The sequence below is a fragment of the Arvicola amphibius genome, chromosome 7, assembly GCF_903992535.2.
Source record: "Arvicola amphibius chromosome 7, mArvAmp1.2, whole genome shotgun sequence".
Taxonomy (NCBI): Eukaryota; Metazoa; Chordata; class Mammalia; order Rodentia; family Cricetidae; genus Arvicola; species Arvicola amphibius.
In genome coordinates, this window is record NC_052053.1 from 31,919,335 (window position 1) to 32,496,050 (window position 576,716).

General features: G+C 37.8%; 4 protein-coding genes, 1 long non-coding RNA gene and 2 other non-coding genes across 21 annotated transcripts; 2 read left to right on the plus strand and 5 right to left on the minus strand.

Moving 5' to 3' along the window:
• Positions 1 to 200: 200 nt before the first annotated feature.
• LOC119820053 lies at positions 201 to 307 on the minus strand. The gene has a single exon (XR_005286333.1). It is a non-coding gene; the product is annotated as a U6 spliceosomal RNA (small nuclear RNA).
• A 24,442-nt stretch (positions 308 to 24,749) lies between these two features.
• On the minus strand, positions 24,750 to 187,085 carry Mbd5 (methyl-CpG binding domain protein 5). 5 transcript variants are annotated; one of them, XM_038335675.1, is made up of 14 exons: positions 186,959 to 187,085; positions 168,859 to 168,963; positions 101,020 to 101,196; positions 91,332 to 91,596; positions 90,924 to 91,200; positions 87,587 to 87,689; positions 86,244 to 86,424; positions 79,424 to 81,559; positions 66,558 to 67,550; positions 64,687 to 64,898; positions 59,722 to 60,930; positions 37,149 to 37,222; positions 28,331 to 28,406; positions 24,750 to 25,390 (listed from the first exon to the last, which is right to left on the minus strand). In XM_038335675.1, exons 5-14 carry the CDS (start codon positions 91,067 to 91,069, stop codon positions 25,319 to 25,321), a joined length of 5,202 nt encoding a protein of 1,733 aa, XP_038191603.1. In that variant the 5' UTR covers positions 91,070 to 91,200; positions 91,332 to 91,596; positions 101,020 to 101,196; positions 168,859 to 168,963; positions 186,959 to 187,085; the 3' UTR covers positions 24,750 to 25,318. The 5 variants fall into 5 exon arrangements, 4 of the variants coding, with proteins under 4 accessions (XP_038191603.1, XP_038191602.1, XP_041911350.1 ...); XM_038335674.1 differs by having other exon boundaries at positions 90,924 to 91,231; XM_042055416.1 differs by having other exon boundaries at positions 90,924 to 91,596.
• Positions 187,086 to 222,498: 35,413 nt separating this feature from the next.
• LOC119818384 lies at positions 222,499 to 358,568 on the minus strand. Of its 2 annotated transcripts, none has more exons than XR_005286102.1 (4): positions 357,881 to 358,568; positions 300,304 to 300,416; positions 232,587 to 232,675; positions 222,499 to 222,639 (listed from the first exon to the last, which is right to left on the minus strand). It is a non-coding gene; the product is annotated as an uncharacterized LOC119818384 (long non-coding RNA). The 2 variants fall into 2 exon arrangements; XR_005286103.1 differs by lacking the exon at positions 357,881 to 358,568 and adding an exon at positions 316,655 to 316,779.
• Orc4 (origin recognition complex subunit 4) lies at positions 357,815 to 402,448 on the plus strand. 9 transcript variants are annotated; one of them, XM_038335679.1, is made up of 15 exons: positions 357,815 to 357,938; positions 359,279 to 359,405; positions 369,892 to 369,965; positions 373,532 to 373,608; positions 374,168 to 374,258; positions 375,716 to 375,791; positions 376,386 to 376,471; positions 378,026 to 378,074; positions 380,121 to 380,272; positions 386,147 to 386,320; positions 392,973 to 393,059; positions 395,816 to 395,924; positions 396,673 to 396,768; positions 396,853 to 396,920; positions 400,124 to 402,448. In XM_038335679.1, exons 1-15 carry the CDS (start codon positions 357,927 to 357,929, stop codon positions 400,310 to 400,312), a joined length of 1,467 nt encoding a protein of 488 aa, XP_038191607.1. In that variant the 5' UTR covers positions 357,815 to 357,926; the 3' UTR covers positions 400,313 to 402,448. The 9 variants fall into 9 exon arrangements, with proteins under 9 accessions (XP_038191607.1, XP_038191611.1, XP_038191608.1 ...); XM_038335683.1 differs by lacking the exons at positions 357,815 to 357,938; positions 359,279 to 359,405 and adding an exon at positions 358,114 to 358,137; XM_038335680.1 differs by lacking the exons at positions 357,815 to 357,938; positions 359,279 to 359,405 and adding an exon at positions 358,767 to 358,970.
• LOC119820163 lies at positions 398,079 to 398,238 on the plus strand. The gene has a single exon (XR_005286425.1). It is a non-coding gene; the product is annotated as a U1 spliceosomal RNA (small nuclear RNA).
• Positions 402,449 to 402,904: 456 nt separating the features above from the next.
• On the minus strand, positions 402,905 to 482,705 carry Acvr2a (activin A receptor type 2A). 2 transcript variants are annotated; one of them, XM_038335686.2, is made up of 11 exons: positions 482,520 to 482,705; positions 436,766 to 436,973; positions 434,205 to 434,314; positions 433,918 to 434,072; positions 417,366 to 417,509; positions 415,545 to 415,688; positions 414,071 to 414,216; positions 412,653 to 412,767; positions 409,770 to 409,908; positions 407,493 to 407,623; positions 402,905 to 406,555 (listed from the first exon to the last, which is right to left on the minus strand). In XM_038335686.2, the coding sequence occupies exons 1-11, from the start codon at positions 482,572 to 482,574 to the stop codon at positions 406,361 to 406,363; spliced, it is 1,542 nt and encodes a 513-aa protein (XP_038191614.1). In that variant the 5' UTR covers positions 482,575 to 482,705; the 3' UTR covers positions 402,905 to 406,360. The 2 variants fall into 2 exon arrangements, with proteins under 2 accessions (XP_038191614.1, XP_038191615.1); XM_038335687.2 differs by lacking the exon at positions 482,520 to 482,705 and adding an exon at positions 469,720 to 469,746.
• Positions 482,706 to 570,856: 88,151 nt separating this feature from the next.
• On the minus strand, positions 570,857 to 571,574 carry LOC119819424 (activated RNA polymerase II transcriptional coactivator p15). The gene has a single exon (XM_038337633.1). The coding sequence runs from the start codon at positions 571,482 to 571,484 to the stop codon at positions 571,101 to 571,103; it is 384 nt and encodes a 127-aa protein (XP_038193561.1). The 5' UTR covers positions 571,485 to 571,574; the 3' UTR covers positions 570,857 to 571,100.
• Positions 571,575 to 576,716: the final 5,142 nt, after the last annotated feature.

Here is a 576,716-nt window from a genome sequence, read left to right on the forward strand (position 1 = left end):
TTAAGCAATTGGAAATTAAACACGCGGAATTTCAGCAGTCACTGAAACTCCCGGTACTCTCCTGTGTTTCTGTTTTATTGTTTTATTCATGTCCTTGTATTATTTACTTATTTTTCTGATCCCCAGCCCCCACCCTGGCAAAAGTTATGTTTGTCGAGGGTGATCCCTGACAGTTACCTCACTCAGGATGTTTTTTCTAGAAAAATATGTAGTGCTTCAGGAATTCCCATGTCACCCTTGCACAGAGGCCACGCTAATCTTCTCTGTGTCATTCCAGTTCTAGCGTGTGTGCTATGGAAGTGAGCACGTGGTGACTTATTATTACTTATGAATGCCTGGACTTGGCTTGGCTTGTTTCTAGCCAGCTTTTCTAACTTAAATTATCCTGTTTCTCTTTAACTATGTTTTGCCTCTAGGTTCTCCCTGCCTGGATTCTTTGTAGTTTTGGAGCCTGTCCTGAAACTCACATGGTAGACCAGGCTGCCTCTGCCCCCCCAAAGCTGGGATTAAAGGTGTGTGCCACCACTGTCTGGCACCTCTGGGCATTTTGCTTTTCTTTATTCTATTTATCTTTCTTTCTTACTCCATGGCTGACTGTGCAGCTGGGTGGCTGGCCTGTGTCATCCTCCTCTCCTTCCCCTTTTCTTGCTCCTTGCTCTTCTCTTGAGCCTAGATTTTTCTTCCTATTTATTCTCGCTGCCTTCGTAGCCCCACCTATCCCTCTCTCTTGCCTAGCTATTGGCTGTTCCGTTCTTTATTAGACCAGCCAGGTGTTCTAGGCAGGAAAAGTAGCAGCTTTACAGCTTTATGTAAATACAACATAAAAGAATGCAACATGTCTTTGCATCATGAAACAAATACTCCACAGCATAAGCGAATGTAACCAATCTTAAAACATTCGACAGCACAAATCCTGTTACTTTTGGGCTGGATCAGACTGGAAAATAAGCTTATTTTTTTGGAATAAAAGCACCAGGTCACCAGCTTGTCCTGGTGAAGGAATTTTCCTACTTCCTGGTTGCTAGAGCCAGATTCAAATAAGAGGGACCATGAGGACTCTCGCCAGAGTGGAGGCAAGAAGCACACAATCATTTTGTCTTTATCTGAATAATGGAACAGGGATTCCATGCTGGCTAGCTTGCCTGCTTAATGCTGAATGTTCTATGGTGCCACAATATTATCATAAATGTCTAAATTCTGGGCATCGTTGGGTCTGTGATTCTCCCACACAGCAGCATTCATAGCAAAGATCATTTCCATGAAAAAGCAAAATCTTCTTCAACACTTGACCACCCCTTGCCACCCTGGCGGTTGCAACATTCTGCACATCCAATTGCGTGCGTCTTTTCTCCTGTTGCTTCAGATGCCCCTCTAAAGACTTTCCGTTGGGCCGCAGAATGACTGGATTTGTATGACCCAGGTTTGAGCTTCATAGAGTTGGTAGCAACATCATGAATGCCTCTTGGGTTCAGCACCTGAGACGCAAGAGCCTCCTGCTCCTCTCCCCTCCCCTTCCCTTCCCTCCCCTTCCCTCCCCTCCCCTCTCCTCCACTCCCCTCTCTTCCCCTCCCCTCTCCTCTCACCTCCACTCCCCTCTCCTCTCCCTTCCACTCTCCTCTCCCCTCCTCTCCCCCCTCTTTTCCCCTTTCCTCCTCCCTTCCCCTCTTTTCCTCCCCTTTTCCCCCATCCTTTCCCCTTCCCTCCCCTTTTCCTTCCTCTACCCTCCCCTCCCCCTTTTTCCTCTCCTTCCCTCTCCTCTCCTCTCTTCTCTTTCCCTCCCTTCTCCTCTCCTCATCCCTTCTCACATCCTTTTGCCTTTTAGGAACTGCATACGTGAAGGTCAGGGTGGCTCAAGGCAGCTTGTTTGCTGATTTGCCCTACCTCTCTGATACTAAGAAAGGGCTCACTGCCTCAAGCCTTCAACACTGGGTTTTTCCAAACAGGACAAGCTTTATTGAAGGAAGGACAGCCAACACCACAGGCTGCTCAAATCTTTGTCCCTATTTGTCCAGGTACAAGAATTTGAGAGGCCCCTTTGATAGGGGCCTGGGAGAAGGATAGTGACTGGCTGTGTGTGGATGTCTTGGTGTTATAAGCTGGTCCAGATGAAACTCAGAACATTCTGATCTCTCCTGTAGCTGTGGCTGACTCCCTTGCTTCTGCTCAGCAGAGTTCTTATGCTTTCCTCTGTCTCAGTGCCATTTATTTGATTTAGTTTTGTATAGCTGAGGATAAAGCCTAGGTTCTTGTACACTCTGGGTGAGTGCTCTACCACTGAGCTACACCCGAGCCCTCAAGGCTGTTTTCAGTCAAGACCTAAGATTCTGTGCCTGTGTCAAAGACAAGAACATTTTATGATTGCAGACCGAGCTCTATCGTGGCTGGCTTTTCACACCCGGGGAGGGGTCGCTTCTTCACTGCCATAGAAACCCTTGGATTCGGGATTCCCCCCAAAGAAATCATTTCCAGCATGTGGAACAAGCCTGGCCCGAGGCTCCCTTATAGCCATTCCAGATGCCACGTCTGCAACTTGGGCCACCAGGAGTTTCCCTGAAGTCTCCTGCTGGCGGCAGAGTCGGATGTGATCATCCTACCCTCAGCAGCTGGATGAGCCAAGCTGGCAGGATGTTCAGGGGTTCGGGTCCGCCTCCTCCGCTAAGCCTGAGCTGAGTGCTAGGCCCTTGTCTTTTCACCTCCAGGTCCTGCCGCCACCCCTGCAGGAGATACCCAGCTCCCTGTGCGCCTCCCTGCCTCTCCTGAGGCCAGCAGGACCCACAGCTGCCTTTCCTCACCCCTCCTACACACAGCTCATCTCAGCAGCATGACAGAAACTGAGTGGGCCCTTGGCATTAGACAGTTGCAGGTTCAAATCCTGCCTCCCACACTTGGTTGCTCAGTTAATGTTTGGCAGGTTATTGGCAGTGACCCGCCACAAGCCTGTTCCTTCCTTTGGAGGTGTGAGGCTGGGGCCCTGGACTATGGGTCTGGGCTTCATGCCAGCCCTGCCACTCCCTCCCTCCTGCACTATGGGAAGTCACATAGGGTCCCCTCAGTGTAATAACAGTTTCTGCTGCCAGGATTGGTCATGGACTCAAATGAGTTGACACGTGCAAGCATTCAGCTCAGCTCCTGCTCTTTGCGACCCTGACATGAGCGTGTCATTACGACGCCGAGAGTGCCCACGGAGCCTGGCACGCAATCGGCACTAAACAAATATTGGTTTAGTGAACACAGGAGCTGGGCTGGAGGCGAAGCCCTTGCCTGGCTCTTCGGTGTCACTCTGTGTTTGCCAAGGGGACAGCCACAGTGAGACTGTAAAGTCCACACACCTGGCTTTTTAGAGTCCAGGAAGCCAATGGGAAGTGAGAGTCTGATCTTATGGGAGATAGGGTCTTCTTTACTTTGCTTCGGCTGTTTTCTGAGCAAGGGTATTGCCATCGGCACACTGCTGCCTGAGCCTGGGTGTTAGCAGGACATAGTCCCTGGGGAGAAGCCAGTGGACAGTGGGCTCTTGATCTCAGGCTAGGCCTATTGCCTAGTGCCCAGGAACCACCTCCCACTGATATTTGTCTCTGACATTCTCCCATCTCATTGCAACCTCCAAGCAGGGAGCAGCAGCTAGGAAATCTGCCTCAGGCAGGACTTCCAGAGGTCACCGAGGGAGAGGACGGAAGAGGGCTGACACCAAGAACACATGTAGATTGACAGTCCAGATGCACACAGACATCCATGTACCCATATGCACACAGACACATTAGAAACACATGGACACAGGTGTAGCACTCACCACAACCGGCTTCATTCTATGCACTACCACACAGTTCCCAAGCTTCGGGCAAGGGGCTGGAGGTTGAAACACACACAGACAGAGACACAGACCTCTAGTCACTGGTAAGAAGCCCCTTATTCAATAGCACCACGGAGGCTTATATACCCAACACAGTCAAGTGGGCCAACAGGTGAAAACCTCATCCTCTGATCCTCAAGGCCAAGGCAACACGTGCTCGTGAAGCAGAGCTGGTAAACAACTTTGACACAGCTTTCAGTAACTCAAATCAGTAGGAAAGTGAAGATCTCTAGCAGGGAAGAGCAGCTGAAGGCCAGAACTCCAAATGGTCCCAACACACAGGGATACATTCTTGCATACACACTGAGACACCTAGTAGCCGACATACAAAGGATACACCAGGGGTTCGAGCTTCCTGTAGTCCTTCAGGGGCAGTCAGTGCATGTCAGACTGCCTGGGATGGGCAGTTGGTGTCAGATACTGGGTTTTCAGCCTCACCCCAGGGATTCTGGGAAATCTGCACTTCCCATGAACTCCTTAGACAGCACTAAGGGATGATCCCTGAATCATAATTTGGGAGACATTTCTTTAATGTCCATTATTAAAATGATGACTTTGGATAGATGAACAGAGGAACTGAAGTGACAATTCTTGTCCCCCAAGGCCTGTCTCCACCCTTAGCTAGAACAACAGTGAGACGTGCCGGGAAGGATGAAGACGTGGGCCCGGTTTAGCAGGGATGGCTGTGGACATTAAGAACCGACCTTCCTCTCTCTCTAGCCCCTCCTCTTCCTCCTGAACCCCGTGGGCAGCAGTACACAGGTGACACCTTAGCCAGCAAACTTCCTTACAGTGTCCAGGCTAGGGCCACACCTACAGGCTTCTTCCCCCTCATTCGCCAGGCTCTGTAGCTCCCCACAGTCCCCAAATATTCTCTTCCTTTCTCACCCCACCCCTAGACCACCAAACCTGTCCCACACACCATCTTCTGCCCTAGGAGAGGAGGCTGTTAGCAGATACTCCCTGGCCTGACTGTCCTCCTGGGGACAAAGGCCAGTTAGGCAAAGCAGCAGGCTCACTACCTGGAGACCTTAGGCCTAACCCTGGGTGTCATTCTTAATACAATGCCCTAGGCAGTGCAGATGTAGGTGTCAGAGGGAAGAGGTCAGCAAAGGCAGTGACCGGATGTGTGTGTGTGTGTGTGTGTGTGTGTGCAGTTCCAACACCCACACTCAAGCTCACACCGTCTGCTGAGTGCAGGTATGTGTAACTTCGTGGTTTGAGTGTAAAATACTAGATTCCCTCCTACTCTGTGGAGTATTCCTCAGTCATTCCCTTCCTTTCTTCCTTCCTCCTTCTCTTTCAAACGAGTAGCCATACCTTTTGTTTGGTGGGGGAACAGAGAAGGAGACAGACAGGAGAAAGAAATGTCTCTAAGACAGAGGGGCCACATGACAAGCCAAGGGAGGTGTGAATCCCACGATTCACTGTCTCCCTCAGTGCCCCTGGGTGGGCAGAACCCCCACAGGCTGCCACACCCATGTAGGGCAAGTATGTTTTTGTGGGAAACCCTGAGGACAGGAACACAGGGAGCCTGGCAGTGCCCTGTGCCACACAAGGTGCTGGGACCATCAAGTCTGGACAAAGATGGGGTTGAACTTTCCACTAGTCAAGCAGGATTGGGGCCACAGGAAATCTTGAAGTTTGTGTTAAGAGAATAACAGAAGCCTGGCAGTGGTGGCTCAGATCTTTAATCCCAGTGCTCGGGAGGCAGAGGCAAGAGGATCTCTGTGAGTTCGAGGCCGGCCTGGTCTATAAGAGCTAGTTCCAGGACAGGCTCCAAAGCTACAGAGAGATCCTGTCTTGAAAAAAACAATAAATAAATAAATAAATAAAAATAAAAAGAGAATAACAGAATGTTGTTTCTACTACTCTGGGGTTTGTGGTCTGACGTTTTTTCTTCTGATTTTAGCAGTTTATGTCTTCAGATGTTTTTGTTTTGAAGTTGTGCAGTATTTGTGTGTGTTTGTGTATATGCACAGATACCTCTTTTAGGTAAACACATTTATTAGCAAATTGTGGAAAGGCAGACAAGGGTACCAGTGTGCATGTACATGTGTGGGCACATCCCTTCGGCTCAGTGCTCCCCACTCCTGCCCTCTCTCCCCTGCCTCTCAATTCAGTCTTGAAACAGTGGGTAGAATCAGGTCATGAATTGGCTAAGCTCGGCTGTCCACTTGACTGGGTCTGGAGTCAACTAAAATGTGAGCACCGGGTCCACCTGTGAGGGCAATTCTCGATTAGATGGTTTGAAGCAGGAAGACACACCTTAAATGTGGGTGGCACCTTCTGATGCAAATCCAAAGCAATGGACGTAGAAGAAAGAAACCTTCCCTTTTGACTGCTTACCCCCATGCTCGCTGGCAAGTTCATCCGCCCCGTTTCTGTGGTATTGCACAGCGGCTATTAGAAGAGTGTCTTTAGGCTTCCAACACAGACTGAAGACCAGAGCTCCCCAGGAATCCTCCAGGCATTTAGTGGGACTGTTGAGACAGCCAGACCCACGAACTGAGCAATCAAGTTTTTGTCCTCTCCAGTGTGAATAATCATTATTGGACTACCCAGACCCCACCTTGGAAGCCAGTTTAATAAATACCACATATATGTATATGTGTATGTGTGTGTGTGTGTGTGTGTGTGTGTGTGTGTGTGTGTGTGTAGTAGGGAGGGGGCTTCTTGTTTGTCCTGGTTGCCCAGAACTGTAATAATCACACAGAAACAATGTTAATTAAATCACTGCTTGGCCTATTAGCTCTAGCTTCTTATTGGCTAATTCTTACATCTTAATTTAACCCATCCCCATTAATCTGTGTATCGCCACATGGCTGTGGCTTACTGGGTAAAGTTCTGTCTAGCTCTAGCGGGGCTACACGGCTTCTTTCTGATTCTATCTCTTTCTTTCCAGCATTCAGTTTAGTTTTCCCTGCCTACCTAAGTTCTGTCCTATCAACAGGCCAAAGCAGTTTCTTTAGTCATTAACCAATAAAAGCAACACATAGACCTCCCACATCGTGTGTGTGTGTGTGTGTGTGTGTGTGTAGATATATTCATTCTATTCGTTCTGCTCCTCTAGAGAATACTGATATTAGTCTCCACTCTAGAAGAGTGGAAACTCTGCCCCCGCCTCTTCCCATCTTCCAGGTGTAGTTGCTCACCTCTGCCTCTGGGTGCTTTCTGCTGTGGTGTAGGTTGTGAGGTTGTATTCTCAACACCAGGTCTCAAGGCTGGTGTCCATGCTGCCTTTCCTCTTAGTGCCTGGGATTAAGCAGAGACTCAAGGCAGAGGTCCTTATGCTTCTTTAGAAACAGTTTAAGTAAGCAACAACAGAAAGAAAACAATCTGAAAAGCAGGGATTTTTATCTTCTCAAAATGAGCATATTTACAAGACTCCTGTAAATTATTGCTGTAATTCTTGATTTCATTCGTTTGATTAAAGTCTACATAAGAGTCAAAGTCAGGTCCAAAGGCAATTCCATTTCCCCCATTCTAGTGGTGAGACAAAAGCCAGCATTCCTAAGGAGCTTGTGAAGCCAGTTCCTTCTAAAAGGAGCCTTTACCTTTCTCACAGGCAAAAGGGACAAATGGTTCTCCTTGGTGCCTGTTAGTGTATCAGAGTGCAAATGTTATGCCCAGATCATGGAATCCCCCCCCCCCCCCAGAACCAACTAGGAGACTGAGTCCTGTATGTAAAAGCAAAGAGTCTTTATTCTTGCACAAATTTGCAAACTTGGTCTCTTCATGTGTCCAATGTATTGGAGCGATTGGAGAGCCCCAACTCAGTTAGGGTTGGGTTTTTATAGTAGCAAAGGTGGGGGGTGAGGGATTTAGGACCCCTAATAGCCTGACATTTGTCTAGGGGTGTCCTGATGAAAAGCCGTGGGTGTGTGCTGGCAGGTGATCCCGTCTACAAAGGTTGGAATGTTAGGTATTTCCTTTGGATGGTCTGTTCTTGGCTGGTGCCTGGGTAGCTTCAGTTTGTGGTCTTTATCCGGATCAGGTATTACCTCAGGGCGAACTCCTGAGACTCAGGCTTCTATTGAGCTTGTCCTGGCTGGGTCCTACAAGTGCTGGCCTCCAGGCTCCCTCAGTATCACAAGTGCCTAAATCTTCTCATCCATCTCCTCCCTTATCGTAAGCTCCTTCTAGTCCCAGGCCTTCCATTCCTCAGTTACTCTCTTTCCCTTTAACCCTGCTATTCCTGGTGTGTTTACTCTTGCTCTGTGTCTTCCTTTCTCTAGCTCCCTCCCCTCCCTCTGCTCTCCTGCACTCTCCCTCTTTCTATGTTCCCCCTCTCTTTTCCCCTCCCCCACTGCTCAGCTCTACTTCCTTAACATCCAGATCCAGTCTCCTGGCCTTGTTCAGTCCACTTTATCTCTCCCTGCATCTGGATTTACAGATGTTATGTAATGTAGTTATGGCTGTTCTCTCGCTCATAACTACAATAAAAACCTCCCCTTTAGACATGCCAAGGAGCTGACATGCTGTCAACTTATACATCTGGTCCTAAAACCCCAGGAAGGGCCATAAACGGACTCCTTTTTAAGGGACACAGACTCTCCTAATGGAACCAAGCTGCTGATTCAAGGCTCTCTTGAGATTCGGATTATTTGTTTCTGCTGGCTTCTGTTGCCCACCTTATTCAACCCCAAATTTTAGAGTCCACCTCTTTAGCCACTTTTCTTTTCATCTTCTCTCTCCTGGAACTCAAATGTCCCTTTGGGGCTACCTGCTCTGTCTCTCTCCACTCCCAGAGCTATTATTGCCGAAGTTGTCAGTCTTTGGCTATCACACAGGACAGCATTAAATCTTCAGGTGTTACACTGGGCAGCATAAACCTTTGGTCACCAGACCCATGATGTCTGAGAGGTTTTTCCAAAGAGGAGAAACTTGGGAAAACTGACCTGTTTTGGAGAAGCAGAGTAGGGAAGTCAACCTAACAGTATCCAAAGTTTTGGCAGTGCCCTGGCAGTGGCTGAGACATGGGGCAGTTTTTGTACAGTGGTCAGCATTTTCACAATCCAAGTGGAGTCTGTGGTTATCCATCTTTAGGTAGCCTCAGCTGCTGGTGACAGAAACTGGCATTTTTGTCTAACAGGGAAAGCCTTTTTCATTAAACACCTTAAACGCCATATTCAGCAGATCTCTGAGTAGTCGGATGGCCACCATCTCACCTTTATGTAAGTTCAGCAGTCATTTCTCTGTGAGTGCCATATGTCCAGTTCATACAGCATAACATCAAGCAGTCCAGACAAGAGCAGTTTCTGCCCAAATGGCTAGCAAACTCCATATAGAGCCTCTTCAGTGCCCATCGTCCTCTTGAAGTTATTGGTGCTGCCAGAAGTAGATGTGTCTCACATAAAAAGTCCTAACTTCTTTTTTTTTAAGATTTATTTATATATTTATTATGTATACAACATTCTGCCTCCATGTACGCCTGCACGCCAGAAGAGGGCACTAGATCTCATTACGGATGGTTGTGAGCCATCATGTGGTTGCTGGGAATTGAACTCAGGACCTCTGGAAGAACAGTCAGTGCTCTTAACCTCTGAGCCATCTCTCCAGCCCCAAGTCCTAACTTCTTAAAACACATTAAATACTATATTCTGAAGGTCTCTGAAAGATTTGAAGAATACCTCACTAACTAAAATGTATCTCTATATATCTAGAAAACTTAACTAATATGACTACAAGCTTGACTATTACAGATGATTATCTATTAACCTATATTTAATTGTACATTAATTTTTAAATGAAGTGCACAATCACAATACCTTAATCAAGAGCAGAAATATACATATACAAAATTGACCTTAAATTTGTATCAATAAACCAGGATCCATACCAATGCAAATCTCTATAGCCTATCCCTTTTTAAATGTAAACAAACATTTATAAACAATATTTGGGAATTTGGGCGTAGCTCTCTCCAAACTACTTCCTGCTGTTTATTGAGCAAATGAATTTTTGGGGTATTCACGGAAACCTTCTAGGTGATCTTGCTCCATCAAACCACATTAGTGTGGAATTAATTCACAGACTCTCATCTTCTTTGGAAACGAAAGAAGAACCTCTTGTCCAAAGCAACAAATCCTTAGACCCAAATTCGGAAGTCAAGATACCTTTAATGTTTAGCAGCCCATACAATGAAATGTCTCTTGGTACTTAGCTCATTCACGGTCAAAAAAATTCAAAGAAAATCAATAATATATATTATCCAGACTCTTTGTGTATTTTCCATCTTTATGTGGCTTATTTTTCTTTATTTCTTTAATCTTTGACTGTCTGTACCCTGTCTCTTTAAAGACTTTACCTTTACTTAAAACCATTTACTTCTTTTTATAACTGTCTATATTCTTTTTCTTTTCTCTCCCAAGCCTATGTACATTTATCCATCACTGTGACCCATTTAGACATCTTTCCCATTTGAATTTGTCTTTATTGTATATCTGTAATTCTTTTCTGACCAGGACTGCTTCTTGAAATGTTAATCAGCTAAGCCTCATTAGTAAGACTAAGGCTGCTTTGCCTTTTGGCTCTGCCCAGTCCAGCGTGGTGGGGTGGAGGTCTGTTTAGCGTGAGCCACAGTTATAGCCCCATTTTCAGGCACACAGTGGGTCTATGTTGCCCCATTCTCAGGCACACAGTGGGTCTATGTTGCCATTAAGCAGTCTGTTCACAAACCCGATTTAAATGCTCCATAGCCGGATTTCCCAAAAAGAGTTAGAGCTTGTGCCGGGATTAAAAAGTAAGCTTAAAATAGTAAATTCTTTTCTTTTTAATGAAAGAAGATTCAAATAACTATAAAGAAAATCTCAGAGGAATGCAAAGGAGTCATTTTAAAATATAGAAAGATACTGAGGACCACTGATACCTCCTGTTCATGGGTTCCGATTCTACCATCACATCTGTTTCTCTTCTGCAACAGGTTTCCCTATGCATCCCAGCCTTGTCTGGAACTTGCTATTCTCCTGTGTCAGCCTTTCTAATACAGATGTGTGTTGCCAGGATTGGCTTATAGAACGGTAACACAAGGAGACACACACAGCTCCTGCGCTTACACCATCAGTCTGTGCTACCACTTCTCATCTCTGCCTTTCCCAGGAGGAGCCTGCTCTCCCATATACCACATCAGAACAATCCTTCCAAATGGCTCTGCCTTCTCTCTACCTCTTAGCCCTCTGTGCTCGACTGTCCCCTCCAGCCACACATACACAAGTACTTCCGCGCATTTCTATTTATCTTCTGGAAATTCTTCACAGAAACCGCCCTCAGCCCTTTACCCACTTGAGCTCCTTGACCCAGCGAGGCACCCAGTGTACCAGTTCCGCCATTTCTGGTGCTGCCTGACAGCCAGCCTGAGGTTCCCTCACCAAACTCCTCAGATTTCCCACTTGGGAACTGCAGCTGACTGTGAGTGCCTACAAGACAAAGACAGCATCCTTCAAAGGGACCAGAAAGGGCTGTTCAAGTGTTATCGACAACAACTGAACCATGGGATGCATATTTCCACCCGGCGAAGGTCCCTTTGAGGTTATGACCATGTAACTAACTTTCAAAATAGGAGAAGGGGTCAGAAGTCTGTCCCCTCTGGCGCTGTGCATGTTCATTTCTGAAGGAGAAACACAGTCACTTTTAGAATACAACAATGGTAGACACAGGAAGCTACAAAACCACACGGTGAAGCCAGAACTTTCTGAGCTTGATAGAGGGAATCAGAGCATTTTATAGAAAACAATCAACACTTAGTGTTTCGAGGCTGTTGTTTCCCCTGAGAGCTGAGACCTCAGACCAGGAATCTGTAGTAAGTAGTGGCAGGTGCCAAGAGTCAATAACAGGAAGCCCAGAGGTGATTTAGAGTGGCCCAGAGCTATGCCTTCAATGAAACAGGTAAGGTTGCTGCCCCTGCCCGTGGGGGTGGAGCCGGAGATAATTCAGAAGGCTCCTTGTCAAACCCAGAGAATATCTTCGTGGTTCTCGCCACAGAGCTGGTTTAGTTTCAAGGACTTGGCCTTGATTTCATAGACTTAATTGAGGAGTTCTTTGTCTTTGTTATGTTTTTCACATAGGGTCTCTGTAGCCAAGACTGGTACTGAAATAACACACACCTGCCTTAGCTTTCCAAGTTCTCAGATTATAGTTGTGTGCCACCATGCCTGACTGAGGGATTTGACTGAGACTCACTTTCCTATTCCTGGTATCCAGAGTGGGCAAAAGAAGGTGAAGAAGCTCTTAAGATCAAATTTAGTTCTATTGAAGCTCACTTGTGTGTGTCTGTGGTACGAGGCACAGGCATTCAGGAACACATATTGGATGGAGGCTTGTTCTTCCTGGAGCAGAGCTGTCCTAATGCCAGTTGCTGAGAAGGATGAAGACGCTTTGGCTGGTATTGAAACGGTTAATGGATTTGCTCACTTTGTCCTGCCCGTGAACTGCTTGTTGGAGTGCGTGATTTAAGAACCCAGAAGTCAGGTCCATCTCTATCCTCATGAACTGAGCCTTGGTATAAAACATAGCCTCGAAACTAGCCATAACAAGAAATTCAATTACAGAAAATCCATGGTAATTCCCCCCGCCCCCCAATTTCACCTTCAGGGAAAGTTCATGCGGCTCACACAGCACAAGGGTATCTTGTAAATCTCTTGGCAGAAATCAACCTTTTAAAGGTCTGAAGTCTCTCTCCTCCTGATCCCTGATGGAGGTGTGTAGTGGGAGAGGGGGGTCTGTGAAGGGTTCTACCTCCTGCTTCCTCTTCCCTACACTCAATGAACCTTGTTCCAGGAAACTCCCTTCTCCCTGGCAAGCTGACTATGGTGGCCCTTTTTTACCCTGTGCGGAGGTCAGTTTTCTGTCACTGTAGCAGTGAAAAGAGTAGTTTTGGCTTATTGGAGGTTTCAGTTCACGGTCATTGGCCCTGCTGCTTGTGGCTCTGTGCTGAGACTGCACTTCTCAGGGGAGCAGGCAGTACAGGCACTCATTACACATTTAGGGAATGAGAGAGAAAAAGAGGGAGCCCCCAAAACCCCCTTGGGCGGCACACCTCCAGTGATCTAAGAACTTCGAACTAGGTCCGTCTCCAATTCCCGCTCACCTCCCAATAACATCATCCTGAACATCCATTTGCTAATGTATGGGTTGCTGGAATAGGGGCAAGGGTGGTCCTTCAAACCCAAGCTATAGTACCTCATAAAGTGGTCATCACGGAGGCTTTCCTTCAAAGACAATTCCTCCATCTAACTTAACAGCTACTGACAAAGATATTTTTCTATATTATGAGCTGTATAAACACTTTTGTGTGTGTGTGTGTATGTGAGGTTGTATATGTTATATACGTAAGCTATTAACTGTGAGAAATACATTTCAGATACCTTATAAATCTATAAAATAGGCTAATGAAATGTTATAGTTTGGGCTTTGTGGGTGGGTACCTGCACTCCAGTTTCTCCAGGCTCCCATCTACTACTTTCTACCGGGGTGACATGGGCTAATTGCCTAAAATATTTAGATTCCTGAAGTAAAAGAAACTAGTTGAGTTCCACCCACTGGAGAGAATGTTAAGAATTATTATTTTTTTTTAATCTCAGCAATACTTGTCAGCAAAAAGGATGTTTCATAGTGACTTACTTTGTGAAAAACTTCTGTGGAAGTAAGAAATGAGTCTCAAGGTTTTTGTGACTGTCACGAGATGGAATTACATTCTCTTCAAGCTTATGGGAGGGTTGTGGGACCTCGCTTCTCACCACAGGAATTTGGCAGAAACAGTGCCATGGCATCTGAGGCTAGGCCAGACTAACACTACCCTACACGACTTCTGTCTTCAGGGCACTTGTCCTTAGAACCCAGACACCTTGCTGAGAGGAAGTCGGTAGCACAGAGGCCATGTGAAAGCTGTATGGTTTTCCATCTTCCCTTTTTTTCCCTTCCTTCCTTCCTCCCATCCTTCCTCCCTGACTCCCCCCCCTTTCTCCCAAAAGAAGTCCCAGGCCTCTGGTAGCTCTCTGGTACACTGTGTGGGTGACTCTCCAGAGCAGGTGATGGCTTGGCAGTGACCTAAGATCCAGGGAGAGATATTTGGATAGATAGTTTGAGTTTATAGAAATATCTCAATGTTCTCAAACCAAACAGTCCATGCTGGTTATCAGATGTTGTTAGGAGTAGACCGCCAGTTCATTCCCAGCTGCTTTGACCAAAATAATCCCACAAAACTATATTATTTGCAATACTGTTTGACAGATAGCTTAAGCATATTTCTAGCTCACTCTTATATATGAAACTAGCCCATTTCTATTAATCTGTGTATCGTCATATGGCTGTGGTTTACCAGCTAGGTTTCAGATCATCTGTTCCAGGCAGTGGCTACATGGCGTCTCCTGACTGTCTTCTTTCTCCCAGCATTCAGTTTAGTTTTCCCTGCTTAGCTCTATTCTGCCCTGTGCAGGCCCGAAACAGCTTCTTTATTCATTAATCAATAAAAGCAGCACATATACAGAAGGGCCTCCCACACCAAGATGTTTCAGAAGTCTCTGCTTCCTTTTGCTAATCTATCACCATTTACTTAGGACGCCAATGAAGTGTAAGAAAAGCTGGGTCTCTCTTCCATGAGCTTTGATCATTAACATTCATTGCTGATAATACTCAGAGGAGTAACATGCTGTAACCTTGCTGCTTTGTAATCTTGGTGCTTTGACGAGGGCTCCTCAGAGTTGCATGCACACAGCCCCGGTACAATGAAGGAGGAGATGATGAGTCATTCTCAGCTTATCTCAGTGTTTCTTCATTTCTGAGTGCTCTTAAAATGGAACAGTAGGATATATAACACTATTTACACACACATAGTACACCTTTGATTTTATTTTTATTTTATTGACAGGAATTCCTGGTTTAAAAAAAAAAGGGTGGAAACCATTGCCTTAAGGAAAAGAAGGCTAGCCAGGCATGGTGACACACACCTGCTTTCCCGGCTGAATGAAGACAGGAAGATCTGGAATTCAGTCAGCCAGGGCTACATAGTAAGACAAAGAGGGGAAGAATAGCAGGGGAATTGTTTTACCCCGAGGCCCAAACCACACTTTCCATCTCTTTTTTTTCATAAAGAAGTCTGTGAGCTCCTGGTGGCAATATCTGGGCACGACCTTTGATTACACTCAAAGTGGCAATGCATGCTTCTGCCCCTTTCCCGGATGCCTCAGCTCCTTTGGGATCATGATCACTGGTCATCAGAAAGAGACAGAAAGCCAAGAGAAGGGAGGAGGGAGTTCCCAGCCTCCAGTGACTCCTGTCCAAAAGATGGCTCTCCCAGAGGGAGCCTATACATCCTTCTGTTCAGTCTCTGCGCGCTTGTTCCCCAGCTCCTGTGAAATGTTTTCTCTTCTTTGACAGATAAACCACAGCAGTAAGAATCAGCCTGCGATCACCAGCTCCTGTCTCCAAGTTAAGTTGAAATTTGAAGGAACTTACCTACTCAAAATAACCACTACGTGTTTGGAAGTGGGGGCAGAGCCTGAAAAGGGTCATGAGACATTTCTGCAGTCTCTCTTCATGGCAAGGAAAGCTACTGAAGATGAACTTGGAAAGGAAAACTGAGCCGAGAAGCCCTCCCAGCTGAGTTCCCCAGGAGCCTTCCCCATGCCCAGGCAGCTCCACTATCAGGAAACCTCACAGAGGCCTTGTCTAGGAGTCAATGTCCAATTCCACCTTTCCACCACTGGCGAGTATGTTTCTCCTTACAGCAAGGTGTGCCTACGACTTAACAGTGTGCAACAACCCGGGCATACTATTTAGATAGGTATTCCCAATTAAGAAATTATCTCTAAGAGCATTTACAGATGTGACCACTATACATGTCTTTTCTTCTCTTTTAAAAGCACTTCTCAGTCTATTATCTTTTTTCATTTTGTGCTAGTCTTTTGTGTACAGCTAATCCTAGGATAGTTATGAACCCACCCCAACCTATATCCTCCCAACTCTCATACTCAACCCTTCTAGAAACTTCTTAACCCTAGCTTGGTTATAATTCTGAGTATTCATGTTAAATAAGAGGATACATTTAACAACATGCAGTTAAAAGTGACCAGCAGGATCCATCAAAGTGGTCAACACCTGTATTTACGCTACTTACTTGAGCCTGTATCATTCCTGTCTGCTTGTGGAAGGACCAGGAGCTTAGCTTCTATAGTAAAGTGGATATAACTAAGTATTGCATATACAACTATCTTAAATAATAACTAAGCTTACATAGCGCTTGTATGGAGTTTTATCACTCCAACAGTTATGAGGTAGCTTTTCAGTTCATTTTCCAGATGCTAAGACTAGGGAATGGAGAGCTTATACCCTAGGATCTTCCTGGTGATGCATCTTCTAATACAGAACCATACAGTGTCAAGAACTGAGACCTCACATTTCAGTCTCTCGAGGCAAATATGTCCTCACCTGTCCTAAGTTCCGTACCGCTGGCTGTTTACATGTTTGCAGTCTGGCTACTTATCTGTAGAGCTGTCCTCAATTTTATTGTAAGGCAGAGGCTAAGAAATGCTCAAATTTTATCCAATTCTAATTCTATTCTGGTTACTATAGCCAATGTATGTAACTTCTTGAAGAAACTAACCTCTAGAGTACTTTGTTGGGAAATCGTTTTATTGGCCCATTTCTGCTGTGGCACCATGAGTAGCAGAATTCATCCAGGAAAACCCACAGCTAAGTCAGTCCAGACATGTGGGACTGCAAAGAGGAGCCACAAAGGGCATCTCTGAGGATTCATTTTTGGTAGCATGACCCTGGACAGCAGAGCTCGTCTTCTGTTCGAGGCTTCCCAGGTACCCACAGAGTCTAACAGTGCCAGGGCCTGACAGTTCCTTCTGACGGGTCCCTTTGCTCTTCTGTATTTTTACACTGCCGTTTATCAGTGCTTGGTATTAAGTGTTTAATCTGTGGTATGTCATCCAGTCTTTAACACAATAAGGCGAGTGCCATTGTTCTATTTTTTCAGATGAAGAACCTGCCCAAGTCAAATTACCAGTTAGTATCAGGAAGGACATTTTGAACGCACATCCATTAGGGCTCTCTAGGGCCCAGTTTGTAACCATTATAATGGACTGCTTTTGTAAGGGGGTGCACTTCTGTGTACATGGCCTCATGTTAGAGGGAAGGGATATCTGCTAGCCCAGAGGCCATCTGATTGAATATCTGTTAGTTTATTAGTGCTTGTCTATTTTTAAAAACCAGGATGAGCTTTGAAAAGCCCCCAGCTTCACTGTCCATTGAATATAGAAAGTGACTAATTGTGGTTGGGATGTTTGCAGAACACATACATCATCACGGGCTGGTTCGCATGACGAAAGGCTGTGTTCTCACCTGCTGTGGGGTGGAGGTCCAACAGTCAGTTGACCTGTTCTGGGCCCCGATCGCCTTTCATCTGCTTTGCTGTCCTTCCCGAATCTTCAGTGCTCACCTTGTTTTTCGAGGATCTTGCACCTTCCATCACAGCTTCTTATTCCCCAGGAGGACAGACAAGGTGTTCATCCCAAAAGTCCATACCCGACCTGTACTTACCTGGACATTCTGGTAGTGCCCTACCACTTTAGCAACAATGCTTGAGGGTTTAAACCTCCCAAGCTCTGATAACCAGGATAGAAATGCGTTTGCTTTCCTACCTGTGGAGGGAAAGAAAGGCGATGTAGGACACACAGAACGTGTCCCCGTGACTGCAGCTGGGATCCTGTTCCTAAAATGCTGGGGGGTCAGCTGTCTTTTAGGCTTTGGGTTGTTTGGGACTTTAGAATATTTGCATACATATAATGAGGCATCTTGTGTATTAGATCCAAAATTAAATTTTTTTTGTGTGTACTTTTCACATACATACACACTGAGGCAATTTAGTACAAGAATTTTATTGCGTCTGACTTCTGTGAGTCTTCACATGAAATTAGGTGTAGAACCTTACACTTAAGATAGGATATTTTCACTAAAAATGTTTGCACTTTGGAGGATTTTATATTTCAGATTAAGAATGTTCAACCTAAAAGACAAGATCTCCCGAGTAAATTGGGAGCATGGGAACCATAGGAGAGGGTAGGAGGGGAGGGGAGAGGAAGGAAGGGGAGCAGAGAAAAATATATAGCTCAATAAAAAAAGAAAGTTCAACCTATATTAGAAACACACACACACACACACACACACACACAGCTCTAGACTGGAATGGTATCTGATTGACAAATGTAATCTGAAAATTTATGGTAAGCTGGTATTTTCTAATAAAACAATCAGGAAGTTTATGAATTTGAAAATGTTATTCAGAAGAGATTTTCATGCTCTTTAGTTTAACCCCTTGTGTGTGTATGTGTGTATGTGTATGTGTGTGTTTGCATGTGCCTGTGTGTGTATATGCATATGTGCATGTGTATTACTGTTGTTTGAACCTAGAGCCTCAGACACGTTAGGTAAGAACTCTATCACTGACCGGTATTCTCAGGCCTTTCTTTCCACTTGTCATTTGAGACAGGGTCTCACTCAGTTGCCCAGGCTGTGAACTCCCTTTGCAGTCTTGAACCTGTGATCTTTCTGCCTCAGCTTTGGACTGGTTGTATACCAGGCCCAGACTATTGCTGGTTCTTAACACTGCAGTCAGAATAATTTTTCTAAAACACAAACCTAGACTTTAAAAAAGTCTATACAACAGTTCCTTATCAACACATGGTGAGAAATCGTGCCCTCAGCCAGGCTCTCGAGGCTCTTCCAGCATTTTCTTTCCTGCTTTCTTTACCCCCAAGCCTTACCATGCACTACTGTGATGTATCTAACACACCCACACACTCTCATGTATCACACTCTTTACTTTGCCTAGCTTCTATTCATTTCCCACTAATTGTGCTTTGAGCCTTCATCCCCGCAGAGAGCAGACATGTGATGCCCCCCATCATTTACAATTATCATACTTACGTCTGGCTTCCTCTCTATTGGTTTAGTGAGGGCAGAGAACGGGCCTGTTTTGCTTACCAGATCTCCATTGCTTCACACAGGGTGTCATACACAACGGCACATAGTCAAGATTTATTAAGAGAATGAATATTAGCAACGATACCTCTATGATCTTCTGATTTGCTTCGGTCAGAATTGTTGAGAGGATAGCCAAAAACTCCTGATACCTGAACAAGACAACTGTAGAGAACACGTATGTATCATAGTCCCCATAGGCAAACACCCCATCTATTCCAAGGAAAGTATCTACCCCCCACACCTTGAAGCCTTCCACTCCCCCAGAGATCCTAGTATTACTCTATGTGAGCTCTGGGTCTTCTTGGAGACTCCGAGTCACATGTACTTAGGTAACTCTTCTAAGCTGGCATCTCTGTCATGGTTATCTTGGATCTCACGATTGAGCAGATATGTCCAATTTGCAGCCCGGTGGCACTGTGTCCCAGGATGGCTATGACTGTAGCTCAATGCAATTTGTAGAGGGCATCATACTGCAGTGTCAAAAGATGCTGGACACCCCTGAAAAGTATCAAGTTCAAAGTGGGACCAATATTAATATATTCACTTCCTTAGCCACCACAGGTCAAGACACATTCAGTTGACACCAATTTTGGCAGCTTCTGGAATCAGTTTACCAGCTGTTACATAATGCAAGCCTGTTCGTAGTTTACACAGACGCATGGCCCCTGCACGGACACAGGGTCCCAAACGGGCTCAACTTAGGCAGTGTTTTGTTTTGCATTTTAATTCGAATCTCTACCCTCTTGTGCTCCTGCAGCTATCTGGTACTGTCTGGAGTCACTTTTGATTGTTACAACTTGGGATAGCTTGCTACTGTCACTGAGAAGGGCTGAGGGGAAGGGCTCTGTGAAACGTCTGAGAATGCGAAAGGCAGCTCCTCAATCAGAGACAACTCGGCCCCCAGTGTCACTAGTACCAGTGCTGAAAGCCCAGTGTTGAGGTAACTACCTGTGGGATTCTTGAGGAGCAAGAGTTAAGGTCTATTCATCGACATGGAACTTTCCCCTGGGAGCAAGGCAGAAAAGAGTAAGCTGCAAAGCAGTAGAAGGCTGGGGCTCTGCCCTTCTTCATGTTTCAAAGAAAGATTTGTGGGCTGTCTCTCAAGTAGAAGAGTTGCCTTTGGGAAGTTTTCCTACGTGGATCCCTGGCATAGACCATTAAATCTTGTATGAAAATCTCGCGATACAACGTGTTTAGCACAGTTCAACGGTTTTGCATGTAAAAGGGGTCTTGGGGAAACTGGAACCGTATTTGCTTTCCACATTGAAAAGTTTCAGGCCATTTTGTTTCTCTGATGGTATAATCATCTGGACAAAGATATTCATTTGAAAGGTGAGTGAGATGTAAACCACTACCCTCCTACACAGACAGTTCAAAGTATTTACACTTAACTCATGAAGGCATAATGTTACAAAACACATTTGTATATTATGAAGCCATATGGCATCAAATTTTCCAATTTATAGACAACTTTGTATTTACATAACAAATTATTAAATCAACCATTTTTCAGGTTTATAAAAGGTCATTGAGGTACACACACAGTGTGTATAAAAGCAGATAAGGCTTATCATACATATCTACAGTAGATACAAATTAACTTTCATATTTGAAGATAATACTTTCAACATTTTTTCTGTATCAGACTTCCCATTGTTAGCAGGATTTCCCAGGATTCCACTGTTTACTGCTTTCTGGCTTAATGATTTAATACTCACTTCTGGTTTCTTACACATATGAATTACTAATGTCCTTGTGTCTTTGGCTAATGCAAACATGACAGAGTGAAGCAAAGAAAAAGATACGCTAATTTGGGGTTACAGCTGTGACTGCTTGGATTCTTTTGTCCACATCTTTATGCAGGACTTTATGTTCTACACTGTGGAGCCTTGAGTCTTGTGTTAGGTCACTTGGGCATAAGCGGTCAAAGGAAACAGGTATTAGTCGGGACTTAGACTTCTAAGCTTTCTTTTCATACAGAATAGTGCTACCAACATCCTAAGCATCCTCCAGGTCTTAAATCCTAATGCAAAATTGTGTATGACTCGCAAAAGAAGGCTGAACCCTGCGTGGAAGGTCACCATGGTTCACAACAGTGTATTGCTATCACCCGAGAATCTTCAGAAAACTCACAGATGGTGAGCCACCAGCTTCAGCGCCTCCCGCATGGCTGCTACATTATAAAGTAAGGAGGCCATGTTTACTTTACAGACAGATAGCAAAACTCCACATCAGGTTTTTACAAAGGGTTGACCATAGCTCATGACATCATAGAGGATGGTGCTTGTCAAGCATTTTCATTCAAAGCGCAACTGATAAGTATGTTTCAAAAATCTTCCTTTAAGAAGATTTTAAAAACAAGTCCTGGACTGCTTGGAAAGGTGTAAGACAAATCACACAAGGCCTTCGTGTTAATTTTTACTCATTTGGAATGATGCGTTAAAACTACTTAGATGTGTAGTCTATTCTCTGTGTGCTTCTCAGAACTGTGAAGGGATGGATTAAATTTCCTTTGCTAGTTAGGACTATTATATTCTCTAAAGGAAAAAACCAAGACGAAGATTTCTTTTCTTTCTTTCCTAATGCTTGATTTTTCTCTTTAAAAAAGGTTATTTTAGGAAATAAAAATTTTGCTGACATAGAAGGACTAGTTTTTATTTTAAAATAAATTGGCTTCAGTAGAAAGAGAAGGAAATGGCTCTATGAGAAGAACTGAAGCATCAGTGAGCAGCTTTTCAGGTGTAAAGCAGGTGTAACATTTCAAAAAGTGTTACAGCATGGCATGACCTAAACTCCTGATAGCATGTACATTCCCTGCTTATATGAAACCATGAAACTGTAAGAGAAAAAGAGAAAGACCCACGTGGACAGAGGAAGTCGTATCTCGCACCCTCAGCAAAGCAACAGCGACTATGAGGCCACGGTAGAAACCAATTTTGCATGGTTCCCTGAAGCAAAGCATACCATGGTGCTAATGGAACTAACTCAGATTCCCCAAAGAAGGTGTGTTGGAGCCACACCTTCTAAAGATGGAAAGGCCAATGTCTTCTGTACAGCAACACATCACACATGTAGACACACGGAGTGCATGGACACGCCCACATTACACATCACACATCACACATGAAGACACACAGAACACACAGACATGCCCACAGCAATGCATCACACATGCAGAAACATGGAGTGCACAGCCACATAACACATCAGACATGGAGACACACAGAACATACAGACATGCCCAGTCTAAAGACGCAAAAGCCAAGGCTAAGTAAGAGAGTCTTCTGTACAGCAGCAACACATCACACATGTAGACACACGGAGTGCATGGACACGCCCACGTAACACATCACACATGCAGACACATGGAGTGCATGGACATGCCCATGTCTCTCTGAGAACAAACAACAATGGGCACAAACAGGAAGAAGCAGGTTGATGCCAAAGAAAAGCATCAGAGGTTTAGATAGACCACATACATCACCTTGTAACAAAACATGTCCACTATACGATATCAAAGGTTACTTCATGTGACTGAATGAAGGCTTGGGCAGCTGTGGGACCCTCCCTCTGGTACCCCCTCCCTCTGGTACCCCCTCCCTCCTTCCCCAAAGATAAAATGACCATACCCACTGCAGGAGGCACTTCCATTGCAGCCATGTGTATTCCATTAGGCTTGAGGATAAGAGGCAGGGTGGGGACAGGACAGACAGAAAGGTAAAAGATGTGAGGGAAAATCTCAGAACTCTGAAGTCAGAAGTGAATATGGTGGAGGATGGGTGTTGTGATGTATGCCTTCAGTCCCAGCACTTGGGAGGCAAAGGCAGCAGGATCTCTGTCTATTTGAGGTCACCCTGGTCTATGGAGCAAGTTCCAAGACAGTTAGAGCTCACAGAGAGACCCTGTCTTAAAAAAGAAAAGAAAAGAAAAAAGAAAAGAAAAGAAAGAGACTCTGGTGGTGTATGTGTGCTGTGTACTCTGAGTTTTGTCTCCTTTCTCCTGAGTTACTGGGACTCTGTTACATGATGGGACTGGGGAGTTTAAGAGGAGGGTTAGGAAGGTGAAAAGTAACACAAATACAGGAGGACTTCCTCCACCAGTAGTGTCCAGAGTCTGGTAGAGGACAATCTCCCAGCAGCCGAGTGCCAGGCTACAGAGTGACCATGGCAAGGGGACAGGCAGTGATCTCTGGGGGTCTTGGGTAGAGGCTGGTTCCAAAAAAGAGGGTATAACGTGTCCCTTCTTCTGACAGTCTCTAACAGGGTATAACGTACCCCTTCTTCTGACAGTCTCTAACAGGGTATAACGTACCCCTTCTTCTGACAGTCTCTAACAGGGTATAACGTACCCCTTCTTCTGACAGTCTCTAACAGGGTATAACGTACCCCTTCTTCTGACAGTCTCTAACAGGGTATAACGTACCCCTTCTTCTGACAGTCTCTAACAGGGTATAACGTACCCCTTCTTCTGACAGTCTCTAACAGGGTATAACGTACCCCTTCTTCTGACAGTCTCTAACAGGTGGTCTGCAGTTTTGTCTATGCCACAAAGAATTGTGCAGCAGACGGGAGATGCACTGCGCTCCGTTGTTGTTCATTATCTTGCACTTTTACGAAGACTCGCAGTTTTAGGTTCGTGTATTTGTAATGTAGCAATATTCTACCTTTATTTCACATTTTTTATTTAATATAACATAAATAATTTGGCTAATAAGACGTAACCAACATATTTCAGCCACATTTATATATATATATATATAAAATAATCTGTGAATGGTATAAATAATTCTTTAAATAAAATAAATCTGATATGTTACGTAATACTGATAAAATTACCACTGCTCATAATTTTGTAAGCTGCTCTCTCTTCCGTGTAAAGTGACACAAATGAATGGCATGAAATGCGGTTTGACTTATTTTTCCCATTACAAAAAATAAAAACTGAACTGTCTTCGCCCTTATGTCTGTTGAGGGCTGCAGTGTGTGGCCTTTGCCTCCATGTGTGGAAACGAGGCTTTACCTCATCAGACGTTATCTGCAGAAAAACTCTGAGCATCGTTGGTGGAAAGCTATCTAGTTCAACTGGTGGCTATCAAAGATTTACTAAATAAATGATGGAGTAAAATAGTTCGTCTAAGTGTTTTTTAAATTTTATAAAACCTACTCTATTTTAAAACTTAGTTTTTAAAAATGTCCTAAATGGAACAGCCATATCCCCTTTCCAAGATAGGGAAAGGGGTGGAAGGAACACTAGAGCCAGAGCACAGGGAGATACCTTCTCGGTATGCTATAGCCATCCCGCTCCAGCCCGCCCCTTTGGTTATCTGCACAAGACTTACACATGACTGAACACACCAGTATTTCACCATGGAGGGGCCCTGTGGTCCCACTCCACCATGAGGGACTATTAGTCAGTGGTTGCTGGGTGAGGGGATGTCATTTTCCTTCCTGGTGTAGCCACTGAGAAGTTGCCTTGCTCTAGTAAATAACCTCCCGCCCATGCTCAGGCAAGAAACTCTAATCACATTCAGTGGGTCACACACAGGAAGACATGAAAATAGCAGGGGACTCACTGTAAAGAGGGGTGGGTAAAAGAAGGGGATGGAGGCAGGGACAGTGACTCAAATTCATTATAGAAATGTCTGAAACTGTGAAACAGTGAAATTGTAACAAATGGTGGAGATTCTGAATTCTTGATGTAGGCCCGTGAACCGTCATCCGCTCAGAAATTTTTAGGCTTCTTAGACCCCCAAACCTGAGTCTAGTGCTTTTATATGAGGCTCCTGCTAAAAAGACATTGTAAGTGGACACGCAGTGGTGTGCAGCGTATGCCATGGTTTGTGTATTACATCATCGTGTCTTTGCTCTGCTGTTAAGTACAAAACCAGCATCTGTTATATTATCATAGAAAAGCATTTAGGTTGTATTTTTATTTATCACTTTACACTGGTAGTCTCTGGTAGGTGTACTCCATAGAAACCAAAGATTTTTTGTACACTATTTCTTTGTACAATAAAAGATAAAGTGTGCATTAAGTATGCTTGTACATGACAATATTGTACAATATTTACATTTCTAATATCGCCATGAAATTCTGTATTTTCTATATACAACACTGAAAATTCTTCAGAAACATTTGGACTATCTCTTATAATCACAATTTTAGTATAATAGAAAACGCTTCTCAGCAATCACTTGGCCACTTATCACTTTGTTCATACAGGGATTTTGATTGTTTCGTTTTGTTTTCAACATTCATTTTCCTTCCTGATCTCCACATCTCCATCACTGCTCCTTTGGGCGCCCTGTGGTGGTGGTAGCTATCTGTCATAGTTTACATTCTGACCTCACCATGGCCGCATCAACAGCTACACACAGATGATCTGTGCACGCTCCCTTGATAACGCTGTGCCACTGGAACACCTACACACAGATGATCTGTGCACGCTCCCTTGATAACGCTGTGCCAGTGGAACAGTCTCTGTTATCTGGAGATCTTCCTCCTCTTGGGCTTGGGGGGCCTCATTTGTCTGTCACCCTGTGGGATTTGGTGAACCTGGGAATAAGGTGGGAAAAAATAACGGGAAAATTGAAATCATAAACACCATATGACTTCTGACAAAGAAATAGGGCAGAAAACAGTCTGCTTTGTTTCCAACCACTGATATCCTAAGACTCTTTAAAAAAATTTACAAAGACCTAAGTCTGTGCACTGTCTCCACAAAGCCTGAGCAATAGTAGAAACTGATAATCTGAGTAGCAGAAGACACCACTGAATAGTGTGGAGCACAGTAAGAGTTGGAGAATCGCCAGCCAGAGATGCCTGGATCAACAATCTCACTATGGCCTGGAGACTCAGGTAAATGCATGCCAAATCTGCTTCTGTTCTCTTCATTACACTACTTATTGTATAACTTCTATAAAGTGTCAAAGATCAGAATATCTACCTACATGTAGTTCTGCCCGAGGATGTTTGTTTATGAGAAGAATCAGCATAGGCAACAGAACTCCCAGACCACTCATGGGCAGGCTTGAGTTTGTGTGAGTTGGGAAGAACAACTAATGCAACTCATTGTTATATATTAGTACAGGAACTAGAAACATTTAATTCTGTGCGTCACAGTGAAAAGGAGTTGAATGGTACAAGAGCATTAGATAGGAGATACATTCTGAGGGACAGGAGGTAAGATCTCCCAACCTGGTACATGGCTAGTGATGTCAAAGAATGAAGTAAGACACAGAAGACAGAATAGACCCAAAGCTGTGGCCAAAGTAAGTATTTTAAACTAGCATTTGGAAACAAAACTATTGTAGTATTTGCTAATTCCCATGGTGTAAATGCTTCTACCATAGCCAATTTTAACCTACCAACATGATGTCATAGGACTCAGAGTTAGGAAAATCCACTTGTTAATTGTGTGCTTTAAATGTAATGTTTAAGGGCTGGGAACTAACTCAGTTTTAAGTGCTTGCCAAGCATGCATGAAGTCCTAGATTCAATTCCCAACACTGAGCCAATTACAAAAAGAAAGGTTAGACAACAGCAAAGGCTAATTGTCTTTAGTCAAAGGTAAGATTCATTTATAAAAATGGTATTTAAAGCTTTAAGATAATGCTCATGAACTTCCAGGACTACTTCTTTCTCCAGACCCTTTTTGTGCATGTCTTTAAAACAAACACAACTCAAGTTCACTTGAGGTGAGGTGCTACGTTATCGAGGAAAGTCTTTACCCACAACAACGTGTTAGTAATCTGCAGGTCCAATGTAGCCTGAAAAGGTATTTTACTTAGATATGTAGTTTTTCAATGTTTTGTGTGTGTATAAGTGCTTTAATATCTTTCAAACAATTGTAAACATAAGGCATTTTATTTTTGGGTTCTTGAGAAAGTTGGGGACATGTTGCAATTCCATCGCAACTTCCCGCATGGTTCAGCTCTGCTGGAGTATGAAGGAGGAAGAACTTCTGAAGAACACATTCCAGGTTTGCCTCATTAGTTGCCAATGCCTGGTGGCCACAAAGGCCAAATGCCCCAAGACAGAGTAATGAGACAAAGACCAAACCATTTTTATCTTTTTCCTTGGAAGGCACATTGTATAATGTATTTCCTAACCCACTTGCGTCGAGGCGGTCTGGGCTGATAGGAGCTATGTTGACAATTCTGTGCCCTCTCTTTCTTCACTATCAAGCAGGATGCAATGGATATATGGGATACGGAATACGTTAAGGTCCTAAGGAGCAGTGGGTACTTTACAGAGAATCTAGGATGTGAGAGGCTGAGTGGAGCAGCACCTTCCTCAGAATGCCCCAGAATCAAGTGAGAGATGGCCGTTGGTGCTGAAATTCTAAGTCAGGGAGTGGTCAGCAGTGTAAGCAGTACATCTTAGTTGGTAATTCTCAGTTCTAGGATTGTGATTGCTTTCATACCTCTTTACTACAGACAGTATACACCCGGGTCCTAGAAGATGTTGAGTTGATGGCCACTTGGTCTAGGCCTACAAGTTTATCAGGAAACTCAGTGTCCTCCCACTGTAGGTTAGATTACCAATTTTTTTTTGTTTTGTTTTTCGAGACAGGGTTTCTCTGCAGCTTTAGAGCCTGTCCTGGAGCTAGCTCTTGTAGACCAGGCTGGTCTCGAACTCACAGAGATCCGCCTGCCTCTGCCTCCCGAGTGCTGGGATTAAAGGCGTGCGCCACCACCGCCCGGCTAGATTACCAAATTTTTATGACCTGCACCAACTGCAACGTTTTGCAAACCTCTACATGTTATCCATCATTGAGTAGCCATTGGATGGGTTGTTAGAATTTGGAAGACCTAAGTCAAAGTGTCAGTAAATTATTTTTCATTGTTACATAGCCTGAAATAATTTTTAGTTTAAGGGGATTACTAAAATTAGATTCATGTGTTTAAAGTCTACATGTGAAGGAGAGAAGGCTTTAGACTTCTCCCCTCAATGCATCCGATGCATCATGCAACAAAAATGTGAAGAGAAAGCACATTACTTCCTTAATCACAGGGTTTACAGTTTACACTAACAGAACTTTGCACAAAACATTCTAACTTTAAGATAGCAGAAGGAAAATGAGAAGTCAGTACACTCTTTGAAATTCACTTTTTTTTTTTTTTTTAAAAAAAAAACCTCACTTTCCCCCTTAAATGTGAAGTTTGTATTGCTGAATATTTGGTTACACTGACAGTCACTGCTACTCACAGTCAAATGCAGAAATCTGTGATTGGGACCTCACCATATTGTTGCTGACACTTAATGAACCTTTGTAAGAAAACAAAAGTTACTTATCTCAGAAAAAATAAAAAAGGCATAGCTAATACAGGCTCCTTTTTCTTAAATGCTTTTCTGGTATCAGTCTTTCCCTTGTGGAGCAGTTTAGTATGGCTATGAGTTGCTTCACAATGTTCAAGAGAGGTTACCAATAAAGTGTTAAAGCAATTTATTTTCAAAGAAACACAGTATAATGAGAAAAATAAATTGACTTACGGTCCCAGACATTTTGTCCAGTTCACTCATGGCCTCGTGAATAGCAGCTTCTAAATGGTTATTTAGTTTTCCACTTCTGGAATTAATGAAAATAACATGCCAGATTAACAAATTAAAGAAACAAAAGCCTTCATTTAATTCCCTCATCAGAAAACAAACATATCAATTCGACCAGAGAAAGTCAATCTAGATTCACGTTTAGAAAACCAGGCCATAACACATCACTTTGGAGTTCCCACCACTGAAACTAATGATTTAAATAACAGCGTCTTAAAAAGATGAGCTCAGGAAGCTCGCCCCATGATATGCTTCTTCTGTATTCCGAGACGAAGGTTGCATCAGGGGTTCTGTGGCCGCCAGTGCAGGGGCTTCTACCAGGATTCAGTCTGTCCCACAAGGTCTTTTGCCTGGCTGTTTCTCAGCAGGGAAACAGATTGTGGCTGGGACATGGGGACTGAACTGCAGGCTCTGGCCACTAGGGAGCTCCCTCCATCCTTTCTGGATCTCAGCTATGTCAAATGGAGCAAAAAGAAAGTTAAATTCTGATGCACTGTCCAGGTCAGAAACAGCTATTCCCTCGTCACGCCTGAGGCTCGGAGGCTGGTTTCACCCATATTCACTTAAACTGACGTGGCGTGATCCTCCCAACAGACACAGGATGATTGTCTCAGATGCCGATCACTCCTCTGACTTGCTTTCTCACTCAGCACCCCACTTCATGGTTTCCGTGAATAACACATGCCAATTTTGAAACTCATATGGATGAAACTGTTGTGCCCATTACTACAGTCAAGCAAACTGACCTTCTCTATGGCTACACATCCATTCACCTACCTTCCTTCCCCTCATCTATACATATAAACTTTATTCCCGAATCTTCTGAATATGCAGGCAATCTATTCTCATCAGGACATTTGACGGGAAAGTGGCTGAAGCAAACTCCTATAGCAGGCTATCATTGGCATGGCTTTGCAAGAGTTAATTCTTATCTCAGCATCTACACTGGAGATTGGAAATTTGTACTTGTGGGAGGGAACACCATAACTTCAGTGGAATGTCTTCGGATGAGGTCTTTCCGTTTACCAGAGAGCTCCCTAGGTTTCGTTCTCAATACACAATGACCTGACAATTCCTATATTTTGGTTTTCTCCCCCTGTGCCTTACAGATGCTCACTGATCCACCTTTGAGTATTATACTTCTAGGCACACCATGAATGCTGCATATATTTGCGGAGTGAATTTGTCCAAAGTGAACATAAATGGGTCCCGTATCTTGGTAAGTCAAGTGTACACATAAGTCAGTACAACTGAAAGGAAAGATTAGATTTCTACTTGGTGACTATTCTCAGTCACACTCTCTTTCATCTGCCTCCTCAGCTTATGTTTTACTTGATATACCCATGGACAGAATTTTTTTTTACACACAAAAAGCTGTCAGAATTCACAAATTCATCGTCACTACGATATCATCACCGCCACCACCACCACCACCACCACCATCATCATCATCATCATCATCATCATCATCATTACTATTATTTTGAGGCAGGGTCTTGCCAATGTAGATCAGGCTGGGCTGGAACTCTGAAGCCTCTCCCTCCATGCTGGGATAAAGACATGCCCCACCATGCCAGTATTCCTGTATCATTATTTTGGGGCACCATTCAAGCTGGCATACATGTTTCTTTCTTTTTACCAGTACACAGCATTTCCACATATATACTGCCTGCCATTCCATTTTTATGGACACCTGCATCTTCTAGAGTCACTCTGAGTTGTTGTTTTTCAGTGAGGAGTTTGTTAAGTGTGATCCTGGGTGGCTGAGAAGAAGCTCAAATTCAGGACTCTGGGGCCATCAGTGTTTGAATAAGGTTGGGCTAGGACCTCTTTTAAGGGCTATTTGGTGAGAATCATGATGATATTCTTCATGGGCAAATTGTCTAGCAATATCACACTTTCTGCAGTGCATTTAATAGGTTTATCTTTATTTTGTCTTTGGATTGAGAAACAGGCATTTATATTTTTTCAAAAATTGAAAAAAATTACTTATGTGTACAGGTGTTTTGCTTGCAAGTTTGCACGCCATGTACATGCTAGGTATCCACAGAGGCCAGAAGAAGGTATTGAATCCCATGGAACTAGATTTATAGATGGCTGTTAGATACTGTGTGGGTGCTGGGAATTGAACCCCAGTACTCTGAAGAGCAGCCAGTGTTCTTAACCACTGAACCATCTCTCCTGCCCCCATATGCATTTAAATTTCAAGGATATTTAGTTTTTATGTATTTTTATTATAACATATTATAGAATTAAAATGGACTATGCCAAAAAACTTCTAAATAACTAAAAATAAAAAATATTTCATTAAAAATCCACCAGTGAATTATGCTCTCTTTCCTTTAATCGCATTTCAGAAAATATTTATTTATTTAAGTCAGAAAGTGCACAAGCCATGGTATTGAGGTCAAAGGACAGGTTGTGGGAGCTGGTTCTCTCTGGCCACCTGGATCCTAGGGATGAACTCAGAGAGCACATTAGCCACCGAGCTGCTCTGTCATCCCTCTTAATAGCAAGTGTAGTTACTATTTATTGAAAGACTTGTATTTGCCAACAATAGTTAGATCTTTACGTATTATCTCATTTAAAATTTACAGCAATCTCATGAAGTAAGCATTGTGGTAACTGTGTGTATATAATACGTTGTGACTTTTTTAGATAAAAGGAGTGAAATCAATTATAATTATGTAATTAGGAAAGTGTGTATTTAACTATAAATATCTTTCCAAAGTAAGAGTCATGATTTTTTTCCAATGAAGAACACAGTAACATCACGATGAAAGTACAGAAATAATTTAACAACAGAACTTATTGAATACAAAGTTAGAACATTAGAAACTCATTGTTCACCCAAGTATTTAAAAAGATATTTGTAAAAAACCATGCAATATGGGCCAGTGCAGTGGTTCCGTGGGTGAAGGCACATGTTATCAAAGCCCGATGACCTGAGTTTGTCTCCAAAGACTAATGTGTGGAAGAAGAGAACCAACTCCTACAAGCTGTCTTCTGACCTCCACACATTTGCCATGGCTTATGCATATGTCCCTCTCCAATAAATAAAACAGAATATTAAATGTTAATTTAGACCAAATAGCACAATGTTTTGTTTATAAAAAACTTAAGCAGATACTAGATGGAGAAATGACTACTTTTGGAAAGAGAACACACACAGAGATGTAGAGCATGAAATGATTTGAAGGCATCGCAAAGGTCAAGAGGCAGACAGACTTTTCTAGGTATCGCATCTACAGACCGATTTCCACCGTATGTGTGCCAGGGACGAATGAGCTTAGAAGAGGAAGAGAAAGCTCTATGAGTTCTTAAAGAAACAATTAGTCAAAATTTGGTTTTCCAGTCCTGAGAGCCTTCTGTGGAGTCTCTGCTAATATTGACTATTTCCTGCTGACACTTAATAATAAACATTTTTACTAATGGACACTCTAAATCCTAATTGATTAAGCAACAGACATTCATGTAATCATATTTCTAGTCATTAATGGAGATAATTGCCACTCTTATCTCCTTTGATTATCACGTATTATCTTTATCTTTACTAATTAAAAAGAAAAAGAGGCCAGGTAACGTCTGTGAATGACATAAAATGTAAGTGTGAGCTGAGAAATTATGTATGACTTTTTTTTAAAAAATATTTATTTATTACATATACAATATTCTGTCTGTGTGTATGCCTGCAGGCCAGAAGAGGGCACCAGACCTCATTACAGATGGTTGTGAGCCACCATGTGGTTGCTGGGAATTGAACTCAGGACCTTTGGAAGAGCAGACAATGCTCTTAACCTCTGAGCCATCTCTCCAGCCCCTATGTATGACTTTTTAAGATTCACTTTAGAATGTCGGTGACTCATTTCAGGTAGAACACAACAAATTAAGCAAAAACAGAAAGCCAAGAACTCTGTACTCTGAAAATCTAATCCATAAAGCAGTATGAAAATTTAAGACAACTAAAAGCTAAATTGAAATTATTCTTTTTTATTGTTTGGGAGTTTCATATGTGCATGGTTCATTTTCATCAAATCTACAATCCCTGCTATTTCTCCTATTCCCCCTACCACTTCCCCTCCAAACTTCATATGCTGCTTTCTTGCCTCCTTCTCCTCCTCTTCCTCCTCCTCCTCCTTCCTCTTCCACTTCCGTCTCCTCCTCCTTTTAAACCCACCGAGTTAACTTAGGGCTATCGGCATGTGTGTGGTGTAAGATCATTGACTAAAGCATGGGTTGTCTCTCAGGGGCCACAACCCCGAAGAAAACTGACTCTACCTCCTCCACAGCCATCAGCTGTCAATAGCTCCTCAGTTAGGGGAAGAGTCCCTCCCTTGTCTGTGTTGGGATTTTGGCTAGCCTGCTTCTGCACATCAGTCCCAGCTGCTGTGTGTTTTGTGAGTAGTCGTGTCTGACAAATACCACTACTTTACTGTAGATGTTCACTACCTTTGGCTCTCACATCTTTCTGTTGCTCCCTCATCTGAGATGGGAGGAATGGTATGAGACAATTATCTTATTAGAACTGAACACTCCACAGTCTCTTTTTCTTTACATGTTGACCAGTTGTGGGTCTCTATACTAATCACCATCTATGAAAAAGAAGTTTCTTTGATGAGGGCTGAGAGATGTATTAATTAAGGGATATAAATATCTTAGAGACAGTTTATTACTATGTCTATTTAGTAGAATAATAGCCGTAGTTTCTCCCCTATGGACTGTGACCTAGCCAGTCATGAGTTTCTGGCCCAGTTAATGGTATCAGGAATGCATTATGTTTTGTGAATCAGGCCTTAAAAATCAATCTAGAAAAAGTGGTTGGTTACTCCCTAATATCCATGCCACTATTGTACTAGTGAGTTTGTATTGCTAGGATGTTTATTCTTGTAGTTTGCTGGGTTCACAGCTGGGTAAGAAAGTGGGCTATTTTTCTCCTAGTAGCCTACACAGCATCTTCTATCTAGCACTATGAAAGTTACCCAGTAGGAATGAAGCTTCCAAGTTGGTACGACCTTGATTTCAACATGTTCTATAACTCAAGTATGTGGTGACATTTCTCAGTTTTTTTTTTTTTTTTTTGGTTTTTCGAGACAGGGTTTCTCTGCAGCTTTTTTTTAGAGCCTGGCCTGGAACTAGCTCTTGTAGACCAGGCTGGCCTCGAACTCACAGAGATCCGCCTGCCTCTGCCTCCCGAGTGCTGGGATTAAAGGCGTGCGCCACCACCGCCCGGCGACATTTCTCAGTTTTAAAGTGAAAATATATTTGACCTATTTTTATCATTTACCAATTCCAATTTTATAAGATATCAGGTAAACCAAAAGAATTTATACACATAGAAGGCTGAGTCCCTTGTAACTGAAAAAAGTAACGTTTCTAAAAGCTTTGGAATTTTCCTTTTGTAGAGCCACTTCTTTAAGCATCAGATTAACCTAAATTAACTGTTAAAATATTACTACTTCTTATGGTTAGGATGTATCAATTCAAAGATATTCATTTTTGATATGGTAGCTTAAAATATTAACAATTAAAATGATTATATAACATCCTAAATATTTACGAAAACAACATGTTTCAACCAGCAAAAATACTGGATAATTCATTTCTTTTACTTTCAACTATATATGCCAAGTACTATATGTAAGGGTCTATATTATTTATAACAGTCCTAAAGTAGGAATATGTACATTTTAGAAATGTTGAATTTAGGCTCAGAGAGATTAAGCAACATACTCAGAGACATATAGCTATGAAACAGCAAAAAATATAATCTAGGTCAAGAATCAATCTCTCAACTTTCTAAACACTTTTCCTTTTCAGGCTTTTTCTCTTCTTAGTCTACAGCAATATCTAAACCTGTCATTGCTGTGGCTTGAATGTAACAGCTGCACATACAATAATACCTGGTCCCGAACTTGCTGCAGTCTAGGGAGGCTGTTTACTCTGGAGGGAGTGAGTGGGCTCCTGGGAGACCAGCCTGTTGATGCTCTGCTTCCCGAGTGATGATGCAATGTGACCAGTCAGTTTTCAGTTCTGCTATCAAGCCTTACCAGCCTGCGGTCAAGTGTTCCCTATGAGGATGGATTGTATCTCTCTGGAACTAACAGCCAAAATAAATCCTTTCTCCCGTGAGTTGCTTTTGCCAGGTATTTTTCTCACAAAAGTAACTCAAAAACTTTCTATTGAGCCCTGGTGAGATGGCTCAGCTGCTTTGAGTACTGTGTTCATTTTCCTGATGCTGGGAACCTGTGTAGCTTCAGTTCTATGGAATCTGGCACCCTCTTCTGACCTCCACAAGCACCAGGCATTAGGTACAGACATGGCCTACATACAGTGCAGGCAACACATACACACACTCACACACCAAACAACAATAACAACAACAAAACAAAAATAACAAACAAAAACCCTAAAAATAAAACACCCCACCTTTATTGTGGTTTTCCAGGAAAACATCACAGAAAAAGTAGAAAAGAGAAGAACATCTGTGATCTCCCCTCTCTACTTCCTTATTTTATCCATAACCCATGAGCTCTTCGTATATCACCAAAGGACTGGATGGCCTCCAAATTGCAAACGGCAATGGAGAAGTCTCACTTCTTGTCTTCCTGGATCTCTGTTTATGGTTTCCATCTTGGTTTTCTTTCTCTTTTTGAGACAGGTTCTTACTCGGTGGCCTGTGCTAGCCTTGAACTCATGGCGATGCTTCTGCCTGAACCTCCCAGAGTGCTGGGACTACATCCCGAAGCCACCATGCCCAGCTGCAGCCTTTGTCTTCTAAGGCCTTCCACTCCCCCTGGTCTCTCTCCTTTCCTAGCACTTCGTTCCACTTTCTTCGTTCTGTTACTGTCTAACTGTCTAGCTTTCAGTCCTCAGTGCACGACTCTGCAGTGGCTGGCAGGGTACCTCTGTATGAGTGTAACAGCTTTACATGCTGTATGAGTGTAACAGCTTTACACGCGTCTCACACTTGCCTGTCAGCCACCCTGCACATCCCAAGTGGTATCCAACAGTTCCCTCCATATTTCCGCTTCAGTCACTCCCTTCCTCATCACGCAAACCCAAGTCTTTGATTACTTTCCTTACTATTCTGATCAGCACCATGTTTTCTTAATTTTACCTCCTAAATATTTCCTGAGCATGTTTCTACTCTTCCATTTTCATTACTGCTTGGGTCCTTTCCTTTCCTCGCATACTGGCATGAGCTCTGAGACGATCTACCACTAACACTGTTTTCTTAAGAGTCCCCTCCCCCTCTTCTACCTTCACACGAAGGTAAAAAAATCTGACCATCTGCCCCTTTTGGATACTTCAAATAAAGCAAATAGCCAATATACTGGCTCCTGCTTATGTTTCTGGCCAAGCACGTAAAAATGTTCTAGCTGTTGCTTTCCCAGATTCAGTGCTAACATTATCTAAACACTGCTCTACCCGAGCTCATTTGGCTGTGTGGAAGCTTTGGTTTAGGAGTCTAGGAACCATTTTTTTGTTTCCCCTTCCCTTCCCACTCCTCCCTCCCCTCCCTCTCCCCACCTCTGTCTTTTGAGTCAGGGTCTCTTTACATGGCCCTGGCAGTCCTGAAATTTACCATGTAGACCAGGCTAGCCTTAAACCTGCTTCTGCCCCCGAATGCTGGGATAAAAGGTGTGTGCCAATATGCCCAGCTCTAGGAACCATTCTTTGCTGAGTTTACTGTTACCTCTCATATTTAATTTACATACAATGCTTTCCTTGCTATTTTCACATTTTAATTGTGTGTTTCTGAATCTGTCTCTAAGGACAGAAGACTAAACCCAGGTCTTAAAGGGGGTGTGTAAAGATCATTTACAAATGAATACATTTACAAATGATTAATTTGCAATTCTTCTTTTAGGAAAACATTTACTCAGTGCATGTACCCATGTGGGCGGTGCACCCACAAGATGGAGCACACGTGGAGATCAGAGCACAGCTTATAGGGCTGGTTTTTTTCCTCTACTATGTAGGTCCAGGGTTTCCAGCTCTGATCACCAGGCTCAGGGGCAAGTATCTTTACTGAGCCAGTGATCTTACCAGCCCCAGTATATAATACTTAGTTTTTGGAAAATACGGAACTGAACAGGAATGCCAATGACATGGTTTAAAATGATCCTCTGTCTACACATACAGAGCAACATTTGTTTCTCTACCTTAATATGAAACAAAGGTTACGATTCATCAACCACCTCATCATAAAAATGCTCTCTAATACTACCTGCTTATCTGTATGCTTTATTCATGAAACAACAATCCAGGAGAACTTGAATAATAACGGTTAAAAGTTCAATTTCATGTCAGAATTCTAAGAGAACTTATATTCAAGTCCATTACTCTGGCACAACAACAACATCCACTAGTACTGCTCTCACCAGTGGGGTAACCGGCCAAGGTTTTCACGTATGGGATACCAGGGTACTCCCCTCCCCAGTATTTGAATTGCAAATGACAGACTCACTAAACTTGTATAGCTTACTAAATTGCCATAAAAGAAGTATTAATCATGTTTTCTTTCCTTCTAAGTTAGGAGGTGGGGATGGAGGAAGGAAAATGAATGAAGAAGCAAATTCCATATGTGGTATGTACAAATCACACAGAAAATGTCTTTTGGTAATAGCTAGTTTGGGGTGTCCATTATGGTCCTCTGATTAGAAATATCAGAGAATAGTACCTGGATCACAACATGAAACAAATCAGTGAGACTTCACAGTCCCTGAGGGAAAGACAAAATGGAAAACCAAGTGCTTACTTTCTGTTCCTTTTCCGGACTCGGCTGTAGGCTTCTAAACCGTCTGTTAGGGTCTTCAACTTCTCGGGCTCCACCTGAGTGAGGGTATGAAGACCAAACCGCATTACCCAGACCTGTAATTGCTCAACATGCTCTTTATTCTACTTTCTTGCCAGATAGCAAGTGTGGCACTGGGGAAAAGACACCCCTCCCCAATCAAATGTACTGTCCTTGCTCAGTTACAGGCAGATTCTGGGACTCGTAAGTTGAAGCCTCAGTGGAAATGAAAGCCAGTTTGGTTTTGACATTGTCAGTGTTTTAGAAATAAGAAGCCTGTAATTTAAGTAACTTTCAATACACACAATCACACAGCTCACACATCCTGGCCCACTTTCTCCGCTGCCTTATGCGCTCAGCAGCGGCATCTTCACAACATGCAGGGGAGAGGTAAGAGTGCTGCTCAGGGAAGAGGAGCAGCTTTTAGGAACTGGAATGTTATCTCATGTTTTAATAGGAATTAAACAATTAGACTATTCTTCAAAAACTTTTAGACCTATTTATTTTAATTTGCCTGTATGTATGTATGTATGTGTATGTATGTATGTATGTATGTATGTATGTATGTGCATGGTGTGCATGCCTGGTGCTTGCAGATATCAGAAGTGGGCATAGGATCTTCTGGAGCTGGAGTTACAGATGATTTTGAGCCACCATATGGGTGCCAGGAACTGAGCTAGGGTCCTCTGCAAGAGCAAAAGCTCTTAGCTGTTAACTTCCCAGTCCCAGACAGCTTCCTAAGCCTTATTTCCCCTGTCGCTGAAGGCCAGTCACACCTATCTTGCAGCTATGCTTTCTGTGATCAGCAGAATGAAAGGCCACATTTTACACAGCCTACTGAAAAATAATTATTATGTAGAGTGTGCTAGGCACCCCAGAGGCCAGAAACTAAGAAGGGTAGAAGCCATGCATAGTCCTTGGTGCTGTAGAAAGGAGGGGCCGATACTCTGTGGGCTTGTCTCCTTTCCTGCCCTGCCATCACTGCAAACCTGTCAAGTTGGCTTACTCCACAGAACTTGGCCTCCCATGGGGCTGGGTATTTGCATGCATGGGCTGTGTGCATACATTTTGCCCCTCCCTCCCCCAAGAAAAACAAAACAGGAGGAATATGTGTATGTATCAAAATGCCTTTGGAAATATTTTGCTATTTTTATTGATCTTTAAAAAAAAGAAGTCAAGCTATGCCTTATCTGTATGCTTGTCACTAATAAGCCACTTTTATATAAAAATTCAGAGTTTGGGGAAAGCTTCACGGATAAGCAAATAAATACTCATAAGCAAAGAAATTAGCTTTTGTCTTTAAATTTTAATGACACGCATGAATGTCATTTATAAATAATTTCTCTGTGACCTCCTCCTCAGACGAGCACACACTAAGAATAACAAAGTGTTTCCACTTTCATTTCTATCTGTTCAGTCCAGTAACACAAAGGTATTTGTGTGTGTAGCTTTGTATTTTGTCTCAAAGGAACCAATTTTGTTAGGGATGTCTGATAGAGTATATGCCAGAACAAAAGACATCTTTGTTCCTGCCACACTTCATCAAGAGATGTACCCTACTGACCAGAAAAGGCCAAGGCCTCCAGATCTCTAAAATAAAGACGGCTTCTATGCATAGTATCACATTTCATGGTAAAGTTCTGTTTTGTGTTCACGTTCATGAAAGGAACACACAAGGTAACATACGTACTACGTTCACGGAATTATAATACAAAGTTACACCTTTCTTATTTTCTGAGGCCAGGTCTTACTATACAGTTGTCTCACTGTATAGCTCATGCTTGACTCCACTGATTTTTAAATGAACTTTCTGCCAGTAGAGGGAAGTCCTCCTGTACAGAAAGATCTGTCCAACCTAGGTCTCCTATGGCAAAGAGAGACTTCAGAATTGTGAAGAGGCACAGAATTCAGGTTCACACTGAAACAAAAGATGCAACAATTAGCCTGTTGGTCTTAATTTTAAAAAAATGTTAGGTTGCCTTTAATCCCAGAACACAGGAGATAGAGACAGGTGCACCTTTGAGTTCAAAGCCAGCCTGGTCTACATAGCGAGTTCCAGGACAGCCAGGGCTACACAGAGAAATGCTGTCTTGAAATATCCCTCCAAACAAAACAAAAACTTGATAGGTCAGAATATATTTAACTAATCAATTTATAATTTTAATTAAGTAAAGAATAAGGGCAGAAAAACATTTTGTGCTATTCTGTATAAAGGGAACTAATTTATCATTTAATATAATAATCTTACAAACTAATTTTCTTTTGTGTATGAGAGTAATGAGTTTAAGCAATATAGCCAGATTGAACAGTTCTGATTCCAGAATATTCAAACTATTTCCACCATATTAAGTTTAGCATGAATAAAATATAATTTTATAGGTACATTAAAAAATTAAAAATACACAGGTATGAATATATATATACACATGTAATATAACAGGTATCATAAAAAGCTAGGATACTGGCTAAATATTTAAAATAAAAATATTGTTTACTGACATTTAGTAATGTGTTCAAATTTATTTTCAATCAAACATTTTCTTTTATTTATTGGTTTATGTGTGTGCATGTGTGTTGGTGATACAGCCCATGTATGGAGGTCAGAGGACAGCCTGCAGAAGTCAGTTCTCTTCTTACACCTCGCGGTGCCAGGGATTGAACTCAGGGCCTAGGGCTTGGGAGCCAGCACCGTTATCCAACGTGGTATGTTCAATTTTTAAATGCCTGGATGATTTTCTGGCGGTCCTTATTATTTTGAGTTTATTACCTGCCACAGCCTCTTCATTTAAATCTGCTTCTGCAGCTCTAAGGCACAGTCACACTGAGCTACACTACTCATAGATGGTTCAGTGGCCTTGAGAGAAGAGCAATGGCAGTGGCTTCTGAAACTGAACAAAATCGAGGTACACACCACTGTGCATTTTTTGTGATGAAACCGTACAGATCACTAGGAAAATGTTGATTTAGTGTGTGTGTGTGTGTGTGTGTGTCTGTGTGTGTGTGTGCTAAACACACACACACACAGACACATACCCCGTATATTATTTCTGGGGAAAATACTGGTATAGTCACAAAATATTAAAAAAGTCTTTAAAAGTATACTCATAGCCGGGCGGTGGTGGCGCACGCCTTTAATCCCAGCACTTGGGAGGCAGAGGCAGGCGGATCTCTGAGTTCGAGGCCAGCCTGGTCTACAAGAGCTAGTTCCAGGACAGGCTCTAGAAACTACAGGGAAACCCTGTCTCGAAAAACCAAATATATATATATATATATATATATATATATACTCATAAAGATGGGATCAGAGAAATATATTCATATTCTCATCAAATGGAAATCATGCTTAATGATTTAATGAAGACTTCCTTATAAATTAGTTAACATATAAATAAAAAACAGGAAAACCGAGCATATAAATTTAACATTAAAATATTAAACACACAGAAATATTTTTATAAAATGTATACCGAAGGAGCAAGTTATTTGGGGACAATTAATACTTTATCTTGTTGGAGGAGGTGTGACCTTGTTGGAGAAGGTGTGACCTTGTTGGAGGAGGTGTGGCCTTGTTAGAGGAGGTGTGGCCTTGTTGGAGGAGGTGTGGCCTTGTTGGAGGAGGTGTGCCACTGCAGGGTTTGACTCCTCGTGCTCTTTCTGCCTTGTGGATGTGGACTGAGATGTGAGTTCTAAGCTGTTCTTTTGCTCTGCCATCATGGAATCTAGGCCCCCCCGCCGACCATAAGCCAAATCAAATGCTTTCTTTTACAAGTTGCCTTGGTCACAGTACTTTATTACAGAAATAGTAATTAATAATGATAGCGATAGAAACTAGATGAAGACCAACAAGTGCCACTCCAGGAAATTCTTCTGTCCTATGAAGAGGCATCCTACAGAATGGGAAAAATTATTTACTAGCTATATATCTGACCGAGGATTAGTGTCTAGAATGTGCAAAGCACTAAAAAAAAAAAAAAACCAAAATACCAGGAAAATAATCAATTCAATTAAAAGTGGGGAACGGAACTGAACAGAGTTCTTCTATGGAACAAAAATCATCAGAGAATTTTTAATTGTTCACGATCCTTAACTAACATGGAAATGGGAATTAAATCTACTTTGAGATCTCATCTTACCCCTAGTCAGAATGGCTGAATTTAAGAGAATAAAAGCAAAAAAATGTTCGCAAGAATGTGGAATGGGGAACCTTCATTCATTTTTGTTGATAGTACATGCTGGTGTAGCACTGCAGAAATCAGTGTACAGTTCTTCAAAACACTAGAGATAGACTCACTCTATGTTTCAACTATAACACTTGAACATAGTTCAAGAGAAGAATTCTAAGTAATTGTGAGAAAACTTCAAGAAACCAAGACAAGAGTGTTGTGACCTCGGTTTTTTACAAAAATCTGGAATTGTCCTTGGAATGTGTTTTTGTGCTCTTCCCAGTATAGCAGACAGGACCAAGCTTACTTCAGCTGCTGTATTCATACGCCTCTATGGAAAAACATGTTTTCATCACGTGCAGCTTGTCATCCTGTGTGACTTGGCCACCATGTGTGGCTTGCCTCTGATGGTACAAGTTACTCATGCGACTCCCCTTAAACCTTCAGAGTACAAACTGTATGGAGCTCTGAATAAAACTGACTAGAGCATGAGACTTTAGTCTCCCTCATTTATCAGCTCCATTCTCCCGGGTCCCGCCACCTCTAACATATCATGGCAAACATACCATGACAGGGCATGGAGCTTCAAGGGAATCTACAACTACAGAGACTCAAGTTCCTCCACTTTTATAGCTGCTCTGTTCACAACAGTTAGGACATGGAAGCAGTGTAGATGTCCATCATCTGATGAGTGGATAATAACAATGTGGTACCTGGACACAATGAAATTTTATTCAGTTGTAAAGAAGAAAGAAATCATGAGATATGCAGGTAAATGTAAGGAACCGGAAAACATTATACTGAGGAAGCCCAGACTCAGGAAGACAAATCTTGCATGTTTTCATACTTATGTGGATCTTAGCTTTGAATCTTTAGATTGGTGTGTTTAAATTGGAATATAATCTAGAAAACTAGAAAATCTAGGATGATTAGTGGCAAGAGGAAAAAAAATTTAAGGATGAGGGTGACATGAAGAATTAAAGGGGAAAATAGGGATGGAGGTTTAAATAGAGGAATGGGATAGTAAGACAAAGTATGGTGGGTAGGAGATTACCAACACTAAAGCTGTTTGAAAAAAGCATGAAAACCTAAAATTGCATAAGTTTTACTTTTCATATATTCATAGAAAACATTTTAATTGGGGTTACTCTACAAACAGGATAATGTTCCTCCCAGAAGCCACAGACGGCTAAACAAAAAGCCCTTTGCCAGGTGTTGTATTTTTCCAGTTGTTGGTCAGTGGTGTCCTGGAGATGCCAAAAACAATACAGGACATTGCATGGTGCTTGGTTGCCCATTAGAAGTTGATGGTAAAAAACCTTTTGCTGAAGATAATATACATTTTGGGCACTGGATATGGAGAAATCAAGTTGGTACTAAACAGGAAGCTTCCTTCCTTTACTAGTTTTTGTAGTGTCTGAGGGTGCTTGCTGTGTTGGCATTTTGGGGGACGTGGCGGGAGTCTTACCTAGCTATGAATCCTGTGAGATACAATGATGATCGGTGAGACAAGAATACCCATAACAAGAGTGGCATGAAAGCTATCAGGGTAACCACAACTTTCTGACAAGATTTAAGAACTGTTCCACAGAAGGAAACACATGCCTAGTACTGTATATCCGGTCAAGAACCCAGGCCCAAAGGTGAATTTACTATTACTTATTAAATGACCATGATATCAAACTACCCTCTAAATTGGTATGTCTCTCCCTATAGATTAGTCTAAGGACAAATGATGGAGTACCAATCATATCACAGATGCCATAACAGAAATGAGACATCTGTCTTCAAGTTTCCCATTCTATTTCTAGCATGTCTTGGGGGTCTGGGCTAATGAAGAATATTATGGGCAAAGTCAGAAGACAAGGTTGGGATCTGCCTGACCAGCCTGTGACTCATGCCCTTGGCAACGCCTCTTCTCGGAGCTCCAGTTGTCTTCTCTGTAAAGTGGGTAAAGATGTGTATCATGAGCAGTCACTGAGATCTAAATGAACATAAACACAAATCTGTTTTGCAAATATCAAACTAGCTTTTCCCCAAATGCTATTGATATATGTGATATGATTTTGAGTAGAACATTATAAAACCTTTCAATATTTTAATCATTATGTATTTGCATAAATTCATCTTTAAAATATTTACACAGCACTCGGGAGGCAGAGGCAGGCGGATCTCTGTGAGTTCGAGACCAGCCTGGTCTACAAGAGCTAGTTCCAGGACAGGCTCCAAAGCCACAGAGAAACCCTGTCTCGAAAAATCAAAAAAAAAAAAAAAAATAAAAAAAAAAAAAAAATATTTACATAGGGTACTTGAAGAAAGCAATTATTTAAATTTCGAAAGTGGCCTAAAGTTTAGTATATAAATACACAACTAGTATTCCTTGATGGAATAAAATAATAAATAAAGAAAGAAAAATATTAAATAAACAATAGTACAAGTGGTAGGAAGTGCTAGTTAAAGTCTGGGAAACACAGACTTGAAGGAATACATAAATACAAAGCATTTATTAGCTATTTTAAAATTATTGAATAGAAACATTGAAGATAACAGCAAATAACTTAAAATAACATTTTTAAAATGAAAAGACCTACTAACTTAAGAGTAATACTGTTTCAGCACTTTTGAGATAACTGAAAGGAGTGATAAATAATAACTTTGGTATAAAAGTTGATTTGTTTGTGATAAGAAAGATAATTTCCCAGCTGTAGAACTGGTAAGAGGCCTCTTCGTTAATGCTGGCATTTTCAGTGCGCCAACCAGCTCCCCCCTCATCACTATCTTGTCCAGTGTCAACTCTCATCAGCACTTTGGCAGCCGCCTTTGTTCTACTGGGACTGAAGTATTTTTAAGTATTACAGAATTACTAAGAGGAAGTAAATCTATTCCAATGTGATATCAAATGTCTTACCAAGCCATGATATGTAAACAGAATAAAAGTTTTGGGCAATCTTGGATTTCTTAGAATATGTGTTATGCGTCCCCTTAGATTTTAGATTCCATTTGCTGCTGCCTGGATGGGGGCTGCATTCAACCTCGGGAACTGGCACCTACATTGATCTTAGTTATCGGCCCGAGGAGGGATAAAAACTCTGCTTCAGTCTTACTTATGGGGAACAAAAGGTCACTACAATAAAGCTTACAATCTTACCTTTTCACTCAGTTTAGGATTTTTTTTTTGATAGTCATATCTTTGGGCCGATCTAGTTCTCCATTCTTGCTATCTTTCAAATTTGGATTAGAGACTGACTTTGTTGGTCTGGATTTTATCACTCTTATTACTTCCAAATATAATTCTGCTTCATTTCTAAGAAGATTCTGGTGCCAGTAGAGCATTGGTTGCCTTTGCCATAACACTAGCCAAAATGTAGCTCAAAGACTGTGGCTCTCTAGGGAAAGATTCATTTCCAACACTGGTTATGAAGACAGAGAAGGAAAAGTGAATGCACAAGGAACATTGTGGATACAGAATCACAGTACTACAGACTAAAAGTTAGCCATCGCCTGTAGCCAAGCACACAAAGAGCATTCTTTAAAATAAAGTGCTGAAACATTACAGGAAGGCACACCTCCCAAAGTGGGCTCCCTGCTTCAAGTTCTTAAGTTCATATCCCTGGAACATAAATATGGCCATTTTATGGTTATGCACCACACTCTCAAAAGCTTACACACATGACAATGCTGAGTTGGAAAACAGAAACCATGATGCCCCCAAATGAGTAAGTTTTAATAAGGATGACATTGACAGCTTTAATCAAAGAGTCAGAAAGCCATCTTTAGACTACCACTGCAAATGCAGCCATGGAGATAAAGTCAAAGAAACATTTCTGTGCCACTCTGGTGACAAGTCTTTAGAGTTCAGAATACACACACAAGTGCAATGTAATATGAAGAACAAAGGGACAGCACTGAAAACAGTGAAAAGATTTATTCACAAAAATAATATTTCTATGTTTTGATTATTATTAAGTATCAACCTTTTAAGACTAGTTCATACATGATTAAAAGTGGCAGATGGCACCTATTTATCCAAAAGAGAATTAACATATAGGCCAAACAAAGAACAAAAACAAAACCATGCAGAAAATAAATGACCAATCCAAAAAGGGACTAATATATCTGAACAGAAAGTTTTCAAAAGAAATATAGATGGCTGATATATAATTTAACAACTGTTCAACACAATTAGCAAAGGAAATGCAAATTACATCCACTATGGGTTTCTGTCTCACTCAAGAGAAAATGGCTATCATCAAGAAATGACAACAAATGTTCTCAAGGACGTAGGGAAAGAGGAAGCATTATTTGGAAAAAATGCAAACTGGTGCACCCACTATAGAAATCTGTATGGTGGTTCTTCAAACAGCTAGAAACAGATCACCTGCCCCAGTCGTTACACTTCTGGATGTACATTCAAAGGAATCTGTCCTGTTACAGAGACACTTGCTCATCTATGTTCATTGTTGTTCTATTCCCAAGATAACTAGAAAACTAGATCAGCCTAGATGTTTAGCAGCTGAAGAATGGATATTGAAAACATGGTACATATGCACAATGGAATTTTATTTAGCTATAAAGAAAAATACAAGTAAGAACTCTGCAGGCAAATGGATGGAGCTTGAAAATATGTTGAGTATAGCCTAGAAAAACAAATGTCACGTGTCCTTCATTTTGGGATCTTAGTTTTCTAATCTCCAAATTTACATGTTATACTTGGAGTTACTGTAGAAGCCAGGAAATTAGAAAGAAGTTTTTTGGAGTGGCATGCATATAGGAGGTGGGTAGTAGAACAAGAGAAATAGAGAAATAGAAGAGGGGCTACTGAGGGAGGAAAAGTTTAAGCAAGGAGGTGATAGGGGGTGGACAGAGGAGAGAATAGGGCAGAGGGAAAGGTCAACCAAAATTAAAGATGTTTGAAAAAGTCATATCCAAATGGACTAGTAACCAAACTAAAGAACATATACTTTATACATCAGAAGTTGGGACTGAGATGGCTCATGGTTAAGGGCATTTGCTGCACTTGTAGCCTACCTGGGTTCAATCCCCAACACTCAAAACCACCTATAACTCCTGATACCATGCCTTCTTTTGACCTAAATAGGTACCAGGCACTCAAGTGGTGCAGATACATGTATAAATATAAAATAAAATCTTTTAAAAAATGGGTCTTTTGCTCTTCCGGAGTCAATGTTCCAAGACAAATCCCCAGCTCTGTAGCAGCAAACCTGCTGTGAGACAGAACTTCCTTCCCCCAGCTCATCCCAGTTTTCCAACCTTCAACACTGACAGGCATTCCCTGGGAGCACACCTGTCTAGCAGGCCACGCAAATAGGTAAGCCACCTGAAGAACTTCTCCACTCCCTCCTCCCTTCCAAATCCAATCCCCTAGTCTCACCCCTAGATCTGCAAATAGAACACTAGCTGCAGCCTTCCTTCACCCCCTGCCCACATTCCCATGGACTCGGCAGATAGCCACTCCTCTCTCCACAGCTCTGCAGCAGAACACTGGCGGCAGCCTTTCCTACTCACTGTTTCCATCTCCTGAGCATCTCATAGATCTTCTCCTTTTAACCTTCTTCCCTGACTGTTTGCTTTGTCCCAGCCCACAACTGCAGCAGATACCCACTGCTAACCCAAGGGCTGCTCCTGTCTGGGCAGCAAGTAGGCTGCCAGGAGATCCACACTTTCCTTCTGCTCTCCCAGATCCAATCTCCCCAGTCTCATCCCCAGCTCTGGAGCTGGAAACCTGCTGTGGTCTCCCATTCCTCTCTACCCTCATTCCCAATGGACCACAAAGATCTCCAATTTCCCTTCTGCCAACTAATCCCAGTGTCCCAGCCTCAAACATCAGCATACATACACTGGGAACACACCAGCTGAAGTGGCCAGGGAAACAGGTCCACAGAAAATTTCCTACCAGGCAACAAATAGCTAGCACACTTTCCTAAACTCCAGTGAGGAAGAAGAAATGCAGGAACAATACACTCACCCAACAGAGACAAAACCAGATATCATCCCCCAAAACTATAATCATCCCAATCCAAGATGCCTAGATTAAAGCTGGATATCATCAACCACAAAAACAAACTCATGGAAACTGAACAAATCTCTACTGAATTAAAAACATGTCAAGACTCAATGTCCTTTATTTATGGCTAGAATCCACTAATGAGTGAGTACATACCTTATTCATCTTTTTAGGTCTGGGTTGCCTCACTCAGGATAGTGTTTTCTATTTCCATCCATTTGCATGCAAAATTCAAGATGTCATTGTTTTTTACGGCTGAGTAGTACTCTAATGCATATATATTCCACACTTTCTTTATCGATTCTTCCATTGAGGGGCATCTAGGTTGTTTTCAGGTTCTGGCTATTACAAATAATGCTGCTATGAACATAGTTGAACAAATGCTTTTGTAATATGATAGGGCATTTTCTTGGGTATATTCCCAAGAGTGGTATTGCTGGATCCTGGGATAGGTTGATCCCAAATTTCCTAAGAAATCGCCACACTGATTTCCAAAGTGGTTGCACAAGTTTGCATTCCCACCAGCAATGGATGAGTGTTCCCCTTACTCCACATCCTCTCCAGCAAAGGCTATCATTTGTGTTTTTTATTTTAGCCATTCTGACAGGTGTAAGATGGTATCTCAAAGTTGTTTTGATTTGCATTTCCCTGATCACGAAGGAGGTTGAGCATGACCTTAAGTGTCTTTTGGCCATTTGAACTTCTGTTGAGAATTCTCTGTTCAGTTCAGTGCCCCATTTTGTAATTGGGTTAATTAGCATTTTAAAGTCTAGTCTCTTGAGTTTTTTATATATATTTTGGAGATCAGACCTTTGTCTGATGCGGGGTTGGTGAAGTGAGCTCCCAAGGTCCGAATGAGGAGCAGAAGGAGGGAGAACATGAGCAAGGAAGTCAGGACCGCGAGGGGTGCGCCCACTCACTGAGACAGTGGGGCTGATCTAATGGGAGCTCACCAAGGCCAGCTGGACTGGGACTGATGGAGCATGTGATCAATCTGGACTCTCTCTGAATGTGGCTGACAATGAGGGCTGACTGAGAAGCCAAGGACAATGGCACTGGGTTTTGATTCTACTGCATGTACTGGCTTTGTGGGAGCCTAGTCTGTTTGGATGCACACCTTCCTAGACCCTGGATGGAGCAGGGAGGACCTTGGACTTCCCACAGGGCAGGGAACCCTGACTGCTGTTTGGACTGGAGAGGAAGGGGGAGGGGGTGGGGGAGAGGGAGGAAAATGGGAGGAGGGGAAAAGGTGGAAATTTTTAATAAAAAGAAAAAAAAACATGTCAAGAGAGAAATAAAATCAATGACTTTCTAGAATTCAATGAAAATGAATGCACACCACACCCAAACTTATGGGGCACAATGAAAGTGCTAAGAGGCAAATTCATAGGATTAAGTGCCTGAATAAAATAAAAACTGGATAGATCTCATACTAGCAACTTTAATATCACACCTGAAAGCTCTAGAACAAAGATGAAATCCAAAAGGAGTAGATGGCAAGAAATAATATAACATAGGGTTGAAATCAATAAAATAGAAACAAAGAGAACTATTCAAAGAATCAATGGTTCTTTGAGAAAATCGGTAAGATCAATAGTCTCTTATCAAAATTAACTAGAAGGAGAGAGAATATCCAAATTATCATAACCAGAAATGAAAATTAGGATATAACAACAGACACTGAGGAAATCCAGAGAATCATAAGGACACACTTTAAAAACCTGTTACTCTCCCTGCCCAATTGGAAAGACCAAAAGAAATGGATAATTTTCTCGATAGGTACCATTTAACCAAAGTTAAATCAAGATCACATAAACAATTTAAATAGATCTATAACTTCTAAGGAAATAGAAGCAATCATTGAAAGTCTCCCAACAAACAAAGCCTAGGGACAGGTGGTTTTAGCACAGAATTCCATCATACTTTTAAAGAAGAGTCAACACCAAAATTCCTAAAATTATTTCACAAAATAGAAACAGAATGAACACTGCCCAATTAATTTTATGTGTCCACAGTTACCCTGATACCCAAACAAAGACACAACAAAGAAAGAAAATTGCAGATGAATTTAACTTCTGAACATAGATGTAAAAATTCTCAATAAAATACATGCAAACTGAATCCAAGAACACAACAAAAAGATTATTCACCATGATCAAGTTGGCTTCATTCCAGAGATTCAGGGAAGGCTTACTATATGAAAAATCATAAATATAATCCACTTATATAAACAATCTGAAAGAAAAATAACATGATCATCTCATTACATGCAGAAAAGGCCTTTGACAAAATTTAATACTCTTTCATGATAAAAGTCCTGGAGAGATTAGGGAAACAACATAATAAAGGCAGTTTACAGTAAGTAAATAGCTAACATCGATTTAAACAGATAGAAACACAAAGCAGTTCCACTAAAATCAGGAACAGTACAAGGCTGTCCATTCTCTTCATACCCATTCAATTAAGTACTTGAAGTCTGAGCTAGAGAGATAAGACAACTGAAGGATATCGGGGGATACAAACTGGAAAGGAAGAAGTCAAAGTATCATTATTTGTAGATGATATGATAGTTTATGTAAGTATCCCTAAATATTCCACCAGGGAACATCTACAGCTGATAAATACTTTCAGAAAAGTAGCTGGATAAAAAATTAACTCACAAAAATCAGACCTATATACAAATAACAAATGGTCTAAGAAAGAAACCAGGAAGACAACACCCTTCACAATAGCCACAAATAATCTCAAATAATATCAAATATCTTGGAGTAACTCTAACCAAGCAAGTGAAAGACTTGTATGATAAAACTTTAAGGATCTGAAGAAAGAAACTGAAGAAGATATCAGAAGACAGAAAGATATCCCATGCTCATGGATTGGTATGATTAGTATAGTAAAAATGGCCATCCTACCAAAAGCAATATCCATCAAATCTGTAACACAATCTTTCACATATTTTGAAAGGAGAATTCTCAGATTGATATAGAAACAAAAACAAAAACCATCCCAGGATAGCTAAAATAATCTTGAACGGTAAAAGAACTGTGGGAGGTCTCACCATTCCTGATCTGAAGTTATATTACAAAGCTATAATGATTAAAAAAACAAGGTATTGGCATAGAAACAGACATATTGATCACTGGGATTGAAGACCCAGATATTAAACCCATACACCATGGACACCTGTTATTGATAAAGACGTCAGAAATACACACAGGGAAAAAGATAGTGTCTCCAACAAATGGTGCTGGCCAAACTGTATGGCTGCATATAGATAAATGCAAATAGATCCATACTTATTACCCTGCACAAAACTCAACTCCCAATGGATCAAAGACCTCAACATAAAATCTGATATACTGAACCTGATAGAAGAGAAAGTGTGGAATAGCCTTGAACTCACTGATATAGGAGAAGACTTTCTGAACAGAACACTGTTAATGAAGTCAACAATTAATTCATGGGACATCGTGAAACTAAAAGGCTTCTGCATGGCAAAGGACTCTGTTGTTTGGATAAAGTGGTACACTTTTACAGAATAGGAAAATATTTTTTTTACCAACTCCACATCTGATAAAGGGTGAATATCCAGAACATATAAAGAAGTAAAAAAAAAAAAACAACTTGGTATAAAAAACCCTCCAGAGAATTCTCAAGTAAATCAAATGGCTGAAAATAAAGAAATGTCCAACATCAAATTAAAACTAATTTGAGATTCTATCCTACACTTGTCAGAATGGCTTAGATCAAAAATACAAGTGACAACTCATGCTGGCAAGGATGTGGAGCAAGGGGAACACTATTCCATTCATGGTGAGGGGACAAAGTTATACAGCCACTATGGAAATCAGTATGGTAGTTCCTCGGAAAGATGGGAATCAATCTACCTCAAGATCTGGCATATTCCACTATTGGGCATATTCTCAAAGGACACTCATCCTACCAGAAGGACACTTGCTCAACTATGTTCATTGTTGATACATTCATAATAGTATGAAATTGGAAGCAACACAGATATCTCTTGACAGAAGAATGAATAAAGAAAATGTGGTACATTTATACAATGGAGTGTTACTCATCTCTTTAAAAAATGACATCATGAAATCTCTGAGCAAATAGATGTAACTAGAAAAAAATCATCCTGAGTGAAGTGACTCAGACCCAGAAATGTAAATATGATCATTGCTTTAGTCAGTAATCACCAGAGAGGCTTCCTCCTGAAGCAGATAGAAACAAATAAGAGAGACCCATAACCAGATATTACACACACACACACACACACACACACACACACACACACACCCACCAGGCATGTATGCATGCATGCACTCTCTCACACACACAAACACAGACCTTGGAATACACAGCTCTAAATGAGATGTCTCCATCAAATCCCTTCCCTCAGAGCTCAGAGAACCCCGTGGAAGGGAGGCGGAAGGAGTGGGGGAGACAGAAGGGAAGGAGGACTCCAGGAGAACAAGGGCCTTTAAAACAACTGAACATAGGTCATATGAACTCACAGAAACAGCAGGCACAGGGCCTACATGGCCTGTACTAGGTCCTCGGCATAGTTACTATAGCTTTCAGTGTAGTACTTTATGAGACTCCTGAGTGTGTGGACCAGTGGGTCTCTGATTCTTGTGCCTTCACTTGGGGCTCTTTTACTTTTCTGTTGGCTTGTCTTGTCTAACTGCCATACAATGGTTTTCTTTTTATCTTATTCTATTTTATTTTATGTTTTGTTGCTATTTTCTAGAAGCCTGTTCTTTTCTAATGAGAATCAGAAAGGGAGTAGATCCAGATGGCAGAAGAGGTGGGAAAGAACTTGGAGAAGTACAGTCAGGGGAAACTGTATTCAGATTATATTGTATGAGAAAATAAGAAAGAAAACCTCATAAGGAATACTACTATTACTATGTACCTAAAATAAATCCCTAACTCCCCACATTTATTCATGAAAGAATTGGGATGGAAAACATCTGGTATGGCTGGAGACAGATGTTCCTTTAAACCACAGACTATTAAATAACAGTGCTTTCAAGGTGTTGGAACGAGAATGGTCCCTATATATTTTCATATATTTGAATGCTTATTCCCAAGAGTAGAACTGTTTGGGCAATATTAGGATGTGTGGCCTTGTTGGAGAAGGTGTGTCATTGGGGATGGGCTTTGACATTTCAAGAGCCTGCACCATTTCCAGTTAGCTCTCTCTCTGCCTCATGCCTGTGGATCAGGATGTTAGCTCTTAGCTGCTGCTCCTGTGCCCTGCCTGCCTGCCTGTTGCCATGTCTTCCCCATGATGCTCACAGACTCACTCTCTGAACTGTAAGCAAGTCTCCAAATTAAATGCTTTCTTTTATAAATTGCTTTCGTTATGGTGTCTCTTCACAGCAATGAAAAAGTAACTAAGACACCTCCTTATGAGTTATTGGTCAGGAAGGAGTCAGACTCACCCGAAACAATGCAGGATATTGCCATTCCTTGTTTGCTCACCAGAACTAGATGATAAGGTCCTAGTGCTGAGTATGTTGGACACCTTAGTTATGTGAGAAATCTTGCTGTAATTGAACTGGAAGTTTCCTCATTTAAGGCTAACTTTCATATGTTGGAAGGTGCTATACACTTCTAGGGGAGAAAAGGGATCAACCATCTCACCTACCTGTGAACCTTATGAATTACAACATAAATCTCCCAGAGAAGATTTATTCACGTTTGAAATAGTAGCATAACAGTTATAGGGATAACAAACTACCATTCCCTAATTGGATTTGGGGCCCATTCCACAGGACTGAACTTGTTCCTGGCATAGTAAATCCAGCCCCCCACCCAAAAAAAATCATGGTGGGGTGAGTCAAAGGCCCCAGGGTGAACTCAATATTGCCGTTTGGCTAGATTGACATAGTGTTAAATCGCTTTCTAAATATTTATGTTTATATTTCTAGACAAATGCTACTTCATCAGATAATCCTCTTGTTTCAATGTAGTGACTCCTGAGTGTACAAGGTGCTGAGAATATGGGATAGCTTGGGTGTTCAGGTGTAAATAAGGCATCTATACGATCCCCTCTAAGGGCCAGAAAACACTGAGTAAGAGTGTAGAAAGAAGAACTGGAAGGTAAAGAGAGAGATGAGAAATGTCATCTGAGCAAGACAAAAGAATTCCCTCATAATAGTGAACTTACAGTCATTGTGAATGCCTGCCTTTTGTCTGCACAAGAACAGGCCCATCAAAGTGAGTTGGAGGAGGAGCTCTGGCGGCCCCACCCCTCACTGCTGAACTATTTGCTACTGAAAGATTCATCACCATGGAGACTCCTTGCCTTCAGTTGTGTGCCCACTGATGATCCCAACAGGCTCCAATAGATACTCTCGATACAATGCCCACATAGATGTTCCTGGTTAAACTAAATGGGTCCCAAAGCAAAACCACAAGTCATGGATGTAGGAAAGGTGCTGGTGGGGAGGGAGGAGCAAGAGTGATAAGAGAGGATGGGGGTAGAATAATTAAAATGCATTATACACATATGAACTTGTAAAATTGCTAATAATATTTTTTAAAGTGAAGTTATGAAATGCATTGAAAATGTGCACTTTACTTGAAAACTTAAAATTTAATCACATAAGTATAACCACTTCCCCTCATAGTTGCATAAGTTAAAAAAAAGCCTTAGCACATTGTGGAAGATCTGCATGATAACCAGAGTAGCTATTCATCTTTCCAAGAAGCCTCTGCTGCTATATGCAGATTCAAGGTACATCTGTGTGGCCATGGGCATGTGATGGAGCACAGCAACCTGAGGTCTCACCCCTGTCCGCCAAGACACGAAAGACAAAAGCCATGGTTTGGGAAGAATCTTGCCCGGGCATACTTATAGCAGTTCTCACTGTCTCTCACTGTCTCTCAGAGCATGCATCATTACAAACGAACCAAAGGGAAAGGGAGACAGGGCTCTTTGAATCATGTCTACAAGCAGAACACACCCTCCTGTGCAGCCACACACAGCTGAGGCATATTTGGTTTCTTTTACACATTATTAAAAATCTCCACCAGTTAATTGTCAGGGGCTGGGGACCAGGAGATAGACGATGATAACTTTTAGAAGTCTAAGTTGATAACTTTTAGAAATAATCGAGAGACTGTCAATTTCACTCAAAAATGTGTTCTAAAATGTTGCTGGTATAACCGTTCTTGAAATTAACAGCTAACACTGATTGACATACAAATATACAATTTGTATGCTATGTGATAACATTCATAAAACCATCGCAGACTATTTTACTTGTTGGGTATATTCTCTACAATCCTTTTATTCTCAATCTGGTGAGAAAATTTCTATGCACAGATAACAAGTCAACAATAACAAAGATCTACTACCTCAATTCAGTGGCAGTGGAGTCCAAATTAACATTTAAATTGTTTTTAAAGGGGAAATAGGCTAATCTTTCCTGTGTCTTCTTCGGTTTTGAGAACTTAAGGAAATCTCACTGAACACTTGAAACACCATTTTGGGTAGGAATTACTGTTCCTACTAGAGGAGATCACGTCCTTGGGGCCCATTGTATACATGCAGGGCCACTTAACTGTCGGGTAGTACTGGGATAGACTCCTGTCAGAGTGCCTGAAGCCCTTTCACGGGCTTTCAGGTTCTCCCTACTGTGCTGTAGCCTATCTTCTGCATTACCAGTCTTCTGCTACCTATTACACAACACCAAACTTTAAAAATGCCTTTCTAACAGGCTAAACTAAACATGCGTTATTTTCTAGAATGATTGCCATTCTACTAAAGTTAGCGATTAGCCAATACAAGTGCTCTAATCTGTACTGAAGTTTCTTCCACGTAACAGAAAGACAGGAGAGGTATTTTAAATACTTATCTGTGATCCTGTGATTATTTATTTTTCTAGCTTGCATTTGTCTAGAAAGAATTTTGAGTGGCTGCTGAGAACGAAGATTATAACGGGAAAAATAATTGTGGGATGGAGTTGGGAGAGTAACAAATCTATTTTAAAAACTTGAGTGAACAGAGCTTTATCTGGTAGGATCTGACAGGATCTTGGATTCATTTACTTTGTTGTATATACGAATAGTATCAAAGGCTAGGAAGGCTTAAAGTGACAATATGTAAGAGAGTTGCTTGGCTCACCCTAAAGGTAAACAGCAGGAAAGGTGGCCCTGCAGTCCACAGCAGCCTAGTGGAACTAATAAGATTCTGCTGTTACAGACCTAGACTTTAATAAGTGTTGAACACTCAGCACACAGAAGGAAACCTATGGTTTTTACTTTTTAAAAGCAGAGGCCTGTTTATTAGCATTTAAGGCTTTATTTATCCAATATTGCTGAAGGGTCCTATGTAAATAAACTCATTATCATAATTAGTTTACTTGGATAAAAGGACAAATCTAAAAATCGTCCTCCTAGAGATATTTCTCTTGGCTGTACTCAGGTACTGAATATATTTTAATCTTTCCTCGATAAATCAGGGTCATTAATACACCCACACGAAGGTGAAAGCCACTGGCTTGAATTCTGATAGTGCTGTTTGAGTCTTTTTGAATCTCAAGGAAATGAGTGATGTAGGTGTGTCTTCTATCTATCTGTTGATTTCATTTGTTAATAAAGAAACTGCCTTGGCCAGCCCTTAGGTGGGTGGAGTAGACAGAACAGGAAGAAGGAAGTGAGGTAGATGGCTCAGACAATTGCCCCGACTCTCCTAGGTGAGGCAGACCACCATGCCTCTCCTCAGTGAGATGCGATAGAGCCAGCTGCCAGGTCAGACATGCTGAATATTTCCCGGTAAGACACCACTTTGTGGTGTTACACAGATTATTAGATATGGGTTAAAGCAAGAGATGTGAGAATTAGACAATAAGAGGCTAGAAATAATGGGCCAGGCAATGTTTAAAAGAATATAATTTGTGTGTTGATATTTCGCATGTAAAGCTAGCCGTGTGGGAGCCAGGGCGGCAGGAACGCAGCCCGTCTGCTCCTCACTACAAATGAGAAAAGTGGGCATCATTAAATAAGGTGAGGAAGCCCTTTGTTTTTTGAAATACTCAAGAAAAATAAGTCTAGCAAAATAAGTTCTTTGCTTTTTATGTACAAAAGCGATATGGGTCTTGAAAAGACTGCATGTTTAAAAACATGCTAAGTAGCTTAGAGCTTTTATGGCTGTGTATTTTGCTTTAAAATTTAACATTACATGTATGTATGTATGTGTGTGTGTGCTCACACACAGATGTGAAGGTCCAAAGACACTTGGAGTATTCTGTTCTTGCCTCTCATGAGTCCTGGGGATCGAATTCAGGTGGTCAGGCTTGGCAGCAAATACCTTTCTCTGTTAAGCTACTTTGTTAGCCCTGTACCTTACTTTTTAATAATAGGTAAATATTTCATGTATTATCATTAATATTTCATTACATATATTTTGTTTTCTCACCATAATGTATGCTTTAAGTTATACATTTTGAATTATTAAAATTACTTTTCATGTATCTTGATATAAAAGCTTTTTTTGTTTTTCTTTGTGGGGGGGCAATTTTTGAGGCAGGGTTTCACTGTGTTGTGTAGCCTTGGGTGTCCTGAATCTCTGTAGATCAGGCTGACCTCGAACTCACACTGCCTGCCTCTGCCTCCTGAGTGCTAGGATTAAAGGTGTGCATCACCACTGCCCAACTGGTTTTAGAGAGACCCTGAACTGGCCATCTCCTGTAATCAGGCAAGATATCCAGCAGAGGAATTGGGATAGCAGCCCAGCTACCAACCTCCGACCTACAATTTGTCCTGCCCACAAGATGTGCTAGGATGAAGGTGGTGCAGAAATTGTGTGAGTGACCAATTAGTGACTAGTCCAGTTTGAGACCCATACCATGAGAGGGAGCTCAACCCTGATGACCAGGACCTAGAGGCAGGATAGACCAGAGACTTAAGATAGGATTTAGCACAACTGGGTGGTGAGGAAGCCAATGAAATGATTCCTAATGATATTCTGCCACACTCATAGATTGGTGCCTAGACTAATTGTCATCAGAGAGGCTTAACTCAGCAGCTGATGGAAACAGATGCAGAGACCCACAGCCAAGCATCAGGCAGATCTTGGGGGAATCCTGCAGAAGAGGAGAAAGGAGATGAAGGGGTCAAGGACACCACAAGAAAACCCACAGAATCAACTAACCTGGGCTCAGAGACTGAACCCACAACCAGAAAGCCTGCATGAGACTGACCTAAGTCCTCTGCATGTATATTACAGTTGTGTAGCTTGGTCTTCTTGTGGGAATTTTAACAGTGGGAGCAGGGGCTATCTCTGGATCTGTTGTCTGATTTTAGGACCCGTTCCTTCTGATAGATTGCCTTGTCCATCCTTTGTAGGAAAGAAGTGCCTAGTCTTACTGCAACTTGATATAGCACGCTGGTTGATATCTACGGAGGCTTGTCCTTTTCTATGGGGAAATGGAGGAGGAGTAGATTGGGGTATGAGGTTGGAGGGGAGGGGCTGGAAGGAGAGAAGGAAGGGAAAATGAAGTCTGAATGTAAAAGAGATTAAATAAATAAATAAAAATAGAAAAAAGTATTCAAGCACATATGAATCAGGAGATTCAGACTGGTATTTAATGCAAAATGTGTTGAAAGAATATGATTTGGGGGTTGAGGAGATGTCTTTGCAGGTAACTTGTTTGCTTCCCAAGTATGACAACCTGAGTTTGGATCTCAACATAAAAGCCAGCCAGGTGTGGTGGTCCACTTATAACCCACTTATAGCCTGACTGTGCCAGGCTAGTTGAATCAAAGGAGCCAGGTTCAGTGAGAGACCCTGCCTCAGTATGTACAGTAAGCAGAGATTGAGGAAGACACTTGACATCAACCTGGGACCTCCAGGATCTCCCCAGGCACACACACACATGTGCATATGCACCCATACATTGTGCCTACATGCATGCAAACTCACATGTACACCATACAGGCTTAGATACACAACAATGCATGCCTTTATCTTGTGAGAGCATACAATGGCATCTAGATGCAGACTTTGGCAAGAACAATGTTTGGGGAGAGTGGTAATCTTTCTTTAAGTATATATTTTTATAAAATGGCACCTGAACAGTCTTGGTTCATTCACACAGAAATTGTAAAGCAGTTTGGTGACTCTATTTTGTATTTGGAACAGTTCCATATATAAGAGCCCATTTTTGCTGTTTCTAATTATTTCTTGAACAAACTGTCAAAAATATTTAGGTTTATCAACCTAACAAATGCTTGGCTGGCAGGCCTAAGAGAATACCAAGAATAAAATGTTTTGTGAATAGCAGTATGGAATTCATTTTCTTATCAAAAGTAGAAACATCAGGCCCAAAGTGTATTGTGACAAGTATACATTAGGCATTATAGGCATGAGCTTGAGGAGCTCCTGGCCCCTTGACATAAGACAGTCCTTTTATTGTACAGGCAAAATGCTCTTGGTTTCCTGCCATTAAATCTAAGTGCCAGCTTAAGTCTGAGCAGAGTTGAAATTGCTTTGCACAATACCCTCTTTAAGAGAACAACATATGCCTGTAAGAGTGATTTTTATTAGCTAAGAAGATGAGAAATTCTGTTTCTTCATATGAGGGAATTGGGCATGATTTTCTCCTTCTGATCCAGTAAAAATGTTTCTATTTACGTTAAACATTTTACATGCTTCTTGCAGTCAATTTTAGCAACTGTAAGAGAGGGCAGACACTCCTACTGATTTCTTTTAAGTTAGAAGGTAGTTCATGGATACATTTCATTTAATTTATATGGTCAGGTTGTGTTAAGTAGACACAGTTTATTGATGTAAACATATCCACATGCTAGAAATACCCAGAACTTTCTCTGAAAAGAATTCAGATGTTACCAGCTGGTTTCTGTAATGGTTTCAGCTTTACCCAGATTTAGCAATGCCCCACCTCTGGATGTGACATGTAAGCACAGGGAGGGAAGCTGTCTGTTGGCATACCTTGCTACATGGGAGTATCCCTTCCTCTGCCATATTTTCCCCAGTCATTGCCACTTGCCTCCCTCTACTGAATAAAAACTACATAAACACAGAGAAGGAAGATGGAATTAACAGGACTGTATAAATCTGGTTGAGGGTTAGAGGCACCCTGAGCCTAGTGGGTCTGTAAGGTTTTCATGACTCACCCCTTGTCAACATGACACCTTGGTGACTATAACCATCCCCTCTTCATTTTATGCTCCAGAAGCTTGTGAGACCTCAATGAGTCATGAAGAATCTTAAAATCAAATCCAAAGAATCCAAAGTGATGATAACAAAACAGAATAATTGATATTTGAACAAAGGTTAGTATTTGACAATGGATAAAGATTGGTATACCTTCCCTTCCTCTGGGCTTTGTTGGCATGAGTTGTGAACGTCGTCTTCTCTTATGAATTTTCCAGGCCAGGAAGTCAGTCCTTTGATTTGGCCCCAGACCAAGTCACCAACGTTGAACGTCCTTGGTCTATAGTGTATCAATTCATGTGAAGAGGGGGAGTCTGGATTCCTTAGGTCATCTTCACTACTAATGCTTTTAGCATCTGAGGGACTAGGCACACACCCATTCATGCTTTTGGCATTAAAGTCTCCATTGTAATGGATGTAGTCTTTGACCAGAGAACTTTCCAAACTATTCGAAGAACCTGGAGACTGCCCCTCTAGGACTAGGTCTTGTTTAGCAGTGCCTAGCAGCTCTCCAAAGCCCCGACTCTGACGAGGTCTGTTTCCATTAATGTGCGTACATCTCTCCACAGTGTTCTCTAGTCTCTCCTTAAAGCCCATCATAGTTCTTTTGTAGTTGTTATACCTGAAATTTTCCTCCAGAATTTTATCCCCTTGACAGTTTCTTGGTGGTAACAGTATTGGGTGCTGTTCCCCAGCTAGAAATGGCAGTGTAGAGACATTGTTGGGCCTTTCATGACAAGGACTACTGTGGATATGGCCTGGATGATCTAAAAATTCCTCGTATTTCCACCTGTTACGCTCCCCTCTGGGACTTTGCTCCCCATCCCATTGTTTTCTGGATGTGTGGCAACTTGCTGACTTGAAATACTCAAACCCATCTCCTTCGCTGGAGTTTTTCCCGTGGTCTATACTCCTGGGTGGCCGTGCTGCTCTTGAACTCCTCAGCCTGCCATCGCGATCCACTCCGCCCATGCTCCGCCCGTGGATGACCGCACTTACAGCGCTGGACAGGTTTAGCGGATCCCCAATGGAGGCGGTGAAGGCACTCATGGCACTCAGAGCAGGAACAGGGCTGATCTGAGTTGTACTGTTGACAGCCGTGGTGATGACAACCTGCATCCCTTTGCTGGCCGCATCCACAACTGCTTTGTAAATGGCATCTACGGAGGCGTCACCTTGGCCACCCATGACGAGGCCATCCTTCACCGGCTGACCAAGAGATGGGTCAATCCTTGGCTGCAGTTCACAAGGTGCGTCTTGGAAATGTGGAAGTGCACTGTTTGGGTTCTCAGGAAGTGCTGTGAGTCCCGGCTGAGTGCTTATTCTTTTATTTAGAAGAGCTGCATCTCCTTGCATCCTCACCTTAAATAAGTAGGAGAGAGAGGAGAAAAATTTAAAGACCTTAAAGAAGAAGGTCATAATTCCAAGATTTACCAAAAGACAAACCAAGGAAGTACAAAGAGTAAGAATAAAAATGAATGTGAAAATCATCCTATATAAAAAACCTTACACATTGGTTATACATTTTTTATTTTTTTAATTTATTTTTATTTTTGTTTTTTATGAGACAGGGTTTCTCTCTAGCTTTGGAGCCTGTCCTGGAACTAGCTCTTGTAGACCAGGCTGGCTTCGAATTTACAGAGATCCTCCTGCCTCTGCCTCCCGAGTGCTGGGATTAAAGGCATGTGCCACTACCGCCGGCTGATTATATTTTTATATTGGGGTCATTTCTTTAGTTGAAATAATGCAACAGATCTCTTTTAAATGTCATTGCCAAACATTTTCTAGAAAACTGAAACTTGAGGTGGTGGACAAAGGTGTTCCCAGTGCTGACACTGCTTGTGGAATGGTCTTCAGGTGTTGGGAACTTGAGATCCAAGTTGCAGATGACCAAACAAGCCAGATTTTGAAAATGACTGATAACTAATGATTACCTTTAACTAAGTAAAATATAAGATAAAATAAAAATAAATTTCTTTTCTAAAAATGTATTACTTTGATGATATTACATATTAAACTTTATTTATTCATTCATTCATTATTTTGCACATGATGTATGTGGGCACACATGCCATGGCTCATGTGTAGAGGTCAGAGGACAGTTTTTATGGAGTGGTTTCTTTCCTCTTAGCTTTATTTGATTCTGGGGACTGAACTCGGGTAGCCAGGCACGTGAGACCGTCACCCTCTCTAAGACACCTCGCCAGCCACACATGGTATTTCCTCAAGTCTTCAGATGGTGTAGGAATTCCTGCTCCTCAGCCTTATGGGGTCACTGCCTGAGGTACACCCTCATGCTGCCAAAAAGGACACGGGCTGTCTATAGAGTGATTCTCAGATAGGAAGAGGCAAGGGGAGAGAATTTCTGTACAGGAAGCATTACTGCAGTTTGAAAAAAATTCCTGTGGTTTTTCTAATTTCACTGACACTATGTAAGAATTAGTGCTACAACCTTAGGTCCCTCTGACCCGCAATCATAATTTCTGCTCAGCCCAGGCCCAGTGACTGCTCCCTTCTGGCCTCTGCCTGCTTCCTTACTAAACTGGCAGCTACCACTCAACATCCCATATGCTACTCTTGTGCTACCATCCCCGTCTATAAAACCTTGCCAAGCGGGGCGGTGGTGGCGCACGCCTTTAATCCCAGCACTCAGGAGGCAGAGGCAGGCGGATCTCTGAGTTCGAGGCCAGCCTGGTCTACAAGAGCTAGTTCCAGGACAGGCTCTAGAAACTACAGGGAAACCCTGTCTCGAAAAACCAAAAAAAAAAAAAAAAACCTTGCCAAATAAAACCTAAATCTTAGATCATTTTAACTTAAGTTCTGTCTCTATACACAGGAAAGTATGAATAGAAATTTATGGTTTCCAGCCTGCACTATGGTCTGTTGGTGATCCTTCAATCTTATGATCTTCCAGTCAGATATCATTTTCTCCACAACTATTCAAATCTATATCTTCAAGTGGGTTGCCATAACATCTCGCAGCCTATTCTTGGTAGATGGCCCTACTTACCAGAGAAACGGAGTTCACGGTTAGATGTGCTACACTCCAGTATTTGTTGACCCCTAACAACACACATTTCCCAGAAGTTATGCCTTCCTCAGATCTTGTCCAGCTTCCCAGCTGCTCTATGGGGGAAGCTCTGGACGTCTCAGGGGTCTTGCCCTCTTCTCTCTGTGTTTACCCCCAAGCACTTTGCTTGGCTCTTCCTTTTAGCATATGATCATGCGCATGCCTCCCATTGAGAAGGTTAGCGCTCAGTCTGATGCTCCCCTTGGAGGAGTACCCCAGGTTTCTTGCTCTTTATAGTTTGGTTTTGAAGCAGTAACTCATTTTGTATTTCTCGACGCCCCATTCCTCACTCTGACCATCGCAATCTTCCACCACTCCCCTCAGCGGCGTTCTACGGAGTCACTCTCCTGTCCTGATGGCTAGTTCATGTCTAATGAGCTGGCTTCAGGTATTAGCTTGTTTCTTGGTGACATAGGTATGTACATATTCTACTATGTGTTAATTTATTACATGTATGTAAATATTTCATTATTAGTGAAAGATGAGTTCATCACCACTCTTTACCGAGATCAACACTTTTCTATCTAACTCCAACCTTAATTCCTTTCTCAGAGGAAAGCACTGTTGCAGTACAGCCTGGCTCACACTTAAGAATATTAAAGCATGTAGGTAAATACCTAATTTCTCCCCCTTCCTTTCTTCCCTACCCTCTCAATATATGTAGAAATGTACTGCACCATTCTTCTGCCAATACTACAGGGATAGAATTTTGTTGACTTGCAGGTCTCTGTATATTGGATAAGCCTGCCAAATCTTTTAATCTTTTATCAATGGCCATTATATAACATAATTATTTTTGATTGATAAATACCTAAGTGGTTTTAAATGTCAGACTCCATGTAGTAATGGACGTTTTGTTACGTGCTCCTCTGCTCAAATTTGAAAATTTTTCTTAAGTCAGTACATATTAATTGAACATCTGGGTTACTGGACATATGTGTGAATATACACATATATACATATATACAAATGTGCCTTAAAACTTGGTAAACTACCAAATTATCCTCCAAAAGAAATGAGCCAGGCTGAACATGCAGTTCAGGGGCAGAGCATTTCTCCAGCAGAGTTTGAACTCCATCACAAAAGAAAGAACAGACTAACAAAGCTTATCCAGCATTTGACGGATCAACAATGAAAGGGAGGATTTGTTTATACCTTTTACCAGAAGAGGATACCATCAATCTGACACACACTAATTGACTCAATTGGTTATTCTTTTCATATTTAATAATTCATATTTCATTTTATATGATTATCTATCTGTTCATATTTATTCCTTATATTTCTAGTCAGTTGTTCTTTTTTCTTCTTGGTTTATAGGAGGCGTTTTAATATGAAAGATGTCAATTATGTGGCAGTGCATTGTGTGTATATTTCCTGAAATTTGGTTCTACTCTAACTTTACAAGATCTTTGCTCATATGGAAATTAATTTTTTTGTATTGGTTACACATTTTTGTTTTGACCGTTTGGTTTTATGTCTTGATTCAAGAGCCTTTTCTGTTTTATTATTTATAGTCTGTGATGGTGGATGCCTGTAAGCCCAGCATGAGGGAGTCTGAGAAGGAGGGTGCAAGTTCAAGACAAGCCAGCTGCGCTGCATAGTGAGCCCTATCCTTGTTTTTGTAAATCGTGTATATTTTATGCTCACATTTATATAATATTACTTTTTCTATATAATCTTTAACATGTTTCGCATCTTGGTAGAAGCTGACCTCATGGCCTACCCCAGAAGGATGGAGTGTGCTGAGACTACACTAAAGTTGAAGGAAACGGGCACTAATCGTGACAGCAATGAGGGTACACGGCACAAAAGAGCACAGGAGGGCACAACTACCTGGTTTGACTCAAAATTCCAAAAACAGTACTGTTTTATACAAAATAAAATTATATTTACACAAAAGATTGGAAAGCTTAGCAATACTCCACATTACTACATAGCCACCAATAGACTCTGAGGGGCCTCTAACCCATTCTTTCACTCCTTCTAGTTACTTCAATAAAACCAGACATTGATTTCAGCTGAAGTCACACGTGGAAGGAAAGTACCTGGAAGTTCTGAAACAGACAAGCCATGGGATTACTGTTAGCTGGACACGGGACTGTGGGCTGTCCTTGGAAGGCCTGGAGGTTCTGGTGTCCCTGGAGAAGGTGCTGCTGCTGCGGCTGACTTGGAGGAAACATCTGGCTGCTGTTCAGCAGCGACTGCAGGTGACTCAGTTGATGGTTATTCAAAGAGCTGCTTATTGACGACAGGTCACCTACAGGTTCGGGAAACATGAGGTGTAAGTCAGCATGTCTCTCCAGAGATCTTGTGCTTATTTTTGCACCTGAGACCTCCTGAAACAAAAACTAAAAGCTGGGCTGTTTGAGAGTTTATTTCAGCCTCACTTAGCCATAAGAGTACCTTTAGCATTTAGTTTTATCTGCACAATTAGCTTTGTACTTCTTTGTACTTTATATCACATAAAGATTATTTAGTCCTTAATTGTTAAGCTTCGGAGTTAGTTGACTCCCTATATCTATTATTATTAGGACAACTACATTAAAGGTTGAAGATTTTCGTGAACAATCCTAAGTAGTTGACTAAATGGAGACAAAGAGTGGGTATGAGATAGTCTCATTTATAAAATTTCAGTCTTAAATCACCCTCATCAATAAATACCACCAAATAAAATTAGCTGCTTAGTTTAGAAATATGCATTTTGAGCCAGGTGATGGTGGCTCACAACTTTAATCCCAGCATGTGGGAGGCAGAGGCAGGTGGATCTCAGTGAGCTCAAGGCCAGCCTGGTCTACAAGAGCTAGTTCCAGGACAGGCTTCAAAACAACAGAGAGAAACCCTGTCCTGAAAAACAAAATAAAATACACATTTTGTTTTGCAGTAAAATGTTAGTCAGCTAAAATTAAAACTTTAAAGAAACCTAACAATCCAAAAGAATTCACTGCTGTAGTTATTCTAAAGATTTTAAAATCAATGTCATCAATGGATGGCATTAATAACTGGTTATATTTATATTTGAAATTCAGAACTTTTTAAAATTGTTGAAATTCTTTTGAGAACACTTTTGTAACTTGAGACAATATATGTCTATTACGTTTTTGAGTGGTTTAACTACAACTACTTTAAGTCTGTATGAAACTAACTGTGCCGTATTAGAAAAGTTTCCATGAGATATCGCAGTCTGAATGAGTTCCGTGGTGTGTCGAGATGCTCTCGGTGCAGTCATGGACACTTGCTTCTGTTTCTGGGCTTCATGGGCACTTCCTGCACTTCCCCCGATTGTTACCTGAACCCATCATTTAAATAGTTGACATTATTTTCAAGTTCTGTTTTTGAAAGGCTAATCTATGTGGATGACTTTTTTATGGCACAAATACATAATTATAAAGATAACAATCATGAAGAAATCTAGTATTATTTAGAGGGATGGTTTCCTTGATTTTGGGGAAACTTCAGCTTGGAGTATTTTGATGCCTCGCCTTTTTAGTTTGGCTTCTCAGGGTTCATCTGGAAGCTCTCCTCAAATGGTTCCCATTCTAGTGCAGCTGCTCATACCAACCCTGTGATGCCACACCAACTAAAACAGAAATAAAGGTTCTTTAGAAGAGGCGGACTGTTCTTGACTGAAGAGGATGATGGGTAAGGTTAGGGTTAGGCGGCATCAGAATCCGAAGATAAGAGAAAGCAGATTACAGTGGTATTTAGTAATGCTAGAATCGGAGAAAAGGAAAAAGCCATTTCATGTTTGTTTAGCTAGTTTTGTGTGGGCATTGTTATATTTAATTCCTTAAGTAAGCTGTGACATAATAAAAACATTTTTTTAAAAATAGTGTGACAAAATGGAATTTTAAAAAGGAGAAAAGAGAATTAGAAAAACGTTTCTTAAAAAAAAATTTGTGAAAAAATTTTAACTTACCAAGCAGACCTGTCCCCAGTAGAGGGTTAAGTAGCTGTGGCATCACAGAGTTACTGTTGAGTTTAGCTGGACCAGGTGGATTCCCAGCATTATTAGATATAGTCAGCAATGTTTCTGCCATTGACACCACTGCTGTCCCACCAAGTGTTGAGACAGTCAGTGCTGCCACTGCTGATGATGTAGTGGTTGTGGTAGTGGTTGCCTGGGAGGAGGTTGCTATGGAAACCTCTGGATGATTAGCGGTGTTGGCGGATGCTGAGTTCAGGACACCTCCCAACAGCTGGGGATTCAAGGCCATTAATCCCGAGGCCCCAGTGACAGCTGGGAGGAGCAGGGGGTTAAAAGTAGTGTCACTGCCTGTAAAGCTCGGTAAAGGGTTTCCCAGGGGGCTGGTTAAAAGGGTCTCAGCTCGGCTGTTGTCTGACTGATTGCTTGGCAAACGGTCTGTTGGGGCTGTCATCTGTGTTAATAAGGGTAAAGGGATATTTTGCTGTTGCAAAAGATCTGAGATGGTCAGATTGAGAGATGGCAGGGGGAGCATGGCAGCTGCTTGTGCTTGGTTCTGCAGCAGGGCTGCTAAAAGCTGAACATGAACAGGCTGCAATACCTGCCCATCCATGTCACCGGAGAGAAAAGCTAAAGGGTGGAGGTTGATCTCAGACTTGCCTTCTCCTGCTGAAGGCTGGAGGATATTTAATAGATTCTGGTTTAGGAGATGCTGTTGATTCACTGGCAAAGAGATAGGTAGAGAACTGAGGAGGCTGGGGTTCAAGGGGTGTGGAAGATGGTTGTTTGAAGTGCTGTTGGATGGAAAATGAAGGGCATGCTCCTGGCCAACAAAAGGAAAATCGCTCCCAATGGGCAGCTGACTCTGCAGTGGGTTTCCAGCTGCGGTGGTGACAATGACTCCATCTTGGAGAACAGATGTTGTCTTTGTGATGGCAGGGTGGTTGCTGCCAGCTATAGCTATGGAAGATGGTAGGCTTGGACCACCTAGAATGAGAAGAAGAAACACAGCTGTTAGTTATGGACAGTAGCACACTACCCATAAAGCTTCCTAAGGTGCATTTCAGTTGCTCTACTTATTTCATTGTAGTAGATTAATTGTATCATAGATGATCTGACATTTATTAATGGAATTTAACTGACTTTGAAAATAAGTATACCAAAAAGCAAATAGGTTTCAGTTCATTGCTCCACAAAGTGACACTGGGCAAGGATGCTACAGTTCATCCTTCGGTTTGGTACCAAAGCTTCCTTTTCCTTCAAAATCATACCTTTTCAATTAAAAAAAAAAAAAGGGTTTGGCCTTATTTCTAAGAGTAGTACTTTCCTTTAATGAACAACATAAAATCCTTTAAAACTAGGATGCACATGAAACAAAGTAGATAATAAAATAACCTATGGCAATACAAAATATCAACATCTTAGCGCATAGCTTTCTGATTTTCCATACCAGTATGTATGTATACATTCAAATACATGTACACACACACACACACACACACCATGTAACTTTACAACAAAACAACTGTGCTATAGTTTTTAACTTTTCATTTATCAATTTAGGGAATGCCTTTCTCTTGTTAGTTGATATACACTGAATCATTTACTAGTTTCATGCCTTAGTATATGATAATTTACTATCTATAATCATGAATATTTTTGCTTATTTTGTAGAACATTGAGAACAACTACTGGTGACACTTCAATAAATATTATCAATGTATCTTTTCAATTGTCTATTTTTTTTTAAAGACATGGCTTCACTGTGTAGCCCTGCCTGACCTGGAACTCTTTATGTAGATCAAGTTGGCCTCAAACTCACAGTGTCTGCCTCCCAAGTGCTGGGATTAAAGTTGTAAGTCACCGCACTGGGTTGCATAATTATTTTCTAAGGATACATTCTTGAACATGTAATTTTCAAAGTCTCAAAAGTTTATATATATATATATATATATATATATATATAGTCAAACTTCCCTCAGATATATATATATCAATATATATTCAATTTTATATTCCTTTAAATGATATATAATATTTCTCACCAACACACTCATTATTTTTAACAGCAAATGATTAATAATCTATTATTCTGAAAGTGTATATGAATGTTTACATAACTGTACAATAGTATAAATATAATATTTCTTGTTTTAATCAAATGGAATAACCTAATAATTTTTATATACTTTTAGTCATGTTTAAAAACTATGTAGTATATAAAATATCTACATTTATCAAGCCATGCTGATGAAATGTAGCATTTATATGCTGATCTCTATCATCACATATTAACACAGTGGTGAGCATTTTCTCATATACCTTGATTTGTGTGTGTGTGCCCACTTGTGTGTTTGTGTGTGTGATTAAACCTAAACCCTCAAATCCCAGAACTAAACCACTGAGTTTTCTTATTTTGAGATAGGGTGTTCTCAAGCTGCACAGATGGCCTCACAAATGTGGTCCTCCTGCCTCAGCTTGTGGATACTAGGATTCCGGGCACATACCACCACACCCAGCTACCACTGAATTTTTCCTGAGGAAGTTTATTTCAAAGTGTTCATAGAGAAATTTTTCATCATTGTTATGATTGCTATGAGAATCAAAAACAGGTAAAAAGAGCTGGTCAGGTGACAAGTCTACATGAATAAAAGGGGTTTTGTTGCCGTTATCCCTGACATCAGCAGGGTGGTGATAAGGTACTAACAGTGGAAACTCAAGCTACTACTACCAACACCACCTTGCTGTTGCAACAACGGCTTCTGCCTTCCCATCTGTCACAGTCTGATTTTTTTTTTTTCAAAAATTTCAGTGTTTTATTTAAAGGCTGAGATAAAAAACCTTCTTGAACATATATAAATATTTATGAAATATTATCATGAAATAACGACATGTTCACAAAGATTAGGGTAAGAAGACATACGGAATGCTGAAGTAGGCACATGGTATACAACTATTTAAATATTAATTCAGATTTTTTTCACAAAACAATCAACACCTTAAATATTTCATTGCTTCTTAAAATCGTCATTTCCATACATAGGATTCATCATTTGCATCTGGAAGGCATTTTAAATGAGCTGGGGAGTCTTATTTACTAGGAATCACTATCACTGTCAGTTTTTCTACCTGCTAACTAATAATGGCATACATAAACGTGGAACGTGCTGTTCTTCTGAGCACATGCAGATTGTATTTTCAAAATATTTAGCATATATGTAGCAAGGCTTTGGTAGATGATGGTTTTCCTTAGAGATTACTTTTTATTATTTTAATTTGCCACTGAGAAGCATCCATATTTATGATTCAAAGTAGTAGTCATTTGGGGATAACACTATTTTAAAAGCTCTCCATCTAAATATTCTTGAGAAATTATAATTAAAAGCACAGTCACTGTGTTTTTTTTTTTTAACCCCGTCAACAAGAAAGGATGAGTCGATAAGCTTTATAAAGGCAAGATGTGGACGGACACACACACACACACTTTAATTTTCTCCAATTTCTAACAAGTCAGTTCAACAAACAGATACATTCTGTTGGAGAATAGTATCGAAATAGTGACACAAGGTTAAGAATCTTGTCAGAGTTCAGGCAAAGTGGCAAATGCAGAAATTTCCTTATCTTCCTCCTCCTCAAATATATAATTACAAGGTAGGAATTTCTGAATGTAATAATATGTAATAATACATATTAGCTATGACGATGAGACTGCAGCATTAGGCCTGTAACAGCTATATAGACACATAAAACCAGGGGACAACGATAAAACTGATGGTGTCTGAGAAAATGGTCAAATGAGAAAGCTACATCTTTTATCATGCATTTGACAGATGAAAAGAGATAAAAAGTGCTTGTAAGTAGAAGCAAAATAATTTTTTAAAATACAGAAAGTAAGGCGGATGAAGGATAATGAGTCTTGTGTTTCACAAGCACAGAACTATCTGAAATGTGTCTGGCTTTTATATACTCTGACTCTCTCAGCCCATGGTTAAACCTGCCAGTTTACACAAGCAGTAAATATATTTGAATACATAGTTTTAAACCATTAAAGACAAGTATCATTTCTTATTTCTCTCCGTATTTCAAAGACATAATAGTCATGACACAGGGTCAGATTAAAAAAGTGTTTGTTGGCTGAGACCCTAATATTTGCACTCATGTCTATAAGGGAGCTAACAATGCAGACATGGGGGAGGTGAAGATTGACTTTCCAGTTTACTGGTCCAGAGCCAGGAGATAGGAGGTGGCCTGAAAATGACAAATGACGTTAGAAAGCTCCCAAGCAGCTCAAGAAGTTAAGCCACCTCACAGCAGGGGACATCCACCTCAAAGACAGTCCTTCAGTCATTCATTAATGCATAGAGTTGCTCAAGGAGAACCCTGAATTTGCATGGAGTTTTATATTAGAGGGCAGTTTGGAGAACACTTACTTCTGAATCACTAACTGTAATATTCTGTGAACGTATTTCAGACTTCTGCTGGAATAGGAAAAACCGTATATTCAGTTAAAGTATGTAAGGAAAGTGTCTGTTAAAGCAGGTTTTTGTTCTTAGTGGTGAAAATTTCATCAAACATTATCAATAATCAAAAGGCATGAGGGAATTTGGAAGAAGTTAGCAAATTCTAGTCATTTAATTAATAAGGAAAAATAAGATTACTTTGTGGCAGTTGCTATGAAGTGACAATTTCTTTTTGGTATTTTCAAAGTAAGAGGAAAGCACTCAGGAGTTGCCAGATGTCCAGCCTAGACCTGCAGTGGTGGGCAGTCCAGCGTGGTGAAGAAATGAGTGTGCGGCCTTGCGCAGTGAGCACTGCCCAGAAACCTTCTGCGCACACAACTCATGTGTGAGTACAGGGTGTGTAAATACAAATAGCATCAACAATTATTCATTACTACTTTGGTTCTTGAGATGCTATGTTTGCTTTAGTTTTAAAACTGCTTCTGGCTCCAGATTTATCTCACTGCTCAACAACATTCCTGGGCAGACGTTCACATTGCGATCAACTCTTGTATGACCTGATATTACTTCTACTATTACATATGTGTAAAAAAAGAGGCAGATCAATAAAGTGTTTAAAATATGTCAGTAACTTGGTTCATTTAACACCAATTTTGAATAAGTATTATTTTGTGCTAAGAACTTTCTAAACTGAAATGGCCAAATACTGACTTTTTATCCATGCAACTCAAGAGCTTAAGGAAAAATATTTTATGAAAAATATTCCTTCACTGTTTGACCTTTATCATTTACTTTGCTAACAGTACTTTCATTGCATAGAGTCAGAAGTAATCCTTAATAAAAATAAATCCTTCCAGAGATAAAATATCATGGCCTAGTGAGTTTAATAAATATAATTTACTTCTCAGTTCCATTGAAATATGAAAAAATATCTTTTAGATTTAAAGGACCGATTTTTAATGATAATAACATAATGAGTTGAAAGATAACTTTTATGAGAAGCATAGGTACTCCAGTAAAGCTTTATAAACATGTTCAAGTCTCAGCAACAGCCACAGTAATGTGCATTTCAGAAACACATCAACTTCACCTTTCTGCTTCGGGTTCTAGTACAGATTCTTGACATTCCTGTCTAAGGAATAGGAAGACAGAGGAAGGGACCTGGGGCTATGTGGTTTTTTTTAATTCTTTTTTCCTCAAGGGAGAAAAGGACCCCAAACAAAAGCACACTGAAGGTGGGGAAGGGGAAGACAGCAATTGCAGGATCCCAGGGAATGCTCTTGGCCTTGGGGGGGGGGGGGGGTCAAGCTGCTGGAGAAGGGAAAGAAGAGCAGAAAGAGACGTGACTTACATCTCAGGATGTAAAGATCAGTTTCTGGACAATGATGAAATGAGACAGCCAAAGAAAACAGACCGTGTGATTACATTATGTCTCGCCCTCCAGTCTTCCTCTGTGGTGCTGGGAACGGAGCCAGGGCCTCAAGCACTTCTACCCCTGAGCTATATACAGACCCAGCCTGTTTCCTTTAGTAACACCCAGAACCTATTGCAATTACTTTTAAAATGCTTGGAAAATGTCAGGCTACTCAAGTGGCAAAGCTCATCTGTTGTTAGGATTTAGGGTATTTGTGTGATAGCAAGACTTGAAAAAGGTGGTTAAGTCTCTGGTAGGATTTGTTTTCTGACCATACATGAGTGAGTTAAAATGCATCATTAATTACCAACTAGAAGTTTCATTTCAACAGACAATGCTGGATTTTTACTAGTCAACTTCCTATCCTATTATATCCTGTTTTATCTAAAGCTGTAAAACAGTGCCTAACTCAATAAACACTGAATTACATCACAAATGTTCTAAAACCGTTGTGACATGCCAATGAACTACAGAAATCAATTTATTATGCTCCACCTAGTAGTTTGACAAGTAAAATAGGAAATCTGGAGAACACTGTAGTGTTATTTTGAAAACTGTTTCTGATAGCTTATAGACATCAGTGTCAATGGGTGCTACAATCACCTCAGTGTGTCGCGACAGTGGCTAAATGTTTATGTGGAGGATGGAAGCAAGATGGAGTGAGGCTGAAAGCAAACCTCAGTGTTTTCATGAAGCTTTCACTGTTACAGTGACGTGGTTAGGGGGCTGTAATGCCAGTTGCCTGAAAACTGTAACTGTGAGTTTGTGTGTGAGTAGATGTCATGGTGGACACAAGATCAGAGGACACTGTGCAAGAGTGGGTTCTCTCCTTCTACTGTGTGGGTCCTGGGGATCCAACTAAGACGGCCAGGCTCGGCAGCGAGCACTTTGACCTGCTGAGTCATCTGGCAGGCTAGGGTGAGGCTTCTGAGGTGTGCTCTAGGGAGCAGACTATTTGTAGACTGAAGTGTGAAAGCGTTTCTGCAGAGTTGGGCTACCTACGAGCCCCACAGCAAGTTGCCTGATGGATGTGCATTCCTGTGCCCATGGGTGCGTCTCCGGGGAGCACTTCCAACCTCAGGAGTCTTTCCGCAGCTCTTTGGGATTTTTATTATTGGTTTCACTTCTAGTTTGTAACATGTGAGTTTTTACTTTAAATTTGTAAGAAGTCTAATAATAAGAAGTAACTTTTACCCTTTGCTTGGCTGGCACCGATAGTGCTAGATTCATAGAATGCAAGATCCTCACAATTTTGAATTATTTAGTACTACGTGAATGTAGAAATAAAATTTATTTTGATTGGAATGTGTTTTAGCATTACTTTTCATAGGTCAAGTTTTTGTAGGGTTGAAATTAGTTCCCACAATCTGAATTCTTTTTAGATGTTTTTGGAATAGTTTTTAGTAAAAAATAGCTTAGGTATCTCCTAAAGAATAGAAAGTTGACAGCTGTATAAGAGAGCTTAATATATTACAATGGAATAAATTTCTCCCAACTAGAACACTAGAACAATTTATTTCTTTAAAGGTACAAAATAGATAATTGAATCAGCAAACATCATATCACTCCGAGTTTCGTTATCACTCTTGATTACATAGACTTAATTAATGTTTTACGTAAAAACATATTTTAACTCCTTTTATATACAAGAAAACATTAAACCTAAAACATGTAAACAAAACAAGTGGTGTTGCCCTGGTATAAGGAGACCTTCTCAAGGACCGAGACAATGCCTATAATAAAAACATCTTTCAACAAAGAAGGGTTCATTCTGCAAAAATTTAACTAAGAATAGATTTTCAATGTTTGGTTGTCTGACTAAATAACAAGATCACAGAGCACTTTAAACTTGCAGATCACATGCATCATAAGGGGAAGAAAATATAGGCTTTAAAAAACTTAGTATGAAATGCATTCAACAGAAACAACAGTCACGGTGCCCCTGCCACCTTCTTCAGGCTAATGAACGTCCCATACCTGTCTCTTCCACATTGTCATCTCTACCTGTCTGCATTTGTTATTTCCTCTCGAAGTGCAGGGTGTAACTGTCCTTTGCTTTCTAGACTGGCATGTTATGAGAATAAATAAACACATAGAGCTAAAACTTAAATACATCATAGTCTTTTACACGAAGTAGCTTTTTTGTGGTCTCATCATTTCACTGCCTCATACCTACCATTCTGTTAGCTGTCCTGAGTTTCAAATGTATTTTGTGCTGAGTGAAAACATTTTCGTTTGCAGTAAAAATATACATACACACTTACATACGTAAATACTCATGAACATGTATTTATTCATAGGTTTATTTATATCCTGATGAGTTGATGCATAGAGTTAAGAGTTAAGGCAAATAAATGTGTTAGTTTCTCTTCTGATGCAAACGCAACACTCCTTTCCCTCAGAGCATTATAATTTCATGTAGCTGAGTTGATTGTTCCTTATTAGGAAAAAGAAGTACTTTATAGTTAGAAGAGTTTAATGGCATTACCATATGGGAAACAGGAAGGTTGTTATTAAGTATGTTCATACAATAATTTAAATCCTTCTGTTTGTACTCTGTGTACAGGACCAAGGGAGGGACTAGTTGTGTGGATGTAGGCAGGACCTGTGTTTTGGTACAGGTGTTTCTGTTATTTGGTAAGCGGATGTGGGCCCATTTAAAGTTTGCTGGTCAAGGACACTTGATTTTTGACCCCCTCTAAACCAGAACACCACACTTAGGTGGTAAATTTTCATTTTTAAAAAACTGAAAATTTTGTGTCCATGTGCTATGTGTGGTATGAGTTTGTGGGTGTGTGCAGGAGAGCACATGTGGAGGTGATGCCAGTGTGAGCTGCTTTCCTTTATTGTTCTTCACAGTGCTTTCTGAGATGGGGTCTACTATGAAACCTGAGGCTCGCCAATGTAAAAGGTTAGCTGGTCACAAGTCCCAGGTCCTTCTGTCTCTGTTTCCCACACTAGGATTATAGGGCTGTGCCACCATGTATGGCTCCTTACAAGGGTGCTGGGCTCCAAACTCAGGTCCCTTGCTTGCACAGCAAACATTTCACTGGCAAAGCCATCTCCCAGGCCCCTGGCATTTATTGTAAATGCCCACTGCTTATATATTTCTAGAACAGTGTGTTTGGCACCATGTGACTGGACTGGGGTCTAGAGATTTTGAGGTCTGGTTTCCAGATCCACCAGAACATTGTTTGACCATTTAAGTATATCACCAAGAATCTTACTGTTATGAACTAAAAATTCTTCAATGAAAATATTAGGCTTGCCCTGCAATTCAATATTCAAAAGAAACACTTGCACACATTTCAATATAGAATATTTAGAAGCATTCATGGAATAAAACTAAAACACTCAATAGAGTTAATAAAACACATAGCCTTAAGATTTTAGAATAAAGAAATTTAGTATTTTTTATATATTTGCCACACTCTTTGCATGGAATTCCTATAACTGAACGCTATACTTAAAAATGTGAATACAGAATTCACATATTGGCTTACAAACCAATATTATTAGTTTTTAAAGATAGAATGATCCTCCTTAAAGGAGGAGATTTTGAGGGGCTAGAGAGTTGGTCAGAGGGCAAAGGCAATTGCCATGCAGGCTTAGCCACATTCAATCCCGGGGGGCCCACACAAAGGTGGAAGTAGAGGGCAGACTTTGTCCGAGTTATCTTTGACTTTAACACGTGTGCTATGGCACATGCGTTCCTTCCCTACATCACAGACACACAATAATAATGAGATTTTGAAAATTAGTTACCTACTGAGTTAAACATGAGAACAAGTCATTTCTTAATGTCTTTATGTCACATTTCTGACCTGCTGTTTAAAGACTGGACAAGGCACTGGGGTGGGTAGGTCACCTGAGCTGTGCTTAGACTTTGTTGGGAGAGAAAAGCTGGACCATGCTTCCTAGCCATCTGCTCCTGCACCATGAAGCCATGCAAGAAGGTAAGAACTGGCACTGTACTGCTTCAGAGGTCCACAGAAACATCACCCACAGGGACCTGTTCCTTTGTCAGTCAGGAAGGTCACCAAATGTGGTTCATATATGTGGGGAATTCTCTTGATATTTTGAACAGCTCATCTGTACTGACAAAAACATTCTAATCCTGTGTTCTATGATATCAGACTCCAAAGATAGAAGGCAAAAAGAACTGGCTTTTATCTAAAAGAATATTAAAAATATACATATGTGGATTGTCATATGACTTAGTGTGCTATTTGAAAAGGAAAACAGTATTTCTGGAGACTAAACAATTCAGATGAACTTGTGTAGCTGGGAAGGTGGTATTTCAGGATCAGATAACCTGAGTTCTAATCCTGGCTTAGTCATAGGGTTTTGGATAGCGAGGTTCTCTGAGGTTCAAGTTTTCCACCTGTAAAATGAAGACAACACTTTATACTATGAACAACTATACAGATGATGAATGAGTGGACCACTTGGCACACAACAGGTTATCCATGATAGCTAATGCAGTATTTCACAAATAAAATATGCTAGCACATGCTTTCAATCCCTGAATTCAGGAGGCTGAGACAGGAAGATCATGAATTTGAGGTCAACATGAGCTATGTACCTTACCTCGAAACAACATCAAAAGACCAAAAGGTGTTTTTTCTTTACTCTTACAGAGAAAGCTGTACTATCTTCTGATGCCTCATTCTGAATGCCCAGCCTCACTGCTCAATGAGTATTAATGAAAGAACAAGTATCAGTTTAAACAGGTATTTATGCTAGGCAAGTATGACAGCACATTCAGTTGACATAATTTGCTTCATAACAAAAGAATTATGGGGGTAAAGTCCTTCTCAATATTATCTCTCTAAGGAAGTTCATCAGTAAATCAACTCACTTTCATAGCCAGCTGCAATAAGATCTATATAGTAATTATTATTTAATTTTATTAGGTCTAATGTTTTTGAATTCTTAACTGACCTAGATATTTACTGTGTATATGTCTTGTTAACCTACACATGCTCAGTCACATCTATCACATTGCCTGATATCTGTCATTAGTCTCTGAGTTACTCATATGCCTTTCTTACATTAATAAATTTGCAGTTTATGTGCCTTGATACCCCCAGTGATAGCAATCTAGGTTATACGGATAAATGTTTATACGGATAAATGGAACAAGAAAAATAAATGACTGAGGCTCTATAAAATAAATCTAAACTTGACAATCAGAAAAAACAAAAATATAAATAAATGTAGGTCTTTTCCATAATAAAAACACTGAAATACATCATTATTGAAACACATACATTTGCACATATGAACATAGACCTGACATGAAGCAAACTATGGTAAAGAATATCAAAACTAAATAATAAATGAGACTAACAAGGCTTCAGCAAAATGACTGAGGCATGCTCAATAAATATGGTACATCTTGAAACATGTATGAACTTGATGTTGTTTTAATTTCTAAGTGCATATATTAAACTTTTATTTGTACAATATTAGCTAAGACAGCATGAGTCAGTGAAAATTTGGAAGCCCCTTATGCACCCTTTAGTCATCCTGCTAAACACATAGTTTCACCAGAGTCCTTAAGTTAAGAATATCAGGAAGGCACTACTCACTTCAAATTATCTTTTAAGCCTGTTTTCTTTTTCAAACACAAAAAGATCATTGTACAATTCTTCATCAAATACTGACATCAAAACAACACAAAACACAAACTGTGAAGGATGGCAGTGTAAGGTGGCAACACCAGGAAAGCGCACACTTGACGTTACCTTCCCAGACACGTGGATGAGAGTGTTCTTCCAGCACAGGGGCATAATGAAGCCTGTCTACGTCTACATGGAGACATCAGCAAAGGTGTCAGCGGTTTCCCCACCAGTATCAGCAATCTGGAGTTTATTTATTCTATGGGGCTTGGAACTGAACTCAGGGTCTTGTGTATGTCGGACAAGGGGTTGACCACTGAGCTGTATTTCCAACCCCAAACAGTTTAGTTTTAATACGAATGCTAGTGTCCCTGCAATCACCTTTTATTTCCTCCTTTTTGCTTCCTACAAGTCTGGAATAGTCAGTGATGGACTTCAAGGGTTTTCTCTAATGTTTACAGACCAACTTTCTGCTGCTTGAGTTAGTCTACCTCTCTAGTGTTCTAGGATAGTTGTTTTTATAACAATTTCTAAGGATTTTATTGTGCAAAACATAGTTCTTTTCTTCTAATGTGTCTTTTTTTTTTTGGCTTAAATTTGCCTTAACTAATAGTGGATGAAGATTTATACTTAATTTGGGTTCAAAACCTTAATACTGATGCTAAAAACATAGTTTAGTTTGAGAAAATTTAAACCAATTCCATGATAAAAAATTCTGGAAATCAGGTTTTCAAGCCTTATTTTATTAGAAAATTTAAATTATTAATTTTTTGTTTTAAAAAGGAAGTAGCCATATTCATGCTTGAATTTTCTTGAACAAATAATAAAGGAAAGAAACACATTTGAAGAGAGCTTCCTACTTCACACACCCTCTAGTGATCCTTTCCTACCTATTTACCTATTTCTGTTGAGCAGCAATAATAAAAATAAAACCCTTCTTTTTGTGTTTTTGGATTTTCCAAGGCGAGCTTCATTTACCTGTATACAAATTAAAGCTGGGTAAACAACTTTTATATTGGTGAAGACCAAGGACACAACTCATGAAGCAGGAAACCTTGCCTTCTATGGCTTCTTTTGCAGTGTACAGTCCAATGGTTATGAAACCAATTGAAAGTCAAACAATATTCAAAATGACACAGATGGACAACAGATGACAAAACACATGGAATCCTCTTAGCTGGCATCCTCTCCAAAAGACAAGGCCCTACCATTCTGTAAATAGCATTATAAATACCAAAGAAGTGAGAATCTTCACAACGGGGAAAGGAACATTTCTTATCATAATAAATATTTTGGTACAAAAATTTAAAAACTGTAGAAAACTTTAGTACCTTTGGGTACTTTTTTCTAGTAAAATCATACCTGCTTCAGAACTTGTTTGATTATAGCTGCTAACAACGCTGTTTGGTATCACTGGAGTGGAGGACGCTGCAATTCTTGACTGTGGTGGATTGGGATGTAATGAGTTTCCTAAAGCCACGCCCGACTGACTGAGCATCCCACAGTTCCCGCTAGCCTGAATCTGATTTATTAAACCTGCAAGATGGTGGTTGGGGACTGGGCTGTTACTGTGAACAAAGTTAGTGTTTGCATTGTGGCAGTGCACGGCTTCCCCTCTTAAAGGTATGCTCTGTGTCAGTGAGTTCTGAAGAACACTGGAATTCATATTAGGATCTGGAAAATGCAGCTGGTTAGCAGAGCAAGGCAAAGCAGTATTCGATCCCCCACAACCCGGGGTACTATTGCTACTCAAGTGAGAGCTTTGACAACTCATAGACTGTAGTAACTGAGACATTGAACTTATGGGAAATGACCCCTGCCCCTGCTTCCTTAGCAAGTCGGGTCCAGGTTTAGGAACTGCAGAACTATCCATTTGAGACTGTCTGAGCAAACTCAACACTGTGGTAGGTGGCTGTTTTCTTTTCCGTAACGAGTCTTTTTGCTGAGACATCAACTTATCTCTTAGTGCTGCTCGACCACTTTGACCTTCACCTGTAGGGAGAAGCATGTTGGCAGTTGGAGGGAACATGGTGTTTAAAGTGCTATGTCCTTCAGTGTTGCCACTGCTGGCAACAGCTCCAGAGTTGTTACTGCTGCTACTGTTGTTACCAGCAAGTTTGTTTTGATTTGCTAGCTGTGCTTTGGCTGCTGCTGAGAGTAAACTACTTGCTGGAAAGGAGGCAGCATTGTGCTGGTTCAAGATCTGATTTAAAGGCATTCCCAGCAAACCAGGCTGACTCTTTACAGAACCATTTCCGGCAGATGCGGCAGGAAAAGCTGCACTGCTTGGGGTATTAAGTACATTACTCATTCCAGCAATTAATGGGTTAGGGATATCCTTGTACTGATGATGTCCATCAGACTTGGTAGAAGGGCTTGATGGCATTGATGGCCTTGGGGAACCTATTGTTGACCTTGGTGACCTAGGTGGAACCTTTATGCCACTACAAGTGGCCTGGGGTCCTACAGGTGGCATCATGAAATTTCCATGATCTGATGATGTGGAAGATGAGCGTGATCTTTGGGGCGATGCCTCAATCCTTCCAATTCCAGTCCCCATCATGTGCACTGGGGATGTCACTGGAGAAGGGGACAGGGAGGTTGAAGCTGAATGCTGAATTCTTTGTACATGACTCCCATGATTCATATGACCAGGTTTTACAGTTGGCAAAGGAAGATTACTTGGCAAAGGAACAACAGCAGGAGGCATGCTTACATTCATCACAGGTACCTGAGAGTGGACATTTGAATGGAAACTGGTTGAATTAATGATAATAGGGTTCTGATTCACTGGTTTACTAGGAATAGGGTCAAGAATGCCAAGTGGATCTTTCTCAGATGTTAATGGCTTTTTCTGAAGAGCACAAGAAGGTGGAGGAGGGGGAGGTGGGCCTTGGGGTGGTTTGTGGTGGAACATTGCTCGTGGTATTTCCATATTAGTTGAAAAATTACACATTGGTTTTTTCATTACTGGACTCTTTGTAGTCAAGGTTGGGGAAAGAGGTATATTAGTTCTTCCAGCCATTGCACAGGATGACTGCACGGGAGAACCATGTAGCATTACTGAAGGTGGAGAAAGAGGAGTCCTATTCAGGTGAATGGGACTGGAATTGGGAGCTCCATGAAAACCAGGGTTATTTCTTGTGAAGACATCAGGGCTTCCAAGTGGGTCAGTCCTTGGAGAGATTGAGCCATCTCCATAGATCTGGGAACCTGATGATGCTGGGCTGGGTAGGCCTCCATGGCTGCCACGAAAGGGAGATTTCTGTCCATGTTCACTGCTGCCCAATCTCTGTCGGGGGTAGACAGGGTGGAGTTCTTGCTGCTGGCTTCCAGGCAGGTCTTGCACATATAGTCTTCCCATGGCATTTGCTGATCCAGTCATTAACTTGAAAGGATTCTTACATTCAGGCATTGCAGAATTTGTAATTCCTTCGTGAGACTTGTTTCTTACTGATCTTGGAGCTGCCGCCCGTGAAGGTGCTACTGGAGATGCATCTGATGTGAAAGAGAAAAAACAATTCTGTTAATTGTCTCAATTATTTTGTGTTGGGAAAAAGGGAAGAAAAGAGGAAATTTAGGAGGGTGAGACAAGGACACCTGGGAATACAAATTTACGAACAAAAGCTGTGACACTATGCAACTAAAACACTTCTATAAGCTATATTAAACTTTAAACAAAGAACACGATTCACCACTAGTTCACAGAAGGTTCTTGATAACTGTTACACTTGTTTACTCCATGTTTCTTAAGAAAGCATGGACATAACAGTCAGCACAGACTCACATTAGCCATTTTAATATTTAGAATTAGCAAAATCAAAACTGACAGCCCAGATGGTGATGACGCTGTTACTGTTTTACTGAATTTGCAAATTTTAAGAACAGTCATAATGGAAAGTTGTAATCTCTGTGGCACTTTTTCTTATGTTACTTAAATAAATTGCTATTTCTACAAGACAATGCGTTACTCTGTTACTGTTTCAATTACTTGACTGAAACCTCCCCAGATGCTATGGTAATAGTTCCTTATCCCCAAATTGTGACTGTAAGAGTAAGCTCTTAATTTCTGTGATTTGAGTGAATGAAGTTCCAGTTCTCTCTAACGGCAAGATAGCAATAATATATGTAGTGATATAATCATACTTAGCTTCCTATCATCTCCAAAATACTGTATAACACAATTTCTTAATTGGTTCTTATTGTAAAGATAGTTTTAGTCTGCCAACTTAGGTAAAATCCTTTTATATAAGGACAGACTTCTCATCTAAAATTTAGTTGGGGTGTTAGACTCTTCAGCACTGGGCTGCAATTGAGTATTCCCTTTCTGCATCAGTTTACTTCTCCATCCTTCTGGAATCCCTTCAGTTCCTTTGGAGATCAGACAGAATATGGGCAACAAAAGGAAGCTGGTTTATCATACAGAATTTTTAGCCTATCATGTCAGAATTCTAGGTTTAATTTTTTTAAGGCCCAAAGGAGAGTTATGTATTATATAAAGTTGCACCTTCTAAAACAAAAATGCCTAATAATATTCTCCTGTGCTAATTCCCATTAATTTGTGCTGGCTGCTTAGAGAGCGGTGTTGCAAAGAATGCTGCTATAGCTGTACTCTATGAGAACATGCCAGAAAGTCTATTAAGGCAAAGGCGATGAAAGTGGCACCAATCATAGTACGTATTTGCCATATCTATTTTGAGACTTAAAAGCATATTAGCAATTATACTTTGATTCATTTGCAATCAGAGATATACTTAAAGGGATAATTACACACTTAAAATGAACCAACTTCTACTATGTGCAAGAGAGTATACAGGTCAAATCATATACTAACTTCTAAGACAGCATTTCTCAACTTGGGGTACACAGATGACAGGACAAAGAGAGAAGTGAACATGTGTCCCCTTCCCCCTTGGAATACGTAGACTTTCTGATTATAGCACGGTAGATGTTCTTTGAAAGAGTAATAATGTTTGGACTCAACAACTTGACAGAGGACAGAAGATATATGGAACTGAGGATAGTTTTCTTGTTAAAGAGGGAATTATTAAAGGTTTTTAATAAAAGAAATCACAAGTTAAGATATCAGAACATTGTACTTGGTATATAGTGAGAATAGGGTTAATGTGGTACCAAGATCATGGGCTATATTTTATATAGTAGTGAGTCACCCGTCTGCATATTTTCTAGTTACCAATATATTTATATAATTATCTATAGTTCCATGATTCAGATACGACAGTAGTGATATTTTAAAATATTCAGCTAACAGAATTTATACAAAAGCTATGATTTAGAAAGAATTTCTTCTATCCCTGAGGATAAATGTTACTATCTTTAAAACAGCAGGAATGTTAAGTAGACAACAAGAGCCAGGCTGACACTGAGTGACAGGGGCTAAGGGCAGTCAGCTAGGGTGAAAGCTTGGCAATGGTCAGGCACTGCCGAGTGTAGTCAAGTAGGACATTAGAAAGAGCATATGGGAAACTAAGCTGATATTTATGCTAGAGGGCGGTGAAAACTGCCTCACTAAGTCTGAGGTGTTTAATTACTTAAACCTCAGTTTATGATAACAGTCTGTAGCTGGTAAAGCAGTCCACTTAATTCAATAACACACACCATGCTAAAGGGAGATGGGGCATACTTCTCATTGTATCTTTAATCTCAAGAACTAAACTTGCATGGAGAGGTACAGCAAAAAAAAGACCTAGATCCAGACTCTGCTGGGCCTGTAGAGCAACAGTGCAGACTGTGGGGGAATGGAGTACACTGTGATATAAGGCATACAGGATCGGCACAGCTAAGCGCAGTGTGCGCTGGAGATGGCCCAGTGGTTAACAACACTTGCTATTCTTACAGAGGACTGGGTTGGCTTCCTAGCAACCACATAGCAACTCACAACCACCTGTAACTCCAGTTCCGGGAGATCAGACATCCTTATTTGAGCACATACGTACATGGAGGTAAACACATATGAACTAAATAAATCTTAAAAAATAGAACATATGCAACACATGTGCCATATACTTGCAAAGTGATAATAGCCACACTAAAGTGGGAGAGCAACGGTGAATTTTAAATAATTTGTTACTGTCAAATATACCTGTACAACGTTGAAGACAATTTGTATTTTAAAAACTAGCCTTGTTGAGAAATAAGTTCCCTGAAAGGTTTTTTTTTCCTCACCTACCCCAGTGGAGCAGCTCTTTTGATTACTCCTTGTTTAGAGTTAGTGACAGCAGCTCTGTGCCAACAACAACTACAGGCCAATTTCTCTTCCTCTGCACTCTTGCCCTCAGTCCTTTCAATTATGTGTATCATGGGCTTATGTTCTTGTATTCAGGGCTCTCAATGGTTTAGCCCCAGTTCATTTATTATTACTTAGTCACCTACTCAACTCAGGTTATTTTCTGCATCATCCAATAATTATGGTACACTTGTGCTGGGGAATAAAGTTTCAATTATTTTCACGTCTACATTATTTTTCAAAGCGGGTTCTGATTCTGAGTCCTAGTCTTTGAGTTCTGCCACTAAGTCTAGGACAATTATTATAGGTTACATACATTATGATGACATTTTTCAGAATTTTGTGAAACAGAATCAACTGTCCATTAAGCAAACACTTGGGAGCCCAGCTGCATCCATTTAGAGTTACTGTTTGAATGTTAGACAGGCTGCGCTGTTTTGAAGGGAGTTCACATCAGTGCTATGAGCAGAAGTTCCTCAGCTTCAAGTCATCCCATAGAGTACAAACTATCATTAAGGGAAAAATACCTTAACAGTGGAAAACTGGAATGGACCCAATCTTAAGCAAGTAATCGAATTTAATGTTATCAACACAGGATTAGCTGAGATGAAGATATAACATCATTCCTACCAAACTGAGCATAAATGAAACGCGAGGAAGCAATTAAGAAATCCAGATGGAGGAACACTCTGCGAAGCTAGCCTTTGTGCCTTAAGATGTCGTGTCATGAAAGATTGGCACACACTGGGGAACTGAAGATTAAAGATAAGTAAAAGCTTATTATAGTGTAGAATCACTGATTATATTTTAGATTCTAAAAAAGGAATGAACTTTTAAAGAAGCTAGAAGGGATATTAGTAGGAGAGTAAAAGGAACTTTAACACAGACTACATGATAGCTCATGGAATTTCACCAGTATCAGTGGATTGTGGTGGCATAGGGGAATGTCCTTTATTTCTAGATTCATTTGACATTATATCCTTCCTCATCAGGGAACATTTGATGTTAGGAAAAATATTTATGTCCAACGTGGGCAATCAAACTTAACAGCAGATGGGAATTCAACAAACTCCCTGGCACTTTCCTGTGACTTTGCAATTTGTCCCAGTGTCCGGGCTAGTGAGGCAGCTCAGTGGGTAAAGGCCCCTGCCACCAGGCCTGAAGACCTGGGTCTGACCCATGAGAGAGCCTGCTTCTGCATGTTGTCCTCTGATCTTCATGTCTACACTGTGACCATCTAGTCACATGCATACACGGACACACTTCAATAAGCAACTGAACTAAAATTTTTACTTAAAAAGGAATGTGTGCATGCATTTGTGTTAGGAGTATATCATAAAAATTTCTGGGCCAAGTGATTTGTACTTGGGTAGGTGCTTAATAAACAGATATTGTGACTAAGTAATTAACATGGCTAATTTCCTTTTATTTACTTGTGATTGAAAATGGACTTTCTCAAATGATATAACCTGACTACAGTTTCCCACAGCTCTGCTCCTCCTAGTTCCTCCCTTCCTTCTGGATCCACTTGCTTTCTGTCTTTCATTATAAAACAAACAAACTTCTAAGGGTTAATAATAAAGTAAAATATAGAAAGATAAAAAACTTCTAATAATATTGCTAAGCTATATTTGGGGCTTGATCTTATCCATTGATATCTAGTCCTATGTAAGTGGATGTTTTCTTATGAAACAATATAGCCTTTTTCCCTGTTAGCTTGTCTGTAGGCACTTAAATAGAATTTGAATTTGCTGATTAGAATTGATTTTGATTGTGTTACTGCATGCTATAAGAAAATTTGAGAAATAGATCTACAGTAATTTTTCAGATAAAATGACAGAACACACAAAGCTGTGGATGTTCAAACTATGGCCTGGGAAATCCCTGGCGAAGTGAGTCAGAGAGATCGTCTAACCCTACAGCCATGTGACATACTTGTTCCTCCTCCAGGGCTGGTGAGCACCAGAGAAGGGTGTGGGGCCTCCATGCTTTTATGGAGTGTGGCCACCGCGATGATCTTCCTCTTGTGGATGCAAAGCTTTGTGACATCTTCATCCGCTTTAACATCTTCTGCAGTTCTCTGCTTCACAGCAGCTCCAGGATCAAAATTAAACACCTGGAAAAAACCACAGCATCTGCTTATAGTAGGTCCACGAGAATATTTCATAAAAAAACTCCTTTTTTTTTATGAGAAAAATGCTGTACCTAGATTAAGCTATGAATAGGAATTAAACCTTTGAGGTTTGAAATGGAAGAAAAATAACTTTACATAATTCAAAGATATTTCTGACCAAATAATATTTTTGAGACAATGAAAATTATACACATTTTCTGACAGCTAAGCTAATTAAACACAGGGAAGGGTATAATATCTGATAACATCTCTGATTTTGACACGTCCTGATGGCATAACAGCACAGAAACAAATGGTGCACACAGTGAAAAACATGAAAAGCCACAGCATCCTATAGCCTGATTTTCACAACATCCCTACATGCTTACTTTCCCTGTTGCTTATTTTTATTGCTATATTAATATTTCTGCCTCAGTGATCTAAAAATATACCAAATGTCAAAAATTCTTATTTACCATATAAATCCCCCCAAATTTATTTATTTTAATTAATTAATTAATTTCCCCAGTCTGATCAAAGCTTGCCCTTCCCTAGCCCTCCCTCATCCACTCCTCCCCCTCCTATGTATACCGGTCAGCCCTGGCACATCAAACTGCAGCAAGACCAGACATCTCTTCTCCCACCAAGGCTGGATAAGGCCACCCAATAGTTAAAATATGGTAACATATAAAAAAGAAAAAGGTGTTTATTCGTTTTTAGTTTAAAAATTAGTATACATTTCAGAGAATAATTATCTATTTTCATATGAAATATTCACCCTTTTAAATAACTTTGTTTTTACTTTGTAAAGCAGTAAGGCGACTCCCTATTTTTCTACTAGAGATGAACTCTGTGATTTTAAGAGTATCTGTGGCAGACTTACGGATACCAGTGCTAAGAACAATGTCAGAGTTGAGCAGCCACAGCAGCGAATGAGTGTGCTACACTATAAACAAAGGCACGATGAAGCAGTCACTATGTCACCCTTGAAAATGAAAATCATTTCTTTAAATCTTTAAGCATTCCAATGTTCAATAAAATAATTACAATAAATTAAAGTAAGGCACCACATGAGAAAAGCAAAGATATAAAATATCTACAACCAAACAAAAGCCAAAACCACAACCCAACGCAAAACACTGCTACGCTCAACTGTGATGGTTACCTTGGGAAGGATAAGGGGACATTCCAAGCCACACTTGCATGTTCCGTCAGTAAGCAGGTATGCTTTAACCTGCTCCAAGCAAGACAACAAAGACCCACTGGGACTGTAAAAATAGTTTAAAAAAAGTCAGGAAATAATTTTGATGACACATACTATAAAAAGTACAGTTTATAAACTTATTGTCCCTTCACAAGATAATATTTTCCTTCTAAAGAAAAACATTTTCTTTGCCAATATTATGTTAGCTACTAAATTACAGACTTTAACACTATCGCTTTCTTTGGAACAGAAATATTTCTCAGAAAAATACATATATTCATAGAAGATGAAAGAAAGCATCTTGAAAACCAGGAATAGATCAAAGATGGGATTCTATTCTTAAGAAAGGACATAAACAGGTAAGAAAGAAAGAAGAAAATACATCAAGTATGCTGGGTAGTGGTGGTGCACGCCTTTAGTCCCAGCACCCGGGAGGCAGAGGCAGAGGCAGAGGCAGAGGCAGTCTATGAGTTTGAGGCCAGCCTGGTCTCCAGTGTGAATTCCAGGACAGCCAGGGCTACACAGAGAAAACCTGTCTTGAAAAAAAAAGAGAAAGAAACAACAAAAATTATGTGAAGCAATGCTATGTATTTGAACCCTCGGGTCTGCTTTCAGCTCCGTGGGGAGGAAGTGAAACTGCAACATGAGAGGTTCCAAGCAGAAAGTTATAAAGGACAGAAAACAAGGGGGCGCCACTTCCCCCAGGTCTACTGCTTGGTTCTGTGAGAAGGAAGAGCCTCCATGCCGGTGTCATCCCAGCCCCTCAGTGTGTGAAGAAGTGCAATCTACTTCAAATTCTACCCAACAGAAAGACTGCACAGAAACGGAGGGAGGTACTAGGCAGGCCTGACAGAAGAAGGTGAACTTTGGAAGAAATGGAGTATTAGATAGTCATAAATTTAGAGCTGTGTAGGTCATAGGCCCAGGCTCTGGAGTCACTCAAATAAGTAGGCATGGATCAGTTTCAGGTCTACATAGGAGATATTAAGTCAGACGAAAGGATAAGTCTGTACTGCTTACTTACATTAGGGAATTGATTAAAAACAGAATTTGCATCTTAGGACATTTTATTATTAATAGGTTGATTTTTACAACATAAATGCATACTCTGCTTTGAATTTTACATATGCTTTGAGATTAGTTTTATTTGCGACTATTTAGAAAAACCCTCCCTTAATCTTTCTGGTCAGATTCATCCAGAACAATATCCCGTTTCCTGTGCGAAGGATCACTCTTGGATGGAGTCTAGTCCGCCTCCACGGAAACACAGGAAGCACTTGAATCAGGCTAGGTTAACCTGCAGGTCAGTGTTCATGGGAAATGACACAAGTGACTTGGGCACAAAACGAAGCCTGCAAACATCCTCAACTTCGTCAGGTCTTTCAGATTATGTGAAAGAACAGTAATTTCCACATTATAGATTGGAGTTTCACCAGAGCACACAGGGGCAGTAATGGCTTTAAAGTTTTGATAAGTTTAGTGAAAGTGTCACTAAAATATATCATATTGATTTTTTTCCATGAAGGATTAGTAAATTTAGTAAAAAGAAACTGCTCAATATTTTACTTAAAAGAAAGTGTATGGATGGCAGTCTGGAGGGATATACTTGTAAATTTAGCCCAAAGTGAAGAATTCCGAAATTCTATTAAGAATGCTTCTGATATTTTAAAAATACTTCCTACCACCAGTTAGGGTATTCCCTTCAGTTACAGCTATTTAATTAACTTTTGGGAGTAATAATTATCATAAAAATAATTATGTCTTAAATCATAGATAGAGCTTAAAGGATTGGAAAAGGGTGGAAAACTTACTCTGTACCTCTGTGCCAGGGGGCAGGGACAGCTGGAGGCTAAACTAATCCCCAAGCTGCAGAGTGAAAGGGGCAGAGGAGAGCGGCATGACTTCCCACAGACGCTCCAGAGAGATTCAACTGGTCCTAGCCGGACAGGTCAGATCTATGCTGGCTTGACTGAATGGGAAAGCATTTTAATTTTACCTTATCTGGGAAGTTCCTCTAAGAATTCTTGATGTTCAGATTTAATTTGTTCAGATTTAATTATCAGACATTCATGACTAGGGAGACTTGGAAACTCATGAACAAGGTAACTGTGGTTTCTTAAACCTTAACCTCGTTTTTGACTCTTAGACTTGACCTGACTTTTGCTCACAGCAATGTGATTTCATAAGTAGTTATCAAGACTTTGGACTCACTTGGTCCAGGCTGAATATTCATTTTTTCTTTATAATCTTTAACAGCCATAAACAGAAACCTGTCACGGATAATGTGCAGTGTTGTATTAATGACAAAGTGTTTCTGACAATCTATGGACAACATTGGCAGCAGGAATACATTGAGAAGATTAGTTATGAGTACTTGTGTTTCTTATTTCCACATGCTGAACTTCACATTCTCTATTATTCCTTCACTACAATTAGCAAAGCAATCCTTTAAAATTTCAGAAAAAAGAGATATACATGACAATGTAATTTCAATTGGAATTAAAGTTAACTCAAAAACATCTTACCCAAACCAAACAAACCCAGCTGACTTCTTGAGTTCTGGCATCTAATTCTTTATGCTCACATAGCAAAGAATATCCCATTCATGTCTTTTTAGGCTTTTTCCCCTAAGGGCAGGGCTTCTTGAATCCCAGACTGGCTTGACTGACTATGTAGCTAAAGCCTGCTTTGAACCCTGGGTGTTCCTACCTCTAACTCCTAAATGCTGAGTTTACAGGTATGCACCACCAATTATGTATATTTTTGTAGAACTGAAGAATTCTGTTGAAGATAGGTTACAAAAGTCACACTGAAAGTAATACCATGAAAATAATGATGTGATGTGTCTTTGAAAAATTTCTGTTCTTAAATTGTATCTCAAAGGTTTATGTATCCAATCTTTCATTATTTATTAGAAACTACGAAGCAAAGAATGTGGGGGTCAATTATTTAATTTATTTACTATATGGAGAGATATTGGGCCTATTTCTAGTAGTTTACATTTCCTATGGTATTCTTGTTTCTATGTTTCTTTTAGAAAGCTTGGTATTTTCTTTATCCTTATGACAGAGAAGCAGAGAGACAACTTTACACAGACACACGTAATGCATAAAGATTCTCTTCAGTAATCTAAGGAATTTACATTGCTAAGCAGCACAGAATAAAAATACTTGTGCATTTCCAGCACAGAGGTCATTTATTCAAGCTTATGTTAGGTGCTGTCAGTCACAATATTTTGTTCCCTCAGAGATCAGTCTTTTACTGCACACGCGGAGGTGACAGAGATCGCGAGGCTCACCTGACGTAAAGCACGCCGCTGTGGTCTACGCGCCGCTGCCAACCCACAGGAACCTGGATAGCTGGAGGACCTCCTTCCTTGTCTCCTCCGGCACACTCTTTGCCTCCATTCATTTTCTGAGTCTGCTTGGGGCACTCCGAAGACATCAGCAATGCGACGATATCCTTCTAGTACAGAGCATGGTGGCCTTCAGAACTGGGCCAGCACAGCACAGTTTTCCTGGACTACAAAACACATCGGGAAGCTTCGGCTCAGTTTGGAACCAAGTCCTTGAAATCTGCCATCGTGAAAATGTTTCCCATTATAATCTACATTAAATAAAAAAATATTTCATTCCTAGGCATGATCTACATGGACAAAAACAAATACTCTCAACCAGGGAAAATCATAGTTTGCCTACGCTGGTACCTGTCTGAAGCAGAGGAGGAAGGGGCTAAAAGTTTTTAGTTGTACATTTTTTTTTTTTCTTGAACCTCGATACTGGACTAAAATGACTTCGACTGTCAAGAGATGGGTCTGCTCTGGCACTACCAGCCGGCTACTGTCTCCAGGTGTCTCCTGCCTTTATAGACCACATTCTTTAAGCTTTCTCTTTATTTTCCAATGTGAATCCAAGGTGTTGCAGGTTGGTTCCTCTGGCGTTTTCATGACTTCAGAATTCCAATAATGTAGCCTGAAATATAGGTAAATATGTAAACTGTAAATTTAATGTTGAAAGTTGAAAAGTCACGTAATTTAAAAATAAACTTTTAGATGTATCTGATTACTTTTTTGCTCTTTGCTGTCAAAATCATATGTAAAATTCGGTTTTGCTTTTTTGAAAAAAATTGTTTTTAGTCTTTTTTCTTTCTAAAGTTTTCAAAGATTTTTTTTAAGGAAACAGTAGAAGGAATAAAAATACATTTCCAAATATAAGGGAAATTTTCTTTGTATTATTGAAGGGATGAGAGCTGTTTTATAGACAAGATTTCATAAAACCTTATATTGTAATATACTCTCCTAATTCTTTTATTAAGTTACAAGGTGCTATTTGAAAAGAAACAACATAGTATAAATATAACTTGTTTTCTTTTTCTTGAAAACTTTATATGTATACATTTATGCTTATATATTTCAAATTTACTTCTTTGTTTATGTTTTTAAAATATTTTATTCTTTAAAAATTTATACATGTATATAATGTTTCTTTATCATATCTAATCCTCCCTCCCTGTTCCAATTTACTCCAGGATCCCAACTTCATGTCCTCTTATAAACTTTTATTATTATTTTGTTCGGATTTTTAAAAAAATATATTGTTACTTAAAACTATTTACATACCAGCCACAGTTTCCTCTTCCTCCTCTCCTCCCTCACCTTATTCCTACTTGTCTCCCCCACCCCCCATAGTCCTCCTCTATTTCCACTTAAAATGGGGTAAGGTCTCCCAAGGGAACCAATGGCACAACAAGTTGAGGCAGGACCAACCTCCTCCCCACTGCATCAAGGCTGAACACAGCATCCCGGCAAAGGGAATATGTTCCAAAGAGCCAGCTCATGCATCAGGAACAGGTCCTGGTCCCACTGCTAGGTGCCCCACTAAAGAGCAAGCAACACAACTGTCATCCCGATTCAGAGGGCTTAGGTGGGTTCAATGCAGGCTCTCTAGCTGTGAGTCCAGAGTCCCTGAGCTCCCACAAGCTCAGGTCAGGTCTCTATGGGTTTCCCCATCACGATGTTGTCTACCCCACCCCCCCCGCTCATACGATACCTCTCTGTGAAAGTGTTTTGCATGTATGTATGCCACATGTGTATAACGTCTGCAGAGGCAAAAGCGTATGCCTGAACTGGAGTTAGAGACAGCTGTTAGCCGCCATGTATGCGCTAGGAACCGTATCTGTGTTCTCCACAGGAGTCCTAAGTGAGCCGGGTGGTGGAGGCGCTCAGGAGGCAGAGGCAGGTGGATCTCTGTGAGTTTGAGGCCATCCTAGTCTACAGAGTGAGTTCTAGGACAGGCTCCACAGCTATACGAGAAACCCTGTCTCAAAAAACCAAAAGAAACAAAACCAAAAACAAAAAAGAAAAGAAACAAACAAAGAAAGAAACAAACAAAAAGTGCTCTGAAGAGATGAGCCACCTCCCCAGCGTCTCTACTTTTGAGTACTAAGTCATTACTAGTTTGTATTCCCCCCTCCACTTGGACACTTTTGTATGACATTAAATATTTTCCCAAAACATTACTTTTAATGATTGGGATGGATTTTTGGGGAATTGATGAGTTAATTTAATTACTTCCATTCCTCCAAAACTGTCATAACCATAAACAAATTCAAGAAATGTTCCTGCACATATAACTACATACATGTTAATAATTAACCTAGAATTATTTACTAAAATAGAAGTGTATAATTTGGGCTCTTCAGACATTCCTTAACTGCATGAAGCAATCCCAGGAAAGGACGTAAGGTCTTGTTTCTCAAACTACTGAAGCCTATACAACACTGCCTCCTCTCACAAATTACTCAATGTGCTCTCCTTGCTTCCAGGATTCTGGTAGTCTTATCTCTTAGAGACCCATCATCCGAGGTGCAGCCACACTTTCTTTTTTATAACCTGCAGTATAAAAACTGAACACTTTCTCCTGTTTCCCAAACTAGCATTTTAATATTACTATGCTTCAAAAAGCCAATATTCCACAATATCCTTTCCTCTTTTCCCTTGGAGACCCATCTTGTTTATGTGGCTTCATGACATTCTAGTAAAACATGCTAAAACAGAAATGACTATGATATTCAAGCTACCACCTTGCCCCTAGTGTTTGGGATCTAAGATTCATTTTTTTTAATGCTTCAGGTTAATCTGTATTTACTTCACAGAAAGTTCTGCAATGATGAAAATCAAATGTGTGAGTTTATGTACATGTGTGCTCTAAGGGAGAGAGCTATTACAACTCTGCCAATGTTTTCCATGTTTTCAGCCTCCTTTCAATAGTAAATCAGTTTCTGACAATTGGCTTTGAGAGAACTGAATTTCAGTGGCTTCATTTTCTTTGCTGCCCTGGTGTCTTCTAACATTCAGAATTTAAGATGTCACTTTTTGCCAAAACTACAATGTAAACCACAGGCACGCTTTAGTTTGCAATGAATTCACTGATTCCTCCTATCTGCAGACCAGCAGCGTCAATCTGCTCCCGACTCCCTTTTCACAGGGCTATCCTCACACTGAGCAGGGGCCTAGACTCACTCTGTCCTTCCTGATTCATGCTTCCCATATTAATTATTTCCTGATGATTGTATATATTCTAGTACACAATTTTATATTCTGTTTATTATTTAAGCTTATGATACATTTTAGCATCACAAGTCTAAAATGAGAGGTTTTAGAAAAGAAGCCAATGAATGTATGCATGTTGATAAAAGCTAAGAAGCATTCTTTCGTGGTCTAGATTTACCCTTAAGGATTTTACAACTCCCGAGTGATAACTTTTGTAGAGAATATAAGGCTTCTATGAAGACTATGAAGACTTTTTGGGAACTCTCACTTTTATTAAGTAACACATTAGTTGTATTAATAAGGGAACTAAAAACTGAATGAAACAATATAACAATTGAGCTTATATTTGAACAAGGTACTATTAATACAGTAGACTTCACTTTTCAATCTGTTTTTACTGATGTTCTTGTCAATATAAGAATAAAATTATTATACATTACTAAATGTATTAAAAAGTCAAAAGTCAAACTCAAAAGACTATGAAGATTAAAGATCAGATAATATGACATCATAAAAGTACTAAATAGACTCGATGTAGCCATAAATAAAGGACATCGAGCCTATAATTCGTAAAAAAAATCCTAGAGAAGATATATAAGAAGGTGAATCCAAAGAAAAACATATAGTTATCCTCCTGGATATCGGAAGTAGACAAGATTGCCGGACAAAAAATGGGAGCTTGGGGGTGGGGTGGGATGGGGGGATGGGGAATAAAAAAAACTAAAAAAAAAGTTGATGATGTAAAAAAAAAAGTACTAAATAGATATTCTTCCAAAATCTTTCTGAATGACCTCAAATGCCATAGGTCACTGGAATACTGTCACACAAACTTAACATTAAACATAATGAATTGGCTTTTGTGTGATGATATTCTTTATCGATGCATCTTTATCGATAACAAATTGATCTGTGCTCTGTGGATATACACAGTAGCACAGAATTAAAAGTCAATGATGCTTCAATTATCAGGAACAGACTGTATGTTAAGTAAAATATGGAAATTGTTTGATACATGATATAATTAAATCATCACTAAACTTTTTATAATATGATTTTAAAGTTAGTTCATAAAATATTTGTAAATAAGAAGTCTACTCCCATCCTTCATTGGCAAGACTGAATGCTTCAGTTATCAAACTGATAGTAGATTTCACTTAACAATCCTCTGTGCTTACATCTCAAACAGTATATGTACAACAACGGATTTTACTGGAATAAAACACAATATTAGCACCATAGAGAGCTGTATCTAAATGACTACAACATAATTATCATTTGATTGAATAATAAACAAAATAACCACAACCTTTATGCTCTTTGTTAAATTATGTTTGTTAGAGTAATCCTAGATAGCATTTTCTCTAATTATCTTTTCATAAAATATCAATTATATAAATGCACCCTTCATTGCACCTATCCAGCCCCAGTCAATGTTCACATATTTATTCAAGTCATGCATTTTTATTTATAAGCATCCCATTTTTCTCATTTTGAAAGGAAACTCTGAAGCATATTAACTCATTTTATACTAGTTATTATTTCCATTTGGTTCTTATTATGACTGGGTGATCACTTCTAAAACATCTTTTTGATACAACCTCTGTAAGAGACCCAAAATGCTCTGCTAGGCATGGCTTCCCCATACAACCATTATCATAACTATATTTTGTTAATCACTTGGACCAGAATATTCTCAATAATGCCTCTTTCCTTGTTTGATAATCAAAGTTCTCAAATTCTAGATGTTCTCCTTTTTCAGAGCAGAAAGTATAAAAGTCCACAACCTGTGTGGCTCAGCTGTTAACACTGGCTGCTCTTGCAGAGGAGCAGGGTCCAATTCCTAGCACCCTCATGGTGGTGATGGTCTGAGACTCTAGTTCTAGAGGGAATCCAATGCCCCCTTTTGGTTTCTTTGGGCACCAAGCATGCCAAGTTGTGTACAGACACATGTGTAGGCAAAATACCCATACAAACAAAATAAAAACATTATAAAATAACAGTTTATAACACAAGAATGATGTGATAGTCATATAGGAAGGTATCCATCACAAACCTGAAGGTCTTGGGATAGGCCCATAAAGTTTTGGCACTCTTCACAGCCAAGGCAACAAGTACCTTAGCCTGGGTCCCCTCTATGGCCAGAACAGTACTTACAGCCAGGCCAATTACTTTTGGCTATAAAATTTTAGCAACTTCCATGTTTGAGCCATATAGAAATCTTAAGCTATGGGTAGGAAGGATTGCAAGTGGCCCTGCATATTTTTTGCCATTTCCCCGGGCTTGGTGATCTGCAGAGAAGCATGACAGGTGTGACACTGCTCTCACTGTGTTTCTGAACCTCAAGAAGCTGATGCTTTCCACTCTGGGGCTTTAGAATGCCACTATGCTGTCAACAACCTCAACCAGCTCTCTTGCGGTTGAGAGGGGATCCGGATGGAGAGAAGCCCAGCTGTCTATCCAGCTCAGTTGAGGCCTGTCATGAAGATGAATGTAGAGATCACCAGTGGAACAGGGATGAGCTGGCTCAGCTGACTGTGCAGTAAATTGCAAACACACAGAACCATTAGTAGGGGAAGAAAAAAACTACTCACAACAATGAGGCTAAAGTCGAGTTGGCTTATAGTACTGAGAGGCTGGTTAGCACCACTTATTAACAGTGAAGCCTTAACTCTTATTTTCTGTAACAGAAATTTTAACAGTTTTTCGAAAAAAAAACCCTGCTCTCATAAATGCTTAGAACATTGTATACTCAAATTATTATTTATAGATAGCCATTCAAATCAAGTCAGTGTCTTGCTATGACACCACAACTGGTCTGGGACCCACTGTGTGGCTAGCTGTGAATTCACAGATGCCCTTCTGTTTCTGCTTCTCAAGTGCTGAGATTAAAGGAGTACACACCTAACTAGATAACCTTAATTTAAAAAGTGTGACCATATGTCAGTATAAAAACAGTACACCAGCAGCTGTGTAATTACTAATGTGTGTAAGTATAGGAACACGGTACCAAGTGTCCTCTCAATTCCATTGCATGGCAATAGGGACACATTTTATTTTTATTTTGTGTACAATAAGCAAATATTAGCTCTAATTGGGAAATATTTTTAAAAGCCTCAGTACAGTATCCTTAGACCAGGGAATTAATGGTTTCTACTCCTCAAAAGTATCAGGGAAACTCTCCATGGAAACATTCATAAACTTTGTGCTTAGGACGTTACAAATTATTTTTGTGTTTTTTTTTTTCAATAGAAGAATAGTATAAGGAGAATGAAAACCCCTCCCCTGAATGACTTGAATGGAAAGCCGAGGCTGTTTATTGTGTTCTAAATTCTTCTGGGGATCACTCCTACTTTTCTGCTTCCAATCCCATGTCTCATCCCAGCTTCTTACCCATCACTGAAGCAGTCTTATTTCTTTCATTTTTAAAAATGTCACCCCAAAAGACCCTTCCTTATTTCCCAGCTTTTGAATGACTTCACAAGTCTATATTAGTATCCTCATTTGGTTTCTATTGCTGGTAAGCACTATGACCACAACCACGTGGGGAGGAGAGGGTACACTTCAGACTACAATGCTGAATGACAGAAGTCAGGGCAGGCATGCACAGCAGGCACCTGGAGACAGGATGGAGGGGCGCTGCGTGCTGGTTTGTTTCTCATGCCCTGCCTAAGGGTGCCACTGCCCATAGTGGGCTGGGCCCTTCCACATCCATCGTTTATCAAGAAAACACCCTACAGACTTGCTTTCAGACAATCAGATGAAGGCGGGTTTTCATCTAAAGTTTCTCTTCCTGATGACCCTAGCTTGTGTCAAGATGGCAAAAAAAAAAAAAAAAAAAAAAAAACCCTAACTGAGATATTTAAGTTCCCCCTGTAATCTTTCTGGTAATATCCAGTACCTCTCTTTTATAAAAATTACAACATAACACTTGGCTATCCCTTTTCCCGTCTACTTTATTGCAAAGAGAAAGAAGATGAGAGCCAGGATTTCCTCTTAAAGCTTCTCTTTGTCACTTTACAAATATAGAAGGGTGTGGAAACAGAGTGTCTGCATGTACAGGTAAACAATGCCTTCCTTCTTAACGGAAACTGAGCAATAACTAGTCTCAACTACATAGCCTGAAGCCTTTTTTCAGTATTATTTTTAAAATAACAGGTTTTCATTGGACATCTATAAAATAATAAACTGACTATAATTCTGAAGTAAAATTATCTGTGATGTATTTTTACCTATTAGTACTATGATGTTACTTTTTTGCTTTTCTATATTTGAAGATTCTCATGAAGAATGGTGATAATGAATCCTTGGGTATATTTATATAACTATCTAAGAGTGACCATGTAAGTTAAAAATGGCAGATTTTGCACTTCAACCTTGTAAGAAGAATATTTTACTGCTTCAGATGCAGGCTATTTCATGCAGGTCAAATTATTACTGAAAATAATCATCTTGTTATCATCTAGTTACCCAATGGCTCTCTCAAATTTATCCCTCCAATCTAAATGTAACCATGTTCCGTTGAGCAATATCTTTCTTATTGCCTTTGTTCCACATGCAAACACTGCCATGGGCAACTACCATTATATTTTATCACTTCTGTAAGATTAATTGACATTTTCGAATCCACTAATGAGTGTGATCATGCAGTGTTTGTGTTTGTCTTGCTTTTTCAGTTCAGGTAATTTCTATTTGGTTGGTTATAGGACTTTGTTCTTTGTAATAGCTGCACTAAATTCTCCCCACCCCCGTGTGTATCACATTTTCTCTATATTCACTCATCTGCTTATACATCTGTATATCTATAATAAATATAAGTTAAAATTTCTCCTCCACAACCCGATTTACCCTTTGGATATATACCCAGTGATGAGATTGCTGGCCCGACAATCATTTTAGTCAAGTTTTGTTCTAGGACTCAACACTCTTCTCCCATAAGAGTTACATTATTCACTTTTCTGCCAACAATAGACAGGGTTTCCATCCTTCCATATCTACACCAGCACTTGTCATCTCTTGTCTTTTCAACAGCCATGCTTGTCGGAGGGAAGTGACATCTCACTGTGGGTTTAACTTAAATTTCTGTACGTCTTATTTTGAAAAGGGTATTTTTTTCTTTTTAAATTGGCTTATTTATTTTGCTATGAGTTTTAAAGACATAAGGGTTGAATATTAAGCTCTTTTCAGTTTGTAGAGTTGGCAAATATTTTTTTCCCATTCTGTAGATTATCTCTTCCTACTTTTTAAATTATTTCCTTTGTTGCACAAAAAATCTTCTAGTTTGGTACAATATCATTTGTCTATTTTTGCTTTTGTTTCAGTAAACATATATAATTGTGTGTATATATGTATATGCAATACACATACACACACACATCCTAGACCTGGTTAATGTCATTAAGTATTTCATTTATCTTTTCTTTTAGTATTATAAGTTCAGGTGTTAGGTTTAAGAATGAAACCAGAGGAGAGGGTGCCTGAACTGGCCTTGTCCCGTAGTCACACTGATGACTATCTTGAATATCACCATAGAACCTTGGTCCAGCGACAGATAGAGACAGAGTCCCACATCGGAGCACTGAACTGAGCTCCCAAGGTCCAGTTGAAGAGCAGAAGGAGGGAGAATACGACCAAGGAAGTCAGGATCTCGAGGGGATGATTCACCCACTGAAACAGTGTGCCTGAACTAATGGGAGCACACCAAAGCCAGCTGGAATGGGACTGAATGAGCATGGGATCAAACTGAACCCTCTGAATGTTGCTGACAATTGGGGCAGACTGAGAAGACAATGATAATGGCACTGGAACCTGTTTCTACTGGCTTTTTGGGATCCTAGTCTATTTGGATGCACACCTTCCTAAGCCTGGATGGAGAGGGGAGGGCCTTGAACTTCCCACAGGGCAGGGTATCCTGCCCTCTCTTAGGACTGGAGGGGGAAGGGAGGAGGGTGAGTGGGAGAGCGGGAGGGAAGCGGGTGGAGGGGAGGAAGTGGAAATTTTGATTCCTAGTATTAATCAAGTAATAAAAAAAGAATTGCTTCTAACTCACATAGAGTTGCATGCCTTAAGGGAAAATAATAAAGTACGTAATAAAAAAAAAAGGAAAAAAAAGAATGAAACCATTTTAAATGAAAACCAGATTACTCAAAGTAAAAACTCACAGCTCAGTCAATGAGACACTCATCAAAGACAGCATTTCAGCATATGAATAAATACCTAGGACCTCACAGTTCTAACAGATCTCCAGTCAATATGATTAAGTACTGCATAACTATGGTCTGATAAAAGTTCTGATAAGTTCTCTTAAGATATGAGAGGAAAAGAAATCTTGTGTCTGGATGTTAGAGAGGGATTGCCTAAAGCATACAAGTTACATGAAATAAGTGATCTTTTATTGTGTTGAAGCTCAGACATCAGAAACAAAATAAGCAGTGATATTTACAAATGTATGAGATCATATGCAATGTCTGAAAAGAGAATCATGTTAGCAAGGAACTGATTCTCACTGGAACACTGAAGAGTGGCCATGAAAATGTGCTTACCCAAGAAAACTTACGAGCAAAGTACTCCTGTTGGAGACTTGCAAGGGAATTTCAAAAGCCCAAAATGAAGCATAAATTAACTCTGAGGATATTATCAATGAAAAGCCAACCCTGTGGAAAATAAAGTCTCCAACAAATAAATAAAAAATGTGATACTAGTTATAAAAATAAAGACTCGGAATTAAATCCTACTTACAAAAGTGTTTGGCTTGTACAAGCTTATAATTAACAACAACAACAATAAGAAATTAATTGGCAATATTTAAATCAAAAGACTTCAATGAAAATATACAATTGCTATTTACCTGAGAAACTGGACAGTGAGTGTGGTAACGGTAGGTCAACATTCCTGCCTTGCCACAGTTATCTGGAGCAGAGCAGAGGCTGCTCCTCCAGAAAGGGCTTGGCTCTCCAGCTTGCTTCAGCGGCTTCCTGCTTCATTCCACCATTCTGGCCTCTGTAAGTGATCAGGTTTCCAACTTCTGGAACAAAAAGGACTTGGAGATAAGGGCTCAAGCATACACTTTAGCTTTGATAAGAGGCAAAATTAATTTTTGTTCATCATTTAAACTGTATTTTCATTTCTTCAGAAGGGTGGAGGTTGGGTACTCAGCAGGCTAGCATACATTCTTAGCATGCGCAGGGGCACGACTAAACCAGTTACAGCCATAAACACACAATAAGAGTCTCACCAGTGACACTGAGCTGGCCCGTAACTGGTGATTCTTGAGTCAGTGACTACATGAAGACTCCCAACTCATATATCATCCACATCTCTACTGTTTGCAATATCACATTACCATTATCTTGGGAATTCATAGTAGCATCAGAAAATTATGGAATAAAATTATATAATTTACTTTTTATTAAGAGAAACAAAATGTAATGGATTTTACCTTTGGAAAAATAATTTTCTTTTATAAAATAATAAAAACATAAGCTTTTTGAAGGTATGTTTAAGACTTTGTATTTACTCTGTTGTGTCCTGGCTTTCAGAGACACTTGTTTGCCATGCCACGTGATAAGACTTTTCCTTATTGGGTAAAATTGTCCCTACAGTGATTTGACTTATTTTGCTCTGTTGCCATATCAACAGACAACCTTCTGAGTATAATATGAATTCTATATCTTATATAATTAAGTTGGTGATGTGGACAGGTACAAGTCCTTCAGTCAGAAAGCAAACTCCTAAATAAATAAGCTAACTGGCATGGAAACTAGCTATGTATAGTAATGAAGATATGTGTAGACTAGTGTTGTGGAATGTTATTTTAAGGTTTGTTACATTTGTTTATGCTGCGGAACATTTGTTTAATGATGAAAAGATGTGTTGCATTCTTTTATGTTGCATTTGTTTAACTTTGTGAAGCTGTGATGCTTTGCCTGTCTAAAACACCTAATAGTCTAATAAGGAGCTGAACAGCCAATAGTGAGACAAGAGAAAGGATAGACATAGCTGGCAGGCAGAGAGAATAAATAGGAGGAGAAATCTGGGGAGAAAGAGATCTAGGATGAAGAGGAGATGGAGGAGCAAGAAAAGAAGGGGCCAGTCACCCGGCCACACAGCCAGATACAGAATAAGAAGAAAAGAAAGGTATATAAATAGATAAAGATAAAAGCCCAGAGGCAAAAAGTAGATGTGATAATTTAAGAAAAGATGGCTAGAAATAAGCCAAGCTAAGGCCAGGCATTCATATAAAGGAATAAGACTGTGTGTATTTACTTGGGAACTCGGTGGTGGGTCTACAAAGAGCCAAAGAGCCAAAAGAGTTAAAAGCAGCAACAACATCATTTTGGTGTACCAATGTGAAGTTCTCAAATATCCATTGAGACCTGAGAAAGCTGAAAAAACAAAAACAAAAACAAGACTCCTTTTAGAAGTTCTGCTGCACAGAAACAGCCTTTTTTTTTCTTTTAAATTTTAAGTAGAAAAAAGTAAGTTAAAAAATGTCTGCCACAGTGCAGGGCACTGGCATTCCTAGTTGGGGGGTTGAGTGCAGTTTCTGGTCAAAAGGCACCTCTGATCAGGCTGCAAACTTTAGGCTTGGCTCTCAGGAACTAAAAAGCAGGTGGCGCTGGCAAATAGAGCTGCACAGAGGACCCAGTTGTAGCTTAGTAGTTTAAAGTTTGTTCACATGGTCAAAAAAGGCTAAAAAGTATGCAATAAAAGAAGTCCATATGAAAAAACCTCTAAACGGGTTCCAGTGTGTTTTACAATGCCTGTCTAAAACATCTGATTAGTCTGATAAAAAGCTGAATGGCCAATATCAAGGCAGAAGAAAGAATTGGTAGAGCTGGCAAGAGAAAGAATAAATAGGAGGAGAGATGTGGGGAGAAAGAGATCTAGGAGGAAGAGGAGAAGGAGAGAGGACACCAGGGGCTGGCCACCCAGCTCTACAGCAAGCCACGAAGTAAGAAGTAAAGAAAGGAATATAGAAGAGAGAAGGATAAAAGCCCAGAGGCAAAAGGTAGATGGGATAATTTAAGTTAAGAAAAGCTGGCTGGAAATAAACGAAGTTGAGGCCAGGCATTCATAAGAAAGAATAAGATTCCATGTGCTTTATTTGGGAGCTGGGGGTTGGGCCTCACAGAGCCCAAAGAGTAAAAGAGTAAATAACAACAGGCCAGTGACCCACTGTCTTGAGAGTAAGAACAAACTCCTCACCATATCCTAGTTAATCTGTAGGGCAACCCTCCACCTGTATGTATTTCCTGATAGCCAGGCTTCCACCTTTTTGTTTTGTTTCTGTTCTGTGTCACGTGCTTCAAACCAGTGACATTGCTGGAAAACAATTTTCGGGCAGATGAGGACAGGACGTGGGCAGTGCCCTTGAACAGTCTGTCAGTTCCTGACAAGGCAGGCAGGAGAGACAAAATAGCAGGTATAGGGAGGGGGGAAAAGTTAAATGATGGTTTTAGTAATCCTATGTATCTAGGCATTATATTTCATAAATAAAAAATTTCAAATTTTTGTTAAGCACCATTATAGCCACTGGAGACCCAAACAATAGGAGAACACAGTCCACATCTCAGAGCACTTATTACATGGGAAGAGAAAGGAGTTTATTAGCCCGGTTAACACTTAATTGTCCTGGCTATGATAGAGATAATTATGGAAAGTTAGAAGAGCATGAAACTAGTCTACTTTTCAAGAATAATGGCTACACCTATGGCTGCACAGGGGTTAGACAGGCAAAGGAAGGTCAATAGGGGCTACAGACTTCATTAAGTTCATTCAAAAGATTTCCTTTTCCAAATCCTGATAATGAAAGTGTTTACATTTTTGTCTATGCAAATGTTTCCAACACTGTACTCATTTTTAGCTGATAGACATAAAGGTCTCATTTTGTCAGACCTTCAACTTTGTGATGTTGTAAGGGACAGAGCTGTGACTAATCTGACTGATTTCTGAAATGGAAAATGATGAAGTGACATCTACAGGAACTAACAGCATTATTTTATTTTATTTTATTTTATTTTAATAAACTGCTATCAAAGTGGTTATTACAGTAAGAAAGGAACATTAGAAATTAATGCATGGAAGGAAAAAGGAAAATTGAAAAGGAAGCTGGGTGCTTACAATTACAACAACACATGGGAGGTGGAGGCGGGAGGCTAAAGAGTTCAAAGTCGGCATTAGCTATAAAATGATTTTGAGATCAGTGTGGGCTAAAGATGCCCCAATCTTACCCACAAAAACAAACAAGCCAACAAGTCAAAAGGAGCTAGATGCAGACCAGGGAGTATTAGACAATGTAATTCAAGTTATAGGAAACTATATCCTTCTTTATAAAAGGAATCCTGAGTAAAAGAAAGATGAAGCTAGGGTGCTGAGCAGTCAAATATAAAAATGATCCTAGAATTATGTTATCTTCTAGGAACATACATAAATATGTTAACTCAACTTTAGTATGACCCTACAAGGCAAGTACTTTTAATATTTTTATTATAGAGTAAAATTAATGCAAGAGAAATAAGCAACTTTACGTCCTTTCCAGCTTTGACAGGATTCATGTACCCTTTCTTTCACCCAGAGTATTTTCATTATCTAGCATTTATCCATCTTACTGTTTATCCTATTCCGATCTGTCTCCTCTGAAAAGAAGGCAAGCAATGTAAGCACAGGGGATATAGTAGATATCATAACAGACAAAAATCCCTGAGAATTATTTTGCTTTGAGTTCAATAACTTCCCAGAGACTAATTTTGTAGTGTGTTTTTTCTCCAAGACACAAAGTACTTTAAAATTTTTGAGTTAAAATATTTGCCAAAAATATTTTTCGAGTGGATCATGAACATTAAGCATATCCTTGCCATGCTCATCACTCTCACTGTAAGACAAAGAGCTAAAAAATTCAGTTCCTGCTTCAAAGAACATTTAGGACTTGAAACAAGGTAGAAGCATGAAGGATACTTAGGGCATAAATGAGAAATCCTCGTATTTCATGATCTCCATGCTCCCTTTTTAAGGACTAGGTCTCATGGTACCAGAAGGTACAATGCAAACTTCCAACATAAGGGAGCAACCAACTGTCCTACCCAGCTATGACATCGCTGAACCACAACAAGAGGGAAATAAATAGGAATAAGCACTACACTAAAAATCAGAAAAAGCACAATAAATAACAATGGTGCAACTGAAGAATTCCAAGATGCAAGAACAAACCAAACCAAAATCCTGTAAGAATAAGAAATACTAAAGACCAAACAAGACATCAACGTGAAAGAAACACAGCTAAAATGCAAACAATCGATGAATCTAAGAGGTGATTCTTGCAGAAGATAAAAAAGAAAGAAATGACCCAGATGAACAGAATCAGAGATGAACATGGAATCATTACAACAAACACCAAAGAAATTCAGACTATCATAAGCAAATACTTCCTGCCAGGTTGCTTGCCTGGCTACTGGCTAATCAGTGTTTTAAGAAACCAACACAAGTGACCAATCTTTACAGGGTACAAGACCCTTGTCCCACAGCACTAAGGCTCAGGGAACATTATGGAAGATGGGATGGAAAGACTGTAAAAGCTAGAGTATTGGGAAGTCTGCTGCAAGACTGTGTATCCTACTGCCATCTGGAGCTACATCCAGAAAAGTCTCCCTAATATAAAATTCTCAGTTACACCCATAAAAGTTTCTCTCCAACATGAGCTGAACATAAAATGACACCAGTGGACATACCAAACTGGAAGGTTTCATTTAGTCTCAGTAGTCCTGGCTAACGGGCCTCACTGATGTTTAAATGTTATTTCAGGGAAGAGACTAAAATTTTAGAACAACAGTGAAAAACAAAAGGACTTGAGACTTCCCAAGATCAAATTCTTGGTGAGGGCTCTTTATGCTGACCCACAGGTTCAAGCTCTTTACAATGAAAAAATCTTGTCCCTATGCCACAAAGCAGCCTTAAATGCTTGGGGCAGGATTCAAAATCCAGGAAAACAAATTGAAGCATATACTAGGGTTAAACAGGGTCAGAGAGAACCCTTTAGTGACTTTTTGCAAAGATTAAGGGTCTACAAATAGGAGTAACAGACCTAGATGCTAGACAAGTACTTATTGAATCTCTGGCTTTTGAAAATGCCAACTTAGAATGCAAAAAGATACTTGGGTCTTTAAAGGTTAGATCAGCACCAATGGATGAATGGATCCTGCATATAATGAATATTGAGACATTTGACTATAATACTAAATCTTGGGTAAAAGTAGCAATTTCCAAAGGAATGAGGAGACATCAAAAATGCCAAATGCTTTAATAATTGTGGTAGAATAAGACATCTGAGAAGGGATTGTAGACAAGGAATTCCTAGTAATAATCTCTCTGCTGGGCATGGTAAGAATAGGAGGACTCAGTCTTCAGGTATATGTAGAAGGTGTGGCAAAGGTCGACATTGGACCAATGAATGAAGATCAACAAAAGATAGACAAAGCAACCTGATACCATCGGGAAACTCCTTGGGGGGGCCTCTTACAGGTCCCCGAGTCAAAAGTGGTCCAATCATTCCCAGTCACTGTGGAAGACATGTCTCGTTAAATTAAAAATCCAGATCCTTCAATAAAAGACCATACTCTTCTGGATGATGGAATAAACATGGATGATAAATCAAAAATTCCAATAGGAAATAGGAAATGTATATTCTGGGAGACGTCTATAAATGATCAAAGACCAAAGCTAAGAGTGCATATTGATGGCACTGTAATTGTGGGTTTGATACACATGGGTACAGATGTGAGTATCATTACTCCAGAATCTTGGCATCCAAATTGGCCTCTTCAAGAGGCAGTTGTTCAATTACTAGGAATTGGAACCCTATCTCAAGTGAAACAAAGCAAGAGATGGGTTGATTGTATAGGATCAGAAGGACAGAGAGAAAGGCTGAGGCTGTATGTGGCTAATATTGCAGTGGATTTATGGGGTTGTGACCTGATGCAGCAATGGAATACCCAGATCAACATTCCTGCAGTCCCAGAACCTCATAATTCTGGGGTACTATACACATAGGTCACCAGCCATTCAGGCTGTACAAGATCACAAAGTAACTAGCAAACCTTTAGAGGTACCAATGGGACTACCTTTAAAATGGTGAACTGAAAAACCAATATGGGTTAAACAGTGGCTGTTAACAGAAGACAAACTGCAGGCTTTAGAATAGCTAATACAGGAGCAAGTAGATGCTCACCATACAATCAACCAGCCCTTTGAATTTTCCTGTATTTGTTGTTAAAAAGTAATCTGGTAAATGGAGAATGGTGACAGATCTAAGAGCTGTCAACAAGGTAATACAACCTATACACCCTCTACAATCTGAAATTCCTCTGCCTTCTCTGCTACCTAAAGGATGACCCTTATAGTTATTGATTTAAAAGATTATTTTTTCATTATACCTTTACAAGAAAAGGACAGAGAAAAATTTGCTTACACAGTGCCTACTTATAATAATTCCCAACCTACTAGGAGACACCAGTGGACTACCCTTCCACAGGGAGTGCTCAATAGCCCCACCCTATGCCAATACTTTTTAAGTCAGCCATTAGAAATAATATGTAAAAAAATTCCTAAATCTATCATTTACCATTACATGGATGACATTTTGCTATCTGATTCAAACACAGATACTTTAGAAAGCATGTTTGAAGAAGTAAAGAAAGTTTTGCCAATATGAGGATTACAAATTGCTCCTGAAAAAAAAAACAGAGAGGAAAACTATCAATTACCTAGGTTATAAAATAGGTTTACAGAAAATTAGAACACCAAAGGCATAAATCTGAAGAGACTGATTGTGGACTCGAATGACTTTCAAAGATTGTTAGAAGACATTTCCAGTCTATGAATAACACCTGATCTAATAGTTCATTTAAACAAAAACTTAGATGGTAACAAAGACTTAAATAGTCCCAGAGAATTAACAGCTGAAGCAGAAAAGGAATTGATTGTAATAGAAGAAAAAAATTATAGGAGGCACATGTGGATAGGGTGAATCCAAATCTTAATTGCATTCTAGTCATATTGCCTTCCAGAAATTCAGAAGAAGAAATGATCTCCTATGCTCATGGATCAGTAGGATTGACATAGCTGTAATGGCCATCTTACCAAAAGCAATCTACAGATCCAACACAATTTAAATAAAAATTTCAACACAATTCTTTATAGACCGTGAAATGAGGATACTCAACTTTATATGGAAAAATAAAATATACAAGATAGCTAATCATGAACATAAAAGAAGTTCCAGAGGTATCACCATTCCTGATTTTAAGTAGTACTACAGAGTTATTGGCTAAAACAAACACATTGATCAATGGAATCGAATTGAAGACCCAGACAAATCTACACAACTATAGACACCTGACTTGATAAAAAAGTAAAAAATATACAATGGAACAAAGAAAGTATGTTCAGCAAATGGTAATGGTCCAACTAAATGTCTGCATATAGAAGAATTCAATTATTTCTTATTTATTACCCTGTATAAAACTCAAGTCCATCTGGATCAAGGACCACAACATAAAACCAGATATGTGGGACTTGATAGAGAATGTGGGGAATAGCCTTGGATGCCTAGGCATAGGGGACAACTTCCTGAGCAGAACACTTACAGCACAGCCATTAATAACAAGTTAATAAGTGGGAACTCATGAAACTGAAAAGCTTCAGTAAGGCAAAGAACACTGTCCATGGAACAAAACAGCAGTCTACAAAATAGGAGATTTTCACAAATTCCAAATCCAATAGAGGACTAATATCCAAAATATATAAAGAATTCAAGAAACTAGACATCAACAATCCAATTAAAATGGGGGTACAGATTAAGCAGAATTCTCAAAGGAGGAATCTCAGATAGTCAAAAGACAATTAAAATGTTCAAAATCCTTAGCCATTAGGGAAATGCAAACCAAATTGACTTTGAGATTCCATCTTATCACTTGTCAGAATGGTAAATATAACAAAAAAACCAAAACAAGAAAAAAGAAACCCACAAACCAAACCAAACCAAAACAAATGAAAGCTTATGCTGGTGAGGATGTGCAGCAGAACACTCATTCACTGCTGGTGGGGGTGCAAACTTGTATAGCCACTATGGAAATCAATATGATGGTTTTTCAGAAAATTGGGAGTCCAGCTGTACCACTCAGGCATAGACCCAAAAGACCTTCATTATACCACTTGCTCACCTGTTCATAGTAGCTTTATTCATAATAGTCAGACCTGGAAACAGCTGAAGAATAAATAAAGAGAATGTGGTAACTTTACATAATGGAGTATTACTCAGCTGTTAAAAAAATCTTAAAATTTAAAGAAAAAATGATGGAACTAGAAAAAAAAATCATCCTGAATGAGCCAACTCAGACCTGGAAGACAAACAAGGTATGCACACACTTATAAGCAGATATTAGTTGTTAAGTAAACCAAAATCATGCTGTAATCCACAGACCCAGAGAGTCTAAGTAACAGGGAGGGCTATAGGTGGAAAGCATGAATATCCCTGGGAAGTGGAACTAGAATTCATTTTGTGGGTAGGCTGGGCTAAGTAATGATGGGAAGGAAGGATCAGGTTGTGGGAGGAGGGATGAAGGGAAAAAACCACTGGAATTGAAGGGCTTTTGCAGGGTGAGGTGGAAACCTAGTGCAGTAGGAACTCCCTGAAGTCAACAAGGATCATCCTAGAGAGGACTCCCAGTACTGGAAGATATGGAGTCTGAACCATTCTTCTGTAACCAGGCAAGGCTTCCAGTGGTAGGACCAGGGCACCAATGCAGTCACAAAACCTTAGACCTACAATCTGTCCTGTCTGTAAGATGTACTGGGGCAATGGTCACACAGAACTTGTGCGAGTGCTCAACCGATAACTGGTCTAATATGAGGCTCTAGCCGAAGACCACGCCAGACACTGCCTTGATGATCAGGAACTAGAGGATGGATACCTCAGAGACCCAGGGTAGAACCAAAAACACCAACAAAGAAAAGAAAATGAACGTGATGATTCCTAGTGATTCTCTGCTATACTCAGATTGATGCCCAGACCAGTAGTCATTTAGGAGGCTTCCTCTGGCAGCTGATGGGAGCAGATGCAGAGACCACAGTCAATCATGAGGGGGACAGAAGAGTCCAGGGTGGAGGTCTCCATCAGGTCCCTCCCTTAAGACTTAGTGCAAGGGGAATTTTGGGGCCAGAGGGGTTCAGGGCACAGGGAGGACTCAGCCTGAGGAATCACCCTAGTAAAGCTCATGGGGGCTCACAGAGACTGATGTGGCAATCACAGAGCCTGCATGGGTCTGAACTAGGCCATCTGCATACATGTTATGGTTGTTAGCTGGGTGTTCTTGTGAGATCCTGACAGTCGGAGTGGGGTGTCTCTGATTCTTGCCTGCTCTTTTCCTTCTACTGGGTTGCCTCACCCAGTCTCGATGTGAGATGTGAGGCTTTGTGTCTGGTATTATTGTATCTTCTTGTCTGGTATTTAGTTGATGTCCCTGGGGGCCCTGCTTTTTTGGGATGTGTGTGGGGTAGGATAGCAGGGTGGATATGGGGGAGAGAGCAAGTGAGGGAGAACTGGGAGGAGTGGAGGTAAGCTGTGATTGGATGTACTGTATGAGAGAAGAATTAAAAAAAAGATCAATAAACAAACAAAACCAAATTCATATATGATACTGAGGAACACATTTTAAAGTATCTCTTTATAACATTAATCTTTTCAAACCTGACATTTTCTCCACTATTTATACGTGTTTTAATTTTCATGCGTCTATGTTTGTCTCTCTAATATTGTTACTTTTTCAGTCAGATAACTTCTTCTGTATGCGGTTCTTCTTCTCCGTCCCTTTGGATCCAAGTTGCATATCCCTTTCCTTCATATAGACCTGTGCTGTCACGGAGGCTTGGTTGTTCGTGTCTAAAGTTCCATGGCAGCACCTCAAATTCCCCTGCCCACTGTCTTTTGTTCAGCCAAGTTCAAAACTTTGTCTGATTTTATTTTGATTTTCTTACGTTTAAAGAAACTTTTCCTTTTGAAATAACTTAAACAAAAGTTATATAGTACCAGGACCGTTCCATAAAGATACAGACGCTGTAAACATTTTGCCACAATTGCTTCATCTCTCTCCCTCTCTGCCTTACTCGATATACTTGTAAATTTAGAAGATTTTGACATTAAATTGCATTTATCACATCTCTGCTTGTTTCTGCTCTCTTTGCACTTATATTCAATGTTAGAGGGTCCAATTCTGTCCATACTGTTCTCTTATCTGACACTTTTACAGAAAAAAAAACCAGAGAACATTAAATTCAAGACTTTTTGAAAGATTTTGACTTTAAAATGTTTATTATGCAAATGCATTTGGCATTCTTCAGTGTATGATTCAAAGTTTTGCCTTGCCTTAATAAGCTTAATTATTTATTTCTACACCAATACAAAATGAAAACAGACAATGACCTTGCTACTAACACTGAATGCATCATTGAGCTGCATTTAAGTTTCAAGAACACCCAGTACAGAGAAACTCCCAGGAATCTGGAAAGAATTTTAGGTTAAAATGCTGAAGTTGGCTTCAGAGTCTTCAGCAACACTGGGAAATAAAATGGTGCAAGCAATTTTATTTCTAGGTAAATCAATCTAATGTTACAAAAAATATTCTATGGCAACTGATACAGAACAAAAAGATAAAAGCTTTCTTTATTTCTAACTATTTGAAGTTTGAAGACTTTATTCTTTACTGTGACTTTTGTTTTAAAATTCTACTGGAATATATTTCAACATTTTTATTTTAGCAATTCTCAGGATGGACAATGGTGAGTCCAATCAGCTTCTAATTGTGTCTACTGACTTACGTAGACAAAATCTTTGAAAGGGATTACATAACGTCTGGGAGCATATATAAATCCTAGCTTATGGTTAAGCAGTAACACTAGTTATTAATTCATTATTTTTTATCAGAAAGGTATCAAGAACAGATATTGACATACACATCATTTATTAAAAACAGCAGGCAACTACAGAACATATAAATTGTGTTTTCACCCCCAAAACAAAAAGACAAACAAAAGTAATTTACCAAATGTAAGAAAATAATCCTGAGGCTCAAAAGCTTAGTTATTAAGATATTTGCTCCTAGCAATAAATGAGTATTTTCTTTTTTTTATTTTACATACCAACCATAGTTCCTCTTCCCTCTCCTCCTTCTGCTCATCCCCACCCAACCCACCATCCACTCCTCAGAAAGGGTAAGGCCTCCCATGAGGAGTCAACAAAGTCTGGCATATCAAGATGCAGTGGGAACAAACCCCACCCCGCCCCTGTATCTAAGCTGAGTAAGGTATTCCTCCACAGAGAATGGTCTCCAAAAAGCCAGTTATGCACTGGGGATAAATCCTGGTCCCATTGCCAGTGGCCCCACAGACTGTTCAAGCCACAGAACTGTCACCCACATTCAGAGGGCCTCGTTTGGTCCCATGCAGGTTCCCCAGCTGTCAGTTCTGAGTCAGTGAGATTTCATTAGCTTAGGTCAGTTGTCTCTGTGAGTTTCCCCATCATAATCTTGGCCTTTTTGCTCATATAAACCCTCTCTTTGACTGGACACCAGGAGCTGGGCCCAGTGGTTAGCTGTGGATCTTTGCATCTGCTTCCATCAATTGCTAGATGAAGGTTCTATGGTGACAATTAGGGTGGTCATCAATCTGATTACAGGGCAAGAACAGTTCAGGTACCCTCTCCACTATTGCTTAGAGTCTTAGCTGGGGTCATCCTTGTGGATTCCTGGAAATTTTCCTAGCACCAGGTTTCTCCCTAATCCCATAATGGCTCTCTCTATCAAGATAGTTCTTTTCTTTCTCTGCCTCTCTGATCTTCCCCCACCTGAATCATCTTGTTCCCTCACGACCTCTGTAGGCTCATATTTCTATATGGTGTGGCAGCCAGGCTATCAAGCCATAGTTCCCCACCTGAGGTGGTCACGTAACCTTCCAGACAGGCTGTCGCTAACCTAACTAAAGGTCAAAATGTTGTTTTGCTCCTTTCTTTGTAATTTGGAAGATGCCTGATAGAGATGTTAATTCAAACCTATGTGACAGCTAGCATACAGAGCACACAGGTAGTTGCGGATGTGACTAAAAGCCATTCACCTGGTTACCTAGGAGACAGAACGCTGGTGTATTTCCCCCTCAGTTTATGTTTTAGTATAAAAGCTGTTTGGAGAATAAAGTGAGAGTAATTCTTCAGGGTGTGAACTCAGGATTATATGAGTGTTCTCTGAGAATCTCCCTCCCGGTAAAGCCATGTGATTTGTGTCTTTATTCCCATGCCTCCAAGCTGGTCCAGAGAGACAGTTTATGATGGGGTCTGGTTCAGAAAAATAATTTATGGTCCGGGCTAGCACCGGACCCCGACAGACCTCTTCCTCTTACCTTACCCCCCCAATTTTCTCAGGAGATCTTATCTATTTCTCCTTCCCAGGGGCATCCTCGCATGTTTCTCTTAGGGTCCTCCTTGTTACCTAGCTTCTCAGGGGTGGAGTAGCCTGACTATCCTTTTCTTTACCTCTAATATCCACTTATGAGTCAGTGCATACCATGTTTGTCTTCCTGAGTCTGAGTTACCTCACCAAAGGTGGTTTTTCCTAGTTCTATCCATTTGCCTGCAAATTTCAAGTTGTCATTGTTTCTCCTACACAAATAATAAATGGGCTGAAAAAGAAATCAGAGAAACATCACCCTTTATAATAGCCACAAATAACAGAAAATATCTTGGAGTAACTCTAACCAAACAAGGGAAAAACCTGTATGACAAAAACTTTAAATCTCTGCGAAAGAAATTGAAGAAGATACCAGAAAATAGAAAGATCTCCCATGCTCTTGGATAGGTAGGATCAACATAGTAAAAATGGCAATTGTACCAAAAGCAATCTACAGATTCAATGCTATCCCCATGAAAATCCCATCACAATTCTTCACAGACCTTAAACGAGCAATATTCACCTTCATATGAAAAATAAAAAAAACCCAGAATAGCCAAAACAATCCTTTGCAATAAAGGAACCTCCAGAGGCATCACCATTCCTGACTTCAAGCTTCAAGCTCTACTATAGAACATAGTAATAAAACCAGCTTGGTATTGGCATAAAAACAAACACATGGATCAATGGAATCTAATTGAAGATCCTGACATTAATCCACACACCTATTAACACCTAATTTTTGACAAAAACCAAAATTATACAACAAAGAAAAGAAAATGCCTTTAACAAATGGTGCTGGCATAACTGGATGTCCACATGTAGAAGAATGCAAATAGACCCACATCTATTGTCATGCACAAAACTCAAGTACAAGTGGATCAAAGACCTCAACACAAATCTAGTTATACCAGACATGATAGAAGAGAAAGTGGGAAGTAGCCTTGAGCACACTGGTACAGGAGACCACTTCCTAAATATAACCCCAGTAGCACAGACACTGAAATCAGCAATTAATAAATGGGACCTCCTGAAACTGAGAAGCTTCTGTAAGACAAAGGACACAGCAAATAAGACAAAACACTAGCCTACAGAATGGGAATACTTCACCAACCCCACATCTCACAGAGGGCTGATCTCTAAAATATATAAAGAACTCAAGAAACTAGACATCAAAATACCAAATAATCCAATTAAAAATGAGGTTCAGAACCTTTATCTAATAACTGACGGAAGCAGATGCAGGATACTGATGCAGAGTGGTTAGTTGTGGAACCAACCACTGCAACGAGCTCCTGGAGTCCTGGGAAGATGGATAACATGAACAAAGGTGTAGGCCCATGTTTCTATATAGTGTGGCAACCAGGCTCTAAAGCCACAGGCCCCGTTTGAGGTGGTCATGTAGCTCTGCAGACAAGCTGTCTCTGCCTAACAAAAGGTCAGGATGTGTTGCTCCTTTCTTTGTAATTTGGAGGATGCTTTATAGAGATGCTGATTCAAGCCTACGTGACAGCTAGCATACACGGCAGACAGGTAGATGCGGACCTGAAAAAACGCCATTCATCTGGTTACCTAGGAGACAGGTCTGGTGTATTTTCCCGCTCAGTTTATGTGTTGGCATAAAAGCTGTTTGGATAATAAACGCGAGGAGATCTTCAGGAGAGAGGACCCTGAGATGCCCTTCCGTGATGACTGTGTAAGCTGTGTCTGTTTATTCCTTGCGGCTCCGTACCAGTCTAGTTAGGGAAAATAGTTTTCTATGTTGGGGCCCACAGGCTCTAACACAAAGGGGTCCAGACCACGATGGGGAAACCCACAGAAAAAGCTGACCCAAACTAGTGGGAGCTACTGACTCGGGACAGATGACAAGGAAACCTGCATAAGATTGATCTAGCACCCCCCCCCCCCCGAAATCAGGTGACAGTGCGTGGCTTGGACAGTTTGTGGGGCACTAGCAGTGCGACCAGGATCAATCCCTAATGAATAATCTGGCTTTCGGGAGCCCATTTCCTATGAAAAGAAACCTTGCTTAGGCTAGACACGGGGGAGGGCCTTGGTCCTTTTTCAATATGCTTAGGTGACAGAACTCATTGACTCCCCATGAGGAACAGATTGTAGGTAGGGTAAGGGGAAGGTGTGGGGAGGAGGAGGGAGGTGGAACTGGGATTAGTATGTAAAAATTAAATAAATTAAAAATGATGTTCAGATCTAAACAGAGAATTTTCAACTGAAGAGTATCAAATGGCTGAAATACACTTAAAGAACTGTTCAACATTCTTAGTCATCAGGGAAATGTAAATCAAAATGACTCTGAGATACTTACACCTATCATAATGACTAAGATAAAAACACTGTTGACATCTTATGAAGGAGAAGATATGGAGTAAGAGGAACATCCCCCCACTGCTGGTGGGAGTGCAAACTTGTCCAGCCACTTTGGAAATCACGATGGTTTCTCAGAAAATTGGGAATCAATTTATATCAAGCAATACCACTCTTGGGCAAAGGAGTAATTTCAAAGACCAGCTTATAGTTATTTTCTTTTTACCTCTCCCCACTGTGTGTGTGTATGTGCGTATTTGTGTGTGTGTGTGTGTGTTATATGAGTGTGTGTGTGTGTGTGTGTGTGTGTGTGTGTAGACCAGAGGTTGTTGTTGGCTGACTTTTTCAATCACTCTTCCACTGGGGTTCACTGATCCATCTAGACAGGCTGGCAACTCCCAGTGATCTCTGCCTTCTTGTTGCTGGGATTACAAGTGTGTACTTCCAAACTCAACTGTTTATGTGGGTCCTGGGATCTGAACTCATGTTTCAAGGTTTGAGTGGTAGGGACTTTACTGACTGAACTGTCTCCCCAGACCTGATGTTTTAAAAATAAACATTCCAATATAAACCTTAAATGTTAATTTCTATTTTTTAAGTATAAACACTTTGGCAGTGTCACTTTCAGACAACAGAATAAAATGTGAGGGGCCAGGTGAGAAGACTTAGTGGGTAGAGGCTCTGGTCTCCAAACCTGATGATCTGACAGTGGGAGGAGAGAATCCCTTCTTGCAAACTGCTCTTATGGTCACACACATGCTATGACACATATGTATCCACACACCTACACACAAAAATAAATACACGACAAAGATTGCTTTTTAGTGGCAGGCTGTTTTTAACACTAGTGTAAATTTTAACAGTACCATGAATTTACTGCTAAATAAAGAGCTAAAACTGGATGAAACCCAGTCCTGGCACTGGAAGCTTGATTTGGTGACAAAGGACAGCCAGTTGGGATTCTGTCTCCATTATTTGGAAACTTCATTAGCATAGCCTTCATATATTATACCAAATTTCCATTGCACTAAGTTTCCATGCTGTCCCTCAAATGCCTTTTAATTCTACCTGTCTCTCTACAAATTCCCTTCCTCAATCCCTCCCACCCCTTTGTCATCTGGTCTTTCTACCCACGTCCCCCTCCCCGCTCCAATCTTCCCATCAAATCTATTCTATTTCTCTCTCTGAGAGAAATCCAAGTGTCTCCCTTAGTCCTTTCCTCTATATCTAATCTCTCTTGGTCTATGGATCATAGGTTGGTTATCATTTATTTAATGGCTAATATTCAGATATAAGTATATATAAACTACATTTATCTTTCTGGGTTTGGTTGTTCCCAATTTCTGGCTATTATGAATGAGAGCAGCAGTGAACATGGTTGAGCAAGTGTCCTTGAGGTAGAATGAAGTGTCCTTTGGGAACACGCCCAAGAGTGGTATAGCTGCATCTTGAGGTAAATCAATTCCCATCTTCCTGAGGTACCACCACATTGATTTCCAGAGTGGCTGTACAAGTTTGCCCTCCCACCAGCAATGTGTTCCCTTTGCTCTGCATCCTTCCCAGCATGAACTGTCTCTTGTATGGATGTTAGGCATTCTGACATGTGTAAGATGAATTCTCAAGGTAGTTTTGATCTTCATTTCTCCTAATGGCTAAGGATGTAGAGTACTTCTTTGTTTCTCAGTCATTTGAGTTTGCTCTATTTGAGAAATATGTTTAGATCTGTACCCCATTTTAAAATAGGGTTATTTGGATTTTTGATATCAAGTTTCCTGAGGTTTTTTTTTTAATATTTTAGACATTAGTCCTCTGTTGAATGTAGAGTTGGTAATTGAGTTTTTTGGCCAAAAGGGTCCCATGGAAACCCCCAAACAAACCAGACTTACCAAGACAATAATAGTTTGTCTCCAAAAATTGACAGTACTGCCCCATTTCTGAAGACAACACACACACAACTCATTGAACATGGAGAGGTTGAGCTGGCACCTATATAGAACTTTTACTTCCATGTTTCAGTGTCTTTGACATGGAAATGTGAAGGTACTCTGCAAAAGGGTAATGTAAGCACCAACCAATACAAAATCTTTCATTTACAATCTGTCCTGTCTATGAAATATGCTAGGTCAATGGTGGCACAACCTTTTAGGAGTAACCAACGGTGTCTGATTTGACTTAAGGCCCACTGAAATGGCTTAATGACCAAGAACCAACAACTAGAAAGCCCAATACCTAGGGTAAAACCAAATACCACCGATCTAAAAAAAAGTAAGAATAAAATGACACATAATGATATTCTACTATACTCATAGATGGGTGCCTAGCTTGGTCCATCATCAGAGAAGCTTCCTCCTGCAGGAGATGGAAACAAATAACAGAGGTCTACAGTCAGCATTATGGAGAGAGAGAGAGAGACAGAGAGAGAGAGAGAGAGAGAGAGAGAGAGAGAGAGAGAGAGAGAGAGAGAGAGAGAGAGAGACAGACACTGACAGACACTTTAGAATATACAGTTCTACATGAGTTGACCCCATTAAATCCCTATCTATGGAAGAGACAGGAGTGCAGGAGACAGAGGGAACAGAGGCCACCAGGAAAACACAGCCCCCTAAAAGAACTGAGAAAAGCTCATGTGAACTTAGAGACTGAAGCAGCAAACATGGTCTAACATGGCTATTCACCATGTCTTCTGAATATATATTATAGCTTTCAGTTTAGTGTTTTATGGGGCTCCTGAATGTGAATGAGTGGATCTCAGATTTTTGTGCCTTATCTTGGGGCTCTTGTATTTTTTCTGTTGGCTTGTCTTACCCAACTTCGATGTGAAGATTTTTGTTTTTATCTTATAATTTATGTTTTGTTATTATCTCCTAGAAGTCTGTTATTTTCTAATGAGGGACATAAGGTCGTGGTCCTGGATAGGAAGGGAGGTGGGATGAACTGGGAAGAGCAGAGGGAGGGGAAACTGCATTCAGATTATATTGTATGAAAAAAGAATTTATGTTTAAAGGGGAAAATGCTAGAATCGTACAGTTTCAGCTATGGTTTTCTCATCTATTTCACCACTGTATAAGTTTTATCTTTTTATAGAAATTCATGACATCCTTAATGTACTTCACATAAATATAATAGAGAATCTGTGGGAAATTTCTCATTGCCAAGTCAGTATTAACCTCACAAAATAAAGAGAAAGGCTTGTTGTGAACATTTAAAAAATAAAATTATAGATATCAAAAATGTACATTCTGATGTTAAAATGTCCACGTTAATTATTTTCTTATTGTTGAACAATAGATTCATCACAGTAACTAGATCAAGGGTTGTGGATATGGGTCAGTTGGTAACATGCCTACGCTGTGTAAGCATGACAATCTGAGTTCCGATCCCCATCCCCATCACGCAAACAGTTGGGCACTGTGAGGCATACTTATCATTTTAGTACTGTAGGTAAACATTGCATGCAGAGACAGATGGATCCCCAGAGTTCAATGGTTTAGCCAATCTAGCTTATCCATGATTTTCAGGTTCAGTGAGATTGTTCCTTCCTTGTTTATTATATAGAATAATTTAAGGAATCTTGGTGTTAGCTTTTCTTTGAGTGCCTGGTAGAATTCTGTACTGTATCCATCTGGCCCTGGGACTCTTAGTTGGGAATTTTTTTTCTTTTTTCAAATAAGATTTTATTTCTATTTTAAGTGAATTGAGTAAGTTGTCTGCATGTATGTCATGTCTGTGTACCATGTATATGCAGTGCCAAAGGAGTCCCAAAGAGGGCACTGAATCCCTTGAACTAGAGTTGTTTGCCTCCATGTGGCTGCTAAGAATCAAAACTGGGTATTCTGAAAGAGAAATCAGTGCTCCTAACCACTGAGCCACCTTTCTACAGTCCCTAATTGGGATATTTTTAATTACTGCTGCTATCTCATTGGTTGTTAACACTCTATTTAATCTTGACTTAATTTTGGTAGGTCACACACATATATAGAAATTTATTTCTTTTAGATTCTTACATTTTAGGGGACTATAGAGTTTTAAAGTATGTCCATATGAGTCTCTGAATTTCATCAGTGACCTTTATAATGGTTCCTTTTTTATCTCTGACTTTATTAATTTGGATCCTTTTTTCCTTTCAGTTAATTTCACTAGAGGTTTGTCAGTAAGATATGTCAATTGTGCAGGACTAAGACTTTCTGATTTTAACACCGTCTTCATAGGAAGGTATCCATACCGACACCAGTACTGTGACCATGAAGCTGTGGCTATATGGGTCATACAGCATAGGGGAGAACCTACTACTTGTATTCTGCCAAATGGACAGAGTCCTCAAGAGCCTCCTAATGATTTTCTGCTACACCCATAGACAGATGGATCTCTCAGCCCTTATCAGAGAAGCTTCTTTTTTTTTTTAAAGTAGACATTTTTTACTTAGAGAAGAGAAAGAGAGAGAGAGAGAAGGAGGAGAAGAGAAAGGGGAGAGGGGAGAAGCAGAGAAAGGGAGAGAGGCAGAAGTGAAGCTGCCTCTCCAAGAGGAAGATGGGAAAGAGCGAGAAGCTTCTTTTTGCAGTAGGTGGTGATTAACACAGATGCTTACAAATAGTCAATATGCAGAGAATATGAAACCGTGAAGGGCTCAGTCCTATATGGAACATATATATGACAGCCCCTCCTCCCAAAGCTCAGTGATTATTGTGGAAGAGGGGGGCAGAAAGCGTAAGAGCTAGAAGTGGTAGAAACACAATAAAACCGTGCTTTCCAAACCGAACAGGGTATTTGTAGACACAGCAGTGTAGCTGCATTTGTGAGAGTGAACTCACAGTGCTTGTGACAGCATGCACAAGCTGGATAAAATCCAAGCAAAGAGATGGGGAACAAGACAGGCACGATGTCTCATTTCTAGCTGAGAAGCTATGGGCAACTGGTAACTACTCGAAGCAAGAGTCCATTTTGTTTATGGGTGTGATGCTTGGTAAGTAGATCTGGCAGTGGCCCCACCCTCAAGAGTATTTGAGCAGTACAAACTGGTCTTGTGTTTAAAAATAAAAGAAAGATAGCATTAAGTGTGGTGGGTAGGGAGGTGGGAATGGATATAGGAGGAGGTGGGGGAGGAGTGACAGTGATCAAATGCACATTAAATTCTCAAAGAACTAATGAAAATATTGAAAGAAGATAAACAGGTTATATACTGCCAGTATATAATGTCACAGAGTAAATCGTTTTATTTCAAAAGGAAAGGACAAGTGAAGAACAAGGAATAATCAAGTCAAATCAAACCAAAATCTAGCAGGAATTATACCAAATCCTGCAGCCCCATGCCTAACATCTGGGGACTATAATGTAATCATCTATGTTCCAAATGGCTTAGGTAGCCTCACCTTTCCAGCTCTGCCTGTGGTGCACACAACTCTCACAGGCTTAGGCTGGTGCCACACCAAACCTGCAGCTTCTTTGGCAGATGTCCTGTAATGGTGGCATCTTCTGGGGACTGACGTTTTAATTTCAAAGGTCCACGAAACGGGTCTTTTCAGGCCTCTTTGCAGGGACCCACCATATACTACCTGGCCTCAGCATCTTTCCATGACCCTCCTCAATATTGCAACTTTGCCCTCAAAACAAGTATCAAGTGCCAGGTGCTTACAACACTGTGAAGCTGTACTGCCAGCTGGAAATATAGCTCAGCTCCCTGAAACAGTTCAAACAGCTTCTATGTAGCGATCCTGAAGAAGCTCTTCCCAGTGTAGCTCAGTAAACTTCTCAGCCAGGGAGCTAAGGTCTCTTAACTGTTACTGCTGCTTTTTCAGTATCAGCCTAAAGATCATCTTGACTTGATTGTTTCTTTGTCAAGCATATCAGTCTATCACTTTCAAACTTAAGGCTTCTAGAGAACACAAAGAGAATGCAGGCTGCTTGACCTTGTACAATATCACATGAATGGCCCCATCTCTGTTCACCTTTGAAATGTCCCGAGCTAGTCCCTCACTATCCACATTTCTCTTAGCTTTCTTTGTCTCCTAAGCACACACACTGTGTGTGTGTGTGTATCACAGGTTCCACATATGAAAGAAAAATCTACACATATGACAAAGAAGTAGAAGGCAGGCTATTTTGGGACTGCTGTTGGAGAACAATCTCAGTGGTTAAGAGCATATACTGTTGTTGCAGAGGACCTGGGAACAGTTCCAAAACACACTCTGTGCCGCTTGCTACTGCCTGCAGCTCCAGCTCCAGGAGATACAAGGTCCTCAACTCGCTTCTGTGGGTATCTGCATTTATGTGAACACACCCCCTCCCATCATACACAAAATTAAGGAAAAAAAATATTAAGAAAGAAAAAAGATCAGCATAGGGAAAGAGGGGAATTAGTTAAAAATGGGTAAATATGGTCATAGTGCATGATCTACATGAATGAAAATATTCTGCAACTCATTGCTTTAGATGAATATATGCTAAAAATGTATGATGAATATATGCTAGTAAAATTGTGAAGAGCCATTAAAAGAAAAAATAACAACAACAATAAGGAGAGCCAGAATAGCTACTTGAAATTTCCAAAATGGAAGACTTCTAAATATGCATAAAGAGGTCAGCAGTAAAATACAGTAGTTGTGCTATTCCATATATGTAAATATAACAGAAAAGAAAACCTAGTTTTTCATAAAACAGTGGCACAAAGTCTCAAACAATTACATTGAATGAAATAAATCAAATGGTTAAAAGTATATATTTAATTATTCTTTTTATATAAAATATGAGAAATTCAAGCTAAGATATAGTACCAGAAAATAAGAGAGGGAAAAATAGAAGGGGTGAGATTAAGGAAAAATATTAAGAAAAAATTTGGTGGTTATATGCATGGCAATTATTTTAACTGTGGTGATGGTTTTACATATATTAAAACATCAAAATGTGTTCTTTCTTTTCTTTTGGGACTGGATCTCATGTAGCTCAGAAGGCCTAATTTTCCTGTTTCTACCTCTAAGTGATGAAATTGCTGGAGTGTGTTTCTGATAACTGGGTGTGTTTTTGTAAGTGTTAAATTCAGGAGAGAGTAGGTAAAGGGTATGGGGAAATGCTGCACACCAGTTTTGAAGTCTTTCCTGGTCTAAGTCTAAAATTATTTCAGTTTAAAGGAATAAGTCACAAGCTTAAAGAGGTGAAGCAATAGTAGTAGTAGTAGTTTTTTTTTTTTAATTATGCCAGTCATCTTGATCCAGATAATTTTCTGAAAGAAACAAATTAGGGAAGATGAAGGTGACATGATTAGATTGATGGTAATCTTTGATGAACCATAGAGATAGAATTTAGAAGATCAGAGGATGAAATAATTTCTATTGCTTTTATTCCAGGGGAAAAATGTGGGAACCATACACCAGACTGGTTCTAGCCTACAAGATTGTGACAGGGCATTAATGAGAAGATGTTTTGCATGCACTTAGAAAGGAAGTCAGCGACATGTATGAGATAGTTTGGCTTCAGAAGAATAAATCGTGTCAGACTAATTTCATTTTTGTGAAAGTATGACTGGCTAGCAGCTCTAAAAAATGTTCTAGTCACAGTAGAGTCACAGTAGAGTTCATTTTAAAGTAGTAATTGTCCTTGGCAGCTGGAGGAATGGCTCAGCGGTTAAGAACACTGACTCTTTCAGAGGACCCAGGTTCAATCCCAGCATCCGCACGGCAGCTAACTACTGTCTGTAACTCCAAGATCTGACACCCTCACACAGACATACACGTGGGCAAAACACCACTGTACATAAGATAAAAACAAATAAATTACAGATAAAAAAGAAGTAATTGGCCACATCGATGATGGGTGGACGAGATGGTTTATCAGGTAAAGAAAGCATCTGCCATGGAAGACTGGTGACCTGAGCTTATATTCAGAACACACATAAAGGTGTGGGGAGACTACAGAACATTGTTCTCTGACCCCCCCACATGGCGTAGCACATGTGTGTCTATACACACATCATGCATACACAAGTTCATACACAAGAATTTAAATATATTAAAAAGCTTCTCTGTCACCTAGATGACAAAATAGAGCTAAATAATTCAAAAGTCAAATGGATTTTTATTATTTGAGTAACACAGATCTATGACTCCATGTTCAAGGTCAACCTGCTATTAAAACTCTACACTACTCCAAGTATAGCCAAATAAGTAATATTTTCATTAATAAAGATGAAGACAAGTTCAATTGCAAAAATATAAGAATTTAGAAAGATAGATGTAGAGCAAAAATTTAAAAAAATGCTGTATAAGGGAATTAAATGGAAACTAGGAGAGATGCCATTTATAGTATATAGGGTAAGAACTTTTTTTTTGGCTAACTATAAGTTCAGTAGGTCTAGTCACACAACATAACTGGTAAAAGGGCAAAGGGGAACTCATTTATCAGAGAATGACATTTAGTCTACATTAATATACGGTATTCTGACAAACTCGATATTTTCCATGTTTCATTTAGCAAATCTTTTTGAGGATAAAAAGTGAGAACAAATTAATCTCCACAACAGATGGAAATTACAGATGCCTTTGAAAGAAGAAAGAACCTTTATTGGGAAACCATTCTGCCTTGATGAAATGGAAGCCAGGATCTCATTATAACCAGTTTCTTCTTATGGTGGTGGGTATGCGTATGACAGGCTTTCTGAGAGTAAAATGGAGCAGCCTATTTACTAATGTACAATAGCAAAGACCAAGTGAGGATGTCCATGTGCCAGTTCAGCACAGGACCAGGATGGAGGCAAAGGGAGAGCTAGAGAGAGAGAGAGAGACAAGGCAAGCAGTTCACAAACACTGCTAGTAGATGCCGAGAAGCAATTTTCTGTAATATCTTAGGTGTTAACCCTTCTTTAACTAGGACCAGCTTTAGTTTCTTTTATATATTAGAATCCCATTTGAATCTATTATATGAAAAATATTAATAAAATGTATAACTTCTTAAATTATAAGGATCATAAGGCAGAAGCATGAGTCAAGATACACATTCACGAATTAATCAGAGAATTATGAAGTCAAATACAATCTAGCTGACCATATAATCAATTTGTCAGGGGTTGACAACCATTGCTAAATAGCTTACTTCAACATTAATTCTTTTAAACTGCACACTTTTCTTATTTTCTACTTTTTATTGAGTGCTTTAGCTAGGACTTTCAAATTGAAATTAAAAGGAGTGGGTACACTTGTACTTAAGATAATTTTTAATACATAGCTGTGCTACGTCTGTGGATGAAATAGGACTTTAGGAAAACCATGGCAAATAATTGTGAACTTACATGTTTTACTAATCAGGACTCTAGGAGAAAATAAGTCTATATATTCAAACTGGATAACATGCAGAAATATTACAAAGGTAAGGGCAAAAATTTAGGGGCACTAACAAGGGTTAGTGGTTGACCCCAGGGATAAAGATACTAGGAAGCTATTAACACACTAGAAAAAAGTAATTTCTGTTGCTAAAAGTAAAGGCACGCAGCCACTGCAGCTGGCCTCACATATCCCATTCTTACCCTCTTCCACTGTATGTTCTTCTCTAGGTAACTTCTATTGGGCCAGCTGGCAAAAAAGTTTTTTGATATAGTCCTAAAGGTAACTGCAGAGGCAACACTGTGGAGCAGAAGTAGGGTACAAGTTTTAATTGATAGGCAGTGGTTGCCCGAAGCAGCATTCAGAAGGATTATGTGATGCCATCCAACATATAAGGATCTCCTACTATGGAAAGCATGTGTGTATTATGAGAACGGAAGAGGTACCATTGCATTTGTGGACATGAGTCATTTATCTCTTTTGAGCAGAAATGGGGAATGATGGTACGTGATTTACAACTTTGAGCTTAAGAAGTCTTAATACGTTTTTCAACTTGTTTGTCTGACTTTTTAACACTATGCCAACAAATCAAACAAAATCACAGGAAGGATAAAATTGGGAGTAGGGATGATACGCTTTGTTGACTTTTGAAACGCCCAAATGTTATTATATTAGTTACTTTTCTAGTTGCTGTGACAAGATACCTGACAAGAGCAATTGAAGGAGGGGTTTGTTTGGCTTACACTTGGGAGAGCAGTCTATCACAGCCATTGTCATATTGTATCCAAAACAGGAGGAAAATAGAGATCTATGCTGCAGTCCGTTCATTTTTTCCTTGATATGCAGTCCAGAACCCTAATCCAGGGGAGGCTGCAACCCGCATTCAGGGTGGGCCTTTCCTCTTCAGTTAAAATTTTCTAGTAATAGCCTCGTGATACAACCAACAGTACGTTTCCATGGTGAATCATAATCTAGTCACACTGACAAGGTTAGATATCACAACCATCATGCCCATATAAATGAGAAAGAAAATGGTAATTTTGGAACCAGCAGATTATGGGAGTTGAAATGACAAAGAGTGGCATATAGTGGTGAAAAACTTCTAAGTATAGAATCTGGAAATAACAGTATTTAAGGGGTGAGTGGTACAGGAACAGCTTAAAAAGATGAACAGTAAAAAAGTAAGACTATCTAGATTATAAGCAGTGTGGGAGGGCAGATTCAAGAAAATAAAAGAATGTAATATTTGCTGGAGAAAGCCGTTACGAATGTAAGAGGCTGAGAAAAAGAGCACTGAAGAATGGAAACATGTCCCCTGGTCAGGTGGTCAGGACAGGTAAAGATCCCGGTGCCTGGTGAGAACAGGGCAGGAGGTCCTCGTTGAGTGAGGTGACATGTGGTGAGAGGTGAAGACATAGCTAGATAGAAGCAGATCACAGAGACAGCTGATTTTATGTTACATCAAACTTAAATGCTGAAAAACAAGATAAAAACAAACAGAACATTAATAAGCACAACAGTAACAAGAAAGAAAGAAATAGCAAATTACAAACCAATTATTTGAAAATAGTAAAATCATGAGGGGAGCAATGAAAGACATTGCTTGATAAAGGGAGCCATTATCAGGGCAGGAAGAAACCAGGTATAAGGCAAATTCCCAGTAATCCACAAGGATGACCCCAGCTAAGACTCCTAGCAATGGTTGAGAAGGTGCCTGAACTGGCTTTCCCCTGTAATCAGATTAGTGACTACCCTAACTGTCATCACAGAACCTTCATCTAGTAACTAATGGAAGTAGATGCAGTAACCAACAGCCATGAACTGGGCTGAGCTCCTCAAGTTCAGTTGAAGAAAGGGAGGAGGGATCATATGAGCAAGGGGATGGGGATCAAGATCATGATTAGACAGAGACAGCTGACCCAAGCTTGCAGGAGCCCACTGACTCTGGACTGACAGCTGGGGATCCTGCATGTGAACGAACTAAGCCCTGTGAATGTGGGTGACAGTTGCGTGGCTTGGTCTTTCTGTGGGGCCCCTGTCAGATCACGGAGATAGCTGATTTTACATTACATCAAATTTAAAAGCTGGTGCATCAACTGGCTTTTTGGAGCCCATTTCCTATGCTAGGATACCTTGCTCAACCTTGATACAGGGAGCAGGGGCTTGGTTCTGCTTCAACTTGGTATGTCCAGACTTTGCTGACTCCTCAAGAGAGGTCTTACCTCCTTGAGGAGTGGATGAGGGGTGATGGAGATGGGGGTGGAAGAAGGGAAGGGAGGGGAAACTGTGGCTAGCATGTAAAATTAAAAATATTAAATAAAAAAGTAATAAAATGAAGTTATATGATGAAAGGGACAAAGGATTTGGACAGCCATTTCTGAAAAGAAGAAATGAATGGCAAAAAAGTATATAAAAATGTTCAATGTTCTTATAGATGGAAAAAAAGCGAAAATCAAAACCACAAGGATATATCATCTCAACCTAGTCAAAATGATTATTATCCAAAGAATAAGGCACTCAATTATTAGAAATACTGAAACGGAATTGTCATACATAACTTCTATCAGTACAGTGATTAACAGAAGTTCCATAAAAACTGGGAGACAAGTTGCCCAAACAGGTTTGATGGTTCGGTATTCTGGATTTTTTTTTCCCCACAAGAAGCTGTGGGAGAGAGGAGGGACACACACACACATACACACACACACACACACACACACACACACACACACACACACACACACACACGGGATTCGAACTCGCGGACACACGCGTTCACGCACTCGCCAGCGGTATTCTGGTTTTTATGAAACTTCTATACTGTAGTTTTTAATTGAAAAGCCCGAGTTAATAGGCAAACTAATTTATAATTGATGTAGGTCTCTGTGTGTTTCTTTGGGGCAGAATGACTGTGGGACTGGGCGGGACAGGAACCTCTGTCAACAAAATGGCACCAACATGAACAACTACATCCACATAAAACTGGAGAGAGCTTGGGAACAAAAGAACACAGTTAAACATGGCTCCTTGGTAGCAGCATTTTCTCGTGTGGGCTCTGTTTGCTAGAGGCAAACGCGTCTCATTTAAGAGAGGCTTCCTGACTCACCTTTAACTCTAAAAACCTAGCAGCCCTTTTAAGTAGATCTGCCACAAAGCACTTAAATGGTGTATGGAATAGCAGACAGCATGCTTTTTGGTGGTGGCAGGGCAGGAACCTTGAAACTTCATAGACTTGTGGCAATAAACATGGCTCCTGCCAGTACCTCTGCCATGAAGCTAGAGTCTCAGAAAGCTAAGGAATGTGGTGGATCCAACCGTCCAAGTCACGGTTTTTAATACTTAGCAAATTAAAGACTCATGTGGTCAGAAAAAGAGAGCTATACAGTAAAGATAGATTCAGACAAAGAAAACCTCTAAATAGCTTACAGTGTGTTTAAAAATATATGTAGGCTTGGGAGAGAAAAGAAAAAGGATAAAGTCCTTAAAAAGAGAGAGAGAGTAGTTGGGTATGGTGGCACATACCTTTAACCCCAGCACTTGGGAGGCAAAGGCAAGCAGATCTCTGTGAGTTGAGGGGCAGCCTGGTCTACAGAATGAGTTCCATGACAGCCAGAGATACACAGAGAAACCTTATCTCAAAAAAGCAAAAATTTAAAATTAAAGAAATAAAGTTTAAAATAAAGCCATGTAAAGATGGAAACTACACAGTGAATCTGGGTTCTGTGTATTATTCTGTTGTCTTTGAAGGAAGCTGAGGAAGGAGTAACAGCTGCTAAAAGACATTTGATTACAAATGCTGCTGGATCAATCCAATATATATATTTTGAAAACGCCTTGACTTCAAAATTTAAGTAAAAAGATATGTTACTTTGGAAAAGAGGTTTTGCTTTTGTTTCCACAGGAAATGAGAGGCTGTGGATTCATTCTGGGCAAAGAAAAATCAGGTTTCATCAAGTAAGATCCCCCTGAAGAATCTCCAATAGGTGCAGATGGCCCAGATAATCCAACATTTCAGAGAACCTTTGTTGGAGCTTCCTCTGAGTTCTACATCCAGAACAGCCTCAAGACTGTTGGCTGAGATGATCAAGTCTCACATAATATTCCAGTCAGGACTTGACCATAATCCTAAATTTTCTTTGGGTCCCCATAAGATTATCAGTGTCTCCAATCAAAAGGAAGTAGCCTGGAAAACTACACCCACATTCCCAAAAAATGGATTATGGATGTTTGTCTTTGTTTAGAGTGTTGGTTACAAGTTGCTATGGATAAAATGGCCAGGAAGAAAGCTAAACAAAGGAGATTAGATTCGGAGTTCTTGTTTCGAAAAAAAACGGGGGGCGGGGAGTGCTGTGAGACAATGGTTTTGTACCCTGTAAAGATTTGTCACTTTTATTGTTTTAATAAATGCTGATTGGCCAACAGCTAGGCAGGAAGTATGGGCAGGGTGACCAGAACAGGAGAATTCTGGGAAGAGGAAAGGCTCAGTCTGCAGTTGTCACCCAGACGCAGAGGACACAAGATGAAAATACCAAGCCACGTGGCTAACACAGACAAGAATTACGGATTAAGGCAAGATGTAAGAATTAGTTAATAAGAAAGCCTGAGCTAATAGGCCAACAAGTTTATAGTTAATGTAGGCCTCTGTGCGTTTCTTTGGGGCTGAACGGCTATGTGACAGAGATGGAAATAATCACGCCAGAGAAGGGTGATGCCAGTCCCAGGGCTTGGGTCCTCCACTGAATAAAGAGAAAGGGAGCTGGGCACTAGTTTTCACTGCCCTGTTCCTCCTAAGCGAATGCATTATACCTCTGCCAGTTGCCACTGTCGCTATCTTTATACCACCCTGGAGTAACCTCAGTGTGCAGTATATCCTTCCTTCACTAAGTTTCTTTTTGGATCACATCCATGAGAAAAGTGAATAACAGAATCCAGGCTAGACGCTGACCCACAATCCTCCTGGCTCAGCCTCATGAGCTCTGGGATTTCAGGCATGCCCTGATGCAGTAATGATTTACTGCCCCATGATGGACTCGGTTGTTGTGCTAAGATATTTAGAGTAATTGATCTGTTAGACTGCTAGAAACAGACATCCTGATAACAACCTTCTATTTTACTTCTGTGTTCTTTTAAATTTAAAAAAGTTCATACTTGCATTATAGTTTAACAAATAATTAAACAGACTTCAGTCAAGGTGCTCTAGACCACTCTTTCAAATGACATGTCTTTTAATGTTAGTAAGGAAAAATAAAGACTCCCAACCTCCAATGTTTAGTTATATTTTTCTATGACATTACTCAATTTCTCTCAATTCCTTCACCTGATACAAGAGTATGCACAGTTTAAACTCTATGAATGGTAACAACAGGAAGGTCCAGCCACATATAAAAAAAAAAATCCATTGCTTTCCAATTGGGTCAGTGAAAAGTAAAAAAAAAAAAAAAAAAAAAAAAAAAATCAATCATCTAATCATCTCTCTCTCTCTCTCTCTCTCTCTCTCTCTCTCTCTCTCTCTCTCTCTCTCTATCTATCTATCTATCTATATTTGGTTTTCAAGACAGGGTTTCTCTGTAGCATTGGAGCCTGTCCTGGAACTAGCTCTTGTAGACCAGGCTGGCCTCGAACTCACAGAGATCCACCTCCCTCTGCCTCCCAAGTGCTGGGATTAAAGGTGTGCGCCACCACCGCCTGGCTTTAATCATATTTTTTTGTAAATATTTTTCTGTATAACTATATTTACTTTAGGTAAAACACAACTATACTTCATTATATGTGATCTTTAATTAAAATAATGAATATTAGGGAAAGACATTAAGACAAAGCTAGATAAGAAAATAATTTAAAAAGTTTACCAATATTACTATTTTTATTTTAGGACAGACTAAAACATTTCCTTATTACCAGAAGAAAAATTTGTTTCTGATAAGGAGAAAATAGCTATTTAAAACTGCCGATGAAGTATTCATAATATAGTATAAAATTGAAACTATCCTGACAAGAATTGAATTATTTATTCTCCTTAAGTAAAGAAAAAAATATTTTAATCATGCCTTTAGACTCACAAGCAATAACTTCTTATGTAGTATATGAAATACCTAAAATAGAAAAATGAGATGTTGCTGTTCAATTTAAGAAAAGACATGCTTCCTAACTCTTAGAACAGGGTAGCAATTATGGAGGTTAATGTAAAAAGTGCCAATATTATTCAGGTCAGCTTTGAAATTTATTAGAAATTTAAAGTGCCCTAAAACTGATTTTAAAAAATTATTTAATCTATGCTTAGAACAGTTTAGGATTAACATATAAAACAACTTTACTTAGATAAACTATTATTTCTTAAGTAAAAGTATATAAATTAGTGAATAGTGCAGACTTATAAGAAGAACGAAATCCAATGGCTTATCTAAAATCCTTGGAATATATTCTAAATTTCAAAAGAAATACAGGAAAGGTAAAGACTCATCCTAAAGGTGGGCTAAAGGACATCTCTCTATGTAGAACCATTATCAGGTAAAATTAATATGACAGAATAGGTAGGTTTTCCTTTGCTCCCATTAGGAGACATGGCCTCACTCAAGTCACTGCAGCATGAACTCCTTCCTTCCTGTAGCTAGCCAGCCTCAAGCATAACCTTGAAAAGGGATGGTGCTTAGCTCCTCCTGTGCTGTACATGAGGGGCAGATGACAGTTAAAACGGAAGCATTGGAGGAAGTTGAGTCAATGACAATTTTTCAGCCACCTTTTGGTTTCATATAATTTGTTGTATTTTGATGACAAGAATTGAGGGGACGTAACAAGAAAGACAACATTACATTAGCAGTGAGATTGAAAGAAACAGGAAAAGTAGTCCAAGGTGGCATCTACTCATTTGCTTCTTGGCTCATGAAGCAAGGACACAGCATTCTTTCTGGTTCTCAATCTATTGCTTTGTACTCTAAACGAAATATGGTCAATGTCTGAAGGGAATTCTTTTGATGAATTCATTTCATTGGAGTATAATAATGAACAGTGAGGAAGTACATAAACCAAACACGTGGTGCTCAAAGAACTTTTACCGAGACAAGGGAAAGTGAGAGACTCAAAGCAGCATTCAGGGAACTTCCCAGGGCCCCTCTTGACTATAATAATGAATATGTGCATGTGTGCCTCTGCCCCAGAGGGCAGAGGGCAGAGGGCAGAGGGCAGGGGACATCCTGCACTGTGGACCCTCCCAGAGACAACACGGTTACACATTTAAAAATGTCAGATGAGAACAAGGAAAGAGATCTTTTGTTTGAAAGAGCTAGCAAGAAACCTGGCACTAGAGAAATTCCCAGGAATCCACAAGGATGTCCCCAGCTAAGACCCTAAGCAATAGAGGAGAGAGTGCCCGAACTGGCCTTGTAATATCTTGTAATAAATATCTTAAATATCACCATAGAATCTTCATCCAGCAACTAATGAAAACAGGCAGAGATCTGCATCTGAGCACTGGACTGAACTCCCAAAGTCCAGTTAAAGAGTGGAGGGAATGAGAATTAAGAGCAATGAGGTCAAGACCATGATGGGGACACCCACTGAAACAGTTTACCTGAGCTAATGGGAACTCACCAATACCAGCCGTACTAGGAAGGAACAAGCATAGGTCCAAACTAATCCCTCTGAATGTGGGTGACAGCTGCATGGCTGGGGCAGACTGAGGGGCCACTGACAGTGGCACCAGGATTCATCCTGACTGCTTGTACTGGCTTTTTCGGAACCTAGTCTCTTTGGATGGATACCTTGTTTAGCCTTAGCTATAGTTGAGAGGGCCTTGGACCTTCCTCAAAGCAATGTGCTTTGCCCTCTCTGAGAAGTGGATGGGGGGTAGGGTTGGGGGTAGGTTGAAGGGATGGGAGGAGGGGAGTGGTAACTGGGATTGGTTTGTAAAATGAAAAAAGATATTTTCTTAAAAATTTTTTTAAAAAGCCGGCCGGTGGTGGTGCACACCTTTAATCCCAGCACTCGGGAGGCAGAGGCAGGCGGATCTTTGTGAGTTCGAGGCCAGCCTGGTCTACAAGAGCTAGTTCCAGGACAAGCATCAAAGCTACAGAGAAACCCTGTCTCGAGAAAACAACAACAACAACAAACCAAAAAAACCAAACAAACTGAAATAACGCTATTAAAAAATAAAAAAATAAAAAATTAAAAAAAAGAAAAGAAAATGTCAGTAGTGTTAAGTGTGGAAAACCATTTTACAGCACTTGATATGCTTTTTTCCAGTTTCAACTTACCTGATGGAGACTAAAAGAACAAACACTGGATGGAAGTGATACACGGACAAAAGAATTTTTTTTTAAATAAGAGAATGCAAAACTTTGAAATTTATCATGTAAAAATGAGGATGAGTTTTCCAGGGAAAGGCAGTGTCTTATATCTGAGCATCCAGATATTTTATGTAGCTCCTTGGTATCTGTGGACATTAGTATGCCTAACTCCGAAATTTAAACATTTTCCCATGGATTTTGCTAATTTTTCATAACATGACTTCAGTCTTTTTAAATCTTCCCTGAGTGTCTTCTGATAGTAAAGTAGCCCATACATCAATAACCAAATCTAGAGTTATTTCAAATTCACAAGCAAGCAATCTGAGGATGCAACTCTTGTTTGGGGACTTCCTTTGTTGGAAACAGTTTCAGGGTCTTTAAGACCTATTGTGGTATTTAGCCTAGGGCCGCAGATGTGGGGTACCAACGGAGAAAAGTGATTCTGCCACAGCAGATTCTGGAAAGTGCTTGTACAGGTTTTAATTTTGCTGATATTTGTCGGTGCCATAGTTTCGAATTTTTCTTTTATTGTGAAAGAAAGGAGTATGTTGTTTTGTTGTAAGAAACTTTGATGAACAGAACAATGTAAAAATGTAGAAACAAGTTCTTTTGAATAAAGTTACTGAAGATCCAGCAGTAGACCCATGACAGGCTACTGAACTATGACATGTTGGTACTGCTACTAACGCCATGTATTATACTCTAGACAGGATGCTAAAAATGAGAAACCATTAAATATTGCATGCTAAGAAGTTAAACAAATTCAATATAAAACCAATGAATTGGACAATAAATTACTTAAAATAGTATTTTCTGATACTGAGAAAATTTGTATATAGTGAAAACGAAGAAGCAATTCAACAGGAAAGTACTTGCCCAAGATTCATCCCCAGAACAGAAAAAAAAAATCTAAAAATAACTGTAGTCACATGAGCATATGGCAGATCAGAAGCTAGGCAAGGCAACACACAAGGAGCGTAGTGTATTTTTATTGTTTGTCTGCTCTGACATAGGACCTGCCATGTTGCCTAGGTTGGTCTTGAACTTGGCTTAAATACTACTACTGCCTTAATTTCTTTATTTGCTGAGTACACACGAGCTCTGCATGTTTGCCTCAGGAAAATAGCAGAATTTACTATTGCCATTTTGTATCTATTTTAACAATTTACATATAGCCTGAGAAATCAATTTTCTTTAGTATCCCAGAGTCCTAACAGGAGGTACTCTATCCTCTCTACCTTAACTCCAGGGTAAAGAACCAATAGGTCATTTTTAGGCTTTCCAAATAAGAAAGAATATTTAAAAATTAGGTTAACAATTGAAGGGAGGGTATGCCCTCATTTTCTTTTTTTAAATATTATTTTAAACTTTATGCCAGATGTAAGAAGTGTTCAACAGGTAGTTTTTAACCCATTATATTTCCAAAAAATACAAAATTTTTAAAAATAAAATATGCAATAATTTAAAAGCCAAAACAAGACAAACCAAAAGAGCATAACAAGGAAAACTAAACTCCATTGGATATGTTTAGTGCTACTAAATATGATTGATGATTGTTAAACATTTTCAGCATACAGTTAGAAACATTTCACCCTAAGTTTGCAATGAAAATCCGACATAAATGAGTGTTCATATTTAGCTGTAAATACATGAACTTAGTGTCACTGTCCACTTGATTGTGGGGACTATGTCTATGGCTACACCTTTAGATCCACCACCACAGCTGGCACACAGAAATGATTTAAGCTGAATAAATAGATGGATACATGTCCAAGTACATATAGGGAATTTAATCAAATAACTGAGAATGAATTTAATGTTTTATGCAAGTAACTGGGTGTGACTCAGGATACTGATGGGAGGAAATAATTTTGTATTCCTGTTGAATTCCCACAAGTTAGGAATGCAGAGAACTAAAAATGGCTCTAGTATTCAGTGTAAGACTATGAAAAAAATCATATGTAATAAATATAATTCATCTACAGATTCTGTACACTTTTTGTTTCTAAATTCTAAATTTCTTTTAAAAATACCAGGCAGTTTAGGAAAGCTTTAGCAAAATCTGAAAACCTTCTGTTTATGGGATAACCCAGTATGTAAAGCCTGGCTTCCAAGAGTTCCTGCTTACACCTGCTGGCTGCCGACACAGTGTATCCTCAAATTCAGATCACAGAAACAAGCAGGAGCACCTCCTGTTTACTGTAACATAGAAAATGTAGCTTCAGATCTGGTGTTAGATGTAATTACTAAAAACAAAGCTAATCAAGAAAAAATGTAGGTCAATATTGCTGCAGGATTCTTTCTGCTACCAATAAAAGCTCTAAGTTTAAATTTTCAGAAACACTTTTACATGGTAATCTGCTATTTTCTCATAGAAAATATGTGGTCACTAAAAGGACAAGAAATAGTTAACATTTTTTATCCAATATACTATGAATGTAGACTATAATATTATTAGTGGACTTTGAAGATGCAAAGGTTCAGCAGAAAATAAAAACATCCTTAAATAAACGTTGGACTATCAGTAGTAAGCTAGCAAAAATACCATGAGGGAACACATAATTTAGTATACGGGAGAAACAATGTTTCAGGCTGAAGGTCTATTAAACTTACGTTAGGAAGGCAAACCAGGATTAAGATGTAGTAAATGAGTGTCTTGTGTGCCTTCAGAAACAGCAGTCCACTGCATATTTTCTAATTGCATTCATTTAAAATATTATCTGGAATTCATATGGTATGTTTAATGTAAAGAAATTCATGTGGCTCAAGAATACACAAGCTTTTCCCAAAGAAGTGTATTAGTTACCATTAAAATTTTGTTTTATTATTGTACTGATTTGAATAAAAAGGAATAGTTTCTAAGGCTTGGGGTTGTAAAATGAATGTTTTTTCTTACACATATGGAACATTAAGGATTATTATGATAAAAAACCTTTGACTTCCAGTGAATATATTCACATTTAAATATATATAAACACACATATAAACACATTTTAAAAATACGTCTCAACTTATTTCAGGGTAAATTCAAAATTACTATAATGATGCAAGAACTGGACAAAAAAACTATCATTCCCTTCATCTAGAAATTGGAAATACTAACATCCTGGCTATGTTTTTGGCCAGTGATGAATCTATTACTTATCTATACCCATTGATGATCTATCTATGTCCATCCATCTGTCCATCCATTTGTCCATCCACCCACCCATCCATCCATCCATCCATCCATCCATCCATCCATCCATCCATCCATCCATCCTTTACTTTGTTCTAAAAACTTTGAGAATAAACCAAGCAATTGTTGGGGAATATTTGTTTAACTATGCAAAGATGTTTTACATTTATTTATGTTGTGGAATATTTGTTTAACTGTATAAAAATCTGTCTCTGTTTTAACTTACCTGTCTAAGGCACCTGATAGGTCTAATAAAAAGCTGAATGGCCAATAGTGACTGAGAAGGTATAGGTGTGACTTCTAGGTAGAGAGAGTAAGTAGGAGGAGGAATTTGGGTTTGGGAAAGAAAGAAGAAAGAAAAAGATATGCTAGGGACCAGCCAGTCAGACACAGAGGAAGCAGGAAAGTAGGACATATCTAATGAAAGAAAAGTAAAAGCCCCAAGGCAAAATGTAGATGAATAGGAAAAAGAACTAGTGGGACAGGCCTAAGCTAAGGTTGAGCATTCATAATTAATAATAAGCCACCATGTCTTTATTTGGGAGCTGGTCGGTGCACAAAAGAAATTCCAACTACAAATGGCACCCAATGTGGGGCCTGAGTTTGCACATCAGGCATGAGAAAGAACATTTACACAAACAGAAATCCCATAAAAACAAAAACCCAAAAATTGTAATACATAAGCAATACAATAGTGTTTCTGTTTGAAAAACTGTTGCTATTATTTCATTAGATTTGGATGATGTTAAATTTACGTAAGAATTATTCACAATGTTAGAGTATTTTACCTAGAACTCATAAGGCCTACTATGATATAATGGTCTTGAATTTAGCACACCATTCGAATCCAGAAGCTAGTTTCAAATGATAACCACCCACAAAGGAAAGATTTGTTTTCTCCAACAGAGTCTTATTGGGTGTATAAGGGCAGGCCCCATGACCAGCTGGAGATAACCAACACACAATGCTATTTTTTGAATTGTTTTTAATACTAATAAGGTCTTGTCTAAGTATTTTTTTTAACTACAGGGAGGATACATATGCAGCATGCATAAGATCAGCACAACTTTAGGCCAGATAAAAATCTAGCACAGAGGATGTTAAGAAGGCACAAAGTTCCACCCTAGCCAAGGAGCTATTCACAACTGATAGCTACCAAAAGAAGGGAATTCAGTTTTCTTCAGTAGAGTGGCACTAGGTATATCTGTTGCACTCCAGAACAGACCCCATGCTCAGGAGTAATTGGCCAACACAAATCAGACCCCATGCTTTTTTTTGTTTTGTTTTGTTTCCTGGGATAGAAAGAACATGAAGCTAGGTAGGGAAAAGAATATGATCAAAATATACTGTATGAGAGTCTCAAAGAATAAATAAATATTAGAAAGTCCACATTATATGAAATTCTCAAAGAAATAATAAAAATATATTTTTCTCAGATAAGAAAAGTTCACTTAAACTATCAATGGATATAGGAATGACTCCCTGAGGATTTAGCTTTAATAGCACCAGAAGGCACCATGCAAACTTGATGTGACATTCCTTCTGTATCCTGTGCATATCATTGGTTAATAAAGGAACTGCTTTGGTCCTATAGCAGAGCTATAGGGGAACAGATTAGGTGGGAAAAACTAAATGAAATGCTGAGAAAAAGTAGGCGGAGTCAGAGAGAAGTCATGTAGCCACACCAGAGATGGACGCTGGAACTTTAGCTGGTAAGCCACAGCCACATGGCAATACACAGATTAATAGAAATGGGTTGAATTCATATGTAAAAGTTAGCCAATAAAAAGCTAGAGATAATGGGTCAAGAACTGATTTAAATAATATGGTTTCTGTGTGGTTATTTAGAAACTGAGTAGTCGGGAAACAAACAAGCGGCTGCCCTAGTATAAATTGGCACCCACATAGCCAACTAAAATCCACTTAAAACCTAAGAGAGTTTGAAAAGGAATTATACAAACACAAAAACACAGAGTTTTGCACAGCTTTTTGCTGTTTGCTGGTGGTGTGCCATAGCTCCTTTAAGAGAAATTTTCCTGATTCAGCAATAGCAGAAATAAAATATGCCGGTTTAAAATGCCAGTGCAACCTCTGGCTCTTTCAAGAGACCAAGAATTTGAATGGGGTTTGTAAGCAACGTGCTGCAGCTTTGTTTGGTGGCAACATGGACCAGCTATATGTCTCAGATGGGGAATTGTGCATGGCTCTTGAAGGTGGTAAGCTCTGCCATGCTGGACTGGGCAAGAAAAGCAGGAAGTACCATATTTCCCCTAGTAATGGCGCCACTTAAGTTTTTAAGAAGTGCTTAGCATTTTAAGAAGCACTCTTGTACAGTAAATAATTAGAGATACAAATAGGACAGAGTCAGACATAAAAGACCTCTAAATGTCTCACAGTGCTGGATAAATGTACATAGGCTTAAGAGAGAGAATAAAGAGTAAAACAAAACAAAGTTTTTAAAGAGACAGAGTATAGACAGTCAGATTTAAAGGAGTAAAAAAAATAAACCATGTTAAAAAATGGAATACACAGAGAGTCTGGATTATGTATATTATTGTGTTCTCTTTGATTTTTTTTTTTTTGACTGTGAAGGAGCTAAGTACAGAGAGACATTTCATTGTATGGGCTGCTAAGCTAAACCAGCATGTATATTATAAAGGTATCTTGACTTCAGAATTTGGGTCTAAGGATATGTTGCTTTGGAAAAGAGGTTCTTCTTTTGCTTTCACAGAGGATGAAAACCTCTGGATTGCTTCCAGATAATATGATTTGATGGACCAAGACCCCCTGAAAGGTTGCCCTGAAAGGTTGCTATGAACACCCCCAACAATTACTTCACCCAACTTCTGAGATGAAACTAGCACACAGGACACACCATGAAAGACCTGATTAACAGCACCCCCAATCAGCAGAAAATAGTCTAGAGAACTATGCCCATATTGCCAAATATTGCTTTAAAATGTTTCTTTACATATAAAGGGGAATATGCTATAGAAATTTGCATTGGTATGGATCTTGGTATATTGATACAAAGTTAAGGTCAATTCTGTTATAATTAAGAAATATAGGTCAATAGATAATCATCTACAATAGCCAAGCATGTAGACGTGTTGGTTAGATTTTGTAGATGTACAGAGATACATTTCAAATGGATAGGCATTCTTCAAACCTTTCAAAGACTATAGAATAAGGCATTTAAAATGTTTTAAGAACTTAGGACTTTTCATGACAGCGAGACACATCTGCTCCAGGAAGCACCAATTAGTTCAAGAAAAAGATGAGTACTGAAGAGGCTCCATATGGAGTTTGCTAGCCATTTGGGGAAGAAACTGCTCTTGCCTGAACTGTTGCATAAACTGGACATGCAGGACCCATTGAGCAATGACTGCTGAACTTGCCTAAAGGTGAGATTGTCCTTCAGGGTTCCCGCTTCATAAAAGAGTCTGCCAGACATTCTGCAGGGCATAGAAAAAAGTGACCGACAAACTGTCAACATAGGCAAAACTGTCTTTGAAATTTCCTGCTTCATGGAAAAGTCTTCTGGATACTATGGGCCTGTAGGCTGAAGATGGATGGTACAGAAGAACTTTGGGTGACTATATAGGCAGTGAGATGTTCTGCCAATTCTAGAGTTTTGGAAGTTGCTTATAATGAACTTTTTATTTTGTTAGGTAATATTGCATCCTCCTGGAGTCTTTGATGGAGTTGAAGAATAGAAAGATAGTTATAGCTTTTCCTTAGTTATGATAAAAGATAAAGTAGGTATAAATATTGTAACTGTAATTCTTGCTTGATATGTTTTGTTATACGTAATTTTACTAGGAAAGTTAACTTTCCTAGTAATTTAACTAGGAAGTTAAAATCTTCCTTTTCATTTAAACAGAAAAGGGCAGGTGATGTGGGATTCCCCTCTATATGCTGTGAATATCATTAGTTAATAAAGGAACTGTTTTGGGCCTATAGCAGAGCTATAGGGAAACAGAGCTAGGCAGGGAAAACTAAATGGAATACTGGGAGATAGGAGGCAGAGTCAGAGAGAAACCATGTAACCCCGCAGGAGAGAGACGCCAGAACTTTAGCCGGTATGCCACAGCCATGGGGCAATATACAGATTAATAGAAATGGGTTAAATTATTATGCAAGAGTTAGCCAATAAGAAGTTAGGGCTAATGGGCCAAGCAGTGATTTAATTAATACAGTTTCTGTGTGATTATTTCAGTTCTGGGTGGCTGGGAACTAACAAGTGGCCTTCCTCCTACACAATCTGCTAGAGGAGGAAGGAAATCAGCAGTCCTACTCAGCTATGGTGCTTATGAACCACTACAACAAACCCCATTGCATGAAAACCCGAAGGGTGCAGTAGCAGCATGCATGCCTTGGTGATAACCAACAGATTTCCAACTGGACTCAAGACCCATCAACAAGAGGGAAAACATGCTTGGAGGACCTTAGAGGGAACACACAACCACCATACACAAAACCAGCATAATCCCCAGCAACAATCTACGCAATAACTGTCCTTATACTGATAAAAAAGTGTGGTCCTCACTCATCAAGGAAACTTCTTTTTGCAATCATCAGAGACCATTACAAAAAAAACACAGCCAATGAAATTTCCTGCACTAAGGCTGAAGGAACATTGCAGAAGATGGGGTGCAAAACTGTAAGAGTCAGAGGAACAGGGAGTTTGCAGTGAGACTGTATCTCCTAGTACTGTCAGAAGTTACTCACACCTATGAAGTCTCAATAACATGATTGCCTAAACATGGGCTGAACAAGGACAACACCAATTGAGAAGTCAAAATGGATGAGGAAAGCCCAAGAGTCCTCAATCCTACAAAAGAGCTATAGGCAATTAAAGAATGCTGTGAGCAGGAGAAATAGTCTTTCCCAGGGAAGCGCACAACAATTTATTATACAATACCAAATGGTCATCCTTGAAAACATTATATAGAAAGAGCAGATTATATTTAGGAATATACATATAAATATATGCATGTTAAAGTAATTAATTTAAAAAGAGGCCATGTATTAGTAAAAGAGCAAGGAGGAGTGTATGGGAGGGTTTCAAGGGAAGAGAGGAGAGGGAAAAATAATGCAATTATATTATATTCTCAAGAAATGTGCATCTTTCCCCCTTTTAAGTTGTGCTGTCACAATGATGGAAAATGAAGTAACACATGGAATTACATCCCTATCTGTCTGACTGTAATGTGAGCCCTTTGGTGTTATAGTCTTGACCTGGACAATTTTGCACAGTGGGTGAATTCAGAGTATCCTACTGTTTGAAAATGACTTTGTAATGTTTTCAGTGCTGCTAGGAAAAAATCAGAGCTAGACTACCTGTTAACTGTGGGAAGTCTCCAGTCTGCTGTCCATATCCACTCTCCTCTCATGAATCCTTATTCCATATCCCACACCCTGTAAGCCCTGGTTCTAAGCCCCTTTCTTAGGTTTGTTTGTTGCTGGGAAGAGATCGTGTCTAGTTTCTGCTTACCCAGTTGCATGTCTTATTTATTTCTGATACTCTTTGTGTGGGGGACTTGATTCACAGCAACAGATTTCTAGCTAAAAGCCGTCTCATTTTGGTGGTCTGCCCTGGTACTTTACGGCTTTTTCTGGTTGTACAAAGAAACCTACCAAGTAGTTTGGTGACCTGGTCTACCAGCAAAAGAGGAGACAAAACCACAAATTTGATCATTAGCAAGCCTATATTTTAATTCCTCTGCACAGACTTGTGATGTAATTTTATTTCCTCTGTTTTTTTAATTTTCTGGATAGAGTAAATAAACACAAACTTTTGAACACATATGCTTCTCCACCTCAGAGCAATTCCTGTGCAGATGTCTTAACATATTCCATGCTTCTCTTTTGTGGTGTTGCTTTTCACACAAAAGTATTAAGTAACAAAACAACACATAGGAAAGGCAGCTCTTAAAATGGAAAACCTATAGAAATTCTCTGCAGTAGTTTGAAATATAACAAAATTATCATTATAATTTTATAATGTAGCTGCTAGATAATACATGTTCTTAACAATGCTTTCTTAAACCTAGGAAATCAAAAAAGACTCAAGGTTCACGCCTGGGATAAATATCTTAGTTTACTGGAATACTGTAATTCCAATTATAGGTAAATAATGAAGGAAACTATACTGAGACTTATCCAGTTTGTTCTAAAATTATAAATATTGACTGACACATTCTAAATAAAAACACTGCGTTTTCATTTGATTATTTAAAAATGTGTTGAAGAATATTTTAACAGCAACCTTGAAAATGACTATATATAGTCCTGAAGAAATAAAAAACCTGAGATTAAGCAGTGTGCTCCCTGGAATTCTAACATGCAGAACGAGTGTTTCAACATAAGTATCAGCAATGCAGCACACACCCTGCCTTCACATTCAATATCTAGGTCACACAGACTACTCTAAATACTGTGAATAGAAAGAAAAAAGCAGGAGGATTTCCAGGGAGCCAAGGAACCATAATGGCATTCAAATAAGAAGAAAAGCAGCACAACATGGTTTTTAAAATAGTAATTCCCATGTAAAATAAAAGACAAAGCCTTAAATATGAATTTCTCCTTTTATTATATAAGCTGAATAAACCTTTGAGAAGTGTTATTTAGTTAATAAAACGTCTTCTGTCTCCACCACTCTCTCAGAAGTGTGTGTGTGTGTGTGTGCGCACGTGTGTGTGCATGCATGATGTGTGCTGAGCAGCCAGAAGCAGACAAAAAGGGTATATACTGAAAATAAATGCATTGCTATTAAAAAAGCTTATGCAATTTTCAGAGAAATCCTGCAGCAGTTAGCAGCAATCAGAAAAACTATAGCTTACATTTACAATAAAGGCAAGTAGATATGATAATAATGATCTCTAAAATTATTTTTTATTTATAAGAAAGTCTTAGAGCATTTATAGTATATTTTAAGAAAATATATAATGCTTTAGAAGTTTCTTAATAATTATATTGTTATAGATATTATGTATAAATGATCTTAATCTATTTTATTTTTTTACTTGAAATTTACTAAATGTGTTATGTTATAGATTCAAAACATCTTGCTTTTCTTCCAAACTGTATGTAAAAGATAAGAAACAAATATATTTTTCAGCAGAACACAGATCTCTAAGACCCTACAACAATGGATATAATTTTCAAGTGTTAAATTATAATTATATTAATTATATTAATACATATGTTAAATTATTTTCATTTTAATTAAATTAGAATTGCACTATTTCCTCTTTCCTTTCCTCCCACCCATGTCTCACTACCACTATCCCCTCAAATTCATGGCTTCTTTTTCAGTATTTTCAAGGGAGGTAGAAATGAAAAAACTTGTCTGTATTATGGTCTTCTTATTATCTGAAAAGACCCTTTCACTTTGGAAGCACAACAATTAAGAAGAGTTCTAAGGCCATCCACCCAAAGGGGTCAGACTCTGGCCTCCAGGCAAGTCTGAGGATTCCTGCGGAGGGGTGCGGGCTCCTTCAGATTGTGCTGCCAGGTTCACTGTGTGGTATTCCATCCCGCCCTGCCCCCACCTTGGCCCTTTTGTCTGGGCTGCATCCCTGGGCTGCCTGGAATCCCTGATCCTGTGCCCTGACATTCCATCTGAACTGGTGAGTGAATGCGGACCCTGGGGCAACCTGCCCTGGAAGAGAGCACAGACCCCCTACCCCCACTTCCCTCTGCAGGCCTGTGTCTCCCAAGCTTTCCCTAGTGTTCTCAGGTGTCCTGCTCCTGTTCTAAGGCCATCCACCCAAAGGGGTCAGACTCTGGCCTCCAGGCAGGTCTGAGGATTCCTGCGGAGGTGTGCGGGCAACTTCAGATTGTGCTGCCAGGTTCGCTGTGTGGTATTCCATCCCGCCCTTACCCCACCTTGGCCATTTTGTCTGGGCTGCGACCCTGGGCTGCCTGGAATCCCTGATCCTGTGCCCTGACATTCCATCTGAACTGGTGAGTGAATGCGGACCTTGGGGCAACCTGCCCTGGAAGAGAGCACAGACCCCCTACCCCCACTTCCCTCTGCAGGCTTGTGTCTCCCAAGCTTTCCCTAGTGTTCTCAGGTGTCCTGCTCCTGTTCTAAGGCCATCCACCCAAAGGGGTCAGACTCTGGCCTCCAGGCAGGTCTGAGGATTCCTGCAAGGGAGTGCGGGCTTCTTCAGATTGTGACGCAAGGAATAGGTCCTCCTCTGGCACTGGGGAGATCCAACCAGTTTCAGTCACAGCAAAGATTGGTCTAGGACACCAAACGCCTCCGGGCTCCTTTTGAAGGAAGAGATGGGCAGGCGCCAATGCAGGAGCTCCTCCAACAACATGAAAGGCAACATGACATCACCACAAGCCAGACATCCCGAAACAACAAGAATTGAATACCCTACCCCAGAAGATATAGAAGAAACCGACCTTAAACAGTACTTTATGAAAATAATAGAGGACCTTAAACAGGAGGTAAAAAACTGCCATAAAGAAATGGAGATGACAAACAAAAAGGTAGAGGAAATAAATAAATCTCTCAAAGATACCCAAGAAAAACAAGAAAGACAAGAAAAAGCAATCAAGCAGGTAAGGGAAACAGTAAAAGACCTGATAAATGAAATGGAGGTATTGAAGAAAACACAATCTGAGGGACGACTGGAAATGGAAACTCTGAGTAAACGAACAGAAACTTCAGAGACAAGTATTTCCAACCGAATACAAGAGATGGAAGAAAGAATCTCGGACTCTGAAGATACAATAGAGGAAATAAACTCACAGATTAAAGAACTAAACAAATCTAACAAATTCTTAACACAAAACATTCAGGAAATATGGGACACCATGAAAAGACCAAACCTAAGAATAATTGGGGTAGAAGAAGGAGAAGAATTACCACTCAAAGGCCCAGAAAACATATTCAACAAAATTATAGAAGAAAACTTCCCCAACCTAAAGAAGGATGTTCCTATGAAGGTACAAGAAGCCTACAGAACACCAAATAGACTGGATCAAAAGACAGCATCCCCACGCCATATAATAATCAAAACACAAAACATACAGAATAAAGAACAGATATTAAGAGCTGCAAAGGAAAAAGGTCAAGTAACATATAAAGGGAAACCTATCAGAATTACACCTGATTTCTCAATGGAAACCATGAAAGCCAGAAGAGCTTGGATAGATGTGCTACAGACACTAAGGGAACATGGATGCAAGCCTAGACTATTATACCCAGCAAAGCTTGCATTCACCATTGATGGAGAAAACAAGATATTCCAGGACAAAAACAGATTTAAACAATACGCAGCCACAAATCCAGCCTTGCAGAAAGTAATAGAAGGAAAATCACAAACCAGGGAGTCCAACAACGCCCACAATAACTCAGGCTTCTAGCGACCCTTCACCAGCACAACTAGAAGAAGGGAAACACACAAACTCTACTACTAAAAATGACTGAAGTTAACAACCACTGGTCATTAATATCACTTAATATCAATGGACTCAATTCACCTATAAAAAGGCACAGGCTAAGAGACTGGATACGAAAACAGAATCCAACATTTTGCTGTTTACAAGAAACACACCTCAACCACAAAGACAGACACCTACTCAGAGTAAAGGGTTGGGAAAAGGTTTATCAAGCAAATGGCCCTAAGAAACAAGCCGGTGTGGCCATACTAATTTCCAACAAAGTTGACTTTAAACTAAAATCAATCAGAAGAGATGGAAAGGGACACTTTATACTCATAACAGGAAAAATCCTTCAGAATGAAGTCTCAATCCTGAATATCTATGCCCCTAATATAAAAGCTCCCACTTATGTAAAAGAAACACTTCTAGAACTCAAGGCAGCCATCAAACCACACACACTAATAGTTGGAGACTTCAACACTCCTCTCTCACCAATGGACAGGTCAATCAGACAGAAACCTAACAGAGAATTGAAAGACTTAATGGAGGTAATGAACCAAATGGACTTAACAGACATCTATAGAACATTCCACCCAAATAGGAAAGAATATACCTTCTTCTCTGCGGCTCATGGAACCTTTTCGAAAATTGACCATATACTTGGTAACAAAGCAAACTTCCACAGTTACAAAAAAATATTAGTAACCACCTGTGTCTTATCGGATCACCATGGATTAAAATTAGAATTCAACAACAATGCTACCCCCAGAAAGCCCACAAACTCATGGAAACTGAACAGTCAACTACTGACCCACACCTGGGTCAAGGAAGAAATAAAGAAAGAAATTAAAGTCTTTCTTGAATTTAATGAAAACAAAGACACAACATACTCAAACCTATGGGACACAATGAAAGCAGTGCTAAGAGGAAAGTTCATAGCACTAAGTGCCCACTTAAAGAAAACGGAAAAAGCGCTCATTGGTGACTTAACAGCACACCTGAAAGCTCTGGAAAAAAAAGAAGCAGACTCACCTAGGAGAAGTAGAAGACTGGAAATAATCAAATTGAGGGCAGAAATCAACAAAATAGAAACACAGAAAACAATCCAAAGAATCAATGAAACAAGAAGCTGGTTCTTGGAGAAAATCAACAAGATTGACAAACCCTTAGCCAAAATAATCAAACGGCAGAGGGAGAACACGCAAATTAATAAGATCAGAAATGAAAAGGAGGACATAACCACAGACACAGAGGAAATTCAGAGAATCATTAGATCTTACTACAAAAGCCTGTATGCCACAAAATTGGAAAATGTAAAAGAAATGGACAGTTTTTTAGATAAATACCATATACCAAAGTTAAACCAGGACCAGATAAATGCTCTAAATAGTCCTGTTAGTCGCGAAGAATTAGAAACTGTTATCAGAAACCTCCCTACCAAAAAGAGCCCAGGACCAGATGGTTTCAATGCGGAATTCTACCAGAACTTCCAAGAAGACCTAATACCTATACTCCTTAAGGTATTTCATAATATAGAAACACAAGAGTCACTGCCAAATTCCTTCTATGAAGCTACAGTCACCCTGATACCTAAACCACACAAAACTCAACCAAGAAAGAGAATTACAGGCCAATCTCACTCATGAACATTGACGCAAAAATTCTCAATAAAATACTGGCAAACCGAATCCAAGAACACATTAGAAAAATTATCCACTACGATCAAGTAGGCTTCATCCCAGAGATGCAGGGCTGGTTCAACATACGAAAATCTATCAATGTAATCTATCATATAAATAAACTTAGGAAAAAAATCATATGGTCATCTCATTAGATGCTGAAAAAGCATTTGACAAAATTCAGCACCCTTTTATGATAAAGGTCTTGGAGAGATTAGGGATACAAGGGTCATTCCTAAATATAATAAAAGCTATTTACAGCAAGCCGACAGCTAACATCAAACTAAACGGAGAGAAACTCAAGGCTATCCCACTAAATTCAGGAACACGACAAGGCTGTCCACTCTCTCCTTATCTCTTCAATATAGTGCTTGAAGTTCTAGCAATAGCAATAAGACAACATAAGGGAATCAAGGGGATTCAATTTGGAAAGGAAGAAGTTAAACTTTCATTATTTGCAGATGATATGATAGTATACATAAGCGACCCCAAAAACTCCACCAAAGAACTCTTACAGCTGATAAACTCCTTCAGTAACGTGGCAGGTTACAAGATCAACTCCAAAAAATCAGTCGCCCTCCTATACACAAAGGATAAGGAAGCAGAGAGGGAAATCAAAGAAGTATCACCGTTCGCAATAGCCACAAATAGCATAAGATATCTGGGAGTATCTCTAACCAAGGAAGTGAAGGATTTATTTGACAAGAACTTTAAGTCTTTGAAGAAAGAATTTAAAGAGGATACCAGAAAGTGGAAGGATCTCCCCTGCTCGTGGATTGGGAGGATCAACATAGTAAAAATGGCAATTCTACCAAAAGCAATCTATAGATTCAATGCAATCCCCATCAAGGTCCCATTAAAATTCTTCACAGAGATTGAGAGGACAATAATCAACTTTATATTGAAAAACAAGAAACCCAGGATAGCCAAAAAAATCTTATACAATAAAGGTTCTTCTGGAGGCATTACCATCCCTGACTTCAAACTCTATTACAAAGCTACAGTATTGAAAACAGCTTGGTATTGGCATAAAAACAGAGAAGTTGACCAATGGAATCGTATAGAAGACCCGGATCTTAAACCACAAACCTATGAACACCTGATTTTTGATAAAGGAGCCAAAAGTACACAATGGAAGAAAGAGGGCATCTTCAACAAATGGTGCTGGCATAACTGGATGTCAACCTGTAGAAGAATGAAAGTAGATCCATATCTATCACCATGCACAAAACTCAAGTCCAAATGGATTAAAGACCTCAATATTAATTTGAACACATTGAGCTTGATAGAGGAGAAAACGGGAAGTACTCTACAACAAATGGGCACAGGGAACCGTTTCCTACGCATAACCCCAGCTGCACAGACTTTAAGGGCAACATTGAATAAATGGGACCTCCTGAAGTTGAGCAGCTTCTGTAAAGCAAAAGACATTGTCACTAAGACACAAAGGCAGCCTACTGACTGGGAAAAGATTTTCACCAACCCTGCAACTGACAAAGGTCTGATCTCTAAAATATATAAGGAACTCAAGAGACTAGACGGTAAAATGCCAATTAACCCAATTAAAAAATGGGGCACTGAACTGAACAGAGAATTCTCAACAGAAGAAGTTCGAATGGCCAAAAGACACTTAAGGTCATGCTCAACCTCCCTAGCTATCAGGGAAATGCAAATCAAAACAACTTTGAGATATCATCTTACACCTGTCAGATTGGCTAAAATCCAAAACACCAATAATAACCTTTGCTGGAGAGGTTGTGGGGTAAGGGGTACACTCATCCATTGCTGGTGGGAATGCACACTTGTGCAACCACTTTGGAAAGCAGTGTGGCGGTTTCTCAGGAAATTCGGGATCAACCTACCCCAGGACCCAGCAATTCCACTATTGGTAATCTACCCAAGAGATGCCCAATCATACAACAAAAGCATATGCTCATCTATGTTCATAGCAGCATTATTTGTAATAGCCAGATCCTGGAAACAACCTAGATGCCCTTCAGTGGAAGAATGGATGAAGAAACTGTGGAATATATACATGCTAGAATACTACTCAGCGGTAAAAAACAATGACATCTTGAATTTTGCAGGCAAATGGATGGAAATAGAAAACACTATTCTGAGTGAGGTAACCCAGACCCAAAAAGATGAACATGGGATGTACTCACTCATAATCGGTTTCTAGCCATAGTTAAAGGACATCGAGCCTATAAATTTGGGATCCTTGAGAAGATAATAAGAAGGTGAACTCCCAAAAAAAGATATAGTAATCCTCCTGGATATTGGAAGTAGACACGATCGCCAGGCAAAATTGGGAACTTGAGGGTTGGGCAAGACTGGGCCAAGGGAAGATGGGGAGAGAAAAGTGTGAAGGGAAGGACGGGGGGGAGCTCGGAGGAATGGGGTGCTTGGGATATAGGAAGGGTGGATATGGGAGCAGGGAAGCATATATCCTAATTTAAAGAGCTACCTGAGGGTTGTCAAGAGACTTGACCCTAGAGGGGTTCCCAGGTTTCTAGGGAGATGCCCCCAGTTAGTTCCTTGGGCAGCTGAGGAGAGGGAGCTTGAAAAGGCCAGTTCCTATAGCCATACTGATTAATTTCTTGCATATCACCATAGAACCTCCACCTGACGATAGATAAAGAAAATGACAGAGCCCCACATTGGAGCACCGGACTGAGCTCCCAAGGTCCTGATGAGGAGCAGAAGGAGAGAGAACATGAGAAAGAAAGTCAGGACCGTGAGGGAACCTCCAGCTGGCGACAGATGGGGAAGGTGACTGAGCCCCACATTGGAGCACTGGACTGAGCTCCCAAGGTCCTGATGAGGAGCAGAAGGAGCGAGAACATGAGGGAGAAAATCAGGAACGAGAGGGGTGCGTTCACTCATGGAGACGGTGGGACAGAACTAATGGGAGATCACCAACTCCAGTTGGAATGGGACTGATGGATCATGCGACCAAACCCGTCTCTCTGAATGTGGCCAACAGCGGGGGCTGACTGAGAAGCAAAGGACAATGGCTCTGGGCTCTGATTCTTCTGCATGGACGGGCTCTGTGGGAGCCTTCTCAGCTTGGTCGATCACCTTCCTGGACCAGGGGGGAGTTGGGAGGACCCTGGTCTTAGCATAGAATGGGGAACCCTGATGGCTCCTTGGCCTTGAGAGGGAGGGAGGGGAGGTATGGGTGGAGGGGAGGGGAGGGAAGGGGGAGAAGGAGGGGAGGGAAGGGGGAGGAGGAGGGGAGGAAGGGGGGAGGAGGAGGGGAGGAGATGGAAATTTTTAAATATATAAAAAAAATAAACCATGAGGGGGAAAAAAAAACAATTAAGAAGAGCAACATGAATAACTACTGAATAGGTAAAAACAGCACTTCATAAAGGAGGAGCCACATCTGATGGAGGATTCTCATTGGCTAATAAACAAACTGCCTTAGCTTTTTGATAGAGCAGGATTTAGATAGGTGGAGTAGACAGAACAGGAAGAAGGAAGTGAGGTAGATGGCTCAGACAATTTCCCCGCCTCTCCTCTCTGAGCCAGACTACCCTGCCTCTCCTCAGGGAGACAGATGTGATGAAGCCAGCCGCCAGGTCAGACGTGCTGAATCTTTCCCGGTAAGACACCATTTGTGGTGTTACACAGATTATTAGATATGGGTTAGTCAAGATGTGAGTAAGAGGCTGAAACTTATGGGCCAGGTAGTGTATAAAAGAATACAATTTGTGTGTTGTTATTTCGTGCATAAGCTAACCATGTGGGAGCTGGGCAGGATGAAAAGCAGGCCTGCCCACAGCTACACACTACACACATCATCAAAGGTATCTCCAGACCAATCAATGAGATCTTTCTAACGTACGCAGTAAGAATGTACACAAAAGAGTTGTTTTAGTCAGAAGAAAGCACACTTGATCTTACCATGTTAGCTTACGCTTTCACAATCCAAATGGTATCCGTAAAATCTATACAAAATTCCAACTGGTCTGGTTATTTTTCTGTCTAAAATTTTTATAACTTTATTTCAGGCTAGAATGTAGAATATATATTTTTATTTCTGATAGGACCCAGTAAAATAACATTAAAGGGATTAAAAAAAAGAAGACCACAACAGGTGGAAGATGGAACACCAACAGATAAGAAATTTCAACAAATTAATGTGAGCTGAGAAAGAGAATTGCTGAAGGCACCCAGAAGACCTTGACCCCAAGTAGTTGGGACCATTGTTCTATGGAGCCGTAGAGAAACTCACTGCTTAGAGACTGCAATGAGACGGCAGGGCTGACAAAGAGGAGAGTAGTGAGTATTTGTATGGGGAAAGGCATTAGCACTCACGGAGGTCAACTATGAAAGCATTCACCATAGCAGAGATCAGTGTCAGCATAAAGAATATGAGATGCAGCACTGAGGGCTATACTCCACTTCCTGTAGTGCCTGATTCCCCTGCCCAGGAATCCTAAACCTGCCTTTGAAGGTTACATGGTGAATGATTTATTACCTGGAATCCTACAGTAAGTAGTGCTAAAATGAAAAGTGATAATATAAAATATGACAATTGTTAAGATTATAAAAAGAAATTCGTATTAGGTTTATGAAATGTCAAGTTTTTATGCAGTGTCTCATGAAGATGTGTTAGCCCAAAATAGCACTATAAAATGTGTTTTCTCCTTTTTGAGTAAGGATATGCACACACCCTCTACATTTTTTGTGTTCTCCAGTAAAGCTTAGCTGGCACCTTAAAAACTCAGATATGAGCCCATTTTGGCGTGGTCTCACATGAAAAATACAGCCATAAAGCTTGCATTCTCTCTCTCTCTCTCTCTCTCTCTCTCTCTCTCTCTCTCTCTCTCTCTCTCTCTCTCTCTCTCTCTCTCCTAATAGATTCAGTTTCTGTTCCCCTGCTCCTGCAAAGGACCTGTGATTCTATCTCTAAATAAAGAACCCTTTATTATACTCAATTCTAAGCTAGTGTGGGACTACATTATAGTGTCCATCTCCAGATACATTTCTCTTGAGAATAGATTTCAACACCTAAAATTTTGAGAATTTGACTATTTATAAACTTGTAGTTTCATTATAGAGAATGCAAAATTTAGAGAGAAAAAACAATCTGTGTTCTAGTTGTGCCAACTAGAACATGAAGGAAGGAACAGCCCAGGATGACACTGGGCAGCTAAAGGACATCAACACTAGAGCAGATACAAAGGGAGAGAAGATAAGAAAGATCATAGAATGGACAGTTAGAAAACACTGTAATGAATGAAGAAAACAAAAGACATGTAGAAATTCTAAGGAAACTAAAGGATAAAATAAGAAAAGAAACAAAAGACTCCTTGGCATTATAATCGTGAACTAAAACACTAATTCTCTAGTGGCAGCTGTAATTATGACATTCTTTCTGTCACAGAAACTATGGCAGCAATGGAGAACATAATAAGCAAAATTAGAAGTAGATTAATTAATTGTTATTGTTTTCTTTGAGCTTACATCCTAGCAAAGCAAGAGTGAAATAATTTAAAAAATTGAATAAGTACAAAATTTATATTAATAATAAGACATACAGAAAAACATAGTAGTGGACATAAACTTCTAGGCATAGAACTTTCCAGCTGAGCAATTACTAATTTAGTCAAGAACTTAAGGAAGGGAGGCTAAAGAACTGAACCATCTGGTTACATTTATGCTGGAGGAAACAGCAATTGTGAAGGTTTTATAAAAAGATGATGTAGATATTAGAGGGCTAGGAAGATGGCTCAGGGTCAAGAGCATGTGGTGCTCTTGAAGAGCACCTGGGTTTAATTTCCAGAGTACATATGATGGCTCAAATCCATCACTCTAGATCCAGGAGGTCCGACATTCCTTCTGACCTTGGCAGACAGCAGGTACACACGTGGTGTGCAAGTACACACAGGTATAACACTCAAACATATAAAATCAAAATTATACAAATAAATATTATAAAATAAAAATAAGGTAAAGATGTAGCTAACAATGGTTTAAATACAGACATAAATAAAATACAAAATTACCAAATAAATTAAGAACCATGGAAGATGAAGAGCTGAAGGAACAGTGGGGTCTACTGAAAACTTAATGACATAGACAACAATCACAAAACAACATTTATGTGGTTATTCCCTCCACATACCTACGAACACCTGATTTTTGGCAAAAAAGCAAACATATCAAATGGGAAAAAAGAAAGCATATTTAACAAATGGTGATGGCATAACTGGATATCAACATGTAGAATGAAAATAGATCCATACCTATCATTATGCACAAAACTCGAGTCCAAATGGATCAAAAACCTTAACATAAAGCCAGCCACACTGAACTTCATAAAAGAGAAAAGGGAAATCCACTTGAACACATTAGCACAGAAGATCACTTCCTAAACATAACCCCAGTAGCACAGACATTGAGAGAAAGAGTTAATGAATGGGACCTTCTGAAACTGAAAAGCTTCTGTAAAGCAAAGAACATGGTCAACAAGATAAAATGGTAGCCTACAGAATGGGAAAAGATCTTCACCAACCCCATATCAGAGGGCTGATCTCCAAAATATACAAAGAACTCAAGAAATTGGTCATCAAAAGAACAAATAATCCAATAAAAAGTGAAGTACAGACCTAAATAGAGAACTCTCAACAGAGGAATCTAAAATGGCTGAAAGACATTTAAGGAAATGCTCAACATCCTTAGTCATCAGAGTAATGCAAATCAAAACAACTGTGAGATTCCACATTACACCTAGAAGAATCAAAAACACTGATGACAACGTATGCGGGAGAGGATGTGGTGTAAAAAGAACATTCCTGCATTGCTGTTGGTACTGCCCCTTTGGATGTCAGTGTGGCGATTTCTCAAAAAATTAGGAAACAACCTTCCTCAAGATTCAGTAATACCACTTTTGGGTATATATCCAAAGGATGCTCAATCATACTATAAGGACATGCGCTCAGCTATGTTCATAGCAGCAGTGTTTGTCACATACAGAACCTGGAAACAACCTAAATGCCCCATGATCAAAGAATGGATAAGGAAAATGTGACACATTTACACAATGCAGTACTACACTGCAGAAAAAAAAATGGGATTCCATCCTGCCCTGCCCGCACCTTGGCCCTTTTGTCTGGGCTGCATCCCTGGGCTGCCTGGAATCCCTGATCCTGTGCCCTGCAATTTCATCTGGACTGGTGAGTGCCTGCGAACCCTGGGGCAACCTGCCCTGGGAGAGAGCACAGACCCCCTCCCCCCAGCTCCCTCTGCAGGCTTGTCTTTGTTTCTCATGACCCTGCCTCTCCCAAGCCTTCCCTAGTGTTTTCAGGTGTCCTGCTCCTGTTCTAAGGCCATCCACCCAAAGGGGTCAGACTCTGGCCTCCAGGCAGGTCTGAGGATTCCTGCAAGGGAGTGCGGGCTTCTTCAGATTGTGACGCAAGGAATAGGTCCTCTTCTGGCACTGGGGAGATCCAACCAGATTCAGTCACAGCAAAGATTGGTCTAGGACACCAAGCGCCTCCAGGCTCCATTTGAAGGAATAGATGGGCAGGAGCCAATGCAGGAGCTCCTCCAACAACATGAAAGGCAACATGACATCACCAGAATCCAGACATCCCAAAACAACAAGAATTGAACACCCTACCCCAGAAGATATAGAAGAAATTGACCTTAAACAGTACTTTATGAAAATAATAGAGGACCTTAAACAGGAGGTAAAAAACTGCCATAAAGAAATGGAGATGACAAACAAAAAAGTAGACGAAATAAATAAATCTCTCAAAGATACCCAAGAAAAACAAGAAAAACAAGAAAAAGCAATCAAACAGGTAAGGGAAACAGTACAAGACCTGATAAATGAAATGGAGGTAATGAAGAAAACACAATCTGAGGGAAGACTGGAAATGGAAACTCTGAGTAAATGAACAGAAACTTCAGAGACAAGTTTTTCCAACCAAATGCAAGAGATGGAAGAAAGAATCTCGGACTCTGAAGATACTATAGAGGAAATAAATTCACAGATTAAAGAACTAAACAAATCTAACAAATTCTTAACACAAAACATTCAGGAAATATGGGACACCATGAAAAGACCAAACCTAAGAATAATTGGGGTAGAAGAAGGAGAAGAATTACAACTCAAAGGCCCAGAAAACATATTCAACAAAATTATAGAAGAAAACTTCCCCAACCTAAAGAAGGATGTTCCTATGAAGGTACAAGAAGCCTACAGAACACCAAATAGACTGGATCAAAAGACAGCATCCCCACGCCATATAATAATCAAAACACAAAACATACAGAATAAAGAACAGATATTAAGAGCTGCAAAGGAAAAAGGTCAAGTAACATATAAAGGGAAACCTATCAGAATTACACCTGATTTCTCAATGGAAACCATGAAAGCCAAAAGAGCTTGGATAGATGTGCTACAGACACTAAGGGAACATGGATGCAAGCCTAGACTAATATACCCAGCAAAGCTTGCATTCACCATTGATGGAGAAAACAAGATATTCCAGGACAAAAACAGATTTAAACAATACGTAGCCACAAATCCAGCCTTGCAGAAAGTAATAGAAGGAAAATCACAAACCAAGGAGTCCAACAACGCCCACAATAACTTAGGCATCTAGCGACCCTTCACCAGCACAACTAGAAGAAGGGAAACACACAATCTCTACTACAAAAAAATGACCGGAGTTAACAACCACTGGTCATTAATATCACTTAATATCAATGGACTCAATTCACCTATAAAAAGGCACAGGCTAAGAGACTGGATACGAAAACAGGATCCAACATTCTGCTGTTTACAAGAAACACACCTCAACCACAAAGACAGACACCTACTCAGAGTAAAGGGTTGGGAAAAGGTTTATCAAGCAAATGGCCCTAAGAAACAAGCCGGTGTGGCCATACTAATTTCCAACAAAGTTGACTTCAAACTAAAATCAATCAGAAGAGATGGAAAGGGACACTTTATACTCATAACAGGAAAAATCCTTCAGAATGAAGTCTCAATCCTGAATATCTATGCCCCTAATATAAAAGCTCCCACATATGTAAAAGAAACACTTCTAGAACTCAAGGCAGCCATCAAACCACACACACTAATAGTTGGAGACTTCAACACTCCTCTCTCACCAATGGACAGGTCAATCAGACAGAAACCTAACAGAGAATTGAAAGACTTAATGGAGGTAATGAACCAAATGGACTTAACAGACATCTATAGAACATTCCACCCAAATAGGAAAGAATATACCTTCTTCTCTGCGGCTCATGGAACCTTTTCGAAAATTGACCATATACTTGGTAACAAAGCAAACTTCCACAGTTACAAAAAAATATTAGTAACCACCTGTGTCTTATCGGATCACCATGGATTAAAATTAGAAATCAACAACAATGCCACCCCCAGAAAGCCCACAAACTCATGGAAACTGAACAGTCAACTACTGACCCACACCTGGGTCAAGGAAGAAATAAAGAAAGAAATTAAAGTCTTTCTTGAATTTAATGAAAACAAAGACACAACATACTCAAACCTATGGGACACAATGAAAGCAGTGCTAAGAGGAAAGTTCATAGCACTAAGTGCCCACTTAAAGAAAACGGAGAAAGCGCTCATTGGTGACTTAACAGCACACCTGAAAGCTCTGGAAAAAAAAGAAGCAGACTCACCTAGGAGAAGTAGAAGACTGGAAATAATCAAAATGAGGGCAGAAATCAACAAAATAGAAACACAGAAAACAATCCAAAGAATCAATGAAACAAAAAGCTGGTTCTTGGAGAAAATCAACAAGATTGACAAACCCTTAGCCAAACTAATCAAAGGGCAGAGGGAGAACACGCAAATTAATAAGATCAGAAATGAAAAGAGGGACATAACCACAGACACAGAGGAAATTCAGAGAATCATTAGATCTTACTACAAAAGCCTGTATGCCACAAAATTGGAAAATGTAAAAGAAATGGACAGTTTTTTAGATAAATACCATATACCAAAGTTAAACCAGGACCAGATAAATGCTCTAAATAGTCCTGTTAGTCGCGAAGAATTAGAAACTGTTATCAGAAACCTCCCTACCAAAAAGAGCCCAGGACCAGATGGTTTCAATGCAGAATTCTACCAGAACTTCCAAGAAGACCTAATACCTATACTCCTTAAAGTATTTCATAATATAGAAACACAAGAGTCACTGCCAAATTCCTTCTATGAAGCTACAGTTACCCTGATACCTAAACCACACAAAGACTCAACCAAGAAAGAGAATTACAGGCCAATCTCACTCATGAACATTGACACAAAAATTCTCGATAAAATACTGGCAAACCGAATCCAAGAACACATTAGAAAAATTATCCACTACGATCAAGTAGGCTTCATGCCAGAGATGAAGGGCTGGTTCAACATACGAAAATCTATCAATGTAATCCATCAGATAAATAAACTGAAGGAAAAAAACCATATGGTCATCTCATTAGATGCTGAAAAAGCATTTGACAAAATTCAACATCCTTTTATGATAAAGGTCTTGGAGAGATTAGGGATACAAGGGTCATTCCTAAATATAATAAAAGCTATTTACAGCAAGCCGACAGCTAACATCAAATTAAATGGAGAGAAACTCAAGGCTATCCCACTAAATTCAGGAACACGACAAGGCTGTCCACTCTCTCCCTATCTCTTCAATATAGTACTTGAAGTTCTAGCAATAGCAATAAGACAACATAAGGGAATCAAGGGGATTCGATTTGGAAAGGAAGAAGTTAAACTTTCGTTATTTGCAGATGATATGATAGTGTACATAAGCGACCCCAAAAACTCCACCAAAGAACTCCTACAGCTGATAAACTCCTTCAGTAACGTGGCAGGCTACAAGATCAACTCCAAATAATCTGTCGCCCTCCTTTACACAAAGGATAAGGAAGCAGAGAGGGAAATCAGAGAAGTATCACCTTTCACAATAGCCACAAATAGCATAAGATATCTGGGAGTAACTCTAACCCAGGAAGTGAAGGATTTATTTGACAAGAACTTTAAGTCTTTGTCCAACAGCGGGGGCTGACTGAGAAGCAAAGGACATTGGCGCTGGGCTCTGATTCTTCTGCATGGACGGGCTCTGTGGGAGCCTTCTCAGCTTGGTCGATCACCTTCCTGGACCTGGGGGGAGTTGGGAGGACCTTGGACTTAGCATAGAGTGGGGAACCCTGATGGCTCCTTGGCCTTGAGAGGGAGGGAGGGGAGGTATGGGTGGAGGGAAGGGGAGGGAAGGGGGAGAAGGAGGGGCGGGAAGGGGGAGGAGGAGTGGAGGGAGGGGGAGGAGGAGTGGAGGGAGGGGGAGGAGGAGGGAAGGAGATGGAAATTTTTAAATATAAAAAAAAATAAACCATGAGAATGAAAAAAAAAAAAGAAATTGAAGAGGATACCAGAAAAGGGAAGGATCTCCCCTGCTCATGGATTGGGAATATCAACATAGTAAAAATGGCAATTCTACCAAAAGCAATCTATAGATTCAATGCAATCCCCATCAAGATCCCATCAAAATTCTTCACAGAGATTGAGAGGACAATAATCAACTTTATATGGAAAAACAAGAAACCCAGGATAGCCAAAAAAGTCTTATACAATAAAGGTACTTCTGGAGGCATTACCATCCCTGACTTCAAACTCTATTACAGAGCTACAGTATTGAAAACAGCTTGGTATTGGCATAAAAACAGAGAAGTTGACCAATGGAATCGTATAGAAGACCCGGATCTTAAACCACAAACCTACGAACACCTGATATTTGATAAAGGAGCCAAAAGTACACAATGGAAGAAAGAGGGCATCTTCAACAAATGGTGCTGGCATAACTGGATGTCAACGTGTAGAAGAATGAAAGTAGACCCATATCTATCACCATGCACAAAACTCAAGTCCAAATGGATTAAAGACGTCAATATTAATCTGAACACACTGAGCTTGATAGAGGAGAAATTGGGAAGTACTCTACAACAAATGGGCACAGGAGACCATTTCCTACGCATAACCCCAGCTGCACAGACATTAAGGGCAACATTGAATAAATGCGACCTCCTGAAGCTGAGCAGCTTCTGTAAAGCAAAGGACATTGTCACTAAGACACAAAGGCAGCCTATTGACTGGGAAAAGATCTTCACCAACCCTGCAACTGACAAGGGTCTGATCTCTAAAATATATAAGGAACTCAAGAGACTAGACGGTAAAATGCCAATTAACCCAATTAAAAAATGGGGCACTGAACTGAACAGAGAATTCTCAACAGAAGAAGTTCGAATGGCCAGAAGACACTTAAGGTCATGCTCAACCTCCCTAGCTATCAGGGAAATGCAAATCAAAACAACTTTGAGATATCATCTTACACCTGTCAGATTGGCTAAAATCCAAAACACCAATAATAACCTTTGCTGGAGAGGTTGTGGGGTAAGGGGTACACTCATCCATTGCTGGTGGGAATGCATACTTGTGCAACCACTTTGGAAAGCAGTGTGGCGGTTTCTCAGGAAATTCGGGATCAACCTACCCCAGGACCCAGCAATTCCACTATTGGGAATCTACCCAAGAGATGCCCAATCATACAACAAAAGCATATGCTCATCTATGTTCATAGCAGCATTATTTGTAATAGCCAGATCCTGGAAACAACCTAGATGCCCTTCAGTGGAAGAATGGATGAAGAAACTGTGGAATATATACATGCTAAAATACTACTCAGCGGTAAAAAACAATGACATCTTGAATTTTGCATGCAAATAGATGGAAATAGAAAACACTATTCTGAGTGAGGTAACCCAGACCCAAAAAGATGAACATGGGATGTACTCACTCATAATCGGTTTCTAGCTATAATTAAAGGACAACGAGCCTATAATTTGGGATCCTTGAGAAGATAATAAGAAGGTGAACACCCCCCTCCCCCCAAAAAAAGATATAGTAATCCTCCTGGATATTGGAAGTAGACACGATCACCAGGCAAGAATTGGGAACTTGAGGGTGGGGCGAGACGCGGCCAACGTAAGATGTGGAGAGATAAGCGTGAAGGGGAAAATGGGGGGAGCTCGGAGGAATGGGATGCTTGGGATACAGGAAGGGTGGATATGGGAGCAGGGAAGCATATATCTTAATTTAGGGAGCCACCTGAGGGTTGTCAAGGGACTTGACCCTAGAGGGGTTCCCAGGTTTCCAGGGAGACGCCCCCACTTAGTTCCTTGGGCAACTGAGGAGAGGGAGCCTGAAAAGGCTAGTTCCTATAGCCATACTGATGAATTTCTTGCATATCACCATAGAACCTCCACCTGGTGAGAGATGAAGAAAATGACTGAGCCCCACATTGGAGCACTGGACTGAGCTCCCAAGGTCCTGATGAGGAGCAGAAAGAGAGAGAACATGAGAAAGAAAGTCAGGACCGTGAGGGAACCTCCACCTGGCGATAGATGAAGAAAATGATTGAGCCCCACATTGGAGCACTGAACTGAGCTCCCAAGGTCCTGATGAGGAGCGGAAGGAGAGAGAACATGAGAAAGAAAGTCAGGACTGTGAGGGGTGCGTTCACCCATGGAGACGGTGGGACAGAACTAAAGGGAGATCACCAACTCCAGTTGGAATGGGACTGATGGAACATGCGACCAAACCGGACTCTCTGAATGTGGCCGACAGTGGGGGCTGACTGAGAAGCAAAGGACAATGGCGCTGGGCTCTGATTCTTCTGCATGGACGGGCTCTGTGGGAGCCTTCTCAGCTTGGTCGATCACCTTCCTGGACTTGGGGGGAGTTGGAAGGTCCTTGGTCTTAACATAGAGTAGGGAACCCTGATGGCTACTTGGCATGGAGAGGGAGGGCGGGCGGGTATGGGTGGAGGGGAGGGGAGGGAAGGGGAAGGAGGAGGGGAGGAGATGGAAATTTTAAATATAAAAAAATAAACCATGGGAAAAAAAAGAAAAAAAAAACGGCATCCTAAAATTTTTAGGCAAATTGATGGAGCTAGAAAACATCATTTTGAGTCATGTAACCCAGACCCAGAAAGACATTTATCACATGTACTTATTCATAAAGCAAAGAAAAGCAGCCCACAAATCACAATCCCAGAGAACCTAGACAACAATGAAGACTGTAAGAGAGATGCACATGGATCGAATCTACGTGGGAAATAGAAGAAGACAAGATCTGAATAAATTGCGAGCATAGGGACCATGGGAGAGGGATGAATGGGAGGGAAGAGGAAGGGAAGGAAGCAGATATAAAAATGTATAGCTCAATAAAATCAATTAAAAAAGAAAAAAACCAAAACAGCATTTATAGTTAACGGGTCAAAACTAATGGTGGCACCAGGAGGCAAGGATTAGATATGGGGAGACCAAGGAAAACAGCAGCTGTGTGGTGGCAGCTGCATCCCCTGATGCATCAGACGGCTCTTTGGTGGGTAATCATTTTTGAAAGTGCAGTGACGTTGTTACCACTGTACCAGAAACTAAGGCACTAGTGCACTTTCCGATTGTCATGAATATTCAATATTCCATAGTGAAGGTCCACAACCCCAAAAGATGCTGTCAGACTGTAGCAATGTTAGTGTTGGGTTTAAAGCACTCTCACTGTCTAGAAGCCCAAGGAGAGAAACGCTATGAAAGAGGATCTAGTCCTCCATGTTCTCAGAAAGGAAAAGGCTCACCTTACCCACTTCATAAAATTTCACAACACTCTTTAAACATCCACAATGCAGAGCCCAGCGGAGGGCTACTCCTACTCCGTGATACCCTCCCTGCTTCAAACTCTCTTTGGAGCACATGCTTTGTGCTGTATTGTTTTGCTAAATCAACTTCTGTTTTAACTGTTTATGTCTTTCCACTGATTCCTTCTTTCTTTGGCGAAGATAAGAACTTGATGGACGGAAATATCTGAGGCCATTAGCAAAAAATAAATCTAGGTGACCTTGTTTCACTCATCACAGTGATGGAAAACTGATGCATACGTTGGTATTTAATGAGCAGTACCCCCGCCATGTCATGGTTAGCATCCTTACTAGTGTGATCCCAGAAACTGAGTGAGAACTGGAAATGGCTTAATGTGCTTATTGGTTCAGCGACATCTATTTTAAAAGGTGATATACAATTGCTAATGTAGAAGGAGCTGTGGGCAGGACTGCTTTTCATCCTGCCCGGCTCCTGCACGGCTAGTTTAGCCCCAGAATAATTACATGGAAACTGTATTCATTTAAACACTGCCTGGCCTGTTATCTGTAGCCTCTTACTGGCTAACTCTTATATCTTGACTAACCCATTTCTAATAATGTGTGTAGCACCACGAGGTGGTGGCTTACTGGGAAGATTCTTAACCTGTGTCCATCTCGGAGATGAGAGCTATGGCGTCTGCCTGAGGCGTCTGCCTGACTCTGCTTTCTTTCTCCCACAATTCTGTTCTGTCTACTTGGCCTACCAAATTTTCTGTCCTATTAAAGGGCCAAGGCAGTTTCTTTATTAACCAATGAAAATAACACAGACAGATGACCCTCCTCCATCATGCTAAAACTTCTAGATACAATTTTGATTAAAGAAAGTAGCTCTGAAAATAAAACAGGCTGTTTTATTTTGGGAATAAAAATATTTTGGGAATGAACTAAAGACAAACTCAAGACTTCAGGGCTTTCAGAAGAGTTTCATGTACCCAGTTCATAACTTTACCACATCAGACTAGGAAAAAACTTGCAAGTAGAGGGAGGGCATCAAAATTTACAACTAAAAATATCCCATGAAACTATAAAAAAAAATGAGAGATGGAGTTTATTGCTTTAAAGAAATCTTACCTCATTGAAAAACATTCAACACAGTTGAACACAACTTAAATAATTATTATATTCTTGGTGTTATAGTTTCAGATGCAATTATTTCTGAAGGTAAATAAAAACACAGGTTAAAACTTAAAAATAAAAGAGCAAATGAGAAATTATGAAGGTATTTTGTGTTTGTGACCTTGCACTCTATGTACTATTAAAGCTTGACTTCTGAGATCATCTGTGGTTGATAACGAGTCCAACTCAGGTTTCCTTCTCTCTGGTATTACAAACAATACCCCCAGTGAAGAACCAATTTCTGAGAATTAACAACTGGCTAGAAGCATCCACGCCCAAGGCTTTGCCGGAGGTCCACATCTCATCTAGTCATTATTCACAATCCCCTAGAGAAGCCTCAATTAAAACTGTGAAGGCTATTTAGAACTAGATTTGTAAAATCATTTAAAAACATTCTTTCTTATGCTTTCATGACTTCAGTTTGTTTAACTCGGGTGTACTTTCAGATGCAACTAGAGCAGGTAGTAAAATATAGTAGTAGTTAATCTGAGTGTTGGCTGTCTTGTCTCATTTATTAAATCTAGTTTAATATTTTAAAAATACTTAGTAATGGCATTATACAATCAAAACAACTGAGCATTTGAAAACCTTCAAGGCATGTGAAAAGCAGTGATAATGGAGAGGTGTTCCATCAGCTTGGAATTTTATAATATAGTTTTCATAAGTTAACTTTTATTTGAAAAACAAAATAAATTCAACAAATGAAATAATGAATTTAAAGATGCAATAATTCCTAAAATCCAGTGATAAGTTAGAGTCACATCATGCCATGAACTTATTTGATTCTTACTTTTTCTTAGATGAGAAATTACTTATTTCCCATTTATAAATATTGTCATATATTGTAGTGATTTTTCTCACTCTTATTTTATGTCTATGGCAGAGAATTGCAATCCTCTCACTTTGCTATTTGCATAAATAGATTATAAGATATAATTTCCTACTAATTATTACATTTAAAAATCTCCTGTACAAACCATACCACCCCATACTTAATAGTATCACTAATATTAGAAAGGCAAACTGCAAGTGTTGGTGTGGAGAAGATGCTCATTACTGGGGTGAATATAAATTAGCTCTTCTATCACAGGGAAAGTCATAGAAGTTCCTCTACTCTCCAACATGGTCACTGCAGTTAGGAACAACATACTGCCTACTCAAAATTGGCTCTGCACAAAATCTACAATAATGAAAAATGAGAGCTATCGTAATTAACAACATTTCACAATATATACACATATTTATATTCCAGGGGAAAATAAAGTCCTTTCTCAAAATGAGTGATTGAGAATGCCTTAGACTGCTTGGGTCAGAATCATTTTATCTACAGAGAGATGATATTTTCTACCTCAAGTAGATATTATGAGGATAACAATTTAAAACAGCAAATCAATGTTGGACATGCACTATCTGTTATTATAGATAGTAATAACTTTTTAGAATCTTATTTACTTTTCAAAATTCCTCAAAGATAATTGAAAGCTTTCAATATGTGTGACTTTAAGCTTGAAGATTAACTTTTTGTTCTTCTCAATCAAAAAAAGAAAGAATTTATTTATGTGTATGACGTGTCTATGTGTGTGTACATGCATGAGCATGTGGGTGTTTGCAGAGATCAGGCAAAAACCTTAGATTTTAAAGAGTTGTAGTTACAGGTTGTTGGAAGCCACTGAGAATCAAACTCCAGTCTTCTTCAAGAGCAGCAAGAGCTTTTACAGGCTGAGTCATCTTTCCAGCCATCCCAAAGATTTTTTAAATTATAAAAACATACATGACTTTTACATCTATGACTAAGGCTTAATTTTCATGTGTGTTTTTTTCTATAAAAGGACAAGTCTACTTCTAGTTGGGACTGACTTGCAGCGTGTCACTTTAAATTAAGATTACACATGGAAACAGTTTGTAGTTATGGCTCTAGTTGCCATAGGTACATTTTCTCAATTTTTTATGGTAAGCTATTACTATATTTACTATCACATTTTGAAAATGACTCTAAGATACTACTTTCTTCTCAACTAGTACCTTAATCAGGAATTGGATATTGATTGCATCATATGATGTAGCACTATAAAAATTATATTCTACCTGACTCAAGGATAAAAAGAAAAATGTTGTACTTGGGGAGAAACATATATTAAAATGTTCCTTAAAATATTTGGGAAAGTCCATGTTGATACACCTACAGAATTAAACTAAAGATAGAACTTTCTGAGGTTAGCAAAATGAAATATACACCATAGTCTAAAGAAGAATTACAGTATTTAATCAGATGATTCCAATAGAAACAAGGTATTTTTTTAGGTTTGTGAGCATTCTGCTTTTACTATATGGGTGATAGTCTTTTTTTTTTTTTTGGTAAGTACTTTAGTCCAATTAACTTCTTATAGGATTCATTTTGAAACAGCAAATTAAGTAACATTAGTCTTAGCTAATGCTGATGCCTAATGAAATATTCTAAGTATGTTGTAATGGAAGTAAGTATGTGATTTCAGCCAAAGTGCTACAGATATAAAATATAAATTAGGTAAAATTACATCTAGAGTCATGTGTACACTGAAATATTAACAGATGACATCATATAATACCTGTAATTTACTTCAAAATGAAATATTGAGATGTCAATAAAACAAGATTATCAAGTTCTTAATTATTAATGCAAAATTAGGAATGTGAGGACTCATTACTAATATTTTTACATTTATCTCATTATTTTTCAAGAATTACTCATGGGTACTACATTAATATCATTTCCATTTAACATAGACCTGCTGCATACTTGGAACTGGGGCAGTGTGCACAGCTGGCAGAGGCAGAAAATGGACTTCCACCATGTTGGATTTTGCAGAGCAAGCAGAGAATACCATATATACCGTAGTAATGATGCAGCTTAAGTTTTTAAGAAGTGCTCATGGTCAGTAAAGAATTATAGATACACAATAGGTCAGACGTAGAAATAAAAGACCTCAAAATGGGTCACAGTATTGGATAAATGTACATAGGCTTGGGGAAGAGAGAAGAAAAAGAATATAGACAGTTATAAAAGGAAGAAAATAATTTTTTTTAAAAAAGGTAGTCTTTAAAAAGACAGTACAGACAGTCCTAGATTAAAGGAGTAAAGATAATAAAATAAATAATAAAAAGTAATAGAGTAAAAACAAATAAGCTATGTAAAGATGGAAAAGTCACAGAAATTCTGGATTATGTATATTATTGTATTTTCTTTGAATTTTTTGCCTGTGAGGAAGCTAAGTACATTTCATTGTATGGGCTGCTAAACTGAACCAACATTTATACTTTAATGGTATCTTGATTCCAAAATATGGATCTAAGGATATGTTGCTTTGGACAAGAGGTTCTTCTTTTGTTTCAAACAAGAGGCCTCCTACTACTGAGGTGATGTTGGATAGCCCTCTGTATGCTGTCAATACCATTGGTTAATAAAAAAAAATCTGGTTTGGCCTGATAGGGTAGAACAGAGCTAGGTGGGGGGTGGGGGAAGTAAACTGAATGCTGGGAGAAAAAAGGCCAAGTTGATAGAGAAGCCATGGAGCTGCTGCTGGAGACAGATGTGCTGAAACTTTGCTGGTAAGCCACAGCCACATGGTGATACACAGATGAGTAGAAATGGGTTCAACTAAGATGTAAGAGTTAGCCAATAAGAAGGTAGAGCTAATGGGCCAAGCAGTGATTTAATTAATACAGTTTCTGTTTGGTTATTTCAGGGCTGAGCAGCCGGGAACCAACAAGAGGGCTCTTACAAGTAGATTATCAACAAGTTCTTAATTATTGATATAAAATTAGGAAGGTCGGAATTTATACTAACATTTATACATTATCTCATAATTTTTCAAGAATTATATACATGAGTAATATATTAATATTATTTTCAGCACGTTCATCCCTCCAACTCTTACCATGCTTTCCTTACAACTTCAAGATTAAATTACTGCTACACACACACACACACACACACACACACACACACTCTCAGAAGGCATATTACAGGTTGTAATATTTACAGATTTAATGTTTGTCTTCTGAATTAGGGTGCTTTCTTCACTGTAGCCGAGGCTGGCCTGCAACCTACTATGTACCAAGGCTTGCCTTAAATGCATGGCAGTCCTGTTGCCTCACCCTCTCAAATGTTGGGATTGTAAGTGTGAGCCACGACTTTCAGTATTGATTTAATATTTTATTCCGATTCTTTTTCTCATTAAAAAACATACTTCTCCAAAGTGTCAGCATGGGGAGAAATGTGACATTCGTAAAAGAATAAAAAATTCAAATGAAAATTAATGTTCATTTTACTCATGATAATATAAAAAATAAATGTCATATACTTTCATTAGGTTTAAGAATAAAAACAGCTAATACAGTAGTATACAGAACTATAAGGAGAGGTACTCTTATAAAGCGTCACTGAGATGCAAACTGGTAGATTTACTGACCCTTGAAAAACCAATGCAATTTCAAAGAATATACCATAAGTTAGCATTCCAAAAACATTCAGTGGAATTTGAAGCATAGCTGTGCTTCTGTACATGGGCATATCTAAATTTAGGAGTCTGTGCTTCAGAACAAAGAACATGTACTCTTGGAAATCATCTCAAATCATCAGACATCAATACAAAATATGCACAAGATATGTATAGAAGTCATGCTTATCAGAGAAAACTGGAAACATATGAAATAGAATTGCAGGAAAGAAGCTCCATATTTTGTGGTCTTATCATTAAGCTGGAATATTACACTGTGCTTAAAAATAATGATGTTAATAACAGTTACTGACACAAAAAATGTTGCAAAAAATCGCCAAGTAAAAGAGGCAGTGTAGTCATAGAACATTTACACCCTACAGTTACTAGTCTCAGTCATGAACACACAGACATCTATTACACATGATCATTGATTAACTCAGCAGAGAATGTTAGAAAGCACCAAGAGTTCTATCTCAGGGTTGTGTGTGTCTGCATTACAAACTCCACAGTGAGTGTTAACCAACCTTATAATAGAAATATTCCTTAAAGACAACAGGTTTATACACTTTTAAAAAACCATTTGAAGGCACTGGCATTTCAAACTACAGATACCAGAAGCTTTCATGTTTAATGAAGACAAGAGAATCAAAACTGTATAAAGAACCAATGGAGCCCAAACGCCATTCCTACCTTCTGGAGAGAGACTGGGACAAACATAGCAAGTATAAGCTCCAGCAATGTAGTGGTGGTAAATGTTCAGGTGCACTGTGCTCAGCAAGGGAGTGCTGCTTCTCTCTGTTAAAAAAGAACATGGGCACATCTGATTTAGAAGAACCTGGGACAGAAGCCCATCTCATAGTCTGCCAGCAACATCAATGAGCCTTTGACATAGCACAAAAGGACTAGGGTATTGCTTATCTTGTTCTTCAGAGCATATTGATTGACCATGAGAGAACAGTATACTGTTTTCATGCTTACTTCATATACTTTAAGGAGATATACCAAAAAACTGTTAAATTGTTGGTAACAATAGTATGGTTTTTGTGTCTACTATCTGCCAGGTAGGGTGCTAAATACTTTCTCCATCCTTTGAAACTTCCCACACTTAATACTTGTTCACCAGTATTTATCGGTGCTTATTTTATTCAGGCATTATATGAAGTACTGATACATAATGGCAGGCAGTCATGGCGCAAGATATTCAGCAATACCACACCTTCAAATGAGTCATTGGGTATTGAGATTTAGTCCTTAGTAGCCAGCTTTAAGGCAGATAAAATATCCAGAAGAGAATGACTAAATTGAAATTTGTAGACGGAAGTCACATGGGATACATACGAAGTGTGTTATATAGATTTAATACTTTGTAATATGTTATCCTCACAATGTGTCATTACATAGATGATAGGAGCCTAATTAATCATGAGAATACAGCATCCTAGACAGAATGGTGTTAAATAAGTTTGGTTTGTATAGTTCTAAATCTTAAAATCTTACTTAAGAGAAAATAAGAAAAATAAATATTAAAGTAGAAAAAGAAGTAAAATGATGAGTATAAAAATTAAGTATTCTGGCATATGCACACACATACATACAGAATTATACAGATCCACACATCTGTGTGGTTTGTGGTATGGTCCTAACCAAGAATCACCACTGTATGGTGAGACAGCACAGAGGGGAAACACAGTGAGATGGAGAAAAAGAGGTAGCTATTTACAAAGGAGAACTGAGTGAAAAACATCCTCAAACACAAACTGTAAGAACTTTGCATGTCTGTTTTCAAGACATGTCTTACAGATAAACAGTAGAATATTTGCATTCTTCTACACGTGGACATCCAGTTATGCCAGCACCATTTGTTGAAGATGTTTTCTTTTTTCCATTGTATATTTTTGGCTTCTTTGTAAAAAATCAATTGTTCATGGGGTAATGGACTATGTCAGGGTCTTCAATTTGGTTCCATTTGTCCACATGTCTGTTTTTATGCCAACACCCAGCTGTTTTTTACTACTAATAGCTCTATAGTAGAGCTTGAAGTTGGGGATGATGATACCTCCAGACAGAAATCCCAAAATGGCTGAGATACACTTAAAAAAAGTGATCAACATCCTTAGCTATCAGGGAAATGAAAATCAAAATGATTCGGATACTATCTTACCCTCGTCAGAATGGGCAAGATCAAAAATGCTAATGACAGTCTCTGTTGGAGAGGATGTGGAGTAAGGGGAATACCCCTCCATTGCTGGTAGGAGTATAAACTTATACAGTCACTTTGGAAATCAGTATGACGGTTTCTCAGAAAATTGAGAATCAATCTATCTCAAGACCCAGCAAAACTAGTCCTGGGCATATACTCCAAAGGATGTTCAATCATACCACAAGGACACTTGCTCATATATATTCATAGCAGCCTTATTTGTAATAACCAGAACCTGGAAATACCCAGATGCCCCTCAACCAAAGAACGGATAAATAAAATGTGATATATCTATAGGATGGAGTACTACTTAGCGGTAAACAACAGTGATAATCATGAAATTTGCAGGCAAATGGATCGAACTAGAAAAAAAAATCATCCTGAGTGAGGTAACCCAGACCCAGAAAGACAAACATGGCATGCACTCATTCATAAGTGGATATTAGATAACCAGACTACAAATCTCAGCCACAGAGAAGGTAGGTAACAAGGAGAACCTAAGAGCGGTGCATGGATCTCCTTGGGAAGAGGAACTAGATAAACTGGGAATAGAGGAGAGTAGAGGGGAAGGAATGGGGGATGGGAAAATGAGGGATCAGGGTGGTCGATTTGGTGGCAGCCAGAGGACGAGAGTAATAAAAGAAATATCTTGATAGAGGAGGGGCCCTTATCGAATTAGGAAGAAACCTGATGCCAGGGAACTCCCAGAAACCCACAAGGATGATCCTAGACAAGACTCCTAGCAATAGTGGAGAGGGTACCTGAACTGACAACTTATAATCAGATTGTCATCATAAAGCCTTCATCCAGTACCTGATGGAAGTAGATAGAGATCCACAGCCAAGCACTGGGCTGAGTGCTGGTAGCCCAATTGAAGACAGAGTGAGGAATTTTATGAGCAAAAGGAGGGTCAAGAACATGATAGGCAAACCCACAGAGACAGTCGACAGCTTGTGGGAGCTCACAGACTCAGATGGACAGCTAGGGAGCCATCATGGGACTGACCTAAGCCCTCTGCATCTGTGTGACCGTTGTGTAGCTTGGTTTTTTGTAGGGCCCCTACCTGTGGGACCAGAACCTGTCCATGATGCATGAGCTGGGTCTTTGGAACCTTTTCCCTATGATGAGATGCCATGCTTTGTTGACTCCCATGGGAGGTCTTACTCCTTCTGAATGGAGATGGAGGAGTGGAAGGGGGTGGTAAAAGGGAGGTATGGGAAGGGAACAAGAGGAGAAGAGTGAGGAAAAACTATTGTTGGTATGTAAAATTAATTTAAAAAATGATGAATAAAAGTTTTCTCCATAAAAAAATTTAAGTGTGCATACATGATGTTTGTAGGCATTTTGGATGATATACGTGGCAATGACACATTAGCCTCCTTATCCACTGAGCATAAAACTTAGGTTACCACTTCCTAAATCTTTATTTCCTCCTTTGATGTCTATGTCTATAAACTTGTTCAAAATTTTGAAAATATCAATTACTTTCAGCTGAATTTTATTGAGCTTAAGATGGGGGCAGACAATTACTTTATTACCTATATATAAAACACTATTTAAAGGGAATCAGAAAACTATCACTTGCTTACATGAAAGCTGACTTTTCCAAAAAATAAAAGTACCTTGAAGTCAGAATTAAAATTGGAAGACAAAAACAGCAATCTAAAGAAGCCTGCAGGGTTTACAAAGCTGTTTTCTTCTTGCCTGTAAGATTAATGTGATCAACAAATATTTCCTTCTTGTTGGGTAAAGAAGAAAACTTCAACTCAGCTCCCGTTTCCTTGCCTTAAATTGAGCAGCTAAGAACCTCGGACACGGACGTTGTTTCAGCGTCTACTCCACCAGCTGTGTCCTTCAGACAAAGGATCAGATAATTTGTTTAGGAAGTTGAGAGACTGAGTTCTGGTTTCATCCTTGACCATTATAAGCACAAATATGGATTTTATAATGAAAAATTCAATAAAAAGAAAGAAAAAATATTCATTAACAAGTTATGATAAGTATAAACAAGTCTTAAAGGAGGAGCCAATGGAATAAGATGATGATCTCTATAAACTAGTGACAGTAAAAATGATAGCCACTGGTCAAAACTTAGTATCAATTCAATATGCCATTAATCTAATAATTCTAATAATTAGTAATGAAAACTTAGGTGAGTCCCAATGAAGAACTTAAGGAAAACTTCAAAAATTAAACTGGAACTTTAGAAAACTGGCGTCTTGTACAGAGAAAAGAAATAGTCCCAAACAGGCAAATGGGACAGACAAAATATGAAACAGCATGTAGATAAAAAGTACCGCAGACACTTAAATTATTTGGAGTGTGCATGTATACATAAATGCATGTAACAACAATTAATGAAAAAGAGGTTATGAATATGAAATAAACAAGGACAGTTATAAAAGAGAGTTTGGAGTGAGGAAAGGAAAGGGAAAATGATGCTATTATAATTTCAAAATTATAAGAAGTAATCAAAAATACATGATTAGAAGAATTCCAGGACATGATGACTGATTGGCTGATATATCAGTGATACGGGGAAGAGTAGTGGAAGAATCTCATAAACGAATGAACAGGCACCAAAGGGTCTGACTTCCCAGGTTTGCACAATTGCAGGCCAACACAAGCGACACAAAAACGATTCTCAGGAACTTATCTACCCGGCTCAACACAATGATTTTTAATCATCACAATGTCAAATGGTTTTATATGAAACACTATGCTCTTAGAAACTTAGAGAAATGTCACACATACTGGAAGAATTTATTTTCCAAATTGTGATCACAGAACTATTTTCTATTAATATACCAATATGAAAAAAGTATTGTGGTCTTCCTAAATGTAAAAAGTAAGGTATAAATATGACTTAAAAGTTAAGCCACTCTTTCGGTCTTTTGTGCCACTTTTCACCTAGAGGGCTGGAGAGTCGGTTCAGTGGGGAAGAGGACCCGAGCTAGTTTCACAGCACTCATGTCTAGCCACTCGTAAGTGTGTGTAACTCCAGTTCCAACGGATCCATCAGCCTCTTCTGGCCTCCTTACACCCAGACATGCATGGCATCCAATCACACATTATCATAAAAGGTCCTTAACTTATATTACATGGGGGAGTTTTTTTTTAAACCAGTCTGTCCTCAAACTCTTTGAGATCTAACTGCATCTTAGGGGGAGGCTTTTAAAATGGTCACTAGGTTAGTAGCAAAGAAAGGACATAAGAGAACAGACAATATGACTGCAATTATACTAAGAAATTATCCAGACAAATTTATTTCCATCTTGTATACCCAAATCTACATGCCAGCTATTATTTTAAAATTTTACATACAAAATCTACCTTTTATAAACGGTGACAGTTAAAAATGATTCTTAACTAGATTGACAGGATCAAGATTAATCTAGGAGAAAAGTCTTTGAGCGTTCCTGTGAAGAATTTTTGTGTTCAGGTTAGTCTCTGGTCAAGCTTGTGATAAACTGTCTTGATTAGTTTAACTGAAATAGAAAGATCCACACTAACAATACAATTAAACATATACATACACAGCAAATAAATAAATAAATAAAATTAAAAATAGAAGTGTCTTGTCTGTGATGTGAAAAACTGTACTATGAAGAGTCATTTACTGCTAATATGTTAGATGGTATATTAATATCGCTATGATGTTCAAAAAGAATGTGTCAGTTTTCTACATCCTTAGTTTTCTCTGTAATATCAAAATTACTGAAACTTAAAAGTTATAACCAATACATGCAATCAAAAATGTAAAAAATAATTAAAGGAAAGGGAAGAACTATGCAAGGCATATAAGGAAGATGTTTTTATTAAGTATGGTGGTTTGAATGAGAACGTCCCCCATTGGCTAATATACTCGAAGACTTGTTCCCTAGTGGAACTGTTTGAGAAGTATTAGGAGGTGTGGCCTTGTACAAAGAGGTCTGTCACAAGAAGCAGGCTTTGAGGTTTCAAAGCCCAGGCGTTTCCTGTTAGCTCTCTCGTCTATAACCTGTGCAGTGAGGTGTGAGAGCTTGGCTACTGTTCCTGCTACACCTGCCTGCTGCCATACTCCCTGCATAACGGCCATGCATTCTAATCCTCTGAAACTGTGAGCCCCAAATTTACTTTCTTTAATAAGCTGCCTTGTTCATGATTCCTTATGAAAGCAGTAGAAAGGAGAACTAAGGTATACATGTATAGCTATGGACCATCACTACTTTGCATAGTCTATCTAAATGTACTCCAGACACATTTCAATGCATGTAAACAACCAGATGAGGGAAACTAGAATGTCTCACTGGGGAACATTTGTCAGTCCTGTGCATTGGGATCTTTCAAGACTATGTCTTTTGAAATATTCATTTACCTGTTGTAGAACCCTGTGTTCATTAATCATCCATTCTTCTCCCCACTTCTTCTTTTCCTCCTCTGAACCCTTGGAAAGCTTTGGTAATAAAGTTTCCATTATGTGAGATAAACTTTTAGCTTCCACACACAATTGAAAACATATATTAATCTTTGTGCTTGATTGAATTTTGTTAACCCAGTGTTATTTTGATTCACAGCGTTAAAAAAAATCAGAATTTTCTCTAAACTCAGCAATATTTGGGATGTGTATAGCTTAGTCACAAATTCTTTGTTAGTTCTTCTGTTAGTAGGCACTGAGGCTGATTTTATATCTGGTTTCTGTAAATAATGATGCAGTATCCATGCGACTTTAACTATGTCTTTGACAGACTACCTGCCTTTCTTTCAGATACACACCCAGCAATGTGATCTCTGGGTCATCTTCCCATGACTCATGGAAGATGGAAGATAGGCTGAAAATCTAAGAGCTTAAGGTGATGGTGACTATAGGATTCTATTCTGTAGTTCTATTTTTTTCTTTTTTAATTCTGCTATGTGGTTTTCCATAGTGGGTACAGCAATTTAAATTCTCACCAAAGGCCAGGGTTCCTCCTTTTTTTGTCCTACATTTTTGCCATAACGTATTTATCTTTTTAAGCTTCTTTTAAAAAATAAAAACAATTATTTTAAAGATTTATTTATTATGTATACAATGCTCTGCCTGTATATATGCCTGCCTGCAAGAAGAGGGCACCAGATCTCATTATAGATGGCTGTGAATCACTTTATGGGTGTTAGGAATTGAACTCAGGACCTCTGGAAGAGCAGCCAGCTCTCTTAACCTCTGTACCATCTCTCCAGCCCTATTTTTTTGTGCTTTTGATAATAGTCCTTATAAGTAGAGTTGAAGAGGTTGCTTACTGTGGTTTTGAATTGCATTTCCCCAATGATCAGAGATTTTAAGCATTTTTAAATTAATAATGGTAGCCATATACATATGAGATGTGTGGATTATTTTTATTGTGTTCTTTATATGTAGTCTAGATATTAATCTTATTTTCCATTACTTATTCAAAATTGATCTTCCCCTAGCCCATATCTTCTCTCTGTTATTGCTTCTTTTGCTATGTGAAAGCCATTTAGTTGATGCGATCCCATTTATTGCTGTGTGGCTTGTTTTGGGATTTTGACACACACACACACACACACACACACACACACACACTCAGAATCTATATCTGGTCAGGACAGTTTCATAGTTTCATAGTACAGTCTCATCACTTATATTAAAATATGATCTATGTTGTTTTCTTGTATATGGAGAGAATTGAAGTATACTTTATTCATTCTGCATATGGAGACGAAAAGCATTTATTAAATATAATTGCTTTAATCTACCTATGTTCTTGTTGTATTTGTTGGAAATTGGCTTAAATATATATATTTTTATGCTACTTTATTGATTTATATAGCTCTTGTCATGACAATTATCATACTGTTTGTATTCCTATAGTTTTCAATATGTTTTAAAGTTAGACAATGTAATACAACTAACATTACAGATTGCTTAACATTGCTTTGTACTTCTGGAAAGACTGGCTAGTTTTAGGGTAGTCTGGTCAATTTAACATTATTTCTACTAATCCATGAACTTCAGTTGTCTGTTCTCTGCATGTGACCTCTTCATCTGGATTCATGTCTTGTTATTTTCATTATTGGGTTCCTTTTTGGGCTTAATCTTTTACTTGGTATTTATTTATTATGAATGACATTTTCTCAGTTATTGTATTTTGATATATAAAAGATTCTTAAATATGTTTACTCTGTGTTTAGAAACATTATTGAATTTATTAATTGTAAGAGTTTTAGGGTACAGCCTTTTACACTTTTCTTCATATAAAATCACAGTGGCTGCGAACAGATACAATCTGACCACTATCCTATTTGAATGTCCTTTAGATAAAAATAAACCGAGAACACAGAAGTACACTTCTGCACACTTTCTGTATTATCAGAAAATCCTATTGTGTAGATTGTATGTACTTAAAAAAAACCTAGCTTCTTAATATTAGAAAACTCGTTTCGCTGGGTGGTGCTGCTGCACCCCTTTAATCCTAGCACTCGGGAGGCAGAGGCAGGTTCATTTCGATGCCAGCCTGGTCTACAAGAGCTAGTTCCATGATAGGCTCCAAAACAAAAGAGAAAGCCTGTCTTGAAAAATCCAAAAAAAGAAAAGTAAAGAATACCCATTTCCTTGTTCAGTATACAACTGTGTAACTGTGTGTTTAAAAATCTCTTATTGTCATATTTGTTAAATGAAAAACGATTGTTTTAGAATGAATTTGTGTGACTTTTTACAAAATTTCTTAAAATTAAATATTTGGAATTGGGAATTGATCGCACTGTCAAGACTCTTACTGGAATGGTATATTTGAGAATTAAATGTATAGTTTCAGAAATAATCAGGCAGACTTAAAAAATTTAGGTTAATTGAAGTCAGTCCTTCAAAGTCTTCTAGAAATATGAGCCTGGCCCCTAGCTTTCAGTCTTATTAATCTTCTAAGCTAAGTAAAGCATACATGGAAAGAAACTCAGGCTACTTCAAAATCCCCAAAAGACAGGACATCACTGAAATCTAAAGGTATTGAGAGTGTCAAGTGGATACGTGTTCAAGTTGCAAAATCTTATTCAGTTTCTTGGTTGGGTTAAGAATCTGACTTCCTGCCACATGAAGTTCATATAAGCTTAATTTGAGATTCCTTATGAAAATTTCCAGTGGAGAAAATTTTAATATGGCTCTATGCCAATGGCTCCCAGCCTTCCTAATGCTGCGACCTCTTAATTTATCATGCTGTAGCGACACCCAACCATTAAATTATTTTGTTGCTACTTCATAACTGTAACTTGTTACTGTTATGAATTGTAATGTAAATATCTGCTATGCAGGATGATCTTAGGTGACCCCTGTGAAAGGGCCGTGACCCACAGGATGAGAACCACAGCTCTATGTTCAATAACCATTCTTACTACACTTATTTAAGATTCAGGGCCCATGGTCAATAACCATTCTTGCTACACTTATTTAAGAATCAGGGTCACTTTTATCTTGTAAATAAAAAGTAAGGAGGAAGTAGTTATAGGAAAAAGTTTTGCTTCAGTAGAAAAGCATAGTGAACTTGATATAACTTCAGCGGTGTTCACTGTCTTTCTTAAACTGAATGGGCCATTTATTCTCCTGTGCAAATTACTATTTCTAATATTTACCCCTTCTGATTTGACAGCTTTGATAACTGATTCATCTCCCCAAAGTGAAAGTCAGAAAACTGAATATAAACATCAAAGAAGTAACCCAACAGATTAAGTGAGTCAATATGTAAAGTACTTAGATTAGTGCCTAACAGTGCCTGGCACAGAAAAGAAATACATTTTTAATGCTGGCTACTATTTTCTCAACTAATATTATTATGTATATTGACCATCAAATATCCTGAGATTTTAAGCTCCCAGGTGCCAGAGAAATCTGCAATATAAATGTATGATGAGAAAAATCCCCAAGTTCTAGAAAATCATGTGAGGTTGGAGAGGGCACCAAAACTATTACAGGTGTCGTCAGTCCATCAACCCAGGTGGAGTCCATCTTCCTCTGCTGTTGACTCATTGCTATTAAAAAATTTCACTTTCAAATGTTCTCTTTAAATTGGCTATACTAACTTTTCTTGGCACTCAATAAAAATAAACTTATTTGATAAAAACAAACATTTTAAAGTTACAAAAAACCATTGACAACAAAAAGGGAAAAGTACATCCAAATCTACTCAAAATGAGCATACTCAATAACATAACTAAGGTATGCTATAATTTTGTTGTCTTAGTAGGTTCAATCCCACGAAACTGTCCATATTCAATCATTTTTTAAAACTCAAAATGACAATTTCACCTGTTCTAACCTAGTATTTCAGCAGCTATACAGTAGAGACCATATACTTACATTTTTATTAGATGTTATATTTTCATTTGGTTAGTTCAAGTTACTTAGACAAAATATAGATAGATGAGGTCTACAACAGAAGGCAAAATTATCCAAGGAAACAGGATAAGCACTTATAAAGTAGCATATAGGTGTCTGAAAACTTAATGACGCTACAGGTTCCTGTATTCTTGCCCATTATTCTTGGGACAATCATGATCAAGATTAGGAGTCAGACATGAGGGTGCAGGGTACAGTAGTAGAGTGGGACACCACTGTCTCCGCCCACTCTTTCTTTTTCTACCTGAGATAGGGACTATGCAGCCCCAGGTGCTCTTCAGATTCATTATATAACTAAGACTGAGCCTGAACTCCCAACATATACCCTTGAAGCTACCTCATAAGGGACTGCAGATTTCCACCCCCATGTCCAACCAAAGTTTTTTAAAGGGGAAGGCAATGTTCAGCCTGGTCAGTGAGGCTCTGAGAAGAAAATGGCTGATTTAGAGGAGTAAGGGAGAGCACCATGTCCCAAGCACGGAGAATATGTCCTCATTCTTTCGTTGTCACATTGGTGTTAGTGGCAGGAGTATGGGGCATGGCCACAACACAGAACTGTTTATTCTCTTTTCTTGCAGGAAAAATTATCAGCCATATTAAAAGGCATGCCAAGTCAGCTCATAACTATTCATCCTTACTGTCTTTAAATATACACATATATATTATTGCCTTTTAGAATGGCATATACTATACAAAGTGATTTATGGCTTGATGCTGATTTCTAGTGCTTTAATATATAAACTGATGAGCTATAAATCACACACTAATACACATCCTGAGTAGGACAGAGAGGCAGATGGGATGCTACCAAAATGTTAAACGTTCATATCTCTTATGGGAAAGATGAGGTATGAGGAGGTATGTCCCTAGTTAAATAACTACAACTGTAAAACCTGTGAAGACACAATAAAAATTCTTATAAATTACCCTAAAGACACAGATAAATACAAGAAAAATTTATTCAGCAGAATTTTCTAGCTCTTAGGAAGAACAATGCCTCAGTGGCACTTAAAGCTCATACCTCCTATTGCCTTCACAAGACAGACTCCATGTGATCATGGGCAAAAATCCAGGATTCCTTCTCCAGATCCAGCTTTAAACTAAGGGCTCTGGTATAGTAATAATGGCAATATGTGGCATCTTAACGGTAAATTAGGAAAACTATATATGTTTCTCATGATTCAGCCACTTGGTTTAGAGGATAAATTCAGTGCAAGTATAGCTGAGAGGAAGCAGCCTCTTTTTCTTGCACTAGACCCTAACCCAGAGAAAAACAGCAAACACTGGGATCCAAGCCATTCTAGCTAACTCATGAGAAACAGGTTCTATGCTGAGAACACTGGGATCCCAGTCATCCTAACCTATGGGGCACAGGTTCTATGCTGAAAACAACAGGGGATCCAAGTCATCCTAACTAACTCACGGGGCACAGGTTCTGTTCTGAGTAACGCTAATCAAGTAAATGAAAGGCTACTTATTATTGAAGGCAGTTTCACTGACTCTGTCCTTAGCGTTGAAGTAGTGGCTCTGAGACTTTACCTAGGGAAAGAGGAAGGCTTTAAAGAGAGAATGCAAGCTCTATCACCAAAGGACTGACTTTAGTTGGAGTAGAATATAGAAAAGCAAAACCACAGTGTGGCCTTGAGGAAGTGCCAGTTTCTGGTAAGCAAATAGGACTCTTCTATCTTTGGGACAGAAAAAAAGAAAATGGTAAGCTTTATCAGTGAACAGCAGGGAGAGACGATGTCAGTTTTTGAACAATAAGGAAAGGTAATATGAGGAAAACTCAAGCAGTTACTGCAGAGAATCAAGGGGAGAGACAGATAAGAATGGTTGTTCTGCGGTGAGATAAACTTCAAACATGGCCTGAAGAAAGTATAGCAAAGGGGCTAGAGTTTGATAGGAGCGAAGTGGGCAAAACTTATGCATGGAGTATTGAAAATAGAACATTCAACCAGCAATTAATAGCACCTATCAGATGGAAGTGACCAAATGAAGCATTGGAGGAGGCAGCCAAAGAGCTCTTTGTCATAACTGTCACTACAGATTCAGAGTCACTGCTATACATGAGTAAGGTTTTGATCCCTACAAGGTAGAATCAAAAGTATTACGAAGTTAGTGAAGCAAATTTGATGAAAATAGTTTAGCCAGGTTGCTAAATAAATAAGAGTAAACCAGAGGTGTTACTATACACTACTCCACAAATCTACATGTTAATTATACTTTCCTCAAACTCGCACATGCCTGTCAGAAACATTTAAAGGAGGAAGGATTCATTCTGGTTTGAAGTGTAGGTTTCAGTTTTCAGGCAGGATGCCATCTGCTTTGCCTCTCAAGAGATGCAGGATCTCATGGCATCAGAAGCATGTGGCATAGAGTACTTGGCAGATGGCACCCCAGAAGCAGAGAAAACAGGAAGGGTCTACACAGTTCTAACAGACCCAAATAGTCTGTTTAAGTAAAAGATAACCAGTTTTGAATCATGAATGAACTAAACCACTTATCAGAGCCTTCACATCTCTCACAGACACCCAAAAGTTTGCCTTCCTAATCTGTTCTGTATACCTCAACCTGGTCAAGATGACAAAAGCTAACCATTACTTCCAGGAAGGAGGTGAACTGAAGCTGCTTCTATGTATGGTGGAAGAGAAGATTAAGAATAGGGGAAAAAAAAAGATTACTTTTCAAATAGACAAAGACAATAGGAACTTTTTTAAGTTCAAAAAGGCAGTCATAGGATACCTGAAAAGTGGAGAGAAAATGGTAACACATAGAAAAAAAGCCAAGCTGAACAAAGTTCCGGCAGTATGGCTCCTCATGAGAAGAGGAAATACAGAAGAGTGTCCTCAGAGATAATCCTCATGGCCATCAGGAGAAGTCCATAGTCCTAGTAAGCCTTAAAATCAGTCATGCATTGTGTTGGGATATTAATTCCTCTGGCAGATGGATTAGCAGTATAGAGGATTCCCATTTTTCAGTCTGTGACTCAGACAGGGGCTGGGTATCATCTTGAGAATCTTTTACTCAAAACTGAATTTCCCAGAAGCTTAAGAACAAGGAATAATCCCTGGTCAAGGAACTTGCGTTTAATCTGCTTTAGCATCTCTGAGAGACAGCTCTAGGAGGTAGCTGTGGGGAGCAGGGGAACTAAATGTTGATAAGTCATAAGATGCTGGCAAGAGGAAGCTTGGTTCAGGCAGGGAAGTACAGCCCATTCTCAGTTTCCACATCTCTTCTATGAAGAATAAGCCTGGAGTTTGATGGCTTTGAGCCTGAAGCCAACAGGTGGTTCAATACTTGGAGCCATCTCTCTGCCTTTTGAGTCCCCAGTCTCTAAAACCCCAGAAGTATTCTTGGCACACACATCTGTGTGTGAGATCTTGCAGGACAGGTTAATACTTAGAGGGAGTTAAAAGTATCAACAGGCTCTCTGCAGGGATCCCAGTGTTGACATTGATTCCAACACACTCAACTCACTTAGAAGACAGCTCGCAGCTACAGCATCAGACACTTTAGAAAGTGTGATCTGGAGAGCATCATTGGGTGAGAAAACCTGCAGTTTGCAGATTGCAAGGCAGTGTGTGTGGTGACCCTGATTATCTCATCCCTTTGAGTGTCTGCTCCCTAACTGGTAGAGCTGCTTGGGAATAATTAGGAAGTGTGGCTTATTTGGAGGAACTGTGTCACTTAGGAGTGGGCTCTCCCTGTTTCTTGTGGATTTACCCAATAAAAACTTCTCCAAATCTAGAGGAAGGAATGGGCATCCAAATACAATGAGTAGTTAGATAATACAATGAAAAAAGAATTCTTTCATAAAATTATAGTCAGTATGTCAACTTTAAAAAAAACCAATATTCAGAGCTATAAGGAAAAATACCAACTCACCTAAAATGATATCAGATCTTTTAACAAGAACTCTAAAAGCCAGAAAAGCAAGGAGTCATGGACTTCAAGCACTGGAAGTAAAGACTCTCATTCAAGACTGCTATACACAGTAAAGCTATCTTTATTAATTGACAGAGAAATGAGGGCATTTTAAGGCAAGAACTAGTAAGATAGGACATGGTCCCCAAGCCAAAACCACCAGAAAATCCTATTCAGGGAGGAGAAGAAAGGAAGTCTTAAATCAAAAGAGCACAAGCAAGGACACATTCCACGAGAGAAATCTGAACAAAGGAGAGTAGAGCAGGATACAACACAGGGACTCAACAAAACTCTCACATTAATAATGGAGAAAGAAATCAACAAACAACAGTTCAACAAACCAGAAAAATACCAAGAAAATGATAGGAATTAATAAATATCAATAATAACCTTAAATGTAAATGGACTCAGCTCACCAACAGAGATACAGAATGGCTACTAGAATTCAAAAATAGACCCAACTATCTATTTTCCAAAATCATTCCTCACTGGCAAAGATGCCCTCAAAGTCAGAGTCAAAGGATGGAAGTTAATCTAACAAGTGATTAAAAGCTTCCAATTAGCAGACATAGCATTCCTGATGTCTGATAAGGTAGAATTCAAACCAGAATCAGTCATCATACATAGAAAAGGTAAGCACAGATTAATAAAGAGAACAATCCATCATGAAAATTCAAAACAATACATCAGATGTTTGGGTCTTCAACTTCATTAAAAAAATAATAATGGGCAAAACAGGCCAAATGTCCTGATAAAATAAAAATGGGTGCCTTCAATACCCTTCTGTATCTTTAGATGGGCCTTCCAAATGAAAAATAAACAAAGCAATGCCCAACAACAACAACAACAAATAAAAGAAGTAAAAAACAAAACAACACAAAACAATTTAGCAAAGTAACATCACTAATGAAAAGAGACAGAAAATTCATAATAAAATTCTTGCAGTTCATATTCGTGGGCGTATTAAAAAGATCATACCCAATGGCCAAGTTCATTTCATTCAAGGCATTCAATGTTGGTTCAACATACATGAATCAATAAATGTAATACAACAAATGAGTAGACACGAAGCTAGAAATTTCATGGGAAGTGTTGGATAAAGTTTAACATCACTTTGTGATAAAAAGCCTTGAACAGATGGAACATATGTCAATGTGATAAAGGACATGCTATAAACTTATAACAAACATTATATTAAATGAGAAGAATCTAAAAGCAGTTCCAGTGAAGTAAGATAAAGGTGCCCATCCTCAGCATTTATATTTAATATAGTGTTTAAAGTCTTAGCTAGAACAAGAAGATAAAATAAATGGATGCAAAATAAAGGAAAAAACATCTGTGTCCTTGTTAGAACATGACATAATCCAATACTTAAAAGTTCCTAATGAATTCACAAGAAAACTCTCAAAGAAAACTTTGACGAAAAGTAGAAAGAAACAAAATGAACATATCAAAATCAATAACCATTCTATATGCCAAAATGACCTTTCTGAGAAAGAGATTAGGAAAAACAAAGCCTATTTACGACAGTTAAAACAATATTTAGGGGAAAAACCTATCCATAGAGGGTAAAGTCTTCTACAGTGAAAAATTTATAACATCTACAAAAGATTGAAAGACTTCCTATGCTGGCTGACTAGCAAGAATAATATAAAATGATAAGACTAAAAGTGACTTTTGATTCAACAAAGCCCTGTAAAAATTTCAATGGTATTTTTCATAGAATTAGAAAAAAAAGATTCTAAAATTCTTATGGAAGCACAAAAGACGCTCCTGAGTAGCAACAATCTTAGAGGAAAAAAGCAATATTAGAGGCCTCAGTACACATAATTTCAATTATAAAGACAGCTGGAAAAACAAATATGTAGATGAAAGAAACATGACAGATGCTCCCCAAATTAACCAAACAGTTACATTAATGTAATTTTCAACTAATGATTACAATTTCTTCAACAAATGATGCTTGTGAAATTTGTACAAAAATGAAAGTACAAATCTTTTGCTCTGTATAAAGCAAATTCAAAACATACAAAAGGCATTAATGTAAGAATAAGACTTTTTAAGACTGCTACAGGATAACAAAAATGAAACACCTGAAGATTTATGCATAGGTATAAACTTTCTGAAAAGACGATTCAAGGAAATAATCACTAGAATGAAGAGACAGATTACACCATATGTGTGATGGTTGTGGTCGTTTCTATACTGCTAATACCCTCTCTAATGTATTCTTGGCAAAGTTTTTGTTTGCCATATTCCATAAACTATGAAAAATTACACAACAAAAAATCAAATTAGTTATTCAGTATGTGGGTTAATAAAATGAAGAGTCTATTCTCAAAGTAGATATAAACTGCCAATAAGTATTTGAAAAAATATTCAACATCACTAGCCCTCAGGTTAATGAAAATCAAAATTGTTGGCTTACAATACCAGGCATGGATTTCTTCCTATTGGGCAAGCCTTCCATTCAACTGGACATTCAACATGACATATGTGCCACTACTGCACCTTCACAGCCATCTTATCGTGCTGGTCAGTGCCGTGGTCTGCGGTCATCACAGCTGGGTAGAACTGTCAATTGCCTTTTCCCCCCCCTCCCCCCCGAACAAAAGGCACTTTCTGGCACCATAAAAGCTAGTGCTGAAGGAGTAAACATTCAGGTTAGATTCAGCTCAATTCTGTGTTCTGTATCCAAACTGCATGTAGGCTTCCGAAATAGGAACTTGTCTTCAACTTCTTGAAGACTATAAAAAGAAACAGCAATAGCTTATATTGTTTTCAGAGTTGCTTGGACTCCCCTTACCAACAGCTGGATAGGTTTCTCTTGCTTGTTATTTGTGATTTTGTTAGATAGTCTAAGGTTCTAATTATCAGAAGTGGCATAACTTCCTTTAACCATACACACTGTAATTTAAGGCAAATATAAATCATATGATTCCCTATGGCTTTTAAAAATATCCTTAGTGTTTGTTATTTATCCCTTGTCCCTGTCCTCTGTCTCTGTACTGTTCTGCTTTCTCCTTCCCAAATAAAGTGCACCCCCAATCTTTTCCATTTCCCCTTCACAGCACCTGTACCCCACTATTCTGTTTCCATCTAAAGAGCTCCTTCCACCATGGTGTATCCTACTTTCTTGGTTTTATACTCACATCTAAAGATTTGGAGCTAGGATCAACAAATGAGAGAGAACATGCATGTTTATCTTTCTGAGTCCTGGTTACCTTAATAATATTTTGAAGTTCCATCTATTTATCAGAAAATTTCATGATTTCATTTAACTGAATTTGAAAGACTCATCCAGAATGTGGGTAGTGCTATTCCATAAGCCATAGTCCCAAACTAAACAAAACAGACAAAATGAGTAGTTTGTCTAATATATGTTTTATCTTATATTCCATTTTATCTCTTAAAAGACTGGTCTTTAAAAAAGCACTTCTGCCTTTCTCATGATGGACTGTACCAATCTTTCAACCACGGGTAATGCTTGATACTGCTGAACATTAAAGATATTAAGTGAAGGAAACTACTAAAAGAAGACCAAAATGGTATGATTCCATTTATAAAAAATATGAAAAACTGACAGGTATATAAATATAAGAATGATTAATGAATGCAAAGCTGAGGCGTGCAGGTAGGTTGAAAATGAATCAAATGAAACATTATGTATTGTTATTGGGACAGGTATATTTTGGGTTGATAAGAATGTTCTAAAATACACTGTGGTAGAAATTGTTCAACTGTGTAATATAAAAATAGCCAATGAATCATATACGTCATATTTATTTATTTTCCTTTCATTGAAAATAGATTCTTTTCTTCTATAATATATCCTGATTATAGTTTCCCTTTTCTCTATTCCTCCTCGTTCTTCCCTACCTCCCCTCATATCCAGATCCACTCACTTTTCATCTCTCATCAAAAACAACCAGTCTTCTAAGATAATAATAATAAGATAAAACAAAAACTATCACATCAAAGTCGAACAAGACAAACCAACAGAAGGAAAAGAGCCCTACAGAAGGAACAAGAATTAGAGACATACTTGTTTGCTCACTCAGGAATTCCATAAAAGCACTAAACTGGAAGACACGCATGTATATATTGAACCTGGTAGAGACCTGTGCAGGCCCTGTGCATGGTGTTTCAGTCTCTGTGAGTTCATATGAGCTTTACTCATGCTGATTTAAAAGGCCTTGTTTTCTTGGTGTCCTCCATTCCCTTGGGTTCTTACACTCATTTCACCTCCTCTTCTACAGTGTTCCCTGAGCTCTGCGGGGAGGGATTTGATGAAGACATACCATTTAGGGCTGAGGGTTTCAAGGTCTTTCTCTCTTTCTCTGCATGTTTGGCTGCGGGTCTCTGTATTTGTTCCCATCTGATGTAGGAGGAAGCTTCTCTGATGATGGCTGAACAAGGCACTGATCTATGAGTATAGCAGAATATCATTATAGGAGTCATTTTATCACTAGAGTTTTTCTTTTGTTTTATTTTGTTTTCTTCCAGGTTCCTGAGCTATCTGTTCTGTTGTTCTTGGTCAGTCAAACAGTATCGTGTATGGGTTCCAATTTGTGGATGGGCTTTAAACCAAATTATTTATTGTTCTTTACTCCCACAAGTTGTTTTTTTTTTTTTTTTTTTGCCACCATTGTCCTAGCATAACTTGCAGGCAGAATACCAGTGTACATTAAAGGGTTTGTGGCTGGCTTGGTGCTTATGTTTTTCCTTTGGTAGCATGCAGAGTGCCTTCTGTGTAGGCACCAGCTCAACTTCTTCATGTCCAATACTTGTGTAGGTGTTGTCTCTAGAAATGGGACCTTGTTCTAAGTTTTTTGATAGCAACCTATTGTCTTGGCAACAGCATGGATTATTTAAAAGATTAAGCTATATAACACAAGGCTTATACACTAATAAAATGTCACATACATTTAAAGTAGGTAAGAATCTAAGCTCATTAGCATATTAGAATTTTGCATCATTTCTGCAATTTACCTGACATACACAATTTAAGAGTGGAAAGACTTCTTAATATAACATCTCTGAGGTTTCTGTCTAGTCTTGTCTGTAAATTCTGAATCTGTGGTGAGCTGGTGGGAGCATTTTGCAAAGGTTTCTCACTTGGCAGACAAGAAGCAGAGAGGGAGAGTGGCTACACTATTTCATTTTCTATTTTCCTCTCTTGTATTTCATATGGGTCTCTAACCTATGGGACAGTTCAATCACATTCAGAGTAGTCTTCCCATTTAGGTATATGCTGGGGAGATGGTTCAGTTTGTAAAGTGTCTGCTCACAAGCATGGTGAGCTAAGTTCTAATATTCAATACCCACTAAAGGTGCATGTTTGTAACTCAAGTAAATGGAGGTGGAGATAGGCAGAAACATGAAACTCACTTAGCTGAACTGCCTCAAAAAATATGGTGGTGCCATTGAAATGTCAGCAGTAAACGGTTGCCAAGCCTTACAACCTAATTTCAATCGCTGAGACCCACATGATGGAAGGAGAGAACTTACTCCCATAAATTGTTTGCTGACCTCACATGTGGACTATGCACACATACACAATACATAACAGATAAATAAATGTTTAAAAATGGTGAAGAAGGTGAGAGAAAGACACTTGAGGTTGATTTCTAATCTCCATATTCAGATGCACACAGGTATACCAGCATCCAGCCTTGTGAATAGACATATATATCACAAACACCTGTGTACAAACACATACAAGAATTGACTTCATGCTTCAGTTAAAACACAGCATAGGATTTGGTATATAAGGTCAGGCTGAAAGGCTGAGTAACAGTTTTAGTTATGACTAGTCTATAACAAGAAAATGATGAACACATACTTGGTAGGTCAGGAGTCTGGGGCGGCCACACTGAAAACACACACATTCGATGTTTTTTGTGTTTCTAAGTTAAGGGCTGTTAAGGCATGAAAGGCAAACTGCATCTGACCAGGGTCTAGAGCTGTAAACATGCGTCCCTTCTCTTATTCTGAAGCACCCTACATATAACAGTTTTGGAAGTATGTCTTCCCCAAAATAACATTTTAAGCATCCAAATTTTAGGTCAAAAAAAGCAACTTGATTTTCTATTCTAAAAACAATATATTATTTAATAATCCAAATAAGTGCAAAATGATAGAAACTCAACAGGGGAAAAACCAAGAACTGCTAAACAGTAGATCTTTTACACATCTTTTTAAAGATAAGAGTTATCAAATGTTTTATTGCAAAAACAGTGATAATACTAAATTATATGTATATATACATATATATTAATAAGCCTGTTTTTAAAATATTAATTTTAGGCAATGTGTATGATAATAATATATTGCCTTGTAATTTGCCTATTACAGTTAACCACTGCATATCATTTGGGTGGTTTCCAGGTTTAGTTATTAATAATGTTTCATGTTTCCTTTGTTTGATGGCTTTTCTTTCTGTAGAATTTTTAAATTACGTCAAAAGAGAATATTTGGTATCTGGTATATATACTGATCTCTAGAGACTTTTACCCTATATCAATTAGCATAGTAATAAAATACCCGTTTGTATAAAATAACAACTTAGACAAATATGTTGCCCTCATGAGTATTATCTTCTTTGTTTTTGTACTAAGTATCTGACATTCTAGTTACAATCGATATTGTAAGAATAACTCAATGTAAATTTTTTTTAGGAGAGGAAATAGTAATCAAATCTTGAATACACCAATGAATTCAACTGATTAGCCCTCTTAAAATCAGGTAACATCTGAAAAGTCTCACTGGCAATGGAACCTTTAACATGAAATTTTGGGGATATTACAAGTGCAAATCAGAAGGAATCAAAATTATTCTGGAAAAGTATACATTTCTATCTTTTTTGATCAAGTCAAGAAACATTTTGGACATGTCTTATGAACAAGGCATTATATGTCACAAAGAGCTACAGATTATAAGGCACTTACAGTTTAGGAAGGTTAGGTTCAAAAGTATTTCAATAACTACATAACTTCAATAACTACATAACTTCAATAACTACATATTAAATAAAAGAGTTTCAGAAACTAGCAGAGATATAAAATAGAAGTTTCCAGAAACTCCATGGAAAAAAGGAGAGAGAAGGAAAGATAACTATCTTCTCTCATCTATCTACTTACCTGGCTATGAATACATGCATCCATCTATCATCTATCTATCTATCTATCTATCTATCTATCTATCTATCTATCTATCTATCTATCTATCTATCTATCATCTATCTCAAATGTATCTATCATCTATCTATCATCTATCTATCTATCATCTATCTATCTATCTTTAGGTTATAATGAGGGTTAGTTATTAATTATTCTTGATGGGGTTTAAGATTTTTCAATATAGGCTTAACATGAAGGTTAGGAGAAAGAGAAGTGCTCAGAACAAAGCATAGTTGCAGGTTTGTCAAAGAATCTGAAATGTGTGTATGTGTACACAGGTGCATGTGTACATGCTACATAATAATTTTTCCAGGCTAGTCTTGAACTCAAGAATTTCCTGTGTTAGCTTTTTGAGTGTTGGGATTAATATCATAGAGCCCATTCATATCCCCCTTCCCACTGCTAGATACTGACAAGATTTTCAATTCTCTAAAAATCACTAAAAAATTATCTGTAAATTACAACAAACTCATTCTTGTATTTAGTTATTCATATCCACTTTGGCTCTCCTAGCACTGCCAGTAAGAACTTTTCCCTGGTATCTACTTGGCCTTAGAGACCTATTATACAGTCACATTAAGGAACTATTAGTTTCTTTAGTTTTTCTGTCTGTCACATAGAAAATATTTTTTTCTAGCAAAATACCTTTCTAAGATAGCAAATATTATTTACTTCAAATTTCTTCGAAGAAATCATTTCAGTTTTTAAGGTTTGAATCACACACACACACACACACACACACACACACACACACACACACACACCTATTAGCACTTTATACTCATAGCATCTGGATGGAAAAGTTTCTCAATCGTTAGAAATACTGGTTACTCTTCAAGGTGATCTGGACTCACATGGCAGCTAACAACTGTCCTTAACTCTAGTTCTAGCACATTCAATGCTGCAGTTATGTATATGGTATGCAGACAAAACAACCATACATGTTTTAAAATTTCATATTTAAAAAATAAACTTGATCATCTTCAAACTCTACCACACAGAAAACCATTGTCGTTATTCAGAAAAAACAGGGTGTCTCCCATTATTAGAATATTCAAAGAGGTTTTCATATTACTAATTGGTCCCAACTCCAACATCCCTTCTCAGAACTAAAGGGCCTTTTGAACTTTCATGTTAGAAGTTTTTTTTGGTCAAGTTTTACCTAATCATTAGATATCTGTTTAGGGTTTTGCAATCTATGGCTAAAAATAATGTAATGCACCTTACTTGAAAATCAATATTGGTAAAGACACAGAATTACACTGTCAGCAACACTGAGAAAATCATCAAAAATTAAGATTCAGTGGATGTTCAGTGGAGATTGACATGAATATCAAAGGACTAGAGAGGTCGTTAAAGTAGAAAAAACAAAACTACCTAGAGTAATATTTTATAAAAAGAGCCTCCTTAAAATCATGTAAAAATCACACATCATGGATATGACACATTATGTAATATTGTGTTGTCAATGTTTTTTTTTAAATTGAAAAATAGAAAATCAAAATGTCATTCTTTTTTATGGTGATTTTCTTTATGACTGAAAAATTCCATTTTTCAAAACCTCTGCTGTAGGATGCCTGTGTTGGTTTTTCTGTTGTGAAAAGGGATAGATTAAGCACCGATGTGCAAGGGTCTCTGGGGTGTGCTGACTTCACACCCTTCCTGCGAACATCCAGGATTGGGACAGTTGGTTCACACAAGAGGTATAGCTTCAGATTGTTGGAGAACCTCCTCATTTATTTCCATAGTGGGTCCTTCAGTTTACATTTCTACCAGCAGTGCATCATGGCTCCCTTTTGCCCGCATCCTCTAAAATACTTTTAGCAAGCTCAGTTCTTACTTTTTTCATTTCCCTGAAAGCTAGTAGGGTGACCATTTCCTCCCATGTGTTTAGAGGATGTTTGTTACATATTGTGAAAACTTCCATTTATTTCAGTTGTCTGCGTTTTTTTATAATATTTCTATTAATTCTCTGTCAGATATTGTCTTAGCTATTTTCTATTGCTGTGATAAAACACTATAATCAAGTTAAAAAAAAGTCAAAAAAACCATTTAATTTGGTGCTCATGGCTGCAGAGGGTTCGAGTCCATGATAGTGCAGCAAAAGTATAGTGGCAGAATAGCTGAAAGCTCACATGTTGATCTACAAGTTGGAAGTAGAGAGAAAATGCACTGGGAATGATACAAATCTTTTAAAACTGCAAAGCTGTCCTCCAGAGATACACCTCGTAATTCTTCCCAAAGAGGTTCAACACCTGGGGAACAAGTATTCAAACTCCCATTCTATAGCCAGTCTTTAATAGCTGTGCAGAAGCTTTTTAATTTCACAAGGCCACATTTACCAACTGTTGGCAATATTCTTCCCGTGCAACTGAAGTCCTATTCAGAACACCCTTGCCTATGCACAAAGCTTGAAGCACTTTTGCTACTATTGAATTTAATAGTTTCTGAATTTCAGGTCTAATATTAAGATCTTTGTTACATTTGGAGTTGATTTTTGTGCGGGGTGAATGACAAGGGTTGAGTTTCTTCTACATGTAGAAAGTCAATTTTCCTAGCACAATTTATTGAAGATACTATTTTTCCTCAAAGGAATATTTTCAGTATCTTTGTCAAAAATCAGGTGATTTTAGCTGTGTAGTTCTTTAATCTAATTTATCAATCTATCAATCTACTTGTCTGTTTTTGTGCCAGTAAGTATCATACTGTTTTTGTTACTCTGGCTCTAAAAGAACTTGAAATGGTTATACATGTAGAATTATTCTTTTTCCGCATGCTTACTTTGGTTATTGAGATCTTTTGTACTTCCATACACATTTTAATGCTATTTTTTCTATTTCTACTAAGAAAGGCATTGGAATTTTAGTGGAAGATGCACTGAATTTGTGCATTTATTTTGGGAATTGTTCCCAATTCATGTAAACTGTTTCTATTCATGAGCATGGAAGGTCTTTCTCTCCTTTAGGATCTTGTTCCATGTCTCTATACAGTGTGTAAAGCAAAACTGATTCTTCAAAAATGTATAACCATATTTAGCAAATTTCTCTGTAACATAGATGCAAAACTTCATTAAAAGTACTTATAAGCAAAGGATCCATAATTTTGATAGTGTTAAGTATCCATTTTATACTGTAGATATAAAAGCAATATCCATTATCTCTGTTTATATCATGATAACTTTCAGTGTAGAGAATGTAGGGAAACATATTTGAAAAACCTGGGTCTGAATAATGCAGAAATTTTAAATCAATGAGAAAATGAATGGTAATTCTTCATCTCAGTTTAGAGACTGAAACATAGAAGATATATGACCATAACACTCATTAACTGTGCTATGATATTTTTCAGTGATGAAAATTCTCTAGATCGATATATTAAAAGTCAAATAAGATATATATAGAATAATAAATATATCCTGTAGAAAAATCCCCCAAATCATTCAAATAGCGATAAAATAATCAATACTAGCATGTCAATATAGTAAGATAATTTTCAGTAATAAGAAGTGAAGTAAGTTTATGTTAAGTACTTCAATTACCAAAGCAAATAAGAGATTTCCTATATAATCACAGCTATATATTTTTTTCATTTTTTTATTAAAGATTTCCATCTCCTCCCCCTTCCCTCCCCTCCCTTCCACCCATACCCCCACTCCACCCCTCTCCAAAGACAAAGAGCCATCAGGGTTCCCTTCACTATGTTCAGTCCATGGTCCTCCCAGCTCCCCCTAAGTCCAGGAAGGTGAGCAACCAAACTGACAAGGCATATTACAAAAGCATTTGTTCAACTATATTTATAGCAGCATTATTTGTAATAGCCAGAACCTGGAAACAACCTAGATGCCCTTCAGTGGAAGAATGGATGAAGAAAGTGTGGAATATATACATATTAGAGTACTACTTGGCGGTAAAAAAAATGACATCTTGAATTTTGCATGCAAATGGATGGAAATAGAAAACACCATCCTGAGTGAGGTAACCCAGACCAAAAAGATGAACATGGGATGTACTCACTCATAATTGGTTTCTAGCCATAAATAAAGGACATCGAGCCTATAATTCGTAAAAAATCCTAGAGAAGCTATATAAGAAGGTGAACCCAAAGAAAAACATATAGTTATCCTCACAGCTATATATTATAAATGAAGCATTGCTATTTTATTTTTTTATTTGAAAAAATATAATAAAACAATTGATTCCTAATCTTAAAACTGATTAAAAGTTTAATTAAAGTCTATTGCGTTCTGAAGAATTAATAAGAAAAAAAATGAAGTGGCCAGGTATAAACATGTAGTGAATGGGGTGTAACCCCCACTCCTGACAGCTGGAATATGATGTCATGGGCAGTTGTGGTTAGGTATTATCATTATGCAAGGGAAGTCAGGAATTTAGACCTCAATATAACATTTTCTAACCTTAGAAAATCATAGGAGGAGAATGGCTTTCAAATATGGTGTTATGGTTATTTAAGAATTATATTTATATTCTTTAAAGCATTTCAATACATTTTTTAGTGTGTTGTACAGCAGTTATGTTAGAAAGAAACTCCTTATGACTCAGAATCTTTAAAAGGAGGCTCATTAAGACCCAGGAAATGGACAACTCAAAAGGTTCAGAAAATACACTCCCCAGAAATTGACAATGTATACTACACACAATTTCTCCAAACCGGCAGCAAAATTGCTGAGAGACATGGTTAGACAACTGTCTTGAAAGAGGCTCAGACCAACCGAGCTGCCCAAAAAAGAAATACACTCTCCAACCCATTCAGCTGTCTATGTTATGTATTACACTTCAAGTTTCCAGCTATTGTGAGCTCTCACCCAGGCAGAGACGGGCTTCTGCCTAGACAGCTGTCTTTGAGACACCCACGTTCCTGCAAGTAGCCCCTCACCTGTGTAAGTAACACTAGTTTGTTTTTTTTTTTTTTTTTTTTTTGTTTTTTCGAGACAGGGTTTCCCCATAGTTTCTAGAGCCTGTCCTGGAACTAGCTCTTGTAGACCAGGCTGGCCTCGAACTCAGAGATCCACCTGCCTCTGCCTCCCGAATGCTGGGATTAAAGGCGTGCGCCACCACCGCCCGGCTGTAAGTAACACTAGTAAAACTAACTGGTTCACTAGTTGGATTTTGGGCTGTCATTGGTTCCTGGTGTTTGATCAGTAGATGCTAGTTCATATTTCCCAGGGATACTGCTATGCAACACTGTGTCGGTCCTCTCTACCACTCTTTCTGCAGGAACGTTACAAATGACAATTGAGAAGTGTAAATCATTTTCATCAGCTTTGATTTCCAATGGTTTGACATGGCAAACCAATCAGAACAGAAAGAAGCTACATGTGTACCAGAATTCACAAACACTTAATAAAGAACAGTTGCTCCCCTTATGGTTCACCAGTGTAAGAGCCTGTGCTGTGCTTCCTACAGTTACCTCTTAGCTACCCAGAATGACACAGTGCCAGGAACTAATATGTCCATTTGCCAAAGAAGCAGATGGCAAAAGTAGCTGCATTAAAATGTGATCAAGTATGAATGCTCTTTTAGTGTTTTCTTTTAAGTGTCAGACTTTAGGCTAAAGTAACTTTAATCAAGGAAGGAAGGACCATACAGCTGCTGTAGACCTAGCTCACTGCTTATGTTTTCCTGTATTGGGAATGTTAATAGCAACATACAGAGAAACATAATGAACTTTTATCTTCTGCCAAGGCTATAAAGAAAAAGTCACTCATTTTATTATGTCGAGTTCAGTGTGAATACACAATTTTAATGAAAACAACTATTTGTAAAAGTTGAAAATGCATCTAATATTTTAGATCTTGATTATGGTGACAATTATACAAGGCTATGAAAGTACTAAAATTTACAGAATTATTCAATAAAATGAAGAAAAAGTCATATCAAATAATTAAAAAAGAAAAAGTTCCAATATAAGGGCACATACTTTTAGTTCTAGTACTTTGCAGTATGTGGCAGGCAGATTTTGAATTTGAGTCTAGTATTACTTATATAATGAGATATTATCTTAAAATAATCAATAATAAATAAAGAAAAAAATAAAGAGAAAGTAAATGAACCTCAAGAGCGTGTGGTCACTGTATGCTTATTCATACCTATACATTAAAGGCGGCAGTGGGGACAATTTACATCTACCATGTCATATATCTTCATAACCACTCATTTAAAGACTAGTTTTACTTTTGACAGAGAAGACACCGAGGTTCCCTGAGAGTGGAGGTGACATGCCCAAAACCAGGTACTAAGAACTAAGGTCAAATCCAGGTCTGAATGTGCGACTCTAGCTCTTTTCATGTTCCACTGTCATTCTGAGATGTTTCAAGTAATTAATATTTTGTTTAAATGTCTATTTCTTGCCTCGTACCTTTGATAATTGGAAAAATGACAACACACAGGCTAATCAGTGCATTAGTGTGTCTATCAACCAAAGGATATAAACATCTCTGATGTCAACCTGTGAGGGGTTAGGGACATCAATTTCAGCGTATGTTTTAATGGAATATAACGCAGGAATAAAAGCTCTGTTTGCTGATATTAAAGCAACGATAATAAATAAAACACCCCAAACATAAACAAATAATTTGGTAAAAAAAAGCAAAGGGCAAAGTAATACCAATTTAGTATGTTATTACATATGTAAGAAGAAAGTAGTATATATCTGACTGCACACAGTTATGTTTGTTTAAATAAACAAACACCAGATAGAGAAAGAAACCAGAAACAGTGAAGCTGGGGTAGACGGGGACAGGGTTATTTATTCCATACACAACATTCCACGTTGTTTAGATTTCTGAACCTCACATGGAAAAGGCAAGAAGATAGTTAAAGGACAGGGCTGTCATGTGGCTGAAAAGGGTTCCACATTTACATGTTATCCTTTAATTTGGTCCCTGATGACAGCAATTTTACACTCATCTTTGCACAGATCTAGCGTGATCAAAGCCATATTAAACTTAGGTAAGTTTCTTCTATGTGAGTAAGAAGAAACAAGAGCAATGCTGCACTGGTGACTTAGGTGAATAATATTTATTTCTCTGTGTGTGATTTAAAATCAAAACAGCAGTTAAGGATAGTTTAGTTCTGAGATGTATTTACTTTATTCTACTAAAAGTATGTGATAATTTTATATGAACAAGAAGGAAATGCTTGTGAAACTTACTTCTAAACTGAAACTAGGCTTCTTTCATTTTTGCTTCAAATTGCTAAAAAGTAAATATTCGATGATGTGGTGGAAGGAACAAAGGATTCTAATACTTTGGTCTCAAAAGCTACTGTCAAGTGGAAGAGGCAGATAATGTACTTTCTCTGCATTGACATCTCCTAAGACAACCCTTTAAGATAATCTCACTGAGGGCTGTTCCTTACTTCTAAAAGTGCAGGATCAACTGGGAAGCCAACACATTTTCCAGACTCTGGCTTATCAACTTTTCTTATCAGCTCCATGAAGCTAACTGATGTAATAAAGACAAGCAGTCATGGTTGACATGTGTAGTGAGTCACAGCTGATCTATTCTAACACCTTACACCACTTACTGTTTAGAAATATTCCTGTTACATGAGTATCACCGTCTCTTTGCTAAGCAACAATAACAAAACCCCAATATGTAGAGAGTGTTAAGTAGATAGGATCCTATAGCCCATCATGAGAGAAGCCAAGCTGGAACACAGATGTCCTAATGCTTCAAATGATTCTCTACTATGGCATGGTTTACCTGATATAAATCTATATCTGGCTAAGATAGAGACAATGAAAGAGTACTGTTTCGGATAAGGCTGGCAGTTCTCATGTGTGTATATTTGTATGCAAATATACATACATACATACATACATATGACAGTTCTTTGCACATGCACATGCATATTTGTATGTATCTCTGAAGTCCACAGTCAACCATGAGTGTCATTTCTGAAAGCCATATTTTGTGATTTTGGAGAAAGGGTGTAACTGGGGCCAGGGATTTGGTGATTAGACTAGTCTGAATGGCTAGAGAGCTCCAGGGGTTGAACTCTTGTCTTCTCAGAACTGAGACTATAAGCCTGGCCTGACAGACATATGTGCATGCTGGACATCAATCAATGTCAGATTCTCACACTGGTGTGGCAGCCAACTTACCAAGTATTCTTTGAAAATTTCACATATGTGTACAAGAGTGTACATAAAATCATATCTACTCATTACTTTTTCCAGCTCATCTCTTGTGAGTTCCCAATGTGTCTCCCTTACAACTTTATGTTCTATCTTAAACAACAACAACAACAACAAAAAACAACAAAATCCACTCAGCTCAATTAGTGTTATCCATATATTCATAGCTAATGGATCCATCTATGGGAGAATGGGCCCCTACCATTGGCTACACACCCAAAGAAAATTTATTTTTCTTCCATGGGCATCCAACAGCTCCGCACCAGGAGTAGGTGAGGAGCTAGTCAAGGACAAGGGATAAGTATTAAAAGTCAGGTTATAATGTAAAGAACATTCAGTAGTCAAAATTGCCTTTGAAGATAATTTACATATAAATAAAACTGTAACATACTATTGTATACACAATTAACAATCCCAATAATATTTCACTTCAAAACACAAATTAATAACCCACATTCACTAGGGAATATATCTTAAATATTATTATATGGTTTATTTATTTCATGAGTGACTACAGATTAAAGCATATATACACATATATCTTATAATCCCACTATTTAAATAATAAATCTAAAAAGTTCACTATGAGTTACAATATATGCTAAAGCTTTATGTTATAGTAATCATTTAAAAATTTCCAAGCACTCGGGAGGCAGAGGCAGGTGGATCTCTGTGAGTTCGAGGCCAGCCTGGTCTACAAGAGCTAGTTCCAGGACAAGCTCCAAAGCTACAGAGAAACCCTGTCTCGAAAAACCAAAAAAAAAAAAAAAATTTCCACGAGGTAGACATAATTTTAAAAAAAGAGATGAAGTAACATAGACTTTAAGAGTTGCATCTTAAGTGTCATCAGATTTTAAATCCATTCAATTAGAGTCTACAAGTCAGTTCCCAGAATATGAACTGGTATGCATATTTTCATTGTGAATCGAATGAGACCCTAATTTCCAAAATCTTATGTATAAACTATATAGATAGGAGTTTTGGTATGCTACTAGAAGTACACATCTAAGATACTTCTCTGATACAGACACTTAGCAGTCATGGGCAAAGAACAAATTAAAGTCAAAGTACAAGAGATTTCCAAAAACCAAAGACACGGTTGGGCACGTGTGCTATAACTGCAATCGTAGTATTTGGGAGCCTCACGAAGGATGACTGGGAGTTTGGTAAGTTCTAAGGCTAGCCTAAACTGAGCAAGACTTTTTAAAAACAAAGCTGCACTAAAAATGGAAACTGCCATATCACAGATCATAAATAGTTAGACTTGGCGAGTCTTATAGAGCATGAAATTGCACTGAGATGTGAGTTCCCAAACTGTGAAATAGGCTGATAAAGAATCTTTTGGAGTTAATTAACCCTTATATAAAATGCCCAGGTCCTAAAATCAAGGCCAATCAATCCACTGAGTCAGTGACATGGTGAGGAAAAAAAACATGAAAAATAAAAAAAGAAACAAATTCTAAAGCATTTCAGGAAAGTTACAGCTAAGAAAAAAAAAATAGACACAAGAAAGGGAAGAACCTGAGGACTTAGAAAAGGGGAACAGAAAAATAAAGTGAAAATATACATATAGCAAAACAGAAATTATCTTAAAAGTTTAGATTCATAAAAAGGAAGAAATATCACCTATGTAAAATAATAAGAAATTATATAATAAACCAACAAAAATGACAAAAATAGCCATATAGAAAAACACAGCAAAATTGTTACAAATAAACATCCACCAGTTGAAAAAGAAAACTGTAGTAGACAATATTAATTATATACTGGATAGAAAACACCATTAGGAAATAGAAAACTAGAACTGAGGAGTTCACTGAGAGGAGAAGATGATAGAAATGGTCACTGAAGTCACAATGGCTGGCTTAATATGTTACATCAAATTTTAAAAACAATAAAAAATTCTGGACGGGCTCTGTGGGAGCCTTCTCAGCTTGGTTGATCACCTTCCTGGACCTGGGGGGAGTTGGGAGGACCTTGGTCTTAGCATAGAGTGGGGAACCCTGATGGCTCCTTGTCCTTGAGAGGGAGGGAGGGGAGGTATGGGTGGAGGGGAGGGGAGGGAAGGGGGAGAAGGAGGGGAGGGAAGGTGGAGGAGGAGGGGAGATGGAAATTTTTAAATATAAAAAAAATAAACCATGAGAAAAAAAATTCATGCAGTGTTTGCACAGATTAGCTAAGGTACTTTCTGAATTAAAGATCAGTAACATATTTCAGACTGAAAGCTATATAAACAAAGTCAGAAAAAGGTAAAAAAAATGCAATTTATATCACAAGCCACCTTAATTGATGTAATTGCCAAAATAAGTCTCTTTCTGTATGTAATTGGTTCTATATCTAGAAAACTCAGATAAAAATAAATACAAGAAATTAAATCTGAATTCATAGGAAGTATTAAGTTGGGAAAAAGTGGCATTTATAAAATATGTCAATATTTTAAAACACAGCTTTAATATACTGAAAAGCATATGGACAGCACTGAAAAAATTCACTAACTCAGAATATTTGCATTCACACACACAGACACATACACAAACACACAAGCATCTACCAAAAATAGAAATTACATAGTTCAAATTACTAAGAAAATAGATTTCAACAAGGAAACTGATAAGCCTATCTATCAGGTACATGTAGATTTATGTTCAAAAAATACAGGGAATTCTTTTCAAACACAAATACATGGACCATTCATGAAAATGATCACACCTTCATAAATGTCAGATTCTGATTACAATGGCCTAAAGATTTACACAATATTATGAATAGATTTCAAATGTTAAATGATAGCAGAGACCCACAAGTATGGTTGTATATACATGACACTCTGGAAAAGGCAATACTGCAGGGAAAGAAAATGAGTGACAGGTTGTCTGGGACAGGCAAGACTGGCAAAACAGAATGACTATGAATGAACATGACAGAGTTTTTGTGGTTGTGAAAAGTTTCATTTCATGAGTATCATAGCAAGTAAATGAGTGTGTCCACATGTCAAAACGTAGAAGTATACATTAATAAGGTCAAAAGTTTTTTACTTCTAACAACTAAGCCTTAATTAACCTATTTAAAAACTCTCGCTTTAATAAAAACTTCAGTGAACTACCTTAGGTACATTTATCAAATTAGAAAGACAACTCCCTCAATATGTAATCAACAAATCAAGGGTTCCAATCAGCGTGGGGGCAACAAAAAAGAGAGGGGAATGATGAATGCAAGAGAAGGGCCATTCTTAAGATTGATGAGGAAGAGTAGGCATAAATAACATTATGAATGAAAGAGGGACATAATTATTAAGAGGAAATATAAAAAGACAACATTGAACATGTTAAGAGATAGTTTTCTAAAGAAAGTAAAAAATCCATTTATTTCTATTAATATTAGCATGAATATATAACTAACAGGATATCTGCATTTACACACACACAAACAGAAACATGCATATGTACGTGTGTCCACATCAAAAAATAGAAACTCTAGAGTCGAAATTCTTAAGAAAACAGATTTCAACAAGAAAACTGATGTTTTCTAACAAGTACAAGCTGATTTGCACTAAAATATTGCATGTACACACACATGAATATATGTGTATACATATATATGTACATAACTATGCACATATTCATGTGTGTGTACATATATTTATGTTTTTCATTTTTAGAAAAGGGCTTCATTTATATTCCGTTCTGCCCTGCTATTCTCTATTCTATGTAGACTAAGATGGCCTAGAATTCAGATTCACATGCCTCTTCCTGTCAAGTGCTAGAACTAACACCATGTCCAGAGTTATACATACCATCATATAGTAAAGACAGACTTTAATGATCTGTATTTGCCTTGAACTCTCACCAGAAATAGTCTTATGATTCTCCAAATCTTTGAACACTCACAGCTCTTATGATGTCTAATTGCTCTCCAGTTATTTACCAATATGATTATTGTTCACTGAACCAGACCATATACACTGTATTCTCTGTAATACAATCCTTTATAGGTACTGTGGGTGATAATCATTATTTAAAAGTTTAAGGTTAAAGTAACAAATGATTGTTTTCTGAAGTTAGAGATTCAAAATTGCCATAATTGGGTAGGTTGAAATCTTAGAAAAAAATTTGTTCTTCTTCAGTCTGGATTTAAAATTTCAACAATACACTACCAACAGTTCTGAAACCCTGGTACTGGTACACAGAAACACGTTCTTTAAGACCATCAAATATCTAAAGTAAGGATCATTCCAAAGATTTGTGCCAAAAATCCTTATGAAAAAGATTTATTCCTGATGTAGGATGTCCTTTTGTGTATGTGTTGATATAACTGGTTAATGAATAAAACTGTTTTGGCCAATGGCTTAGCAGAGTAAAGCCAGGTGGGAAATCTGAACAGAAATAGAGAGAGAGAGAGAGTAGTTGGAGTCAGGGCGATGCCATGCAGCTGCCTAAGGAGAAAGATGCAGAAAAGATGCCATAAAGATACCACAGCCTTGTGTCAATATACAGATTAAGAGAAATGGGTTAATTTAAGATATAAGAGCTAGATAGGAATTCACTTGAGCCATTGGCCAAACAGTGTTGTAATTAATATAGTTTCTATGTGATTATTTGGGTCTGAGTGGCTAAGAAACCAACACAAAGTCTCCATTTACAAAATGTCACCTACTGTCTGGGGTATGGATTCACATAAGACCTAAAAAGCTTAAGAAAAAAACAAGAGGGCTTCTAGACCCACAAAAATGGGAGCCAAGTGCAGCTTCTTTGTTGACACATTTTTTCTTTTCTTTTTTTCAGATAGGCTCTGTTTTCAGGCTGCAAGCAGAGACTTGGCTCCTTTAAGAAAGGGCTTCTTGGTTCATACTGGTATAAGTGGCTCTGGTTCTCTCAGGAGGTCCTTTTAAAGATCACTTAAAGTTTGTGAGCAGAGTGCTACAAGTTGCTTAACTGTGACAGACTTGCTATGTCCCTGGAGCTGAAGCTGTGAGACAACAGAGGCAGTGAACATAATTCCGCCACGTTGGATGGGGTAGAGCCAACAGGCAAAGCTGCAGTGCATTAGTCCCCTCCATGCCTGCTTAGCATTAAAAAAAAGAAAAAGAAAAACAAAAACTCTACTTGTCAGAAAATGATTACAGATACACAATAAGACAGGTTCAGGTGAATAAGACCTCTAAATGAGGCACAGTGTTGGATAAATGTACATGGGCTTAGGAGAGAGAGAGAGAGAGAACAAAGACTACAGACAGTCATAGATTAAAGGAGTAAAGATAATAAAATAAATATTAAAAAGTAATAGAATAAACAAAACCATGTAAAGATGGAAAATACACAGTGTCTGGATTATGTTTAGTACCGTGTTTTCTTTGAAATTTTTGACTGTGAAGGAGCTAAGTATAGACAGACACTTCATTGCATCGGCTGTTAGCTAATCCAACATAAAGGTATCTTGAAAATTTGAGTCTAAGGATATGTTACTTTGAAAAAGAGGTTCTGCTTTTGTTTCTCCAGAAGATGAAGACCTAAGGATTCCTTCCAGGCTAATGTACTTTCATTGAACAAGACCCCCCCTCCCCACAACCACTGAAATGTCTCTGTGAACCTTAAAATACTTTGTCCAACAAACAGCAGAAAGCAATTTGGAGAAAACTACCCCCAAATTCAGAAAATGATTGGTTATAAATGTTTGTTTTCATTTAAAGGGGGTTGATTATAAATAATTAAATGGTGACAGTCAATCTCTTTTCTTAGAAAAAGGAGGGGAAATGTGTTATAAAGATGAATACTTTGCATTGGTATGGATCTTGGTCTACTGATAGAAATTTAAGATCAATTTGTTATGCCGTGTACATGCATTTCTGCTCTTGTTTAAGGCATTTTGCTTGTGTTTGTGATATATAATTAAGAAATACAGATTAATAGATAGTCACCTATAATAGTAAAACTGTAGTCATGTTAGTTAGGTTTTTTTAGATATACAGAGATATATTTCAGATGGATAGGTATTCTTCAAATCTTTCAAAGACCTATAGAATGTGACATTTAAAATGTTTTAAGAACTTAGACTTTTCTCTGATTGTGAATTATAGGCTGGTTTTTCTTTGCTTTATGTCTAAAAGCCTCTTATAAGTTAGTACATATATTTGTCTTTCTGGGTCTGAGCTACTCCACTCAGTATGATGTTTTCTAGCTCTATCCATTTGCCTGCAAATTTCAAAATGTCACTATTTTTTCCACTGTGTAGTATTCTATTATGTAAATGTACCACATTTTCCTCATCCATTCTATGGTAAAGACATATTAATGTTGTTTCTAGGTTCTGGCTATGACAAATAATGTAGAACCTAGACAATAAAGAGGACTCTAAGAGATACATACATGGATCTAATCTACATGGGAAGTAGAAAAAACCAACATCTCCTGTGCAAATTGGGAGCACAAGGATTATGGGAGAGGGTAGAAGGGGAGGCGACATAGAAAAAAGGCTAAAAAAAAAACAATTAAAAAAGGAACTGCAATATTATGTATACTGATAAATGTGTATAAATGTAGTTACATTAACCCAAAATTTGTAGACTTTTTGGAAGCATTTATATAAATTTTAAGCACAACAACAACAAAAAAAAAAGAACTTAGACTTTTCTTGATAGTGAGCCATGTCTGCTTCTGGTAACACCAGTTCTGAGAAGTTGAGGGCATTGAGAAACTCGTTAAAGTGAAAGGTTAGCCATTTGGACAAGAATATGCTTTTTCCTGGACTACTTGACAGTATGCTTTAGGAACCTGACATGCACAACCCACAGAAAAGTGACTGTTGAACTTTCCAAAAGATGGGATTGTCATTTAGGGTTCCTGCTTCACAGAATAAACTGTCAGGCATTCTGCAGGACAGAGAAGAAAGTGACTGACAAACTGCCAATATTGGCAAAAGACTTTCAAAGTTCCTTCTTTATGGAAAAGTCTGCCAAATACTATGAGCGTGTAGGCTGAAGATGGATGCCAAAAAGTTACAGAAGATCTTTGGGTGACTGTCCAGGCAACAAGATGTCTCTGTCAATTCTAGAGTTTTGGAAGTCGTTTATAATGCACTTCCTGTTAACTTAGGTAATACTATATTCTTCTGGGGTCTTTAATGGAGTTGAAGACAGTTACAGTTTTCCTTGGTTAAGATAGAATACAAATTAGATATGAAACTTCAGACTCACAAAGAAATATTTTAACTGTAACTCTTGCTTGATACCTGTTTTATTTTATGTAAAGTTAAAATCTTCTTTTTTAATTAGACAGAAAAGGGGAGATAACATGGAGTGTCCTTCTATGTGTTGCTTGTATTGGCTAATGAATAAAGTTGTTTTGGGCAATGGCTTAGCAGAGTAAAGCCAGGTGGGAAATCTGAACAGAGAGAGTAGGTGGAGTCAGGGAGATGCCATGTAGTTGCCTAAAAGGAAGGACACCAGAACCTTACCCAGTAAGTTACAGCCTCATGGCGATATACAGATTAATAGAAATGGGTTAATTTAAGACGTAAGAGCTAGCTAGGAATACACATAAGCTACTGGCTGAACTGTGTTGTAATTAAAGAGTTTCTGTGTGTTTATTTGGGTCTGGCAGCTGAGAAACAAACATGCAGTCTCTGCTTATATATGCCAAAAAAGAAAGCCAGATACAAAAGTCCTGCATGATAACTAAAGAATATGTATAATTCTTTGAGGAAGAGAAAAAAATGCTATAAAAATAAGTTATTCAAACAATTATTAAAAACTTTATGGTACATACATCGTGTAACAGTATTTTATCAATCTTCATTTTCTCATATGTGCTAGCTGGTTTAAATGATGTTAAAGAATATTTCTGGTGGCTTAGCTTGGTTGTCAACTTGATACACCTGGAAAGAGGGGCTCACAGTGGAAGAACTGCTCTATTAGACTGGTTTATGGACATGTCTGTGGAGAATTTTCTTGATTGCTAATTGGTAGACAAGGGCCTAGCCCACTGTTGGCAGTGGTACTCCTGAGCAGGTGGGTCTGCATTGTCTAAGTAAGATAGCTGAACCTGGGTTCACAGGGGCAAGCCATGGTTCCTGCCTCTGCTCCGACTTAGTTTTCTGTGCTGATATCTCTCAATGATTGATAGTCACTAGTAAACATAGATAAAATAAACCCTTTCCGTTCTTTTCATTTTTATCTCAGCAGCAAAAGCAAACTAATAACAATATTCTTAGGGGATACATGTTAAAGTGTTAAGGGAAAATGTTAACAATCTCTGAAATTTACTCTCAAGAAATTTAGCCAAATAATGGCAAGTAATGAATATATAAGAAATTAATCAAACATGGCAAATGTTAATTATTGAACCTATGATGAGGAATAAGTGATACTAAATATACTATTCTTACAAACTTTTCATTGCCTTTACCTTTTCAAAATATAGATTAAAAAAGTAAAAGCAAAGCATAAATGTCTAAGAAACATTTCATATTAATACATATGTTTAAGAAAATGACTAAATTGAAGATACAGATCATATAAACATAAAGAATACTGTTTTTAATTAAAACTATGGTTAACTTATTTACAATAGTGAAAATGCTTTAAGTATTAAATAGATATTTATGTAGAAAGTTTCAAAAATTCTATTAAGTTCTAACTGAAAGATTGAAGTAATAAAAAGCAAAGAAGAAGCTGCTAACAACTCATAAAAATTAATTGCATATGTCAACTGAGCTAAATTCTTTGGTTAAACCCTACTGTGAAGCTGATTTTTTTATTAGATATGATTAACATTTGAATTAGTAGACATTGAATGAGGCACATTATTCTAGATCTCACCCATTCACTTAAAGGCCTGTGAAGGAATTCTGTCATCAGACTGCCAGAATCACTTTGGGCAATTCCATTAAGACTCCCTTTTTATATACACCCATTAGTGTTGCTTCTATGGAAAATCTTCACTAAAAGAGAAGACTGATCCAGAAAGTTCAGGAAATAAGAGCTTGAGTAGGTAAAAAGATAATGGAAGAAAGTTGAAGAAATAATACTAGGAGTTTTTTTTTAATCTCTTTCTTTTTTATTGTTTTTATTAAACCAGGAGTTTTTCTGAAAGGAATGAAAAGTAAAATTTCAGAACTGAATTTCTTATTCAAATGTAGTAAGAAGGCAATGTTGAGAGAGGAGGTTTCTTGTCTGAGGTTTCTGTCCTGCCCGGTTCCCACAGTTGTTAAGTCCCAAAGAAATCACACAGAGGTTTACATTAGTTATAAACTGATTGACCCATTAGCTCAGGCTTCTTATTAACTCTTATAACTTATATTAGCCCATTATTCTTGTCTATGCTAGCCACGTGGCTCGGTACCTTATTCAGCGAGGCAGTCACATCTTGCTTCTTCTGTGGCTGGGTCACGTCTGTGTCCTCTTCCTAGAATTCTCCTGTTCTCCTTGACCTGCCTCTACTTCCTGTCTGGTTGTCCCGCCTCTACTTCCTGCCTGTCTACTGGCCAAACAGTGTTTATTTTAATATAATTGACAGAATACAGACCATTGTCCTACACCAAAGAAACATACAGGTAGACATTACAAATTCTATATTACATATCAAAAGATTTGAAAGAAGAGGTATAAAGCAAAACCTTGCAGGGGTTTCATCAGAAAAAAAAATGTATAATAGTTACAAAAATGCAGTTGATATCAGACTTCTTATACAAACATATGACATCAGGGATTTACAGAACATGCTCAATTTTTAAAGGTAAAAATTTCCACACACCTTTCTGTTCTATCACAATGTGCACAAATAAAAACAAATCCTCAAGCTGTTTATTTCCCGATAATCATTAGGTGAATATGGCTATAATTTTACAATTCAGAGATATAGCTTTCTCTTGAGAGTATGTTGTTTATTGTGATTCATGAACTCATTGTTTTAATGTTATTTAATTATATAGTCTTGCCTATGTTTGCATACAGCAGTTCAATATGCAGCCCTTTCAGAACCCTAAGGGTTCAAATGCACCATTAAACTATGGTTAAATTATTGATATAATAACAGCAAAATGTTGCGGAATAGTAAAATGATTTCCATGCAAGAACCTTAAACCTATTCAGTAAATTTTTTTTAAGATTTACTTATTTCATTTTACATGTGTGTGTGGTTTGTCTGCTTGTATGTATGTACAACACATGTGAATGTCTGGTGTCTATAAAGGTCAGAAGAAGGCGTAGGATCCTCTAGAACTGAAGTTATACATAGCTGTGAACCATCATGTGGGTGCTGGAAACTGAACCTGGGTCCTCTGCAAGGGTAGTATGTGCTCTAACTGCTGAACCATTTTAGCAGCCTTTCAAACATTTATATTTTTTCACACAAACCCTTTTATCTATACATTTTTATATAAAGGCATTCATCTCAAACAATCATTGGTCTGGTTTGAGGCTCCTGGTCTCTGCTACACCATCAATGACGAGTCCTTACTAGGACTCTTCCTGAACATCCTGTTGTTGCCTTGTGTAGTGGAGGTCTTGTAGCCCTGGGTCCACAGGACAAAACTGGCCCCTCTTGCTCCAGCAGATCACAGATGGGGTAGAGGTTGGGGTGGGCCCACATATAACCCTGGTTCTGGGCTTGGGTAGCTTAAGGGTTGGTCAGTCCTCCAGCTCTTCCCTGTCTTCAACACCAGATGAGCTCTCCAGCATTGTCCCGGCTAGCTTGGAGTGATGAGTACAGTTCTCTGGCATTCAGAACCTCAGGGCCAGTTCTTCAGCACCAACACCTTCAGGGCCAGCTTTGCTGTATTGCCCAGGCAAAGTGTAGGGGCCAGTTCTTCCACCTGCCTTGGACATAGATGGTGGTAGTGATGGGGGGTATCTTTACCCTGCCCAATCCACCACATGACAGATGAGTAATGGGGACAACTCTCCCATGCTTATAACATCAGGGATGGCTTACCCAGACCTCTGCCAACAGGGTCAGCTCTACTGTTCTGACCAGAAGATGTGGAGAGCCCACTTTCCCAAGTCCTGCAGTTCCCTTGCTTACCCTAGGTGGCAGAGTTGGGGTGGATGGGGAGGTGCAAACATTTACTTTTAAAGACATGAAAGCAATATAATCTTGTAACTGTACCTTCTATCCCTTGCAACTTTACTATAGTTCTTTAAGAATATGACTTAATATGTAAAAAGTATCTTCAATGAGTATCAGCAATACAATATAAGAAGAGAAAGGGATACTTGAACACTGCTATGAGGACAGACATGCCATTACAACAGAAGTAAGTATGTGGGGTACTATGTAAGTTAGTTAACTTCATTTAGCCATATCACAATGCATATGCACTTTCAAACATGTTACATGTGGTAAATATTTACAATTTTTCTTTGGCAATTTCAACACTAAAGAAAAAAATGGCAGCATTAATAATAAACTTGTAAAATGAAAGCAGAATGTATTATACTTGCTGAGTGAATTAGATTCATCAGAAAGTGAAGCTATATAATGAGGATATATATTTAATCAACTTTTAGACTACAAGCAACAGCACTGGAATACCAATAGAAGGCATTTAAAATTCAAGAGAACATGAAAAGATGGAAATAATTGTTCTGGAGAGGTAATTTTACTTACAGTCATTTACAAATCAATCATTCTAATGTAAATTAACAAAAATGTATTCAATTCTGTAACAGAGAAAAAATTCTCTATAAATGTCCTAGAAATGTTCACCAAAGTTGATTCTATCCTATATTATAAAAACAATCTCATTTACGGTGGTGGTACATGCCTTAATGCTATAAATTGGGAGGCAGTGGCAGATGGATCTCTGTGATTTCAAGGCTGGCCTGGTCTACAAAGTGAGTTCCAGGTCAGCCAGGACTTTATAGAGAGATCATATCTAATAAAGAAAGAGAGAAAGAAACCATCATTGATAACCAAAATTTTAAAGGAATTAGGGGTCAACCAGTTATCATGGGTCAAAAACTAGGAAATATCAACTACTGATAAAGAGACAATATAAAATTCCCTAGAGATAAAATCATTCTCTAAAGAAGAAATCCACACATCAATGTATTTATTGTATCTATGTATTCTAAATTAAAAAATAACAATAAGACCAGCCCAAACTCTTAATATGGATTTCTACTATAAAAATGATAAATTGAACTCTTTTCCCTTCTCTTCTCTTGAAGTCTCACTAAGAGCAGTAATGAAATACTCTACCTAAAAGTCAAACAGACAGTAAGAAAGAACGATTCAAGATCATCTACCAATGGCAAAGGCAGTTTAACAATTTCATAGTGGGAAACAAATCAAAAACACAAAGCAGCAGAGAAAGGGATGGCGGATGCATGGGCCAACATATCGGAGGAGCCCTAGAAAGGGAGTATCATGAAGGACATTGGTAGAAAGAGTGAGATGGAGAAAGTTGAAAGCTGAAAGACAAAACTTTAACTCTTCTCATGACAAGACAGAGGAATCCTTGGCTAAAAGCCCCTCCTCCAAATAATGATTAATAACAATTCATTATGACAATTAGCAGCAGCAGCAGCAGCAACAGTAGTAGTAGAAAATGAAGTTGCTTCTCTAGGGTAAAAGGCAATGCTTCATATAAACACATCAGGTTTTGATAACTGGGGTTGTGAAATATGGTGGCATGAGGCAGTTAGAGGGCAGCTTTCTGGAGATGGTTTTCTTCTGCTGTGGGTTATGGGTACAGAGTTCAGGTTGCAAGGTTTGTGGCACAAGTGCTTTCCCCAATGAAGCACCACTCTGCCCAGCACTAACAATTTCTCAAGGGCCTATTCACTCTCTTTTCTCCCTTCTCCATGAGTGTATAAATTTGAACAAACACATTTTAATTTAAAAAAATTGCATGTCTTTAAAAATGTCTGACAATTCCATAGTTCCTTGTTTAGACTTACTCATTTTCATTTTTTTGAGAAATTTATAGACAAAGAATATACACACTACTCCACAGCACATACAAGCTTCTCTAAAATAGAGTACATACTGGAGCACACAGAAAACCTTAACAAATAGAGAAAAGCTGAAACAACCCAGATATTCCATTAGACAATTAAGTTTAAAATAATCAGAAAAAATTCTTAAGTTTATTAACTCATGGAGATTAAAGAACTCATTACTAAATGATGAATGGGTCAAAGAAGAAACAAAAAAAACTTTTGCTGAATTTAATTAATGCTGCAACTACAAGGCAACAAACTTTTGAGACACATTAAAAGAAGTTCTAACAGGAAAGATTACAACCCCAACTTCCTATATTGAAAACTAGAAAGAGTACAAATAAATGATGCAATGTAAGAATTTGGAACAAGATAAACCAAAAATCAATAGAATGCAAGGTGAGCCTTGTCAGTTTGGTTGCTCACCTTCCTGGACTTAGGGGGAGCTGGGAGGACCTTGGACTTAACATAGTGAAGGGAACCCTGATGGCTCTTTGTCTTTGGAGAGGGGTGGAGTGGGGGTATGGGTGGAAGGGAGGGGAGGGAAGGGGGAGGAGATGGAAATCTTGAATAAAAAAAATGAGAAAAAAATTAATGAAATATAAACAAACAAGCCAATACAAAGAATCAATGAATCTAGAGCTGGTTAATATAAACAAGATAGACAGTCTCTTGGGCCAACTAATCAGAAGAAAGGAAAGACCCAAATTAACAAGACCAGAAAAGAGCAAAGAAATATTGGAATAGACAACAAATACATAATACTATAAGGTAACACTTAAAAAATTCTATTCTCCATCAAGTTGGAAAATCTAAAAGAAACAAATGAATTTCTTGATTCAACTCCTAAAGTTAAACATAGAAGAGAACAACTTAAACAAAATTGTAACAAAGGAGGATGAAAAAGTAATGAAAATCCATCTGACTAAAAACAAACAAATAGACAAACAAAAAACACACATCCAGGTCCAGATGGATTGTCATCAGAATTTTACTAGACTTTTAAAGAATAATTATAACCAAACTCTTTGTAAACTCTTAAAAACAGAAACAGATGGAGCAGTCCCAATTTGTTCTATGATACCAGGATTAGTCTAATATTCAAACCAGGGAAAGGTAAAACAATTCCCCTCCCCCCCAAAAACTACAGACTGGTATTGCCGATAAACACAGATGTAAAAGTTCTCAATAAAATGCTAATAAACTGTATACAAGCACACATAAAGAGGACTGTCCACCAAGATCACTTTGAATTTTTTCAAGAAATAGAGTTGGTTCAACATATGCAAGTCAATAAATATTATAAATCATATAAATTGACTCAATGAAAAAATCAAATGATAATTTCAACAGATGCAGAAAACATCTTTGTGAAAGTCCAACATGCTTTGATAATAAAAGTCCTAGAGCGAACAGGGCTTAAGGAAACATACATCAAGAAAATAAAGGCTATATATAACAAGTTGACAGCCAACATTATCAACTTTATCCTAAATGGAGAAAAACTTAAAGCAATCTCATTAAATTCAGGATCAGATAGGGCTATCCAGTATTCCCACTCGTTTTCAACATAGCACTGAAAAAAACTAGCTGAAGCAATAAGACAACTTATGCAAGTCAAAGAGATACACATAGGAAGAGAAGTCTAATTATACTATTTGCATATGTTATATTATATATACAACATACCCAAATTCCCACCAGAAAACTAACAGGAACAATCAACAATTTTAGGAAAACTAGAACAAAATCAATTTACAAAAATCAGTAGCATTTTAATACATCACAGAGAGACACACTGAGAAATAGATCATAGGCACACTTAAATTTACAATAGTATGAAAGACTATGACATATCTTAGAATAAACCTAATCAAAGAGGCAAAAAATCTTTATGGTGAAAACTTCAAGTCTCTGAAGAAAGAGATTTAAAAAGACATTAGAAAACAGAAAGGTATCCTGTGTTTGTGGATTAGTAGAAATAACATTGTAAAAATTAACACCCTACCCAAAGAAAGGTATAGCTTCAATACAATCCCAATTAAAATACCTACATTTTTTAAAGAAATAGAAAAAAGCATCCAAAAATTCATATGAACCACCAAAGACCTTGGAGAGTCAAAACACTCCAGAGAAAAATGAATATTGAAAGAATTATTATTCCAGATAAGACATATTATAGAACATGAGTGATAAAAGCAATATGGCATTGGCACAAAATGTACATCAATGGAATAAAATAGAAGATCCAAATATGAGTACTTGTAATTCTAGACATCTAATATTTGATAAAGGCTCAAAAAATATACACTGGAGAAAAGAGAATCTTCAAGAATTGTTGCTGGGGACTGGATATCCACATGCAGAAGAATGAAATGACACACATATGTATAACCCTGCACTAAACATAGATAAAAGTGGATAAAAGACCTTAATTTGAAACCTGAATCACTAAAATGATGTGAAGAAAATACTGGCAGTACTCTCCAAGACATAGGTGTAGGAAAGGACTTTCTGAACAGGGGTCCATTTGTCCAGGAATTAAAGCCAACTATTGAAAGCATGGACCTCACAAAACTAACAAGCTTCTGAACAGCAAAGGAAACATTCAGCTGAATGAAGAAGAAACCCACAGAATAGGAGAGAATCTTTGCCAGCTATACATATCTGGTAGAGGATTGAAATCTAAATATACAAAGAATACAAACACACAAAACCAACCAACCAACCAACCAACCAACCAACCAACCAACCAACCAACCAACCAAACACCCTTCAAAATTACCACCATTAAAGAACCACATAGTGTCAAGGACAAATGGCTAAATTAAAAGCAAAACAAAACAAAAAATGGATTACGGATTAAAACACAGAGCTCTCAATTGAAGAAATATAAATTGCTCAGAAATAACTCAAAAGGTGTCAACTGTCCTTAGCAATTAGGGAAATGCAATGTAAAACTCCTCTGAGTTCAACAAAAAGGTTTAGAACAAACACTGGTGAGGTTGTTGGGAAAGGTGCGCCCTCATTCAATCACTTCTGGTAGAAACACATAATTGACAGAGCTTTCTGTTCTTCCCGGTCCTGTAGCTGTTCAGTCCCAAAGAAACACACACAAGTCTATATTAATTATAAACTGGTTGGCTTATTAGCTCAGGCTTCTTAAATTAGCCCATACTTCTTGTCTGTGTCATCCACGTGGCTTGGTACCTTTTATCATCGAGGTCTTCTCACCTTGCTTCCTCTGTGTCTGGGTAATTACTAGAGACTGCATCTTTCCTCTTCCCAGAATTCTACTCTTCTCATTGCCCCACCTCTACTTCCTGCCTGGTTACTCGCCAATCAGCATTTTATCCAAACAAAACTAAGTGACAGGGTACAAGACCATTGTCCCACAGTACCCCCCCCCCCCCGCCTTTGTTTTTTCTCAAAACAAGAACCCTGAATCTAATCTCCTTTGTTTAGCTTTCTTCCTGACCATTATCCCTAACAACTTGTAACCAACACTCTAAACACAGAGAAACATCCATAATCCATTTTTTTTTTTTGAGAATGTGGATTTAATTTTCCAGGCTACTTCCTGCTGATTGGGGATGCTGCTAATCCTTTTTTTTTTTTTTTTATTGATTTCTATTGTTGAGCTCTACATTGTTTTAGAATTGTATTTTAGTTCAATTTTAGTAAAAACGTTCAACTTTCATAAACCAATATTAAATATATTTTATATTTACAGAAAATATGAAATGTATAACTCTTACATGCTATGAAGACAGGCTTTGTTTACTTTGTGTCATAATTTTAGGTAATCTCTACTTCACAATATACCTTTCTACAATTCAAATTAGGATATGACTACACAGGGGTAAAGGTAATTCATCTTAAAATACACAAGTATTTTAAAAATTATGTATGGCTATGGTTATAGAAATATATGAACATTTGATTTCTACAAAACCACACCCTGACAGGAATTATTTTTTCTCCTCACTTGATACTGCATTTTGCTTCTTGAATAACGATAAAATCAATCTGAAAGGACAGATTTTAATCTGAAATGTTACTGCACTTTTTTTCTTGTAGAGAAGAGTATGCAGCAATTTCTGCTATGCATTAGAGATCAGACTCCCGGCCATGGTTTACGTGATTGATGGGTTTCTATTTGAGCAGGCACAAATGTGAATAGCAACTGTGAAGTGTTTACCAGAGAGACACAGCTAATGTAACATCAGCCAGTTTTCCCTTTTATTGTCAGCATGAAATGGACTCTACTATAGCAAAATATTTTTGAAGCCACACACAAAATTTTAATACATGGCTGAAATCTAACACAAAGCAACAGACACATATATTCAGAACATAGGTCTAACAGCTGGTCAGCCATAGATGTCAATGATTCACAGAAAAGCCCACTCAATACATCATTTTTGAAATAACATGTTTTATCAGGATACAAATCTTTCAGTTTTGAGTCAGCTAACCTCTTGAGGGTAGAACAGCTCATTTCATACTGGGTCTTTTTAAATATAATTTTTTAAAAACTAGCATTCTATACAGATTATATCCACAAATGCTATTTATATTACTAAGTCAGATAATTCTTGCTGAATTATCTTACTGCCTTAAAAGTAAGAAAATTTCAGTAGACCCACTCATATTTGATAGGAAAATAGTTCAGAGTATCCCTTGTCTTGTTTGTAAGTGCATCCAGAAAAGAAAGCAACATTGCTCAGAACCTCGGCATTATGATTAATATTTCTTACATTGTTGCTTTTCTAAATGACAATCAAGCAGTTTTCCCCACCCAGAATTCACTGAAACCAGAACATCTGAAGGCATAACTCAACTCACAGAATCAACTTAATAGATCTGTATTCTGGATACCCAGAAGCACAATCCTGGGTACGACATCCCACATGGCAATATCCAACCTTCCAACCTTCTGGGTAGTTATGGTCATAAAGGGAGGTAATATTTATGAGAGCCTACTGAGTGCTGGATCCCAAGCCTACGTTTTACATACATTTTCACCTACAATGTCTAAAGGAAACTCTTAAAATACAAATGATTGTTTCTGCTATATACAGGTGACACTGATGATCAGAAATCTGAAACAATTCCGTAACCAACAGCAGAGTTAGGAATCAAACGTAGACCTAATATACTATATTCACTGAGAAATGAGAAGAGATAAATATAAAAATACAAAGACCCAAGGACGCCAAGTCTGATAATAATCAAGTGAATTAAGCCACAATAATTCTTTCAGTGACAATAAAAAAAAACTATGCAAAAATACTGGAAAATGTAAAACAAGACAAAACAAAAAAATTATTCTTGAACCTTAATGAAAATTCCTGGATACAAACACAGACCATGGATGAAAGGTCTCAGCAAAAGCAGGAAGACAATAGAGGGTAAAAGGGGTGAATATAATCTAGATATACTATATATTTATGCATGAAAACATGATAATTAGTACATGCTAATGAAAGTCATGTAAGTGGATACTACTCAGTCAGAAAGATGAAATTCACTGTCTTGTTTGCAGGAAGTATCAGAGCCCAGAACTCAGAGTAGAGAGAATATATAAGGTGAGGATAGAAGAGGGGAAAAAGAAGGAAAAGCAGCAAAATCTACAAACTCTCTCCTCTACTGTATGTAGTGTGTGATGTGTGTGTGTGTGTGTGTGTGTGTGTACACTGCTTAGGGAAGAAGGTTAGGACCCCATGGATAGGACATTGTTGCAGTGAAAACAGCAGCTGTCCTTGCACAAGATAAAAAACTGACATCTGAATTTCCCCTGCCCAATGCTACTGAAACCTCTGGCTTTCCACAGAAGTCTTCAAAGTCATTCAGTATCATCTAGGATCAAGGCAGAGCATAAACTGATCTGTCTCAATAAAGTATAAATGTAACCATTCAAAAGACTCCACTGCTGAGTTAAAACACAAACCACAAACACAAAATAAAAACAAAAACAAATTTCGGTGGAAGGTAACAAAATTTAGTATCAAAAGTATGTCATCTACATTCAATACATACACCAAAAAATCCCTAGACATGCAAAAAAAAATAGGAGTGCACCAAAAATAGCTAATAGAAGACAATGAGATTGCCAATACAACTATGTTAAACAGCCATTATGCAGGAAAATTACCATAGGGCATTTCAATAGAAGAGGAGAAATAAAACAATCCAAAGACCCTTAAAAATGGTTAATGTGATAAATTTTATGTCATATATATGCTACCACATGAGAGAATTAGACAGAAATTATAGAATTGAAAAAGTGAAGCATTTAAATGAAGAAAAAATACTATATGGTCTTTAAAGGCATACTGGAGAGGGAGAGGAAACAGTCACTGAACTGGAGGTTATGCATACACATTTCAAAGAACAGCCTCTAAAGAACAGCTAAAAAAATACTATGGGAAAATAACAAGTTCTGAAACCCTCACAAGCAGGGACAATATTGAATTACCATATTTAAATACAGTGGAAAAAACACAAGAAAATAGAGAAATATTTGAAGAAACAATGAAAAATTTTCATGTTTGTTTTTAAAAATCAATTTTTAGGAATCAACTGGTCAGTAAGAAGCCTGCAAAGAAAAAAGTGCATAGGTACAGCTTGGCACACTGCCACATACAAAGAAAAAGGGGCAAGAGCAGGAAGTGCTTTTAACCTCTGAGTCATCTCTCAAGTCCTCTTAGTTAAACCACCAAGGAAAATTATCTGGATAATTGTAAACTCTAATGCTATATTATCTCCAATAAACATTAAAATATTTAATTTTTATGAAAGATTAAGTTTTTCATTAACAAAAAGTTATTCCCCGAAAATTGATGTGGGGGGTGTGCACTGACAAGGACAATATTCTCCACTCAATGAACACGGATAAGTCAGGCTTGTGCCTATATGGAGCCCTCATCCCTATGTTCTAGTCTCTTTGGTGTGGGAAGGTACAGTATCTTTGATCTACAATCTTTTATGCCTGAAAAATATGCTAGAGCAATGGTGGCACAGAATGTGTGGGAGGAGCCAAATAAAGTCTGATTTGATCTGAGGCCCACTCCACAAGCAGAAGGAATTCACACTTGACACTGCTTGGGTAACAAAGAATCAGATACTTGAGAGCTCAAAGATCTAGGGCAAAACCAAACACTGCTGGTCTAAACAAACAAACAAACAAACAAACAAAATTAATAAAATGATTCCTAATGATATTCTGTTATACTCGTATATCAGTGCCTTATCCAGTCATCATCAGAGATGCTTTCTTCAGCAGCAAATGGGAACAGATACACAGACCCACAGACAGACATTATGCAGACACACAGAGTCTAAATTGGAGGTCTCCACCAAATCCTTCCCTTAGACCTCAAGGAATCCCACAGAAGAGGAGGAAGAAAGATTATAAGAGCAAAAGGGAATAGAAAATACCAGGAGAACAAGGCCTTCTGAATCAACTGAGCAAGTACATGTGAACACACAGAGACTCAAGCAGCAAGCACAGGCTTACATGGGTCTGTGTCAGGTCCTCTGCACATATATCATTAGCTTAGGATGTTTATGGGGCTTCTGACTGAGAATGAGTGGGTCTCTAACTCTTGGGCTTGCTCCTGGGACTCTTATCCTCCTTTGCATCACCATGTCCAACATTGACATGATAGTTTTTGCTTCATCTTATTATATTTTATTTTGTCAGGTCTGGTTGCTATCTATTAGAAGCCTGTTCTTTTCTAAAGAGAGACAGGAAGAGGGTGGATCTGGAGAAGAGGGATGGTGGGAGGAATTGGGAGGAGTAGAGAAAAAAACTATTATCAGGATATATTGTATAAGAAAGAATATTTTTTTCAAAAAATATGAATAAAATAATGAAAGATGAAGCTGCAAATCCTTTTTGTTAACAACACATATTTCCAATTTGCTTTTGGAAACTTTATATATGTTAGTAAAACATATGCTGTGTGATTTCTGATACCAACATTATACTAGTGATAATCAGTCCACTAACAAAACGGGATGTTTTGCAGAGCTAGAAAATTAGTGTAAAACCTAGCAAATTTGACCACATGTTAGTATTTTATAGGGTCACTGCTGCATTCAATGATTGCCTGTAATGGCATAACATTACCCATAAACCAGTACTCCATGAAAGAGTTATATGGGTGACATAAAATAAAATTATTTTTTCATAGAATATATTCTGATCATGGTTTTAACTCCCCTATTCTCCTCCCTACTCCCCACCCATCCAACCCTATGCCTTTCATCTCTTTAGATAGCAAAGTGGCAACTAACAAATAAACCAATGAACAATATGTAATCTTAGATTACAAATCTCTATATGCATATCATTGAAACTTATCACAAGTAAGCAAAAAGTGGTAGCTACTGCTCTATGAGAGCTATAGACAAGGCAGTGGAGGGTAAAGAACCAGCTACAGAGACACTCACAAATAAACAAGCACACCTGCTCATAGAACACGCCTTGTCACAAAGACAACTGCTTTTCAGAAGCTGTGACGAAGAGAAATCTCTAATTTCAAGCTAAAATTTCTTCTTTTGCTTTATATCCAGCTAAAGACAGAACAGAAAGGGATAGTTGAATGATGTTCCTCCTAAAGGTCTGTTTACACCAGGTCCCCGTTATCTATGACTATGATCTTATTAAGAATATACTAGTGTAGGTATTGCAGTCAGCTTTCTTCCTGCATTGGTTATAGTCCCTAGGCCAATGTGACTGAGTCTCTATAAGAAAGGAAAGAGTGGGTTCTAGAGAAAGATGAGTAAAGTTGCCGCTGCACATCATGAAACCCGAATTACGATACCCAGAGTCTCTGTAAAAGCTGGGTGTGATGCCAGGGGTGGTGGCGTTCATGCATGAAATTGGGGCAGGCAAATTTCTGGCACTCTGGCCAGCTAGTCTACCAAAAATCAATGAGTTTCAGTGTTCAGTGGGAGACTATGTTTCAAAATATGAGGAGTATATTGATCAAGGAAAACATCCAACATTAAGCTCTGGCCTCAAAACACATTGCTCACATGAACACCCATGTGCACACACCTATACAAACATACCACAGTTATGTACGTTTATATATAGATATACATACAGTCATACACACACATACATATATCTCACATATGTACACACACAAAATTTTCCTGATTGCTGCATTTGGAGCCTTCAGCTTACAGATGTGTGAGAGAAGAGTTTTAGTAAATTTAAGTCACTAAGTTTCTGGTAGTTTCCTACAATGACCCACACAATTCTAGATTTCTTTAATCATTTTGACCTGTAAACACAATAGAGTTTTGGATAGCCTGCATTTCTACTTTAAAATTAAGGTTAGAAATTCTTACTGTGATACTTCAATGTGAGCAAATTCCTCAGTGATAACAGACATATGGTGAAAAGGAAAGCATTCCTTACAGGAGCTGAACTTAAGGGAAACATTGTTTATCACCTCACAAAGGATCGTCTATTGACTGCATTATGCTAGGACCTAAGCTATTACTTACATCTATCTCATTTAATTTCCAAAACAGCACTATTATTAGCACTCATATTTAAAAAGCTAAATAAATTGAGGTCAAAGAGAATTAGCAATTATCACAAGGTCACAAAGTTGGTGGATGACACAATTGAGGATAATTGGTCAGTATTAATGTTGTATGAAGCTAAATAATTCCTGTCTATAAATTCTAAGTGCCCTTTTAACTTGTAAAAGTTTTCAGTACTATAAATTGCAACTAATCCTAAAATCATAGGAGATAAATGAAATAAGACTTCAAATTAAAGTCTAAGTATTTTCAGCTTATTAATGATATGGTGATAGATAGGATGAAATTAATCAAGAACAAGAGGGTGAGTTCTTAATATTGTGCGGAAAATGAATTAAAACCATCTGACACAGATATGTTGTAGTGGAATAATCAAAACTGAGCCAGTGAGGGGGCTCAGTTGGTAAAAACTTGCTGTAAATACTTAGGACCAGAGTTTGAGCTCTGGGACCCACATGGTGAAAGAGAGAACCAACTCCTACAAGCTGCTGTCTGACATCACATGTTCGCCATGGCACATGCATCCCACCCCATACAAATAAATGTAACACAAAAATAGGCCATGACTGAATCAAGATATGACACACAGACAAGTTAAAATGTAATTTAAATTTGATGGGCTGCTAATGGAGGAACATAATCTGCAGAACTATTTCTCTGCTACAAATCAGTCAAGTTCTAGTATATTTTAAAAATACTTAAGCAGTTGGCTATAGTAAACTAAAAAAAAGATGCAAAATTATGTGGGAAAAAGATTTAGGAAAAGTGACTTAGCAAAGTATTTGAAGGTTAAATAAGGATGTTCCTCCTCTCCTGAAAAGCTCGTAGGCGGGTGCAGGTGGCTCTGCACATGTACCTTGCAGCTGTTCTCACACACAAGGCAGGTTCATGAGCAGCTCCTAAGTTCAGGTGTCTCTGCCAGACGTCTGGAGCACACAGACTAGCACGACTGCGTCACTGTATGGCAGGGCAACACAGCTGCTTGGGAGTTGTGATCAGGATTGGAGCTCCCAAAAGTTTTCCAATGAAATACAATAATTGATTTTGATTCTGCTAAAATATCCAAGCTATACCCTGAATTCTTTTGATCATTTACAGTCACTTGTCATTACAGAACGCATTGCTCAGGTCCAGCCTGCAGGGCAGATGTGCTACTGAAGACCTTAGGTCTGTGAGCCAAGTAAAAACTAGAAAACTCAGGCTTGACTACAGTTGCTGTATGTGAAACTCCACCTTTCCTTACATTTTAAAGAGGTTATTTTTTACTTCTTTTTCTTTCCATCTACTTGAATTATTATGTTTCATGGATGTGAAAAAGGCAGAAGACTTCACATATGTTTTCAAAAAGAATTGTCAGTCTGTACTAGGTAAACATTCTCTTAATGACAATGTACTTAATTTTAATTTTAAGGATGGCAGTCTGATCTACAACCCTTACTTATCTTAAAATTCAACATGTGTCAGGAGAGCACCTCGAAGTTCAGGGAACCCTTTTGATGCTGTGTTCTGATAAAACGCAATTCTGGGTGAGATTTAATGTGATGGCTTCCTAAGACTCTCTTAAAAACTTGCTAGAAATAAAAGAGGAAGATGCTGAAATGATAAACTAATAAATAAATGGTACAAATAACTCTAAAATGAATAGAAAATAATTAAAACTCAAAATATATTTAGCATTTTTAGTTATATATGTACAAGATAGATACAGTACACTGATTTTCAAATGTGGGTAGTTAATTTCTGTTACTTAAACCCTCATTTTGTATCTATGGATTTAATATTTCCTTAGCCTGTACAATAGTGTAGGTGGGGATAAACACTGTAACATAACTTCTGACATGCAACGGAGCCAAAGAAACGAAGATAGTGAGAACACAAGAAATAGACATGTTAACAAGGACGCTTTCTCACTAAAAATCCTATGTAATTCTACTTGATTCTAGAAAGTTAGAAAACAGAAAACTCATTCCACAAATATTTCATTGCTTGCCTCCAAAAAATTGTTGACATCCTCTGTGGCCATCTGCCAAAGTGGCCTTCCTGTGTGCTTGATGGCGTTAGAAGAGTTTCAGGGTTCTGTGGATTGAAGGAAGAAAATATTCTATGCTCTTGACTTCTTGTATTTATTTTCTTGGTTCTGTTAAAAGGCAAAAAAGGGTAAATTTACTAACTTTGATCAGTTATTCTGTACATATTAAGATTCACATTCAAATCAAACTTAAGCTTTTTATGAGCTTTGCTTAGAATCATATAATTTTAAACGCAAGTTATGTGCTAATAATATGAGTAATAAGGAGTTGCATGAGCCAAGTAACATGACCCCCTGGCTCCACATTAAGGGACACAAACGCCACCAGTCTCCACTTGGATCCAAGTGCAGCTGAGCCCAACCTGGACCTGAAAGACTGCTTCTTTCACTCAAACACCTGAGCAAAAACTAAGTACTCATACAGGTAATGAAAATGAATGGTCTAACAGGAGGATCTGGGATAGGAAACAGATCAGGTGTGGTTTAAGAATCTGTATTTTAACGGGTATGCTAGAGTACCAATACACTGTACTGGTTAGATTATTTGATATTTAATTATCTATAAATATAATGGTATATAATTAAATTTATAGTTTATAAAACTGTCAAGAGACAAAGTTATTGTACAGTTTGGGGTAAAATATTTTTATCTTGGAAAATTAGTAAATATAAAATATATTACATTTTTAGACTCATTCACAATAACAGACATCTTTGAGATTGCTTACTAGACTACCCTAACATCAAATCCCTTAATGCTGACAGGGCAATTCACAAATATACTCTTGGACCTGGAGAGGAGATAGTCTTGTTTAAAATATTATAATAATAAAGTTAAAATGTTCTTCTGTGATCCTTCACTTACAAGCATACATACAAGCAATTCATACACAAGATTCAAGTTGGACCAGTAACCAACCACTAATTTTGAAAAACATATTAGAACACAACTGAGTTTTAGCTAAGAGAAAGAGTTAAATAGATTATGTTCCTCCATTAACAGCTCATCAAATTTCCATTCAAACTTTCTTTAAAACTCATCTATGTACCATTATTGTCTTTCACTGTTTATTTTTGTTTTACACTTATTTGTGTGGGGATGGGGTGAATGTGTGTCATGGTGACATGTGAGGCCAGAAGGCATCTGCAGGAGCTGGCTCTCTCCTTCCACCATGTGGACCCCAGGCCTTAAGTCCTCGCAGCAAGCTGAGCCCTCCCACTGGTCCAGTTAGTATGAGTCTATTTATGACTGTATATACTCAGATTGTAATTTGAAGTCTTATTTCATCTATCTCACATAATTTTAGGATTATTTGCAATTTATAGTAGTAGTTAGAATAAATTAAGAAAAGATATAAATAATGACTAAAGTAAAATTCTGAGTAAATAATGACAGAAACAGTGACTTAGTAAAGTGTTTAAAGGTTAAACAAATGTTCCTGCTCCCCCCCCATGCTGGGAGGGTGGCTTCAGGTAGTTCACAAAGTTCAGCTGCATCTGTGCTGGAAGGCAGCCATGGAGAATTAACTCTTCATGGTCTCCTGAAGCTCAGTGCCCTTGCAGGGGCACTGTTTAGGACTGGGAGGCAAGAAAAATGCAACTGTATTGGTGGTGATGGTCAGGCATGGATGTCTAGAAAGAACTGCAGCAAATCTTCAAATATGATACATATATGATATGACAAAATATATTTAGGTCAAAGAAAGTAAAAATACAGATTTGTACAACCAGCCCAACCCAAGTATACACCTTATACACCCTCCCTTCTTCCTTCTTTTTGGCATTGTCATCCTTTGCTTTTCCCATGCTCCAGATACTCCGCATATTTTAAGTCTGAGAGCTATTCTCAACATTTTGTAGGCTGGTGCCCTATCCACTTTGCCACAGAGGAGTCTTCCCTGCTCCAGGCCTATTGTTTAGAAATACTACCCACCCAAAACTCAGAGGAAAAGGCAAGCTGACCTTTACTCCACTGCAGAGATGACTGGTAATGAATTTTTCTTTAAAGTCAAATTTTATTTAATAGAATAATTCATGCTAGTGGTGGTGAACACAGAAGAAAAGTTTCACCTCCTCTTCCCATTGAGAAATAACCACAAATGCATTCCTGTATGGCTTGTTCTATACTTTCTGTCAGGAACATAATAAGTTCACTTAAAATTCTTTATGATATTAAAGTGCTCTTAGTATTTCTACTTAGGTTTTAGCTATAAATGAGTTAACAGAAAAGGAAATTTTCTATTTCAGATCTTTTTTGCCTTCAGAATGATTACAAAAGACATGTGCTAACTCTATCCATGAAACCACAATATACCATATATAGTTACAATGAAAAATTCTAATCTTATACTATTTATTCAGATGCACTGTGAATGGAACATAACCTTGTATTCAGTCCTAGTGTTCAACAACTCAATGACTAAAAGCTGTAGCACACAGAACTTCTAATTCCTCACTAAACATAGGCAGTGAATCAATAGCTACAACTGTCCAGCTGGTTCTGGGTTTGCACATACTCCCTGCAAGAAGCTTCTATAGTAAATTCAGGTACCGAGTCAAATGAAGATATTTAGGAACACGTCGAACTACTCATTCACCATCTTAAACTACTGCCTCTTACATCATGCCTGCACTGCACAGAAGCTCACCCATCAGAAACATAGTTTCCTACTGATTACTTTTTAAATATTATTCACATCATACACACAATTTGAGTAGTTTTTTCACATTTATCGATTTTCTTTTTTTATAATATATATATATATTTATATATATATATATCAAGCAGAAAACCTAAATACAAGGTATGTACAACACTACAAGCTATTGCTATTGTCCTTTGTTGCCTCCCAGAGGTGGAGGGTAAATCCCTATTGATGAAGATAGAACATACATCATATGCAGGGCCCAGAAGCCCCTGAGCTGGAACTGACCAGAAAGAATCCATGAGGACTAACTTTCATGGTATCAGAAGGCACAATGGAAGCTTCCAAAGGGAGTGCTATGGCACTATGATCCACAACAACCAGCATGGCTCAGTAACCCTGAGAGTGCACTAACAGTATACATACTTAGGTGGTAACCAAAAGGTCTCTAACTGAAGTTGAATTTTACTCAACAAAAGAAAAACCATGCCTGGTAATGGAAACTGAGTTATCTATGCAAAGCTAATAAAGTCATGAATCCTGGAGGAGAACCTACAACCACTCCTTCCCTAAGCCAGAACACATTAACAGGTAAGCATAGTTCTCACCCCATGGCAAGGAAACTTATTTCTGTAACAGAGAGACCATTACAGAAAAGCACAACCAACCAAAGTGCAGAGATTTGGACATGTCCCAGTGCATATATATATAATACAACTCTGGCATCGAGAGTTTAGGGAACATTGCAGAAGAGGAGTGAGAAAAACTGTAAGAAATAGTCTTTCTAGAGGACAGCACTGAAAAAATACATACAAGTAATATATAGATTATAGACCAAACTTATTATACTTGCATATTTAGGAGCTTACATTCACAGACACACACACACATATGCACACATACACAGAAAAAAATGAAAAAAAGAAGCCATGAATTTGAAAAAAAAAAAAGCAAGGAAAAGTGCATGGGAAGGTTAGAGGGCGGAAAGAGAAGGCCAAAAAATGATGTAAGTATAATCTCAAAAAGCAAAAGAAGCAATATAAAATTCTTGTAAATAAATGAAAAGATCACACACAAATAGTAACCAGAATCCATATCTATGCAACATGAACTTCTATACAAAAATTACATTTCAGATTTAGAATAGACATTTGTAATGGGCGCTAGGGAGCTTTACAGTAAAATTTTCACTTTCAGTATTACATGTATTTTATGAACTAACCCACTGAAACCAAAACATCTTTGAATTAGAACTACAACAATTAGCTTTATATCCTCTTCCATAACATGTCCATTTCTGCACTCCTTCCTTCTTCAACCCTTATATTTAGCTTTCCTGTTCCCTTTTCATGTTATATAGTGCCCACATATATGTTTGTTTTCTATAAACACTAATAAGTGTATACATACCTCTTTAAGAAGAAGTATTGAAATGAATGTGAAGGTCAGAGGTTAAATATGAATGCTGTTTATCAGAAGCTACACCTCCTTTGGTTAATTCGGTTTTATTTTTTTGAGATTATAATATATGGTGGCTAGTTTTATGTAAACCTGACACAAGCTAAAGTAATCATAGAAGAGGGAGCCTCAACTGAGGAAAAGATAGGGCTGCTGAGAGCTTGTAATGCATTCTCTTAATTAGTTATTGATTGGGGGGGGGGGGCAGAGCTTGTGGGCGGGGCCACCCCTGGGCTCATGATCCTGGATTTTATAAGAAAATGGGCTAAGCAAGCCATCAGGAGAAAGCTAGTAAGCAGCCCTCCTTCATGGCCTCTGTATCAGCTTGTTTCCTTGGTTACTGGTCTATTTTGAATTTCTATCCTGACATCCTTCAGTGATGAACAATGATGTGGAATCGTAAGACAAATAAAATCTTTTCTCCAAAGCTGCTTTGGTCATGGTGTTTTATAACACAAATGGAGACTCTAAGGCATACCCTTTCCTTTTCCTCCCTCTGATCCCTCACATATACCCCTCCTCGCTCTCTTTAAAATTCATAGCCTCTTTTTCATTAATTGCTGTTATATAATTTCTATTCCTAAGTACAATTGCTTTGTCTGTGTAATGCTACTCATATATATGTTTTTAGGGCTGACGATTTGGTATTAATAAGCAGTTTGTATATTCTTCCCTGGGAAGACTATGTCTCCCATTCTCAGCATTCCTTAGTTGCCTGTAGTTCTCTGTGTAGGGTTGACATCTTCTGAGTTTCCTCTTTCCAGTTTAGCATGTTCATTATTGTTTTCTTGTCTAGCTCATGCATAGTCAGTCATGTTAGTAAGACTTCATGTGTACCTTATGACATTCCCAGGAAACAAAATCTTACAGAAAACTTCCTGAACCTTGGGATCTTAAAAATCTTTCTGCCTCCTCTTTCACAATTCTAAAATGTTCACTGAGTCTTAGGAGCAGGAGTGTATTATAGATAAATCCTCTGGGATTAGGCTCCACAACTCTGCAATTTGATTGGTTATGCCTTTTCTGTAATAGACTCTTCTGTTGCAAAGAGAAATTTCCTTGAGGTCGTGAAGGTTACACTTAGGTGTGCATATAAACACAAGTATTTAGAATGTAGTTAGGGATTATGCAGGTTTAGGAAACTGGTACTTATAGATTCTCTTCCAAGATCGGTGACTTCACCATTCCTGGGTAGTTGGCTAGGTTCCCCTGTTGTTGAGTGGGCAGTCCAATTAGAGAGCTTCTATTTACTGGCAAGGTAAGCATGCTACCACTGCACCTGTAGAGTTATCAAGTTATGCTGGTCACTTTTCACAGGTGTCATAGCTGGGTGGGTAGTACTGCTGGTTGCTCCACTCCTTTGGAAGTGTGCATGATGCCTCCTAGTTCCAAGGTCTCTCAGTGGAACGAGGGGTTCCTGATTAAAGTTCACTGTCCAGTAAATTTTTGTGATCCTTCTGTCTCTGTCTCTGCAGTGCCAAGATTACAAGCACATGCCATCATGCCTAGCTTTTTATGTGGTGCTAGGGGCTGCAGTCAGGTACTCTCATGCTTACACAGCCACTGCTTTACTGACTGATAAAGCCTCCAACATGCTGTTAACTATTTATGTAGTTACTGCTTTGTCTTCCCTAATAAGATATTAAGTTCCATTAGTTATTCAGTATTTATTAAAATTCATAAAACAATTCATGGCTACATTGATGGCACACAAATATACTTTAAAATAAATGAATAAATAATTGAGCAATACTCTTAATATCAGACTTAAATAAAAATGTTTAAAAATATCACCATAGGTAAAAAGAAAAAGCACATAAATGCAAATTAATTATGCCAGAAGGACTTCATAAGCTATTGCTTTTAAACTGTACCCGGATGCTGCACTGAGTATTTAGTGAGATTTTTAGAATATATTGGTGCATGTATATATTATTTTCCCAAGTGAAATGATATCACATTTCTGTCTGAAAACAACTTTGCTTTGATTCATATTTGATTTAAAGTTATTATTCCTTTTTAGAAAAATGTGATTTTTCACATCTATAAACTCTTTCAGAAGGTATATGTATCATACTGCACAAATACTGCCTCAGTATTATTTTACTTCTAGTGTGGGCAGAAAATAGACACAGAGATTATATAACCATTAGGAAATTTAAGTGCTATGAAGAGGGAGGCAAAGTAAAGAAGGAACTAGAATTTAAAATAGAGCACCAAGAGGTGGTTGTAGCAGTGCGAACCTTTAGTTTTCAGCTGCTATGAGAATGAAGCTCAAGAAGGGGAAGCACAGGAGTTGGAGTATCCTGGCCAAAAAGCAAGAGCCTAGCTCAAAAACAAAACAAAGTAAAATGTCACAGAATGGTCAGGACAGAATTTATAAAACAGACAACATCAGAGTAAATATAGAAAGAAAAGAGGGAAACAGCAATATAGATAAAATATAATTCATGCTCAAATTCTCTTTTTTTGTAGAAACAATATACAAAATACTGATGAATTTTAGTATCAAAAGAGAATCTTAGAGCCTCCTAAGGTGATCATTCTGGAGGATTTAACATCCATTTAGATAGCATGTTTTTAGTTTGTTTCAAAATCAAATCACTTTCCTTTTATACCACACATTATAATTTTTTATGGAGAGGAGGTACTCAGAACATATGTGTACAATGAAAAATTTCATGTAATCTGTACCAACAGGAACCCTTTTTCCATTTACTATACATACACATAAATCAAATAAACATATCCATATATTGACTTTACACATGAGCATGGCCAAAAGGCTTAGGAGCATCATGAGCTAACTCTGTTTGGAGAATGCTGGGAGTCCTTATCTCCTACTAGTTTTTCTAAAAAGGCATCTTGCCTTGGGATTCCTGCACTTAATACGGGTCATACCTTGGTACTGTCTTAAAAGAATTATCATCTGAAAATATTTTAATTTTAATCCAAGTAATTGGAAGGTGATTTTGCCATTAAATAGAAGAAAATATCACATAAAATATGTAAAATTATATGATGTAATAAAAAAGCTAGTGAGAAAACAAAAACTAAGTTCTCCTATGAAACATGAATAAAGGACCTACTATAAAAACACACAAGACAGTATGTTTGTTATGGGAGAAAACCTACTTACTTAGAGCATTTGAAACATACCATAAATCATCATTATTAGTCAAGGCAAATGCTTTATGTGAGTTATTTCATTTACTATTTGAAATAACCTCAGAAACCTAATAATGCAGTATTCCACTTTACAGAAAGCAGTAGAGTTGAGGAACGGGGACACTGGGGAACAAAGTAGGCAGAGTTTCATGTTGAGTACAAGAGATCTGAGGCAGGTGCAGTGGTAAAGACAGGTGGCAAAACAACACACATCTGCAATGTAGGATATCTTTATATAATTTTTGAAAATGTAGAAGCAGCAGAGTAGCAGTGGGAAAGTAAAATAGGAAGTGAACTATTGAAATTCTTCTTTTCATTCTTTTTATATCGGGAGGGTCTCATACTTCTGTACAAATATCTTTGGAGAAAAGGAAATGCTTGGATCACAGATGAGCCCTAACCAAGCTTGGGTTAAGAATCTTTCTGCTCTTTTCAATCAGAGAATTGAACTGGTGAGCTCTAATTTTTAATTTAACTCTGATTCTCCCTGGTTAGAAGGGAACCTATAGCGAGCCATAGTCTTGATGTGTATTTTGTTGATATAAGTTAACTGATTTCTCAGGTGTCCTGGGGGTAGGTCTACCTTTCATCGGACCTCATTCAGAGTGGCACAGGATGGGTACCAACTTCTCTGGATACCAGAAATGTATCTCAACATCTTTAATGGAACCTCCATCAAATGTAAGTCACATTTTTTAAAAAAAGAGAAGAAACAACCCTAAAGTTCATTTGGAAACTCAAAAGAGCCCAAGTAGCTAAAGCAATCCTAGACAAAAGGCACAAAACTGCAGGCATCGCAAAACCTGATTTCAAATTACACTACCAGTTAGCAAAAGGAGCACAGCACAGGCACAGAGACATAGACACATACCAAAGGAATAGGATAAAGGAAATGGAGATACACTTACAAAGGTAGAGTCAACTCAATTTTAAGAAAGGTGTCAGCCTACATTCAAGAAAAACCTCCTCAACTGGTGCTGGGAAAATTCAATATCCACAGGTAAAAAGAAGAAACTAGATTTCTAACTTCTGATACAAAAATGATTAAAAACAAACCAAAAGTCTAATATAACAGCCAAAAACTCTCAATGTGCCAAAGGAAAACACAGAGAGAGAGCATTCTAAGCTAAGGACATAGACAAGGAATTTTCAAAAATAGCCCATGATACAATGGGTTAAAATGCTTCCACACAGAAAGGAAACAACTGGCAGAAAGAAAGGCAATGCACACAATAAAACATAGACTAAATATGAAGGAAGTATAGCAATAATTACCTAATCATTATATGGTGCTCCCAATAGACTCATATGTTTGAATACTTGGTCCCCAGTTGGTGAAACTGTTCAGGATGGATTAGGTGTAGCCTTTTGGAGGAGTTGAAAAATAATGAACTAATTACTTTGGCAAAGGAGATTTCCAAATGCCCTAATATTGTCTTGATTGTATGGTTATTATTAATCACTCAAAAGTTCATCTACAATAAACAAGAGCAAGTGGGGCAAGAAATAAAATAGTACATTTTTAAGGAAAAAAAAGGCACCATAAAATTTAATGTTGGAACCTTGTTCTCAAACTAAGGAGAGGCCTGATCTGAAATGTAATTGAGGAAAGGACTCACCCAGCTAACCTTTCAGCTTGTGAAAGGAAAAGACCTAATGGGTATGGTCCTGGGGCAGGAGGTGTGTCACTGGGGGGTGGGCTGTGAGGCTTAAAGGACTCTTGCCATTCCTGTGCGCTCTCTCTCTCTCTCTCTCTCTCTCTCTCTCTCTCTCTCTCTCTCTCTCTCTCTCTCCCCCCCTCCCTCCCTCCCTCCCTCCCTCCCTCCCTCCCTCTCTCTCTCTCTCTCTCTCTCTCTCTCTCTGCCTCCTGCTAGCAGTTTTAAGATGTAAGTGCTCAGCTGTTCCTGCTGCAATGCCTCTGCTCTGTCATCATGGCCTTAACCTTATGACTCCATGGACGCCCAATTAAATGCCTCTTTTAAAAAGTTGTCTTGGGAGAGGGAGGGAGAGTGGAGGGGGGAGGGGGAGGTAAATGGGAGGTGGGGAGGAGGCAGAAATTTTAATAATAATGATAAAAAAGTTGTCTTGATCCTGGTGTTTTAGTAGTCCCTCTAAAAAGCCAATGACACCATATACATCATGGAAATTAATCAGAAATAACAATATTAGTCAGCTTTTCAAAAATATCATTCTGACAAAAATACACACACATACACACAAAAAACACCTAGTAAAATAACTAACTTGTTAGGTACAAATTCAAGAGAAAACAGATTGTAAGTACTTGTAAAATAATCTGGAAAAGAGAGTAATGTTGGAAGAGTGAGTGATCAACAAAATCGTTTGTCTCAAAGGCTGCACAAACTGTTTTATCTTGTGCAAACAGAAAGGTAGACTTTCTTCACTGGCTAAATTTTATGATGCTACTGAAATATATTTTTGATAAATCTGTATTTCTGATTTTGCTGGAGAAATAATTAAGGTTTGAATTTAAAGACCTCATTTCACTTTATAAGACGTTCAGATGAAGAGTGGTGCCCCTATTTTCAGGTGATATATTCAAAATATTTTAAAATGGCAAGTAAAATTTAATATCCTACTTCTGGCTTGTCCACCTCATATATCATTTGAAAAATTTCAAATACAGCTGTGATTTGAGGTCATGTAAACATTTAAGTAGTCATATACAGAGAACTCTGCATGAAAGAATATTCCGGAGAAAAGAAGACAATTTGGCAAGTTAAATTGTAATTGAGTAACCACACTATTTACAAGGCTACTTACCTGAGTGTCTAATTTCTTTATATTGATTAAACCACACAGCCTTCAATATCTATCTTACAGGGGCAGAAGTGGACATCTCCAATGCTATCCTAAAAGAGAAGCATAGGAACATATAAACAAGGATATAGATGAATTTTATTTCTTTGAATAGAAAAATCATCAAATTATGACATTTCATTAAAAAAACAAATTTGCTTAATAATGTAAGGTAAAGAGAAGCTGGGTCACATTACTGAACATATTTTAATAAACAAACCCCAAAAGTACATTGAGGTTGTTTTTAGAGAAGTCAGTTTTGTAAAACAAATATTAGCATGCCCTCTCTCAGACACATTTATTTATAAGTTATTTTCTTTTTGGGTAGGAGTAAGATGTGGTGGGGGTGAGGCATCCATGTAGTATGGAGGTCAGAGGACATCTTGCAAGAATCATTGCTTTCCTTTTTACCATGTGGACTCTAGGGATGGAACTTAAGTTGTTAGGCCTGGTGGCCAGAGCTTCTCCCTATAGAGCCATATCCTGGGCCCTTAACATATATCTGACGCATGTCATAGGGAGAGCACTTTCTATAGTTCTTTTTAACTATCCAGTTTCTATGCATATTTTCTATTTGAGAGTGTAATTTAATTATAACATTTCTCCCTTTTCTTTCCCCTATCCAAACCCTCCTCTATACCTCTCTCAGCTTGGCTTCAAATTCAAGTTCTCTTTTTCAATATTATTGCAGGCATATATGTATGCATATATATTCCTAAATACAACTTGTTGATTCTGTGTAATATTACTAGTATGTAACTTTTCAGAGCTGACTGTTTGGCACTGGACAGCTAATTGGAACTGCTTCTCCCTCTTCCAGCTTTACTCAGTTCTATGAGAATTGTTATAAATATGATTTAAAGCACACCAATTCCAGGGTCCTCTATGATTTTTCATATATATAGAAATTTGTTCCTTGTTCATAACTCTCACAAACATAATCAAAACAAAAACATAATTATATTTGAATAGTCATAAAAGCCAGATTAAAAAAAACCTCTAAATTTAAAACTGTGACTTGTGAAAAAACTAAAACTCTATTCTCATCACTTAGAGACCCAATAAGTATTTCAAGCCATCTTACGAAAGCTCGGCAATTACAGGGTAGGGAGAAATCTGGTGCTAAGGAACTCCCAGGAACCCACATGGATGACCCCAGTGAAGACTCCTAGAAATAGTGGAGAGGGTCCCTGAACTGGCCTTCCCCTTGTAAACAGACTGGTGACTACCCTAAAAGTGTCATCATAGACCCTTCATCAAGTAACTGATAGAGGCACATACAGAGATCCACAGCTAAGCACTGGGCCAAGCTCCTGAAGTCCAGTAAAAGAGAGGGAAGAGGGATCATATGAGCAATGAGGGTCAAGATCATGATGGGAGAAACCATAGAGACAGCTGACCCAAGCTAGTGGGAGCTCATGGTCTCTGGGATGATACCTGGGGAGCCTGCACTGAACCAAACTAGGATCTCTGAATGTGGGTGACAACTGTGTGACTTGGACTTTTTGTGGGGCCCATGGCAGTGGGATCAGGATCTGTACCTGGTACATGAACTGACTTTCTGGAGCCCATTCCCTATGGGGGGATACCATGCTCGGTCTTGATACAGGGAGGAGATGTTTGATTCTGCCTTAACTGGATAAGCTAGGCTTTGTTTACTCCCCATGCCAGGCTTTATCCTTTTTGAGGAGTGAATGAGAGGTGTGGGGATGCAGGAGGGGTACTGAAGGAGGGGAGGGACAGAACAGAGGGGAGGGAGGGGAAAGTATGGTTGGTATGTAAACTAAAAAAAAAATTAAAAATAAAATAATTAAAAAAGAAAGTATAGCAGAAAAAGTTGCTTCAAAAAATGACTCTAACTGACAAATGGATGTATGCAGAGACTATGTCTTTACCTAAAAAAAATTATTCTTATCATCCAGCAGTGCAATTTTGGAGACAATTTCAATGCTACAGGGCCATTCATTTAACAAACAGTTTTAGGGACTACAAAGTCTCAAGCTACCCACAAGTTATTTTGGATGCAATATCATTGTTGCTTTTAGTCATTATTGCAGATCCTGGTTTGCTTGTATTTGATTACTTGAGACACTTTAAAAAATATCACGATTTGGCTGTTTGTTAGCTATTCAGATTTAATTTTTATGATACTAACAGTTTATCTTAAAAACCACAGTGTGATTGCAATTGTCATGTCTATATGCATAAAATATATCCAATATGACTCAACTTTGCAATATGAATTTGTAGTTTCAGCATATCTCTTGTGAAAAGGTATGCTTTCTTAAAATATTTCAGCACATCTAATTATGAAACACAGGAATTTGTAGAGAAAACCATGCTTTCTAGCTTCACAAGGCCATAAGTGCATATGCAACTTCTAAGATCCTATTAATTTGTGTCCTGTAAGTAAGTTTAAAAAACATTTTAATTCACATTTTCAGTGATTTAATCAAAAGATTATCATAGAAAGAAATTACAAAATAACATAAAGGTCTAGTCTTTTATTATAATAGTAATTGAACACTTGAGGACTCAAAATTATTTGTAGCTTATGCTTGCTTTATAAAGGCCCCAATTTTTTAAACAAAATTTTAATCTATGGATGATGTATGTTAACAACTGTTTTATGCAAGAGAATAACTTTAGCCTGAGCATATTTAATTGTTTAATACCAATTAAGACCATTAGAATGTTTATTTCAAATTCTTCCAGATCCTGAATTAGTATAGTTCAAATGTAACTATTATATTTTTTTATTTTCTGTGGCAAAGAGCAGAAGAGTTAGTTCTCTACTAGTTATGCCTATGACCCTCTGAAAATTCCAATTACTGACTGTGAATCTTGCCCACTGACAACGTGTTCTTCAGTCGTCTAGTCACGGTCTAGTTAATCCAGCTTCAGTAGGCAATATATCTAAAATATTGAGGAACAAAGCTCTTTTTCCCTTTCCTCACCAGTATTTTCTAATGTTCGCCTAATATGGACAAAGCATCTTTTTGGTTGGAATAGTCAGTTTGGTCCTGATACATCTGTCCCCTCACAACATGGGCTTTGGAAGGACAATGCTCTTGCCTTCCCTTCCCAGTGCAGGGATGACAGGTATGACCCATCACGCCCTCTGTGACGGCATACTTTCAGAGCGTCCATTACTTCAAGGAAGCAAGCAGTTTATGATCACGATCATTTGTATCTACCATCAGTTTTACAGAATGAAAGTACAAAGTTTCCCCAAACATAGTAACAGAGAACATTCATATGCAAAGTAAATAAATGATGATCTGGGTGAATGTGTGTTCTTGACATGAACATGGCCATGCCAAGTGTCCAATGCTTCAGTCCCATGGGCGTGGCAAAGCCTTCCTTGGGTGAGGTTCAGAGGACAGCAAATCCTTCCAGCGGTTGAGTGTGAATATTGACAGTATGTGCATAAAATGTCCACCATAGCTTTCTTCTCCAAATGTTTATGGTCTTAAGACTGTGCCCTATGGAGCGCTGCCTACTGACATTAGTGAAACTAACTTTCTTGTTCAGCTGTATGTAATCATCCCTCCTTGTTTATGCATATATAATAATTATGCCTGATTCTTAGCTGTGTGAAATAACTCCACTTCCCCGTTCACATGCATATAATAAAGAAAGGGAGTTTCCAGGTTGCTGCAGCTTCTCCATCGGGGAGCCTGCCTGACCTGATCTCACTATTTTTCTGTCCCAGTACCTGTAAGTCAGCACTTTCTTCATTCCCTTGATGCCCCAGTTAGTTTAGGCTCTGGAATCATGCAGAGTGCTGCACATATGGGCACTCCATTATGAGCTTTTGTTGAGAGAAACAACTACTAAGTCAGCAAGGTTGAAGTTCAGGAAATAGGTTTGTTTTTCACCCATTGCTGAGGTTTTGAGAACAATTACTAAGCAAATACTCACAGCTAATAAAATTTTTAAAAATGTAGAAAATAATAGGGTGAGTGAACAAAATGATGTGAATATGAAGGTCTAGATTAAGTTTACAATCATTTGAATGTTTTTTCAAAATGGAACATAAACTGAAAACAGTCAATCAAAATGTAAAATCTGAAACAACCTTGGCCCCAAGCATCTAAGAAAACAGAGAATATGTGAAAAGACAAAACCTGTGACTAGGACATGAGTGAACAGAGGAAAAAGAAACAGGTGAGAGGACAGGATATACTTTAAACAAAAGAATACGTGGTAATTTCCCCAATCTAAATAAGATCAAGGTGCCTATCAAGATACATGAAGCGTGCAGAACAGCGAATAGGAGAGGAGCAGAAAAGAAATTCTCCATAAAATATAATAATCAAAACATCAAATATCCAGTACAAAGACATGAATATTAAAAGCTGCAAGGGAAAATAGACCAAGTCACCTAGAAAGGCAGGCACATTCGTATAACACCTAATTCTCAAGGGAGACTCTGAAGGCCAGAAAGGCCTGGATACCCATTCTACAGACTCTGAGAAACCACAGATGCTAGTCCAGACTCTACAGAGGTACTAAAAAAAAATTTCGGTCTGAAGAGGTGAATTGCACCTAAGAAGACAAAAGTAATAAATAATCACTGAATTGTTAATAGAAAAGGGGGGAATTAAAAGTCTTAACAACAAAATAACAGGAATCAATAAATATTCCTTATTAGTAACTCAATATCAATTACCTCAATTTCCCAATAAAAACAAACAAAATAATAGACGGATTGGCAAAAATAGAATCCATCTTATACATCCAAAAAACAAACCTCGCCACTGAAGATAGATACCACTTTAGGGCAAAAGAATAGAAAAACGTATTCTATGTAAGTAGATCCAAGAAGCAAGCAGCCTCTTTAATAACTGACAGAAAGACTTTTAACCAAGACCAATCAGAAGAGATAGGTAAAGGACACTACATAATACTTATCAAAGGACAAATGCACAAAGAGGATTTTATGATTCTAAATATTTATGCACCAAATATAACTACACTACAGGCTAAAACCACATATTGGACCCCCTCCCACCAGTGACAGATGGTAACTTTAATATCCCACTCTCAAGAATAGTCACATCATCAAGACAATAACTAAACAGAATAGAGTTAAAAACTACATAAATCAAATGAATTTAACAGACATTTCTAAACTTTCAACCTAAACACTGAAGAATATTCTTTTTTTCTCATCAGCTCATGAAGTTTCCTTCAAAATTGACCAAATGCTACCATCAAACTAAGTCCCAACAGATACAAGAAAACTGAATAAAACCCATGTCTGACCTTCATGGATTAGACTTAGACAGAAACAACAAGAGAAATAGCAGAAAGTATACAAACTCATGAAAACTGAACAATTTACCACACATGACAAATGGGCCAAGGTAGAAATCCAAAAGGAAATTACAAACAATCTAGAACAGAGTAAAATGAAAACAGTGTCTCCAAACACAAGGAAAACAATGAAGGCACTTCTAAGAACCACATTCATAGCACCAAGTCCCTACATCGAAAACCTGGAGAGATCTTGTATTAGCTACCTAACTACACACCTGAAAGATTCAGAACAAACAGAAAAGACAATGCCCAAAAAGAGTAGATAAGAATAATCAAGTTGGCTTCATCCCAGAGATGCAGGGATGGTTCAGCATATGAAAACCTGTCAATGTAGTCCACCATATAAACAAACTGAAAAATAAAAACCACATTATTATCTCCTTAGATATCAAAAAAAGCTTTCGACAAAATACATTATCCCTTCATGATAAAGGTCTTGGAGAGAGCATGGATACAAGGAACATTCCTAAACATAATAAAGGCAATATACAACAAGCCAATAGCCAACATCAAACTAAATGGAGAGAGACTCCCAGTGATCCCACTAAAATCAGGAACAAGACAAGGTTGTCTATTCTCTCCATATCTATTCAATATATTTCTTGAGGTCGTAAGTAGAGCAATAAGACAACAAAAGGAGATCAAGGGGCTACAAATCGGAAAAGAAGTCAAACTCTCACTATTTGCTGATGATATGATAGTTTACATAAGCGACCCCAAAAATTCTACCAAGAAACTTCTACAACTCATAAACACTTTTAGTAATGTAGCAATCTTACCAAAAGCAATCTACAGATTCTGTGTAATGCCCATCAAAATCCCAACAAAATTTTTCACAGACCTTGAAAGAACAGTACTCAACTTCATATGGAAAAGCAAAAATCCCAGGATAACCAAAACAGTCCTGTACAATAAAAGAACTTCTGGAGGCATCACAATCCCTGACTTCAAATTCTATCACAGAGCTACAGTATTGAAAACAACCTGGTATTGTCATCCCAAGAAAAACAAACAAACAAAAAAAATGAACAGGAGGACCAATGGAACTGAATTGGAGACTTACATATGAATCCACACACCTTTGAACACTTGATTTTTGATAAAGAAAAAATATAAAAAATATAAAAAGGAAAAAAGAAAGCATATTTAACAAATAGTGCTGGCATAACTGGATATCAACCTGTAGAAGAATGAAAATAGATCCATATCTATCACCATGCACAAAACTCAAGTCCAAATGGATCAAAGACCTCAACATAGAGCCAACCACACCGAATTTTATAGAAGAGAAAGTGGGATCTACACTTGAACACATTGGCACAGGAGACCACTTCCTAAATATAACCCCAGTAGCACAGACACTGAGAGAAACAATTAATATATGGGACTTCATGAAACTGAGAAGCTTCTATAAAGCAAAGGACATAGTCAAAAACACAAAATGACAGACAACCTACAGAATGGGAAAAGATTTTCACTAAACACACATCAGACAGAGGTCTGATCTCCAAAATATACAAACAACTTAAGAAATTGGTCATCAAAAGAACAAATAATCCAATAAAAAAATGGAGTACGGAACTAAACAGAGAACTCTAAACAGAGGAATCTAAAATGGTTGAAAGACACTTAGGGAAATGTTAAAAAACCTTAGTCATCAGAGAAATGCAAATCAAAACAACTCTGAGATTTCATCTTACACCTGTAAGAATGGCCAAGATCAAAAACACTGATGACAACTTATGCTGGAGAGGTTATAGGGTAAAGGAAACACTCCTGCATTGTTGGTGGGAATGCAAGCTGGTACAGCTCCTTCAGATGCCAGTGTGGAGATTTCTCAGAAAATTAGGAAACAATTTCCTCAAGACCCAGTAATACCACTTTTAGGTATACATCCAAAGGATGCTCAATCGTGCCACAAGGACATGCGCTCAACTATGCTCATAGTAGCATTGTTTTTCATAGCCAGAACTGGAAACAACCTAAATGCACCTCAACCAAAGAATGGATAAGGAAAATGTGGTACATTTACACAATGGAGTACTACACAGCAGAAAACAAATAATGACAGCTTGAATTTTGCAGCCAAACAGATGGAGCTAGAAAACATCATACTGAGTGAGGTAAGCCAGACCTAGAAAGACAATTATCATGCATACTCATTCATAAGTGGATTTAAACATAAAACGAAGAAAACCAGCCTACAAATCACAATCCCAGAGAAACTAGACAACAATGAAAACCCTAAGAGAGACATACAGGGATCTATTCTACATGGAAGTAGAAAAAGACATCTTCTGAGTAAATTGGGGGCATGGGAACATTGGGAGAAGGTTGAAGGGGGAAGGGAGAGGCAGGGAGGGGAGCTGAGAAAAATGTAGCGCTCAATAAAAACTAATAAAAAGAGTAGATGGGCAGAAATGATCAGGATGATGTCAATGAAATGGAAACAGAAACACAATACAAAGAATAAGTGAGATGAATGGTGTTTGAGAAATAACAGAACTGAGAAGCCTTTAGCCCAATTTAACTGGAGACAGAGACAAAAATTAGAGATGAAAATGGGGACCTTACAACAGACATGGGAAATTCATAGAATCCTAAGGTCATACTTTAAAAAATCTATATTCTAACAAACTGGAAAATGAACAGGAAATGGATGAGTTTCTTGATATATACAATCTGTCAATGTTAAATCAAGATGAAATAAGCAATTTAAACAGAGCCACAACACCTAGTGAGTAAGAAGTGGAATGAAAAATCTCCCAACCAAAATATGTTGAGTGCAAGATGGACTCAGTGCACAATTCTAACAGTTCATCAAAGAAAAATTAATGCCAATACTCCTTAAATCATCCCACAGAATATAAACTGAAGAAATATTTCCAAATCTTCTTATGAAACCACTAATACCCTGATACCAACACTACACAAAGAACCCCCTGAAATAAAATTACAGAACAGTTTTATTTATGAACACAGATGTCAAAAATTTTCAATAAAATATCTGCAAACCAAATCCAAGACACACCAAAAAAGATCATCCACCATAATCAAGTATGCTTCATCCCAGAGATGCAGAAATGTCTCAACGTACATAACTCAATATATGAGGAAGAGCCCTGGTCAGTTGTCCTCACCAACTGAGACCATGAAACCTAATCTGGACAAGTTCAACAGAAGCATCATATACGCTGCCCATGCAGCTTCAGCATTGCCAGGGCATAAATTTCAAAAATTTCAAAATCAATATACTCAATTCATATTTAAACAGTCTGAAAGATAAAACCACATGATCATCTCATTAGATACAGGAATGGTCTTTGAAAAATGTAAAACTGCATTTTTATAAAATGCTCCATGACAAAAGCTCTAGAGAGCCTGGGGAGACTGGGCATACAAAAGACAAACTGTAACATACTATAGGCAATTTGCAGCAATCACAGAGCCAACATCAATCTAGATGGAAAAAACCTCAAATCATTTCCAGGAATAATCGGGAACAAGACAAGCATAATTACTCCTTTATATTATTTAGGGTAGTAGGTGATATTTTAGCTATAGCAAGTAGGAGACCAAAGAAATACAAATGGAGAAGAAAGAAGTCAAAGTAGATCTAATTGCAGATGATATAATTTCATACACGCCCTAAAAAACTGCAGATATAAACACGTATACCTGATAAACACTTTCAGGAGAGTAGCAGCATAAAAAAATTAATACACAAATTCAGTCACCTTTCTATGTACAAATGATAGAAAAATAAATCAGGGAAAACAGTATCTTTCATAACAGCCTCAAAAAACAATAAAACTAAATCTTTAGGATAATAGTAACCAAGCAAGTGAAGACTTGTATAGTAAAAAACATAAAGAAGGCACTGAAGAAAGAAAATGAAGAGATCACCAGAAGATGGAAAGCTCTCCCATGTTTTTGATCAGCAGAATTAATACTGTGAAAATAGACATCCTTCAAAAAGCAACCAATAGAATTAAATGTAATCACCACCAAATCTCAGCAGTCTTCAACTATACATGGAAACACACACACATGCACATGCATGCATGCACAACAAACAAAAACCAAGGAAATCAAAGACAATGTTGAGTCACAAAAGAATAGCTGGAGTTATCACTAATCCAGATTTCAAGTAACAGTAATGAAAACAGCATGACACTGGCACCAAGCGTTCTGACTGATGGCAATAAGACCTAGACATAAGTCCATACATTCATGTACACCTGATTTTTAACAAAGTCAAAAATGCACACTGAAAACAACATCTTCAATAAATGGCTCTAATCAAACTCGATGGTGTTGTATAGAAGAATGAAAATAGATTCATATCTACTACGCTGCATGAAATTCAGCTCCAAGCAAAATGTTCAATATTTAAACAGATACCTGATCTGACAAAAGAGAAAGGGAAATTGGCATGAACTTAATGTTACAAAAAAGGTCCACTCTATAGATTGGGATTAAATCATTACCAATTATATAACTGACAGAGGATGATATATATATATATATATATATATATATATATATATATATATATATAAAGAGAGAGAGAGATAGCGAGAGAGAGAGATAGATATATCTATATATATGACAAGCAATCTCTCCAAACATCTGCACAATAACAATAATGAAAAAACTCAATTAAAAAATGGGTACAGCTGCAGGCATCAACATTCCTGACTTCAAGCTCTACTATGGATGTATGGTAATGAAAACAACTTGATATTGGCATAAAAACAGACATGTGGATCAATGGAATCGAATTGAAGACCCTGATATTAATCCATACACCTATGAACACCTGATTTTTGACAAAGAAGCCAAAATTGGACAATGGAAAAAAGAAAGAAATCTTCAACAAATGGTGCTGGCATAACTGAATATCAAGCCCATGTACAAAACTCAAGTCCAAATGGATCAAAGTTCTCAATCTAAGTTCAGTTACACTGAACCTGACAGGAAAAAAAGTGGGATGTTATCTTGAATGCATGGGCACAGGAGACCATTTCCTAAATACAACACCAGCAGTACAGACACTGAGAGCAACGATAAATAAATTAATAAATGGGACCTCCTGAAATTGAGAAACTTAAAGGACACAGTCCTTTAAGACAAAAAGACAATCTACTGAATGGGAAAAAGATCTTCACTTAACCCCACATCTGAGAGAGGGCTGGTATCCAAAATATATAAAGAACTTAGGAAACTAGACATCAAAATAACAAACAATCCCATTAAAATGGGGGTACAGATCTAAACATAGAACCTCAGAGAATCTAGATAAAAAGGAGGACCCTAAGAGGGACACACATGGAGTGGCCCAAGAAAGGTAAATAGTTAAGATTTCCTGAACAAACCAGGAAGGAGAGTAGAAGGCAGAGGATGGGGTTAGGAAACACGAGGGTTGGAGATGACTAAATTTGGGGAAGGATGAAGAGGGGAGCAATGAAAGAGATGAGGGAGTCACTATGGGGTTAGGGAGAAGCCAGGTGCTAGGGAAATTCCCAGAAATCCTCAAGGATGACCCCAGTTAAGACTCCTAGCAATAGTGCAAAGGGTACCTGACCTGTCCTTCCTCTATAATTATATTAGTGACTACCCTAATTGTTATAACAGAACCTACATCCAACAACTTACGAAAGCAGATGCAGAGATCCACAGCCACACACCAGGATTAGCTGCTGGAGCTCAGCTAAAGAGAGGGAGGAGGAATCATACGAGCAAGGAGGGGGGGCATCAAGATAATGATTGGGAAACCCACAGAGACAGCTGACCTGAGCTAGTGAAAGCTCATGAACTCTGGACTGACAGCTGGGGACCCTGCATGGAACCGAACTAAGTCCTCTGAGTGTTGGTGACAGTTGTGTGACTTGATCTGTTGGGTGGTGGCATGGCAGTGGGACCAGGACTTATCTTGGGAACTGGCTTTTTGGAGCCTATTCCCTACAGTAGCATATCTTGCTAAACCTTGAAACAGAAGAAAGAGGCTTGGTTCTGCCTCAACTTGGTAAACCCGATTTTGTTGACTCCCCAAGAGGCCTTACTTGCTCTGGCTCTGAGGGGTGGATGGGGGATGGTATGGGAGAGGTGGAAAGGAGGGGAGAAAGGGAGGGAGGGGAACCTGGGGCTAGTATATAAAATTTTTAAAAATTAAATAAAAAATGGTATAAAGAAGTAAGGTGAGAGTCTTCAAGGGATGAAACACAAATGGCTGAGAAACACATAAAGAAATGTTCGACAACCTTAACTATTAGTGAAATACAAATCAAAACTACTGTGGGATTTCATCTTAAACAGTCAGAATGTCCAAGATCAATAAAGCAAATGACTACTCATGCTGGCACATAGTAGGCACAACATTTACCTTCTTTTTATCTTAACAGAAAGACAGCAAAAACTACACATACACACACATACACACAAAAAAAAACCCGGCAAAAATTATGCTTCTTTCTTTAGAAATAGTTTGTATGTCAAACAGTTATTTTTGTAGTCTGGTAATTAAGATACATTGATGTGGGATGTCCATGTGTATATGAGTTGCTTTTATTGGCTAATGAGTAAAGCTGTTCCAGCCAATGGTTGAACATAGTGAAGGCAGGCAGAAAACCCGAACTGAGATATATAGAAAGAGTAGGCGGAGTCAAGGAGATGCCATGTAGCTGCTAAAGACAAGGGTGCCAAAACCTACCAGTAAGTGACAGCCTCATGGCAATATACAGATTAATAGAAATGGGTTACATTAAGATATAAGAGTTAGCTAAAAAGGTGTCTAAGCTATTGGTCAAACAGTATGTAATTAATATAGTTTCTGTGTGATTATTCAAGTCTGGGCGGCGGGAAATGAATGAACAGTTTCCATCTACAATACAATATCTTTACAAAATTATGATATAAAAGGTGAAATAACAATAATTTTATAAATTAAAATTCTACTTATAATGTGTTATCACTATACATGAAGAAAACAAATACTGAGAATTTGTATTCACCAGGTATTACCCATTCTGAATGTTGTGCATTTTATTTGTTCACTATTCAAAACAGTCTTATGGCATATTCTAAACCATTTCTATTTATAAAATTAAGAAAGCAAGGAAAAGAGTTGGATAAAGAAAAACTCAAAAGTTCCCAGGTGTTAAGTAGTAGAGCCAGGATATAAACCAAGAAATTATTCTCCAAGACTTATGATCTCAATTATCATAATTACACTGGCTTTGAAATTACTTTAATCACAGAACATAAACATTTTAAACAATAAAAAAATTAGAAAAAATACATCAGTTGGTCAAGTTGTAGTACAGACAAAACCGGTTAAACTTAGCAAAAGAAATTATCTTGCCGGGCGGTGGTGGTGCACGCCTTTAATCCCAGCACTCGGGAGGCAGAGGCAGGCGGATCTCTGTGAGTTCGAGGCCAGCCTGGTCTACAAGAGCTAGTTCCAGGACAGGCTCTAAAAAAAGCTGCAGAGAAACCCTGTCTCGAAAAACCAAAAAAAAAAAAAAAAAAAAAAAAAAAAAAAAAAAAAAAAAAAAAAGAAATTATCTTATTTAGGCTGGGGCATGAGCTATACTATCTGCCAAAGGTGCTTTACAATTTAATATATAAAATATTTTCAGAATTTCATGCACATACTACATTTACATCATTTCTATTCTCCTCTCCTCCCTCCCAACTCCTACCATGACTCTTTTCAAACTCATTATTTCTTGCTCAATTATTGTTACATATACATACATATATACACATTTAAAAAATCATTCTTTGAGTATAACTTAATGAATGAAGGTATGGCCAGAGTCTCCTAAGAACCTTGCTAAAATATCTGAATTTTACTATTAGTATTTCTCCTATCATTCCCTAGACAAACCTACAATCATTTACAAGAGTAATTGCACACTGCAGAAAAGAATCAGATTTTCCAAGGTCTAGTAGGTATTGGTTCTGGACTGGCAGTGATTCCAGGAGACACAAAGATTCATTTTGCTCTTCCAGTTAAAGTAGGGACTTATGGATGTCAGGTATTTAATAGGTTTTGGCTGAACTGGGTTCAGTGGTTCCCTGTACTCATTATATGGTTATTTCTTTAGTTCCAGAATGTATAATTGGGATAGATATACCGAAAAGTTGGCAGAGTCCCTTGTTGAACTATATGAGCTGTTATGGTTGGAAAGATCAAATGAAAGTCATTGAGTTGTGTCTACTGGGAAAACCAGCAAACCGAAACCAACACTGCAATCCTGAGGCAATTGCAGAAACTTTGATGGTAGGTCACACCATGGTGGTGATGCACGGATTAATGGAAATGGATAAAATTAAGACGTAAGAGTTAGCCAATAAGAAGCTAAACTAATGGGCCAAGCAGTGATTTAAATAATACAGATTCTGTGTGATTATTGTAGAGCTAAGCGGCCTGAACTAACAATCGGCCTCCTTCCTTACTCCTTCTACAATTACATATAAGGAAGTTGGGACTTTGAAATAGGACTCTACCATCATTTTAGACAGTTATTCTCCCCTGTGGGGAAAGCTCTTGGTTTGCCTTTGGGCCTAGTGGAATATGAATATTTGACAAGGATCATCAAGTTACCTTGTGACCTGAGTTGCCTATCATGAATTGGGCATTATCTGACGCCTAAAGCCATAAAGAATAAAGTGTACAACAGCAATAAGATATCAATGAAAAAGTTGTATACACATGGTCAGGCCTGGAAAGTCTTAGCGTATAACAAGTTATATGAAGATGTTGCTCAAATGGCTATGGTTTCTACTCCATTTGCAATCCTGTCTGCTTTCAAGTATGCACCTATAGTTTCACAGGGTAAACCTTATTATCAGCTCACCAAGGAAGAGAAGACTAGGGCCTGCTTTACAAACAGTTCTGAGCGGTATGTAAGTACCACCCCGTAGTGAACAGCTGCAGCATTATAACCCATTTCTGGGACAACCTTGAAAGACACCCATGAACAGAAAGTTTCACAGTGGGCAGAATTTCGCACAGTACATATAGCCATATATTTTCCTTGAAACGAGAAATTATCGTTGTGAGATGTTTACTAATTCATGGTCTGTAGGAAGTAGATTGGTTAAACGGTTAGGGGCTTGGAGAGAGCATGACTGGAAAATCGATGAGAAGGACATTTAAAGAAGTATTATGTGGATAGATCTCTCCAAATGGACAAAAGATATGAAGATACTTGTGTCCCTTGTAAATTGACTTCAATAGAGGAATTCAATAATCAAGTAGATAAGATGATGTGGTCTTCAGACAGACCGACTCTTTTCTAAGCCACCCCAGTCATTGACCAGTGTATCTATGAAAAAAGTGGCCTCAGTGACAGAGACAGAGGTTATGCATGGGCCCAACAACATGAACCAATCGCTGAGACTAACTCGACTTTAGCTGATCCTGGGGGCCAATCTTCCAGCAATAGAGGCCAACAACGAGTTCCTGATATGACACCATTCCCCAGGTGACCGACCAGCCAGTGACCTGGTGGCAGGTAAACTATATTAGATCACTTCTTTCATGGAAAGCACAACGCTTTGTCCTTACTGGAGAAGGTACTTAACTCTGGCTACAGATTTGCCTTTCCTGTACATAATGTTTCTACCAAAATCAGCATCATAGACTTTATCCAGCATCATGATATTCCACACACACACAGCACAGCTTCTGATCCTGGAGGTCCCTTCACAGCCAGAAAAGTGCAACAGTGGGTCCGTGATCATGGACTCTCCTGGTCTCCCCATCAAAAGGCAGCTGGTCTGAAAAAATGAGTAGATCCTTTCAGAAGACACTGTTACAGTGCCAGTGAGTAGGCAGTAGCCGGGAGCATGTGGGCAGCATTCTCGAGGAAGTAGTATATACTTTGAATAGTGTCCAGCATATGACAGTTCTCCTACTGCCAGCATTCACAAGTCCAGGAATCAGGGGAAGGGAATGGAAATAGTTGTACTCATTATCACACCCAGTGACTATGAGAATGAGTAACAGTGTTAGGAGGGGTGATTGATACCCACTACCAAGGGGAAATTGGACCATTTCTCTATCATGGAGGCATGGAAGATTGTGTCTAGAGTATAGCAGATCTTTTACGGTGTCTCTTGGTGTCACCATATCCTGTGATTAAAGTTAACTGGAAACTACAACTATATAATCCAGGAAAGATAGAGAAGAAGCTAAATGAAGGCATCTATCACTCATCCAGGAAAAGAACCAAGAGGTGCTGAAGTGTTTGCAGAAGATGTATTTCTAAAGGTAGTAAAAGTAGATAGCTATAAATACCAACTAGTTAATGTAGATAGATATAAATACCAACTAGTTAATGTAGATAGCTATAAATACCAATTAGTTAATGTAGATAGCTATAAATACCAGCTAGTAAATGTAGGTAGCTATACATACCAGCTAGTAAATATAGATAGCTATAAATACCAACTAGTTAATGTAGATAGCTATAAATACCAGCTAGTAAATGTAGATAGCTATAAATACCAACTAGTAAATATAGATAGCTATAAATAACAACTAGTTAATGTAGATAGCTATAAATACCAGCTAGTAAATTTAGATAGCTATAAATACCAGCTAGTAAATGTAGATAGCTATAAATACCAGCTAGTAAATTTAGATAGCTATAAATACCAGCTAGTAAATGTAGATAGCTATAAATACCAACTAAGGTCATATAACCATATGAAGAAATGTGGAGTCTAACTGACATGGGTGTTTCTTTTCTATGTTAAGAACATGTTTGTGCATATATACTTATGTATTAGGTAACATCTGAATTTTCTTTATTTCTTCAATATGTAATGTAACATTGATTGAGATAGTTTCAGTGGCTATTTATCACATTAAGTCATGAGGCAAATAAAGACTAAGAATTCCTTAAGAGACAATGTTATAAATTTGTGTTTATACATGATATAGTTACAACATATTAGGTGGAATTATGGCCAGATTATTGTTTTCCTTTAGAAATTAAGTATGGCCTAATGTGATATTTCTGTGTAAATTTGACAAGGGATGGACTTGCGATGGATAATCTTGGTTGTCAACCTGACTACATCTGGAACCAACTAAAACACAAGCAGCTGGACACACCGATTAGGGATTTCCTTGACTGGATCATTGGAGGTGGGAAGACCCCACGCTAAATCCGGGTACAGGCAGCAGTTCATATTAGAGAATACCGGAGAAGGAAGCCTTTGCTTTAGTCTGCTTGCCGGCACTCTCACTGGCAAGCCTATCTGTCTTGCTGATGCTGAGGCATCCTGCCCTGGTGTCAGAAACTACTCCAGGGTTTCAATGCAGACTGAAGACCACTTGGGATATCTAGCCCCATGAAATGAAAAACTACAGGAGTCTTAGTTGCTGGGAGACAGCCAGCCATTGTTGAACTAGCCAAATCACGGCTTATAAACCACTCTAATAAATCTCCTTTTATACATACATATATACATATTCATTGTGTCAGTTCTGTTACCCTAGAGAACCCTGCCTAATATACATTAGCAAAATATTTACATAACTTCTTCCCCCAATTCTTCCCATGATTCCTCTATGCTCTCTCACATTCATGACTTCTTGTTCAATTATTGTTACATATACATGTATGTGTATGTATAAAACTGAAATTTATCTATTATTTTATGAGTATGAGTGTTTTACCTGTATGTATGTATGTATGTGCACATATGTGCTTGGTGCCCCTAGAGGCCAAAGGGCTCATTGCATTCCTCTGGAACTGGAATTATAGAGTAGTGAACCTTCGTGTGTGTACTAGGAATTGAACCTAGGTACTCTGCAAGAGCAACAAGTTTTCCTCACTATTTAGCCAGCTCCCCAGGTTGCCAATGTATATATAAACAAACAACACACCAAGTATATGATTAGTGTTGTTCATTTGTAGTTGTGTTCAGGGATTACCAACTAGAATTGTCTAAGTCTCCTCTCAGCAGCAATTGGTTGCCTATAGTTCTTTAGGTGATACCCTGTGAAATTCCTTTACTCACATTGGTGTGCCAACTTGCTATTATACATTTTCCACATAGCTAATGCTCCTGAGTTTGCTTTATGCCTTATTTACAAATTACGTATTGGTTTTTAGAAAAACTAATAAAGGATGAAAAATTCACCAGATATAGGGTCCAGGAGATGGGCGTGGTGCCTCTCCTTTGTAATTTAATTTTTTTTTCAAGTTTCAAATAGGCCTTCACCTAACAGAGGAAACAGACACCTGCTGGGCACTTCACAGCTCATAAGAATGTGCCTGTCTACTCCAAAGAGGTTGAGCTCATCACCATCTCTGACGTCCAACTCCTTACTCTTAGACTTCCATCTTCTACTCGAAGGTTCTGAGTGCTTTGTGACCATTTCCAGCTCTGAATGACTGCTGGGTGTAGTAAAATGAATTTCATTTCCACACCTGCAATATTTTTAGGTTACTCTTAATACTTTCATTTAACACTTTATTACATCTTATTTTAGTATCAAGGTGGCTGATGAATATTTTATTAGTTTCTTGGTACATTAAGTTCTTTGAATATTAGTTTTTAGGGTCCTAGAATTTTATTCTATACTATTTTTATTGCTTCCATTTTAAAAAACCATTTTAGGTAACCCTAAACATTTATATTTGATCATTTTAATATATTAAGGTTTGTTTTAGTTTTGGCCATATGCGTGTGTACATATATATATATATATACATATATAAATAAATTTACATTTAAAAACTAAAATGTATTATTATTTTCAATGTTATAACTTGTAATTGATATAGACTTTAGTATTATAAATTATTTTTAGAATACTAGGAATATATTGAGTATGTAGGATGTTTTATTTAGTCACATACTCTTGCTAATTTTTACTGGTATTTATTAGCTAGCAATTTTAACAGTTGTGGGAAACAGAAAATGGAAAAGGACCTATAATACTAAATATTTTATATCCACAATAAAAGATGCTTATAGTGGTCAATTTGTCTAAACAGCTTATCAATTATATAATAATAATGCTGTATTGGGATTCCTCCAGAAGCTTCTTATCAAACAAGAAATGAAGAAACATAACTTGTTTGGGCCTGTAAGTGTCAGTAGAGGGCAAGAGAAGCATGGGCACATGATAGAAGGCACAGCAATTCCAGGTATCCCAGAGGTCACATAAGCTTAATTGAACGGGGAGAACACATGCAGTAAGTAGAACATACAGGGCTTAGAGTTGCCTGCATGTGGGCTAAGATATCAGGCATACTTATATGCTGAAACATGACAATTTTGCTTAAGACCTGGTCTCAGTGGTGTAGATCAGCTCAAATGTCAGATATTCAGCTTAAGATAAGAAAATGGCCTTTGGGAGACTGACACACCCATCAAGAGTGACCTAGAGGATACTGGCAGAGGATTCACTCCATTTATTCCCTTAGCAAAATAAAGAGATATCCATAATCACTATGGTGATAATCAGTACCAAAAAGTAGAGATCACTTGGCAACTAACTTTTATCTGGAAGATCAGGTATCCTAAATATATCTATTTTTAACTCATTTTTCTTACTATAAAAATGCTTGACTACAGATGTTTGACTATAGCTATATATTAAGAATGAGGCTTGGACTACATGTATACATTAATATGAAATTTATCTGAATTACTATCATCTTATTTAAATTTATGGTAATTTATGAGTTTTAAAGATAAGCTATGCTCTAAAAGAAACAGTGTTGAAAATAAATCAAATTTAGAAATAGAAGACACACTAGGAGCTGGAGAGATGACTCAGCCGTTAAGAGCATTTTGTGCTCTGGCAGAGGACTCAAACTCAGTTCCCAGCACCCACACAGTGCCTAACAACTATCTGTACCTCCAGTTCCTGGTGATCCCATGCTCTCTTCTGATCTTCAGGGGCATCAAGCACATGCCTGGTGCACAGATAGACAAGCATATAAAACATTTATACACACGGAAAGAAAATCTTAAAAAGAAATTACTCAAAACACTCTAACCCAAGATAATTTTTTTTTCTTCCCCTCTGTAAAACTATATACATATTAAAAAGCAATTGTAGGATAAAACCAGACTTGCAGTAAATCTTGTTATAATTTGTAATAATTCACACTGTGTTAACAAAAAGAATTATGTTGCCCTTATTAATCACAAACAGTTTTAGGCATAATCAATCCTATTTTGCTAACAAATCATGTGAGCTTAGAGTTTGAGGACTGGAAGAGAAATCAGCTGAAGGAAGTTCTAGTCTTCAAATTTCTGACTAAAAATGAAGAATAAAAAGGAGATTGATCAGTCTCTGAAGACTAGTTAAGATAAAATTTATCTCAACATATGAGTGATTAGTGCTGATCACATTTTAAAAATATTTGTTTTATTTCAAACTGACTGAGGCAGCTAATAAAACGCCAGGACCATATGTTAAAGCTGAAATAAATTAGTAAATTACGGCAAGTTAAATTATGAATGATAAAGGTTTAAGATTAAGAAATTAAGAGTTATAGGAAATGAAAGCTTTACCAGTACAGAGCCTGTTCAAAAGATTTTTACCAAACAAAAGCTACACGAAGTACTGATAGCATTCTAAGACTGCATTCCCCCGAATTCTCTCTCTCTCTGGCTCCTGGTCTTGCAAGTGACACAGCTGCCAACAATGGTAAAATGTCTGCCTGTGTTTCCCTTTCTAAAGACCTAAGCTGTCTCTAAGGAACATGATCCTGAAAACCTAGCTCCATTTATTGCATAGTTTCATAAACAGATATAGATTCTCAATTCCAAACAGCAAATTACAGAAAGAAAAAAAGTATACGTATGATTAAACTCCAAATGTAATTTCTATTAATAGTGTAGAAAACCCATGTGAGAACTACAGCAATGAGCCACCTACACAGAAGTTTCTAGTTACTAATATGTACATATCCCAAAGAAATTTCAATTCAAATAGAAGAAACCTACTCCAGTAAATACCACCATCCAATTTTGATCATACAGTGTATGAAAAAATGAAAGTACACATAAAAATGTCAAACGTCTCCTATGTATCAACCCTTCCCCAAACAACACTTGTTAAAACCTGTTTGGAAGCTAGCTTCTTGATCAAGTAATTGGAAATTCTCTCAAATCAAATCAACTTTCTTCCTTGAGAGAAGTGAAACATATCAATGTAACATAGCACAAAAAATATGCAAATTCTAACAAGATGTGCTGCAACCTTAGCTTTTCAGTCTAGTGACATAAATCTCGCACTACTGTAAAGAAAGTGGACCCATGCACACATCACGTGAATGGGTGAAAGGCTGAAGAGCTGGTGTGTCTTCTCACACTTAATTTGCAAACTTTGCTGGGAGTGGTGGTGTATACCTATAGCTCTGGCTGTTGGGAAACTTGAGGCAGGAACAACACGAGTCTAGAAGTTCAATACTTGGCAACACAGCTAGATCCTCTCAGCAAACATCCAGCTAGCCTCTAAAATTTACTGACATGGTTGAAAATAAACCAAGAAAAAGAAGTCTAATCCTAAAGGTGTCTGTATGGCATGTTCTTTACGGGTACTTTGCTTTGGGCTTTTAAAAAAACATTTGTTTTTTTTGTATTTTTGTATTTTTTAAATTAAAATGAAAAACATTGGTGTTTTCACATTTTAAGTCCTCTATATCCAATATAAGATGTTGTGAAAGAAGAAATTACACAAAAAATATATCTGGTCTGATATATATCTGAAGTCTGATATATCTGATAAAAATATCAAATAGAAAAGCACTAGTCACTATAAAAATAGAGTTAAGAATAAAATGTCATTTCAGCTACAGTAATAGAGAAGCAAATAATTTATATGCAAGATTTAGAAAACTAGTATGTTGGGCAGTGGTGGCACACACCTTTAATGCCAGCACTCAGGAGGAAGAGGAAAGTGGATCTCTGTGAGTTTGAGGCCAGTTTGGTCTACAAGAGCTAGTTCCAGGAAAGGCACCAAAGCTACACAGAGAAACCCTGTCTTGAAACTTAAAAAAAAAAAAACAAACCAACAAAACACTTTTCCGTAAAAATATTTCATAGGCATCTCTTCTTTGTTCCAAAGATACACACTACAACCCACCACATCCCTTAAAATGAGCTTATCAAAAACTTCTTGTTCACATAACCTATATAAATGTCATAATGTCTAGACTGATCTCTACTCATGCTATCCTGATATATAAAGTAATATCAATATACATTTGTACGCTTACATAACTATCTTATATAGCATACCAAAATCATGTGGGACTATCTTTACATCACATTTACATAGTTGAAGCTGGGTCTACAAGTCTGGAATCTCTTCTACCAGTTACTGTGTTGAAAAGCAATGGGTTAACATGCTGTTAGAACAAGACAAATTTAAAATAGCAGACAGATTTCCTTTTGAGGTTAGCAATTCAATTTTGGTTGTTTGATAGTGGTTGCCAAAGTACCACGTTAAGAAAGTTATTAAAGCCAGTGCCAGCTCAGACTGCCTTGATTTAGATCTTGGCCATGAAGCTAATTAGTCAAATTTAATCAAGCTTTCTTTGGTATGAATTAAATTCACTATTTATTTAATGAAGTGCAGGCACAGACGCTATGCTAGGAAGTACACATTCTAACTGAAAACAAAAAGCCCACAAAAGTTATGAAAAAGTCCACACTATCAGAGAATTTTAACAAACAAACTGTTCTACATAATAACTGCAGGAAAAATTACCTAGGCCCACCCTATTCAAACGCTAACACAAGACTGTTACAGAATATGATGTCAGACATTACTTTTAAAGGATAAATGAGAATTCATGTTGGGTTAAATAACATTATAAGAATTTGACATGGCCTGATACTTGAAATTTCTTTTCTGGGGTGCAAGAACAAGCAGTTCTATACTGTTGGGGCTCAAGGATAAGGTGGGAACTGATAGCTCATGATGCAGAGGGAAATGCTAAATTAGAACTCATTTATGTGCTTTTTTTTTGTCTCTATTTAATCTAAAGTCAATGGGAATGGTCGGTACCCCTTCCCCACCAGTGCTACGGATGTAGTTAGGGTATTGGGTATGTTAGACAAGCTCTCCACCCCTGAGCTATAGCACTCACTGGTAGAAATCTATTCTGACAGATTAACAATCATGTCAATATTTTAAGATGGCTGTATCACCAATACTTTACTAGGCCCGCAGATTCCACGCACAATCTCCATCAAGCTCTGCATCCAGACCCATGCTGAGTCACTCACTCTCTTCAGTCCCCTAAATGTGAAATCCCTCCCAGTTCCGTTCTTTCATTTGTTTGCTTGGCTTTGTTTTAGCATTTGTACAACTGCTCCATTTTATTTGATTACCATGTGTTTTCTCTTTTAAAGTCTAATGCCCACATATTATTTCTCTTAAGAGTACAGTTTTCTTTAGAAAGCTTGCACTCGCACTGATAGATGGAGCTACCTGCTTCTCATATGACTGGACACTGCTTGTTCTTGAAGTACTTATTACACCTAAACATCAAAAACTAATTTTATCATCCACCCTCCCTTTCTCACGTTGTTTTGAATTTTGTTGAGGGCAATCAAGTAGCATGAGGTAGAGAAAATCAAATACCAATTTATTGATCCATTTAGTGATTTACTTAAAGCACACTTGTTCTGCTTATTGACAAACATGAATTCACCTTGCTACTTAAAAAGGAATGACCTGGAGAAATATCTGAAATGGAACAGGTCATTGCCCTTAGCAACTTGACCACAAAGCTTAAACTGTCAACTGTAACATATGTCTTTGAAAACAAAAAGCCCCCAAGCTACGTGCTACATGGGCTCTATAAATCCTACTTGCTGGCTTGCTCAGCCCGTTTGTGGCTTAAGAGTATAAAATGAGAATACAAACTGGACTCAGAAACAGAGCAGTTCAGGAGCTACCCTGGCTCTGGGCCACCACTCTCACTGCTATCAGATGCTCATGCCAGAGAGATTCCTGCAGTAGATATGCTCACTTCTCGTTTGATAATTATGGTATCTGCAATGTACAGCACAATATCTGGTACAAAAATAGTGTTCAAAATGCTCATAAATGAATATTATCTATAGGCTGAGGGGCTGGCACTAGATCCATGATAAAGGCTGTAAGTAAAAACTGATGAATGTGAAGAGAATAGGCAGCCAAGAAACATGAGTTAAGGGGTGAGTTACTAATTGTTAGAGGAGTAAAATAAGTTAAAGTTTGAAGGAAAATTCATAAGTGAAAAAACAACTGTGGAGGGGAGGAGAGGGAAATGGGAGGAGAGGAGGGAAGTGGGAGGAGGGAGGGAAGTGGGAGGAGGGGAGGAGATGGAAAATAAAAAAACAACTGTGAGTACAGAACCAATAAACCCTATTTCCTAGTGTCTCATTGAGCACTGGGCTATTCTGTTGATCTCCACCCTCACCTGGCCCATACAAGTCCATCACAATGGCTACCCCCACTTTCTGCAAATGCAACGCACATTCCTCTCTCAGTTTCCACGTCTTGGACCAATCTTGTCAAGACTCTTCCATGCCTCACACTCTATTAAGTCTTCAGATGCTTTCTTAATTTTTTTTTTATAACTAAAACCCTATTCCAATTCCTTGGCAATCTTTTCTGATTTATTTTTCTTTACAAAACTGATCAACATCATACAAACAATATAATTTATTTTCTCAGCTTCTGTCACTAGAAATATAAATTACTCAAAAAGTAAGACTATGTTTGTTAATTTAATTCATGGGCAAATAAGGAATGATGCGCGAGGGGGCATAGTCTTCCTCATAGATGAAGAAGCATCACACATACTCCTGTGGCAGCTGTGCAAACTTGTAGGTGAGCAGCTGCCGATACAGCAGTTCTACAGTTGTGCAGACAGAGTTCTCAAACACCTGTCCCTCAGAGAACTCTCGCTATTTACTTTTGATCTGATAGTCCACTTTATTCTAGACTTCATTTCAGCTCACCGAAGACTACCGCTGTCCAAACAATCCATCAAGAGCATTTTCAAAGCAACAGTATTCATTTTTCCTCTGAGATTTAAATTTTATCCCCCCAGTTACAACCCCAAATTGCAAAAAGAAAAAAAAAGAAAGAAAGAAAAGTTTTAAGTCCTGAAATAAAAACATATTAAAGAAGAATTTTACTTCCAGCATACAACTATCACAAAGAAGTCACAATCTTTAAACTCACACCCACACCACACAAAACCTGAAAGAATATTGCATCAATTCTGGCAAAAAAAAAAAAAAGAGAATCCTTTAGACCAAAGAGAGGCATACTAGAAATTTTAATCCAAATACAGAAAGAAAAACATTAACAAAAATCACTATTATAAAAGCTTATATGAGGGGCTGGAGAGATGGCTCAGTGGTTAAGAGCTTTGCCTGCTCTTCCTAAGGTCCTGAGTTCAGATCCCAGCAACTATATGGTAGCTCACAGTTATCTGTAATGAGTCTTGGTACCCTCTTCTGGCCTGCACTGTATATATAATAAATAAATAAATATTAAAAAATAAAAGCTTATATGAAAAAATATATGTATAAATTTGTTTGTTTCCCCACTGAACTGGTTTAAAAGACAAACACATAATTTAAAATTCTAAAATATTTTGACTAGGTTTATAATAGATATAAACATAATTTGAAGGACAACATTAGTGAAAACTAGATAGGGATTGAATAAAATCATACCCAAAGTTTTCGTCTTTTAATTAAGGTGGTATTAACCTAAATTGTTTTGGGTTATAATGTTAATTAGAATTACAAGGGAAAGCAGCAAGAAAATAACACTAAAACATAGCTTTGCTTGAATCCTTGAGAGATGGCTCAGTCAGGAAAGACCCTGCTGTGCAGGCATGATTGCCCAGGATTTGAATTCCCAGCACCCATGGTAGAAGCTAAGTGCGGCAGCCCTTGCCTGCAGTCTCAGTCCAAGAAAGGGAGGCAAAGATGGCAAGATCTGACCAGCTAAACTAGCTAATCTGGGCTTCTGGTTCAGAGACCTGTGTCTAAAAATGGAGGTGATTGAGGAAGAACACTGACATGCACTGGGCCTTCAAACTTGTACCCATACACATGCACAAGTGCATGCATGTGCACACACATACACATGCACACAATTATAGACACATGCACACACATGGGGGTGGGGACCTATAAGGGAATGAAAATGGCACGTTTAAAACAATACTTGTTCAGACCAAGGCTGACACATTAGTAAAGACTGAGAGATGGCACAGCTCTTAGAAATGACATCACAACCACCGATCTATGGAAACGATGGGCAATTATTTAAGAGGCCTATGAGATAGGGACACAGTCCTGTTTTTCCATATGGTAACTTTTTCTTTACAGAGAAGATAGACATGGACAATTAATATTTACCAGGGTACACAAAGGTAGTTTCCAAGGTCATCTCAGAACTTGTAAAGCAGCAATGTTAACACTTACAAACCTGCCTAAAATTCATTCTTTCCATATGGTGCCTATGGAAACCTATTACATGAAACTGTAGGTCTTACAATTACAGATATGATGGCATAGGCTGTAACTGTATCCATGAAGATGATTTTCTACTCAGACTTGCTCAGCATCAGAAGAAAACAGGAAAGAGTCATTTCAATCCATTCATTTGCCAGTCAGCATGAAGATGAATGCTATCTTCTCAGCTGGTTCTAACAGTTGAAATCTGTGTTTGAAGTAGCAAATCACCTTTCCTAATTAAAATACATTTACAAGAGGTTTTTCCAGCACTGGCATTCATCATAATCTATACGGTACCTTTATAGATGATTATAGAGTCTAACAAGACTCTGAGATCAAGGACTTTGTCAGATAGCAAAAGTAGTAAAGTTTGCATGGTTCTGAGGACAGCAGACTTATTGACTGATCCTCTTGTGTTTGTTATCCTTAATGGTGTTTACCTCACCCAGGCATTGCTAGAGTGATGAAGTACCACATAGTGCCAACTGTAAGTGGTGTGACCAGAGTCGCTAGAATAGTATGAATTTGCTTGTTGTTGTATTTGAAGGAGTAATTTCTTTTATTGCTGATTTATGAAATATTTTGTTCACAAACAATAACCTAAAATGCATGGTTGCCTTCTGGTTGTTCTTGGTAATCAAAGAACACTCAAACCTTCAAATGGGATCAAAGTCATTGTTAAAAGAGGTAATCTCAGTGAAATTACTAAGTGCAATAATCTTTTTCCAACTCAACACCAAATATGACTGCTGATGGTTTCGATAAACAAGGAAATGCCTTTGAATCTGTTTTTTGTATGAACAAATAAGGCTCTTGGTGCACGTTATTAGACAGTGAGAAGTGAAAATAAAAAGGATCTTTGATGTCTTTCATTTTTTATGCAGTTAAAAACTTTGAAACCTATTTCTTTAAAAGAAATTAATCTATAGTTTAACAAATCTGTCTTTGTTATTGGTTATTCCAGATGTTTTTTTTTTCTGACAGAAATTATTTAAGTCCATAGACTTATTGGAAGAATAGGACTGATTTAACTACAGAATGCATAGTTATATTTAAGACGGATTATCTATGCTTTTGGATGTGCACGTGAACATGTGTGTTTGTCTGTGTGCTCATGTGGAGACCAGAGACTGACATTAGGATTCCTTTCCTCGATTGCTTATCCACATTCATTTAGTAAAGTACAGGGTCTTTCACTGAATCCAAAGCCTAGTTGCAGTTAAACAATACTGCCAAGCCAGCTTCTCTAGCCTTCTGTTTCCACCCACTCCCACTTGAGTTACAGTTGCATACAACACACCTGATTTTACAGTGCAAACTCAAGCTCTCGTGATGCACAGCAAACACTTTACCCTCTGAGTCATCTGTTTGTTTTGCTTTGTTTTCTAGTGATAGTGTCTCACTATTTAAGCCCCTTACACGTGCCATGCGGCATTATGCAATGCAGTTGTTTTGAATTTACTTTAGATAATAATATACTCTCAGCACAAATAACTTTTAATATTATCTTTTATTATACCTTTAAAGCATCTTTAAAAGTCATCAAATAAAAGACTTCTGGGCATAGTGGCACACACCTTTAATTCTAGCACTTGGGGAGCAGAGGCAGGTGTATCTCTGTGAGTTTGACTTCAGTTTGGTCTACGTAGTAAGTTCAGACCAGCCAGAGTCACAGAGAGACCTCCCCCCCCCTCTATATAGAGTGAATAGGTTTCTAAAGACAAAGAGTATCTCTTTGGTTTTTTTTTTTTTTTGTCTAACAGTCAGAATATAAGAAAGATTTTCATTCTTTTCCTCTACCCGAAAGTTAAGCTGAGGTGGCATTTAATGATATGATCAGCTTTAACAATAGTGATTTTAAGGTTTTCACGACTTTCTGCTTTTACCTACTGCAATTAGTCTAGACAATTCTCCATGTAGGCTCAAAAGTGGAGGTGTGGATGGAGCTGGGAGAGGAGATAGAAGAGGAGAGGGAGGGGAAACTGATTGGGATGTATGACACAAAACAAAACAAAACAAAACAAAAAGATCTTTAAAAAAGGTAGAAAAAAGAAAAATGAAAAAAAAAAAGATGTCGTATGATCTACCTACTTATGACTCAACACACGTTGAACGTTCACAACATGACATCCAGGGTGTGGTCTTCTAAACACAGGCTCTATGAACAGAAGCACTAACAAATCTGAAATTCCATGTAGCACTGATCTGTGGCTGAATAAAGCTTTTAATTGTTCCTGTGCTGGCTAATTTTGTCAACTTGACACAAACTGGAGCCATCTGGGAAAGAGGAAAGTTAATTGAGAGACTGCTCCCATAAGACTGACTGTAGACAAGTCTGTGGGTGCATACTTGTTTTTATTAATGATTGACATGGGAGGATGCAGTTCATTATGGGTGTTATCATTTCTGTGTAAGTGGTCTTGGGTGGTATAGGAAAGCAAGCCATGGCAAACCAATCAGTATGCAACTTTCTCCAAGGGACTTTGCCTCTGCTTGTGCTCGTGTTCCTACCCTTACTTCCCTCAGTGATATTCTATGATCAGGATGTATAAGCCAGATAAACCCTTTCTTTCCCCAAGTTGCTTTTTGTCAGTGCTTTATCACAGCTAGTGAAACAAAATTAGGACAGTCCTTTTCACATATGTATGTTGATGTCCAGACATGTAATAAGGATGAAGATTCAATAAGATTCAATAAAACAATCTGTACATTTTGATAACCTATGCCCCATTATCAGATTTAAAAAAATCTATAGCTGCTATTAATAGGAACTACTACAATCAAAGTGATACAATTTTTCCAAGAAGGTCATTTTCAAAATAACAATGATAACAAAAGTTTGCAAAAATTTGGAGAAAATGAAATTTACATTGTTCTACTTTCTGTAGTGGGAATGTTATAAGACAATTCCTCAAAAATAATAAGGAAAGTAATTATGAAAAATGCTTAAAAATACCTTAAAGATAGAACTGTCATATCATCTAGCAGTCTTGCTAAAATATATGTTAAAGAACTGAGAACAGTTAAGTTGAGGAAAAATTGGTGCCTTCCTATACATTTCAGCGTTATTTATATCAGTGTACATCAATGAATTACTGATTCAGAAAATGTGCTACAGATAGAGTGGAATATTATATTTCCTTACAATGCAAAGATTCTAGCATTTACGACAACATGAATGGATCAGGAAAGACAAGAAGCAAGAAGTAACAGTTTCATCCCAGTCACATCTGGAATCTCATGGAAACAGTGGGAAATGGTTACTAGTGACTAAGTGAAAGTCAGGAGCAAGAGAATAAGGAAAAGAATGTTAGTTCAAGAGTTCAAAGCTCCATTTAGACTGGAAGCTTAAGCGTCAGTGCTGTATTATACTGCATACTGACCATCATTAATACAGTTTTTCATTTATATTTAAATTGCTATGCAATTTTGAATATTCTTTCTATAAAAATACTAACTAATGAGCTCAAAGCATGTTAATTGGCTAGATCTAGTAATTCTACAATGTATACACAAATAAAAACAACATGATATACTCCATAAATATACATAATTATTTGTCAATTAAAAATTGAACAATACCAAATATTTCATAATTAAATCTAATTGTACTTTTAAATTTGTCTATTTTAAATGCATTATCGATAATAAAGCACAAAGTATTTAAGACATTTCCATGGAATTTTGCAAGATGTTAACTATGTTTTGCGTCCCACTTACATGAAAATGCATTAGGATTGAAGTACTCTAGATAAGAAACGATATTAAAATTCGAACTTTAAATAGCACTGATTCAGATAGCTATAGTACAAGTAAGGATTTTTGAGGTGTCAAGAATTAAGTTTTCATATTTTGCAGAATTTAGAATAGCATTTGAGTAAATCTCTCAGAAGATAAAATAAAAATTGTTAAAGTTAATTACTTTCATATGAAATGGAATGAAAGCCTGAATAAACTCCCAAGTGGTCAAATATTTAAATCTATTATTTAAGCCTAATGCTTTAAAATGAATTCTTTTATATACCTCTACCTAGATCAATCTACATACTCACTCAATACTATATATATAAATGGCATTTGGTGTTTTCAATTTAAATTCACCAAAATGCAGCTTCACACTACAAAGTAACATTATACAATCTGAACAGGGGATATTTAGAAATATGTCTGTGTGCATATACTTATATATATACACATATATACATACATATATACACACACACACATATATAGATACAAGCAATATATATTAGTGGAAAAAAGAGGTCATGAAGTTGATAGCGAATGGGTAGAAGTATATGAGAGGGCACAGAAAGAGAAAAGGGAAGAAGAAATGTTCAAATTGTATTACAATCTCACCGCTTCCAAAAAAAAAACAAAAACAAAAAACACCTAATTGGATGAGTGTTAGCTAGGGTAGGGTATTTCTAAAAAAAAAAAAAAATGACTATGTAAAGATTCCTAAGACAGAAGAGACATTGTAAGAGAAACAAAGAAACAAACCTAGAACCAAAAGAACTGAACTCTCAGTAAAAGTGAAAAGCGAGGAGTTTCAAGTGGGCAGAGGAAAGCAAAAGCCTCCTGATGGTCTGTTTTGAGAAAACTGGACAGAGAACTGAAGCATTCTCAATGTTGCACTCAGTAGCGGCCACTGAGCACACTAGATAAGAAGGTGTTTCTGCTTCCCATAGAATAGTGGCCAAATATGTATTAGACAATGAATTAGATAATGAATATCAGAACAAATAGCACCAAGATTCCATATTAACAAGGTATATAGAAAAAGAAGATGTATTTAAACATGGAGAGTTTAAGATCAAAAATGAACTCATAGGTTTTATTTTATTTTAAACACCCACTTTAAAATGTCCTGGGGCTGAAATGAAGCCTCGGTGTATTAAGCACTTGGTATACACGTGTGAGGATTGCCGTTTGCATCCCCAGGTCCCATGCAAAGGTACAGCTACCTGGAGGAAGAGACGGGACCCTGATACAAACTGGCTAGTTAGATTAGTTGGAACCAGTAAGCTCTCAGTTTATTGACAGATCCTGTCTCAGCAAGTAAAAAGTAGAGAACCATCAAGAAAGACACTCAACATCAACTTTGGACCTACATGTGCACATGCTCACAGATGCACCCACATAAATGTGAACACTCACACATGTTGCATGAATTCTAATTGGTCTTAAGAAAAACCCAGAGTCACATATTGGAGTAAATGCCGAGAGATCAGAGAAGTAAAGGAGTCAGACAGCAGAGAGACTTACTACCTTTACTGAATTCTCAGACTGAAGGGGACAAGATCCTGTCTCCAAGAATACTCAAATGGATGGGCTGAGTCCTGTCTCCTCCCGCCTTATATTTCTTTCTGTCCAGTCTTATCTCTTCCTGTCTCCACCTCCTAGTGCTGGGGTTAAAGGTGCTGCCACCACTGCCTGACCTCTATGGCTAACTAGTGTCTTGCTCCTCACTACGATCTCCAGGCAAGCTTTGTTAGAGCACAAATAAAATATCACTACACACACATGCACACATTAACATATAAAGAAGTACTAATAACTGTATTTTAAGAAAAGTAATTTAATAAATGTATGTAAGTGTATGTTTTCTATTTACCTATATACTTGTCTCTTTACCCACACATCTAATAATCTATAAAGATATACAATATTATAAAGATTACAGGCCCAGCAGCACATCAACCCTCAGAGAACTGGCCAACGAGCCCAAGAAAATTATGAAGGCAGTGAAGAAGTGTCCCCACCTCAAACCAAGGATCAGTGAAATGCACATATTAACTGGTTCCATCAAGACTGTGCACCCAGGCCTTACAGTCCAACTTTTTTCTGTGTCTGGCTAATATTTAAAACTAGAAAAAACTATTCCTAATCAACATGGATTGGAGAGTTTATTCTCTGTCTTATCTGCAGAAATATGCTGTCAATATATAACCCGCCTGCAGTGGAAAGTGTATAGTGTTTTGTAATAAATGGCCTGATGCTAATGTGTAAAAAAAAAAAAAAAGATTGAAGTGATCACTCATGAACAAAGCTGAATTTAACAGGGTGGAGGTATGTTAAAGTTAGCAGAAAAATCTCTTTTGGGGACTGTTATCAGGTCCACCTACCCTCAGTGAATTATGATAACAACGGAAATATCACTTTTATTCTTGTATAGCTTTCTCACATATTTTCTTAAGAATTAGCTCATGCTTAGTCATACCCTGTCATTTTTGTGAGCAAAGCAGTTAGCTAATTTTATGTTACACAATGAAAAATAATGTATGAGTATTCCTGTGTAAGCAATATAATTTGATTTTTATGCTTACTGAACATTAATAAGAACATCATCTTTACATTTTAAAATTGCCATCTGGATACAGACCACTTATAAGTAAACTGGACACCTGTCATCACCAATTTTATTCTGCATATAAAAATTTCTAATGGAATAGACTGTAATTTTTAGTTTAAAAATCTCTTCTCCAAAAAACAGCATGTTTTATTTAAAAGTACTCTTTTCTATATTTGTCAAGAAAAATAATTTTTAAAAATGAAAAAGCAATAAATTGAGGGCAGAGACACAGAGAAAATTTATTCCCCAAATTCACAGCTCTGTATTTGACTAAAAATAATTTATTTGGTACAGTCTAATTTGTAACTTATTAAGATAATAAGATGAATTGTATGGCTAAGTTAAATAATAAGTTAACTGACATAAGTTAAGTGACACACAACAGCCCTAAGAAAAATACAAAATGATTATTCTAATATATATATATTCTTAAATAGACTATAAAAATTTAAATTGTTATTCAAGTTGTTTCCTTATAAGTGATGTTATAATCCTACCAAATTATATATCTTGAGATATCAATTATGAACCTTTTTTTATTTTTTTTTAAAAAGTGTCATTCTAGAACAGTACTATCAGAACCCACATTGTCTAGTAAAAAGCAAGACATTAAATACAGGCCACACAATTACGCTAGGTATCAGGCATAGAATCTGAATAGGAAACGCGTAAATCGCGCTATTGTGATATGCTTCACAGGCTGTGTCACTGCCTTGTCTTTCTGCATGACTAACGGACCTTAAAGAAAGCGAACACGCAGTTGCAGTGCATGCTTTTGCTCCAGAGGAGATCATGTCAAATCGTAACTGACAAATAATGCCTAATAAATAGACATGCAAATGTTAACAAATAATGCGTGAATAACTGATTTAAGAATTTACCACTCCACCCTGAGTGAACTAAGTTAGACTATGATTACAACTTAAATATCACTTTTATTCACATAAACTTCCTGGCAGATTTCCTTAAGAAGCATCTCACGATTAGTCATTCCCAAACAATTTTGGGAGCAAAGCAGCTAGCTATTTTTATGTTATACAAATAAAAAAAGTAAGAGTATTCCTGTTTAAGCAACATAATTTGAGTTTTATTCTTATTCTACATTAAAAAGAAGATCATCTTTACATTTTAAAATTGTCATATGGATATAGTTCACTGAAAATTAATTTTTACTGAAAACTTGGAGTTTTGTGTTTTAGTAGGCGATAAAAGCAACAGATGACAACATAGATCTTTATGCATATTTTGTTACTGTTCCAATTTTTGAATAAAGATTTTAGATTTCTAGAAAAATAAAACGATGCAGCGGAAATAGCAAAAACACTATTTTATTTTATTTTATCTTATTTTCTGAGACATGGTTTCACTGTGTAGCCCTGACTGTCCTGGGACTTGTTCAGTAGACTAGGTTGGCCTCGGACTCATGGAGACCCACCCCCCTCTGAGTCCTGAGTTATGGGATTAAAGGCATAAACTGCCATAGCCTAGCTTTCAAACACACGCTTAGTTACAAAACATTCTTTTCTTAAATTCACTAGTATTAGTTTTGAATATTTGAGCATTTTCATGTGCCAGACATTGTGCTTGACAAATTATCATATTTATTTGTAGCCACTTCGCATAATTATTCTCATTTAACTTCCATTTCTCATTTCTCTTAAAGAGATCATATGGTTGAAATTATAGCAAGTTTGGCACCAAATTTTGTACTCTAAAAATGAAGCAAAGGTCGTGTGTGAAAAGCATTTATCTGTGGGCTATGAACACAAGTAGACAAAAAGCAAAGCTCTCCTTGCCTGAGGTGATGAGGCCATTATGCTGAAAAGACAGGCACATCTGTAACCACCAAGGTATTAGGAAACTTGGAGTAGAACATTCTTTTCCAGATAAGGAATCCGCCTGCTTGCTATTTAATAATACCTTTCTAAATGCACAGAATAATTTTATTTTCTTAAGAGAATACTGTAAATTTTCTTGAAAATTCAAATTCATTCTTATAAAAATTAGCTTTTTGGAGGGCTATTAAATGTACCGAATGTACTATGATTGTAATGCCCTGTGTTAGCAAACATTATTTGCCATTATTTTAATAGGACTCAAAGAACCATGCTTAGACCATTTCTAGTGGTTTTCCTATTTTCTGGTAATTAGTTGGCTACTGTAACATGAATACTGTTGCCTAGTAAGCCCCTCATATCATTAAAAAAAATAACAGTAATAGAAAGCAAACAACAAAATCTCAGCAACTGTAGGATAGGCAAGTGATAAAACACTGCATTTCATCCTTTCTTTCATTGTCAATAAATATCGGGTGGCTAGTTAGGTGGCAGATATAGATAGGCAATGATTAGAATCAGACTGTATATTAACAACTACAGAAGTGGCTAAGAAGGGCTAAAGAGATGATTCACTGCTCATGATGGCCTGACTAACGTTAGAATAGAAACAACTCCTACAAGTTGCCCTCTATCCTGAATAAACAAATGTAAAAACATTATAAAATGACGAACAGGCCGGCCAGTGGTGACATATACTTTAATCCCAGCAGAGAAGGTGAATCTTTGTAAGTTCAAGACCAGCCTGGTCTACAAGAACTTGTTCTAGGCCAGCCAGGGCTGTTACAAAGAAAAACCCTGTCTTAAGCGCCCCTCCGCAAATAAAAACTTCTGTCATAATTAACATATTAGTAACATACAAATTCCCCTTTATAGTATGTGAGAGCTACCAGATAGAATAACTTTATACCCCAAGTATTACCCTTCTTGCTAGATCTCGTCCCAGATGACAATACAAAGGACAAGACACACAAGGTGACTATGTGTAATGGAGTTCTAATAGAAATATGAAAGAGATAAAAGGCTGCCCATTACTCTTTCAGTAAACAGTTTTGGATAGTGACTGGTGTAAAGCTCTCTGGTACATGTTTGCCTAACATGTGTGAGACCTAAAAATATGGTACAGGTTTGCCTAGCATGTATGAAGCCTTGATTCAAGCACAATACCACATAAACATGAATCAATCAATCAATCAATCAATCAATCAATCAGCCAATCCATATTTACAGAACAGTCATTACCTGTCACAGTATATCTAAATATAGAAACATAAAGATGATTAAGAGGTATTTCTTGTCTTGAAGAAAAAAACAAAATCTCTATACTATTGTTTGTAAAGATGAATGATATGTCAGACTAATACGCCCTTTATTAAATTCTGTTTTAGATTATGGAAAAGTGGTGCACGCTTTAAATCTCAGCATTCGGGAGGCAGAGACAGGCGGATCTCTGTAAGTTTGAGGCCAGCCTGGACTACAAGAGCGAGTCCCAGGACAGGCTCCAAAGCTACAATGAAATACTGTCTTGAAAAACAAAAAAGAAAACCATAAAAAAAGGAAAGTGAACATTGCAATCAGCCTTTCATATAAGTTGATCCATGTTTCTTCATAAAATCTGCCATAAAATAAGACTTCTTTAATAATTTACATAGTGAGTGCTTTATTATTTTTATGTATAAATTTTTTTTTGCCTCAACATAGCCTGTGCACCACATGCTTACCCAGTGTCTATGGAGGCCAAAAGAAGACATGAAAAACCCCAGGACCTGAGTCAGAGTTCCAAGGTAGGCTGAGAATGGAATCCACGTACTCTAGATAAGGAGCCTATCTGCCGAGCCAATTCTCTAGCTCTGATATTTGTTTGAACACAGGGAATGCATTCATCAATTATCAAGGAGATACATTACTAGATAAATATAGTGACGCTAACATTTATTAAATATTGCAAATACTGCGGTTAAGCAAACATTGTAAAATATATTAAGTATCAGTTGCACTCTCTTACCTTACCAACTGGATCTTTAACCATGACTGAGTAAATTCCAACTACTCTTTCCACCGGAGCTGAGCATCCTATAAACCTTACCAGTTGACAGGTTTTTTCAAATGATTTTTTACTGATACCTCATACTTGCCACCACTGATTTCTTCTACAGTGTCCTAAGATACATGCATGTCCCTTCTGATCAGAAGGTCTAAAGGCTTCCGGGGTGTAGTTACTTGTCTGAGCTGTAAGAAGGTTTTCGAGGTAAAAGGCAGAAAGGATAAAAAGTCTGTTTGTGTAACATTCTTTATACTTTATAAAACCATCTTAAAGCCGGGCAGTGGTGGCGCACGCCTTTAATCCCAGCACTCGGGAGGCAGAGGCAGGCGGATCTCTGAGTTCGAGGCCAGCCTGGTCTACAAGAGCTAGTTCCAGGACAGGCTCTAGAAACTACAGGGAAACCCTGTCTCGAAAAACAAAACAAAAAAACAAAACAAAAAAAAATAAAATCATCTTAGACAATATTTTCAAATTTGGTGTGAAGTTTCTACTGCTTACTTCAATTAGTATATTTACAAACAGAAATGTCCTTGGAATCAACAAATTAATGACAACTTTGCATGGTTTAAGTGACTTGCTCTATCCCTTACTAGATCATTCTATTTTTTTACATGTCCAGAGATCCAACACAGTTCATGAAATAACTTTAAGGCAGACTGTAGAGTTATCTTCTCTGGTGGCTGTCATATACTATAAAAGATGCCTTTGGTGCTACTGAGAATTACATATTAATCACGATAGAAGTTAATATTTTAAAAACTTTTATTAATAAAATTTTATTATATTTTCATTACTATAACAATTTAAGGCTTAATATCAATAAAATGTCTCTCATTTCCAATACTCAATAACACTTTCATTCTACTGGATCACAATCTTCTTTGTACAATATATCAACTGCACTTTTACTGAGTATGTACTGTTATGGCAAGACGACAGTCTGAATTATTATTTTGGTTAAGAAATTCTTTAAGTATACCTTATCCATTTGTGCCACTATTCTGGACTGTTACGAGAAATTTGCTGCTTTTAATTCTCCTAGAGTTATATTAAGATCTTTAAAAATGGGAGTAAATGTATTAAAGCTTTTTTAAAGATTCATTTTAAGTTTGTTTGTGTGTGCGTGCATGTGTGTGCATGAATGCACTGTGTGTGTGTGTTTGTGTGTGTGTACTGTATGCATGCAGTCCCAATGCAGGTAAGAAGAAGGGATCAGGTTCCCTAAAAATGGAGTTCCAGGCAGTTGTGCCCTGCCATGTGCATGCTGAAACTGCACCTTTTGCTGGGTACTCTGAAAAAGCAGCCAATGTTCTTAAGTGCTGAGCCACATCTTCAATGTCAATATTAAAATATTTTAAAAAATGAAAATAACAACGTCAAAAGTAATTTGAAATTGCTATCCTAAAGTAAATGCATGTAAAGGTTTAACTCATAGGTATCAAAACTTGGTTCAGATTTTACAGTTCCACTAACAGGAATAATCAAACAGATGTGGGATTTTTTTTCTTTCTTAAAAGAGTCTCATTTATCCCAGATAATTTTTTTAATGAACTGTGGTAATGTATGAAGTAAAGATATGTGTAAACATTCCATACACATGAAATACATTAATTTTAATTAAACCCTACCCCAGGACAAAAGCAGGAATGAAGCTTTAGATATTTAGTAATAGTGCAATACATTCATACACCTGTGTGTCATTTGTACAGACTTGGTTAAAAAAATTTATACACTTTATTTTTATGTTTGATGGCATTTTAGTTTATTGCATAGAAATATAGTATGAAGGAAAGCAGGTACATAAAGCAAGAAAATAAGAATTAGTTTTTCGTCCACTCTAATTAATGGGGTTTTACATCAAGATTGGCCATTGGACTTCACCATAATGGAACACAGTACTTTAAAATTTCAGTTTTCTTTTTCTTTTTTTTTTTTTTTTGGTTTTTTGAGACAGGGTTTCTCTGCAGCTTTAGAGCCTGTCCTGGAGCTAGCTCTTGTAGACCAGGCTGGTCTCGAACTCACAGAGATCCGCCTGCCTCTGCCTCCCGAGTGCTGGGATTAAAGGCGTGCGCCACCACCGCCCGGCAAAATTTCAGTTTTCTAAGGACTGATAATATGCTTATGTATTTCTGTATGTATTACACGTATGTAATACAGTATAAATATACATTCTAAATAAGGATACTCACTAGAGTGTTAAATTAATTTGATACTAAGAATTAAGTTTAGGTTAAAATTTACTTTTAGTCTACAAAGAATTCAGTATTATACCTAACAAAATGAATTAGTTTTTCTCTCCTGCTTCTTCATTAACTGCATGCTGACATGCTTTTTTAAAGTATCTGTAATACAAGTGGCTCCTGTTCTCCATATAGTCACACGAGGTAAGAGCTAGTCAACTGCTGTTTATACATAAAGGGCTTCAAAAAACATGGCACTAATATTATTGCTCATATTATTACCATAGTCCCAGTTAAAGTATAAAAGACTGCTTTGCCTTTCATTCTGGAGTGTGAGGAATGTGGGGGAAGCAACTGTGAGAACATACTCAGTTTGTATAGTGGGAGTTAACATCAAGACTATGGTTTTCATACAAAGAAGGTAAACAGCCAACTAATAACTACAATTCTATTTTCTCCTAAAGGTTTCATTTGCAAATTTACCTACTTCTTGACCGACAATTATTAATGACTTATCTAGACTGGCTTCATGTATCTTGACTTCAGTTATTCATTCCGTTAAAAATACATTTAAAAATGAAGCACAGTTATATACGTCCAATAAATTCCTTCTTTCCTTTTAAGGTAGCCACATAGATTTTTTTCTCTTTATTATTTTTTTGTGTCACATACATCTTTAAATGTTTATTTTCCTTTTAAATATAGCAAACAACTTTTAATAGCTCACGTTTAAAAATATTTGGAAAAAATTATACACATAATTAAGTCTTAATTATTCAATGGTAGCTATATAATCGTAGTTTTAAGGAGGCCTCTAGTATAAGAGAAAGAGTAACACACAGGGTATCTGCAGAATAATGTGCTATGAATCAGCAGAAGCAAAGCATGTGTGTGTGTCTGTGCAAGCGTACCGGTGTGTGGCTTGTCAGCTTATGCTACAGGCATCTTTGAGGTTGAAGATAAGCTTTTTAGATGTTATCAAATGCTAATTTTGAAGTCAGAAACAGAAAGTTAAAAAATTAGGACATTGGGATATATTCAGAAAAACAGTTATTATAGGAATTATATATTACACATTTTCATTTAGGAAACATGACTGAAGTTATACTATGGAGAGTCAATCAAAAGAATCATGAAAAAAAAAAACCTAACACAACAAACCCAAACTTAACACGAATAAAACTGTTAACTCATAAACTGGGATTATAGTAGCTAAAAATTTCACCTTTTAAAAAATAAAAACCATGATTGCAATGAATTTACAAAAACATTGCATACCTAAATTAACTTAGCTACATGTACAAACTGTTGCCATTTCCTAAAATCTACATATCTCAATGAACTAATTTTTTAATTTTTAAACCTTTATTTTATGTGTATAAGTGTTCATCTGCGTGTATGTCTGTGTACATATAGTATACGTGTATATTTCTGATTCAATTTTATGCAAGGTTTTAGGCTTAAATATAATTTATATTTGTACATATATTAGACATATGTATATCTAATTCATCATATTTATTTAAATCAATTCTCATTATTATTTGGGAATTATCCCGAGATCCTTCTATATACCCCAAACCGGAATAGTCCAATTTTCTTATAATATTTGCATATAACCTATGTACAACCTTCTATACACTTTCAGTCAGCTCTAGAGGTGAATGGTATCTAGTACAATGTATAACATCTATAGTAGTTGTCATACTACACTGTTTAGTAAATAATGGTGGTTGGGGTCGGTAGGGCTGGTCCAAGTCCAGAGCATACTTTCTTTCCCTTAACTGTTTCGATTCTGTGATTGATGGATTCACTGATATAGAACCCATGAATACAGAAGTCTGACTGCAGTATAATTTCCCTGTACAAATCTGTGTGTGTGTGTGTATTTTTCATTCATATCTACATTTTTCTTTGATTTTCAAAGGTCACTTGAATACCAATTTCTTTTTGAGGTAAATTCCATTAAATGAAACATACTTTCCAATTATAAGCAACCAACCCTTTCAAAAATATTAAATGGGAAAGTTTTTATGTCTTATAATGGACAGAATATAATAATGATGATTCCATATGAAAGAAAAATAATTTGGAAAATGGAAAAGAAATTTCACATGAACATTTTAGGGAAGAAATTAGTGGGAAGAATGGCATTTTGGTTATATTTTGTTTTATTTTTTTGAGAACGGTTTCTCTGTTTAGGCATAGCTGCCCTGGAACCCACTGTGTAGACTACACTGGCATCGGATTCAGAGATCCTCCTGCCTCTGAATCCCGAGTGATGGATTAAAAGTATGAGCCACCACCACAATCTGGCTATCTTTCAAATATAAAAGTTTTTGTGGCACAAATCTATTCATCTGGATATTAAAGATTCTTTAAACAAATGCTATATGTTTTAAAACTACACTCACTGGGTAGTAACAGATCATTTGCCTATGTGATCCATCTCTTGTCAGAGTTCCTGCTTACTGAGGTTCTATCAGATCACCGCCATCAGATCCTCTCTCACCACCAGCATTCTGCACGTGTATGTCTGTTTGTGTGTGAATGTGTGTGTGCATATCCCACATCTTAGCTCACAGAGGTCTTCATGTGTATATGTGCCTCCCTTTAAAACTTTCTCTATTTTAAAAGGTCGAAAAAATCTATTAAACGTGTTTCTTGCCTTATTTTCTTATATATAATTAGTAAGGGCCCACTTCAGCTTATCAGATGAACAATTCTAAATGGGTATCAATACTCAATGCAGAATAAGCTTATACAAAATACACTCCAATTATTCATCCTACAAATTACCTTGATGATTGCTGTATATTTTGGCTAACAAAGAACTATAATAACAACAGACAGCTAAGAATCATTTCTGATCTTGCAATTTTAAGTTAGTAGCCAGGCTTTAAACAATGTTGAATACACATTTGTATTGCTTTTAATTTGTACCCTTTAAAAAAATTTTATGACAGTCCTCTGTCTCACTTGGATTATAATATCTTTCTGAGTTCTTCAACTTGCCAACATTAAAACTTTAAAAAAGCTTTTTACAACAAAGTTCATACTCCTTAGTTTTTAATACCTTTATAAGCATTTCAACACTGCATATTTTGTACCTACAAATGTGATAAATTGTTAGGACAGGAGGTGAGAAAGAGGTGAGATAGAGAAAAGAGTCCCTGGCATGATGAAGAACCTCAGTATTCCTGGCTCTCACTAAATCTACCTGTCTCCATTGCCCTCTTAATCTAGCTATCTTTGGTCATTTTTGATTGTACACAATTAAGTGGTTTCTCATACTTCATGTCATGTATATTCTAATGAAGTGACAGTGAAAAGTAAAATAAAATTATCATCTTCAAAATAATGAAAACTGCTCAGAATGAACTTTTTGTTTCACTAAATAGCTTACAAAGACTATTTTCATACTTATCCTCAAATGATGTAGGTGTGTCTTCTATCTATCTGATGATTTCATTGGTTAATTAATAAAGAAAACTGCTTGGCCTAATAGGTTAGAACATAGGTGGGTGGAGTAGACAGAACAGGAAGAAGGAAGTGAGGTAGAAGGCTCAGAAAGTTGCCCCACCTCTCCTCTCTGGGACAGTCACCATGAAGCCAGCCACCAGGACAGACGTGCTAAATCTTTCCTGGTAAGACACCACTCGTGGAGTTACACAGATTATTAGATATGGGTTAGTCAAGATGTGAGTAAGAGGCTGAAATTAATGGGCCAGGCAGTGTTTAAGTGAATCCAGTTTGTGTGTTGTTATTTTGGGGCATGAGCTAGCCAGATGGCCGAAAGCCTGGCGGCAGGAATGCAACCCGCAGCTCCACACTACACTGAAACATAATTATAGTCCATTTATCTAATATTTTTAGTTCAAGATAATATGCTTTTTGTTTTGTTTATGTTTGTTTGTTTGTTTGTTGTTGAGTTCTGTTTTTTAAGACAAGGATTTTCTGTGTAGCCCTGGGTGCCTCGGTACTTACTCTGTAGATCAAGCTGGTCTCTAACTCAGAGATCTGCCTGCCTCTGCCTCATGAAGATTAAAGTTATGTGCCAATACAGCCCAGCTTAGCATACTTTCCTAACCTGAGGAAAAAATAAGCAGGCCTATTAAAAAGAATTGCTGGTTTCATTAAGCAAACATAAAAATAAAAATATTATGCATGTAATTTTTAAGAAAATGAATTAGTTTATGTTCTAATATATTTATGTTCTAGATAGCCTCAAATCAAAAATTTACCTTTTTAGGGAAGATATTCATTATTAATGTCATATATATCTCTTCTGTTCCTAAAGCAAAGAATGATTTTAATTTTCCTTAATAATTAGTTTATTCATGGATATTAACTATATATTATTTGTGTTTCTCTCTCTTTTTTTTTTTTTGGTTTTTCGAGACAGGGTTTCTCTGAAGCTTTTTTAGAGCCTGTCCTGGAACTAGCTCTTGTAGACCAGGCTGGCCTCGAACTCACAGAGATCCGCCTGCCTCTGCCTCCCGAGTGCTGGGATTAAAGGCGTGCGCCACCACCGCCCGGCTTGTGTTTCTCTTTTTTATATTGATATTTTAATATAAACTGTTTCTTTCTTGTCAAAGTATGTTTATAAATATATTCATCACATATAATTTTTCATTGGATAGTTAGAAATATATATTGAAAATCAAAAATTAGTATTTGAAGAGAGGGATAAGGAGAATCAACATAACAGAGCTTGAAGGTAACCACTCTCTGTGTTCTGCATTGTTATACTATTTTACTTCTGGGTTCGGAACTTTATTCAAATATCTGTTTGTACAATTTTTTATCTATTAAAATAAGGTAAGTCTAAACTTTTTAACCAATACGTCAGTTCATGTGCAATGTTCTTCCATAACATGAGAAAATCTGACATGATAACATTGAAACTCTCCTAGTTGTGTCCAAATAATTCCATTATAAACCTTCTCACAACTTCGTCTAAAATAACAAGAACTAAAGCATTAATGTCTATCTTCATTCCCTCAATTTATTATCAAAGCTATTCTCAAGGATGCAAAGAGATTGATTCAGTTTGATAAAATGACCTATAGAAAAGTAGCCTTAAAATTATGGGATATTTTTAACTAGTCTGTTTCCTCCAAGAAAATATATTGCTTTGCTATTCAGTCTGGCTCTCTAAGTAAAAAGCTTGGGCGACTGTCCGAACACGATCTGTGAATAAAGTTGTGCGAGGAGACTCCAAGAGAACAGGACAGGAGTGACTGTGACTATACTTTGTGCCATGACTCCTCTTAACCCTCAGAGTACAGACTGTTTGTGTGAAGCTCCGAATAAAGCCAGTAGTGCATGAGACTTGAGTCGGCCTCATTTTTAGGCCCCAATCTCCCATGTTCATGCTGCCAACTAGAGTTTTAACAGGTGAATTTGGAAAAAGTCAGGAGAGGTGTTTGCCAAAGTTTTAAAGCTTGGAAAATAAAATGTCTTTTAAGAGAAAATATTTCTTAAAAATTGAATTATTTTTATAAAAAAGGCAAAATATAATCAAACAAAAATAACTTAATACTTCTCCAAATTGCACTTTTATTATTCATTTTAAAATTATACTAAAATGTTCTTTCTTTAGAAAAATAAAACGTCCACCAACTTTTCTAAAAATATTTTCCTAAAATGATTCAATAAAACTTTGTTATAGTGATATATTATTTGTGTTTTAATAAATAAAGCTTGCCTGAATATCAGAGTGCAAAGCAGCCATACTGGTCAGCCATATAGGCAAGACAGTGGTGGCACATACCTTTAATCTCAGCATCCACACTAGGTAGTCAAGGAGGCTAGGCCATGGTGGTGCACATCTTAATCCTAGCAATAGAGCGCAATATAAGACAGGAGGAGAAAACTCACTCTCAATCTGAAGATTCATGGAGGCAGGAATTCCCATTTCAGTCTGAGGTAGAGGCAAAAGCCAATAGCTGGCAGCTTTGCTTTTCTGATCTTCAGATTGAACCCCACTACACTTTGTACCAAATATATTATACTTGTTGCAAAGGGAATGTTGTCACAAAGTTTTAACGTACTGTAAAATAAGCACAAAGAATGATGACATGAACCTCTTTGCAATTCATGGTTTTTAGTACTTATTAAAATTAGTTTTAAATGTTCTTTTAAAAATTTTTTTAAAATTTTTTTAAAAATTACAGTTTTCAATGTTTGTTCTCATTATGTATTTTGTCATTGAGTTGTAACTATTATTTAAACCTGTTTCTCATCATATTCTACTCTGGCTTGCCAGTCTCTTTTGCTGAATTTAAGAAAGAAAAAGGTTTCAATATGGGTTCAAAAATCTTAGCAGGCCCAAGTTCCATCACCCTCTCTCAACCTCAGTGGTGTGTTGAATGTTTGAAGATCGGAACATACTATGCTCTATTAGACCAGATTGCTTTAACACATAGAAAGCTGCCCTTCTTCTCACTATTATATGGTTTCTTTGGGAGTTTGTAATCTTTCTGGAGTAACAGATAAAAATGAAACTGAAACTAAAATTTCATGTCTACAGTATACTTGAGTCTCCATAAGAATTTTTGATTTTTTTTTTAGCAGAGAAAAACTGTGCTGACTAGTTCTGAGAAATTTTACCCTTAAAGCAACATACAGCACCTTCATCTTCTGTATATTAATTAAGATAAAGTTTAAGCTACTTTTAACACCTTAATTCAAGTGCAGGCCATACTTTGTTATTTACCCAACTCAAATTTTAAAATGTATTTATTTATAAATAAAAAGTGAAAAAAAGAAACTGTGTCAAGAGGCTGGAAATATGACTCACTGGTTAAAAGTATTCAGTGCTCTTGCAAAGGACACGAGTGTGGATTTCAGCATCCACAACAGTGGCTCACAACACCCCCTAATCCCAGAACCAGGGGACCTGATGCTTTCTTTCTGGCTCTGTAAGCTCTAGCACACATATGGTGAACAGACAGTCAACTAGGCACACACACATAAAATAAAAAGAACCTTTAACAGTAACACCCCTTACCTGCACCCATTACCAATCACTCCCCATTACTCCATAACCAGGCTGATTGGTAAAGGCATTGGACCAGTCAATGTCTCTGTGGTGTGGTTCAGCGGCTATAGCAGTGCTGGCGGTGCCAGCAGCAGCTTGGGCCTGGGAAGAGACAGCAGCCACTCCTACAGCAGTAGCCATAGTTTTGGAGGTGGCTTCAATTCTGGAAGTGGCAGAGTCATCAGGGGTGCCTCAGTTCCTCTGGTGGCAGCTCTTCCACCATCACGTACACCACTACCTCCTCCAGAAGGAAGAGTTACCAGTATTGAAGTCATGGCCACCAGACCTTGTCCCTGGATCCTCAGATTCTCTGGCGGTAGAGCCCTGTGCTCAGGTGCTGTCCTTGCTGGCTTCCTACCTCTGCTCTCTGGTTAGGGCTGAGGAGCTGAGTCCTTGTTGCTCCTCTCTGCCACCACCCACTGGGTCCCCACTCCTCCTCCTCTGACTGTCATCTTCTGATCTCACATCATGAGTCACTTCATTTGGTGCTGCAGGTTGTAGTTAGACTGCTATGTTCCTGGCTCCCCGGCTCTGTCTCTGAGGCTGCCTGAGAAAGGGGCTCTCTGTCCCTTTCATCCTGGAAATCATTGTTGGGTCCTACTCAAATAAACAGGTAAATGGTTGCTTCCCTTTAGTTTCCAGTGGCCTAAGAAAACCCCAACTTCAATGTTGTGAGCCTCTCTGGCAGTAGTTGCGATAGCAAAAGCCTACAGTCCTGTGATATATGGAGTCTGTGCTCATGTGACGTTTCTCTGTTCTTTGCTTTCTTGTAATAAAGCTAAATAAAGCAAGTTTATAAGATAAAAAAAAAGAATAGGAATAGAGTTTGAGGCCAGTCTGGTCTACAGAGTGAGTTACAGAACAGCCAGGGATACACAGAGAAACCCTGCCTCGAAAAAAAAAAAAACCAAAACAAACAAACAAAAAAAGAAAATGAAAAAAGAAAACGAACCAACCAACCAAACAAACAAAAGGAACAGAAGGAGAAGAATCCTACCTCAAAGGCTGAGAAAATATTTAAATATTTTCAACAAAATCTTAGAAGAAAACTTTCCTAATATAAAGAAGGAGATATCCATGAAGGCCCAACAAGAAAATAGAATATCAACTAGATTGGACTAGAAAAGAAAGACCGCGTATCATATAATAATCAAAACACTAAACATACAAAAGAAAGGAAGAATATAAAAAGTTAAAATGGAAAAGACCAAATAACACATAAAGGTCCAACTCTTAGAATTATACCTGAATTCTCAATGGAGACCATAAAAGTCAGAAGAGGTGAGACAGATGTCCTGCAGACTCTGAGAACACAGATATTAGCTCAAATACTATTACCACCAAAACTTTCAACCAACATAGATGGAGAAAACAAGATATTCAATAATGAATCCAAATTTAAGCACTATTTAATCACAAATCCAGCCCTACAAAAGGTGCTAGAACAGTGGTTCTCAATCTTCCTATTGCTGTGACCCTTTAATACAGTGCCTTATGCTGTGGTAATTCTCAACAATAAAATTATTTCCATTGCTACTTCCTAAGGATAATTTTGCTACTGTTATGAGTTATAATGTAAATATTTGATATGCATGATGGTGTTAGGCCACCCCTGTAAAAGAGTCATTGGACACCAAAGGTGTTGGCACCCACAAGTTGAGAACAACTGTGCTGGAAGAAAACCTCCAATTTAAGAAGTTAACTACAAACATGAAAATACATGGAATAAATAATCTCAGAGCAGCAAACTCAAAAGAAGGGAAGCTCACCACCATCACCACCACCACCAGGAATAGCAGCAACACCAACAGTACCAACCAAAATATTAGGAATCTATAATCATTGAAAATTGATACCTCTCAATATCAGTGGTTTCAATTCTCCAATAAAAAGAAGCTCACAGACAAAGAGCCTACCTTGCTGCAGGGAGGCTATTGAAACAAAGAAACTTCCGCCCGCCCGCTGCACTCCCTATCTGGTCCCAACGCCCCATCAGGCTGAGCTGGAGATGTTATGAACCCGAAGAGGGGAGGAATAAGGGAGGGTTTTTCTGGATGCAAGCTGGGTGGGGTAGGAATATATATATATATATATATATATATATATATATATATATATATATATATATATATATAGACTGAGCACTGTGCCATTCTCCTTAGCAGTTTCCCTGCTCCTGGCCTGGCTCTTTCCCTACAGCAAATACAGGGAAAATTGACTGTAAAACTGTGGCCATGGATAGGTAAGAAAAACACTTTTCAAGAAGTTTAGAGTCCCAGTTGCTCTCACTGAAATCTAAAGTCTGAATCCCTTAACTATACTTTTTCAGGCTGTAATGTCTTAGGCCAAGAATTTAAAGTGGTACTATATTAATAGAATTATAATAATAATATTGTGTGTTCTTAAGTATTTGAAATGCAAACATTCCTTTAAAAATTCCACTTCAATTACAAGTACCAAAATATTTTCAAATACAAAGTTTACAGAAAAATGGTTAACCCAACATAGAAAAATTTTTGGTAAAATATATAACACTATATATAATAACAAAATTGTGACAAAAATTCTCCAGAGATGTTAATACTAAAATTATCATATTCTGTACATACAATATAAGATAAACAATATAGTACAGCAATAGGGCTAACAGAATAATATGACCTCTAACAAGAAAATAGCCATTCTAAAACCACAGAAGATAAATCTTACAGCAAAAGCAAAAAAACAGTGAATGGCATAAGATAGCTACTGCATTACAGTAAGAAAACCACAGTGGAGACATGAAAAGTAACACCAAAAAAGTTCTTTTTGAACTAAACAGCATGAAGAACAATAAGAAGAAACCTTGTATATGCCTGAATAAAAATTCCAGGAAACTGAAAACGCAGACAACAACAGCATCTTCATGTCTACTTAAAAACACCTTGAGTTCAAAGTTCAAGAATCTCAATGGATCTTAAAGCACAATAAATAAAAAGTCTCTACTATATGTTCCTATAAAGAAACTATAGAGAAATGAAAGTAAAGACAAAATCTTAAAAGTGAAAATTAGTATCCACTAATGGTGATGGGAATGCAAACTGGTATGTGTGGTCACTATAGATTTCAGTTTGGAGATTCTTTCAAAAGCTAAAAAGACAACTACCATATGTAATAGTTATTCTATTCCTTGGCATATGTCCAAAGAACATGATATCCCGTTACAAAGATACTTGCTTGGTCAAGTTTACTGCTGCTCCATTCACAAAAAAAAAAGAGGAAAAGGAATCATACTAGATCATGAAATTTTGCAGAAAAATGGGTAGAATGATTAAATAATATACAATTTGAAATAACCTATGGCCCCATAAATGGACAAATGTTATATTCCCTATTATGTGTAAATCCTATATATGAATCTTTAGGTTTCATTGTATAGATTGTTGTTTTAAGTTACTTTTCTAGTACTGTGATAAGACACCATGACCAAGACAACATACAAATAGTTAATTTGGGGCTTACAGTTTTAGAGAGTTATTGTCCATGACCTCCATTGCAGGGAGCATGGCAGCAGGTAGGGAGGTACAGTGCTGGAGCAGTAGTTGAGAGCTTACATATTGGTCTGCAAGAAGGAGATAGAAAAAGAGAGAAAGAAAGAGAGCGCTAACTGGCACTGGCATGGGCTTTTGAAACCTCAAAGTTTGCCCCCGGTGACATGCCTTCTCAAAAACAAAACAAAACAAAAAAAAAAAACAAAACAAAAAACAAAACAAAACCAGACCTTCTAATCCTCCCCATATAGTTCCACAAACTAGGGACCAAGCATTCAAATGTGTGGTCTATGAGGCCATTTTCAAAGACAGCACATGCTTACAACACTTAAAGCCAGGATAGTAAAAAGGGACCACTAGGTGAAGGAGGAAGGAGCTCTAGAGAGAACGCTCACAGGACAAAGGTGCTAGGAAGGAAAGTAGGGTATGATGCACTGAGAAGAGAGGGATAATACAAAGAAAGTGTTAACATTATTTCATAATCTGATTCCTCATGGTATTTTGCTATATTCTTAGAGCTGCGCCTAGCCAAACTGTCATCAGAGAAGTGTCATCCAGCAACTGAACAGAACAAATGCAGAGACCCATAGCCAAACACTGGGCAGAGACGGGGGATCCTGTACAAGAGCTGGAGGGAGAATTGTAGGAGCCAGAGGGGTCGAGGGCACCATGAGAACAGGGCAGAGAATCAACTAAGCAGGGCTCATAGGGGCTCATGGAAATTGAAGCGGCAAAGGTGATCCCTATATGGGTCTGAGGTAGGTCACTGATTACACTTGTTTTGTGTTCTTGTGACACCCTAATAATGGGATTAGGAGCTATCTATTACTCTTTGGCCTGCACTTGGGACCCTTTCCCTCAAACTGGGTTGTCACATCCAGCCATGATGTGAAGGTTGTTCCTCTTCTTACTCCATCTTATCTTCTTAGCCATGCTAGGTGGATATCCATGGGAGACCTGATCTTTTTTGAAGGGGGGTGGAGGGAGAAGGGAAACAGAGGAGGAGTTGATCTGGGAGGAGAGGGCATGTGGGGGAGGGGAAAGATGGAGAGAGACACTGAGAGGAGTGGAGGGAGAAAAAACTGTAGTCAGAGATAGTTACAGAGGTCCACAGTTGGTTACAATTAAGCGAACCTAGGGTGCCCAGACTCAACAGGACATGTATAAAAGAGCCCCCAGGTAAGGAACAGAGAATACTATGGAACAGTGGACAAAGATACTCTGAGCCTGAACAGAAAGATCACAGCTAAAAGATAGTATCTTAAAAACACTACAGGGACATTGCACCCCTGAACTCTCAACAACATGGTTGCCTGAATAGGATCACACCAGTTGTCCTGCCAACAGTGACGGGGACAATATCAGAGGACCTAATACTAGATTATAGGCAGTAAGGACTACTGAAGGAACAATCAGTTTTCTTCATGGGCAAGCCCCCGATCCAGAGTTTTCAGTCTTAACCATGTGTTCATATATACTACATTAAATCTATTCAGTAGGCTGTGCATGTAATATCCATGAATAAATATGTATGTGTACATATACACATATGTGAAATTTAGAACAATAATTACAGAAGAGGTTAAAAATCTGAGAGGCAGGTAGAGGGAACACAGAAAAGGAAGAAGGGGAAGGAAGAGTGCAAATGAATACAGCACACTTACAAAGAAAATTATCAAAAAATAAAAAGTATATTTTAAAATCTGAACAAGTGAGAAAGAAAGGACTCAGGGAACTGATATGAATATATGAAAAAATAGACAATAAAATAATGTTTTCAGTGCATTACAGAGATTCACTCATTCTATAATTTTAAACACAAAAAAAGTTACAACAAAAAAAGTTAAAACAAAAGTAGAATGAATCTACTCACTGATATATTTTCAGGCAAATGGAAAACGACAGATCTGAAATATTAGAAAAATGATAAAGAAAAACATGGATATATATTTATAAATAAAACCAGGATTATTAACATTACAAAATAATTATAAATATGACATAAAGTAACAAACTATAAAATACAAATTAAGAAAGGGTGTACAGTTAAAAAATTTTGCTCTACGACTGTTGTTTTGCTTGCTAGGTAATAAAAGTATGCATATAATTGAATAGTATACATAATGACATTTTTAGAGTGATCACCTAAAAATAGAGCCCTTAAGTACAATGCTAGAAAAAAGAGGAAGCCAAAGGGCATAGGGGAATGACAAACCTAGTAAGCAAAAAGAAGTTAATGAAGAGGAGAACAAAGAAATGGTGGGAAAATAAAAAACAATATACTAGAAAAACAAAAACAAAATCAAAGCCACAAGGGGAAGATCAAGTAACATATAAAGGTAAATCCATTAGACTATTATACCAAGCTTTTCAATGGAGCCTCTGAAAGAAAGTGGGGCCTAGATAATGGATGTCTACACATACACTCTGAGACCACAAATTCCAGTCTAGACTACTATAACCAGTAAAACTATCAATCACAATAAATGGAGAAGGAAAAACATTGCACTATAAAACCAAATCTAAGTAATTCATGTACACCAATCCAGTTTTATAGAAGGCGCTAGAAGGAAAACTTCTAGTTTCCTATAAAGTAGTTTAACTAAACTGAAGAAGATACATGGAACATATAATCCAGAAACAGTAAATCAAAAGAGGGGGAAAATAACCACACAACAAAATAACAAAAATCAGCAAACACTGCTCATTAATAACTCTCAATATTGACGATTTCAATTCCCCAATAAAACAGATTAACAGATTGGATTAGAAAACAGGATCTACCATTTTTTTTTAAAAAAAACAAACTACTCTTGGATATATATTCAAATGATTCAATATCTTATTACAGAGATACTAGCTTATCCATGTTCATTGCTACTCTATTCATGACAGCCAGAAACTGGGATTATCTTAGACATCCACCAACCGATGAATGGATAATGAAAATATGGCATATTTACACAAAAGAAAATTATTCAGCAATTAGAAAAAACAGGATTACAAAATTTCACAGATAAAAGGATATAGCTAGAAATAATCAGAATGAATGAGGTAATCCTGATCAATAAGACAAGTATTGTATGTTTCTTTTTAATGTGGTTGTTAGATTTTAAATTTTCAATGTATATGACCACAGAGCTTAGGTACCTAGTAAGAGAGGAAGGGATCTCCAAGGGAAAACAGTATACAGTATTTTGAGAAGATTAAGGGAAATAAGAAGGATAAAATAGGAAGGAGAAAGAGAGAGAAGGTAAAAGAAGGAATAGAGAGAGAGAGAACTATATGGGAGAGAGACAAACAATAAAGAAAACTATTACAGCAAAGTTTCCTAAAATATATAAATATAAGTAAATATATGAAAGGACTCTAAATGGAGTCACCGAATAACAGGAGAGACTTCTGCCATACACTACATCACTACCTCAGTTTTTTCTTCCCCCTATTCCCAATTCCCCCACCTTTTCTCCATTCACTCATCCTCCCACTCAACCTCAGTTACCCTTCAGAAAAGAATGGATCTCTCATGTAGATCAACAAAACATGCCACATCAAGTTGCAGTTAAGATTAGAAACATTCTCTCATATTAAGGCTGGACAAAGCAGCCCTACAGGAAGAAAAAGGTTCCAAGAGTATCAGTGTGTATCTTTAAAGAACCCAGAGCACCAGTCCAGGGATGGCCCCACCCACAATGGTCTGGGCCCTCCCACATTAATTACTAATTATAAAAATATTCTATAGGCATGCCACTGCCCCGTCTTATGGAGGCATTTACTCAATGGGGGTTCTACTCTCAGATTCCTGTAACCTGTGTCAAGCTGACATACAACTAAACAGCACAAATGACCCTCTGTCAACTTGACACACACCTCACTGCTAAGTCACAATCCTTCCTTTCTGGTCCATCCCAGGATCATACATTAATGTTAACATTACAATATACAACATTTCCAAACTTATAAAGTCCTACAATTTTTGAAAATTCAGGTACTAATAAATTCAGTCTCTTTCAAAAAAATATCCAGTCTTTTATAAAATCCAATGTCTCTCAACTGTGGGCTCCTACAAATAAAAAAAAAGTTAAATACTTTATTAATTCAAGGAAAAATCAGATCATGGTCACAATCTGAACAAAGCAAAACCAAACCTAGCTCAATCTAAAAACAAAAAACAAAAAAACCCAAAAAACCAAAAACCAAAACTAGCTCAATCTAAAAACAAAAAACAAAAAAAAAACCCAAAAAACAAAAAACAAACAAAATGCCTTGTAATAATCTAGGCTCCTCCAAAGGGCTTGGGTCACGATTCTGCTCTGCCCTCAGGCTCTCCACACACAGAATATCTCCTTGGATCAGGCCAGCTCCATTCTACACCTGCTGCTGCCCTTGGCATTCATCCCATGGTGGGGAATCTCCAACATATTGGGGTTTCCCACTGCACCTGGGCTTCACTTTCATCAGTAGCGTCTCCGGGGCAGCCTCCTGCTCTGCCACATGGTGCCAAACCTCAGCTGCTCGCTACAACACTTTCACGCCTTCAAACCCAGTATGACGTGGGTGACTCTTCAACTACCAAGTTTGGCTGCCAATAGGAAGTACAACTTTGGCTGCTTCTGGAACACAGTGGTGACCTTGGGGCAATGTTTCCCAGAAGACTTCACCTCAATGATGCTGCTCTCGTCTTAATCACATACAATCCCTCAGTCCCAGCTGACCAGCATCCATTGTCACAGCAAAGCAGAGGCTTTACTTTGGTGGTTCAGGTCTTTTAATAATCAGAGCCAGTTTTTCAGTTGCAGCTGTCCAGACACCACATAAATTCTTCACATAAAGGACCTATAGAGTATTTGCTTCCCTCTTAAACTTCACAAGCCAGGCTTCCATTGTCCTTACAGCTTTCATCATTCTTATCTTCTATGATCCTGTCTTTTCTAACCCAAAGTTCCAAAGTCTATCCACAGTCCTTAAACAACATGGTTAGGTCTGTCACTATCCTGGTACTAACTTGTCTTAGTTTGGGTTATTTTTGTTTCAATGAAACACCATGACCAAAAGAAAGTTTGGAAGGAAGGAGCTTATTTGGCTTACACTTCCACATTAGAGTCCATCACAGAGGGAAGACAAGACATGCTCTCAAACGAGGCAGAAACCTGGAGGCAAAAACTGATGCAGAAGCCATGGAAGAGTACTGCTTACTGGCTTGCACCCATGGTTTGTTCAATCTGCTTTTTTACGGAATCCAGGACCACTAGTTTAGAGATGGCTTCACCCATATCAATCTATTAGTGATTGATGTTCTTCAGGCTTGCCTATAGCCTAATATTATGGAGGCATTTTCTCAATTGGGTTTTCTCCAGTAGCCTGTGACAAATGACATAAAATCAGCCAGCTCAACAACACACTAGTCTTCTATTTGAGGCTTCAAGCATGAAGCAACTGAGACAAGCTGTCCCGACTGAATTCTTCTTCCAGAATTTATAAGTATATTAAGTAGCTTTTATATTCCATTAATTTAAGGGAATTTGACATGTAGCATTGGCTAACTGCAATAAGGGTTTTGATACAGGCAAGTTTGGGACTTCGATATCTTAGGTATATATGTAGATATTTGGAGCTGGAAAATCTGAGCATTTTTATAATAATAGAGATAGAGAAGCAAGAGGCGGCTAAAAAGGTGATCTAATTTTAGCTAATACTTGGCTCTTTGCTTTCTCTTGTTTTAAGAACATTATGTAGTAATGTGTAAGATGGTGCATGCCTGTAACCACAGGACAGAAGATACTGAGGCAAGAGAAATATGGAATTCAAGAACAGCCTGGGTTAACATAGCTAGAACTGGTCTCATGCTCCCAGCCTTCCATCAACATAAAGGTAAAGCACCCTTTGCTGGAATCATCACTCAGCAAGAGACACTCGTCCTTCTCCCTGTAGACTCTTCTTTCACATGGGCAACAACTCTACTTGTTGAAATGTTTTTGAATACATTACAAATGTCACATTCAGCTCCCCGGATACAGCCTCTCTCTCCCTGTCCCTTCCCAGCTTGCACCCAGAATCCTCCCCCCCTCCCCCTTCCTCATCCTCCCGTCTTTGGGGCCACAAAATCCCACAGCTCAGCCTGTTTGGGCTCTGGGGACCTGGAATTGAGTGCACCCAGGCCTGTGGGAGGTCCCCTCCTTCATTTGACTGCCTGGGGCAAGGTAGGCCTTTGTCTGAGAGCTGCTCGGCCTGCAAGGGGACCTGACAGTCTGCAGGAGGATCCATCATTCTTTGGGGTGAGTGAGGAGTGAGTGCCCGAACCGCGGCAGCTGCCCGGAGAGGGACCACCGACTCTCCACAACTCCCCCTGCCACCAGCACACTTCCTGCTCTTCCTGCAGGGGGTATTCTCCCCGGATACCGCCTCTCTCTCCCTGTCCCTTCCCAGCTTGCACCCAGAATCCTCCCCCCCTCCCCCTGCCTCATCCTCCCGTCTTTGGGGCCACAAAATCCCACAGCTCAGCCTGTTTGGGCTCTGGGGACCTGGAATTGAGTGCACCCAGGCCTGTGGGAAGTCCCCTCCTTCATTTGACAGCCTGGGGCAAGGTAGGCCTTTGTCTGAGAGCTGCTCGGCCTGCAAGGGGACCTGACAGTCTGCAGGAGGATCCATCATTCTTTGGGGTGAGTGAGGAGTGAGTGCCCAAACCGCGGCAGCTGCCCGGAGAGGGACCACCGACTCTCCACAACTCCCCCTGCCACCAGCACACTTCCTGCTCTTCCTGCAGGGGTTATTCTCCCCGGATACCGCCTCTCTCTCCCTGTCCCTTCCCAGCTTGCACCCAGAATCCTCCCCCCCTCCCGCTTCCTCATCCTCCCATCTTTGGGGCCACAAAATCCCACAGCTCAGCCTGTTTGGGCTCTGGGGACCTGGAATTGAGTGCACCCAGGCCGGTGGGAGGTCCCCTCCTTCATTTGACTGCCTGGGGCAAGGTAGGCCTTTGTCTAAGAGCTGCTTGGCCTGCAAGGGGACCTGACAGTCTGCAGGAGGATCCATCATTCTTTGGGGTGTCCTGCTCCAGTTCTAAGGCCATCCACCCAAAGGGGTCAGACTCTGGCCTCCAGGCAGGTCTGAGGATTCCTGTGGAGGGGTGCGGGCTCCTTCAGATTGTGCTGCCAGGTTCGCTGTGTGGTATTCCATCCCGCCCTGCCCCCACCTTGGCCCTTTTGTCTGGGCTGCGACCCTGGGCTGCCTGGAATCCCTGATCCTATGCCCTGACATTCCATCTGAACTGGTGAGTGAATGCGGACCCTGGGGCAACCTGCCCTGGAAGAGAGCACAGACCCCCTACCCCCACTTCCCTCTGCAGGCTTGTGTCGGTTTCTCCCTTCCCTGTGTGTCTCCCAAGCTTTCCCTAGTGTTCTCAGGTGTCCTGCTCCTGTTCTAAGGCCATCCACCCAGAGGAGTCAGACCCTGGCCTCCAGGCAGGTCTGAGGATTCCTGCAAGGGAGTGTGGGCTTCTTCAGATTGTGACGCAAAGAATAGGTCCTCCTCTGGTACTGGGGAGATCCAACCAGTTTCAGTCACAGCAATTATTGGTCTAGGACACCAAACACCTCCGCGCTCCTTTTGAAGGAAGAGATGGGCAGGCGCCAATGCAGGAGCTCCTCCAACAACATGAAAGGCAACATGACATCACCACAAGCCAGACATCCCGAAACAACAAGAATTGAACACCCTACCCCAGAAGATATAGAAGAAACCGACATTAAACAGTACTTTATGAAAATAATAGAGGACCTTAAACAGGAGGTAAAAAACTGCCATAAAGAAATGGAGATGACAAACAAAAAGGTAGACGAAATAAATAAATCTCTCAAAGATACCCAAGAAAAACAAGAAAAACAAGAAAAAGCAATCAAACAGGTAAGGGAAACAGTACAAGACCTGATAAATGAAATGGAGGTATTGAAGAAAACACAATCTGAGGGACGACTGGAAATGGAAACTCTGAGTAAACGAACAGAAACTTCAGAGACAAGTATTTCCAACCGAATACAAGAGATGGAAGAAAGAATCTCGGACTCTGAAGATACTATAGAGGAAATAAACTCACAGATTAAAGAACTAAACAAATCTAACAAATTCTTAACACAAAACATTCAGGAAATCTGGGACACCATGAAAAGACCAAACCTAAGAATAATTGGGGTAGAAGAAGGAGAAGAATTACAACTCAAAGGCCCAGAAAACATATTCAACAAAATTATAGAAGAAAACTTCCCCAACCTAAAGAAGGATGTTCCTATGAAGGTACAAGAAGCCTACAGAACACCAAATAGACTGGATCAAAAGAAAGCATCCCCACGCCATATAATAATCAAAACAAAAACATACAGAATAAAGAACAGATATTAAGAGCTGCAAAGGAAAAAGGTCAAGTAACATATAAAGGGAAACCTATCAGAATTACACCTGATTTCTCAATGGAAACCATGAAAGCCAGAAGAGCTTGGATAGATGTGCTACAGACACTTAGGGAACATGGATGCAAGCCTAGACTATTATACCCAGCAAAGCTTGCATTCACCATTGATGGAGAAAACAAGATATTCCAGGACAAAAACAGATTTAAACAATACGCAGCCACAAATCCAGCCTTGCAGAAAGTAATAGAAGGAAAATCACAAACCAAGGAGTCCAACACCGCCGACAATAACTCAGGCATCTAGCGACCCTTCACCAGCACAACTAGAAGAAGGGAAACACACAAACTCTACTACTAAAAATGACTGAAGTTAACAACCACTGGTCATTAATATCACTTAATATCAATGGACTCAATTAACCTATAAAAAGGCACAGACTAAGAGACTGGATACGAAACAGAATCCAACATTTTGCTGTTTACAAGAAACACACCTCAACCACAAAGACAGACATCTACTCAGAGTAAAGGGATGGGAAAAGGTTTATCAAGCAAATGGCCCTAAGAAACAAGCGGGTGTGGCCATACTAATTTCCAACAAAGGCTGTCCACTCTCTCCTTATCTCTTCAATATAGTGCTTGAAGTTCTAGCAATAGCAATAAGACAACATAAGGGAATCAAGGGGATTCAATTTGGAAAGGAAGAAGTTAAACTTTCATTATTTGCAGATGATACGATAGTATACATAAGCGACCCCAAAAACTCCACCAAAGAACTCCTACAGCTGATAAACTCCTTCAGTAACGTGGCAGGATACAAGATCAACTCCAAAAAATCAGTCGCCCTCCTATACACAAAGGATAAGGAAGCAGAGAGGGAAATCAGAGAAGTATCACCTTTCACAATAGCCACAAATAGCATAAGATATCTGGGAGTATCGCTAACCAAGGAAGTGAAGGATTTATTTGACAAGAACTTTAAGTCTTTGAAGAAAGAAATTGAAGAGGATACCAGAAAATGGAAGGATCTCCCCTGCTCGTGGATTGGGAGGATCAACATAGTAAAAATGGCAATTCTACCAAAAGCAATCTATAGATTCAATGCAATCCCAATCAAGGTCCCATTAAAATTCTTCACAGAGATTGAGAGGACAATAATCAACTTTATATGGAAAAACAAGAAACCCAGGATAGCCAAAAAAATCTTATACAATAAAGGTTCTTCTGGAGGCATTACCATCCCTGACTTCAAACTCTATTACAAAGCTACAGTATTGAAAACGGCTTGGTATTGGCATAAAAACAGAGAAGTTGACCAATGGAATCGTATAGAAGACCCGGATCTTAAACCACAAACCTATGAACACCTGATTTTTGATAAAGGAGCCAAAAGTACACAATGGAAGAAAGAGGGCATCTTCAACAAATGGTGCTGGCATAACTGGATGTCAACCTGTAGAAGAATGAAAGTAGATCCATATCTATCACCATTCACAAAACTCAAGTCCAAATGGATTAAAGACCTCAATATTAATCTGAACACATTGAGCTTGATAGAGGAGAAAGTGGGAAGTACTCTACAACAAATGGGCACAGGGAACCGTTTCCTGCGCATAACCCCAGCTGCACAGACTTTAAGGGCAACATTGAATAAATGGGACCTCCTGAAGTTGAGCAGCTTCTGTAAAGCAAAGGACATTGTCACTAAGACACAAAGGCAGCCTACTGACTGGGAAAAGATCTTCACCAACCCTGCAACCGACAAAGGTCTGATCTCTAAAATATATAAGGAACTCAAGAGACTAGACGGTAAAATGCCAATTAACCCAATTAAAAAATGGGGCGCTGAACTGAACAGAGAATTCTCAACAGAAGAAGTTCGAATGGCCAAAAGACACTTAAGGTCATGCTCAACCTCCCTAGCTATCAGGGAAATGCAAATCAAAACAACTTTGAGATATCATCTTACACCTGTCAGATTGGCTAAAATCCAAAGCACCAATAATAACCTTTGCTGGAGAGGTTGTGGGGTAAGGGGCACACTCATCCATTGCTGGTGGGAATGCAAACTTGTGCAACCACTTTGGAAAGCAGTGTGGCGGTTTCTCAGGAAATTCGGGATCAACCTATCCCAGGACCCAGCAATTCCACTATTGGGAATCTACCCAAGAGATGCCCAATCATACAACAAAAGCATATGCTCATCTATGTTCATAGCAGCATTATTTGTAATAGCCAGATCCTGGAAACAACCTAGATGCCCTTCAGTGGAAGAATGGATGAAGAAACTGTGGAATATATACATGCTAGAATACTACTCAGCGGTAAAAAACAATGACATCTTGAATTTTGCAGGCAAATGGATGGAAATAGAAAACACTATTCTGAGTGAGGTAACCCAGACCCATAAAGATGAACATGGGATGTACTCACTCATATTCGGTTTCTAGCCATAATTAAAGGACATCGAGCCTATAAATTTGGGATCCTTGAGAAGATAATAAGAAGGTGAACTCCCAAAAAAAGATATAGTAATCTTCCTGGATATTGGAAGTAGACACGATCGCCAGGCAAAATTGGGAACTTGAGGGTTGGGCAAGACTGGGCCAAGGGAAGATGGGGAGAGAAAAGTGTGAAGGGGAGAGCGGGGGGAGCTCGGAGGAATGGGGTGCTTGGGATATAGGAAGGGTGGATATGAGAGCAGGGAAGCATATATCTTAATTTAAGGAGCTACCTGAGGGTTGTCAAGAGACTTGACCCTAGAGGGGTTCCCAGGTTTCCAGGGAGACGCCCCCAGTTAGTTCCTTGGGCAGCTGAGGAGAGGGAGCCTGAAAAGGCCAGTTCCTATAGCCATACTGATGAATTTCTTGCATATCACCATAGAACCTCCACCTGACGATAGATGAAGAAAATGACAGAGCCCCACATTGGAGCACCGGACTGAGCTCCCAAGGTCCTGATGAGGAGCAGAAGGAGAGAGAACATGAGAAAGAAAGTCAGGACCGTGAGGGAACCTCCAGCTGGCGACAGATGGGGAAGGTGACTGAGCCCCACATTGGAGCACTGGACTGAGCTCCCAAGGTCCCGATGAGGAGCAGAAGGAGCGAGAACATGAGGGAAAAAGTCAGGAACGAGAGGGGTGCGTTCACGCATGGAAACGGTGGGACAGAACTAATGGGAGATCACCAACTCCAGTTGGAATGGGACTGATGGATCATGCGACCAAACCCGTCTCTCTGAGTGTGGCCAACAGCGGGGGCTGACTGAGAAGCAAAGGACAATGGCTCTGGGCTCTGATTGTTCTTCATGGACGGGCTCTGTGGGAGCCTTCTCAGCTTGGTCGATCACCTTCCTGGACCTGGGGGGAGTTGGGAGGACCTTGGTCTTAGCATAGAGTGGGGAACCCTGATGGCTCCTTGGCCTTGAGAGGGAGGGAGGGGAGGTATGGGTGGAGGGAAGGGGAGGGAAGGGGGAGAAGGAGGGGAGGGAAGGGGGAGAAGGAGGGGAGGGAGGGGGGAGGAGGAGGGAAGGAGATGGAAATTTTTAAATATAAAAAAAATAAACCATGAGGAAAAAAAAATAAAAAAAAAAACAAAAAAACAAATGTCACATTCATTATAAGGAAGGGAGTGGATGGTTCTAGTATGTTTTATTAAATTTACTGTCAAATTTTATTTTTTAAATATTTGTCTGGCCTATTAAGTTGAAAAACTCCTTCAGGCAATGAAACTAAGCTTGGTATAGCCAGTACTAAACAGTGATTAGTGGATGTAAGTTACACAAATGGTTAGTTGTGTGAACAAATTTATTTTCTCTCCTCTGCTGCAAGATACACAGACTGGAGATAAAGCTGAACACTGGGCTAGTGAGTACTGAAAAAGAGTAAGACTCGACAAACAGTGCTGCACTGACATTACCGCCCACTTCATCAAGATTTCCCTAGCTCAGATCACCTAAAGTACACCAGCCCATCAGAGCTGATGAATTGCTAGTCATAAAAACAGACACAGTTGTTTTCCCATTTCCTTAGTCTTTAGGCCTTCATGACTCACAGAGGACACAAGTCTCATGATTTATATAAACAAGTTATGGTAAGTAACCCATATTCATAAAATCATATGCCTATTCTGTTTCAAGACTGTATGGGCTCACAAATGAACTGGTACAGGTTTCCTCCATAACACTGCTAATAATTTCTTTTGGGACAAAACAGGAACATCTGACCAAATACTCCAGTATTACTTTCTCCAACTAAGATTTTACTTTCAGTCTTTAATACTGAATAATATTAAATACTGGTTTCATTATAACAAATACTTAGAGTGTAAATCATTTTCTCCTTTTCAAGGGTTATCGGCTGATGAGAACTTATCTATTCAGATGAATTACGTTCAATTGAAGAATGAGAAGAACAATGAGTTAGGGAGCTCTCTCACTAATGACTGTAACTACTTCGATTGGTCTTAAAAAAGTCTGTCATGCAGTACAAAACTTTTTTGTTGTTGTTGTTGTTTTCTTTTGTTAGTTTTTCAGGCTACTATCTCCTTGTCCTCCCTGCTGTCATCTAATAGGTAATTGCTTCAAAAATCCTTTTCATCTTTTAAACTTCAACGTCTCTGGACCACTCTTATAGTGTCCCTCTTATCCAAATACCAGAATCAAGTAAGCAATGCTAACATACTACACAAACAATTTAAACTAATTTTTTATTCTTGATTTGCTCAGAAATTACTGATTCTCCAACTGTCAGTAATATCAATAGATATTTCTTTAAGTTAATAAAATATCGAGGAAAAAAACTAAACAAAAAATATATAGATCTCTACAAGGAAAACATTAGACCTCTGAAGAAAAAGAGAGAGAAAGACAGTAGAAAATGGAAAGATAACCCATATTCACTGATTTGGGTAATTAATATTATGAAATAATAATTTTTCTAAAAGATATTTACAGATATAATGCAATCTTAATCAAAGTTCTCATCAAATTCCTCACAGAAATAGTAAAGTAATCCTAAAATTTATATGGAATTGGAAAAAAAAAGTTAAATACACCAAAATATTACTGACCACCACCAACAAAACAATGCTGGAGAGACTGCCATTTCAGATATTAAGATATATTACAGAGCCAAATACAGTGTTGGCACAAAAACAAGCACGTAGAGTCATGGAACAAAACAGAAGTCTTCATACTTTACTATTTGACAAAGATGCAAAAACCAAATACTGGAGAAAAGAAGGCATCTTCAGCAAATGGAGCAGGTGAACCGGATGCCCACCAGCAGAAATATAAAACTGGACTCACATCTATCACCTTGCACAAAAACTAACTCCAAATGGATCAAATCTCAAAAGGTGAAACCTGAAACACTGACATTTCTAAAATAAAATACAGGCAGCACCCAACATGATATAGGTCTACAATTTTCTCAGCAGGTCTCCATTTGCTCAAAAATTAAGATTAACATTTGACACATAGAACATCATAAAAGTAAAAAGCTTTTGCACAACTAAAGAAACAATTACTCAAGTAAAAATAAAGACCACAGAATGGGAGAGAACCTTTACCAGCCATACATCTGATAGAGGATTAAGGTCCAGAATATATAAAGATCCCCTATATATATTGGACATATATATATATATACACATACATACACACACACACATATACATACACACACACACACACACACACACACACACACACGACCGATTCAAACTAGGGTGATGACCTGAACAGAAAACTGCTAAGAAATACCTCTTTAAAAAAAACAAAACAGTTTATTGTCTCTAGTACTTAGAAAAATGCAAATCAAAGCAATATTGAAATTTCATCTTGACCCATTTAGAATGGCAGGTAATCAACCAACCAAGCAACAAGTGCTGGAGAGTTAGGGCAAAGGAAAGCCACAGTCACTGTTGGTGAGATTGTAAACTGGTGTGAGATGTAAACATTGATTCACTGTGCGAATCAATGCCAAGAATTCCCAAAAAGCTGAAAATAAATCTACCCTAATGCTCAGCTATAGCATTGCTTGGCACCTTATTCCACAGACATTTGCTTAGTCATTTTCCCTGGGGCTCTACTCACAATGGTTAGGAAATGAAAATAATCTAAATGACCTTCAACCAATGAATGGATCAGGAACATTAATAGATATATGGGAGGAACTAGAAAAGATCATATTGAGTGATGTAAATGCACCCAGAAAGACATGTTCTCCTTCAGCTGAATCTCCTAGCTACAAATCTTCAGATGTGAGTACATATTGTGGAGTAAGTATAAAAACCAGGAAAGTACAAATGGACAATTGTCAGGGCAGGAAGTGGAGGAGCAATAAAAGCAGGAATATCTCTGTACAAGTGATCTGATGAGCATAATGGGAAAAGTGGAGCAGGGGCTCTAATAATTTAGGTGGGAGGGAAATAAAGGACAGAGAGGATATAATAACAGTAAGGGTCTTTGAAAAAGTCCTAAGAATTCATGTCATTAACTATTTACCCAAGGGCGGAACCTATAATACCTGTAAATTTATATATAGTTTACATGAAATTTTCTCATATGATCTGACAATGCTCCCTCCAAGAGCCAAAGACAACCTAATAAAAACCTCAACACCATACATGAGAAGCCCCTTTTTATTCTAGATCAATGAAAGACTCACCATAAATCACAGACTATTGTTATGACTCTAGGTCGCCCACCAGGGGTGAAAGATGAGACCCTAAGACAGCATGAATTTCAAAGGCCCCTTGGCTGAAACTGAGTGTCTCCTCTCTGAGGACCATCTTCCATGGTACCTTCATGGTACCAGAAGATGCCATGTAAGCTTCTTGGAGGAGATCATATAACCTCCACTTTACTAAACCAGCATAATCCCTAAGTACATTAAAAATGTCTGTCCTTATAAGAACAGGTAAATACAGCTTCACTCCTCATCAGAGAAACTTCTCTTTGCAACAGAGACCAATGCTGAAATGCTATGGAACAATCTTTTTGTATACTGTGAATATATGTTATTCTTATTGGTTAATAACAAGCTTACTGGCCAATAGTTAGGCAGGAAAAGGTTATGCAGGACTTTGAGACAAAATGAGAGTGTGGGGAGATGAGGGTGGAGTCGCCAGGAAATGCAGATAAAAGATGATCATGCCACACTGATAAAATTTCCTGCCATGTGGCCAGGTGTAGATAAGAAAAATGGGTTAATTTAACTTGTAAGAGCTACTTAGTAACAAGCCTAAGCGATGGGTGAAGCATTTATAATTAATAATAACTCTCTGTGTGGCTATTTGGGAATGGGTTGGTGGGACAAAAAACCCTGCCTACACAGAAAACCACAACCAATCAAAATGTAAAGTTGTGGATCCCAGGACCAAAGGATATATCTAAAAAACAACTCCTATACTTAAGATTCAAGGAACATTGCTGAAGAGCAGTTGAAAAGACTTAAGATAGAGAGGATCAGGGAGTATGTTGTGTCATTGTGTTTCTTGGTAATATCAGAAATCATGTCCATCAAGAGTCAGGAGCATGACTCCCTAAACACAAGCTGAACAAGGGTAACAATAGACATGCCAGAGTGGACAGGGGAAGACTATGAGGCCTCAAGCCTACACAAAGAACTACAGCAACTACAGAGTGCGGAGAACAGAAGAAATAGTTTTCACAGGTAGGAGCACATCAACTGGTCAGCTCTTCAAACATTCATATAAGTAACATCATACAGACCAAGCAGGTTCTATTTAGGACTACATATGTATATAGAAATATACATATATTGTATAACAACAACTAATGAAAAAAAGGAGGCCATGAATTTTGGAAACAAACAAGAGGTATAGGGAAGATTTAGAGGGAAGAAAAGGAAATGATGTAAATATAACCTCAAAAATAAAAGACAAACAAAGAGAAAACTAAAACAACCCAAAGAATAAGCAAACAAATGGGCTATAATTAAAACTCCCCTTATTTTCCAGTCTCAGGGAATTTTCTTTAAAGGAAGAAGAGCTAAAAATGGACTTTTACTATTTTTTCTTTCACTTTGTTAGAAACAGAAGAAATGCTGATTTATTATATAAATTATGAACATTTATAGAGTATATTATTATATTGTAATAGAGACAGACAGTATACAATGACTAAATCGGGGTCATTAAAAATTTCAATTCTTTAAAACATAATTTTTGATTCATCCACAATAATTGTACGTATTTATACGGTTAAACATGGCATTCCAATACATGTTTATCATAAGTACTTTTAAATCTAAGTAATTAACATTTCCATCAAAGGTTATATAATGTCCATTTTTAAATGTTATGAATTGTGGCATCCAAAGCTTGTAGTGCTAATTAAAGTGACTTCATTAAAACCAAAAAAAGGGAAAGAAAATTGAAATCTGAAGCTTTTTTCCATGTCATTTCCTTTCCCTTATCAGTTCTTCAGTAATTTACTTTTAAAGTTTCAAAAGCCTATTAATGAAAATGGAAGAAGTATAAATGTTAAACTGATTACACCAGGCTAATTGATCTGACCATGGGTAATTAAAAATTGATAATAGTGCTTTTTAAACTCGTAACAGTATTTTCATTAGATTTTTTTCTTTTCTATTCTCTTTTAAAAAAAGGGAATCTCAATTTTTTCCCTATTCACATATAAAATAGTTTCAGACATTTTTATAATCCAACGAATCTCAAGTACATTTAACATTCAAACCCTGGAAGTCTGACACAACTTCTTCACAAAAAGTTCTTTTTCCAAATCTGCTAATGACAGTAAGAAGAACACCTACCAAAACTAACTTACAGACATAATTTAAAAAGAGGTAATGTGCATATATGTGCATCAGAGATCAATTTCAACAAAAATACCACTTATTAGTGTAGGGGTACAGGGATTGGAAGAGTAGCAAAAGTCACGAAGAAATGAGTGAAAATAAAAAAAAAAAACAGAACATATAGGATAGTACTGGTAGGGAGTTCCAGTGAGTATTGAAATCGCCTGCATTTTATTTTCATTTGCTTACAATAAACACCCCTGACCCCAAAAGGTAGGAGTAAGATTAAAAAAAAAATCATTAACATGATACAAAGGAAGTGAACAGACCAATTGAAGGTTGTGGGCTACATTCTTAATTAAACATTCTATTGCTAGAATAAAACAAGTAAAGCTCACACCCTACACCAAAATATTCGGTAGTCAAACCACTCCCTGGGTGAAATCAATTGTTACCTCCCTAAGGGAGTATGAACTCAGTTGGATCCTGACTTTTGTTTGGGGTAAAAAAAAATCTACTTCTCTATTTCTGAAATACAAGGACTGGATACTAGCCACACCTATTTACAAAAACCTTGAGAGAGCAGAACTCTCTGATCTAAATATAGGTAGATTGGAATTACACATGTTAACCAGTAATATAAACTATGAAGTGGTAGCTATACATCATCTCCCAGAAAACTAGATTTTTGTTTTGTATATCATTCAAAATCTAGCGCAGAATAACAAGAAAATAGTTTTTGATAAGGAAAAATTGGAGTACTTATAGAAATGGTATCTCAATATTCTCTATATTCTTTTAGGAACTTGAAAATGCACACTTTTATGACAAACAACATTTTTGTTTGTTTATCAAGACAGGATTTCTCTGTGTAGCTTTAAAGCCTGTCCTGGAGTCAGCTTTGTGGACCAGGTTGGCCTGGAACTAGGAGATCTGCCTGCCTCAGCCTCCTGAGAACTGGGATTAAAAGTCTAAGCCACCACCGCCTGACCCAAACATTCTTTATCCTGCTCAAATGATTAAGCATATCCTGCTACCCTTTAAAAGGTACTCAATGATCAGCAATTACCAAAAGTTTATTCAGTGATGATTTATGTTTCGCTAGATTCCAATACTTTATGATGATTCAGCTGACCTTTAACATTCTGGGATTATGAGGCAGCTGGGACAGTGGGGAAAGCTCTGTCTTTGGAATCTGACCTTTTGCAATCTGAACCACATTGCTAGCTCAGGATCTTCAGAACCTTGTTCAGGTCACTCTGGTGAGTAACACCTGATGCCAACTGACTGCAACACTGTTAGTGCCTGGTTTGTGGCTTGTTAGTACTTTCATACCGAGTTACCATCCTTGTTCTTTATAAAATGCTTACATATTTATAAATTTATCTTTTCACAGTACTCTCATCATAGCTTATGTTAACATGTCTAACAGGAAAATCATTAGGATTTCAAAATATCAATGCATACTGTTTGGAAATACGGTCACGTCACTAAAGGTAGTTAGAAAATATGTTGTGGATACATATAAGAATGAGTTCCTGGAAGTCTTCATGAAGACTTCTTGAGGAATTAACACTAAAAAATTTTGACCTGACTGACAGAACCCATTCATCCAAGGACTAAATAGAAAAGTATTATAAGAGGGAATTACTTACATAAAGTTGTAATGAACTTGGTGTAGCAAATACTGACAGGCCAGTTAGGATTGTTAACACAGATTTTCAAATCAAGTCTTTCATCCAAGGTAAAAAGTTTGTAGGTTTCTATCCTGTAGAAGTGAGACAATGTGCCATATTAAAAAAAATAAGTATTAGAATTAATCTTTGATAGCCTATCTAAAGGAAAAGGCTTCCTATAGAATAGTGGAATACATTTCTAACTGGTTGAATGATAGTGCCAGAAGTAGCAGGCATAATCTAAGAAATTTAGTTTCAAAAATCCAGAGGCTTGGATCTGCCAATTATAGTAGACACTCAGAAACTCAGTTTCTGTAGCAAATGAAAAGAAATAGGATGGATGTTTTGCTTGTGCATATTAAACAACCTCAAGAATATACAGTATCAAAAATTAATTTAATTTGTGATTAGTTAATATCATTAATATTATTTATACTAATATAGATACTTCGCTTCTTTCTTATTTTGGGAGAATTACAGGTTGGTTTGTTTTTGATACATAATTTCTACATGTATCTCAAACTTGGGATCTTTCTGGTGTACACGATGATTGGTATGGGACACCATGTTTGCTCTTCCAGATACACTGATGAGCTCAATAACCAAAGAAAAACAGAAAAAAAAATCTAGGTTTTCTAGAGAAATTTTCTGCATGTAAATGGCCCATGTTAAATGACCAGTAGTACAGTTTAACAGTTTAATAATTTTCAGATTATTAGGATTACTATGACATTCTTCAGATAAACCTGTCTGTATGTACACATAGCTAACTGCTTAAAACAATCACATGATAAAAATTTAAGAATCATCATTATTATGGACTTCACGTCAATATATAAAAAAGAAACTATACTCAAGATAATCTGCTTAACTTATAGGATTCATAGATTAAACCTTTCAAATATAACATCGAACCTTCTCTTCTCTAGCAACTACAAGAATAAGTTGAAAGGCTCCAAGGTGTCCTGTTTTCAGCTATGTATTTCTGACCAAAAAGCAAAGAAAGCAGAAAAACCGTAGCTTATCAAATACTGTTAATTTTATGTGTAGAATTCAATCAAAATGTAACAACTTAGATAGATCATATAAAATTAGCAGGTAAGAATAAGATAGTTTCATCCTAACAGAGCTTAGCCACTAAAATGAATAAAGCAGGCAACATCAACATTAATATTACAGACAAACAGCCTAAGCCATTCCCTGATGAAGGAAAATGCAGGTCCAGAAATCACAAATACCAGAAGTACTGATGTCATTAAATGGGAAAACACATAGGCTCTGAAGAAGATTGAAAAGAAAATAATACTTCAACTAGGAGAGACAGAAACAACAGCCTGTCTAGATGGGCACAGAAGTCTGCACATGTGGGAGCCTGAGACGGGAGGATGTCAAAACCATAGTCTGTTAGACTACGCAGAAAGATAAAAACAGCCAAATCTGCTGTGACATGTTAGCCCTTTTCTCAGCTTACTGAAATGCTTACTTTCCTCAACTGGCAAAAGCCTTAACAGCCAAGTAAAGGCTGTGCAGATATGCTTATGTTTGAGGGTCAGGATGAGAAAGGGGAGATAGTTCAAAATGGTTTCCATATAAACACAGTCAAAATTTCCATAGACCTGACAGTAAAAGAAAATGGTAAAATTATTTTATAAATAGCAAGAAGATACCATGTTTTAAAATAGTAACTGTTTCCTAAAAATAACAAAGTGACATTTTTTTTGCAGTTATGACAGGTTAAAAAAATAACAGAAGTTTAGGTAACTTTTTTTTTTTTTTTTTTTTTTTTGGTTTTTCGAGACAGGGTTTCTCTGTAGCTTTGGAGCCTGTCCTGGAACTAGCTCTTGTAGACCATGCTGGTCTCGAACTCACAGAGATCCGCCTGCCTCTGCCTCCCGAGTGCTGGGATTAAAGGCGTGCGTCACCACCACCCGGCTTGTTTAGGTAACTTTTAATTTCAATTTTTTTTGCTTATTTATGTGTATGAGTGATTTGACTGACCATATGCATGGCTGGTGCCAGCAGGGATTAGAAGACACTGGACCTATAGTTACATATTATTATAAGCCAACAAGTTAGTACTAGAAATTGAACCCAAGTCCTCTGTAAGAACAAGTGCTCTTCATGAATGAACTACCTCTCCTGTCCCAAATTTGACTGTTAAAAGTATCCAATATTCATATATTTTAGATAATTATTTAGCCATAAAAAGAACTAAACCTATGAAATGTGAAAAGATGTTAAAAAACACACATTTTCATGATAAGATACAAATAAAAATGTTAAAATGTATTTTAAAATAATGTTAGAAATCAATAAACATGAAAGTATTATGAAAAGTATATTTTATATAAGATTGTATATTAGGGTAGCTACTTTTAGCTGTATCATAACTGTTTCCCTTATTACTCCCATGATGCTATAGTATTTATAAATACTTGGTTTTAGAACATTTTTAATTTTACTGTGGCAGAAGTGTATAATCCCAACAAATGCCTGAGTCTCCAAGTTTGACATTTCACAAGAGGTTGGTGTCATGTATACAAGAGAACAGAAGCAGAGAAAAAGTGAAGTGTTCTATCTAACATTAATGCTAACACAAGATCTTGGTCTCAAGTGCAATGATTAAACACTAAATACAAAAAAAATATGTTCTACAACATGATATTATCTTCAGTTTTAAACAGGTAAAATTTTATAAAGTATTTCAACACTAGGTTTTCAATCTTACTATGTAATCTTTATCTACAGTGGGAAAGCTTGCCATGTGAAGTATGATTGATATAAAATAATGTATAGTATTTAAAATACATTGCATAAACAACACAGAAGAAGTATAAAATAGGATCTTGACTGGGATGCTTAAGTAAATACTGTAACATTAAAAAATGTGTAATGGTCTTTGGCAGAAACTACAGATATATATTCTCACCTTAATTTACAAAAAAAAAAAATAGCAAAGAAGTCATGTTTACTAATCCCCAAATCAGGCAAATGGAAGTAAGATGGCTCATCTGCTAAGAAGACATGTTTAATGATCCACAATCAGGAAAAGGCAGAGCAATGGTGCACCTGCTAAAGGCATTTCCTGAGGTAGAATGAACCAACAACAGAATGTTGTCCCCTGATATCTACACCCAGGGTGTGGCACACGTATTCCCACACATACCAAGCATACACTCAATAAAAATTAAATAATAAAGACTATGAAATAAAATCAGTCCGTTACATAAAAATTTTCTATTTCATAGTCATATGTTCTCAATAATATAAAAGTCATGTCTGTTATAGATCAAATAAAAAACTGTAATTTTGTGAAGATGATTCTGTCTATAGTTTTTTTGTTTTTTTTTTTTTTTAAGAAAATAAGTTTCCTAGTCTGACTTAAGACTCTGACTCTAAGCTGCCCATTCAAACTATTCCTGCAACAGAGAGGAGCTGAATCCATGAGCGCTCATGGTCCAGACCCAGATAGGAACCACATCCATGCGCTCCATTGCTGAGCCTGACCCAGAACAGTCAATCAAACTTGATGAAATTAAAGATGAACAGGGGAACTTTATAGTGGACAAATAAAGAAGAAAAACAGATGAAAAAGTATTTGGTAATATTTAAAAACATATATTCTATTAAGCTGATTAACGAAAATAGATGGATTTCCAGATTCTTCAAAATCAACAAGAGATCAGTATCTTAAAGAAACCTATAACAAATACAGAAATTGAAAGAATTAGAAGACTTCCAACAACAAAAAACACAAGTCCAGACAAATTCACAGTAGAATTCTGTGAGAATTTCAAAGAACTACAACCATTACTTATTTTTTTTTTTTTTTACCAAAAACAAAAAAGAAAAAGCCCTCCCAAACTTACTTTACAAGGCCAATATTATTCCAATGCCAAAACCAGGAAAAATCACAATGACAAAGAAAACTATAAGTCATTGTCTCTGACAACATGGAACAAAAATCTTCAATAAAATATTGCAGATTAAATACAAGCTTATATAAAAAAGATTATCTACCACAATCAAGTTTGTTTTATCCTGATAATATGGGGATGGTTCAACATATTTAAGTGAATAAATATGATGAACCATATAAATGGACTTAAAAGATAAAATCACACAATCATTTCAATAGATCCAGAAAAGGACTTTGACAAAATCCAATATGTTGTCCTGATAAAAATCTAGAAAGACTTGGACTGGAGGGAACAGAATAAAGGCTATATACTACAAAGTCATAGCCAGCATCATACTAAATGTAAGACTTGAAACAATCCTATTAAAATCACAAAACAGAGATGACTACTATACCTAGCCTTTTTCAATAAAATGTTAGAAGTACTAGCTAGTGCAACAAGACAAGAAAAAGGAAATTAAAGGGACACAAATAGGAAAACTGGAAGTCAAACTAACCCCTATTGCAAATGCTATATCACTCATAAGAGATCGCAAAGGTTTTATCAGAAAACTGCTATAAATACCCAACAGATTTAGGAAAGTTAGAGGATACATAATACACCAAAAACAAACATGCTGAGAAAGAGATCATGGAAATTTTTCCTTTCACAATTCAAAAGAAAAATCAATCTAGGAAAAAAATATAATCAAGGAAATAAAAGATTTCTACAAGGAAAAATTCAAATATTGAAGATCAGTATTATGTAAGACACTAGAGAAAGACTTCCCATCCTCATGAATTATGAGAATACACACCATAAAAGTTGACCTAGACCCAAAAAGAGAAACACTATTCGTTCTCTTCTTTGTGAATTCTAGAAGAGAATCCCTAGAGATGAATATCTATATCCTCAGAAGCTAGTTAAGTAGAATGAGAGAAAAAGCTCAAGAGGGTATTAGAACATGGATGCTATGAAGGAGGACAAGGACAAAATTGAGGAGAGCCTCTAACTGGGGAGAGAGAATTAAGGAGAGAAAGGAAAGACAATCATAACACAGTAGATATTTGAAAAAGACACAGAAAATCTATTTGTATAAGCTTACTTTAAAATACATGTGGTGGACGCATGGGTGGTGGTGGTGGTGATGGTGATGGTGGTGGTGGTGGTGTCTGTGTGTGTATGTGTATGTGTAGTTTAAACAGAATTATCCCACATGGGTTGATAGTTTTCCCCACAAGAACCATCGATATTTGAGCAACTGGAGTAAACCCTGGTTGCAGTGATAGGAGTCCTCTATTGGCATTGTCACTGTGATAGGTTGGGAGGTGGGATCAGGAGATACACACTGTAACTTAGGCAACTGGCATTGCCCGTTACCTCTCTGAACTTGGAGGTAAGATCCTAATACTAAAGACACTAAATTTGGACTCAGGTCTTAAAGAAATCAAACTGGAATTGATCCAGAAGTCTCTTCCCAGAGGATTAGCTGCCATTGCATAGTATGATGTGATATAAGCTATCTAGACAGAAAAGTAAAAGTCTATAAACTACAATGACCAACCAGGCAAGACAGCCCCGATGGTGAATATTGACACTAGTTACAGAGGTAACAAACAGCTGTGTAACTGGACTTAAGGCATACTCAATAGGCGGGAACTAAAGCCTTAAACTTTAAACCCATCCAAGTACTAATTAGTGGAGCAATCACAGACTCTACCCAGAGGAGAACCTACTATTCCCATTTTTCTAAACCAGTATAATTCTTAACTGCATTCTAAACAGTTATTTTTAAATCACAGATAATGCAGCAGATAATGCAACTCTCACCCCTCAACAAAGAATCTGCATTTTTTTGCAGCACACAAAAGCTGCTAGAATTGAACCACTACTGGTCACAATTCAGAGAATTAGTGCCCTAGGGGTCACTATCTCCACTTGCTACATCTACAATAAAACTCTGCATCTAAAGCTTAGAAATTATCACAAAGGAGAGGGTGGAAAGACTTAAAGAGCCATGAGACTAGGATTCCTGGTGCTAGATAGTGTCTTCTCTCAAGATAGCAAAGCTGCACCAATGGAATTTCTAAAAAAAAGACTTCCATATGATATGCCAAAATAATAGGGGAAACTTCAAAATTGTTAGCTAACCGATGAAGAACTTATATAAGCAATCAACAGCTCCCAAGAGAAAGTGCATCAGTCTCCTCCAGGAACAATCCTCCTGGTAGATAGGTTAACCAATCCCACATTGTCAATCATAAACACACCTACATAGAGAAACATTAGACTAGATGGGCTCAGGAGAGAAAAGGAGAGAGCGATTTTAATAACATTTATAGAAGTGGAAGTCATGAACTTCAGAGGGGCATGGCAGAGTTGGAGAAAGAGAAAAGGAGATTTGAAATATAAATATGATGCATTTACAGAATGATGTAAACACAGAACTAAACAAAAGTAAAATTTAAAATAAAACATCAAATAAATCCCTATTCTTGTCACGGTGAATGAGTGACTTTAAACACACAACTTTGCACCTTTGCTTTCACATGAGCATTATGTGAAGATTTTAAAAAATCATGTTTACAAACTCACATACCTAACAAAAGCTAGCATAATTATTAGTAAGACGTTTATAAAGCAATATATTAATTTTTATTAAAAACCTATTAATTTTAAATTTTGCAAAAGTTATCAGCAAAAAGATCATTTGGATTAGCAAATATACATTCTTATCTTTTCTACAAGATTATATACAAAAATAAGAGAAGTTTAAGTTGTACATGTTTATTACTGATATTTTTAGTCTTAAAATATAGGAAAATATAAGGACAGTCCCTCTTTTTAATCATGAAGCATACTATATTCAGGCATATGAGGTAGTGAATAAGTAATTATTGAATGACAATAAATTAATCAACCAGTAAGTGAAGAAATTGGTGGGGCAGAGAGCAAAGGAGATAGACTTGGAAGAAAAAAAGGAGGAGAATAATAATTGCAAATATGAGTATAATAAGTAATCAAGAATGAGATGCCAGCAGTTCTTGGGAAATGATAAAAGTTGGGGAGACCTAGCAGAACAAATGGAAGGAAGAGACTTGATGAAAATTCAAGAGGGAGGTTGTTATGTAGTGCAGAAGACACTGAATGAATGAATGAATAAGAATTGTAAAACACAAATCTTTTCAATAGCTCAGAATTATGTGGAGGGAGCAGCTTCAATCAGAGGTCTAGAGCTAGAGAGCAATTCTAGCTCCAATAAAGGATCTTTTAAGAATTCCTCTGGTTTTATGCAGAAGTGGAGAATATTTCCTTACACACAAAAGGGTATAAAATAGTTTAGCAAAGAAAAAGCGCGTAAAATAACACTGCATAATAAATACAAGTATAATGACTCAGAAAATTTAGAAGGATTTATACAGCATCACAGTGAAATGGTAAAAAGAAATGAGTCTATATGGTCTGGCTGAGATGAAATTATTAACCTATCAGATTCATATACTATGAATATGGTTAAAGTTGCCAGTGTCCTGTAGTGGTTTGTATCCTAAGACAGATGGAATTCTCGAACACAAGTATGTATGTGTTACAGTTCAGTAGATGCACTGCGGCATAAACGAAAATCAAAAGCCACAATACTATAAGAAGTCATCCACACAAGTGCGGGAGAGTCTGTGTTGTCAAGGTTACATCTGTGTAAAACAGCCTGGGATCGAAAGGATATGCCTATTTCCTTTACACCTCAACATAGTCACACTCCTCACTAAAGTCAGTATGCTGTTCATCTGAATAAAGGGCACACTAATTCTTTGTCAAAGCTCATCTTTACCAGCTCTATGTTGTTTGTTATTTCCTCTGTCTGGTGGTTTAAGGCACCTTAATTATTAAACTGTATTTTATGTTCTAAACTAGAAAAGATGGTGAGGGACACAAGAGATTTACGCTGAAAATATCCTGTGTATATAAACTTGGATGTAATTACATCTCTGTCATCTGGTTTTTTTCATTCCCGACTGAACAAAAACTGATCAAGCTCCCTTTTGTTCTAGAACTATTCCTAAATGCTAGGGAAACAACAATTTAAAATGGCAGACATAAACTCAATACTTGTAGAGATTTTTTGACATGTTATTTGAGAGAATGAAAGTTAGAAGACAATAAAAATGTACCATTTATTTAGCCTATTTTATATTTGATATTAACTTTTAAAATTGCCTAGCACCTTGACATTTTGTGTTTGGGCTGTTGTTTATGCTGAAATAAATACTATAGAAAGTACAGACTTTTGAGCATATTGTATACTAGTATTTAGTAAGTGCCTTTCAAACACTTAGAAGTACTCAATACTTCTATGCGTTTAACCTTACCTTTCTAATAATGCATTTGAAAAAAAAATCCACAATAACTTTTGCCATTAAAGTACACTATGCAAAAATCTGAAGAAAAAGGCAACTTCCTTACCATTTCAACATAACCTTACCCAGCATTTCAACACATTCTTATCTAACAATTTAAATATATGTTTAAAATTTCTGTATATTTAGTGGTCATATTTCATAATAATTCTGAAGTATTAGACTTGAGTTTCATTTTAAATCATTTTTATTACTTCATTATTTTATTTATAGTAGAGACCCATAAAGATCAGAATAGTAGAATGTATCTCCCCCAGATCATCTAAAAACTTCCAGAAAGGTAGTAAGAAAATCTATTTTAAGCACGGACAGTGTTTGAATTGAGATTTAATGATAAGAATTTTCTAAACATTTGCCAGATATTTTTAAAATAAATTAACTTAAAAATTCAAATTATTAAATTCCTGCTTTAGATTTGCAGATGAATAAATATAGGAAAAGTAACTTAAATATTTTTTCAATAAGCATTTATCAACTAATGAAACAGAAAGTCTCAAATAGAGTTCAGAAAAGAATGTTTTTGAAGAGGACAGTATTTATCTAATTCCAGCCTCTGAAGGCGGAGTCAGGACGCCTCAGCAAACTGGCCAGCAAGATTATCTGGATATAGACATACTCTGTGTTCGACTGAGAGACCTTGCATTATAGAATAAACTGAAAGAACAGTCAAAGATCATTACCAACATCAACCTTAGGCTGTCACATGAATATGCACATGTACAAACTCATATGATGCAACATATATGTACATGCACAGCACACACACACACACACACACACACACACACACACACACGAAAAATGGGGAAAAATTACTTTTCTTTTTTGTGGCTTAATGTATCTTCATGCAACAAAAGTAACATTTTGAAGTCCTTTTCTTCAAAACTGCTTTAGACCAATCCTGATTTATTTTATAATTACTTCTCTCAATCTTAATGTATCTTCTTTTTCTCTGGACTTGGTATTGCAGTGATTTTTGGTTGGAAAATAACTACTTTATATGAGTCAAGATTTCATATTAGCCTCTTAGAACACTACACATTTTGAACTACAATATTTTACTGTTTAAAATTATAATTTTCCAATCTGAGTGGTGGTACATAGCCTTAATGCCAGCATTTGAGGCAGGTGGATTTCTATGAGTTCAAGGCCATCCTGGTATACAGAGCAAGTTCCAAGACATCCAGAGCTACACATAGAAACCATGTCTTGAAAAAAAACACACACATATATCTATATATATACATATATATAGAGAGAACTTAATGTGTAATATATGTTATGTATTTTATATATATATTTTTTTCATACAGTAGCTCAGTCCATATTACAGTATATAAAACCCACTTTTATGTCTGTCCCCCATTACCTTTTTCAGATTTCATTTTTAAAGGAAGTGTTTAATTTTGCATACGGTTTAATAGAGCTAGAGTCCATGATGGCAGAGAAAAGGCATGACAGCAGGAACAGCTGAGGGCTTACATCTTGATCTACATGTAGGAGGCTGAGGGAGGAAAGAGAGAGAGAGAGAGAGACAGAGACAGACAGACAGAAAGAGAAAGGCACTGGGAGTGGCTTGAGAATTTTGAAACCCTACAACCCTCACCCAGTAACAAAGCTCCAATTCTTCTAAATTCTTCCAATTCTTCCAAAACAGTTTCACTTAGGACCAAATATTCAAATATATGAGTCTTCGGGGCCATTCTTATTCAAACCACAGTAATCAGTATCCTTCCTCTTCATTATGACACTCTAACAGGTCTTGCTTCTCGGGGTCGGATCAGTCACTCTGACTGTCTCTGTTGTTTCTAAGCATGCTGATGTACTAGACATCCCAAAGTTCTACAGAGTCTATAGAGACACTACCATCTGGGCAGTGCCTGGTAGGGCCTGCCACCTCCCAGGGCAGCCACATCCCTTTTTTTCCATTTATAAACTGATTTATGCTAAAGAGATGTAGAGGCAAAGGATGGTACAGGTCTTTCTTTGGCATCCCAGTCAATAGCCATTATACTATTATCGTTCTCTTAGTTTTCTGCATGTCTCCCTGGGGAAACAAACCATTCTTATCGACAGGTCCCAAGAGAAGACAATGCAATAACATCTTTAGAGGGTCCTTATCTCATAATCTTTATTTAAATTTCTAAGACAAATGGATTTAAGCCTTAATATTCTGAAAAAGCAGAATTTTCTGAAAAAGCAGTTATCCTTAGTTGGTTTTATTTCCTGTACTAAAACAAAACCTACCTTAGCCTTTCTATACAGATATCATAGGTATCTTACCACTATCCAGGCATCAAGTCAAATACCTGCTTTACATCTCTAATGGCTAGTACCAATAGTGTCATAATCCCTTAAAAATTCTGTATCATACAAAGAAAAGGTACACTATTAAATGATATAAAAGCTTATTAGATAGTTCTTGGTATTTTATTCAACAGTTAATTAAATAGGAATTTGTTAGAAGGCCTTCCAATTTAAGTACACATACCATAAAGCAGGTTTTGGACAAATGTTTTTTGTTAAGACTTAGTATGTTTCTTTCTTGGCTATGCATGTTGATTAAAGTCTGCTGAATATTCTTCATTTTCCTGGGTCCTTTAAAAAGTATAACAGGCATTTTTATCTTCAAAGATAAAATAAAATAATAAACACTACAGGCCAGATAGAGCCTCTCAGCAAGAGTTTGTGACCTTTACTACAGAATTACTTCTTTTGTTCAGACCACACTATGAGACTCTAGAATCATTCACTTTCTACTATGGTGAGCCAAAAATAGTTAAGTATTCATTAAAGTAGTAAATAAATAAATGAGAAGATATATTAGCCATGATAAATAGAAATGTTAACAGCTATTCTAACTTATATGTTGATCAATAGGATATTTCCGCTAGATACAATTAATAACTAACTTCTCGGCCTACTTGAATTTGGATGTGTGATGTCTGAACTGGAATGTTATTTTGCAGATCTGAGACCATTTTTCCCCTATGTTCTCCAGCATGAGGGTCAGCAACATTTGAAATAGTGGGTGCTCCATATACTTTTGTTGTTTTTAACCACTGAGGTTTTGTGTTTGCTTTAACATAGCCTATCCTGACTGATAAACTTCCAATTATTATAGCAATGTAGGCTAACATGGAACCTATTTGAAACTTATACCTGGTTGCAGTACAACCCAGGAAAAACTAGGGCATCTTTATCATTTCCTAAAAAATAAAAAAAAAGGTGTTGAGTTTTCAACCGCATTGTTATTGATGATCTAGGGCAACGAATAAATATTCATTCTATATGATGCTTTTGAAACAAACACAGTAGAATGAAGTTAATGTTTATATTTAAGTATTACATTTTTAGGTGAACTGAAAAACAACTAGGCAGATGTGTTGTGCTATGGCTACAATATAGCAGCGGAATACATGTATTACAAGTCTATTTGGCCCCATCATTTGAGAGGTTTTAATTCATGACTGGTTGCCTCTAATGATTCTGAATGGATGGGAGCAGCAGCTTGTTGCAAAACCACTCATCTATTGACCAAAACTACAAAAAGTCTAAGAATCCTGCAGTCCATATCAAGGGCATGCCAGCAAAAACACAGAACAACAACTACATCCACCTATTGAAGATTCCACCACATCCCATGTCTGCAAAGTTCAGAGCTATTCTTTTAACATTTCGGCCTTTTAGGAACAATTAAGACATACTACAGCAGGTGCTATTATAGTTGAATAAGTTGACTAACTACTATTGTCTGCATTTCTTGCAAACTATTTTAATCATTAATATATTTATGTGGGCATTGATTTTTAAGAACGACTCAAGATTCTAAATATAACATATGAAACATTTTGGAGATTCATATAAACAACCACTTAGGAAATGCACACACAACTAATGTTATAATCTGATTAAAAAATGTAAAAAATTACGGATTTATTACATAAAGGAATTTTTTGTTTGTAGTAATTGTATTGTAGCAAAGTTTGAGTCTGTCACACACACCAAGGGTTGGGGAAAGTTCCAAATGCTTGATACCTTAGTCCTTCCAGGAAGTTTATTCCCATTTCTCTTAGTCCAGTGCTTTAGACATAAAGAAAACGTTGTAGTATGGTCAAATTTCTAGACAACCATTCTGCTTTCAAACAGTAAACAAAAAAATAAAATTGTTTTGCTTTGGTTTTGGTTTTCTGAGACAGCGTTTCTCTCTGTTATGGAACTCACTCTGTAGACCAGACTAGCCTTGAATTAACAGAGAGCAACCTGCATCTGCCTCCTGAGTGCTGGGATTAAAACCATTTGCCAGCACTGCTCAGCAGTAAATCAAATTTATTAGACAGATATACACGCACGAGTACAAACATGCGCGCACACACCCCAAGTAGAATCCTTTAGTTACAATATTCCTAGTGTGGCTTATGAGTCTCCTTCATCTTGGCCACAGCCCGACTTACAAACTCATTTCTCATCTACATTAAGTTTAGTCCTTTGTTATTTCCTTTTGCTCTGAGCTGCTATTTGTTTGAGTTTTTGCTGCAGGCATCTCTTCACAAAGTGGTAAGACATCTCTATTAGTGCATGTGTAGTTATTAATTAAGAGCTGATAATCTTTCTTATGCCTTTCTGTCCTCCCCTGGAGACCTCTATTTTAAGAGAAGTCCCAAAGTACATCTTTGCTGGGAGCTCTCTGTAAAGGAAGTCTTTATTCTCAAAAGACACTTACAAAACTCTACACGATGTGGAAGGAAGAGACAGGCATTATTTCCAAATCATTACCTGATGTTTCTTTTGAAGTTTACTATTTCCAGTTCACACAGTATTCCTTTAAGAAAATAATGTCATCTACAAATCAATTTTCTCTCTGTCTCTCTCTCTTTTCTATGTACAGTCACTTTTCATACAGGACGGACTGGAACTCAACATGTAGTTGAAAAAGACCCTGAACTTCTATTCCTCCTACCTCTACTTCCATAGTGCTAGAATTATAGGCATGTTACCAAACCTGACCTTATGTGGTACTACATACAAGCTAGACAAGCAACCTACCAAAGGAGCCACATAACCAGTCCTATACTGTATTTTATAAGCCAAAAATAACTGGAGCCTAAAATTTTATAAAAAGAACCGTGTTAAATGTGAAATGTTTTACCTGTTATTTTAAAAATAATAGCTTTCCATGCTGGCAGTATGGATTTTTATAGCAAAGCATTTAAGGCTACAGGCTCTAGAATGAGACTATACCCTGTATATAGCCTAACTTTGCTCCCTGATAGTTTAATGAGCTTGGACAAAGTATCTTTCTTTGTTTTATTTATTTTTATTTGTTATACCTTTATTTATTTGAAAGTAGGAGTGTGTTTACACTCCCATATGGCATGCATGCAGAGGGCCGAACACAACCCCAGGGAGCCAGGTCTCTTTTGCCATCTTATATAGAAAAGAATTTTACCAACAATTAACAAAGAAGGAAATAACAAAATCTCAATGATCTAGTCTAGAAGAGAAGTAACTGTTATTTTTCATGAAAATTTAGAATTATAGAACTTTAAGCCCAATACGATCACATGTAGAAGCTGCTGTGGAAAGCACCGAGTCTGTAATCAGGGCAAGCCTGTACTCAGTTTTCATACAACTAATGCACATTCCTCTAAAGAATGCAAGCGATATTCATGCTAGAAAATTATTCACCTTACCTTGTAAAAATATTTGGTTGGCATATAGATTGCATTCTTAGGGGAAAATATTTCTAAGACAAAAGAATGCAGACTAAATAGAAATTTTATTTTTATTTATCTTTCATCACATATATAAGAAGTACTTTTTTGGATAGAGAAAAAACATCATTGCTGAGTTTTGCCTATGAAATAAGCAAGTACAGTTCAGTCTACTGTATATTAAAAATAACTAATTAATAGGAAATAGAAATCTGTTTTGAACTGAAAATTGGAATCCCAGCTATGACACTGCTAGAAATGGAAGATTTGCTACAAATGACTGATTTTCACAATGCAGTTTTCAGGTCTCTGTTCACATAGTTTTTTTTGTTTTTTGTTTTTTGTTTTTTTTTTTTTTGGTTTTTCGAGACAGGGTTTCTCTGTGGCTTTGGAGAACATAGTTACTTTACAAAAAGATATTGTTGTTTTAATTTCTTAAAACACGAAACAGATAGCAAATTACAGCAAATACTCATAATATTGATGCTATGGACAAGGACTCTGCTCATCCTTTCAAATACATTATCTTCAGACAGGTAAACTGTAGATTGTAGATTGAGGTAAACTGTAGAATGGTTAAATGAAGGAACACAGGTGTGTGTTTCTTCAGAAAGTGAAAACACTTCATCATTCATGCAGCAGCAGTTGCTTCTGCTTCTGTTTGTTCTGTTTCTCCTCTTCCGTTTTGAAAGCCATGAGAAAGAAACTATTCTCTTCTTAGCATTAGGTACACTGTCAGGTAATGATAATTTGAAAAGCCCACTGTTCAAAGAGGTGGAGTATTTTTTTTTCCCACACAAGCAGTTATCTTAGAAGTGACTGACCACAACTTTAATAATTACAAAATTCTTAATATGTTAAGTTTCATAGGTTTCAACTAAAAAAAGAGTCCCAAAGCATGAAATATAAAATATCTTCAGGACAAGAACAATAAGGGCTTTATTCATTTAAAAGTATTGAAAAGCAATGCATTTTAAAGACAGTATGATCTGAACAAACGATGTCAGTGAAATGGGTAATCCTAATGATCAGTCAGAAATAAATCACTTTTGAGCAGTCTGGAACTCTCAGCGGGATAATCCTCAGCGTACAGTGAATCGTCTATAACACCATAACACCAAATCAAGGTCTCAAGGCCTATTAGTAAATGACCATGAAATAATACACAACTCAGAAAGAAAGGAATGAGAAAAGTTCATATTTCATTGTTTATCAGAAGGATTAAGAGAAAACTTCTAATGATATTCAAAGTACCTGCCTCAAGATACAGAGAGTTCTTGCCAACCACTTCTACATTTATATATATGTGTAAAAAATCCAAATGACTAAACATGTACTCATACAGACAAAAAAGCTGCTGTATATAAATATCAATGTATTTGCATGAGTAATCCAGCTGGAGTATGTCAGAAAAGAATATTATAGTTTACTTCCCCTTTAGTCATTTTAGCTTTCAAGAAAAATTATCATCACTATTTTAACATGTTTTTAAAATATCTTTTTATCGTAGATAATTTATGCTCCACTTAAAAAAAAAAAACCCGGGCCTGCAAGGAGACCCGGGTTTTTTTTTTTAAGGTACCTTTCTCCCCTGGAGCAGCCACGCCCCTGAAAGCAGGGATTGGTCAGCTGCCCCAACACTCCTACATTCCTCAATCTACTAGGGTTTACTCTGTGAGTAGTCATTAACTTCAACACATTCCACCTTGAAGCAATATGTATTTTCTCACTAATAGCAAACCATTATTTTCTACACTGTGTCCTCTCTATCATTTTCTTTCTTTGAGTTTTTCTTTTTTTTTTATTGCTGTTGTTCCTGTTGTTGAATGAAGATTCCAAATACTCATGACACTGCCTCTGAGTTGTTATTATTAAAGGAAATTATAGGCTAGAGAAGGCTCATAAAGGAAAAGAAGCATAGGTGCATCCTACAAAGTCAGTGTAGGCTTATCTTTCTAGACTATTAGCCAGAATCTGTAATTCATGCAGAACTACTGAGCCAGCCTTCAATAATCTTACAGTGGTTCTCATACCACTTTTTCCCTATCTTATCTTAAAAACACAGTAAATGCCAGGCTATTAAAGATGGGAGAGCCTTATAATGAAGGCCAGAGAAGTCTATTAAGATCTTTCCAGGAATGCCACAGAAGAGAATAAATATGTTTGTTTACCCTTTACCTACTATAACTCCAAACGGGCTGAAAAAACTAGGATGAAAACGGCATTACGGAAAACAGTGATACTAAATACTGACCATACAACTACCATCTCGACCAGACTCCAAATGACGTAAGATGCTCACCTGCTATTAGGTTGGTGGGCCTGGGAAAGACATGCCTTTAATACAAGTACTCCATGCGTTCAAGGACAGTGTGGTACAAAACGAGTTCCAGTACACTCAGAGCTGTTACACCAAACAACCCTGTCTCAAAAAACAAAAAACAAACAAAATACTAACTGGCTATATACAAGAACTAATGATTTTCATACATCAGCTACTGAAGGAATAGAAGGAAAAGGAGCCAGTGGGATGAAAGGACAAAGGAAGTAAGGGACACCAGGAGAAAGGGCTAACAAGGCAATATTAAGGCTTCAATTATTTCGGGGATGTTATCTCAGAATATTGCTTACATGATGAAAATATATTATAAAGACTTGGACATCTGTAGATCGTGATAAATGACACACTCTCTGGGTAAGATAAGTCTTAAAATTCAGTGCTGGAGATATGGCTCAGCAGTAAAGGGCACTTGTGCTCATAGAAGAAATGGGTTCTGTCACCAGAATCCACATGGTGGCTCACAACAATCCAGTTCCAAGATTTCCAAAACTAACCCATCTTTTGGGCTCTAAGGGCAATACACACATATATACATGCAGGCAAAACACCCATACACATAAACAAAAATAAATATATTTTTAAAGATTATTACATATGTTAATATTGAATGAAAGCAATAAACTTTGAAAGCAAGGACCATGTACCCGTTTAGTTTTTACATATTAAGAATCTAGGGATTAATGCTTATTTTATCAATTTCAAACTTTAACCTGGTGTGGGGAGAGATAGCTTGGTGGTTAAGAGCACCAGCTGCTCTTCTAGAGGAAAGAGGTTTGATTCTCAGGACCTACATGCATCTCACAACTGTCTGTAACTCCAGTTACAGAATATTCAACGCTATTTTCTAGGTCCCAGGAACACTGGTATGCACATGGCATACAAACTGGAAGGAAAAACAAGCATACACATGAAAAAAATCAACAAAAAAACCCAAAACTTTCTCAAAAAAAAATCCCCTCCCAAATATAAAATGATAAATGATTATATATGAACAAATACATTGTTATAATTATCTGATTGTAAGTTTTGGAGAGTAATAAAGAGAATCAGGTGGTCAATTATATAATAAATTTAATTTCAAACTATTATATAAACAAAATGTAAAATCATTTCAAATCAATATTTCAAAGTGATAATATATAATTATATAAATCTTAGTACATATAAACACCCTCAACAGACATAAAAAATAAAGTACATGAATCAATACCTCATTAAAATTAAAGATTCAAATGTAAAAAATACATGGAAAATAACTAAAATCTTGAGAATATAGAGGAATATTAAAGAAAAGAAATCTAAGTATTTTGATTGCATAGTCTACACACAAACACTGCTTGCAAGACTATAAGTCAGCTTCGTTTTTCTCAGATAAGCTTATTATATAACTAAATATGAAATGTAATATTTTTAATTCAGAAATTTCATTTTTAAGAATTTATATCTTTGTAAATAATACATAATGCAAAAATTATAGCTGTGTTAAATAAAAGTAAATATCAGGAAAACCAAGACCTAAAAAATGTAGGAAGGCTAATTAAATTATGATGGCATATATAAAAGGATTGTGTTTCTGAAATTTTTAAAAACATGAAATATATTTATGGTTGCAAACTTTTCTCTACCCTTTTCTTGAGGAAGAGAAAGCAGATACATAGTATATTCTATCAAGGGAGGGAAGAAGACAAACAGGTTAAAGTCTTGTGTTTTGTAAATTTATGTACTTTCTAGATGTGAGCATGAAACAGGCATAAAGAGAAAACAGAAACAGAAAAGCACAGTGACTATGCCATTGATCATTTGAGCAGATTACTAGCTGTTTATACTGCAACATTGTAAATACAGAGCAGTGACTGCTGTGTCCTTAACAGGAGGAAGTGTTAAAATTCAGGGAAGGACCTTATTAAGCTACAGGACCCAACATCCCAAATACAAAGCCTCTTCGATGGCAAATAATCACACACAAAAACAAACAAACAAACAAATAAACAAACAAATGACAATTAGAAAATATAATCTTAAGGATATTTACAAAATAGGCTATGGGATTGGAAAACCTTTTTGCAAAGGAGAAAAACATAAGCAGTCACAGCAACTATCAAGAGAGTATGCAGTATTTACTTCAGAATTAGTGTTTCCTCTTTTATGCATTAGCTTCCTGTGTTGGGAATGACACCTTATCAGGCAAGATCACGGTGAGACAAAGCAAAGCTTCCTTTGTAAGGCCATGAAGAATAGGTAAAATCATGCACAAGATCTGGCTAAGAAAGATGTCTTAGGAAACAATGGCAAAACTATATTACTGACAGAATTAATGGAACTAATCATTTAAAAAAATTTTAGAAAATTTCTGAGATGGATGTGGAAGGCTGAGGCAGGATGGTTTCACATTCCAGGCAAGGCAGGGCTACAAAGGGTTCCAGTCAGGCCTGGAAGACATGGTGACTGTTCCCACAACACACAACAAGAATGAAATCATCAGAATGGAACCCATTGACAAAGATATAAGAAACACATACATTTACCTAAGAATTTCAGTGTAATCTGGAATATCTGAGAGTAACTCATATCAAGCCTAAAATGCTCACTTTCACATATATAAACTGTTAATGAAAACTCATACAATTCTCACTACTGTGATAAGAAAACCAACTGGAAAATTATGAAGTATCACAAAAAAATGACAAAACCTGATTTCGTATAAACCATATAATTAAACTATCTTCAAAGTATCCATGCACAGTGGGACATTTTCAAAGTATGGCTCCATACTTCATGGCATTTGTGGCCTCCAAGCACCGCAAAGTCTGACTGGTTAACAAAAAACAAGGTTTTCCATGATCCTATGTTAAAGAAATCCTTAAATAAGCCAAGAAATATTTCTTTCATGTTTTTTAATTGAAAAGTAATTATAAATGTATTTAAGTATGGCTGATAAAATAGCATTTAAATTATGCCTATATATTTACATAGGTTGTTATCATTATTTAGATTTCAACTAGTTCAGCACATTAATGAATACCTGCCTTGATGCATACAGCAAACTGAACTTAGAGGTGATGGCAACAGGGAAGAAAATTTGTTTACTGGACACCTCAATTTTTAAATGTATGCATACTGTATATATGGAAATCAAATGGTAAACTTCAACTGTCGGGACTGATTTCCATATGTGTGGAATATTTTCATATTTTAAAAACCCACTGACAAGTTTGTTTGTTTATTTATTTATTTATTAATAAATGATGCTAGAATTGGATGGGCAAAAGCAAGCAGAGGACTTTCATAAGCAAATGTGACCACAGTAAATGAGTTATAAGAAATTATTGTCAAGGTTCATTATCCAGAACTTTTCTTTTGATATTATCTCCAATATTAACATCACAAAGATACATACAGGTCACCGATTATTATAAACATCAGGATAAAATGTTTGCATATTTATCCAGTTACACAGCCATTATCCATTTATCCTACCATCCATCCAGCCATTACAGGGCATTGTATAAAACACTTCTATTGTGCTACAAGGTCTTAATTTACAGGGTGATAATGACAAAATAATTTCTTACCAAGCTTCTATACTACCATTAACTTCTTGAATGTTTCACACACACAAGCCCCTCTGTGGGAAGTGTTTAGACTAACCCAAGAATACCTTTTGCTTAGGTCTTTGACCTAAGTTTTAAAGCCAGATACAAAGAATGAAATCTATATGAAGAAAAGCTGAAGCACATGTCTATCTTATCCAGTAGTTATATTAAGAAGATAAACAGACTTTATGATGACAGTTTGTTCAGTTATTTTGAAGGAAGTAATAAAACTAAAGTAAATCACACTGGATAATATTAATAAACAAAAAGTGCCCCAAAAGTTTTTTAAAACTAAATTTAAATGTAAATTAACAAGCACTTAGAAAAAACCAAATAAGCATATTTTAACACATTAATTACCCATGATCTAAACATGTTCTGTTCTCTCTTATCTCTTCTCCCTTCAATTCTATTCTTTTTCTTTTTTTCCCATCCTGTGCTCCCCACACACACACGCCCTGTGGGTAGGCTGCCTGTTTGCTGAGTCAGCCTCCTAAAAACTTGGGCTATGGTTATACACTTCCACATCTGTCCTAAACTTATCCCTTAATATCATGCATACTACAAATAATCTACAAAACAAAAAAAAATTGTAATGCAAAAAAAAAAGATGGCAATACTGAGGTGAGGTAGGTTTGACTTCTGGATCCTTTCAATTTTAAGAATTACATATGACTAACAATTTAACATTTTAATTTTGGTTTTATTCTTTGAGAAATACAAAAAAAATCTGTCGGGTTCAATTGATATTCAATATATACTGAGTTTAAACACTACAAAGTACAAATACACTCTAAGGAACCAATGGAAAAAAACATTTAGGGATAAAACACTAAACCAAACCAAGGTAAAATGGAGGTGTAATGTTATGCCTTCTCCTCTCAGGTAATATTCCTGGTAGGACTTAAGGATATAAAGTATTGTATGACAAACAAATGAAAATGTCTTCTCCATGGCCAGTGGCTCAGACCACAGATTTTAATCTCTATTCTTTAAAATCAAAACTTTTAAATAAGAGTTTGTGCTTTCCTCAGTGCCCCAAAAGACAGAATCCATAAGTTACAATACGGCAATGAAACAATAACAAGATAACATTTTTTACAATCTAACTTTATTTTACTATTACAAATATATATGAATAAATTATAAGCTCTAAATCATGTACACACATACAAATGATTAAAGCACATTGAATTTAATGGTGGAAAAATCAATTCTGGAACTTGTAAGCTGACATTCTAAATCTAATAACTTACTGTAAAGGTTTTAATAAAGCCCAATGATGTGACACCAAATGACTTTAAGTATATATTACAATTAATAGGAAATAGACACATCCTCGCAGAGGTGAAGCAAAAAGAATACCCCCCAAAACCAGGAATCAGTGAATAAATTACAGTAGGTATTACAAAACATCATGAAGAAACAATTATAAAATTCATACATATGAAAGAATTACAAATAAGGCAATACTTATAGGATGTCTAATGGCCTTAAATATTTACACTGTAAGAGATGAACGGCTTAAGAGTCCCACAAGAACACCAACCTATACAACCAAAATACATATACAGAGGACCTTGTTCAGTTCCAAGGTCAGTAATTGTTGGATTTGGTCTTACTCTTGTAGTAACTTGTTATGTGGAGGCTTATTTATTTATTTATTTATTTATTTCTAAGGGAGGCAGAGGAGTGGATGGGGGTGGGCACAGAGAATGTGGACGAAGAGGGAATCTGCAGTTTGGATGTGACATATGAGAAAAGAAAAAAAGAAGAGAGAGCCGGGTGGTGGTGGCTCACGCCTTTTTCCCTAGCACTCGGGAGGCAGAGACATAATATGTACAGTATTTAGGGAATATATGAAGACCCTAACCCTCCCTTAAAGACTTGTACATTGAGGGAGATGCTCTTGTCATGTGTTGACCATCTGATCTTCCATGGATGCTGCTATTTTGAGACATTGGGAAAACCCAGGAAGAAGCAGGCCAGTGGGAACCTGGCTCTTTAATATCCCTAAAGACTACCTCTGCTTTCTGTCCACTGTAACATAAGCTGCTTTCCTACACGACACACTGCCGACCATGATGCTCAGCTTCAGTTTGGGTATAGAAACAATTAAGTTGTTATAGATGAAACCCTCCAATTTCATGAGCCAGGAATAAGTCTGTCCTCCTTAAATTAATTTGATGTATTTTGTTTCAGAGACAAAAATTTCAATATAATGATGAAATAAACATTAAAAATCTCAAAAAAGCAAGCATCTCAGTTGAGTGGATATTACTAGATATTAGATAAAATTTTTAACACAGTTCTAAAATAATGGATTACAAAAGAGATAAACATCCCTACATTTTTTTAAAAAATAATAATTAAAGGCAAACAGTTTCTTAGATAAAGAGTCACAACACTCAAGCTAAGCATATTAAAATTTAATCCAAGAATAGAAAAAAATTATGACCAATCTCCATTACCTTGGGTTTAATTTGGAAAGTCATATAAATATTAAATATTGCCTAACAGGCAAAAATACAAAAAAATAATAATCACTACAAATATATCAAAACATTTGTACACAGTATAAACTAGAAAAAGAACTCTGAAACCTATATGCAAATCGTATTTCAAGGTAACATTCAAAAACCATTGCTTTTAAAGACAGCAACATGAAGGGTATGATGGCTCATGCATCCAAAACATAGAAGCTGATCAAGAGGCTTTCCAATTCAGTGAACAGAAGAAGAACAAATTTGTCTTTAAGGAAAACATTAATAACACGAACATTTCATAAATGGTGTTTTTGGCAGGCACAAAAAGCAACAAGAAGAAAAACTGTTTTTAGATTGGAAAATGACAAAAATACCAAAACATTGTTTCATAAAAATTATCAATTACAAAATTATTTTCAAGAATCTATACATGAAATGTTAAAGAATGCTTAGACAGCTTCCCAAATAAATACAAGAGGTTTACATTTATACAGAAAGAAAGTCAAAATACTATTTAAAGAACTAAGAATAATGAAATGAGAGTACAGAGAAATTTTCAAAACCTTGAGATATTCAAGGTAAAATAGTTCATTATCTAGAAAATCAGAACCTAATAATATGAGATCAATATCCCAGTATCCCTCACTGTAAACCAGAAGGGGATTGTGGATGTTCTTTGGAAAAACTACATAACAACGCGTTTCTTCTACTATCAGCTATCAGTACGTTCAGTTACTGCAGGTAAGACATGGCAAAGGCAAGGCCAAGAGACAAGAGAAAGGGCAGGGAGCCCATGTACCAACCCAGACCTTTGGGAAAACACATTAAACACAGTGGGCACAGGAAACCAAAACTACAGAGAAGCTACTCAGTAAACAGTGCTACGATAACCAACCCATCTGGTTTAACTCTCACGTAGAAATAAAATCCATATTCTGATGACTTCAAAGACCTGCATGTGAAAGACAGTATTTAAACAAACAAACATACATGCATGCTATACATATTATATACATATATGCAAGTATTTTGGTACATAATTGGAAAAGTTCCTAAACATGAAAAAGAAGCCATTAATAAATTCTAGCATATTTAAATTTCTTTTATCAAAATAATCCCTATCAAAAGAAAGACAAAAATTACCTAAATCACAAATTTATAAAACTTATTATGGGATCAGCATTAACATAAATATCCTACAAATTCAAATTATAGTTCAAATGTGGTGTACATATATCCGGGTACACTTAACTTCACTATCAACCTGGGGATGCAAGCAGAAAAGGTAGCACCCATTTAATAATCTAACAACTCGCTAAAGTTAAGTACAAACATGGGTGGGGTGAAATTGCAATGGACACAGAAACATGGGGCAAAGACAACTCTTAAATCTTAATAGTGAGACAGAAATTCTATTTAGCAATTGTAGAAAACAGTATTTTATTTAATAAAGTTTAACATATGCATGAGAGTGTGATCCTCCAATTCTTTACCAACATATCTAGTTTTTTTTCAAACTATTCAGTGCAAATAACTAGTTAAACATTATGTCAAATCTTGTACTAATCTGTATGTATGTGTACCCAGAATTATTAAATCCTAATATTATTAAATTACTAACATAGTTTACTATAAAAACAAACATGTATTTGAATGTGTCAACAATATCAAATTGCCATTTAAGTTTCTACCCAGAGTCAAATTAAGTTTAATTTGTTGTAGACCAGTAACGGTTTTCAATCAACAATGGTGTTTGAAATACTTTTTAAAAGGCATTGCACTTGTGATGGAAGATTCTCATTGGCTAATAAACTGCCTTGGCCAGCCCTTAGGTGGGTGGAATAGACAGAACAGGAAGAAGGAAGTGAGGTAGATGGCTCAGTCAGATGCCACGCCTCTCCTAAGTTAGTCAGACTGCTGTGCCTCTCCTCCAGGGGAGAGAGATGCGATGGAGCCAGCCACCAGATCAGACATGCTGAATCATTCCCGGTAAGACTCCACTCGTGGTGTTACATAGATTATTAGATATGAGTTAAAGCAAGAGATGTGAGAATTAGCTAATAAGAGGCTGGAACTAATGGGCCAAACAGTGTTTAAATAAATACAGTTTGTGTGTTGTTATTTCGTGTGTAAAGCTAGCCGTGCAGGAGCCAGGTGGCGGAACGCAGCCCATTGCCACCTCACTACAGAATGGCGCCCATGTGGATAACTGGGATAATAGAAACTTTCCATTTTTATGCTCTTCAGAAAGTTCACTACCACAGATGGCTACAAAAAAAAAAAAAAAACAAAACAAAAACAAAGATTAAAAAAAAGAAAGTTCATACAGTCATTTGATGAACACTATTTCAGTCAAGGACTGAATGTCTCTATGATGGTGGGATGGGAAGATTGGCTTACTTAATGACATCTTTGTGCAAATTACTCTATGATGTTCATACAGCAAAACAACCTAATAGTACATTTGTCAGAATGTATCATTATCAGTTTAGGTTTGACAGGATTACCATGACCCTTTAAATATAAATCATAATTAGATAAAAAGGAATACATTGCTCTATATACACAAACTAAAATATTTTTAATGCAGTGGGCTGGATTAATGACTTAGAAGGTAAAGGCATCTGTAGCCATACCTGATAACCTGGGTCCAATAACAAAACAATAACTCATATTGTTGAAAAAGAGAAATTTCCTACAATTGTCCTCTAACTTCCAGAAAGATGCTGTTGCAATGTATCACATATATACACATATGCATAAATAAAAAAACAAATATATTTAAGATGGAAAACCAGAGAATGACTAAACAAGTCACTTAGGAGGTTTCTCTAGAAAAAGGACAAGCATATGGTAAGAGCAATATAGACAGGTTGGCTTGATGGCAGAGAAGCTGCCTTGCTTATGGAAAGCTCTATTTCAATCTCCAGCTATGGAGGGGTTGATAGGATGCAGAGGTGGGGAAGTTCATAGTCTTAATACTAAGTGATTCTGTAGATTAATATTCATTCATTAAGCTTCAAAATTAATCATGCCAGATATTTTACTGTATATATTAAACATTATATAATGTAATGTTTTAAAATGCACATGCTAAAATATCTTAAAAACAACATCACTATAACAAAATTGTTTTAAGCATATAGGACTTCAAAAGGAAAAGACTGAATCTAATAGTCAAGAACACATAGAAATTATAAAACTACATGAAGCAAAAAATGAAATGTGAAAAAGAACAGACAGAGGTCAACAATAATAGCTAAGTATCTCAAAATCCTACTTTCTTAATGAATAGAATCAACGAGATGGGGGATGGACATGACAATGAAAGACTTGAGTAACCCTGTAAGTTAATAAGAACATTTATAGAAGAAACCTATCCAAAATAGAATACACAATTTCCTAAAATAGAAGTATTTTCCTAAACAGACTGTATGCTTGGCAAAAAAAAACAAGTCACAACAAAATTTTCAAACAGTATAATCAGAGTGATTCTCTAAGCATGATTGAATAAATTCAGAAAAAAAAATTGAGAAACTTAAAAATGTGTGTATATTACACATACATTCCCAAATAACCACAGGGTTACAGAAAAAAATCATCAAGAACATTAAAAATGCCTAGTGAAGAATGAAAATGAAAGCATGACATTTGAAAATTTCTGGTGTGCATCCAAAGCAATGCTAAGAGGAAATGTTACAGCTGTAAATGTCCACATAAAACATCTCAAATTAATCTCCTACCACCTTATTAAAGGAAAGGGCAAATCAAATATAGTCAAGAATAAAAAAAAACAGAGATAACAAAATTAGAGCAAAAAAAAGAAAAGAAAATCAGTCAAAGTAAAATCATCACACAAACATTTCTCTAAAATGATAAACAAAATCAGTCAACCTCTGTCTAGACCGACAAAGGCCAACTGCTGACAATGAAGTCACCACGACTAGGAACAAATAAGAACCAACAATGCTTACACTATGGAAACAAAACACATGAGGAGAATACTGCACACAGTGTGTGGGGCTGGGCAGATCTCTGTGGCAAGAGTACTTGAAACAGCAGAAGGACTGGGAATCCAGCTCCCAGGACCCATATCAACAGCCTAGCTAACATGGTTGCAGCCCAGCTATAATCCCAGAGGGAGAAACAAGAGACCTTTAGGTTAAGTTGGGTAGCTAGTCCAATTTTCCATCTCAGTGACTGAACTGGAGAACCAAAGAGAAAGACATCCTGTGTCAATCTGTAACTCCACATGGATGCACACACGATCCATAAGTGTATGAACACACTCATCAAAGAGTGTTGTATGGCATCAAATAAGTTATAAAGTTGACAGATTTCCAAAAACACACAAGACATTTTTAAAAGCTCCTGAAAAAACCCCAGAAATTCTTAACATATGTATTACAAATAAAAAGAATGAGCCAATAATTAAAAAATGCTATCTACAAGAGCTAGTTCCAGGACAGGCTCTAAAAAAGCTGCAGAGAAACCCTGTCTCGAAAAACCAAAAAAAAAAAAAAAAAAAAAAAAAAATGCTAATATAAACTCACAATCACATAGTCTGATTACTGAATTCTACAAAAGTAATCAAGCAAAATAATACAACCTCAGCCTCTTTGAAAGAACTGAAAGAAAAATGAGCGCAGTCTCACAAATTCTATGAGCCCAAATACCAAAGTCAAACAAGGAAATCCTATTTTTTAAAAAAATATACATTTGTATGTCTTATGGCTACAAATTCAAGAGTCCTCAAAAACAGTGATTAGAATATTGAATCTAGAAGTACTAATATACATAAAAGATTAATGAAGTTTTAGTTCACTATAGAAAAATCATACAAGCAGACTAAAAATAGTAAAACATGTTCGTCTTAATTATAGCAGAAAAAGCATGGGACAAACAACCACAACTACGAAAATAAGACTAGGGAATTTCATTTTTTTAACTTAAGAATTTCTTAATACAATCTTTTGTCATTTTATACAGCTACCCCTGATCCCTCTCCCTCCCCTCCCCCACCCAAGCTTCCACTCCTCTAGAAAGGGTAAGGCTTCCTAGGGGAAGTCATCTAAGTCTTACACTTCACTTATGGTTGGCAAGGTATCCCTCCAAAGAGAATGTGCTCCTAGAAGCCAGTCAAGCACTCGGGATGAATCCTGGTCCCACTGCCAGTGGTCCCACAGACTGCTCAAGCTTCACAACTGTCCCTTTAAGTAAACATTATCTATTGGAAATGCACAATAACTTCATGATTATATAGAGAAACCCCAAGATCAGAAAGAAATAAGAACTAGAGTTTTACTTCGTTTACATCCTACATAAATAGTTTTCAACCTTGGGGTAGCAACCCTTAAGCAAACCTCTATCTCTAAAAACATAAACATGATTTATAGCAGTAACAACATTACATTTACAAAATAGCAATGAAGACAATTTTATGAATGGGGGTCACCATAACATGAGGAACTGTTATTAAAGGGTTGTAGAATTAGGAAGGTTGAGAACCACTGTTCTATAGGGTTTAGACATTCTAGCCAAGGAAAGGGATAAAGGGAAAATGTGTGTCTAAAGTAGAAAATGAAAGCAATTTTAATTTACAGATGGAATAATTTTATGTATATTAAAAATCTGAAATCTCAACTAAAATAAAATAAAGGTTAATGAATTTAATAATATCATAGATTATACGAACAACATAGTAACAAGCAGTTTTATTTTATTTATTTATTTATTTGTTTGTTTGTTTATTTATTTATTTATTTATTTTGGTTTTTCCAGACAGGGTTTCCCTGTAGTTTCTAGAGCCTGTTCTTGAACTAGCTCTTGTAGACCAGGCTGGCCTCGAACTCAGAGATCCGCCTGCCTCTGCCTCCCCAGTGCTGGGATTAAAGGCGTGCGCCACCACCGCCCAGCTACAAGCAGTTTTATTTCTAAACTGTATCAATCAACAAACCAAAAATGAAAATAAAAATAAGTCCACTTACTTAAATCCAAAGAAATTCAATACTGAATAAACTTAACGAAGTACAAGGCATATGTGCTAAAAACCACAGATTGTTTAAGAGTGCCAACCTAGTAATGTCTGTTCATAAACCCAGAATTAAGGAGACTGAGGCAGGGGATCTTGGGTTCAAGGCCAGCCTGGGCTGATGTGGGGGATATGTGCATAGGATAATGGCTAAGAACACGCACATATGTAAAATTCATCCGTATAAGGGTTAGATGAGCTATTCTCATGCAAACAGCGATCCCCACACGGTGAAACATCAGTGCACGGCCCATCAGACTTCAACAGCTGTGTGTGTCTCGGATGGGACTGACTCATGTAGTTCTGACATGCATTTGGAGAATGATGATCAGTGTATGTCTGAGAAATGGGCAGAGTTATTTAATGAGGAGAAAACAACAGCAAAGGGAAGTTAAACAGACAAAGAAATTAGTTTGGACTTAAATCTTACAGTATACACAAAAACTTGAACGTGAACCAAAGAACAAAGACATTTAATGTAAAGAGATAAAATTTTAACTCATAGAAGCAAAAGGAGATATAAATCTTTAAGATCTTGAAGCAGGCTGAGATTTCTTACATTGACAGTAAAAGCTAAAGCAACAAAAGGCAAATAGACTAATTAAATGAAAATGTGCATGAAAGGATGTTACCAAGCAGTCCAGGCATGACAGCACCTGCCCTGTTATTCAGAACTCAGGAAGTAGACAAAAGGGGTTCACAAATTTGAGGGCACCTGGGTTTCATAGAGAAACTTTGACTAAAATAAATGATTTTAAAAAGAAAGATAGTATCAAGAATATGTAAAGGAAAAACAAGGAATAGTAAAAAACATTGCAACCATGCATCTCATAATTGTCTATTATCCAAAACATGACTAGAACCTACACAATTCAAAAAGACAATAACCAATTATAAATAGAAAGTATTCAAATACACACCTCCAAAAATGATATTAAAATGACTAAAAATCACAAATATTTGGAACATTAGTCATCAGGGAAAGAAAATAAAACCCAAATGAACTACCATTTTATATTTTTGTAACAAGATAGCTATAGTAAGTAAGTAAACATAAAAACCACCTAGGTGAGAAAGTGGAAAACTGAAATACTGAAAGGTCGGAGTGTGTGTGTGGAGGAGTAGCTATTAAGTGCTAAAACCTTTCAAAGTCTAAAGTTTCAGATTCTCAATGTGACCAGGAAATTCTTCCCTACGTATGTATCCAATACCAATGAAAACACATACAAAACAACCTGTACATGAGCACTTATGAATATAATCTATAATAACCAAATAGTGAAAGCATCCAAAATGTCCATGAAATATTGACGAATGGACAAATTACAACACAATCCTATAGAAAAATAGGATTTTTTTAATATACGTACTAGAAGGATAAAACATTCTGGCATACAGTAGAAACCAGACACAAAAGGCTACATATATGATTCCATTTGTATAAACTGTCCACAATAAATCTGTATAGTTAAAAAGAGGAAGAGATGTGGCTAGAAATTAGAGGAAGTGAATACCTAGACATTACTGCTCAGGGGTACAGGGTTTCTTTTAACAGTGAGGGGTCCCTAACTCCATGTCTATACTGACAGTACTACAGTGTATATGCTAGGGTGGTGAAGACACAAAGCTCATGTTACTCTTCATCTAAATAAAAACACACAGAGAGATAGAGAGATGTATAGAGACAGACAGACAGACATGGAAGCCAGAACTATAGTGGAAGACATAGAGTACATTTCAAACAAATTTCAGTTACTTTTCTTCTGCATTTTCATTCAAACAAACTGCCATATTCTTCACTGGGTTAGAAATCTAGCTGGGCTGGATGTAAAGTGTTGGCACAGTGTTACTGCGTGGCCAGTCCTACCCACAGGCTTCTATGCAACTCCAGTGTCCTCCAGCTTTCTCCCTTGGCACACACACAAGCACACACACACAAAGTGAATAGCTGAGTTCCTGGGTTATCCCACAAAGTCCACTTGTCACATGATTTCCAGTTTATGAAGTTATGTGCTGCATAATTTCTGAGTAAAAATGAGTAGGTTATGAAAACCAGAAATACATACATTGACATTAATTACCTCTAGGCAATCTATCACATACATTATCAGAATGTACAGTTATAGGAAAAAGCTTCTTTCAGACTATTTCCCACAAGATGATCAGTTTCACACCTGCTGCTGGTGCTGCATCTTCAGCACTAACATTTCTAATCAATCACTGTTCCTTACTCCTGTCTGTCAGAGTTATAGTAATGCTTTGTAAAGCTAGGTGAGACTTAGTGTTGTCTGATACACTGTCTCAGCATCTCAAGCTGAGATGGTCGTTTTTCAGTTTTCTCTCATATATGCACTGAGGACTCAAATGCTTTTATCATCAAAGGAATGAGGTTGCAACTTTAGACACTATGGTAGACTTCATAACACTGAAGTCCACTCTCACACACCAACACACCAAAGAAGATGTAACCCCACCCCTTTCATTACCTCACCTTCTAGTCTCTGATAGAGGTGTTGTTACACTTTATTTAACAGTTTAGCATCATCTTCATCGTCTTCATCACCACCACCATTGTGTCTGTTGTTATGTATGTTTGTTCGTCTATTGTGTGTGCAGGCACTCTTGTACCACGGCACAAATTTGAAGTACAGAGGACATGTCTCAGAGCCAGTTCTTTCATTCAACATTCCCACATTTCCATACATATTAGGGATAGATCTTAAGTCAACAGATATGCATGACAAGTGTCTTTCCCTCCAGAGACATCTCATTCAATGCCATCATACCATTTTCTTTCTCTGAACAAATTCTACACTGACTTTCTTCCAATCATTAACAATCCTGAAAAGCATCACACCCATCAGTGCTTCAACTCCAAAGCAGTCATCACACTACAGTGCTCATGAGCACGGCTGTTCTAATGGTCCTTCTGCATTCCTTGGCTTTTTAGTCAAAAATTCTCCCCTAGTTATTAGCCAAGATTATTCATTTTCAATAGACATATGACTATATCCTCATGAAATTATCAAATTTATAAGGAAAAAGGTAGTATCTTGCTCATTGTTGTTAATTCTAGCTCAGAATACATAAAAAGCACTCAAAGAATCATTTCTTAAATAAGTAGGTGAAAGAGAACAAAAAGCCTTATCTACAGAAACATGTTGACATGTCCTGATGTTGAAATGTTTTTATGAACCAGACATTTCTAACAGCTTTGTCTTCATTATCTCAGAATCTTCCTAGAAACTCTTGATATAGACATAGAGTAGAGTTGATATCTCCTTTGAATGGGTAAGAGATGTTTCAAAGAGGTTGAATACTTCAGGATTTTAATTTGAATTCAGGTCTACAAAAAAAGTATACTCTGACCTACATCAAAAATGAAAGCACAGGTATAATAAACAATGGATAAAATATTTCACTCAAAAAGCATATTTAGGGAAGTAGAAAAAGACAAGATCTCCTGGGAGCATGGGACCTTGGGAGAGGGTTACAGGGAGTGGAGCAGAAAAAAAATGTAGAGATCAATAAATATAAAAGCATATTAAAAAATTTAAGTTGAAAGTTGTCAAGTGAACCTTGTGGAAGCTGGTTTGTGAGATCTTCACTTACTTTGCTGATCTTGCTGCTTGTGTGCCAGGAGGTCCTTTACACTAGGGAGCTCTAATCAATCTTATTTGTCCAAAGAATTCCAATCACAATTGAATTTTTTTTCACATCCTATGTGAGTCCATTTTGACAAAGGAGAAATCTCATCATGAGGGTGCAGTTCTTTAGAACTATTTCAATTCTACATTTCTAGATGACATTAGACTTCTTTCTCTATCTGTCTCACTTATTCACTCTGAATTACTTAAGAGGCAGAGACCCATTCTTACTCCTGTTTGTATCTTTAGAGATGCGGTAGCACAAACCCATATATATAACAAGGCATTTAGAAAAAAAAAAAAAAAGACTGGCTTAAAATTTTTGTCCCAATGTTTGATGCCCTGGTATGTTTAAGATCTAACACTGGACAAGCATGATATGAAAACAGCCAGACTTGCTAAATAAAAAATAAATAAACCCTCTCTCTACTGTTATACAGATTGAATTTCATTCACTTTGCCAGGGCATCCGTACTTTAATCCAGGATTGTCTGAGTCGTACAAAGCTTAATGACTACAACAGTCCAAGATGGTGATGACACTGGCTTAATTTGAAGGTAAAAATAAAGCAAACATAAACCTTCACAATCTTGGGGATACCGAAGTAATACAAGCAGATATTCATAAAAATTAACTATTCACAAATAATGTAAAAAGGGCAAATTATGCTTGAGCAGGTTCAGGTAACTTATACGATGTGACAATTGACTTAGAGCTTTGCAGTAAGACTATGTTGGAGTAGGTGCATGGGTATAAGGCTATGGAACCAAACATAACAATATAGGTATATGGGCAAGAACCGAAGAACGTATGTTTAAGAGACAGCAGCATTGCGAGGTGAAATATAAGTAAAGCAGAAAAGTAATCGGTGATAAGGCTGGAGGTCTACATTAAAGATGGATAGTAAAGACTAGACTGAACTTGGAATTTTATTTAAAAAAATGAAGGAATAATCCTGACAGAGTCAATAAAGGTACTGACATTGTATTTGGGAACATGTAACTAATAAAAGATAGATTATGGAGAAGACAAAAAGAGGAAAGCAAGAGGCAGATAGATTATCTAAAGAGATTATTTGCTGCCACTCTCCATCCAAAGAATGAATCCTAGCAACTGCAATGTACATAACCTGAAGGCATGTCAGGGAGTGGCAGAAGACTGTGACATCCTCTAACATGCAGAGTGGGGTAACCTGAAACAGTATCTCCTCCAACAGGAAGAAAAATAGTTGTGGGGGATGTAAAAAGGTCCTTGAAGACCTTGTATTTTATTTCCTTTGAATCAACGGCGTAGAAAGTCTTAACTAAAACAATGAGCTGGCTTTTTCTGTGTGGACTATGGTGCTGGACATAAATGAAGATAAGATTTTGTTATCTGTTGTAGGATTACCACCAAATGTCTTGAAAATTTCTAGACTGACATATATAATGAATGCTCAAATACTTCATAGCACAAGGCAAAACAGAAGGAAGATGAGTACTTCCCACAAATATTAACAAATAACTGCTGAAATTCCCTCTGATTCTTTTTACTATTTTTCCTAGAACAAGTAACTAGTCTCTGAGAAACTAGTAACTGAGAAAGTGACCTGAGGGGCTGGAGAGATGGCTCAGAGGTTAAGAGCATTGCCTGCTCTTCCAAAGGTCCAGAGCTCAATTCCCAGCAATCACATGGTGGCTCACAACCATCTGTAATGAGGTCTGGTGCCCTCTTCTGGCCTTCAGGCATACAGACAGAATATTGTATACATTATAAAAAAGGGGGGGGGGGGCTGATTCAATTTTAGGTTTTTCTTTATCAATCACAAGCAATAAAGTATCAGATAGTATTTCTATTACATTCTGGGGAAAACTTGAGAAAGTTACTAAATTGATCCTATAAGTTTAAATCTTTAGGAATTGTTGAATAAGGACTACTTAACATAGTAAATATGTAATACATACACTGTCTGTTAACTATGGGATGTATACACAAACAGCCAATCAACTATCTTTCTTATTGCTCTTGAGGAAGGGGAAATCTATCAATCATCCATCCATCCATCTACCCATCCACCTATGTACGTACGTATATAATATACCTATCTATCACATACCTATCTATCTATCTATCTATCATCTATCTATCTATCTGTCTGTCTGTCTGTCTGTCTGTCTGTCTATCTATCTATCTCTGACAGTTATGTTTAAAACAAACACTGACATGTTTAAATGTCATTTAAAGTAAAGTATGACAGTTAACAGCTATTTAAATTTAGCTTAAAATGTACTTTTCATATAATCTTGCTTTGAATTTGCTTGCTCATAGGTGGAAATAAAAATTATACTAAATTTCAAGATGACTGCAGATTTAATGATATATTTGTAAGCCAGATATTAATCATGTACAAGATGAGCTATAAAAATAGTTCCTATTATAATTCCTATACTTATTGTGCAAATATGAAAATTAAATGTTGTTCTTATTAGAGATAAAATGGATTTTTTGTCTGTGTGTTTGCATGTGTCCTAAAAAAACATAAAAGAAACAAAGAGAGTGAATTCAGCAGCTCCTCAAATTATATACCTTATAAGTAGTAGTATTTTAAAAAACAAAAGAATTCATCATCTGAAATAATAAGCACCAAAAAATCATCAACTAAATTATAACTTTTGCAGAATAACTATTCATTTCATAAAAATCTGGAGATCAAAGGAGAGATGAAATTTTTATATAAGGCATTTTCACTTACTTTCCACAAATAAGAACTTTAGGAATAACATGTCTTACATGATAATCCCTAGTGAACTGTTAATTTCTATTTTAAGAAGAAAAACACAGATGAACGTAAATTAGGAATTTTATCACACAGTTGAATAATTGAGTAATACTAAGAAACATCCTAACATAGGAATGATGTTTCTGACTTTCCCCCTGGTCACCTTTTTTCTTCTGTGTGCTTCCATATTTTAAACCGTAAGTTACAGAGCAAGGCAAGGATCACTGAACTGTGAACCAGGAGACTTTGTTTTCTAACATGGGTGGGACTACAGCATTAGAAGCGCAAGCAGCTATTCTCAGACTGTTATCAAACAGACTCAAAAGAGAACGCCGAGAAACAGCACTTCCGACAGCATCTAAGGGGGTACCCATGCTTGCACTCTAAGAGGAACTCTGGTGACCCTAAAGCCATAGTCTAGAAAACCCATAGACCATCGTTCATATAGGCACGAGATCCTGAGAGCCCAATGACTTCATTAGGTTTTTAGAAAGCCAAGATCTAGGAAAAGAGTAAAGGATCCTATGCCTGAGGAAGCAATAAAGTTTAGGTAAAAATAACCTTGAATAGCAAACAGATGCTGAAGTTTTCCAAGTTTTCTTTTACCACTACTAGCCCCATCCCTTTCTTCTTTTCAGCCATTATAAATTTCATAAATTTTAACAAAAAATTATTATTACATCAGTTTTTCTTCTATGTTTTTTGAAAAATTTGGTGTGGTAACACACAAAAGCAAATCACAGCCACACAGTGTGTCTGAGACGCAGACAATATATACAAGACCAGACCAAGTTAAAAAATAAATAAATAAAAAAGAATTTGAGATATTAGCCTGTGGTTTGTCTTATTCTCAAATCTGTTAGAATGTATTTTCCTTTACAATTATTTAGTATAGTAGAACTATATAGCTGTTTAGTTTGTTTTTTAATATACTATAAACTTTTAAAAAAGTCCTTGTTTTAATTACATATAAGGAAATAATTATGAAAAGAGATAGAGACACAGAGAGAGAGAGAGAGAGAGAGAGAGAGAGAGAGAGAGAGAGAGAGAGAGAGAGAAGGAAAAAGGGAAGGTGAGTTATTTATTTGTGTTTTTTTTCCCTTGGATTTCCCTACAAGTTTTCATTGCTGAGAGAAAGGTTTATGTTATGTGCTATATCACAGCATTTCTTTTGCATGACAGCATATGCTTCTTGTCAGCAATATAAAGATGGGTGCAACTTCAAAATGCTATACAAGCACTAACACAGGTTGTAGAAAAAAGACCAAAAGCCAGTATATTTTTGCTAAACTACTTAGTTATTTTAATGGCTATTATGTAGAATTGGAAAGAAAAAATAGAGAAAATATATGTCCTTTCAAAACCAAAGTAAAATCTACCTCACAATTTTGATAATAAATTTTGATAATAAATTTGCACCCACATCAGTGTTTTAAACAGAGATTCTATGTTTTGCAAAGCCAAAGCACCATTCTCTTAAAGCTGTACCAGACAAAGTTTAGTGGCTATCTTTTATGCCTTGGTTCACAAGTAAAGAAAATCAGCAAACTGGAGGGTAGGGGTACATTATTTATCCTTGCTTTTGCCTTTAGATTAAAACATGGAGAAATTTAACCTATTAAAAAACAGCAATATACATCTTTACATGGCAACTGTTCAAATCTTTTAGCTGTTTAAAGAGAACCAGTTTCCCTTAATAAGGAACTTTCAAGCAAACAGTTACTAATGGTCTTTTGATGGTTTTGGACGCGGTATAGAAAGAAAGCAGATGGAAAGCAGGGAATACAAGGAATACCCTTCCCATGCCCCGATCTTTGCACTAAAACATGTTAGCCTTGCTTGATTGGGAATAACTGGCTAGTAGAGAAGTTGTGGGTTTACGAGCAAGCATGAAATACGTGTGGATACTACAGGGAGCCCTTCAAAGAATGGTGGTCTTTTAATGCCTGGATCTGATCTTCCTCTCTAGGAAAGACCATTCACAGTTGCTATAGGAAGATTTTCTGCAAGTCCATTTCAATGACTTGAGAAGACAAATGGCTATATACTACTCTGTTTTTTAACGTATTATTATCCTGAAACTTTGAAACTCACCCCAGTTTCACCTAACCACTTAGGTCACTCTCCTAGTTCATCCACTAATACCAAGATGAGATACCTTTATCTATCTTGTTCTAGTTTCAAGAAATAGAAATAAGAATCTCCATGTTATCCTCAGAATTCACCAACATATCCTAGTGCTACTCTCTAAAGTTCTATAGTACAGATTCACTGTGGCAAAGTCCTTATTTAAAGACTACTCAAGCCGGGCGGTGGTGGCACACGCCTTTAATCCCAGCACTCGGGAGGCAGAGGCAGGCGGATCTCTGTGAGTTCGAGGCCAGCCTGGTCTACAAGAGCTAGTTCCAGGACAGGCTCTAAAAAAAGCTGCAGAGAAACCCTGTCTCAAAAAAAACAAAAAAACAAAAAAACAAAACAAAAAAAAAGACTACTCAAGTATAAAGTAGAAAATTCTAACTTAATACCTCAGCTTTAGAATAATAATTTTCAACAATGACTCTATTTTAGAATGATTTAGGATGCCAGGAAGGTTAATTTTTCCAATTAAATTACCTGGGTCGACAATATCAAAGACCATGACTTCAAACCTACAGGCATCATCATGCATGATTTCATATGTAACCAGGTTCAAAAAACAATGTTCTAGGTTTAGGAGAAAAAAAGATAGCTATGAAGCCAAAGAAAGAGTCTTGCTTTATCATGTTAACGAAGGAGAAACAATTAATAAATTAACTGATGTATGTATATGTTCAAGATTAAACTGTGGGTTACCAAAAAGATGTTATGTTAGCATAAATGAAAACAGGATGATTCTAAGCTATATTTTATAAAAAGCAATATATGCCATTTGCAACAAGTACTTATATGTACCTACTTATCATAATACTGAACAATAACTATGATATACATTAAAATACATCAAATTAGTATACAGGAAAGTTAATGTCAATTTTACTTAGCGATCACAAAAATAAAATAAATAATAATTTGGTTGGATATTCTACCATCCAAAGAGTAAATATTTTCAGCTCTAGAGATACAGATTATTATTCATAATATTAAAGAAGATATTGTTTCAGTAGGATAAATTTTTCATTAAAAATCAAGCTAAATGAAAATCCAGTACAAAACACCATTGCATTCTCTTTCACTGAAGCAGAAAGAGGTGTGTATGCATGGTCACTATAACTTAAAGCAAAAGATAGTCTGAAACACAGCTGACAAACATAGTTAACTATAGTGTCACAACACTTTAGTATATAACTCTTTTCTTTTTTTTCTGTTATTATTATTATTATTTGGTTTTTTTGAGATAGGATTTTTCTATAGCTTTGGAGCCTGTCCTGGAACTAGCTCTTGTAGACCAGACTGGCCTTGAATTCACAGAGATCCGCCTGCCTCTGCCTCCTGAATGTTGGGATTAAAGGCGTGTGCCACCACCTGCCAGCTTAGTGTATAACTCTTAGTAACAGTAACTCCAATTCAGCATTTTAATGCAGACTGTATAAACTATCTAGAAGATAATAAATTAAACTATAACTCACTGAATAAGATATATTTACAACTGGATGCAAACGAGACGTCCCTATGAACAAAATAACTTTTCTTTAGTTTCTCATCAGAAGTTTAGTAGTGGTTTATTTCTAATTACTATCCTGCTGAAGTGACTTCTCACACCTTAGAGCTGTGTCTCTTTAAGCCCATGGAGGAAGTGATTTTACAAACATTTAAGTCTATCAGTAGCACTATCTATTTAAAGACATCTTCAGCTGAAACTTTTTCACAGTTTTTCACTCTCCATATTCCATATTCAATTTGTTGGTTTAAAAAGTTTTTAAATTTCACCCAAGATTTAATTAAAAATAATCACTTGTTCTTAAAAGACAAAACACACGTAGCAGAAAACAATGCAGCTTAAAACATACACGGTATATTATAAGCTAACTACAAACTGTAAACATACACGGTATATTATAAGCTAACTACAAACTGTAAACCATAGGGTTGCTACTTTGAGAAAATTTTTATGAATTAAAATCTGTTCCTATCACCTCACTATATCTGAAAAGAAGATGGTCTTAGTTTTTGATAAAAGGAATCTAAGGTTATAAAGCAGAAAATTCACTTTCAGTTCTAGCAGGCATGTTTGTCTGGAGTCTGCTGAGCTCTATTCCTTTTTTGCCATATGCATTGTAGGAGGGATGCTTCCTGCGGTTACCAAGTCTAGCTTTGTAGACTCAACTTTCAAGCATTTATTTATTTCAGAAAATGTGACTGTATTATTGTTTTGCTTCCCTAAACCTAAGGAAGGAATAAAAATGCACCTAGTTTCACTATTAAATATACTTACCAAATTTTGAACGTGAAAACAATTGAACACTTACTTAGACTTTGTATTTAGACAGAGATCCAAAATTAAGAAAACATAATGTAAACCGGGATAAAATCTTTATTTAGTCTAAATCCCAACTGTGCTAGACTATCCTTTAAATTTATTACAGGGCTGAGGATGGCTAAGTAGGTAAAGGTCTAGCTACACAAACCTCACAATCTCAGTCCATCCCTGAAACCAGTAGAGATCTGAATGCAGTGGTGTGCTCCTGTAGCCCCAGCACTCGACAGTAAGATGGGAGGTGGACACAGAAACCAGAAAGAAGTTCATGGACTGCTACTAGCCTCCAGGACACAGAGCAGCAGCAGAAGTAAGACATCTGCCCCACTACAGAGAAAGAGAGAACTGACTCTAACTCCTAAAAGTTGGTCTCAAACCGCCACATATACACTGCAGTACACACACACACACACACACACACACACACACACACACACAGAGTTGTTTTACATCTTTAAAATTCTCTGAAATTTATTATGAAATCTTTCCTTATCAACTATATTTATGACTGAACCCTAGTAACAGAATTCTAAACCAGTGTTGGACTGAAACCATCTAAGAAAAAGCTGTGTTAATTACCCGAGACCCAGTTTTTCTTCATAATAGAAATAAGACTATACCTAACTAAATTCACAAAAGGAAGCAATTTGCTTCCCTGAGAAAAATAATAAATCCATACAGCACTGCAAGGTTTTATAGAGAAGAGATTTAACAATGAATTACCACACCAAGCTTTAGAAGGGTTATAGTGCTCCCCGTGAGAAATCCTACACAAGGATGGCCTTGGGAAAACTCTCTAACAGTAAATGAAGAAAACTAAATTCATTTTTAAAATATTCAAATTAAATTTAAAATAAAAGTTAAAAAGGCATATTTTAAAAGGTTTATTTTTATATGCAGAGGTTTTTGCCTGCATGTATATACATATATGTGCACCACCCTGGCACTCGCGTGTGGGTGTACTACAATACAAACTGTGGTCCTCTACAAGAGCGGCATGTGCTGCAGCCCTTTGACATATATTTTAAATATATTTCTATGTAAAGTGCCTGCTACAACTATCTAGTATCTTGCCTGACTTTCCTTTCTGTCACATCCTGCTTAATTGTACATGGGAGATATAAGTAGGATAGGAAGCAGGCAATCTCAGTCCCAGATGTAACATTTGCTATATGACTTTGGATACCCATGAAGCTTTTCTGCATCCCTATCTTTTAGTGTAACCAATAAAATTGAGAGCAAAAAAATTATGATTATCCCTTAGAAAAGCCTGACTTATAATTCAGTCAAGTCTATGGCCAAGTACTTAAAATATATAGAACTTAATGATTATACCTTCGTCTTTTTCTGTATCATTATGAAAAATCTGAGACTGTTCCTCAAGTGTGAGGACTCTCCTTTATCTATCTCTCTCTCTCTCTCTCTCTCTCTCTCTCTCTCTCTCTCTCTCTCTCTCTCTCTCTGAGTGTGTGTGTGTGTGTGTGTGTGTGATGCAAACAGAAACAAGTTTTTCTCTTTAAGACAATTTCCTTCTTTGGAAAATTTTATTATTCCCTTAAGTTAGACCCTGATGTCTCTTACTAGACAATATTGACCTTTAGGATAGTCTAAAATGTCTGCAACTCTCTCATTTTGAAAAAAATAATCTTTTGCATGATGTATAACTTAAAAATATATTTAAATACAAGATTTCTTGGCAGAAATTTAAAGTGGCTTTATTACATCAGGATTTATAAAACTGGGTTTTAAACTAGGAAAATTAAGAGAACCATGTTTCCAAGTTTATTTACGAGACCAGCAGAATGAATGTCAAAACAAACGAAAATAACACTTAAAAACTAGTCCAGAGTATTTAAATAATAGATGTGAAAATTAGTATGAACTTTGTGTATCTGAAAATAGTCTCAACAGGTGGGCAAAGAAGTTTAGCAGCTAAAGCACTGGCACACAGACCAAACACCTCAGTCCAATCCCTGGGAACCCAAGGTAAAGGTGGAAGGAGGAACCAACTCCAGAGGTTGTCCTCTCATCCATTTACATACTGACACAGTTTGCTTGTTTTTGTTTTTGTTTAATACTGGAGAAATTAAACCATGGGTTTCAAAAATGCTTTTGTGTCACTGAATTTCATCCCTAATCTGTTTAAAGAGAAAATTCATTCTGTTTTCATGTGTGTGTACACACACATGCATGTATGTGTGTTCTGACACTATTTGAAATTATATATTCTGTTTTTTCCTTTGTTTTGTTGGCTAAATAACCATGTATAATACTCTCAGATATGGTTATCTCGAGTTTTCTTCTGGTTCTCAACCAGTTTATAACATTCTTAAGATGATGAATTGCTGGAGAGATGGCTCAGAGGTTAAGAGCATTGCCTGCTCTTCCAGAGGTCCTGAGTTCAATTCCCAGCAACCACATGGTGGCTCACAACCATCTGTAATGGAGTCTGGTGCCCTCTTCTGGCCTACAGGCATACACACAGACAGAATATTGTATACATAATAAATAAATAAATATAAAAAAAAAAAAAAAAGATGATGAATTGCACAGTATATAAGAAAAGCTAAACACTTTTAAAGAAACTTTTGCAATGTATTAACAAAAATATAGCATTTACTGGATACACCTAGAGAATTTTAAAAAATACTTTATAGTAATACATTCTTTAAACTTCAGTATCCCTGTTTAAAGAAAAAATAGGTGCATCTAGGATAGTTCACAAAACCACATTGAACCCATATAGATAAAGTACAGACAGCATTAGGAGTAAGAAAGTTTGACTAGTTCATAAGAGAGGGGAAAGTCATTTGATGACTAAGATAAGATACTCAAACTTGAAGTATAGTAAGGGAGAGCTAGGCCACCATTTGACTTTAAATAGACTCATCTGATTATAATGCAATTTGTTACACAACCTCTGAGTGGATCCATCTTAAATAAAAGGACACCAACACAAAACAATGAATTTCTGGAGAACATTTATTTTGCTAGCTGATAGGCTTTTTGAATTCTCAATAAAACACAAAAGATAGCTTGGATTGTGAATATTCTGACAGAATATTTTAGTTTTTCTACTTTATTTTTTATTGTCATACTTTAAAAGGCTCTGAATTATCTGCATCTCAGTATCTTTATGACAAACAATGGAGAGAACTATTTCAAAGAAACAAGTCAAACCAAATTCATTTCATCCTATGAAATAAAACATTGTTAGACTTCCTAAAACATACTATATATTATCTTTTTATAACATACATATAGTACAGTATTTATAATTATGTACATTAGTTATAGATTTAAGCAAGTTTTATATAGTTATATAATATGCATTCATAATTATGTACTTGAATATATAACAACATATATAAACACTAATGTGCATAATCTTGTCTCTCCATGTATCTGGCATTATTTTAAAGTAAGTGAGCACACATGAGCTCTCTCTCTCTCTTTCTCTCTCTCTCTCTGACACACACACACACAAACTGAGAAAGATACATTTCTTAGATCTATTTTATTAATAACACTGAGTCAAAATATATCACATTCATGCTTTTAACCATTTTGGTAGTATTACCAATTTCATATACAGAAATTAAGATTAAATGTATTTATATTCTTGTTTTATTGATGGTAAATTACCAAAACCAAGGCTATAAAACCTAAATAGACTGTGTGCATTGCCTAGCTACAATTATTTGACTTTCTCTATAATGTGTGTTCCACAACTTTCATAGAATATTTTAATTGTTAAGCACACTAGCATAAAGATGAATTAGACCATATTTTCAATTACAAGGCATTGTATAACTTCATAAAGAATAAAACATGGAAGAGAGAAGCAAAATGAAAATGTCAATGAATATCTACAAGATGCGAAAGTTCATATGCTTTACATTTAAATATCAATATAATGCTAAGAAAAGCATGACAAAATCATTTTCCTTATAAAAACTACAAGAGCAGAACCTGAGTCGCACCGCCCCCCCGACTATGTTCTCCAGGATGCAGTGTAGAGAGCTAGGTGTCAGCTCAAGGGGCATCTCTCAAAGCTCCGGTGCTTGCTGCTTAGTGATAAAGATGACACAATGGGTTACTGTTGATACCAGTCAACACTGTGGCTAGAAGTGAGTGGAAGCACATGATAAATTTAGCATTTAGCTTTATGGATAAAGCCTGTGACCTTTTTTTCCCCAGTGCTATAAAGATGTAGCAAAAGAATGATATTTATTTAACTCTTACATTCTTTAAAATTTGCCTATATTTATAAGCAGAAAGAAATAAGAAATACTTCCTACTTGTTTCTTAGAATTTTTGTTTTGCTACTTGTTAAAAGAATTAAATGTAATAACTTAAGTCAATAATAACCAAGCCACAATCTGTAGACCCATACAGAGTAAGGGACTGGGGGACAGGAGGACAGATCTTGATAGGAAAGGGAAATAGACTAGAAAGCTATGAATGGGGGCTGGGCTGGGATGGGAGAATCAAGTGAGGAAAGGGAAGGGGGCATGAAGGAGGGAATATGGGGAGAGACAGTAAAGGGCCATTTTAGGGTTAGTATGGAAACTAAATAAAGTAGAAGTTTCCTAAAGTGTGTGTGTGTGTGTGATGTAAATCAAATTGTGAAATAATGGGAAAACAGAGCACCAACTGGACATCTCATCACGAAATGCCATTACTGGGATTGGTTACATATAATTGAGTTGCTGACCAAAGGGGTCCATCACAAGGGAACCAGCAAACAATCCAGGCTATTGCCAAAACCATAGGTTGCGCTCCACAAACTGACAGAAAGACTTCATTACAAAAGACGATAACTACAAAAGTCGTTGCATATGAAGGAGTTGAGCTGGTAGCTACATAAAGCCTTCATCCCTACATTCTAGTGTCTTTGGTACAGGAAGGTATTCTGTATGCTACCAAAAGAGAAATGCAAACACCAACAGAGCCATTAACCCTTGGCTCAACAATGGTGTCCTCCCTTCAATACATGCAATTACAATGACGGCCCAAAGTCTGTGGAAGTAACCAACCAACTATCTGATTTTACTTAAGATCCTCTTGATGAGATTGAACCCATACTCAGCACTGATGGGTGACCGAAAATCAGAGAAAGGTATATCAGAGAACTAGTGTAAAACCAAACATTGTTCTTGAAAAACAAAATCAACAATAACAACAAAACAATGAAACCACCACTAACGACATTCATTATGCTACACTCATAGATCAGTGTCTTGCTCAGCCATCATCAGAGAAGATTCCTACTGCAGCAGAAGGGATCAAATAGAGACCAACAGACAGACATTTTGCAGTGAGAAACTTTGAAACATTCAGTCATAAATGGGATATCTCCATCTTATAACTCTCTGCAGGGCCCAGAGAACTCTTTGGGGGCAGAGGCAGAAATAGTGTAAGGGCCAGAGATGATAGAGGACACGAAGAAAAAGGCCTTTAATCAGCATGAGCAAAGCTCATGTGAACTTAGACTGAAGCTGCATGTACAGGGCCTGCACGGATCTGCACCAGATCCTCTGTGTAAATTTTATGGATTCCAGTTTAATGTTTTTCTGGGATTCCTTAGTCTATTTTTTGTGCCTTCTCTTGGCCTCTTTTCCTTCTGTTTGTTTTGCCCAATTCTGATGTACCAGTTATTGTTTTATCTTAATTTTATTATTCTATAGAATCAGTTTTTTTTCTAATTAGAGACAGAAAGGGATCCAGGTGGGCAGGGAGTTAGGAACTGGGAGGAGAGAGCAGAAATCACAATCAGGATATACTAGGTAAGGGGTTAAAAAAAAATCTATTTTCAATAAAAGAAAAAAGAGAAAAAAACATCAAGAAAAGATTTTGGTATCATAATCATATATATTAAAGTATATTATTAAAAAACAGAAGAATTATAATACCTGTATTCTTAGCACAGTACATAGCACACAGAAGTACTCAGTAGATTAATAACAATTAGGTTAGAGATTTGAAATTTGTACTGATAAACCTTAACATATGCTATAAAACCTATCTACCATTCTTTAACTATAACCACGAATTATTAACCTTATTTGATAAAGAAATCCTTGGGAGCAGGGGTACTACTCACTTATCACAGAACTAGTATCCTTAGGAATATGTTTTGCTAGAAAGATAATAAAGAGGTATAAAGCAGAAGCAACACTGCAATTCCTTAATAATGCCGAAACCATTCTTTATTCCCATTTAGAAAGTACACCAGACCAGAGTATTAAACTCAGTAAGTTTTCTTTTCAAGTATTCTAATAAGCTTTTCAAACAGAGGTGGTCTATTAACTCACTACTCCTGTAGGTACTGAAAAATATGTATCCATGCTATGTATACTCTCTCAGAATGTTGTATTTATAAGTAAATAAAGAACTCTAAACATCTTTGTTATTTTTAGAGATTAAAATGTGCTTTGAGAAGCATAGTCTTGGCTGGGAAGATGGCTCAGGGGGAAAGGTACTTGCCCTCAAAACTAAAGACATGTTCAGTCCTTGACTCACATGGGGGAAAGAACCGGCAGGCCCTGTTGTAGGTTATCTTCTGACTTCTCTGTGCACAACCATGCAAATAAAGAAACACATAAATACAGAAATATTAAACAAACAAATGTAATTTTATAAGAAAGAAAGGAAAGGGAGGTGAAGGCAGGAGTGGGAGGGAAAGATGATCTCCTATATCTGAGAATCCCAGAATATTAAGATCAAATTTATTTTACAAACTGTTCATCTTTAAAATTAGTTCACTGAAGTTGGCTGGTGGTGGCACACACTTTTAAATCCCAGCACTTGGGAGGCAGAAGCAGACAGATCTCAATGAGTTCAAAGCCAACCTGATATACAGAGTGAGTTCCAGGCAGACTCCAAAGCTACATAGAGAAACCCTGTCTTAGAAAACCAAAAATAATGAAAAAATAAAGTAAAATAAAATTAGTGCATTGAAAGAATGTATCAACCCTTAAGTCATGTAGTATCCCAATGATTCAATGAGTGCTTAAATATATTTTCACTCTTATACATCTTCATGATATTTTGATATTTTGCTGTTAACCATGGACTTAATACATTAATTTTATCATGCTCTTACATGTTCTTATCATATTCTGTTTCTCAAGCCTCTACTTATCAAACTGTTAACTATTTAATAAAAACTTAAGGTAGCGTCCAAAGCTCAAGCAGAATGAACATAATTCAGTGATAATGTTATATTAAAAAGGTAAAAATAACATTCCTTCAATTTTATCTTTAAAAATCCTATTGCAAATCAGATACACCAAATTATTCAAGGCTAACATCACGGAGTTATTAGAGACAAGGAGTGCAGTCTAGGCATTTACTACCATTCTGACTGTATGTGTTCATATGAACAGAACAAAAATGCTAATATTTGTATTACCATTATTGTGTAATGCTATTTTTCTTAGCAGTACATGAAATAATTTGTAAAACGTTTACATTCTAGTTAAAGATAAACATGCATAAGTTTATAATGGCTTTGTCTTCTCTCTGCTTTGATTTGCTCCATGTGTTACTGTCCTCTTCACAAGTTGCCCCACACAACTATGTCCCATAACTTCATTTGTTATCATCTATCTCATACCTGAAACGGGCTTTTACTTTAGTATATCGATTAGGCATCACAATTAGGTCCTTCTCTTTTGAACTCAAAGACATATTAATTTAATTCCTTTTCTAAGTTCTGCCTAGTTATCTCTAGATAAGTATATTCTGTTCATAATTTCCAATAAATTTGTACTAAAAGAGTCTTATGAGATCTGAAAGTAAGATCGTGGCTGCATGGGAGAGTTCATTATTGGTTTAGAATGAAATAAAGTCATCTTTAGTAACAGCCGACCTATAACTAATTATGAGCTTTTCTCAATAAGAACAAAGACTGTCTGTCTACATTTCAGTTTTAACCCAAAGATCAAGGAAAGTATTGCTTTCAGTGTCTTGGCAGTTTTGCTGGTACCTAAGCCTCTAAAAGTCCTTGGGCTTTTCTTTTCAGGAAATGCTTCTCCATCGTGATTAAGGAAACTCAGAGAAATTACAACTAAACATTGCCTCACAATTAGATGTCTCCTGTTTCCACTAAAACCTCTAATAGTAAACTTCATGTAACTTTCCATGACAAAAGTTCTAATTTTACATTTACTGGCATAATTATTTGATTAATAACCTTTTCCACCTCCAGGGTTTAGTTCTAGAAGACAGAGACGCATGCTAATGTTCACTCACACATCTCAGTAAGCACACAAGAGCTAACAACATATATTAGTTTAAGGAAGGTAATGGCAAGTCATTGGTAAAAAGGAAACATCTAATTAATGAGAATCGAATTTTCAAATATAAATTACATCTCTTTTCTTCTGGAAACAAGATACAGAATCATATTTGTTATAATAAATTTGTCTATTTTCAAAAGGGAAAAAAAATTCCTGGTGGTAAAGGCAGAATAGTTTGTAACTGTAGGACTACTTCAAGATAAATCACATCAATCAAAATCCATAAATTAAATCGAGAAAACCTAAGCTAGACTTTTTCTACTTTTAGCATCTATATGTAATATGTATAATTTTATAGTCTACTATTCATAACTGCTCTCAAGGATTAACCAGGGTATGAATTTTAATAAACTGAACAAAAAACCATGCTGTAATGTGGTAATGTTTTACTACCTGAACCACAGTGCTTCATTCCCAATTCATATCCAGACACACTAGTTTCAGAAACCAGTGGCCCTTCTAGTCCTAACTGCACAGTTATTCATTTCCTTCATTTTTGTCCAAATTATTTTCTCCTATTTTTCTGTGTATTTCCTTTCTGATTCATGTTCTAGGAAATAAAAAGGTAAAAACAGAAATTTACAGGTATCGTATTTCTAATCACATCCTTACTTTACTAGATTATTTTTAACTTTAGTCTTTGTTGTTCTGTCTGCAGGGATGGGTGTGGCAGTGCATGCCTTTGATCCCAGCACTTGTGAGATAGAGGTAGGCAGAGCTCTATGAGTTCCATGCCAGTCTCATCTACATAGTAAGATCCTGACTACAAGAACAAACAAAATAATGACAACAAAATAATAATTAATAAATAAGTTTGCTAATGTTCTCATCTCATTAGCTTTGTCCTTGCCTGAAATCACTTCCTTCTGTAACAACTCAATATTTCTCCTCTATATAAATCCACATTAACTTATCCTTCCCATGAAGTACATGGTGATTAGCCTTACAGAATTCTGACACTTTCTTTTCTAAGCATATTTACATACTCATTTTGATAAAATTTTACAAAAGTTCCAAGGCTGATTTTTCAAGGACATACTCAAGTCACTTTAAAAGAAAAATGCTTATTCTTCAAAACCTTCTGCTTTATTTTTGTCCTCTATTAAAAACAGTAGCTAAGTACTCAAACTCTGTAGAAATGTCAAGTGACTATATGTGATCTATATTTCAGGGAACACACAATAATTTGTACCACTGATGAAAATGTTTTACAATAGGTCTATGCATTCCTTCTATTTTAGACGAAAACTTCCTAGTTGACATCCTTCACTATCACTCGGGGTAGACTAGAAGGATATCCAATAAGTAAAATATTTCAACATGCAGTTTCATTACAGAAGACAAGACTTCACTCTCTTACATCAAAAGAATAGATTGGTCTGACTGATTTTTATCAATCTATGATGACTTTAGCAATACGAAATTTCCTCAAGGTACGCAGGGATCTATTTATGAAACTATTTGCTTAGGCCTGTAATTTTTTTTTTTTGTTTTTTTGTTTTTTCGAGACAGGGTTTCCCTCTAGTTTCTAGAGCCTGTCCTGTAACTAGCTCTTGTAGACCAGGCTGGCCTCGAACTCAGAGATCCGCCTGCCTCTGCCTCTGCCTCCCGAGTGCTGGGATTAAAGGCATGTGCCACCACCGCCCGGCAGGCCTGTAATTTTTATGGGTCATTTTTTTTCTTGTTACTTTAATATACAAATGTATTCTTATTATAAATTTGATAATATAAAAACATATTGAAATCAAACCTAAGTAATATTAAAACATACAAATATAGAGTTCTTTAACTTATTCAGAATTATAGACAGATGATTTCAATACACAAAAGATGTAACTTAGTAAATATATTCTAGGTCTGTTTATAGATAGACGGATGGATGGATGGATGGATGGATGAATGGATGGATGGATGGATGGCAAAGTCTATACTTTCATGACATATACAGTAGAAAATAAGTACTATATTATCTGTACAAATATACATTCTTAAACATAACAAAATATGTTTTTTAAAAAATGACAACATACTGTACATATTATTTGACTTACTTTTTTTACCTAGCTTATCTTAGAAATCTATCCATGTATTTAACCTACAAATTTATAAATTTTGTATATTTTCCATTCTTATCTTCAGATATCACATTGTATTTCTTACCTTAGTATCTTATATTATTCCATAAAAAAGAGATTGTTTAATTTAAAAAGTGAGCCAAATGCATCTTTTTTTTTTTTAAACATGCCAATAAAAACTGTTTAATTAACAGTACCAGTACAAAATTCTTACTTTTGATGGATGTGTTAAGTGACAGGAAGCTGGGTAAAAATCACTCAAAACCTTCGTCTCTTCTTTTTTTTATTTATTACATTGTTTATTCATTTATTTAGTGTGTGTACACATGCATACCTGTACACATGTGTGCTTGTACCTGCACACATTATTTTTAAACCCCTTATACCTACTATACAAATGCATCTTTTGAATATACTATTTAAAGATTTTACTAACAATCGATTCTATATAAATTTTCATCTTTCCTAAATGATACATTTATATCTGCATGTATTTTGCTTTCAACAAAAACATTTTTAGAATATATACAGAAAGTCAATGTATAAGAGAAGTAAAACATTAGGAAAAAAGTAATAATTTAGAAAAAGTGCCTACTAAGTTAAAAAAAACTAGGTACACACACAATTCAAGTCAATTTATGACTAGGTGATACAAAAATAGATGAGAAGCTGAAAACATTAAATTCATTATATCTTTACAAAGAGAAAATAAACAATTTAACAACCTACTTAAAATACAGAACTGCAAACAGCAAGAGTAACAGCACAGAAAAGAATGTAGGATTGAGTTAAAACTGTTATTTGCATGTAGACTTCCTACATATACATAAAACCACAGGAATATGACTCCTAGTTTTCTAGGGGGAAAGGCAGCATATTATTCTGTTCTTCCAACTAGAACCGGGATCCAAATCAATTGATAAGCAAATAAAAAATTTAAAGAGAAAAAGAAGATAAACTGGAACATTAGGAAAGCAAATAATAAAAAATGTTAGGTTTTAGAATCATCAAAAGAAATTGTTTAAGAGAAATAGAAAATACTATATATTATCTCTATAGGAAAGTTTGATTTTATACATCTATAAGAAGAATTAAATGCTAACATTTTCTATATTAAAAAAATATTCTTAGGAGTTGCAAAATTTAGCAAAGCCTATGGTAACAAAATCACCACATACATTAACAGCAATCCTTCTAGCTGGTATTGGCGTGCTGCTACATAGTGAACTAAGCACTGTAGCTTTAATTGAAATTTGAATGTTATAAACAGTTAGAGGTCTGGCTCTGGCCAGCATTGTAATGCCATCAGCAGAACAGAGATGGGAAGCATAAACAAACCTTTTAACTAGATTAGTCTCTAAAATGGCCAAGAAATCCTTTAGCACAAACTCCATTGTGATTAACGTGAAAAGAGGAAAATAGTTTTTGGAATAATGCTTCAAAAAAACTCTATCTGTACAATAACATGCATTCTAAATATTTTGATATTTGGCATTTATTAATGAAAACTTTATAATTTCCCAATAAAAACCCCTTCCTGCTTTACATGGCAGTTTCACTTTAGGTCAGTAGATCCCAACTAGAGAAGCGATGTCAACAGCAATATTTGCTTCCCTGGACTGTGGAGAACGTCTTCCACTTACTACAGTAAGTAGTGCAGCCTCAACCATGGCTTTCGAATCCTAATATTAAGAACGTATGGATTAAGTACAATAATAGCTAACATGTCTTTACTCATAGCAAATAAAAAACAATAACCATAGCAACAAGAAAATAAAGTTTAAGCCTGGGTCTTAGGAAACATTTTCATATTCTTTCCAGGTTCTGACATACAGACATGCAGTGAAGAAGTAGGGTAGCAGTCGGCACAAGAATTTAAGTTTTAACAGTAATACCAAACCAAAATATTTCCAAATTGATAAATCCTTTGATTTAACAAAGAATTTAGCAAAGAACCAATATACAAATACTTTACCCCTGCAAGGTTCACGGTTGATTACATAACTCATTTTACTGCTTTAAAGCAATATATTCTGCTAATTTGTTCAACTCTATGGAATTTAATGAAAAGTTCTCTAAGAAAAGGTTTTACAGGCCAACTATGCTAGATGAAAATTTTGTCATATCTAACTCTGAACAAAGTATAAGCTTTACAGCTTCTTTAACGTCATTAGCATTTTTATTTCCATTATGTTCATCTATATTAGAAAATAAATATTAATGTGCATTAATCTATAAATATCTCACCTTTTTCTCTCTGAAGACATACTCAGTTATTCCAACATTAAGTATTATGTAATACCTCAAACAGAAATGCTAAAGATTTCGAATTCTTACTTTTCACTTACTTTTAGGTTATCTAAAAGAATTATTTCGGACCAGACTTATTCTTTTCCATTGTTTTTTCTTATTGTTCTCATATAATCTCAGAAATCATTTGAAATTATCTATTCTTACCTACAACAGAAACACAGTTTTTTTAGTACTTCAAAACGTTCCCAAGGACTGGCATACTGCTTATAGAATGACACTCAACATGCGTATACAGTATGAATATATATTTAGTAAGACAGAACCTCAAGAATAACTGATTACCAAAATAGTAAATTTTGATTTAATTCCCCCTTTCTTAAAGAAAGCAAAAGAAGCAAAAAAAAAAAAAAAAAAAAAAAAAAAACTTCTGGTTTACTTCACTAAAAATCATTTTAATTTGGAAGCTGCTTTTAAACAAAAACCTTGTTTTGTGGCATTTCACTAATAAAATATTTGTATAAAAATTGTTAGAAGAAATACCTTGTTACATACTGTTGTAATCTCCAAGTTCATTTAACAAAATGCTAAATGTAACTCCATGCCAGTTAAAGGAAGGTCAAATACAGAATTCTGTCATGTTATTTTTTCTGTAAAGAGAAGACTGACTGTACTTAGGCTTTAAGTTACACACTGGATTGTATCCTATAAGAGACTTCGATTTGGTCTGTTTTTCCATCCATCCTGTACACTTTGAAATATTTTTTATCAACCTACCTATAAAGCTATCGGAGCCATCATTTTACTAATTCTTTCAACAGTACAGGTCGATTTTGAACTAAGAAGTACCCTATGTCTAATGCAATACAGTGCTTAGTGCCATCTAATGATAAAAGATACTGGACTGGTAAACGATTTCCTCATATGGAACATGACACAATAATACAAATGGAAAGACTGGGTAAAACTGATATATTCATGAAGGTGCTACACACTTACAATAAGTCCTGAGTATTACTAAAACACACAAAAAATGAATGTGAAATAGTTCTGAATTTACCATTTAGAGTCAATTTACTTCTCATGGCATTGAACTAGTCAGCAGAGGCATCCACTCCTTAACTTCCATTGCAAATCAACATTATTCTCAAATATACATAGCCAAAACTGAGAAGCGAATGTAGCTATTTCTCTCCAAGGTACTGTTCAATTATGTATTAAAGCTATTAAAGAAACTGATACAGGATTCTTTGCTTTTTAAAGAACTCATCTATAGAGAAAATTCTGACTCATTTTATTAAAACCATAGAAGCAGTATCACATAAGCAGTATTAAACATTGCAACTGATTTAGAAGTGAAAAAAAATTTTCATGAGGATCTTGAAGAAGTATGCCTAGAATATACTAAAAATTCTAAAACTTAAAAAAAGTCGGTACTAAATTACTGGACCTCAATTATATTATAAGAGTTGCTTAAAGTATGGTACTCAAAATATTTAAGCACTCAAAATGAAAATGTCTGCTGTCTGAGGTTAACAGAAAAAATATAGAGAGCAAAACATTAAATTTGGAGAAAATTGCTTTTTATTTGAAAAAATTTAATGAACATTTTTAATAATCTTCAAATCAAAGACTTATATTTAGAATAAAAACTCAACAACAGTAGCCAAATAAATGACTTTCATGGTCTAAAGCTCGTGAATTGTGTATAAATTGAAAATCTCTAAAGTACAATATTAAGTAGAAATTTTGTTATATTAGTCTATTCTAATAAAATACAGTAATAATCTCCTGGAACATTCATTTTCCCACCTAACAATATTAATATTGTTAATATAATATTTTAGTTATAAAAAAAATACTTAATGCATCTGTGGGATACAATTAACTCTCTTAACATGGAATTGCAGGCCCACCCTTGTTTTCAGATGCCTACCACGGTGCCTAGCAGAAGAAGATATTCTACAGATGTTTAATTTCTAAGCACAATCTATTTTTCACAGACATTCAAAATCCAACAGTTTGCAAAGACACGTAAATGGATATAGGCTTTCTGGCTGACTTCACTGGGTCCCACTGATGACTAGGTGTAAATCTTCATATCCATAGAAAACTGGAAAGCTGATAATTATCTGGGTAAGGACCAAAAAAACAAAGTCAGGGACACATGTCACCTAAGTAAGGACTGGGACCTCTTTATAGAGCTGGTGAAGGCGGCCTGCTCATCCCAACATCCTACGGTATCATTCGCTCACTGAGATGAGACAAGGGAACAGTGAACAAATACATGTTTAATCAAGTTTTTAAGTAATTGCTTACTCAAAATAAGCCACTTTTCTCAAATTCTATCCTGATGAGGATTAGAAGAAAATATGTTTTTAATTCTTATTATGAGTACTACATTTTTAACAGCATTTAATTTAACTGTTAATTAGAAAATGTGAGAGCCACAGCAAATATCAAGAAAAAAAACTCAAGGAAAAAAAAAACTTTCATGGTAATGAGAATTATACCAGGAAGGAGGGGGAAAGAGGAAAGGGAATTAATCTCACACTTCTTGAGTGGAAAAAAAAAACTATATCTATTTTTAGAACTCATATGGATTATGTCAGCCAGTTGGCCCTACTATGTACCTACCATGTTTGCTATGAATGAGGTGCATACAAGGTCTAATCAGATTAAAAGTTTTGTCCTTATGTTGTTCATTAAGTCAAACTCATAAGTAAACATTTATAATTCTAATTGATTTTGTAAATAAGGATTTTCACTTCAAGAGTAAAAATATATTTACTTAGCTGATTAACTGGGGGTGGGGAGATGGGGACTAGTATTAGAGAAAGCTAAATGATTCTGAAGAAATAATCCACAACCAGTGAAATTAGTGCCTCAAGAGGCAACATCAAATAACTGCTTTGTAGGTGGGCAAATCGTAGCTCTAAAGCTATCCACTTTAACACTCATAGGAAGGAATCAGTCTAGACAGGCATGGTGGCTGCTTGCTCTTAATCCCAGGACTGAGGAGGCAGAGTTGGGTGGATCTCTGTGAATTAGCTAGTCTGGTCTAGATAGGGTTTTCCAGATCACAGATTCTGTCTCGAGAAAAGCCTCTGTGTAAAACTTTGAACTGCTATACATGGAATTAGGCATGAAGGTTTTCATTTCTGACCAAAAACCTTGGAATCTTGAGTAAATTCTTCAGGTTTTCTAAATATCACAGCGTGGAAAGTGACGAGTTATATAATGTGACCTCCAAGGTATTATCTATCGACTTGAAAAATTATCCTCCTAAAGTATCAACAGTATTTAACACTTAGAATATAAGCATTCTAAAAATATATAGAAGGTTTTCAAGCCATAAGTTGTTATCTCCTTTACAGAAAATACAGAGTGGTCTAACCATAGTAGGGATTAAGCAAGAAATAGGAGAATAGAAATACTTTCAAAGGAAAATACAAACAGTGGGGTATGGTAGCACACCCTTGTAATCCCACCACTCAAAAGGCTATATGCAAAAGACCCTGTCTCAAAACAGAGGAAACACAAACTAAACACAGGCATTAAGTTTAAGCCAGTAAATTCTTACTCAGCTGCACACTAGACAACTACTATCTCATTGTCTATACAAGGTGCATACTTAACATAGGCGCCTTTAGTAAGTTCTTCCTATCCATTGTATTATGACTGCTAAATGTGTAAAAAGGCAGAAAAGCTTAGGAGTATTAGTATTAACAGTATTACTAATATTTATGATGGAAGACAAAATTGAAACTAGCACAGATTTCTGCTCAAGCGCAGCAATCACATCTCAGAGAAAGGCTAAAAAAAGTGTTCAAATTTATAACAGAAATGAAAGAAATAGGGCCATACTGTATACTGCTACACAGTTCCCTGCCGGTGTGTAAATGTCTATTTTACATACAGTTGGAAATTAAAATTCTACTGCAAGAGTTTCTATAGATGTACTGACTTTCGGTCACTAAAATATGAGTATAAAATGGCTTGGTTTTACCATTAAGAAAACAAAATAAAACAAACAAAAAGGATCATCACATTGTAAGACTATATCAAAGATACTATGTCAAATATTATAGATTTCTGTTTCTTCCATCCTTCTTGCTGATCAAATTGCTATTCTCCTATTGTTGACATGAATTATGGAATCAGAGAAACCAAAGCAATTTTTAAAAGCTGAGAGAGAGGCACAGAGAGAGAATAGGAGATGAATGTGCGCATCCATCTTCAAAAAAAGGGAAAGGAGTCCATAAATGAAACAAAATACCACTTCCTAATGTAAGATGCAGCTATGAGGCCTACAACAGAAATATATTTTTAGTACTTATGAAATAAAACATAGCACTATTTTTGGAATATAAATGATATATAAATATAAATAAAATACAGCACTATAGGATGAAACCACTAAGAACATACCACATAGAATGAAGAATTTTTATCAAAACTGTTATTCTATAAGTCTAAATCCAGATTTACCTTTCGATTTGTATCTAACTATAACATACTATCTAAAACTTGATGATTTTTTTAACTCATGAAAGTGAATTTTAAAAATTTATTTTCTTTCACATGTTGTGAACAATTTGGTCACTACCTCTGGATGAAAAACTCGTCTCAATTTACAACAGTAAATAAATAATTCAGTTAAAACTGAAAGTGGTACCAACCCAGCAAAATATTGATGGGGAGGTTTGGCCTTCTATGCAGCAAGAACAACATAAAGTTTTCAATGGGGATGACTTGTTCAGACAAGTTACAAAGATTAGAGTAAAAAAAAACAGTTATGAAATAGCTAATATTTTCATGTTATGGAAAATAAATACCAGAAACGTATGTGGGCAAAGATATTACCAGTGACATTTAAACTTCAAGCATTTTAAGCTTTGAACTTTATATAGTCAAACATGAAACAAATATCTTACAAAAAAAATACAAGTTAAAACCCAACCAAAGGCCTCATGAACTAAAATTTGAAATTTCCTATGCAATTCAGACAAAATAAAAAAAAATGGAGAAACTAAACACTTAACATAAACACCAGTCAAGTCTTCCAACCCTAAAGTCAATATCCAAGCCACAGACAGAAGCAAAAAGAGAAACACTCAGGTCTACAACTGCATAAGCAGTTCCAACACAATTCACATCCCGACATTTTCCCACTCAGAAACAAATGCAGGCAGCTTTTCCTGGGGAGAGAGAAGAAAGCTCTCGAAACGTAATTTTTTAAGTGACATCTAGAAAGTATGCCTCTTTCTCTTTCCCTGGCGCCTCATTGGAGGAAGGAGGGGGTTGTTTTTGTAGTCTCCCCCACTGAAGCAAGGCACAATCAGATGGTAGCTGGAGAAACCACTTTTGACAACAGCAAAGGAAAATAAAAGTGTCCTCCCTTCCCTGACAGGGTGGACACCCCACCTCACACACCCCTCCTCACTCCAGCCCCTCCTTCACTCACCCCCCAGCACCACCCCCTCCTCACCCCGGAGCTCCACTGCGTATGAGGTTTGGTGCTCCTGCCGCCCGGAGTGAAAGTCAGAGCTAGAGGAAGGCAATGGAGCCCCCCCAGACGCACTTACCTTTCCTGCCCCCCACTTTTGAGTGCCTTCCCTGGAGCTGTGGAGGATGACACAAAGGGTAATAAAGGGGGGGAGTGGAGGAGGAGGAGGCAATTGAGGAGGAGGAGAGCTGGGGAAGTGGCTGCTCCCAGTGTAGGGAGATGTCTCCAGCCAGGGCCAAGCAGCGGCAGCAGCAGCAGCAACAGCAACAGCAGCAGCAGCAGCAGCAGCAACAGCAGCAGCAGCAGCAGCAACAGCAGCAGCAGCAACAGCAAAGGGTCTGTGTTGCTAAGAGGCTTTTGGTCTCTTTCTCTCCTCCTCTCACGGCCACAGAGAAGGAGGGTGGAAGGGGCTCAGGGAGCAGGCGAGTAGAGGGGCTGAGGGGGTAGGAGTCGTGGATGGGGGTTTTCTAAGAAGAAGAAACTCCTCTCCTCTCTCCGGCTCAATCCCCCACTCAGGGCTCGGAGCTGGAGGGTGGGGGAGGAACTCAGCCGCCTTCCCCCCACCCCCCTCAATTCAAGGTTGAAGTGGGGTAAAATGAGTGTCCTGTCCCTTTAAAAATAGAAATAAAAGGTGCCCCCCCTCTGCCACTGCCTCTCTCTTCATCATCAGCTGCTGCTGCTGCTGGGGTCTCTCTGCTTGGGGGGGAGGGGGGGCTCGGGTAGAAGAGACGGGAGGCACTCACTGCGCATGTCCCTTTCTGACGGGAGGCTGGTTGGTTGACGGCAGGAGGAGGGGGAGGGGAGGAAATGAGATGTTTTCCCAGAAGGCTCCAAGGCGCTGCCGACCCGGAAGACATTGTAGCAGGGGGTAGAGGGGCGGGGGCGGGAAGAGGGAGGAAGTTGCTACTCTTTAACACCCCCAGCCGCCTCCTCCCTCCTTAGGGAAAGCGGAGGGACGGAAGTAGGCGGGGCCCGAAGGGGCGGGAGCTCACGTGACGAGCCGGGGCGGGGCCGGGGAGGCGGTGGGAGCGCAGCGCATGCTGGGAGTGGCTGTGGGCGCTTGGCGGCGGGAGTGGGAAAGCGGAGCCGGGAAGGAGGTGACCGTCCTGGGTCCTCACAGTCTGTGGCGGCCGGCGTTGCCCCGGGATAGGCAGGCTTGACTGCAAGAGGTAAGGCGGGTCCCGAGGCGGGGTCGGCTTGGCAGTGGCCTCAGGCGGGCGGAAGGAGCGAAGACGTCAGGCTGAGGGGGACTGGGAGAGAGGTAGGCTCGTGCAGGCCAGGCAGGCCCGGAGCCGACGGGCTGCTGCAGGCTCCCGGATCCCCGGCGATGCTGAGGACGGAGCCCCGAGCGGGGCAGAGTACTGCTGATCTGCTGAGACTCGGTGCAGAAGGCTCGAGGGGGAGGTACATGATTGGCCAGCGTGGAGAGGAAACCGGGGTCTCCGCAGGTGACCCACCACTTCACCCCTTACTTCAGAGCCTGGGACGCTTCTGGAAGAGGCAATCCGGATGTGTGAATTTGGATCAACTTCTAGTTAGCCTTGCCGAGTCCGCATCCTGCATCCCCCTCCTTTTCTGTCGTCCTAGGGATTTTTGGAGAAGCGGTAGGCAAGGAACTGGTAGGGGAGGTTTGGGGGAAGGCTGCCTGCACGCTCTGCCTGAATGCTGCCACACAAAAGGCTGCAGGCTCTGAGGGGGGGATGCCTGGGATTGTGTGGGTCCCTCATACTGAGTTTTGTCCTTAAAGAAGAGACACCTCCAAATTTTCTTTCCTTGTAGCGTAGAAGAGAAAGCTTTTTATCTGGGTGTTTAATTTTTTTTTTATAGTGAATTAACGGTTTCTTTTCCACCTTCTCATTCTTTACAATTAAAGTCGTTAGTTTTTCGTTGCTTTTTGTAAAGATACTTTAGTAAGCCAAATCACTTAATACGATTCTTTTAAAAGAATCGAAGATCCTCGAATTAATTGTTATTATCAATTTTAGTTCTGCTTAGTATGATTCACCGTCCAAGTTATTTTATTTTACAAATTTTATTTGGTGCAAGTCCATACAATGGACCCTATTCATGTATCCATTACCCTGTGCTTACCTTTTCTTTGTGTGAGGGAGGTAATTATGTCAGGTGGGCCCAAAACTTCTTTATTAGAAAATCAAAAAATTTTTTTTGAGTTTTTCAAGACAAAGGTTCCCAGCTGTCCAACTATCTCTTGAAGACCAGGCTGGCCTTGAACTCACAGAGATTCACCTGTCTCTGTCTTCCTAGTGCTGGGATTAAAGGTGTGTGCCATCACTGCCTGTCTTTTTCAAGATTTATATATATATAAAATGTGTACAGTGCTCTGCCACTAGGAATGCCTGCACTTCAGAAAAGGCCACCAGACCTCATTCAGGTGCTGTGAGCTACCATGTGGTTGCTGGGAATTGAACTCAGGAACCTGTGCTCTTATCTCTGAGACATCTGTCCAGCCCAATACAATACAAGCTTTTTTTTTAAAAAAAAAGTCACAGTTAGTCTTGATGGATATTAGACTTACATTCATTTTTTAACTACTTATAAACGATCTAGTTTAGAATATTTATGAATATCTGCATAAATGTTTCCTTATGCACATGGCTATCTATTTTTGTAAATTGTATAAGTCTGTCTTCAGTTTCACCAAATTTTAAAATGGATATGACATTTTATACTCCTGCCTCAGTGTGTGATAGACTCTGACTTGTGCCATTTCAACAATGATTATAGTTTAATTTTGCCAATCTGATGAATCTAGTTTTATAATTTGTAATGCCTTTATTACAGTTCTGTACTGAAGATATTTCTTTTTCAGAAACTTACTGACTGGATTTATTCTTTCAGAAATTGTGGTTTGGATTTTTGTTTTTTGCTTTTTGTTTGTCTGAGAAAGTCCTGGCTGCCCTGGAGCCACTCTGTAGATCAGGTTACCTTGAACTCACAGAGATCTGCCTCTGTCTGCCTCCTGAGTACTGGGATTAAAGGTGAGCACCACCACCACTTGACTCCAGAAATTGTTTTTTTTTTTCTTTTTTATCATTTTTATAAGTCATTTGTGTAGTTTTTTTTTTAAGTTTGCTGTTTCCCATAGGGATTTGTATCATTGTGGCAGATAGCTAATCTGTTCTTAAAGTATTACTTATTTCTGGATAGTATGTTTAACAGTCTGAGTTTATATGTTGTTATTGTTCCTTAAACTTCATTTTTAGCTTTATCTCCAGGAAACAAGTTTTCTTCTCGTGCTACTCAGTACATTTGTCATCACCTTCATGTGGCTTTTGAGCACTTGAAATGTATGTAAATAGTATAAATGAGGTGGAATTGTTTTTATAGTGTTTATTAAATATATTAGAAAATATTAAATTACTTGGAATTTACACTTACGTTGGACAGCAGTGTTCTCAGCTTTGAATGTTGAGTTACTGTTTTCATCTTTGCCACTTCTGATTGCTGTACTGCTTTCTGACTGTTCTATTGGTATCTTTTTCCTTTTACATCAATATGTTCTCTAGAAGTTCCTTAATGCAGACAACCACCCACTTTTCTTACTCCTTTGCTTCTAAGCCCTTGTTCTGGTTCTGTTTTGAGGGATTAGGGTTTCTTGCAGCTTTCTGCTTGTTTTTCACCACTTTGAAGATAATATTCTGCTGGTTTGTTTAAGGGCGGGTGACTTCTGCTACTGTTTTCCAGCAATTAGCTCTCAATCTAATTCCAGGTACATTGAAAAATTGTTTTATTTTTTAAAAATATTTTGTTTGGGATAATTTCTCTGCCATTTTACTATGATGAGGGGAGGTGGAATTCTTTGTATGCTTTAGAGAGTTCTTGTGGTTTCTGGTATCAATATAATCATTGTCTTTGTAAAAACATAAATGAACTGTTAGTGATTACCTCCTAAAAATTGAAACTTTGACTTTCATTTTCATGTATTTATAGTTAATTCGTTGTCTTTTTACTCCAGGTTCTAAATTATTTTGAGTGTGTTTCTGCTGACTTGCAATGCTTTGTTATTTCTTGGGTATTTGTACCAGCTGTGGCCTTTGGAAATTTACGTTAATATGCCGTAGGATAATCTTTTTGTACACTGTGAAGATGTGTCTTTACTAAGGAGCCTTCTGATTGGTTAATAAAGAGCTGAATGGCCAATAGATAGGCAGGAGAGGATAAGCAGGATTTCCTGGGAGAGAGAGGAAGAGGAGATGAATCTGGGGGTGCTGAGACATCATGGAGACTCTGAAGTGTGATATACAGTACAGAACAGAGGAAATCAAGCCACATGGCAGAATGTAGATTAATAGAAGCAGGCTAATTTGAGTAATAAGAACTAGTTGGGGACAAGTCTAAGCTAAAGGCCAAACTTTCATAATTAAAAATAAGTCTCCAGGTCAATATTTGCAGATTGGTGGTCCCAATGAAGAAGTATGACTACAGGGATATGTAAGGTACAAAGATAATGGTATTTTTGAGACATTACACTTTGTGTTAAAGAGGCCAAGATTCCTAAGGTTATCAATTATAAATGACTTTATTCATATCCAGATCTTAGAATTTCCCGCTATATGTATGACATTTAGCAGGACTTAAAATTATTCCATTTTCCCTTACCCTAATTACGTTGCCCTTAATTTCTCAACTTAAGTTAGACGATTGTCTGAGTACCTTTGGTGGGCAGTGAGCTCTGATATTTTACCATAATCCAGCAGTATCAAATGAGTCAGCCTTCTTACCAGCCGTATCTTTTATATATGTCATCAGCATAGAAGTAACTGGATATGCACCTTTTTTAGATTTAGGCATGTGGTTCCACACTGCTTTATTTCTTTCAATGTCAGTGTGTGCAAGTGAGAGTGTTTTGGCCTCACAAGATTATCTGTCCAGCCTGCCTTTAACCATTAACTTTAAACCTCATGTATGCTGTGTGTTGTTTTATTAAGTGATAGATGTTCTTGATTTTTCTGAGTGTGTGGGAAAGATACATTGACAAGTAGCATTTGCTTAGAACTGGACAATTGATATGTAGAAATTACAGATACATTGACAGCTATCCAAAAATAAGATATCAGTGAGAGTATGTTTACTGGTTTTCAGTTTTCTTTTTAGCATTCTTAACTACATATATCATTTAAAATAAGAAATTAGTTTGCATTGTTTTATATATGTAAACAGATTGTATATTGTATATCACCTTTTTTCTCGTGCTGCCAAGATTCAACTTCATTGATATTTTAAACTGTCATATATTTCCATTACTAATGTCTCCTATATCATATGTAGTGAAGATATGTAAATGGTTGGAATATTTGTATTAAAAGGCTAAATCTACATCAGCCTTAATAGTAATTCCTAAAATTGAAAAACAATGTCATTTAAAGCTGTACAATTTAATACCAGAAGAATTAGCCAAAGTAACTGAAAACTGTTCTGAGACAGAAAATACAGGCTATGACAACTATCTTACCCAATACCGTAATTGTCCAATACTAAGAAAAGTGCCAAGTAAAGTCTCCCTGTAACAAAGAGTTGTGAGGCAGTTTTAAATATAAACCATGTAGAGGTACATCATCTTTTTGTCTATTTTGTTTTTTGTTGGTTTTGAGACAATATATCCCTATGTAGCCCCACGGTGTTGTAGCACTCCCTGTGTTACCTAGATTGGCCTTGAATTTACCATGATTCTCTTGACCCAGATTCTAAAATACAGGATTAGAACCTGGACTGCCACAAGAAGTAGTCATTTTTACTCTTGAAATCATTACCTTAGACAGGAAATAAACTGCTTAAAAGTATTTTCTAGTCTTAATATCTTGTCTTCTTGTACCATAGAGGCAAATTTGTTTTCAGAATTAAACTAATGTGTAAGATAAGTTAAACATGCAATTTTAAGCAGGAGTAAGTTCCTACACCCCTGCTTGTCAACCCTGTCCAGCACTCTCTACTATTGACCTTGTTTCTAGTATGAACTCCTGCATTTGTTTGTTATATTAGTTACAGTTAATGAGCCAATGTTGAAACATCAATGCAAGTCCAAAGTTGACAGTGGAATTGTCTGTGTATTACACATTCTGGGAGATGTCATGTGGTATTACTAGTATGCTGTCATGGAAGAAAAATATCTCTTGTGACTGCTGTCAGTGTTTCTATAGTTTTGCCTGTTTCATCATCTATATAATAAGACAGTCTGTAGCATTTCCCACTTGCCTTCTTTCTTAACTTAGGAGTAGCTATCTAAAATTTATTCCTTTTTTTTTTCATGGTTTCATAGCTTCTTTTTATTTTTTAGCACAGTAAAAAAATCATTGTAGGGCTGTATAAAAGTTTATTTGTTATATTGAAAAACATGCTGCTTCTAAGTTTCCATGGTTACTAGTAAAAATTGATTGTGGGTATGGTAGCATGTAGTTTTAATCACAGCTATTTAGGTAGGAAATAACTTGAATTCAGGTGTACCCAATGAGAGACTAGGCATCAATTTCAAGTAAAATACATATACCATGAGTGTCTTAGTGCTGTTATAAATATTCTAACAAAAGCACCCCAACTCAGCTTCAGGTTCTAGTCTATCATGACGAGAAAGTCATAGCAGCAGTAACTTTAAAAGTCAGTTTACATCCACAGTTAGAAGCAAAGAGCAGTAAATTAATAAAGCCCTGATGTTAGGGTCCTTCATTCTTTTTACACTTACTACTATTGTGTGTTAAATAATACAAGCAGCATTATCATTAACTCAAAGACTTACCAGCAATTAATGAAATCGTTGTTTTAAATTTTCTAATAGCTGTGGAGTGATAGAAAACTTTTTGACTATTAATTTCTTTAAGGATATGATATTGAACATCTCATGCTTTCTTGCCACCCTGTTTGATGAGATGTGAGTTTAACTCATTGGCACTTTTAAAATAGGTTGTTTTCATAATAGCATTTTAAGAGTTTTTTGTGTATTTTGAATCTAGTCAAATAGGATCAAATATTTCCTCCCAGTTGGAGTCTTTTTGTTTACGTATTCCAAACCATTCAATTTATAGAGCAGAACCTTTTTGTTACGTTCACCTTAACACTGGGTTGGGGAAACTGAGTTAATTTCTTAACTTGAATGTTGTGGTTTTTCTCATATAGTTCTTGTACATATCTTAATGGATTTGTACCTAGGAGAGAGAGAGAGAGAGAGAGAGAGAGAGAGAGAATGCACACATAGGCACCCACACATGCATGCAAATGTCAATAGTATTGTTTTAATTTGGAAATTATGTTGTGTCATAAGAAAGCAATGGGAATTTTTATATTTCTTACTCATAAACTTAACACAATAGGTATTTGGCAAAGTCCATTTTCCCCCTTGGTGTGTATGCCCTTGACTTTTCATACCTTGCATTTTATAAGGATTTTAATACCATTTGAATAAAAACAGTTGAAACTTTTGCATTTTACATTAAAAGTAAGTCTGCCAGCTCTAGTTCTTTCTTGATAAATAGTATTTACCATGTCAGAAAAAAAAACCCAACTTAGTTTGCTTCATTTTTTAAAAATATCATGGATCAGTGTTATAGTTTGTCAAATGTTTTTGTCATAGGATCATGATTATTTCCTTCTTTAACATTTGTGTGAGTTTCATTGGTGCTTTGCAAGAATTGGTATGCGTTTGAGGAGTGATGGTAAATAAATCTTTAGTAGATTTTATACTAACTAGTTCAAAGTTAGACTGTTTACTGCTTGCTTAAGAAACAGGTCCAAAACTAAAAGTTCCTCTTGTGTCTTTGTTGTTGTTCCTATATTTTCTTAAAGTTTTGCTTGGTATTTCTTAAGATCTGTGTTAGGTATAGGAACCCATATAAATGTATCAAGGTAGGGAAACATTCAATCCATTTTCTGCTCCTGATTCATTAAATTTATATCCTCAATGTCTGTCATCGCTTCTCAAATGTGGGAAGAAACTGTTTACCTTGTTATCTCGGTATTTTTGTGGATCTAGGAGTGCTTTTCAATTTGTTTAACATTTTCTTTATTATTTTTTGTTTATTATTGAGATTATAATTTTATTAACATTTCTTGCTTCCCCTCCTCCCTCTAAACCCTTCCATATACCCTTTCCTATTCTCTTTCAAATTCATGGAATTTGAAATTTCCAGGAATTGTTATTGCTGACATATAGTTCTTCATATGGCCCGTTGAATCCATATTTTATGCTACTTGTATACATGTTTCCACAGTTGACCATTTGGCACTGGATGACCAGTTGATGTCCTCCTACCTGGAGAAGACCACGGTCTTTGTTAGAGTTACTATTACTGTGATGAAACACCATGACCAATGCTATTATAAAAGAAAGCATTGGGAACTTGCTTACAGTTTCATAGGGTTAGTCGGTTATCATCATGGCGGCATGCATGGCTCTGGAGCAGAGCTAAGAGCTACATATTGATCCACGGGCAGAGAGAGAGAAATGGGGCAGGGAAGAAGGGAGGGAGGGAAGGAGAGAGAGAGAGAGAGAGAGAGAGAGAGAGAGAGAGAGATACATTTCTTTCAACAAGACAGTACCCACTTGAAGGCCATACCTATATGAGCCTATGGGAGCCATTCTTATTTAATCCACCACAACCACCTCTTCCACTCCCAACTTTATTAAGTTGCCTATAGTTTTTGTATAGTGTCAAGATCTTGTGGGCCTTTCCCAGTCCAGTTTAGAATGTTCATTGGTATCATTTGTGTTTCAACTTATGTTTTGGCAGTCATGTTGGTGAGACTTTATGGGTATAGCTTCTAATTTTACTAGAAGACATAGTCCTACAGCAAAGTTCCTGATCTTTTATCTCTTAAAATCCCCCCCCCCCATTATAGAATGTTCATTGAGTCTTAGGTGCCTGGAATAATTTCTGTATATAACCATTAGAACTAGACTCCACGACTCTATATTTTGAATGATTGTGGTTTTTCTGTAGTGATCTTTCATCTTTTTCAGAAAGAAATTTCCTTATTGGGGTGTGAAGACTACACTATCTTTGCGTATAAAAACAATCGTTTATAGATTTTTGTTAGGGAATTATGCTGGTTTAGCAAATTAGTGGTTGTAGATGCTTCTCCAATAACCATTATTACTAGTTCTGAGTGGTTACTAGGTTTCTAGTGCCAGGCATGGTATCCCATCTGTTGAATGAGTCTTAATTCCACCAAAATATGTGTGCCACCATGCTGGTCACTGATGTGGTTCACAGGTGTCATAGCTGGGTAGGATTGTTGGTTGCTTCCCTCCTTTGGAAGCTTGTGTGGCGCTCTCTGATACCATGAATGCTAGTCCTCGGGGAGAGGGTGTTCAGGTCAGTTCAAGCTCAGAAGTCTCTGGGCCCTGTTTTCTGAAGTGCATGCTGTCTTCAGCAATAAGGACTTACCTTCCACCTTGAGCATGTAGCAAAAGACAACAGCTTTGGCTGTATTTTGGGGACTCTGTTAGGCAGCTCTAGCCAGGTTTAAAAGAGGGCTTCTTATGTCTGCTGTTGGGGTTTTTGTCTTTGGCTTTTGGGAGTACTGTCTGCTCAGATTAGAAACTCTAATCAAGACAGTGAAAGACTTCTGTAATTAAATCTTTAAGAAACTGAATAAAGAAATTGAAGAAGATATCAGAAGATCTAAAGGTCTCCTATAATCATGATTCATGAGATTATAATTTTGAAAATTGCCATTCCACCAAAAGCAATCTACAAATTCAACACAGTCTTGATCAAAAATCCCAATACAATCCATCACAGAAAAAAGTTTTCAGCCTCATATGGACACATATACATACAAAAACAGGATAAGTACAACAATCCTGAATAATAGTTGCTTTAAAACAGATTTCAAGTAAAAGAGTGTTGTATTGTCATAAAAACAGACAACATTGATCAATGGATTCAAATTTAAGACTCAGACACATTCATACATACAACTATGGACACCTTATTTTATGACAAAAAAAGCTAAAAATACAACTTTGGAGAAGGGACAATATCTTCAACAAATGATGCTGGACAAACTTGATGGCTGAATATAGAAGAATGCAAATAGATCCACATTTATCAACATGCACAAAACTCAACTCCAGATGGATCAAAGACCCCCCCCCCCCAGCATAAGACATGACCACCATGGATCTGATAGAAGAAAGAGTGAGTATAGGTCTTAACTCATTGGCACAGGGAAAGATTTTCTGAACAGGATACCAATAATATTAGCACAGGTGCTAATTAAGACCAACACACTGTCTCTAAGTGTCCAGTAGAACTTATATCGTGGTAATAACCTATAGCAGTCTAATTGGACTTAGAACATGACTTTAACTTGTTTCATTCACTGAACATTTTTCTTCCTACTTCCACTATTACAGGTAGTTTTGCTGGGTACAGTAGTCTAGATTGGCATCTGTAGTCTTTACAACTTGTTCAAGCCTCTTTTGGCTTTAAAGATTTCATTTGAGAAATCAGCTAGTATTGTGGTACGTTTCCTTCATAGATAACTTGTTGTTGGTTCCTATTCTTGGTTTCACTATCCTCTCTGTTGTTTATTTAATGTTTTGAGTATAATATGCCATAAGGACTTCTTTTCTAGTTTTACTTGTTTTGTATGTTTCTTGCATCTTGTACTGTCTGGTTTTGTGTATCAACTTGACACAAGCTAGAGTCATCAGAAGAGGGAGCCTCTGATTGAGGAAATGCTTCCTTGAGATCCAGCTGTAAGGCATTTTCTTATATAGTGATCAGTGGGAGAGGGCCCAGCCCAAGGTGAGTGGTGCCATCCCTGGGCTGCTGGTCTTGGGTTCTATAAGAAAGCAGACTAAGCAAGTCATGGGAAGCAAGCCAGTATGCAGCTCCCCTTCATGACCTCTACATCAGAACCTGCCTCCAGGATCTTCCCCTGCTTAAATTATTGTCCTGACTTCCTTCAGTGATGAACAGCAATGCTGAAGTATAAACCTAATAAACCCTTTCCTCCCCAGCTTGCTTTTCGGTCATGGTGTTTTATCACAATAATAGAAACCATAACTAAAACGCACTGTGTGTGTGTGTGTGTGTGTTTGTACATATATATATATATATGTATGTATGCATCTTTCCTTGGGGAAAGTTTTTTCTGTAGGCAGAGTTTTTCTGTGCAGCTGCTTTATAATAATCACATTGAGCCTTAATAATAATTATAAATGTTCAGTCAATAGCTCAGGCTTATTACTAGCTAGCTCTCACAATTTAAATCATTTCTATTGCTCTGTGTGGCTTTTACCTCTATCCAATTTGCTACCCATATGGCTGGTGACTCCTCTGACTCTGCCGTTCATTATCTCATCATTCTCAGTTTGGCTTTCCCACCTAACTTTATCCTGTTCTGCTATTGGCCTGTCTGCTTATTAAACCAGTCATACCAACATATATTCACATAATGTACAGAAGGACTATTCCACAGTATTCTATATATTTTTAAGTTCTGCTTTATTCCACTTGCTTTGGGTTCTTGTCTTCATCTGTGTCTATAATTTAAGATTTGGTCTTTTCCTGGTGTTCTACAGTTCTTTCATCTTGTCATCTTTGCTTGCATGGTCCAAGTCTTCTACTTCAAGATCTGATATTCTTTGTTTTTTTTGTCAATTCTACTCAAAAGATTTTCTCTGGGTTTTCTATCTGGGCTATTAAGGTTTTCAGTTCTTAATTTAAGCTTGTGTTGTCCTCAATATGTATTGTGTTTTCTTGAACTATGATGTTAACTCTTAGTGTGTAGATTGTATATTTTTCCTAAGTAGAACAAGAAATGGAAGGTGTTCTGTAAAGAATGATTCCATTGGATGGTTGGATAGGAGAAACATTCTGTATGAAAGAAAAAGTACTTGCTTGAATTGAATGTATCTTTAGGGGGAAGGGAAGAATTACCAGGAGAATCATATCAATTGTGAGAATACCAATTAAAGTACATGAACAAATGGACATGTTTGTAGGTTTCTCATTTGAAAATTTTAAGCATTTTTTACATTTAAGAATTTGTATCTGATTCTATAAATGTAATTTTTAAATAATCTTTTAAAGCAGATAGTATTTATTCATCTTTTTTTTAATTTTTTAGGATTTGAGTTGGTCAAAATGAGCAATCGTAAAACCAAGAGTAACAACGTAATACATGCAGAATGTCTTTCAGAGGTTAGTATGCATATTCCTTAATCTCAGATCCTTACTAAAGATGATCAGAAAAATAGTCATCTTTTCGCCTGATTTTTTTCCTTTGCACTTTTTAGACTGCTTTATATTATTAGAGGAGGTGTTTTTGTAAGTTCCTGAAAGAGTGAATAAAAACAAAGCTGTCCAAATTGGAAAAATTGTATGTGAAATGATACACCATATTTTTATTGTTAAAGTTCTTTTTTATGGTTTATTTTTTTATATTTAAAAATTTTCATCTCCTTCCCTCCCCTCCTCCTCCCCCTTCCCTCCCCTCCCCTCCACCCATACCTCCCCTCCCTCCCTCTCCAGGCCAAGGAGCCATTAGGGTTCCCTACTCTATGTTAAGACCAAGGTCCTCCCAACTCCCCCCAGGTCCAGGAAGGTGATCGACCAAGCTGAGAAGGCTCCCAGAGAGCCCGTCCATGCAGAAGAGTCAGAGCCCAGCGCCATTGTCCTTTGCTTCTCAGTCAGCCCCCACTGTTGGCCACATTCAGAGAGACGGGTTTGGTCGCATGATCCATCAGTCCCATTCCAACTGGAGTTGGTGATCTCCCATTAGTTCTGTCCCACCGTCTCCATGAGTGAACGCACCCCTCACGTTCCTAACTTTCTTTCTCATGTTCTCTCTCCTTCTGCTCCTCATCAGGACCTTGGGAGCTCAGTCCAGTGCTCCAATGTGGGGCTCAGTCATTTTCTTCATCTATCGCCAGGTGGAGGTTCCCTCACGGTCCTGACTTTCTTTCTCATGTTCTCTCTCCTTCTGCTCCTCATCAGGACCTTGGGAGCTCAGTCCGGTGCTCCAATGTGGGGCTCAGTCATTTTCTTCATCTATCGCCTATTGTTAAAGTTCTTGAAGGCTTCTGAAGTATTTTTATTCTGTTGGATGCTGTTGCATATGAAACTCTTTTCTTAATTTCATCTTTGTTTAGGTCATCGTTTATAGATATACTGATATATTGCAGAACTCATTAGTTACTATTTTTTACTTTATTTTGGAGGTTTTTTTATGTTCAACATTCTGTTTCATTTTTACATGGGGCAAGTTTTATTTTCTCTTTTTCAGTTTGAATCTGCTTGCCTTAGGAAGTGTGGTGCTGAGGATATCACCAGAGATTTGACCATACAAGACTGGCAAAAGGGAAAACAACATTCAATCCTCACTGTACTTTGTTTATTCTCTTTACCAATAATTGAGTATTATACTAAATGCTAGGTAGTATCTTAATAGCACAGTGTATTTCAAGTACTAAAAGTATGTAAATATATATGTTTACTATAAGAAGCCTATAATCCATGATAATTGTGCTCTAGCTTGTTTACCAGTTGACTGCAGCTACATTTACTTTTAAAAAATCAATGCTAAATTTTGACATACTTAAAAAGACCATTTTTTTCTTACATATCTCTTTGTGTGTTATATGTGTGTATGTGAGGCAGTAATGGATACTAAGTATCTTCCTCTGTCATTCTCCCTGGTACTATTAAATGGGGTCTCTTGTTGGACATGGCAATTGTCATTTAGCTAGACTGATTGGCCAGCAAGCTCCAAATTCTCCTGTCTCCACTTTCTAGGTCTGAAGTTGCAGGCATGAGCTTGCTGTACCTGACTTGATGTAGATTTGAGAATCTGAACTAAGGTCCCAATGCTAGCACAGCAAAAAATTTACCAACTGAGCCATCTACTCAACGTTTACCTCCCCCCCCCCCTTTTTTTTTTTTTTTTTTTTTTTTTTTTTTTTTTTTTTTTTTTTTTTTTTGAGACAGGGTTTCTCTGTAACTTTTGGAGCCTGTCCTGGAACTAGCTGTTATAGACCAGGTTGGCCTCGAATTTACAGAGATCCACCTGCCTCTGCCTCCCGAGTTTTGGGATTAAAGGCATGCGCCACCACTGCCCAGCTATCACTTATTTTTTAAGAGAAATTACTGCTTAAAAATAATTAGCTTTTTTGTATGTGAAGTGAATAGTTCTTCCATGAATTGATTCTAAACACCTGTTTAACCTACGTTCTGATAACTATGGAACTTTTGAACTCTGTAAGGTTTTAATAGGTTCATTTCCTTTTTTCCCATTCCTTATTTTATGTTTATACATAGTTTCCTATCTAATAAATTTTAATAAGATTTTCCTTTATTTAAGGAAAGGGTTGAGGTTTGTCTTTATTTCTAATCATCTTAACTACGTAGAGGAATAGATATAATTCATTGATTCTTTAGATGTCTGTGGTCTATTTTAGTGGTTAACAGGTATCAACTATTATCTGTATAATTCATGTATTGTATTACAGATAACTGTTTTAATCTTCAAAATAGGCCTTACACAAATGTGTTAATATTCCCTTATTTAGATGTTTAGATCTAGAAAACATTTAATCATTTAATGGTAACTTTAATGTCTTCTGCAACTATCCCATTGCTGTTTGTGCTTTATCTAAAATAATAACTATGTGAGTCATTTCTTATACCCTTCCATACACGGTGCTTTATCTAAAATAATAACTATGTGAGTTATTTCTTATACCCTTCCATACACGTAAAAAAATTCAAATTTTATCTTTGGTACTTTAAAATCTTAGTCTGGGAGAAATAAATAATCCTATAGTCTTGTTATTCAGCTCCCTGAGTATTGTCCCTGGATGATTACTGTATTATCACCAGATCCAGAAAAAGTAACTCTATAATGGTTTGGTTTTTAAAAGACTACTTGATTATTTTGACATGTTTTTCCCAAATTCTAAACCAATTTGAAAACATGGCTACTTTTAACGGATTCTTTTCTAGCTCGCTCCAGTGATGTCTTACTTTTCTATTTCTTTCTTTTTTTTTTTTTTTTACTTTATATATTTATTTTTGTTATGGTGATAGAAACCAGAATCTGGACATATATACTAAGCAGTTGGTTTATCATGGAACTACATCCATGGGCCTGATTGCTTACTTTATAGACCAGTGGAATCTCATTTCTTTCACATAATTAAATAGTGGCTTATAAGTTGATGTAGAACTGTTTTATAGTTTGTTATTTGAATTTCTTTTCTTTCTGCCTTTTTTGTAGGATCTTTTTTGAATCATATCCTTATAGTGTTTCTATGCTCAGAATCTAATGGGTATTTCAACTACATGAACCCTTAAGTTTAGTTTTCTGCAGAATCCTGACTTCAAGGCAGGTACAGATTGATAGTGATTACGCTAAGCCATTTTAGAATTATTAGTCTCTGTGTAGTTGCACTATTGGATTGGATTGCATTGTTAAATTTCTTCTAGTCTTTGATCTTTGAATGAAATTTTATGCAAAGTAAAACACTTATTCACATACATTAGAACAGCCTTCAGATTGGTTATATGTTGAAATAATTCTCCCATTCATTGACATGATCACAACCAAACTCTCATTATTTATCTGACACTAGATAAATGGAGAATCTAGTTATAACTCACAAAAATGATGCCAAAGCAGTTAGTATTTATTCAGTTCCTGACTGCTATAAATAAGCTTTCTTTTTATTTTATGTGTAATTTTTAAATTTTGTACATCTTATGTTTTTCAGGTACAAAGAATCTTACGTGAAAGATTTTGTCATCAGAGCCCACATAGTAACCTATTTGGAGTCCAAGTACAATACAAGTAAGTCTAGCAATGCACTCCTCTATTACAAATATATTTACATTTGCTCTCCAAGTTTTGTAAGTCTTAGTAATGAACGGATCTTATCTTAGTGATGTTGAAGTTCTGTTTTCTATATAGATACACTGGTCATTGTGAAACAAGAGCACATACAAGTACTTATATAATGCAATGGTCTCTAGTGTTTCTTACATTTCTTTTCTGTCTGTTATCTGATAGTGAGAAAATTCTGACACTTTTCCTTAACTTCACAGACAACTCAGGTGATGGTGACTAAAGTTATCTAAAAATTAGCATGATTGTCTCTTCTCTTCTAACACTATGGAACCCAATATATTCCAGCCTTCCTGGGTTTCCTCTTCAGGTCTCTAGATATTCTCAACTGGGCTATGTTCTTTTCTCCGTATTCTTTTATACAGGAAAACTTAGATCCTTCCCAGCATAGAAAGCCCAAAGGAGAGAAGTAATGTACACCTTCCAGTCTAGCTTTTAAAAGGTATGACACAATAAATTATTATACCCTTATTTTTAAATTTTTGACCTTTTCATATCATTTTAGGCATTTAATTGAGCTACTCAAAAGAACTGCTATCAATGGAGAAAGTAACTCTGTACTCATTGTTGGACCACGAGGATCAGGAAAGACCATGGTAAAAGATTTTCAGATGTATATTGCTTTAATAAACATTTGAAGTTTCTTATATCACATGACGTTGGAAATGTTTTTCATTTCATTATATTTCAACCTTCTGAGTTTTCTGTGCCTTTTAAATTGCAAAAGACATGCAGAGATCCTACAAATTTAGGATGTGGTATTGAAGTTGATCATGCTTTTTTTAAAACTCATCATTGCTCACAATGACAAGTTTTTTTCTCAACATTGGTTCTGTCATTATCATTTTCCTTTGTATTATATTAGAGACTACCAGTTGACAAACAGGAAGTACTGATCATCTACTGCTCATTGTGTGTGTGTGTGTGTCTGTTTACTCTCCTTTTGTGGAAACCAGCGACTTACAATGTGTGTAAAAATGTGCTAGTCCTTTTGCATAATGTTGTAGTGACAGATAGTTTAATATATTGCCAATGTAAATATGTTTTATTTCTAAAAATAGTTTACAAGTTATATCTATGTCTTTATTAAATAGTTTTTCTGTCCTTGCTTAACTTTTCTATCTACTCTAGTTTACTTATATATGTCTTTCTGGAGCATTTATGTTTGGAATAGAAGGGATAGTCCTTATTCCTCATTTGAAAGATTTTTAAGCTTTCCTTAATTCATTTACAAATTTAATGGCTGTGCAGTGGTATCACAACAGTTGTGTGTGGTGTTATGATAAAACACTACAAATGTTAGAAGAATATAATCATGTGACACACAGCCATTATCCAAAATATGTGAAGCCTGTAATTAAACATTTTGAGGCATTATAATACCTTCTGAGTATATTTCCATAGTAATTATAATTAGTAATCTTTTAATTGCAGCCTTTTCCTTTAACTTTCCTATTATTTTGCAGTGGTAGTTTTTGTTTGTTTGATTCATTTGTTGCGTGGTTTGTGAAACAGAATCTCATCCAGCTCACATTGCAAATCTTGACCCTTCAGCTTCTTATTCTTATTAGTATGTTTTAAATCTTTAGTTAGTCATGAGCAAATACTTTGTTTTTTCTGTTTGATTAATTGCTCTTCCTTGTTTCATGAAATGTGCAGAGTATTTAGCAGTATTCTGTAGAATTGGCATCACAGGAAAAACTTTGAAACCATTTATGTTCTTTTTATTACTTTTAGATGCTTTCAATGATGCCTAGTAAAGAAAATATAAATAGAAAATGTAATATTAATAGTAAAATATACTGAGACATAAAGATCACCAAGGACAGGAGTTTAGTCTGTAATGTATAGAAAACTTGAGGGTTGCTTCCAAAGTTTATTAGTGTGCTAGATTGTTAAGATCTTATAGACATAATAAATAGGTCCTATATAGTTAAATGTTCTAGCTATAAAGTGATTTCTTTATATTTGATTCTTAGCATTCATGATTTTAAAAAACAATGGCTTCATTTCATCTTTTCCATATTAAACGTTTTGCATATTTTATATTTAGTTAATAAATCATGCTTTGAAAGAACTCCTGGAAATACAAGGAATGAGTGAGAATGTGTTACAAGTTCACCTAAATGGTGAGTATATCATCATTTTCCCATTAAGAAATGATGCAAGGTGCTGGAGAGATGGCTTAGTGGTTATGAGCTCTGGCTGCTCTTCCAGGGGACCCAAGTTCAATTCCCAGCACCCTCATGGCAGCTCACAACTATCTGAACTCCAGTTCCTCAGGGCCCGACACTTTCATATAAAAATAAATAGATAGATAGATAGATAGATAGATAGATAGATAGATAGATAGATAGATAGATAAATGTGTGTGTGTATAAAATAAAGTTAAATTATTTTTTAAGAAAGAAATGATGCAAACTACAGAGGTTTGCATATTATGAAAATAAATTTGTGTTTTAAGTCTGTTCAAATATTCTATTTTGAAAACTGTCTGTTTAAGGGCCTGTAGAAATTGGAAAGGTTATTAGAACTTTTTTAAAAGTAGTTTTTTCTTAAACAGTACTGTTTGAAAAGAATGGTTGTGTGCCATTTTTTTAGTGGAAGTAATATTTTTTTCTTTCTTAAATTTAAAAAGCAATAGAAAATATACTTACCTGGAAAATAATCCATGTCAAATACTTGCATCATTTTAATTGTACTTTAATTGGGCTATATTTCAGGACTGCTGCAGATAAATGAAAAAATTGCTCTGAAGGAGATCACAAGGCAATTAAATCTAGAAAATGTAGTTGGAGATAAAGTTTTTGTAAGTATCATTTCAGATGTTTTAATTCTGGAAATTTAGGAGAAACATATTAGACAGTTATTATATATATTAGGATTTGATGTAATATATTTGTCATTAAAAGATGTATGTATGAGGATATATTTAGTCATCAAGCATTTATTTCAGAGATTGTCATGAATTTTATGATTATTCACTGAAGTAAGTGTTTTTAAATCAACACTTGTAAGTTAGCATGGGCAGAGTGGATAGATAACATGCTGAGTTTAAAGCTGGCATAGTGGGTTGTTTGACACCTTTGCTATTATGATTCCCTGGTGATATCAGACTGTTAGGCTATTGAATGTCTCTCAATTTAGATTCTTGTCTTTATTTTGTGTATTTCACAAGATTATTCTAAACAAGGTAGAAAGCATTAAATTTCCACCTGATTAAAAATATGGGATGGTAGGCTGGGTGATTGTGGCAGGCTCCTTTAATCCCAGCGCTCTGGAGGCTGTGGCAGGTAGATTTCTGTGAGTTCAAGGTCAGCCTGGTCTACAGAACAAGTTCCAAGACAGCCAAGGCTACACAGAGAAAACCTGTCTTAAAAAATAACAAAAAACTCAATAAAATAAAATGATATTGTGTTGTAATCTGTTATTTTATATCCATAACTTAGAGTGTAGTCTTGTAGTCTCAAGACACTGATACTGCTTCAGACTGATTTGAAGTATTCAGATTTCTTATTAAACTCTTTCCCTGTTTGACTAACTTACTTGGCCTAAGAAAAACAAGAGTCATCCCTGTCTTAATCTGAGTTTGGTTTCAGTACCCATATTAGACAGTTGACAGTTGTCTCTTCTAAATCAGGAAACCAGCCCTCTAGCATTTGTTCTATACCTCATGTGCACATACCTACATGCATACAGACACACCTACCCATAATTAAAAACAAATTCTTACAAAAAGATTTGAAATATCTAAATAAAATTCAAATTAATAACTTTAATAAAAAATAAATTAAGGGAGTTTTTGCTCCAATTCTGGAACATCTCAATAATTTATCCATTATTCTCAATTTCTTCTAGAAGTTTTAAATTATGTCCAAGAATATTTTAGATTGTTCCAAATAAACAGATAAATTTGATGTAATAAACACATTTGTAATGGATATTCTTGATCAGAAAAACTGTATGATATTTTAAGCAAATTTTATCTTTTTGGAGATCTGATTTTAATTTATAATAAGTTTTTTGGTTGTACAAATTTGAGAGTAATGACAAATGGAATGCATTTCTCATCCCTACTATATTTAGAATCTAGCAACTGTCCAGGAACTGTACTCCTCCTAACATTTCTACCAGGATTGTCCAGAAAATAGGAAACTTTACTTATGAGATAGGTAAATTTCACATTTTCAGAGCTTTACTTTCATTTTTAAGTTATGGATAATTAATGCAGAGATACTCAAATGAGAATCTGTGCAGTGGCTAATTTCCTAGTAAAAGCAATGCATTATTTTTTGTAAACTATCCTTAAGATTCAGCCGTCTTCATTTTATTAAAATTTAGTCTTTCTATTTTTGTTATTCAGGGAAGCTTTGCTGAAAACCTTTCATTTCTTCTGGAAGCTTTAAAAAAAGGTACATATAAAAGATATTTGTAAAGCATTGAAATCCAGAAATATCAAAAGAGGTTTTTATAAGGATAAAATTGGTACCAATGAGATGGCTTAACAAGAAATAGTGTTTCCCACACAAGCTTGACAGCCTGAGTTTGCTTCCGGAACCAAAGATGTAAGGAGGAAACTGACTTCTAAAGATTTTCCTCTGACTTCCATATACTCATCGTAACACACCAGAGCCTTCACGCGGAGATATCATCCTGACACACTAATAATAAAACTTAAAAGACTAAAATTATTCACCTATAATCATAGCAGTTGGGAGATAAGATAGGAAGAATATGTGCTCAAGGACAGTATGAATGAGACCATGTCTCTAACAAGCAAGAACAAAGTCATTTTGCTTGTTATTTGGTAATTATGGTTGTCTTACATTCTGTAAAAATACTATAAATGATTGTCCATGTGTCTTTGTCTGGATAGGTTATAATGGGTAGAAATTTAAATTAAAAGATGCCATGTTGAAAAGAATATTGTTTACCTGTCTTTGAAATATGTTTAAAAATACTTTTTCTTAGCCGGGCGGTGGTGACACACGCCTTTAATCCCAGCACTCGGGAGGCAGAGGCAGAGTTCGAGACCAGCCTGGTCTACAAGAGCTAGTTCCAGGACAGGCTCCAAAGCTACAGAGAAACCCTGTCTCGAAAAACCAAAAAAAAAAAAAAAAAAAAAATACTTTTTCTTCCCAGAGTTCACAAAGTTACTAATTTTCATATTTAGGTAGCTTGTAGAAAACCAATGTCAGTTTCATTTGTATAATTTTGGTTTTTATAATTTGCATCCCCTGGTATGTGATGATGGCTATTCATTTGATGTGTTGACTCACCATTGTTATTTCCTGTCGATGCCTTACCCCATTTTGTCTCATACCTAGTTATAGAACCTTTTATGCTTTGTTGTCTTAAATTTGTACTTGTTGACTGAATAGAAGTTTTAAATTTTACATGACTGTTTTATCTAAAAGGTACCTTTATCTCCTTCAAATTTTAAAAATGTTCACCAATATTTCCTTTTAATACACATATTTCTAATTGATAATTTGGTTGGGTTTCTTTTTCTAAAGACAGTAGCTCAGGTATCCCAGGCTGTCCTTGAGTGCACTTTATAGCTGAGGCTGATTCTTAAGCTCCTTATTCTTCAGCATTACTTACTTATGCCAGTAATTCACAGATTTATTTTTATATGCAGTGATTTGACTTTGAATAAACCATTTTCCCTATACTGAGATACTGGCCTTATTTTACAAATACTTTTTTTCTGTACTATTTCCTAATTCTGCTAGGCTTTAGTAGTTTGATTTTTGTTTTCTTCCCAAAATTAAACCATTTAAACTCAGGTTATTTTATTACCTGGATATATAAATAAATCGTCTCTTAATCTTGGACTTAAAAGTTTTACATAAATGTAAATTATTCCTAAAGTTGTAATGATTTTTTACTAAAGTAGTTTCTATTCATATAGAGAGAAAATGTATTGAGTGCTACTGAATATTATCTGATTGAAGTATTAAAATTTGTAGTTAAAGACATTTTATTTTTTTTTTATTGTACCACATATTCTGATTGGGTGTTTGCAGAGAAAACTTTAAATAAGGAGGTACATTTTGCGTTTTTCTATTAGCTAAATATGTCTTTCTTGAAATAGTAGTTTTTATTCATTATTGACTACTTTTATATTCAAGAAGTGTTTTGATGGTATTGAAAAGTCATATTTGTAATTATTAAGGAGCTACACTTATATAATTATAAAGCTGTTTGCAAATGACCTTCTCAATTTTTTTCATCAAACTCCTGTAACTAGATGGAAACTATTTTAGAACAAAAATGGCTCTATTTGTTCTGTGGATAACTTTTCGTGCATGAGTGAACTTGCATTTGTAAATGCCCTGCCCAGAGTAACTTATTAGTTTGTGTTGAGGTGAATTATAAACTCAAGTATAGCAGTTTGGGAATAAAAAATTATTTGATGTATTTTCTTATTAATTTGAAACTCATTTTTTTCTTAGGTGACAGGGCTAGCAGTTGCCCAGTGATCTTCATCCTGGATGAATTTGATCTTTTTGCTCATCAGAAAAACCAGACACTCCTTTATAATCTTTTCGACATTTCTCAATCTGCACAGACGCCAGTAGCAGTTATTGGTCTTACATGTAGATTGGTAAGTCTTTTTATTTAAAAAAAAATGAAGAAGAAGAAGAAGGCATATTTTTTAGATTTAGAAAATGCAAAGTTAATTACTGGCATAATCCATTTGATTTAAATTAAGTTTTAGGGTATTTTGAAAATTATCTTTCTTCAATTCTTTATACCTTGGTCTTGCTTTCCAGTTGTGGAAAACAAGAAAAGAGTTAAAGAGTTGCCACCTATAAGTTGTGCTTTAGTCCTCCCATTGAAATCATGGAATAAAACCTACAAATACTAATTAATGAAATTTCTACTATATTGAGTAAAGAAACGGTTAAGTAATACCAGTAGTATTTTATAAAGATTGTTAGTTTTTATTTTATCATACAAGATTATTTCCATAATTTGAATATATCTCCAGGAATTCTATCCATCTTTAACAGCAGTAGAATGATTCTTTATTTGGGGTTTGGTTTTAGAATGATCTCACCTGGATTCTAAGTATTTAAAATTTTAGACAGCTGTATTATTCTTTTGTGCTTAGCCTTCCCCTTTCCCCACCCCTGTCCTGAGAACTGAAACCTAGGACCTTATACATAGTAGACAAACACTCTTAGCACTGAATTTATTTACTGTTTTGATAGATAATCTCACTCGTGGGTTTCTTAAGACTGCCCATGAACTCAATATGAATCTTAGGCAGATCTTGAACTTACTTATGATCCTCTTGAGTGGCACAAGTTACTGGATTATTCTAGCAGGGCTGTCTGTGTCTACTGTGGTTGCTCTTGTATCCATGTAAAGCCATGTGAGAATCACCTTTTCTCTAACTTACTGCAACTGCCATGTCTCTGCAGATTTCTTCATGGTCCCCACCACCCATCTCCTTTCTTCTTAAGCTTAAGTCAGGCTGGCTCATTTACTTATTTTTCTTTCCTACAGTTTTGTCTTTTTCATAAAACTTATTTTTTCCCAATTAATTAATCTTCCAATAGTCCTCCTAGCTTTCTACATAAATTTTTCATTGTTTTTATTGCTTTTCTGTGAAATTTCTGTGTTTGACTCCTCTCATACCTAGTATACTTTGTGTGCTTTCAGATCATTTTTCAACATAGAAGAACTGACTGATAGTTTGTCTTTATCCTTGATACTCTATTTATCCCCACCTCCAAACCAGAAACTATCACCAGGCTAAAAGAAATACCTTCTTGCTTTAAAGAAAGGGACAGGAAGTGGGGCTGGGCAGAGGCCTTAGTTGTTATATCACTTGCTGGGTAAGTGTAAAGAACAAAGTTCAAACACCCAGAACCTACGTATATATTCCTGATGGGTAGGGTATGGCAGCCCACCTGCAGTTGTAGAACTGAAGGCCTACAAAGTATCTTTGGAGTAAGCTACCTGACCAGAGTAGCCTGAATGATGAACTTCTGGGTTCAGCTGAACAAGATGGAAAGCCGTGATGAATTCTCTTGACATCAAACTCAGACCTCTACACATATATACACAGGCACATGTATGCAAAACATACAACATACATGTATGAAAGAAAAATTTATGTGAAAGTAGGAATGACTTTCTCCATAAGCATGAAGATTTAAGTACACCCATATAAAAAGCCAGATGTGATGATGGGCCACTGTAATCCATGCCTGCGGAGGTGGAGACAGGAGAATCCATGTGCTTTGTTAACCAGCCAATCAAAACAGACAAGCCTCAGGTTCACTGAGAAAGTCTCGCCTTTTTTTATTTTTTGAATATTTTTGTATGTGTATATGATAAGTTAATACATATGGATATGTATGTGGAGGTCAGAAGATAACTTTCAGGAGTCCATTTTCTCCTACCATGTGAGTCCTGGGGATCAAACTCTGGTTTTAACTCTTGGTGGTGAGTTCCTTTATACACTGAGCCAGACCACTGTCCCAAAGGAACCCTGTCTCAAAAACTAAAGTGGAGAGCAGTGAAAAAGACACTCAGTTTTAACCTTTGGCCTCCACATACAAACATTCATGACTACCTTAGGCCTTCAGAGTGATTTTGATTCTTGTTTCTGCATATTTCTCTTATTCTGTGTTTCTTTTGTGTAGAATTGTGCTCCTGTATATTTACAAGAAGAAAAACAAAGCATAGGTGTAAACAGTTTTGTCAGCAAGAAACCCTTCTTTGTGAAATCATTCCTTTAGTATTTGTTGTTGCTTTCTCTTCCCTTATGTCATTACTGACCATCACAAAAAACAGTTTCTGTTTTCACTCCTTCCATTCTCAGATGCAAGATTTTTTCTTTCTTGCAATTCCTTGTTTGGGGGTGAAGTGTGCGTGCATAGCAGACATGTGAAGATCAGATGACTGTCCCCAGCCGGAGGGGACATATGTATTGGGACATATATATCGGCAATTGGAGGTCCCCACCGAGATATCGGGAACTAGGGGACGCTGAGAGGTAGTCCTCAGAAGGTGAGGGTGGATTGGGGTATATGTGTTAATCCTGACGTCCTTCGCTAGGTTTGACAGCAAGTGGAAGTCAACCGAGAAAGAGGGGTAAAGGAACAGGTTGTCCCCGGCCGGAGGGGACATATGTATTGGGAAAAGATAGAATGTGTACAGATGTATGATATGTTGATTGTGTTGTCTTTTGTGTTCTGGACTGGAGAAAGACATTTGATTCTAGGAACTGCTAAGAAAGGTATCTTGACTTTAAAATATGGGCTTAAGAATTTGATGTTTTGGAAAGGAGGTTCTGTTTTTGTCTCCACAGATGATGAGAGCCTAAGGATTTATTCAATACTCATGTGGTTTGAATCCCTGAGACCTCCTGAAATGTTGCAGTGGAGTGTGAGCTGCAGCGGCTCCTAGCAATGGGCGCTGAGGGACTGCGACTCCTGCAAACCCTGGGACCTGCCTCGAGGACCGACGAGGCAAGAACACTAGGCCCACTGCAGCGCGGGCCTCAGGGCTCAGAAGCACAGCACGACCGCAACCCGCGTCAGAGCACTATTGGAAAATGGCAGTAAATACCTCTAAGAATGCAGCGTCCCCTCTCAGCAGGAAGTAGCCAGACAGATTGACAATGCCCAAATTCCCTAGTGAAGCCCATTCAGTGGTTGCAGAGCAGCCTGCTTCCCTGAGTTCTGCTCCACTTCATGCACCAGTTTGGACCCAGAACGAATGCAGATGGGGCTACAAGGCAGCTGGAGCAGAGCTTTGCTAGGTGGCTGTGGTGGAAGGCACATTGCCTCAGCCCAGTCAGTGCCTAGCCTGGCCGATGCCACAGCAGTACCAGAAGTATCAGCAAACGCAACAACAAGTGCTGGAGCTGAGACAAGCTGGAGCACAGACCGCACTGGGCTGCCCGAGAACGCAGCAGCGGGGCAAGGAAAAGGCAGTGGCAGTTCTAGGCTCTGCATGCCGAAGAGTCTGTGGCAGAGCGAATTTAAATCAAGAGACTGCCCTATTGTAGGAGCAGGTGGACTTATGGCTAGTACAACAAATGTCTTGTTCATTATTCCATTTGTATGACGTCTGTTAATATTGCTAATGCCTCTTATGTGGTGAAACAACTTAAAGGCTACTTGAATAACCGTTGAAATGTTATATTAGCACACCAGATTGTACCGTTTAGCCAAAGGGATGGTTGAATACCATAGCTCAAATGGGAGGCTGGGTACAGTGGTGACTGGGGACCCTACTGCTGGCAATCTTAACGCCTGTTGCCATGGGCATTCATCTTTAAATCCTGTGTAAGATCAAACAACCCATGAGAATGCAGCATATGGTCACTTAGCAGAAGCAGGATCAGCTGCGCTGCTAGGGAAGCCAAAGAGATGCACAAGCAAGAAAGTGTCTTCCATGCACTCAGCTGACAAGAATGAATGTGCCACGGGGGTATGGCAGCCGGGGTATGTTATTTAGGAGACTGCTGAAGGAGCAGTGGTTTCTGACTGCTCCTGGGGTCATGGCAAAGCCACTTCTAACAGTCCCGAGTCTGATATGGTCAAACCATAAAAAATTTAGGGGGGAGATGTTGGGAGCAGTGAGACCCCAGATGTTGAATTTCTTGTAATCCCCTGATGTGAGTGCCTACAACTGCTCTGAGCACGAGACCCTCAGGAGTTCCTGATGGCAGGAGAGTGGTTTCTGGTGGGTTTGGCTGGGGCATGGCTATCTCTATATAATCTGTCCGTGAACACAATAAAGGGGGCATTCTTCGGGAATTCAAGGATGACCCTTGTCGCTGTCTCTCTGTGTGTATCTGTTTAACCTCCAGCCCCTTGCCCGAAGCTCGGTAACTGGGTAATAGAGTACCGAGTGCAGACATGGGGGCTTGGTGTGCGGCAGATGATGACTTGCAGAAGTTGATTCTCACCTAGTGTGGGTTCCAGGAACTGAACACAAGTCTTCAACCTTAGCAATAGGGGCCTTTTCACTCTAAGCCATCTTCTCAGCTCCCAAGTAGTGTCTTAATCTTTGCAGAGAATATTATTTTCATTGTCTTTCTGCTACTTATACAAATAACTTTTATTTCTCCTTAGTAGAAAACAAGTATGAGTATAATATTTGTATTTTTGAATATTACCTGTATTATTTCAGCTGTTGTCACTATAAAACTATTAAAAAACATTCCAGGTATTTGTATTTCCCCTCTTGTACCTACATAACTATTAGTCATTGCTGTTTGCTTCCTAAATGACCCATAATTATTTAAAATTTTCCTGCGTATTATAGCTTACTAACCTTTTTGTTTGTTTTCTATTATAAAGATCATTTGGCTTTAAAAAAATGCACATTTTCTGGAGCTTCTGTCCTTTTTTTAAAAGCGAAATATTTATTGTAGAAAATACCAATATTTGTTGAAGATAACAGGATGAGTCCTGACTCTTCCACGTTTATACATTGATTGTGTAATTTTAATAATTATCACAAGATCGCTTAATCTATACTTATCTCTTCTTTCTCTGTAAAATATTGAGGCAAAAAATAATGTCATTTCGTAATTAATTACTTAGTTGATTTTAAGAAGATGAGAACTTTTCAAACTATTTATATCAAGTAATTACACCTTAAAAATACTAATTGCATGGAGAATGGCTCAGCTGTTAAGAGAACTTGCTGCTATTAGAAAGCGTGAGAGTTCATGTTCCAGCACTGGTTCTTTCCACTGATCATAGCAGGTGAATTCTGATAGCTCAGCAAATAGAGCTTTGCTCTGTTACTCATCTTGTTTCTTGAAACTCTTGGTTTTTTTGAGACAGGGTTTCTCTGTGGATCTCTGGCTATCCTGGAACTCACTAGGTAGATCATGAGTGCTGGGATTAAAGGAATCCGCTACCACCACCCAGCTTCTTAAGACTCTTAAAATCATGAATCATGAATATCTCTGGATTTGTGTTGCCTTAGATTTTATATGAGAACTTTAATGTGTGCAGAATACCACACTGATGTGCTTGTGTTCCTGTCAGTCTGGGTTCAGGAATAGTCATTGAGTGTCCTCAATAGACTTGGGGATGTTAGCACTTGATATCAGGGCCAGAGGCCAAGCCACTGACCTAGAAAGGAATTATTTAGTTCAGCGGTTCTCAACTTGTTGGTCGCAACACCTTTAGGGGTCATATGACCACAGAGGTTGCCTAAGACCATCCTAGATATCAGATATTTACATTACAATTCATAACAGTAGCAAAATTACAGTTATAAAGTAGCAACAAAAATAATTTTATGGTTCAGGGTCATCATATGAAGTAATATATTAAAAGTTTAAAGCATTAGGAAGGTTGAGAACCACTGATTTAGTTCCCCTCAAATTAAAATGCTTACTTACAGGCTATAAATAGATGTTACTGTTTGCATGTTCACTGACAGTGTATTTTGAACATGCTTCTTACACGAATGTCTTTTTTTTTTTTCTTCAAAGGATATTTTGGAACTCTTGGAGAAAAGAGTGAAGTCACGGTTTTCTCACCGGCAGATACATTTAATGAATTCATTTGGTTTTCCACAGTATTTGAAAATATTTAAAGAACAGTTATCTCTGCCTGCAGAATTTCCAGATAAAGTTTTTGCTGAGAGATGGAATGAGAATACTCAGGTAAGTTGAAGGCAATAATGACATAGAAATGTGTGTCTTTTCACGTTAATAGAGGAATGAAATTTTAAACTTTTTCATACTTGAGGGCAATAGACATAACTTGTGTCCTAAATTATATCTTCTCAGAAGAACTTCAGGTTAAGCTTTAGCATTCTTCATTAGCTGAAATATTTAATCTGTATTTGGTTTACATTTTAGGTAATTTTTTTAGTGAATTTACATAGTTTAGATTTTATTTTATATGTTTTGCAAATTTGACAAGAGACTGTTGAAAGTTCACTCTTATTCTACACGTGTTTTTTATTCCAGTTCTCATAGACAACTTCAGCTGTGGTTCATTAGTTTATTACAACACTGTCCATGCTGTGGCACCTCTTATGAGTATACTGGGCAACCAGACTACCTACACTATATTCTAGCCCTACTTACTTTGTACCATTTCAAACCTTACTTGTAAGCTAAATTTTGTTTAGAGTTCAGTGCTTACATATTTTTTAATCTTAATTTTGTTCTGATTCATACTTCCCCACTTACAGTAATTATTGGTGTAACAAAATATATAATAAAATAAATTTAATGTAGGAAGGGTTTATTTTGAGAGTATGTAGTTCATTTGAGTTTGAGGATATAGTGGTGGGAAAGACATGAAGACCAGAGCTTTTGGTAGATAGTCAATAGCATCTGCAGTCAGAAAACAGTAATTAATGTTCCTGTTAAAATCTCTCTCTCTCTCTGCCTCTCTCTCCCTCCCCCCTCTCTTCCTTCCTCTCTCTCTCTCTCTCTCTCTCTCTCTCTCTCTCCCCCCCCCCCCCTCTCTCTCTCTGTCTCTCCCTCTCTTTCCCTCTTTCTCTCTCCCTCTCTGGTTTTCAATCCAGGACCCCAACCCAGTGAGATGGTTATTGAGATGGGTGTTGTCTTAGTCACTGTTCTATCGATATGAGGAGACACCATGACCAAGAAAACATTTAATTAGGGTCTGGCTTGCCATCTCAAAGGCTTATACCATTGTCATTATTACACAGAGTGTGACATCAGGCAGGTACTAGACGAGTATCAGTGATACATATTGATCCACAAGCAGAGAGGGAGAGACTGGACCTGGCATGGACTTTGAAACCTCTAAGCCTACTCCAATGACATAGTTCCTTCCACAAGGCCTTTCCTCCTTATCCTTTTAACATTTCAAACAATTTCATTCCTTGGTGACTAAATATGTGAGTCTACAGCATCCATTCTTATTCAAACCACCACGCGTATCCAACCTCAATAAACTAATTTAGATAATCCTTTACAGGCATGCTCAAATATTGGCAGAGGTTTCTGTCCCACCCGATTCTGCAGCCTGAACAGTCCCAAAGAAACACACAGAGCCCTATATTAATTATGAACTGGTTGGCCTGTTAGCTCAGGCTTCTTATTAATTAACTCTTACATCTTACATTAACCCATAACTTGTCTGTGTTAGCCACATGGCTTGGTACCTTTTATTAGTGAGGAATTCTCATCTTGCTTCCTCTGCATCCGAGTTTCAAATGCAGATTGAGCCTTTCATCTTCCCAGAATTCTCCTATTCTGGTCACCCCGCCTATACTTCCTGCCTGGCTACTGGCCAATCAACATTTTATTAAATCAGTACAAGTGACAAATATTTACAGGGTACAAGTCCCACTGCACTCAAAGGCTAACCTAACCTAGTAATTAATTAATTAATTAATTAGTAAGTTGACAGTCAATAGTGACCATCACAGCTATTGTATGTATACAACACACTTTAAATTATGGCGATTAATATCTTAATTTTACAAATACTTAGTTTTGGATCTTCCCTTCCACCAGACTAATCTTACATGGGACTATGTAAGTTTTCTCTGATGCTGTGTCTGATTTAAGATCTCTTTCTACAGGAAGATGTTCTTTGTCATTGGTAATGTACATTATTCCTTTTCTTAACTGTGTTCTGGATTTTAACATCTGACCATTTGCTTTACTTCTCAATGCCTCACAGGCATTCCCCTTATACAGCTCTTGAGCTAATAGTCTTAGTCCATCATCTTTTTGAGAGATTTGAATGCAGTTATTCATATTTAAATGTCTTCCAGGGATTTTGTATTTTCATGCCTTTTACTCTCTTTTCCTAAGGTGACTTTGAAGCCAAGGCCATTGTCCACCTAACTATGTTGCATTGTGGGTATCCATCACTGTATAGTTTTTTGTTTGTTTTTTTTTTTTTTTTTTTTTTTTTTTTTTTTTTTTTTTTTGGTTTTTCGAGACAGGGTTTCCCTGTAGTTTCTAGAGCCTGTCCTGGAACTAGCTCTTGTAGACCAGGCTGGCCTCGAACTCAGAGATCCGCCTGCCTCTGCCTCCGAGTGCTGGGATTAAAGGCATGCGCCGCCACCACCCGGCTCATCACTGTATAGTTTTAAAGCCATGGGTTCTACATCTTGAGATACAGCCACAAGTGAAAATTAAACAGAAAACAATGGCATTTATACTGGACATATATAGGCTTTTATTTGTTATTCCCTTAACAATGCAGTATAATAATGGCCTAGTTCTGTTTATATAATAAAATGTTCTGATTAAAAGCAACTTGAGATATGGCTTACAGGTTAGAGTCCATCATTGGGAAACCAAGACAGGAACAAGAAGGCAGGAAGTGAAACGGAGGCCATGAAAGAATGCTGCTTACTAGCTTGCACAGTTTGCTTTCTTAGACATCTCAGAGCTTAGACATCTCACACCTGCCCAGATGTGGCTCAACCACAGTGAGCTAAGCCCTCTCATTTCAATCATTAATCAAGAAAACACCCTCCAGACATGCTGACAGACCAGTTTGATTGGGGTAGTTCCTCAGTTGAGTGCCTATCTTCCCAAATGACTCTAATTTATGTCTAGTTGACAAAAAACTAACCTCTACATACACACACAGAGACACACACACACATACACAAAGCTATTTACATAGCATTTACATTGTGTTGAGTGGTACAGTATAAGTAATCCAGAGATATACAGGAATGTGCATTTGTGGTTACATACCCAAACTAATGACCTTTTCATATCAGAGAATAGGATTTCCCCTTATTTTGTTTGTCGAAGGTATTTCCTTGACTCAGTCTTCTACAGACACATTAATAAATATAATTAGAATGATAGGAGTTTCTGGTGAAGCTCTAGTCTAGATGATTTAAAAAGTGGATGCAATTTGATGACAGGATGACTCACCTCTAGTGTTTATCAGGTAAAGGTGAAGTCGCATGCAGTTTAGGTAGACACTTATTTAACAAAGTAAAGCAAATGGTAGTCCAGTACAGAGAGACTCAAACAGAAAAATGAGGTGGCAACTCTTTGAGTCCTGGTTTTGTGAATATGGATGGTTACTCTCTTCCTCTTCCTCCTGGCTAGTCATGCTGAACCAGATCTCCCTTTTAGGTTATTTCCTATGATCCTTTTGAAACAGCCAGACACCAGGCTGTATTGAGGATGCAGGCATGTGAAAGTTCCCTTCCACCTTAGTTTCTGATAAGAACAAATTTCAACTTGAAGAATGTTTAAACAGCTACAGAGAGGCATTTGTCCATTGGGAAGCATGCTTATCAAGACATACCTACAGTTTCCTTCGTTTCCTCATGCCAGCTTGCATCCAAGCAGGATACCAACCCCTTAGGTACAGCTGTAGTTTTCCTTGTTACCCTCAGATGTGACTGCCTGAAGCTCTCAGCTTTCTAGTTTGTTTTATTTTGCTGCTTAGTTTCAGATTTTATTGCCCCCAATCAAACTTGGGTGGCACATGATAGGTGATGATCTCTTTTCTTGTGACAGGCTTACAGCTTTAGTGTTTAAAGGAAAACTGGCACTATTAGAGCTTGCAGCTCTTAGTTTCATCATCTTGTGCTGCCTCCTTGTGTGTTACTAAAATGTACTTGGAAATTGTCAGCACCATGGCCAGAGTCCCCTTCTGGGTGGGGGTGTGGTAAAGGTGGTTTGGGAGCTAGCCACTACTTCAGTGCTGACATTGCAGCTAGTTGTTTGCTTAAGATAAACCTGTAGTTCTTACAAGCTTTTTTAAAGCATTAGGAAGTGAAGATTTAACTAGAAAAATACATTTACTGAGAGCATGAAATTTCAAGAGAGAATCAAAAGTTTATTCCTGAAATTTAGATATTTTTGAGGTGAAAAAAACAACATCTCTAGTAGAGATATAATATTTAGCTTATCTGTGGCTTTCGTTATTGTTTGGGGAGTTCAGTATTTATATTTGTTGGGATTTTTTAGAGATCTTCAGTAATTTTTTTTCAGTGTCATGTAGTGTCTTTTGGTAGTATGTTCTTGTTTTTATAACGTACTCTCATATTTTGCTGTTCATATACCCTTGTTTGTAGGGCCATCTGCTGGAGACTGCCCAACCTGCTAGGAACAAATGATTCCATCTCTCCTAGAACCTGTCAGCTGCCCTAACTTCTCAACCAAAGCTGGGGCTCATGAACCCCTTTCCATCCTGTGCTAGAATGCTAACTGGCTTGATCTCGTTCAGATAACCTCAGCTTCCATGAGTTTATGTGTTGTGAGAGCCCGCTTGTTTGTCCCCAGCTGCTCAGCTCCAAAATAACCATACAGAAACTGTATTATTTAAATCACTGCTTGGCCTATTATCTCTAGCTTCTTATTGGCTAACTCTTACATCTTACTTTAACCCATCTCTATTAGTCTGTGCATCACCACGAGGTCGTGGCATACCAGCAAAGATTCAGCGCATCTGTCTCCAGCAGCGGCTCCATGGCTTCTCCCCTGATTCTGCCTTCCATCTCTCAGCATTCAGTTTCGTTTTTCCTGCGTAGCTCTCTTCTACTCTATCAGGCCAATCCAGTTTTTTTATTAATCAATGGTATTCATAGCATACAGAGGGGAATCCCATATCATTCATGAATACAGAAGTTCTGGTCCTCTCTTGTCCCCTGCCTCTTAGAATCTTTTCATGACTTTTTCTAAGATGGTCTCTGAACTTTGGAGGGGTTGGCGTATATAGATGTTCCATTTCTGGCTGAACACCGACCATTCACTTAGCATCTGCACTGTGGCCAGTTGTGAGTTTCTCCATTAACCACCATCTGCTACACAAAGAAACTTTTCTGATGAGGTCTGAGTGCTATACTAATTACCAGAGAGGAATTTAGAGGGTACAGTGTCCATACAGCAGAATAGTAGAAATAGAGCTCCCCAACCATAGGTACTTGGCTGTATTTACAGTACTAGGCATGTGCCTCTTAGTTTGTAATATTTGTGCCCCTACGGCTCCCATGGTCATAGCTTGCTATTTTGGTCAATATTTTGTTACCGTTTTTGTTTTTACTTGTTTAAGGAAAAGGAACCTTTATACCAAGCAGATTACTTGTGAAAAATTATGCCAAGTGTTGCTGCACCTATCCTTGCTCTGTCACTTTGAGTTTACTTCTTTTCATCTGTTTTACTCAGTGCTGTCTCCTTGCCTTCCTTTGATTCCCAGTTCTCTAGAATTATTTGATTCTTTTATAATCTTGCTTGAGCAAAGACCCTAATTGACCTCCATATTTCTACATTTATTGGCATCTTATAATGTACCTCAGTTTAGTTTTACAAAGTAGTTTGATTCGAATTGTTGATTATTACTTCCCTCCTGAAGTTTCTTGCCTTGTGTGATAGTTAATCTTCATGTCACCATGGAAATACACTTCAGGTTTAGATTACCATGGAAACATATTCTGTGTGTATCTATGAGGGAGTTCCCAGAAAATTTTTAACTACAAAGGGAAGACCAATTGTGAATGTGGGTGCTACCATTCCATGTGCTAGTTACTTATGAAATGGAAAGGAGAAAGAAAGGGGAACATGAGCTAAGAAATAGCATTCATCACCTCCTCCTTCCTGCTACAATGCTTCAACACTGGTGCGTGCTCCTGAAGCTCCTGCCACCATGCCTTCTACTCCATATTGAATTGTGCCATTCAAAAGTAGGGCCAAAAGAAACCCATTCCATAGGCAGTTTTTAGGTAAGGTATTTTTTTTCTCAGCAAGAAGAATAATAACAAATGCATCTCATTTTCTAGATTGCTCTTGTACATTCTTTCAGGCCCTAGTGTCTCTTTTTTCATTACTCCTTTTTTCATCTACTACTTTAGTATTTATAACTAGAGGCTCACTTCTTGACTACATAGTATTCTTCACAGGTATCCTGTGCTTCCCACCCACTCCACAGTAGTTCATCTTTATGTTCTTCTTGTTAAATCTGTTTTTCCTTATCAGTGAAGGGTTCATCAGGCAAGTCTTCTTGTAAATGTCTACATCCTCTCCACAGTTGTACTTGGTTCCAGTTAGGCTTTCTTTTTCTATGCTGCCCCTTTGCAAATAACTGTGCTTAAGAAATAGGAAGAATTCCTCTTGTGCCATGGTCTTACTTCTGCTCATGTTCTTATAGCACTTCGTAATTTTCCCATTATATTCTTTTAATACTTCCCTTTTTTTCAAGTATAATAACTCTTGATTTTCTGGTTTATACTTCCTTCTGTTCAACCATCCCACCAGTTTGACTATATAGTTTCCCCTTATTAGATTGGAAATTTGGGATTAAGCTACATTATCCTTATTGTTTTGTTTTTGTTTGTTTTTGTTATTTTAGTGTCTCTCAGAAGACTCAACTGTGCGTGAAGTTTTACAAAAACATTTCAATGTCAACAAAAACTTGCGGTCATTACATATGATATTGGTTTGTATTTTTTAACTACATTTATTTTTGCATGATCTGTGAAAAAAATTATATGTTGATGGAATGCCTTATGTTTCGTACATTCATACATATAATCTGTATTTTTAACATTTTGAAGTACCATCAAACTGTTTTCAATAATAGCTATAATATTTCTACTTTCCTACCAATGGTATATAAGTCAAGAGTACTGCTTACATAGTGATGTGAAATTTTTAAACTTAAAAGTACATAAATACTTAAATGTTTTACTTTCTTTGAAACAGTTGTAAATGGTATTTGTAAATTTTAGTATGTTCAGTCTTGCTGAACTCTCAGGCTTTTAAAAATAAGTTCTTTAGGATTTTCTGTGTAGACATACTCAAATTATCCACAAATAGGTACATATTCTTGTTCCCTTTCTAGTCTTTGTCTTTTCTTTTTCTTATTTTTTGCCATGACTTGTTGGCTTAGAATGTTGAGATTGGGCATCTTTCTATTTTGCCAGTTTTAAGAGGAAAACAGTATTTTAATATGATACAAATTTTAGATGTAAGGTTTCTTGTACGTGGTCACTGCTAACTTCTTTTTTATGCCTAGTTTGTTGAGTTTATTATGAATGTGTCTTAGATTTTTGTCAAGTGCTAAATCAGTGGCTATGATCATATGCTTTTCTTTAGTGAATAACATGTTAGATATTGATTTTTCTTTTAAGGTGTTTTGTTTTCTTGTTTCTTATTTTATTTATCTTGTGGGGGTGGTCATGCCAAAGCCAATCAAGCACTTAATTGCTGTGAATATTAATTAATATTTGAACTTAGTCTGATATTTCTAAAAAGTTACAGTACATGCCTTTCAGAAAAAAAGCATTTCCTGGTCCATTTGTTTCTCCTTATTTTCAGTAATGGGAATGAGTAATAGCGACCATTTCTTAAGTAGACATTCTGCCCAGTAACAAGTTAGTTTTCTACATATTCTCTAACCTTTTCACAATAAACATTTCCTCTTATCCTCAGGTGTTTCTTCTTCCCCTTGGAAAAAAAAATTGAAACACTTGCGTTAAGCAGTTCTTTCCCAGCTAGTAGATAGCAAAGCTGGGGCTCAGATCTGGGCTTCTTGGGCTCTTTGAAGCTTATGGCATGTTTCATGTGTTTCTACTGCATAGGAATTACTGATTCTTGTTCCCCTTTCTTGTCTTTACTGAATAAAGTTGTATTTCTCCATATAAACTTATCTCATTAGTTTAATTCCCTCCTACCCATTAAAAATATTCTGTCATTTCTAGCAACTTGGCTATAATAAAGTTGTGGATTATGAATCTGAATTCATCTGTGGTAGTTTGAACATAATTGTTGGCTGTAATAAAGTTGTGGATTGTGAATCTGAATTCATCTGTGGTAGTTTGAACATAATTGCTCCCATAAGCTCATAGGTAGTCGACTGTTCGGAGGGTGGCTTTGTTGGAGTGGCTGTGGCCTTTTTGGAGGAAGTGTGTCACTGTAGAGGTAGGCTTTTAGATCTCATATATGCACATGCACCACTCTGTTGTTCAGGCCACTTCCTGTTGCCTGTGAGTCAAGATGTAAGAACTCTCAGCTCTTTCTCTAGCACCATGTCTGCTGCATGCTGCCTTGCTTCCCACCATGCTGATAATGGACGAAACTTTGAACTGTAAACTAGCTACCCAATTAAATGTTTTCCTTTATAAGAGTCATGGTCTCTCTTCACAGCAGTAGAAAACCCTAAGACATCATCCATCCACACATACATAAAGATGTATAAAACAACATGTATGGGATTTCTTTCTCCAGCCTTGCTTATCATTACAAAAATGAAAATGACAGATGTTTATCAACAGGAAATGAATAATTGTAGGTATATACAAAGGAGTTCAATAGACAGTGATTGAACTAGAATTAAAATCAATATGGATAAGTTTTCATAATAGTTTTTGGTTTTTCGAGACAGGGTTTCTCTGTAGCTTTGGAGCCTGTCCTGGAACTAGCTCTTGTTGACCAGGCTGGTCTCGAACTCACAGAGCTCCGCCTGCCTCTGCCTCACGAGTGCTGGGATTAAAGGCGTGCGCCACCACCGACCGGCTCATAATAGATTTTTATTAGAAGATGAGTTCTGATACTATCTTTATAGAACTTTCTTATAGAAAGCTTGAAAAAAAATAAATAAATAGCCACAAACGGTCAGAGTCCCAGCTTGTAGAATGAAGTTCAAGGACTTCCAGTCTCTTGTCCTTAACTATTGAGTATCTGAAGTGTACATCTAACCTGATGCTGTGTGTTTGTGTCTGCTACATTGACAAACCTCAGATATTTCTATTCGATATACAAATCAATACAGTGAGATTGTTAATTGAGGTGAAAACTTAATCCCAGAAGCTATTTGCTTGAGTAGAGAACTAAGTGAGGAGGATAGTTATGTCTAAGGTTATAATTGTTTTCAAAATTGCTTACTTATAAACTGGAATTACTTACTTACCTTTACATATTATTTGTAAACATCAGAGCTTTGTGTTCTTACATTCAGTTTCTTTTGTTGGACATTTCTTCTTTTAGTTATTTTTGACAAATAAGATTCAAGTGTACAATAGTAGAGATGGCAGTATCTGAACTGAGTCTCTGCTGCATTTTCATGGAGCAGAGTTTGAGGCTAACTCTAGTTTCTTTCTTATAAGAATAAACTATACCAATTTTTAAACATTGTTCTTTAATATCTCCAGAATATTCAAGTAAATAAGTAATTTTTAATGCACCTTTCTTTAGATGCTTGCTTTAAATCGAGTAACAGTATCACACCCATTTATGACCTCAGCAGATCTGATGGAGGCACAGCATTTGTGTAACTTGGATTCTAAAGCAAATATTGTACATGGTGAGAAACTGCTTTGTTAGTCTTTCTTTTAACTTTTGGATTTTTAAAGTTTGGATTTAGATATTTTCCAAAATTATAATTAGTATGTAGCATGGTGCATTGTATACAGAGTATACACATAGCAGCTTTGAGTCAGTACTGTGCAGAGTATTACCACTGCTCTCTAGAGTGAAAGAACTGTTCTGCCTCCCGTGCCAATAGGAATTCCAGTTAAGGTTATTGACAATGTTCTCCATCCTTCTTCTAAGTGCTACTATATTTGGTGGTATTTGTTCATTTGAGGTTCACTCTTCCTTTTGAGAATGGAACATTTTTCTCTCCAGTGTGTTGGGGGAAAGCAGGGGCCTGTGCATACAGTTTTAGATACAGTTCCCAGAACTTCCTGCATAAATGCCTCCCAAAGGCATGTTATTTGAAATTGCATGGTAATCATAATTTCTGTTATTTGTTGTGGGCCATATAGTATCAAGTTTTTCATGCTTATAGCATGCCCCTTTAAGTTTACAAAAATCTTTATTTTGCAAATCTCCACCCACCGCACCCCCCAAAAAAAGCCATTAACAACTATGTTTGGGGAAGTTGAAAGACTACTTGTGTTTTTGTAGAAAATAGTGATTGGAATACTTTTAAATACAGGGCATCCCAACCTTCTCTACCCCTCAGAGCCTTGACTAAACAGTAGTTATTTTCCAGAGGCCAGTCATTTCAGTGTCAAGCAACTCAAGAGTCCATCTCTCTTTTATTATAGGTCTGTCCGTCTTGGAAATCTGTCTTATAATAGCAATGAAGCATTTAAATGACATATATGAAGAGGAGCCCTTTAATTTTCAAATGGTCTATAATGGTGAGATGACAAGTTTGCCGTTTTCTTCTGGATCTTCTCTGTCCCTTATTGGAGGCACTAATATTCTTACTGCTTACTTTGCAGAGTTTCAGAAATTTATTCAAAGAAAGGCCCATTCTGTTTATAACTTTGAGAAACCTGTGGTCATGAAGGTATGGTTTATTTGCTTGTAGTTTTCATCAGATCCAACTTTATTTTTTTATATATTTCATAACTTTTTGAACCCTTAAGTATTTATTATAGGAACACTTTCAAAGCAAAATTTGGTTAAATGGAAAAATACTTCAAAAATTCTTTAGGCAGCCTGTTTTAGAGTTTGTGAAGCTATATTGCCCTCTACTGTCTGTTCTTAGTACTTGCATACTGCAAAGAAAGTACATTGCTGTAAATGACCTTATCCTTTTCCAATCCACAAGTTGGCACTTACAAATGTTAAGTTATATTTGTGGTAAGTTACCAATTTACAACTTGACAATGATATCCTATAATACACTCCTCTGCTCCAAAGAAAATGGGAATCACATTATATAGACTTAGGTTTTCTAGTAGGCATAGGAAATATAAGGTCAAATAACTGTAACAGTATAACTCAGTCTGTGATTAAATATTTTATGAAGTATTTTCTATTACATCTTTAAAATTTGGAATATGTGTACAGAATTACAGCAGATCCCAATTTAATAAATACTCATTAGAAATTTTTTTCTTTTAAATTTTAAATATATAACTAGAAAAATAGATTTACATTTAAAAATTATACCAAATATATTCATTTTACTAAATAAAATCTCAGAGTTTTACGTTCATATTTAATGGAATCTAAATAAAATGTAAACAAGCCCACCCATTTCAAGGGCTTGATTCTCCAGTGTTGGTACAGTGTGGCTGGGGGTGGGGACTGTCATAAGGGACTAAACATCTTCTGCATAGCCTGAATGTCTTTCCTTGTAGCAGTTTTCACAGAGCAGAGTCTTGCCAGTTCTCGATGCAGCACCAGTCCTAGCGTCCTGAGGGAGGATTCTCCCTAGCCCCTCTCTAGTTGTCGTGGTTGTGCAAAGGACACCTGGGCACGTTTAGGAACCATTTGTAGCTGCTCATTTGTACATTTTAAAATAGGGTATATTTTGCAGCTTGGAAATGTTTTTTCAGTTTTTTTTATCTATACCTGAAGAATATTTTCTCATTTTATAAAATGATTGACATCCGAGCCTTTTCTCTTCCTATAAGAACTTTTAAGACAAACAGAATTATATTGTAGTGATACTTTTCACAGTGAACTTTAAGAAAAAAATGCTCAAGAATCTACTTCAATTCTTACAGGCAGGGGAGATACCATGGCCAGGATGGTGGTTTCCCCAGGGGCAGGCTTAACCATTGCACTCCAGATGTTTGACCCCTGCAGTTTCCCCAGATGCAGGAAATTCGACTTCATAATTTGTGAAAGTGGGTGACTGGATTCGCAGTCTCCACTGGGAGGGGAAAAAAAAGAATCTACTTCTACTTCTATGTGTCACTGTTTTAGTGTGTCATCAGAGTGTGGTGTTTCTCTTTCCTTAATAACAACCTCAACAGTTGTTAGGGTTCTAAAAGTACTATATGAGTTGTAGAGTAAGAGGAAGCAAACGGTTAAGATTTCTGTTAAGGTGACTAAGAGGAGCATAGATGGGAACTTCACTGACTGGTGGTAAAACGAACACTCCGCCACCCCAGAGTTGTGCCCTTTGCTTACAGGACCCACCCGATAGCTTTATTGTACTCTGGACCTTTCTTAACCTCTCCCTCTGTTACAGTTGTTTAACTTTTTTGATCTTTAATTTGTACTTACGTTTCTTGAAAGGAGTTATTTTTATATAATATATCCCAGTCTCCTCCCTCAGATCCTTCCCAACTCACCCTTCCAACTCCATGCCCTCCCTCAAGAAAACAGTCAAGCAAATAGATAAGGATAAAACAAAATGAACTGACAAAAGAAACAACAAAATAGCAGGGGAAAGCACAAACACAGGCAGAGACATGACCAGAACCCTAAAAACAAAAGCAGAAACCATAATAAACAAGCAAAAGACCGCTTTGGGTGGGGCGGGAAAGGAGCACGTGCCAAAGCAAAGCCATATTGAGGCCAAAAATGTCCAAATACCTTTGAGGTCATTTTGTGTTGGTACTGCTGTGCATGGTCTCTGCCCTTAAGTGTGGTTTGTATACTCAGAGAGACTTTCTTGGAGAAACTAATTCTTTCTTTGTGAGAGGTTGTTAATTGGGGATAGCTTCTTGGTTTGGATGAGAGATCAAGTTTACTTCCCCATCTCAGCATTTGGATGGACCCCTTCTGGCTTGGACCTGTGCATGCTGTGTGTTTGTCACAGCCTCTCAAAGTTCCTGCTCCTTAGTCCTGTTGTGTCTGGAAGACATTGTTTCCTTGGTATCCAAACCCTCTGGCTCTTAAAATCTGTTTGCCTCTTTTACCACAGAGTCCTAAGGTGAGGGGTTTGATGGGAAAAATCCTATTTAGGGCAAGGTCTTCTACTCTGCACATTGTCCGGGTGTGGGTCTTTATTGGTTCCCATCTACTGCAGGAGAAAGTTTCTCTAATGTTGGCTAAGTATGACACTGATCTATTGGTATACAGCTGTTTAACTTTAACATACAATAAAGCTTTATTGAGACTGAAACAAACTGCAAATTTTAGTAACCTGTTTAGTCTTATCAGTTTCATCGGATTTTAGTATGAAAGTAGTAGGCAAAGGATAAGCTCAGAAGTGGAATGTGGAAGGTGCTGAGCATGAATAGGATGTGGGTACAGTAGAAATAAGAAACCTGTGATACAGAATCAGTCTAGAAACAAAACCTTCTTCAGATTCAGATAAAATTAACAGTGTAATTCTATGGATTTGATTAGGCTTGGGGTTTGGAGACTACCATTTCTGTTTAGTGGTGCTAGGCCAACACATCATACTGCTGAGCTTAATTCCCATCACTAAAAGTTGGCATCTTTTCTGTTCTCTTACTTTCTTCCTCCCCTGTCTGTCATGAACAAAGCTTTAGTTAAGTAAGAAAAAGGTTATAGAGCCCAGATGTGGTAGCCCACACCTTTAATACCAGCAATTGCATGCAGAAGCAGGCAGATCTCTGAGTTCTAGGACAGCTGGGGCTACAAGAGAAATCCTATCTTAAAAAATAGTTAAAATGAAATAAAAAATATTTTAATATAAAAGGTATGGAGAAATATTTTAATATAAAAGGTATGGAGAGGTGCACTTGGGGAAAAGATGGTTTAAATGTGCTGACTTTTTTTTAACCAATATCTGTCTTGGATTTAACATTTTTCCCCTTCTAAGCTCTGTCTTTTATTTTGCAGGCGTTTGAACATTTACAACAGTTGGAATTAATAAAACCCATGGAAAGAACTTCAGTCAATTCACAGAGAGAATACCAGCTAGTGAAACTACTTTTGGATAATACTCAAATTATGAATGCTCTACAGAAGTACTCCAACTGCCCTACAGATGTCAGGCAGTGGGCAACATCCTCACTAAGCTGGCTGTGAATATTTTACGTACATTTCTGTAAAAAGTAAAAGCTACTACTGCCCTTTAAAAGAGATATATTATTACATCCCTTTGTTTATAAATATTGTTTATGAGAAACTTAACTTGTTTGTTGAATCATGACTGCACATACACAAAATTCCATTCATTTAAATTGTACTACATTAGCAGCAATTCTAAAGAATAAAATTTTAGGGATAGTCCACATGATGATGTGATGGTCTTGTAGAATGTATGTGGTCTTTTGGAAAAAGTGGTTTCAATTAAGTACTCAGTTTACCAGATGTAATCCTATCAGTTTACCAAATGTAATCCTAAGCACAACAAGGAGCAGAAATTACACGGTTATTTCAGCTACAGTAGGAATTTGTCGAGATTGGGATTGGGTTTGGTTTTGCTGTATACATTGGAATTTTGGTTCTTATCCAAATATCAGTAGACTGTCCCACTTGGGCTGAAGAAAGTTTGTGTGGAAGGGGTTGAAAAAAATCTGAGCATTTTCTTCTGAGTATCTTATCAGAATCTCGTGTAGGGATTTTTTAAGTGTACATTCTGGGTCTACTTTAGTTCAGAAGGAATCAGAATTTGCTATCTAGCGTGTACCTTAAAGGATTCCTAAGAAACTGCTTTTACAAATGGGAAGTGTTAGCAGTGTGCTTCAAAAAGGAATTTCCTGAGAACATACAGTGTCAGTCAAAGATCCATATCATAAATTCAGACCTAAAAGTAACAGGTTCAAGTTTAAATGAATATTTGATTGCATATTTATTTGGTCCTAGTGAGGTTTTATAAAATACATAACTCATCTGTGTGCAATTTATAAAGTATAAACTGCAGAACTGAATAGCGTTTACAGACTAGAAAACTAGCACACCAGCTGGGTATATCTAGGATCGCAGCATGGGAATGTCTGGTGTGACTAAAGCTAATGTTATTAAAAACTGAAGCTCAACTCGGCAGTGGCACGTACCTTTCTTTAATCCCAGCACTTGTGAGGCAAAGGCAGGCAGATCTCTTGAGTTCGAGGCCAACCTGATCTACAAGAGCAAGTTCCTGGACAGGCTCCAAAAGCTACGGAAAAACCAGATCAACTGCACATTTCTTACTATTTTACAGGACACTTTCAAGAAATAACTTGGCTGATTTCTGTGCATTAAAGTACCACCTCATAGTTAAAAAACCATATTCTTCAGACACAGCCTTTCCTACAGTAAAACATGGTAACTTTCTATGTCTTAAGACTTTTTTCCCCAGCCATATCTCATTAAGTCTAAGGCTTGCATAGTGGTTTGATAACATATAGTCCACACATTTTCATTTAAAAAATATTTAACATTTAAAAATTATTTAACATGCTAATCTTAGCAATATTACCTAAATAAAAGCAAATTTTTTCCTTTAAAAAACTAGTAGCAGCAGGACAAGGTGTCTGAAGTCCCACCGTGTAGGATATTTGTTAAAAGAGAATCAATCAAGCATTTGTCACCAGCCTAGACTACATTGTGAGAGCCTGTCTAGAAACAAAAGTCTATCATTAAAGACCCTAATAAAATGACATGAGAATTTCAAACATATTTAGATGCTGCTTAAAAGCTGAGTCCTCTGCTTTCCTGACTGGGTAACAACTAGGGAAGCTCTAGTTTGAACAATGTATTCAACTTTAAACAGGCAAGGTGAATTTTTATTTTTAATTGTGATTAAAAATGAAGTAACTATGAAGGTCATAAAAGTATAGACATATTGCAAGTTTTTTAGCCAGTTGCACTTCATACATTGTTTAAATTACATTATTAAATCTAATAAAAATGAGTTTCTAAAAATAACAATGTATGGCGTGGAAGTGTATATCTGTAATGTACAACTCCACAGCTTCAGAGGTGGAGCCTATATAACAGTCCCAAAGCACCCTGAGGAATATTAACAGAAAGTGTGACTTGAAGATTCTCTGCAATGAAGAAAAATACTGAAAATCAAGAACTCAAGATTCCCCTGGGCCAACAGATGGAAGAACTACCAAAAAGGACTGAGACTTTTTTCCATGTGGCCTACAGAAACTTGGGTCTTGTTTAAAAGGCATTTCTGATTTATATGCAGACACATGTCTCTGAGAAATTAAAATCTGTCATTTAAACTTCCATATGGTAATGTCTTATATGGTAAGGACCTATTACCTACTTATCTAAAGAATTAGACACTGCAGAACATGCTGTGGAAATAGGAGTTTCTGTGGCAGTTGTGTGCATATTCCACCATTGCCTTTTGATCTGACTTAGATGACAGTGTGGGTCCTTTCAAAGCAGTAATCTAAGTTGTCTTCACCTTTGTCCTGAGAGCACAGAATCCCATGAATTGCACTGACTTTACCAATAAGCCTCTGGATTTCTCCCATGGGCAGTAAGGAACAACACAAACACTTGGGTAGAAATACAGTCTGATTAGACAGAAGTGGCAAGAAAATGTCCTAATTCACAAAATCCCTGCTTTTATAACACTACCCTTCAAATTCTCTATTCAGAAGCCTCAATGTAAAACTGTTACCTCCCTCTTTAAAGAATGTACATAGCTAAAGAAAAACGGCATGTGCAAAATAATACCATATTCATTTTTTATTTAACATAGGGATGGAATGGGGATAGCATACATTTTATTTGTACAATATTTAACAATCACTTATTCAAGGTGGGATTTTATGGGGATTTTTTTCGTTTTTAGCTTTCTGTTAAATACTTGCAGAAAAAAAAATAGCAAGTACAATATGACAGTAGTACAACAACCTGTGCCCAAAACACTGACAAGAATACAGAGTAAAGCTAAAATAATTGTTTACCAATATTTTGAGAGGTAACAAATAGGGAGATACGGGTTGAGACTGCATAAAAAACGTACTGCTGGTTGAATATCTGAGGTAAATGATGTTTAATCAAGATGCTACTTGTATCTTTGTCCATAAATTGTAAATAATTTTATGCACATTATACCAAATGTTCCTAAAAAGTAATTTTTCAAAAAAGTAAAAAAGAGAAACTGGAAAATATCTGATGAAGCATTATTTTTTAAAAAACAGTAACCAGTCTATTCCACTAAACTACCGTCTATCTGGTGAGGGTCTGTTCCCAACCATTTAAATTTTCCCTAAATGTGACTATTACTGAAGGATTAAAAGGGGGACAGAAGCGATGTTTTCATAATTTTGTGATATATGATTCTAGTTTTAAATTCAAAGATGTTGGATTTTGTTTTTCCTGGTTGTATTTTCAGAATATAATATCACCACGAAGGATAGTGCAAGTTCATGGGACCAATCATTGAGGCACAGTCTCTGTTCTGGAATTCACAAGGTACCTGTAATAAAATGTCCAAACAAGAATCACAAATCACATGCTAAAACTCCTAGCATCTAAAATACATACAAGATCTGTGCAGGGCATAGATAGACTTCATATAAATTCGAACACTGGTTAATCCATCAGTCCTATGGCAGTTGATCATAAAGCATTTCTCACAGGAGATCTGGGCAAGGTAGAGTAAGAGCAGCAGTTCTGGTGGGGGTCAGAAAGGCAAAGTACAAGACATCATGAGAAGCACCATACACAAAGTTACAGGGGTCTAAGTTTGCCGTCTCCCTCAAAAAAAAAAAAAATTCAGTCTTTGATCTTCCTTTTTCAGTGTCCCTAGATCAAACTTTTTATCTGCCCGCTCTGCACTTACTGTAAACCAAACACTAAAATGCCCTGCAAAAGAAAGTTTTAACAAGACTAGGTATAAGGACAGGTAGTCACTGGAACATTCTTACTTTACTGCTTATAAAAAAGGCTTTCTGTAAATGTAGTTCTCAAGAGGATACAGGTTTTTAAATTGATAAGCTAGATTTAAGTACAATACCCAAGATATCTTAAAGCTTCCCTCGCGTGAGGACAGCATTTTCTCTCGTGAACCAGTCTTGACAACATTGTATCTGCAGTGCTTTCCTAAGCCAGACGCTCACAGAGCCCTCGCTTATCACTTGTAAAAAGGCTGAATGTCTACAATCATTAGAAATTTGTTTATGGAGATTAACAATTTCCTTGTATGCACATTCTCTTATGGTTTTCCTTGATTAGTTTACAAGTGGAAGCAAACCTAAATCAAGAACTTGAGAGGCCAGATATGTAGAAATCAGAACAAGAACACTAAACTGGGCGATTTTAGGGTTACAGTGAGACCTTGAGTACACGGACAGCACAATTCTCTGTGGGGTGTGGCACACAGACACAAATGCTATTACTCTCCCCTCCCTGCTTAGAGTCTGTTGACCTATGTATTGTTCATAATTAATTTAGTCTTCCCAGAGATTAGTGTATATTTTGTGTAAAATGTAGTGTATGATGTCTTAGCCATCTGAAGATAATGCATTCACAGTGAGCTCCTGATAGTAGTAATGTAAAAAGTTTATAAAATTAATGTGTGGATGTTAAAGTGACTCAACAAAAATGTAAATAACATAATACTGGCTATTTGTTGGTAATCTAAAATTTCAGGGAATTAAATCTTTCACTTAGGCTTATATAAGTCTGAGGAAGAAGCCAATTATATTCTAATGTTGCATTGTTTTTAAAAGTATTCTGGTACCTACTTGCCACCAATTCCATTTTCTTAGCAAGGATAAGGCATGAACTATCTAGAATTAGCTGTAAAGTAACTTGGGGGAGTCTAGGCTGTGTTCCTTATACCACCACTGGTTACCTCTAAATGTCATTGCATATTTTAAGTTATAGGTTCAACTTTTTATCCCTGATTTGATTTAAAGCAGTAATATCTGAAATCTGTGTATAACGGTCAGTATCTCTATCATAAGGTAATTCTCTTCATATCACAGACATCAAATATTACTCTGACAAGATGGCACCACACAGTATAGTGATAGTTACATGTCTCAAAGCAGAGTGAGGAATTCTGAGTAATGACACTTCCTGAGGTGATCCTAAAACAGTGATAAGAATATCCCACACACTGTTTGGTAAAAGAAATACACCACAATTTTACATATATAAATAGGAAAAAAAATCTATTTTAAAAGATAAAATGAAGAGCTTTCCAGTGTCACAGCTCACTTAAATGTTTTTTTTTTTTAAATCATGCTTTATGTTTTCAAATATTTCCCAAACACAGCACACCTTAAAGAAAAAAGTACTACTTAAGTATGCAATACTTTGGGACCTGGATATAAGGTGAAAGGAAGGAGGGGAAATGACACCAGTTTTTTTTTTCTACTTCAAAACAGCACTTTGTTTTCCCTAAATTACAAGCCAGTACAAGAAAAGCTAAAACACTGCTTTACAAATAGCCACTTACTATTGGCACTAAGCATAGCTTACCATTTTTTCTTAAATAACACAGTGAATTTGTAATACCTTGTTATAAAACATGAATTGATTTATTCAAATTTTGTTAGTGTTTTCAATTTTATAATTTAGCAACCGTGGAACTGAGGTATACCTTGTTGAGGGAGGTTAAAGTAATGCTTGGAAGCCTCTTTACTGTACCCCACTTTGATGACTTTATGTACACAGAACAGCAGCACACTACACATTCACAAGCTGTGTCATGTTGGCATTACAATAGTCATTTATAGAAACAACAGCAAATGCAATAAAAAGTTACCCTTTTAAAATCTGAAATGAAAAGTTTTTGATTTAAAAAAAATAGCAGTAGTTCATTTAAGGAATTAGTGTCTTCTGACAGACATTAAGAAATCTGATGTCAGTTTTCAAATACTTGATTAGCCAGGTCCAAAAGACCCTTGATTTTGGAGAGGGCCACATTCTTCGTGTACATTTTTCCGAAGTTCTTTACAGTTTGCAGCTTTTCCCTTAGACTCCCCTTCATCTGTGTGCTGCAGACGACGCAGTAAGTCTTCCAGAGCCATGCTTCCCACACGGGGCTGCTTGCGTACATGTCCCGGAGGCATCCTACTCATTTCACACAGAAAATACACTAAGCAGTTTCCGCAGCTTAGCAGCTCCAGTTCAGAGTCCCAATTCTCAGTGTGTACAGAGATGGTGCCACCATCATAGACTAGATTCTTTGGGAGGAAAGTCAACGTTTGTCACCATTGTAACCACTGTTACAATGTCCTCTGTAGTAATGATATTTGTTAGTCTTTGCATCTGGGTAATTCTTTCACCTACACATCCAGCTGATAACCTGGCTTCTGCATCATGATCCCAGCATTCTTCTATGGTTTCACAGAGCATTGCCATTCCCTAAGAGGAGAAGAACAGTCAAACATAATAGCTATTGTTTCCTGATAGGAAACAGGCTAACATTGTCATAAAGAAATAACTACTTTCATGGGTCACAGTTTCAAAATGAGCCAAGTGTGACCAGTACTCACTTTGGCTCTTTTTAATGAACTCATTATATTTGGCCTCAAGCTCTTGATCCTTCTGTCTCAAGCATGTGAAATATCATGGCTAGAGCAAAACTCACTTTTATTGAATGTCATTTTATGTGCCAGCAAAATAAGTCACTTTTCTAAGCATTAGGGATCCACAACATGAAAGTTCCAAAATACAGCGTTCATAAATCTGATCATTTCAATGCCTGACCTTTTCAAGTAGACTCACAGCCAAGCCTAGTGTGGGTACCAGTATCTATCATTTCCTTAGTGATACCAGCATTTCTCCCTTGAAGTTAAAAGACCACCCTCAAATCCATCTCTGGCTTCAGGATGTAGTTACTTATTTCTGTTTGGGTTTTTAGTTATATTAACACCAAATGGCCAACACAATTCTATGTTCTAACTGTAAAATGAAGTCTTGAAAGCCTGAATGAAATGAATAAGACTTCATGGAGTAGAGAAAACTTGGTGCTAAGTAAGTGTTAAAATGCCGTTCATTAGAAGGTAATGATCAGCATGACTATCCAGCTTTCCACAGGCTGGGCATTTGTTTCCTCATGGAGCTTTCAGAGCAGGAAATAACTTGCTTGACCTTAACTGGACAGCTCAGGGAAGAGCCTTCTATGCAAGGTTCTGTGACTTCAAACAAAGCCCTAATTCTGCCTCTGAATGCCAGTACAAAACATCTGTCTGTGTGAAGCTCACCTTCCCACCAGAAGAGAAATGTGCACAGAACTGGTACACTATTCCCCTGAAAAATGTTTCCTTGACATTTCAAATGAAAAAGTGAATAAACTTACTGCATGTTTCTGCCAATAATCTCTTAAAACAGGCCTCTTCTTTTTATGCACAACCACTTCCTGCATATCTTCAAGAGATGGATGCTGGCCAATTTCCTCCTCAAATGGCAACATGTACTCATCTACAGGTCCTGAAATGTAAGAAGAGGAAAACTGTTTTAATTTGTCCTGACTAGTACAAGCTCCTCTAATTCTGCACTCTATAATGAGCAGAGAGATGGACCCAAGCTATACTTGTAAAATCAAAACGTCTGTTTTTAGAAGTTTTGTTTAGGACAGGATCTGGGTAAATAGTTTTGGCTGGCTCCTAACTCTTGGTCTTCATATTCAGCCTCAACAGGCTGTTTTAGAACACATAGGCTGAGTGCCCATGTCGATATATGACAAAAATCTGTCAGGACTTAAGAAATCAAAGCTCTAAATCCAGCCATTCATATCAGAATGTTAACACTCAGAGTTATTAGCGCCTCTGGAGGCTCAGCACTCCAGCTGCTATACTTAGCTGTGGCATACTCAAAACATCCTACATGAGAAATTAATGTTCTTTGCTATATTTTGTTTTCTCTCACAAGCATCTTTATAAAATTTATAAATAATGCTGTTCACTTTTATGTTTAAATCACAAGCATAATTCAACCAGAATTCACATCAAGTCAAAATTTACCCTCATGACAAAATTTATTAAATAACATAAACAACTTGTTTTTCTTGGATCTCAGATAAACAGGAATGTACACTTAAGAGTTAATAACTGATGTTCTATAGATTTTTATTCAGACTAGACACACTTACATTTTCACTGTTACTTTATATCCAAGTGAAGGTGGTTTTTTGCTCTATTTTGTAAATACAATAGCTCAAAGTTATGAGATTTTGCACAGAGGTATTTGACTATTATATAGTAGAGTTGAAATCTGAATCTTATCTGCAAATGTGCTTTTAATCTATATTTTCTTGGCAGCGCCACTGACCAGAGAGAAGTAGATGTACATAGATGCTTTGTGCAAAGTATAAAAATGTACCAAATACTTCAAACGTAGTGTCATGAACTGCAAAGGGCACTGACTCAGCCCTGTACCAGTGCTTTAGGAACTGTCTTTTATTAGTAGTACACTTACTGTGTTTGTGTACCTGTGTGTGCATGCTACAACATGCAATATAGAGGGCAGAGGACGACTTAGAAGGAAGGGTAGGCTAGGCTTGCGAGCTGGGATCAAAATCAGGTCATGAGGACTGCTCACTGAACCATTTCCCCAGCCCTGTGGGAACCTTATGATAGATAAAGGACTACTTAGCACTTCTAGTAACCTAGTACTAACATCTTAAAATTTCAGTCTTTGGTTCACAGATCAATAACACTGGCATCAGTAAACTGGTGGCTTGTAAGATGCACAGACTTCTTAGGACTTAGCCCAGGCTGTTTTGGTTTTTTTGTTTTGTTTTTAATGTGGATGATTGTTTTGCCTGCATGTTTGTACCATAGCCATGACTGATGTCCATGAAGGAAGAGCAGCCAATGTTCTTATTAACAAAGCCATCTTCCCAGCCTCCAGCGCCTTATTTTTAACAAGATTCCTAAGAATTTGATGTGCACACTAAAGTTTGAGAAATGCTGGACTTTAACTAACTAGACACAAATTTTAAAGCACTCACTTCATCAATGTGGTCTACTTTCCCTTTGGCCCTGATTTTAAAGGCCAAAGGTAAAGTGAACAGAGTCCTCTTTTAAATATTTTAGAGCATACACAAGGCATTTAAGAAAAGCAGCATCTAACCTTTTCTTTGCCATAAAAATGCCTCAGTAATCCCAAGCCCCACTAAGTAACTCTTCCTAATTTTGATACCACCAACTTATATTTCTCAGGTATGACTGCACCCCATGACAGTCACTAAATGCCTTACAGACAGGTCCTGGAACAGACCATTCACACTAATCTCACTCTGGAGTCCTCTCTCCAGAAGGTATTTTGTCACCTTAACCGTGAATTACTTAATACGGCCTGCATCACCAGGACACCAAGTCATAGTTTGATATAAGGACTCACAATGAAGTGCTTAAGCAGTGTGTTTTCTTGGAGTATGTGCTATCTGATCTACTATCTCCAAATTGTCAATGTCAGTTCCTTTCAGGCCCAGCACCCCAAAATTCGGATTGCCTCCTTCATCTTCAGCTACCTTTTGGCGTCCGTAAAAGAAAATGTAGTTATTTACCTTTTTGTGTAATCCCTTTCATAAATGTGGTATATATACTTTAAAAAAATGTTTTTTTTCCCTTACCATCTGCAGCAGTACAACGAGAAGCCAGTTCCCACAGGACTAATCCCATGGCGTACATATCTATCCTCAAAAATGCATCCCTTTGGAAGTTTATAGCGCCCTCTAACACCTCTGGAGCCATATACCTCCGAGTACCAACCTGAAAAAGATTTTGAAAGCAAACAGTACTCATTGACTTTATGAACGAATGTTTTTGTTGGTTTGTTTATTAACTAATGATTTTTTTTGTCTATTTATCCAGGGTAAAGTAACTGAATTATGACTGCGACACCACAGGGTCTATCTGGTAAGATGGTTTCTGGGTATTCTCACCATGGAGGCTTACAGACCTTGCCCTCCCTTCAGATCAAATCACAAAGAACTGAGTAACACTTTGCTTCAAGAAGGATGGAATGGAGGAAACAAGGCACTCTGCATATTGTCTGAGTTACATTTTAGAGAACACCTTTTTAGGGCTTCACTAATAAACATTTAAGGTGATGTAAAAATAATTTACCAGAGAAACATTTTTTTAAATTCTCCTTGTAAAAGATCTTATTTATTCATGAATTCCTCTTTATTTTCATTTGTCCCAAACAGTTTGGTATTTGTAGTACATTTTGTAGCACTGTAACTGTGGCTACTAGGCTAAGGCAGCTAGTGCTGGTTGGTCTTGATTGCATTTTTATGTGAATGCTGAGGAGATGCTAGGAACTATCTACGTAGACTACAGAACACTTATGTACAGCGAAGAAGCAGCTTAGACACTGGTGTTTTCATTCTTAGGTTATGAATGGTGAGAAACCTTTGGTCAAGACTTTGGTGGTTATTTGCACATTTAGCAATAGTTTTTTAATAAATAAGGACAGATCAGTAAAACTCTGAAGTTCCATTTTTAACTGATTTTGCCAGAATATAAAGTAGCTAGCTCTCTGGCTCTCGCTGTTCAGCCTAAACATTTTGACTGTGTTCTGACTATCTTTCAAAGTCTACTTTTTCACTTACAGGTAAATTTGTACCATCCAACATTACTTCTTTTATTAGGAAATTATAGTTTATCTATTTTAGTCTAAGATATTCTCTTTTATGAATGAAAGGTTACGGTAAGATAGTAGAGAAACTTTTTACCCATGTAGGTAATAACTTATTTTGCCTAATATTGTAACCCAATTGTAAGGGCATTAAAAGATGGCATGAATGAGGTTTTTTAAAAAAAAATTAAGAGGCTGGAAAGATGCCTCAGTGGTTAAAAGCACTGGCCGCTCTTCAAGACGTCCTGAGTTCAATTCCCAGCAACCACATGGTGGCTCACAACCATCTATAATTAAGATCCAGCAAGCAGGTATATAAGCAGAATGCTCATACATAAAATATAAATTATAAAAAAATGTTATTAGGTTTGCTGTGATACCAAATAAACTATTACATACATACTGTTTTATGGTTGTCATTCATACAATAAGCACAGAAATTTTTCTCTATGCTTCCTACTCCATTTTTGTAATAGTCTCCCTAAAACTGCCCCTATTCTCAATCATGCCGGCTTTCCTACTGTTGTGCAACTGCTGACATAACCTGAACAAATCTCAAACTGTTAATTCATGCTGACAGAATTCAGTGTGCCATGACTGCACACAGCTTGTTCCTAGAGATCAAGATATGGAAGGACTAAGAAAACTCAGAAATAGCCAAATAACTCAAATGACTTGAAAGACAGAAAACTAATAAGGGCAAGCCTTGAAAGAATCATTTGGCTTTGTAGGAAATGTCATATTTCAAACTATTTTAAGCAAATATTTTATTCTTAATTGTAGAGATAGGGAAGTGTTGTGGAATATTCCTTTACACTACGTGAAGACATGTCACTGTTACTGGCTTAATAAAGAGCTGAAGGGTTATTTTCTAAGCAGGAAGAGGTTAGGCGGGACCACTGGCGACAGAGGGGTCTGGAAAGAAAAAAGGAGGGTCGCCAGTGAAGAGGAAGCAGGATGGACAGTACAGAGTAAGGGTAACTGAGTCAGGAAAAAGAACATAGATTTAAACATGGGTCAATTTAAGCTGTAAGAACTAGTTGGGAACAAGAAGCTAAGGCTGAGCTTCGATAATATGTTTCCAAGTCGCTTTTTGCAAGTCGGGGGCCCAAAGAAAATCTGCCTACAAGGAGTTTTTTTTTTTTTTTTAAGCACATATGATTGTGGGTGCCTACAGAGTCCAGAAAAGGGTGTTGGGTACCCTCAAGCTGAACTTGAGGGCATTTCTGAGTACCTTGAGTCAGGAAATGAACTTGATCTTCTGCAAAGGTAGGAGGAACTCTTAATTCCTGGGCCTCTCTCCTGCCCCTAAACTGACCTTGTATAAAAAAGGTGTAACACCTTTCCTAGCTTCACATTTCTCTGAGAATAATGCACAGGTGCTCTCCTCTCTTTAGCCTTCCTAACAGATGCTAAATCTACTTGTGCAAACCATAACTGGAGTGAGACATCTCACTCCGGCTTTTTCAGGAGATCTGAACTCTAGAAAAAAATTCAAAGAAAAAACATTCAATTCATTAAAGAGTTAATGGATCAATAAAGAGCCAGAAAGAAAGTATTATGTAGAAAAAAATGGGAAGGAGAACTTGGTACACTGTAGTGAGAAGTGACCTATTATCCTCCACTGTTAGGGTAATGAATCAGCCAATCAAAACTGAGTTAATGTTAAGAATTCCCTAAAGATGAAATTATTAAAAACGGGATTCTTCTGTGACTAATTACTTTAAAAAACAATTGCCACAGATAACTGTTCTGTGCTTGCCTGCCCGGAGGACAGTGTGGCAACGCTGCGCCACTCCTCCTCAGATGGCACTGATCGGAAGGAAGAGATGCGCTCATCATTTTCTACCCATACTTTATAGTGCGTTCTTACCTGTCCATGGGTGTCACCTGCAGACTTGCCAGCCTCAAACTTTAACGCCAACCCAAAGTCAGCAATGCAAGCTGTCAGATTGTTTTTCAATAGCACATTTTTACTTTTGATGTCCCTTTAAATAGGAAAAAAAAGTAATTTAAATAAGTTATCTTTTAAAAATTTCTCTTGAACATGAGGAGAATATGCTATAAAAATAAAGTTTCTTAAGACTGTGAAAAGCAAAGAAAGGTAAAGGGAACATTTCAGATATTGTAGTTATAAAGTTTGAAGGAAACTTCAAAAAAATAAGAAAATTTTGAAAATAGCCTTTGGGAAAAATTTCCACTTCAGAATGGCCCCTCACTGCATTGGCCCTTGCACTGCATGGGCACTGCTGTAGGAAAGCAGCTCTGGGAACACAGAACACACAGAAGCCTTTATCATAAAGCACAGCCTGGTACTTTGGAAAGTCTATCAACTGTAATGCAGGAAAATATTCTTTCTACACATCTGCCTCATCTGGTTCATATTAAAGACAACTCTAGCGAACAAGTCTATGCTGAGACCAACATTTACACTTAGAAGTCATCACATTGACCCACAAAAGGATGAAGTTGAATCAAATGCTCCAGAAATCAAAACATTTTCAGGATCCGTATAACAACTTTGGGGAGGTCTGAATGATTAGTCTGCATATATTAATATAAGGAAGATTCACGAAGGAAGATGAAAGAAAGCACAGCCATTTCTAAAGAAGTCATTTATGGTTTGCAAAATCAGAATCTGGTGACATTCAGCCTATACCTTTGCTAAATCACTCTCTTAATGGCTACTTTTAAAACAACCATTTTAAAACTGAATAGAAGGTGACAACTCCATCACTTGTTCTGCCAAGGAAATTAAATAATGGCAAACTAAATCTATTCTCCAGGAACAAACACTTGTCAAAATATGGTAACAGCTTCTTCATAGACATGTATACTTCTTCACTGGGCAGCTGTATCCTCTCAATGATCTCTCCTTCTACTTTAACTCAAGGGATCAATGTATACTCATTCAAAACAAAGCAAAGAAAACAGTCTATCCTTAATTTCAACACTGTGTACCTATTTAAAAAGTCCCTTTAAAGTATATCAAAATTTTGAATTAAAGTCATTTTCCTTCAACATAGAAAAAATACAACTTTATTCTCAAATATGGTTTTAGAAATTAGACAAATTAAAACATGAGATCATTAAACTTTACTAATGAGATGAACATGTATGTACATTACTCAGAATATATCCTAGTCAATCTCAAACCTAACGTTAAAAAATGAAAATCTTTGCCTCTTCAAATATGATTAGATAATCAAGGCAAAAATAAATTTTACCCTGAATTAAGTTTAAATAATAAGCCTGTGAGTTTACGAAAAGAAAATGCAAATATTGCTTTACCTGTGAGATATTGCAGGCTTGTGGCCATCTTTTAAGCCAGGTATATCCTCATGTAAGTATGCCAATCCTCTAGCCATGGTTTCTGCAATGTGGCAAAGTTCATTCCAAGAGACTACATTAGCCTTAAGGAAGTCAGACAGCGAACCCTAAAGAAAAGAGAGGGGGGAAAACACAGAAGCTCTTGATGAAAGTTTTACATAGATGGAAACTTCTTTGGATTTGGAGGCAATGCATTCCTTTCAGTACATAATCAATCAGTCACTCAATAACTGTAGAGTCGCTCAAATTTTCTTCCAACTCACATTAATGAACATTCAACCCCAACAGACTTATTTTTAAAACCTTATTACCAAAATAAGTTCATTTCCATGACTTTAGAAGGTTTAAAAAAAAGAAAAGACTAGCTGAAAATCTTATAAAAAATTAACCTTAAAAGTAAAACATTATAGAACCACACTGAAAACATAACACACCACTAATCTGCAGAATATTTCTAAGGAAATAAGTTGGTTGATAAAGGGCCTGTCACACAACCATCAAGACCTGAGTTCAGATCCTCAGACCCACATTAGTCTATAAGCCCAGTGCTAGGAGGAAAACAGAGACAGGCAGACCCCTAGAAACTCACTGGCCAGCCAAATCAGTGAGCCAGGATCAGTGAAAGACCCTACTTCAAAACAAAACAAAACAAAAGGAAACTGAGGAAGACATCCAAAACATCAACCTCTACATAAGGACCTTATATGTATTCGTGTGTGTGCGTGCGTGCGCACACACACACGCGCACACACACACACACACACACACACACACAACACACACACACACACACACACACACAAAATCTTTCTGAAGGTATGATCCTTATGATCAAATACTAAGTGAAATATAAAGCCAGTTACACTTAACAAAGATGACACTCATTGTACAAACCAAGTGTCTTAGCCAGCAATGGTAATGCAAAGCCATAATTCCAGCACTTGGGAGGCTGTTAAGGCAAAAAGATGAGGCCAGCTGTTGCTACACAAAAGAATTTTCTTGAAAAAATTTAACTGAAAAAAATGAGGGAAAAACACATGTGCTTTGGCACTAATTCCAAGTTACTGACTCGGGGTTCATCATTAAAGAATTATAAGGCAAAAAATAAAAATAGAAAAAAGCAGGGTTCATAAAATCAAACTGTATCATAAGTAATACATGGAAAACAATAAACACTGTCTATTCTAAAGTAGCCGTAGGAGAAGTAATTGCAGCAGCACAGGAAGGCAAGGCTAAGGGCTGCTCTGTGATTATTGGGTTAGGTACAAAATTGTTCTTTCCTTAAAGTAATTTTCTAAGATTTTTATTTTTAAGTGATATATGATCAAATATTAATCAACTGTGATAACATACTCTTCTCTTGAAATACAACAGCTAACATTAGGTAGGTAGGCTAAGTCCAGCTTATCAAAACTTAAGCATTAAGTTGTTTTACCTTTTCATGAAATGCTGTGATTAGCCACAGGTCCACATCAACACTAGTGCCTCGTTTTTCTGCACCAATGAACTGTAGTATGTTCTCATGCTTCATTCCAGGTAAACTATAGACTTCATATTCATTCTGCCAGGACTGTTTGTCCTACAGTTAAGGAAAGAAAAAAGAAAAAAAATCACGATAAGAACACAAAAAGTCCAAGAACTAAATCACACTGAGATAGATGGAGTGAGTTCTGAAGCAGTGACGGAATAAGCTAAGTACAAGTGATACAACAATAAAATGAGCTAAACACAAGTGACCTTTCATTGTTTCTATAAAAGAAATCTGTAACAGGTAATAAAGATAATCCATAATAAATCCTCGTTATTTACAGAATCCTACCCCATTCCCTCAAAATCTACTTTTCTGAGTTGCTACGTTTACAAACACAGACATTCATCAATAACCACTGCATTTTTATATGCTACACAGCAACACATTCTGCTTACAAGTTCTGCAAGCACTTTATGGTAGGCAACTATTTATGCTACTATTCAGTCATCTCTCTGGAAGGTAAATTTAGGTAGAATGACCACCTTAATTGTAAAGTCTCTCTTCAGTCTGCCCGTCCCTCACTCTCATACCAAGCTAACAATACCTATTGGTTTTATTTTTTTAAAGACTATCAATTACTCATTCCTGCAGGTTATCTATGTCTATTATATACTGACAAAAGATTAGTTTCTCTTCACTATGAAAGGTCAATGACAGTGAGTTACACTATAATTTAATGGTAAGGAAATCTCTGGATCCAAGATGAAATTCTGGCTTTTCCTCTGACTTTTATAAAATCAATTATTTTTCCAGTGAATTAAAAGAATGATTGTGCTTTTGGTTGCTAAAGTATATATGCATGTTATATAGACATAATATATGAACATATAACATGTAAATCATTACTCTGTCCATAAAAGCATGTGATAAAATAGCTGCTGTTATTTCTACTCTTAATATCTGCATTATTTTCTAACTGTTAAGATTCCTCACACATTAAGTGACTTCCCAGAGCTTACTACAAATCTTAGCACAACAAAATTGCTTCTCTTTTTGAAAGAGCTATGCTGCTGCCAAGCTAGAGAAAGACTCTATGGGACAGGCTTTAGAGGAGGTGAGAGGCAAAAACGTAGGTAGATAAGGAAACTGTTTTTGTAGTAGCTTTGTGGTGATGGAGGTTGAGTACATGTAGCCAAGACTTTAACACCAAGGGTGCCATCAGCTACAGGAGTGTATTACCAGGGAAAGGGAAGATGAAAGCCCTAAAGTCAACCAGCAATGGAGCAAAACAGCAGCAGTACAGACTGCCTTAGGCCAGGCATTCATAGTAAGTTCAGCTGCATTTCAAGGAAAAACAAATACTTTGGAAATCTGATTCACTGCCTCTGAAAAATTACCAACAAAAACTAAAATAATTATACATAAACACTAAAAGTACAATGAAGAGGACTAAGTCTGGTCATGTAGCTCAAACAGCCATTCTAAAACAAATCACACAATCTGTTGTTCTTTCTTGTCAGGGGATATTAGGACAACTACTCAGACAGGTTATTTTTGTGACTAGAATACTAGTCTTTAGTGTTTATTAATAAAATATTGACTATATGTTTATTTATTGTGATCATTCCCTTTCCCAGATGTGAGTGCAGCACAGACAGGCTAGACTGCTTTCACCACTAACACAATCACTTTAGAATACACAGCTTGTGTTTTCAGGGTGTTTATGAGCTATAACGTTCTAAATGGTTACAGCTTTAAAAACACATAAGTAGATAAAGAACATACCTGTATTGGAAATATTTTGACAGCCACATATTCATTAAGCAACTGGGCTTTCCAGACGCAACCAAATCTTCCCCTTGCCTTCACTTCTAAGAGCTGCAATGGCTTCAAACCCAGTAATGGGGAAGGCGGGGGTGGTCCTGGGTCCTACAGGTAAATAACAAAAATACTGTAAATAAGCAGAACATGAGACATCAATTGTGAAATGAGAAAAAACGTAAGCAGACTGAAGAAGGTACTGACAGAAATTGTGAACACATAAGTGACTGAACGTCAGCGTGACCTTAGCTTTCAGCCTGCAAGAACTGGGCTTCTGGGTGTTAGCAGGAACCAATAAGCAGGCAATGTCTAACAACATTACCACTGTTGCTACTTAGGAACAGCAGGTGAAAACGCTGGAAACCCAATCTAACCACTGTTCCCAAGGCTTTCTGTGAACTTCAGAATACTCTCAATAGGACACCATTGGCTTTGTTCAGCTCACACTCTCTTAAATGATGCGGATTTGAAAAGATTCAAAACAGCAAAGTGTAACCGTTTCTCAAAGAAAAATCTCAAAATCTACTATTTTTTCCAGTGGCTGTTTAGTATTAACTTTCTCTTTATTGATTTTGTTGCCCAGTCACTTAAACAAGTATATAAAATACAAAACCACTTAAAAGAAATGTTTCTATAGACAAATATTTTGTTCATTCATTCTGATTTTCCACAACACTAATAGTTCATCCCTTTAACTGTTCCCCAAAACTGACTAGAAATAAAAATCATGATAACTGAAGAGAAATATAAAACAAAGAACAAATAAAAATCTAGGAATGTGGTAGTCATAGTTGGAAATTTATAATGGTGAATAAAGGACAGAGTGATATACTATGATGATTTTAAAAATAAGGCCAGTATAAATACATAAAAAGGAGGACTGTAAGGAAAACTCCCTACACCAATAGAATGGCAACCCTTGCTGAAGTATTCAAACAGTTTACTCTCTGCACCTAAAGCAAGATGTAAGAAGCCTCTGGAAAATAACGGACAAAGCAACAGAAATGTTTCAACGGCTAAGAGTCCTGTGGGAAGGAACTGACGCTCCTGGTAGTAGCTCAGACACTTGAGAACGGCACTGCACCCTGGATCACTGCATCTCACCCTAGCTTTCTTCTCCCTGTTGACAACTCCTAATGTTCAGGACCGTTAGTACTCCTGTAGCCACCCTTCAGCCACTAGCCTGTTTGTGAGTCTAAGAAATTTCTATCAAGCATTACAATGACCCAAGCAGAGAAACAATACCAAGTATTACATGGAAAACGACCGCAGCTTCTAGATAATACTTATTTAAAGGCTTGAAAACTCCTATTTTAAAAAGTAAGACAGAAAACTTCCTGTGACTGATTCTCAAGTCATGTCTGTTTTTAAATGCCTACCAACATTGCTGTTTCTACCTAAAAATATCACAGGTTAATAAAATCAAAGTGCCTCTCTTTAGCAGAGTGATAGATCAAAGAGGTTGTCTCCAAAGCCTACTGAAGGCCAGGCTCACAGCGAGTCTCGGGGAGGGAGCCTTTGTCTTCTGTGGAGAGTTGCTATGAGGATCGTGTCTTCCCTCACCAGTCCTCAACTGTCTTCTGCCTTTTTTAAGATTCCACTGACAGGAAAAGGCTGACTGAGGCAACTGGAGAGGAAAGGTGAATAGTGCTCTTTCAAAGGCAAGAAAACAATCTAGCCCACAAAGCCCAAGAGTAAGTGTACAGCTTTATACAGAAATAACTAAATAGAAACGACAAGGATCAGTTTTTCAAAGCAGTATGACTAAAACCTTCAGGTAATAACTGAAAAAAAGAAAAAAGAGGGCAACACAACTCTAACACTCTCATCTGACAGCCCTTCTATACACTGACCAATAGTGGCTCTAGAGATCACTAACACATATTTGTTCTTTGTTTAAAGGGGCACCAACCATAGACATGAATCCAGTTAATGACACAGAATTGAGATGATTTCTTTAAAATCTCAAAATAACAGGAGCTCAAAATATGTTAAATGTTTTCCAGATGTAAAATAAACTTCAAAATTCCTACAGACTTACTAGGCTTTCCTTAGTAAATTTCTTAATGTAATTTTATTTCATAGAGAAATCTTGAATCAAGCTTTAATATTACAATTTTACTCAAAGTTCTACTATTAATTGCTACAAAACATACAACTATCAAAATTTCCCAACAATATGAAAAATTAAACACTGGCCAATTTTCAAAAGGGAAGAAAATGACCTTCAATGGTTTATTCTTATCAACATCAAAACCTTTTGATATGTAGTCTTAAGTACACTTTAATGTTCTCAAATACTTCAAGATTGGGCTAATAAGCAACTTCATAATAAAATAATTACACAGTATACAATAGCATCGACATACCTTTTGTCTTTCCTAAGAAGTTACTAGAATGAAGTTTTAAATCACCCCTAAATTCTGTTTCATTTACTGTATAATATACTAGAAATGATTCTCGGTTTATTAGCATCATTATAGCTGTTTGATCAGAAAAACTCAGTATTTGTTTCTATGGATGAGGAGTGTATCATTAAACGTATGAACCCTTGAGGAGACAAATGGGAACTTAACACGTCATAAATGATGGCATTCGAAAGCATGGCTTTGCCTTGCTGCACAGAAACACTTGGCGGGCAGCAACTCTAAGGACTACAGAATTTCTGAGACTCTCCCCTTGAGTTCCCAGTGCTCTTTCAACAACCATTGAATGCATAAAACATCAGAAGTGGCTGATTTTGTATTCCTTCTTAAGACATCAAAAGATATGTTGAAAATGAAGCTACTGGTAAAACCCCACTGCCCAGAGCACCTTACCAGTGACAGAACTGTACCCATGCTGGGACACTAGTCAAGAGAGCAGCAAAACCATCTGTGATCAAGTTTGCTTATTTCTCAATTAAGTACATATTGTAATCCAAACAGCCTCAACCTTCCAGGTAGTGATTTATCAAAGTTGCTGCTATTTCTGCAGATAAATCATTTGCTAGAGATGCCATTGGAAAATACAGATTTTTAAGTTAAAAGGTAATGAGCTAGACTAAAAAATCATCTCTTATTTAAATGAGTGAACACTGACATTTAAATATATGAAATATTAAAAAATTACAAATACTGGGTTTCTAGGGCTAATGACCTCCTTAGGTTTTATCTTCTGTTCAGCTGAAATAGCTCTTTCTACATTCTACCTTAGATAAGTACAAATACTGCCAATAATTCTTCAAAACCTTTGACTATGCCAAGTGAATCATATTTGTATACAAAAGGGGGAATTTTTATGACAAAAATGTAAATAAACTATAAAGGATACAAAGTACAGCAATAATAACAACAAAACTCTAAGGACAAATGTTCTGTGGGCATCCACAAAAGCTTTCACAACCATAAGCAAACATCAATGCATCTTACCTCTATCATTATATGAAAGGCGTGCTTGTGAAGAAAAAACACAGGCAAAAGAAATTACGATTCATATTTAGAATGAAATGAAAAATGACACATCAGTTACAAAGGTGAAAGAAAGAATGAATTAGTTTTTTAAAAGGTTGACAGTGATTCAATGGGTTATATTTTATGGTAAGAAATAAGAACACTTTCCTTTTAACCAGAGGAAAGTATTGTTATAAAAAAATCGTAAAGGAAAAATCCTTGAATATCACCTATCAGGGTGAAAATAAATACATTTTTATGTTAAAATAACTTCAAAGTACCTGACCCAATGGGCTTCAAGCCAGCAAATAAAATAAATTTTAAGCATTACTTATTACTCGAAAGGTTTTAAAGTCTAAATGCAGGAGTAAACAGGCTGTTGAACTGAGGTAGACAGGAGCTGAAACTGTCTTCTGAACAGCAGAGGGCAGTGTTGCCTTTCACAAACACCACCAAACAGCCCCAAGGAGTCCGATTTTCTCAGAGCAGCTTTCATGGGTGCGTGCGTGGAGGTTAAGGGACAACCTGGGCAGTCATTCTTAAGTGCCATTTCCCAGTGGCCTGGAACTCCTCGAGATGGCTAGGCTGGCCAGCAAGCCCCAGAACTCAGTTTCCTTAATTTCTCCAGCACTGGGATTATAACAAGCAAGAACCATCACCCCCAATCTGCCTGTCTTCCCCCACCCCTCTTTTCTTTTCTATGGATTCTAAGAATCAAACTTACATTTTCATGCTTGTAAACCCTTTGGGAGGTGTAATGTCTCTCAGGTCTAGTTTAGGTTTTTGTTACTTGTTTTGTTTTGTTTTTTTTACAGCTTTCATAAGAACCTCTGAAATTTCCTACTTCCAGTGAGTGACCATAACTCACCTCTCTGGAAGGCAATAAAATCATATGATGAAACACAAAATAATGCTTTTGGTGGCTATATGTATGCTCATGAAACACAAACTAGGAGGAAAACATACGAGGAAGAACAATGGCCTGAAACCAACAAAACCTGGTGACAAACTCGGTCTGCTATAAACCTCCCTGCCCAGCTGTAGAAACGAGAATGGTGACTTAGTCCCTACTTCGAATTGAGCATTTGTTAGCAGTTAAAGTACAATTTTAGTATTACAGTAACTTTAAATTTAGAAGGTATGTAGCAACTGAGTAAGAAGCAGTACCCTGGAAATGAGTATCCAGACACTTTCCTCACAGCCTGAGGACAATCGGATAGTAATAGAGAACAAGTCTCCCCTAAAGAGATAACTGCTTGAATTTTAAATTAAGTAAAATGCACATTAGCCACTTCTAGGAAGCTTGAAAACTCCAAACAGATGACCACATTCCCCACATGCCACTATTTCTACAGAGAATAGTGCCACTAACAAAAAGAAATGACAATCCATTATCTATACCAGTTGTTTGCTGAATTTTCATCCTGTGATAATCATCCAGAACTATTCATGACCCATCAAAAAACTAGCTTAATCCTACCATACCATGAGTGAACCTATGCACTCCAGAGTATGGTTCCTCTCTTACATGGAATGCAAAGACACGAGAATTACTGAGATCTTGTTTAAACACAAGAACTTTCAGAGATAAATACGTCAGTGCAAGTAGATGTTACTTTTCTCTTAAAAAGTATGCCTACTCAGTAAACTTCCTAATGATCATCAAAATAAGCTATAAAATATACCAATCAAAAAATGAGGATAAAAACAAATTTTAATGTGATAAGAATGGGCAAGACAAAAACCAAAAAAAATTAAACTAACTAAAAGACATAAAGAGATTTTAAGTATATCTCTTTGGATATACTTCTCCATAAATGAACATTAGAACAAACAAAAGACACAAGGTAAACGAAAAGCACCAACAACAAGCTTCTTCAAAGGAAAAATTGTTACAGTATATGCAGTCAAAACATGCAAAAGAGATCACTGATTATACAAACAAACAAAAGCTCACCAAACAAAACAGTCTGGATTTAAAAAACGGAAGGGTAGCTTTGAGTACTCTGCACTGTAACTGTAAGTAACTAAAAATCAAATCAGCACGTTAATGCCAAGTAATCAGGTTTCCAGATTAGAAATAGGCTTGCTGCTTATCAAAAAGGAATGAAATTACTGTCAAACATCAGAAAAGAATATAGGACTTCATTCACCCATTCATTTATTCACTCATTCAAACAAGTTTCCTAAATGCACTGTTTGTACTAACTACTCAGGCTCTCATGAACTTCACAGCAGATGGACTAATTGATGATTTGCACTAACAAATGAATAATTAAACACTAAAATCAGTAGGAAGGAAGTCACAAGCTTGAACACCTTTAAGAAATCTGACTAGATTTCCCTGAGGAGAGCACCCGGAAAAAAATGAAGCAGTAGAGGGGACAACTGGGAATGAAAAACATTGGGACACATCCTAGATTTTAGATTACACAACCACATGGACAAATGCTGTATTTACTGAAAACCGGGTTTGGAAAAGACAATCATTATCCTTGAATGGGTAATGTAAGAGATATCCAAGTGGAGCTATGCGAAAAGCAGTTAACTATGCACATCTAAAATTCAAAGAAATCACGCTAGAAACAGAGACTTTGATATACTATTCATAAATACACATATAACATATACTACAACTTTACTGTTTAACCCCACACACACATACAGTTTTAAGTGTATCTAGTTAGATAGATAAGTAGTTTCCATTTTTGACACCACACTCAACAACCTCTTCTTATGACTATCAAGTGTCCACACTAAGTGAAAACTGACAAATTCCCAATGTGTCTCCTCTTAGTCATCCATCTCATTATCATATATTCTTAGAAATGTCACAATTCATTTCTTCGACTATCAACAAGCAAGAACAGAAATAAAATCCATGAAGTAAAACAGTAACAATGTTTCTGAGCTAGAAAAAGGCAGGCATAGAGATTAATAAATGAATAAATCTGATACTGTCAAATGTTCAGCCATGACTCTATTAATTGGATCCCAAGATTCCTTATAGCTTCTCTCGCTGTACATGTCCTGAAAGCACACGGAAAGCAATGTAGATAATACAAACTGGACAGACTCCCGAAGCTGTTGGCAGCACAGAGCAGCCAGCACTGGGGTACAGAACCCTAAGAGATGGAGGGAAAGCCCATTCTCCTCTCAGCTGCTCTTCAAAGGCATGAGGGTTATGACTAGCTATAAAGAAACCCTACTTTTATTTATTTTAACATTTATAACCTCTAAGTGAAGATGAAAGAATGAAAATTGATGTGAGAAAATATTTAACTACCAGACTATCTAGGCACAGATAAAACCTATATTCAATATGAAGCAGTGAATTCTAATCAGTTTTCCTTAGTTTTCTATGGACTCCATCTAATTATTGGAATAAGCCATTCAATGGATAATAATTCCTGAATAAAAGCCCAGGCACTGTCACTCAGGACGGGATTCTAAGTGTCATTTCACCTGTGAGTACCCTGATATTTTTTTCATCAATAAAATGAACTTTCTGAAACAGATATTTCAGAGTATTTTATCAGTAAGAGTTTCACTGAAAATTATTCCTTCTGAGTTGAAGCTGAAACAATGACAGCAGACAGTTACTGAGCATTTTAATACTGGCCAACACCTCAAACACAGTTCTCTCAGCACTACCGAATATCAATCAAATCTTTCTTCCACTGGATACTCCCTTCATAATTTCTTTACCTTCATTTCCAAATGGAAAAGTTAAATAAACAGCCAGTTTTCATACTACCTTCATGTAATTGTGAGCCACAAGAGGGCAATCAGGGACCCTCCTACACCTGTACTAGGTAGCATGCTTAGTGCAAGGCTCAGAGCAGGTACACAAGCACCAAGAGAAAGGTTCACCAAAAACAGAACAGCAACCCACAGTATTTATTTTATTAACAAATGAACTCTTTTACTTCTACTATTTCTAAAATAATAGAAAAGGGTTCTAGATGTAGTAAGGAATAAAGGAAGAAGTCTAGGCTAGAGTTCGAGTAACATGGAGGGTGCGGGAAAAGTTTTGTCTCCTCCTGGCTACTTCCTGCTCTCCGGATAAAAGACAAACCACGTATTTTGGTCTACACGCATGAGCCCAATTCTAAGCTGACAAAAGGAAGACTGCATCCCAGACACTAAGAACTGGATGGCGGGGGGCACTGCAGTAGTGCGTGTTTGCTGCCAAAGCACTCAAAGAACTGGCGCTAACAAATAAGTGTAATATGTAGCTTTACTCTAACTAGGGTTATCTCCATGGTTTTTGTCTTCCTCTTATCCCTTTTTGCTTTTGGGTACAGAAATTTTAGAAAATCTCCACCTGACTATACTGAAGTAAGATTCAGAAAATCTCCACCTGACTATATAGAAATTGTAACTAGAAAAAAAATCTGTGTGCTTGGTGAGGGTACTTTTTTCAAGCTGTATATCAATAATGTCTAAAATTTTGCTTAGAAGTACATTTTAAATGAAGTTACAATTTTAATTGCTGATACAAAAACAATTATATACCACAGTGGGACACATAGGAAAAATATCTATAGCAGCCTTGCACCAGACTTAAGAATACACATATACAAAGATGTACAAGTATAAAATGGCATTTAAGCATGTTAAAACAATATGGTTGGAATACTTATGAAATGTAGATTCTCCTATCAGAAATCTCACATGAACTTTATTAAACTGATAAAATATCACAGTGTATACCTTAAATGTACACAATTTGTATAAAAACACATTATACTATATAGTATTTTCTAAGCATACAATAACACTCTACTAAGTTTCACTTAAAAATACATCACTTGCCAGGCGGTGGTGGCGCACGCCTTTAATTCCAGCTCTTGGGAGCCAGAGGCAGGTGGATCTCTGTGAGTTTGAGGCCAGCCTGGTCTACAAGAGCTAGTTCCAGCTACAGAGAAACACTGTCTTAAAAAAAAACAAAAACAAACAAAAAAAAAAGAAAAAGAAAATGCAACAGATGGAGCTAGAGAAAGGTATCCACGATGCACACCAATCTTAAAATTTTTTTCAGAAAGTGATAAAAGAAGTGCAGATGATTTTTCCTTTTTGATAGAATTCTTTCTAGATAATTTGTGTCCATACAACAAACATAGCCCTGTTTTAAGCAGAAAAGAAAAAAATGGAAAAAAATCATGTCTTAATAAACTCTAGCCACTAATCAATCAACCTAGTTGTGTGTAACAGCTTCCTTGGTAATTGAAACACACCATCCTGAAAGGAAACTCCTTAACCAGGAAGATAAACAACTCATAACAGTTTCAGGAAATCCCTAAAACTGACCAGATTCACTAGACTTCTTTGCCAGAATATGCAATAAAAGCTGAGAATCCCTTGCAGACCTAATAAGCCAAGCCTTAACCGGCTTCGTAGAGGAAGCAGAAGTCAGTGAAGCTGCCTGGAAGAGATTTAGAACAGAGCCATCAGGAAAGGACACCCTTCAACTGCCAGCAGGCTGTGTAGTACACTCCAGGTTCTCAGCTTTTGTGAGCTGTCACCCATTCTGGGGTGGGCTTTGGTGATTCAGCTATCATTGAGTCATTTTTGCTCCTGTTATATAACATGTCACCCATATAGTAAGTAACCCCAATAAAACTCATGGTTCATCAGGCTGGACTTTGGTGATATCCATGACTTTGGTCTGTTATAGTAATCCTATTTGGGGTGTGTAGACAAGTGTGTTGCATCTTCCCAGGAAAAATTTTGCCACACAATGCTAATTCAAACTGGATCAGACCTAAAAACCTCCTTCCTGTGGTCCAGTTTCCATGGTACCAGAAAAATCCTTTACAAGTCACCAAAGGAGGGAAGCTGTGACACCTATGAACCACAATGACCGGCATGATGAGATATCCATAAAGATGTAGTAAGTGGCACTCACATGTCAGTGGTAACCAAGAGTGTCTGATTAGACTTATGGCCCCCTCAAAAAAGGGAAATAATGCCTGAAAATATATGTAGATTCCCAAGGCTAATGAGGCCATCGACCTTAGAAAAGAATCTATTAACATTATTTTGTTAGATCAGCATAATTCCTTACTATATTCTAAATCATATCTCTATACACACAGATAGGCAAAGCTACTAACAACCGCCATCAAAGAAGTTTTGTTTTTACAGCAAATGGAGGCCATCACAAAACACCACAAATGGACACAATGCAGAATCAACAGACTGTGGGAGTCCAGCCCACATCTACATCACAGTTCCTGTATCTATGGCTCAGAGAACAGTACGGAAGATGGGGTAGAAAAATTTTAGGAGTCAGAGGACTAGGAAGTGGCTACTAAGAAAGGGAACTCTCACAGGATTCCACCCCTCGATAAAGAAGCACAGGCAATTAATAGGTGCAGAAAGAAGGAAAAATTAGCCTTTTGCAGGGCTAAATCCCCTAAGTTATCCAATGTAAAGGGATCAGCCCTGAAATGCACAAGCAACAAAATTAGACTTAGCAGGTTGTATCTTTACATTTATGCATACATGTATGTAACAAAAAATAGTTTAAGGAAGCTATTAATGAGAGAAAGTGAGGAGGGAGATATGGAAAAACTGGAGGGAGGGAAACTGGACTACAGGAAGGAGACAAAAGGGGAAAGTGATGATGTACTTATATTTTAATTAGAAATGTATTTTAGAAAGTATGCTTCCATAAATATTAGACTTATCCTATAAGTATAATTTAATATTAGCATGCTAAACATTTTCAATAAAACTTAGTTTCCCCTACATCTTTACCAAGAAAGAAAGGAGAACACTTTCCTAAATTGACTTGAATATATTACCCCATAATTTGGTTTCTCACTACTTTTCAATGGAGTCATATATAGCCTCATGATCAAGAGGAAAACCCTACAAGGCATTTTCACAGATGACTTGGTTTCTCAGTGGATAGTAATTTGGCACAGCATGAAATGACAACCTATTATTACTTTAATAATTAAGGTCAATGGGATTACTTTGCATGCTCAACTTGGGGATCCCCAACATCTGAAGGCCCTTACTCCACCTCAAACCAACAACTAGACAAAACATCATGATAATCTAAACAAAAGCTGATGTCACTTTTAAAAGAACAATAATGCAATACAAAAGTTTAAGTTATATAACCTTTTAAAATGAGCAAAAAGCTAACCTCATACCTCATTAAGGTAGGTCATCTCTGAACTCTAATACTCACTTGATTGAGTGGTAGGTTTTATCAGTATGCATATGGATCTTAAATAGAAAACTTAAGTTCACATACAGTTTACTGAAACCACATTAACTCTCTGCCACAATAAGACTTAATAGGAGTACACCAAGTGTCTCATATTCATGACTCACTATCACCAGAAAAACCAGTTTGCATTCAGTTTACTCAGTGTGCGAGCTTCCTATGTGTGGAAAGAGTTTCAGCACAAGCAAAAGAAACGTGACCTATATAATAAAAAGTGAGAAGCTCTTCTTGAGTCTGATCATGTCACTGTCTTATAAAAGCTAGGATACTTCAACTTATTGTACCTCTTCCAAAAATACAGCCTCAAGATCTATATCAAGGCAAAGCCCTAAAAGTATCTGACTGTTTATTAAAAAAATTCCCTGGAATAATGTTATTGTCTCAATATGTCTCTACACAAAATAAACTCAATTTAGCATGCAGTGCTTACAGGATGATGAGTTCTCACAAACACTGGAAACACAGTTGTTAAATACTCTGTATTCAAGAGCCTACAAACTAGTGGAATAAATAAACTATGATATAGGATGTATACAGAATACTGTAAGTATTCATCTCCTGGGATTATTTATATGAATCACAGAGAAGAGAAAATTGAGTAGTGTCTTCTCAACCAACTCAAGTAGCAAATAAATACAATTCTAGATGCATATGCTGGATGGTTTCGTATACTATGGTATACTATGGACAAAGAATTATAAGATGATATACAGTGGACCACACATCATAGGGTGTAAAACAATAACAGTTTTTGAGTACTTTTAATCACAGAAGCAACATAATCCAACATGTAAAATATTGCTCTAGCAATAGCAGAGGTAAAGGAGAGCATGAAAACAAGTGGAACAGCGGTAAGATTGTAGAGGCATCAGCCTCTGGGGCAGTAACATTCTGAATACAATACCATTAGAATAAAAAGTGATGAATGGGGCCTGGGAAATGGCAGGACTAAAAACAGTAGTTTCCCCAATATTTCACCCCAGATGACTGTGATAACAGTGATACTAGGAAACTTAGAAACACTGTAGCTATGACTTATAAACATCCACAGCTTCAATTATTTAAAAAAAAAAGAGAGATCTGCCTTTTTAAATCCTTAATCACGTTAAATTATTTTAGAATAAATGTTTTTGTTCATTATAAAGAATCATAATTAAAAAGAACCGGAGGTGGTGGTGCATGTCTTTAATCCCAGCACTTGGGAGGCAGAGGCAGGTGGATCTTTGTGTGTTCGAGGTCAGCTTGGTCTACAGAGTGAGTTGAGGACAGGCTCCAAAGCTACACAGAGAAAATCTATCTTGAAAGAAAACAAAAACAAAAAAAAAATAAATAAAAATGAACCAGATTTTAAAGTATGTCCTATATGACTTAAAATCATACTTATAATAAAGTTGAAAAATACTCTAAATAAATGGTGTCTTTATCATGACTCCCATTACTTAACTGACAGAGCCCACTTACTGATCTTGACAAGGCCAATTCCTTCCAAGATAGCAGGTTATTCATAAACCAGCCATTAGCCAAAGATTTGAAAGGTTCTCTAAGTACTAAAAAATACTATGTCATTTGCCTAAAGCACTTAAACAAGGTGCAAAGAAAATGTTCCAGGTACCCTTGGCAAGATTACAAGATCTTTTCCTAATAGGTCTTTTAACTGGGAAGGCAGGGACTTTGAGGACATGTCCTCCAGACATTAAATGTGCAGTATATCTCACCTACCCACTCATTTCTACTCCACAACATCTTAAACAATGAGTGTACACTGGTAGGATCAAACCACTAGCCAGGAATTTCCGCCTATGACTCAATCACATGTTCAAAATGTATTCTTCATTTTCAAACAAAGTCTAAAGGAAAGCACATGAGTATGTGTTCTCTGTACAGCTGTCATGTATGTTTTTTCATCTTCGTAAGAGGCTAATAAATGATGGTAAGTGCTCACCTGACTAGGTACAAATGCTACTCGATACCTAAAGCAGAAGGGTAAACCAGACAATAACACAATCCACTAATATTACTAAATTCCCTAAATAGTATTCAGAAGTATCTGATTTCTGAAGAAAGGAACAAAACAGAAAAGTAAATGGAGCAAACAAAGCTTGAAGAACATCATGGTTTAGATTCCAGCTCTGACAACTGTGAGCTTTTATATGCCACAGTTTATCTATAACCTATAACTACATGCTAAGTCCTGTGAGATAAAATTAAATCAGTGCTTATCAAATAAAATTTATCCATGGCCCCATTCTAAACATTCAGGAGTGTGGTCCAGGAATGTGAATGCCTTACCAATTGCAAGGATTATCCTTACATATCAGCAGCACAATTGAGAAGTCACGGGAAAGAAGCCATATATATAAATATATATATATACATACATACACATATACTGGTGTGTTAGTGCATAATTATGCATATGAGCACCCTAGAACAAGCATTTAAATGTTCAGCAAATGCCTGATGTAATTATTATAATTGTATTATCAACAATTATTTTGAAATTTAAAAAGAGCCTTTTGAAAAAGGATTACAAAATTTGCATAAACCTCTCACCAAAAATAAACTTAAAAGTATACAGCTATGATGGAGGACTCTCATTGGCTAATAAAGAAACTGCCTTGGTCCATTTAATATGCCTGCCCTTAGGTGGGTGGAGTAGACAGAACAGGAAGAAGGAAGTGAGGTAGATGGCTCATTCAGATGCCATGCCTCTCTTCAGAGAGCCAGATGCCATGAAGCCAGCCACCAGGTCAGACGTCCTGAATCTTTCCCAGTAAGACACCACTTCATGGTGCTACACAGATTATTAGAAATGGGTTAAAGCAAGATGTGAGAATTAGACAATAAGAGGCTAGAAATAATGGGCCAGGCAGTGTTTAAAAGAATACAATTTATTGCCGGGCGGCGGTGGCGCATGCCTTTAATCCCAGCACTCGGGAGGCAGAGGCAGGCGGATCTCTGAGTTCGAGGCCAGCCTGGTCTACAAGAGCTAGTTCCAGGACAGGCTCTAGAAACTACAGGGAAACCCTGTCTCGAAAAAAAAACAAAAAAAAAACAAAACAAACAAACAAAAAAAAAAGAATACAATTTGTGTGTTGTTATTTTGGGGCATAGGGCGGCGGAAAGCCTGCCCACAGCTCATCACTACACAGCTATACCGTTTCAGAGAAACTCGGAGATGACCAAAGTGAGATTCCACATAAAAGACAATGCCATTTTGCACACAACTTAAAATGCAACAACAGTTTAAAATTAGTTCTATGTTGTATTTTTTTTATAAAAATTTGTCCGGTTTGATCACATGCTCATTCAGTCCCAGTCCAGCTGGCTTTGGTGAGCTCTCATTAGATCAGGCACACTGTCTCAGTGGGTGGACCAACCCCTCGTGGTCCTGACTTCCTTGCTCATCTTCTCCCTCCTTAAACTCTTCAACTGGACCTCAGTCCAGAGCTCAGACGTAGGTCTCTGTCTCTATCCATCCATCACCAGACGAAGGTTCATATTCATCTTTTTGGGTCTGGGTTATCTTACTCAGGATAGTGTTTTCTATTTCCATCCATTTGCATGCAAAATTCAAGATGTCATTGTTTTTTACCACTGAGTAGTACTCTAATGTGTATATGTGACGAGCATGTGATCAAACCAGACTCTCTGAATGTGCTGACAATGGGGGTTGACTGAGAAGCCAATGATAATGGCACTGGGATTTGTTTCTACTGCATGTACTGGCTTTTGGGGATCCTAGTCTGTTTGGATGCACACCTTCCTAGGCCTGGATGGAGAGGGGAGGGCCTTGGAATTCCAGGGGGAGGGAGGAGAGTGAGGGGAGACGAAGGGAAATGGGAGAAGGGGAGGAAGTGGAAATTTTGAATGGTATTGTTTATAAAGCAATAAAAATTAAAAAAAAAAAAACTTGTCTAAGCCAAGTTGCTCAACCACAAAACGGATCCCTTATTTTTCAGCATTCCTAAACACATATGAGAGTATCAATAGCAACAAACATCTAAAATCCAGAGGAGAATACTTATCTTGGGTTATTATTTATAAATAGTGTCTTTTTCTTCTTTAAAAAAAAGTGTTAAACCCTTCAATTAATTAGTACTTCCTATGAGAATCATCTAATGTATGGGCTGATATAACACACACACAAACACACATGCATGCATGCATACTTAAAAACATCTTAACTACTCTCTCATACCAGCATTGGATATACCTCAATGTTCTATCAAAAACACTGTATTATTGTTCAAAACTTCCTTTAGCAAAAATTCGACTAAATTACATACAAATTTTACTTAAATGTGTTTTTAGGCTATTTCTATCACATTTATGAATGTGGGATAATTTCAGAGAATTATTAGAGCACTGAGTACTTTTTCTAAATTTAGATACTAAAAAAATAAATTTTAAATTAAAAATTTTAAAGTAACACTGACAGATGTTACTGGGTTTTATTTGTCACTAAGTTTACTTTCCACATACATCTTACTAAGATTATAGAAATCAATGAGCTGGCCGGGCGGTGGTGGCGCACGCTTTTAATCCCAGCACTCGGGAGGCAGAGGCAGGCGGATCTCTGTGAGTTCGAGGCCAGCCTGGTCTACAAGAGCTAGTTCCAGGACAGGCTCTAAAAAAGCTGCAGAGAAACCCTGTCTCGAAAAACCAAAAAAAAAAAAAAAAAAAAAGAAAAAAAAGAAATCAATGAGCTAATTAAACAGATTGCTGGGTGTATTATGTAAATAATGTTTGTATCCAGTTATGTGAGTATCCAGTTATCAATTTTTTATAAAGTAAAAAAACTCTTCTAGACTTCTAGTGCGAAACATCAGCAGAAAATAAACAAACCAGCAAGCATCTGATAAGATTTAATGATAAAAAGAATTGTTCTTATCATTAAAATACCAGATTTTAGTATTTTCTTTTATCAGGTTTTATCATTTAGCCTGCTAACATCAGAAAAACACAGTTAAACCAAGAAACCCAGAAGGCTCAACGTATTCTAAAGAGTTTAAAGAAATACAGTAAAAATCAGAATTTAAAGATGGCTCAAGGAAGTATAAACAAAAGTTATCAGCTTTCTTGAGCATGTAGAATATTAGCTACTTCCATGAAAAGTCTATGTAGCACTAGACCAATGACAGCACTCTAAACAACAGATCACAAAAAAAGTTCAGGGAGTTTAATCTGATTACCTAGTACAGCTGTTTTCATAAATATTTCTGAAGTGAGTGAAAATCAAAGACTTTTTAAAAAAAATTTTAGGGTTCAATATACATTTGCTATGCTGTAACAAATCAACACATCTGAATTACCAGTAATACGTTGTAAGAAATATTTCTCAGAACCTCTTACCTAAAAGAGCTTTACAAATATATATGTGTGTGTGTGTGTGTGTGTGTGTGTGTGTGTGTGTGTGTGTGTGTGTGTATCTCCTTTATATATAGCCTCCTGTTTCCACACTTTCTTGGCTAACTTTCTGGATCAGTTCTAATAGTCAAAGGGTGTTTTGGCAAAGGGTATTTAAAAAGGCATCAAATATGAATAGAGAATAGTAAGGAAAAGACAAAGGAGGTTTCGATCCGAGACTACGTTTTCATCATTAATTACTTCAAGATGCAAGCAGAGACCATTCCATACTTAAAGCACTGGAAGAACAGTGTGACTGCAGAGGAGAGTAGGGAGGTCTGCAATTAGCTATAGTTACCACAACAATAAACGTTCCAAAATGAACTCAAAAGGAAATAACTGGCTAACATGTTACTGTGTTATATATACCTCAGTTAACACTACTTTAAAATATAAAATGCACAACAGAGAATATAGGACAATAACTTACTTGAGTAGGAACAAGTACTGGAGGGTAGGCCATCTTGTGATGTCTATACACCCAAAATGCACAAATGACAATCCCTGCAATTAACATAAGTGGTACCAAGGAATACAGCAAGATGTTGTAATAGGGTGGCTTCGGTGTAACAGGATTTGAAGTGGCTGTGGAAGAGGGAAGAGGAAATGGTTCGGATTTGGTCTACAATTCTATCATACGTATAAGCATAGAGTCAGATTTGGGGGGAAATAAAATATAAGAAAGTAGTAGTAAAACAAGCATGATTTTTTACTTACGCTGTGTGACTTCCATCTCCGGAAAATAAGAGAACTTTTCATTACACATATTGCCCTCACAGCAACAAAAGTACACTTCAGGGCTGTCTTTTTTTTCTATACAATCAGTCCTGTTTGAAAAAAAAAAAAAAAGAAAGAAAGAAACAGAATAATTAACACCAATATTATTACACTAACCCTACAACAGATGTGTTTCTTCTACGACAGACGTTCAAACTGAAGATATTTGTTGAGTATCCAATTATCAATTCTTTAAAGCAAAAACACTTTCCTAGACTTCTGGTATGAAGCAGCAGCAGAAAATAAATAAATAAACAAACCAGCAAGCATCTGGGTTTATGAAGATCACACAGACTAAGACAAGTGCTTTAATGTGGTTTGTAATGAGCAATCTAAGGTAACTATCTTCTTTGATTTTTCAATTATTAGAGAAGCTTGAGAAGAACATAAAGCCAGTGAGGCAATTTAGCCTAGGAGTTGCATTTGCTCATGGGAAATGGAACTTACCCATTTTGTGAATATTAAAAACTGAAAACTAGATATAAATCTAAATAAATGTACACATACATTAAATGATGTGAGCTTGTATCTCATGAATGGAACATATTTCAATATCAGAGACCCAAACTAGTTTTGGGAATGTCATGTTTTTCAAAGTAGTAGATTTACAATTCCTGAACAGATAAGCAAGGTTGTGATTTTAAAAATAAAAATGCAGAGAATATGAACAAACACATAGGACCTTATACCGTGGAGTGATCACAATCAGGCTGACTAAATTAAAATACAAAGTAGCGGCCTTCTATACAGGAACTAAGTCATTAAAAAGACAGAGTTAGCCTCGAGAAACAAGTTCCATTCAACCACTAAGAAACAGCTCTATCTATTTGTCCTCTTTAAAGCGACTTTAAATATCAATGAACCTAAAGACACAGCACACAACTGCACCAAGGTTTTGTGTGGCATTAAGCACAATATGGCTGAGACAACTCCAGAGAAGAGTTGAAGATGCTTGTGTGTTTACCAGCATCAAACTCTAAATAGAATCTATTAACGTCTACTTAGAAGAAATTAAAAGGTAAGTGAAAGTTGATTTCATAATTTATAAGAAACATGTAATTCAAAAATTAATATTTAGTCATGTCTCTAAGAACAGAAAAGAAATACACTTAGACTAATTCAAGAAAATTTCCTTTCTCTTTTCTTACTATCCTTATTTGTTTCTTTAATCAAATTCAGAGCATAAAAATAGTATTCATGGGTTTCTATATTAGCATTTGATCCCTAGAATCAAAACAGGTGTAATGCACTCAGTGAGGCTCCAATAAATGATTCACTAAGCATTTCACCACTGCCTGGTTCTCACATAAGTAAAACACTAGGTTTAGAGGTCACTATACAAACGTGTATATGGATATGTATTCACATACACACACATACACAGCTTCTTGATATGAACTAATAAAAGATCAGTTAGAAAAAAGATATTTTTTCTAGTATTTTCCCAACCCCTTTTATAATACCAAATTATCATTTGGTTATACAATTCTATTAGTAGAATCAGTAAGAGTCAGCAAAATGCAGGTAAAAAATGAAAGTATAGATAAGTAATTCTTGGAAAACTTACAGAGTTAGAAGCCTAACCCAAATACTAAATATATATCTAAATGATTATGTTTCAATATCTCATGAAGTGGAGCTAATTTAATTTTCTCAATTTATTCAATGCCTAGGGTCACATATGGCTAAGCAATCAATTGCAGGTAACTGAGACACCTAGAAACAGATAGAGTGGTCAGCAGATACAGCACAATTTTGGGGGTCCAAAAGTTGGTTACCTAGGACTCTGCAGGCCCCTATAGTGGAAAAACTGTGGCCCAGGCAGAAAAATGGTTATCAGTCCAATACTGATGTCCCTTCCTATAGAAGGGAAGTACTCCTACAGAGAGATCAAAAGTACTCAATAACATGGCCATTTATCTTATTTCCAGTAGAAAACAATTTAAAGAAGACCTATTAAAGAAGATATAGCTTTGTATGAGTTTTTAGTTCTGATACAATTTAGTTCTGAATGTCAAGTTAAACGTCTCTTGTGGTAAAAAAACAAAGGTCTGCCTACTTTGCAAGACAAAAAGGGGTGAGGGAGAAGAGCAATTTCTTCCAGAGATATAAAGAAGGAACTGAATGGAAATTAAATACTGCAATCAAGCATCATTCCTCTTTGAGGACAGACTTTTCAACACACATACTTTCTTTCAAAGTGATTTCTAAATTGACATTAAAGCTTATGATGCTAATATGATAGTAAAAAAAGTATTCATATAAGGGCTCTCACTACCTGTAGATTATTTAAAATATATCAAGTATAAAGCATAAACATGGCATGTTAATTAATTTGAAAGAAAGATGTCATTGGTTCATGTTATCATGGTCTTTGTAATTTCATCTTTAAAACAGCAAGAAACACTTAAGTAAAAATCCATGCATTGATATTTCCTTTCTCAAGGTGGGACAGATGGGAAAGTCACTGAGCTCCATCATAAAAATTCATACATTCTTACCTGTCATAGCAGTTGATGTCATCCAGCCAACAACCTTGCTTCACTATTTCTATGGAACCAGAAATATTCTTCCAGGTAGCAAAACAATGTCGCCGTTTATCTTTATCACCATAACAAGGCTCAACACCAGTCTGATTGGTTCTGTCTCTTTCCCAATTAGCATTAAAGAAAAGACACTCCTGAGTTTCTGATCTACCGAGTATAGCACCTGTAAGATAACAGAACATCTTAATGTAACTATACGGCTCTTAATATCTATGCTCTGAATAAGGCAGCCACTTAAGGCGCTCTTGCAAGTCCCCTAGTGTTGCAGCTTTGCATTTATGTTACTAGGTTAATCCCCATACTTTAAATATAAAAATAACCACAATCATCTGAATGAGCCACATATATTACAAGATTTCTCTTGACAATGTCAGCTTCATTTAATTTAAAAACACACAAAAAATAGCAAAATTGTTTGCAACCCTCCCACAGACCTTTTTTTAAAAAATATTTTGTACGACAAAAGAGAATCTAAGCAAACAATTCTCCTGTATAGTGAGGCTGTAGTTCCCTCAACTCTGTAGACTAAAACAAAGCAGGGCCATGCAGACTTTGGAATCCAGCAGGTGTGCTCTCAATAGTGAGTCTCTTAAGTAAAGCAATTTGCATTAATATGCATCCTCAAGGGTAAAATTTTAATCTGTTGGTAAAAACAGGTGTTGTGGAAGACCTGTACCTGAACTACAATGTCATAGTGAGGTCTTGTTAATATTAACAAATGTGACCATTGAATTCTAAATAGTGAAGTGAACTAACATCCAGAAGATCCATATAATTCAGAGAATCAATAGTTTCTAAAAAGAATTAATGTGATGTTACAAAAGCACTCATGTGTAAAAACCCATTAAAGGTGAAAGGCAGCTCACCAAAAAAAGAGACTATACTTCTTGAATTTTGGTATTATATCAAAGAAAACTACAAACATTTAAATAAATTATTCCTCTTCTCTAACTACATAACTGTGTATGGCTAGATGAAAATAATACAACAACCAAAGTAACATAAAACAGCAGCTGAATGAAGAAACAGATAAAGAATCCCACTGTTTCTACTAAGCCAATTACGAAAGTTACAAAAAAAGTCACATTTCTTTTTGCTTTAGAAAATATTTTTCATAAAGATTTCTTTTTTTACTAACAGAATAAAAAACACTTGCTATTTTTAAACAAATTGCCATTTTAAAATATCTTCGTTTCTAACATGGAAAACATACAATCTACATTCAAAAAAATTCTTTGGAGCAGTTGTGTTATGGACAGGAAATATCGGTCCGAAACGCTCATATGCTGAAGATTTGGTTCCCAACTGGAGGCATTATTGAGAAGTGACTAGATATTGAGGTTTCTGACCTAATCAATGAGTTAATCCCATAATGGAGCTTGTAGGAAGTAGGTCACTTCTCCCCAGTCCTCACTCTATTTCCTGTCTACCAGGAGGTGGGGGTTTGACTGGACAGTTACGATGTTCAAGTGGCTGAGACAATGAAACTGGGATCCAACATAAGTCTTTTAAGTCACTGATGGTCGTGTGCTGTCCTAGCAACAATAAACTAACGAGTTCCTTAATTTTATGAGCCTAAGTCTTGAGAGCAGCTGTTGTACAATTACTAAGAGAGATGTACTTATGAGTTTGTAGTGTCTATGTGCAGAAATGCTGTCATAAGGTGGCATACTGCAGACTACACTGACAACCATGTCATCTGCATTCTATACAAGGACTGCTACTACTATTTATCTGTACACATTAGCAGCCATTTTCTAAGCTACTTCTTTTCTGAAACTTCTTCAAAACATGAGCAAACCAATTTCTCTTGTACAAAATATTCTAAAAGCATGTACTGCCCACACTCTTATCTTAAAACAGGGATGGCAAACTTTTTTGTAAAGGTCCAGACAGTGTGTATTTTAGGCTTTGCAGGCCATATGGTCTGTTGCAACTACTCTGCTTGTGAAGTACAGAAGTATCCATAGACAGTAAATGAATGAACATAGTTTGTGTTCCAATAAAACTTTATTTATGCAAATTAAAAACTAAACTTTTTCAATTTTTGCATCTCAAAAATATTATCCTTTATATTTTCTCCAAACACTTAACGTAGAAATTCATTCTGGGATACATCTGGCTCACAGGTTGTGTGATTGGCAACTCTCTCTTAAAGCATTGCCATTATTATTCCAACAGGCTGGCTAATCTGCCTTTGATTTGCTAGAGTTGAGTGTCCTATGTATTTCTGTCCATTTAACTCACACAATAAATGGATGGATGGAGAGATAGATGGATGGATGCATGGATGGATAAATATATAGATGAATGAACACTGTGTAACTATTTTCAGTCTTCAAAGGAAGAGTCCACTGCAGCACAGGAATACCTTAAACTAATTATGACCAAAACAAACATGGCTTGTAGCCTTAGTAACAAATGGACTACACCTTTGGTTTCCAGTCAATGAAAAAGGTTTCCCTAAGTATTCTGCTGAGAGTGAGTCTGAAGATTTTCTGAAGAGAATTTTAGTACAAGAAAGGGGAAATATTCGTTCCTCCTAGTATAGACAAAAGACAAACTAATGATCACTTTAATCACTTTAATGTACTTCTAAAATTTATCTTTTAAAGTTAAATACATTTTCTGTGTAATTTTCTAGATCTAGATTATCATTTATTTTTTTCAGAGGTAAAGAAAATTGTTTATGAGGAAAACTGTGACAGTCTTCCTCACTCGTCCTAAAGTTGGTCTGTAATTAGTCTCTGTCTCATACATTCCATAACTAAACAATAAATAACATGATACTTATAGAAACAAACTAAATGTATCTAAATATATGTTTTTACACTCTAAAGTTCACACTGTGACTTCAAAGTGTAGTTCTATGAAAAGATGCTATTATTCAGATGCTATAGTCTAGTCTAAAGCTTTCTTAAACACTAAACCTTTATACCTAAGTTTATTCTACCAAAATAACTCTAAATATTTAAAACTATCATTTCAAAAAAAATTAAGTAGGCATAAAAGTCTGCATTTAAGGCACATTCTTAAATCCTGTTTCTTTCATTCTTGTAACTCAGTGTTACTTTCTATGTCTTATAAAAGAGATAGCTAAACAGTGTATTTAGGGGATATAGACATGGTACACATATTGCACACGCACCTATGTATACACACATGCATACTATATATTTATATAACCATGTATGTGCTTCTTTTCTTTTTCTTCTACAAATACTCAGGGAAGATCTAATGATCTTAACAACCCCTAGCTTAAAGACTGGCCTGAACCTACAACCTCTTCTGTGACTTTGAACAAGCAAACAAATCCTTCACTACCTCTTTCTACATCTATAAAATGAAACAGGCTCATTCTGGGTCCAAATTTTCTTCAGATCCATAATTCAGTCTAATTATAGTAAATCAGGAATTCTAGTCACAATCAACTATCTAAGTAACTTATGTAGTATTTCTGTATAGAGTACTTGTATTGATGACTAACGCTAACTGCTTCATTTTCTTACCACTAGGGAAAAAAATAAAACAAACTATAAACAGGACTCCTGAGACATAAAACACCCAATACAATGAATCAAAAATACTTTTCCATGAGAAAGGAAATTTCAAGTAAAAGATGGCAGATAAATAGAATTTGAGTTTTTATTCTGATACAAATTTTATATACAATCTCCTCCAGATACAACAAAAAAGATCCAGTGCTTCCTCATTCATTTCAAAGTTAAAATTAATTTTAAACAATTAATTAATTTCAATACAATTTTGAAATTGTAGTATACTAAAAGTAACAGCAGGCAAGGAAAAACAGACCTTCTTTTCACTAACTTGAACGCAAAAATTCTCAACAAAATTTTAATAAATTAAACCTATAATGTTTAAAAAAAAAAAGAGAGAACTAAGACACTACAGTCTTACTTCAGCTATGCAAGGCTGGTTCAGTGTTCAAACTTAACTCAATGCAGTCTACGAAACAAAGGAAATAAAAGTGAAAAATAGTATGACCACATACACCAAAACAGAAGAAGCACCAGACAAAATTTAACGCCCGTTTATAATAAAAACAAACAGCATACTAGGAATAGAAAAGAACTTCTTCAACGTTATAAAGAGGGTCTACCAAAAGCCCACCAATAGCATCATATTTAATGGTCACACATAATGAGGAAGACTTCAGGCTAAGATAAGAGACAAAGCCAGGTCATCTACTACACTGCTCTTAATCATTTACTTAAGATAGACTGAATGTTCTGATTTCTGATACAAAACAAGAGACAGAAATTATGGGTATAATGCTGAGAAAAGAAAAATAAAACTGTACTTTCAGATGATATTACTTTTCTAAAAATTTCCAAGAATTTTAATTAAAAGGAAATCTGCTAGAACTAATAAGTGACAAGATAAGAACAAAACCAGTTGCTCTTCTACATACTAACAATGAGCAAAATGAAAAGGAAGTCTAAAAAATTCAAGACAAGATACATTTTATGTAAAGAAAATAAAATATTTAGAAATTATCATAATCTAACAAAACTCAAGTGTTGTAAAATTGTTAAATGCTAATGGAATAAGAGAGTCAAACATTTGCTAAGAAATCCAATTTTCATATATTAGAAAGTTCAGCATAACAAAGATGACAGTTCTCCCTAAATTTATGTTATGTGCAGCTTTATTTAAATTCAATCAAAATCTCCATAAACCTATTTGTAGACATAAACCAGGTTATTAGAAAATTGTTTTTTAAAAAATACAACTGGAGAGAAGTCACTAATCACTTTTCTAATGTTAAGATTTACAACGTGGCTAAAAACATCAGGACAGCGTGATAGATAGTACAGAAAGACTCCAGACATGTGTGATGCAGACAAAAAGCCAGAAATAGATCCAAGCAAACCAGACCACTTTTAATAAACGAACAAAGCAATGCAATGAGGAAAGATAGCTTTTACAATAATAATTGCTGAAGGGATTATATACTCTCTGTAAGCAACTATACATTTAAAGAATCCCTTCCATCACCATGGTCAACTTAGCAGTTCCTAAAAGGCCAGCTATTTCGGGAAACTTTGCAGGCTAAATCTCATATATGTATCTATTTTCAAATTTTCTTCTGGTATAAATAGCAAAACCCTAAAAATCTGACCATCAGTACTTATTCGTTCTCTCAAGTGTTCACTGATCCAATGTAAAGTAATTAATATCTGTTGACTTATTTGTATAATTTAATATTTACTATAAAAACCCTCAAATACAAAAACTGTCAAAAAGTATCTTTTACTCTTATTGTTTTTGTGTTTTTACAGTTCTGAGGAACAAATCTAAGGCCTAGCACATGCCATTGAGCTGTTTTCCCTGGCCCTATTTGCAGATTCTAGTCAGTCTGTGTGTGCACGTGTGCATTCACGCATGTATGCACGTGTTCGTGAATCCTTTTTCATGTCAGGATGTTACTGAAATTTAGATTTTAAATCTATGAAGTAATGCATGTAAATTAACATGACTTACCCATTTATAATGTGTATATTATTTCAAAATATGCTCTAAGTGCTAAATGTGCACAACTTTTTTCAAAGAAAAATTAATTTATAAAAAAGGCATAAACAATCATGATTGGGAAAGCTACACTGCTGAAATGGCATATTTTCATTTAGAAAGGTAATAAATAGTGATGGCTGATGTGTCTTCTGTCAAACTGCCAGTTTTGACTTTGGTTTTTGAGATTGTGTGTGTGTGTGTGTGTGTGTGTGTGTGTGTGTGTGTGTGTGTATGTGTGTGTGCTGGCAAAAAATTCATTCATGACTAAAAACTCGTATCTAGCACAATACATGAGAGTCAACTTTGGTGAACTATTGCACAAAGGTATGTAGGTGCCCACATAATATCTAGGTATCACTAATATGAAATTGAGTAATTATTTAACTGTTTCATGCTTCTTCAACTTTATTTTCAACAGTTTCTGTTTGGTAAGCTTTGACTTTTGTGACATATTAATTAGTTAAAATGTGTTACTCTCAATATGAAAAAATATTTAACCGTTTTATAGAGCTGTATGGCCAGCAGTTCTGAGTAAAATAATACAAATGCACTCTTCAAAACATGCTTGCTGTAAGACTACCCATCTTACCTGCCCTCCAACATGCATGACTTAGTGAGTGATAAAAAGCAAAATATAATGCAACAACTGAATAAAATCTATCAAGTACCAAACAGGTGAGGTTGGAAGTAAAGTATCATTTGTGATTACAAATTGCATGCTATTTTTTTTTAAATTAAAAGCACTGTGGCCAATCAAAATTTTCCTACGTTTGAAACAACTCTAAAAAAAAAAAAGTTAGGCAACTTAAAAATCTGAAGTTCATTCCTAGACAAATAATACTTCCTGAAGTTATGAAGATGTTCTTAAAATACAAAAATAACATATATGCTAGAGCTGGACCTATTCTACTGAGCTACATGCCTACCCCTCTCAGAGACAGCCACTGATTTTAATCAGTTATATATGGCACTGGGGGTTACATGTTAAGTCTGTGCAGAAATACACATGTAAATTAATGTGTCTTAGCCATTCCACGATGTGCACATACTTCAAGACATGTGACATGTTGTGTCTCCCATAGGCAATTTAATCTACCAGAAAAAGTTAATGATGTTTAAAATATAATAATTTGAGAAGCAATCTCTATTTCCTTTTCACTGTTCCTGTCACTCTGGGGACGGACCAGAACTCAAGAGAATCAGCTAAGGAAGACAGATTGAAGAAACTGAAGTTTTTTCATTCAAACAATCTTATTGTACAAATTAAAAAATCAAACAGTATCAAAATATTCTGTGCAACACTATACAAATGAACAATTTTAGGATGTTCAACACATTAGGAAACCTTGTGTTTGAGTGTGTGTGTGTGTGTGTGTGTGTGTGTGTGTGTGTGTGTGTGTTAGAAGCACCACTGCTCTTCCAGAGAACCCAGGTTCAATTCCCAGCATCAGCATGGCTGCTAACAAATAACTGTACTTCCATCCCAGAGGTTCCGATGCCTTCTTCTGACCTCCTTAGACAGCACACAAGTACAGAGTTCACATATATAAATGCAGGCAAAATAGTCATACACATAAATAATTTAAAACTATCATAAATAAACAGAATACTAATGTTCAATATGAAATATCCCTAATTTTTCCCACAAATATTTTTAAATTTTTTGACGAACGTAAAATAGACAGGGCTAGTGAGATGGCCCAATGGGTAAAGGCTCTTACCACCAAGGCTGGCAACCTAAAGTCCATCCCTGGGGGCTTATATAAAAAAAGAAAACAGATATACAAATCTGTTTACCTAATTCTATTCAATGTATACTAAATTTGTTGATTTAGCTTTACATTTCAGAATGATAAAAAATATAAATTGTTTGACAAAACCGTCTTATTCAAGTGACATCTTCAGCAAGTGTTGTCTACTACTTTCACTCTGAACCACCTACAGCAGCCACCTCACCTCCTCACCACCTCACCACCTCACCACCTCACCTCCTCACCACCTCACCTCCTCACCTCCTCACCTCCTCACCACCTCACCACCTCACCACCTCACCACCTCACCTCCTCACCACCTCACCTCCTCACCTCCTCACCACCTCACCTCCTCACCTCCTCACCACCTCACCACCTCACCTCCTCACCACCTCACCTCCTCACCACCTCACCACCTCACCTCCTCACCACCTCACCCCCCTCGCCTCCTCACCTCCTCACCACCTCACCTCCTCACCTCCTCACCACCTCACCTCCTCACCTCCTCACCACCTCACCTCCTCACCACCTCACCACCTCACCACCTCACCTCCTCACCACCTCACCACCTCACCTCCTCACCTCCTCACCACCTCACCACCTCACCTCCTCACCACCTCACCTCCTCACCTCCTCACCACCTCACCTCCTCACCTCCTCACCGCCTCACCTCCTCACCACCTCACCTCCTCACCTCCTCACCTCCTCACCTCCTCACCACCTCACCACCTCACCACCTCACCACCTCACCACCTCACCTCCTCACCACCTCACCTCCTCACCAGGGTAATCTTCACTTTCATTTGAGTTGTTGTTTGGTGAACAACATTTTAAAAATCCCATTTAACATTGTCACTAAAAAGTTCTTTCAATGGAAGGCTCTATCTATCCACATAACGCGAAGAGCTTAACTGTTCTATGAACAGTGTGATCTCCATAACTACAGGTCTGAATCCAAAATGCTCCAAAGTCCAGATGTAGCATCACAAATAAATAGAGAAACGCGGGTGAGAAAGAGGTACGTTTCTGCAATCCCAACACTCCAGAGGCTGAGACAGGAAAACTGGAAGTTCAAGACCAGCCTGAGCCTCTCAAGAAGATTTTATCTTTTTAAAAGAGTGGTGTTTTAAAGATGCATCAAAAAACAATGACTAAGCTGCGCTGAAATAGAGGTGGGGGAACCTCCAAGAGCCACAGTAAACTAATCCCATGATAAACTACGGGTCTCTTAAGTCCACACTGACAAATGTCACAGGCATTGAAAGGACTGACACATGACACAGAGGCCAAGCCTATGCTTTACTCAGTTCTGTAACATAGCAAAGTAAGACCAGAGGTTTGATTTATTGTGTTAGGTAGCTGTCTGCTTCTAAATGTTTGTCTTGTACTTCTAAGATGCCAATGCTTATTTCCAAACTTCCCTGCTTCTCTGTTAAACCTTCATGGCTTAGTCTCACTGTCCAGCATAAAACATAGCTTTAAATAAGACACAACAGGAAACTGTTTTAGCCTATAAATGCATACCTGGGGGATTCTATCTATAAAGGCCTAAGTCAAGACATAAGAATCTACAGTTCTCTGGCAATCTTTCAAAGGATGATTTATATCAAAGAGCTAGCTAATCAAGTTTTATCAAGTCTTTAAAAGGAGATTTCTAATATGAGATGTTCATCTTTGGGGAATGGACTTGTGTTCTACATACAATATCCTGATTAAAATTCATAAGCTATTTTTAAAATGCACAATAGTGAAAATTGTGTATAAAAGAGATAAAGTGTAAATTCTCAGAATCATAACAGAACCTTTTTGATGTTTTCCCCCCCTTGGAAGATGTAGATCTTTTGTGCTGTTGTTGTTAAACTCATCAAGCCTCTGTAAAAAAAGAAAGAGAGAGGGAGAGAGAGGGGGAGAGAGAGAGAGAGGGAGAGAGAGAACGAGTGGATGAAGGTGAGCATGGCAGAGACAGAGGGGTAGGGCAAGAGCGACAGTGATGGAGACTGAGGTGAGAACAAAAGTAAGGGACAAGGGAGAGTGAGGATGAGAGCGAAGGTGGAGTAGAGGTGACTGTGGTGATCTTGAGAGGAATCACTTCTGCCTGTGAAGGTAACATGCAGCACCACCCTAAGGACCAATGTAGGCAGGGAACACAAAAGGTACGAATGAACACTTCCCTCAAAGTACTATCTATCAGCTTAAAACTGCAACCGAGAGGCTGGTGGCTCAGCAGTTAAGAGCACTAAGTGCTCTAGCAGAGGACCTGGGTTCCATTTCCAGCACCCAAATGGTGACTCACACCATCTGAAACTCCAGTTTCAGGGGATCCAACATACTCTTCTACATTTTTTAATTCAAGGCACAAATGTGGTGGTTCACAAACACACACATGGGCAAAATATCCATACACAGTAAAATATAAATGCATGTATAGATGACAGATGTATGGATAGATAGATAGATAGATAGATAGATAGATAGATAGATAGATAGATAGATGATAGAATCATCAACAACTTTTTCTATCTTTAAAACTACATTTCTTTAATTTTCTAGAAATTTTCAAAATTTCTAGTGGTCAAAAACTGAGTAACTAAAAGCCCTGACATGACATTACAAACTTGTTAGCGAGGGAATTGAAAGTTCAAGGCAAACATGGCTTTCATAGTGAGACTTTATCTGAAAGAAGGCAGAGATAGGGAAAAGAAGGAAGAAGACGGTGGGATGCAGGAAGAAAGGGACAGAAGAAGGGAGAGGGAGCGGGGGAGAATTGAGAGGAGTAAGGAAAAGGAGACAGAGATCTAAAGGTTTAGTTTACATCTTTGTTCCAGGAGCTCTTCCGCACTTGATCAAAGTAGAAGTTATGGACTCTCTTCGAGGACCAGGACCTGGCTGGCCCAGTCAGTGAATGTCTATATATCAGGCATGAATTCCCTCCTGTTGAACCGGCCTTATGTCCAATTAGGAAGCTCTTTTCCCAGACTTATTTTCATACAATTATAAATATAGTATAGATCTTTTAGTACCCTGTTTTCTATGTTAATGCACATCAAGAAACTGTCACCTTCCATACTTGGCTGCTGAGAGCTTTTTTTAGTTCACTGTTGTAACGGCTGTTCTCAATAGACAGAAGTTCACTGAGATGTATGGCCTTTGGTTCTGATTAACTTTTATAGATTTTTTTTATTTGCAAGTTTTTTAGAGGACCAACCACCACCCAAAATTTTTATCCCTAAAGACTTCTTATAGATATGTTACATATATGACTAAAGGGAATCAATTCTCAAATATTATTTCTGCATTGTAATGCAACATTTGAACTCTCTCTCTCTCTCTCTCTCTCTCTCCCTCTCTCTCTCTCTCTCTCTCAAACTAAGCACCTTTCTACCGCCAAACAATCACTTCTAAGGAAAACACAAACATTTTCTGGCATGCGTCCCAGAAATTTTGGGGATTTTGTTTGTTTTGTTTGCTGTGTGTATAATTTCCATACTTAGCACTTATTATCGGTTTAACAAAATATTACAAGATCTTGCAAGTAATATGTATATAGTATCAAATTTTTAAAATACAGAATATGCTTAAACTATAAACACTGTATGTTGTGGCACTAGATGCTACACACAAACATACACATTTTATGACTAGCACAAGCACTTAGAAGCCCACATCTAAGCACTGATTATTCAAAAGTTCTTTATATAAATTCCTGACAATACCAAAGTAAAACCAGGATCTTCAGGGGGCTGAAGCAGAAGAAAAGCTGGATGAGTACAGCACAGATAACATAGTATAATTACAAAGTAGAGCAACTTCTCCCCATATAGACAACACCAAATAAATATGTCTTTGACAAAGACCAAGATTTGAAAGGTACTCTCTTAAAATGCTGTAACACAAAGTTGTAGAGCTTGAAACAGATATCCTTTGGCCAGGCATCTTTACAACTTGCTTATTTCTTTCTTATTCCTTAATTCACTGCTAGAAACAGAACTAATACAAAGAAGTATGGGTTCTGTATTGGTAAAACTTGTACAGGAGCTCATTTAAACTCGTATCCAAACTACTCTACACAGGGCTGCTCAAGAAAGGGTGCTAAAAGGGCAGCAAGAACCGTAAATGGCAGTAAAGCACCAGATGCAAAAATTGTATGGCAGAACCTATTTTTATGTATAATATACACTAATTTAAAAAACAACCAAGATGGGAGATGCTAACTGACCTGAGTTCAAATTCTAAACTACTCAATACAAAGAAATCGATTATGTTTCCTCCAAGATGACTTAAGAATGAAAAAGGTTATAGACATTTTGATACACAATCAAGAAAAATTTAAAAGAACCAGTATTTGGCCTTCATCTTCTCACACTTAAGAAATGACTTCCATCCAGCTGTGTTTTCCCTCCACATCTAGGCTTTCCATCATTGCCAAGAACATCCAAGTAAGCCAATTACGAGGGTCCGCTACACGGAACTTTAAAGAACACTGCATCTTTCACACAGAGCACTGTCTGCCATCAACCTCAATACAGATTTGGTTAGTATATGCCAGGCACTTTGATATTTGGCATTAAACAGAAAGACTGAAAAAAAAAAACATAATTTCAAAACATCTTAACTTCAAACCTGGGAAAAAGAAATAATGAGAAGCTTAATTTTCAAAACAGGGCACAGGAAGTAGAAGTAAACTCACAAAGCAAGTATGGAGAGTTAACCCAGTCCACAGCATTTGTCACCCAAGCATGAGGACCTGACGGCTAGGACTCACTGGCCAGCCAGTCCAGACAGTCAGCAAGAGACCCTGTCTCAAAATTAAGTAGGAGAGGAACTGAGGTAGACATCCAGTGTCAACCTCTAGCCTTTACACACAGGCACGAGTGTGTACGCGCACAGACACATTAACATAAACCAGTAAATAACTCAAAAAATATTTGATTCTTCTGAAGAGCCATTGAAGTCTTTCCTAATTTTTCATGTAAAGTGGCTAACAAGGCAGGAATGATGAACAAGAAATGAAGAGCCTGCGTGCATCCTTATTAATGCATTTTACTAATGAAATGTCATGTAGGATGTCTACAGAAAGTAGGATTTTATCTTGAACACTACTTAGAAAATCAATAAGCTATGTAAAAGTTAAGGGACATTTCCCACCCTAGCACATGAAACACAGTTACTTGTCCTGTTGCCTGTTTAGCCAGTGGCCACACTGACTTCTTGCTGGAATTAGTTATAGGGACATAACAGAATAAGCCTCTATAAAGACACTAAAAAGACACTCATGCTCACCATAAAACCTCCTGTTCATGTTAGTGCTCAGTCAGTAAAACATATTACCTACGTCTATCAAGTAAGAATTTCTAACAGAAGCTCCCTTCTTCCTCAAAAAGAATAAAGTCAATCCATCAATAATTTAAGTCATAAGCAATACAATTAGAAAATCTAAGCAAATTCCTTTGTTGTTGCTGCTGCTGATGTTATGGTTAAGGAAGTGTTAACTGAATTTAAAAGTCTTGTCTGTTCTTAGACTATAAGATATACGCATCCTCCTTCAGCTTCCACTTTCCCCTATTCAACCAATTCTTCATCCAGAAACCAGACAAATCTTTACTAAGGCCTACTCTGACTTCCAATTGTTCAGCAGCTTCCCACCGGTGTAGTTCTCACAATCAAGATCTCTAACGAAGCTCAGAAGATCTGACCCATGGTCTGCTGCAGCTCACAGCAGACTTTCTTTCAACATCTGTTCTCTCGGGCCAAGATGCACTCTTCCCACTTTCCTCATCACCAACGCTATCGAATGAGAAGCTAAGGAGAAGCCGGGAAAGGTCTGCAGGTCATGGCTTGAATTCCAAAAGTTCTGCTGGAAGGTACTGGGAGGTGGGGCCAAATGTGAGCTCTGTAGGTCACAGATCTTCACTTCACTATCATAAAAAATGGCCCTTGAGAGTGTGCTCTTCCTCTGTGCCAAATAAGCATGTAGTAGGAAGGACCACACCAGATTCTAATGCCCTGCTCTTGAATGCCCATCCTCCAAAACTATGACAGAATAAAAAAATGCTCAAAAACTGTTACAGCACCAAAAAAAAAAAAAAAAAAAAAAAAAAAAAAAGCTAGAATACTACTCAGCGGTAAAAAACAATGACATCTTGAATTTTGCAGGCAAATGGATGGAAATAGAAAACACTATTCTGAGTGAGGTAACCCAGACCCAAAAAGATGAATATGGGATGTACTCACTCATAATCGGTTTCTAGCCATAATTAAAGGACATCGAGCCTATAAATTTGGGATCCTTGAGAAGATAATAAGAAGGTGAACTCCCAAAAAAAGATATAGTAATCCTCCTGGATATTGGAAGTAGACACGATCGCCAGGCAAAATTGGGAACTTGAGGGTTGGGCAAGACTGGGCCAAGGGAAGATGGGGAGAGAAAAGTGTGAAGGGGAGAACGGGGGGAGCTCGGAGGAATGGGGTGCTTGGGATATAGGAAGGGTGGATATGGGAGCAGGGAAGCATATATCTTAATTTAAGGAGTTACCTGAGGGTTGTCAAGAGACTTGACCCTAGAGGGGTTCCCAGGTTTCCAGGGAGACGCCCCCAGTTAGTTCCTTGGGCAGCTGAGGAGAGGGAGCCTGAAAAGGCCAGTTCCTATAGACATACTGATGAATTTCTTGCATATCACCATAGAACCTCCACCTGTCGATAGATGAAGAAAATGACTGAGCCCCACACTGGAGCACCGGACTGAGCTCCCAAGGTCCTGATGAGGAGCAGAAGGAGAGAGAACATGAGAAAGAAAGTCAGGACCGTGAGGGAACCTCCAGCTGGCGACAGATGGGGAAGATGACTGAGCCCCACATTGGAGCACTGGACTGAGCTCCCAAGGTCCTGATGAGGAGCAGAAGGAGCGAGAACATGAGGGAGAAAGTCAGGAACGAGAGGGGTGCGTTCACTCATGGAGATGGTGGGACAGAACTAATGGGAGATCACCAACTCCAGTTGGAATGGGACTGATGGATCATGCGACCAAACCCGTCTCTCTGAATGTGGCCAACAGCGGGGGCTGACTGAGAAGCAAAGGACAATGGCGCTGGGCTCTGATTCTTCTGCATGGACGGGCTCTGTGGGAGCCTTCTCAGCTTGGTCGATCACCTTCCTGGACCTGGGGGGAGTTGGGAGGACCTTGGTCTTAGCATAGAGTGGGGAACCCTGATGGCTCCTTGGCCTTGAGAGGGAGGGAGGGGAGGTATGGGTGGAGGGGAGGGGAGGGAAGGGGGAAAAGGAGGGGAGGGAAGAGGGAGGAGGAGGGGAGGGAGGGGGAGGAGGAGGGAAGGAGATGGAAATTTTTAAATATAAAAAAAAATAAACCATGAGAAAAAAAATAATCAGAAAAAAAAAAGGCAAGGCAAAGTTTGAAAATTATCAGTTCACAAACTGTCCTGGATTTATAAATGAAATGTCATGTCTACTTCAATTGTAATCAATAACTGATAAGCTGTACTGTCTAGGTAAACAAACTACTTTCTAATATGTTCCCACCTATATAAAATAGAAGCCAGAAAATCGTGCTTACTAAGTTAAGATAATGAAAAGCTTTTTGAGTCCAGGAACATGATAATGTGGAACCACAGAAGTAAGGAAGACTAAATTATTCACTTTTAAATTTGATAATACAAGATTAACAAAATGATGCATGGCTTCCAAGGGGCCAGACTAAGCTTTACTGTACCTTTCCAATATTAATATAAGCGCTGTCTTAATAAAAACGTTTGCCTGTATTTTAAATAAAAAGTCTTATAAAAAAAAAAAAAACACTGGAACTTTGCTAGCATATCTTAAATACCGTCCTGCATTCTCCATACAAACCTTTGCATTCAGTGCTCTTGGAAACAAAGATTCAAGAAACTAAAATTAATTCAATGAACTAGAATTAATAATTACAGGACTTATGAAACATTTAAACATGAGGTAAACTTCTGAGATAATAATACTGGAAGAAGGTCCAATGATAACATGCTTTCTTACAAGTTAAAAACTACTGAGAATGCCAGAATCTAGGTGAGAATCACATGGTTCAGATCTCTGCTCAGGTATGGGATCAAGAGACGGGAGCTTTAATAACAACAGTCCCTTTTCATACTCAATGATGGACCTGCACACTGAAGAGAAGGGAAGAGCAAAGAAGAAAAGGAGACAAAATGAAGTTGAAAGGACATGGAAACAACTGTAGCCATCAGTCATTCTCAGTTAAGCAGCTGGCTGGTGGGTGAGTCAGGGGTCAACAATTCTAACCCTTGGCTTTCTACTAAATCTAAAAAGCAATTCCTAGTAGAATTCACACACCCTCTTCCCACTTATCACTTAAACACCATCTGCATCAATTTCCAATAAAGAACAGTTTTTCTTTTCATGCATTTATTCACTCATTAGTTCACTCATTTTGCGAATGTGTGGTGTATGTATGCACATGTGTTTGAGTGGAAATGTCTACACACTTGTGTGGAAGCCTGGGTTCTGAATCAATCATTCTCCACTATATGACTTGAGACTGGGTCTCTCACTGAACCTAGAGCTCAAAGATTCAGTTAGGCAGGCTAGCCAAACAGAGAGCTTCAAGGATTTCGTGTCTCTGTTTTGACAAGGCTGGGGTTATAGATGTGTGTCACCATATCCAGCTTTTTAGATCCCGTGGTTGCTGGAGATCCAAATACAGGTCTTCATGCTTGCATGACAAGCATTTCACTAAGTCATATTTCTAGCTCCAAATCTCTTTTAAAAACAAACTAAAAAGAGCGAACAACTGAAATACAAGTTTGGACCCAACAAGAATGTGTTATCTATAACTATTACCAGCCTCACTGAGTCAGATGACAAGGACACGGGCTCATGAAAACTGTGCCCCTAGGTGCCATAGAGTATAAAGCTAAGCCTCTAATGCTTGCACCTCTAAATATAAATAAATACGTTATGGTATGTACCTAAGCCCTCAGAAGAGGCTTTAGGAGAAATATCTATCTAAGAAATAGCAAGAGCACTGGTACGAATAGAATGGGTAATATTAAAATCAAGTATTAAAGCTTTTTGATAACTTTGGCACCTAGGTATTTAATTTCTTTATAAGCTACTTCATTCATTTTCAAATTATATAGTATAGTAAAAAGGGGAGACAGGATCAATAAACTGAGGAGCAGTAGACTGTTTAATGAGATACAGGAAAAAAAGACAAAAACAAAAAACAAAACACAAGACCTGTGCACAGGAATAAAGAAAGACAAGCCTAAGAGATGAACACAAATGTTGTTGAAGACGTTCCGCCAGGAGAAGAACAATGCCAAGCACACAAAACTCAACACTGTCACTCAGCAGAAATGTCAGGGAATTGCCTGTCACTTCTGCTTCTGCTTCTCTATTTCACTATATAACCTTAACCATTTTCTCTAATAACTATATCATATACTTCCTGGACCCTCAAACTAACATTAAAAAAGGAGGTTGAGGGGAGATGGGGAGAGGGGGATCTTTTCTAAGGGGTCAGCTGCTTCTAAAAAGTTGATCTTTAACATCTTTTTTTTTTCTTTTTTAGAATTTCACACTTGAGTACAGTATTTACAATATTATTTATCCACCCCACACTTTTCCCTTCAATTCCTCCCATACCCTTCCCTCTCAGGACCTTTTGATTTATTATTATTATATATTGTTACAAACAAACAAACAAACTGCTGAATCCCTTTAGTGTTGCTTAAATGTATAATGTATAGGGATGATGACTTGGGAATGGATACTCAATGGAGGTTGGAGTCCCCAGAGAAGAATAACTGGCAGTCATTAATTGTATCTCTTCATCTAGAGATGGAGCTTTATGACACTTCCCCCACTCCTGGTGGTGTTGTCACTGCTTGGGTCTTGTTTAGGTGACCATATTGTTAAGATTTCATGGGTACAACTCCCTGTCATAGACAGAATACAGTATCTTGCAGCCAGCACCCCAGTCCTCTTAAAACATTTCAACCCCCTCTTCTGTGGCGTTCTCTGAACCTTAGGCAGGGGTTATGCTGTAGATGTGTTATGTGTATCTCATGGCAGCTTTTTACATGCGGAGAAAAAAGAAGATTCTACTATCACGTGCAGGAATCAAGAAAGAATATTTTTCATGCAAGAAAATAAAAGTTCAAGAACAGTCTGCTCTCTAAAATGGAAGAAAATGGGAAATATTTCACAACCAGAAGAAGCATTCATGCAGAGTGGCGTTTGTTCTAAGTTGGGGCTTTCATATGTTGAGGGTTTAAGCACTTAAGTAATAATAAAAAATGGTAATCAAATGGTAGATTGTAGATAATTCTTAAGTAAACTATCTAAACAAGAACAACAGATTGTGGGGGGAGATCCATCATACTGACAAGCTGTAAACCTCTCAATTTAAAAATTAAAACAGATAACAATCCTCCTTTTAAAATCGTTTGCATTCCTCAGTATCTCTGTGGGAATGCTTCCAGACCATCCCCCTGTGAAGAATATCTATGTCCACAGAAGCTCAGGTATCTTATAAAAACATAAAATAATACAGTTTTTATACATAATCAATACACATCTCCTGTAAACTACAATTTGTCTCTGGATTACTCATATCAAATAAAACATAAATAAAATATAAATGTAAATATAACGTAATATATGCAAACAATCATATAATGGGTTGTTCAAACGATGAGTAAAAATAGATACATACATTAAAAAAGTATTTTTTAATTCAGCGTTGGCTGAAAACAGAGAGGTGAAACTCATGGAGATGGAGGACAACCATATTCCTTTGATTTGAATGTTTAGAATCCCACTTACCTCCTGAGCTAATAAAAGATTAAAAAATTAATGGGGACAAAGGAGAGAAAATCTGACATCAAAAGCTACTTGATGAAAACTAATCCAACAAGACTACTTACTACAGAAATCATAGACAGGAATCACTGCCATTTAGATTAACAGAATCTAAAATTTAAATATCTATTCACTAAATCCAATTTTTACAAACTAAGAAACATCTCATTTGATCTTCACAATTATATAGAGTATATGGAAAGAGATAGTATTCCTATGGCACTTCTCTGAATAGATGCATACTTGAATGAACTCAAATCTTATAGTTATCCTGTCTCTAGTTCTCCAAATGGGCACTCTATATATAACAGTTGTACATGAGTGTAAACCAAAACTTCCTTTGCTCTATCATGAGCAACTGATTCGGGAGGTCTGGAACAGAACTTAAGAATCTACACTTTTTGAACCAGTACCCATGATGATTCTGATGCTGAAAGGTCCTCAAATAACAGTTTGAAAGACAATCCAGACTGAGACAGAGAAATGAGGTCATCTTAGAGAGTAGCTGAGACTCAATCTCAGACCTCTGTCCTTTTCATTATCAACTCCATTCATAAATGAAATTTAGGAAGTTTTTTCTTCCCATGACAGAGTATGTATAAAGAAGTTTTCACCAAGCACAACTCAAGAGGTTTTACTGAGCTAAACATGCCCATTTGGAGAACTTCCATATCAGAAACTAAGAATCAACCAGAAATGTGTCACACGAGTAAACTGTACATGCTTTTTCTACTTAATCCATATAATTCTGTGAAGAAGGTATTATTTCTGCAGGGTTTGTTGTTGTTGTTGTAGCTGCTGCTGCTTATTTGCTTTTATTTGTTTTGGTTTGGTTTCTCTACACAAATTTCTCTCCAATTTTGGAGCCTGTCCTGGAACTCGCTCTATAGACCAGGCTGGCCTCGAACTCACAGAGATCCACCTGTCTCGGCCTTCCGAGTGCAGGGATTAAAGGCATGTGCCACCACCACCCGGCTAGTTCTGCAAATTTTATGGGTGAAAAAGCCTAAAGCTTCACTGGTTGTAACTTGCAAAGGAATACAAAGTTAAGTGGTCGGTACAGGACTAAGGTGGAGGGCTGAGCCTTTTACCACAGTTATACAATGGCCAATGTGCCTATCATTAGAGCCTCTAATTCACTGCCTAAGCAATAAATTTTAATACAGTATCCTGCATGATCTTTCATCTGCTCTTAGGTCACAAAGAACTTTGTTCAGTTTTCACTTCATAAAAATCAATCATTTACCTCAGACTCTTCCTCTCTTCTGTATTAAAGTAAATCATCCTCCCTTCCTCCCTACCACCTACATTATGCTTCTGCAATCAATTTTATCTGATCTTAGTGGTTTGTCCTGGCTGTCACTCTCTACTCCATATGCAACAACATACAGCCTAGGCTAGAAGCCCTGGGTTGTGAAAGATGGTTTTCTTGAAATGGCATCCAACTGTTCTGATCTTCTTATAGGATATTGTGAGTATCTGCTCTGCCTTTCTGTTTCAGACTTCCAAACCCCTGCTGCTCTACTTAGGGATAATTTGCCCACAATCTACCAAAGCTTGCTTTCACAGGAGTATCTGATCCCCACCCCCAGCAAAATAATAAATAAATAAATAAATAAATATATAAATAAATAAATAAAACAATTGACATATTCTTTCGCAGAGAAAACCATTAACAGGCCTGTCAAAGATTCACATTTGTTCCTCTTACACCTTCACCAATTTTCTGACATTATACTTGAGTTACCCAGTAGTGTGTAGTGTGGCTAGCCTTCTGCAGTTACTAAGCTTTAGAAATGTGAACAGTATAAATTGAAATGTAAAGCATAGTCTGAATTTCAAAGACAGTACAAAGAGATTCACAAGCAATTTTCACATTGATCATAAGCTAAAATGATATTTGTATATACTGTGCTGAGTAATGTACACAGTTAAAATTAATTTTACTTTTTAAAAATTTTTAAATATACTTGCCAAAAGATATAAAGTTGCATTTTGTGGTTCACATTGTTGCTTGCATTATATTGTATAAACTCCACTCTAAAAAGACTCCCAAATTCTAAAGCTCTCATCACAACAGATTGCCCCAGTCGATCTGCCCAGTCATTCCAAAACGTGAAGCATACATGCTCAGGTACTTATTTTGGAAAATCAGACTACTTGTTCTATAGAGAATTCTAATCTCATTTAAAGAAAAGTGAGCTCTTTTCCCATGAATATTATTAAGCTGCATACAGCAAAACAGCTCTGATTGTATGCCAAAGTGAAAACATCTATCAATCATATCATCTGATAATAAAAATTCCAAAACAATGTTTCAGCAAAGTAATAAGTATGAACATTTGAAGGAATACATCTGAAAATAAATGAAGCTACCGGGAACATCTCCAAAACAGTTACAAATTAGGTGGCAAATGCACTAATCAAAGGTATATAAACTACTCCACCTACCCACAAGTCGTCTTACCCAGGACTTTAAAGTACTCTCTTGACCTTTTCTTACTGATTTCTTTTTTACGTACTTAAAAATGTGACCCCAAGGTGAGATAACAGTTATGTCTAACTTAACAAAAGAAAAGGAAAACCACCGGAATGGCTCATAAACAGAATGTCCATCACTATATGTGCCGAATACACTTAACATGCCAGAAGTTAGAAGATTAAAGAAAAAAATCGTTCTAATTTTAGAAAGGATGACTGAAAATCTGACCTAGGCTCAGCTCAAGTGGATGACCTAAGGCCATGGCAGTCAACTCAACATCTACTATGGGCATTCTAGAAGCACTCTTCAAAGAAGAGGTAAAATCAGCAATGTCTGTAAATGTATAAGCCAAGAAATAGTGATGATAATTTGTCTGGGTTTGTAGAGATGGCAATGATAAGCCAAAATATCTGAAGAAAAAGTCTGCAGTCTGTAGCTATCAGAGAGAAAAAGAAATGAGAAGTACTAGGAAAACATGAAGCATGATACAGTGTATCATTACCAGGGCTTTAAATCAAACACACAACATGTAGAAGATTCAGTGAAAGCCTTTTCATTAATACATGGAAGCTTTTTACACTGAGGCATGTCTGGATTTTTAATTTGTCTATACATACTATGTTTAACGCTGAAGAGAAACTTTATAACTTGTTTTTGTTTTTTGTTTTTTTTTTTGTTTTTTTTTTGATTTTTCGAGACAGGGTTTCTCTGTGGCTTTGGAGCCTGTCCTGGAACTAGCTCTTGTAGACCAGGCTGGTCTCGAACTCACAGAGATCCGCCTGCCTCTGCCTCCCAAGTGCTAGGATTAAAGGCGTGCGCCACCACCGCCCAGCATAACTTGTTTTTTGATAGATGCAAAACTAAAGTGGGGCATATTTTAAGTTAGATATTGATGTAGTGGAATACACACATTAGACAATGTTTTCCCTGACTCAGAGGAAAGAAGAATTAGTACATGATCAATTTATCTGGTAGGTAAAATAACTTTTTTCCTTCACAAAGTATTGCCATATCTGTTATGAAAATAAACTTACAATTAAATATAGCACAGGCTGCAGAGGCACAAGGCTTAGATCTCATGTGAACAAACCGAAACACTCATGGATTCAGAGTCTCTGCACACTAACTCCTTCAGGTGGAACTTGGAAGAAACAATGCATAAATATTCAATATTTAGTGCCAACTTCAGCCTGGGTAACACACAAAGGAAATAGAGATTCCAGAGAATTACACAACAACACGGTCTCAAGACGCTCTAATAAGAAGAAATGAAAAATGTATGCTAAACTACTTCGGGTAAGATATGCTTTATTCAAGAAGGTGCAAATATGCAAAATTATATTAAAAGTAACGAAGAACAAAGAAAGATGACCACAAGACTATCAAAGGAAGAAAGAAGTCAGCAGTTAACCTGAAACTACAAAACATGAGAATGTTCATCAACAGACAGTTCTGATGGGAAAAGACGTTTTATGCGCCAGTTTTCTAATGCTTTCGTTGGTTTTAGTCTGAGTTTCTCAGTATCTCAACTCCTTCTCTGGACACTTTAATTCACCTGTCTCATATTCCTTCACATCTCCAACTCCACATGCCTCTCTCCATATCCCTCCTCTCCTACATCCACTAACCATCTTACCTATCCCAAAGACCAATATTCTTACAAAAGAAGCAAGGCAACGACATACCCTCTTCATCCTTGTCTACCATGTTAGGTCTAATCATTATAACACAAGCAACTGTATTCTTATTATCCATATCAAACATCCACGACCACTTTCCCATCTCCCTGAATTTTTACTCATTTTTCAAGGTTCACTGATAGCCCATTTTCTTTATGATGCTTCCCAAGCTACCTTGCCTCTTGATTTTTCATTGTCCTGGGTTTCCTACTTACTCAGCTAGTATTCAGCTGCCTTCTCATGCAATTCATCATTTAACTATAAACTATATTGTAACATTTACTGTTGATTTATATACAGAATTCTCTCTACAACTAGAGAATAGCAGACTCAAGCTTTCTGTTTTCTTTACAGTGACATAAGAAGCAGTATATCTCTTTTGAACGGCTCTTAATTTCATACACTATTCCCTGCTTTCCCCTAATCTTGTTTCATATAGTTCCCCAAATACATTCAATCCCTGGATTTCCTCCCACAAATCCAAAATACCATGTTTTAATACACCCACATATAACGGGGAGGGCCTTTACAAATCATAAATTGGATTCTACCTTTAGAAAAAAAGAAAAAGTAAGGATGAATGGTTACTTTTCTGCATAATGATATAAAATCAACTTTAACATTTTTTACAAATACCTTAGGGAAACACATGAAGAGCAAAACATGAAAATTTAAAGATTTCCTCAAGTCATTCTGGACATCCAATTACCAACCCAAAAGATAACAACTTTAGAAATTTCTCTAAGGGGGATAAAAATATGTGAATGTTAGTGTGCTCAAATATTAAAGAAAAAGAATATAAAAATACCAAATTAAATAATTATATCTCAGAAAGACCCTGAAAACTTTTTTAAGGATTAAAAAAGCAATGACAAGAAGAACTTATGTAGTCAAAATAGGTCTTATAATCTTTAGAAAAAAATATAACAAACTAGAAAGCATTAAAGCGTTTCACAAAAGAACAGGATTGTCTACATTTTAGATACTTCCCAAAATTACCAAACCTTTCCTCAAAAATTCAAAAGTTAAGCATTACTTCCCAGAGTAGAAATTCATAATGGCTGGATGCCCATTGCAACAGTAAGAAAAAAAACTTTTAAGAATGAAGATTCCACTAATTTGTACTCAAATTACTTCACCAACCCATCTTTCCATTGTAAGTTCTACTCACCTATCCAAAAGGAGTATTCAACATACTGTTTATACTATCACACATATCTAAAAGCTCTTACATTATGCTGCCTACTTTGCATAGAATGTTCTATGGAGAAATCCAATGACTTCTCCCAGGTCCAGCCAAATACCACAACCTCCATGTATTATTTTTTCATAATACAATGAACATGAACCAAACATGAACTCCACTGGCATTAAACCAGGTACCAAAGGTACAGAGATAAATCAGTAATAATTCCTACAGATGTCATGTGAAGAGAAAAATAGAAAAACATCAATGACACAGAATAATGAATGAGCAAAATGTACTGCACCCAAGAAAACAACCCTTAACAATTTACTAAGGAAGAACTGAGGGAGAAGGCAACTCAAGAAATACAAAGGACAGAATATGGAAGTAAATATCAAGTACATGGCAGAAGACACGTCATTGGGTTTTTGCAGCATTAAAGGACCAAAACAGGAAGAAGTAACTGACAGGAAGCGACCTTAGAAAAGGATAGTCCCTGGGGGGAAATACAATAGTCAGACAAACCAGAAAATTTCACCAGCATCATTTGTTGGCCACAAGAAGTCAATAAAGAGCGTTAGGTACATGAGAGGGTTTGGAGGGAAGACAGGAAAGAGAGAAAAAATGTAATTACAATTTTGAAAAAATTATCACAAAGGTTGAATGTTGTCAGAATCAAATTTGTCCATTTATAGAGGCCAGTTTTTACAAGTTTCACAATTTTTCCTAAAAAGAATGGAAGACTGGCTTTCTTTTTCTCAAACCTCCTTTCCCCTCTTATGCTGAACAGAGAAAGAGAAGTTCTGATAAGGTCAGACAAGGAAAGTGAGGGTGGAATACTGAGGATGGGAATGGAAACAGGTCCAGATCAGAGTAGAAGGTCAAATCTACAGCATTTAGTTATTGCTTAGGTTTGATAGTTAAAGAACAGTGAGGATGGTAGTTTCTGGCTTCATTTTAATTTTATCTTTTCTGTAAGCCTGCTCATGAGCATCCCTCAAGAAAACATTTTTAACCTAGCTTTCTTTTAGATCTTGAAAAGGACAGACCACAGCTGAATCTACCCTTATCTACATGTCATTCATCTCTTACAATGTGGTGTTTGTCTTCATTACTCCATAGAAGCATCTCCTGCTGAAGTTACCAACAATGTGCAAAGTTTAAAATCAACTAAAGTTACAAATAAATTGCCAAAGTAGCAGTGATTTTTATGTCTTGATTTCAAACTGTTGACTAACCCCTCTATCAAGATTTCTTATGAAACGATATTTAATACTGGACCCACCTTGGTCTTCTACACAAGCTCTTCCTTCTCCTCCATCCCCTGCTAATGCTGGTATTCTCCTGACTTTGGCCTTTGGTTGGTTTTTCATTCTTTCTGCTTAGCTTATTTATTTTATATATGTATATATATATAATACATGTAATGGCTGGACATTAAAGTAACTCTCTTCAGCTTGGACCTCCATCTATGATTTATTTGACACTCAGACAAACACAATATTAATGGATCTCTTCTAACGTGTCAATCTACTGCAAAAGGTTCACACTCACTAGCAAATCAAGCTTTTTGTAATCTGACCCTTACTTATCCATCCTCCAATCACTGCCTAATCACTATCTCATATATAATCATGATATAGGTCTCTTGAAGTACTTTCCTAAAACACGTAGCAATCACATACATACTCATATAAAATGTTTCCTTTGTCTTCCCTTAACTTCTTAAATCCCTTTTTGCTGCAAGTACCATCCCAACAAAGCAATGCCCCAGTCGTAACAAATCAAACTCAACAGTTTAAAAGTATCTGGTGTGTATATAATGAATGCCATGATATGCATGAGGGGCAAAATCTTGGAAAAGCTATACTTTAATACTGTAACCACTATTCCAAATGCACTATGTAGCAAGAATCAGAAAAAAAGGAAAATTGAGTATACATCACTGTCTGAGCCTTAGTCCACATCGTTTCCTTACAAGCACTGCTTTGAATAAGTAAGGAGTATTGAAAATGTTGTCTGCTCTCCTGTTCTCAGTCATCACTTTTCTTCTGGAGTGATGCTTGACACCACTTTGCAGGCATGACATTGACTGGTTATTCCCACCCCTGCCTAAGGCTCCCAGGATTTGAGGAAGTTGCTACACTAAGCTTTCTCACCACCAGGGAGCACTGACTCCAGGCTTGACAGGAAAAAAAAAAAAAACAAAACCCACAGCGAACCACTCTTTCCCTTTTTCACCTGGTGAATTTCTAGTCTTTTTTTTGGGGGGGGGGGGGGGAATCACTTCAAGCATTACTGATGGAAAGCACAAACAGATATTCTCCAAATTAAATGAGGCCATCTTTTCCTTCACTCTCTAACTGCTAGTTTACTAACCATTCTCCTCGAGTGAGGCTGTGAACTCTGTAGGGAAAAGATCATGCCTTATTCATGTTCATAGTATGAAATTTAATATATACTTAATGCTTACAAGATAACTAGTAAATACGTATGGAACTTAAGATATGGAACTCTGAGCCTCCACATTTAGTTAAAACTGAAGATGAGAAGTGACATTATTTCAGCAGAGGACAAGTAAAATAAAAATTGTATGACTAGTGATCTCTGGCAGGGGAAAAAATACAACACAAGAAAGATGGGGAGAATGAATGATAGGGTGGCAACCGACAATAGCCAGAAGATGGGAAGGCACTAAGGGAACAGGACAAACTCTTAAGGAATACAGACATCATCATCAAACTCAAAGAGAAGTCAAGTGAAATAAAGAAAAACACTCTTTAGATTAGGAATCATTAATCAACTAAACATCATTAATATTTGTGAGAATTGTTTGATGTTATCAGTAGGATAAAGAGAAAACAAAAAATACAGAGAGGATAAAGACTCTTAGACTCTTTCCCATTAATTTATTCAACAAATATTCATTGAGTTCCGAACACAAGGAATGCAATGACATACATAAGGACCACAATCCTTATCCTTAAGGGGTTTTTATTTAGTAGCATTAAATTCCAGAAGAAACATGGCAAAGAACTCAAAAGACTAAACCAAGGGGAATCTAAAATACAACTCTTACCTAGTGAAAGTCTTATTAAAAGGTAACTAAAGTACTAAATAGGAAGGAAGAGAGGGAGGGAGGGAGAGAGGGACAGAGGGAGGGAAGAAAATTTGAAGCATTGAAGGGTAAGATGGTTCAGTGGCTAAGAACACTTGTTGCCAGATACCATGTGTGCCTGGCTGGCCATAATGGTGATGGACTCCTATCCCTCTGGACTGTAGGCTCCGATTAAATGTTTCCTTCTTTCTATAAGCTGCCTTGGTCATGCTGTTTTTTTACAGCAATAGGAAAGTGAGAATACATAAACAAACACACACAAAACTATAAACAAAAAAATAATTACTGGATGCCAGAAATCTCTAATTTTAGTAATCAATGTATCTAATATTTATATCCTACACTCTCTGTTTTATAATGTAAGATTTAAAATTCTACATTCTTTAAATTTGATAAGCTGTACTGAATCTGGCAAAATAAAGGGGTACATAGTAGATACCTCTTAATTATTGGCTCCTGTCAATTATAACTAAATGAATACAGATTAGGTTTTCTATAAATTCAGTCATCTAAATTCAAATCAAATTGAACAAAGATTAATTGTCTCTAATATTCACATGTCAGCTTTTATTCATACTTACTAATCTAAAAAAAAGAAAAAAAAAAGGATTTTCCTCCAGTGTTCTTTATTTTATTTTACTTTCCTTAAGCTTAACTGACATTGTAAATTTAAAGTCCTTAAATTTGGGCAAACAGGGCATGTGTTACATCTTTTAAATCAATATACTTTTAATATAAATGAGGAGAAAACCAAATCCTAATAACAGAACCAGCATAAACAGTATCAAGAAAGCAATTAATGACCATAACTATTAAATGACTTTCCAAATAGGAGGTAAAAACAACACAAACTTGTTTTCCTACACAAGAAAATCCAATTCACTTCTCTGAATCAAGTCCATCTAAGAAGGCGCAGTGGCTGGAGAGATGGCTCAGTGATTAAGAGCACTGCCTGCTCTTCCTAAAGGTCCTGAGTTCAATTCCCAGCAACCACATGGTGGCTCACAACCATCTGTAATGAGGTCTGGTGCCCTCTTCTGGCCTGCAGACATACAGACAGAATATTGTATACATAATAAATAAATATTTTTTTTTAAAAAAGAAGATGCACTCACTTCTTAACACTCAAGCTCACTAATTACTCCAGTGGTAACCAGAGCAAATGAACACTGACCTGGTCCTGATCCTGGTTTACTGTAAAACCAAAAAGAACAACTTTTTCTCAGTCTTTACACAGCCGTACTTCCATCCCAGAAGTGGAGAAAGCTCTACTCTAGAGTCACAGGGACGATAACAGACCATCAACACCTCAGCTTGGTAACAGCATTGCTGGCTACATCATAGGTTTCAAGGGGGCCAGCAACAGCAGCTGCTCTTAAGATGGGAGCAGGAAGAGGAAACCTTGGTACAAGAGGTTGGAAGGAAGCAACACTGATCAAGAACCAGTAATTCATATTTTAATTCCTAATACGTATTTTAGAATATTTGATTCAATAAAAGCAATTAAATCCTTTAGTTTTAACTATCCCAGCTGTCCTGCTAGTTCAGTCTAAATCTCTGAGTCTCCGTTTCCTCATCTATGAAATGGGAATAATATCTATCTTCTAGGGTGGATGATTCATGCATGCAAATTAAAATCAAAACAAATCTTAGCCCACAGCATACTTCAAATGGTGGTTGTTGATGATAGTTTATAGAAATTATAATTATCAGCAATACTATTATTTTGAACCCAACAATATGGCTGGGCTGTGACATATCTTGAAAGTTGTAATTTTGACTAAGGAAATGTAATAACAAAATCAGGCACATGTGCATAAGACTGACCTATTAGAAAAACAATTCTAAACATTCCTTATCAAAAAACCAAAATGAGTGAGAAAAGTACTTCAGTAATCAAGGGCAAATTTTACATATAATTCCTTCTAACAATAACCAACACCTTTGAGTTTATGGCTGCCATCTTGCCAAACAATAGCAAAACATTTACCCTAAATTCAGAACTCACCATGGTGTGGCTTATTGCTGTATTTCTATTTCTGACTCCTCAGGTCCTAATCATGGTTTCTTCAAAGTGTGATACAAAGCAACCACTGCATAAATTCCTGAAAACATTTCTCCCACTAAGGCTGGAAATAGTAGGAGTGGATTAACCTCCAGTATATACTCTTTATAGAAGAACTCTGAACTTGAGTCAGGGCTATAGTTTTAGCCTCGCAGATAGACTAGTGATTTCAGACAAATTACATCATTTCAAGTCTGGACTAAACAAAGACACAAGATTTACTTCAAATAAACTCAGAATCAAACAGGCGCATAAGATCATTTTAAAAACTTAAATAGATAAAAGTTATTTTCCCAGAAATACTTGTATTAAAATCCTGAAAATTAAAACACAACTCACTTTTGGAAATGCCAGTTACTCTCCTAACAGATCCACTCCCCTTATCTGCAAAGGAAGTTCTGAGGCATTCACACTTGGAAATACTGAATGAAAAAAGTATTTCATTCTCTAAAGCTCTTGGTTTTTGTGTGAATACTACTACTAAATCACATACTTGAGAATGTGAATACTTTTCTCTAAAACTCAAATGATGTTATAGAATTAAATCAGAATCAAAGAAATATTACTAATAAAAAACACACACAAATATTATTTATGTTCTGAACAAAACAGGATAGCCAACCGCCAAAGTACAGTCTTTCAATAAATATACTGAAATGCCCTCAATGTTCAATTTTCGCTCATGTGTATTCAATAAACAGTTTAGACACTGCTTAGTAACAGCAAGCAGCATGAGCAATTAATATTTACTGAGTTACAATGCTACATTCACAAAATCATTGGAAGTTCATTATAGCAACTTACACTTCACAACAGTACATAAAGTGGGAAGAACCATCATCTCTATGTCTAGGTGAGAATCAGGCCATCTGCCTCTCCTGTTGTCAGGAAGCACTAAGCACTTGTTTTAAAGTGAATGAACCTTAAAGGACTTAGGGTAAGCATTAACCCAATTTAATAGCAGGCCCCTGTTCTACCTGCACCCACTTGTAAAGTGCCACCTCAGAACCGAGGCTATCTGGGTGGTCAGATGCCCTTCTACTTTATTTTCCCTCCTAATTCACTTTTTTAGTCAAAAACATGATTATATGACTCTGCCTCACCAATTTTCATCCTCAGTTCCCTGCTTTTTCTAGCATAAGTTCAGTAAGGGGCCAACCAAGAAAATACAAAATAAAGAGAGAAACAGAGGAAAGAGAAAAATAAAGGTACACTCTCTCCTCTGTCACATATTACTCTTGTAGAGTTTCTTTTCTTCCCACCTTACCAGTCACCTATTACTGAAGCTAATCTGTATCCCAGGAATCTGGTGAGCTGCCATGAACTGGCATGGCTTTTGTCCCCTAAAACACAAAGGTATTAAGGCATCTCTTTGGGCCTCTGCTGGGAAGCTTGTTGTCCGCATCATCCTGCATTCTCTTAGGTAAAAAGCTAACAGTCTCATAAGGAAGCTTATACAAGCAGCATACTGTAGAAAGCAAACAAGAGGATTCCTGTTTGGGAAAAAAAAAATCTCAAGATCAGTATCCCAAACTCTCCACATACAAGCTATGACAATACACTTGTCACTGCAACCTAATACACAGCTACAACTGATATTTCACAAAACATCTTCATTATGAGTGACTCTGATTATGGTCCAGAAAGATTATTTTCTTTCTTCTATTAATGTAACCATGCTACATGGATTTCAAGACGCTCCAATGAGCTGTTCCCTATAGTTTGAAAACTGCCTTGCATTATTTTCTCTCTCCAACTTTCTTCTCCCATTTTCTTCACCCCAGCCACATGCACAAAGCTCTTTTAAAACGTTACCATAGGGCCATACCAGATAACCCAGAACAGGTTTGAGGACACAAAGTCTAGGAGGCAGAAGAAAGATCAAGAAAGTCAGAAATTCTGATGATAATAATAAGGACACTGTCTCCTCATCTAAGAAGGAATACTACTAAATCCTCTCAGAGTCAGTGTTATTCTAAAGGATAAAGTTTTACAGTACTGTCAGAATACCAAATAGGTAAAATAGGAGTGTGGCTTGGTTTGAGGTGGTAGCCAACACATGTTGACAATAACTTTGTAAGTTCAGACTTAGTGGCTGCTTTTCCAGATGATGCGGGTATGATGCCCAGCACCCACATGGCAGCTCACAACCCTCTGTTAACTCCAATTCCAGGGGATCCAACACCCTCCCTCCTCTGGCCTCTGTTCTGGCTTCTGGAGGCACCAAGTCATGCATGTGGTGAAAAGACATACAGCAGGCAAACATCCACACACTTAAAATAGAGAATTGGTGGGGAAAGTAAAGAAAATGTGTCCTAGGTTCAAAAGAAAAATTTGTTTAGAAATAATGTATTTCTAATTGAGGGACATGGGCCACCCATAGGTGTCCAAGAGACTGGTAATCTACAGGTCAGATCCAGCTTGTGCCCTGGTTTCACTAGTCTCTGCACAATTTTATACTTTTAAACGGTTTTTAAAAATTGAAACAATTATTTTGTGACGTAAAAATTATAAGAAATTGAAATTTCACCATACACAAAGTCTTATTAGAATACATTCACAGTGGTTTATTTATGTCATATTTGTGAGTACTTCTGTTCTAAAATAGGTAGAGTTTAATAACTCTAAGAGACTGCTTTAAAATTTTACTATCTGGTCCCTTAATAAGAAAAGAAAACAAAAGAAACAACAAAAACAGTAATAAATAAATATTTACAGAGCCCTGTCCTAAACACCTGAAAGCACTAGCCACTCACCAATATTAAGCGTCTGTGTGTTAGCCACTGGGAACTGTATAGTGAGTAATGGTCCTCTTAGAGATTATGAAAACTAAGGGATGGGAAATTTAGAGAAATGGAAAGTGATTGGTAGGAACAATATGGCAAAAGATGAAGGTGGACAGGGTCACTGAGAGAAGTAAACGTTCCTTCCATAGTCGATACTAAATTGCTTACAGAATTAACATCTTTATTCATTGGCAGCTTACAGACAAATGTCTACTCATTAAGAATCATAAAATTCTAAATTAGAAGTTCTCTTATAGTAGTGTTTACAAATATCTGGTGGCCCAATTCAAAATATTACATTTTATGTATACTTTTACGTGTGAATGTGAGTTTCTGTGTGTAGTCTTAGATTTTCAATTAATCTTGTGAGTTGGCCACTACAAATTACACTTCAAAAGAAAAGCAACTGAGAAGTTCTAGAACTTCTCCAAGTCCACAGCACACTGCACATCATTGTAGAGATAGTCCTAACACCTATGTTTCCTTCCTGCCAAATGTCTTTTTTTAATACTAATTAGAGGATTGCATAATTAATTACTTTTGCTAAATTTCAAAATAAGGGAAGTTCTTACAGTTACCAAACAACATTTATGCCAACAATATTGTTTTTTATTTCTTTTAACTAGCCCTTATAGTGTACTATGCTCTAATGGCAAAACGATTCTATAGATGTAAAGGCAGGGCCATCAACTTCTGTTCTCTAGTTTAATGATCTGAGTTCCTTTCATGACATCGATACAAAGCTGTTAAGTATAAAAATGTCACTTAAATCAAGGTTGACAAATACATGTCATCAGTCTAAACAGAACTACAATTTTTGATTTGTGGATATTCTTGGGCTACAGTAAGAAAGCCTGTAGTAAGAGCTAAAGCTCAGCTTCACTAGCTCCATTAGAAATGAAGTCTGCCTACACTCCTGTAATCCTAATCTCTGCTTCACTTCAGCCTTCAGAACTGGGGCCAGCACACGTGTTCCCAGGTCTACCGTCCTAATGGAGGGTGCCACTTGATCATTTATTAGACCCCTGCAGTACTCCTAGTCTCCTATATTAACTGCCTCTATTATTTCTAGCTCTCTTGGCTAATAATTGTAAGTAGCAAATAATTCCCAATTCAACACCCAAACCAGGTTTATATAATTTTAAGGACTAAAGGAAAAAATAAGGTTATCACCAAATAAGATTTGTTACATAATCACTATGTAGAATAAAAGGATGGTGAGGGCAGCGACCACTTGACTTTAACCCTGGTAAAATGCCAGCCTCCTCTGGCTTCCTCACTCTTCCTCACTCCTGTGGAGGACAACAGGTTTTTCCTAGTCAAGGATGAGGATGCTGAACGTCTGTCCTAGGAAGAGCTGGTCTCCTTCCACCAAGCAAACCTGCCTCCATCCAATAGTACAGGCTAGAGATGTCTCCAAATAAAATACCAGACTCACCATCTAGTTAGAGGCTGTAGCCCTGAGTAAAACCATCAGCCTAAAGTACAATTTATTCTTTCACCATTTAAATGAGATCTTCATAACCTGAAAAGATAAATTTTGAAGTAAATAAATGTCTAAGAAGATAGATGTATACAAATTAAGACACAAAATGCACTTGCATTTTCCTCTGAGTCCTCAGCTTTGTCAATAAAACCATATACTACATGCTTGACATAGGAAGGAGGAGGCAATCTGAAAGGGGGGCATATGAAGAGAAGAGTAAGAATATAAAACAGCATACAGACAAAATCTAAAGACAGGAATATCACAAAAAATACAATAATCTAGCCTAGGTTTGATCATCTCTTTTGTGGGTTTGTCTGTTCAATGAGATGCTACATTGAAAGAACTCATATACATAGAAAGCCTGGATGATGGGTTTGGGTTTGGGTTTTGGTTTTAAGTAATACAAATTGGGGGAAGGGCGCCGTTAAAAGTACTGGTAGCTGGAGACTCCCCAGATTACACTATATGGGAACCTACTTACTGGTCTCTCTGCTCCTATACACTTCATCATACTTTCCAGACAAGTAAGAAAAATGCTAACATCTAAACCAAATCAGTTACTACTTAGACCTTTTTACTTCCCAGTATCCTCTGCGTTTCACTCTAACTCTGCCCCTGTGAGAGTCCTGTCCGATCTTACCCCTACCTCTTTCTGGAGTTCCTTCCTGAATTAAGTGTCTACTGAATTTCCACTTTGTGTCAGGAACTGTGCTATTTTCTGGGGTACTGTGAAGGAATGGAACCTTCTCCCATACTGAGAGCTTGCACTCTGGTAGTGGAATGTACAAATAACAAACAGGCAAAAAAAAAAAAAAAAAAGCCAAGGTAAATAATTAGAGACAGCAATGTGTTTGACACAGGCAAATAAAGTGTTAGGCTCTCAGCACCTCTTAATTTCTGATGGCACATACAGTAATATATAATTATTTAATTCATTTCACTCTATCTTTACCACAGGAGCTCCATAGGACATAATTATGCCTGTATTGTTCACTGCAGCATCTAACCACCTAGCACTGAAACACTATGTATCCACACTTAACTGTAAAATGAATAAGTTATCACTAGTATCCACTTTAATTTAGGAATAAATAAAATGGCATCTTGATGTTATTAAAGGTCAAAAAAGAGTTAATAGAAAAAGAATCTGAGTGGCATACTCTTTAAGTCCCAAATAAGCATATGTTTGGAATACTGATGTTTGCACAGTGGTGGTGGTACACACAGGGGAATCAGAGGCAGGTGGGTCTACAGAGCCAGTTCTAGGACAGCCAGAGTTACAGAGAGAATCCCTGTGAGGAGAAAAAAAAATTAGATGATAGATAGATAGATAGATAGATAGATAGATAGATAGATAGATAGATAGATAGACAGAAAGAAAGAAATGTTTTGTTTGGTGATAGTCTCCTGTAGCAGCTCAGGCTAGCCTCAAAGTCATTACTAAACCAAGTACTGACCTTGAGTTTCTGATCCTCCTGCCTACCTGGAGTAGATTATAAGCCTGCACCATGACTCTTATGTGGCACTAGGGAATTGAACTCAGGGTTCTATGCTTCATGGGTAAGCATTTTACCAGTTGAACAACAGCCCCTTCAAAATATTTATTTTTAAAATTCAAAAACCAGTAGGACAGAAGAGACAGTTCAATGGGTAACAGAGCTTGTTCGAGAAACTCAAGGCTATCCCACTAAATTCAGGAACACGACAAGGCTGTCCACTCTCTCCTTATCTCTTCAATATAGTACTTGAAGTTCTAGCAATAGCAATAAGACAACATAAGGGGATCAAGGGGATTCAATTTGGAAAGGAAGAAGTTAAACTTTCATTATTTGCAGATGATATGATAGTATACATAAGCGACCCCAAAAACTCCACCAAAGAACTCCTACAGCTGATAAACTCCTTCAGTAACGTGGCAGGTTACAAGATCAACTCCAAAAACTCAGTCGCCCTCCTATACACAAAGGATAAGGAAGCAGAGAGGGAAATCAGAGAAGTATCACCTTTCACAATAGCCACAAATAGCGTAAGATATCTGGGAGTATCTCTAACCAAGGAAGTGAAGGATTTATTTGACAAGAACTTTAAGTCTTTGAAGAAAGAAACTGAAGAGGATACCAGAAAATGGAAGGATCTCCCCTGCTCGTGGATTGGGAGGATCAACATAGTAAAAATGGCAATTCTACCAAAAGCAATCTATAGATTCAATGCAATCCCAATCAAGGTCCCATTAAAATTCTTCACAGAGATTGAGAGGACAATAATCAACTTTATATGGAAAAACAAGAAACCCAGGATAGCCAAAAAAATCTTATACAATAAAGGTTCTTCTGGAGGCATTACCATCCCTGACTTCAAACTCTATTACAAAGCTACAGTATTGAAAACAGCTTGGTATTGGCATAAAAACAGAGAAGTTGACCAATGGAATCGTATAGAAGACCCGGATCTTAAACCACAAACCTATGAACACCTGATTTTTGATAAAGGAGCCAAAAGTACACAATGGAAGAAAGAGGGCATCTTCAACAAATGGTGCTGGCATAACTGGATGTCAACCTGTAGAAGAATGAAAGTAGATCCATATCTATCACCATGCACAAAACTCAAGTCCAAATGGATTAAAGACCTCAATATTAATTTGAACACATTGAGCTTGATAGAGGAGAAAGTGGGAAGTACTCTACAACAAATGGGCACAGGGAACCGTTTCCTACGCATAACCCCAGCTGCACAGACTTTAAGGGCAACATTGAATAAATGGGACCTCCTGAAGTTGAGCAGCTTCTGTAAAGCATACAAGCAAAAGGGTCTGACACATGAGACTGCAAGTGCTACAACCTCCACACAGCAGGTGGGGTGGGCTGTAACAGACAGATCCTGAGAGCTCTCGGGCCAGACAGCATCTCTGAAAACTAACAGTGCACACCTGAGCCTCTGGGTCACTGTGGGACAAACCCACACAGTCTCAAAGCAAGAAAGATGACAGCAACACAGGAAGAAACACAAAGATCTACTCTGGCCTCTACATGCACACACACTAGCATGCCCATCCACACTCATAGAATTCTCCATACGCTCTCCACGGAGCACACACATATAAATCAAGTGAAAAAGCACTAACACTGTAGAGACAGAATCACAAAGATCAGTTCAAAACCATTCCCAGATACATAGTAAGTTTGAGGACAGTTTAGGCTATATGACTTTTTTTGTGTATACACACACACACACACACACACACACACACACACATATATATATATACCAACTATGCTTTTAAAACATAAATAGCTGGTACCTTAAAAAGACTTGAGAAGCCTTCCAAGTTTACTTTTGCATAAAAAGTTTGAAAATACCTAATATTTGAACATAGTTGTCCAAGAAAAGTATTTTAAATTCCATCATCAACTGAGATAGATTTACCTCCATATTTTGTTTTTATTTTTGTTTTTCTGAGACAGGGTTTGACTGTGTGGCTCAAGATGGCCTGCTACTATGTAACACAGGTGGACCTCAAACTCACTGCAATCTCCCCTACCTCAGACTATGCAACAAGGGGACTGTTTAGAACAAGAAAACCTGGTTTAAATATCAAAACAAAAACTGCATAACCAAAGGTTCTAGGGAATCCTAGCAACTCCTGGCACTCTATACTTACATTTCCTTTGGCTGTATCATTGTTAGAATATTATTTTGCTATAATTGCTCAGTAATTTGACTAAAAATTTAAAAATATCTCCCAAGAACTGAACCTATATTTTAAATATCTTAAACACTATGTCCTTCTAAAACTAGACTCAAAGATTACAAACATATGTTAATGTTATTCTGAAGCAGCTACTATGTTACAGAGTGTATTTCATTTAATACAACTTGGTTTATATATTTGAAAATATAATCTCAGAGTTTTAGAAACTTGCCAAGCTCTAATAACTCATCTATTCCCAGCCATCTTGGAATGTGTTAGATTACAAATGTGATGTACCGCCTAAAACTCATAAAGATGTGAGCAAAAGATTTCTTCTTCCTAATGGAAGTAGAGTAGAGGCAGAGTTTCACTCTGAAGCCTAAGCTGGCTCAGAACTCACTATGTAGCCTACACTGGCCTTACAATCATGGCAATCCTCCTGCCTCAACTTCACAAATTCTGGGATTACATGCGTGAACCACTACACTTGTAGTATTTGTTTTGGTTTGGTTTGGTTTGGTTTGTTTCTCTGTATAGCCTTGGCTATCCTGGAACTCACACTCTGTTGACCAGGCTGGGCTCAAACTCAAAGAGATCCTCCTGCCTCTGTCTCCTGAGTACTGGGATCAGAAACATGGGCCACTGCCAGACAAGTGGGGTTTTTTTTGTTTTATTTTGCTTTGTTTTTAGTTTTCAGTATCAATCTTATAAAAGATAAATTTTAGAATCAGTAGTCCTAACTAGGAATGAAGGCTTAAAATGTTTAAAGCTCCAGGCTTTGTAAGAGGCATATTTTATTATAATATATAAAGAGTTGACATGTTCTAAAGCAATCTGTCCCCACATGTGCAGCCAGTCCTTCCAGTTACTGTCTTCCAGCTTTGCATGTGCTTGTTTTAGCAACACTGGAAAATAAAGTTATACCCAGTAATAGTCTAGACAATTAGAGAAGAACTGTTTGAATCTCGGCCAGGGACAGATAGGCTTCAGGCATGAATAACACGTACAAACTTCATCACACACCTTAGTCTACTTGGGTACAACAGTAGTGCAGTAATGAAATGCCTCACAACAATTAAAAACATAATCTAGATAATCAATAAGAATACAACTGTAACTATTAGAAGGTAACTTATTTAAGCACCAACATTCGGAGCCATTAATGCTCAGAATCATTACTAGACAACACATAAAGATAGATCCATCAACGTCTCCCCTTGTAAATATCATTGCATTTTCTCATGGATTTTAGTACCCGTTTATTTTTCTAAATTTACATGTGTATCTTTATTCACATTTGCCATCTAAATCCATAGCCACCTAAGACACTTACTTAGCCATACAACATGTTTCTATTTACTTCTGGCGTGTTAGTTCTTTACTACTTGTTTTTAGTAATGCCTTCATCTAACTTCATCTTCACATTGGTCTGTACTCCACATACAAGGACCCGTATCATCCGCCCAGCCTCACCTCGGTTCCTACTCTTCCATCTGGATCTATGTCCTCAGTTGAGACTGAATCTCTCTAAGCGAGCAGATTCCTCAACACACCAATCCTTCCCTCGGATTAGGTCAGAAATCCCCCATCCCACCTTGTCTTCCAGTCATTCTCAAGTTCATGATCAAGTAACGCCTGTGTTTCTGAAGCTCTTCTGTGGCTTTTCCTTCACATTCCATAAATATCCTTTTAAATGTCCTTTTAAGACCTTGTATTCCCAGAATTATTTTTAAGAAAAAATATTTTGCTAGTGATTGTTTTGATATCCTAAAGTTTTGTTCACTTAACATTTTATTAGAATTTCAATTGTGTAGATTTCAAAAGATCTACACAATTTCTGCTAGAAGCATTCCCTGAGTGAAAAACTCTGAAATCTCCCAAATTCAAAATGGTGCTAAAACAGAATTAGACTAATTTAAACAACTGGGCCAGAGGAAAGAGAGTTCAGAAAGTCAAGTTCAAATTCTCCCCTGAACAGTCTGCTCTCCACCCCATGCACTGGCTCATAATCTCTGCTAGAGGTTAATTTTATGGCCATATTCTTCTGCACATGGGTTTCTGGTACGTTTTTCCATCTCCTTCAGACAACACAGGGCATAGGGAATGAGGGAATTGATGAACTAGATCAGTGTTTTAACAATTACAGTCTTTTAGTTGGTCACTGACTCAATGGAGCACACTCAACATTTTTTAAATGTAATTTATTTATTTATATGTATGGGTGTTTGGTCTGGATGTAAGTCTGTTTACCAAGTGCATGCCTGCTGCCCACAAAGGCCACAAGAGATTGTCAGATCACATAGGACTGTGAGCCACCATGTGGGTGCTGGGAATTGAATCTAGGTCCTCTGGTATATCAGCCAGTGCCCTTAACTGCTTAGACATCTCTCTAGCCCTAATACTTATCATTTTTAAAAATGAAACAGAATATAAATATAAGTATCCTTCCTATACACAGTAAGTAATTCATGAAGCCTTAATCTGACATACACATAGAGACACATGGGAACTAAGTCGTGATACAATGTATAAATCTCATTGTGGATTATAGTTTAAAAATTATGAACGTGACTGAACTTCAAGATATGGAAGCATCTTTTGAAATCTACACAATTGAAATTCTAATAAAATGTTAAGTGAACAAAACTTTAGGATATCAAAACAATCACTAGCAAATATTTTTTCTTAATAAGATGTCACTATTCCCAACTAATCCTAAGAATCAGAAAGCTTTAAGCAGCCATCTAACCTGAGTTCAGTACTTAATAACATAAAAGGAAATGCATGCACCAAACATGCAAAGACATTCCATTTCAATCACTAAACAAACATTTTCAGAGCACCTACTGTGCGCCAGGGTTGACACCTAGTTTAACCTGTGGTTAAAGGGAAACTCTTAAAAAATGTAAAAGCAATGTAAGCACTGTAGTTTAAAGAGGAAATGGGCAAGTGAACATTTGCAGCAATTACTGAAGCTAAGGTCACTCAGAAAGTGTAAGTGAACAAAAAGCTACTACCTCAATAGTGGTTAGGTGGCAGAGAAAATATTTCTAAGGATAACACTTCTCAGTCTTAAAAATTATAGGAGTTAGCCAGGTAAAGGAGGAAGAACAACACTCACAAACGCTCAAGGCACCACACTGAGTCTGCATGACTGGAGCACTGAACTCATGAGAAGGAAGACTAACGCCAACGTAGGAGAGCTTGCCAGGCCCTCCTGGAAAAAGAAGGTGGACCTCTGTGAGTTCAAGGCCAGTGGAAGCTACACAGTGAAACTTGTCTCAAAACAAACAACTAAATCCACTAGTGCTCACATGCCATTTCTTTATCAAACCACTCTCTAAAGTGGGCATCATTTATATCCCCATTTTGTAGGTAAGAAAAACAGGGCACAAGAAAATGAGGTCAAAGGTGAAGATGTGAACGCTGTATAAAAAACAAAGAAATCTAAGTATGGAATGCATAGCTTTAACCACTACACCAAGATTAGAAAAAGCAGGCAAATAAACAAATGATGAAGGCCCCTATATGCCACTATGCTAAGGTAACTAAGTCAGTGAAAGATTTTAAGCAAGAATGGCATTCATTCATTCATTGTTTTTTAAAGACAGGTTCTTACTATGTAAACCAAGCCAGCTTGGAACTTGCTGAAATATCCTTGCTTCTGTCTACTCTGTGATAGGACTACAGGCATATATACTATATATCCAGCCTCAAATTTCTTTCTTAATGAGAATAATTGGGGGGGGGTAAGTAGTAGCTTGGGGAAAAAGACATAACTAGCATAACTAGCTAGTCTTGTTTGACAAGATGTTAGAGTTTAGGTAGGAAAGCCTGAGAGACGAGCTAGCACCAGAACCCAAGTTTAACCACAAAGACATTTTTGTTCACTAAGCATAAAAATCTCTCAAATTTTTTTCCTAGGCCGACCATTCTATCAGTTCAAAAATTTCAACCTCAGAAAAGAACATAATTCTTTCAAGTCCCTGTATTACACAAAGCATAAGTACTAGATGCACAGATATCCATGAAAGTGACTAAGGAATCTGGTCAAGAATGACAGAATGTCAACTGCTATCTACAATAGTTTTCTTGCCTTCTTCCTCTATACTCTATTCCTGGAACTTTCATCTTCAATAGTCAATTTTAAATCAATGTTCTGTCTAGACATGACTGTTATAACCTAACAGAATTAAATCTACCGCAGAGGAAGTCTAATATGGGCCCATCAGTGGCAATAAATCCACTCACAGGTCTAGTCAAATCTTGGCTTAAACAGACAATGAATGAATAACAATAAAAGATTTTTCAAAGGCAGTGAAGAGTTAAGGAAAACTTTGAATATGAAAAAGAAAGTAAGAACAATCTGAAATTCAAATCATTTGACTCGAAGTCAAAACCAGGGAGGGACACTATGTATTATGTGTATATGTATTATCCATACATGATAGTCCAAAATGCAGCAAATGAAAACACAGTGGGGAAAGACCAGGAAGGAGCTGGAGAGACAGCTCAACAGTAAAGAGCACTGGCTGCTTTTCCAGGGACCATTGTTCCATTCCTAGCACCCACATAAAGCCAACAGCTTGTCTGTAACTCCAACTCATGCACACATACCCACATGCAGACACATATCAATATATAATTAAAAATAACAAAAATAATTTTTTCAAAAGACTAGCCTCAAACATTCTAGATTCTCTTCTGAATGGTGTAATACTACATATTTTAAGAGTGTCACTGTGATTCTCATTTTGCCTAGCTAGATTAACTTGCTTAACCTAGAGTTCAAAACCAGGTATTTATCAATTACAATCAGGATTTAACCTTAAAAAGGACAAAGGTCTTTAAGTTAAGGGACCATAGAATAGTACTTGGTGTGTCCTAAATGAGCAATCATAACTAAAAGCCAGCTAATTACTTAAAAAAAATGATACACTCAAGAAGTCATTTTTAAAATGTTAAAGTTAGGTATACAAGAAATACCCTTGGAATCATTCAGGGAATGCATTTATTATATCTGCATGATATAAACCTTTCAAGCACCAAGTTTAGCACACACAGCCCAAAGCCATGCAGCTCTGGGATGTCAATAAGGATAAAAAGGAAAGATCCTAAGAGGTGAGTATTATGAAAGAGAATACCAGATCAAAAACAAATATAGCTCAACTTGCTGCCATGACCACTTATTGGTCATGTCCATGAGCATCAGTCTTCATGAATAGTCAGCAAAACACTGTAAAGGAAGAATATTAGGGTGAAACAATACATACAACTAGAACTTATTTTCCTAATTCAATCATTCTAAATTTAAAAGACAATGAAAACTCTAACAGAGTCACCTGGAGATCACCAACCTCCTGCACTAGTAACACTTAGATGACTGACTTATTTAATAGGAGGGAGCCCAAGCTCTTTAACTAACATAATGAGGCTTTTCTGTAAAAAATGTATTTATTTACATATATGAGAACGCTGTCTTCCTATAATTCTACATGACAGAAGAGGGCATCATATCCCATTATAGATGGTTTGGAGCTACCATGTGGTTGCTGGGAACTGAACTCAGGACCTCTGGAAGAGCAACTAGTGCTCTTAACCATGAGCTATCTTTCCAGCCCATTCCTCATATTAATGCTTTTAAAGCTTAAGAATTAAAAAAAAAATGGTTTCTCAATCTGAGCATTGCTGACATTTTGAGCTCCATAACTCTTGGTTGTGGTAGCCGTCCTGTACAGTATCCTGTCCTGTCTTCTACCCACTAGGTGCCAGTAGCATCCCCTCCCCAGTTTTGACAAAAATTTCTCCAGACGTCTCCGGCAAGAGATGAAAATCACTCCACCATGAGAAACACTAGCTCAGATCAGAAACAGAAAAAAATTCAAAATGGGAAGAGAGAGGGAAAACTTGTTTTGGTTTTTCATCTGGTCTGTATGTTTTGGATTTGATCACATACATGTAAGAGTTTTCTGCCTTTAAGAAACAAAGCACTGGGGCTGGAGGCATGACTTGGCACTTAAGAGTACCAGCATTCAGTTCCCAGCACCCATATAGGCAGCTCAGAACTACTTCCAGGGGATTTAACACCTCTGACCACCATGCATTCAATTCCACATACCCACATGCAGACATACACCTACACATAATTAAGACTAGAATCTCCCCCCAAGAGAGAGAGGGGGGGAGGGAGGGAGGGAGGGAGGGAGGGAGGGAGGGAGGGAGGGAGGGAGGGAGGGAGGGAGGAAGTATTTACTACCTATCACTTGCTAGCCAACATTCAGAAGTCCTGGGCTGTCCTATCCGCTCTCCTTCCAGCCACACAGTGATAACTAGCTATCAATACTCTATTTCTGATATTCTTTCTTGAGTATACTGACCATGCTGTTCCCAGTTCACACACAATCCAAAAGAATCCTCAACTTGAGGGTCACTCAAATACCACAGGAACTTTAGCACCCTAGGTGGAATAAACCTCAATACTGGGCAACAACTGGGCAACGTTAAACTCATCCTCACATTTTAACAAATTGTGAGAAAAGACGCAAATTAACCATGATGTTTCAAAAAGTAAGAAGCAGATTTGTGTTTTGAAACAGACTCTGAAGAAGGATAAAGAGGAATAAAAAAATTAAAAATCATAGGGAATCTGAAGGCATTCCAGGATGAGGGCAAAACTTGAAATGTTTCTCCTGGAATGAGAGCAAGAAGGAAATTATACACTTGGCCATATCCTACAGGAATAGTCTGCATAATCAGTCTCCACAGTACATACCATGGGATAGAAGCTGAAAAAAACCAGACCACAAAACACACACACAAAAAAAAAAAAAAAAAAAAAAAAAAAAAAAACCAGCAAGGATCTGTCTTTCCTGAACACCTAGAATAAACACGTTCCTTACTACTGTTTCCCATTTGATTTTAAAGTCAGATACTCAGAAACAAACTGGTAATTTAGTAAATTACTTAATTCTAATAAAAATAGCCACCCTCTGCTTCCAGTGCCAGATTACACATTACACAGAAAAATCAATTAGAAAACACACACACACACACACACACACACACACACTTTTTCAGAGTGCATTTGCCTTGTAACAAAGTCCTTTTTTAAAGACATATCAGACATTTTAAGCAAAACAAAACAAACAAAACAAAAAAGCCTTAATGTATCAGTATGGAGTATAGCTTTTTAAATTATTTCAATGGATTACCTATATGTTCTGTAACAACAAAACCACTCTATTTCAAAATTTTCACTATTAACCTGCAAGCCCAGAGAATATAATAGTGATCGGAACTACTGCTCAATTCTTACTCCCAAGGCAAGCAGAGGAAGCTGTAAGATCTGTAGTGTCAGCCTGCTTTCGCGTGAGTGATACCTTGGGGCTGCTCAAGAATCACCGCCTTCATCAATTAATGAGACTCAGGTGGGTTTGGGAAAGAATAATGTCTACAGTCCCTTGATCAGTGGCCATGATGCCCCTCCTCCTCGAGGGCAGATCAGAAAAAAAAAAGGAGCTCTGCCCTGGAGTTCACCAGCCAGACACAGAGGGTCAGGGGGAAGAAAGAGTATGATGGGAGTGAGAAACTACAGGGTTAAGTCATTTCACAAAAGCAAGATGTTTAACATTATCAAAGCCTTCATCCGTTTCAGACACCATTGTTTAGCTTGCTCTCCAAACCGAGCACAAAAAGAACTGTCCGCCTGCCTTAAGCATGTTCCTCCTTCCATTTAAACAGACATGATTCTTTTGGTTAATCTCTGGCAATGATCGCCATTTCACAACACATTCAGCCCACCCGGAACTGATCAATACCACTACAGACATAAGACTAGACTTTATCCATTTATTAACCACAAGGAAATGTACCATTCAGCAAAATTCTATACATTACAAAAGATTCTATTAAAAGGGGGGGTGGGGTGGAGAAGACGGACACACACACACACACACACAACAGAGAGGTACACAAAGAAAAGCCTAGCACCTTCTAATTTCCCTGTGACATAGGAGGTAACGACACAGCCACGAAACCTGTCAAACTGTCCCCCCCCCATTCTTGATCACAGTCTAGTAGATATACACTGAATATTTACAATGAAGGCATTCGTTGTGACTTTTAAAGTGTTCCATCCCTCGAACTAACTCTCCTGTTAAGTGCATCCGCACACCTTGCAGCTAGATGTGGGCATTTCCAGAATTTCAAGTACAAAAGCCTAGCCTTATTTCAACCACTGGTTGCAGCCATACAACGTCCTCACATAGTCAATTTTTTTTTTGTTAGATATAAAATGGCTAGAGGATTCTCCTAACCTCGAGCTAAAACACATCTCACAAGAACAGCCCGTTTAACAGTGAGCACAATCTCACATGCCCTGCTCTGAACAGAAAACAATGCGTCGGTACGAGGCGTTGAAAAGAAGTCATCGGTAGGTAAGCAGAATCTCCGGCTGAAAAGAGCACCCAAATGGTGGGCGAACGCCAGCACACACCAACATACAGCAGCACACCTCTCCTGCATGGGGTTACGGCTAATACTCCGACAACTCCAACTATTTTTAACACTACTGGACAATGAAGTTGGAGAAGACGTGAGAGGAGACCTAGATTAAATTCCTGATAGGATGCATTGTTTCTCACAGTCAAAATTAAACACCAACTCACTCGATCTCTGTCTCGATATTCACCGGTGAAGCGCTAATTAGATGTCGACCAGAACCGGTCCTTGTTTTGGAAAAGCTTAGGCTAAATGACATTTCGGAATACTCGTTTTGGGTCTTAACCTTTACATAAATTTTCACTTGTGGTATTTGCGGCTTAACAGCAACCCAACCAGCGCTGTCATCGAGTGTTATGGCCACAAACCATGACTTTCTCACTTCCACAACAACACAGCACTCAATCTATCAGCAAACCAACCCAAAACAAGAGGGATTCATGGAGGTTTCCAGATTATCAGGGCTGCGGAGTCGGGCGCGGGAAAGCCTCGGCCGCCCGAGAGCTGCCCGGCCGACGGCAGCCGGCCACAGCCCCGCCGCGCCGGCTCCTCCACCTACCTGAAGAGCAGGAGATAAGAAAGACGGCGAACGCCAACTTTGCAGCAGCTCCCATTTTCCCGAGGCGCCGGGGAAGCCGTAGGAAGTTCTCGCTAGATATCCAGTTCCCCGGGTCTTCCTCAGAGACAAACCTCCTGGTGTAAAATCAACCGTCATAAAACATATTCGGAAGCCCCGAGACGGGGGGGTGGGGGGGTTGGATCAAAAAACGTTCACGGGGTTTAGGGGGAAAAAAAGCACAACAATTAAAAAAAAAAAAAAACAATGTACCACCGAGGGAAAAACCGCCACACACACGCACAACACGGAACCAAACAACGAAAAGCCAACAACAACAAAAGCGGGTTGAAATCACTGTCAAAATCACTGTCAGCTCCGCTCGCCTCTCGCGTCTCTGCGAACAAAACGCCTGGCTGAGGCGACGAGGCGGCGGCGGCGGCGCCCGCAGCCGCCCGGACGGTCCGGGAGCCGAGCTGCTCCGACGTCCGGACCGACCTTCAACCCGGACACCCAAAGTCCGCGGACCACGCTAGCCGAGCTTGCGGCGGTGGCGGCGCGAGGCGGCGGTGAGGAGACGGCGGCGGGAGACGGCGGCTCAGGAGGCGGCCAAGTTCTGGTCCAGGCTGTGGCTCCGGCTCCCGGCTCCCGGCTCGGCCGCGTTTTTCGGTCTCCTGGCCTCCGCCGGCCCCGCCTCCTACACTTCCGGTTCCGGCCCGAAGCTGGAAGCCAGGCGCGGCGGTGAAGCGCTCGGCGGCGGTGGCGGCGGGAGCGGCGGCAGGGCGCAGCGCGCGTGCCGGGCGGCGAGCGCGAGGAGATTGCCCGGGAGGCGGGGCGAGCCGGAGGGGCGGGGCCGGAGCCCGAGCCCGATCGCGCTCTGCGAGGCCTGCGGGACCGGAGACCCCGAACCGCCGGGACGGGGGACCCTGTAGGTCCCGGCTGAGGCCCGGAGGCGTCCGGCGTGCCCAGCGCTGTGCCCGCCCGAGCGCGAGAGCCGTGGCGCCCGAGCGGGATGGGCCGGCTGCGGCGCCCAGCCTCTCCTCTGGGGGACGCCGAGGCCGCGCCGAGCTCCTCCGAGTGGGCGGGAGCCGCACCCGCCGCTGCCGGAGCGAGCTAGGTGCTAGCGAGCCGGCCGCGCCCCGGCCTCCCGGCGTTTGTCTTTGGACTGCGAGAGAAAAGCAGCAAGGGCTGTCCGCCAGGTCAGGACACCCTCGCCAGTGAGCACGGTGCACGTTTCCAATCCTTTCCACCATACCTTGTGTACACAAAGCATTGTGTTGCAAACAGGTTTGCTCCTAATTGGTTTGAGAATCTTGCTAGGCTTGAAGTGAAAACTGCAGATTTCGATCAGTCAGAGAAGTGGATATTATCAATCTTTAGCCTCTTGTGAGACCGATTTTTTTTTTTTTTACCCCGTAAGCCATGTTTATCGGGTGTCCAGTTAATCACCGAAACAAATCCAAAATGTTAAAATGTGACGCCTCCCTCCAGAAGCTCGACTCTTAGGATGTTGGAAGTTAACTATATCATGCAAAAACAACTGATAGAATCAATAGGTCATCATTTATCACAATTTAGTAAAAATCAAGGGGGAGATCTTGCTCTTTCCCCCCACTTTTTCCCAGCGCCTGAAGAATCTGACAGGAATGCTGTCTTGGTAAATAGATTAATTCCAAGACCTTCACCTTTTTTCTTAATACAATAACCTCTGTGTACTATACAGTGTTTGGAGATTTTTTTATTATTATTATTAAAAAGGAAGCAGCTTTAGGATGAATAACTAATGTTTTAGCCTGCACTGATTCCCACATTTTTCCACAAACTCATCCTTCTCACTTGCATTTCTGTTTTCTTCTTCTCTTCCCATAAACTACTCTGTATTTCTGTCTATTAAGTACATCCCTATAATTACCTGCCTATTTCTCTGACTTGTCGAGGTTAACAATCACTGTGGCTCTTTAAACTCTCTCCAAGAGTTCCCAGTTCTCAAGCCCTGCTCAGAATTTGATTGTATTATGCAACAAAATCCCAAATTGGTCTTCAAGATGCTTCAGTAATCTCATGTAGTTCTGCACACATTTCGGGCTGGCCAAAAATTAAGAGTTGCCACTAACAGTTCTGAAATGGAAGAGTGTATTTGCTTTAGAACCAACTGCTCTCGGTTCTTTCAGGGATTTGATGGCTCGGGCTCTGCTGTTGTTCTATCTATCGTTTTCATATTTCTCGACTGCTAAAACCAAAGCAAGTGGAATAGCTAGCAATGGTTGAAAATATGGCCTTTATCTTGCCCCTTACTTGCTATGTGAGTGAACATAAAATAATTTTCTATAGTAATTAATAAGACCGTCAAGAGAAATTCATAACTAGAACATTCCTGTCTAACAAAGAGTTAAAACCATGGGAAAATTTGCTAACATCCCATAACAACAGCTATGCATTCTGTTCTTAAACGTACTTTGGGGAATTATTGGGGCAGGACCTTGAGTAGCTCAGGGTGTCTTTGAGCTTCCAAGATAGCCTAAGATGACCCTGAACTTCTGATTCTCCTGCCTCCACTTTGTAATTGCTGGAATTACGGAAGTACACTACCATGCTGTGTTTATGTGGTCCTGGGCATCCAACCCAGAACCTCATGCATGTTTACTTAGCAAGCCATCCTGAGCCCAAAAATGTGTATTTTTTAAATCCAGAAATAATGACTTAAAAAGATTTTATTCCTGCTACAGTTCCAAAGCTCAGATTGAAGACAGAAGTAGCTGAAACTATTAAGTCTGCCTTTCTTTGCTCCATATTTTATTTTTTTAATATTTTTTAATTTTTGACAAATTTCTACAAACACAGTGTATTTTGATCATACCACCCTAACGCTCCCCTTCCACTTCTCCTAGGGCCCCTTAATAAATGGCTCTCCCTCATTGATGTCTTTTCTCTTAAATACAGCCTACTGAGTCCAATTAGTGGTGCCTACATAAGCATGTGCAACCTACCTACCAATAGCCACGTCCCTGAAGAAAAATGAGTCCTCCTCTTTCTAGAAGCCATCAGTTGCCAATGTCTCCATGAGTCCCTCCCCCATCCACTAAGGTTGGAATTATTGCCTGGCTTGGTCTTTCCGGGGTCACAGTAGCTGCTGTCACTTCCATGTCACATCCAGAAGATAGTATTTCACAGCACTCCGCCCTCTGGCTGTGCCATGGTATTCCTTGAGCTTTATGGGGTTAATATAGATGTCCTATATTTAGGGCTGAGCACCCAGAAGTCACCTACTCTTTAGCACTTGAACTAATTACAAGTCTCTGTTTTTGACTGCTGCCTGCTGCAAAGGGAAACTTGGCTGGCCAAAGTTGAGAGCAGCACTAATATATGGGTATAAATAATATTTAGAAGGGATTGACAGCATTTCTGTTTAACAAAGCAGCAGGACTAGGTTGTTCCAGTACCGCTTGTGTCCTCCTGAGCCATGGGCTTTCAACTAGTTTGCAATTGTCATTGTTTATGCCACGGCAATGCTTAAGCATGCATGGCCAGCCTGTTTATGGTGGTTCTCCAGTTGTTTCTATCCTGGGCAGTCCTAGATGCTTGTGTTATTGTCATACCCAAGGTCCCACAGTCTTCCTTTATGCTGTCTACAGAAGGAAGTCAACTACAGGATATGGAAACAGTGCTTGAGTTACTTCGGCTATGTTAGGAGAATGAATGACAGCAGAAGATAACACTGCTTGGAGGGGTGCACAGGATAAGGTGAACAGGAAGACCCCCCCCAACACTGGATAAACAGCATAGTTTGCAATACCAGGCATTAATTCAGTGGTTCTTAACCTTCCTAATGTATTGACACGTTGTGGTGACTCCAACGATAAAATTCTTTTTGTTGCTACTTCATAACTAATTTTGCTACTGTTTTAAATTATAATGTAAATATCTGTGTTTTCTGATGGTCTTAAGTGATCCCTATGAAAGAGCTGTTCAACCCCCAATGGGGTTGCAACCCACAGATTGAGAATTGCTGCATTAATTCTTTTTTGTGGAGCAAACCTCAGATAAAATCAGAAAGTGTCTAATCATCCCATAGCTGGCACTTTCTTAAATACCATTGATAAAGTTCACTTTACCTACCTCCAAAATTATATATATATATAATATATATACACACAATTTATATATATATATGTATGTATATATTTGATTTTCTAAGCCAAGGTTTCTCTGTGTAGGGTTTCTCCGTGTAGTCCTTGCCTCTGCATTCCAAATGCTGGAATTAAAAATATGGGCCACCACCACTCAGCTAAAAGTTATATGTTTTTTTAATTTGCTTACAAAATATGCATTCTATAAAACTTTTTCATACATCCTCAGTTTTTATTAATCTACCTCCCACCCAACCGTCTCCCCATTGCCCATTCCTATCCTTACCCATGCCTTTAGTCCACATTTTCAGACCACATGTATTCTACTACACCCTTGTCACTTAAGGCGTCTTCCTCTCCTTCAGTCATAAGACATTTCTAGCTTCCTAATTTCAATAAACAGAGACATTTAAAATTAAATGTACAAATTAAAATTTTGAGGCTAGGATCTAAATGTAAGAAAGAATACAGCATTTGTATTTTTAGACCTTAGTTACCTTATTTAGTATAACATTCTCCATCTGTTTTTCTATAAATTTTATAATTTCACTTGTAGAGCACAATGCAATTGTTCTGATAATTAACTTAAATTGTCAACTTAACCTAGAGTCACCTGGGAAGAGAGTTTCAGTCAGGGATTGTCTGCATTGGGTTGTCCTGTCGACATGTCTGTGGGGGACTTTTCTTAAATTTACTGAAGTGATGGCTTTCCTAGTGCCAGAGGCACTCTGCAGACTACTGGGGGAGAAAAGTCATCAATAGCCTTACTTACCTGAGGCATTGCATGCTACACTATCAACCTCACAGGCAAAATGTGCCGGCTGAAGCAATAGTGGCTTATGGGGAAAAAATCAGTAACTCTTATGGTGGTAACCAACTGCATCTTGACTGGTTTTGAGGCCCATTCTTCCAGAGAGATTTCATGCTTGGTATGTGAACCTGATCAAAATATTACAGCTTGAGGATGTTTGTAAGCCCTAATGGAGAAAGTACATCAGTTGTTTTGATGGATGGAAATGTGTGCCCATCAGATTGCATTCTAAATACTGACTTCTACTCTCATCGATTAGTGCTGCCATCAGCTTTGGTCAGAAAATCTTCCTTCTCAACGGCAATGAGCATGAACTCTACAGCATGGACAGGCTCACTGTGAGCCTTGTCAGTTTGGTTGCTCACCTTCCTGGACTTAGGGGGAGCTGGGAGGACCTTGGACTTAACATAGTGAAGGGAACCCTGATGGCTCTTTGTCTTGGAGAGGGGAGGAGTGGGGGTATGGGTGGAAGGGAGGGGAGGGAAGGGGGAGGAGGAGGGGAGAAGATGGAAATTTTTAATAAAAAAAATGAGAAAAAAAATAAAGAACATTATCTCAATATAATAAAGAGAAAATGTGGAAAACAAAAAAAAAAAAAGAAAATCTTCCTTCTACAGTGGGAGGTAGTTACTGCAGAAACTCACATGTGGATAAAGTAATAAGTGACTCTTAAATACTGGATCCTAGAACACCTGTCATCCCCTCCCAAGCTCATGGAACATTGCAGAAAAGTTGAACAGAAAGAATGTGCTAAAGAAAATGGTGAAATGTTATGGTATGCAGTCGTCCTATGGGCATGATTCAGCCTTTGTACTCATGAATGCAGAGCAGCAGTGACTACCTTAACAAGACCTACACATGATTGAGCACATGATCAGAATTCCATCATGAAGGAAAAGGGTCCCTCTCAAGGATCTCCTGCAGTTAGTGGTTGCTGAAAGAGGGAAAGACACTTTCTTTGGTGGTAGAACTAAAAAGTTACCTGTACTCCTGAAATTAACCCTTCATCCATGATCCTACAGTGACCCTAATTAAATCAACTGGGTCAAAAAGAAAAGTGGAATGGGGACGAGTTGAGAAGAGGAAGGGATTTAATAGGTCTTAGAAGAAAGCAAGAAAGGGGAATAGAGTGTTGTAAATCTGGTCAAATACATTGTTTATATGTATAAAATAATATATAGTATTATTTCTAATAATACATGCCAATGACCTTTAAATTTAAAAAAAAAGAAATGATGGAAGTGATAGTCTAAAAGATTGACACTGTTCAAATATCCCATTGATATCTAGGCAGATACTTAAGGAGATGAATTAGAAAGACAGAGACTAGTATCAAAGAATAAAAGTTAAAGTGTTTTTAAGACTTGTCCAATAATAACAAAGCTGAAGACTAAATGATTGTAATGATTGACAAAAATGAATCAGCAATAAGGAAGACCATGTCTTCCTCTTTGTGTGATGTGGGATTCCCCTCTGTATGCTGTGAATATGCTTTATTATCATTGGTTAATAAAGAAGCTACTTTGGCCTATGGCATGGCAGAATAGAGCTAGACAAGGAAAACGAAACTGAATGCAGGGGAAAAGAAGGCAGAGTCAGGGAGCCACATAACTGCTGAAGGAGAAAGAAGCTGGAACCTTACTGGTAGGCCACAGCCTTGTGGTGATGCATAGCTTCATAGAAATGGGTTAATTTAAGATGTAAGAGCTATCTAGGAATATGCCTAAGCCATTGGCCAAAGAGTGTTGTAATTAATATAGTTTCTGTGTGATTATGCGGGTCTGGGCAGCCGGGAAACTAAAGTGCAGTCTCCATTTACATTTGTGTACATCCCTATTTGACTTCTCTTATCAGTTTTAAAGAAAGCTAAGCTTCATAACACTATAGCTTTATAAAAAGGAAAAACTTTGAGTGTTGAAAAAGCAAAGAATAATAGTTCTAAGTAGACACATCCTAATTTATTGCCTTCTTTTTCAAAGATTTCTATTACTTTTTAATTACTTGTGTGTTCATGTCTACATGTGGGCATGTGCATGTGAACAGAGGTGCCTGCAGAATTCAGAAGAAGGTGTCAATCCCGCTGCAGCTGGAATTAAAGGGGGTTGTGAGCCTCCTGACATGGTGCTGGGAGTGGAACTCTGCAAGAAGAGTACTGACTCAACTTCTGAACTTTCTCCCAACCCCCATCCCCGACTTTAAATTAGAGTGATTCATTTGATAAGTTGGGGCCTACTTATTAAATATTTAAATCCATTCTTTTTTAAGGATTCTTTTCTTTGCCTCTTTCTTAAATATAAGTTATTTTAAATATTCTATAGATAAAGAACTTTAATCTTCCTTACAGTTCAAATGAAGACAAAGAAATTATCTGAATTTTTTTTTCCTCCTTCATAACATGGGGAGAATATTTTTTTAAATCTGTGCTGGGATGAAAAATGTAGTTATAATTATTTCAACTATTTCTAAAGAAAAAGAATTTAAAAAGTGTGATTAATTGTTATTTTGTATAAAATGACCTATGCTTCAGTTATACAAAAAGGAAAAATGTGTGTGTGTGTGCGCGCGTGTGTGTGTGTGTGTGTGTGTGTGTGAAGAGAGAGACAGTGATAACACATTTTGTAGTTATAAAAAGCCTGTGGGCAGAGAGAAAAGATTATTTTACTTTCCACTTTAATTTTTTTGTTCATTTTCTCAGACTTAATCGCACCTGTTTGATCATGCAAATTTAAAAAAGAGCCACTTTTTATTGTCTTTTATTTTAACTTAAATCAGAAGAATTAACAAGAGCAACACGAAGATTTTAGGGGAAACTAAACTGTACAAATGATTACCATCACTTTAGTAAAATACACTACAGTGCTTTTATTTGTTTGAAAAAAAGACTTTTACTAGAGATTCTTGCAAATAAATGATTCTATCTCATTGTTCAGGTGGACTAATACAAAGGTTAAATGCCTTGCCCATGGGCACTAACTGAATCAGTAACATAAATGGGATTATAACTCTAAACTACTGACTCATAGCTCAGTCCAGTGAGCCATGCTGCTTCCCAAGTAGCAAGCATATTAATTACCCCTAGAGCAGGAAACAAGGCTATTAATGGAGCATGTCCCATCCAGAAGATCAATGTAACAAAGGGAAGACTGGGGGCGGCGGAGGGGAGGGGATTCAGAAGTAAGTCATTATAGATTGAAAAATAATATGAAATATGTTACAAAGTAACTCAGACTGCCCTTCTTATAAGCTCATTAGGATGTTTGCTTTGCATTTTCACTGGTGAATTTAGATTCAGGACCGTGAAATGGCACATTGGCTAAAGAACCCACATACCTAGATCATTTAGGAACCAATTTCGCATTTGTTATCTAGACTAATCATATAAGAATGGCATTTTTATAAATATTACTCAATAGTTGAATATGTGATTTCTTGGCTTTATCAGTCTTATTTCAAGCACACCCATGCAGCACATACTTTGCTTTCCTCGGTTTTGATGCTGTGCTGTGCTTCTTTTTTTAATGGATTGTTCCTCATGGTTTGCTCATTCTGCTTTCTCACTCTCCCTCCCTCCCTCCCTTCCTCCTTCTCTCCCTCCCTTCCTCCTTCTCTCTCTCCCTCCTTCTCTCCTTCCCTTCCTCCTTCTCTCCCTCCCTCCCTCCCTCTCCCTTCTTCCCTTCCCCTCCCTCTCTTCCCCCTGTTCTTTCCCCTGTCTCTCATATTTATAATATAATTACAATACAATTACAACATTTATCCTTTCCTTTCCCTCCTTCCAGACCCTCCAAATTACCTCTCCCCACTCTCTTTCAAATTCATGGCCTCTTTTTTTTTTAAAGGAAAGAAAAACTGTTATTGCATTGCTTGCTTATATGTGTATCTACAAACATCTATATTTATATGAACTGTTTGGTCCATATAATGTTACTTGTGTGTATCTTTGTAGAACTGACTATTAGGTACTGGATAGCCAATTGGTTGCTCTTTCTGAGGAAGACCACCTCTCCCACTCCCAGTTTTCATTAGTTAACACTGTACTTTTAATGCAGCAATTGAAGTCTACATTTACCTATGCTTTTTTTGCCTTGGCAAAAGAAATGTCAGGTTCTTGACATAGCCAACAGAGAGAAAGACCAGAAACATTGTAGGCTTATGGATATTTCACTGGGTTAGAGAGAAATAGATATCGGAGTTGGCCACTGCCAATATGATTTGGAGCTGACCCAGTAATAAATTTGATAAAGAGCTGAGCCAAGATTTTAAAGAATGCATAAAGAAATGAGAATTTGGAAACCACCATGGAGGGAGAACCCAAATAAACACCTTAGGCCTTCAAGCGAAAAACCCAAGAAGACTATCCTTAAAAATTAAAGGTTAAGATTTAAGATTTAGAACAAAGTAAAAGTTCAGCATTCAAAAGGATTCTAAAATCCAGTTCTGAATGGAAGAATATGGCAAATTCATAGACTATATGACTGCTGGAGCAAGTCAAAGCCTCTCGAAAGAAAGGGAACTTCATGCAATCTTTGCAATTTTTCATAACATCCAGAACTCAATTAAACAATTACTGGACATTTAAAATAGGACAAATGGAAGTGCAAAAGCCTAAAATTACAAAAAGTAAAATGAATTTTAAAATTGGATTTCTAATAAGTTAGGCACAGCAGAGCAAATTATAATGAATTAAGAGAAAGAGGACACTGCAGAAAGTATTCAAATTCCAGTATAGAGAACAAAAGGGATGACAATATAGAAGGGATGATAATAAAAGGTAAAAGAGAAGATTAAACCAAGGTTTAAACTAATTAGAGTCCCAAATGATGAGAGAGCAAAAAATGAACAAAAGCAACACTTGCCAAGCTATTGGTAACTAAGCTCACAAGGCTAAAGATAGAAAGAAAAGTTTAAAAGCTTTGCAAGGCGCATGTTCATAAATTTAATGAAATTCCGATAACTATTTAAATATATTTAAAACAATGATTAAAATACTGAAAGTAGCCACAGAAAAATATACACATTACTTCCAAAAGAATAAAAATAAGACATCAAATTTTCAGTGCAAAGTATAGAATGTTGAAAACAATGGAATATCTTTGAAGTTCTAAGGGAATACAATTCCAAGGAAGAAGTCCATGCTCCTGAAGATATTCATCAGAATGGAATCGAAATATTTTCAGAAAAATAAAAGCAGAGAAAATGTATTGCTATGCAATTTACACTCAGATCTAAGGGGCGTTGTGGATTGTTTATTCATTTTTTAGATTAAATGAGGAACTGAATGATAAGATTAATAACTCAGGAATGCTAAATATATGAGTAAATCTAAGCATAAGCAACAGCAGCAATATGATGGAGTTTACAAGTGATTATGTAAGGATAGAAAAATAGCTCAGTGAGTAATGTGCTTGCCATACAAGCATGAGGACCCAAGTTTTAGCCCCTGAAGCTATATAAGAAGCTGGATACAGTGTCACATGCTTATAGTCTCGGAGTTGGGCAGACAGAGACATGTTGATCCTGGGGTTTCTCTGGCTGACTGCCCTTCCTGTAAGAGACTGTCTCAGAGAGAGGGTGGGGGGGGTTGGTTTGTCCTTAATGCCCATGACCTAGCTAGTCTCATGTTCTTGGCCATTTTAGCAGTGTCAGGTATATGTTACATTTGATGGAGTAAATCCAATTAAGAAGTGATTGGTTGCTCTTATAGCGTTTGTGCCACTATAGCAACAGATTATCTTGTGGGCAATTACTCTTACAGGTCACAGGGTTTGTAGCTGAATGATATTGATGATTGGATTTTTTTGTGATTTTTTTTTTAGTTTGTCTTGATTTTCATTTTTATTTTTGTTTTTGTTTTGTTTTGAGAAAGAAAAGAGGAGAGAGAGAGAAAGAGAGAGAAGTTGAGTGAGTAGGGAGATTGGAAGGATCTGGGAGGAGTTGGGGGAGGGAAATAGATATGATCAAAATAAGTCAAATGAAAATTTAATTAAATAAAAAATAACCAAGGAGCCGGGTGGTGGTGGCGCACACCTTTAATCCCAGCACTCGGGAGGCAGAGGCAGGCGGATCTCTGTGAGTTCGAGACCAGCCTGGTCTACAAGAGCTAGTTCCAGGACAGGCTCCAAAGCCACAGAGAAACCCTGTCTCGAAAAACCAAAAAAAAAAAAATAAAAATAATAAAAATAACCAAGGTGGTTGGCTCCTGAAGAACAGCTGGAGTCAATCTCTGGCCTCCATATGCATGCACACATACATGCACCCCCCCCCCCCACACACACACAGGCCCATCTGCACACACAAACACACTCACAATAGATATAGAACTAACAGATATGAAAACATTTTTTTCAAATGAGAAGAGAATTCCACGGTTTATATATCATAAGAAAGCAACATAAACTGAGTTTCATTAAAAACAAAACTTAGTCACTAGTCTCTCAGTTTTTTAAGATGTTGACAAGCCCATGGACAAAAATGCTGGAAAAGTCTATTCGTAGTGACGATCTACTTACTGGCTTACAAATAGGTTTCACTTTGCCTCATGTCAGGGACAGCAAGTGAGACAGCTCTCGTCTCTGATAGTCTCTGGTCCTATCTGGGCACCTCTTTCTCATATCTAAAGCTAGCAACTACTCAAAGGACTCTCCTTCAAGCACCACATTGGAAGTTAGAACTTTAGTATTTGAATTTGAGGATAAGGGGATTCAGTTCAGTCCATAACAGTAAGTAGAAGTGTCGCAAGGCAGTGGCAATATCCAAGAGAGATGAATTCAGTGACTTGAGGCGGACTGTAATATTACAGCATGATATTGGTAGCTATTATTTTAGGATAATCAATATAATAATTAAAATCTATAACCAACAGTTCTACTAACTGGGACAAATCAAAAATACTTGATTACTCAAATGGAAAGATAGACAAATAACAGGTCTTAAACTAGGAAATATAAAATACAAATTTGCATCTAAACACAGCAATGCTTACATTAAATAGGTTAATTCTCTGATTAAATTAAAACATTGGTCAGAGTCATCAAGAAAAACAATATCCAACTATTTGTTTCTTATGAGAGATGCACTTTAAGTATAAGGACTCTTCAGAGGTTGAAAGTAATAACCTGAAATTATTAATGTTAAACCATAACCAGACTTAATACACAGTGCTGTTCTGTGCTCATGGAGGGAGAACAGGAATTCTGTTGCTTTAGGTAGAGAGTTCTACAGAAGTCTGTTTGATCTACTTGGTCTATGCTTTGTAGTCTTCTATTCTACTGTTAATCTTCTCCCTTTTGTTCTATCCACTGCTTAACATGATAAATTAATGGATGTTCCTAACCATTATTTTTTAGTGGTCTGTTTCCTTCTTCAACTTTGTTGTCTTTCTTCATTCCATGCTCTGTATCTGGGTGCATATATGTTTATAACTTTAGGACCTCCTGAAAGATTCACACATTTATTGCTGTAAAATGTAATTTTTTTTCTGTCTCCAGTTGCCATTTTGCCATTTATGATTCTATTTCATCTGATGTTAGTATAGCCAGCCCTCACCTCTTTTACTTAGCAGATGGTGTTGACTATATTATTCAAAGAAATTTTCTTTCAGCTTCTTTTCCTCTGGCTATAAAGTGTACTTAATAGATTATATATAAGTGCTTCATGTTTTTAAAATCCACTTACCAGTCTCTGACTTTTGACTCAAGTGGTTAATCCACATACACTTTATGCCAACTGATAAGGTAGGGTTTGTATCTGCCATTTTGCTATTTATTGTCTGTATGTCATGTTTTGTTTCTCAACCACTGTGTCCTTTCATATTTACTATTTCCAATATAGCCTTTGAATTCTCTTATTGTTTCTTGTATGATATTATTTTCAGTTTATTTAACTGGTTGCAGTGGAGATCACAACTAACATATTCACTTAAAGGAAGGTGCTTCAGGAGCTGGCAAGATGACTCAGCAGGAAAGTGCTGGCTGCCAAACCTGGTGAGTACGGTTTGCTTCCCCAGACCCCACACGATGGGAAGAGAGAACTGACTCTTGCAGGTAGTCCTCTGACCTCCACACACAAAATAAGTAAGTATTTATTACTTACAAAATAAATAAGCATAAAAAATTAATGACAATGTGCTTTAGATTGTAGTACTCTAATTTCAACAGTGAACTAACATTTTATTATAACTTTATTATTCCTTTCCCATTTTAGCACTATCATTGTCATAAGACCTGTATTTTATATATGAAGGCCCATCAAATGGAGTTCCATGATTATTGTTTTATGCTTTTGCCTTTTAAATCATATATAAGGAAGTAAATACCACTTTCCTTTGTATTTTTTTTACACAGCTCCATTGCTATTGTCTTGACATTAATATGTGTTCATCATACTTTGGGTTTATGGGGTTTGAGTTTCCTGGGGATTAATATTCTTCTTCATGTATGGGAAACATTTGCTCATTATTTTTTCAAATTACAGTTTTATTTACTTACATATTGCATGGTGGCATATGATGTGGTTTGTGCGTATATAATATGATGTATGTGTGTGTATGGTATGTGTGTGTGGTGGGTATGCGGGAAGAGTGTGTTGGTGTATGAGGTGGTGTGCTGTGTGTGTGAGTGTTTGTATATATGTGTGTTTGTAGTGTGTGTACATGTGATGGGGCATGCTTTTGGTATACTAGTGTTTTATGTACCTTCCTCGGTGTAATGAGCATAGTAAAAAAAATGCCCTTTACACATATAAAAATAGCTTAGTTGGGGTCTTCACTACACTCAAGGCTGCACCTGATAACCAGAACTCAGTGACATTACTCACTCAAGATAATCAGACACAGTCTTAGACACCATGACACCCATGGGACAGTATATAAGCAGAGACCAAGAGCAATGCTTTGGTCTGCACATCTGGTGAGATGCTGCCTTGATCTGCCCTGCATCTGGAAAATCTCCCCCAAGATCCTGACCCTTCACTCAGAGACTTCTGTTAGACACTGGACCTTCAGCTAGGATACATCACACAGGCAAGCAGCCTTGGGGAGATAGGCTTAGGACCATAGTTAGGAATTTTTAGTGTGAACCTAGTGTGATACCCCTTAGCATAATAATATATAACTTTTGTTATACCGTGTGTATGTACTTTCTCTCTCATGACACTCAGCCTTCACTTTTTGCTTGCACAGTGACTAAGCTGTCCTGGAGGTTGGAGGAGAGATTCCAGTCAGACCTCTGTGTTGGATCAGGTTTTCCGGGATGTTTTGGAGTTTTGCCATGCTATCATGAACTTCTTATTCTTCAGATTTTCTTTTGAAATCCCCCTCCATTTCTGGAGCAAGCATCGATTTATCTTAGGCACTATTTTTGCCTTTAGGTATCTATGGTGTTGAAAAATTTCCACCTAACAATTTTAACAACTATCCTAAGCATAGAATTCTCCTCACAGAGTGAACTCTGAACCAGGTCAAGTGAAGATGTGCCCTTCCAGTTTGTTGCCAAGCAGCTCAAATTCCCACAATTCCTCATCAGTTTGTCTGTCAGAGTTTTGGTCTGACTCTTCCCTCTTCATAGTCTCCTAGGATGGCTCCAAGTACCCAGGTGCCTTCCTGAGATGTTGGTGAGCACAGCTGCCTGCTCAACCATGGTATAAAGCTAGCACTTTTGAAGGCTTCTGTGGATCTAAGGCAAGGCCCATGAGAAACAGATGAATAATGGCAAAGATTTGCATTTAATTGAGGATTTTTTTCATAACAAATCCTCCTCACACTGCTGTTCTTTGTGTCCAGTTTTATGAAAAAGCAAATTTTGACCATTTTTATTGGTGCTCTTGCTTTTAGGAGGTTGATTTTTTCAGAAGTCCTTACTTTTCCATTCAAGAAGGAATTCTGATGAGGTATCTTCCTCACTGTAGAAAAGGTCTATATCAATAAGAAGGGGAAGTCGCTGCTTCCTGCTTCAGCACTGATGAACCTCACACACACAGTGTTGAGACAAAAAGCCAAACACAGAAGAAGACACGCACTCTGGTTTCAATTTTGTGGACTTCTGCAAACAGCTAAAAGCCAGAGCGCTAGCTTCTGTGCTGTGCCGCTTGATGGTAGCACTTATTACAATCCCTTGAGAAATACATTTTGTGACCTTTTTGAGTCTTTGCACTTGTAAACTAATTTAAATACTTAAACTAGGGGCTTTTATTTAATTCTTGAATACTTTCCCTTGCAGGGTTTTGTTAAACCACTGAGAGTTTTATATTTAAAGTTAAAGAAATTATGTATGACCCTTGAACACTGGAAAAATTTGCTTTAAATAGCATTGCCATTAATAATAAAATTATATGTCCACAGTGCCTTATAGTTTTTCAAAGTGCCTTAACATGATTTTATATGTTCAACTCTTGAATTTCAAATGTATTTTCCAAATGAGGAAACTTATGTAGAATCACGGAATTTGTGAAGAATGAAGATTGTCTTAAACCATTTATTATGGGTTTCCACCATATTTATCACTGTGGTGGTTTATTCAGAATACTGCTAGTCACTAATTTATCAAAATTAGATGCGTGCCCAAGACTCAGGAGTTCTCTGCTAAGTAATTCTTATGTGATATTAAAATGTGTTTATTGAAGGATCCTTGATCTCAGGATTATAGTGGTGGCAAAGAATATAAATGTTCTCTTCTCAGTCTTTGTGAGAAAAGTGTTTGTCATTCCAACTCCAGCATCACCTTAGATTTCGGTGTGCTCTCCTCGCAGTACCACACAGTTTTTATGATAGTTGTTGTCTCTTTGGGGCTTGCTCTTTTCTGAAGGGAAATGGAGGGGGAATGCACCTGGGGGAGGTGGACAAGGCTTGGGGGAGCATAAGGAGGGAAAACTGATCAGGACATAGTCTATAACTCCTTCTATACTGCTGCTCAAGCAGAGTGGTTGGTCACAGTTCTAAGACTGTTTTCATGATATCCTAGGAAATCCTAGCTAGTCTCTGGCCTAGCTGCTGAGCCCTGACCCTAACCCCAGCAAACTTCTGCCACTGAGGCCCAGACCACACTAGCCAGAAAAAGTGAGTGATCCACAAGCCATCATAACTGTACCCCTCCCCAGACTCTGTCCCCTGTGACACTTTCCCAGGCCCACATCATCCCAGCTCCATCCCTGGCCCTGCTGCTGCTGAGCCTTACCCCTAACTCCAATGATCCTCCACCACTGAGGTGCAGACCACTCCAGCCACAGCTTGTAAGTAACCCTCTTGTCCTGTGCCCCCTCCTTCTTAGTGCCCGTACGACTGCTGGACCCTGCCCCCAACGCTGGAGGAATCCTGCTGCTCTGGTGGAACCCTCACCAATAGAAGAACAGGTGAGTGACCTGCCTCTCAATTGGACCACCACCACCCCAGATTCTGTTCCTCTCAATACCCACACTGCTGCTCAACTCTTCCCACCTCATCACCCTCCCCGTGGCCAGCACTTCCTCAGAACTCCAGTAGACTCCATAGACCTAGACAGGTTCCATGGCCGTTGGAAGAACAGCCTAAGCAAGCATCTCTACCAGAGGGCAGGTTGGACCAAGACACCCAGAAGAAGATTCAGTTTCTCAGAAATTTGGGAATCAGTCTACCTCAAGACTCAGCTATACCACTCTTCAACATATACCCAAAGGATGCTCAATTATACCACAAGGACACTTGCACAATTATGTTCATAGTAGCTTTATTTGTAATAGTCAGAACCTGGAAACAACCTAGTTGCCTCTCAACCATCGAATGGTTAGAGAAAATGTGGTACATTTACGTAATGGAGTATTGCTCATATATTAAAAACAATGACATCAGGAAATTTGAGGGCAAATGGATGGAACTTGAAAAAAATCATCCTGAGTGAGATAACCTAGACAAAGAAAGACAAACATGACATGCACTCACTAATAACTCACTATAAAGGATAACCATTCTACAATCCACAGCCCAGGAGTTAACAAGGAGGGCCCAAGAGGGGGACACATGGATCTCTCTGGGAAGGAGAAATAGAAGAGATCTCCTGGATAGGATGGGGGTGGATGGGGATGGGAACTAGGGAAAGATGTTGCAGAGTGGATGGAACAGGAGAGTTCTGAAAGAGATGATTGGAAAAGGGGTACATTTTGGGGCCAGGTAGAAACCTGATGCAAGGGAAACTCCCATGCATCTCAAAGGATGACCCCAGTCAAGACTCCTAGCAACCGTGCATATGTAGCCTGAACTGGCCATCTCCTGAGATCAGATTGATGACTACCCTAATTGCCATCAGAGAGCCTTCATCTAGTAACTGATGCAGAGACCCACAGCCGAACATTAAGAGCTTGGGGGATCCTGTTGAAGAGATGGAGGAAAGGTTGTAGGAGCCAGAGGGGTCAAGGACATCACAAGGAAACCAATAGAAATGACTAACCTGGCTTATAGGAACTCAGAATCTAAACCAATAATCAGGGAGTCTGCATGAGATTGACATAGGCCCTTTACTTATATGTGACAGTTGTGTAGCTTGATCTACTTGTGGGACTCCTACAATGGGAGCAAGGGCTTTCCCTAATCCTTTTGGCTGGCTCTTGGGAGGCTATTCCTCATACTGTGTCCTCTTGCTCAGCCTCAATACAAGGGGAGTTTCTTAGCCATGCTTTGTTGGTGTCCATGGGAGGCCTGCCCATTTCTGAACAGAAACTGAGGAGGCATGGATTGGGGATGGGGAGGAGAAGGGAAGGAAATGGGAGAAGAGGGGGAAGAGGAAACTGTGGTTGGGATGTAAAATAAATAAAAAATAATAATAATTAAAATAAAAATTTAAAAAGGTATCTGTGGAATACTAGAACCATTGCTTTAATCATGTCCATAGCTTGTGTTAGCATTTCATCCATGATACCAGACTCTTCCTGAGAAACCATAAAGCTGAGCATTTAAAACCCAGAAATCAGAAATGCTCCAAAATTCAAAACATCTTTGGTCAGTGACATGATGCCACCAGTGAAAAGATTTCTCTCAAGCATCACTTTACATGCTGTGGTTAGAATGCAGACAAACAAAAAACATTGTACAGGCAAACTTCTCACCATGTATTTAAGATGTAGATGAAATAAAATGAATTCCATGTTTCGACTTGAGTACCTTGTCTAAGGTATCCCAGTGTATGCACACAAATGTTCCAAAATCTGGGGGGGAAATTCCAAGTTTTCAACACTTCTCAAGCATTTCTTATTCTGAATACAGGTATTCAACTCATATTGTGGTTGAGATTTGGCCAGTGATCCATATAAAGATTTTATTGCCTTTTTATTATTTCTGATATATTTCCAATATGACTACTAGATAATATTCTTCCATGTTCATGTAAATTTCTGTGCCTGTGAGTTTTTGTTACCTTTATACAAATTGGAGTCACCTGGGGACCTCACTTGAGGAATGGCTTTTGTCAGGTTGGCTTTTGGGAATGTTGTTGGGGTCTTGTACTTGACTGTTGATTGATGTAGGAGAGAAAAGTCACTGGGCAGCCTTGAGAGTAAAGTCACTGAGCAAGCCTGAGAAGGCAGAGCCATAATCAGTGTCCCTCCATTTTCTCTGCTTCAGTTTCTGCCTTTGACTTCCCTTGATAATGGACCATAACCTGTAAGTTGAGTAAACCTTTTCCTCCCCAAGTTGCTTTTGCTATGGTGTTTATCACAGCAGTAGAAAGCAATTTAAGACAATGTTGAACTTTCAAAAAACAATCGTGTGTGTGTGTGTGTGTGTGTGTGTGTGTGTACATGTGTGGGGGTGCATATGCAGCACAATGTGTGTGAGTCCATGTGTGGGGGGTGCATATGCAGCACAGTGTGTGTGTGTGTGTGTAGAAGGAGCAGCGGGCTGCGTTCCCGCCCAGTTCCAGGCCGCCTGGCTAGCTTATGCCCAGGAGAGATCTTAACCTGCGTCAGACTCAGAGAGGAGAGGCATGGCGACTGCCTGAGGCATCTGCCTGACTCTGCTTTTCTTTCTCCCACAATTCTGTTCTGTCTACTCGGCCTACCTAATTTTCTGTCCTATTAAAAGGCCAAGAAAGTTTCTTTTTTAACCAATGAAAGTAACACATAGACAGATGACCCTCCTCCATCATGTGTGTATACATGTGCGGGGGGATATATGTAGCACAGTGTGTGTGTGTGTACATGTGTGGGGGTGCCTATGCAGCACAGTGTGTGTGTTTATGTGTACATGTGTGGGGGTGCATATGCAGCACAATGTGTGTGTGTGTTCATGTATGGTGGTGCATATGCAGCACAGTGTATGTGTGTAAGTGTACATGTGTGGGGGTGCATATGCAGCCCAGTGTACGTGTGTAAGTGTACATGTGTGAGGTGCATATGTAGCCCAGTGTCTGTGGTGCTTAGAGAACAAGTTGGAGAAACACGATCTCTTTTTCCACCATGTGGGTACTGAGGATAGAACTCAGGCTTGGTTGCAAACGCCTTAATTAAATAAGCCATCTTGATACCCCCACTTTGAGACCAATATTTCTATGGAGCCCAGGCCGGCCTCAAATACTCTCTTGTCTCAGCCTCCCAGGCACTAAGATTATAGATGTGCATCACCATACCCAGCTATTTCTTTTATTTCTTTAAGTGGTCTAATTTGCAGCCTTCTCCCTCTCTCCCCATTAAAAAATCATTGATTTGTGTTGATGACTTATAATTCAATCATTTTCTTAAGTAATATGCATGTCAGACAATTTTGCATATTTGGCTAGTTTAATAAGTACATTCTCAACATAGATTCCGAAATCACAGATGAGAATAATAAAGTAGGACCCACAAATCTGTTATGTGTTTGCAGAAAGCTACTAGAAAGCCTTATTTTACTTTCTAGGCAAATAAAGACGAGCACACAAGTGAGACGGTGATGGTTATAAAGAGAATAAAGGCCTTGGACATTTTATTTATGCCTTTGTCATTAAGTTCTAAATGGTTGCTGCAACAGCACTCTCAGAACCCAAACAGAAAACACTTTTAGCTGGATTCTCTGTCCTTAACCTTGAGCAAAACCTTACCTTTTCAACCACTTAAAAAGTCAGAGTGAAGGGTCCCCAGAGTCTCCTCCAAATGCTTCTCTATAGCCCTGTCTCTCTCTAGAGCACACCTCTTCTATTACAGTCGCCAAAATCTAGTTCACAGAGTCAGTCCCACAATGAGTAGCACTATCCTCTCAGGCAATTTGAGGAACAAATTATAGAGAGATGAGGTGAGCTGCTGTTGAATGTGGCAGCATTAGCATGGGACAGCATGAGAGCAGATCCCCACTTCCACACCTCATCGGGTCTCTTATTGGCTGCTCCCTCCTCAACTAAACTCTTGAATCAAATCGCCACATCTCTTTCTTACAAGTTTACCTACATCAATTACTTAGCCAAATGCAAATAAGCCCATTTTCTTTTATTATCTTTTGTTTTAAAGAAAACTTGATCTTCTTGTTGTTGTTCTGAAAAATATTAAAGCTGTGCTGCGGTAGTTTGAATGAGAATGACCCCCCGCAGGCTCATCTGTTTGAATATGGTGGTGAGACTCTTCAGGAAGATGTGGCCTTGTTGCAGGAGGTGTATCACTGAAGGTGGGCTTTGAGGTTTCACAAGTTCGTGCCATTCCCAGTTAGCTCTTTCTGCCTCGGTTTGTGAACCTAGATGTTAGCTCTCAGCTGCTGCTCCAGCACCATGCCTGTCTGCCTGCTCCCATGCTCTGCACCATGATGGTTATGAACTCTTACCCTCTGGAACCATGAATCCCAAATTAAACACTCTCTTCAATGAGTTTCCTTGGTAATGATGTCTCTTCACAGCAAGAACACAGTGACAGAGACACACACCCAGAGAGGAATGTAATACACAGGGCTTCCAGGTACCTACCACTCAGCCTTTGCAGCTGTAATCTGCTTCAATTTATTTTTAAGAGAAGTAGTTTTTGGCTACTGTATCTTCTTAAAGATTGCTTTCTCAGGAATTGTTTTTTGCCAAGATCAATTTGATCTTCATTTTAAATCTAGGCTGAAAACCAATCTATAGCACCGGTGGAAAAAATAGGGAGATAAAGTCAAATAAAGGAATAAGATTCTTCTAATCCTCGGGGTAGCTATTTTATATAATCAAGGAATAAGATTCTTCTAATCCTCAGGGTAGCTCTTTTATGTAATCTTTGCCACACAAGGCAAGTTGCAACACAAAGTACATTCTAAATTCTTTGAAACAATGGCTGAAGGGAATTCTAGATGATTGGAATTTACTTTTTTTTCCCATCGCACAGCTGTTGTCATGGTTACCCTACATTTTGGTCTTCAGTGAAACCTTTGGCTAGAAGATTGTCTTAGTTTCAATAGAGGCTGGTTAAGGTCTGAGATCTCCTTTTGGTAACATGTTAGCAACGGCAACAGCTCCACTAAAAAAAGCTTTCAAAGGACTGAAATGTACAGCCTACCTCACTCCACCTCTTGGTGCCTGAACTGCATGGTAAAATTGTGGTTAGTTGCCAAAGTGCTTCTGGAGATGAAGCAAGTGGTAATTAGTGAAGGTTCCAGTGAGGATGGCAAGAGGGCTTGGCTCTCCCGTGTCTTGCATAGCTCCATGTGGTTAAGCCTTCCATTAGGAGAGTTGTGTTATTGTGGTGTGGGCAGGCGCTGGTATATTAAAGAAGTAGAATCTAATAAGAGATCTTCAGGTCACTGGGGTTGGGCCCTTAAAGGACCCCTCCCCTTCCTTTTCTTTCCTCCCTTCCTATCCACAAAATGAATGGTTTTGTTTTGCTGCCCTCTTTCTACACCAGGCTCCAAAACAACAAGGCTGAAGAGCATGAACTAGAATCTTTGAAACTGTGAACCAAATAAATACTGTCTCTTTATAAACTGATGATCTCAGGACTGTTTTTCTATGTACATTTGTGTGTGGTATGTACACATGTGTGTATGCATGTTTGCATGGATGGGATACATGTACGTGTGGGAGTAGAGATGGACATCAGGCCCTTATCTATGATCACTTTCCACTTAGTTTTACCGTGGTGGTGTCCTTCATTGAACACAGTGCTCTTCCATTCAGCTATTCTAGCAGGTCAGCTTGCTCCCCAAGGGTCAGTCTCTGCCTCTCAAGCACTGGGATTATAGGAGGGCTACCAGTTCCTGCCCAGCTTTTTAATGTGGCTACTGTAGATCCAAACTTAGATTTTCACGTGTTCATGAAAGCTCTTTATCCATGAAACTGTCTCTCCAGCCCTGTATCAGGTATCATAGTGACAGAAAGCTAAGTAGCATAGTATATATAGTTCTTTATGGAAGTCCTGATGGAAGAAGCCAGGATATAGTGTAGATACCCACATGACTTAATTAGGAAGTTTGTGGATATTTTAGTGGAGAAATGATCTTGGTAAGCTTGCAAGTTTAGTCTCTAACGAATGTGAAATCATAGTACAAGGCAAGTCTTTAACACAAAGAAATTCAAAAATTCAGTCCAAGAAGTAATTCTCTAACAATTTTTAAGTAGAAAGACTTAAACAATATATCCAACTTGATTAGAAAACTTTATAGTTTTCTGAGGACTGTAAATGGACTTTTATTTGGGTCACCAGCTCTCTCTCTCTCACACACACACACACACACACACACACACACACACAAATGAAATGGACACTTATTATAAAAGTTTGGCCTTAGCTTAGGCTTGTTCCTAACTAGTTCTTTTTTTCTTTTTTCCTTTCCTTTCCTCTCTCTCTCTCTCTCTCTCTCTCTCTCTCTCTCTCTCTCTCTCTCTCTCTCTCTCTCTCTCTCTCTCTCTCCCTCTCTCTCTCTCTCTCTCTCCCCCTCTCTCCCTCCCTCTCTCTCTCTCTTTTTCTTTGATTTTTCAAGACAGGATTTCTCTGTGTAACAAGTCCTACCTGTCCTGGAATTTGCTTTGTATGCCAGGTTAGCCTTGAACTTGCAAAGATCTGCCTACCTCTGCTTCCTAAGTGTGTATCATCACTGCCAAGCCTAACTAGTTCTTATTACTTAAATTAACCCATATCTTTTAATCTACATTCTTTTACATGGTTCAGTTACCTTTACCCTGTATTACCCATCCTGCTTCCTCTGCATCTTGCTGGCAACTCTGCCCTTCTTCTTCCCAGTGTCCTCTCTTCCCAGAAATCTTCCTTGCTACTGGCCATTCAGCTTTTTCTTAAGTCAATCAGAGTAACACATCTTCATAGAGTACAAAAAGATTATTCCACATTTCCCCTTTTGTCTAAATAAAAAGGAAATGTTTTAACTTTAATAATGCAAAACTATGTACAGTAAGAACAATTACCAAGTAAGAAATATATTCACAATGTCCAGTCCATTTGTATTTAGCAAATTCAAATTTAAAAAATCCCATTACTTCTTCTAACTTGATGAGTCAGAGTTTCGTACCTAATTTATTTTCTAACAAGACTAAGGAAAACTATAGCTATAACTAACTATTAAGTTACTTCAATGCCATCAAAGATCCTAGAAGGATATTATATTATCTGAGTAAACAAAGTGTAGAGCAAGCCACTTCCAAAATGACAGTGATATCTGACTGCCTAAACAGTCACCCAAGTTTCCTCAGCAATGTTGGAGCATTCATCTTTGGCCTACAGACCTGGAATATCTGGTATACTTTTTATGAAGCTGGAATTTTGAAGGACTATACTACCATGTTTTGACAAAGTATGGCAGTCACTTTCCTGTGTGTCCTACAGAAAATCTGGCAGGTTTTTCTATGAAGCACATATTTTGAATGACTGTCTCACCTTATTTTGCTAAAGTTCAAAAGTCTTTTTCTTTAGTATTCTTCTTGTCCAATTTGTACAGCATACTGTCAGCAATCAAAACAGAAGCAGTTTCTTACCCAAACGATTAGTTTTGCCACATTGAGTTATGGAGTTACTTCAATGCCCATCATCTTCTCTGAAGTGAATTGGTGTTGCCAGGAGCAGACATGTCTCACTCTCATGAAAAACCTTAGTTCTTAAAACTAAGTTTTAAATGTTATATTCTATAGGCCTTTGAAGTGTGTGAAGACCATCTATCTATCTAAAATATATCTCTGTATGACCTTGAAAACATACCTAACATGAGTATAAGTTTGATTGTTATAGATGACTAACTTCTAGCCTGCATTCTTTATTATTCTAAATAGCTTTTCATAGACTAACACTTTACATTTTAAAATAAGCTGTATAGTTATAATACCTTAAACAAGAGTAGAAACATATACAGTATAACAAAATAACCTTAAATTTGTATCAATATATAAAATTCCATACCAATATAAAATATTTGAAACTAGTGGATGTTCAAAGAACACTCAATGATCCACACTTTTGTCCCACCATTTCCATAAAATATCTCCCATTTTCTCTTCAGAAAAAAATCCATGACTCTAATCTTCTTTGTTCAGTTTTCTTTCTGACCATGACCAATAACAATTTGTAAACAGCTCCCCTAAACAATGACAAACATGATAATCCATTGAACTATCCGAAACTACCCCCTCCCCACCTCTTGGGAATGTTGGAGTCATATTCTCTAGGCTGCTTTCTGTTGTTTCAGGACAATCACATCTTTGGGGAACCCTGAGAAAACTGAGATATGGTCAAGTCCTGGGAGAGATAGTTGCTGTCTAGTCTCAGTGTGATGGGAAAATGTAGGGCTTATCAGAAGTCCAGCTGGTTTCTTTCAGGCCCTGTATATATTCAGTTCAGTCATTTCCTGTTGTTATGGAGAAAACTCCTTCCAAGGTCAATTAGAGAACCTAATGCCTATTGTAAAAAAAAAAAAAACAAAAACAAAACAAAAAAAAAAAACATACTGCTCTGGATGATAAAAAAGCTTTAGAAAATAAAAAAAAAATTTCAGGAGAAACCATAAGAAGAGAGACCTCTTAATTAGAGGAGATGATAGTTCATCAAGTAGCATTACCATTCAATCTAAACTAAGTTTAATTACTGTCTATATGTGTTACATATAGTTATTATACTTACTGTATATAGTTTTTCTTATATTAGTTATAATCTTTTTTATTTTAGACAAAAAGGGAGAAATGTGGTGATATTTTGTTTGTGCTCTAAAAAATAAAGCTTGCCTAAAAATCACAGGATAGAACTAGCCACTAATTAACCATAGAGGCCAGGCAGTGGTAGTATACATCTTTAATCCCAGCACTAGGGAGGTAGAAACAGGAAGTGATATGGCTGGGCAGAGAGAGGAATATAAAGTGGGAGAAGAGAGAGACCTAGCCCTGTTTTGGTCTGAGAATTTTGTAGAGGTAAGAACTCTAGTAGCTAGCTGCTATGCTTCACTGATCTTTCAGCTTTCACCCCCTAATAACTGACTCTGGGTTTTTATTATTAAGACCAATTAGAGTTTGTGCTATACATGTTTTCATTGGTGTCTGTCTTAGTTTTAGAAATGGATACTACAAAACTACTCATTTGTTTTTGCCACCATTACTAGCTGTAACAAAAATCTTTGATAGATTCATTTAAAAGTTAATAAAGTTTTATTTTAGTACAACAGTAAAACAACAACAAAAACAAAACTAAGCTGTGTTGGAGGAGGGGCCGCTTGTTGGTCCCCAGCCTCCCAGTGAGCTTAGACTCAAAATAATCACACAGAAACTGTATTAATTAAATCACTGCTTGACCCATTAGCTCTAGCTTCTTATTAGCTAACTCTTATGTATTAATTCAACCCATCTCCTTTAATACATCTCTGTGTATCGCCACGTGATAGTGGCTTACCAGCAAAGTTTTGGCATGTCTGACTCTGGCAGCAGCTCCATGCCATCTCTCTGGCTCCATCCTTCTTTCTCTCAGCATTCAGTTTAGTCTTCCCTGTGTAACTAAGTTCTCCCCTGCTATAGGTGCAAAGCAGTTTCTTTATTCATTATTGGTAATCACAGCATACAGAGGGAAATCCCACATCTTCTCCCCTTTTCTGTTTAAATAAAAAGGAAGGTTTTAACTTTAGCATAGTAAAATTACATATAACAAGTCAGTTATCAAGGAAGAATTGCAGTTACAATATTTCTATTTGACCTAACCATCATCATGTGAAATGTGGTCTGTGGGAAAATGTTTTCCTTTAGAGCATATAACAAATTGTGCCATCTTTCCAAGGGTTAGGAAAAGAAACACAAGCTCATCTAGTGGGCCACTGGGCCAATGAATATAAAATGGAGAAGCCACGGTTGTGAATATGTAGATCTTTACCTGTTCCTCCTAAAATCCCAATTTTGCTTCAGTAGTTTTTATTTTATTGCTTCGTTTCAGACATGATTGAATTTTTGTATTTTATCTCTTTTCTATAAAATTCTATTAAGAAGGTCAAGTAAAATGCTTTAAAATCCCAATATTAAATATATGTTTATTTTCTCTGATGTATTACTTCTAAAGTTAAAAGGAAAGAAGAAAGAAAGAAAGAAAGAAAGAAAGAAGGAAAGAAAGACAGAAACCTGAAATCTTAAGAGACTCATCTCCTGCGTGTTATTAGAGATGCAGGCAATTGTATCTTCATAAATAGACGTCTTCTGTTTATGTGCTACAGATCTCAGGTTTGCTAGAAAGAGTAGGGTCTCATTTTATCAGACTCTCTTTTGCCAATACACTTGAAGTTTCAGTATTCAAAAGTTTTCCTATGGGACTGGAGAGTGGTTAAGAGCGCTGGTTGCTCTTCCAGAGGAGTCTCAGTCACCAGCAACCACATGGCTGCTTACAACTCCAGTCTGGTGTTGCAGGAATTCATTCAGCCAATAGCCTTTTAGGTACTGACCCAATAGGATGTGAGCTGAGGTACTCTAAGTGCAGATGCAAAGAGGGCTCACTCTCTTGGTGGTGATGTGTATTCTGTTTGCAGCTCCCAGCACCTACAGAACAGAGGCTTTCTTATTGTCAGTGTTCCCCTATAAAAATTCGTGTCCTTTCTTACGGGATCTCGTTAATTTTGCCTACAGTCCAGAGCGTATGACATCATCCTCTTTTGGACTCTGGGGTTACTGCTTGCACTTGGTGCACAGACATGCATGCAGATAAAACACACATTAAAAAAAGATTTTTGAAGTTATCCATGTAACTGACCTCTTCTTTTATTGGTGGGGTCTCATTTGTTTTAACTGCCAACTTGCAAATATTTCCAAGAACATTATCTTATATCTGGGATCTGTTTGTTTGTTTTCAAAGGAAAAAAGATCTGAAGAAAAGCAGAGAATGCTTAGCCCAAGTCTCTTCAGAGCAGAGACAGGAGACATGTTGAGTCTCAGAATTTGTTTGCTTGTTTATTTTAGAAATCTTAAAATGAACAATTAAACAAACAAAACAAAAAAGCAGCAACAAGAAAAAAAACTTTTTTGTTTTTAGACAGATTTTCTCCATAGCTTTGGAACCCATCCTGGAGCTAGCTCTTGTAGACCAGGTTCTCCTTGAACTCACAGAGATCTGCCTGCTTCTGCCTGCTGGGATTAAAGGTGTGCACCACCACCTCCCAGCAAAACTTCTTGCTAGACTGGCTGGTCAACAAACCTCGAGTGATCTTTCTGTCTACCTTCCTAGAACTGGAATCCCAGGCAGGGGATGACATGCTTTTCATGGGAGCCAGGATATAGACTTAGGTCCTCATATTTAGTCCTCCTGCTTACAAGGCATCTACTTTACCAACTGAGCCATCTCCTCATCTCCCTGAACAAACGTGAGGAAGACATGAACTCCCTGTCAATGTGGGCAGGAGCACCCAAATGCCTTGTATGGTTCTTGCTGTGGTCAGCTGTCACGCAGGGTAGGTCCCATTCTGACTTTTTTGCTTCAGAAATGACAGCAAAAGGAAAAGAACGCGAGACTTTAGAAAAGGGTCTCTAACCATAGTTTCTTCATTTGTGTGCAGACCTGCCATTCTGATTCACACTTAACCTTTGGCCTAGCCTCCTGAGAGTTTGTGGAAATGCTAGGAATCTTGGTTCTCACATACTTAGATTAATTGGGACCTTCAGCCATATTATCTTAGACAAAGGTTTAATTCCATCTTCTGTATTGTTGGTGGTGATTTTTATGTAACTTCAAAGAGGCATTCTTTAATTATGTCTCTTTAATCTTTCTAATTAGAGAAAAGATTCTGAAGTCAGACATGTCAGGGTTCAAGAGCATATTCTTTTTCTGCTTCTTACTTATGGAATGCTTCCCATATTCACTGGTTATGTGAAGACCAACCACATTGTACCCACTATGGAAATTCTCTGAGATCTTACTTGTAAATGCTATCTAGAGCTCACGCATTGTTGGCTCTGTACATGTGTGAGTTTCTAAATTTATTTGAGATATTTGAGAGCTTATTATCTTTGAAAAAGAACTTATGTTTACAAAAAATTTCTATTATAGGCAACAAGATAGCTCAGTGAGTAGGGACACTTGTACCAAGCCTGATGACATGAGTTCAATCCCTTGGACCTATTTAATAAAAGGAAAGAACCTTCTGGCATCTATACGAATGCTATTGCATATATACTCACACACTTGTATACATGCATACAAACATGCATTCAATAAATAAATAAATCTGATAAACATTGTAGATTACATTTTCATTCATTAATTCATCCATCATAAAATTTCTTGGATACCTTTCTTATGTGGCTCATGTTTTTACAGAGCTGGGAATATGTAGTATATAAAAGTAAGAATATTTATCAATATTAAATTTATGACAGAGTTTGTATTCTTATAAAGATAAAAAAATCAAGCTAAACATGTGTGCTACCTAATATGTCTAATGATGATCACTATGCTAAAGGTACATGGTGTACCAGGAATAGGTCATGTTTGAGTGGAGATTTGAAGGAGGGGAGGGAAGAAAGGACTTGCATGCTTAGAGAAAGAAGAAACAACAGGTAGTTATCCCAAAGCAGAAGGGCTGGCTTGTCTTCTACAGAGTAGTAGATGCAACCACACAACCAGCAAAGGCAAAGTCATGTAGGATGCTACAAGTATGGTAAGCACCTTGGGTGTTATTCTCAGAGAGAGGGGGGGTCTGTGGACTGGTTTGATGAAAGAAATGACACAGGCTAAATAGATCAGGTTGCAAGATGTGGTGGTTTAAATAAGAGCGGCCCCCATAGGCTCATAAATTTGAATGCTTAGTCATCATGGTGTGGCACTCCTTAGTAAGGATTTGGAGGTGTGGCTTGGTTGGAGGAAGTGTGTTATTGAGGCATGAGCTTTGAGGTTTCAAAAACCCAAGCCAGGCTCAGTGGTTCATTCTCTTCCTGCTGCCTGCAGACCTGGATGTAGAACTGTCGGGTATTATTCCAGCACCATGTCAGCGTGTTCTTCATCATCACAACAATTAACTAACTTCCTGATACTCTAGGCAAGCCCCAGTTGAATGCTTTCTTTATAAGAGTTGCCATGGTCATGGTGCTTTGTCATGGTAAGAGAACATTGCCTAAGACAAAGATTTTAAGGAGAAGCAGGACAGAGTCAGGGATTATTGGTGAGGAGGTTGAGCAGGGATTCATAGAAGTCATGATACTTTGCTAGTAACAGAGGAAGCAGAAGGGGCTGCAATTTGTACTGACTTTTGGATACAGGACTGAAGGCTTTTTTTTTTTTTTTAAGAATCTAGAATTACAAAGAAAAAGGAGGCAAGTAAAAGATGATCCTAAAGCTTTTGACTTAGGTAATTGGGGTTTCAGGTAACTAAAAGTGGAAGACTAGAACATTAATGTGTTTGGAATAGGGGTGAAAAGGAGATCCAAAGTTTGATCTACATATGCTGCATTTGAGAGTGCCTATTAGACATAGAAATGGAAATGTTTATTAACTTTAAACCCACAAAGTACATGAAGATGAAGACTCCCAGGGGACAAGCTGGAGAGAGAGAGAGAGAGAGAGAGAGAGAGAGAGAGAGAGAGAGAGAGAGAGAGAGAGAGAGAGAGAGAGAGAGGGAGAGAGAGAGAGAGAGAGAGAGAGAGAGAAGAAGAGAGACCCACCCCAGGGGCCCAGCAAGAACACTCTGATTTGCAAATGTGTTGTTCCCATGAAAGTAGAGGTTAGGGGAGTTAGGGGATATCTTTTGAAGGACTTTTTCTATGTGTACCATACTTTGCAGTGAAGCCTTAAGAAAAGGAGACATTTGCTTCCTTGAAATTAACATTACCTATCTAGTTGATAAAATGTTTAAAACACTAGAGACGTTCAGGAAATTTCTACAGAAAATGAAGTGAGAAAAATCTCTGTACTGGAGACACTGAAAGTCCTGGGTTTGGAGGAATCTAAAGCAAGCAGAAGTAAATTAATAAATGACTTATGAATACATCAGCATCAAAAGTGGGAGAGATTGGGAATGGACTGGACTAGGAAGTGGTGATCGGTGTAACTAGAGCCGTGAACCTGGTTTAGAAATGGTTATGGATGTGCTGAGCTCCGGTTCACACCAATGAAGAAAAGAACCTGGGTTGGTAGGAGACAGGATTTCAAAATTGAGAACAGCCTATTAGCCACTGAACATACAGGACTAGACTTTTGGTAAGTGAATCATTTCTTTCTTAAAAAAAAAAATCACCGAGGATCCCCTGTAGGAAACAGATGTCTCACTAAAAGGAAACAGTTGAGGAGAAGTGTATGGACAAGGTCAAGCCATTGTTTAGTGTCCATTACTAAATGTAACATCTCACTGATAGGATGTCATGGGAAGCCACAGGGCAGTCAAGCCTTCTGGGACCCTGAGCAAATGAGTTGACAGAACAGGGGAAAGTAGAGGCAGATTGTCCAGTCTCTTGTCTCCATTTTTTAAAAAAGCTTTTGCTTTTATTCTTCATTAAGATAACCATGAGCATTTGATTACTAGTGAGAACTGTGGGTGATGTAAATAAATAGTCCCACAACCCTCCAATGTTTACACTGAAAATATTTTATTTTTTTCTCCCTCCCCTTACCAATATTATCATTGTTTGTTTTAGTTTGTTTCTGCAACAATGTTCTGTTCACATTTTTGTTAAATATTTATAAAGACCTTGATATGCCTCTTCCTATTAGGGAAGAATCTGGCTTCAAAGAGGGTTCCAGGTTTCTCAAGCTACTTAGAATCTCATTTTGCTGTAGCACTATGCAGACAGTTTGTTAAGTGTAATGTTGAGACTCTCGTCTGACTCATTAACCTGTTTGATGTAATTGAAAACTTATCACCAAAGATAGGGGCTGTCTCTTCTTTCACAAAATAGTTACTTTTCAAATTCTGTTTTCTTTCTTTACAGGATATTAGAGTTTCCTGTTGACTTCAATAGTCACCACTATTAGGCCAATTATGTAACTGGATTGAGTAAAATGAGGTAGACTAAGGAAGGCAAAATGTAGGTATCATAGTAAAAATCTAAAATATTATGTTGAAAACGCATCTGAGACTAGACATCATAATGGCTCGGTACAGAAAGCTATTGGCAGATGCCCATCACTTTTCCCTCTGCACACACTGCTTTTGTTAAGGAATGATAATTATCCTCAAACCACATATTAATTTCCCCTTTCTTTCTTTAGTAAAGAACTTCAAATTAGCTGGGCCTGTGGTTGTTTAGACAAAAACTACATTTCCCAGCTACTCCTGTTGCTTTATTTGGCCATGTGTTTTCTGACTGTATCAGTGTTATACAAGCAGAATTCAGTCATTCATGAGAAAGTGACAAAAGCCTCTTTTGACCATAGGGTGGAAACCATGTGTTCAGGATGGAAGAAACCAAAGCAGAAAGTGGTTAGGCCTTCAAGAGTGTGGGTAGGTTGCAATGTGGACCCTGGATGGCATGCACTTTAGTTTTTGCATAGGAAGAAATCAATGATTGTTTGAGCCATTGCCTTTTCAGCCTTTATAATTATGATTAGAACTCTCATAATTTATTTTTAGCCATCCCACTTTTAGAGTTTATTTATTTATTTATTTTGTATGTGTGTCGGGGGCTGTATACATGTCACAGCTACATGTGGAGGTCAGAGGACAATGAATGAGAGCCGGTTCTTTCATTTTACTATATTGGTCCTGGGGATTAAACTTAGGTCATCAGGCAACTTTACATAACAAGCCATCTTGCTGTCCTCCTTCTCCCTTTTTGAGACAGGGTCTCACTTAGTCCAGTCCACCCTCAAACCCTCTATGAAGACAAGAATGACCTTGAACTTCTGATCTACCTACTTTGACCTCGCAAGTATAGAGGTTACAGTTTGCCCAACCATACCTGCTTAATGTAGTATTGCGGATCTAACCTAGGGCTTCATGTCTGCTACTTTACTAACCTAGCCACACCCCTAGCTCTTGTTTTTAGTTCTAGCAGGGGCCATGTGGTAAAGGATAATAGTATTGCTTTGTTATCTACTGGTAGAGAAAATACCTGATGGAAAGATTTATCACAGGTCCTGAAAAGTTTTAAGTAAATGTTATCTAACCACAACTACATAAATCTGAAACATAAGAAGATTTGCATAGGTAGAATGTATTGTCTGTTTGCTTGACAATGCTTGGATTGTCATACAGATATAAGCTTGGCTAGACAGCTCCTAAAGTACTTTCTGAAGTCCATGTACCTAGGCTTAAAGTCAAACATAATATCCTGCTCAGCAAATGCACATAAAATCTGAAATGCCAGCTAGTTATAAAGCTGTTGGCGAAAGCCAGGTAAATGAAAAGTGCTAAGACCCAGGAGGTCTTGTACTTGTAATGAATATTGTAGGGACTTTCCTAACAACTTGTCTGTGTTTCCATTGCATAGCAACTAGGCTAAACCTTGTCAACCCTGAACTCATGTCCAGGCAAAATTGTGAATTTGATATTCGGAAATAGAGTCTTGCAGATAAAATTGAGGCTACATTAGATGAGAGTAGCCCATAGACTAGGGATTGATGTCCTTCTGAGAACGGGTATTGTAGTGGTTTGAATGAGAATGGCCTCCATAGGCTCATATGGTTGAATGCCTGGTTCCCAGTTGGTGGACTGTTTAGGAAGGATTAGGAGGTGTGGCCTTAGTGGAAGAGGTGTGTCACTTAGGGTAGGCATTGTGTCTTCAAAAGCCCATGCCAGGCCCAATCTCTCTGCTTTCTGATTACAAATCAAGTGTAATAAGCTCTTAGCTGTTCCTCTGGCATTATGCTTACCTGCTTTCTGCCATAATGGTCATGGACTCACCCTCTGAAACTGTAAGGAAGCTTCCAACTAAATGCTTTCTTTTATTAATGATAGTGGTCATGATGTCTCTTCATGGCAATAGCATAGTAGTGACTAAGACAGGGATATATAGACATTTGCAGAGAATGAGGACAGCCATGTGAAAAGAAAAGCAGAGTACAGGAATGCTGGTACATAGCAAGGGGCACTGGGAGAGAGGCAAGAAGAAATCTTCTCCTAGAGACAAATTCTGTGATTATAGTGAACCCAGTTTTTTTTTTTTTTTTGCTCTTGTAGCTTCCCTAGGGAACTAAAATGGTGCAATCAATTCTTTCCTGAGCTGTAGATTGAAATGATGTTTAAAATGTTCAACAACCTGTGTATGACCCATCCAAACAGAAGGGCTGGGTGCTGAATTGCTAAAAACAGGGTTAAACCAGATTCTTACTCTTTTGATGCTGACTTTCTAGTTGCTGGAAAATGGAGAAACCAAGAGCATTCTAGTCTGCTGATGCAGTAAGCATGACTTGGAGTGGGAGGGTGAACAGGGAGAATCAGTTACTTTTCCTCTCATGTAGAAGCAGTTGAACATTTTCATATCCACAGGGTCATATCAATATGTGCGAGACAGGGTCATATTGATATCTGGTAGACAGGGTTATATTGATATGTGTTAGGCAGGTGCCCTGGATGACCTAAGCCAATACAACTGTCTTCTTGTATTTGCCACTACAGATTACTCAAGATAGACCCAATGAAATGAAGCTCAAGGCTTTCATTCTTTGCACTGAAGACAGAAGTTACAAAATCATCCCACACCAGCTCAGAATTGTGTATAATAAAGGTTATTTATTTAGGGGTAGACTCACAGATCACAGTTCTCTGCATGAACAGGGGACAGGAACCGAATCCAGAATCAGGGAGAGGGAAAGCAATTGTGTTTTACGTTGGCATTTATAGTATAAGAGGCCATGCCCAAGTGAGCTGGTATCTTAAAGGCTACTGACTGAAGGAGTTCCTACAGCATGGTCGTGGACAATGTATGTGAGAAAGAACAATATCTGGCTGCTGCTAGTTTAGACTTTGCAACCTAAAAACAGGTAGTTGATGGGTGGAGTCTATTGAAATACGGAAGTAAGTAAATGCAGCCATATGAGCCTAGAAGTCTGATCATTTATGTCAGAATCCCCTCTGTCCTCTGATACATGAGCCACAGATTCTGCCTGCCATTTATTCAAGTTTGAGTTGGCATTTTGTTTGTGGGCAACTCCCAAAGAATCATAATTGTCAAGCCACTGTGATTTTTCTTAGAAGATATGTATTAGATTCTTTTCTTTGAAACCTTTTGTTTTGATGTCTGGTGGTGTAATTATTTTGTAATTACCTTTTACCTTTGTGGAAATCTATAATGATACAGGAGACACAAACAGCTTCAAGAAAATAAAACTTTGTTTAATGATTCCTTGGGGTTAACATTATGCTAAATTTCTAAATTTCTGTTTGACTTGTAAAGCAAACAAGCTCATGTGAATGCACACTTACACACACATACATACATACATACACACACACACCTCTGACATTTCTACCACGTGTAGTAAGACCTAGCTTTGTACTATAGAGCAAGGGTTGGGGAGGCAAAAGAATCTATAATCTGTGGGGCATTGTGAAAAAATAAAGGTAGTAGTTTTAAAGATATGGCTTGTAAGTGCAAATTCTCTTGTACAAGGATAACTCCAAAAATAAATCACATGTTATTGCAAAGCCAGTTTAAATACAGAGGCAAACAACGGAGTTGGGAACAGATGAAGAGAGGCAGCCAAGGCGACTTAAGAAGTTAAACTACAAAAGAAAGCTTTCCTTTGAAATTGTGAATCTACTTCAACAGCAGGGTAAGGCAAGGCAGAGACAGTATACCATTGTCCTCTGTACCCCCTTAAAGTTGAAAATTTTGAGCTGATTCAATTGGTTTAAGTTTCTTTGAATTACTGTCTGTATTTGCACACGGAGTTGGGGGCTTCTTTTTTGTTCTGTTTGATGAACATGGCTAACAAAAATATTTTTCAAAGTAATTCCAAACTGAACAAAGATTTCCCTTACTTTTGATCAATTTTTTAGTTATTATGTTGCTTTCAATCATCAAGAGATGTAATTTTAAAAAGAAACTGTGGAAATGATGAACCAGTTTTTTTTTTCTCAATGTGCAGCTCATGTTAAATTGCTGCTGGCTGACGAATACTGCACGAAAATTTTATCAATACATGCAGAACCACACGTCTCTTATTTTAGTTGCTAATTACTATTCAGGTGTGTGGCAGAATACATGAAATTAAATGTGGATGCTGTTTCACTTGCGTCTTAATATCTACTGGTCGTTACCATAAGAGGCTTCATCTTCTCTATGTACACGTGTAAGTGTTTTTTTCTTTCTCCATTTTCAATCTTAATATGTTCATATATCATTTGATTCAATCTTCTAAAGGCATGATATGAATAAATCTTCCTGGTTTTAGAAAATCATTACATTCTGTAGTGTGGAAATGAAAAAAATGTATCTCAGGGCCACCTTTAAAAAGGCTCCAATTGAGGACTTAGTTTAAATTATCCACTAGTGCAGAAATTTTATTTTCCCCCTCTATTTTGCTTCACTTCACTTACGATTAGCAGCTACATAAAGCTGTGCGCTACCTAATGGAAGAAGTTTCGTAAATGCTGTGTTCCGTTTTGTGTTCTTCAATCTATATTTCCCTTATCAAGTACTTTCATGTTAGGAATTTGCAGAGTTAATGTGTGAGGAAGTAACTAGGTAGTTTAGTTAGTTAGATTTCTCTTCCCTGAAGAAAATTACTATAATGGTTACTTTTGCTAGAATGCAATTACTGTCATGGTTACAATCAATCATATTTTTATATAAGAAACTTTAATAACTCCTGAATGCATTAAGAAAAGTAAATGAAAAACAAGCCAGTGTAATGTAAGAGCAGACACCTGCCCTCCAATACCTAGTGAGAGAAATCTCAGATTTCTGTTTAATATATGTTTAATATGCTATTTAAGATCACCATAAAAGTTATAGTAGCAAGAATTTTCTTGAAACATTACTGATAAAATTTTTATATATTTATCGACTAGTAGATAATGCCCTTTGTAGACAATAACTTAATCTTAACCCAGGAGCATCTTTAGGCCTTGAGTCCCTTATGTTAAGCCAGAAGATACCACTTGAAAAGGTTTAACGCATACTCAGATGACACCACCCCCACGTGAAAACTGGAAGCTAAGAAATATCAGGTCTCAGCTTAAATTGGTAATTATTCGATGTCAGAAAGAAGAAGAAAAGAAGAAGAGGAAGAGGAAGAGGAAGAGGAAGAGGAAGAAGAAGAAGAAGAAGAAGAAGAAGAAGAAGAAGAAGAAGAAGAAGAAGAAGAAGAAGAAGAAGATCTCCAAATGTGTAGTCACACACCTCACAGACAGTATTCATTTCCAAAAAAGCATAATCATGAAGGTCAAAGGTTCAGTATGGCATGAGATGACTGGTACTCAAAGTACACCCGACATACAGTACTGGGAATATAGAAATAGTCAACTTGTTCTCTGCTGTTATTTAATAACATGTGAACTGACACAGTGAATACATTATAGCTGATAGTAATCAAAATAGATCAAAGAATAGTGTTCTGTAGGTAAAACTGATAATTTCATGTAGCTATTTGCAGGGTAACACCAAATTAACATTGAGTAGCACAGGCAGTCACAGCTCTGCTCCCTGCCAAATGTGTTCCCTGCCTGCTCATCTGCTTCTAGAATCTTCTCCAGCATTTTTAAAGATAACTCTAGCCAACCTCTGCACTGAACACATGGGGGCATTTTGATTCTTCTCTTGCCTTAGCTCTGTCATCCATATTGTAGACTTCCACCATCTTTCTGTAGGCCCTTGCCAGCCTTCTCTACCACCGAAGTCTTACCAGTTTCTCCCCCGTTTCCCACACACCTTTTACCCTGTTTACTGAGTTATTTTCTAAACCCTTTGGCATGGCACACTATTTCCACTCCATCTTCTGTGTCTTCACTGCTGTTAGCTTCTAGGCTATTCCTGCCTTACTGGCTTGTCCTGTCAGTGGTCCAGCTAGTCCACAAAGCTCTGTGATAGGGTGCTGCTTTCTTTTTCTGGAATATGACCCTCACCAGGCCTTTGGTTAGAAAACTCCCCCCTCCCGTCATGAATTTCATCTAAAAAGCTGTTCTCTGCTCCCTGTGCCCCGTTTCACGGGAAAAGTGAAGTGTTGGCTTCTGTGAGTTGTCATAGCCCAGAGACACAGTGGTTGGTCACACTTCCTGTGTTTCTTGAAGTTTCCCCCTGCTTGGCTGTGAGCTGTTCAAGACAAGGATGGCTTGCACTCATTTTGTTGCTCCTGGTGCTTGGCTCAGAGCATGACACCTAAGAGCTGCTCTAGACAGAGTGAAATAATAAATCATTTTGCACTTTTAATTGTGAGCCAATTTCAATGTTATTACTTAGAGATTCACATTCTGTCTGGGAATGAGGCCATTAAGAAAAAAATAATTTTAGCCATGCTGTAAAAATTAGCTTTTCTCAATTTACCTGAAAGTCAAAATCCATTACAGCTGGCAGATACTCTTCACCATTCAGAAGATCTGTACGTATGTATATCTTGGGGGAGAGGTCCAGAAGGATGAGCTGTGAGTGACCAATATATAACAGCTGCATGCAAGATTATTAATTAAAAAAATCCCAAGCAAAAGAAAACCATTATAGGATATCTGCTGAACATTAGATTTCTTTTATTTTCCTCAAAGCTAAAGCTGGCTATGAAGTTCATCTGGTAGCAATTTTTCAAATGCATTTTAAATTGGACAGTAGCAGGCCAATGCTATCTATAGAAAATTGCATTTGGCTCTATTGCCAATGTGTGCTATTTTCTCCTCTATACTCCATCTGTTATCAGAAAACTAATACAGGTGCTTCTTTAAGTCCCTGCCATGCTTTCTAGAAAAGGGGGAAAGAATAGTATGTAAGCGTTAACATTTCCCCTCCCATCGAAAGGAAACATTACAATGCTTTGATTTTAAGGCACACCTAATTAAGACAACAGTCATATCAGTCTAACCAGATTGGTCTTCGAGAATTGCTCAAGGCCTTTGATGAAATGTCAACCCCAGCAAACCACTGGTCTTAGGCTATAGGACTAGGCCCCATGGTATCTTGTCTTTCCTCTTGTGTTTGAGTCATATGGTGGGGATATGACTATAACCTAGAGAGGACAACTTTGAGTCCCTCAGTGATATTTCCCCCATCTGATTTGACTCTTGCTCTCTTTCACATGCTCTCTCTCTCTCTCTCTCTCTCTCTCTCTCTCTCTCTCTCTGTGTGTGTGTGTGTGTGTATGTTGGGTATATGCCTATAACCCAGTGAGGATAAATTAGAGTCCCTCAGTGATATTTCTCTCTCTTTCTCTCTGTGTGTGAGAGAGTGCGTGTGCATGTGTGTGCATGCAAAGTGCTTAGTACTGTTTTTTTTTGAGACAGGGTTTCTCTGTGTATCGGCCCTAACTGTCCTGGGACTAGCTCTTGTAGACCCAATCTGGTCTTGAACTCACAGAGATCTACCTTCCTCTGCCTACTGAGTGCTGGAATTAAAGGCATGCACCACCACCACCCAGCAATACTGTTTTTATAGCCTTTTGTGGGGGCAGGGTTTAAGACAGGGTCTCTTTGTATAGCTCTGGCTGTCTTGGAACTCTCATTGTTAACCAAGCTGTCCTCAAACTCACAGAGATCACCATAACTCTAACTCTGAAGTGCTGGGTTAACTGTGTGTGCCACCACTGCCTGGCTTTTCTTTTATAACAAGATACAGAGACAGATACATGGAGATACGTGGAGATAATCCTTTTAGAGTGGAAAAACTTATATACAGAGAAATGCAGAGACTGGCGGAGTTAAGGAGTGTTGGGTTAGCCCTAATGTGCACTCCTAAGCCTAGAAGCACTTGAAGCAGCAATCATTCCTGCATTTCCAGGTTTATGAGCTAATAGATTCCATTTTCTATGCTTAAGTAGACTTTCTATCACTTGTAACTGAAACAGTAAACATTGGAGTGGCATTATACAGGGACAAATTAAGTCTTAAGTCTTCCTTCCTTAGATGTGAAGTATCAGCGTTAAGTAAGTGAAGAGCATTCATGATCTGTCACTGAGTCCTAAAAATGATAACCCCCAAACAGGACAATGGAGGACAACAGAGGAGCCTTCTGGCTGTGAGTTTTCTGGTACATCTTACTCTCCCTACTCTATAGCACTTGACAGTTCTAGTGAATTACTTTATTTTAGACTTCCTCTTAGAAACTAACTTTTCATTAATGCTCAGTAAGACTTTTGAAAGTAGGATGGGTTTGTATCAAAACTATATTTTAGCCCAAACAAGCTAGCTGAATGCTGAACTTAGGGGCATGTGCCACCATGCTTGCTTTGCACAATTTTCCCCTATCCTCTGAAGCCATGTGAAAGCTGATCTACCATTAGGAAGCAAAATTGATGAGGTTGAGCCAATTTCAGCTTTCTTTTTCAAGGTAATAAACAGTCTTTGCACTCTGCTTTCCTCTTTGTTACTTTTATGTGTGATTTTGACCAAGTTATTGAATCTCTTGATTCCTCAATTTCTTCAGCACAAAACAAGGAATAATATGACTCCTAATAGAATTACAACTGGAACTCAAAAGGAAATATTTGTCTTGCCACTAGTCTTTTGTTTATTGCTGTCATCTCAGTAGCACAATAATTCCTACACTGAACCTATGCCACAGTGCCTTCTAAGCTGCTGAGTAAATGAGTGTGTGTTCACTGTATGTTAATCTTTTCCCCTTGTCCTGTAGTTGGAGCCATGTACTAAGTTATCTTTTAAGCAATAGTTGGCCCCAGTGTATTCGCTTTCAAAGATGTCCATTGAAGACATATATTGCTCTGCCACTTTGATGATGATCTTAGTGGTGTTAAATAATGTTAGATGATGAGATGTGAGTCATGATTTGGAAAGTGCTTCCATAATAAGATTTTCTCTCTTGCTGTCTCCTGTTTTTGCCAAGAAAAGAATAAATACATAAATACCAGAAATAGTTAGTGTCACTTAAGCAATGTAATAGGACAGTCTGAGTCCAGTTCAAGGAAACTCTACCTAATCCATAGAAACAAGGCAAAAATCAAGATAGGCTTTTTTTATTCAATGTTTTCTTGGCTTCTTGTGTAGAAAGAGCTGAGTGAAGTAGAAGTGCTTAATTGTAAAAATGGAATCAGTGTCAACTTAGTATATAAAAACTTTTTTTAAAGACAGGATTTTTCTATGTAGCCCTGACTGTCCTGAAACTTACCCTATAGACCAAGCTTACCTTGAACTCACTACTCAGAGACCTGCCTGCCTCTGCCTTCCGAATGTGTTGCAAGAAAGACGCTTGTTCATCCTGGCCGCCTAGAACCAAAATAATCACTCAGAGATTGTATTAATTAAATCACTGCTTGGCCCATTAGCTCTAGCTTCTTATTAGCTAACTCTTCTATTAATTTAATCCATTTCTAGTAATCTGTATATCGCCATGTAGCAGTGGCTTACCAGCAAAGATTTGGCACATCTACCTCCGGCCGTGGATCCATGGCATCTCCCTCACTCCACCCTTCTTCTTCCAAGCATACAGCCTAGCTTTCCCTGCATAGTTCTGTTCTTCCCTGCCATAGGCTCAAAGCAGTCCTTTATTAACTAATGAAAGCAACACATAGACAGAAGGACCTCCTACACCATGAATGCTGGGATTAAAGGCACATGCCACCACCACAGTGAAGCATACAGAAACTTTTAAGCCTCAGCTATGCCTTCAGTGTCTATTATAAGTTGGAGTGATCAATTTGAACCATAGTTGTCTTAGTTAGGGTTTCTATTGCTGTGAAGAGACACCATAGCCATGGCAACTCTCATAAAGGAAAAACATCTAATTGGGAAGGCTTAGTTTTTAGAGGTTTAGTCCATTATCATCATCGTGTGACATGGTGGCATGCAGGTAGACATAGTGCTGGAGAAGTAACTGAGAGTACTATATCTTGACTCAAGGCAACAGGAAGTGGTCTGTCTCACTGAATGTGGCTTGAGCATATATGAGACCTCAAGGCACCACCTCCCTGTGACATACTTCCTCCCACAAGGCCATACCTCCTAATAGTGCCACTCTCTTGGGGGCCATTTTCTTTCAAAACACTGCAATAGCTTATGACTATCCTTCACCAGATTAATTCATCCACTAACACTCCATTGTACTGTCATTATAGTCACGAGTAGCTGAATTAGGCATTCAAAGAACATAATTCACGGTAACTATCCTTAAAGAGTACATAAATATATCTTCAAGAAAAAAAAATGAGTCTCATATTTAAAAAAATAGCTGACTCTATATAGATTAATTCTCTGCTTCTCATCGGGACATAGAGAAAGATTTCTACACTGCTTACAGGCTCTGACCTAAGAGAGAAGAAACCCAACTTCATTTCCTCATCTGCAAAACAAGGATAATAATAACTACCACCCAATGGAGCTGTGAAACTTAAACGAAAGCATACATATAAAACTCTTAGCACACTGTCTGGCTCATAGTAAGCAGTTAGTAGAAGTTGGCCCTTGTTGTGGTTGTTATGCTTATGAGTGACAAGATGCTTAGGCAAGAGGCCAGGCTAATTCTGCCACTCTAAGCCATAATGACAGTGCATTCTAGCATAGCTCTGTGATAGGACAGGGAATCTGATAGCAAGAACTCATTACAGGGAATCCAGAAGACCAGCATCTTTATCCTTATGGAAGGAAAATAACGCAGAACACATATTTTATTTGCATTTACTCTTATAAAGTCTGTTGGGTCTATTTTAGATTTTTCCTCCCTCAGGCTCAAGAATCTGAACACTTGGTTATCTTTGTTTTTCACTCAATAATCATCGACGAAGTTTTCACATTCTCATTCTATTTTGTGAAGATTGTAGATCAAGAACGTTTTAATCTGAGCCAACCATAGTAGGAAAATAATAGGCTGAAAAACAGCACCTATTTTACTATTTAATTTTACTTTGTCTTGAAATATTTGCCTCCAATCCTACCTCCATCTATTCTCAGCCAATGGGTTTGGCTAGTAATATTGACCCTTTCCTTAGCTCTGGACTGGGCCGTCACTCAACCTCCTCACCATGGATCTTTGGTGTAGATGCATGTGATCCAATCTCTACTAAGGGTATCTTAAACTACGAATTTTCTTCTTGATTTATCAACTCTTTCTTTTCTTGGATGTGATGATATCAGGGTGTCAGGTTTACAGTTGCTATGGATGGGATCATAGGGGGAAATTGGTGATAGAAGAAGGTAAAAATCAACACAGCATAGTGTAGAAAACAGAGATTTTTAGTTGACTCCTTGGTAAAGCCAACAAAGCTACTAAATTTAGCCTTCCACAAGCTAACTTAATATAACTGATAAGTTTATTTCACAGTGTAAGGAACTTTTGAGTTGGATTTTCTGTTATTTACAACACAGAAATCATTCAACACACATGCCACACCCTTATTCCTATGCTTAAAACTCAGATAATATTAAACGGTGATAAAGGTTTTTTTTTTTTTTGAGGGATAAATAACAGCTCTGTTGCATTCCTATGACATGTTTAGTTGGTTGTTACAAGGAACAGAGCCCCTTGTTTGTCCCAGCTTCCTGGCTAGCTTATACCTGAAATAACCATACAGAAACTGTATTAATTAAAACACTGCTTGGTCATTAGCTCTAACTTTTTATTGGCTAACTCTTACATATTAGTTTAACCCATCTTCATTAATCTGTGTATCGCCACTGGAGATTCTAGAAGGCATCCATCTCCAGTGGAGAATCCATGGCTTCTCTGACTCTGCTCTTCTTCCTCTCAGCATTCAGTTCTGTTTTTCTCTGCCTACCTAAGTTCTGTCCTGTCAACTAGGCTAAGGCAGTTTCTTTATTCATTAACCAATGAAAGCAACACACAAACAGAAGGAACTCCTACACCATCCCTTTTCCACCATTTGTCTTTATTTGACCTGGGATAGCCTGGCAGAATACAATCCCCTAATCGTATCTTTTAAAGAGAAAGGGTTATTGGGATTTGTGAGAATGTTTATCTAGTCATTAAGCACTCGCTGTACAAGCATGATCTCCTGAGTTTGGGTTCTAAACACCAAGTAAAAGCCAGGCACAATGGTCCATGACTCTATTTCCAACCCTGAAGAAACAAAGACAGGTGGTTCCTGGAGTTCTGCAGCCAGCCAATATAGCTGAATTGTGACCTCCAGATTCAGGGAAGGCCCTGCCTCACAAAACAAAGTGGAGAGCAATTCAGGACAACACCTGCTGTAAACCTCTGGTCTCATGTATACTCTCCCTACACACGTACACACAGTTACACACACGCACCCACACATGTACACACACACATAGAAAAATCACTATTAGGTACAAGACAGAAAAGTCTAGACAAGAAAATTATATACACATACATATATCATATATGCACTCATTTATAATCCATATGTATTCCATAGAACAACCCAAACTCTGTAGACACTCATAAGGAATACTACTTTATAACAAAACAATATTCATCATGAAACATTAAATGTGTTTCTTCTTACAATGGAGCTATTAAATCAAGATATTGTCCTTAGGCGTGAAACACTCCTTCCCTATCTAGACAGTCCTTTTGACATTCGTGTTACAACTCATTTGTCACATAGTCGCTTCACTTCACGGCTAGATTGTGATCAAGCATCACAGCACATGAATTCCCTAGTGAGACAAGGTAGGAACATAGTGCGCCCTGCTGTTTGTCGCCCTTCCCTCTCCTTACTGTGGCTGTCTTTGAACATCACCAAATTTGGTAGCAAATTTGGTCATTGCTAATTTTATTGCTCTTCTGTTGACATATACCTTTGAAATGGTTGTTTTTGTGATGAGGCCGAGGAAATGAATTACTCAATGTTGAGGGCTCATGAGGATGGCATTAAGCTAATAAGAATTTTCAATTATCATCGGCATGGTTAATTGTAAACCCCATGCCTAATGAAAGTTTATATCCTAAGGACACAAGAAAAGGATGATGTTGCTAACAGAGTGCTGTGTGTGCATCACAATGGAGTCACGCACGTCTTTCCTGTAAGTGAACTATTACCAAGCACGCTTTTTAAAATTTAAGGTGTTTTTTCTAATGTCTTCGCCACTTGTGACATTTTTATGACCATGCCTCTCATTTCTGGGGGAGCAGAGGTGGGGAAGGGACTTACAGTAAAAATGGAGAAGAAGAGCAGGATGGAAATGTAGGGATGCGCTCTGGGCTGATTCAACAAAGCGGTGGTGGGAGTAGCTTTCTCCAAGATGACTTTTAAAGCATTGCTGATACAAGAGAGTCACTACAGTAACACTGGGGGCTGGGTAGGGAGAATTTGCATTCATCTTTTAGGTTTTTTTCTTAGCATTTTATTGAAACATAGATTCAAGGTCACTGCATCATGAAACCTAATCCACAATCAAACAAGATGAGACTGTACTTTGATTCAACCTACATTTTAAATTATGTATCTTGGCACATTAAATCATAGTAAATGAGCATTGCCTTTTCTATCAAGATATTTGTAGTAATATAGTCAAATACAGATAGGATGCTAGACAAATTTTTAAAACATTATTTCTTCTTCCTTGCCAAAGATTCATAGCAGAAGCTCCACATATAATGCAATTGCAGAAAACTCTTTCGGCTAGCCACTGGACTCACTGTGGAGTTTGAAACACTGAATCTTGACCAAGATTAGTTAGAATTAGTTTCTTTCTGGTATGAGAATTTTATGCTGCTTGTGCTTAGATTGCATTATAACACACGCACGCACGCACGCACACACACACACACACACACACACTTTAGTTTTACATATCTACAGAAAAATTTACATATGGCATTCCCCCCCCCCCCCACTCAGTGTTAGGTTTAACAGTTGTTTTAGAAGTTATTAACAGACAAATTGACAAATTAAAAATTCAAAAATTTTACTCTCGTTAGTGTTAGAGATACTTTTAATATATGTGCATTTAAAATAATTTATCAAGCATTAAAATCATTTTTTGAAAAGTATGAAATATACCATTTTGTTTTGTAAACCTGAAATTGTGCCAAAACTTTAGCTGGCTCTCTATATTAATGGTTATGTTGAAGGCTTATAAGGAATTGGGCAGATTGCATCCTAATAACTGCCCTTGGGCCTTTAACATGCAATCGAAAATCTTTACTTTCAGCTGTCTATTTAATGATAAACTCTGGGCTTAGGAACACCGACTTTGCCAAGGAACCTAAACTAGCATCTGTTGATCCACATTCAAGGTACTCAATCCTCTCTTCCCCCGTTTCTTCACCTGTGAAATGGAAACATGTACTTCATTGCCAGCATTGGGGTGACTGATAAATGTAAACCACATAGAATTGTGTCTAGCATAGGGGATGCTTGATAAAGGATAGAAATTCTTATTGTAAATGACTTTATTTTTACCCACTTACAAAGGTTGATTGAAAACAATCCAATTAATGATAATATTTTATTATGCTTTAAATCTCGATATGTCACACTAAGTACACTGAGACTCCCTGGTCTTACATTATTCCATTGAAATGAGAGTTTCAGAATATCTAATCAATACTTCCATTATCATTTTCTACTGCATTATGTAAAGAAGACAACTAATTAGTGAAAATGAAGTTTTCTTCATCCATGTCTCTAATATTCTGAGCAACTCAAAATAAAGTATTTAATATACATGCTACAGAAGGCACGTAATTTCTAATGTGGTAACATTCTTTCTTATTCCCAGGGTACTTGTGATGTTTAATTAGTCAACATTTGAAAAGTGCTTTGTGGATTAAAAGGGCTGCATAAGTGCTAAATCTTCATTGTTAATAACAAAAGATCAGCTTTGAAAGAACACATCAAGCATATTGTACAAAGAAACTGTATTTTATTGTAATTTTTGCTCTTCAACTTTGTGGAAAACTGCCATTAAAGTTTATTCTTTTAAGAGATAAAAACAGAACCGTTTCACTGAAAATCTCAGCTCACTTATCCAGTGATAAACGGGGGAACTTGACAATACCACCTAAAAACAATGTGTTTTTTTTTTTTTTTTTTATTCTCGCTGAGTTAAGATAAGCATACTTAAACCCTGTCCATTTAACTTGGAAACAAGTATTGGAAGATAGTACTGGCTTCACGATCCTTGGAAGGGAGTGTATTGATAGCCGCTATGAGCATTGCTCTGTAACCCCATACTCCCCATGTGTTCACAGACATAAGCATAGGGCACAGGCTAGGGTCTCTGTCCATAGCAATGTCTGCAAACTGGGAAATCTTTATCGCTCGCCCTCACCCCAGTAACAGAACTTATGAATGGACAGAGCTCACTAATATTGGAGCAGCAAACCTCCTTGGAGGCCACCTTAATCCATTTCTTTAGTCCCCAGATGCAAATAAGACCATTCAGAAAGAAAAGTGTAATTGTGTGCATTCTGTGGGTCAACTTCATGGTGGCTGGGTGATATTGGAATGGAAACACTTCTTTTCACAAGTTTATTTGTACAACCTGTTTGAGCGTGATTGTGTATCTATCCTACTGTTTTGGTCATTCTCTAAAGAGTGGCAAACCCTAACTGTCCCTGTTCTAATGCCATCTGTGGTCTGTGATGGATTGCGGGATGAAGCGATGTTGGTGATACCAGGACTTCAGGTGATGTCTACCTTGTAAGTGCTAAGAGCAGACAGTGAAGGAAAGTCCCTGAGGCCTTTCTCCTTTTCAGTGGGAACTGAGTTCTCAGGGATTCTGAGGCTTGTTGATTTATCACACTTCTCTTTCAATACATGTGTTTGTGTGTGTATGCACATGTGCGTGTGTGTGTATGTACATGTATATATGCAGGTTCATGTGGAGGTCAGAGGTAGATGTTCAGTATCTGCCATCAGTAATTTGTCATCTTATATTTTGAGGCAGTGTCTCTCACTGAGTCTGGAACTCTTTGGTACATCTCTATCCGCCCAGTGAGGTCTAGGGTCTGCCTTTCTCCACCGCTTCCCAAGTCCCAGTGCAGGGGTTACAGTTTTCTCTTGCCATATTTGGTCTCAGTCTGTACCTGCTGTGGGAAGCAAACATTTCCCCAGATCAAGCCATTTTTATAGTTCCCCACTCTTTCTTAATTTCCTGCTCTTTGGTTTCTGACCCTTTGCCTCGGAGCTCCATTTCTTTGCTCAGTGGTTCCTCCTCTACCCTCAGAGGGCATTTGGGATGCAGAGGAAGCATTTTGAGCTATTATAGTTCCCGGGGAAAGGGAACAGAGTGCTGATAACTACTCTACATAAACAGTTGAGCAGAACAAGGCACAGTCTAATTCACGTCGCCATCCATGACTGTGCTGAGAGATTCCGACAGAAATACCATAGTAGTGACCATTATTGCCACTGTGAACTTAATGTAAGCTTCAGATTCTCTTCTTGGAACTAATTTTGATGTATTAGCTGGTAAGAGATCGTAGGGGGGCGAGCATAGGTATGAATCCCATGAGATAAGCTCTCATACGAGCAGAGAAAGAAGGCAGAGCCAGTGGCAGGTATTGTGGGTTGATTGGTAACCCACAGTCATTGGTAACCTCTCCCTCAGCTGTCTCCTTTTACTAAACAACCTGGGAAAACTAATTTTCTCCCAGCTTTCCTTTGGGATGAGTGACAGTACTGAAAATGCTGACTGGAAATAAATAGGGAAAAGTCTACATAAAGTGGGAGTCAGGACTTCTGTTGACATATTCCTTTCATGGAAAGGGGATGACTGGTGGTCCTCTTTCCTTTTCTCTCTGTCCTGGTGTGGATGTGATGTGCAGAAACGTTGTTCAAACATAGGATGACAGTCATGTAGAGGAAAAGACATTGCACTGAACATGGTCGGGGGCAGAGCAGAAATTAGCTGGAGTCTTAGTGTACACCAAGCAGCTGGCCACTGCTACCCTTGACCTTGCTTTATTTATTAGACAAGGGGACATTTTTTGGCTTTATTGTGTTATTCTGTTTTCTATTAGTTGTAAAGCTGAACACATTTCTAACAATTCAGAATCTAAGGCAAAAATTACAAATATGTATGTGCATAATTTTACGTGTGCTTACTCCACTGTTTGCTCAGCCTATTCTGTCAATCTGGACTGCCCTTCACTTGACTTAAAGAGTAGCCAAACCTGACAAGACTCCCGTGTAACTTATTCCAACATCAAGAGCTTATTATTTGAAAGGCAATGCAACAGGCACAAAAATTCTCAAGGTACAGTCCCTTGCTCTGCAAGCTTTGGCTTTAAGACAAAGGAGATAGCTTCACTAAGTTCTTTTGACCTAATCCATACTAGCATCCCTGATGCCACAGCTTTGATAGTGTGGAGTCTGGTGTTCTGGAAGGAGAGATCATAGATAGGGCAGGCAGGTGAGGAGTGATTATCATTACCTCTAGGGCAGTGTCCACAGCACAGATCAAGAGATGGCATCACTGGTGTCTGAATATGGGATAGAAGGAACACGTACGCATTTTCAAGGACATTTGACTTCTTACGATTCTGATGATCATTCTTGCTGAAATCACCTGTTCTCATTGCAAATATCTAAAAGCAGGACAGTGAACACACTGATTAAGCTCCTATGGAGTCCTTAGTGGAGGAAGGGTGGCTCAGTGTCTCCCAGAACTGACTGTGCTACTTAGAAGTGAGAATTTGTACCTTGGCAAGTTACTGAACACCTCTGAGAAGACAATCCATTGTCTATAAAATGGGGATAAAATGAGCACTTGTTTCATAGCGCTTCTAAAGTGACTGGATGGAATGGTATTTATGCAAGGGTGGCTGGCTAGTTTATGCTCAGTGCAGATCAGCTAGTGTGTGTACACCGAGGACAAGGACACTGGGAATGCAAAGGCAGAGGCAAAGAACAATAGGATTGTAGCCCTGTCGTTTGGAAGTTGAACAGTATCGGGGGCTGGATATGAAGCCGGCGATTAAGCTTACAGATATTTCCCGAGAAAAGGGACAGAGTCAAGGCAGCCCTAACTGAAGCAACTCCAGCATACAGTACCTGGTTCTGGGTGACTATGTGATGCGGTCTAGTGCTGCTGCCCACGTATGACCCTTCGCAGGCCAACTCTTTCCTAGCAATGTGAAGAGGGCTCACTTATGCTAGACGGAGAAAACAGAGTTCAACTTTATGTGACCAGGGATCAAGCTCAGTTGGTAACACTACTCGGGGAGGTTACAGTGACGTAAGGACAGTGATCCTGAGATGCCTTCTGTGAAGGACTGATACTTGTTTTTATTTTATTTATTTATCTTTTTAGAGGCAGCACTATTTTTTTCACTGCCAATAATACTGGTAATTTTACATAGATATATTGTTAATCTCAGTCCTATGTAATGTATATCTCCAGGCACTAATTTGCTAATTTTTGAATTTGCTGCCATTGGATTAAATTACGACACCTATGTAAAAATGTAAACGTCATGCTGCACTTATTCGACACAAGAATTAGCTACTAGAGCGCCCTCCCTTCTTCCCCCTTTCTACTACATAATATTGTCTAAATGCTGTGGCTTCAAACACACCTGATATTTTAAAAGGAAATGAGAACTTGTTTTCTTCTCATGATGGAGGCTGTCAACTTGAAGCATCAGAAGAACCATTCTTGGAGGCTCAGTACTTTGATTTGAGCAACACTCTGCTCAGTTACGATAAATGGTCGATTTCAGATGCATAGCATCTTTGAGTATTCAAACAACCAGGACCGAAGTCTCTTCTTTGTGCTGCCTCCTTATATCTGTATACTTGTTAGCATGCTTGGGTCACAGAGACACCGTGTTGTTTCGGTATGAAGAGGGGTGCATGGGCCTGTGACAGTTCCTTTCTCCTTGGCAGAGCCTCCAGGGCACATATTCTGAGGGAGAGGGGTGAAGTCAAGGAAGGGGAAGGTGACTAATCATCTCCTTAGATGTTGCTGTAGAACTTCATTCCTTCTGTCTCCAGAGTAGAAAGCTGAGCTTCTTTGTTCTTTTGCACCATCCTTTTGTGTGTTTGGAGCAAGAGAGGCTATATACAGAACAGGTGGAAATGTTGACGAGGAACCGAGGAAAGCTTTGTCAAGAGCATATCCCAGGAGTTAGGTTGTAATGAAATGAATTAATCCTTGAAATCAGCTCTTGTTTTATTTAAAACAAACAAACAAACAAACAAACAAACATTTGCTAGTCATTTAGAATAAAATTTGAACTTGTCAGGTGGCAAATAAGTATTTCTGAGAATCAAAGAGGCATTAAGTAGACTTTTAACAGTAGAATCTTGCTTATTTGTATGTTTCCCAAACATTAAAACAACAACAAAAACCAAGATAGTTGTTTTCTCCATTTTGTGTGTGTGCAATAAAGGAAACCAGAACTGTGAAGCTTTATACCTGGCCAGACTGCCACAATAACTTTGTAATTAAAATTTACCCTTTGATATGCTGGAAATCTCTATAAATGCCTAAGTGTGTTTAGGAAAAGAAAGAAAGGTGGGAAGAAAAATCAGAGAGAGGAACAGGGAGACAGCTTGGCTGGTAAAGTGCTCCTTGGGTAAACGTGAAGACTGAGTTTAGATCGCCCTCACCCACAGAAAATGCAATCCTATGATCCTAATGTTGCAGAAGTAGGGGCTGGAGGGTCTCTTTGGCTGGTTGGCCAGACAGTCCAGGCTCAGTAAAGACATTCGTGAGCTTATACATAACACACACACACACACACACACACACACACACACAAACACACACACACACACACACCGAAAGCAAAAACAAAACAAATTGGAGCCAGCACCTGGAAGATCAGCATGTAAAGATGGTCGTAGTAACGCAGGTCTTTCTGCTTTTGCTGTAGGGACCACAGCTAAGCATGACCCTCATCTCCTCATTTAAAGGTGGATCCCCACTATCTCATTCAGAATACTGATGCGTTTATTTTGTCAACTAGAGCTAATGAAACCTGATGCGGGTTTGAGCTGGCTTTCATCACCATTGGAAGATAGTGCATGGCAGGGGCTGCACCTAACCAAGAAATGTATGGATTTTGAATACGGCGAGTAGGCAAGGGGATCTTGGGGCTAACACTCTAGGTAACCTGGATTTACTCTACAGTGCATTTGTTGTTATCATTGAGAAAACATGGGGTGTAGATGACCTCATCACAGTAGCAGCTGGAACCATGATAGGAATGTCGTACAGACAGACAGGTGGTCTCCGAGCAGTAGCATGCAGTGGCCTGCCAGAACTGACACTCACCAGTCTATATGCTGTATTGTAATTGGGAGTACATGAAAGGCTCCCCGCTCCAGCAGTCACTCTGAATATTTTTGTCCCCTCAGGAATGGGGGACATTTCATTGTCATCCAGATCAATTAATAAGTCAGTCTGGAGTAGCTTTCTATCTTGTACCTACAAATAAATACTTGAACACTGGAGACTCTGAGGTGCCATGAGGAAGATCATGGATGGTTAGCCTGCACTGCTTGCCCTTGGTGAGTGGACGCCAAGCCCTTTGGTGGCTCACTGAGTATGCGTTCTCTTCTCCTGTGGAGATGCACCTGTGTTCTCTCCTACTCCCAAACTGCAAAACCACTCACTCTCCAAATCCAGGCCATACATATTTTCAACATTTTTGTCAACATGTTTGATCATTTAAAAATTCTAAATCTAATGCTGTTCTGTATTCCAAATAAAAGGTGAAGCTAGTAAAAAATGAAGTGAAGGATAAGTGAGGAAGACATTTGACATTGATCTATTTGTGTTCATTTACACATGCACGCACACACACATGCACACACACATACCAACTAACTGCTTCTTTATCTTGATGCTGTGTAATGGATTTACTTAAATTATTTTATTTATAAATTTTGATTTGCTAATGAGTATTGGTCAATCTACCATCTATCATCTATCCATCCATTCAGAGCCAGAGAGGGAACACTGCTAGATTGTCTTATCCTTCTTTATTTGAGTTGACCTCATCTGTAAGCAAAATTGGTGATAATGAAGCTCAGCCTAATGTGTCTACCTAAAAGCATTTGTATCCATGTTCATAGTGAAAGGGGAGAAATGAATGATTGATATCCTTGATTTTCAGGAATCACTGGAATTGGAAGACATTTCTATCGTTGTGCTCATATACATGGCCAGTTTTATTATTACTCCCCATCGCTCTCCAGGTGCTGTGCTCCATCTCAATATGCATTATTTGAGTGATTGGGTTTCCCATAATTGACAAAATAAAATATTTTATGACAAAGTAGAACTGACTTCTCAATTGCTGGGTGTTAAATGATATGAGAACACTTAAATGGAAGTGAAAATTTCTCTTTTGTTTTCAAGGCTCATGAACAAAGAAGGAAGTTTTTGATAATAGTATCAAAGGACATTTGAGTGTCAAAAGCATACAAGGTACTATGAAAGTGTCTGCCAGGAGAATCAACAAGATGTGGCCTCCAAGGACGTGAGGCTCATTATATAAACCTAAGACCTACCCATTCAGTTTTGCTTTAAAGCGGCCCGGTCCTGCTAGAACCTTCCTAAAGATGTGGGCCACCACATCTCTGGCCCTGTGTGCCAGTTATTTGCAGAGAAACAATGGTTTCCATGCTCAAACTGAGTCATTATTTTTTTTGCTATACAAATTTGCTATTAGGTTGAGCCATAATTATTATAATTCTTTATTAAATGTTCACAAGTCAGAAAATGATTCTCTTTAAAGGATGGCCTTTTATCTTCAGTAGCTGTCTAGCATTTGTGTAATGGTTTTGTAGCTATAGGCAGCTACAATATGGCTTCCAGGCCACACTACTAAAGTATTTGATAAATTGCACACTTTATGAAGTTTTATTATTCAAATACTTTTGAGAATTTTCCTCTTAATTAATGATATCTTATTGAATACAATTGTACCAGGGTTTTGCTTGCATACATATGATTTTATCGTTCAGAATATTGAGAAAATTTTATGCTTTACCCACCTTCTTTTGGATGAATCCACTATAGAAACATCCTAAAATTATAACCATGGAGTTGCAGCTGTGTTCAGTATCTGTAACTGATATGTAGTTTTGAAAATCAGGTTGGGAGCCAAGATCTCTGCATGTCTTGGCGTGAGTCTGGTACCTCTGAGGAAGTAGGCCCGAGCCAGGATCTCTGTGGGTCTAGGTATGAGTCTGGAACCTCCAGGGGAGTAGGCAGGAACCACAGACATCTCCAGGATTAACCCCAAGCCAGGGAACTCTGCAGAAGCAATCTAGACCAGGGACATTTACAGAAACAGGACTGAGCCAGTAACCTAGGCCAGAGCAGGCCTGAGATTCAAACTCCACAGAAGCAGGTACAAGGGAGCAACCACTGAGGGAGTAGGCCAGAACCAGAGACATCTGTGGGTCCGGGTGTGAGTCTGGGACCTCTGAGGAAGTAGGCAGGAACCAGAGACCTCTGCAGGTCTGGATGGAAGACTGGAAAACTGGGACCTCCAAGGGAATAGGCCAGAATGAGAGACCCCTGTGGGTCCAGGGCATGAATCCAGAACTGCTAAGGAAGTTTAGGCCTGAGCCAGGACCCATTCCAGAGCAGGCCCAAGGCAGCAACCTCAGCAGAAAGAGCCCCAAGCAAGCAATCTCTATGGATGCAGGCCTGAATGGCCCCTGGTACCACAAAGTAAACCCAGGAGTGCTGAGCAACCTCCAGGAACATGGAGTGACCAGCAGGGTAACTGGAACTGTAGCCCTGACTGCACCTTGGGGAGCAACCATCTAAGCCTTGGATCTACTGGCACCTGGAAGATTGATCACCAGAGTCATAGACAGCCCCAACTACACCAATCAGAGGAAAAGATGTGTAGACAAGGTAAGAACACATGCAACACCACAAAGAACAACACAACACCAGTAAACACTAGTGATCCTACAACAGCAAGACTTGAACAACCAAATATAGATGAAGCAGAAGAAAATGATCTAGAAATAACTTTAAAAGAATGTTTGAGGCCTTTAAAGAGAAAATGAAAAATTCCCTGAAAAAATGGAGGAAAAGACAAACAAAAAATTGGAAGATATCAATAAATCCCTTATAGAAAACCAGGAAAAAATCAATCAAACATATGAAAGAAACTATTCAAGACTTGAAAACTGAAAGAGACAAAAAAGCACAATCAGAGGGAATTAAAGAAACAAAAATCATGAGAAAATGATCAGCAAGCATGAACAGCAGAATATAAGAGATGGAAGAGAGAATCTCAAGCACTGAAGATAAGATAGACGAATTAAACTCATCAGTCAAAGAAAACATTAAATCTAACAAAAGCTTAACACAAAATATCCAGGAAATATGGGACACCATGAAAAGATCAAACCTAAGAATAATAGGTATAGAAGAAGGAGAAGTTCAACAAAAAAGCACAGAAATATACTTAACAAAATCATAGAAGAAAACTTTCCCAACCTAAAGAAAGATATGCATATGAAGATACAAGAAGCTTACAGAACACCAAATACACTGGATCAAAAAGAAATGTTCCCTTGTCACATAATAATCAAAACACTAAACATACAGAATAAAGAAAGAATATTAAGAGCTGAAAAGGAAAAATTCCAAGTAACATATAAAGGCAGACCTATCAGAATTTAGTGGAAATAATGAAAGCCAGAAGGTCCTCATCAAGTGTTATGCAGACATTAAGAGACTATGGACCAGCCCAGACTACTATACCGAGCAAGTTTCAATCACCATAGAAGGACAAAACAGATATTCCATGACAAAAACAGATTTAACCAACACCTAGCCACAAACCCAGCCCTACAAAAAGTACTAGAAGGAAAACTCCAACCCAAGGAAGTTGGCTACATCAACAAAAGCACAGACAATTGATGGTCTCATAGTAGCAAATCCCAAAAAGGGGAAAATGCATAAAATAACATCACCAACAATGAAAACTAAATTAACGGGAGATAATAATCACTAGTCATTGGTATCCTTTAATATAAATGGACTCAACTCACCTATAAAAAGACACAAGTTTGGATACGAAAACAGAACCCATCATTTTGCTGCATACAAGAAACACACCTCAACCTCAAAGACAGACATCACTTCTGGATAAAGGGTTGAGAAAAAAGTTTCCAATCAAATGGAACTAAGAAACAAGCTCGTGTAGCTATTCTAACATCTAACAAAATAGATTTTAAACTAAAATCAATCAAGAGAGACAAAGGACATTTAATATTAGTACCAGGAAAAGTCCATCAAGAGGAAATATCAATACTGAATATCTATGTCCCGAATACAAGGAAACCCTCATATGCAAAAGAAACACTTATAAAGCTTAAATCATACATTAAACCCCATATACTAATAGTGGAAGACTAAACACTCCACTCTCACCACTGGACAGGTTGTTAGACAAAAAATTAACAGAGAAATAAGGGAATTAACAGATGTTATGACTCAAATAGACTTAACAGACATCGATAGAATATTCCATCCAAACATAAAAGAGTATACTTTCTTCTTGGCACCTCATGAAACTTTCTTAAAAATTGACAACATAGTAGGTAACAAAATAAACCTCAACAGATACAAAAAATTGGAATAACCCCATGTATCTTATCAGATCACCATGGTTTAAAATTAGAATTCAACAGCAACACTAATTTCAGAAAGCCCACAAACCCATGGAAATTAAACAATGCTCACCTGAAGCATCAATGGGTCAAGGAAGAAATAAAGGGAGAATTAAAGACTTCCTAGAATTCAATGAAAATGACCACATAACATGGCCAAATTTATGGAACACAATGAAAGCAGTGTTAAGAGGAAAACTCATAGCACTAAATGCCTACATAAAGAAGCTGTTAGTGTGAATTAGCAGAACATTTGAAAGCTTTAGAAAAAAAGAAGTAAACTCACCCAGGAGAACTAGAACTAGCAGGAAATTATCAAATTGAGAGCTGAAATCAACAAAATAGAAACAAAGAAAGTAATACAAATGCTTCTTATAATCCATTTTTCACTTACATTCTTTTTTTTTTTTTTTTTTTTTTTGAGACAGGGTTTCCCTGTAGTTTCTAGAGCCTGTCCTGGAACTAGCTCTTGTAGACCAGGCTGGTCTCGAACTCAGAGATCCGCCTGCCTCTGCCTCCCGAGTGCTGGGATTAAAGGCGTGCGCCACCACCGCCCGGCTCACTTACATTCTTATATCCCTGATTATCATGTATAATCTGCGAACACTCTAACAGCTGTAAAAAGCAGTGGTGGAGAGGGGAGAGTTGTTTCTATTAGATGCCTGCATGTACTGTGGACACATGCACATGTTAAAGCATGACTCTTGGTTAATGATGCTATGACTTGTATAAGTTGATCTCTCTTTAACTCTATTTGCTTAGATATAAATAAGAATAGTAATAGCCAACTACACACAACTATGTAGCCGCCTATTCACTTGCTCTTCCCATTGATCAGGGATTCTCAAAGGTAACTCTCCATTGTGCTTAGCATGCAGAATGAGCTAGTGGTCAGTTTATGCTGCTATAATGAAATACCATAGGCTCTATTGCTTACACAACATATATTAATTTCTTGCAGAATGAGAAATCTAAGGTCAGGGTCTCTTTATTGTAGAGATATATATGGTAATGTTCCTTATTCTGACTTACCAGTCTGCTTTCTCACTGTGTACTCGGGGTAGAGAAAGAGTCCTCGGTGTCTCCTCTTTTTTCTTTTTCTTTCTATTTTTTTTTCTTTTGAAAAACAGGTTTCTCTGTAGTTTTGGGAGCCTGTCCTGGAACTAGCTCTTGTAGACCAGGCTGGCCTTGAACTTACAGAGATTCACCTGCCTCTGTCTCCAGAGTGTTGGGATTAACGGGCAGTGTCTCTGCTTTTTATAATGACGCTAACCTCATACTGTAAACCCCATATTTATGATTGTTTATAAATCTGATTATTCTCCCAAAGTTCTAGTTTTTATCTTATTGGAGGTTGTAAGGGATGAATGAGTGGACACACAAAAATTCAGTCTATAATACAATTAAACAAGTATTTCTGCTATAGAAACTTGCTCTATTTTTTATGATCAAATGAATCACATAACAAATGAAAAAGGTTATAGACAGAACAATGCATAAATGAGGGAAGCATGTTTTTATTCTTCTATTTCTATGCTGGGGAACCACTAACTTCTGTTCTGTGTGGAGAGTCATTCCTATTGTAAATCCAGGACCCCCAACTTAGGCAAGGTTGTTCCAGTACAGACGCTTCCCGAGGACCATAAAACCCACTTACTTTTTTATTCATCACAAGTGACTAAACTTTCCCCAACTTAATTTGCAGATAGGCAAGATTGTTTTGCTGAAACCTAGCTACCATTACATGGTAGACATGCTATGCTGGCATAACCTTTAAAATCCCTAGCCATTGCCCTGAAAGTTGGCAAGATTCTTCATATGCCCTGAAATGGTTGATCTCAATTAAGGTATCTGTAAGTCAGCCCAGTTGAATCTGGAATCAACCATGACACAAGCCTCTAGGATGGTCTTAAGGGGCATCCCTTAAATCTTTAAGAAGGATTTAACAGAAGGAGCAAGACTCTTCTCTAGGATAGACATACCTTTTAGCAGCGACAGCCTAGACATAAAGAGATCTGAGGATTAACAGTTGCTGTCTGTCTTTCACCTTCTTTGTCTTCTTTTTTGTCTTCTTTGGGGGGAGTGTGCCACTGACTCTGGAACCTAGCATGAGGCAGCCCTTCCCATGGAGACTGAAGACCGTCATCTTTCTGGGAGTCCCCCAGGCCTCCAGTGTCAGATTGGGACTGCTGAAGCACCTGGCCTTGAGGGCTGAGCAGTTACCAGGTTCTGAATCAACTTGCAGATGTCCATTGTTGACTACCCAGCCAGTCTAATAACTCCCTTCTCATAATATAGACTCATTCTAGAATATGAGTATTCATTTCTAGGTGAGCTCCACCCTCTGGAGAACCTTGTGCCCTTTTACTGACTGGATGACATCTGTAGACGATGAAGCTGTGTTAGGAAGCCCTCCTTGAGGGCCAGTGGTAACCAAGTGTCCCACACTGAGAATCCATCAACAGTGTGTTGTCTCACAGTCTAGATGCTGTCAGTCAGAGGACAACAGGGTAACCAGGTAGTTCCTTCTGAATGTGGTGATCCGTTCCTGGTCTTACTTCTGTCTTCCCCATGTCTTCATGACATTTTCCCTCTTTTGGTCAGTGTTCAAATTCCCTGCATTTACAAAGACACTAGTCATTTGAATTAAGGCCCATCCTGATGGCTGTGTTGGAACTTCACCTCTGTGACTTTCACATTCCTTTTGTTCTGTTATGGAAGGAGGGAGTCAAACGTATATGAAGACGGCAGGGTAGACGTGACAGAGGCGCATTGAAGAGACCATCAAATCTGCTTTCTCTTCAGACAGCCTCTCTTACAGTTAGGTGAAGACACATAACTGAACTCTGTCCAGTGTAATATGGGTAGGATGGGGTATACCTCCTTGTACGGGGAAAGAGGCTTGTTGGTTCCCCACCACCTGCCTCGCTTACACCCAAAATAATAACACGGAAACTGTATTAATTAAATCACTGCTAGGCCCATTAGCTCTAACTTCTTATTGACTAACTCTTACATCTTCATTTAACCCATCTCCATTAATCTGTCTATCGCCATGGGGCTGTGGCTTACCAGCAATATTCTAACCGGTGTCTGTCTCAGGCGGAGGATCCATGGCTTCTTCCTCTGCCTCTTCTTCAGAGCATTCTGTTTAGTTTTCCCCGCCTAGCTCTGTTCCCCTATAGTTCTGCTATAGGCCCAAAGCAGTTCTTCTTTTTAAAAAAATATTTATTTATTTATTATGTATACAATATTCTGTCTGTGTGTATGTCTGTAGGCCAGAAGAGGGCACCAGATCTCATTACAGATGGTTGTGAGCCACCATGTTGTTGCCGGGAATTGAACTCAGGACGTTTGGAAGAGCAGGCAATGCTCTTAATCGCTGAGCCATCTCTCCAGCCCCAGCAGTTCTTTTATTAACCAATAAAAGCAACACATAGACAGAAGGACCTCCTACACCACCTCCTCTGAGCCTGACCTCTGGAAAATCTAGATTCTTCAGATATCGCTTTCCCTGTCCTCTCCCTGGAGGACTCCAGGGTGTTTCTTGATACTGATGCTGAGAGATGGAGACTTGGTCACTGAGCACAGAGCACAGACTCAAGCCTCTCATTGACTGTTGCTTTCCCTGCCACAGCACCCTCAGTGAACTGTGACACACAAGAAACACCCTGCTGCTGTGTTGTTGACTCCCTGAGGTTTGAGGCTGCTTATTTGTTATAGCGCATGACAAAGCATTATGAATGCAAACATTGCTGCCATTGTCCTTTTATTCTATCCCTGGTCAGTCCTTCTCATGTCTTCCATGAAGGCCTCTTTAGTGGGCACTGCTGTCAAAACACACCCTCAAATGTAAGGCCCCAAATGGATACCACTCTTCCCACCTGCTTTTATGAATTCCAGTCCCTTGAGAAAAGGCCCGGTATAACCATTTTACTTGGTGCCTCTGTATGCCTTTCCAGTTTTTTGATCTCCCTTTTGAATTCCAGAACTAAATTTCTACTTAGTTCCTGAGTATAATACCATAATCAAGTTGAATTTGATTTCCAAGTAGGAATACAGTAGAGCAGTTGTCTTCTTCTGTGTTAAAATCTGGGTTCTCTTCTCTGGGCAATAGGATCACAAACCTTCCTGGAATCTTGAGATTTTCCTGCATCTTGAGATTTGAAAGACATTTCCAGCATCTTCTGCCGTCTGGCCTTTCACCTCCACTCTGCACCTAACGCCATTGTCACTTCTGCTTTTTCTTTGATGTCCTTTATCAGTCAGGACCTCCTCCCATCATTTCTGGCATACATTTTGGCATCTCACTCCAAGTTCTCTCTAATCCATTCTATCCTTTGATGGTTTCGGGATTTCATTTTAAAGTTGTGAGTGGACCACAGTACCCTCATCTAAAAAAGTTCTGGTGTCATTTCACTAGCTACAAAATAAACCCACATTTTAAAAACTTGCTTTTAACAATCTATACTCATTAGCTCAGCCCACAATCTTGACCCTTTTATATACCTTCCAGCTACTGTAGTGTCTTAGAAATTACATTTGTTTATTTGTTTGTGTGTGTGTGTGTCTGTGTGTGTGTAATGGGAAGGGAGCATGGGAAGGGAGCATGCCATAGCAAACATGTGAATATCAGAGAACTTGTGAGAACTGGCCCTCTCCTACCACGTGGGCTCTCAAGACATAACACAGTTCATCAGGCTTGGTGAAAAGTGTTAACTGCTGAGCTATCTGATTGGCTTGAATCTTAGTCTTTTCTACATTGCCACTTCAACTTTAACAACTTCCATTATCCTATAGATTACCAATAAAGATTCTTAAGTAGAGAGGCTTATGGATTATCTACCTCACAGTCATGAGGGAATTTTAAATAGATTCTATTTTTAGGCCACACTCTAAAAGACATTGTGGCCTTCTTAATGTATTTCACATTGATGATATACTAAGAATGAGACTAAGGAAAAAAATGTAGGTGCTTTAACAACAATATGGATTCCTAGGGGGGTTTTGGGGGTTGACTGATGATAGACTACATGGGTATATTTTTTCTAAGATTTTTTTCATATGCAACAGACTAGTTGACAGGCAAGCTGAGATGAAAAAGAATAGGACACAATAAATTAGTCTCTCATATTAGTAGATTAGTTCTAGATACCTTGCAGCTACATAAATATATGGACGGTCAGGCATGTTGCTCATATAAAGTGGCACCAAAATTTGCACATTTACTACATAATCTGCTAAAATGCTTTCAGTCATTTCTAGGTTACTTGTAATGCAATGTGGTACAACATGCATGCTAAATGAATACTTGTGCTATATTGTTTAGGCTATTCTTACAGGGAAAAAGTCTATATATGATCAGTACAAGTTCAATTCTAGAATAGAATATGTAGAGGGCAGACCATATTAAAAATGAGTTCTAAATGATTTTGCCATGGGAAAGAAAAGGGCAATACCATTGTGAAATTACAGCAGATAATTTTGAGTCAGCATAGTTATAAACATTTAAATACATTAGGATCTGGACTTGGGGAAAGAAAAGTTTTTTATTTATATGGGATCTCCGTCATTGAAAAATATATGAAAAAAAGTGAAACTGACTTTCTCAAGGTAGCCAAATTGTTAGAATATACCTTATGCTTAAATTACATTATCGTAAGTGTCATATCCAGCAATAAAGAGCATATGTGTTCAGGAGACTACCCTTGTTAGCAGACAAGAGGCAAAGTGTGCTGGCAAGTGATGAAAGCAAGAAAACACACAGCGGCAGGATGACAAAGGCACGTGTGTCCAACTGGCTGTGTATTCCAACTGCCCATCCTGTCAACTGGGACAGCCGGAGACAAAAGAGCTATTAAGAACTCCATTCTCTCTGGCCTAGACCTTATGTTTCTGCCCTGATAAAAAGAACTGAAACAACAGTCCAACAGCTCATAATAACAAATGAACCAATAAAGAAGAAGAATCGTGACTTCAGGACTCTCCATTCTGACCTTAGAAATGAATTGAGTATCACAATCCATTTTGCTTTTGGCCTTAGCTGCAGCAATTGGCAGACCATTGAATGCTTACAGTAAGTCATTTATGGTAAGATGTAGCCACCATAGGAATGGCATATTTTGAGAGTTGAGCAAATGTTTGGATCTTAGTGGTCTTTAGTGACTTAAAAAAAAAAAAAAAACACCCTTCACTAGGATGATCATCGTTTTAAAGGAATTCCATATCTTGGAAAGGGTTAACAACATAGTGTTTTGAAACCAGATCTGGTCTGTTTTTCAAGCTGTGCCGTATTTAGTGATATATTTAGTCCTGCAGATGTCTTGAGTCTGTCATTGGAATTGGACTTTCCCATCAAAACCAGACACTGCTTCTCAAGCAGCCAGAATGGAAGGCTCGGTTCTGCATGGTTGGACCATTGTCATTTTGTTTTCCACTCCAAGTGACAATACGAAAGATATGGTACAGCTACGCTTTTGTGTGTCTGGCCCAACAGCCGTCTCAACATTCATTGTGCAATCCAGTTTATAGGGTCTATATTTGGGGTTGTCTTGAATAGGGAAAATTTGGGGGGGAATTGCTTAATTCATTCTCAAAGTTTTAAAAAGGTGCAGGAATGAGAATTTAAAAACACTGACAGGGATTTATTTATATTCGCTCCAGAGCAGTGTTGCAAATGGGGTGAGGAAGGAGATGTAATATGGAAGTACTTAAGGTTCTAGGGACTCAAGATTCTGTAATGAAACTCTAGTCAAGGAATGGGAATTCGAGACTTGAGGAACTCTGGGTTGTATGTTAGCTTGGAATGAATAAAACCAGAGATCTATCTTTAAAATAAGTCGGGGTCTGCACTTTCAAATGCTTTAGGAATCATGGAGTATGGCAAAAGAGCCAAGCATGTGTCTCATCTGACTGAATAGATGAAAAAAAAAATCATTCAGGGTAAAATGGTTTTCTATTGCTATTGTGTTATTTTGTCCAATCCCCCCCCCCCAACCCAAGGTGTGATTTACATAACAAAGTTAGAAAAAAATTCCAGGCCTAATTATCACTTTCAAAATAGAATCTGGAAATCAGCCATTAGTGACTGAAGATTACAGATTGTTTTTTCAAAAAGCGAATCTTGAGTTCAGCTCAGAAGTTACCCTTAAAAACTGTACTGTATTGTTTTCTCACACCAAATCAAATGTCTTTTTTGGCATCAAAGAAAGCAGCTCCTAAGCTAATTCATAACTCAAATGCTGTCAATTCAGGCTACACTAAAGCTGTAGCTTTTTAAAGTCAGAAAGATAAAGCACAGTTGTGTCTGTATTGTTTCTAATGACAAGTTGCCCGTGTGGTTTCTTCATAGTCTTTCCCATTTTGTAAAGACCAAGACAGTAATTGGAAACCAAAAATATGTTCTTTCTTTTTCATCAATGATCTATTACAGAGATAGTAGGTGTGAAAAAAAAAAAAACAGTCTCTGAACCTAACTACCTTGTTTGTGTGCAGTCTTGTTTGTGTGTTCCCCAATACCGAAAGGGGATACAGACTGCTATTTCCTCCTGAAAAGTCCAGAGTTTATAAAAAATGGAGATTTGTTATAATAATAACAATAATAACAAGCGTGTGTGTGTACGTGTCTGTGTGTACGTGTCTGTGTGTGTGTGTGTGTGCGTGTGTGTGCGTGTGTGTGCGTGTGTGTGCACGCGTGTGTGTGTATGTGTGTGTGTGTGTCTGTGAATCTGCATCTGTGTAGCCCAGAAGACAACATTGGGTTCATCCCTAGGAATGTTGTTTACCTTATTTCAGACGTTGGCCTGAAGCTCACCAATTAGGCCAGACTGGTTGACTAGCAAGTCCCAGGATCCTCCTATCTCTGACACTCTAGTGCTCACACAAGTGCACTTTAGAATAGTAGGCATTTTTACATGGGTTCTGGCTAGTGCTTTACCAACTGAGCCCCAAAATTTGAAAGTCTTGCACACTAAGAAGACACTCCATATAAACTCATGGGATGCTTGTCAGTCAAAATATAGGTACACTAAAATGCATTACAATTATCTTTAGGTTGATTGTGTGTATAGTATGTCTCACTGTGTGTATGCAAATATTCCAAACTCTGAAAACATTTGCAAAAGGAAGCATTTCAGATATGGGATATAATCTCCCTCCCTCCCTCCCTCCCTCCCTCCCTCCCTCCCTCCCTTCCTTCCTTCCTTCCTTCCTTCCTTCCTTCCTTCCTTCCCCTCTTCTTCTTTTCTCTCTCTCTTGTTCTTTCTTAGGGAAGGTCTCATTAGACTTCACATTCTCTATGTCATCAAGAATGGCCTTGAACTTCTGTTCTTCCTACCGCTATTGTTCAAGTTCCCAAGTGTTGGCATTACAGTCTTGTACCACCATATCCAGTCAAATAATAAAACCTTAATATATTCTCCCACAAGGCTTTTTGAGAGGAGTAAATGAGACAATACTATCAAAGTACTTAGCTTAGCTTCTATAAATAGAAAACCCACTAAGTATTTATCACATTCTAACATGCTTTTTGCATTGAACATTTACTTAGCAAGATTTAGAGCCTATCTATAAAAGAATATTTATTATTCTTGGTCATATAAACATATATGAACAATGAGTGGAAAAAATTAAGTGTAGAAGTCCTGGAAATAAATATAAATATATGTTTTTAGTGTGGTTAATAATTTAAGCATTTATTCAAGGAAATAGAAGAAGCATCCTATTCTGCATAAATTTAGATGTTTTGGAAAATTTTATTTGTCTATTATAAGTCAGTGACAGTCCAACATGCTCTGTGAGTATGAAATAAAACTGCATGGCTGATTAGGACTTCTCTTCAATAGAATGTAGTTACCCACTTGTATTAAAAACTCTCCTTTCTGTACTCTCTAAAAGGACTAAGAACATGAGTCTGATTATTATTGTGCGTTCTTGTATCCTCAGAGAATCCCAAGAAGTTCCAAGTCAAGAATAGTTCTTTACTCCTCATAGGAAGTCTTCTATATAAATACTTATTTCTATGCCCGTTTTGAAGACTAGAAAAGATTAAGGCCCCATTAATTAGGGAATTTTGTGTTTGGGATTATAGGACCCAGCCATGACAAGCTCAATAGAGACCTGAGTCTCAATAGTTTACCCTAAGGCAATACAGGGTTCTGAGAAAGACCACAAACTGAGAGTACCCAGACCATCCAAAGAAAATTCTTAACATTCCAACCTTTGAAGATAGGCTCACCTGCCAGCACACACCCATTGCTTTTCACCAGGACACCCCTAGGCAAATGTCAGCAAATCAGGATTGAACCCATCACCCCACAGCCTGCTAATGTAACTTTTCTGGGTTTTTGCCTTTAAATAGTGCCCTCTAGGAAGGGCGGGGTACCTCCTCTCTCTGCTGTGCTGATGAGGTCCCTGCAAGCTTGTAAGGTGCACACAATAAACCTTGCTTTTGCATTTCTGTGAGTCAGTCTCCCTGGTGGTCTTTTGAGGTCCCAATGGACTGGGCATAACAGGAATATACTATGTCTCATAGTAATTGGGAATAAATTGCACAGAAAATATGATGGACTAAAGATAATTGGATCTCTATAATGCTTATGGTATACTGAGCATCCTGTCCTGATATACATGTATATTTAAAGCATTTAATCCAAATAATATCCCTCAGAAGCATGTTTAGTTAGCCCTCAGATAATCAAGAAGAAATCTAATAATCAGAGAGGTGAGGGGGATTCCCCCCACATTGCCCAATTGATAAAGAATTATAATCTGCGTCTTTCTGGTTTCAACTCCAAATTTTGCTCCACCACAAGTGTTTGGAAAAGATGAGGGAGGAGAGAAAAGGGGAGACTACAGAATCATGGGTGTCTTGTGGGTAGCAGGTAGCTACCCACGTGATTTCAGTAGAAGAATATCAGATTTGTGTTTCAGAAAAAGGAATCTGCAGCACTATAGAAGAATGGCTCTACCTTATTTTTATTTAGCAATTAGATTGACTACAGCTCACACCACTTTCTGTGGGCACGTATTTGTATTTCCCCTCTGTATTTATCCCTGAATATTGTCATTTCAATTCAACTATAGGTGATCTTCCCAAATAAGTGTGGTAATAGAGACATCCCTATGAAGCATAATAAGTTAGAACACGTGTTTATTTGATGAAATTAACAATGCTATACTGTTTATCTAGCAGGATATTGCACTGATTAAGAGTTAGGACTCTAAGCAGGAAGAATCCTGCCGCGCTACTCACTAGCTCTTAAGCACTTTGCTCAAGGTCATTTAGCTAAATACATAATTGGAACATGGTGAGACATTTGCTACAGTGGAGCAGCATGCACAGAAAATGCAACAGAACTAATGCTAGCTTGAATGCTCATAGTGCAGAAACATGATAGGCGTTATGCTGAATGCTTCATGCACATAGCTGCTTCAAAAAAAAAAAAAAAAACATGGCAGACCTTATGTAGCTAGTTCCATGCTTGCATATACTGTAATGGTCTGCTCTGTCCCTTTAAGAGACAATCTTGTTGTTAATGGGAATATTGCAGACCCAGAAGGTGGGTATTATTTTCTGAGGTCAATCCCTTTGTTCATTAGTTTCCTTATCTTCTTAAGGCTACTAATATAGATACCTCTTATGGCTTTTTTGAGGAATAAATGAGTTTAATTCATTATATCACACTTGGCATGTAGTAAGTTCTTTATCAATATGACTATTATCTGCTGAATCAAGAAGCAATTAAAAATAAAAGCATAAGGCCTTTGAAACAAGAATATAAGTAGAGAAAAAGAAACAAATCTAGTGGAGAGAAAACAGAAACCTTTTTTCTGGCTTGTTTATTAGATAAAGTAGATCAAGCTGACTAGCTGCAAGGTTGTTCTGGTATCTATGACCACCAGTACAGAAATAGCACCAGCTTTTAGATTTAAGCATCCTTGATAATTTATTGAAAAAACTTATAAAAATGAATACTTTAAGCAATTATATGCTCACTGATTAAACCACAGCAACTAAAGTTTAATGAAAGAAAATCAGCTTAACTCTTAAGTGTACTAATCTAATGGGATATGAGTCAGAAAATGCTAAATTTAAATTCTGTAAAACTGAAAAAGAGGAGGAAGATAAAATTGCCTGTAAATATCATTTGGGTAGCATTTGATTTCTTAACCCACTTTATAAATGTAAATAATTCATTTGCATTAAGGAGACTATTACATGAAAATGCAACCTAATCCAGAAATATTTAAAGAAAAAATAGTCAGTAGAGGACAAAGGGACAAGAATATACTGAAAACCATGAATAGCTGCACTTTCACAAGATAATGTGTTAATTAAGTAGTAGAATATTCAAACCCTGGGCCATTGGGTTGGGCCAGCAAGTATAGGCACTTGTCATTAAGTCTAATGACCTGAACTTCCCAAACTCCTGTAGCAGAAGGAGAGAATCCTCTCCTGAAAGTTGTCTTTTGACCACCACACATGGGCTAAAGATTACATACAGGTAATACAAACACACACACACACACACACACACACACACACACACACGCATGCACACATGCTCACACTAAGTAAATGCTAGGTTTAGGCTCGCCTCTTGTAAGCATTAAAAATCACCTGTGACAAACCCAGGTGGCTGCATTGTGCTGACTTCTACACTGGATGTTAACCAGTAAAGTTTGTTTATTTTTTTAAGTTGGCCTTTTCTCACTGGTGTGCTCAATATGTTGAAGGCAGAAACACAACTGATCATAGATTTAGACTTGTGACACTATGACCATTGTCTTCACTGCCCTAAACCAACTTCAGTATCCAAGTCCTCTCTTCTCCAGTCAGACCTATGCCAAGAGATCATTTTCCTTAAGGTGATCAGATCATCTTAGATGATCATCCTTAGATGTTGTCTAAGGAGCATTGCATTTTTTTTAAAAAACAGGGCAGTATTGGACTCTCCTTACAGAAAAGGGGCTAGGGAAGTCCAGGGTCATGGTTTTGTCTTTGGAATGAAATACTTCCAAGAACTAAGTTATCCCTGTATACACTATCAACCTTGGAACATATACTATCTATTTGCCATCAAGAGCATCCTTGGGGATCAAGAAGTCATGCTACATCTCCCACTTTAACAGCAACTTCTGGCCAGGAAAAGCCAGGTGGAGGTGGCAAAGGGATTGCTCACATACCATCTGCCTACTTGGAAGTCATGCTGTCATCAGAGCTGTGATGTCAATAACTTGACATCTCTGTGCATAACAAACAATAGGTCTCTTGCACATATATTAATTTAAAAATTCAAACGTCTGTGAGCAAATGTTTGTGGAGTACCTACTAGGCAGAAACTGTTGGGAGGGAGATGGAAGCCCTGAAGATTATAATGAATAAGACATGTTTGTTGTTCCCCAAAGACCATACTGTTTATGGGGTGGGGCAGGGAAGTACAGATATCATAGCAAAGATTAGAAATTAAAGAGATGGCAGGTGATCAGTGTGATAAGGACGGAGGGTGCTGGCATCCTGTCTCCAATTTGAGAATTAGTGTAACAGTACATGCAGCTTGTATTTCTTTTGCAAAAGAAAGAATAAAAATTCTGTGATCTTTTTTTATAAGACTATTAAGCTAAACTACTTCCAACAACTTAGACAAATTTGGTTATTCATGAGAATAACACCTTTTCTAAAAGAAATAAAGTTAATTTTCTACTCTTCTGCAAAGGAGGTCATTAATTATACATTTTAGATTCATCAATTTCAGCGAGATGAGACTAACATTTTAACTAGATGTCAAGGAAGACATAAGATACCAAGTTAAATACACTGGATGACAATAAGTGGTTATTAAAACATAAGTCCTGTTGCTCTCCTGGCCTCTCTCACTTGGGTGCCTGCTCAGAAGCCTGACCTTCACATTTAGGTAGACAAGCTGATGTGCGGAAATTACTGTGAGCTTTTAAACAAAAGCTTCTAAATCATCCAGACATTTCCAGATTAAGGGACAGATGGATAGATTTTTTTTCTGCTCACTTTTTTTTAAAGTAAAGAAAACCAAAACCTAACAAAACCACTGCCATCCTCAGTATTCTCCACCTTCCTGAAGAAGGACCAGCCACACTGGCTCGTTTCCATTAGGAACTTAGGTTTCCGAGATTGGAACACTTGTCTTAAGTCACTTTAATACTTGTGATCCGTGTTTTGAGGGTTCTTATCATCAGCAGATAGTGGGAAATGAAGGGAGAGAGAGAGTTAAGAGCATTAGTTGCTTTGGCATGCACGGTGAGTTTTCCCCAGGTTGCCATTCTGTGCTCATCTTGTACGATTTTCAGAATCGCCCTGTGTTTGGACAGCTCCCTCTGAGTCGATGCTGGAGAAGCCACCAGCGCCCTCCCTGATGCTCCACGGGTAGCTGCAGCCAGCTTTCTTCTTTCACACCATCTTCTGTTCGCTTGGCCCAGATTCACAATTGGAGAAACTTTTCTTTCTCAAATTCTTTTTCTTAAGAAACCTAATGAAAAATATTAATCTGTTTGAACTTGTTCTATGAAACCAGAGGATTGTGGGAAGCATCCACTTTTCAATAAAGATGTAAAGTTCATGATTTTCTAGACTATAGGCTTGGGATATTTAATTCCCTTGAATTATATATATATATATATATATATATATATATACATATTTATATGTATATGTATATAATATGTGTATATATACCTATATGTGAAATACACACAACACACATATGAAATGAGCTTTGAGGAATTCAAGACACTACATGGTGAAAGATGGGTACAGGTGGGTGACAGCTGCCTGCTCTGTTTTCTCGTCTGAGCATCTATCATGTCCACTCAACAAAGAGAGACAGACCCACGAGATGAGTGTATGTGATCACTATAAAAGCCAAGATAGAGAATCAGACACCTCTGATCTGGGTTCACCAAGCGCATTCAGGTATTTTATAAATTTTCCCTACCTTTTTTCAGTGCTAATAAGCGGACCCAGAGCTTCACCCTAAGGCAAGCACTCATCCATGAGTTATATGTCATCTCGTTCCCTATATTCTCGTATCTCATTTTTTCTTATTTGCTTTGTCTCTGTTGGATTTTGCATTCTTCAAAGATATGGCTGATATGCTCTACGTTCTATTTCTCGATCCAGAATCTAGTCCTCTACACGTCACAACCATGTGAATGGCATATGTCACCAGATTGACCTTTCCCCTCTAGAGGAAGATTGAACTGGTCCTTGTTCTATTTGTATTTGCTTTTCCCTTCTCTCCACCTTTGTGTTGTTCTGTGAAAAGCTGTGACCTTAATCTTCAGTGTGGTGCAGAAGGAGAAGAGATGGCTACAGTCGAGATAAACTTGAAATAGCAAGGAAATGGGTCACACGGACGGAGAGCAACAATGTGGAGATTTCACGGGTAAGGAAGCCCGTGCTCCATAAGTGGTCACCTAACTGTCACTTATGCTTCTATATCCCATGACCATGCGTTTGATTTTCCTCAGCATGGTTTTGAAAGACCTCAAACTAGAAACTCATCATTTAAAAATGCATACTTACAGCTTTGCCTTCTCCAGTCAATGTTACATACAGACATTAAACACAAGATTTCTCTTAAATGTGCCTGAAGCTGAGGAGATAAATTCCCAGGGTATGAAAGGGCTAGAAAAGACCTTTTGTGTTTTATAAGAAGTAGCAGCAATTGCAGTATTGTAGATTTTGAAAGCTCCCTTCTCCCCTTTTCATTCTGTCATCATTTTTGCTTTATTAGAAAACAAGAACCCATCTGTTTTTTTTTTAATGAAAGAAAATGTTTTTTAGTTGTATTTATATGCAAGCCAATAATTCTAAGCAACATGTTAATCTGAGGTAATACATAAATGATTTCAAGAAAGTATTTACAAATGGCATCTACAGTTCACATTTTCAACCCCCTTTTGCTTTTGCACTGGGGGGGTGTTGTCATAGAATCCTTCTTGGATTTTACCATTGCTATTAGTTTTATTATGATTATTATTATGATTATTGCTGAGGAAAAGTCAGTAGACAGCAAGAACCATTGTGTTAAAGAGCAAAGGCATACTAGCCTAGCAACACCTTTGACTGTGACTTATTTCTCAGAAGGGCAAATGAACAAACTTAATTTTTTTTTTAAAAAAAATGCCTTTTTTTTCCAGTAAAAGACTATGCCTTGGTCAGGAATAACTTAAGTTCAGTCAGAAAAAAATCTTTCTTTTCCATTTCATGTAGAATTTTCCCACATAAATATATTTTAATGTGGAATTTCAACCTAATAATTTAGCACACAAAATATTGAAAATGCTACTGACTCTCACTGTATTAAACACTTCAGTTCAGAGGGCTTGATTAGATGGTTCCTATTGATTATGCTACCTGTATAGTTTGTTTCTAGGCCATATATTTGCTCACAAAAAATAAAGCTATAACTTTTCAAAAAGTACATTCAATGATTTATGAAATAGTTGAGGATATATATTAATTTTCTTTTGTCCTCTTTGATTAAAGTAAATTATAAAAGCAAACATCATAAGGAAAAATTAAAAACAAAAACAACATGCTGATTGAGAATATTTTTGCTATTTGGACCATAGACCTCCTCAAAACTAATTTGAGACTGGTTTGCTCATTCTCGGCCACCAAGATCCAAAATCAACTGTATTAATTAAACCACTGCTTGGCCGATTAGCTTGTGTATATTTCTAGCTAGCTCTTATATCTTAAATTAACCCATTTCTATTAATCTAATGCATTACCATGAGGTTTGTGGCCTACCGGCAAGGTTCCATCTATCTCCTCGTAGGGGCTACAATGGCATCTCTCTGACTCTGCTACTTTTCTCCTCTATCTCTGCTTGGAATTCCTGCCTTGCTCTACTCTGCCATGCTAAAGGACCAAAGTGGCTTCTTTATTAACCAATAGCATACAGAGGGGAGTCCCACATTACTAATTAACAATTAAAACTTAGTAATATGCAAGAAACTGACTTGTGATAACACAGAACCAAAGTATAACTTAGGGAAACACCACTTGTTCCTTTGTATGTGAGACTCTAGGGGGGCAATGTTTTTCTTTATGGATGTGATGGTTTCTCAAGCCACAGGAATAGCATGGCACCTGAGGTCAGTGTGAGGAGGAATCTGGGCCTTCATCTTCTGTTAGTGTAGCAGCTGTTTCCAATGGCTGGCAGCTGTCTTCAACAGAGCGTTGAGGTGTATTCCTGTGAATGAGGAAGGGAGAATTTTGGTTTTGATTAAGGAAGTCTTGGGAGCCTTTGAGCTTTCACTAAAGACAAGTGGGAGAACTCTATCATTGTTTAGTGTGAGCGAATGAATAAGACACCACAAAGGAGAGGATCCTGGGCAATATGTATGAGACAGAGGAAGAAAAATGGAATGAGACAAGAAAGGAAATATAGCATGCATTTAAGACTTTCCCCTAGTTTATAGCCTAGGCATCTCAGAGGGTTTTTTAAAGCCTGGAATTGGTATTCAGAAATAGAAAAATCAACACACAGGGCAGTAAATATCCAGCTGAAAACTTCTCTTTTAGCTTATTAACACATCTTAGAAACCCGAGATAATATAGAGTTATTGGTGAAACCAGTATGTAGTTTAGTAATACATTTTTTCATTGTTTTTATTTAGGATTAACTATTATGTATGAATATTAAATTTGTAGCTTCAAATATAGGCATAGCTAAATCCTAGACATACTGATGGCTACTGCTACCTTTTTTAAAACAAATCACAAACTGACACCTTTTTTTTCCCCAAAACACATGGTCAACGAAGTGATCAAGGGCTCAGAGTCCTGTGCTGTGGAAGTCTGTCTGATTCCCACACCAGTGAGTCAAATTTCCCAGCATCTGAGGGACTCAAACAGAAGCGTCTTTTCTAGCTATGACAGTAAAAGGCCACAGTTTAAAAAAAAATGACTAGGGAAGAGGTTAAGCACAGACAGAATCCCTGCTTTTACCTATAGTCACACTTCTTACTGTTCACCATTGTGGCTTTCCATGCTTTGTATAAATTTCATTGGTGATAATTTAAAGAGAAAAAGGCTTATCAGGTATTTCCAGTATGTCTGAAAATCAAAGTCACTGGGCCGTTAGAATGTAGCATATTCTATCAATATTATGGGAGCTCCACTCCCACAGTACAGAAATTTCTGTCCAAGAAAGCATCACTCCCCTTCACCATTTATGCTAGTTGCCACATGCCATTCTGAAGACCCAGTTGTCTCCACTGCCATGTCCCCAGTCAATCTTTCCATACATGGCTACTGTTTCATATTGATACTTTCCACATGTTGTAGATTTTGGCTTTGCTCTGGGTGTGTTTGCTTGATGCAGCCTAGGTCTGATGTATGGTGATTGCAAGTGAGTATAGAAGAAATAGTGTCTTTTGTTTGATTCTGAGTGGGCAAGACAGAATTCATGAAGTGAGAATTAATCAAAGCATTGGAACAGTATTTAGAAATGGGGCAGCTCAAACAAATAAAGTTCCTAAGGGTCCTGACTAAAGAAACCCAGTGAGTGGTTAGGTGTCTAGTGCCAGGTGTGGTTTCCTTCTTATTGAATGGTCTTAAGTTCAATTAGACAGCAGTTGGTACTGACAAGATATTCATGTTGCTACTGCTCCCTTAGGGTTGTTGTGCCATGTTGGTCACTGTTGTGTTTTATAGGTATCATAGCTGGGTAGGACTGTTGGTTGCCTCCCTGCTTTGGAAGCTTGCGTGGTGCCTTCTGGAACCATGATCCCTAAGCTATTCCTTAGAGAAGGGATATGCAGGTCAGTTCCAGCTCAGGGGTCTCTGGGCCACCATTCTAAACTTCTCAGTGCTAGTGAATTTGTGGTTATTGGAAAAGAATCTACAGCTGCTAATTTACTAAACTGGCATAATCCTAACAGCAAGTTATAAACCTTTTGTCCTTACAACACCCACAGGTAAGTATAGTCTTCACCCCCCATCAATGAAACTTCTCTTTGCAACAGAGACTACTACAGGAAATCACAGCCAGCCAAAACAAAATGCAAGTTGTGGGGCCCAGTCCCAATGTATATATCTAGTAAAACACAAGACCCACACCTAAGACTCACAAAATGATGTGGAGGAGGGATTGAGAAGATTCTAAGAGCCAGAGGATCAGGGAGGTTGCTATGGGATTGGGTCTTCTAGTAACATTAGAAGCGACACCCACAAAGTCTTATGAACATGACTGTCAGAAGTGAGTTGAAAGACACCAATGGTCATGCAAACCTAGAGGAGAAAAATCCCAGGAGACCTCAGTCCTACACAAATAACAATAGATAACTGAGGAAAGCTGGGAGGAGGAGAGGTGGTCTTCTTCAAAGAAGACCACACCCATACCCAGACCAGTGACAAATGGCCAGCCCTGAAAACATGCATGCAAGTCCATGTATGGACTCAACATGTTAGATGTAGGAATTTACAAGGATATACAGGTACATATACACATACAAAATTGAAGGGGAATGAGGAGAGGCATATGGGAGGGTTTGGAGGAAGGAAAGGTGAAGGAGAAATGTTGTGATTGAATTATAATATCAAAAATTAAAAAAACAAACTCAATGAGTATGCATTGATTTTGAGATGAGCTAACCATCAAAATTCATGTTATATTTACAGGTATGCTCACTGTTAACTGGGAATAAGATTTTTTTCTTTGAAACTTGATATGTAGGACTTGGCCAAATTATAATTCCTACATTTCTAACATTCAGAATATTACAGAATAAAATAAGCATGAAACATACACGTCTTATAAAGACAGTGACAAAAATACCAAAAGGGTGGGTCCTTTGGCTAAAAACACCCATGAGATAGAAGGAGGAAAGTGATCTCAAACTCCATCTACAAGATAATGATGACACTCATCAAACCACAAGTGGATTTGGGGGAAAGAAGTTGATTATAATATATATCAATGGTATTTTTTAAATCATCATCAATGGATCTGATAGTAATAAAAGATTGGAGAGGTGACTTAGTGGATAGAACACTTGCTGCAAGAGCATGAAGACCACAGTTTGGATCCCTAGTGACCATGAACAAAAACAAAATGAACAAGCAAACAAAAAGCAACCAAGGAATATGGTGGTGTGCATCTGTAAGCTGAGCACAAGAGTGAGAATGAGCGGGTGTGTGACTGTGGAGATAGGAAAGACTTGGAACTTGTTGGCTACCCAGTCTAGCCAGTTAGTGAGGGCTGGCTTTGGTGGGCAATCTTGTCTCAAAAGACAAGGTTAATTTAACAACAATAGAAGAAGACATCTGATGTCAGCCTCTGGCCTCTACGCACATGTGTGCTCGACGACACGCACACTCACACAGGACACACAGCTTTACACACACTAGCTGTGTGTACAACAGACAAATAGCACAAATGAAACTGCTACAAAAGGAATGTAATGATGGGTGAGTCAGACATGTGTTGCCTGCAGCGCTTGGATAGACAGAAGGACAGGTGCAATGTTGGCTACAGAAGAAGACATGCAAATAAAGAGACAAACTACATGATAAAAGCACAATGTAGAATGGTGAGTTGCCTTACAAATATTGTAAGAAAACTGGTTAATCATTCAGAAAATAAACAACTGTATACTGACTTTATTATACTAATGGAGATTCCAGAAGGATTACATAATTAGTACAAAGAAAAATAACCTAAACTAAGAAAAAAATGACAATGGCCAGTAGTGGGTACTCTGTGGTGAAGAACATTTCCCCACTGAGTACATGTGCATCCTCGGCCTATCACACACACACACACACACACACACACACACACACGATAAATAAATAAATAAATAAAACTTTAAAGGAAAATACTGACATATTTGACCTTAAGAATCAAACATTTTTGCATAGTAAAAAGAATCCCTCCCTTAAACATCTCAAAAAGAGAGTCTGGAAGTGGTAGAACTATTGGAAGCATTTGAGAATATAACTGAAAAGAACTTAGGTGCACTATAGCCAAGGATTCAAGGACAGTTCTCAGTATGTTCACACCCATGAGATGTGTTTAGAGTGATAGTCTGTGCCTCTCCCACAATTTAGTCCCTGTATAGAATTTTCATCATATATTTTAGGATACATAGTAAAACTAAGCTGAAAAAAATAAAAGATTTGATTATTCATCTGGCATTTTTTTTAAAAAAAACTGAAGAAAACATTGCTTCTAAAAAGGAAATTGTTGTCCACTGTAGACATTAAGTTTTATGTACTGAATGTTTCTGTAGAAAAAAAGTAGATGATTTGCATTTCTGTAAAAAGTCATGGAAAGTTTGCTTGGATTATGCAGACTTCTTCTAGCTTCTTCAGCTTACCCGAATCCAAGGAAGAAAAGGCAGGCTTTTAAAAGGGGGGGATTGTGTTCCCTTCAGACTGGTATTCTAAATCTGACTCGATAGCAGAATCCAAAGTACATCATATCCCAGATAAAGCTAGCTGCTTGCCAGACTGCTCTGTTACAATTGAACTGTAAATGGCTCACATCAGCACATCCTGTCAACTTTATATAAACCCCACTTTATGTAACATGATTATAGATCCCCTGAAAACGGCTCCGTACCTGCAGCTTGCAGACGGATCTCTTGATATTGTCTCCTAGACATGACTAAGAAAAGCAGCACAGACTGCTGCTAGAGACACAGGTCAAAGAATCAGGCAGATGCTGCCTGGAGTTTTATTTTTCTTAAATGCCTCTACCATGTCCAAAAGAGAACAGGTAAGTGTGGTCTTTCTCCCCCATTCCCAAGCCATTAATCATTGTTCCCTGACTTCATCCCACAGTGGCTGGCTGACTTTGGCTACAGGTCCTGAGCACTCTATAAAAAAACAACATGATTCCAACATGATTCCTGTGCTTAGCACATTTTGCAAAGCAAGATAAATTCTCCAGAAAACCTTTGTTCTCCATTGCTCTTTGAAGATGCCATTGCTCTTAGTTCATTACCTGGCAGACCTGAAAATGCAGAGTTCCTGGGAAGTTCAGTTGAGATTGGTCTGTATTCAATCAGTGTTTGTTGCATGCAAGTCCTGAGTAAAGCCCTAGGAATTCCAAAACAAGCCATGAAAGACTGGAGGTGACAACCTGGTAGGCAGCTTCAAACCAGAATTTCAGTACAACATTGTTGACAAGACTCCTGACTGTTGAGGGCATATGAAAACAAGGCACAAAGTCAAGGCTTGGGTCTAAGCAAGGTTTCTTGAAGAGATAATGCCCAAAGTTGCATCTTGAAAGTTGAGAATGAATTTTTTAGGTGTGATGAAAAATCTAGGCTATGAAAAGAACAGTCTAAGGAATGTCACGAGCATGAAATAGTATGGGGTACAGAGGCAGGGAACTCTCCGACTTCAGAATTCTGTAGGGAAGTGTTTCAGATCTGGAATGGTGGGGGAAGAGGCCAAAGAAAGGAATTAGACTTGGATGCCACCCCTAGGCTTTATAGCTACAGACGGTGCCATGTTCTTTTTTTCCTTGATTTCTTCATTATCCATAGTCAGTATTTAAACAGATTGTCCTGTCAACTGTCTCAAAGGAGACTACTATCATTAGTCTTGTCCAAGGCAACATCACTGCCACCTGGATCACAGCTCTACAATAAGTCGGGAATCTCTGTTTGTTTATATTTCTTTCCCTCTCAAGTCTAGAGCTTTTACTCTAAAAGTCAAATTAGGTAATGGCAGTCCTCTGTGCTCAAGGTCTCTGATGGCTTTTTGACAAGATGCAAAGCCTTAAAGAAACTGGCTCCTATATCCCTTAGCATCTTATCTTATCTCCATCTCCTAGCAAATGCTATCCCCCAGTTTCTTTGTGCTGAGACAAGGTGCTCTTGATTACTTTTTGGGGAAACGATCCATATTCATTACACACACACACACACACACACACACACACACACACACACACTGTCTACTTACTGTCTGTCTTACACACGGGCATGTAAACTTTGCAAAGGTAAATCTGTGCCTGTTTTGTTTAATGTTGTGTTCTCAGTTCTAGAACGCGGGGGCGAGGGCCTTGTCCATTGAATGAACTAAAAAGTTCAGAATCATACTGAACTTGAGAGTGAAAGGACCCAGTGTAACAAGCAGGCCACCCTGTGCACATTGTGGGGAACATATATAAGGACACATACAGCTTTCCAGAATAAGTGGATAGGATCAGAGAGAACACCTAGAAAATTCTTGTGTTAGTCTAGACCAGTGGCAGGGACTGAATGGAGGCAGTGGCATTTGGCAAGAAGAGATATCGGATAGATTTGAGAAGTGTTTTAGTGATAACATTGGCCAAAGATGATCAAATTACATCTGGGCCTCCCTTCAGAGTCTTGGCTACAGAAGAGGATGATAAAGGAAGCTGGAATTGGCAGCGGTCCAGAGTCAGAGGGGGCAGGATGTGTTGCCTGAGTGCCTTCTGGGACAAGCACTTTTCCATTTCAGCATTTCCTGGGGTTGGGGTTGCCAAGGCATTCATGTGTCCCTTGTGAGGTGCGGAAGCATTGTCTTGCTGTGGATCCAAATGACAACAGTGAGTTAGATGTATTTTTGGCACCAGATAGATGTTCGATAATAGTTTTAATGATAGTTTCTAAGCAATTGGGTTTACCCTGGAGGCTTCTCATCTCTCTAATGACTAGGGCCACGCCTGCTTAGTTTATAAAGTCTGGCAAAATTACAGTGTGAACTGGTAATGCCGGGGGCTGTCGTACAAATTATACTAGGTCTGTCTCTGATACAGCCACGAGGAAACTTATCTGACTCAGGGCTTCTAGACACTCCAAGAACACTCACTTCAAAAGGAAATGCCTGCACCTTTATGAACATCACAACTCAGTACCCAACAAAACAAGAAAAGACACAGTGTCTAGCTTGTAAAAGCATTTGATCTGCTTGCCTGTTTTGAAGGTAATTGATCTGTTGAAATTGACACTTAGTAGAATGTCACAATTTTGTTTTCAACATGGTTTGGGAAAGTTCTTTTTTAGCCTGGGGAAATTTATTGTCTTAGCCAAGGAAAGAATAATAAACTCTCAACCAAGAAAGATTATGAAATTATTTTGGATGATTGGGATAGAGGTCTTTCCAAAGAAAAGGTTTATCGCATGGGTGATTTAAAACACTTCTGCAATTGCATCTCCAAGCAGTGACCTAGAAATCTGACAATGTGATAATGAATTCTCCAACAAATAAAACAAACAAACACAAAAATCACATTGAAACTTCCCACAATTGGCAAGATAAAACTGGCAACAGTAACTTCTGGAAAGTGAGTTGGATCGTATAGCATTCAAATGAGTTTGGGGACTCTAAGATGAAGTCAACACGTTCATGAGAATTTTGGAATGCTCAATTTCCCACAATCTCATCATTTCTCTGCCTGACGATTGTAATTATTCCTCATCATCTTGACAGTCAAATGAACTTCCTGTAGTGATAATAACACCTACTACCATCCTGTCCATATTGGAGAAATAGCTTTTCCTTTGCTAGTTTTGTTAATTTTTGAGGCGAACTCGCTATGTTGTTTAACTATTATCGTACATTATTCATTAACTTATCATTTGTGGGTCTGACAGTAGTTTCTAACTTTGGTAGGAAAATGAAGAGATAACAGTTGTTTCCCTGATTCTAAAACAATGATGACTTCACTTATGGATGCCACTAATGAATTATCACATCTATTTTCTTTTTAAATTGTTTTTATTGAGCTATATATTTTTCTACACTCTCCTCCCTTTCCCTTCCCTCCCCTATAACCCTCTTCCATGATCCTTGTGCTCCCAATTTACTCAGGAGATCTTTGTCTTTTTCTACTGCCCATGTAGATTAGATCCACGTATGACTCTCTTAGGGTCCCCTTTGTTGTCTAGGTTCTCTGGGATTATCTCATCTATTTTACAAGCATTTTAGAAAATATTGGACATTCGTGTATGTTTCCAAAACATCTAAGGCCATTAAATAATAATGAAATTAACATGCAATATAAATATAAATATAAAGAAATCTAGTTCGAAATAGGCTGAGAAAATATTCATGAGACAGTAATGACAGGCTAAAAAGGGAAATAGTAGGAAATATTAGGAACAACAAATATTAGGAAAACAATTATTATAACGAATTTTTATTTTTTTCCTAGGAAGAAGACATCCTAGGAAAAAGAGTCTTTCCTAGGAAGAAGATTTGAAGGAAGAGTGGAGTGGTGGAGTGGATCTTGAGGGAACAACTTTTCAAACAGAGGGAGCTGCTCGAGTAGAGCCCTGGTGGAAGCCTGCTCCTGGAACACGGGAGGAGAAGGCAGCAGGGATAGAAAGGCTAGAGCTGGAACAGGGCCATGCATGTGCAGAAGGAGGAGAGGAGATGTCTGTAAACAATCTCTCACCTATGCAATTGTAAACAACTTAATGGGGAGGAGGAAGGGAGGGAGGACGGAAAGAGGGAGGTTGGTCAGAAGATCAACTTTAAGAAGTTAAGGTGTTTGGCAAGCTGCATTCCTGCTGAAGGTTTCTAGGGGAGAATCTGTCTCTTCTGACCCAGCTTCCAGGGGCATCGGGATTCGTGGTGTCCCTGTGGAGATACTTGCCATCTGCTTTTTCTATCTCTTAGGACCACCTGTTGAATTTACAGTTTGAACTTTTTCATAGGAACCTTAGCTTAAGCACATTTATATTATACAGCTCCTTTTTTTTTTTTGTTTTTGTTTTTTTTTGTTTTTTGTTTTTCGAGACAGGCTAAGGGTTTCCTCGTGGCTTTAAAGCCTGTCCTGGAACTAGCTCTTGTAGACCAGGCTGGCCTTGAAACTCACGGAGATCCGCCTGCCTCTGCCTCCCGAGTACTGGGATTAAAGGCGTGCGCCACCCACCAGCCCGTGCAAAGCTCCTTTTTTGAACAAAAGGACAGTCTTCATGGGTCTTGGGGTCTTGGGGTCTTTTCTGGGACAGTTACTCAGTTATTACATCATGTAACAGCAGTGGAAAAGATGAGGATTCAAGCAGGTGGAGTCAGGGGGAGGAATACATACATGTGCCTCTTAGCTGAGAATGCAGCTGATATCAGAGTGCTAGAATCAAATAATCTGTTTTATGATTAAAGGTATTTATCATATGGGTTATGAAAAAACGATTATTAATCTGTAAAATTTAATTCAACTCAGATTGCGCCTTACCCTTTCCCAGACTTTCACTTATATGGTTAAAGTAAGTACATCATTCATATTTGATTTTCACTTTTTTTCCTTCCATCAACTTCTTGTTTGCTAAGAAATCGCTGATTTATTCAGTTATTCAGATACTCATTTTCCAAATGTACAGTTTACTTCAATGGGAAGTCCAGAGATGCAAAAACAATTAGAAGTACCCTCCATCCTTCAAGAACTTAAATATAATGGTTTGGCTCAATCCCAGCGCTCCTTCCCCCACATTCTGTCCTAACGGGGCTAGTTAGGCATAGTTTACTTAGAGTAGAGATTTTGTGAGTGAAAATGTGGGTGAGATCGTCTGCCTCCCTAGTCAGGACTGATAATGGCCACAAAGTCTTCCTCCTGCTGTCTGCTTCGCCGTTACTGTCCCTTCACATGCAGCGAGTTTCAGTAAGCAGTTACAGATTGCAAGCTTCAGGTTCCAAAAGTGCTTCAGAATGCAGGAACAAGATACCAGAATGAATGCGCAGTGGGTGGAATCAGTTTATTTAAGGAGCTTTTCCTAGAAATAACCCATCCCACACTCGGGTTTAGAGAAAAGCGAGTTTACTGAAGAGACAGAGCGTCGGGAAACAAGCACCAGGCAATGTATCGTGCAAGAAACTGTGGTCTTGGAGACAGAAGCCTGGTGGTTCCTAGGGAAGTTAAGGAAAGGAGACTTCTTGACAGTGTTTATCTGTGGTGGTACGGAAGGAAGGAGAAGTCGTACTTGGTGTCACCAGTAAGCTGGGCATCTGGAAAGTGATGATTTATTTGATCTCTGGGGCAGATTAATCTCAGCTCTGTGTAGTTCTACCCAGTCTTTGTGGTGGGCCTGGGATCATAGAGCAGATGCTGGATTATCGTTGGAAAGAGTTCTGGTACAGTGAATGGTACGCAATATGAACTCAAATTTGCCCATTATTGGAATTGGTGGCCATTTCATTTTTCCTGTTTCTTTATCATTTCTCCCAGGATGACTTGTGGCCAGATTTGCATTGATGAAAACAAGTGCATAAACTTTCATGGCCTAGTGTGGACTGTGAGCCCTCTGGTCAAAATGAGACCAATCATTTAATTAGCTGCTTTTCAAACATTGTGCTGGCTCTTTCCTAATACTTTCTCACATAAAGATAATGTTTGCTAGTAATTGTCACACAGGATCTCACCTAATTGATGTTTTTCTCATTTAACTACATGAGAGCAATGTTTCCAGAACTTCAAACTTTTCAATAGGTCCATGGTACCTAAAAAATAGTCTAAACATAAAACAGAACCTGCTTGTTATGATTCTAGTTTAATCTTGATGGGAAATTGTAGTGGTACTTCACAAGAATGTCAATAGAAATGTAGCCAGTAAGGTTGTGTTCGCAGAGTTTCAAAAGGTATAATGTTTGTCCACTTTATAAATCTGGACTCATCTGAGAGATGAGCCAATGAACAGATCTGTAGGTTACTATCACAATTCTAGTTACTTCTATATTGCCGCAAAGAGACACCATGACCAAGGAAACACAAATGAAAACATTTAATTGGGGTTTCTTACAGTTACAGAAGGTAAATCCATGACTATCATGGTAGGGTTGGTGGGGAGTACGGAAGCAGGCAGGCAGGTATGTCTCTAGAGTAGCAGCTGAGAGTTTACATCTTATCTATAAGTTAGAGGCAGAGAGTGAGAGACTCAGGGCCTGATGTGGGTTTTTGAAACTTCCAAGCCTAGCCTCCAATGATAACATATCTGCTCCAATGAGGCCATACCCCTTAATCCTTCCCAAAAGAGTTCTACCAACTAGGAACCAGCATTCAAATATATGAACCCATGTTGGCAGATGTACAGTGTGTGTGTGTGTGGGGGGGGTCTCATTTAAATCACTATTGTCCTAGTTGAGGTAGCAAGATAGATCCATTCCTTAAGCAGGGATCCTGGGCTGTATTGGAATGGAGAAAGTGAACTTATCACAATAATTCACATTTTTATTGCCTTCTTCTGTGAATGCAACACGACTATTTAAGCTCCCACCGTCTTGATTTCCACAACATGATGAACTTTACTTGAACTATAAGCTAGAATAAACTTTTTATTATGTAAGTTGTTTTGGTTAAATTACTTCATCATGGCAACAGGAGGAGAAGGCTAATATATATGGGAACAAGATTTTATTGAGACTTATACTAGGGGCCATTAATCTACATTTGGGTAAAGATCTTATCAATATTTTGTTTGTATTCTAAGATTATGTTGGAACTGATTTTAAAGGAGACAGACTAATTAATATGGTAAAGGGAATTTAAAGGCAGCCTAGCCTGCTGACGGTGAGAACTGTTATTCCTCACAGCTTTTAGCCAGATTTACAGTGAGAATTGGGAACAAAAAAGCAGAGCAGAAAGAACAAAACTAAAACAGAAACAAAACCAAAAACTTATAGTTTTGTCATAAAAGCCTTTGTAATGTGACTAAGAAAGCTATGGTTGCTGATGAGACTTATGTTATCTAAAACACCTGGCATGAGAAGTCCTCTTTTGAATTGTTTGTCATGGCTGTCCAAAAGACTTCTAAAACATTACAAGCTATGGCTATTGCCCTTGGTTACCCCCCTCCCAGAGGTGAACGGTAAGTCTCTGTGCTGAAGACATCATACACTTAAGACTTAGGTCCTAGAGGCCCCTGATCTGGAATTGACTTTAATGCCTGCCCCCACCACCACCCAGGAGTAGCTTTCATGGTACCAGAGGGTGCCATACACGCTTCCAAAGCATGGAGGCAACCAGCAGTCCTAGCCAGCCTTGGTGTCAATGAACTACAACAATGCCTAGCATGTCATGAGAACACTAAGGGTATGAGAGTAGCTTTCTAATTAGACATAAGGTCCTCTCAAACAGAAGAGAAAGCATTCCTGGTACTGGAAACCCATCTAATTACTCAGGTCTAGCAAAGTCATGGATCTTGGAGGAGAACTTACAGGCTTACTTTACTAAACCCAAGTAACCCCTAAGTACATTCTAAATATTTGTTTTTATTCCCACAGATAAGTGTAGTCCTCTGCTATAACAGAGCAAACCTCTCCTTGAAACAAAGACCATTACAGAAAAGCACAACTAATCAAAATGCAGAGTTGTGCAACCTAGTCCAATAGATACATCTACAATGTAACTTCCATGCCTCCAGTCCAATAGGTACATCTACAATGTAACTTCTATACCCCCAGACAAATAGATACATCTACATTGTAACTTCCATGCCCCCATCCAATAGATACATCTACAATGTAACTTCTACACCACCAGACAAATAGATACATCTACAATGTAACTCCCATGTCCCCAGTCCAATAGATACATCTACAATATAACTTCCATGCCCCCAGTCCAATAGATACATCTACAATGTAACTTCCATGTCCCCAGTCCAATAGATACATCTACAATGTAACTTCCATGCCCCCAGTCCAATAGATACATCTACAATGTAACTTCCATGCCCCCAGTCAATAGATACATCTACAATGTAACTTCCATGCCCCAGTCAATAGATACATCTACAATGTACTTCCATGCCCCTAGTCAATAGATACATCTACAATGTAACTTCCATGCCCCCAGTCAATAGATACATCTACAATGTAACTTCCATGCACCCAGTCAATAGATACATCTACAATGTAACTTCCATGCCCCCAGTCAATAGATACATTTACAATGTAACTTCCACTCATAAGCCTCAAGGATCATTATGGAAGATAGACAAAACCAGAGGAACAGGGAGTTTGCTGTGAGATTATGTCTCCTACTAATGTTAGAAACTACACCCATAAAGCCTCATTGACAAGAGTGCATAAATCTAACCTGAACAAAGACAACAATAAACAGGATAAAGTTGGCAGGGCAAAGCTGATGGAGCTCATGAGACCTTAATCTTACACAAGAGCTATAGGTAACTGAGAAATGCCGAGATTGAGAGAAATAGTCTTTGTAGCAAAGAATACACCAACTGGCTATCCAATTCCAAATGGCCAGTCCTGAAAACATACATACAAGTAACATTATGGAGACTGAACAGGTTGTAGTTAGGAATAAATATGTGTATGCATATACATATATGTGTCGGGGGACAATTAACGAAAAAAGGCTAAGAATTTGAAAGAAAGCAATGAGGGGTATATGGGATGGTTTGGAGGGAATAAAGGGTAGAGGGAAATGATATAATTATATTATAATCTCAAAAACCAAAAGAAGTAATAAAAGAAAAAAGTAAGGAATTTACATTGGAAAAAAATAGGAAGATGTTTTGAAGGCATCTCAGAGGATGCTAGAGGATGTCCATTATAGGTTCATGATATGGAATGTCCTTCTCTATGTGTTGCTTTTATTGGTTGATGAATAAAGCTGTTTTGGCCAATGGCCTAACAGAGTACAGCCAAGTGGGAAATCCAGAGACATATAGAAAGAGTAGACAGAGTTAGGGAGACTCCATGTAGCTGCTGGAAGGATGCCGAAACTTTACTGGTAGGGCACAGCATTGTGATGATATACAGATGAATAGAAATGGGTGAATTAAGATGTAAAGGCTAAGCTAGGAATATGCCTGAGTCATTGGGCCAGTGTTGTAATATAATAAAGCATCTGTGTGATTATTTAGATCTGGGCAGCTGGGAATGGAAAAGAACAGTCTTTGTTTACAGGTTCAAGGGGTAGGGGAAGGCAAAGTATCTCTTTTTCTATGTTTCCTGTGGCAATTATTTCAGACCTAAGTCATAGAAGTCAGATGACAATAGAATACCTTTGAAACCATTAGTAAAAATAATTCCTCTTTTAAATAAATTGTCTCTGGCATCTTGATCACAGCTACTGAAAGCTAGCTACACACCGTGGACCTTCTGCATGTAGGAATGGTCTCATTTCCAACAGCTGCATATCTCCTGAACTAATTCTTCCTATTTTCAAAGGACATCTTTACCACATCTTTCCCATAGTCTGTGACTGACATGAGTTCTATAAGGAACTATAGCTCTTTGATCTGTTTCTGTGGTACTTGCTATATCACAATGGTTGGCCTATATTTGGAAATGAGATACCACAGAAAAAAGTTGAGGCTCATTAATTCAGACCAACATGTACTAGATTTATAACTCTAACCTACATACTAAATTTGGGGGAGCTTACTCTCTTCTTTAAAAAATAATTATACCATCACACACTGCTATATGAGACTTATATGAGATCATGTATTTGTTATAAAGATCTAGAAGTTGTCACTAGCCAAAGGGTAAATTTTATATATTTTGAAATTATTATTTTATTGTCATTTTTTGTGTGTGCTGCTTGTGAAGTGTACACACATGTATGCGTGGCTGTGCACATGGAAGCTAAGGGACTGATGTTAAATGTCTCTCTCAGTTACTCTCCATCATAGAGGCCTCTCACTGAACTTAGAGCATGCTTATTTGGCGAGACAGTGGTGTCTACTAAAACCCCAGGACCTTTCTATCTTTCCTTTACAGTGCTGGTATTAATAGGCCCGTGCTGTCATTCCAGGCTTGTTCATACAGGTCCCTGGGTATCTGGTCTCAGGTCCTCAAGCTTGTGTGGCAAGCACTTTAAAGACCAAGCTATCTTCCAAGCCCTATTGTGAAATACGTAGAGTATTATGAGAGTGTAATGATTTTGGGGTCCAAGACCATGCCTGTATTGTTTGTCTTTATATCCTGTTTAGCATTTCTTTTTTGTTGTTGTGTTGTTTTTTGGGTTTTCAAGAGAGGGGTCTCTCTGTAGCTTTGGAGCCTGTCCTGGAACTAGCTCTGGTAGACCAGGTTGGCCCTTGAACTCACAGAGATCTGCTTGCCTCTGCCTCCTGAGTGCTGGGATTAAAGGGGTGTGCCACCACCACCCGGCCTGTTCAGCAATGTTTTAATATAGAATTTTTCCACATTGTAACTGTATGTGTTTTCAGTGTTGCCCCTCTAGCTATGTTATATGATGCTAGAAACAGGACAATATATAATCTTATTAGTTTCCCATTAGTGTCTAGCTAAGCACTAATATAAATGCATACATCCTGGTAGTAATAAAACTGAAATAGCCTATGCTTAGATATTTATTATTTGATCAGTCCCTTTACTTTGAGTATTAAATCTTGACTGTAGTTTGTTGGAATCTTGGGATTAACTTGTAGTGGGATATGAGAACCACTTGTTGGTTCCTGGCAGCTTAGCCCTGAAATAATCACACAGAAACTGTATAATTAAATCACTGCTTGGCCCATTAGCTCTAGCTTCTTATTGGCTAACTCTTATATTAATTTAACCCATTTCTATTAATTTGTATATCGCCACGTGGCTGTGGCTTACAGGGTAGCGCCCCAGCATCTATCTCCAGTGGCTCCATAGCTTCTCTCTGACTCTGCCCTTCTTCCTCTCAGCATTCAGCCTAGCTTTCCCTGCTTACCTAAGTTCTGCCTTGCTGTAGGTTGAAAGCAGTTTCTTTATTCATTTATGGTATCACAGCACACAGAAGGGACTCCCACATCAAGCTTACTCCCAGTAATATTTTTGTCAATGACTGTAATAACTATATAACTGAGAAGTTGAAAGCATATTACAAAATGAATGCTACAATACCTTGTTAAATAAAACAAGACTTTATATCCAAAAGTGTACAATGACTATCAGAATATGTATTGACAGTGTGATTTCTCCCTTCGCATTAAAGAATCCATGAAACCTGAGTTGAGTGTGGACCAGAGAAATGCCTCTGGTTTAGAGCTGGTTGCTTTGTATGGCTCATTTTCTCGGTTCTACATTCTGTGCTTCTCATATCCACCTGTCTTAAAATGGATAAGCAATGCTTCAGAGACAGGATTACCATTGGAAGTGGACTTTTACTTGCGGCCTTTACAACTATACAATCTTTAACTAGAGTTCTTATAATTATTATTTAATTGAATCAAATGTAATTTTTCCGATCTATAATTGCATTTAAAGAACCCTATATCTAGCAAAGCCTTGCCATCATGCAGATCAGGGGTTATTGGTATTTGGAGTAGGTTTGTTCTCTTCTGGAATTGTTGAAATGTGGTTTCTCTGAGAGCCCAACATCTCTGCCATCATTGAAGATGGAACCCAGAGCCTCACACATACTAGCAAGTATGCTACCACTGATTTATGTTGCTAGCTTCTCAAAGGTTTTTTTTTTTTTTTTTTTTTTTTTTTTTTTTTTTTTTTTTTTTTTTTAAGATTGTAATGATCTGGCTTTATTTTACACTAGGTAGGGGGGCACAAAGCAATCGTCTTTAATAAAGTTGACATTTAGCTTCACTCAGAACATTTTAATAATGCACATTTAAAAAAAGTATTCACCTTACAAATTGTTCTGCAATCCAAATATACAACAGCTTGGAAAACAACATTTAGAAAGCAAAAGCCAATGTAAAAAGACAGACTACAACAACTACAACAGTACATTTGATATGGCTCAGATTTCACAGCTTCCTCACTGCATCGTCGATATCAGAAATCTGTTCCTTCAGCTGGCTCCACTGCTCCATGTTTAAAGAAATACCTTTTCTTCCTGGTTTCATTTCACCTTCCGAATCCATCCAATATTCTCTAATATCAATTAGAATTTTTCCTTTAAAGTCCCGAACACTGACGTATCTCATCTTCCCAATCTGAAACATGTTATCATCTCTGCTACTGCTACTCTGCTTGGAAGATGCCAACGCTCTAGAAGTCTCACCAGGCTTTTGCTTCTTCACAGGCTTTTCTGGAACCACTTGCTTTTTCCTCTTTAACTTTTTTTCAACCTCGCTGTCAGAATCACTGCCTGAAGAGCTTGAAGAAACAAGTTCCTTTGATTTAGGCATTGTTCGGCTCCTGCAGTCCAACAGCCTCTGGCTCGCTCCGCTCCTGCAGTCCAACAGCCCCTAGCTCGCTCCCTCGCTCGCTCCGGACTGTCAAAGGTTTTTTGAAATGCTCTAAATAGCTGGAAATAATTACATGTATTTCAATGGCTTTTTTGTTCTCTCATCATTCACTTTAGTAATATATCTTTTTTCCTTCTTTTTTATTTTTTTTTAAAGAAAACAAACCATCTTTTTAAATTTTACATACCAATCCCAGTTCCTACTCCATCCCCTCCTCCCATTCCCTCCACCTTCTCCTCACCCCACCACCTACCCACTCCTCAGAGAGGGTAAGGCACATTGGTTTTGGAAGGTCCAAGGTCCTCCTTACTATTTCTAGCCTGAGCAAGGTATCCATCCAAAGAGAATGAGTTCCCCAAAAGCTAGTACAAGCAGTAGGAATAAATCTGGGTACCACTGGCAGTGGCCTTGCAGTCTGCCCCAGTCATACAACTGTCACCCACATTCATAGGGTCTAGTGTGGTCCTATGTTGGTTTCTTCCCTGTCTGGCTAAGCTGAGCTCCCATTAGCTCAGGTAAACTGTTTCAGTGGGTGTCCCCATCATGATATTGACCTCTTTCCTTATATTCTCACTCCTCCCACTCTTTAACCAGACTTTGGGAGCTCATCCCAGTGCTTCACTGTGGTTCTCTGCCTCTGTTTCCAACAGTTGTTGTATGAAGGTTCTATGATGACATTTAAGATATTCATCAGTCAAGTTCAAGGCCAGTTCCGGCACCCTCTCCACTATTGCTTAGGGTCTTAGCTGGAGTCATCCTTGTGGATTCCTGGGAATTTCTCTAATGCCAGATTTTTTTGCGAGCTTCATAATGGATCTCTCAATCAAGATATCTCTTTCCTTGTTCCCCATCTCTGTTTTTCCCCACCTCGACCATCCAGTTTCCTCTAGTTCTCTTCCTCCTTTCCCTTCTTTCCTCCTCTTCCCCTTCCACCTTCCTTCTCCCCTTACCCCCCACACTTCCAATTTTCTCAGAAGATCTTGTTTATTTTCCCTTCCTCAGGGGATATTTGTATGTTTCCCTTAGGGTTCTCCTTGTTTCTTAGCTTCTCTAGGATCATGGACTATAAGCTCCTAATCCTTTGCTTTCAGCTAGTTTTCACCTATGAGTGAGTGCATACCATGCTCATCTTTCTGGGTCTGGGTTACCTTACTCAGGATGATTTCTTCTAGTTCCATCCATTTGCATCCAAATTTCAGGATTTAATTTTTTTCTACTGAGTAGTACTCAATTGTGTAAATGTATCACATTTTCTTTATCCATTCTAGGTTGTTTCCAGGTTCTGGCTATTACAAATAATGCTGCTATAAACATAGTTGAACAAATGTCCTTGTAGTATGGTTGAACATCTTTTAGGTATATGCCCAAGTAGTATTGCTGGGTCTTGGAGTAGACTGATTCCCAATTTTCTGAAAAATTGTCATACTGATTTCCAGAGTGGCTGTACAAGTTTGCATTCCTAGCAGCAATGCAAGAGTGTTCTGCATCCTCTCCAGCATAGGCTATTATTGGTGTTTTTAATATTAGCCATTCTGACAGGTGTAAGATGATATCTCAGGGTTGCTTTGATTTGCATTTCCCCGATCACTAAGGATGCTGAACATTTCCTTAAGTGTCTTTCAGCCATTTGAAATTCTTCTGTTGAGAATTCTGTTTAGATCTGTATTCCATCTTTTAATTAGATTATTTGATATTTTGATGTCTAATATCTTGAGTTCTTTATGTATTTTGAAGATCAGTCCTTTGTCTGATGTGGGGTTGGTGTAGATCTTTTTCCATTCAGTAGGCTGCCTTTTTTTCTTATTCACAGTATCTTTTGATTGTGGAAGCTTTTCAGTTTCAGGAGGTCCCATTTATTTATTGTTGCTCTCAGTGTCTGTGCTACTAGGATTCAATGTTTTTCTTTTCATGTAAGAATGAAACAAAGTTTCTCTCCAGCCTGCCAGTTCCTGAATAAGCACTCAGAGGCTTACATTAATTTTAAAAGTTTGACCAATGGCTCAGTCTTGTTATTAACTAGTTTTTACAACTTTAATTAACCCATTTCTATTATTTTATATCTTACTATGTGGCTCTTGGCTTCTTACTTCACATCTTACTTCTCTTGTGGCTGCTGTCTTCTTTCTGACTCTGCCTTCTTTTTCCCTGTATCTTTCCTTGGATTTCCCACCTGGCTCTACTTTGCCTGGCTATTGGCCAAATCAGATTCTTTATTAGCAAATGATAATAAGACCTATTCATACATACAGAAGGGCATCTCACATCATAAGAAAGCAGTTACTGGTTGGATTCTACCTGAGAAATGTACTCCTTGTTGTACAGAAATCATTTTATGGATTCCTCTTGTCACTATAGATTATCTTCTATGCTTACTCTTAAATAAATAAAAATAAGCAAAAATTACCTTGCACCATCAAATACTCACTAAACACTACCTACTAAACTTAAGTTATTTTTATTCTTGAAGTTTAAAAAATGTCTTTTTAAAATTAAATGCAGTTCCCAAATATCCATGTAAATTTCACAGGGTTTGAAAGTGACAGTCATGTAAGTTACATATCACCCTCATAAATGGACTTAGGTAATCATCTATTACTATGAAAGAAGAAAAATTACTAATATTATTGGATATGGCTTTAATATTATCCTAGAATATAGGAATAAATTCAGAGATGAAGACAAGATGGTAAAAGAAAATTAACAAGAAATTTGAAATCATTTAAACTTTTTTTCCTGGTGTATTGTTCCCCAGTGTCTCTTTGTTCTTTGTAAGTCATGCGATATACATTACACATGGTTTTGCATCATTAAAAATATATTTCCTATAGATATTGTAATTTATTTTTAGCCTCAAAACTGGATTTTTGTTTGGGAAAGATAATCTTTGAAAGAGAAAAGAGGGTTATAATCCAATTATCTTTTCACAGCTGGATAGAAATTAGTTTTAGTTGGTGTTAGAAATTTAAGCTGTATAACATTCCTTTTGCTTTGAATAAATGAAATGTCAGCTCTAATGATGAATCTCTACCTGTTTTCCTTTATCAGGTGGACCAAACTGATAGGGACTGGCTGTCTAGCTCAAGGACCCATGGGGCTTTATGACACATTTCAAGTTCCTTGGCTTCTCATCTAGTCACTTGTTCTTTCCCATTGTTTCCATTATTGTTTTTATTATCAGAAAGGAATGATGTTATTAATACATGTCTGTGTCTTCCCCAAATTTGTATATTGAACTTCTAACCTTCAAAATAGTATCTGGAAACTTGGCTCTAATGGAAGTAATTAGAGTTAGACAACGTCATGAGGGTAGGTTCCTCAGGATGAAATTTTACAAGTTGCTAGAGAACTTGCCTTCTGCCTACTGTATGTGAACATGGTAAGAAGGTTGCTATATCAAGCTAGGGAAAAGAATCATTAATTCTAAACTGGCCAGGCTGATACCTGCTCTTGGATTTCAAGCCTCCAGAGTGAGGAGAAGACTTTTTTTTATATAGTATTCCCATACTCTGTGTAAACTATTTGATCAGATGTATTTGTAATGACATCTAAGCAGGCTAATACAACCAATAAGATAAAAATAGTCCTTTTCATATGACCAAATTTGGCTGTTTTCCAAGTGGTTTAACTGCAAGTATAGTAGTTTCAATCAGAATAAAGACAAGTATCTTTTTTTTTAAATTTGATATTATAATTTAATTACAACATGTAGATGGAAGTTTCTGTCCCACCTGGTCCCACAGCTGTTCAGTCCCAAAGAAATACACAGAAGCTTATATTAATTACAAAGTGTTTTGTCTATTAGCTCAGGCTTATTATTAACTAGCTCTTACAACTTAAACTAACCCATAATTCTTGTTTATGTTTAGCACGTGGCTTGGTACTTTTTCTCAGTGCAACATTCTCATCTTGTTTCCTCTGTACCTGGCTGGTGACTGACTGTCTTTCCTCTTCCCAGAATTCTCTTTGTCTGGTTGCTCCATCTATACTTTCTGTCTGGCTACTGGTCAATTAGCATTTTATTAAACTAATACAACATTTACAATGTATAAAGCATTGTCCCATAGCAACAACATCTCTCCCTTCTTGTTCCTTCCTTCAAACCATCCCATATACTCTCCCTACTCTACTTCAAATCCATGGCCTCTTTCTTCACTTTTTTGTATGCATTTATGTATGTACATTATATATTCATATGCATAACCTGTTCTTTTCCATATAGTGTTACTTGCATGCATGTTTTCAGGGTTAATTACTTTACACTGGACAACTAGCTGGTGTATTCTTCCCTGAGGAAGGCCACCTTTCCTGCTCCCAGCTTTCCTCAGTTACCTGTAGTTCTGTGTGTAAGGTTGAGACTCCATGGGCTTTACCCAGTGCACTTTGGCTTGTCTACTGGTATCAGTCCTATTCAGTTCACTTTGGGTAATCATGTTCATGAGACTTTTTGGGTGTAGCTTCTGATATTACTAGGAGACACAATCTTACAACAAACTCCCTAATTCTCTAGCTTTTATAATTTTTTGTCCCCTTTTCCACAACAATCTCTGAATCTTAGGTACTGAAGTGTTTTGCAGATGTATTGACTGGGACTGAGTACCACAACTTTGAATTTTGATTGGTTGTGGTTTCCTGTATATTACAAAGAGATGTTTTATGTCTGTCTGTCTATCTATCTATCTATCTATCTATCTATCTATCTATCTATCTATCTCTATCTATCTATCTATCTATCTATCTATCTATCTATCTATCTATCATCTATCTGTGCATGTGTCTGTGCATGCACACATATACATGAGGAAGAGTTCAGGTCAGGCATTTTCTTTTATTATTGTCCACATTATTATTATTAATTACTATTGTTATCACTATTTTTTCTTTTGAGACAGACTCTCTCTCTGAACCTAGAACTCAGAACAAGCCCCTGTGATTCTCCTGTTTCTGCCTTCCTGTGTGGGATTACTAACATATATGTTCCACCACACCAGGCTTTTAATGTTGTTGCTGGTGATCCAAGTTTAGGTCCCCATGCTTTCATGACAATCACTTTACCAAGTGAGCTAACTTTTCTCCCACCAAAGACGCAGATTTATTCCTGCTGCATGCTACATTTCAACAAATTGTAAATTCACATTGCACACAGAGGCGTATTTCATGATTTATGTACAAAGT

Coding starts and splice junctions, on each gene's coding strand:
- Orc4 (XM_038335677.1), top strand. CDS start 359,129: ATGCTGAGGACGGAGCCCCGAGCGGGGCAGAGTACTGCTGATCTGCTG. Junction 373,609..374,167: donor GGAGTCCAAGTACAATACAA/GTAAGTCTAGCA, acceptor ATATCATTTTAG/GCATTTAATTGAGCTACTCA. Junction 396,921..400,123: donor AGAAACCTGTGGTCATGAAG/GTATGGTTTATT, acceptor TTTATTTTGCAG/GCGTTTGAACATTTACAACA.
- Mbd5 (XM_038335675.1), bottom strand. CDS start 91,069: ATGTCTTCGGAGTGCCCCAAGCAGACTCAGAAAATGAATGGAGGCAAA. Junction 37,223..59,721: donor AAAGCCCAGAGGAAGGGAAG/GTATACCAATCT, acceptor ACCCTCACTCAG/GTGGAGCCCGAGAAGTTGAA. Junction 25,391..28,330: donor TGGACAAAATGTCTGGGACC/GTAAGTCAATTT, acceptor CCTTATTCCCAG/GTTCACCAAATCCCACAGGG.
- LOC119819424 (XM_038337633.1), bottom strand. CDS start 571,484: ATGCCTAAATCAAAGGAACTTGTTTCTTCAAGCTCTTCAGGCAGTGAT.
- Acvr2a (XM_038335686.2), bottom strand. CDS start 482,574: ATGGGAGCTGCTGCAAAGTTGGCGTTCGCCGTCTTTCTTATCTCCTGC. Junction 434,315..436,765: donor GACATCAACTGCTATGACAG/GTAAGAATGTAT, acceptor TTTTTCAAACAG/GACTGATTGTATAGAAAAAA. Junction 406,556..407,492: donor ATTATTGGCAGAAACATGCA/GTAAGTTTATTC, acceptor TTCTCCTCTTAG/GGAATGGCAATGCTCTGTGA.